The following is a 510,238-nucleotide window of genomic DNA, read 5'->3' as shown; positions in this document are numbered from 1 at the left end:
ATTCATGTTCTACCTCATCAGGAAGAATATCAGGTATGTCGTATGTGTTGCTACTTTGCAATCCATCTTTCCCACTTCTGGCATCATTCCTCCGCTCCTTGTATAATTCTCTATATCAGTCTTCTGCTATTTGAATTATGCCTTCTCTGCTGTTTATAAATAAACCATCGCTGTTCTTCAGTTTCAGTATCATTTGTCTTTCTGTATTACTGCTCATGGCTGCTGATTTAAATCCTTTGTTTTCCTTTAATGCTTCTTCTACTTTTCTTGTATTAAATCTTCTTATGTCCTCTCTGAGTCTCTTTCTAATGGCTTTGCATAACTCAGTATACTCAATTTTCTCCCTGTCGGTGTTTTTCTTGCTTTTCATTTGTCGTCTTCGGTTCATCATGACGAGTGTTTCTTCACTAATTTTTTCTTCTTTGGATTTCTTTTTCCCTATAGGTTTCTTGGGCTTTATCACTTTCAGAAAGTTGTAATATTCCTCGTCGATATCTTGGTCCTGAGCAGTCTGCAGAAGCTCAAACTTGTTCTTCAGTTCCAGTACGTACTGCTTTTTCTCCTCTTCTGTTATCTCAAAGACCTTTGTATTATTTACTCGAGTCAGTTTTTTTCTTTCCTTTCCTACATCTATATCAAATGTACATCTTACCATTCTGTGATCACTTCCAACATTTACCTTATTCAGGATGGTAACATCATGCACAATATATCTTCTGTTAGTGAGGATGAAGTAATTTCATTAGTTGTTAATCCATTTGGACTCTTCCATGTCCACTTTCTGTTCACCCTTTTCTTGAAAAAAAAGTATTCATTACTTACAATCCTTGAGATTCTGCAAATTCCACAAGTCTTTCACCTCTTTCATTTCTTTCACCAATTCCAAAATTTCGTATAATTCCCTTTTCTGCACTGTTTTGTCTCTTTCCGACCTTAGCATTGAAGTCTCCTATAATACTAGTGTAGTGGGTTTTCTGCTCATCTAGAAGACTCTCAATTTCGATGTACATTTCTTCAACCTCTTCATCATCATGGCTTGATGTTGGTGCATAAATCATTATAACCTTTAGCTTGTACCTCTTAGAAACCTTGAGTATTAGTCCTGACACCCTTGGTGATGTACTTTTGAATTCCAAAATGTTGTTTTTTAAATCTTTATTGACCAGAAATCCAACTCCAACCTCACTCCTTTCACTGTTTCCATTGGTGTACAGCAGATTTCCACTTGATAAACTTATAAGTGATTCATTTCTTCTTCTTGTTTCAGCCAAACTGATGATATTCCAATTCACATTTTCTAATTCCTTTTCTAGCTCTAATATCCTGTCTTCACCGATGAGAGATCTTTACTTTGTAACAGGCCAAGTTCAGTTTCCGTGCATAGCAGCCTGGTCGTACCCAGAGATTCTTAGCACCCTCTTCTTCCACTCTGATCCTCTTGCTGCCGTAAGAGGTGGAGTGAAAGCTGCTGGGGACTGAGGATCATTTGTTTTGTCGTGTTGTCATATGCTGGAGGGTTTGGTCTTTTCCTCTTCACGCTGACCAGGCATCTTGAAAAGAACCACTCTACACGTTCGTTGCCACCTAAGTGACGTAACAGGGCTTACCATCGAGAAGGTGTGCATCGATGGATTTTAGGGAGGCAGGCCAACCGGACTTCTCCTAAATCTTCTGTAATAGAGATGTATTGGATCCATCGGTGTTTTAGGCAGTGTCTGATAACACATAGGATACCTGTTCACCTCTAAGCCATTTTCAATATTATGGTAACTCGTTGCGAAAGTATTCACAATATGAGACACACTGATGAGCCCAAACATTATGACCAGCGAGAGTCGTTATGCAAATCGAAGCAACTGCGGTCGAAATATGCGTGCGCGGGCCGGGACACTGTACAAAAAACACCTGATACTGGGCTTCATTAATCAGTTTTCCTCTTGTTCTTGAGATGAGAATGGCAGCGGACTTAAGAGTTTGACAAAGGCCAAATTGTAATGGCCAGACGACTGGGTCAGAGCATATCTGAAACGGCATGGCTGGTGGGGTGTTCACGGTCTTCCCTGATTAGTACCTATCTAAAGTGGTCCGGGGAGGGGGAACTCACGGAACGCCGACGAGGTGTTAGACGACCACTGCTCGTCGATGCTCAAGCTGAGCCAAGGCTCTCTCGGATGGAACATGGCAAAAGAAGAACGACTGTGGCGCAACTAACCAATAATTGGAATGCTGGTAACGGGAGTAATGTATCATAACACACAGTACATCGTGCTGAGAATGGGACTGCGTAGCCACAGGCCGCTCCGATGCTAACCACGGTTGACCGACGACAGCGCCTACAATGGGCATGCGAGCATCGAAACTGGACCTTGAGTGATTGAAAGAAGGTCGTCTGGTCTGATGAATAACGTTTCCTGTTGCATCATGCGGACGGCCGGGTATGTTTTCGTCGTTTACCTAGGGAAGTGATGGCACCTCAATGCAACCTGGGACCAAAACAAACCAGTGGTGGCAGTGTCATGCTTTGGGCAATGTTCTGCTGGGATACTCTGGGACCAGTCATCCATATGCTGTGCACTCTGACGTCTACCACTTACCTAAACATCATTACTGACCAGGTACCCCCCTTTCATGGTAATGGTCTTCCCCTCTGGCAGTGCTGTCTTTCAGCAAGATGATGCGGCATCGCACTGCCTGGATTGTTCGAGACTGGTTCACGGAACATGAGGAAGACTTCCAGTTATTGCCCTGGCCTCCAGATTCCCCAGACATCAATTCCATCGAGCACCTGTGGTTTTTGTTCCCCCCCCCAACACACACACTTTTTTACTTTTACTTACTTAGTTTGTGGGTTTGCGGATTTGAGCTCGCTTGCTTACTTTCTTAAGCTTCCCTATTTGTCCAGCTTTCTTTTACCGCCTACGCGAGCTCTAGGGTGTGGCCGTAACAGAAGTAGCCGGACTAGACATCACCATACTTTTATTGGCTTAGTGTAGTTGGATTATTTTTACCTTTTTCATTTGGTTGGTTATCTTATTATACTTAACATATTCGCTTTAATCATATTTAACTGCCTGGTATCTACTTCTGCTTTCGTCTAGTTGTTTTCAATAGAACAAGCCTCGTATACCCTCAAGATGCAGAGCGAGAAGGGTATTTTCCCCCTCTCCATCCCACAGTTTGGGCTTTAGCATTGTGATATCATCAAGTAATTAGATAATTAATTACTTGACACCTCAGTTAATGCCTAATCAACTTAAACTCTACTATCTTAGTGTCGGATGTCAGGTTTTGGCAGAGAATAAGAAACTTCTGTAATACAAAAACATAACAAAGTTTAATATAAAGGAAAATAAACCTTACATATTTTAGTCTTTCCACTAATGTGAACTCATTAGAACATTGCAATAATAATAAGAATATGACTTCTATTAGTTTTCATTCTTAAACAATGTTACAACATTACAATAATAATACGTGGCTGGAAAGAAACCACCTTTTCATTATCATTCTTACCACCGTTTCATACTATACCTTCTCAACCTACCAGTCTAATGTATTGCCTGAGCTCGAATAGTTATTGCTCCTCGATTCTCCGTTATTTTCGTAGAGACTCTGCACGATTTCCTCAACAGGGAGCGGCGACTTCTTCCTTCGCTCTCGATTCTCGTTCCCCTCAATCTCCGATCTTCCTTCGTCGTCTTGGTTTCAGCTCTCTTCCCTGCTCTTCTCCCCTCCTCGGCCCACAAGAACCCACTTTCATACCCCTAGGTCTCCGTCCTGTTTACTTTAAACCTTTCTCTAATTGGAGGACTCCAAGTCCTCGGATGTTCAGACTCTACGTCATGGAGCACTTAGTCAAAGGGGTAACTATCATCCCCTCATTACGCCATGCACCGAACATTCTGGCAACACGTGTAACTACTCTTCGCTTATTCCTTATTAGGGAATGGAAAGTCTGTAGTTTGTATCTACACCGAATTTACGAGGTTGAGTGGAGGAGAGGAATCTTAGATGTCTGTTCACACGAGTATCTCTCTCTCTCTCACCTCCCCCCCTTCGTTGCCTTAGTTTGCATCACAAGTTAATCTCATCTTTCCGGTGTTTATAGAATTCTAACTTGTAAGTGGCTACCCGATATAGCTGTTGCCGACCAACAACTATAGGCTTCTATAGACTCTTACATAGGCCTTCTCATTAACACACAGTTGCTGTGGCTAATTTCGCCATCTTCCTTAGAGAAGAAAAACATGCTCTAGGTCAAGGATATCTAATCTGCTTAAATACTCAGTTTTTGTAATTCTAAAATTATTGTTACACCGCAGTTTTAGATGATTACTAGGTAGGGAAAACATAAGAAATTCAAATTATTATTCTTACAGTAAGTTTAGAGGAAAGGGCGGAATTAGCACTGCAACATTTTGTTGGAACAGTAACTCCATCTGCGGTGTCTCAACCACGGACCATACAGGAGATAAAGGATCTGCTCGTTAAATGTTGATACCAGATACCAAAATACACATTTAGAAATCTTGTATCTTTCATGCCTCGCCAGGTACGAGCTGTTTTGGCTGCACGTGGAGAACCAACATCATATTAGGTAGATGGTCATAATGTTTTGGCTCATTGGTGTATACTTAAATGATATTTAATAGTTGGCTACGTACAGACATGATGCTCTAGCATTAGCTTATAAGCTATTTAATGTCTACGTAGCCTCAGGTTATTCCTCTAAATGTACAAAGTAAAGTGTAAAGTGTGTTTAGGATCAAGCTGCACCAGGGGTTCCCCCATCTCCCCGTAGTTTACATTGTGGGTGAACCAGTTGACTGGAAAAGCCAGAGTCAAAAGTGTATGGACTTTGTATATGTGTGATGCCTTGTACCGTTGTTCATCTGGTCATTTAGCCGCCAGACCCCTACTGAGGCCCGACGTTGTCCCACTTTCGCCCCGTGGAGGCAGACCAGGTACTCACTAGTATATAGTTCACTCTGGCAGGTCCTGCCACCTAATTTCCTGAGATTTCAGTGGCTAGGACCTAAAAAAAAAAAAAAAAAAAAAATATCGCGTACGCGTCGCGGGGAGCGCTAGAAGTCCAAAATGTTGGCCAAAATTAATTTAGATTGGTGATTTTAGATTGTCTGGGGCATGTTCACGTTGCTGTCAGATAGAATGGGGTGAAGGCTGAAGACTAGGGGGCAGATAGACAGAAATATAGAGCCAAAAGGAAGGCAACTCCAGTTTACAGTGGGACATGCCCATGCCCCACCAGAGGGAAGAAATAGGGTGGCAGGGCAGAAGGGGACAGCAAACTCTCCCCTCCCGGCTCTGTCAGGAACAGGTAAGCAGTGAGCCAAACAAGGGAACTGGCTCAGGTTGCCAATGTGGCCTGTGTGCATGAGTGGGAGCAAACCAGACCGTAGGGTCAGGTCCACACCATCCAGAAAAACTTGAGGCCCAGCAGAGGCGATCCAACGTTGGTTTGGCTGAATAGGTTGTGCAAAATGTCACAGTTGGGAGTCATTCATGGGACTGTTGTCCCGTTCAGTAGTCAATGTTCTGGGAAGTGGAGTTTTGTCACTTCTCATAAGAGTTCCAGTTTTGTCTTGCATGAAGGATCAAGCAGTGAAACCTGACATCTGGTTGGGGGTCTCTGAGAAGCTTTGTTTAACACATCTATTCGAAGTTTGCAGGCAGAGGAATGGTCAAGCGTCTAACATACAGGTTCTGGGCAAACTTGGTGAATGCTATATATGAGGCTTCATCTTCCAGTAAGTAGTGTTCCCTGTTTTTGAGATTAAGGCGCACTTGGATGATTAATTCAACACGAAGATCTTCATAAAATTCGCAGTCATACATCTGGTGTCCCCAGGTCTCCACAGAGCCACATGCACACATTGGGTTGTTTTCGAGTCCGAGAAGGTGTAATTTGTGGCGGATCGCTCCATGTCCTGTTAGGAGATACGTGCTGTAAAATCCTGGGCAAAGCCATACCGGATACTGTGGGTATATTTGTTGTAGATCGGGGAGGAACCTCCGCGTGACTTCCCCTTTTGTGGAGGTCGTCCAGCGCTGCTGCCATATTGATCCCAAATAGATCTGGAGTCTTTTCTTCTCCACTGTCCGATTTGCAGTTGGGTCTGTGGTGTGATCCTGGAAGGTAGTTGGATTTCCGCGTCTAAGCTGCTGTAACATGCCTAGGCGAATCACTTCAAGATCAAGAGGGAGGGTCCCAGTGAGTACTTGCAGCGCATGAGTAGATACAGTGTGGCATGCTCTGGTGAGGGTTAATAAAATCGGTCGGTGAATGATGTTGAGTAGCCGACGATTTACCGCCGTAGAGGCCTTATGGTGCCAGACACCAGAAGCATATGCAATCGCAGGGATAATGGCTGCTTTGTAAGGTATTTCTAGGGTTCTTCTTTTCAGCCCCCAGTCGTGGCGGGTAATCCTGGCAAGCATGGCAGCGTAATTTTTCATTTTCTTCTGGATGTATTTTAAGTGGGGTGTAAATGATAAATTTCGGTCCAGGATCATTCCTAGGTACTTGAGTTCTGTGGACAACTTGTTCGTTCTGTTGTAGATTTTTATCTGCGGTGGTCTGGTAGGAGTTAGATATCCCTTTAGTAGGATAGATTGGGTTTTGGTGGCAGAGATATTAAGGTGATGAGTTTCAGTCCACTCTCTTAGTGTAGAAAGTGCTGAGTTGGCAAGCATTTCCAGTTGTGCTCTTGAATCAGCAGAGAGGATTAGGGAGAGGTCATCTGCGTATGCGAGCGCTTGGACGCCCCCCCCCCCCCAGTTCCAGGGAGAGGAACTCATCCAGCACGTAGTTCCATAGGAGGGAATCCAGTACAGAGCCCTGAGGGCAGCCCCTGTGTACCTGGCGTTCAACCTTGCAGTAGGGAGCCTGCACTAGGATCTTCCTATTGTTCAGGTAGCTCTGAATGCATCCATACAGGTTTGTTGGCAGATTGGCAACTCTTAGTCTTGCAAGGATGCTCTGCCACCAGAGGGCATCGAACGCCCCCGCAAAGTCCACAGAGATGAGAAGAAGGTATTTTCGTTGGCAGTTTGACGCGGCATTCATGATATATTCTAGTGCATCCAGAGTGGATTTCCCCATTTTGAATCCGAATTGTTTGTCTGTTGTTAAATATGCTGCGGTGTTTTTTTGTTTTTTTTTTTTTGATTTGGTAGTTGTTGGCGCATCGGCTTCTGTGGCCATATTGCACCTCCCAAGGTTTTTGCAGTACTTTGATCCAAGCCCGAGGCGGGAATCGAACCCGCGACCTTTGGGTTGCCGGGCAGGTACTTTTACCCACTCGGCTAGCCCGGTCGGCATGCTGCGGTGTAATGTACTTCAAGCCTCTGTCTAAGAAGTTGTTCCAGGACCTTGCTGAGTACAGACAGAAGGGCTGTAGGTCGGTAGAACTCCGGTATATGTGGCTGCTTTGATAAGTTTTTTATGATTAATTTTAGGCTGGCTACAGGGGAACCAGCCCTGACGAAGACAGTGGTTATACAGGGTGTTTCAGTTAAACGTTTCAGAACTTCTAAGAGGGGTAGGGTACATCCTGACAACTCGAAATCATATAGCAATGTGGGGTTGGAAATGCTTTCCTGAAGCGGTGTTGTACACAGAAGCACCATAAAAAGAAAAGAGACCGTAAGTGAGAAATCGTTTTAATAATACATGAAAAGAAGCAAAAGGTACATGGATTAAAGTAAGTGTTCGAAGTTTCTTTAACCTCGTATTGCTTTCGCACAGTGGTACCTTGGAAAATGTGCTACAAATCCCCTTTTTCCTGTTGAAGTGTTGTTTTCCGATGAGGCATCCTTCACAAGGGAAGGAATTTTCAACACGCATAACGACCATATCTGGGCGGTCGAGAACCCGCATGCAATACGACGTCGTGCAGCACAGATTCGATTTTCGGTCAATGTATGGGCCGGTATTATGGGAGATCACCTCATCGGACCTTACCTGTTACCGTGTCGTCTAACCGGACCTATCTACTTGATCTTTCTGCAGCAAGTATTGCCACAACTTTTGAGAGATGAACAGATTTCTGCATCGACGAAAGAGACAATGTGGTTCCAACACGATGGAGCCCCTGCCCATTATAGCGGAGATGTTCGTAACTACCTGGATGTCACATTTGGTCAACAGTGGATCGGATGTGGTGGTCCCGTGCGTTGGCCTGCTCGGTCACCCGACCTATCGTGTCTTGATTTTTATTTCTGGGGTCATATGAAATCGCTAGTTTATGACACCCCTGTTGACAATGCTGAGGAGCTGGTTGCAAGAATCGCAGTAGCTGCCGAAGAAATTCGAAATTCGCCTGGAGTATTCCAGCATGTTCGGATGTCCATGCGTCAGAGATGTGAGGCGTGCATTGTAGCCCGTGGAAGAAACTTCGAACACTTACTTTAATCCATGTACCTTTTGCTTCTTTTCATGTATTATTAAAACGATTTCTCACTTACGGTCTCCTTTCTTTATGGTGCTTCTGTGTAGAACACCGCTTCAGGAAAGCATTTCCGACCCCACATTGCTATATGATTTCGAGTTGTCAGGATGTACCCTACCCCTCTTAGAAGTTCTGAAACGTTTAACTGAAACACCCTGTATAAGTCTAATAGCAAGTTCGGGGCATACTCGCCACCTTTTTTACCAGTTCTGGTTCAAGCATGTCCAGTCCTGGGGTTCTTTTGTTTTTTATTTTTTGTACGGCAGTTTGTAAATCTTGCAGAGTGAATGGTTGTTCCACTCGGCCCGATTGGTAGGTTTTGTTGGCGTGGCACAGCTGATGCTGTTGAGGTTTGTTGTCCTCTTCGATGGGTTTGAAGGTGGCATTGAGAATGTTGTTGACGGTGTCTTGCCAGTTGTTGGTCATGGTGACTTGTGGGGTGATGGTGGAGGGCGTAACCTCTCCCCTTGGTAACTTGTTTGTGGTTATTCTATATATGATGCTCCATGGGTCTGTATTGCCGACTGTGGAAACCAAATGCTCCCAGAACAGTTTCTTCCGCTGCCTAATCATTGCAGTGTAGTTATTCCTGGCCTCCCTGTATTGTTGTCTGAGGGGTTCAACTTCAGGAGGAGGCCAGGACCGCCTGGTTCTTTGGAAGGCACGTCTTTTCCTGTTCATATCTCTCCTAAGTAGGTCAAGTTCCTGCGACCACCACGGCACAGCGCCTGGCCGGGGGACCCTTCTCCGGATCGACTGGTCTGCTGCTTGTAGGATGGCATTAATGACAGCACGCTGGTGCTGATCGGGGGTTTGGTTGTTGAGGTTATTGAAAAACAGGCTCTCAGTGTTCCTAATTATGGCTTCTTTAAAGTTGTTCCAGTTGGCCTTGTCAACGGCATATCTTTTGAGTTTGTAGCTGTTTGTTGGAGCCCGGTGAAGCGATCTGTGCATCGTGAAGGTGATAGCCCTGTGGTCTGAGGAGGTCCAGTCTTCCTGCACCGTCCAATCATTCAGGTGCCCAGCAAGGGATCTGGTAGCCATTGTTGCATCTATAGTGACCTCCCAGAGAGTTGAACTAAATGTGGGGAGATTGTTTGGTCGATTTAGGACAACGAAGCTGCTGTTAGCCAGGAATTCCTCCACATATTGGCCATTCCTGGTTCCTCGACGTTCAGGAGTCTCACTATGCCACAGTGGCGAACGACAGTTTAGGTCCGCAGATACGAGGATCCTTGAACCCAAAAGTTCCGTTTGTACTTGATTTAGGTATTGGATGGCTGGTTGGATGTCTGCTTCTGGGCGGCAGTACAGAGAGATGATATATAGCTCTCCTAATGGAGTAACAATGTGAGCGCAGGCCGCCCACTCCTAGCACAGGTGTGTTATTCTTGTTACAGTTATGTCGGGATTCCTGACAGCCACCGCAGCCCAGGGGGTGGCTCCCTCTACCTGAACAATTTTGTAGCTGAGTGGGTAACCCCGGACAGCACCCGCACAGGTGTAGGGTTCCTGCAGCAGAAGGATGTCCAGGTTCTCTTCTTCAGCTTTTTGTCTAATTTGACCAGCTACGGCAATAGCCCGCTGCGCATTCAGTTCAAGAAATTTGATACAGTTGTTATTGTACCTTTTAGGGAGAGTTCCCATAATTTATTCTTATTTGTTGTGCACTTCTTGTTTTTACATCTACCGGGCATTTGTTGTCTCGAACAGAGTGTGTATGGGGAAGCTTCTGCCACTTGCAGTTTGCGCAGGCTGGTTCTTTTCCTTTGTTCGCGCAGTTAGCATAGTTGTACCCCTTCTCGGCACAGTGTCCACAGGTTGGTTCCTGTTGGGCACACGTGTGGGTGGTGTGGCCGAATCGGCAACATCGGAAGCATTTTGGCACTGAGATGTGTTCCCTAAATTGGTGGGAGCTCCAGCATATGTAGATCCTTTTTTGTTTTGTGATGACTCTCCACGCTTCAGGGGTCAATCCGACCACCCAGTTGGTCGAGCTGCCATCCCTGGTCCTGGTTTGATGTTTGGGCACTACTAAACTTTTGTAGTCTCCGTCGGGGAAGTCTTGTTGCAGATTTCGCATGAAGATTTCTTTACAGATTGTCTCCGGAGTCAGATTCGGGTCTACACCAAATATGATGACTGAGGGACCTTTTTCTTTAGGAGTTTCCGCCATGAGACCGAGTGTAGGGATCTTGGTGTTGTTGATAATCAATTTAGCGTCTTCTTTATTTTCCGTTTCGATTATCACACCAGTGTTTCTAGTTTTCCGTACGGAGCGGATTCTGGCTGTTTTAAATTCCTGCGTTAGCGAGTCAATAACCTTTTTTTGACTTCTTCACTTGTTTTCAGCGTATCTGAGTTGGTCGGTTTGAGTAGCACGAGATGTGGGGTGGGGAGCAGCGTCTTCCTAGTTGCTGATTTTGTGGTTCTAGTGGTCATGGTATCGGCAGCAGTGGCGTCTTTATGCCTCAGCGCTTCAGAATATGTCGGGGCGCGCTGTGGCATTTGACTTGTCCCGCATTCTAGGTAAGCATGAAGTCGAGTGGTGGTGCGCTCACTTTCAAGGTACTGGTCATGTAGCATTGTTTCCATCTTGTGTAAAATTGTCACAATTTGAGATCTAAGTCCGGCAGACACTCTGTTTGAATTCTCCTTAAATATATTTTCTAATGCTGTTTTAAGGAAGAGGGTGTTCTCGTAAACAGTTCCCTGTGGTAGGGCAGAGTCGAGGGGTGAGTCTTGCTGCTTGTCCTCATTGGTGTTCTTTTGCACCGAAGTAGCTTCTGGCGTTCCCTGTTCTCCGTCTTGGAGCGCATTTCTCGTTCAGGTATTGGGACATTTTCTTTGCGGTTTTTCCACTTCATTGGGGAGAGCCCGGATGGGATGTCCTCCCCCTCCTCCTGCAGGTAAACGATGACAGTATCATCCTTCTTCCTCTGCAACTGGTTATCGCCGTTTTTACCTTGTTTTCCTTCCATTTTTAGTGTAATCCGGTCAATCGAGAACAGTTCGGATTATCGAGGTTACACCTCTATGCCTGGATTGGGCTTTGGGAATGTTGACGAATGGTGTTTTCCACAAGTCTGTGGTGTAATTTGGGGGTTTCTAACGAACTTTTGAAATTTTGGGCTATCCCCCACTGACAGTTTGGGAGGGGGGGAACAGCCAAGTGCAAAAAATATCCCTACAAGGTCGGGAATTTTTTCTTTAGGGTGTTCCCCTTATCTGCAAAGACAATGGTGGCATCAGATTTGCTGTAATGTGTTTCAGAGCATTGATGGGGCCTCACTATGGAAAGTCACAACAAATATCAATAAGGATAAACATATTAATACAAACAATACCAACGATAATAATGATAAAAATACGAACGCAGTACATACAAATAATATCAAACATAAAAGATACACTAAAGATGTTGCTTTATGGCCAAACCCCATCACAAATGATTTTAATGAGTTTTGCCTTCGCGAAAAACGCAAAATTTTGGAAACATTAAAAATTAAAATCGAAATTTTAATTTGATGAAAAAATCATTACGAGAAAATTAAACGAATCACATTTCTATTTAAGTAGAGCTAATGGTACCACAGAAAAAAGAGAGTGGTTAATATTTTCTGAAACCACAAAATCTGTGTACTGTTTTATTTGCAAATTGTTTTCAGTTAAATCAAAAAAAAATTATTAGTTACTGCATGTAATGATCGGAAACATATTGTTGATATTTTAAAAAGGCACGATGAGTCTAGAGAACATAAGTAAAATAGATAAAGCGCTTGAAAAGTGTAGGAAGAATTGATTTAGACTTGATAAAAGCTTATGAAAACCAAACAAATTATTGGCGTGAGGTTCTAAAGAGAGTTGTTGCGACTGTGAAACTTTAGCTTCATTAGGGTTGGGATTTCGAGGGCATGATAATAATGTAGGAAATTTTATGAGTTGCTTAGAATACTTAGCTAATTTTGATATGTTTTTGAAAACTCACATAGAAACTTGTGGTAAATGTGGTAAAGGACAGGTGAATTATCTTTCTAATACTACGTGTGACGAATTCATACCCATGGCCGCTAACATAAGAAATACAATTATTAATGAAATCAAACGGGCTAAATACTTTTCACTTATTGTTGACTCTACTCCCAACATAAGTCACACAGATCAATTATCATTTATTATACGATCGATATTTAGATAAAGAAAATATATAAAATTCAGGAACGTTTCTTGTCTTTCCTACATATTGAAAAGCACGATGCTAGCTACTTAGAAAATATTATAACTTCAAAATTAACGGAATATGGTTTAGATATCCAAAACTGTCGAGGACAATCTTACGACAATGCAACCAACATGGCCGGGATATACAACAGATTACAAGCGAAGATTAAGAGCCATGGTAAACCTGCATTTTATGTCCCTTGTGCGGCTCATAGCCTGAATTTTGTGGGAAATTCTGCTGCAGAAGCTTGTCCAAAAGCACTCTTTGGTCCTTGAGGTTGTCACAGACATTCTCTCAGATATGCCAGACAAGCTGTTCTTGCTACCTGGGAGTCTAAAACGCTGATGGAACTGATATTCGGGTGACACTCAAGTCAAGTGGACCCAATTTCGGCGAAGTCCGGACGGTCTATGACAGCCATCTTCTTTGATCTTCTCTGCTTGCACCTTCACGATGGTGGGACTGTTAGTAATCCTGGGTATAACCTTCATGCACAAGTACAGGGTGGGTGACCACCCAGGTGTGAACCAACGTAAGCAGGGGTCGAGGTGTGGCGCCCACACCACATGGAGGAACGCCGCCCCTCTATGTTACCAGGCAGTACTAGGTGGTAGATGACTCTCATCAACCGGTGAAATACCACCACTTTGCTTATTGGAGGCTTGAAGTGGTGGAACCCATGTTTAGTCTCTAGAGCTAAGTTCCGGCCAACCCTTCCTTATCTCTTCCATCATGCAGTATGATTGATGATTTTTGAGGTTATGATGAATGTCGTGGCGAGATCCAATATTCCTTACATTTCGAGGGTACAGCTCTAAAACGGTGTTCGCAGGCCGGCCGATAGATAGTACACCGGACCAAACCTATTGGTAACTCTCTAGGAGGCTTCCGGATCAGCTAGGGTATAATCTTGCTACCTCTACTCTGCCAGATAGTGACTGGAGGGAGTCCGAGTAGTGTGTATGCGGGGAGCATTGTCAAGGCCACGTTATGTCAAGGATCTGGGTATATTCTTACCACATGTACGCCATATCCAAAAATTTCATTACTTCATACAGCATGTCCCACCCACTGTTTCTTACTATTGAATACACCATGAATTGTCAAAATAATAGAGCAAGCTTATCTGCGAAAAGATCTAAACCTCCCAAGGACTTCCTAATTCATTTCACAAAGATACGTGGTCTCAATTCCAATCTCAACGATGTCCATTTCCACGTGCAGTCTTGCAAACCCCATGTACATTGTACTTTTTCTGACTGAATCTCAGTTATCAGTTGATTCAACTACTGCTCATCTCAGATGTCCAAATTATTTGCTGTATGATTCCTTTCGCTTCAAAGGTGGTACTTCTGCATATGTCCGTTCTGATATTCCCTGTCAGAGACTTGACAATTTGGAATCTCCTCTCTATGATCTTCTCTGCCTTAAAACCTCTCTACCTCATTGTGTAAAATTCATCTGTTGTCTCTACCGTTCTCCCAACTCCACTAATCACTTGGAGCTCTTTGACTTCCTCTCTTTGCAACTTGACTTTCTCCAGGCCAGCTTTCCTAACAGTGAGGTAATTTTCCTTGGTGATTTTAACGTTCACATCTCCAGCTGGCTTCCGTTTTCTAGTCACACCGACCCAGCAGGTCGAGATGCTGAGGCTTTTGCAACTACTAAAGACCTAGCACAGATTGTTCATTTACCTACAAGAATACCGGACAATCCTAATCATACAGCCAATACGCTTGATCTTTTTCTCACAAACAACCCTTCTAAGTACACGGTCCTTTAGGCACTTCAGACCACAACTTGGTGATTGTCTCTTCTCCAATGGAACCTTTATCTCTTGGCTATTCCCAACCTCCTGTTGTTTGGCATTACAGGAATGCAAAATGGGATGACCTGCAAGACTTCTTTTCCTTGGTCGGATTACTGTTTCAAAACTTCTGATGTCAACGTTTGCTCAGATCGAGTCAGTGAAATTATTCGTCCTTTATCTAAACCTTGGTTTTCCAATAAATGTGCTAAGACTGTCCAAGAGAAGAATGTTGCATATCGTAATTGGCTTGTTTCTAATTCTTCAGTTTCATTTACTGCCTAAACCAAAGCTCGCAACAATTGTAAAGCAGTTATTAATCAGTCCAAACTAGAGTTTGAACAGGCTAAGAGTAGAAAACTTGCTCCTTGCCCTAATGGTAGCTGAGCATTCTGGTCTCTTGCCAAAGCTATTGGCCGCAACTTTTGCCCATCTCTGCTCCCACCTCTGTCCAAACCAGATGGTTCTGTTATCACTTCAGCCAAGGATAAGGCTGACCTGCTAGCATCCCATTTTTCTTCCAGCTCATGTATTAATGATCTTGGTAAAACACCTCCCACCATTCCTAACATGCTCCATTCAATGCTTCCTGTGGTCTTCCGTCAAAAGGATATCAGAAGGATTTTGATGAATCTTGATGCTAAGAAAGCTCCAGGTCCTGATGGTATTTCTCCACTTGTTCTCAAAACCTGTGCTCCTGAACTTACTCCTATTCTTTGCCGCCTTTTTTCACTTTCTTATTCCAAAGGTGTTTTTCCTTCTGCTTGGAAATTTGCTCATATCCAGCCAGTTCCTAAAAAGGGTGACAAATCCCTCCCATCCAATTATCGTCCCATTGCAATTACTTCTACTCTTTCTAAAGTAATGGAGAAATCAATTAACCGCCAACTCTTAAACTACCTAGAAACCTTCCGTCTGATCAACGATCGCCAGTATAGATTCCGTCAGTGTCGATCCACTGGTGATATTCTGGCTTATGTTACCCATTTATGGACTAATTCAATGGAAAGGTTCGGTGAAACACAAGTAGTTGCTCTTGACATCTCAAAGGCTTTTGATCTTGTTTGGCATAAAGGTCTTCTAAACAAGTTTCCATCTTATGGTTTGCCAACGTTTTTAGTAATTGGTTATCCAGTTTTCTCTCTGATCGCTCACTGAGGGTGATGGTAGATGGCTCTCTGTCTTCTAACTTCTCCACTAATGCCGGTGTCCCCCAAGGTTCAGTTCTTTCCCCCACTCTTTTCTTCTTGAATATCAATGACCTTCTTTCATTGACTGGAAATCCTATCCATAATTTTGCCGATGATAGCACATTGCATTCAACTTTCCATTTTGAGAAACCTTGTCCTGCTCAATCAGCTTCAACTTCTCGAAAATCTGCTGCCAATTCCTTAAATGCCGATCTTCAGGTAATTCTCCAGTGGGGGAAAGACAACTTAGTTGATTTCAACCCTTCTAAAACTCAGTCTTGTCTTATATCTCGCAAAAAGGATTCTTCTGCTCCTATGCTTATCTTTAGTGACACTCCGATTTCTAGGCAAAATGATATATCTCTTTTGGGGATTACCCTGACTTCTAATCTCTCTTGGCACAAACACATTACAAATATTGCTTCCTCTGCATCTAAAAAACTTGGTTTTCTCTTTCGCTCTCGGCGTTACTTTTCTTCCAAACAGCTGCTCACTCTGTATAAATCGCAAATCCGCCCTGCCATGGAATATTGTTCCCACATCTGGGGTGGTGCGCCCCAAAACCTCTCTCAGGCTTCTTGATTCCATTCAGAAGAGGGCAGTTAGGTTAATTAATAATTCATCTCTAACAGAGTCCCTCCACCCGCTATCTCATAGATGTACTGTTTCTGCTGCATGCCTCTTCTACAGGTACTTCCATAGTCACTGTTCTTCTGAATTGGCTTCTATAATTCCCGCTCTCTCTTTCAAAACAGTCCGAACACGTGTAGGCACCAGCCAACATCCATTTACTGTCCAACTTCAAACCCACAGAAGCAACTTTTCATCTTCCTCATTTATTCATTCAACTGCCGTTTTCTGGAACAACCTCCCTTCATACGTATTTCCTGAAAATTACAATCTACAGAAGTTCAAGTCCAATATCAACAAATATATTCTTTCGTCTTCTCAACCTCCAACCCAAGCACGGTACTAAGTACTATAGGTTCTAATACCTCTCGTGTTTGGGGTTCTCATAAAAAAAAAAAAAACACTCCATTTCTTCGATTTTATTCAAAATTTATTTGTATTTTTCTCTCTTTCTACAAAGAGATGGGATATTTTAATGAAAGCGACTACAAAAGGAAATGTAACAATAAAAGAAATTTGTTCTACAAGTTGGTCCTCAAGAGCAGATGCAATTTTAGCTGTTAAGATGAATTTTTTGGCCATAAAAGAATCTTTTATTTAAAATTTTTGAAGATTGTAATGAAAAACCTGTAACAAAATTAGAAGCAAAAAACTATGTGAAAACTTTGAAGATAGTGAAACACCACTTTTACTTTTCATATGGAATGCAATTCTACAAAGATTGAATGCAACTAGTCTTCAAAATAAAAATTCTGATTTGCATAATGCCGTAAATCTTTTAAAATCGTTATCTTTGTACATATCAGAAGACATTCGAAACAACGACGAATTTTTTGATACTATAGCACAGAATGTTTTGCATTAACAAACAATACAAATTATGAGTCAGACAAAGGGAGAAAACGGAAAAGAAAATTACATTTTGACGAGAAAAGGGATGGAGATGAGGATGTGCAATTGGCAGACAAACAACGATTTATAGTGAATTGTTTGAATGTTATTCGCGATCAGTTGGTATCAACATTCAAAGACGTGTTGAGGCTTATCAAAATATTTTTAATTATTTTGCAATATTAATCAACTTAAAAGAAATTTCGCCAAATGAGTACGATGAATGTATTTTAAATTTAATAAATACGTATTCAAACGACATCGACGTTAGTATTTTTAAGGAAGAACTTACCCACTTTGTACATTTTGCAAAAAATTAAAATTTAAATTCTCCTTTATTAATATATAAAGCGATTCAAGAAGGGCTAGTTTCTACGTTTTCGAATTTTAAGAATATATTTAACCACACCCATCGGCAGAGCGTTCTTTCAATGTACTTAAAAGAATTAAAAATTACATTAGAAATTTTTTGGCCAAGAAAAATTAAGCGATTTATCAATATTATGCATTGAATGGCTATAACATGGCTACAATGTATGACCTCACCACTGACATCACTAATGACCGCAACTATGAGAGGAGAAGAATTACCGACCACCTCGTCCAGATTTGGCAGAGGAGATGGAGCAACACAGAAAAATGCGCAGTGACCAGAAGATTCCTCCCCACTGTCACCAAGCTGTACCGCCAACGTGGTTTCACCCTGGTCGAAATACCACCTTCCTCCTTACAGGGCACGGCCCATTTAAAGCTAAACTTCACCAACTTGGCATCATAAATAACACGGACTGTCCCTGTGGCAACCCGGAGTCCTGGAGACACTTAATGTTTGAGTGCGATTTGTATGATGACCTACGACTATGTCTAATAACGGCAATCCAATATATCCCAGACAACCAAGAACCAAGACTCTTAGATACTCAAGAGGATTACAAGGCACTCAGTCAATATGCCCAGGATCTATTTTCTAGAAGGAAAACAATGATAGAAATATACCAAAGGCAACCCGACTAGAAAGAATGCAGGAGGTCAAACAAATAAAAAAAAAAAAAAAAAAAAAAAAAAAACACAGCATACCACAGAAAGACAAGACGTAAGGATGATTTGGATGGCCTACTGTCGACCCAAAACGGCACTCCCTTGTGCGGTTTTTTTTTTTTTTTTTTTCGGGGAGGGGGCTGGAGGGGGTATTTGCTCTTCTCCTCTCCTCCTCATATTTTTTTATTTATTTATTTTTATTTTATTTATTTATTTATTTATTATTTTATTTTTTTCCCCTCTCCTCCCCATGTCGTGGGGTATGGGCATGCCCCACTGAAAATGGGGGACCACCTTCCTATCCGACCCCCGCTTCTTCCTATTTCACCCCCCCCATCTACACTCTTCCTCCCATTACTTTCTCTTGTACAGCGATTGCCCCACATGTCCAAATTTAAATTACATCAAATTTTGCCCGACCTTTTAGGCTCTCTAGAAATAGTTCTTTCAGTGTAAAACCCCACGCAGCGCCTTCTAAATGCAATTTTACTTAAATCAACACCGATAACTCCAACCTTTATTTTAGGTCCTAGTCACCGAAATCCCAGGAAAGTAAGTGGCAGGACCTGCCAGAGTATAATTAGTCTCTTGGTAGACCCGGCCGGCGTCCCCGTCGCTAGGTATGGTAACGCCGGGTCCCACTGGGGCCCCGGCGGCCAACAGGCCGGATGAACAATGGGCACAACAAACTACATACCACATGACCCATACATTATTTTAAACCTCTGGCATAGACAGGGTACTGTCACTCGATACATAGGACATACGCGGAGATGGGCGATATCCCCGGAGCCGTCAGACCCTCAACATACCTATACATATAGAACTTCACTATCTCAAGGTGGACTTTTCATCATCCAAACAGGTTGGCTTCTGGTGCAGTTGCTCTACCGTTGATGTCCTAGAAACGCATAACACACGCAGCAAAAAGTTGTAACTGGAAGTACTTCCTGGTCATCTCTGTTGATTTTGTCAGGGTATGTGACTCACTATGGTGGCCAAGCATCCTTGGCAGGCTCCGGGAGGCTAGCATTCCAAATAATTTCTACTGCTGCATTCAAACCTACCTCTCTAATAGAAGAATCTCAGTAAGCGTTCCATACTGCCAATTCACTCGTCCTGTCTTCCAGCGGTGTCCTCAGGCTTCGGGGCTGGGACCATTTCTTTGGAACATAGTGGTGGATAGCTTCCTGAAGCTGGATCTTAACGGGGTGAAGGCACGGGCCTATGAGGATGACCTTGTCCTGATGCTTGAGGCAGATAGCAGGGTGCAGTTGGAGGCGACTGCAAGCAGGGCTGTTGATGTCCTGCAAATATGGGTGCAATCAAACAAACTAAAGACAGCATCCACCAAGACATCTTCAATACTCCTCAATGGGTTTGCGCGGTAGCACAGTGGTATCGTCACCGTCCTCCCCACACCGAGTGGAAAAGGCCTGAGTTCGAATCCCGTCGATGACTCGAGGAACTTTAATGGGCTTTTTTCACTCCGTGGCTGAGTTAGTTGGTCTCAGACGTAGACAGCAAGGTTTTTCTCCCCAGTAACTGGGGTTTTTTCGTCCAGCAAAACAGGCAAATCAACCATATAACATACGCAATTTACAGACACAAATACGGGTTAATGTATTTAATTACGGGCAACCCTAAAATAATAATAATAATAAAAAAAAAAGAACTCCTCAAGGGCTCTCTCAACATGCAAAGACCACTATAGATTAAAATTCAAAGGAAAACGATTAAATTAGTAACAGAAATGAAATATCTTGGATTAGTCCTGGATAAAAATCTGTCCTTCACTCCTCACCTCTGGTATCTCTAAAAGAAAATAAAGAATTACTCAGCTTTGATTGATAGGGTTATACGAAAGGAATGGGTTCTGAGGAAGAGGACCTTTTCCTTCTTCTACAAGGCAATCTTCATACCGGCTCTATCATACACTGCTAGTGTCTGGTTTGCTAAAACAGTCACTGTTCTTAATAAGAGGAAACTGGAAACAATTCAGAGAATCATCCTACTTACCATCTCTAGAGCGTGCCACACCATCAGCACACACGCATTTCAGGCCTTAGTGGGCTCCCTCCCCTTGGACCTGGAGCTTGTCCAGACCTGCTCTTCCAGCTCTCTAAAGGAAGATCAGCGATCTGCATCGGCTCCACCACTGACCCAACCAACAACACTACCATGGAGAAAAAACGTCTGATCACACACCTTCAGCAAACCTGGCAATCCCTCGACAGCCAACTTGGCTCTCGCCTGGTCTCTTCACCACCTTCCGACAGAACACGACTCTTTTAATGCCAAACTATTTGCTTTTGGTATCACTGAATCGCCACTATGCCACTATGGTCAAAATCATACCTGGACTCACCTAATATACGAGTGTCCATTCTATGACGAACTAAGATGTCTCCTCATTACTGCGATCCACTACAATCCAAAAGACCAGGAGCACTTCATGTTGCAGGAAGAAGAGCACTATAGGGCTTTGTCCTGGTTTGCACAGGAATTATTCACCAGATTAAGATCACTACCACAACCTCCTTAGAACTCATGCTCAAGTCTTAACAGACAAGATCCAAATGATGGCCTTGACTCACAGAAATGGTGCCTACTGATTCCCTACTAAGTTATGGAATGAAGCTGGTGCTTGCTCTTGGTGATTGGCCTCAGCAATCCCAACTGCAACCAAACACAGGGGTACTTCCACACACCTGCTAACAGACTTTTACTAACTCTCCCTACTTTGTCAAAACTATAGCCATATCTCCTAGTATCCTTGGCTCCAGACAGCCTGTTCAGACTAAAGACTGGATCACTGACTCCCAAAACCACCTAATGAAAATGAAATACTGCGTATAGACACTCCCAGGACCTGCATCTAGCACAGACAGACTCCCATTACCGACCGCGACGCAACCACACTGAACAGGAGCACCTAAAATTTGAAATGGAGACTACTCACAGGTCTGGCTGCTCTTCACCTTGACCGACCAATAACGCTGCTGGACTCTTCTAGTTCTGGCTGGTCCATTGATATCGACAACTGCAGTTCTGTTGCCTCCTCGCCTCTGGCGATCCGAACTGGGCACTCGTCTGGTTCACTTTTCTCCCTTTCCCCGGCAGGAGGAGGGACTCCTCCCCCCTTCTTTTCGCCTGGTGAGGCATGGGCCTGCCTCACTGACACATCTGCGGTCGTCTTCCCTATTGACCCGATATTTCTAACTCCCCCCACTCTTTCTATACACCACAGTGTACGCCTCACACAACAAAAATTTAAATTCCAAATTCAACTGGCCCATTTGTGTATCATTTCTGGCTTCTAACCTGGGATTTCATGCGCGAATTGTGCTACAGTAAAACCAGCCGCAGATAATTCAACTTACTTTTCCAGCTTGCTTTGTATAGACTACACATCAGCAAGTTTTCAAGGTGGAGTTGGGTTCATGCCTGGGAGCTACCCTCACTAAAGAACACACTTACACACACATATGAGTGTTTAATGATATGTACAGAGCATCTAATTATATTTAAAAATATCTTGTATATAAATCATGTATATACTTTGATGTACATAATCTTGAGACTGCATATTGTGTGTAATTAATAAATGAATGAAGAATGAAAAACCCCCTACATTCGCGTTATTCCTTTTTTTTAAAAAAAAAAGCAAAAAATATATATATATACACATATTTAAGGCACTAGCCACTGAAATCTCAGGAAAATAAGTGGCAGGACCTGCCAGAATAATACTTCAAAATACTGGGTACCTGATCTGTTTCCACGAGGACAAGTGTGGGAAACTTTGGGGGTCCAGCGGCTAAATGGCCAGATGAACAACGATACACAATACTACACATATACAAAATCCAAACACTCTTCAAATCTCTGGCCTTTCTAGTGAACTGGTTCACCAACAACGAAAGCAACGCGGAGATAGAGGGGAACCCCTGGTACTGATAGACATCAATATATTTTATACTTTACTGTTTGATTTTACGAATATTCATGTGAAGTTCCTTTGACACAAGTTTTCGAAGTTTATGACGCAGTTATCACTAGTAATATGTTCTTAATATTTCGTTAGATCAGATATACATTCATAAAACGTGCTGTACCGATATTGTTCCCTAAAAACAATTACAAAAAAACAAACTTTTCTTTGATCAAATGTGCATTGTAGTGTTAACAGTTGCGTGATTTTTATTATTATTTTTCCCCCTCCTATATTATCACGCTCGCAACAAAGATCTACCTTGCGGCTTAATGCTTACTTTCATTGCTTTCACTATACTTTTCAAAAAAAAAAAAAAAAAAAAAAAAAAAATTAAGAAAGAGAGAGAAATGTTATAAAATTATTTCAGAGGCTGAAAGACACCGAAGTTATTTTAGAAACGAAAAGTTGAAAATTCGTTTTGGAAGAATAAAAAAGAGACCGCACGTGATTCTTATTTGTTATTTGGGCTCTGGTCTGGCTTCTTGGCCGCAGAGCCCTACTGGGACTCCAAGTTGCCCGCCACCACTGCTGAGAGGTGAGCCAGGCTATCCACAGAACTCTGGCTGCTCTCCGTCTGAGATCGCCTGAGCTTCCTGATGGAGAACAAGAAAAAATAAATAAATAAAATAAAAACGTTCTCCAGATGTAGAGGTTAATAGAGGGATAGTAGAAAGGGAGCGAAGGATTCAGTACATCTAGTCTGGGAAGCTCATTCAGAGCCAGGGAAAGAGAAGAAAGCGTGCTGGGTTCTGGGCTGTCCCTACCCAAGCATTTGGAATGCCTTGGTGCAAAGCTTCCCAAACTTTCTTGGTTCACGGCGCCCTAGTGTGTTTCAATAATTATTTTACGGCGTCCATAGGCCAAATAAAAGTTCCGATTATGAAGTACGTAGTTAGGCCCAAACAACTTAACAAGCATTTATATCCTAACAACTTAATAAATACTGTATTTATGTCCTAACAAGTTAGTATCCGTTTGAAAAAATAACACACATACAATGGCAAACAAAAAAACTGCATCACTTGTGAATTTTGCAATATGGGTTTTGCGCTGCATTGTGGGTTGCAGAAATGTTCGAAATGCATTTGTTAGATGGGATATATATCTCTGAATGAAATCCAATAAAAAGACTCCACCTGATATACCTAATTGCCATAAATATATTCCCAAAGGATAAACTGCATAATTAATGGCAATATGAGATGCAAATGTAATCGTGACAACCAAACATACATTTTATTGCATTTACATGTACAAACTGAAATGACAACTTAATGTAATAATATTATGTACTGTAAATCAGCAAAATAAATTTCAACATTTTGTTGTTCCTCCTCGTGCTGCAATTACAGCCGTGCAAGGATCTGGCATAAAGTTAATCATCTTCTGTATACACACGGTTGCCCAATTTCGTGGTAACACACCCTTACAATGCTCTCCTGCAGCTGAATCTTACTTGTTGGCTTCTTCTGAGCAATTTTAGACGACATTATGTACCAGCAATTTTCAATACGGTTCAAATCTTGACTGTTGCCGGCCCAGTTCAACACTGTAATGCCAGCATTTCTGAGGATGACTGCCACCTGAAGGGAGAAAAATAAGGGAAAACATTGGTATATGTTTTAAGTCTTGTGAGACAAGAAGACAAACTCATGATTAAATCTAAATAGCATAAAACTTACCAATTTTGCTGTGTGGCAAGGTTCTGAGTCCTGTTGAAAATGCAGTTTTGGCTCTGTGTGGTGATCCCTAATAACGGGTTTCAGGCACTCCTCCAAGGTAGTAGTGTAGGTTTCTGTATTTACCGTTCCATAAATAAACTTAATTCGCTCCACCCCTTTGCTTTTTATGAATCCCCCATACCATCTGAACGGCGGGGAACTTTACAATCGTGGTAACACACCCTTACAATGCTCTCCTGCAGTTGAATCTTACTTGTTGGCTTCTTCTGAGCAATTTTAGACATTATGTTCCAGCAATTTTCAATAGGGTTCAAATCTTGACTGTTGCCGGCTCAGTTCAACACTGTAATGCCAGCATTTCTGAGGATGATACTCTTGACAGGATGGCATGCCTCCGATTTTTGTCTTCTGACATATCGCTTCCCATCCGAGCCATGCAGGTTGAATTTCCATTCGTCAGAAAATAGGACGGTGTGCCATTGTTCTTTTGACCATGAAACATGCGTTTTAGCACAAGCAATTCGCTTCTTCCTCATTTGTTGGGTCAACAAGGCTTCTTCTTGAGGCAATAGGCATGCCGATAGACCACATTCCAAACGCCGTCTTTGGATAGTTCGTGCACTTATTTCAACACGAGAGGCCATCTCAAAGATCAGTTTTAGATCAGGAGCACTAGCATGGCAATTACGAAGACATAGCCGTTTCAAATATCCATCTTGGTAAGGCGTACTCACTCTCTTACGGCCGATCAGGACGTAAGAGAGTGAGTGAGATCCAGGTCTTATCTTTGCATTACCGGTTTCGCGCTTTAATTTCAGCACCCGGGATACTCTTGACTGGTGGCAGCCTACTTTATCAGCGATAACACGAGTAGAAAGCCTTCCTGGGACAGAGCAACAGATACACTTTTTTTTCTTGGTGTCAACTGAACATATGGAGCCATGCTTACACCTCCACAAAACAGGATACTAATGAGCATGTATACTCTTCCAACACCGTATTTATAGAAACGGCTGATGCAATACCTTGCAATTACTGTCTGATGCATTAGAAGCATTATCTGATGCAATACCTTTGCTTTGCGACAAACAAAATGACTGTAATCAAACAATATCTTATACATTTCACTAAAAATGTTACTTTTTTTAAGGTGATGCCATTTTTCTGTCCACCACTGTAAATTGAAAGAAAAAATAATATTTTTATTTCATTCTTAAATAACCACAATTTTAAAATATCCCGCGGCGCACAATTTGGGAACCGCAGCCCTAGTGCAACAGCCAGGAAGTGAAGTGACATGTGAGGGAAATGTTAGTGGAGTTAGGTTGAATCCCACACCCTAAAGGAGAGTGTCTGCAGTGGTTAATTAATAGAGAGACAGTGAATCCCACACCCTAAAGGAGGGTGTCTGGGGAAGTTAATAGAGAGCGGCGGTTGCGGCCAATGTGGAGTCCCACTAGGGGCTCTGCAGCCAAGAAGCCAGATAAGAACCCAACACAAAACAACACGAAATACTTTTCTGGCTTTTACAGAGGTTCTGTATTCATCACAAGAGTACTGATGGCAGAGATATGATAGACCATAGCTGGCGCCTTACCCAAACACTATGCCACCATGCCATAACATACAGAACTGCCTATGCCGAATTTCCTCGGCATATCAGATGGATTGTGAAGGTTATCTTCAGTTCCGCGGAAACATACACACATCATGTCCCTTTGTACTTAAATTTAATGGGTATACAGGCCCATTATAATTATAAGTACTTTTTCCAGCAGAAAGACCTTATGAGAGAAAGGTAAGTGTCGCCCACAGACGGACAAGGATCTTAAGATTGAAAGGCAAGTGTCTTATACGTTAATTAGTAACATTGAAATGTGCGATATACACAAATAATCACAAAATATAGTCATATTATTATTATTTTTAGGTAATACAAAATGTCAGTGTTATAATTAATTAAAAATTAATAAAAATTAGCTATTTCCTTATTGTTTTTTATAATTACCTAATTTTATTATTTTTATAAACAAATTCTTATATAGTCAAGAAGTTGTTTTTTATTCTTTCTGAAAATTTGAAATAGCTATTTTCCAAGAATACAGATAAAAGGAAAAAAAATAGATAAATAAAAATACTGCGAGTACGTACTGTACTGTACTGTACTATTTGTCCTTGTATGTGGTTACAATCTTAAATACCGGTTGGTTATAAAATAAATTTCGCTATTCAGGAGACCCTAGTGTCAAAACAGTTAGAGATAGCGCTGTGAAAATCGGTGGGTATGTCATTTCGGTTATGAGAAAGCGATATGAAGAATAAAAACAATTAGTTTAAATTTCTGCCACAAGGGGAAAACGGCGCTGCACATATGTAAAAGTTGTCATTTACTTCAAGACACGCTGCTTACGTAAACGACATCCTGTCAGATAAAAGCAGAAAGGCCAGCGTCACCGTCAATAACCATTATGGCTCTTACAAAAAAAGGAACGTGCTCTTTTAGTAAAACTGTTCTAACATAATGATAGTAACACTAATGCAGCACTACGTGAATATCGGAAACTTAAAAGGTTTGGATAAAGGACCTTTGACGCCAGCGGGGCTTAAAAAACTAATAAAGTAATTTGAAGCGACCGAGGAGTTAGGTGTAATTCCAGGCAGGAGACCAGACGAACACATATCGGAACGGAGGCAGTGGATGAAGTGGCGGGTAAAATGGTCACAATGCGAAACACTACCAGTCAACAGTGCCACAGGTGCATTGCTAAAAAAAAATAGTACCGGAACGCTCGTTCTCCAGAAGACTATATGATAACGCCACATCGACTGTACAGTAACTGAATCAGATTCATGGTTCATGGTTCGTAGAACAACCAGTTCTAGCGTTCAGCTCATGGCAAATCAAAATGACTACCAGTCACTACCTGTGGCACTGTTGACACTACCAGTCAACAGTGCCACAGGTGCATTGCTAAAAAAAAATAGTACCGGAACGCTCGTTCTCCAGAAGACTATATGATAACGCCACATCGACTGTACAGTAACTGAATCAGATTCATGGTTCATGGTTCGTAGAACAACCAGTTCTAGCGTTCAGCTCATGGCAAATCAAAATGCCGCATTCGCACGCATCACAGCATATCTCATTCGTTGGATCTCTTTATCTAACACATTGTACTTTAGTAACAAACGTTCAAGTTTCGCTGCGAAATTTATATTTTTGTTTTTAAATAAATTTTTAAAGAAATCTATTAATTTTAAAGATTACTATTAATATATATTTTTTAGTAGCAATGGGTAAAATAAATATTTCTCCCTCCCCTTTGATTATGCCATTGTTTCATATTAGGTGCATAAATTTAATGATTTTTTATTATGACATTTAGAAAAAAGTACCGGAACGTCGTTCCAGTGCGTTCTGGCCCGAATACATCACTGGACTAGTGTCTGCCAGAGGTGTGTCAAGAGACTTGAACCTTCCTTGATCTATTGTACATAAATTGCTTCGTATAATTTTATGCTGGTTCTCGTACAAGATTCACGTAGTGCAATAACTAGTCTTGTGATCAGCAACAATGAATAGACTTTGCTCTACGATTTCTGGCTCGTATGGAACTTGATTATACATGGGCTCGAATGGAACTTGATTATACATGGGCTCGAATGATCTTGTGGTCTGATGAGGCATATTTCACTCTTCGTGGGGCTGTAAATGTACAATAGTGCCGAATATGGGGAACTTCTCCTTCATCTGCGCTGCATGAAAGACCACTACAAAGTCCATACGTTACAGCATGGTGTGGATTCATAGCAGAGTTTATACTCAGGCCATTTTTCTTTGAAAGGTCTATGCCTCATGGCCTCGCCCCGTAAGGTCTGCAGTAAAACAGTGCACGGTACTGCGCTCTTCTAAGAGATCAGATTATTCCCGCTCTGCAAGAAAGGCAATGCTTGGAGACTGTAGTAAGATAGTGCAAGATGGTGCTCCTCCCCAAGTTGGTGGACAAGTGAAGGAACTGCTCCATTCAACATTCAGAAATGAGTGCATCATTTCTAGAGACTTTCTGCAGTTCTGGCCAGCCCGATCACAGATCTCAATCCCTGATTTCTGCCTATGGGGATACCTGAAAGACAGAGTTTACCACAGTGGCATACAGACGCTTGTCGATTTGAAAGCAAGCATTAAACAGCATCTAGCCAACATCCCAATGAGATGCTATGCGAGACTGCGTCGCACACAGTCCTCCGTTTTCAGAATGTCATCTCAAGTGAAGGAAAGCATGTAGAACAATATCTATAGACTAAGTTCTGATATTAAAATCTAATCCTATCTCATGTTTACAGTGCCAATGGTGGAACTGTAAACCTCTTGGCACTGTTCTCCCCTGGTGGCAGAAATTTGAACTTTTTTTTTTTTTTTTTTTTGTTAAGAAGCAAAATAAGCAGAAAATGGAAAATAACAAAAGTTATCGTACGTCTAATACTCCAAAACGCGCAGTGCAGCAGTATCTTTATCTATTTTACAAAACCACACATTATTTATATATATACAGTATATTATTTTTGGATTGCATGTGAAAACAAAATTCACATTATAAAATAAATTAGACAAAATAAAGAAAAAAATATATCCTTTGCCATTTTGAGAATACCATACAAGCTAAACCTGCAGTTGCAGAAATTTCCAACACGTAGTATAATAGCATTTAATTTGATTAATCAGTAGTGATAATACCATGCACAGTTTGTGTTTATTTAAATATAAAGAAATATACCGATAAAATTCAGCATTGAATCTTGCATGATGTAAAATATTATATTCAACGTGCTACGTGAATTATAAATACTTGCACAGTTTAATAATAATAATAAACACATGCTTCTCACAGTCATAAACTGAAAAATAAAAAATCAAATTAAGGCTGAACCATATGTAAATTAGCTCATATAAGTCTCGATGTCACTCTACACAAAACCTCAATTTCTTGAAAACTCTGATATGTCAAGTCTTCTTTCTTGCTTCTTGCGGAAATCCTGATTCTTGACATCACGCTAATTAAAAAAGTAAAACATTGTATGATAAGCATATTATCCAAACTATTGGAAGGGGAGTATAAAAAAAGAAAGATTTAAAATTTAAATATTCATTTTATAAATTGTATCAAATAAAGTAAGATGCAGTCCACTACACGTGCAATACACGCTGACTGGCCGGTTCATGGCGCGCGCGCGCGCACACACACACACACACACACACACCTACCACCCGTAGAATTAATTGCTCCATCAGAAATAATGTGACGCATCAATACCACTGTCAGATACTGTGTATGTCTTTGAATTGCTAGCAATTCAAAGAGAAGGAAGAATGATATGAGAAGTGTTTTAGTGGCACAAGTTACGTTCCTAATACCAGGGAATCAGGGGACTTGAATGACACAGCCAACTCGTGCACAGAATGAGGAAATTAGAAAAGAAATCAGCTTATTGAAAAACCAAATGATAGACTCGAAGAGTAATATTATGCTATGGGACAGACCTGATACTAATCAATTCTGTGTGTGTACCTCAGACTGACTTTAAAGCCACTAAGCAGAGTTGTTGACACTGTACCTAATCGCAGAGTTGCTGACACTGTATCTTCAAAATTAATCGTCGAAAGGGGTGCAGACATAAGTACCCCTCTCGACGTTGAAGTTGAAGAAAGCAACAAACAACAAGACGCAATTTAAACATGGCTTCTGTTACTTTACTTATCAACGGAACAGAGAAAGGTCATCGAACGCCCTCCCCGCAAGGATGATAAATCAGATGCAAACGTCCAAAGCCACAAGCAAAAATGTCAGAGCAAATGACCTTTAACAAGACCAGACCACTACCAGGCCTACTACAGAGTCCCCCCCCCAAAAAATATGCTTCTTTTCGCATCTACTGTGAAAGAAGTAGATTTGAAAAGATTGGTACGTGTGCCAAATGACCCTGGGTATAATCATCAGGCCATTTTATGAAGCAAGCAACAGGAAAAGAGTAACGACCTCAGAGACCCCCAAGGTATGCTAAAAACAGTCCATACCCTAGCTAGACGGCAGGAGGCATAGGCAGATTCAGGGTAGGAGGGGCACGTTCCTACCTGCATTTTTCGGAGTATATACACCAATCGTTTAAATTCCCTTTAGCTACAAAAAAAAATTTTCTTTCGTTGTTAACATAGGATTTTATCCATTTTTGCATTATGGCTCATCTCTTTTCAACTGAGTACAGTTGGCAACACTGATGCTGATGTGACGCCATTCAAGTTCGAGGCGTCATGCAGTTTCGTCGTCCATATATGTTTACTTCAAGTAATTCAGACTTTAGCTGTGTGCTTGTGTCCCCAGTCACGTTATGTTTGAGTGTCAGATTTGTTTTGTTCTGTGCATTATTTTGTGCCTTGTTTGTGCACAAAATGGTGTCCCTCCTGTCATTTTTTTCGGGATAGGAGGTGATTGTTTCCTGGCATAGAAACCTTTTTTTTTCTTCAATGATCTCTATCCCCAACTCAGTATCAAGTCAGTGTGATGCCTTAGTTGCAGTTTAGTATCACACTAATAATTAAAAACGATAACAACCTTTTCGACATTGCTGCTGTGTATATCCCGTCAGTTCCACACTCACAAGTAGTAGATAACTCTGAATTGTTCATCTCCATACATCAATGAAACACCTAACGTATGGGGCCTTTAATCATTCAAATACTCTGGGGAAGCTTAAGAGAAGTCTGTTATGGCTTAAATATAATAGGGCTTAAACTGGTTAGTACACCACTCACGAACGGCAAAAGCATCTTGGGCCTGGTGTTCGCTTTGGCACAATGTATGGCCAAAACCCCATACACTGCTATATACAGTGAGATAAACAGCAGTAATAGAAGTAGATATAACGGAATTTGCGGAGCTGGCGCCCAGGAGGAGGCAGGTCCCAACAATATGAACCGAATTTGCTGTGATGGTACCCAGGAGGAGGCAGGTCCCAATTTGGAGGGAAGATGGTATTTGGAAATAAAAAGATTTGTTCTTCTTTGGTTAGATGGCGTTAGTTGTAATTTCAGAATATAATTATCAGATTATTTTTATTTTTACTTTTGGGTTGGAGTGCGATCTGGAATTGTTGTGTTCAGCAGGCGATGACGACTGTGCGGGTCCCCGTTAGCTTCGGGTTAGATGTAGCCTTTGGATGTATCGGTTGTGACATCATAGTGAACTTTTGTATTTTTAACATTATGTGGCAATGCATTGTAGGTGTTAATTGGGAAGGTTTATTTTGGAGTGGTTATGTTGTGGGGGGGGGGGGGTTTGCCGCCAGCCGCCACGTTGCAGAAGCGGCAGCTTGTTTGTTTGCGGGATGAAAAACTTTTTTGACGAAGTTCGGTCGTACATGAAAGATAAAAATTCCTTGCTGTTTCCATCTGTTGTTGAGACCTGAAAATAAAATTATCTGTATTCTTAAAGTTTTTCTTGACCAAAGTTCCACCCGTTCTTGAAAAGCTGAAAAATTAAACCTGTGTGTTTGTTTGGAGTCTTATCAAGTTTATCTATAATAAGTATGTTATTTTCTCAAACCTCTGTATATACTTGATGTGTAAAATCTTTTCCAAAGTAAAATTTAAGATTTAAAATTAAGCAGTTGTTAAACACTTAAAAGGATATTTTTTCTCTGTAATATAGTCCTAAAGAATCACACAGACACAGATATTTGCAAAAAAGAATATTTTTTATTGGTTGTAACCAATAGACAAATTCTAAGGAAGATACCAGTAAGCATATAAATTATTTTCTAAGTTAGCAACAGAATGAGAAATTCATGTCCACAAATGTAATAGTCGCTCAAATATTTTTTTTTACACAAAACACATTTTCTGTCCCTTTTCCAACTAGTTGAATGGGAATGCACTGTATTTGAGAGAATAACTGGTCTCTAGTTCTCTCATCGTAGTTACAACAGCCAGGTAGATGGCATAGGAGTTGAATATGGGGTGTCTATCTTCTCTCTTACATTTAGCTAAAAACTTTTGCACCGCAATAAAAGGACTTGATGTGTGGAGATAATGTTCATAAACAGGTAAAAAATGGTATTTGGAATGAACCAGGAAAATATTCAGATCTCAGTCGCTCACGTACCTGATCGAGCTCTTCCATAACTGTAAGCTCCATTAGATGGAATAATGGTTTTTCTGATTCCAATAGCTGTAAGAAATCATCAATAAATTAGTTTTAATGCATAATACCTCCAGCTCGGAAATGTCAAGAGTTAGTTGAACTTCTGCCTCTTTGTCAGTGAGCGGGGGTTATAGTTGCCTTTGAATTACTTGTTCCAACTGTTAATCTGTGGAGATGTAAAGTCTCTTTAACCCTTCCACATAGGAGTACAAAATTTCACCAAATTTTGACTTTAATTCTTGCCATTGGTTTTAGGACAGTCTTATGTAGCCATTAGCATTTTCCAAAAAGATACATGGCTGGAAATCAAAAAACAAAACTCGAATCTTGAGTGCGTACCCAAGTGTCTATAGAAAACAACACTTTTCTTCTCCAAGATGGATGCATCGTAGTTAGTAGTACTAGTCAATTTTATGAACCGTACAAACAGAGATCAAACTGATAACGACTTTCTTAACCCAGAGCAGGACTATTCGTCGGCTGTGACATGCTCAGTAATCTTGACCAACATCACCTCTTTTCTTATTAGGGGCTCCTATTTGTATATTCCTACGTTTAACTGAAAGGAGGGGCACCATTTGCAAGGACCTGTCCTTTTCAGATATGAGTCATATCCTGTTGAACTTTTTTGATGTCACAGACATTTCTGGAAGTTTCTTCTCAAGCTATCAAACTCTCTGTAGCCTTGAGCATCCATTTATTTCCAAAGACATAACGATTTCTGATTGGTTGAAAATATGACCTGATATTTATTTCCCTTCTTTGGAATGAAATATTTTTTCCTATTGTCTTTATTAACCTTTTTGAAAATCTAACTGTAACTAAACTCATCAAACACCGTTCGCTTTGCTCTTGTAATTTTCACGGGGAAAAACAGACACCAGTGTGCATTTATTTTGCATTTACGATGATATTTTTTTTTCTTTAATTTATTTTGACAGGTTAACTTTGAAACCACATAAAGCTATTCCCCTACCAAGGGTACGGGGTTTATCTTGCACACCTAGATATTAACGGTGAAAATCAACGTGATAATTTCTGGCCTTATAATCGTATAGCATTAACGCCCACATACATGTGAAAACGATAAAATATGCCTCTTCTTTTGGTATTTAATGGATATTTTTTTTTTTTTTGAAATTAAATAGATATCTTCCCACTGGAAAAACAATAGAGAATTTTTTTTCTTTCATATCTGTAGTTTTTTATTTTTTTATTTTGAAAATCTAAAAATCCACGTTGCTATCGGTATTTTCAAAAGTCAGAGTAAAAATAAGCATGTTTTTTCACGGAAAAACAGACGTTTGAGTGCGTTTATTTTCTCACTGAATTAAATGGTTAATTTCTTTTCTTCTGCTCAGAGTTGCCTCTTTTGAAAATCTAAAAATACATATCGCTGCCTGTATTTTCAAAGTCAGAATTAAAATCAGCAGATTCTCATGAGAAAAAGTACAACGCATGTTTATTTTCAAACGTACATTATTCATCGGGTCGCATTTTACATATAAACTTCAATAACAACATGATATAGAAAAAAATAAATTTTCTGTTTATACTCCGGGACTACCAAACGGTCAGAGGAATAAATTCAAGTTCGAATTTTAAATGAATAATCTGTTTTGAGATGCAAAAGACAGAAAGTAAACATTTACATCTTAACTCCACACAAATCTGCAGAAAATATAGAGAAATACGGTCTTTTAAAACCCATATACCCAGTGGCGGATCCAGAAAAAAAAAAAAAAAAAGACAGGAGGGCACCATTTTGTGCACTAAAATGGCTATAACATTAGCATCAGTGTTGCCAACTGGAGTCAGTTGAAACTAGTTGAGCCACAATGCAAAAATAGATAAAAATCCTATGTTAACAAAGAAAAAAACTTTTTTTTACAGCTAAAGGGAATTTAAACGATTGGGCGCATGTGCCACTACTGCCACTACTTATACCGCTCGGGCATTCCTGGAACTAGTTCCGGGAGCTGTGACTTTGGAACTGATTCTTGTCGAAACTACTATATCACGAATTATGCTGAAACTATCACTCTGGAAATTAGGAAAAATCTCTAATTTCAATGCGGTTCGTTTAGTCTGTGTAACAAATGGACAAAGTACGTAGGCCCTTTTAAACATTATTAACTTACTGGATGACCACAAACAACTCGATTTTTATGAACGAACTGTATTTTCCATCCCAAAAAACAACAGCTTATGTTTTTTTTTTGCTGACAGCTTAAAATGATGGTGAAATGAAGTTTTTTCTACTTTTTATGTGAAAGTTTACTTTTGAAAGAATACTTAAATTAAGCAAGTACACATTTTCGTCGCCCAAACCCTCCCCACCTAGAGGTCAGAGGTGACAGGTGGACTTATGACTCATAGGTCATTTCCTGTCCTGCACCAGATTTTGTGTTCTTAAAAAAAACTTATATGTTGAGGCTTCCCACTGACGGTCCCCAGAATCCTTTTGGTTCTAATCTCTGATTGGTCATTTCAATCCGAACTGGTGTTTAAAAAAAGCCATTTTGGCACTAATCTCACATGCTTTCCCTGCTCCTACTGTTGCAGTTTGCTGTTTATCTCACTGATCACTAGTAGACATGTAGAGCGTCTTATGTGGGACAGCACCTGAACGTGAGTTCAACTATGCCTTTGTATACTGTGATGGTTACAGATCACTGTAACAGGCCAGAAATGTGTGTAATGCTATGTTTGTGCAGTGTGTGTGTTGTTGTGTTGTGTTGTTTAGTTGTTTCTGGCCTCTTTGTCATCAGGCAGGCGATCACCTGGAAAGCCTGCCCAATGTCATTTTACACCACGGAGAGGTGGGCCACAACTATGAGAGAAAAAAATAAATGTAAAAAAAAAAAAAAAAAAACCATCCAAATTCGACTGGTTAAGTGCAAGACTAGTGGATGCTACGATCCTGTACCTAGGGAACCCAAACCCAGGCACCAGCAAATTCCCGCCTCGAAAGAAGGGCAAGAGGTCAGGAAAAAGAAATCCCACACCCATAGGAAGTGGGTGCCAGCAAAAAATAATAATAATAAAAAAATAAATAAAAAATAAAATAATAATAAATAAATAAAAAATAACAATAAATGAATAATTAAGATTAAAATAAAATTCCAAAGTCCACTTGTTAAGTGCAAGACTAGTGGATGCTACGATCCTGTACCTAGGGAGCCCAACCCCAGGCACCAGCAAAATCCCGCACCCACAAACAGTAATGAGTCCTTGGGTGCCAGCAAAAAAAAAAAAAAAAATTTAATCTCGCATCCATATGGAGAAAGCAGTGAGTGCCAGGAATCTCATACCACAGGAGATCCAAATCCTGGGCACCAGCAAAAGAGTTCGCCTTGTGAGGGCACAATTTCTGCCCCTTTAGGAGCTGTGGAGAAACAGAAAATAAAAACTCCGAACCATGGAAGGAGAAGGCAAGTTCGTATTGTCAGGTAAGTGCAGCCAGTAAAGTCCAATCAGGTAGTCCAGTTGGATGAGTCCTATCGAAAAGTCATTCAGGTTTGAAATTAGTTCTTCTGGGAAAAGAGAAATATCATAGCAAGTATTTTTCTATCTTAGGTACGTCCTGTCAGGTTAGTAGGCCCATTATATAATATAACCATGATAGGTGCGCTGAATACTAAGTATTTGTTTCAATAGAGTCCAAGAGTGTAATCAAGTATCAGCATAAGTTTTTTTTTTTCCCTCCTCTTCTCTATTGTTTGAAGTTTAGGATACATTTCTAGATAAATGCAAAAAGCCTATTGTACAGTTAACATTCACATAAGGTACTGGTCTGAAGTTTAAGAGTTTGTTGTAGATGGCATAGGTGTATTTGCAAGCGGTCTGACAGCTGAAGTAGAAGCAGGAGATGGAGCAGCCAACATCTCTTTTCTTTTTGTGAATACTTCTAATGCAAATCTTTGAAATGTCTGAAAGGATTCTTCATTTTCCACGAATATAGCTTCATTTCCCTCAGCGAAATTATTATGATAAGATTTTATTGTTGATCTTTGGTCATTGTAGTTGGAGCAATGATAAATCACATGAGCCCAAGTTTCCTCAGACCTGCAGGAGCAAAGCTGTGAGTTGACAAGGCTGAATTGAAATAATTTTGAATTTAGGGATCTGTGACCAGTGATTAAATATGAAGAGTAAAGACTATGGCTGAACCGTTTCTTAACATCTCTTCCTGTCGAAAAGGTAATGTCTGATTTAAAGTTTCGTGTCACATGCCCAGTTTGGCTGGTATCCCATGTGGTTTGCCAGATGTTTATCAAATTTTTCAATATTCTGAGTTTTTCTTGCTTCACATCTGCATCTATATTACAAGTTGTGCCAAGAATTTCAGTGGGAATTCTGTGTTTCATTCGGTAGCAGAGACCTTTGTACACGAGGTGAAGGTCCATTGGAAGCACACCTCCTAAGACCTGCAGTGCAGCAGAGGATACTGTCCTACAAGCGAGAAGCATCGAAAGGAGCACAGATCTTTGAAGTGTGATTAGTTTACCTTTAAATTTGATGTTTGTTGCCCTGTAAAACCATGCTCCAGAGGCGTACGTGGCCATTGGGACAAAAACAGCCTTGTAATATAGGAAAAGAATTTTCCTATTTAATCCCCACTCAGCCTTGGTAATTCTGATTAGAGTGTTAGTATACATTTTGATCTTTGAAGTAAGATAGTTGACGTGGGCCACAAAATTTAATCGGTTATCCACAATAACTCCGACATATTTGAGCTGTGGAACCATTGGGATGGAACGGCCATTAATTTTAATGAGTGGTCTACCCTAATCAAAATTTCCCCTGAAAGTCATCACCTTGGTCTTTGAAGGAGATATACTCAGTTTATTAGTGGCTGCCCAAGCAAGGAGATCAGAGAGGACCATGTTGGCGAGAGATTCGAGATCCGAGTGAGATTTGCCTGCAAAGATGAGAGTCAAATCGTCGGCATATGCTATTGCGTGTGTGTTATCAAAACTGAGAAGTAACAAACTGTCTAGGACTATGTTCCAGATGATGGGTCCCAAGACAGAACCTTGTGGACACCCTCTGGAAACTTTTCTTGTTAGAGACTGCTGTTTTGAAATGACTCATATATGTCTTGAAAGTAGCTTCTAATTAGGTTAACAGTTGTCGGGAGCAATTGGCCTTGACGAGTCTATCAAGGGTGCTTTCTCACCACAGGGAGTCGAAAGAGCCCTCGAAGTCAATAAAAATGGCTAATTCATATTTAGTCTGAGAGGTCCCAGTGTGATGGACGAGATCCAGAAGGGCATCTTCGCAAGATTTTCCCTTCTTAAACCCGAACTGTCGGGGAGAATTTAGCTTGCTGTTTTCAAAGAGGTTCATAATTCTTAGAGCAAGTAGTCTTTCAAATAATTTTCCTAGATTTGCTAGCAATGAATTTGGTCTGTAGGCTTTCAGGTCTGAAGCTGGCTTTCCTGGTTTTTGTATAATTTTGAGGAGTGCACTTTTCCAAACATCTAGAAAGGTTCCTTCCATAAGGCATTTGTTATATAAATTGATGAGTACTTCTGGCATTATTTCAAAAAGTTTTATTATGAATATGTTTTCAACTAAGTCGAGGCCCGGACATTTTTTGATTCTGATTTGGAGATGGCTGATTTCAGTTCACTCATGGTAAAGAGTTCAGTGTCTTCCAGGGGTTAGTATGCACAGATGTTATTTCTAATGGAACAGTGCTCAGGGGAATCAGTGGATTGCTCATCATGTGGCAGAAGCCTGTCCAGTATGCCACAGCTAAGCCTGTGCCTTAGCCGAATGTATCGAGGGAGAATATCGGCTCGCTAAACAGATCGAGGCCGAGGAGGTGTTTTGCTGTCTGGTTTATACTAGAGTAAGCATTTTTTTTTTCTTACTGATTAATCGAGTTAAAAGTATCTGCTTTTCTTTACTGTCTTTTTCTTGGTTATATTTTTCGAGTTTTTAAAACAGTGCCTGTTTTTTCAGAATGCTGACTTCTTTAGCCCGTCACAACTTGACGTTTTTGCCCCACATAATACCATTGAACCACTAGGCAAGGTGGGGTGCTCAAGCAATGGGCTTCAGATTCTCAGCACTGTGGAGAGCCCCAGTGCTGTGTTTGACGACTCTGATAACGAGCAGGTAAGTTGAGTCTAAATTTTTGTAATTTCGAAAAGCGATGCATTTTTTGTGTGGAAAAAACTTGCCTTATGTGATTTTTTTTTCAGATGGAGAGGTGAAGATGCCCCTGTTGCGGGATTTCAACATTTTTAGCGCATACAGGGTGGTGTGGAAAGAAATACTGTACACTATTCAAAACTTATTAAACACGGTTCATTAACATGAATATGCTTGGAGGTGAAGATATTTTTTACTGCCTTCCGAGAGATGTTACAGGAAATTATCAGACGTTTGAGTGCACAGGGGAACTATTCTCATGTGCGACTGTGCCTCAATACACCTAGCCTCAAAAATCCTATTAATCTGCCATTCATGGCACTGTCTGATCTTATGTTAGACAGGTCATGGCAGCATTCATAAAGGTTTACCAGTCAAATACAGACTTTCTGATCACAGATGATCTTAGTCTGGATAAAATCCTCATTAACATATCCAATATAGCCATTTCTGAATACTCTCGTTCTGAGAGTATTAAGAAATGGGTATGTTGCATCTGAATGACTTTTTGAAAAAAAAAGATGTGTTGTTCAGATCAATTATGTCGATTGGCTGTGCCTTTCAAGAACATTATGCATTAGCATTTCATCCATCAGGACGAAGTCAAAACATACCGACAAGTGCGGGACGATAAGTGTAGTAAACAAACCACACTTATCATCCAAAGAGTTGAACGAAATTGCATGGGTTGCTTCAAGTGTTTGTGGTTTGGCTGAAGTGGAAGAGTTTCAGCGCATTCTCACCCCGATTTTCAGATTGTGGTGATTTCCGCCAGATGTGGGTTTGAAGTGATTTATCGGGGGCCTGAGGCCGCTAAATCGATTTTCCTTCACCACCACAACGGACATTATGATTTGGTGTGCTCTTTTAAAGGCTCTGTTAGACAGTGGCTATTACTGTCCACTGTATTTGAAGATTTTTAAGAATCAGCAATGCCTTCAACAGGTATTTCAAGGGCAGCGAGTGTTTGGATTGTCTCCGGGCAAACAATACTTATGTGGAACTTCATAGCTACCACATTTGTTTGTGCACCTATCTCACTAAAATGCATATAAATGCCAAAATCCAGAATTCTGCTCTCACTGCAAGACTGCACACAGGCCTCATCACTGTTTTGTACAAAATCCGGAGGATCCAAAAAATTGAATTTCTGTAATTTATTTCGATACAGAAACAATGCTATTAAACGGTGAACACGTGGCTGTAGTTTTTGTTCTTCTTTTGGGGACGAAGAATGCGTATACTGGGGCCAATCATGCATGGTGGAGTTTTTGGACAAGCTGTTTGGGGTCTGGGAGACAATGAAACGTTCCTGAGATAGCCAAAAATTCGACACGCCGAACCAAAATATAAGATGTACGATTAGTGGCGCATAACCTTCATGGTTTCGACTGGTACTCGTACTTTCTTATATCTTCAGGAATCACAAGACACCTCATGTGTTTTATGACCGGTCGAAGATTTTGGGCATTTTTCTCGGCTCATTAAACATTGTCTTCCTGGTTTCATACTCTTTCCTTTCAGTGCTGCTCTGAAAACTGCCAGTAATTTTAAGCTGCCTGAGTTTCACAAGGGTTTCTTTCCTCATGATTTCCACAAACTAGACACGTTAGAATACATGGGTGCAATTCCAGACCAAAAATTTTTTCAACCAGAATTCATGACAAAAGAAACTCATACGGAATTCGAGTTATGGTACCATGGGAAGTCACACGAAACGTAGTCTCAAGTCGGAACTATTGGCATATGTCCTTGATGCCGTTAGGGTATTATTGGGAGATTCATGCAACAAATTTTGTTCCCTATTTATAGCCATCTCGCAAGTTGTGTCAGGGCATGACTATCACCGGGGCCAGTAGCAGAATCTTTGCCCGCAACTTTCTAGAACCAAGCACAATGGCAGTCCTGCACCCAGGCAGATACATGGGCAGAAACAAATAGTCGTAAAGCATTGGCCTGGCTTTCATGGTTGAAACAACAGAAAGGCATTAAAATTCAACACGCTCGTTCATGGGGAAGAGAAGTTAGAGTAGGACCTTTTTTAATAGATTGGGTTTGTGGTAACACCGCCTATGAGTTTTATGGCTGTTACTATCACAGATGCAAGAAATGTTTTAGGCCTAGCACTCTATAGGTATAGTGGGAGACCTGTACAAAGAAACTATGGACCATGAGACTTTCATCGGGTCTCAAGGGTATGAATAGTCTCTGGCTGGGAATGCCAATTTGACACCCAACAGAAAAATGACCCAGCCACAAAAGAGTTTATTGCAGCTTTCACAATGTATAAACTGATGTCGGCCCATAGTGCTCTCAGAGGTGGCAGAGTTGACTGCTTTAAACTCTATCACTAGGTGGCAGATAATGAGGAGATTCATTATGTAGATTTCTGCTCGTTGTATCTGTGGGTGTGTAAATACAGCGTCTTTCCATGTGGCCACCCTAAAGTCATCCTTAGCGACTTTGACTATTTTCCAGAGGCATACTTTGGAATTATCCATGCCAGAGTGGTTGCACCAGAGGAGCTTAGTTTGCTTGTCATTCCCATATCATCCAATGAGAAGCTTGTTTTCCCACTGTTCGATGCTTATGCTGATGAGATGTTGCCCAAGTGTAACCACAAGGACAGAAGCTCTTCTGGGGTATGGTGTATGCCTGAGTTTTCCCTTGCACTTGAGAGCGGCTACAAAATTATTGACATCTACGAAATTTGTCATTGCGAAATGAGGCATAAATCTTTATTTGGTGGCTACATGGACACCTTTTTAAAAATTAAGCAGGTAGTGTCAGGATGGCCCTGAGGGGGGGGTAGACCCTGACGCTTACATCCTTTACTTCAAGAATAAAGAAGGCATAACCATGGACAGGCACGAAATAAAGGCGAACCAGGCAAGGCGTGCACTTACAAAATTATGATGGAATTCACTGTGGGGATGCCTTGCCATGAGAACAAACAGAACTACCACTAAAGCATGCGAAACGTATGAAAAACAAATCAAATTATTATTTTAGGGTTGCCCGTAATTAAATACATTAACCCGTATTTGTGTCTGTAAATTGCGTATGTTCTATGGTTGTTTTGCTGGACGAAAAAACCCCAGTTACCGGGGAGAAAAACCTTGCTATCTACACCTGAGACCAACTAACTCAGCCATGGAGTGAAAAAAGCCCATTAAAGTTCCTTGCGTCATCGACGGGATTTGAACGCAGGCCTTTTCCACCCGGTGTGGGGAGGATGGTGACGATACCACTGTGCTACCCGCGCAGACGCGACACGTTTGAAAGCGCTGTAGATCTTTTCTTAGATGACACCTAGGTCATTCACAAGGCCATGTTAGTAATGAAGGATATAATGTTGGTTGGATTCTCGTCGATCGAGGGGATGGAGGAACCCTACCGTCATGGTAATGCAATCATTGGCTCCTTTGTTGCTTCCTATGGTTAGATAAAGCTCTACAAGGCTATGGCCTCTCTATGCCAATGAATGATTTATTGTGACACTGATAGTTTGGTATACACCTGTAAACCGGGCGACAAATTTCCACCTATCAGTCACTCACGGATGAACTAGACAGTGACCACATCATCGAGTTCGCTTCCATGGGTTCCAAGTCTTACTCCTTCAGAATACGAGGAGGAAGAACAGTGGCTAAATGCAAGGGTGTGACTCTGAATGCCAGAAACGCCAGTTGAGTCAACTTGGACATTATGACAGCTGCAGCAAAGAGCCTAAATGTAAATGTTTCAGTTGATGTGCCGTTTTTTGTCTGAAGAGACAAATAAACTTCTCATCTCCTGGAAAACTCCGAATCAAAGAAGTTTGGATTTACCTTTGCTTAACGTGTGATTGGAGAAAACACAACACATGGATTTGCAGACAGTTTGTCAATAAATCACTTCCATATGAGAAGTAACAACATGAGTGCGATTTTCTCTCTTATGATAAATTGCTACACCACCAGCTTGTTTTTTTCATTTGAATTGAACAACAAAATCGAAGTTGGGTATGTTTATTCTTCTTTGTTATTTAGCCACGTGTCAGAAGGTAGAAGTAAATTGGATTGTTGTGTAACTGCATCAGTGAGATCGTCACCAAAAGCATGTAAACTTTGACAATTTAACGTTAGAATGGAAAGATCTTGTCGTTTACTGATGAACTCGTATAAAGTATATTGCATGGTAAATAGAGGATTATTCAACAACTGGTCATTTCAGCTTGAAGTGCAAGAGTGGATGTAGCATTTCTCACGTTCATTATAAAATTTCTTTTCTCCATTTGCAGCAATAATGTAAAGATCACTGATATCGGTAACTCGAGATAATGCAACATAAACTAGTTGTTGTTCATGACATTTCTCGTATTCATAGACTACAGAATCCAAAGTACCTCCCTGAGATTTGTGGATGGTAATAGCACAAGAAAGTATTAGTGGAAAATGATTTCGTTTAGCTGAGATCGTTCTGTTGTTATTCAACGAAACACTCTTACTTCTTCTTGCAATTAGTACTGCTTCTAAATCGATTTCTCTAGCCATAGCACACCGATGAGCCTTCGTTCTAGCAAGTCAACCCACAGCAGATGATCCTGGAAATTTCAACCAAAGACGTTTAATACAATTAGTCTCTTCGTCATATTCAATACATGCCAAATTTCCTAAAGTTCCATTAGCCAGATCATCGGACACGTCAATATTAGTGGTTATCAAGTATGGTTTGCCAATAAGTAAAGCAAGTTCATACGGTAATCCAATGGTGTCTAATACTGCCATTTTATTAAGTTTTTGTCACACATGAGCCTCACATTCTGCATCTCTGTACCCGACAAATATGTCTTGAGCACCCAACATAATGGTATCTGAAGATGAGTTTAACACAGAATTGTTATAGCAATAATCGTTCACAGATGTATTTTTCAAATATAAACGAACACTATCAGAACACAAATTGTCTGCTTCTTCTTTGCTCACAAATCTTGACTCGATAAGTTTCTATTCATCGTCGGATCCGATTTTAGTCAACACTTGAGAATTCTGAATTCGACTGTCTCATCACTTCATTGAATTTGTAATATTTTAACCCACGCCAAAGATTGGGGCCTCTGATGCATTGCTCTTAATAAATAAATCTGTTAGTAAATAGGCGTTGCTCGTATAGGGGGCAGCTGTCGCAAATCGCCAATCAAAAAATGTTTAATCCATCGAAATTATGATATAAACGGCCTGTAATTTGTCGCAAGCGAACATCTATCTGAGATACAAGTTCAGCTCCAATCATACTAACTTCGTCGATAATTAAAACACGTACATATTTGAAAAGAGTACGTTATTGTTGAGTAACTTCATAATATGCACAGTAGTACCTTCCCATGTTTTAGTCTAATTTGCAGAAATGAGTCGCTCGGTTACTAAATCCAATCGAGGCAGATGAGGTGGAATAGCAGGATAAACGAAACCATTGCTCTTCGAAAATGTCGGAAAGGAATCATTTTTAAGAGATGCTCCACACCATAGCCAAGTGGTCAATTTTACACCATTTTCATACCATAATCGATTGCGGATATCACAAACAGCTCCAAATGTATTTTTCAGAAATTGTCATCCAAATTCGTTATAGGAGTTACGGTCACACACACACATATATATATATATATATATATATATATATATATATATATATATATATATATATATATATTTTTTTTTTTTTTTTTTTGTTAGTTGTTGGCGCATCGGCTTCTGTGGCCATAATGCACCCCCCAATGTTTTTGCACTACTCTGATCTAAGCCCGAGGTGGGATTCGAACCAACCTTCAGTTGGCTATTCTGGTTGAGTGAGATGATTTTCCTCTCTAGCCTGTCTTACTGCTGGCTGCTTCTCTTGCTGCTTGTGTTTTGATTTAATTTTGTTTTCCTGCGGGGCTGATTATTTATTGTATTTTTCTTTCCTGCCTGATTGCAGCTGCAATCAGTTGGGTTTTTGCTAGTACCATATAGTTCTTAGTCTAGCATTTTTAGTTGTAAATGGGTTTTGGTTCTGAGGGGTGGGATGGACCTCTCCCCGCCCTCTCAGATCCAATTGCTTTGTTGGCAATTGACATCCATTTTTTTTTTTTTTTTTTTTTTAATGCTTACCTATGCATTATTGTTAATTCTACGTGTCTTGTTATTTGAAACAAGTTTTGTTTTTCGCAGCTTGTGGTAGCAGCTTTGCACTTGCTGGTTATGTACATATGTTTATAGATTAGATTACTTGTGCAGAGACATTTTCTCTGCATATTAATTAATTATTGTTTAATACTTAACTTATTATTTTGATCTGTTATACTTAGATTTAAATTTAGAATTGCTTTTGATTCGGTTAACTAATTTATTTGTACAGTATTTATTGGTTTTGCCTTTGGCATATCTTTGCCTTGGGTGAGTTCTGTTTGTCTCTTTGTGTTTTGTATACATGTTTCTACATTTCTTCTGGTTGACTATTTCTGTTAATTTCTTGGTTGACTAATTTTTCAGCCAAGATTTTAATTACTTATTTTGTAAATATTGTATATTTTACTCTCTGCTTATGCAGTGTAATTTGTTAATATGTTTACTGCTATGTTTCATATCGGTGACATAAGTATTTATTATTTATCTTAATTTATTCTTTTAAGTGGCTAACTTGTACATTACCTATGTTCTTTCCTTGAGACTTTTCTTTTTCCCCTTGTCGGTGCAAGTTGGGCTTCCTTCCCGGCTAGGGGAATCTTTCTTTCAAATGTACAAGCCTTCAGGCTTCAAAATTTTACCTCTTCAAGCTCTCTCGCTTGTTAGATTTTCCAACTAGTGTTTTCCTCTTTCCTGTTTCTTCTTTTTCCTGAGAGAGTGTTTTGCTCTCATTTCTTCTTCTACTTTCTTTTCTCCTACTTTATCCTCCCTATTCATTATTTACTATAACCGGGATTCCACTTGTTGGAATCCCACTAAGTGTAATTTAGATAGTTCCTGGAGCGCCTCCACGTGGCTAGGGACGGGAGTCGGGACGCAGGTAGCTTGCTCCCTGCCTCCCGGCTGCTAAGACTCCAGGGCCGGCAAACAACAACCATCACAACACACATATATACTTACACACACACACACACACACACTTACACACACTTGCCGGCTATAAATAACCTACAGATGCTACAGCGGTATATAGGGGTAACCCTGGAGGCCGCAATCAATACAAGAATACCTTGTCCCTTGTCCCTTTGGGTTGCCATGCAGGCACTTTACCTACCCGGCTAGCCCGGTCATATTCGACGTTCTTCTAAATGATTTTATGTTCGACTACTGTTGAAACCTGTGGAATGTCTACAACAGGCGAGTGGGCTGAAATATGATTTTGTTTATTTTTGTATGATGCAATCGAAGATGGATGTTTCAGTATCTGTGTATAGGTGGTTCAGGAATCAATTGAAAATCCTCGGGTAATTCATTTGAACTCAAACCTTCTGGATCAATATCTTCAGGAATTCTTGAATATAATTTCGTGATGTCGATGGTCCAGCTTCTTGATGAGAAGTCGATGTAGAAGCTTGATGTTGATCAAAATCTTTAGAAGCAGATTTTATTAAACTGTGCATTTTTTTTCATTCTCTCTATGTTTTGAACTCGTTCTTTTGTCGGCATGGGAAGCTTCTTCGGTGGCTTTGAAGCTTTTATTCTTGCATACTCTCGATTTCCCTCAGCTGGAGAGTTTTAGCCATCTTCAAAATACTTTTATAGGTATTTTTACAATTCAATAGTTAGCGAAATCCATTTGTAGACTAGTATGATGTCATAACCAAAACTAATGCAAGAAGTTATTCTTTGTTGAAGTGATTGTTTTATTTTTCGTTCTTGAATCAAATTCGTTTAAATTTTAAGCAATGAAATGGTCTTGTGCGAAAGAATATTCTTGGAATATACTTTAATAAATCTGCGGGTATTTATAGGAATTTTTTTCGTTCTACATGTTTTTGAACTCACTCTTTTCGACACGGGAGGCTTCTGTGGCTTCGAAGCTTTTATTCTTGCATAATATTACTACCCGCTACTTACTCTACCGAATCAACGTTAGTTGATTCGGTAGAGCATCGGAATTAGCATCGTTAGCGCCATTTAGGAAGTGACGTCATTTAAAATCTAACAGGCACCTAATAGGATGTGACGTATGACGTAATTTGCATCTTTTAAAATCTAAACCGTCAGCTTCATTACCAATCAACTGCGTCATTTCCGTTACAAGAAAATTTGTTACCAATCAGTTTTACTCTAGTGCCACTGATAGATGTTTTTCACATAAAAAATGTGTGCACTTGTGTAATTGTAAGTATGAATGCGGTATAAATGGTCGGTGTGTGTTGTTCTGGCAGGTCTCCCCCCAAATCCGGACTGAAGTGAAAGAAACCTATATGAAAACTCCCCTGGCATGCTGACGTCTAATCCCTTGCATTGTGACATGGTGTGGGTCGCTGACATCGGCTACAGCTTGGCCTGGCCGATGTGGGATTAAATACAGATGACCAATGTCCGCAGTGCGATCTCCCTCCCCCATAGGGCACTCTGGCCCTATATTTTATAGTCGACCCACCCATTCACATCCTTTCCCCCACCTCCTATCCCTATTCTTCGCCTCCTGGAATTTGCCACCAAAAATCTTTTACTTTTCTTGACAGTCCCCCTTTCTTCGTGGAAGATAGGTTCCTTCCACAGGGGTGCCCCTCTATTCCTTTAACTTCCTACTTCTAGGTGGACAGCCTTCCTATCATCCACCAAAACTTCTTGCTCTGTTCCTTCCCCTTAACTGTCCCCCCTATTTCAGAGTTGGTTGTTTTTTTCCCTTTCTGGGTCCCCTCTCTGCCAAGCTCAGGCGTAGTCCCTGTCAAAGCTTTACTCCTACTATACCCGGCAGCCTTTCCGAGTCAGTGGAGGGAAACGCGGGGTCCCATTAAAGGGCAGCTAAATGCCGAATGAACAAAACAACACTGCACTACTCAAACTAACACAAATATTCCCACTATTTCTGGCATTCATAGAATTTGGACTGCGTCATAATGTTTACCTCGCGATTTTCAGGGAAAATTCCCGGTGCCGCTAGACAAGTAACGCTATACACTAAGTACGATCAGACATCACCCTGTGGTTGAGTAAGTTGGTCTCAGGCGAGGACAGCAAGGTTTTCACAGGAACTCGGTTTTTCGTCCAGCAAAAAGGTAAACAGACCAGAGTGCAATTTACAGGCAGTGCAATTTACAGGCATAAATCATGCGGATAGACGAAGTATTCTCGGATGGCACTGATATGGCAGGTTTTTTATACGATCGGACACATCGCGGATCGACTTTAACGCCAATATAGGGTTGACTCGGTTTTAAAGCCATCGTGTAGTTCTGTAGTTCACTATGCTCTAGAGCAGCGGTTCTCAAACTTTCTGAGCCCACGCCTCCCTTGACCTGTAAAATTTTCCCAGTGCCTCCCTTGAAGTAAAGCATCTATAATTGTGCAATTTCTTATTTTTAATATGTTAATACAATAATTATTAATACTACGTGAAATAATAAGCATCTGTAGTTCTAAATGACGTTAGTAATTTAGAACTACAGATGCTTATTATTTCACGTTGTAGTTCTAAATTACGTTAGTAATTTAGAACTACAACTTCTAAATTACTAACGATTATTACAGTAAGTAATCACGCCAAAAACAATAAAAAACACAATCGCACACCGCTGAAACCATATTTTCAACCATGCAGCTAATGCTATGCAATCTACCTATATATGTAACCCCAGGGGTTCACATCTGGTGAGTATGGGTCTCTCTCTCTCGGGGTAACTCGGGAATTTTTTTTTTTTTTTTTTTTGGCTGGTGCAGCATAAGTCTCAGGCTTCCTTGCACCATGTAGCTAATACTAATACTACTAATAATAATAATATGTCATACATAGTACGCACTAAATTATATATATTACATTACATCAACATCAATCCATTTCAGCAAAATGTAATATTTTTTTTCCAAATAAATGTTTATCTCATGTTTATATCAAAGTTAGAGTGAGATAGGTGGCGGTAAATGCTTTAAAAAATAGGTTATAAAATTTAATGTTATGTTATGAAAGTTTATTTATATGTATATATATTTTTATTTATATATGTTATGTTATGAAAATTACATTTCTGATAAACTTTTCGCGCCTCCTTTTGCAATATCCCGCGCCTCCCAGTTCGGAAATCGCTGCTCTAAAGCAGGGGTTCTTAAGCTGTGGGTCGCAGCAAACATTGATAAACGTGATTAAATTAAATATTTATTATTATTATTATTATTATTATCAGTCATTATTATTATTATTATTAGTCAAACATTGATAAACGTGATTAAATTAAATATTTATTATTATTATTATTATTATTATTATTATTATTAGTCATATGGTGCAAGGAAACCTGAGACTTATGCTGCACCAGCCAAAAAAATAAAAAATAAATAAATAAAAAATTTGAGTTACCCTGACAGAGAGAGCGAGAGAGAAGTAGAAGGGAATTACCAAGAAAGAGAAGAATTATGATATCCGGCTCAGGACCCTGGGTGTGCCAAGTCCATACACACCAGATATGAGCCCATTGAAATTATTATATACAAGTGGTTCTTAAACTGTGGGTCGCGACCCCTCAAGGGGGGGGGTCACAAAAAGAATCTGGGGTAGCTAATAATTTCGTCTTATGAAAAGTGTCGCGGATAAAAAAAAGTTTAAGAACCTGTGCTCTAGAGCAGGGTCGCCAAACGTTTTCTGTAAAGGGCCAGATAGTAACTATTTTAGGCTTTGCGGGCAAACAGGCAAAATCGAGGATATTAGGTACTTATATAATAAGAGAGAAAACAAATTTCCACAATTTTTTTATTGACGAAATTCACACTATAATTATAATAATTGAATAATTTTTTTTGGAATACAGGTCTACTAATGAGACGAATGTAATTTTGGGGCAGGGAGAAATATTACGCTTAATTGGGGTTCAAAGTGAGTGTTCCCTACCATCAAAATTGATTGCAAATGTTTATCTGTTAATGCTAATCTGTAATGAGATTTTACGTATTTCATCTTTGAAAATGTCTTTTCGCACAAATAGGTAGTGCCAAATACTGATTCAATCCACGAGCATATGATTTCGAATTAGCATATTCATCGCTTGGAAGGCATTTATAGAATTCTATTAGATTCTTCTCTTGATATTTGCCTTTTAGCCTGTCATTACATTGCAAATTAATCACTTCCAATTGAAGGTTAGGTGGAAGCTCCTCAATTGCACAGTTAAATGGATTTTGAAATATGCTATTTTCTTTTGCACTTGCATCGAGGTCCGAAAAACACTACTGGAACTGTAGTGTGAGCTCGGAAAATATGTCCTCTGAAAATTTGTATGGGAATGGAGATCTCGCTTCTTGTTTTAACTTTTGACAGCACGAAAAGTGTATAAAGCAGCTTAACATTACTTGTGATTCAAAAAACGTCAGTTGTCGTCGAAATGACTTTAAATAAATAAAAAATTTGAGTAACCCTGACAGAGAGAGAGCGAAAGAGAAGTAGAAGGGAATTACCAAGAAAGAGAAGAATATTTCTTCTCTTTCTTGGTAATTCCCTTCGCAGCATAAGTTTCGCATATAAGCGCTGTTTTGCCTTGTAATTTTAGGTTGAATTAATTAAGATACATTATCAAATTTGCAGAAAAAGCTAATTTCCAAAGCCATTAAGACTTTGATAATAGTGATCGAGGGTGGTTCTTCTCGTTAAGAAAAATTTTAATCTCGGCCCTAATCTCAAAAAAACTTTTAACACTGCTAAGCCATCGAACTGCTGTGTGGTAGGGCAAGTCAGGATATTCAGCTTCTATTTCTGACAAAAATTCACGGAACTGACGATGGTTAAGTCCACGAGAGCGAATGAATTTCATAGTTGATACTACTGGTTCAATGACATATGACTGAGTCAAATATTTTCCGCAAAGTACCTGCTGATGAATAATAACATGAATAACCATAGGCTTTAAACATCTTGCATTTTCGCAAGATTCGTAAATTTGTCGAACTAAGCCTTTTCCTACTCCACACGTTTTTACCACCATCAGTTGTAACACATCATAGCAGATTCCACTTCAGGTTGTACTGAATTAGTGTTTTCTCAACTTTGAAAATATTCTCGCCTATAATTGTTCTACGCAGACCAATTCTTCAGGCTAATATAGAGGCCAATTCTACAGGATATAACAACTGAGCAGTAACCAAAAAATCTGTCGACTCATCAAGATCCAAGGAAAACCACTGAAATCATTTGCCTTGTTTATTAAACATGCCAAAAATGCTAGTAAAACATGCTGGTAAAAGAGCGTTGTAGTGAGTTGTGATAGCGAGATATAATATAAGAACAGCGTTATAGCGATTCAGCGTAAAGCGGAACCCGTTATAACGAGGGCCTACTGTATATATATATAAAACGTTAAAAACTATATACAAGAGTGAAAGAACAAAATTACTCGTACTAGGGTTACTGTTAATCAGAGAACCCAACGACCATGATGAATATTAGTTTAGTGATAAGATCAATGGGAAGAAGAGAGAAATAGACGAGTGAAGAGAAATAGAAAGGTAATAACGAGCGAATATAATTAGTTTAGAGATAGCAAGAAAAAAATTACATAATACAAAATGAAATATACTAAGTAAAAAGATATTGACACAATGTGCAACCTTGGTATCACTTTTCAAGAACCAATCATCAAGATTACAAGTAAAGGCAAAAATATCAAACCTTTGTCTCTGTTTCGGATATAAAATAAATGTCGTTAAATTTTTGGTTAAAACTATGAGACGTCAGTAATCTGAAATTAGTTAAGCCATTTAAAAAAATTAAAGCGTAGCGCAAATTAACGTAAAAACAAAAGTAGTAGTAATAGTAGTGGCATGTGATGCAAGACAGCAAGTGTATGAGCTTATGCAGCATCAGCCAAAAAAAAAAAAAATCACACCATTCCCTCCAAATGCCTGTTCAGTTCCTCCTCAAATTTATTTAACCTATCAACTTCCACAACGACAGATGGAAGTTTGTTCCAGCCATTAACCACCCGCTGGCTAAAGGCAAATTTCCGCACATCTATTCTACATCTGTCTTTTCTTAATTTGAATTTATGCCCCCTTAGGTTCCTAATCTGAACAAGTGGAAGGATCCCATCAGAATTCAGCGTGCTCAATCCATTCAAGGCCTTATACACCTCAATCAGATCACCGCGCAGGTGCCTAGTTTCCAGCCACTGCAATATTGCAGAACTTAAGCCTCTCTTGATAAGAGGATCCCTTCATTCCCTTTACCAATCTTGTTGCCCTTCTCTGTACACGTTCCAGCAAATCTACATCCTTCCTAAAATGAGGCCTCAAGACCTGTACGCAGTACTCAAGGCGTGGCCTGACCATTATCGTATACAGAGGGACAATCACCTCCTTTTCCCTGCTAGCAAAATTCCTATATATCATTGACAAAACCCCATGACCTGCCCTGGCAGCCTGTCTGCATTGCTCAGAAAACTTCATATCTGACTGCACAATTACTCCCAGGTATTTTTCATTTTCTGCCACCTTAAGTGTAGTACCACACAGTTGGTACGTTTCTCTGGGGTTACTTCTACCCATATGCAGTACTTTGCAATTGTCAAGGTTAAACTTCAGTTGCCACTTCTTAGCCCATCTGCCCAAATTATGTAGATCCTGTTGCAGTAGCACACTGTCATTAACAACCCTGCCAACCTTTGTATCATCTGCAAACTTCGATACTAAGCCTGATATACCTTCATCAATATCATTGATAAATATACAAAACAACAGAGGACCCAACACCGAACCCTGTGGGACTCCACTAATAACATTAGTCCACGAAGAGCAGCACTCATTAATTGCCACCCTCTGTCTTCTCCCACTCAACCATCCTTTTATCCATTGTAGCAACTTACCCTTAATACCATTCTGCTCCAATTTGTACAATAGTCTTCCATTCGCAACAGTGTCAAAAGCTTTCCTGAAATCCAAATATATGATATCAAAATTATTTTTTGCATCCAGTTCCTTTTTAACCACATCATAATATCCGATCAAATTTGTCAGACAAGACTTTCCCTTAACAAACCCATGCTGTGTCTGAATTATTGCTGCAGTCTTGTCTAGATGACCCTGCAATGCATCTTTAACCAGTGACTCCATTATTTTACCCGGAACAGAAGTTAAACTAACTGGTATGTAATTACTCGTGTCACCCTTCGATCCCCCTTTGTGAATTGGGGATACATTTGCGCATCTCCAGTCCGTGGGAACCTCCCCTGAGTAAAAAAAAGAGAGAGAGGAACGTGTATTAGGCACGTAGTTTATAACTGGTTCTACTCTAATGGGGAAGCGTTACTTATTAGAAGTTGTTGTTATTTGGTTTTTAGGAGCATTAGCAACTAAGGCCATATTGCTCAAGGGATATGCGGTGGTCATTACCTGACCTTTCCGCATCCTTCGTATTTGGTGGTCACGGGCTCGAACCCCGGTTTAATCAAGAAGCGTGTGCTACGCACTGCTGCTCCTGCCCACCTGGCTACGGAGGTGCCTTATTAGAAGTAGTACAATGACAAACAACTCGTTGTGAGGGTATTCACATGAAAACGATGCCATTTCACAGACTTCGGTGATTTGTTACCTACAGAACTGATGCATTGCACTAATTACATGTCTAGTAAATGCGTGGTTTGATTCTTTAGCCATAAATTTTATATTAGGCCTCAATTTATATTATTGCAAAACACTCTAGAATCATCTCCAATCTTCTAGAATCATATGCAATGTTCTGCCACATTTTCAGGAACTTTCTACTATATTCAGGAGTCTTCTACATCTTTATGGCATATTCTCGAATATTCTATAAATTTCTTAAATATTATTTAAGTTTTTTGATTTTTATACACAACATAAAATATTTAAATAAAAATTGGTAAAGAAGTTGGTCTGGCTTTGCCAAAAACTGAAAATATAAGAAAATGAAACGTGATTCCAAACTTTTTTATGCGGGAGCGTATGTATATAGCCTAAATCTAATCGAAATCTAAACTCCTAATACATGGAGAAATTATGGAAGTGCACTTCCATAATTTCTTATGGAAGTGCACCGATAAGTCTTAAATCACAGTTGGCATAACATGTACAAGAATTGAAACGTTTGTTATATTTTTATTCAACAAGTTTATCGTTATCGCTTTATCTTCTAGTCTTTCAGCCAGTTATTTTTAAGAGAACGACTCAACCTTCCCTTCATTATTACCAAGTATGGAAAAAACCCAGAATCTGGCTTTTGCCGAGACATTTGCTATTTGCACAGCGAGAAATGGACCATTAGATAACATCATGGTACCTATGTAACTCCTCTCCTTCCTTTCTCTGGTGAAGGCATGAGAGGAGAGGAGAATAGTCGTCTTGACAATTTCACGGCCAATACTTTTCTTCTTCTTCTCTCCCCCACCTCAAGAGTAATCCTCTCTATCCCGAACCAGGACAGCCCAAGCTTGCGATGCCCGTATGACAGTCTGACACCGTGCCAGTAAAAGCTCATGAAATCAAGTACTTTAGTAATAAAAATTGAATTTTTGGTGTCAAAAAATTCCTGTTCGTAAATTGGAATTATTATACGTGAAATTCCTACTGTGAAGACTGCCTCTCAGTTGACAATGTAAGTGCTCTGTTCCGAGAAAAGGATAACTTTAATCAAAACTACTAGCCTATCAGAACAACGTCTCTATTCAAGCAATTCCTACAGGAATCCCAAATATGATTGACGGCAATTCTGACGTTAAAAACAAACTATCTATAGTGTACAAGTTACGTTAATACGGTAATGTTCTTGTATTCGTTGTCTTGTGAACTCTTCTGACCTTATGTGATCATCCCGGGATAGAAACAGAAAATGTATGTATTTTATATTACCTGCTAACTATACCGGATATTTCTTATTTTCATGCAGTTGGTGCTTACCGGAGTTAAACCCCTTAACGTTGCATATTCCATAATAATAGCAAAAATCTGGAAAAATCATAGAAACATTTCTTGTGGTCAGACATTTCCAAAAGATAAACATTTTAAAAATAAACGGCTGTTCAAACTTACATAATGTAGGAACGTATTGAGACTGAACGGTCTCCTCCGCAACAGAGGAGAAAGTTCTGAGGATGAGTGATATAAAAATAGCATCAGGGCGTCTGCCCAGTAGTGGTATACTAGTATATGTGTGGGTGGGTGGATAGATAGATCTTTCTACAAAAGTTCACTAAATCTAAATAGCAGACAATCCGATTTTATTAGATTTAACATATCGATGTCGTTACAGCGCCTGCTATTCTCGTGTTCCCAATAAATGAAATAAGACAAAATTCCAGGCGGCAATTAATTAATATTAAGTAGAGCAGAGACCAAAGAAACAAAAATGAGTTTTTTGAGGAAAGTTAATTACATGACATCTCTAGGAATGAGAGAGAGAGAGAGAGAGAGAGAGAGAGAGAGAGAGAGAGAGACTTTATGGCAAGAAAATGATGCAAGGGAGTATCAGCTCCCTTGCATCATTTTCCATTACTGATACTAATATATTGTGAACTAGTTGTAATACTAATGAGCGTCATGCCTTATCAAGAGAATACTATGGGTATAGAAATAAAATTATCTAAACATTTGGTTTTATAAAGCTGCTTGTCGTTATAAAATTATAATATGATATATTATGGTTATATATATGATATATTATGATAATATATGGGATAATATGATTAATTAGTGCAGATTACTCTAACGAATAGGCAATACAGAAGTTAGAGAAAGAATAAAGTATACAATGTGATATAAAATTTACAATTATTGAAATGAAAAAATTATAATTCCTCAGAGCGGTTTAATTTCAGAATACACATACAAGTACGGTTAATATATAAATATAAAGAGCTTTCGGCTGAGTGGACAGCCTTCTTCAGTTAGAAAATATATTAAAATGGCAGTTGGAATGGAGATGTGCACTGCCAAGATGGTGCGTGAGACGCGTGGCTAATATTAAGTAGAGCTAATATTAAATAGACTTATTGACTCTTGGCATGACATTTGCGTTCTTCCAAAGTACCCACCGATCACTGACATCGCCTTGGGCGTGGAAACATGTTTATCACGCCTCCCAGAAGATGTGGCCAACGCAATCCGCTTAAAGGCTGCAGCAGTTCTACACCATGCTCGCCCCGTCTCTTCAAACCTCAGCCGTATGCATATTTCTACCCTCAAGGCACTGAAACGGGATTCGTCTATCGCCATTCTACCGGCGGACAAAGGCCGTCGTACGGTTGTAATGAACCGCACTGATTACGTGGCGAAAGCCTTACTGCTTTTACGAGACACTTCCGTCTACAAACCCTTTGCTGGCTCTCAGGTGTGGGCAGCCTGGGAGCGGGACTTATATAGGTTTATATACAATTATATATACATTTCCATCATCCAGGTGTATGTATGTATTTATGTTGGTTACTGGCGGTTTCCAGGGTTCCCCCTATGTCCGCCGTCTATTAAGCAGTAGTTATTGCCAGCAGAATTGTAATGATTCATCTAAAGAGAACGACTTGAGTTTTGAATTTTGATACGACATCAGTGACTATTTTGAGTTTAAATTAGGTTTAGCCGCGTTTTGCTTTGGGATTACTATTTACACCCGCGCGTGCGAGGAGTTTAAGTTCAGCGTTAGTTTAGTATAGGGTGACATGAATGCACTAGGGAAGAATTAAGTTTATCGCTAGTTTAAGTTTTGGAAGTTTGGAAGGCGCGAGATAGAGTAGTATGGCGTATTAGACTAATTTAGTTTAGGATTCTTAATGCTGATAGCACTTAGATCTTTGATGTTCATTTTAGTGTGTGTGAAGTGTTGTATATGTTGTTGTGGCTGGCATCTGGCATTTAGCAGCAGGGGGCTGAAGGCAAGTAGAGTCTCAACCCCCGCTCCCGTCCCTAGCCGCGAGGAGGCAGCCAGGTTCTACTATCTTGTTTAGAATCAGTTATCAATAACACATTTTGTGTTAACTCAGCTTCAATCTATATAGTTGTGCACCCGGATCCGCAGGGCCCAATCCTGACCTAGATCACGGGACACACCCATAGTATTTTAAATTCAACATTGGCTCTACATGGTTTGGAGTGTGCCCAGTTCCCGCAGGGCCCAATCCTGTCCTGGAACGACCACACCCTTAAATTTTTGGGTTGGAATTGCTGAAGTAACATGGTTTGGAGTGCGCCCAATTCCCGCAGGGCCCAATCCTGACCTGGAGTTGAAGCGCACTCAATCAATACGTTGATTTCGTTGATTTACATTGATTCCAATACAGTCTGTAGCAGTGTTAATTCTTGTGTTCCTAGTTTCCTGTGGCTTGTATTCTCTTTCTACGGGAGAATACCTTTTCCGCGAAGGTGGCCAGCGCTGAGAAGGACTCGGGGCTGTCGAGTAGCATTGGCAGGTCATTGGGGTTGTAAACGTTTGTTACAATTTGGAGTTGTGTTCTAAGGTCCACATAGTAATTGCAGTCAAAGATGATATGGGACACCGTCTCAAGCTCCCCGCAAGCACAGTTGGGGGATTCAACCAGGTTGAAAGTGAAGAGCTTGGCATTTATGCTGCCATGTCCTGTTAGTAGAAACATTGTATAGAGTCCCGGGTTGATCCAGGGCTTGCTTGTTTTATTGATTTCTATAACTTCTGGCAAGTATGTAAATGTTATTCTGCCAAGGGGAGAATCGGTCCAGTCCCTTTGCCAGTCAGCTAAGTACAATTGTCTGAGCCGGTTGTTATCTTCTTTAGTTGGTAGGGCAGCATCTATGCTGTATTGTGCTATGCTCTTGGGAATGGGCTGTTTTCTTTGGTATTGCAGGAAGGTGTCAATCACATCGTATATTACTGGACGTTTCCCACAGATGACACTTAGGGCAGCGGTGGAGATGGTCCGGCAAGCCCTGGAGGTGGCCAGGAGGAAGAAGCGTTGGGCTCGCAGAAGTATTTTGCGGACTTGTCCTCTGCTCAGGCTCGGTGCCCAAGCTCCTGCAGCGTAGCAAACAGTGGGGAGGAAGAGGGTATTATAATATAGTCTTAGCGTTGATGGCTTTATCTTCCATGATTTCCTGGTTATTTTCATTAGGTTTCCTGTTAAGATTTTGGTTTTCCTTAGCAAGTACTTAGCATGAGGAATGAAACTGAGCTTGTTATCCAGCATTACCCCCAAGTATTTGTATGAGTCAACCAGTTTGATTGTTGTGTTCCTAAGTTTGATCTTTGGTGGCCTACGTGGGTCAAGGTGGCCCTTTAAGAGCATCTGGCAAGTTTTCTCTGTTGAGATTGTTAGCTTATGGGTTATGCACCACTGGTCCTGGGAGCGGGACTGCTGGCACCCACCGGTATAGCACTACTTCCGGTGGGTGCGGGATTTTTGTGCATGAGGCACTTAAAATAGAAGACCAGGCCCAGCACCAAGTGAATATGGGCGGCCATTAGGGTCTATTCGCCAACGGGGAGCGGCTGTGCAGGTGACAGCTTTTCCCTGATGGCGAAGAGACCTTCCATACAGGTCTATTTTGCAGAGGTTCTGCACAAAGTCAACTTAATCAGGTGGAGATAGACGGAAGTCTAGGTGCCACCTTAGACATAATAATAATAATAATAATAATAATAATAATAATAATAATAATAAACCCTTAACATCAGGTGGGTCAGAGTCTCGAATTGAGACAGTGCGAGCTCCATTGAGACTGGCCCACCTTCCCGTGGTGTGGACGAGTACCCAGAATCATCTGTCCAGGTGACTGATGATTCTGGGTAGCCAAGCGGTCAGACACAACAACAGAACACACACATAATACACACAAACATACACTACTTATTTCTGGCCCTTCTACAGTGGTACTGTTCTCCACAGAGATACGAGGCGGAGATGAACTGACGTTCTAGGTGCCGCCCATTACAAAAACACATTTAAAAAAAAAAAAAAAAAACCCTTAACCGTTAACCCCAGCAGAGCATTGGAACGATGGGAGTCAGAAGTGAATATCCTCATCAACAGTTGGCTCAAACAGGGGAAGATAACACAGTCAACCCGTAATCACCTCCGTGCCTCCGGGTGTCAGATCCCACGGTTTTACGGCCTGCCGAAGGTACACAAGGAAGACACACCACTAAAACCAATTGTATCCTGCTGTGGATCACCGACTTACGAGTTGTCCAAGTTTGTCTCGAGGCTTCTTTCTCCTCTAGTTGGCAAGACCACCTACACCGTCTCCAACAGTATTGAGTTCATAGAAAGGACCCACACTATATCCATCTCACAAGATCAAGTCATGGCATCGTTCGATGTAATATCACTCTTTACCTCCATCCCAGTGGAACTTGCCATCTATTGTGCAAAACAACTCTTGGACAATGATGAAACCCTTAGCGACAGAACCAGACTGACACCTGATGACATTTCCACCGCCCTAAGACTGTGCTTAACAGGGGGTGCAATCATGTTTAGCGACTCAATTTACCAGCAGGTACATGGCACAACCATGGGTTCCCCTGTCAGTTCGGACACGGCAAACATCGTGATGGAGGAGTTAAAGGGACGTGCGTTTACACACGCACCAGATCACATCGCCTTTTGGTGTCGCTATGTAGACGATGTGTTCATAGTTATCCCTTGAGTCTCTAGGGATAACTATGTGTTCATAGTTATCCCTAGAGACTCAGGTCAGCGAATCCTAACCCACCTCAACTCACTATCGCCCTTCATAAAATTCACGATCGAGCTGGAGTCGAACAACACCATACCATACCATACCTAGATACCCTCGTCCGGCGCGAAGACACATGCTTGAAGACGACAGTTTATCGTAAACCTATGTGTGCTGGCCAATTTACCAACTTCCGGTCAGCACACGCACGGGGTCACCTCCTCACCACTGCCCGAACCTTGCTAACTCGCGCCTGGACACACTCTAGCTCTGCAGGTGAAAGACGCACAGAGATCACCAGGGTCAAAGTGGACCTTGCGAGGTGTGGCTATCCCATCGACATCCTTGACAGGTGTGACCTACAGGCACGCGACAACGTGACGACCAACAGCAACGCCAACAGTGGCCAGTCATCCACGAGGGCATTTATCCCATACAACCCCAATCTGTCACAACAGATCGGCAGAATCCTAAAATCACATGGGATAAAGTGCATCCAACTCCCAGGCAAGAAACTGCGTTCTCTCATTTCCAACGTGAAAACACCTGTCCCCACCCTTCTGCAGAGCGGTTTGGTCTATCGCATCTCTTGCCGTGACTGCACTAGCTGCTATTTTGGAGAGACTGGACGTCGGCTCGAGAAACGTCTCTCAGAACATAAAAGGGCGATCCTTTTGGCAGATGTGGAACACTCAGCTATGGCCGAGCATGTCTGGACAACCCACCACGACATTGACCCACACCGCGATGTCGTGGTTGTGGACAGGTCCCACCATTACCTAAGGCGCACCTGGTTGGAATCGTTAAACATAAAATTCTCGGATACCTCTTTGAACAGGAACAGTGGTTGCCAAGTTAACCCCATCACAGAAGCAATAATTCTGTCCATAGACAAACGCTGGCCACGTCACCACCATACGTCACAGCCACAAACTTCAACGTCAAACAATTAGCCACGCGCCTCACGCACCATCTTGGCAGTGCACACATCTCCATTCCAACTGCCATTTTAATATATTTTCTAACTGAAGAAGGCTGTCCACTCAGCCGAAAGCTCTTTATATTTATATATTAACCGTACTTGTATGTGTATTCTGAAATTAAACCGCTCTGAGGAATTATAATTTTTTCATTTCAATAATATGAATCCGGAGCGCATAGGCCTCTTTCACCATAAAATTTACAAAGTGATAAGGCATGACGCTCATCAGTATTACAACTAGTTCACAATACATTAGTATCAGTAATGGAAAATGATGCAAGGGAGCAAGCTTATACAGCACCAGCTGTTGGTGCATCATGCGCCATAAAAACTAAAATCATTCACTCACAGCATCAGAAAAAAATAAAAATAAATAAATAAAATAAGATAAAAATGAATAAATAAATAACACTATATATCCATCCTCTCTGTCCGTGCGGTAGCACGTGGTATCGTCCTCGTCCATCCCACACCGGGTGGAAAAGTACCGGGTTCAAATCCCATCGATTACGCGAGGAGTTTTTTTAACTCCGTAGCTCAGTTAGTTGGTCTCAGGCACAGATAGCAAGGTTTTTTCCTCGGAGCCCGGGGTCTTTCGTCCAGGAAAGCAGGCAAATGGACCAGAGAACACAAGCAATTTACAGGCACAATGTACATGGGTAGATGAATTAACATTTCGTGACCCTAATAAATAGTTTTTTATCCATTCCCTCTAATAATTTGCCTAGCCTTGCCTTGAATTTATTCAAATTATCGCCTTCCAACAATACCAAATGGAAGTTTATTCAAACAATCGACAATTTTCAACTGAAAGCAAATTTTCACACCTCTTCTGCAACCACCGTTCTTCGATTTAAATTTATGTAATCTTATGTGCATCGTCCGGGAAAAAAGTAAAGATGCCACCAGAATTTAGCTTACTCAATCCATTTAAATCCTTAAAACTTTTCAATCAGGTCTCCTAGCAGGTGCCTAGTTTCATACGATGCAATTTACAGTCTTTCTTGGTAAGAATACCCATTTGTTGCTCTTTTCTGCATCCTTCCAGACTTGTATATTCGAGATGCACCTAACCACTGCCTTATACAACGGAATAATCACCGACTAGTCCGTGCTGGCAACCTGTATATCACCGACTAGTCCGTGCTGGCAACGAGTTGTTCTGGCAGCCTATCTGCACAGTTCACAGAACTTCATGGTGGGCTGTAAAATCATCCTCCACTACCTTGACCGGAGAAAAAAAGGAACCACCCAAATGGTAAGTTATTTAGGGATTACTGCTCCCTACATGCAATACTTAGCATTTATCGATGTTAAACCTTAAATTGCACTTCTCAGCCCATCTGCCTAATTTTTCAAGGTCTTATAATAGCACCTTACCTTGGTTCCACCTGCAAACTTTAGACATTAAGCTTGATATGCCTTCACTAATATCGTTAGTGAAGATCAATACATTAATCGAATTACTATAAAGAAGAATAATATACATTTATACATTTCAAGAATTTACACAGATCCTAAAAATGGATCTTCTTTATTTGCGTTCCACAGTAAACAGTTAGTCTGAAAGGGCTTTAATTTAACAAGTAAAACCCTTAGGAGCCAGACCGCGCATAACATGGCAACAATGTTATGCGCTGCCACATGTGTTCAGTGGCCACAGAGCTTATCCGACTGGTAGTTGTGAACAGGGATCAGTTTCTCTCTCCTCTCTGCAACTAATACTTCAAATTGATGTTGCCCAGGACCTTGGACTTGGTTCACTAGTGGCAGCATTTGGAATGAGAGGAATTTATTCTTAAGCTCAAGCGTGAATAAGCAATGGGACTATGGGGGGCTCACCAATAACACTCATCCCATGCTGATAGAGATTGTAGACGTGGTAACATGTATAGTATCTTATGCAGGGCGGTACCCGAACGTCAGTTCAATTCTGCCTTGGTACACTGTGATGACACTCTCTACAGAAACATAACATTACACACAACTTCTGTAAAAGGCCAGAAGAAAGTGTGTGTGTGTGTGTGTGTGTGTGTGTGTGTGTGTGTGTGTGTGTGTGTGTGTGTGTGTGTGTGTGTGTGTGTGTGTGTGTGTGTGTGTGTGGTTTAGTTGTTTTCTGGCCGCTTTGCCACCAGGAAAGCGATCATCTGGAAAGCTTTCCCAGTGCTCGTCTACACCACGAGGAGGTGGGCCACAAGTAAACGTGAACCGTGGTGGACCTTGACATCTCGTACTGATGATCCCAAATGAATTTGGGATCAATAAAAAAAAAATAAATAAATAATAATAATAATACTTTTAAAAAAATCCCGGCATCCACTGGCAGAGTGCAAAATCGGTGGATGTAGCAATCCCGTACCCAGGCAGCTCAAAGCCGAGCATCAGCTAAATCCCGGGTCTAGTTAAGCCAGCAAAAAAAAAAAAAATTAAAATAAATAAATAAAAAATTTTAAATAAAAAAAATGAATAAAAAATTAAAAATAATGACAAGAAAAATAAAAATAAAATCCCGCCGCTTGACGGCAGTGAAGGAGCCAGCAAATCCTATCCCCTCAAAGAAAATAATAAAATAAATAAGTAAATATATTTTTTAAAAAAATCCCATTCTTTATAATCATGAAGAGGCCAACAAATTCTGTTCCCAAGAGGAATCTCAAAATATGAAATACTAATAAAAGTAATAAGTAAATAAAAAATAACAAAAATAAATTAATGAAAGTAAAAGAAATAGAAAAAATAAGAGATATATTCTACCTCTTCACACTAATGAGGAGGCCAAAAAAATCCTGTGCCCTAAAATAAATGACAGCAAACAAAATAAATAAATACATAGAAGGATAGGAAGAGTGGGTAGTAACAGTCACAATGTCGCTACCAAACACAGGTCCCAGTCAGCCTGGTCCAGTTTGTATGCAAATACTATATCAATGAAATCTGTTACAGACAAGTTCAGGAAGTCGCATCAGGTACAGTTACATCCGAAGCCAAGTCTTGTGAGACGTCTTGATTAATTTACATGAAAATCATTCCATATTGCTGAATGATTTGTAGAATTAGTAGTAGTAGTTATTATTACTACTGCATTATCTGTATTTGTTGCTATCGACCTCGGAACAGACGCAATTTATAGACAATATACACAGAGCAAACTGGCCTTAGTCGCCGATGCTCCTAAAAAAAAAAATATTTTTTTTAGGAGCATCGGCGACTAAGATAAGAAAAAGATAAAAAAAAAATATGAAAAGGATATGATTACTGAAGACGTTCAAGAATTACTGATAGAAAAAGAGGCTGGTGAAACGGATTTGGTGGAAACGGCATAGGAGACAAATCAAATCAATCCAGAGGATGACAGCGCAGTTGAAAATTGTGCTGAACTAATTTTCACACAAATTTTATACTAAAAAGTATACGGAAAGGCACATGTTATGTTCAGCGGCCACAGAGGTTATCCAACTGGTAGTTGTGAACAGGGATCAGTTTCCGATGAAATCTGTTACAGACAAGTTCAGGAAGTCGCATCAGGTACAGTTACATCCGAAGCCATTTGAATTCAGATTCTTTGACTGAAAGGAATCCAAAGTTCAAAAGGGAACTTCAAAAATGCTTAGTTCCATAAGAGGAAATTTATGAAGATCTATCAAGCAAAAGCAAACTAACCCAGATTGATGATTTTTTAAAGAGAGAAGAAGATACACGAAATCTAGAATGGTGTATTTTTGTTAGCTCTTGGAACGTAACCCCACTTTTTGTACTGGTTCTTAGTCCCGTATAACACGGTTTCGCACTAAACGAGATTCTATAGAAATCTAACTACCGTGTTATACGAGGGTTGCCTGTACACTACGAGGGTTACCTGTATACTTATAAAGCGTGCAAGATTTTATCATCTATCCTTGCATTGTGTAAAAAATTTTTTTGTTGGTGAAAATCTTTTCACATAAATTTTCAATCATACTTTATTTATAAAAAAATGTATGAAAATTGCTATTCATAAAAAATAATAAAAATAAAAAAAATAAGAAAATAATATAAAAAACAAGTTTTTCAAAAATATACCTTAATTCCGATAAATATCAATAAAATATAAGGTGTGGTCCTTAACGTTTTTTAAAATGAGGCATTTTATGTTGCAGAGGTAAAGGCCTTATATTTTATCGGAAATAAGGTACATTTTTGAAAAACTTGTTTTTTTTTTTTTTTTTTTTTATATTTTTTTTTTTTTTTTTTTTTTTCTGTTTATAGTCCGGGAGGAAGAGTATAAACAGAATTATTAACAAAATATCAACAGGATTACGTAGATTACGTATGACCAACGGCAATGGCCAAAAACTTTTAACGTCACAAATTTTGATACCAACAGAAAAAAAAAAACATGCAGTGAAATGGAAAGATTTTAAAACTATAAGTTTGGTACTGCATGTGGCAAAGATAATGCTAACAATATTAAATTGATAATGTTATATAATAGTACATTTAGGGCAATAGCTTCAAGTTACGTAGAAGTTAGTGCTAGGGCATCTGGGCGCCTCCGTAGCCAGGTGGGAAGGAGCAGCAGTGCGTAGCACATGCTTCTTGATTAGACCGGGGTTCGAGCCCGTCACCACCAAATACGGAGTATGCGGAAAGGTCAAGGAATGACCACCGCATATCCCGGAGCAATATGGCCTTAGTTGCTAATGCTCCTAAAAACCAAATAACAAACAAACAAGCTAGGGCATCATGTCTACACGTAACCAACTACTAAGTAGTGAAAATTGACATCATTTATGTATATCTTAATTATTCGTTACTTATTCGATACATCATTTATGTATCGAATAAGTAACGCTTCACCAATGGAGAAGACGACTTACTTATTCTCGGCGGATACCATACCCAGACGGCACCGTTCGAAGCTTGTTGGCTCCTCATTGGTGGGTGGGCAGGTACCCTGGTGTTGGAATGATGACAACGCAGTTGCGAAGTATAACTTCACAATATGATAGATACCTGATGGTGTACAAGTAATTAAGATTACATAATACATTTAGGGCAATAGCCTCAAGTTACGTAGAAGTTAACTAGCATATAAGTTAGAACTAGAGTACTTATTCAAGGTAGTGCAATATCATGGTAATTCGCTGTGAAGGTATTCACAATATTAGATATACTTAAATGATGCCATTTCCAACTATTGTACTTAGTAATTGGCTACATATACAGGGGGATTCACTACCAGTGCGACAAACTTGCAGGAGGTGTAGGGGGCACAAAGTCGAATCGGAATCACATAGCATTGCAGGGTCCGAAATGCCTTCGTCATGCGGTAGAGGACGTTTAACGGGTGGTCGCGTGAACAGCGATCCCACGAAGTCAGCATTTGCGAACCGTTTCTATTGAAGAAACCAAGTAGCAAAAGTCCTCCGGAGTGGATAATCCGCAGGCTCCAAAGACTGGACGCGTTGCAGATGGTATGAACTCATTTGGCTTGTTGACAGTATCCTCCATACAGTGGACTGGGAAATACCCAATCGTTGGCCTATTGCTCGAGTATTCGTACTCGGATTGCCTTCTGCAAGATGTAGGACATTCTCCTCATTGTCTGTCGTCCTCGTCGTTCGCTCTCGATTCATGGTACCTCTCGTGAAACAACCAGTCTCAAGTAACCTTCTGTGCACAAGTGCGAAAATCGTATGATGAGGAGCACGCCTGTGCGGGAAACGTTCCTGGTACAAGCGCAGAGCGGCGCGCCCGTTACAGTCCGCAGCTCCATACGCGAGGTGCATGTCGGCCAGTTCAATGTTTAAACACTCGTCCGTCCTACTGCCTCGGGAACCGGTTCGCAAATACTGACTTCCAGCGGGATCGCTGTTCACGCGACCTCCCGTTCAACGTCCTCTACCGCACGACGAAGGCATTTCGGATCCTGCAATGCTATGTGATTCCGATTCGTCTTTGTGCCCCCTACACCTCTTGTTGTTGTTGTTATTTTAGTTTTTAGGAGCATTAGCAACTAAGGCCATATTGCTCCGAGATATGCGGTGGTCATTCCCTGACCTTTCCACATCCTCCGTATTTGGTGGTGACGGGCTCGAACCCCGGTCTAATCAAGAAGCGTGTGCTATGCACTGCTGCTCCTTCCCACCTGGCTACGGAGGCGTCCCCTACACCTCCTGCAAGTTTGTCGCACTGGTAGTGAATCACCCTGTAGACATGATGCACTAACTTGTCCGCTAAATTGATAATGCTATCAATATTAAATTGAAGAATGATAAGAAAGATGAAGAAAACCGCGGAGAAGGGCAGTTCGGTTACAGGAGGGAGAAGAGATGTAAGAATGTTACAGAAAGACATCTCGAAGTGAACAAAAATGAAAGTATACGTTTCATAGATTTGGAGAAGGCTTCTGACAGGTAGACTAGATTAAAATATTAAATATATTTAGGAAGAATAGGAGTGGACTAGGAGGGCAGAAGAATGATTAGCAGATTATATTGGAAACAAAAAGTAATAATTGGAGAACAAGTTGACAGTGAAAGTGCTACTTTGTCCTACCCTAACTATTACTTTTTATGTATCACTCCAAATAACTTTTTACTTTTACTTTCTGCAAATGATGTGGAACTTGTGACATATTCTGAGGAAGGTCTGCTGAAATTGGTTAACAGGCTAAAAGAAAGTTGTGACACGTTTGCGATAATAATAAATATTCGAAGGACAAAGGTTATGATAGTGGGAAGGAAAATAAATGAGTTAAATACTTAAATATGTACGAAGACAGAAGAAAACAGGTGAACGAGTATAGTATACGCAGCGATAAATAAGAACAAGAATTGCAACGGGTTAAAAAATAAAACAACAACAAAAAACCTATTGAGAAGCGAAGAAGATTACTATAAGAGACGAGGAATTGGTTTAAGGAAAATATTGGTATGTCATGTATATATAAGACGAAGAAGAAAGCTTATCAAATCGTACCCCTGTGCACTGGGTGTGGGAAAGCCTTAGATAACCCTGCTGATGTCGCTTATGAATTGATTAGGTACTGTGCATAATACTTGGAGGGTTTTTGGAGGCCTTGAATGGGTTGAGCACGCTGAATTCTGATGGGATCCTTCCACTTGTTCAGATTACGAACCTAAGGGGGCATAAATTCAAATTAAAAAAGACAGATGTAGAATAGATGTGCGGAAATTTGCCTTTAACCAGCGGGTGGTTAATTGCTAGTACAAACTTCCATCTGTGGTTGGTTGTGGAAGTTGACAGGTTGAATAAATTTAAGGAGGAACTGGACAGGCATTTGGAGGGAATGGTGTGATTTTTTTTTTTTTTTTTTGGCTGATGCTGCATAAGCTCATACACTTGCTTTCTTGCATCACATGCCACTACTACTACAACTTTACTGACGAAAGATCATCCATGCTGAGAAGAGGCTGTACGAGTGAGGCTGAGCCATAATGAAATTAGTGATATCGTAATTACAGATGATTGTTAATAGAAAAACTTTTGAACATAAAGGCAAGTAAGACTCCCGGTTTGGTTTTTTTTTTTTTTTTTTTTTTTTTTTAGGAGCATTAGCAACTAAGGCCATATTGCTCCGGGGATATGCGGTGGTCATTTCCTGACCTTTCCGCATCCTCCGTATTTGGTGGTGACGGGCTCGAACCCCGGTCTAATCAAGAAGCGTGTGCTACGCACTGCTGCTCCTTCCCACCTGGCTACGGAGGCGCCAAGACTCACGGGGTTGATGGCATACACCTGTAATTTTGAGGGAGAGCGCCAGGGAGTGTATCGAACCTCTGAGGTTAATTATGATGACATCTTTAGATTCAGGGAGATGTCTTTGGATTGGAGAAGTGCTGATGTATCACCAATACATAAAAGCGATTAGTCTGACTTCAGTGGTAGGAAAAATCTTAGCGGTAATGATTAAGAGTGCAATCCAGGAGCATTTAGATAGATACATTCTGAAGGGCACACAACATGGTTTTGTTAAGGGAAAATCATGTTTAACTAACTCACTAGCTATTTTGACATAGTTACTCATTATCTGGATTTAGGGAACAATTTATACAGTTTATTTGGATTTTAACAAAGCATTTGACTCGGTTCTTCATGAGAGGTTACTGTATAAGCTTGAACAGGTTTGGATTACTGGTAAGATTCTAAAGTGGACTGCTGGATGGATGCTGGGTAGAAGGCAAAAGGTTGTGATATTAATTGATATTCTTCGGATTGGTGTAACGTCAGGAGTGGGGGGGGGGTCCCTCAGGGATCGGTCCTTGGACCACTGTTGTTTTTCATTTTCATAAATGACTAGGCGAAGGGATAGAAGGCGTGATATCAATATTTGCACACGATGTAAAGATAATGTGCAAATATCGATATATATGTATATAGAGAAAGACTTTATTGCAAAAAATTGCAGGATGCCCTTCATCGCCATAAGGCCAGGGTTTCCAAGCCTCCCGATACTACCGGGATTCTAAAACAATTACTAACAAAAATGTAAACAAAAGAAGGTAACTATACAATTATTTACAAATGAAAACAAAAAGATGCCTGCATAAAGGAGACGTTGTTATTGGATTTTAGGAGCATCGGCGACTAAGGCCATGTTTCTCCGTGTGTATTGTCTGTAAATTGCGCGTGTTCTGAATTCGATTTCCTGTTTTCTGGACGAAAAACCAGAGTTAGTTTCCGGGAGAAAAAACCATGCTACCCTCGCCTGAGACCGATTAACTCAGCCACGATATGAAAAAATACCCATAAAAATTCCTCCTGTCATCGACCTCAGGTCTTTTCCACCCCCATGTGGGGAAGATGGCGATCCTACCAACAGTGCTAACCACGAGGGCATACAAAGGAGAGAACTCCTCACAAGAGTTAGATCGCATTGAGCTGGTTTAGCATCGAGATAGGAGCACAAGCTTAATCACACAAAAGCAGATGTAAATGTACATTTGAGTTATGACTGATTAGTCCTGCTGTTGAGAATTCTTTTCCTATATCTCCAATCAACAGCGAATTTGTTCAGGTCAACGTCAAGGTTCTGTGTCTGCTTGAGCATCTGCTGAGGGAGGAACCTATTAGATAGATGGAGTCATGTTGAACGCGGGTAGAGCTCGGAAATGGCTCTTAGGGCAGTAGGGGGAATCCTCCAGCCACAGTTATCCCAAAATGAAAGTGTTGCAATTATGCCTATCATCAATCTCTGCCAATTGATAGGTGTTGGTCATCAATTACGGTGAGCAGCCGCGGAATCCCCAGAGTCGGCAAACTGCGTGGTGCAAATCAGAGCTGGAAGGTTGTGTTTCCGGTTGGTTGTGTTCCCAAGCATTTCAGGAGCCAGAATTCTGCTGCCAAAGTGGTTTCTTTATTGACGATGCCGCTGAGGCCTAAATTTCAGTAGCACAGAGTAAAGGTGGAAAGATATCTGTTCTAATGTACCTCACGGTTGTGGTTTTATCAGTGTAGGAGATGTTGCTTTGCTATACACCAAAGTCTTGAAGCACGTGTGAGGAGCATGTCTAAATGGGCATGAAATCAAAGTTTGGAGTCGAACATAATCCCTAGATCACGATGGCAGGACATAATTGGGATGAGGTTGCGACCACATCACTTCATTCTCGTTTTTGGGCTGGCTCAGTGGGACAGCCACATCACCAGTACTTAGGATGGAGCAAGTCATCGTCGTTTAGATGATTCTTTAAGATGGAGGGTCGTTGGACGACGGGCAGTCGCAGGGGGCACGTTGGCTTAATGTGCTAGAATGTCGTCTCAGCACAGGAACCATTACAAGAAGAGCTGGACAATCTCGCCCTACAGCTATCTATGTCAACCAGGACAGACTGCTATCCGGCTCTAACAGCAAGGCTGAACCCTAAGTTGCCCTGTCATCAACTGTCTCTTCAGGTTACTGCAGTCACAGGTGAAAACATTTTCAAATGTACTGTGTTGTTGTCGGGTTTTAGGAGCATAATAAGTATTTATTAAATTACAGTGGCGGACAAAAAAACTGCATCACTTGTGAATTTTGCAAATACACGTAATGTGTTTTGCACTGCATTGTGGGTTGCAGAAATGTTCGAAATGGATTTGTTAGATGGGAAATATATCTCTGTGAATGAAATCCAATAAAATACTCCACCTGATATTCCTAATTGCCATAAATATCTTCCCAAAGGGTAAAATGATAATTAATGGAAATATGAGAAATCATGCAAATGGCAATCATGACAACCAAACATACACTGGTGTGCAAAACTTAAGGACCAACACTATTTCTAAAGGTTACAACCACAAAATCAAACGAAACAGCCTGTGGTGATTTGCATAACTGTGGCCATTCAGTAGAAAGCTGGTGCACATGCAAAAATTTGAATCGTGATGAGAAGGCTCACATAAACAGGTAAAAGCAGCAGTTAAGTGCAAATTACCGAATGGTGAGCACGATTGTTACAGACGTTCAATTGGTTTCATACAGTGCTGTTCGAAGGACCAGCGGTGGTCGTCCACGAAAAAAAAAATGCTCAATGATGACCACTATATTCTCCTACAGGCCAAGAGGGACCAACACCAGACAGTGGAATCCATTGCAAACCAGCTTGCACAGGACACAAGATATGGCGGTTTACTGTGGCCAGGCGACTCCACAAAGGTGGAGTGATTGTCCGACGGCCAGTACGCTGTGTCCCTTTAACACCTGCCCATCGAAGACACCGTTTACAGTGGAGCATCGAACACAAGGACTGGACAGCAGCGCAATGGGTTAAGGTACTCTTTACTGATGAGAGTAGATTTAGTCTCGGCAGCGATTCTGGAGATTAGATAATCTGCCGAGAGAGTGGCACATGGTATCACTCAGCAAACATCACTGAAAAGGATCGATATGGGGGTCGAGGTGTTCTCGTCTGGGGAGGCGTTATTTTGGATGGACGTACACAACTCCAGATACTGGAAAGCGGTACTGTAACCGGTGCACGCTACTGTAATCCTTCCCCATGTGCGTCTGTTCCGAGGTGCCATTGGCCCAGAGTTCGTGTTTATGGATGATAACGCCACACCCCATTGCACTGCAGCTGTTGATATGCTTTTGGAAAGTGAGGCATTGTTCGTATGGATTGGCCTGCCCGTTCCGCCGATCTACTGTAAATCTAATCGAACATATATGGGACGCTCCAGGGAGACGCCTAGCGTGCCGCCATTTTCTGGTGGGTGTGGACGTGCCGTCCACACTCACCAGAAAATGTTCACCAGCTGAATATGGCGCTGACAGATGAATGGACGATGTTACCGCAAGAACTTAACAATATTGTTCTAAGTATGGACAGGCGGTGCAAAGCCTGCATCGACATTAGGGGTGGCTATATCTCCTACTGAGGACCACCACTTCCATTTGTTTCATCTTTGACAGTGATGCATCTGTATCATGGCAGCCAGTGCTATGTTGCCATTTTTGAATAAAGTTCCTCTGTACCGTTTCGTTTCCGTTGTTATGTCAGTGTTGTTTTCTTCACATTTCTGTACCTCACAAGGTTCCTTTGTTTCCTTTTTAAACTGATCCCTAAGTTTTGCACACCAGTATACATTTTATTCCATTTACATGTACAAACTGAAATGACAAGTTAACCTAATAGTATTATGTACTGTAAATCAGAAAAATAAGTCCTCAATATTTTGTTGTTTCTCCTCAAGCTGCAATCACAGCCTTGCAACGATCTGGCATCGAGTTGCCTAATTTCGTGGTAGCACACCCTTACAATGCTCTCCTGCAGCTGAATCTTACTTTTTGGCTCCTTGTAAGTAATTTTAGACAACATTATGTACCAGCCATTTTCAATAGAGTTCAAATCTAGACTGTTGCCGGGCCAATTCAACACTGTAATGCCAGCATTTCTGAGGATGACTGCCTGCATCTGAAGGGAGAAAACGAGGGAAAACATTGATGTATGTATATTTTAAGCCTTGTGAGACAAGAAGATAAACTCATGATTAAATCTAAATAACATGAATCTTACCAATTTTGCTGTGTGGCAAGTGCTGAGTCCTGTTGAAAAATACAGTTTTGGACGTCTGTGTGGTGATCCTTAATAACGGATTTCATACACTCTTCCAAGATAGCAGTGTAGGTTTTTGCATTCACTGTTCTGTTAATAAACTTAATTCGCCCCATCCCTTTGCTCGTTATGCAACTCCAGACCATCTGGCCAGCGGGGAACTTTACAGTCGGTGTTATGCAAGCAGGATGGCATGCCTCCGATTTTCGTCTTCTCGCATACCGCTTCCCATCCGAGCCATGCAGGTTGAATTTTGTCTGGGCAGTGGTATCGTCACCCCCCCCCCCACACCGGGGTGAAAAAGCCCCACAGTAAGGTTTTTCGTCCAGCAAACAAGCAAATCGACCAGAGAACGCACGCAATTCACAGACACAATAAACATATGGGTAGATGTAATCATTTACGGGGTACCTTAATATCATAATTTATTTTATTTTTATTTTTTTTTTCCAGGTTTAATTTCGATTTGTCAGAAAAGATGACAGTGTCCCATTGCTCTTTTGTCCATGAAAGATGCGTTTTAGCCCAAGCAAGTCGCTTCTTCCTTTGTTGGGTCAATAAAGGCTTCTTCTTGGGCCGATAGGCATGCAGACATTCCGAAAGCTGTCTTTGGATAGTTGGTGCACTTGTTTCAACACCATCTCAAAGTCCAGTTTTAGATAAGGAGCACTAGCATGGAGATTACGAAGATTGAAATATTGATCTTGGGAAGGCGTAGTCACTCGCTTACGGCCGCCTAATCATGGTCTTCTCTTCACATCACCGATTTCATGCTTTTAATTCAGCATCCGGGATACTGTTGACTGGTGGCAGCCTATTTTATCAGTGATAACACGCACAGAAAGCCCTTCCTAGGACAGAGCAACAGCCACACTTTTTTTACTTAGTGTCAACTGAACTTATGGAGCCATGCTTACACCTCTGCAAAACAGGATACTAATGAGCGTGTATACCCTTCCAACGCCGCATTTATAGAAACGGCTGATGCAGTACCTTGCAATTACTGTCTGATGCAATAGAAGCGTTATCTGATGCAATACCTTTGCTTTGCGACAAACAAAATGATTGTAATCAAACAATATCTTATATATTTCACTACAAATGTTACTTTTTTTAAGGTGATGAAGTTTTTTTGTCTGCCACTGTATACGATTCTAATAAAGTGATTAAGACTACGTCAAACTTCATATTAGACAAATGGTTGGATATGGAGGCAGTGACAACTGCATTGTTAATAAAATAACGAGAAGCTGAAGGTAAAGATTGAGGAGTTACAAACAAGAGTTTCTTTTCTTGACGACTTGTTGAGAGGATATTCAGGAATGGGTAAGGCAGTTGAGCAGAGTCCGCATCAGTCATATGCTGGTATAGTTGGCAACTATGCTAGTCAGAGAAAAAAGTAATGATGATGGTATAGCTAACCAAATAGTAGAAGGGAGTGCTGGAGTTGGAGGTAAGAACAGGAACTTTGATACAATTAGAGTCTAGCTATGTTGCTAGTCATGAGGTTAAAGATGCAGTGGTTGCTGCACTGAATAAGGAATGTAAGTATAATACAGTAAAGAATTTGCGTATGATAAGAATTAAGGGGGTTGTTTTGGAGACAGAAAGTAGTGAGGATTTGAATAACGTAATAGGATCTGGGGAACTGTCAAGTAAGGGGATAGTCCCTGACAGGTTGAAGCTAATTGACCCGTCCATTTTGATATATGATATTAGTAAGGCACTAACCAAGAAGGAAATATTGCATGATTTATATGCTAAGAATTTTAGTGATTATGGTTTTTCTGAGGGGGATGTTACTGTTGGGGTGATATTTAGGTTTAGTACAGGGGCTAAGTCTAAAATGACAAATTGGATTGTGGGGTTAGGCCCGAAGTTGTACAAGCGGTTATTTGACAAGGACAGGGTATATTTACATCTCATAAATTTCGTGCTTTTGTCGTTGTAAGTGTTTTCGGTGCCTGGGATACGGACATTCAGCTATTCATTGTACCCATAAAGCTGTAATGTGTGGGCATTTTGCCCAGGGTGGCCATATTTTTGTTGATTGTGCTAGTAAAGATCAAGACCCAAAATGTGTGAATTGTAAGCAGAAAGGGAGGCAATGTGACCACTCGGTTAGAGACAGCAACTGCCCAGAGTACGTCAGAGCTTTGAATCTAGCTAGTAAGACATATCATGAATAATACAGCTAATATAAATACGTCTGGTGGAAATAGTAGTAGTAGGACTGTAGTAGGGCACAAGACAGTTCTTTAGGTAGTAACGTTAAAAACAGTATAAATCGGAAATATGTAAAGATTATGCAGATAAACTGCCAGAGAGCCAAAGCTGTAAATGAAGCGGTCAGATTAGCTGAGATACATGATAAATATGATATAGTGTGTATTCAAGGATCTTATGTGGCTACCTTCGGTAAAAATTATAAAATGGCAGGGTTTCCGGTGTCAGCCCAGATTATACAGGGGTTAGAGGCCAAACCTAAGGCAGTTATTGTGGTATTGAATAAGGATTTAAATGTAACAGTGATAACTAGTCTATGTAATAGTAGTATCGGGGTGGGGTTTGAACCGATTTCGTTCGGACGGGTCCCCAGGAGGATGCGGATCCCGACAATACGAACCGATTTTACTAGGACAGAGACGGCTCCAGATTTGGCGGGAAATAAAAATTTTGTTTTTCTCTCAATAGATGCCGTTAGTTGTAATTTCAGAATTTAATTTTCAGATTATTATTTTTTACCTTTGGATGGTAGGCGCAATCTCCGGTCATCATGCTTAGTGAGTGGGCACCTTAGCTCGTGACTGCTGGGTTCCCCTGTTAGATTTGGGTTAGATGTTGGTTTTGAATGTATCGGTTGTGATGTCAGTGAATTTTTGTGAATAATTTCAACGTTAATTATGTGGCAATGCATTGTGGGTGTTAATTGGGACTGTATATTTTGGGGATGTTTATGCTGTGGGGAAGGGCCGCAGCCCTCCCCGCCACACACACACACAGAGACTGAAGGCTGGAACCTGCTGTCCTCCCAAACCAACCAAAGCGCACCCAGCCAGGGCCCCCCACCTACCATCCGAGAGCAGCTAGCGGCCTTCTGCTGTGCAGAAGGCGGTAGCTGCTCTCGGGGCTCCACCAACCATCCAAGAGCAGCCACCGGCCTTCTGCTGTGCTGCTCTCGGGAGCCCCGGCCGGGTGTGCTTTGGTCAGTTTGGGTGGACAGTAGATTCCAGCCTTCGGTCTCTGTGTGTGTGTGTGTGTTTTGGATTGAGATGTAAGGGAAAAATCAGAAAAACCCTAAATGAACCCTTGCGTTTTGTCGATCGGAAGTGACTCATACTTGTAGTGTGTATTGCTATTTCAGTTTCAAGTTATTGTCCATTCCCCTGCACCCTAGAGACGTTGTACAGTTGGCTGTAGTGCATGTCGTGTTAGTGTCGATTTGGGCCACACAAGTACACCGTCTGTGCCCGCGACAACCCCCATCCACGTTTCCCCCGTTTTTGACATTCATGTCGATTTCGGTTTTTTCACATTGCATAAACAGTTAGCAGTTTTGGTAAAAGCAGCAAGAAACTTTGTCAAGAAGAAAAGACTAAGTTAAAGTTTTTCGCCAGCATAATGTCTAAGTTTTTCACCCCAAACAACAAAGCATTAACTTTAAATGCAGTCTGTGAATCAGACGGACGACTGATATCTTTGCATTAGTCTCAAAAGAGAGCCCACATTCCAAGGAGTCGTTATAACCCAACACACACATTCTAGGATAATTATTTCTGAAATGATCCTTTTCAATCGTTGGTTTAGTGTCTACAATGTTAACTTTTATATCTGTATATATATATTTTTTTTGAAATTGTATGATCATCCTTAAAGGGAAAGCGTGTTTCTAAGAGTCATCATCATCATCATCAGCCATTTTAAATCCACTGCAGGATGAAGGCCTCTCCAGCAACTTTCCAGTTCCTTCTGTTTTGAGCACTGGCCATCCATTTACTACCCACAAACTCATGAATTTCATCTATCCATCTCCGCCTTTTGTCTTCCAGGTTTTCTTCTAGCTCCTCTTGGGTACCATTCTGTTATTTTCTTAGTCCATCTGTCATCATGTCTTCGAGCTATGTGTCCTGCCCAGGACCATTTTAGTTCTTTAGTTTTGATAAGAATGTCCTTTACTTGAGTTTGCTGCCTAATCCATGTGTTTCTCTTCTTATCTAACAGTCTGATTCCCAATATAATTCGTTCAATTCTTCGCTGTGTAGTTCTCAGCTTCTCTTCCATTCTTTTGGAGTGCTCAAGTTTCACTTCCATAAGTCATGGTGGGGAGTATGCATTGGTTCATTATTTTACATTTCAGACAAACTGGGATATTGCTCTTCAATATGTGACTACATTTCCTGAATGCTATCTATCCAAAATTTATTCTTCTCTTGACTTCCAGACATTTATCATTATTACAGCTAATAACTTGTCCTAGATAAGTGTATGACTCCACCCTTTCAATTACTGCTCCTTCAATCATTATTTCCCTTTCTGTAGCATACTTGTTCATCATTACTTTTGTTTTAGCCATATTCATCTTTAGTCCAAAATCCCTACTAACTGTGCATAACTGATTAAGATTTTCCTCTAATTCTTTGGGATCGTGGCTTATGACCACAATGTCATCTGCAAATCGTAAATGGTTTAGGTACTCTCCGTTCACATTGACTCCTTTCTGCGACCAGTCTAATCTTCTGAAAGCTTCCTCAAGGGCAGCAGTAAACAGCTTCGGAGATATTGTCTCCTTGTCGAACTCCTTTCTCGATTTTAAATTTCCTACTGTCTTTGTCTAGTCTAATAAAGGAGGTAGCATTCTCATATATTTTCTTCAAAATCATAACATATGGTATCTATGCCTTGTCTTTCCAGTGCCCGAAACATTGCCTTATGCTGTATGGAGTCAAATGCCTTTTCATAATCCACAAATGCCAGGCATAATGGTGTTTTATATCCATTTGCTTTCTCCATTAGCTGTGATATTACGTGAAGGTGATCCATAGTTGAGAATCCTGTGTTAAAGCCATCTTGCTCTTTCGGTTGATTCTCATCAAGTATTCTTTCTAATCTGTTAGTAATGACCCTTGTGAACAACTTGTAGATGTTGGATAACAAGCTAATTGGTCTATAATTTCCAATTTCTGATTTATCTCCTTTCTTATGCAGCAAAACTATGATTGCATTATTCCACTGCTTAGGCGTCACACCTTTTCTAATGCACTTTGTGAAGAGTCTTGCCAGTTTTTGTGTTATGTCTCTTCCTCCCAATTTTAACAACTCTACAGTAACTTCATCTTCCCCCGGGCTTTCTGATTTTTCTAAGAGTAATTTACATTAACTTCACACAACTTCAATGGTCGCAGAAAGTCCGTTGTCTTAGTTATCTTTCAGTAAAAATACATAGGTTAGAAAACAAGAAAATAATACGGAGCGTGTAAGAAGTCAACCTTTGATATTCTGACAGATAGCCTGCGCTTTTGAACTACAGTATTGTTGTTTGCCACCGTTTGAATTTCTTCAAACTTCAGCAGTCTGCATTCCATACACTCTTGTGTTTCCGAAACATATCGGTTTTCAAAAGTAGAGAAAACCAAAGATCAAACTTTTACGTTTCAATTTTGCAAGTTTTTTTTTTTTTTTTTTTCATTTTAAACACAACAACAAGCATTAAACCAAATTCAAAAAGAGAAAAACGTTTGCAAAGTTATTGGCAAGCCCCACCTCCTTCCCGACTATAGAGATTAAGAATCCAATACACCTCCTCTAACCTGTGAATGTGCAATTCTAACTTTTATTCTTGTGTTGAGAACCAAAATGTCTAAGTTAATGTTAGTAATTTCCACTTTAACTTCACATCTTGTGTTAACAACTAAAACCACAAAATTAGAGAGAGAGAGAACACCTGATGGTTCTAACTGTCCACTTATGATTTTCATCGTAATGCGATTTCAATGTCACAAAGAATTTCTTTCATAGTAAGAAGAACCACATTTTGTTCTTTTTCTGATTTCAATTGTGTGGTTGAAATTATACGTGAGCAGGAAGCATACAAACTTTGCACACAAGAACAATCGACATAATGTAAGTTCACATTGTCACAGTGTTTTCTGAAATTTTAAAATTTCCAAACTTTGACAAATCACACTAAGTTTACTTTGTGAATCTCTTTAAACACTTAAGTTTATCTTCTTTAGCAGTTAATTTTTAAAGTTTTATTCCATCAACGCTTTTTATCCTTAAAAATAAAAAAACAACACAGATACATAAAATTTACAAATGCATAGTTTTACCGACTACCTATATACCCGTTAAATGGAATTAAATTCGTTGTATGAACACGACGCGCCGATTGGCCAGTTTCAATGTACTGTAGAATTAAGCTACAGACAAGAAGTGAATTAATTCTGACCTTTAAATGTGGACTGCGAAGTACGAAAGTCTAAGTAAAATTTCAATAGTGGTTAGTTCTTATGTCTTTGAAATTAGCAGCCAAAAACAGGAAGTTTAATTTTCGAAACAGACACGTCACCATCAGATGTGTAAAGCCCGCTGATATTCTGAAAAAAAAAGGAAAAAAAAGGCAACGTGACTGACCTGTTTGAATTTTTGTAAGTTTCTATCTGTCCGGCGTGATTCCTAAATATAAGTGCAGAAGGCCGGCGATGGTTGGCCGCCTGACATGTACAAATCATACCCAAGAATAAAATGTATATCACCATAAGTATGAAGCTTAAAAATTTCCAGTTTGAAAAAACAGACTGTTTTCTATTTTCTGAAACAGGAGACGTTATTCGAGTTTTAAATAAACTTGAAGTTTGGAAGTACAGTATACAAAAAAATTACTATATTAGGGTTACCCGTAAATGATTACATTAACCCGTATTCGTGTCTGTAAATTGCCTCAGTTTCTGAGAGAAAAAACCTTGCTATCTACGCCTGAGACCGACTAACTCAGCCACGGAGTGAAAAAAGCCCACTAAAGTTCCTCGCGTCATCGACGGGATTCGAATCCGAGCCTTTTCCACCCGGTGTGGGGAGGACGGTGACGATACCACTGTGCTACACACGCAGACTTTGGAAGTATACAGTGTGAGAAAAAAAGTGTACATGAAATATAAATTTTACAAATAAACGCACACGCTCATATGTCCCCCCCCCCCAGATCCGCTGTTTTATTATTATTTTTTTTCCCTTGACCCCCTCAGCCCAGGGGAAAAAAAGATGTAAACGAATCACAGTCTGATTTGTTTTTAAAAAACTGACCAATCAGTGTTCATGTTGAAAGTTCAGTTCGGGATCGAACTTTCCTAACAGCCATAGTTACAAACAATGAGATACTGTCTATTCGTTACACAGACTAAAAGGAAACCGTCAGCAATGAAACTTTATCCCTTAAAATGAGAGCTTTTTCACAATTTCCAGAGCGTTACAGCGTGATTCGTGATAGTATCAGTTCTAAATATCAGTGCCAAAGTCACAGCTCCGAGAACTAGGTCCGGGAATATGCGAGCGATATATGGGTTTAAAAAGCCATATTTCTCTATTTGTGTGTGGAGTTAAATGTACATGTGATTACTATATGTTTCTTGGTAGCTGCAAAGACGTGTGAATAGTTAAAATAGACCCTCGTGTTTGTTTACGATATAAACGAGGTGTTTTTCAATGAAAACTCAGGCGAAAAATAAGAATTTTTCCATTTGGTTTTAAACGAAAATTTGTCGATCGGAAGTGACTCATACTTGTAGTGTGTAACGTTATTTCAGTTTCAAGTTGTATTTTTCCTTATAGACTGCATTTTGGATCTATCGTAAAAACGTATTCACATGTCTTGAAGATAAAACGGGTAATTTCGTTTTCTGCAAATTGACCGGAAACGAGGCTCGAACGCGTCGGTGTCTTCAAAGCCATATTCTTCTTGAGCGGATACCAGTCAAACTGATAGAAACGATGTGTACAGGGGTGTTTTCGTTAGTGATATTCAAATGAACAAGGGGTAATTAAAAAGAAACTGAGTTCTTTCTGTCGGTTGAAGTTGTATATGTGTTGTGCTTTCATACAGCTAAGTGGAAAAAAAGGTGTTTTCTTGTTTGCTTCACAATGTGTAGCTTTGTGATACAGTTGACACGGAGATGACTATATTTCCAGTGAATAATACGAAAATCTTGAAATGTATGTGAATTATCGTTTTGTGTGTTTGTGCTTTGCGAAGCAACTGCACAATTCTGCTTCCACGCTGGAGCAGTCCTGATGAGTTTTTGATTCAGTTTGACTGCGCGATTCCATAACAAAAGCTTTAGTGACTATACCCTTATTAAGTCGTTAAATAGTTTTTTGGCTTTTGTGAATGCTATCAGCGCCTATGTTTACTAAGAGTAAGCTTAAGTAGATTTTAAATTCAATCTTAAAACTTTTAACTTTAGGAATTTTTGCCATTAAGTCGATCCGGAGATTGTGAAAACACACAGACATGCGCTCGCGCGTTGCAGATATAGTGGAATCATACATGAAAATGTTTTCAATCACACACACACACACACACACACTGTAATTTTCAATTGAACTCATTTAAACAAACATACTTGATGTCGCTGAATATACACTTTTATTGTAGTTGTGACAGCTAAAACGTCGAACTTAAAGTTGGTAATTTTCTCGTTAACGTCTTGTGCTAACAACTAAAACGGCAAAATACGATCTTAAGGAAAAACTAACTGCAGTCACTGAGAAATAGTTTGCGAAAAAGGAACACAAACGGACGTGGGAAAAAACAAAATAAATTTCATTCAGAAGAAGGGAAATAAATCAGGTTTTATTTTCAACCAATCAGAAATCGTTTGCGGATACAGTTGAATCAACAATTAAAACGTTTTTAGACACACACACACTTCTTGTACTTTTAAAACTTTTTTCCAATTTGGATCCATCAGAAATCGTATTCACGTCTTGAACATAAAACAAATGATTCTGTTCGCTTCAGACAGGAAATGTCCCCCCCCTCCCCCAAATGGATTGGTAACTCTCAAAAGCGATGTTCGGTACTTCTCTTTTCAAGCGGAAACGGTCAGCTGACCGTTTTCACACTGACACCTTCACAAATCACGTCTGCACATGCCACTAACTGGAGTTAGTGGCATGTGCAGACGTGATTTGTGAAGATGAAAGTTGATGATATTCAAAAATAACCAGTGAAAATAAACAAGAAAAAAGGATTTACATTATGCCGTTTCAATACGTAAACGCCTTGTGTTTCCCAAAAATTTTCTACTTTGCTAACTGCAATTATCTCTTGTGACAATGTAAATTAGAAGAAGAAGAAGAAATCTTTATTGCATACAAAAAATGCATATGCCGTACACAATACCCTTCACGGCTACAAGCCAGGGGTTTACAGTAAAGGTTAATACAAGGTAAAAGTCTAATATAAAGGTTACAAAGGCTAATACACTGCAATAGACAAGGATGAGATAGGAGAAAAAATAATCTTATTACTAATTATACAAGTGTAATGAAATGAAAGCAAATGGAAAATTTACATTTGACACAACAGCATGTTATCATGCTAATTTATCCTCCAGGGAGCAGTCCTCTTACAGTGTTGGAGTCATCTGAGCAGGCGCAGATTAGTATTAGTATTCTGTTTAAATGAAAAGAATCTTTTGTGTGGTTCTTTCTGGAAAAAGTGTAAACAAGCACTTTCATAACACATGAGAAGTGCATTTCCACTCAGCAATCAGAATAGGACAAAAATCTTGGAATGTTCTTTCCAACTCAGTTAGAATCAATAGGGGCTGATTCTTACAACTCGTCGGCTGTAATTTTCGAACGCAGGCAAAAGTGTATCTCCGATCAGATTGATTTATTTATGTTCTGCTGTTAATATGTAAGTAAACTCATTTACATTCAATCAACTGAAAAAGGACTAAAATCTTAGAGAGAATAATAACTCTTTAAGAGTTTAATTTTAAACCTTACCTTGGAATAGATTTCACACATCAAGTATATACAGAGGTTACAAAAAAATAAAAAAATTAAAAAAAATACAATCAGTGCAGAAAAACAAGACAAGACTTCAAGGAAGCAGAAAAATAACCTTTTAACAACTTAATCTTAAATTTTACACATCAACAACATATACAAAGGTTACAAAAAATTACAATCATTGCTTTCAGACAAGACTTCAAGCGCACACACACACAAGTTTAATTTTCAGCTTTTCAAGATAAGATAGGCGCCTCCGTAGCCAGGTGGGAAGGAACAGCAATGCGTAGCACACGCTTCTTGATTAGACCGGGATTCGAGCCCGTCACCACTAAATACGGAAAGGTCAGGGAATGACCACCGCATATCCCGGAGCAATATGGCCTTAGTTGCTAATGCTCCTAAAACCAAATAACAAACAAACAAACAAGATCAGATGGAACTTTGGAAGGAAAAAAACTTGAAGAATGCGGATTTTATTTTCAGGCCTTAGCAACAGTTGGAAACAACCAGGAATTTATCTTTCAAAAAAAAAAAAAGTTTTTCATCCCACACACAAGGTGCTGCGGCCCTCCCCACCGCGTCTGCGTACGATGTTTATGTTGTGGGGGAGGGCTGCGGCCCCCCACACAGCAAAACATCCCCAAAATATACAGTCCCAATTAACACCCACAATGCATTGCCACATAATTAACGTTGAAATTATTCACAAAAATTCACTATGATGTCACAACCGATACATTCAAAACCAACATCTAACCCAAATCTAACGGGGGGAACCCATCAGTCACGAGCTAAGATGCCCACTCACCAAGCATGATGACCGGAGATCCTACAATCCAAAGGTAAAAAAATATAATCTGAAAATTAAATTCTGAAATTACAACTAACGCCATCTATTGAAAGAAAATCAAAACTTTTTATTTCCCGCCAAATCTGGACCCGCCTCCGTCCCAGCAAAATCGGTTCATATTGTCGGGACGCGTCCCAACAAAATCGGTTCGAACCCCCACCCCAATACTACTTGTAATCAGTGGGGTGTATGTATTTCTGTGTCAACCCCGCAGATTTTTTTTTATGTAGTGTCATTATATTGTCCTCCCTCTTTGGAGATGGAGATATGTCCAATATATGGAAAATGTAATGAACTTTGTACAAGGTAAGAGCGTGGTTTTTACTATGGATGCAAATGACAAATCAGAGCTATGGTATAGTGGTACTTTGATAGAAGGGGTTTATTATTAGAAGAGTTTGTGAACAGTTATGGTTTACAGGTGTTGAATGAGGGGAAGAAGCCAAGTACATTTGATAATGTACATGGTTTCTCTAATATATATGTGACGATGACGTCAGTTAACTTAAGCAGGAAAATTGTTGATTGGGATGTTAAAATGTATCTGACAAACAGTGATAGAGTCATTGATTTTAAGTTATTGTACACCTGTGATGGAAATGCTTCCTTGGCTTTTAATGATTGTAAAAGGTATAATTATAAAAAAAATAGATTGGGAGAAGTTTAGAGGGTCATTGTCTGTTAGCTTTGATTATACCATGGGGGAATTAAATAGTACATCAGCAAAAGAGTTGGTATTTTATGTGCAGAGTTGTTTAGCTAATGCTCTTACTTTCTCTGCCAGGAAGAAAAGGGAGGGAGTAAAACTGTTCCATGGTGGTCAGCTGAATTGACCTTGATCAGAAGGGAGGGTTTTAATCTATGGAAAGTATATCAAAGATCTAGAGCTAGGGGTGAGGGAGGAGAAGAAGAGAGGAATAGGGATCTTTATAAGCTGAAAAGGAAATATTACCATCAGCAGATTTTAAAATGTAAGGTTAAAGCGTGGCAAGATCTGGTGCATGATGTGGGGAACAGCGATCCTTGGGGTCTCATTTTCAAGCTTACTAGGAAAAAGTTCAATATAAGTAACTTGGTGTATGCTGAGGTGGTGATTCCGCTCCGGAATCAGAGGATTCCGGAGCGGAATCCTCTGATTGGGTAACAACACTAAAGGCAATTGTACAGAAGCTTTTTAGGAGAGATTGTCCAGAGGATGATAATGAATGGCAAAAAGAGGTTAGAAGGCTGAATGAAGAGTATGTTGGGGGGGGGGGGAGGAAATTATGTTGTTTAATACTGATGAGCTTGTGCAAGTCTGCTCGAAATTAAATTTTAATAAGAGTCCAGGAATGGACTTGACTGAAAACAACTGTATTGTGGAAGCTGTAGAGAATTTTCCTGCCATATTTTTAAAAATGTTTAACAAATGTCTTTTGGAAGGTATGTTTCCGGGTCCTTGGAAGATAGCTTTATTGAAATTGTTGCTTAAGCTTGGGAAAAATAAGAATGACCCAAAAGCCTTTCACCCAATCTCGTTATTAGCGAATTTGGGGAAAGTATTTGAGCACCTGTTACTAATAGACTGCTATCTTTATTTGAAAACAACAATTTATTGTTTCCTCACCAATATGGTTTTAAGAAGTTTTCAACTAAGGATGCAATACATGATAAAAAATATGTTAGCTGTGTTTATTGACTTTTAGGGCGCTTTCGATGCTGTTTGGTACGAGAGCGTCCTCGAGGCTTTAAGGAGACTGGCATGTCCTGATAGGTTATATAGGACAATTTAAAATTAACTAAGCAGAAGGCAGGTAGTTGTCAGATCACAACATTTAAGATATGAAGACAGCTTGAGTAGGGGCTGTCCCCAGGGATCGGTATTAGGCCCAATATTTTCGAATTTGGTAATTAATTCTTGGTTGTCAATGAATCACAAGGATTGCTACAAAGTGGCTTTTGCGGACGATGTGGTCTTGGCAGTGCAGGGAAATTCCAGAAATGAGTTAGAACTAAAAATTAAGGATATAATTGATAGCCTGGTGTATTGGTCTACAAATAATAAATTGGTGGTTTCCTCGAGCAAGACTGTAATGATGTTGTTCTAATGGAAAGCAGGTACCACTGGTATCTCAAAATAGATATTTAGGAGTTCTGTTAGATGATAAATTATCTTTTTTCCCACACTTGGATTATTTAAGAAGTAAAGTTAAGAATTATACTGCAGTAAGGTTGACAAGAACTGGGTGGGGATTAAACAAGAGAGTTCTAGGGCTATATTATAAAGTTATTTTTATCCAATTGTAACCTATGCGGCTTCGATATTGTATGGGAAAACATCCAACGTCAAATTTAGAAGTAAGTTGATGTCAATTCAAATATCAATATTGTTGTTAATGGTAAGAGCTTGCAGGACAGTGTCAACAACAACAGTGTCAATTCAAATATCAATATTGTTGTTAATGGTAAGAGCTGGCAGGACAGTGTCAACGGTAATACTCCTGCAATGACTTGCAGAGCAAGTCATTGCAGGAGTATTACCGTTAGATTGTCAGTTGTTACATACAGCCTTTGGTTACTATTTAAGGAAAAGAATACAGATATCATGTCTTGGAATAACTAATGATGTGACAGTGGGAGTTAAAGAGGGAAAAAAGGAGACTGTTGGTAAACTCCTGGAAATATGGCAGGACAGTAAGTGTAACAAGGGGGTTACCAGATTATTTATTCCAAGAGTTCATTTTACATACCAGAATAAGCAGTGGTTTTTTTTTTTCCTAATATGTTGACGTCCTATATATTAACGGGACATGAATCCTTAAGGAGTAAGTTATATGATCTTGGTCTGGAAACCCAGCCAAATTGTAATTGTGGTCATAATAAGCAAAGTTGGGATCATGTATTGTACACCTGTTTATTGTATGAGGAATATCGCCAATTGTTCAGGAAATGAATTATTATATTTTGGAAGACGATTTGAGCCTCATTACATAGAGACAAAGTCTAATAATTTTTGTGAGTTAGTATTTCGGAAGAGAAGGTTACAAGTGTTGGTGGACATATTTTAGGCATTCTGTATACTGGTTGATGTTGTTGATTGTTGCCACTTCATGTGGTCTGACATTTTTAAGTTTTTGTTCTACTCTTAATAGTGTTAATATTGCTGTTGATATTATTATTATTGTTTTTTTTTTTTTTTTTTTTTTTTTTTAGGACCTCCTGGACTAGGCCCCTAGGAGGTGGGGAAGATGACGCCCATTAGAATTGCACTACATCCAATGAGCGTGGAGATGGTACTTAATACAGACAGAGATGATCCAAGTCTGGCTACAGGTGCCAAGGGACGAGCACCAGGGGCAGTCACGCTTGAGTGTATTCCTCCTGGTGGCGATGAGGCGTCCCCCCCCCTATTAGTAGTAGTTCTTTTTTGGATATGTGATATTGGGTGGAGATGGGCGCTTGCCCGGGTGCCACGATATGTACATTAACATATGATGATGATGATGATGCCACTGTATACAAGGTGTTTCAAAAGAGATGGTCAATGATTTAAAGATGAACTGTACAGACTACAATGTGCAAAAAACAAGCCTAGTAAACATGGGTCCTTAAGTGAATCGTTTACGAGATATTGCACATATCTAGTTGGGATCCACCACTGACAAGGTGAAGTGTAGAGTTGGGATCCACCACTGACTTGTTTGTTTAGGTTAGGTTATGCTCATTCTGTCCCATTCCCCCTCTCCCAATGCTCTGAGACGTAGCAGGAATACTAGTACTTGTCAAAGGACAGTCAATATGGAAAGAGGTTACAGCAACGAACAGTATGCGGACATGCACTTCATGTATGGTAAAGCCAACGGGAGTGCACTCGAGGCTGCATGTTTGTAACAAGAAGCATTTTCCCGCCGAAGGCAGCCCAACAGGCGCACATTCGTCAGTGTACATCAACGCCTTAGAGAACATGGGCGCTTCGCACATGGAGTATGAGCAAGTAGGCCCAGAAGATTAACAACTGATGTTGAGGAAAGTGTGTTAGAAATAAAAAAAAAAAAAAAAAAAAAAAACTATTATATTAGGTCACCCGAATATTTAAATTCATCTGCCGTGCATTGTGTATTATGTCTGTAAATTGCGTGTGTTCTATGGTCGATTTGCCTGTTTTGCTGGACGAAAAACTTACTTCCAGTTTCTGGGGAAGGGGGAACCTTGCTATCTACGCCTGAGACCGACTAATTCAGCCACGGAGTGAAAAAAATGCCATTAAAGTTCCACGCGTCATCGACGGGATTCGAACCAGGGCCTTTTCCACCCGGTTTGGGAAGGACGGTGACGATACCACTGTGCTACCCACATAGTCTGTTAGAAAGAATAGAACAAAATCCAGGAATTTTGACAAGGAGGGTTGCTCTTGCAGAGCAACCCTCCTTGTCAAAAGGGTAACCCTCTGTGTACTGAGTCATAGCAGGGTGTAGCGAATTTTATATCGCCAATTACTGTACCCCTACCATATCCAGCGTGTACAAAGTCTCAGCAATACAAACAATCCTCCCAGAGTGCTCCCATAGTCAGTGGCGAAAATGGGCATTATCCCGAAAACGGTTCATTTGCCCGACGTTCACTGGGACTTTTTTGCTTACTTTAGTTTGTACTTTCACCTTTAAATTATTGACCATCATTTTTGAAACACCCTGTATAATGACAATGATTTTAAACGATTTACAGCATGTTGTAAATTCGAATCTTTATTTTGAAGATTTTCAAATTCGTTTGCAAAAGTATTTTTCTCTTCCACTTTCAATTATTATCATAGCCTGTGAGAAGCTTTAGCTGCATTTCGCTGCTAGTTCCAGATAAGCGGTCACCTGCGTTCTACGTGGGAACACCTTTAAGCATAAGGCTGTCAGAGGAGCTGATTCCGTACAAGGCAGCGTTTAATTAACTGTCTAATTAACTATTTAAGGAAGAACTAAATATAAAATTTCATCAAAATCGATAAAACCATTTTTGAAGAAAACGTAATTTTCAAATTAATCTTCAGGTTCATGGACCTTCAGGTAAAAAAGTCAGTTTCCGATAAAAATCACTTAAAAATATTAATAAAAAAACAGCAATGAGTTTATAAAACAGTGATTTTGGGGCCATAGGCAGATGTCTTTTTTGCCTATTAGATAACGGCGCCCGTGACAGTGGTTCTTCGCTCCAAAGCACAGCTTTCTATTGGTCTATGGTCCAAGAATGGCGGCTTTACACCAAGCTAAATGGCGTCTGACATTAGTTGAGGTGATTAATGGCTTGTGGACATTGCATTATACGGATCACCACGATCGTGGTAACCCATATCATTCAGCGTCCTGACCGCTGGACTGATGCTAACATGTGTCCCGGTCGTCTCTCACTGAGGGCCTGTGAGTGTGGCAATAATGTGGACCTGTGTTCCAAGAGGACGATTCTTTACAGGGCTCTCCTGTAGCGCTGCGGCAGCTTCAGAGGTACTAGGCTGATTCCCTTTGCATATCATATCACTAATCGTTGACCAAGGAATGTTCAGTGCCGTCGAAAAATCGTGTACAGATCTTGCTTGCTTGGGTTTTATTGGCGCATTAGGGACTAAGGCTATAATGCGCCATGTACAGATCGATTGCTTCTATGGTTCCTATTATCATCCAGAGCTGGAAGTCTGTTAACTTCGTTGATTTCGGAATCTTGCATTCACAATCGTACTACTGTCTATTTGAAGGCCTAAGAGCATATTTACAATTGTTTGACAAGTGATGCTTGGCTAGGACATGACCAACTATCGACCGAGGAGTATCCGTATATTACTGGCAGTTCAGTGTACCACACTCAAGGTAGTGGAGGGCGAAAAAGATGTAAGGTGGGTAATTATACAGTCTGACACGGAAGTTTACCGAGCAGTGTAAACAAGATACTATAACCTACCGAGGGCTGCTCTAGCTCTGTGGGTTCTGTCTACAATGTACAGGAATTTTGACAGCAGGGACAAGGAGACGATTATCCCATTGTATATGCCGATGGTTAAGCCACATCTTGAGTGGAGGTGTGTCTTAATCAAAAAGGTATTCTTGCCAAGAAAGACCAGTTCCGTAAATTGCAGCGTCTGTAACTACACACCACTTGAATGAGATCTGCGAAGAGACCACCTGATTGAAATGTTGAAAGCTTTAAATGCGTTGAGTGTACAGCACTAATGGCATCCTTACTCTTTGTTGGACGATGTGCATAAGGGTACGTAAATTTAAATTGAAAAAGGGTGGTTGCGGGATAAATGCGTGAAAGTTTGCTTTCAGTCACAGAGTGACTGATTGTTGGAACAAACGTCCATCTATTGATGGCGTTTTCTGTCTGTTGTTGAGGAATCACTCCGTGGCTGAGTTAGTTGGTCTCAGGCGTAGATAGCAAGGTTCTTTCCCCCAGAAACTGGGGTTTTTACATCCAGCAAAACAGGCAAATCGACCAGAGAATACATGCAATTTACAGACACATTAAATAAATGGGTATATAGAAAAAATTCTAAAAGGCGACTCTAATAAAATAATTTGAATTTGTTGTTGAGGAAGGTGGGTAGTTTGCATAAATTCAAGCAAGAACTAGACAAACTATTGGAGAAATTTGCTTCATTACGTCATATGCCACTATTATTACTAAAGAAAGAAACAATTTAATTCAGAAATGAAATTCAGAATATTATCTGTACCAATTGCCCATAATAGGTGGGTTGTTAATAATTGTCTTGAAACGCCCAGCATTCATTTTGAAATTGATGAAACATCAGGATTTGGCTCGAAAGGTCATTCATGAACTTACTCAGGGCCTCCCATAAATATTAAAATTTGATGTGCCAATTCAGGACAACCACGAAACACACTCCCCGCTTTACCCACCCTTTCATCAACATAATGCGAGTGAACTCGTTATGTTGATGCAGGAATCAGCAGTCTGTTTTAGTAGCAGTTGTGAGGGAATGAATTCATTTGGTAAATGACTCATGGAAACTGGTCTCTAAATGTCTGAACTATTTAAATTCCTTTCCCTATCAGAAAAATCAGCTTACGTTTATTTTTAAAAGGGCAAATCAAGGTTCCATTATCTCGCATCAAAAACTATGATCAATCATGAATATGCAAAGTAAGAAATAAGCACTAAAAATAAATTTTAAAGTACTGTATTTTTTATTGATATAAGATTTGATCAACAATGCAATCTTTACAGACTTATCAGTAATCGGGGACTGGGCCAACATGCAAGATAGGCCTAATGTAGCCGAGTGGTCAAGAGCGCGAGTGCAGTAGCATATGCTCTTTGAGTGGACCGGGGTTCAAAGACCGTGACTATTAAATACGATTAACATTTGTATTGATTGATCTATTGTAAACTCCACTGACTTGGTGGTCGTGCCGGAGTATAAACAAGAACATGATCATCTCAATGGAACCACCTGCAAAAAAAGTGCCGTGTGCGTTTAATTATAAATAACGTATATAATCGGTGCCACATTTATATCTCATTTCACGCAGCAATACATCTAGTCTTAGCCATGGGAGCAATACGATGACACTCTACCTCCTCTTATTAATTTTACATTTAGAAAATGAAGACTCATCACTTTGTGTTTTATCCGTATCTTTCTTGGCATTTGTAAAGTTAATTTTAGAAACTAAAATTACTTCAGCGATAATTTATTGGAAATTTTAAATTATCTTCCTTGAAAAGTTGTTTACTGTTGCTATATGAAAAGCTCTCTGCAGCTAAGTAAGTAATTGCTTATGTTATGCAGATTGCGGACTTCAGACGTTTGTCTTGACAGTCATTTATCTCTACTTGATTTCTTGTTTGTCTCGGACGACCAGCAGTAAAGTAAGATGGCAAAACGGGAAGTTCCAAAGCCTCGCATTACTGAGTAGGCCAAAATACAATAGGCTCCTTTCGGAACATTTGTAGAATTTTAAGCTAAGCAAGTTATAAACTGAAGTGCGCTCAGGTGATAGCAACTAACAAAATGTTTAATTTGGTAAGTGAAAATATCAGATATAATAAGATTATTCACTGCCAGTAATCTCATAATATAATCACTCTTCGTTAATATTATACGATTAAGAAAGGAAAATGATGAAATACACAATTGGAAATTGCAAAAATAAATTAAATTTCCGAAGTAGTGATATAATTACATGATTTCTGGGAAGATGAAGTGAGTAGCAATGTCTTGCCAACATTAGTTTAATGAATATTAAAGTGTCAACTCTTAATCAGAATTAATTATTTCATTGAAAATAAACTTAAATGTAAATGATAATTTACTGATGTGCAAAAGATAATTTTCGAAATCAAGGGAAGCTGATGAAATTAGTTTTAGGAAAACATCGCATTTATATTCTTCGCCGTGAGTTTTACTAAAGTTAAACTCACGGGGAAGTTTTTCCTTTCCATTAGAAACTTTAGGAGCCAAAGATTTATGTATCTTGAATTTTCTCATTGAATTTTTTAATGTGGAATTTCTATTTTTAAAATCTAAATTATATTAGCATAGAGCTGAAATAAAATAAAAACAATATAAATTTTCTGTTTATACTCCAGGATAACTACTACGACATATGGTCAGAGTAGTTTACAAAGACGGCAAATACAAGAAATATGTAAAACGAGTATTGGTCTATTAGATATAAGACTTTAATCAAGATAAAATGATAGTTTTAATTTATCATTATGCTGGACGTTCAATTTTATTCACTAACGTTCAACGGCATTCGTTTATTCCTTAACGTAACCCCATAACGAATTCATTCATGGGTGTGGCTGTTCTGAAGTTTAAATAAACTGAAGGGCTTATAGATAAAATCTCAGGGATGTGCTACTAGTGGTTCGTCTATCCTATTTATAGACTACAAACAACAAAAAAGATAAACTAGTCCTTATATTATCGAGAATATTTATCAAACGCCTTAAAAAAACTTACATTTCATTATTTTTTCTCTCACATCCTGTTCTCTGCATCCGAAGAATTGCTCGCATTTGTTCTCTTATCTCTGTGGCGTACATGGTCAACGATGTACGCCGCTTTCCTCCATCTAGGAGATGTTGATCGCGTAGCTGCCGAGGGCTTGCTTACAGTCTCCGAGAGTGTGGCTGTAGTAAGCTGAGGTGAGATGTGGCCGAGAGGTGTTGGGAGGACAGCTGATGCCGTTCGATTTACGTGTGCTTGTGTACTGTTTGTTTGCATGTTGGGATCCCAAAGAAAAACGTAATAAAGAGAGAGCACGATGGCCGCAAGAGATACAGAAAACACGTACGCCATCACTGTCATAAGGCGTACGATTTTTTTGTTCTGCTTATTTTCATAGATCTTTGCCCTGCTTTGCTCCCCTGCAAATCGAATATCACTGTCTCCACTGGTGGCTGATGCCGATAGATCTATTCCTCCTGCACTGATCCCGCTACCGTTGCTTTCTCCCATTGATGCAATCGTCACAGATACCGCTGAAAATGGTTTCCTTGCGGTGTGCAGATGATCTTGTAGACAAAGAGAGCGGCAAAAGAAGCAAAACCAGGTCAAGACCTTTTACCGTCAACCCATACAACAGCAGTTGCAGCTACGATGCTCGATCGATTTCTTGCATACGTATGTGCTAGAGACTGTTAACTAATAAGTGACTTGAAATGCTTTCAGCACCGTCTGGTGGAATAATAAGGTAGCAAAACATTGTTTTAAAATCAAAATGTTTGCCGATGGATTTAGTACAGTTTCCAATTATTCAAATTTTGGTTATCCGATTTCTTATTTAAACGATGTAACATTTTTGGTCTTGTAAATATATTACGAGCGGATTGGGGTGGGGGGGGATAAAATATAAGTAAATATAACACAACAGAAGAAACGCCTCTTGAAAATGGCCTTCTTTATTTATTACAGAATTTTTTGTCGACTTTTTATGATCTATTTGAGTCTGCAGTTTTCAGCAAAAGCTGACACTAAAAACAGACCATCCCTTATTCTTCCAATGTAGCTTTTACCGTATTTATTATATGCGGGTAGTAGCCCTCTAATTAAGCGAATATAGTTATTCACGCCTAGGAAAATAATCTGTATTTTTTTTTTTAAATTCAATAAAAGATTAGGAAGAGCATAACAACACTCAACCATAATAAAAGCCAACAGCATACACCGAGTAGATATGCTATTCAAAATGAACTCTATTACAGACAGTAATAAGATCCGCTAGTACGGGTGGCACAGTTGATATAATCACAAACCTCCCTTAATAAGCTTCGCCCTTAGTTCGAATCCCGTATGAAGCGAAGAATTATTTTATTGGGTTTCTTTCACAACTTTTCTAAGCGAGTCGGTCTCAGGAGAAGGTAGCATTGTTTCTGTTCCCAGAAACGCGGGGATTTTATTTTTTTTTTTATCCAGCAAAGAGACAAATCGAGCAGAATACCCGCAATTTACAGAAGAATCAGTATATTTTGTCTGCAAATTGCCTAAGTTGCTTCGGCGCTTTACATATACATGTATAATAGAATTCAGTTTGATTAGAGAAAAGGTAAAAGTCCATTTTATTTATTATACTTTGCTCTTTTATTATTATTATTATATTTTTTTTTAATCACAGGTACATTCACACAGATCTCCTTTAGGTAGTGCCATTTCTATTTATACAAGGATGGTTCAAACAGTCTGATAAAAAAAAAAAAAAAAAAAAAAACTACTCTGCGTTCTTGGCTGCAAATCTTTTTAATGTGGAATTTGGGATTAATACATTTAGTTAAAACCGAATAACCTTCGGCTTGTTAAATGAAAAAAAAAAGAAAAGAAAGGAAAAAAAAAATGCAGGCAAATGAGCAAATTTAAAATATAACAGTCACCAACTCTTTAAAATATCAATTAACATTTAAATTTACAGTACACTGAAAAATACGGACCCTGGACTTTGGCAAAACTACAAATTCTTCCAGCGCCTTCCCAAGAGATCCTCGAACTATGTCAAACCAGCCAACGGACATTTTTTGACTCTTTGCCCCTATCTGTAGGGGCGGACCTGGAGTATGGTCGTTTCGCCACTGCCTGGACTGATACACTGAACTATTGAACTGCAACCTTCCTGAAAGCAGGCGAACGGGAAAATGGACACAGATGGCATCTAAAAGTCTATTTATTTATTATTCTTTTCTGTGGCTGGATGTGTCTCATAAGTATGTCTAGAAACATTTTCAAAGTAGTCTAGAAACATTTTTCAGGGTGGATCTGGAATTTGGGAGGAGTACGGTGGGGAATACTGACTGCATAAAAGAGTCCACTAATACGTTTCCTTCTTTGAGAAATGCATTGGAGACTATCCATAAAGCCTTGAGAATTGGTGTGTGTGTGTGTGTGAGAGAGAGAGAGAGAGAGAGAGAGAGAGAGAGAGAGAGAGAGAGAGAAAATTTTGAATAGGAAAAACGCTAGCTACCACATATCCCGGATGGTGAATACATAATCGAAAACTGGGGGATCACTTTGTTGGCATTAATGATACTCGATATAAAAGTAATTTCAGAGTTGTGATTGACGTATGTTTTTAATCTTCCCTTAACTGAGAAGGTTTATATCATTTTCTTGGTCTTTATTTATAGAGATTTGGTTCAGTCCTTAACGTTTTGAATATTTCTGTGTCTTCTATGATTGTCATTGTCTTTTGCTATTAATCACCATGATCACCGCTTCCTCATGTGGATGGAGTGGTCAAACTTTAAAAATATTTATAGCTTTCTTTTTGTCTGGGATGAATTTACTGGTTTTGAAGATCGCCATGATTTGCTTGGCTTTCTGTACTTCGTTGAGAAGGTGTACTACGAGCTTCTCTACGTTAAACAAATGACATTCAGAAAGGTTCTCAGATAGGCCAGAACGCTTAAGAGCAGAAGAATTTCGGGCACCGAGGTTTTAGTCCTTTAGTAAGGGAGCGAGGGAAGGACAGATTCACTTGTGATTGTGTACACTGTTAGTCAAAGGTTTTTGCAACAAACAGAAACTTTGGATCTAATAAAAGGTGTTTCATTTATGAAACGCTTTTTATTACATTGTGATAAAACGTTACTGAGAACGTTCGTTCTCAACATTTCTCAATATTCCCAAGGTTTTCTCCTTTCACCACTTGGTTCAATTCTCTGTTCATAGTAATGTTTAATTGACTTCTGAGTTTATTTTGTTCTATTTTTCTGTTTATTCTCCGAACGATACTGGCTATAGAAGTTTACACATGCATTGTGACTTCATATTTAATTGCAAGCAGCCACAGTTCAAATGAGTCATGCATTTCTCGTGACAGTATACAGACTCGAACCTATACTGTAACAGCGAAATACCAATGCAGTCTGTAGTTTGTAAATTTTGTCAAGCATTAAAGTGGAAGGAAGACGCCTGTGTTTGAATGGGAAAGTTAGATTAAGGAAAAATTACAGTCCCCCACAAGGACCAATTAGCAGTCTTTTATTAGCAATCTTCAATCAAAGCTTTTTTTTTTTTTTTTTTCCTTTTTTTACTTCAGCGAGCTCTTTCCATATGATATCTTTGGGGACAAATAACTTCAGGGAGTCCAATTTTTTGCCAGCATAATGCTGATTCAAAGTCATATCTATCCGTTTTGGAAGTGGGGGGGGGGAGAGAGAGAGTTAGTTTACTGGCACAAGTGCCATGGCCAAATTGTTACCTTGGAATAGTTCAAAACAGACTGAGAAGTGCACATACGAGGGTGGTTCCATAAAGAATCGTCCTGACCTAGCTGCAGCGGTGCTAGCCTGTTGATTCTTGGCACAGATTTTAGTCCTTCTCTACGTAGCCACCGAGTAGATTTACACATTTTACCCATCGATGGATGAGGCTACGGATACCGTTTTTGTAGAAGTGGTGAGGTTGGTCTTTGAACTATGACTCTGTTTTATAAATGAGTGTCTCGTCGTCAGGGAAATGGGTCCTCCAAAGAAATGATCTGAGGGAAGGAAACAAGAAGTCCGATGGTGCAATATTGGGTAAGTAGGCTGGATAGGACAATATTTCATATCCTCAAGTGGCCGCTTGTGTCGTTGCAATTTCAGAAGGGTGAACTGGGGCATTGTCTTGAATCATTCTCACACCTTTGGACAGCATGCCACGCCTACATGTTTTGATTTTCTCCTGTAATTTTGTGAGTAAGTTGGCATAATAGGCACCTGTAATTGTTCTACCTTTCGGTAATCAGTCATTATTACACCTTTCTCATCTCAAAACACTGTCAGCAAGACCTTTCCTGGTGACGCTTGGACCCTTGCTTTCTTGGGGGTGGGGAACCATGATGTCGCGATTCCATGGACTGCTTTTTACTTTCAGGGTCGAAATGGTGCATCCAGCTTCTATCCTGAGTGATTAGATGAGGGAAAAAAATCTTCCTCATTTTTTTGGCACAGGGCTAACAACTCTTGTGATTTCTGTTGTCGATCAGCCTTCTGGAAACCAGTCAATAATCGGGGAATCCATCTTGCACTCAATTTCCGTAAATGGAGTTGGTCATGAAAGACTTTTTCAACAGAGCCCACACTAATCTTCACCTCCTGGGACAATTCACGCACAGATATCCGGCGATCTTCCATGGTTAACGACTCCACTTTTCTGATGGTGCTGTTATCAATGGCTGAATGGGGACGACCTGGAATGGGCTCAGATTCTACCGATGTCCGACCACACCTAAACTGTCTATGCCAGTGTTTCACAATGCCATAGGATGGGGCTTCGTCCTTATATACAGCAGTCATCTCCTCGTGAATTTCTTTAGGAGATTTCCCCCTTCAAGAACAGATACCGGATTACAGCTCTGGCTTCAACTTTGTCCATGATACTGCTTTGTCACACGTTCAGCTCTGTAAGAGAAAAACAAATTAAGACACAAGGCTGAAATTTTACACCTTTAGCACAGAGATATGTATGATGCTACACACAAAATATCATAACTCTGCGATATGAGGGCGATTCTTTATTGAACCACCCTCGTATAGGTGGACCATTTTCAGATAAATGAAAAACTCAGTTAAATTGTCGTCATTTCCAATAATTCAATTTAATTATAATGGTACTTTCAGACTAGAGATTGTTCGGGTATTTGCGTCTACTGTACATTACATAACCATCATATTATTGGCAGTGCTGTAGTCATAAAATTAACAGAATGCATACTCTATGAATGTTACGAAAAGCAGAGAGCATACTGTGCATATCAGGCTTATTAACCGAACTCTAGAGGGTATACGGCGTATACCCGCATTTTCAATAAATATTTTAATATTTGTTTTTTCAAGTCTTTCAAAAATCAGAAAGCAAGAACGTATACGCTATTCGCCTAAAAAAATCCAGAGGGTATACGGCGTATAGCTTCCACTACACCCTGCTTTCAAATTTAACCCTAACTCGAGACATTTTTTCGATATTGACCTATACTTGTTAAGTAAATCCGCAGATCTCCTACTCTTAATGTCATTAGTGCAGACGTACAATAATATCATCCTTTGTGCCCTTAAAAGATGATATCTGCTCTACAACGCCATCAACTTTTGTCCCTGGCAGACATGCCCTGGTCCTATTCCACTATCCTTTTTGCATAATATATTTCCCGTTTCCCTGAAAATAGAGTCACCGACAAAAACTTGTTCCTGTGGAACCAGCCCATTCTGCTCTGAAGATTACTACATTCCTTGATGCACAAGAGTGAGCTCTGGCGTTGAGTTGGGCAGCTGAGAGCTTGATGGGTCCCCCATTTTAATTCCTCGAGGGCATCTATCCTACTCTTCAAACTCTCATAGACACCCATCAGAATGCTGAGTTTGTGCTTAATTTCTTAACACTCTCTGCACCTAGCACACACACACAAAGACACCCTTCTTGGCTAGATCATGTCCTGTTCCAGAGAATCGGCAAACATTTCACGTTGCACATTTTTTTAGGATGTCGGAGATCGTCCCCTTCGGTTTTCCCCCCGAGCCACAGCACTCCCGCTACTTTGTGCTTGTTGCTTTGCTGCTCTGTCTGGGACATGATTTCCATTTATATACTATTCAATTGATTAACAATGAAATTTAATAAGGTTAATAAATTTAATTGACAATACTATGCTAAGCTAATACAGTAATACACTATCTAGTTCTTACGTTATACCTTACGCTATAAAGTTAGAGATATATGCTATCAAGTTACGCTATCAAATTCGAGATATATGCTATCATGTTACGCTATACCTTACGCTATCAAGTTCGAGATAACGTGCTATCAAGTTACGCTATACTGTAACGATCACAATGTTAAATTAGCTATATTCTTAGCTAAATACAGAAGATATATGCCTAACAAGCGATTAAAACCTTCAAACTACTTATTTATCACGATTAAAACCATACTATTCCTCTGCACTACTGGTTACGTTCTACGATATTCGCGCCAAAAACACCGATACAATAGCGGTACAAGCAGTGAGTCGTAACTTACAAAAATCACTATTTGAATTTAAAAATAAGCTAATGAAAGCTACTAAGCTTATTTAATATCTTTGTAAAACACAATTTCATATGTCAATTAATGAAGAATATGGTACAAATATCAAAAATACTTATCCGTTTGCAGGAGCTCAATTTTCCTCAGACTGTTCACCTCCGCGACCGCACGTCACCAATATGTCATATCTATTCAATTTTTTCTCCAATTTTCTGCTTGTTCCTGTTTGGTAGAAACTATGGACGTTTCATGTAACTACAAAAATCTCTTTAATAATTTTGACATGCTTGGGTCAAATTCCATTTGAGACAGTCCGGCTACTTCCGTGAAGTTTCGTAATAATATGTTTGTTTTATGGGGTGGGGTGGGGTGGGTTGTTAGCCCCACGCCCAACCCCCCAATATAGAGGAACAGGGTATATCTCTCTCTTAGTCTGAATCATCACCTGTAACCTGTCCGGCATGGGAGGCCCTACTGGTAGTTAACGTTACCGCCATTTTAGTTCACAGGATAATTTTGCCACACAAGCCCCACCACTACGTCAAAGTGAAGATACCTTCAGGGGGCAAGTTACCCTAAATTTTCATTAAAATCGAACAAACAGAAATCCAGCATATAATTTTTTCTTTATTCCACACAATTATTATTGAAATAACAAATTCATAGACTAAATTTAGTTTTAATGCAGCATTGTTAACTTTGGACAGCCCGTATATGTTTCGTGTGTGTGTGACTCGTGAACATGGTGTCACTTGTGATACCTATACACAGAAAGAAAAGAGACTCGTACATTAAACAGTTGAGCTCCAACAACCATCACAAAGCAGGATGGATTTACGATGGATAATGACAGATGGGCAAAAGTAGTAAAGAACAGGAGCTCCATCGGCAAACGGAGTAGAGGAAGGCCAAGAAGAAAAGAAAGTTAAAAAAAATTAAAAAAGTGCAATACAGGCAATATAGTAATAAATGTTATTCAGTTGTAATTAAATTGAGCGGCTAAGTTTAGAGAGTATAAAAACATGAGGTGTTCTATAAAGTTATAATCTCAGTAATTAATTAATAAGGATATAACTATATTTAATTTTTACTTCTATTAATTAGAGAAAAAGAAAAAAACTTTACTTTATAAGAAAAATAAATAAACAAATAAGACTGAAATGTAACGCACTGCGTCCATTACCTAACTTGTAACGGAAGTACGTTATCGGATGTTCAGACATTACTTAATAAAAAATGTTCGGATGTTCAGACGTTACTTAAGAAAAAGTTCAATCATTATTACATTTGGTCCCTGGAAAGCTTTTAGGATCAATCATAGCCTCCCCTCTATTCACATACGAGGGGCTTGTTTGTTAGTTATTTGGTTTTTAGGAGCATTAGCAACTAAGGCCATATTGCTCCGGGATATGCGGTGGTCATTCCCTGACATTTCCGCATCCTCCGTATTTGGTGGTGACGGGCTTGAACCCCGGTCTAATCAAGAAGCGTGTAGTATGCACTGCTGCTCCTTCCCACCTGGCTACGGAGGCGCCCCACGTACGAGGGGAATTCAATAAATTATCTACCCAAGGTACTCCCATGGTTATATTTCAATGATTCATGATTTATCATGTTCCTACATATCTCAACTTGAAGCATACTAATTTTGATCCCACTGTGTTTTTAGGTTGTGCTGCTGTAACAGAAAGAAGAAAGACACCTGTATCAAATTATGGATTTGCTGAAATTGGAGCATCGTTCAGTCATAAAGTTTCTCACCAAAGAAGAAAATGGGCCAAATGCCATTCATGAAAGGATGGTGGCTGCGTATGGCAACAGTGCACCTTCAGAGTACCAAGCGAAATTCTGGTCAAAACAATTCAAGTGGGTTAGAGAGTCCATCGAAGATGATACACATCCAGGAAGGCCTGTGAACAGTGACCACTCCAGAAATGTGCCAAGCTGTGGAAACCCTTGTACTTAATGACAGACGTTTAAAGTTGTCCCAAATCTCTAGGGAATGTGATATAACTGAGGGAACAGTTATAACCATTCTCCATGAACATTTGGGGATGACTAAGCTCAGTGCAAAGTGGGTCCCAAGATTTCTGATCCCTGTGCAGAAGCAATTCAGAGTATGGTATTTTGAGAATTTAGAGCTTTATGGAAGGGGTTCTGAAACTTTCATCTTCAGAATTGTTACAGGTGATGAAACACGGGTTCGTCATTGGGATACTGAGACCAAGCAAGAATAAATGCAATGGAAGCACAGGGTTCTCCCCACCCAAAAAATTTCGGACACAACTTTCAGCTGGCAAGATTATGGCCACCATTTTCTGGGATGCTGAGAGAATTTTGTACATTCACTACTTGGAACACAAGCAGACAATCACTGGAGAGTCATACGCATCCCTATTGTACAACCTAAGGGATGTCATAAAGGAAAAACGCCGTGGTACACTTTCCAGAGGTGTGCTGCTTCTTCAGCACAGCACACCAGTGCATAGGCGTCATGCTATCGCTGCTGCTTTGAGAAACTGTGACTTTACGGAACTTACCGATCCACATTGCAGGCCGGAACTGGCTCCCAGTGACTATTTCCTGTTTCGGCACCTCAAGAAAAATGTACATGGACATCGCTTTGCTGATTATAATGAATACCAGACAAATAAAATTCTTTGTCCAGACAGGACAAAGAATTTTATTTGTCTGGTATGTCCTCATTTGGGCCTCGTTTATTTATGTTACAAAATTAACAAGTGTATTGAAGTTCAGGGGGAGTTACATAAAAAAAAAAAAAAAAAGATTTTTGCCTCTTTCTCATTTCTTTCATAGGCAGATAGATAACTTATTAAACGCCCCTCATAAATGAAAGTATATTTCGCGTATTACTCTAGAACAAAAAGTTGAATCGAGGCCATATTTTCAAAGTACGTTAGGTCCTTGAGAAAATTCCATGTCCATTTATGATTTCATAGCCCTCGTTCCCTACCGCACTTGCAAAAATCGACATAAATGACAGTATGTTTTCGCATTAATCGGCAATCAAAATTTGCTACCAAATTTTCAACATATATTCCGTTGGCCCCTGGGATGGTTCCAGGGCCCCCGATCAAGAGGGGGGAGGGGAATCTAGGGAGCCATCAAAGTCTCAACATAAATAAACGAGGCCCATTAACCCCTTTTGCATCTGGACCCTGGATGGTTCTGATTTCAGCGCATTCTCTTCCCAGTCCCCCCCTACAGAAATATTAATATAAATTTGGAACAGGAGCTCTGATACATTTCAAAATGCAATGCCTGCTTAGAATATTTTAAGAATCTTTATAATAAATTTAGATGTCAACTTATTTTTTTATAAATCATGTTTATTACTACTACTTACTAACGAGCTGCGTACATTACCTTGTTTTAATTAACTATACAAAGTTAGAGCTTTTCAAATTTATAAAATAGCAATTGTTATTTGGCCTTTTTGAAATTACATGAAGTTCGGAGGACTATCTTGCTCTCTGGTGTGTTTTTTCGGGCATTAGGCTAAAATGCAATAATTTATAGCGTAGCCAGTTTCCGAAATACACTGGACAGCCAACTAATACGAGTATATGGGCAACAGCATTACATTTATTCTGTAAGATGTAGTTCTTACATGGTCAAGTGTATTTCAGTCTCGGTGAGTGAAAGTGTAATTTATCATTAAAAAAAATGTTAGTATAAATTTAAGTGTTCTAAGTGACAATATCACTGTTGTTCTAGGATTCAATTATAAGGACAGCGTACAAAGCTGGTAAGAAGAAAGTTGCTAGATCGAAATCCTGTCCTTGGTGAACTTCAGAGTTAACAGTATTAAGACAAGCAGTAAACAGGGCTAGAAGACAGTATCAACGCCACAGACATTGGTCCTCCTCCGAGGTTGCAAGGCTGCACGATGAGTATTTGTCCTTAAAAAACAACTACAGTATGAAGATAGCTGATCAGAAACGGGCGACATGGACACTTTTTGTGAAAGAATCGGGAAATTCTAACCCGTGGGGTTTACTATATAAACTGTCACGTGACAAATTCAGGTATGGGGAGGTGTTTAATACTGCAACCACGGATATCAGTGAGCCTATTGGTTGGAAGGACTCCGTTGAGATAATTTTAAGTAAGCTATTTCCAACTGACGATCCTCAGGAAGATAATGAAAATCAAGCTGGTATACGTAAAGATAATCGGCTCTCTGTAGCTAGAGAACATACTGCGGAGTTTACGATGTAAGACCTTACAAGAGTTTTGAGGAAGCTTAATCTCACAAAATGTCCTGGAATTGATTTAGTCGAGAATATATTTATAACGAGGTTCTATAAAACGTTACCTAATATCCTTTTATTAATGTATAACAAATGTCTAACAGAAGGGCTGTTTCCAACGCAGTGGAAGATTGCATTATTGAAGTTAGTGCGAAAACCTGGGAAGCCACTATCTGATCCTAAATCATATCGCCCTATCGCTCTTTTGGCAAACCTTGGTAAAATCCTTGAAAGGTTAATGGCATTACGGGTAACCGACCTGCTTGTGCAGCAGGATATGATATCGCCTCAGCAATATGGTTTCACTCCTGGGAAATCCTGTGAAGATTGTCTAGTGGCATTTCGAACGCATATTGATAATTCTACATCCAAATATGAATTAGCAATCTACGTTGATTTCGAAGGGGCATTTGATACAGTTTGGTGGGAGGCAGCGATGGCTCAGTTAAGAAACGCTGATTGTTCCAAGGAATTATATATGCTTTTCAACAGTTACTTTTCAAATAGATATGTGCTAGTGAAGTCCAAGCACTTTGAGCTGCGAAAACAGGTTGTGAGAGGGTGTCCTCAAGGCTCCGTCTTGAGACCTCTTATTTGGAACCTAGTCTTACAGAATTGGTTGGTTCGCACATTTCCTAATTGTAAGGTGCTGGCATTTGCAGATGATCTGACAATTATAGTTCCAGGACGATCTCGCTCACTCTTAGAACAGAGCTAGTAGTGTGCTAACAGACTTAAGTTCTTGGGCTCAAAGCTATGAGCTTGCTATTAGTCTTTACAAAAATAAAATGATGTTATTTAAAACAGCTTTAGATATAAATCGATCTCCTCAGATCAAGTTGAATGGTGTACAGTTACCTATGGTCCTTGATACCAAATACCTGGGAATTATTGTGGACAGTAAGTTATCATTTCACCAGCACTTATATTTAAGCAATAAAATCAGGAAATTTTCTAGTGCTATCATTAGAATTTCAAAGTCTGACTGGGGCCTACCACATAAAACACTCTTTCTGTATTACAAGGCAGTATTCCTTCCTATAACTACGTACGCTGCAGAAGCCTGGTTCCATAGAGTTAAAATAGCTACGTTTCGGGCTAAACTAAATTCCATACAACATCACGCTTCTTGGTATTCTAAGAGTGTGCAGAACGGTGTCCACTGCCGCACTGCAGGTGTTGGCTGGAGCGCTACCCTTGGATCTACATTTGTTGTATCGTACTTTTTGCTACCGTATTAAGAGGGAAATTCCTACAGAACTTTTGGGTATAGAGATCAATATTCGCTCTGACTGTAGAGGCGAAAAGAAAAGATGTATGAATGAAATAATCAATTTATGGCAGACAAGATGGGATACCATATATACTGGAAGAGTGACCAACTTGTTTATCCCAAACGTGACTTTTCTGAATGATAAAAAAGTTCGGAATTGGTTTACACCTAGTTTACAGTCGTCATTTTTGTTAACAGGGCACGGATCAATGAATGAGAAATTATATGCATTAGGACTAAGTAACACGGACCTTTGTTTTTGCGGGGCCAGGGAAGGCTGGCGGCACATACTATATGATTGTCGAATATATGACAATGCCAGGACAGCGATACGTGAAATTCTTGGGAGTATAGCTCCAGGAGAAGAAGCTATATTTTTAAAAGACTGTAGTAAGTTTCAGATGCTCCAGGAATTTGTTAAAAAAGTGTTTGAACTAAGCCTGACGTAGGCCAGTGGTCAGGAACGGGAGTGCATAGCACGCGTTCCTTGAGTGGACCGGGGTTCACGCCCGTGACTACTAAATACGATAAATATTTGTATTGACGATTTATTGTAAACTTTACTGACTTGGTTGTCGTGCCGGAGTATAAACAGAAAATTTATTTTAAGGAAAAGTATGATTCCAGTGATACGAGGTTGATCAAATCCATCTGGCTGGAGGCATCGAAGTATTTTTATGCTGCCGTTCTTAATGGTTGCACAACTGGAAGATCTACTCTTCTTTTCTTTATCTCTCTCTCTCTCTCTCTCTCTCTCTTCCCCCTCTTCAGTTTTTTTCCCCTTTGGGTTTTTGGTATGTATATGTATGTATGGTTGTGTATATATGGTAAAAACCAATATATATATATATATATTAAGGATAATATAAAGAACCATTGGAATAAGTAAATCAATCCGATAATAATACCATCAGGGATCTAAGAAAACGCAAAAAAAAGAAAAAAAAAAAAAATATATATATATATATTATCGCTTTTTACCGACAATCTAGATGACTTCAACTGGGGCCAACCACCCAGAATGAAGGCAAAAAACGACAAGAAGTTCTCTGTTTCTGTGATGATCAATATATGCTAAGTAATTTAAATCTAACCAAATATAAACCAGTATAGGCCGGATGTAAATCGAATATAAATAAATCGAAAGAAGATAATAAAAGTTAAAAAAAATTTGAAATATTAGAATCAAAGGTAAGAAATATAAGTAAAATATAAATGTAAGCATATATTAATCATCGTTGACCCGACAGAGAAGGTAATTTAATGATTACAATAAGATTAAATATATAATACATACTACATATTGACCGTATCTAGGACATAATGTAATAGTCGTCAAAATAATATGTGGTGCCCCCTATGTGATGGATACGGTAAAAATAAATAATTAAATTAACGCTTAGAGAAAACATGCAGATAGTAAGAAGAAAAACTAAAGGAGTAGGAATAATAGAACCTGAACTCCATAAAGGTGAAAAATAGTGGTATAGATAAGAAATAGTTTCTCCTACGTCCTCGGATTGCCCTAATAATTTCGGAGAAATAAATGAATATATATACTATGTATATATATTTGTATATATATATATATACATAGTATATATATATTCATTTTTTTTGTCATTTTAGTTAATTATTTTTATTTATTTATTTATTTATTCTCCCCCCCCCCTGGAGTGGGCCCCAGAGAAGGAATTTTTTTATTTTTTATTTATTTATTTATTTTTTTTTTTGTTGTCTCATACTCTGAGACCATAGGTGTCCCATCTACTGGAACTGGCCCACCTTCCCGTGGTGTGGACGAGTACCCAGAATCATCTGTCCAGGTGACTGATGCTTCTGGGTAGCCAAGTGGCCAGAACAGAACAACAGAACACACACACATAATACCCAAAACCTACGTCACACACATATCTGGCCCATTTGTAGTGATACTGTTCTTCACAGAGATACGAGGCGGAGTTGAACTGACATTCTAGGAGCCGCCTCTTACATGTCCACATGTTGTTCTAAGTGATATTGAACAGAACAACTTCGTGTTGTTCTAAGTGACAATGTCACTTAGAACAACACGAAGTTTTTAAAGGGACGATTAAGAGCTCAGTCATAGATAATGGAATCGGAAAGGGTTACTTACACTAACAAAGGGACGCCAGAAACCAGGGCAAGTAAGGAGTCCGGCAAAAACCAAGCATCAGAAAAGGCTTAGTGGTGGTCACGCCGAATAAGTGAAGGCCCGTGACAAATTCTGGAAGAGGGTGGCTGTAAGCGATTCTCTGGGAGGGCTGTAGGGCAAGAAATTTTAAAAACAATAAGAAATAGCAATAAAGAATACGCTATTCTTAATAAGAAAATAGGCGGGAAATAAAAGTTAAGAAAAAGGAATTCGAGGTAATTGGTGGAAGAGATCAGGCGATGAATGACGAACGAACAGATGAGAGAGAAATTAACATGTGATTTTGGGGGAAAGAGAGAGATGGTGAGACAGAGAAGTCGGAGCGCAATCGAAGTAGTAGTCGTCTGAGTATGGGTCGGAACAAGGTCGGTCATGCGAGAGAAGTAAAAGAAAATAATGATAGTGAGTGTAAAGCTAAGATAGTTATGTGCCTTATAGTGAGAAAGAATCTCCAAGTAAAGTGATATCCCTACGGAGAGATGGAATCTATGGAAGAAGGGAGGAGCCAGTCCTTATTTGTCTACCACACACACACACACACACACACACACATATACTCAACTACGGTATATATATATATGTATATGTATATATATCTGATAATTAAAATAAATGTGATATTTAAAATAAAAACATCAGCCAGTAGTACGGCAATAATGCAGAGCGAAACGAAACTCAAAATAATATAAAATAAATAAACAGGGAAGGGAAAGTAGAGATAATAGGACAAAAAGGTAGTCGATAATCCCCTGTATAATTTAGTCAATTAAGTCATTAAACCCAATTAATAAAACATGATATAAATTTAAAATAATGCCAATTATAAATAATTTAGCGGAACCCCCTCGAAGGTACCAGTTCCAAAAGACGTGAAATATCACCAAAAAAGGGTTAAAGAAACTACCAAAAAACTAAAATATCAAAATAATAGACTGACCATCATGCCCCATATCGACAGAGGACCACGAGGCCAATAATGGTCATGGAATCGCTGCATTTCAATCGTCATACAAATCATCGCAAAGGCAGAAATATCGAAGAACCTTTTACCTCATATAATATATATATGTATATATATATATATATATATACAGGGTGTTTCAGTTAAACGTTTCAGAACTTCTAAGAGGGGTAGGGTACATCCTGACAACTCGAAATCATATAGCAATGTGGGGTCGGAAATGCTTTCCTGAAGCGGTATTGTACACAGAAGTCGTCGTGCGACGTCGTGCAGCACAGATTCGATTTTCGGTCAATGAATGGGCCGGTATTATGGGAGATCACCTCATCGGACCTTACCTGTTACCGTGTCGTCTAACCGGACCTATCTGCTTGATCTTTCTGCAGCAAGTATTGCCACAACTTTTGAGAGATGAACAGATTTCTGCATCGACGCAACAGACAATGTGGTTCCAACACGATGGAGCCCCTGCCCATTATAGCGGAGATGTTCGTAACTACCTGGATGTCACATTTGGTCAACAGTGGATCGGACGTGGTGGTCCCGTGCGTTGGCCTGCTCGGTCACCCGACCTATCATGTCTTGATTTTTATTTCTGGGGTCATATGAAATCGCTAGTTTATGACACCCCTGTTGACAATGCTGAGGAGCTGGTTGCAAGAATCGCAGTAGCTGCCGAAGAAATTCGAAATTCGCCTGGAGTATTCCAGAATGTTCGGATGTCCATGCGTCGGAGATGTGAGGCGTGCATTGTAGCCCGTGGAAGAAACTTCGAACACTTACTTTAATCCATGTACCTTTTGCTTCTTTTCATGTATTATTAAAACGATTTCTCACTTACGGTCTCTTTTCTTTATGGTGCTTCTGTGTACAACACCGCTTCAGGAAAGAATTTCCGACCCCACATTGCTATATGATTTCGAGTTGTCAGGATGTACCCTACCCCTCTTAGAAGTTCTGAAACGTTTAACTGAAACACCCTATATATATATATATATATATATATATATATATATATATATATATATATATATATATATATATCGTAGCCGAGTGGTCAGGAGGGGGAGTGCAGTAGCTCTTTGAGTAGACCGGGGTTCAAGCCCCTGACTGCTAAATACGGTCGATCTGTCAACCCGCACTGGACCAGCGTGGCAGAATATGATCCATTTCCCTCAGCATGAATTGTTGAGAAGGCTTCCATCCTGCAGTGGGTTGATAATGGCTGCAGCTTACCTTTTATATATATATATATATATGTGTGTGTGTGGGCCTGTAATTTGGCAGTATAGTGAAAAGGAGTGTGGCAGCAAAAATGGAAATTGTAAGACAGCATAAGTGAATGTACTAGAACCAAGTACCTTAGTTTTAGTACATTCACTTATGCTGTCTTATATGTTCATATATATGCATATATTAGAGCTCTTGTATCCCTGAGTAATAGATTGAGTGCTTTAGGTGAATGAGATGTTAAGAGAAAACGATAAAGCCAGGTTTACACAAAAGGGGATCATACCCTAAAATAAGGTGGAACAGCTAAGATATTTCCTATGAAAAGGGGAAGGTTATGTCAGGCATCTGAGCATAACCCGATGGATATGTGTTAATTAAAGGGACAAGGTAAAGTTGCGATAAACGTTAGGAAGGGAAGAGACAGTTAATGCTTTATAGAAGGGTTTTACTGTTATATGGCAAGAATAAATAGTGGAATTGTTAAAGTATGCCTATGTTGTTCACCAAGAGAAGGTAAACCCGATGTTATAACCAGATTAGAATCTGCTGGTATAGTGTTTGAACTGTTTTCAATTTGAGAAGAAATTATAGATATTATACTTATGAAATTTATAATTTGTATTATAGTGTACTTGTATATATTATGACATGTATTAAAGTTGTTTTAAAGGTACTGTATTATAATTGTTTGTAATTATTCATAGACTCAGACACTGGCTTGCCGACATAATTAGGTTCTATCAGGACCGGGGGAAATCACAACGCCCTCTGAACCGGGAAAACTCTGATTTAGATACTGCAGTCAGGTAACGTAAGTGGGTATCACAGGTTTGAGGGCACTTCTCCTTATTACTAATTATCTCATATAATTGAGTAAACAAATCAATAGTAATACAACAAAAAAGGCCTACCCCCACAATTCGATCGCCGTTTACAAATGTTTCCTGGGCTACAGGCTCAACCACGTCAGAGACTTGACTATAATCTAACATAACAAATATAGTCCACACGTTTAAAACTTCTTACCCTCATACTACAATAACTACATACAAAAAGGAAAAACATAACACAGACCTCCTAGACGCTAGATTACAGGAGCGCGCCGCCACTACTGGTCAAACCTTTATAACAATCATATCATTTCCTGGACTCCATTTTCTGTTTTATGATTACTTTAAAACCATGTATAAATAAAACTTTAAATCTCACTATAAAAACGTATATCTCAGTACTATTTACAATCAAAAAGCCATACTATACACAATATATACAGTTGGCAAATATAGGTAGCAAACTCAGGGTCCTGAGCTGGATATCATCATTTTTCTCTTTCTTGGTGTTTTCTCTCTCTCTTTCTCTCTCAGAGTAACTCGGGAATTTTTTTTCTGGTGCAGCATAAACCTCTGGCTTCCTTGCACCATATGGCTAATAATAATAATAATAATAATCGTCTGTCTTCTAAGGAATACTTTATGTACAAAATCTTTAAAGACAGTATAATTTTCTATCGATGAGTAAACTACACATAGCTCAAATTGCTGAAATCTTATTATCAAGCATTTCACTTCTGAATTCCTCGTACAGCACTCAGGGAGTATAAACAGAAAATTTCTTTATTTATTAAACAGACGACAACCAACAAACTACCACAAAACAACCAATATTTGTTGAACTTGAAGAAGTATAAAATCACTGTCCCTAATCTGGAAAATTCTGGGTTCGAATTGCCTCATATACTGCAGGAAACGGCTGTAGTTGGCCGATTGCAGTCGGAGCAGGTGGAGTTTTTGCGTCACATCAGCCTCAAGTTGCTGATGCCCCTAAAAACCAAAAGAATATTTACAAACTGTCCTGATATTGCACCACTTTGAAAAAAATACTAATTTGCCATTTATTGAAAAGGTGGGACACTGCTATGCTATGATAGCCTCTTTCAGGACTTGCTGGTCCCTCGTCAGACAGCAGGTGGTGTCTTTTTTTTCAGAATTTTTTTTTTTTTTTTGAAATAACAAAAAAAAAAAAAAAAAGACTAAAATCATTTGGTAACGGTCTTTTTTTTCAAGTAGTGCAATTACTGGGTAACTCGTTGCGACAGCAAATTTTCTTCTGCTGTGAGCAATGTATTATTAACTAGACTTTAAATCCAGCTAGCGTAGTGAAAATGAATTATGCCTACAGAAGAGAGAAAACAATGACGTACCTGTTTTCACTATTTTCTAACTCAGAAATTCGAAGAGCTCGTCGAAGCTACGTTTTACAGTACGGTAACACATAGATTTGATGAGCTCTTGAAACTAAATTTTCGGGATACTTTTTTGTCTATGGGGAAAAAACAGTACTTAGAATGTTTCTAGGCATTGGACAGATCACCAACGGTAATTTCTTTTTGGTAATTTTATTTTTAAATAGACGCGTGTTGGCATAACCGATCTGAATAAAATCTGACAAAAAATGACCACAACTGCACGCAGGTGGGTGGATGCTGTATCAAGACAATGCGAGACCTCACATTGCTTATATTGTCATCGAGTACTTAGCCAGCATTAATGTCAGATGTGTTCCTCATCCTCCCACCCTGCAATTTTTTTCTTTTTACCTTTTTTTTTTAAATTTTAATTTCCAAAGAGAAGGAGCTGTGAGGAACACGTTACCAGTCGTCAGAAGTTGTAAAGACATCTGAAGCGATTCTCAAACGCATGTCAAAATATGGCCTCCACCATGTTTTTGAAGATTGGCAAAAATGTTGGAGTAAGTGCTTTTCATCACATGGGGACTACTTTGAAAAAGAACCATCATACTATGGATGATTATTAAAGGTATGTTGTAGGAAAAAATTATAATCATTCTGTATTGAACAGCCCTTGTATATACAGGAAACCCTTGATTAGTGCGGTTAATGAATCCTTGAAATATACCGCACATATTAAAACCGCACTAATCAAACTTAAGAAACAATGGGAATAATTAAAATGAATCCTTGAAAATTATGAAATTGTAAAAATATATTTTTTCTTACTCAATACGTACCTATAATGCACTGCATAGTTCTTAAATTATTAAGGAATAAATTTAAAAAAAGATAGTATGATTTAAATTTTATTTTTTGCAAAAAAAACTTATCTAACTTCAATTGAAGAGTGGTGGCTTTCTTCCTTTCCTCCATGATTTTGCGATAACAATCAATTTGCTTATCTAACCCTCAACGAACGTTCATGCTTCTCTCTGCATCTGGATCAATCTCTAGTATGAGTTCTTTTGCTTTTTAAAGTGTATTAAATAGTTCAAGTTTTTTGAATGAAATTTCTTTGGGAGCAAATTGCTTTTCTTTTGCTTCATTTTCGTCTTCTTCCTCGTATGCATGTTGATGCTCAATTTCAAGATCGTCGTTACTTAAGTCTTTTGAATGCGATTCCAATAATTCTCTAACGTTTTCTGAATCTACTTCCTCAAAGCCGAGGTCTTTTCCAATTGTAGTAATTTCATCAATAACTTTGTTGACAGGATTAATGAAACCGCAAAAATCATTTGCGCATTCAGGCAAAAGATTCTGCCAGACAGCTCTCATGCAGCTGTTCGTCATTTCTTCCAACAAATTTGTGTGTGTTCTCAACTGCTTCTTTAATATCATAATATTAAAGAAGTTTAATATTAATAATAAAATAATAAAAGAATATGAGTTACCAGAGCAAATTTCAATTTCAGAGTGGTATGGGGTGCTGCTGTCGAGCATTTTGGAGTCGATTCCCATTCATTTAAGTTAGAAGACCCTGGTGAGTGCGTGTCACGTATTTGCCGCTTTAGGCGCCGTTGTGAGTTGCCAAGCACCGCAAGAAAAAAACAGCGCACTAATCAAATTTGATAACGCATATATTAAGGGGATAGTATCAAAAAAATTTTTCGCACTAATTAAAACCGCATTGTTCAAAACCGCATTAATCAAGGGTTTCCTGTATATATACATCACATGGGGACTACTTTGAAAAAGAACCATCATACTATGGATGATTATTAAAGGTATGTTGTAGGAAAAAATTATAATCATTCTGTATTGAACAGCCCTTGTATATATATATATACATTTAGCCCTCGATTTACGTCGGGGTTAGGTTCTTGGGGAGGGCAGGCGCAAATGGAACCCTTTATATAATGGAGTCAATCGGAAATCACAGGGTTAGGTTCCGGGCACCAAAAATATTTTACCTACCACTTTGCATTTTATTTTATTAGCATTCTTGATAGTTGTAGTGATAGTCAATGAAGTTCTAGTGATAGTCAATGAAGTTGTAGTGATAGTCAATGAAATTCATAGCCCTACACACATTAGGGCGGCTTTCATCAGATTCTATCCTCCGAATATTGCACTAGGATTCAATTAACTACTTTTACCAGACATGGCGTGTCTTTATTCTATTAAATTAAAAACGTTATAACACGATTGGAAAAAACTGCATACGGCAATCGCTATTATTATTTTTATTATTTAATTTATGAATAGCACAATTAATAAAAAAATGTTAGCGTAATAAATTTCCAACACGTGTAAATAGCGTAAACAACAACCAACTGAAGGTTTCACCGCATGGACCTTTACTTTACTTTATTCGTCACTGATACGAATGCGCTAATTGGCTCAGATTGTCCTAAATCACGTGAATAGTGCACGATACACTATTGGCACAGTATGATGCCAATAAATTTTGTCTGACGGTTTTAAACTTTCAATTCATAAAAATAAATAAATAAAAATAGCGTTGTGGTTAGTGGTCAGCGTTATTGCGACGCGAATCGGGGGAAATCGCACCAGCGCAAAACGAGGGCTATCTGTATATATAAAAAAAAAAAAAAAGTAAAGTGCAGCCATTATCAACCCACTGCAGGGTGGAAGCCTCCTCAACAATTCATGCTGAGGGAGATAGACCATAATCTGCCACGCTGGTCCAGTGCGGGTTGGCAGATCGACCGTATTCAGCAGACAGGGGCTCGAACCCCGGTCTACTACTCAAAGAGCGTGTGCTACTGCACTCCCGCTCCTGCCCACTCGGCTACGGAGGCCGTCTCTGTATATATATCAATAAATAAATACATGTAAATAAATTTTCTGTTTATACTCCGGGACGAATATTATATATAAATTGAAACCCCGCCCCAAAAAAATCAATATACGTATTTCAAACTCAAAAACAAGTGACTCTAATTCGAAAATACATCAATCTCCGATTATCACTGCTGAATATTAATTCCAATTAATATTTATAGGATATAGCTCATTCTAAGATAATGAGCTCTTAAATCAAGTTTTCGTTTAGTTTTGTGAAGGATATTATTGAAAATTTAAAAAAGTATTTAAAAAAAATACAATATACAGGGTGATTCACTACCAGTGCAACAAACTTGCAGGAGGTGTAGGAGGCACAAAGACGAATCGGAATCACATAGCATTGCAGGGTCCGAAATGCCTTCGTCATGCGGTAGAGGGCGTTGACCGGGAGGTCGCGTAAACAGCGATGCCGCTGGAAGTCAGCATTTGCGAACCGTTTCTATTGAAGAAACCAAGTAGCAAAAGTCCTCCAGAGTGGATAATCGCAGGCTCCAATGATTGGACGCGTTGCAGATGGTATGAACTCATTTAGTTTGTTGACAGTATCCTCCATACGGTAGATTTGGAAATACCCAATCGTTGGCCTATCGCTCGAGTACTCGTACTCGGATTGCCTTCTGCAAGACGTAGGACATTCTCCTCATTGTCTGGCATCCTCGTCTTTCGCTCTCGATTCATGGTACCTCTCGTGAAACAACCAGTCTCAAGTAATCTTCTGTGCACACGTGCGAAAATCGTATGATGAGGAGCACGCCTGTGCGGGAAACGTTCCTGGTACAAGCGCAGAGCGGCACGCCCGTTACAGTCCGCAGCTCCATACGCGAGGTGCATGTCGGCCAGTTCAATGTTTAAACACTCGTCCGTCCTACTGCCTCGGGAACCGGTTCGCAAATGCTGACTTCCAGCGGGATCGCTGTTCACGCGACCTCCCGTTCAACGTCTTCTACCGCATGACGAAGGCATTTCGGACCCTGCAATGCTATGTGATTCCGATTCGTCTTTGTGCCCCCTACACCTCCTTCAAGTTTATCGCACTGGTAGTGAATCACCCTGTTTAACGATCAGTAATTCTGTATTCAGGTAACGTGAATTCTTACCTTTTACAAGGTGTTTTCCAACTTATTATGATACTTGAGGAGGGGGGGGGGGAGAAGAACAAATTAAGTTTAAAGTTACCAAAAACAATCCCTGTAACTTAACTATTCGTTTCGTAACTCGTTAGTTTTTTTGGCGAAGGCCCTTCAAGCCAAAGGTTTTAAAATTCGGTGAACAGGAAACTTTGACTTTGTGATGTTTAAGGAATTTTAAGTAATTTCGCCATTTTCATTTATTCTTTCAATAAATTATTATTATTAGCCATATGGTGCAAGGAAGCCTGATGCTTATGCTGCACCAGCCAAAAAAAATTCCCGAGTTACCCTGGGAGCAGTGGTGTATTCGGTCGGAACGCACCAGAGCGTCGTACCGGTACTTTTTTCCTAATTTCATAATAGAAAATCATTAAATTTATACACCTAATATTATGAAACAATGACATAATAAAAGGGGAGGGAGAAATATCTATTTTACCCATTGCTACTAAAAATATATATTAATAGTAATCTTTAAAATTAATAGATTTCTTTAAAAATTTATTTAAAAAAAATATATAAATATCACAATGAAACTTGAACGTTTGTTACTAAAGTGCAATGTGTTAGATAAAGAGATTCAACGAATGAGATATACTTTTGATGCATGCAAATGCTGTATTTTGATTTGCCATGAGCTGAACGCTAAAACTGGTTGTTCTATGAACCATGAGTCTGATTCAGTTACTGTAATAGTCGATGTGGCGTTTTCATATAGTCTTCTGGAGAACGAGCGTTCCTGTACTATTTTTTTAAGCAATACTTCTCTGCCTGAGAGAGAAAGTTGTTGTTGTTGTTGTTTGGTTTCTAGGAGAATTAGCAACTAGGCCATATTGCTCCAGGGATATGCGGTGGTAATTCCTTGACCTTTCCGCATCTTCCGTATTTGGTGGTCATGGGCTTGAACTCCAGTCTAATCAAGAAGCGTGTGCTACGCACTGCTGCTCTTGCCGATCTGGCTACGGAGGCGCCGAGAGAGAAAGGGAGAGAGAGGAGTCACCAAGAAATAGAAGAATGATGATATCCAGCTCAGGACCCTGGGTGTGCCAAGCCCATACTCACCAGATTCTAATTATGGAAAAAAAAAAAAAAAAAAAAAAAAAACGGTGCCTATTTAATCAAAAATTTAGCTGGTCTTAACTTGCTCTATTTTTATCACTGAATACATAGTGTGCATAGTATTAGGGTCAGGCACCACCTGTTCCCACATCTGCGTCTATGTTCACTGTGAAGGAATACGGTACTACTGTAAATGCTAGAAAAGTGTGTTGTATATTACATATTGCGTTAGGTTCCGTTGTGTGTCCTGGCATTTGGCCACAGGGTCCCTGGTGGGACTCCACATTGCCTGCACACACCACTAGGAGGTAGCCAGTCTGCCCATTATTCTCTGGCTTGTCTCCGCCAGGGTCGCCAGAGCTTCCTGGACGGAGACAAAAAAAAAAAAAAAAAAAGGTAGAGTCAGGGAAGTACAGAGTGTATGCAAGAAAGGAGGGTATAGCTAGAAATATGGAGGAGGTAGGCGAAGGCATCCTCCAGGTTATCAATGGAGCAATAAGCACCATCAGTTGAAAGGGGAACCCGGGAAGGACGATAAATAAGACACAGCAAGACAGCTGCACGTAAGTTGCCACTGCGGAATCAGGTGGCCCGTACGCCAGTTGATCCTATCAAGGTTAAGTTTGGTTGGCCAGTTAGGTAAGGATCAGACGTTTGGGTTGTTCCTATTTTGTGTTGGCAATAAGGTGCTCCAACTTGTGAAGAGAGCTTGTGCAAACTTGGTAAACTCATAGTAGTAGCTTTCTTCTGTGATGAATAAGTGTTCATTTCCTTGAAGGTTATCTTGTATAAGAGTAAACAAGATCCTCATAGTGTTGACAAATATATACTAGATGGTTCCAGTCTTCTATTTCACCACATGCACAGTAAGGGTTGTCAATGATTCCCATGGATGTTAGTTTATGGTTTATTGATCTGTGTCTGGTAGGTAGGTAGGTGGTATAAAGACCAGGAGAAAACAAATTTGGAGATTTGGGAAAAACGGCATTCACATAGGGTATAAATTTCTTGGTGATTGGGCCCTTGTCGGTAGCAGTCCATCTGTCCTGCCAAGTCTGAAGTAGTAGGATGGCAATTTATTTCTTTTCCTGCCTGATTTCATTCAGGTTATTGATGGAGTGTCCAGGATAGTTGCTGGTATACCACTGGATAGACAGTAGTGGAGTCCCCTTCGAATAACCTCCAGATCAAGCGGAAGGACGCCCACAAGAACCTGAAGGGCTGGGTTGCTAACTGTGCAGCATGCCCTTGTAATAGTAAGAAGGATGGTGCGCTGGATGGTTCCAAGTTTACGTTTGTTGTTGTAAAGAGTTGCCCTGCGAAACCAGACCCCTGATCCATATGTTATGAAGGGAAGGAAGATTGATTTGTACAGAACCTTAAGGGTGCATCAGTTCAATCCCCAATCACGACGACTCACCTGTGCAATGAGAGCAGTGTTGTTTCTCACTTTCACGTGGAGATGTGCAAGATGCGGAGAGAAAGTGAGCTTAGGGTGAAATACTATTCCCAGTAGTTTTAATGTAGAAACTAGCTTGATGGTTTGGCTTTGAAGTTTGACAGTGGGGTTTCTAGTAGGCTGGTTTCCTCTGGCTTCCAGAGAAGCTCTGCTGTCAGCCTCAATCGAGATGGTTACATCATCAGCAAAGGCTTGTATAGCTACAGGACCTAGGTCCAGTCCAAGGAGCTCATCCAGGACAATGTTCCACTGAAAAGGACCAAGGACTGAACCCTGGGGCAACCTCTGTAGATAGACCTGGTGATTCTTTGGTACGTTGAGGAGATTGTAATTTTCCTATTTGATAAGTAGTTTTTGATGCATTTGTATAAATTTAATGGAATATTTGCTCTGGAGCCCAGCTTTGGTGTAATGGTCTTGGAGCCGTACTAAGAGTAGATGTTCAAACAGTTTACTGACCATGGATAAAAGGGCAATGGGTCGATATGACTCTGGTTGTTGGAGCGGTTTAGACGGATTTTTTATGATCAGTTTTAGATTGGCGTTTTTCCATTCTTCCGGGAAAGATCCATGGGACAAGCACTTATTGAAGAGGTCGAGTACAGACTGGATGTTGATTTGGGTGGTCTTTTTAAGGACTTCGGGTTCAATGAGGTCTGGTCCGGGACATTTCCTCTCCTTCGTTTTGGTAAGAGCCTGCTGCAGTTCATCGGTGGTAAATTGGTCTTCTACAGCATTGTTGAAGTAGGTGTTGTTTGCCTGGCATATTTCTTGATGTTGTACTTTCAGAGATTCAGTATCTGTGCCAAAAAATTTGTCCAGAACGTTGGCCATAGATTGCTCCCACGATGTAGTCATAGTGCCCTGTGGTGTGAGAGTGGATTGGATAAATTCGCCCCTGGGGAGCTTGTTGGTGGTGATGCGGTACACCCTCCCCCAGGGTTCAGTATTGCCAGTCATTTTCACGAGTCGTTCCCAAGATGATCTTTTACGCTGCCTTATAAGGGAGATGTAGTCGTTTCTGACTCTTCAATATTATTCACGGAGGGTGTTGACCTCATTTGGAGGCCAAGAGGTATGAGCTCTCTGAAAGGCTTTTCTTTTGGAGTGTACAATTCGGTGAAGATGCTCCAGCTCTGGGGACCACCATGAGACGGCATTAGGCATTGATCGTTTCTTTCTAATTGATTGATTGCAGGCCTGGATGATTTCTGTTGTGAGCTTTTGATGTTGGTGGGGGTCCAGGGCTGCAAGATCAGAAGAGTTGTGGTCCTGGATCATGGTCTGCAGCATGGAGCAAAAGATTTCCCAATTGGCCTTGTTAATGGCATAGCGACTAATATATTGTAGCGAGGTGGTAGAGTTGGATCAATGGATCTTGTGAGTTGAAATGTAATAGCTCTGTGATCTGAGGTGGTCCAGGCCTCATTGACCTGCCACCCCGAAATTTTGCTGGAAATGGATCGTGTGGCTATGGAGATATCTATTGTGGATTCCCACAGAGTGCTGGAATAGGTAGGCAGGTTACTGGGCTTGTTCAGAACCAGGAAGGGAGAAGTGGCCAGGAAATTTTCAAAAAGTTGCCCATTGTGGCACCCAGAGCGATCAGTGGTCAGGCTGTACCAGGTAGGAGAGCGGCAATTTACATCTGCCCCAAGAATAATCTTGCTGTTGGGAAGTGTAGCAAGGACTGTACATAGAGGGAGATGAGGTAGAAGGCTCCCAATGGGCAAATTACATGGGCACATGCTGCCCATGCAGTGCATAGGGAGGAAATCCTTATAACCATGATGTTAGGGTTACGGACAGCTATGGCAGCCCAGGGCGTGTCTTCATCTGTATGTATCTATTTTAAAAGTCAGGGGGTATCCCCTGACTAGCTTTGAATGGGTATATGGCTCCTGTGGAATTAATATGTCAGTATTCGTCTCTTTTTCCTCTTCGGTCCTGATTCTAATCTGGGCACTTACTGCACGGGTTCGCTGGGCGTTTAGTTGAATAAACTTTATGATATTGCTGTTGAAGGATTTAGGGTGTGCTGCCATAATCGGTCTTTATTTGTTAGTTCCTCTTAGCTTTTAGATAAACAGGGCACTTATTGTCCCTGAGAGAATGTGCTGCATCAAGCTTTGCTGCTTTGCAGTTTGCATAAACTGAATCTGTGGATCTGTTTGGCCAGGAATTATAGTCATTCCCTTTTTGGGCACAGTGCCTACAGGTAGACACGGTTTGCATGCATGTATGGGTGGTGTGCCCAAAACGGCAGCATCGGAAGCACTTTGGAACAGGCATGTGCTCCTTGAAGCGGTGACTGCTCCAACCCATAAAGACTCTAGTAAAAAAGGCCTACGTGGTCTGGATTCATTATGAAAAATTTTATTCTGTTTCTCAGAGCAAAACTGGAGTTACAATTAATAAGCTTTCGGCTGGGAGGCAGCCTTCTTCAGATTGAATACATGAATGGCAGTTGGAATAGAGATGTGCACTGCCAGGATGGTGCGTGAGGCGCGTGGTTAATTGTTTGTTGATGTTTGTGGCTGTGACATTGGTGGTGACGAGGCCAGCGTTTGTCTATGGATAGAATTACTGCCTCTGTGATGGGGTTAACTTGGCAGCCACTGTTCCTGTTCAAAGAGGCATCCGTGCATTTTATATTTAACGATTCCAACCAGGTGCGCTTTAGGTAATGGTGGGACCTGTCCGGGTTTAGGAGGCGATAATGGCAGAATTTGTTCTGTTATAGATCCATCTAGTGACTGTATGGTGTTAGCATCTGTATTCAGTGATGTAGAGTCTTTGGGGTCGTCATTCTGCTCTGGCAGCACGTTAGCTTCTGTGGCGGCCCTTGGGGCAGGTTTGCACTGGCATTGGGCACAAACGTAACGCTCTTTAGCTACCTTTGTCATTTTAGAAATTAGTGACCGTCTGAGCAATTTCCGCATAGTGATCGGCCGCAGTCGCCATTGCAGATTATTACGTGTTTTACCTTCTTCAGACAGGCCTGACATGTGTGTAAAAAATCTGACGACATATTGCTCATGAGTGGTCCGACCATAGTGTTAGGGTCGGGCGCCACCTGTGGTTTCCCCAACGAGAGGTGTTGCTGATGGTCACGTGACCGAAACAACGGAAACAATGCCTTTGATTTTAGTGGTTGGGGAAAAAGTTATGGCCGCCGCCGATGTACGTAATTATTTCAATGAAATCTTCATGAGTACCTATTTCATTAATGACAAATACAATCTTCTTAAAAATTAAATATAACTAAATCGTCATGAAGTAGCTTCAATCCTGCATAATGTCAAACATCTAAATAGACAATAAAGTTACAAACTCCTTAATAAAAAACAAAACAAAAAAACCAATGTTGAATAACGGCCGGACCAATATAGCGTCGCCTATATAGCCGGACCTATATAGCGTTGAAATAGTCATATCACTGAATACAACTAAACTTCGGTACAAAGTCTACTTAAAAAGGATTCGAAAACTGCGTCATACATTTCCAAGTATGGGCGGAAAATTTCGCTGGGCCACTGTATGCAACATGGCCGCTCAACCACTGCGGAGTGCACTCAGTTAACTTTTAAAATATTGTGAGCAGTTCGGAAAAGAGCAAAAAAAAAAAAAAGTCTCCTGGAAACCAATTGTTACCTAATAAAGTTCATAAATTAAAGCATCAATTAAATGGTTGGATCCCAAGGTTGGGTCCACTTTAATGAACAAATCAGCAAAATCTCCCCATTTAAAATGTGATACGCGGAGCACAAGAGGGTGAGGGGGAAGAACAAGAGAAGAAAAATAGAATCTATAAGGAGTCTGTGCATCGGGAAGGCTGCAGGTTTGAGCTCTCCAGGGGCAGATCCTTTGTGTCAGGTGAACGAACTCGAATTATTGCTATGATTGAAAGTTTAGCAGGTTTGAGCTCTCCAGTAGCAGATCTTTTGTGCCGGTGACCGACCGAAGTTGCCGTAAGCAAGTCAGAGAAGGACGACCGGAGGTGAAGCAAATTTTCGGTAAACTCACTGGAATTACTGCTATGAATGAAAGTTTAGCAGAGTGATAGGGCAAATGGGAAAGAAAGCGACCGATTAAATCAGAATGAATATACGTATACGGGGAGACTCAAAGTAATTTTTTTTTGAATCCTCAGCAACTAAGACCGTAGGTTTATTTAAAACTATTAAAACTGTTAATTTTGTATACTAAAGTTATTACATGATTCACACTGTGGGTGACTGATGCCAGAAGACGAATTCACCGACCACGCCCGTTAATCTTATATCGATGAATTTCTTTAAAGAAAACCAAATCTAGCTTTATTCTAATTACTTATAACTAATTAAGGCAATCTTTAGTGATTGAGAAAATACTAATATCATTAGTAAGCGTAATGTATCGCCAAAGTCATTTCTAGTCAGTCTAACGTAAGTTATATTACCCCCGTCCCTCTTTGAGTGTCCATGTCCCTTGCATCCGAGGTGATGACAAATAACATGACGGTGGCACCTACAGCTTCAGTTTGACCCTAACAAAATGTTTCAGAATTAAGATCATAATTCGTTAGGAATCATCAATCCCTGAAAGATAAAGTCAAACGTAATTGTGAATGGTTATGTAGTACATGAAGTTATGAATACAACTGTCCATGTGTAAGTGTCTAGACTAATCTGTGAATAAATATGTTTTGTTCGCTTAAATACCTGATCATGTCAAAGTTTCTCATCTGATCAGTAATTTATACACCTTTATAATAATCTGCACTTAGGTTTCATAGTTACATTTCGGTTGTTTTAGGTTAAGGGTTATTGCAAATCCAAAACTGAACCGAATTTTTTTTTTACAAAAATATTTACAAGCTGTTGGTACCCTTCCGGTTGAGGTTCAAAGAGGCGTGATGTCACGCCACATGCCTAGCTCGCTATGGTTAGTCTTAGGGTATTTACCCCAACCCCCCCAATCGCGGTTTTAAAAAATCCAGAACTCGTTTTCCGATTTTAAAATGGCAGCGGGGGGGGGGTTAAACACCCTAACTAAGACTAACCTTAGAGGGCTAAGCTACTCGCAACGATCAACCGGAAGGGTACTAACTTGTAAACATTACCCAAAAACTGAGTAGTTCACAAACCTGAAACTGTAACTTTCTGCAGCTCATTGGGTGCACAAAAGAAAGCTCCCTTATTATTATTATTATTATTATTATTACTATTATATATTCTTTCTCCCTGATAGGGGTTCCACCTCGTGACAGGTATTGCTACCAAGTACACAGGGTGTTGTTGTTATAATATCTGGTGTTACTGTTGGTCGAGGAACTTTCTGACTATCATACAAGTGTTCAGGATTGCGACTTTCTGGAGTTCCTTGTAGGTGTTCGCTGGGAGACCTATTGCTGCTAGGCTGTTATGTAGGGTCTTTGGCACCATACATGTGGTTGACACGATGATCGGGATGGTCGTTACTTGTTGCATATGCCACATCTCTTTGATCTCCTGTCTTAGGTTCGTGTACTTCCTGATTTTTTCCCCATGGGTTTTCTGCAGGTTGCCAGTGTTGGGTACCGCTATGTCAATCAGAGAGGTAGCTTGTTGTTTGTTATTTGGTTTTTACGAGCATTAGGAACTAAGGCCATATCGCTCCGGGATATGCGGTGGTCATTCCCTGACCTTTCCGCATCCTCTGTATTTGGTGGTGACGGGCTCGAACCCCGGTCTAATCAAGAAGCGTGTGCTACGCACTGCTGCTCCTTCCCACCTGGCTACGGAGGCGCCTCAGATATGTAGCCTTTTCCTTCTTGCCCACAAGGGTTATGGCCCGTCTGTTGTGCGGGATTGTCTTATCCGTTATTATGGCGCGGTCCCAGTACAGCTTGTGGGTTGGGGTATCTATTACTGCCTTGGGTTCGCATTTGTAGTACGGTACACTTTATTCGATCAACTGGTATTTCCTTGCTAGCTTCTGATGTATTATCCTGGCTACCTGTCGTGTCTATGAGTGTACTCAGTCTGGGTGATCACCTTGCATCCCACGATGATGTGTTGGATCGTTTCTGAGGCCAGGTGGCATCGTCCACATGTGTCATCGAACACTCCGGACTCCTTGGCGATGTATTTTCTATAGTTCCTGGTGTTGATTACCTGGTATTGGATGGCGAGCATGAATCCTTCAGTCTCGGGGAAGAGCGTCTCGCTCGTGAGCCATGCATTGGAAGCAATTTTATCTATGTGATCTTGATGGAGATCATTGTAGTGTCTTCTCTGTCCATCTTTCTAGCTTCGTTTGTACCTCCTGGTTGGGGGGGGGACTCCTCCCTTAGGTTGAGTGAGGTATACCGCTTGCCTGTCTTCCTTATGGCCTGGCGGAGTGCTGCTGTGCGCTTCTGGAAGTAATCCTTCAGGTTAACTATCGCTGTCTTCTATTGCTCAATGAGGTCTATCAGACCCCTTCCTCCTTCTTCCCGGGCAATTGTCAGTCTCTCCACGGCAGATTTCGGGTGGTGTTGGCAGCTCTTGGTCATCATTGTCCTTGCCTTTCTCATGATATCCTCCAGCTCGGTGTTAGTTCAATCTATGACCCCGAAGGAGTACGTTAGCAATGGGACTGCATAGGTGTTTATGACTTTAACTGTGTTCCCTGCGTTCAGCTTTGCTTTCAGCAGGCTTCTGAGTCCCTAATGGTATTTTTCGGTCAGGCAGGCTTTAATTTCCTTGTGCTGTAACTGCTGAGCCTGCATCAACCCCAAGTATTTGTAGGCCTCTCCCTCTGCCATGGCTTCGATCTCTTTACCATTCTGCAGCTGGGAATTTCGGTTGACTAATTTTCCCTCGTGAAATCCGTGGGTCTTGAATTTGTCTAGACCAAGTTCCATGCTAATATCATTGCTGAATTCTTCGAGTAGTTGCTGGAGGTGCTTCTCGGTACCCGCATAGAGCTTAATGTCGTCCACGTACATCACTTAGGTGAGGGTGTACAAGTTCTTCCTTCCTTGTTTGAGGTTATATCCGTACTTGTTACTGTTGAGCATGGTAGATAGCGGGTTAAGTGCTAGACAGAACCACAATGGGCTCAGGACATCTCTCTGAAAGATTCCTCTCCTGATGGGGATTGGCCTGTTGTGATGTTTTCGACCTTAATGGTGGTACTTCATTTCGCCATCGTTTCTTCTAGAAAGTTTGTCACTATTGGATTGACTTTGTAGATGTTCAGTGCCAGCTATGAGGCACGGAGTCGAAGGCCTTGCGGTAATCGATGTAGGCCGTGTACATGTTACGGCGCTTCTTTTAGGCTTGCTCCATAACCGCGGCATCTATGGTTATTATTATTATTATTATCTTTATTTTCTCCTAAGAGACACCCGCTTACAGCTATTAACCAGGGGGTGCACATTCATATATACAAATATAATTTATATACATAATTATCTATTTATAATTTATACAAATCAGTCTTTATAAATTATACAAATTATACAATGTCTAAATTATACATTTTCTAAATCATACATTGTCTGATTAATTATATTATACACATCATTGCCTTATTTTACATGACAGGCAGATAGAAAGAGAGCACAAGCATAATTTACAATTTTACAAGGAATTAGAGAATGTTCACATCTACAGCACTATTTACAGCGAGTTCACAGAAAGACAAGACGTCCAATATAAACATAACAGGAGCAAAAACAGTCCCGACCAGTTCATTTTCTTCATTTCCTGCATTCTCTTTTGTTTCCCCTCTGTCGGCATCACTCAACATTTATAGGTGGAGTAATGCCTTTTGAAACACTTCGGTCCTGTATCTCTTCTCTGCGCAAAGCCTTTCTGGGTCTGCTTGAAGATCGTTGAACATTTTAATAGTGTTCAACGATCTTCAAGGTTAATTGCTCCTTGCATCCTTTCTGCTGTTTGGCCATTATGTTCTGGCTCTCCAAGCGGTCTGATATCTTCCTGGTTATGCAGCTGGTCAGGATCTTGTACATTGTTGGGAGGCAGGTGATTGGCCTATATTTCATCGGGTTTCTTGTATCTTCGTCTTTAGGCTTCATTATTATTATTACAATTAGCCATATGGTGCAAGGAAGCCTGAGGCTTTTGCTGCACAAGCCAAAAAATTTCTGAGTTACTCTGAGAGAGAGAGAGAGAGAGAGAGAGAGAGAGAGAGAGAGAGAGAGAGAGAGAGAGAGAGAGAGAATATGATGAATACCAACCCAGGGAGCAGTTGGTTCGTCAGTGAATAATGAAGAAAAGAAAATGCGTGTTGATAAAAAATGGATGCAATTTTTCTCAAAATTTCCAGAAGCAATACTTAATATGGAGCTTACAATCTCAAATTGTAAGCTCCATATTAAGTATTGCAATTCAAATGCTTCATCAGAAAGAGTTTTCAGCTTAATGAAACTGCTTGGCGGAAAGAGAGAAACTGTCTTTTATTAGAAAATTTAGAAGTCGAACTTATGTGAAAATAACTATAACATGTCCTGTTCAGAATTTAAAAACTTTTTAAAATCTTCGGAAGGAGAAGAAATTTGAAAACTAGCGAAATCAACAGAAAAATATATAAAGTAAAAGCAGTCTTCCTCGGTATTTTAAAAATAAATATTATAAATAATATTATAGTTTATAAAGGACAAATACATATTCACAATCATAATAACAAATAAATACTATGATTTATAAAAAAATGTATTTTAATTATAATTTTTATATTTTTCTTTTACTTTTTGAAGTAAAAAATTATATACTACACAGTTCGTTTCAAGTTGTCCCGCTTACCAATTTTCAAAATATGGCCACCATGCGACATAGTCCTACCATACATGAGGTATGAGGAGGAGACCATAGGAGGAGACTAAATAGAGAAAAAAACCATGAGGCCATAGGAGGAGACTAAATAGGATCAACAACATTCCTGAGGACTTCGGCGCCCCCAGTTCCAGCATATACCCCAGGGGCTCACTTGGCACACACAGGGTCCTGAGCTGGATATCATCATTCTTCTCTTTCTTGGTGATTCCCTTCTATTTCTGACTGACTCGCTCTCTCAGGGTAATTCAGAAGTTTCATTTTGGCTGGAGAACATAAGCCTCAGGCTTCCTTGCACCATATGGCTAATAATAATAATATGGCTGATGACACATGTCGACGATGCCACCTGGCCTCGAAAACGATCCAACACATCACCGCGGGATGCAAGGTGATGTGTTGGATCGATCGGTACCCAGACTGAGTACAATCATAGACACGACCACGTTGTAAATTAGTCTACAGAAGTTCAAGTGTAATGTCAACAAATGTCTTCTCTCGTGTTCTCAACGTCCAACCCAAGCACAGTACTATAGGTTCTAATACCTCTCTCTCGTGTTTGGGGTTTTCATTAAAAAAAAAAAAAAAAAAAAAAAAAAAAAGGTTGCCAGAATGCATCAGAAGCTAGCAAGGAAATACCAGTGGATCGAAAAAAGTGTACCGTACTACAAGTACGAACCCCAGGTAGTACTAGAGACCCCTACCCACAAGCTGTACTGGGACCGCGCCATAATAACGGATAAGACAATCCCGAACAACAGACCGGACATAACCCTTGTGGGCAAGAAGGAAAAGGCTACCTATCTGATTGGCATAGCGGTACCCAACACTGGCAACCTGCAGAAAACCCATGGGGAAAAAATCAGGAAGTACACGAACCTAAGACAGGAGATCAAAGAGATGTGGCATATGCAACAAGTTACGACCATTCCGGTCATCGTGTCAACCACAGGTATGGTGCCAAAGACCCTACATAACAGCCTAGCAGCAATAGGTCTCCCAGCGAACACCTACAAGAAACTCCAGAAAGTCGCAATTCTGAACACCTGTAGGTTAGTCAGAGAGTTCCTCGACCTACCGTAACACCAGACATAACAACAACAACCACCCTGTGTACTTGGTAGCAATACCCGTCACGAGGTGGTACCCCCAATCAGGGAGAAATAATATAAGAGCATAATAATAATAATATTTTCATGTCTAGTTAAACGCTATATATTGTATAGGTACATAATATATAAAAGAGCAAGACAGTCCTTCCAAAATTTTTTAATTTCAAATAAGGCCAAATAGGCCCGACGTAGCCGTGCGTTCTTTAAGTGGACCAGGGTTCAAGCCCGTGACTGCTAAATACGATAAATATTTGTATTGACGATTTATTGTAAACTCTACTGACTTGGTTGTCGTGCCGGAGTATAAACAGAAAAAAAAAAAAAAAAAAGTATTAGGTATTTTATAATTCTGAAGCTAGAAACTTTCTGTAGTTAATTCAAAAAATAGTGACTCTATACACTATTTACTCTATATCTTACAGTTTTATGTATTTTCATTTTTCCCAAAAAATAATATTGAGATAAAATACTAAACAAATAACATAAAGAAAATCAAACATATCAGAAATTTAAAAAAAAAAATAAAATAATACCAAACACCAACTGGACTGACGTAGCCGAGTGGTCATTAGCGTAAGTGCAGTAGCACGCGCTCTTTGAGGACCAGGGTTCAAGCCCGTGAGTGATAAATACGATTAACATTTGTATTCATGACTTATTGTAAACTCCACTGACCTGGTGGTCGTGCCAGAACTACAGTATTTCATACAGCAGCACTACTACTTTGAAAAGCGTGCTGCCCGCTCTCCTAGTACAAATAATGTATCAAGGGGTGTGGGCAGAACATCACGTGCAGCATTCTACCCATGTCGCCGAAACGAACACCGTCCAAAGCAATGTTTCCAGCTGTCATTTAAACGTTCGTCCAGACTGACGCACAGAAATACAGTACACAGAGTCTCTCCACTCGCTTTCTAGTAGACGTACTGTTTCTGCTGCAAGCCTCTTCTACAAATATTTCCATGGGCACTGTTCTGAATTGGCTTCTATAATTCCCGCTCTCTCTTTCAAAACAGTCCGAACACGTGCCGCCACCAGCTAACATCCATTTACAGTCCACTTCAAACCCACAGAACCGAACCAACTTTTCATCTTCCTCATTTATTCATTCAACTGCCGTTTACGTATTTCCTGAATATTACAATCTACAGAAGTTCAAGTTCAATGTCAACAAATATCTTCTTTCGGCTTCTCATCCTCCGACCCAAGCACGGTACTAAGTACTATAGGTTCTAATACCTCTCGTGTTTGGGGTTCACATAAAAAAAAAAAAAAAAAAAGAACACCTGCTGATCCCATATATAACGTGGTTTTCTTGTACATACATACGTATAATAAAGTTTAATTGATAAATTAAACACACAGTAAGACATTACCAACATTAAATACGGTAATAATAAAGTAGAGCAGACTCTCGATTTACCAAGATTGGATTAACCGAAACATTTCAAGACTTCAAATTAAAAAAAAAAAAAAAAAAAAATCAAAGAGAAATCATAAAATGCAAGTAATAACTAGAATAGGTATAAACAGATATTTTTCCAGTCGTAAATAAGCGACAAGAACCGGCGTTACAAGTCGTCATTGGGAGATTGGTGTACCTATTATCTTGCAATCCCCGCTGTCTTCACATCTACCGCTCAAAACAAAAAAAAAAAAAAAAAAAAAAGAAGCAAAAAAAAAAAAAAAAAAAAAAGAAGCAAAAAAAAAAGACCCAAATGTTTAGTTTGATTTGGTGCGTCGCGTCGATTGTTGTGTTCCGTCGCATCGCAAAAGGACAAATTTTGTTTCGTTATTTGTCAGGGATGTCGGATTTTTTTTTTTTTTTTTTTTTTTTTGTTTGTTTAGAAATCGCGAAAATGATGGGCAAACGCAAGAGTTGTGCTTTCAAATTAAACAAAAACTTGAAATTATTCAAAAGTTTGAAACGGTGCATCCGTTAAATTTCTAAAGAACCATTATAATGTAGGTGACCAAACCATAAGCAACATTGTAAAAAATAAAGGGAAGCTATTCGATTTAAAATCGACATCGTAAAAAATAAAGGGAAGCATCGTATTGGACACGCGAGTAGCATGTATTAAGTTCTTTTCGTTTTTTTTTTTTTTTTTTTTTTGTTTTTTTTCCGTGATTAACCGCGGTTAACTGAATTGCGGATACCGAATCAGCGGATACGGGGGCAGAACTGTACACTGGTTACATTCCGCCGTGTTTAGTCGACGCGAGTGCGGCGTTTTGAATTCTCGTGTAGCATGGCCCGAACTATAAGGAAATTTATTGCAAAGCAGTATGAATTGAAATGAAATTAAATCTTCTGTTTATACTCCGAGACGACCAAACGGTCAGAGGAGTTCACAAGATAGACAGAATACATGAAACAGCACCGTATTCAGCAGTCACGGGCTTGAACCCCGGTCACTCAAGGCACGTGTACTTAAAGCTTGGATGAAAATATTTAAATAGAAACCATGCAACAGGGTAAATGTAAATATCTTATGAGCATGCCTCACACTTACGCAAGGTCTTTATAGCTCTATTTCCTGATAACGCCTTGTTTAACTATTTTTGGTTAAATTTATCAATGTTATATTTAGCTATAATTATTACGTATTATTATACTTAATAATAACAACATATATTAAAGAATAATAATTTTATTACATTTATTATTGCTATTAATACATTGGCCATTTACATTATGCGCCACATACATTAAGCTCCTCATCATTCCAATGCCATGTTTTGGCATTGGAATGATGAGGTAATAAGTCACAATTCTTGTGACTTATCACAAGGACTTCGGGAAAATCCTCGACTATGAAGTTCAGTTTCTCCAACGTACTGCCACGTCGAACATTACACTCTCACAAGGCTACAAGTAAAAAACAAAATGTGATCTTTTAAACTCCAGTCTTGAAGAATATGTATCCATAGCATCACTAGCGTAGCTACCCTTTTTCGGGCCCGGAGGCAAAGAACATGTTCGGGCCCCTATTTAAATTAATGAAAATTGCAAAAACAGGAGACAGCCAAAGAAGCCGGCCCCCAAATGGGCCCAGGCCCGGAGGCAATTGCCTTGCCTGCCTACATGGTAGCTACGCCACTGCATAGCATACATATTCTCCACACAGCAGCAATGTAGGCTTCAGCCGCTCTCACTTCACTTCGACCTATACCGTGCCAAAGGTCAAAGGATTATTTCAGAGCTATTCCACATCAACAACGCTTTTTTAAGACCACACGTTTTTAATGCGTTTTCAAGAGCGCATCTATTTAAGTTTTAATATGCTGTAGTGAGTCGAATATTTGCCAACTGAAATGGATGATATTCAGACAGTCATCATCCAAATGATGACCGGTAACCCCGCATATGATGAAACGCTTCCTCATGCATAACCCTCTAAACGAGAATTCGCCTGACAATCAAATTTAAACGAGTTGCTTGGCAGATTAATGTTCTGAGATAATGCATTTTGCCAATAGAGGATTCCACTAATCAAAATCAAACAAGCATCAACTCTTCATGACCAGAAAGAACTCAGTCGCAGATGATTGCCAGGTTCTTGCACTTTTAACGTTGATTTTCTCAAATTTTCCGCAAATGCTAAATGCAAGAAATCTGTCCTTGAACCGATGGAAAAGGAAGGTAGCAGTGTGCTCATATGTATATATATCAGGATTTCCCAAACTTTTCAAGCGTGGACTTGTGTTTGCAGATTTTTTTTTTTTTTTTTTCATGGCCCACCTATAGCTATAAATTAATGTATTTTCAATAATTATACTCGTAGGTTCAGGAAATAATTACACTACCATTAGGGTATTTAATATAGCAGTACTAATGCAATTATGTATTCATTAACATCAGTAAATATAAATAAAAGATATATATAATTCATTTCTTTGTTTATTATCAAAAGTTTACATAAAATTGACATATTTTTTAGTCTGTTTTTGGGCTGTTTGTTTGTTATTTGGTTTTTAGGAGCATTAGCAACTAAGGCCATATTGCTCCGGGATATGCGGTGGTCATTCCCTTGACCTTTCCACATCCTCCGTATTTGGTGGTGACGGGCTCGAACCCCGGTCTAATCAAGAAGCGTGTGCTACGCACTGCTGCTCCTTCCCACCTGGCTACGGAGGCGCCCCTGTTTTTGGACAAATAAACATTTAATGAGTAGGATGATGCTGCTTTCCGTATGGTAATTTTAAATCAGTAATTTTAAAATTTAACTTGATTCTCAAATCTGGCTCGACGTCCAATCTGTTCGGGCTTTTTTTTTTTTTTTAAACTAATGCTGAGAATCCGGTTTCACATTTGTAAGTTGTTACAAATGGCATAAGAAATTTCAGTGCTTTTTCTGATAAATGCTTATATTCTTCACTGCAACATAGCTAAAAATTTATCAATGAGACCTGATTGAAGCGGTCTTTTAATGCTGTGTCACATGACAGTTCAATAAACAAATTCATCCACATTAAAAGTAAATGGGTTTCGAATCCACATTTTACTGCTGTCAATTAGAGGAAAATATTTTTGAAAGTTTGATTTCAATTCCAAGAGGTGTTCTTTAATCGCCGTAGAAATCTCAGCCGAAATGTCACTTCGAACATATTCTTTTTGTAATTTTGTTAAACTAGGAAGAAAATTATAATTCTATTTTTTCCTGAACTTAAAAAATATTTATATCATTACCTTGTAAATTTAAATTTAAGGCTAAATGCCTTAAATGCAACAGGGTAAATGTAACACACCCTTAATTAACCAATTAAACTCATTAAACCTGTCGTTATATTCGAATATTGCATCCTTTGCTGATGGAGGATGTTGCTCCAAAAAAAAAAAAAAAAAAAATATATATATATATATATATATAATAATAATAATAATTACTCATTCTTCATTTCGATTCGAGCCCGTGACTACCAAATACGGAGGATGCGGAAAGGTCAGGGAATGACCACCGCATATCCCAGGAGCAATATGGCCTTAGTCGCTTAATGCTCCTAAAAACTAAATAACATATAATCTTCATTTCCATTAGTCGTTTCAATACATTCCCTCATGATAACCATTTCACTGTGTAATAGACGATGTTCATAATCGCTTCCTAATTCTTTGCATAAAGCAGTACAGATTCTGGAATTCAAGGAACGGGCTTTTATATAGTTAACAAATATAACACATTCTTGAATAGTTGTATTCAAAACCAAAGGCTTTTTTTTTTTTTTTTTTTTTTAACAGCTAACACTTCTCTGTGAATACTAACCACAAAGCACCCATTCACAATCTGGAGTCACTTCTCAGACCCTAGGATAAAGTTCCGTACGGGCACCTCCCATTGACCGGGCGCTATCGCAACTAAATCCGACACATCTGTTCCAATCGATTCCACTTTGAATTATTATTATTTTATTATTATTATTAGCCCTATGGTGCAAGGAAGCCTGAGGCTTATGCTGCACCAGCCAAAAAAAAAAAAAAAAAAAAAAAAATTTCTGAATTACCCCGAGACAGACAGAGAGAGAGAGAGAGAGAGAGAGAGAGAGAGAGAGAGAGAGAGAGAGAGAGAGAGAGAGAGAGAGAGAGAGAGAGAGAGAGAGAGAGAGAGAGAGAGAGAGAGAGAAAGTAGAAGGGAATCACCAAGAAAAAGAAGAATGATGATATCCAGCTCAGGACCCTGGGTGTGCCAAGCCCATACTCACCAGATGTGAGCCCCTGGGATAAAATGTGAGCCCCTGGGATAAATTATATAATTATTGATTAATTTAAAAAGTTCTTCAGCCGTTGTTCTCGTTGGTAGGGGTTTACAAAACAAAAAACTTCATTGACAGTGTCCTTAAAATCATACCTTACAAAGCACATTAAATTGGCATTATTTGTACTTTCATCCACTTATATAGAAAGAAAATTGACAGCTTTGAATGCGCTTTATGAGAGTTTCTTCAATATTATTCGCCATTTCCACAATTCTACGCTTCACCGTATTATTTGATAAGGAGGGTAAATGCAGCTGATTTTCTTTCTTTTTATAAAGGTGAGATGTAATTACTTTTAGTGCGGGAAGTACTGTATTAACTTTTCGCCAATAATATGAGGGTATCCTGTTTCGGCTATTAGTCTTGCAACTTCATATGACGCCATAACCAAGTCTTCATTGCAACATCTCACGAAAACCATGTTAACAAAACTTTTATTAGATGAAATATATTCATTTTTCTTATTAATGAAAAATTCCTTTGGCTTATTTGAGTATTCTGGATGGCAATCTAAGTGCCTTCAAGTTTCGACGGTTTCATGCATTCATTTGACAACGTTTCAAATCAAATAACGCACAATGGCATGTGGTTATCGCAGATAAAACTAAACTTTATATAACCTTCATAATACCGCCTTGTCCAAGAGGTTTTGGATTTATTTTCCACGTGTCAGTCTGCCCATTGCTAGAGGGTTTATTAATATTATTTCCATTATCTCTACGTGTACTAGGCTGCACATCACTTGACTTGTAAGGTGGACATTTCTTCAGCCACTTATCCATATTAAAAATGACAGGATGTTTATATAAATATTTATTTAAAAAATGTGTAATACAGTACTATGATATTTATCACTTCACAGGCGGCAGCGACGAAAAGAAATGAGACACAAGAATAGGCACATACACTTCGCTTGTCCGGTTCTCACTGACTACTGATGACTGCGGCGTGGTTCGTAAGTTAGAGATGGCACAGGCAAGCAGTCACCTCAGACGCAAGATGTACGCATGCGTGCTAATGTGCTAATTACATGGCATAATAAATTTAATGAGCGCATCAGCCACTTTTTTTTTTTTTTTTTTTTATGAGCAGAGTCGTCTGGAGGCATCATAGATATAAATTTAATAAATTATAAAAGCATTAAATTTTAGTATAACTGAGTATTTGGTATTTTATTACATTTTCATTTTTTCAGGAAATTATCTTATAGGTTTTTTTTTTTTTTTTTTTAATATAAGTATATTTCAAATAAGTTGTTCGCGGACCGGTACCGGGCCGCGGACCACACTTTGGGAAACCCTGGTGGGCTCATATCTGGTGAGTATGGGCTTAGCACACCCAGAAATTAAAAATTATCCATGGTCCTGACCTGGATATCATCATTCTTCTCTTTCTTGGTGATTCCCTTCTTTTCTTTTCTCTCTCTCTCTCTCTCTCTCTCTCTCTCTCTCTCTCTCTCTCTCTCTCTCAGGGTAATTCAGAAATTTTTTTTCGGCTGGTGCAGCATAAGCTTCAGGCTTCCTTGCACCATACGGCTAATAATAATAATATATCATTAAATTTCCTATTCTTTTCAAACCGTTATGTACATGTATAACTAAACCACGCCGTTAATCTTTACTGTCATTTTCGGTAATTGCTGTAGGCGCTATAGAACATATCTTACGGCAATAATCACGATGGTGCCGCACTATCCGGTTGGATCTCACGGCCACGTTAGATAAGCCACGTGCTGACGTTTGCACTACTGTAAGGTGATTTAGCTTAACTTTAGAAAACAGAGTAGGCAAATCACACAAGGATCGTGTATTAATCTGCACTTGTATAACCAGTGGCTTACCCAGGTTTTTCCTTTAGGGGAAGCAAAGGTGACAAAATAGGCGCCATACAAAGGTCAAGGGATTATTTCAGAGCCATGCCACATCAATAACGCTTTTTTAAGACCACGTGTTTTTAATGCGTTTCCAAGAGCGCATCTATTTAAGTCGTAATATACAGTGAAACTTCCCTTTAACGGACATGGATGGGGAACGAAAATGTGTCCGTTAGAGAGAAGTGTCCGCTAACAAGAAGTCTGAGGGAGAAAAAAAAAATGAAAGAAAAATCGTTAAACGTTTAATGTAAAATTAAATTAAAATATATACAGATTTTGAACAATATTTTTGTAAATAATATACAATTACATACACAAGAGATAAAGAAAAATCGTTAAACGTTTAATGTAAAATTAAATTAAATTATATACAGATTTTGCACAATATTTTTGTAAATAATATACATACAATTGTGTACAAATGTGCTATGCATATTATGAGTTTATCTTAAGAAAAATACATACAGTAATCACTTATTTTCTTCTGCACCTTCTTCGGGCTGATAATTTTGTTTTCAACATTTGTTTGGAGTGAAGAAACCATCGAAAGTCCTTCAGTATCTTCTTCAGCGGCGAAAAACATTTTTAAAGGATTGATTTGTATGAGCGCTTCTTCTTCTATTTTCATCGGTGGTTCGTCGTTAATATGTTCTTCGACAGAATGACCTCCTTCCATTTCTTCATCCTCATGAGGAACTTCTTGAAAAATATCGATGATAATGTCGTTGCTATCTAGAGCACCATCTTCTGTAGTGAGGTTTGATTCTATATCTTTGTAGCCAGGGTCACTTGCAGCGGAAGTATCGTACATTATCAATAGATGTTGAAGTTCTTGTTCTTCTTGGTGCTCCACATTGCTGTTCACCACTTCAATTTTCGCGTTTGAGAAGCCAGACTTTTCAAAACAGTTCACGACAGTTTGTTTTCTAATTGCGTTTACTGAAGAGGAAATCCATTGAATCGCATCTAGGATGCTGATTTTCTTAGCAAGGTCACTCGCACATGTTACATCGTTCATGTTTGCAATGAGATGTCTTAAAACACGTTTTCTGTAGTAAAGTTTAAAATTTTTTATTATCCCTTGATCCAAGGGCTGACACTCTGCAGATGTGTTTGGTGGCAGAAAAATGATTTGAATGTTGGACAATTCAATGTGCGGGTGAGATGCAGCATTATCCATGAAAAGAATAATTTCTCTGTTTTGACGAATCATGTTTTGGTTAAAGTGACTTATCCATTCGCTCATGATATCTCGTGTCATCCACGCTTTTTTTATTAGACTTCCAGTCAACATTCAAAAGATTCAACTTTATGAATTGAAACAACGAGGATTTTGTGGTTTTCCTATAACAAGAGGTTGTTCAAAGTCTCCCAGCATATTTGTACACAATAGTACAGTCAAGCGTTCCTTAGAAATTTTTCCGCCCTGGCACATTTCGTTTTTAAGACTCATTGTTTTTTCAGGAAGAGCTTTAAAAAAACAACCCTGTTTCGTCACAGCTGTAAATATCCTTAGCTTCAAAATCACAACATAAATCTTCCAATTTGACGGTCCACTCTGTTACAACCCCAGTATCAACAGATCCACCTTCACTACTTACGGTTTTCCAAGAAATTTTATGCCGAGTTTTGAACTTGTCTAGCCATCCCACAGAAGCTTTGAACTCATTTACTCCCATAGATTTCGCAACCCCCCAAAGCCTTTTCCCTAATAATAGGCCCATTAATGGGAATTTTTTTAGCATGTGCGCGACAAATTTGAAGTCCAACAATTTTCGGGAATGATTTTTGAACCTGATCATTTCCGTGTTGCCAAAATTGTTTGAGCAGTTCATTTTTTTTCCTTTAGGATGTCGCTTACCTGCGTCTTCCCGATTTTGAATTTTGCAGCGAGAGTGCGAACACTATTTTTTTGCCGATCATACGCATTAATGAGTTCGACTTTATCTTTTAAAGTTAAATGTTTACGAGAAGACATTGTGCACTTCACAACGACACTGAACAAAACTGAAAACTGAAACTGAAAAGACGAAAGGCCGACCATATCCCCCCCCCCTCTGCACACACCGAATTCATCAGAAGTTTTACACGTGCCTTAAAATTCTTGAAAAAGGGTTCAGAACCGCGACGTAAACCTTGATAAAATTCAGAGAATCGGAAATAGAAAATAAACACACGATTGAGGCAATACGTGGAAGAAACGTTCCTAGAAAAAGGGCCGTGAGCTCGCCCGCTGTCCGTTATGAGGAGATCAAATAAAGTGCTAATCTAAACGAAACAGTGCAGATTGCCTGTCCGCGTCCGTTACAGACAATGTCCGCTAGACAGAAGCTGCAAACACGTTAAAACCAATGGAGGTGAGTTGGGGAATTTGAAAATGTCCGTTTTAGAGAGATGTCCGTTAGGAGAAGTTTCACTGTATATAATATTGCTTTATTCAACACAAAAATACGCTTTAGTTAAGGCTAACAAAATACATACATATACTGTATATACAGGGTGATTCACTACCAGTGCGACAAATTTGCAGGAGGTGTAGGGGGCACAAAGACGAATCGGAATCACATAGCATTGCAGGGTCCGAAATGCCTTCGTCATGCGGTAGAGGACGTTGAACGGGAGGTCGCGTGAACAGCGATCCCGCTGGAAGTCAACATTTGCGAACCGTTTCTGTTGAAGAAACCAAGTAGCAAAACGGAGTGGATAATCCGCAGGCTCCAATGATTGGACGCCTTGCAGATGGTATGAACTCATTTGGTTTGTTGACAGTATCCTCCATATAGTGGATTGGGAAATACTCAATCGTTGGCCTCTCGCTCGAATACTCGTACTCGGATTGCCTTCTGCAAGACGTAGGACATTCTCCTCATTGTCTGGCGTCCTCGTCTTTCGCTCTCGATTCATGGTACCTCTCATGAAACAACCAGTCTCACGTAACCTTCTGTGCACAAGTGCGAAAATCGTATGATGAGGAGCACGCCTGTGCGGGAAACGTTCCTGGTACAAGCGCAGAGCGGCGCGCCCGTTACAGTCCGCAGCTCCATACGCGAGGTGCATGTCGGCCAGTTCAATGTTTGAACACTCGTCCATCCTACTGCCTCGGGAACCGGTTCGCAAATGCTGACTTCCAGCGGGATCGCTGTTCACGCGACCTTCCGTTCAACGTCCTCTACCGCATGACGAAGGCATTTCGGACCCTGCAATGCTATGTGATTCCGATTCGTCTTTGTGCCCCCTACAGCTCCTGCAAGTTTGTCGCACTGGTAGTGAATCACCCTGTATATAAGTTTATGTTTGTTTGAGAAATTTTCCTGTTGTTACATTCAACACACACACACACACACACACACACACACACACACACACACACACACACACACACACACACACACACACACACACACACACAAAACATAAATAAAATAAAATAAATAAATAGCCTTGGCACACAAAACGCATGTATGTTATACAGTCGAACAAATCGGCAGTTAAAAGTCAATCTTGAGTCTTGGTTTCATTGTCGCGAAATGATCTATCAGGTTACTGTAGTCAACCTTGCTAATTCCTTTTCAATGGAAAGGATCGCTAGTCCTCAGAGTCTGTCTTCTGTCATAGCAGAACGTAAGTAATTCTTAATCAGTTTTATACGGCTAAAAGAGCTTTCTGCAGAAGCGGTGCTTACAGGTATGGTGTAAAATATTTGATACAGTGTGGTTACATTTGGATAACTTGAGATCAAATCATTGGTAGTCATAAACTTTAACATTGTTGTGATGGCATGTTCTCCAAAATTTGTCATCACCTCTTTCATCAGAGGCTCTAATGGAAAAGTATTCCTGAATAATTTCACTTTGATCATCAAGGCCATCTGCATATTCCTTTGCTAGAAATTCTAACCTGCTGACATTACCCTTATCATCAAAATGCTTGGGATCCAGCACACTAACAAATGCGGAGGATGCGGAAAGGTCAGGGAATGACCACCGCATGACCCGGAGCAATATGGCCTTAGTTGCTAATGCTCTTTAAAAAAAAAAAAACCAAATCATATCATAGCACACTAAAGTTTGAAGTCATATCAAGGAAATTTCTGAATCTCTCCTGTGACTGCTGATTACGGTATCCAAAGACATCAAGCAAAATTCTACTACAAAACGTTTTCTACTATCATTTTGTCGTCTTCTGCAATATCATAATAGAATCTCTTTCTCTTTCGTCCTCTCTGGAATTTGTATGTGGAAGCTATCTCACACTTTTAAGTAAGTTCACATGCTTCCTGCTCAATTTCCTTAAAATGGTTTTCGTCATTATTTCGTATGGCTTTTAAATCATTGTCAAACACCTTAATTAGGTGAGAGGCTGTCAGGATGTCTTATGTTTGCTTTCTGCGAATAGTTGGATAAAGTAAGTGCCTTGTTTAAGAGTTCTTTTCATACTATAAGAAAAATCACAAATTCGTACGTTTTAACTGTTGTAAGAATGTCCTTTGCTTCAGCAAGCTGCTGTGGGATGCTGTTAATATCCCCATCTAATATTCGTTGCAGGGCAACAACAACAATAGCTGGTAAGCTTTGCACAACTGCCTCTACCGCAGATTTCCTGGATGCCGATTTAGTATCAGCTAGTTTCTTTAATAATAATAAATAATAAATAAATAAATTTTCAGTTTATACTCCGGGACGACCAAACAGTCAGAGGAGTTAACAACATAGACAGAATACAAGAAACAGCACCGTATTCAGCAGTCACGGGCTTGAACCCCGGTCACTCAAGGCACGTGTACTTATGCACCCGCGCGCCTGACCACTAGGCTACGGCGGCCCTAATGTTAATGCAAAAGACTCTAATTGGCTACGTTGCTGCTGACAAAGTACAGATAGACGAGGAAAACTTCCAGAAAAATAAAAGTGTACAAGCTTTTTAGAGTTGAAAAGTACAACCGACTGTGAACATTGCAATTTACTGAGTCACATAAGGCGAGATTTAAATTATGAGCGCAGCAATGCGTATAAAGTGCATGAGAGGCAATTTCTTTTACTCGTGTTTGAAGACCTGATACTTGACCAGCCATGGTGCTGGCTCCATCGTATGCCTGGCCATAACACACTGTGATTGATAGCCCTAGCTTGTTTAAAGCAACAAGAAGAACACTAGAGGCCAAAGGCAGTTGTAGAAATCGAACAAAGCGCTTCACAATATATCACCTGTTTTTGTCACATATCGAAGTGATAAGGAAAACTGATCAGTCCTGCCTACATCAATGGTTGAGTCAACTGTAACAGAAAAATGCGCGGATGTGGGAAACCACCGGTGGCGCCTGAACCTAAATACTATAACAGAAAAGCATTTCGCAACTTGGACTTCATTCACTATTAGTTTTGTGAGCTTAACTGTAAGAGCGAGTATCAAATCATTTTGTTTATTTCGGCTCAAACATGTTGCGTTTAGTTCACTTGGTAACATATACTGACTAAGTGATGGGTCCTGTTTAGCTAGTAGTTTGATGAGCTCTAAGAAATTTCCCTCGCTTGCACTTGGGTCACCTATGCCTCTATATTCGCAATGATCAGATAACCCTTGTTTTGCCAAAAACAGAACTTCATCAATGATACTTGTTAAAATCGGTCTATTCTTTTCTATTTCTTTCTTCTCTGCTGTGACGAGATTGGCAAAGACAGTTTTATCACAGAATAAGCGAAATTTTGTTAGAAGAAATACTTTTCTGCCTTTCTGTGATTACTTTTTCATGTTTTTCGATTTTGTGTACTCCCTTGGCAAAATTTTTACAACCAACTTTTGGGTTACCCCAAGGATCCAATCTGTTTGAGGAGTTTGTAAAAACCAGCAATAAAAGCAAAACATAGCATTGGCTCTTGATGACTAGATAAGCCACTGCCTGGCACTTTCACGGCCACTTTTCTCATGCTTATTTTGATACCACTATGGTACGAAATGGCAACCAGCTGCATCCTTTGGAAAAATTTGAAAATTGTCCTTGAGACCTGGCTGGCAAGGACCTGCATTTAAAAGTACTCGCACAAGAGACGGTGTGATTGGTTTATCACAAAACAAATGAGGGTCTGTCGGATAATTTACGTCAATATTAATAAGTTCAGAAAAGACTGAAGTTTCTGCTTGATGCTCTGCATGAAAAATATCAATATCGGCTATTGATAGTGGTACATCCGTTTCATTTTTTTCATCACTTCTTACCAGAGTATAATCCTGAATGTCGACACTGTTACTGTCATTTTATTCACTAGAATTTGTTGAAATACTTTAATCAATGTGATTGGCTTCAGCTGCAGTTTGTATATTTTATTGTCTGTTTGTAATATGGTCTATTTCCCCGTCAAGTAATTGTGCACCCTTCCATAAGCGCCATTTAAGGCAAAAATGTTGCAGGGGGAGCAATTGCTCCCACTGCACCCCCAGGTACGCTACTGTGTATAATCAATATACAATAACAACCCGACTTACGTAAAACACGACTTACAGAAATTCTACTTTCCGTAAGTTTTTTGCCGGCGGGTGCAAACTTAAAAAATCGTGGAAACGTATTTTGCATCCCGTAGGAATAAATGGAAGTATCGTTAAAATAATGTGAACCCAATAACATATTGTTTTTTTTTTTTTTGTTTTTTTTGTAATTCGTTCCAAGTCCTTGAAAGTTGAAAATTTCGCTATTACTAAAAGGTCATATTTATAATGGAAATCGCACTACACTTTCATCGCTAACATATGTTCCGTTATAAGAATCAATTTTGGACGCCTTAGTGATATTTTTCTAAAGCACGTTTCTGGAGGCGACGACCAATAAACAATAAAAACAATTTGCACTTTCCGGTTTTTTGGGCTTTTCTGTTAGTGCATCTAATTATAAACGGGTAGTAAACTCGATCTTATTGCATTTACGATAATACCGATAACTGCAGTTGTGTGGGTTTTTACGCTATTATGGTGAAATGTGTTCCCCTTCACTGAAATCTTCAATCATATAAAAAACAAATTTTTTGAAACTTCTCTTCATTCCTATTTACGTAATGATGAAGGGAAAGCGACCAACGAAAAGTGCAAGTGCTGGCAGTGCTAGGAAACAAAACAAAACAAACGATTTAGAAATGAAGTTGTAAATGATTAAGAAGTACGAAGCAGGACAAAGTTTGTCATCTATTGCAAGGAAATTAAGTCTCGCTGCATCAACAGTGAATACTATTTTAAAGGACAGTGCGCGTATAAAAGAACATGTCAAAGGATCAACGCATTTAAGATCAACACTGATCACAAAACAGCGTTCAGGTGCTATATCGAAGATGGAACAGCTGTTAATAATATGGATGGAAAATCAGATTCAGAAGAGAGTGTCCCCTGAGTCTAATGACCATTCAAGCAAAAGCAACAAGTATTTATAAAGATATTAAGGATAAGTACGGCGAACCCCAACCCAAGTTCGGGGTGATTTAACAGGGTCAAGCATCGCGCTGGTTTCCACAACGTTAAATTCTGCAGTGAAGTCACCAGTGCCGATTCTGCAGCTGCAGAGAAATTTTTTGATGTGTTGGAAAAAATTATCGATGAAGGCGGCTATTCGACGCAGCAAATTTTTAACTTTGACGAGACTGCTCTGTATTGGAAAAAAATGCAGATCGAACATACATTGCCAAAGAGGAAAATACAATACCAGGTTTTAAGGCGTCAAAAGATAGGGCCACGCTCTTGCTCGGGGCTAATGCAATGGGAGATTACAGATTAAAACCACTGCTTGTGTACCATTCTGGAAATCCTCGTGCATTTAAGGGCATCAATAAAGCCACCCTACCCGGGCATTTCCGATCGAACCAGAGAGTATGGATAACAATATCTCTCTTTGAGGATTCGTTTAAATGCTACTTCATTCCAGAGGTCGAAAAATATTGTAGAGACAATGACGTTCCTTTCAAGATTTCGCTTCTATTAGATAATGCTCTTGGACATCCTACGCATCTATATTTCAATTCAAACGTGAGAGTCGTATTTAACCCCGGGGGCTCACATCTGGTGAGTATGGCCTTGGAATTAGCACACCAAGGGTCCTGAGCTGGATATCATCATTCTTCTCTTTCTTGGTGATTCCCTTCTACTTCTGATTCTTGTTTTCTCTCTCTCCTGAGGTAATTAAGAATTTTTTTTTTTTTTTTTGGCTGGTGCAGCATAAGCCTCAGGCTTCCTTGAACCATATGGCTAATAATAATAATAATCATAATAATAAACACCTATGCAGCTCCAGTACTAACATACACCTTCGGGGTCATAGATTGGACTAACACCGAGCTAGAAGATATCATGCGAAAGACAAGGACAATGAAGACCAAGAGCCGCCCAACACCATCCAACGTCAGCAGTGAAAAGACTAACAATAGCTCGGAAAGAGGGAGGAAGGGACCTGATAGAGCAACCTGTGCCTGACCACTAGGCTACGGCAGCCTTTGTTATGGCCAGCCCACCTCTCTCTCCCTTTCCTTACTTCGCAGCATTGCCTATATTTATTATTTTTGACACGCAACAGTGTTACACTAATGAGCAAATACAGTATTACACCGAATCATACAGTAAAATGACAGGCTAGTTGTGGCAATAAAGTTCCCGGTTTAGTGCAATAAAAAGAACACAAAGTGAAAAAGCTAAAATAGTTTTGAGCTTTTTATTCAAAATAATCACTACCTAATTGAATGCTGAACAACAAATTTTTGGATCATATTGGGCATGAAAGTAAGTTTACCTTATAGATTTTGGGGTGATAAACATAGAAATAGTGCTTAAATTGGCAGATTGGCTCTTGTTTTCGAAAAAGTAGTTTTTCTTTTATATTTATACAAGATTTTTTTTTATTTATATGGCAGTAAGATGTAACTACGAACATATCTATATCAAACACAGGACCTTTTGACCTTTCGCTTGTATTCAGCTTCGGGAGCATCCCTTTTCACCATCCAACAATAATCGGCTAACATGGTGGCACTCTATTTGCTTTTGTATCTTTGTTCCATCCAGGGCTGCCACAAGCGGGTCGGTAAGGTAAGCATCGCTTACGGACGGCAGTTCTTGAGGACACTGAAATTTTGTTTGATATTGTTTTCTGATTGGTTAATGCTTATCAGTATTCAACATTTAAGGTGGCATATTTTATTTTGGTTACTGGCGGCGCATAGGAACGCAGCGCTACTGGTTCCATCGCTGCAATGTCTTGATGAAAGCACTCACCATGTTCGTCGCTGATGGCACTACAGGTTGCTGGGAAGAAATCCAGATGTGAGTGCAATAAATGATTCTTGAATGCCATGTTGTATCCATTTTTCGTAAGAAGTAATGAGATCTTCCACAAGCTGCCTGTAGTTGCCGACTTTAACATTTCCCAGAAAACCAGTCGAAACATTTCGAAAGACTTTCCACGCTGATATCCCGCCAACACTAAGGACACATTCAAACTGTTTGTCTTTGAAGAGTTGTCATATTGGTGGACTAATGAAAATGCCAGCCTTAATCTTCTCTGTACCAAGTCTTCAAATGAGTACCAGCAAAACAAAAATGATGCTTTTTTAAATCAAAGCTTGACCTACGCCGCCCACCACAAATCAAGATATCTGGGAAACAGCTTCCTATTGTGGCACAGGCTAAAGTCCTAGTGGTGGTCACTGACCATAAGCTGAGCTTCCTTCCACATCTACAATACCTAGGGGTCAGAACGAAACGATTTTCAGCTGTAATCATGAGGATCTCCAAGAGCACCTGGAAACACTCCAACAAAACACTCTCTTTGTATTATAAAGCCGTTTTCATCCCCAGTGTATGCAGCAGGAGTGTGGTTTCACTGGGTTCAACGAGTAAATATGAAAGTAAAGGTCAACTCCATTCAACGTGCTATGCTCCTGGCCATGCACAGATTATGCCGAATAGTGTCTACAGCTGCCATTCAGAGGGCTTAACTTCAGAATTAAAAAGAAAATACCAATGAAGATACAGGGCCTAGAATTAAATCTCAATGCTGACCCCAAAGCAGAAAGAGCTCGCTATTATAATGAACTTGTCAACATTTGGCAGTCTAGATGGAACACCTCAAACAAAGGCTCCATTACCAGACAACCTGGCTTCCCCTCACCTTGGAACCCTCCTACTTGGTTACCAGACACGGGTCCCTCAACGAAAAGTTACATCTGCTGGGTTTGCTACCAACAGATCACTGTTTCTGTGGCAGGTCAGAAAATTGGAAACATCTTCTTTTCGAATGCAGGTTGTACGATGACGACTTAAGAAAGACCCTGCTGCAGGCTGTGCCAGATATCTCGGAATAACAACCAGAGTCTCTACGCCAAACACCTGACAATCTAAAGGCATTCCAATCCTATGCATCCCAAGTTTTTGAGCGCAGGGAGCAGAGCTACATAGTTGTTACTGCAATAACAAAACCTCTTCAGTGACTGAAGGGTTCCATATTCGCCTGCCACCACCTTTCTTCTTCTTATTATTTTTTTTTTTTTCCCCACGTACTCTGCCTGGAATTTCCATTTAGTGCAGCTAGTTTATTTATTTTCATTTCATTTATTTATTTATTTTATTTAATTTTTACATTGACAAATGCAAAGTACTGCATATGGGTAGCAGTAGCCCAAGAAAAATGTACAAACTGTGTGGTACTACACTCAGGGAGGTAGAGAATGAAAAAAACCTGGGGGTACTTGTGCAGTCAGATATGAAGTTCTCTGATAGTGCAGATGGGCTGCGAAAGCAGATTATGGAATTTTGTGAATGATATATTGGAATTTTGCTAGCAGAGACAAGGAGGTGATTATCCCTTTGTATAAGGCAATGGTCACGCCACATCTTGAGTACTGCATATAGGTCTGGAAGCCTCATTTTAGGAAGGATGTAAAGTTGCTAGAATGAGTACAGAGAAGGGCAACTAGATTGGTGAGAGGAACAAAAGGGTGCACTTACAAAGAAAGGCTTAAGTTCTGCAAGTTGCAGCATCTGGAGACTAGGCACCTGCGAGGTGTATAAAGCTTTGAATGGTTTGAGCAGGCTCAATGCTAATGGGATTCTTCCTCATGGCCAGATTAAGAACCTGAGGGAGCATAGATTCAAATTGATGAAAGACAGTTGTAGAATAGATGTGTAAAAGTTTTCCTTTAGCCAGCGGGTAGTTGATTGCTAGAGCGGACCTCCATCTGTTGTTGTGGAAGTTGATAGCTTAAATAAATTTAAGGCTGAAGTAGACAAAGTGGAGTGATCGGATGGGTGAAATGGGAAGGTTTTTTTTTTTTTTTTTTTTTGGCTGATGCTGTATAAGCTTGCTTTCTTGCATCATATGCCTCAACTAATGCTAATGCTAAGTCTGAAAGCCTAGAGGGGGGGGGGTGCGCAAGTGAGGCACTTGCCGCAAGCACTGATAGATGCATTACTGAATATGTGTTAAGATATGATATGAATTATGTGGCATTACAAGGTTTTGCCTCAGGTGCCACAAATGCTAGCCAGCCCTGGGAAGCCTCATTTTAAGAAATGATGTGATGTGGATCTCTTGGAAAGGGTGCAGAGATCATCCAGATTGGTGAAGGAAACAAAGGGGTACCCTTACTGCAAAAGAATTCAGTTCTACAAATTACACTGCTTGGAAACTAGGCTCTTGCAAGGAGACTGATTAAACTGTTTATGGCTTTAAATGGATTAATAAATACACTTAACAATGATAGTATTCTAACTCTTTCTCAGATAATGCACACAAAGGGACATAAAGTTAAATTGAAAAAGGATGGATAGACATGCAAAAATTATCTTTCATCTAGAGAGTAATTGATTGTTCAAACAAACTACCCTATAGTGTTGTGGAAGGGTCCTGAGCTGGATATCATCATTCTTCTCTTTCTTGGTGATCCCTTTCCACTTTTCTCTCTCTCGGGGTAACTCGGGAATTTTTTTTTTATTGGCTGGTGCAGCATAAGCCTCAAGCTTCCTTGCACCATATAGCTAATAATAATAATAATAATACAATGCAATTTAATAATAATCAGTGCTTTTTTTGTGACGGTACGCAATGGTACGACATACCAGCACCTTTATTAACAGTGACGTGTGACATTTGGATGCAGTGCACTTTGAAATTTGTAATATTCTATAAATTTTTTTCACATGTTTATCTACTATTCAAATAAGCTTAAAATTATTTAACTAAATTTACACTTTTCACTGTCTATTGTTAAGATATTTTCTACATAAACTGTATTAACCATTTTCATAATTCTAAATTACTCGGTCGGATCTCTGTTTAATTATTTTGAATTCCCCTTGGAAGTTACATTTAAAACAGTTTCTATTGAGCAAGAAAATTTTCATATAGCGAACAGATTAGGAGAGAATTATCTCGGTACACCCTGTTCGCATTTCTGGCCTTCAGGCAATTAGTGCTGCTGCGCGAATTAAGAGAGCTGAAGGGATTACCATTCTACAACTTAGTGGAACCTGGTAAAAACTATCAAAAAAATTCAAAGTTAGATTTCTTTACTGTGTTACATTTTCCATATCTTGTTGCATGTAAAATTAAAATTGAAAATATTCGAAAATTTTATTAAATGCAATACACAATTACATTTACTGAACAAAACATTTAATGAGAAAAATTTTTTGTTAATTAACAAAATTTAAAATGCTGTTTTAGTTCACTTTCCAGGCGGGCCGTAGGTTGGACACCTTCATGAACCAACCGTGAGCGCCCCGTTCGAAAATTAGAAAAGCGATTTTCTTTTACCCCGACAAATAATCATCTGTTTCGCGGAAATGCGTTATCCACATTTTTCCGTAAATTTTCCCTATCTGTTTACAAGGTCACAGTACCTGAATATCCGAATGACACTGATATTTTCAAAAAAAAAAAAAAAAAAAAAAAGAAAAATTCAGATTTAAGAACTAGTGACAATACCAATGATGAGAGAAGGAAAACGAGGACAACGAAGGTATTAAACCATCTAAGCATGAATTGTTGGCATTCGGTGAAAATGAAGTTATAAAATTGCCAATTAGGTTACAGTTAAATGCAATTCGTGGATTTCGGGGGTACCTAGTTGAAAAGATGGTTTCGGAAGAATTGAAGCATTTGATGGACGCTCTGAGTATGATACCAATTTCATCGAGTGAATGTGAACGAGGATTTTCACAAATAAATCTGATTGTCAGCCCAACCAGAGCTTCGTTGATGACAAAAACAGTTTCTTCACTACTGGTTCTTAAAATTGTAGGCCCTGCGCTGACCTGCTTCGATCCAGCAAAATATGTCGATTTGTGGCTGCTTCGGAAACGCTATTCAGCAACTGACACACCAAAAAAGAAGAAAAGAAGTCGGCATAGGGTGTCGGATGAAAATTTAATAAAAATTTGGAATATTGAACAAAAACTTTATTATAAAATTATTTTTACTTATGTTATTTATTTTTATTTATTATTTTTAGGGGCCATAGTCTAACGAAGGACCCTTAAAATGTTGGTTGTCTTCCTGTCCATCCGTCTGTCACAGGATTGTATCTCTGGAACCACTTAACCTATTGACTAGAAATTTTGCGTGGGCTTGCACATCGGAGTCGCTTGGGCCAACATAACGCCAATATTGATCATTGTTGATAAGAATTTGTCTGAGAAATAGAGGGGGGGTTAAAATGTGGGAGGATAAAAATGTTGTCGACAACCTATAGCCACACCATTGGAAAGAGCTCGACGAGTATGTTTAAAATATAATTTTAAAATTAAAAATGGTGGTGCCAGACAGAAAAATGTAAGTAATTTTCATGTCTTCCCCTCTATTTCTGTCAATAATGGAGCTAAAAATTTAAAAATCACATTAGCTATGCATTATTCAATGCTTATAGAGGGAAAACTACTCCAATTGAAATGTATCATTTATAATTAAATGATAAATTATAAATTATATACGTGTTAAAATTAAAAAAAAACAATTTTTTATTGCACTTTGATAGTGCGCTTCTTTGTACTAAGTAACTCTCCTTTTGGTGACAAAAAGGTTGCTAAATAGTTAGTTAATAATTCTGTAAAGGTCATTTATAAATTTTGCAACGAGAAGTATATTTTAACAATTTTCAAAGCTGGAGTTGTCCCGGCAAGAAGATACTCAGAGAGCCAGTGTTGAGGATGTGGTGGTGGAGAGGCGCCTGCGCGGAGCCTTGCACGGCCCTCGCCTGCCAGTCGCTTCTCCTCCGAGACTTTAATCGTTTCTCCAGGAAGAAGTCGGAGTCACTTCTCCCACCCTTGGCATTCACAACAACAACAACTGGAAAGACTCAAATAGACAACGTTTTCGTTATTTCCTAAGTTTTAAGCCAAGCCGGGGTACTAGAAACTTTTTTCAGTTACCATAAAGCTCTCTATTTGAGATACTACACTAACGACCATTCGTGTCATCCTTAGCGCCTGGCACTCAGTAGTTGACCGATTTATTTATTTATTTTATTCACATTTTACTTATTTTTCTATATATACTTGAATAATTAATTTATACTTAATAAACTGTGTTAATATACTAAATCTGTTGTTCTTATTCCAAAAGCATTACTACGAAAGAAACAATATCAGGAAAAAAAATTTTTAGAGTACTTTTCATATCCTTTTAATTTTCAATTTTTCCTGATAGCAAAGAACGAGTACCGTCACCTATTTTTTACAAAAAAAAAAGCACTGATAATAATAATAAGTGGGTAGTTTGAATAAATTTAAGGAAAAATTAGACATATTATTAGAGGGATGGACAGATGAGGTGGGCTAATGTGGGTTTTTTTTTTTTTTTTGGCTATGATGCTGTATAAGCTTGCTTCCTTGCATTATTTTCCAGTAATAATAATAATAAATTAAAAATTAACTGTATTAATTTTGAATCTACTTTGTGCACAAAGTTTGATAAAAAGTTTGGTAAATGACCATATAAGGATAGATAGCATTAATTAAAAGATTGTAAGCTGGACTTACAAGGGTATCTTTTGAGCAAGTACACATCAAGTTTTAACTTTTATGCTCTAGACCTAAGTCTAGAGGGCTGCTTTGAATACTTGTTTTCTCAGTTGTCACATGTGCTAAAATTTACAAAAGTTCAAAAATATGCAAACTTAAATTTTCTTGCAAAGTTCAAAAAACTGCCACAGAAACATATGAAATGTTTTACAAAAGTAATGCCATCATGAAAAGAGTTTAAATGGTTGCAAATGCTGAAAAAAAAAAGCATGGCAGTCAAAATCACATGATGACTGCAATTTTGACAAGAAGGACATGGTATTTTCAGAATTTATTCTGTAATTTGTCACTATTAATGCAGCATACTACCACTATAAATGACCCAAAACACAAAAATTGAAATGGTTGTCCACTATTTTTCCATTGACAATGTACCGTGTCATATGCCACTCACTGGTGACTTTTGACTAACAAAAACAATCATGTCATGCTACACCCACCTTGTCCACCTTATTTGGCACTACGACTTTTCACTATTCCCAAATTTAAAACAGAACACAAAAGGAAAATAATTTGAGTCAATTCAAGAAGTTGCACCAAACACGACAGACCACCTAAACACAAACACAAAAAAACTTCCAAAAATCTACTTATCGGTGATAGGCACAATGGAACACTTGTGGTTGCAAAAGAACATTATACTGAAGAATATTAACAAAATTAATTTTTTTTCGAATTACACCAAATTTTCTGATCAAGCCTTGTACACTGAATTATCCAACACCGCATCAAAGAAGTTTTCTTGTATAGAGCATTTGCAACTGATTCCTATAAAACTCTCATAATTCATCCATATTTGTCTACGAATTCAATGTCTCAGGGTAGTGTGTGGTCCACATAATTCACAAAAGTGATCTGTGGAACTTGACAAAGACAGAGGGTTTTTAGCAGCAGGCAAAACAATTGCATTATTAACAGTGATGGGAAATACAGGTATACCTGTAACAACTTAATGTACTCTCATATGTTAAATATGAGAACATATCACTGTATTTAATAAATAGTTATTAAATTATCTGCATGCATAGTTTAATCTTATGGTCTGTGACTTCTACCTCAAAGGTAAAAGTCAGTGGTTGGTTTCTACTTCAAACGTAATGGTTACCCATATCTGAGAAAAGGTTGAATGACAAGGATAAAATTTAACAAAAATAACTGAAGTTTAAGGAGTGTGTGAAAATAGCTGAATTTTCACTTTACATCTACCTTTGAAGGCTAGGTCACCCCATACTTTTCTCCCTCTACTGTACTATAGGGAGTATGAAACCCAACACCGCACTTATCAGCATTCCTCTCCTTCTTTCCTCCTCCCACTTGAGCGCACGTCTCTCTGGTGCCACATTAAGTAAGGTCAGTAATTATGATCCAATCTCACTTTTATTAGTTGGGTCACTGCACAACAGTATTTGACCAGTTTCTTACTGTTACTTGTTCGTTTTTTTTTTGTACCAACTTGAGAGATGGAAAGTGCAGATAACAGAGAGGTTCTAGATTATCTTTATAGGATAAGAAGAAGTTATGACAATTAAAAACAGACTTTAAGGGGTAACCCGAATCCTATAACTGCAGAATCAATTGTGTCAGGCAGTTCCTTATGCTGGAATTGGATTTCCCAGTTCAGAGGTCAGGAACTCTCACCCTGAGCAAATACGAGTTTCATTTTCCCATTGATGTAACTCCTTTTTTTGTTGTACTTTGGTCCCCAAAAATCCCCAAATTGGGAATTTAATTTCCCCTCTAAGACAAGCTCCGGATCAATGGGAGCATGGAAAGTGTAAAAGGGGGGGGGGGGACCTATATATATATATACAGGTGAGAAGATTGTTTGTTTGTTATTTAGGAGCATTAGCAACTAAGGCCATATTGCTCCGGGATATGTGGTGGTCATTCCCTGACCTTTACGCATCCTCCGTATTTGGTGGTGACGGGCTCGAACCCCGGTCTAATCAAGAAGCGTGTGCTACACACTGCTGCTCCTTCCCACCTGGCTACGGAGGCACCTACAGGTGAGAACAAAGGACTGAAGTTAGTAGTTTTAGCTCTTGTTAGCTTTTTTGCTCATTTCTGCTAGCTGTCGCTTGCTCTTTTGCTACTTTTGGCTCCGGTTGTTGACTAACTGAAGACTAACCCAGAAACTTACCGGGAACCTTTTTCTCCCGACCGATCGCCATTTCTTTTACCAACTGCCACTCCTAGTCTTGTTTCTAGGATCTGAGAATCATGTCCATGACGAAACCCTACTCCTCTCAGATTAAAGAAGTCGATATCGTTGTTACCTTGAAGTTTCACTGCTCAAAGACCTCCCAGCTAAAGTTTCCAGTAAGACCTAGTAAGATGAAAGTGTTGCAGACATCGATCCAGATACAGTTGGACCAAAACATCTAGCATACTGGTAAGTTCTACTTATTTTTACCCTCTTTAATTAGTGCAAAGGCATCCCTCCTCATTAGAACATTTAATGTTGTAACACTTCATGATACATTACTTTACAAATTAGAGTCTAAATTATCTAGTCAATCCATTAGTGTTAATGTGATTACACAAACCCAGATTGTTATTCAATGTTGTGGTACAGCACCTGTATGTACATATACATATATACTCTCATATGAAGAGGATTGTAAACTGGAGTACCGGCAAGATTCCACAGGAGGATCACACAAAGATTGCAAACCTATCATCAAACCCTTACCACTAGCTCAAGACATATTTAGTATAATTTCTATCTATTAGTGTGAAAGGAAGACATTCTGTCCATATATATATATTATATGTATATCTTTGAGTAAGTAATAATGAATAAATTATGTTTCGTTTAAGTATCCTTGCCTCTTACCTATTCTCTTGCTACACATTATCCTTAGCACAAGATGTATAGTAAAGGAACCATTATTGCGGCATTCAGAGTCCTGACTATAATATATAAGAAGGTCTTGGGGTGATTAAATCACAACGCATGCTCCAAACTGCCTTATCACGATGTTGGGCAGAACTTTAGGGCATAGAGATCATTGTCATATTACAAAACCACTAGACAATTGCATAAGTTCATTGGCGTTTTCTGGGACATCTTTAATTAAGGTTTAGTAACATCCAAACCATTTCTGGAACTTAGGAAGTGTACAAAGCATTTTAGGTAATTCGGAGTCTCAAAGCCCAGTCCAGCATAACACTGATGCCCAGATAAAGGCCAATGTAACAAGTGACTGTTTATCCCTTAAAGAAATCCAGGAAGTCATTTTCAATAAAGATTTAATTGTTTTCACATAAATTAATATATCTTTAATTAGCATTAAACCTACCTATAGGAGATGAAATCCCACTTTTGACAGAGACATACAAGAGTTTGGCTTCTCCTCTCAAAACCTCCTTTAAAAACATAACAGATAAATTAATTAGGGAAATATAAATTGAAGTTTTTAAAAGATGAGCATTAAATTAGTCATTATGTTATGGATGAGCAAGGATGCTACCTTAATTAAAATAGGAGAAGAAGGGAATGATATTGGTACTGTTGATGTCATTCATTATAAGTTTCTTTATTGACTAAATTGTATACATACGTGATTCTGTAAACAGATACCCAGAGGAATCTAACAATGCATTGTCTTAACAAGTGATTAAATACAGAAATACAAAGTACAGCTGAATTACAAAATTAAGCTAAAAAAAAATAAAATAAATAATAAAAGTAATAAATGAATACCCAGTAAACACAAGTCAAAAATATCAGAAAAGAGGATTGATAGGGATTAGAACACACAAGATTACAAATTGAGCAGCACATAATGTGACGTCAGCATACTAGGCCCAGCACTTATACACCTGTCCTTTGCATACAGAAAGATAGGCCAAGATGTTATTTCAATATGACTTGTCAATCAACTACAGGTCAATGTCGTTGTTGAGTGAGTTGAGAGAGTCCAGAGAGAAAGATATATTCATGTAATCATGTTTTGATGAGCACAGTTGAAGGAATGCCTTTATTTTTAGTCCACATCTCTGTGGACTGTGGGCATGTATTGAAGGTTGAAACAGAGGGCAGATTTGAATGTCGTGTAGATCTAGGGAGACCAAAATTTGCTCACTTCAACACCCAGAATTCAAGACCCCCATAGTTTCTTGAGGCTGGTGGGAGGTGTGGCAGAGCATACTTCCACAGCATAGGAGAACACACTATTGAAATAGATTGCGAGGTATTTCTTGATTATTTGTTTATTGCGAGTTTTGCACAAATCTATTTTCATTCCCCAGAATGCTCTTAAGGCTTTGGAATACTGAGCTTGGATTTGTTGTTTATAGGTGAGTTTCGTATCCAGGATTACCCCTAGAATTTGACACTGTCTGTGGGAGTCAGAATGTTTCCTACTAATTTTGGAAGTAAGGATGATGCAGTATCAGCAGACGTCATCCACCTTGGAGTAAAGATGAGATAGCTTGACTTCTCTGGGTTGACTCACAGGCCAAAAAATTTAGCATTCTTGCAGAATATATTAAAGTAGCTGTTTGCATTTTCATTTACAATTTCTGAGGAGGTTTGTCTTGCTTGTGAGTCACCAACTGGCATTTGCATGGCAAGTGACACACAATACCATCAGCATATGATAAGAATGCTGGAACTTGATCCATGAGTGGAACAAATATTTCAGCAAATAGCAGGGCTGAGAGAGAGAACTACCTTGTGGGATAACTACAACCACGCTTCTACACACTATAATGTTATTACTTGTGAAGTAGATCACTCTCTTAGAGAGAAGATTTTCAAGGAGCTTGAGTATATTGCCGGATAGCCCATAGAAGCTTTTGAGTAAGGTAAGCAGAGGTGTGATTTGGACTGAGTCAAAAGCAGATTTCATGTCCAGAAAAATGGTGTTGAGATCTTCATTGTCATTCCAAGCATGAAGTATTTTCTGTGATAAGGACTGTAGACAGGTTATAGTAGATATATTTGGCATGGCATAATGGTTCTTCATCATAGATGCACTTCTCGAGGCATTTCAGGAAGGGAGAGGCCATTAATATTGGCCTGAAGTCTGCAGATGATTTCGCATGAGGTTTTTTTTGGAACTGCCACTACTCTGTAAGTCAACCAGCTTAAAGGCACCTGTGCCTTTTGAGTATTTTGTTGTAGAGATGAGTGAGCTATCTGCTGATGAAATAGGAAGCAATTTTGAGACTAAAAAGAGGTATTGCATCAATTCCTATGGTGGACTTGTCAACAAGTGAATTTATTATTTTTATTAGCTGTTCTTTGGAAATTTTAATACTACTGGTAGATGACGACACGTTGCATGCTTTATTCCAAGGATATACTTTTGACCAGCAGTGTTCCCTCTTAAAATGCAGCACATGCTTACATCATTCTTGGGCATCTAAAGTCAGGGGGGGGGTGCAAGTATAACTTGTGGACCACACACATTTGCCCCTGGCCAGCTAGCCGTTCATGAAATTGTCAATTTCTGATTTTACCTCTTCTGGAAATTCATTCTTGCTTTGGAAAATTTGGCATATAAGTCTCCTGAAGGTGACTTCTTATAGGATACATGGGCTGTCTGTTTCTCCTTTAAGGGCTTTGTCAGGAGGTCATTCCATCATGGCTTTGAGTAGGAATTAACACTACGATGACATTGCAGTCCATGCAATGAATTCCATCCATCTCGAAAGCCAATAGGCAGCCTCAATGATGTTCAGTTGTTGTTGTTGGGTTTAACGACACAGGCTACTTGTTGATGTTCAGCTCTACAAGTATGTTCCATGGGTAAAGTTGGAAAGGATAGTAACTTTTTCAATGTTGATGTATTTCAGATTGTACATTTTCCTGACAGTGTTTTTGTAGCTTGTACTGGCAAACAAGCTACTTTAGGTGCCTGAAATGATATCATAGTGGCAATCGGGATCAGATCATGATCGGATGGAAGAAAGTTATTGGTTATGGTCATGGTTTATTTTACTAAACAATTCGAGAAGATTTGCTGTAGGGTGGCATTGCCATGTGAAGGAGGAACAGCAACAAGATCAATGCCCATATCCAACATGTTCAAGGTCAGTGTGCAGAGGAGCTTCTTTGTGGCTAGCAATGGAAGGTTAAAGTCACAAGGAATTATTACATATCACTTTAGTGTAAAATGCCTCATTTTTATTTTTTAGTGTGTTTTGTTGGGGTTCGCCATAAATTTGATTTTTATTTAAAATATTTTACACCATCACTCTGTAGTAGACCAACAGCTCAACACAGGAAGCAATAAAAATAGCCACTAACAAGGTGTGATCAAAAAGTTCAGAGTGTACACTAACAGCATTAGTAGTTAAAAATGATCAAGAAAGCAAGCTTATACATCAGTCATAAAAAAAAAAACCTACATTATCTTTCTAACCTATCAAATAATTTGTTCAACATGTCTTTAAATTTATTCAAACCACCCACTTCCAAAAATGGAAGTTTGTTCCAACAATCAGCTATCCACTGACCAAAAGCAAATTTCCTATCCCTCCTGCAATGATCCGTCCTCAAATTGAATCTATGTCCTCCTCAAGTGTCTGAGCAAGAAAAAGGATTCCATCAGCAAGGAAGAATTCCATTGGCTTACTCAATCCATTCAAAGCCTTGACCACCTCAATAAGACTTCCTCGCAGGTGCCCAGCCTCCAGATGCTGGCAAGCAGATATCTTTTAAGGACACGAAAGGTGACAGTGTTGGCACTAATGATATTAAGAGTAGGTGATCTGAAAACCTACACTTAACAAGTACACATCAATGTTGGGAAAAAGTTGAGAGTTAGGATTACATTTGAAAGTGTCTGCAATCCAACCTGGACAAGACAGAAGATTTTTTTTTTTTTTTTTTTGATTTGGTAGTTGTTGGCGCATCGGCTTCTGTGGCCATATTGCACCTCCCAAGGTTTTTGCAGTACTTTGATCCAAGCCCGAGGCGGGAATCGAACCCGCGACCTTTGGGTTGCCGGGCAAGTACTTTACCCACTCGGCTAGCCCGGTCGGCGACAAGACAGAAGAGATTAGCCTTTCAATCAATTTGGCCCTGGAGAGACTGTGCAAGGCTTGTGGGGTAGAATTCTTCTCAGTGTGGTCTGCTTGTTAACAAGAGAGACTGTTTTTACAGGGATGGAGTACAGTTAAATAAAAGGGGTGCAAGAATATTTGCTAATACTATCAATGCAGTATTAGGTAGGTCAGAAAACTGGTAGCTTGGGAGGAATACACAAACAAGCTGATGAACTAGAGCTGCAGGCAGACTAGAAAAACATGGTGTCAGGGATTTCAAGCACTGCTGTGGGTCACTATGGACTGTGTCAGTGTACCAAATCATAAGAAAAGGTGCATGTATACTTGTAAGTACACAATTACTAAGTGCAAAATAAATAAATTTTATGAATTTGAAGTACCGATTGTCAACAATTGCCGACATTGTGGGGATATCAGAGACATAATGTCATTCTGACATAAGGGATGCAGAATTTGAATATGGGGAGTACAACGTGTACAGAAAGGTCAGACAGGAGGGGGGGTTATTCTCACAGTTAAGAAGCATATTAAATCTGCGGCAGTGCATCCAGTTGACATGGGTGCCAGTGCGATTCTGAGTCAGTTTAGTGTAACATAAGTGCTGGGAAAACAAAAATGAGAGTAGGAATGTGTTATGGGCGTAATGACTATAATGAGTATACACCAAATACGGAGCATGCAGAAAGGTCAGGGAATGACATAAGCATTGTGACATAAGCATAGGTAAATCAAAATTGAGAGTAGGAGTGTGCTATAGGCCTAATGACTCTGATGAGTATAATAAGATACTGTACAGGGAAATAGAATGGGCCAGTAAATCAGAGAGTCTTATAATGGGGGATTTTAATTTCCCAGATATTGACTGGAATTTGTGGGTTGGTCACTCACACACTAGCAAGGCTTTTGTGGATTTATTGGATGATTGTTTTCTCCACCAGCATGTTCGGGAGGCAACTAGAGGGAGTAATACTCTTGATCTGATTATCAGTAGTGATTCTTCATGCATTAGGAATCTGCAGATAAATGAACCACTGGGTGGCAGTGATCACAGTGTGCTGAAGTGGGATTTACTCAAGGAGGTAACTACCATCAGAGGTAAAGGGAAGGGTTTTTGCTTTTGTAAAGGCGACTATGATGGTCTGAGACAGTATTTAAATTCTATACAATGGGACCAACTGATGATGTTACCAACAGCAAATTCAAAATGGGAAGCATTCAAGGAACTAATCTTGGAAGCTACCAGGCTTTACATACCAACCAAGAAATATTGTTCCAGGTTCAGGCCTAAATGGTTGTCAGATGAACTAATGAGACATATGTCAGAGAAGAAAAATGCATGGGATACATACAAATTAATGGGTGACGTGGAAGCCTATGATAGATATAAGTTGGTCTGTAACCAAGTCACAAAGGAGATTAGGCAGGCAAAGGCAGATTATGAGAAATCCTTGGCAAAGGATGCAAAGAAAAACAGAAAAGAGTTCTTTACCTATTTAAACTCAAGAAGGAAAGGGATGAATCAGATTGGTCCACTGGATGTTGATGGTTCAACAGTTGAGGATCCAGCTCAGGTGGCTAACAATCTAAACGAGTATTTTGCATTCACACATGAGGAGTTATTCAGGAAGGGGAATGTCGTAGGTGAAGTAAACATTGGCAGTGAGCTAGATGATTTTCTAATAACTGAGAGGAAAGTGGAGGAGAAATTGTTGAGGATAAACATAAAAAAGGCACCCGGGGTGGACGGGATCTATCCAGTTATATTAAAGGAGGCAGCAAAGGAAGTAAGGAAACCCCTAGCCATAATTATGAGAGCTTCTTTGGACTCAGGGGAGGTACCCATGGACTGGAGATGTGCAAATGTAACCCCAATTCACAAAGGAGGATCAAAGGCTGACACAAGTAATTATAGACCTGTTAGTTTAACTTCGGTTCCAGGAAAATTAATGGGGGCACTGGTTAAAGAAGCACTGCAGGATCATCTGGACAAGAATTCAGTTATAGCTCAGACACAGCATGGGTTTGTTAAGGGCAGGTCTTGTCTGACCAATTTGATTGGATACTATGATGTAGTCACAAAAGAACTGGATGCAGGGAATAACTTTGATATTATATACTTGGATCTTAGAAAGGCTTTTGATACTGTTGCACATGGAAGACTGCTGCACAAATTGGAGAAGTGTGGCATTCGAGGCAAATTGCTGCTATGGATAAAGGGATGGCTGAGTGGCAGAAGACAGAGAGTGGTAATCAATGGACACTGCTCAACGTGGACTAATGTTATTAGTGGAGTTCCTCAGGGTTCAGTGTTGGGTCCATTGTTGTTTTCTGTATTTATAAATGATATTGATGATGGTGTATCAGGCTTAATGTCCAAGTTTGCAGACGATACAAAGGTTGGCAGGGTTGTTAAGGACACTACTGATACTATGCTGCTGCAACAGGATCTGGAAAGGTTGAGCAGATGGGCTGAGAGGTGGCAAATGAAGTTTAACATTGACAAATGTAAAGTACTACATATGGGAAACAGTAACCCCAGATCAACGTATCAACTCTGTGGTACTACGCTGACAGTGGTAGAGAATGAAAAGGACCTGGGGGTAATTGTGCAGGCAGATATGAAGTTCTCTGAGCAGTGCAGACGAGCTGCACGAGTAGCTCATGGTGTCTTGTCAATGATATACAGGAATTTTTCTAGCAGGGACAGGGATGTGATTATTCCCTTGTAGAAGGCATTGGTCAGGCCACACCTTGAGTACTGTATACAGGTCTGGAGGCCTCATTTCAAGAAGGATGTAGAGCTGCTGGAACGAGTACAGAGAAGGGCAACAAGATTAGTGAATGGAACAAAGGGTTGCTCTTACGAAGAAAGCTTAAGTTTTGCAAATTACAGAGCCTGGAGACTAGGCATCGCCGAGGTGATCTGATAGAGGTGTATAAGGCTTTGAATGGCTTGAGCATGCTCAATGCCAATGGGATTCTTCCTCTTGCTCAGAATAATCACCTGAGAGGGCATAAATTCAAATTGAGGAAGGACGGATGTCGGATAGATGTGCGGAAATTTGCCTTTAGCCAGCGGGCAGTTGGTTTGTGGAATAGACTTCCATCGCTTGTTGTTGAAGTTGATAGCCTAAACAAATTTAAGGCTCAGCTGGACAGGTATTTCGAACGAATTGAGGGGTGAAATGGGAGTAGTGGTTGTTTTTTTTTTTTTTTTTTTTTGACTGATGCTGAATAAGCTTGCTTTCTTGCATCATATGCCTCTACTAATGCTAATGCTAATGCTAATGACCACCACATATCCCTGGAGCAATATGGCCTTAGTTGCTAATGCTCCTAAAAACCAAAAATAACATAAAATAACATGAGTATAAGAAACAACTATGCAGTGGGTCAGCAAATCAGAATGCCCTATAGTGGGGGATTTTTACTTTTGAGATATTGACTCGAACTTGCAGTTTGGTCACTCACACAATAGCAAGATTAAAGAGACCAGATGTCACGGATTTTAAGGGACTGCAGATGATCATTCGCAGATAGCTGCCGAACTACATGAGTATTTTGCATCTAATTCTCACATGAGGAGTTATTCAAGGAGGAGAGGCCCAGATGTTTATCAAACTCTAACAGGAAGTTAAATGATTTTGTAATAACTGAGAGCAAAGTGGAGGAGAAATTGTTGAAGTTAAACATAAGAAAGCACCTGGGGTGAATAGGATCTATCCAGTTATAATGGCGGCAGCAAAGGAAGTAAGCAAACCCTTAGCCATAATTATGAGAGCATTCTTGGACTCGGGGGAAGTCCCCATGGACTGGAGATGTGCAAATGTATCTCCAATTCACAAAGGGGATCAAAGGGTGACACAAGTAATTACAGACCTGTTAGTTTGACTTCTGTTCCAGGGAAAATAGTAGAATCACTGGTTAAAGACACATTGCAGGATCATTTAGAAAAGACTGCAACAATAATTCAGACACAGCATGGGTTTGTCAAGGGGAAGTCTTGTCTGACAAATCTGATTGGATACTATGATGTGGTCACAAAGGAACTGGATGCAAAAAATAATTTTTATATTATTTTATATTTTTACATATTATTTTATATTTATATTTTTATATACTTGGATTTCAGGAAAGCTTTTGATACTGTTGCACATGGAAGACCTCTTTACAAATTGGAGCGGTGTGGCAAAAATACAATAAAATTTCTATGAAAACTTATCAGCTAGCAGCAGCTACAGACGTAGACTTCTGTAGCTTCTGTAGCAGCAGCTACAGAAGTTTACGTCATAACCAAGTGACACCTGGTGGTTTTGATCCCCCTTTGTGAATTGGAAACGTGTTTTCACATTTTCAGCCCACAGGAACCTCCCCTGAATCCAAGGATGCTGTCATAATTATGACTAAGAGTTTGCTTCAACAATTTCTCTTCCATTTTCCTTTCGGTTATCACAAAATCATTTAACTCCCAGTTAGAGTTTGATAACCTTCTGATGTCCCTTTCCCTAAAGAATTCCTCATGTGTGAATGTAGATGTAAACTATCTATTGTTTGTCAGCAAACTGAGCAGGGTTAACAACGGTTAAACCATTGACATTCAGGGGCCCACTGAGATCAACCAGTTCCTTCCACCATTAATATAGACAAAGTCTTTGCTGCTATTCTTTACATTCTTTGCCAGAAACTTCTAGTAGCCTGCCTTAACTTGTCTAACCTCCTTGGTGATTTGATTACAGACTAGTTTATATCTACCACAGACTTCTATATCATCTGATAAGTAATACGCATCTCATAAATTTTTCTTCTGTGACACAAGTTTTATCAGTTCACCTGACATTAATTTAGGTCAAAGCCTTGAACAGTATTTCTTAGTTGGTGTGAAAACCTTTTAGCTTCTACAATTACTTCCCTGAATGCTTTCTGCTGTTGCTTCTCTAACATGCTGCTGTAGAAAACAGTCACCCAATAAATCCACACAGTCTTGCCAGTATGTGTGCGCAACCAATGAACAAGTTCCAATCAATATCTGGAAAGTTAAAAAATCTACCATTATAAGACATTCTCATTTACTGGCCCAGTGCATTACTCTGTACAGTTGTTTGTTGCACTCATCACAGTCATTCTAGTAGTTGTTGGTGACTCTATTCTCAGGTAAATAGGAAACATGGTATGTAAAAAGGATAGGTGGAACAGGACCAAGGTATGTCTGCCAGGAGCAAAGGTGATGTTGTAGAGGGGATATCATCTTTTAAGGGCACAAAAGGTGATATAGTTGCACACATTGGCACTAATAATATTAAGAGTAGCAGACAGGTGGATTTATTTAACAAGTACAGGTCACTGTTGAAAAAAAAAAGCCATGAGTTAGGGCTGAATTTGAAAATATCTGCAATTCTGCACAGGCATGATAGGAGGGAGTATATGATGAGAGCCTTGTCGATCAATTCGGCCCTGGAAAGATTGTGCAAGGCTCAAGGGGTAGAATTTTTTTCAGTCTGGTCTGTACTTGTTAAGTGAAGAGACTGCTTCTACAGGGATGGGATACACTTAAATAGCAAGGGTGTAAGAATATTTGCTGATGCTATCGAGGCAGTGTTAGGTGGGTCGGAAAACTGATGGCTTGGGGAGGATACAAGGACTAAGAGATTAACAATAGCCACTGGCAGAGGTGAAATGATTCTTGCACTGCTTCTATTGTAATGAGCAGCAGCCTGGAAAACAAGATGCAGGGTATTTCAAAGACTGCTGGGAGTCACTGGGGTACAAGTAAACACATGAGTTGCGTTAGGGTAGCTAAAAAAAAGAACAGGTGCATGTATACTTGCGTGTACACCAATGCTGAGGTATTTGAGGTATTGCTCAAAACATCAAAGGCAGATATTGTTGGGATATCAGAGATGTGGTGTCACACAGATATAAGGAATACAGGACTGGAATTTGGGGAGTACAATGTCTACAGAAAGGATAGACAGGATAGGAAGAGAGGAGGGGTTATTCTATTCGTTAAGAAACACATAAAATCCAAGGAAGTGAAGCCAGTCGACATCGCTGGATGGTGCAGTGTCGAGTCAGTTTGGTGTGACATAAGCATTGGGAGATCAAAATTGATAGTAGGAGTGTGCTATAGGCCTAATGACTCTGATGAGTATAATAAGAAACTGTACAGGGAAATAGAGTGAGCCAGTAAATCAGAGAGTCTTATAATGGGGGATTTTAATTTCCCAGATATTGACTGGAATTTGTGGGTTGGTCACTCACACACTAGCAAGGCTTTTGCACATTTATTGGATGATTGTTTTCTTCATTAGCATGTTCGGAAGGCAACTAGAGGGAGTAATACTCTTGATCTGATTATCAGTAGTGATTCTTCATGCATTAAGAATCTGCTGATAAATGAACCACTAGGTGGCAGTGATCATAGTGTGCTGAAGTGGGATTTACTCAAAGAGGTAACTACCATCAGGGGTAAAGGGAAGGGTTTTTGCTTTCATAAAGGCAACTACGATGGTCTGAGACAGTATTTAAATTCTATACAGTTGGACCAACTGATGATGTTGGTCAGTAAATACCATCAGTAAATTCAAAATACTGGAAGCATTCAAAGAGCTTATCTTGGAAACTTATATCTACTAGGCTTTCCATACCAACTAAGAAATATTGTTCAAGGTTTAGGCCTAAATAGATGTCAGATGAATTAATGAGACATATGGCAGAGAAGAAAAATGCATGGGATACATATAAATTAATGGGTGACATGGAAGCCTATGACAGATATAAGCTGGTTTGTAACCAAGTCACAAAGGAGATTAGGCAGGCAAAGGCAGATTATGAAAAATTTTTTTTGCATCCTTTGCATCATGAAAGGGATGAATCAGATGAATCAGACTGGATATTGATCGTTCAACAGTTGATGATCCTGCTCAGGTGGCTAACAAACTAAACAAGTATTTTGCAACTACATTCACACATGAGGAGTTATTCAGGAAGGGGAATGCCAGAGGTGAAGTAAACTCTGGCAGTGAGCTATATGATTTTGTAATTACTGAGAGGAAAGTGGAGGAGAAATTGTTGAGGATACACATAAAAAAGGCACCTGGAGTGGATCGGATCTATCCAGTTATATTAAAGGAGGCAGCAAAGGAAGTAAGCAAACCCTTAGCCATAATTAAGAGAGCTTCTTTGTACTCAGGGGAAGTACCCATACACTGGAGATGTGCAAATGTGACCCCAATCTACAAAAGAGGATCAAAGGCTGACACAAGTAATTATAGACCTGTGAGTTTAACTTCTGTTCCAGGAAAATTAATGGAGGCACTGGTTAAAGAAGCACTGCAGGATCATCTAGACAAGACTTCAGTTATAGCTCGGACAAAGCATGGTTTTGTTAAGGGAAAGTCTTGCCTGACCAATTTGATTGGATACTATGATGCAGTCACAAAAGAACTGGATGCAGGGAATAACTTTGATATTATATATTTGGATCTTAGAAAGGCTTTTGATACTGTTGCACATGGAAGACAGCTGCACAAATTGGAGCAGTGGGGCATTGAGGCAAATTGCTCCTATGGATAAAGGGATGATTGAGGGGGGAGAAGACAGAGAGTGGTAATCAATGGACACTGCTCATCGTGGACTAATGTTATTAGAGGAGTCCCTCAGGGTTCAGTGTTGGGTCCATTGTTGTTTTCTGTATTTATAAATGATACTGATGATGGTATATCAAGCTTAATGTCCAAGTTTGCAGACGATACAAAGGTTGGCAGGGTTGTTAAGGACACTACTGATTAGGGCTTGAATAAAACCGAGAAATTTCAAAACCGAGTTTAACCGAAGTTTACTCTTAAAACCGATTTTCTTAGATGACTTAGGAAAAATAATTAAAAGCTTATAACACAGGTATTTATTTTATCTTGGGTAGATTGTACAAATCGTAATCAAATTTTTTAAACAAAATGTATCACCTCTTATAGTAAAAAAAATAAAAAAATTTAAATGCTCCAAAAAAGTAACCAGCTTGAGATTAAACAAAATTACAAATTGTATTCTTCTCGTATAGTAAACAAAAAAAATAATAAGCCCTATAATAATAATAATAATAAATAAATAAAAATAATGTAAAAAAAACAGCTTGGGGAAATTACTTTACTATTTATTGCGCGAAAAATATTAAGCATTTTTCCTGATAGACTTGACCTTATTTTTGTGTTAAAGAGACCAGTGAGCGAAAACACTCTCTCAGATTGGACACTTGTTGGTTTAATGGTCAGCAGTGCTCTATAAACTTTCTCCAGCTTTTCACTTCTACTGCTAGTTGCCTCCAAAATTTTAAATTCTTTGCTGATTTCCAATTCACTCGGATATTTTGAAGGCTCTTCAGTTAATTTCTTTATTACACTATCATACTCTCGCATGAGTGTATCTCCAACATCGGAACTAGACGAGTCTTTGTTTTCTTCTAAAAGAACAGTTCGTTTATTTTCAGTTTCTTCATTCAACACTGACTCCTTCGGAATGTTTTGCAAATAATCTCTGATAAATCTTTCAGCATGCTTTTTCAAAACTTGCTTACTTGGAAAATCAAAAATTCTTGAACCTGAATCTTCTTTCCTAAACTTTTTGGGGTTGTGCAGATAGCTCACAAAAGCCACAGTTTGGCAATTTCATCTTGCATTGTAACGCTGCAAAAGGCTTTGGTGAAACTTTAAAGCAAATGGGTTTTCTGCTGTATCAAGCTTAGCAAGCAGAAATTCTATTGTAGACTCTGCTTTAAGTAAGTCTGTATCTTCTGAGGTTATAGCCTTCAGAATCTTTTCAACTGGTCGCAAAGTTTCACATAGCAATTCAAGCGTTTTCCAGTCATCGTCAGACACAGCTTTAGTTGTCAGTACTACACATAGAGCATTTGGAATGCAATTTTTCAATTTAAAAAATCTCTCAATCATATAGAATGTGCTATTCCATCTAGTCTTGCAATCTAATATAAGTTTATATTCTTTCCCATTAAATTTTGCTTTAACGAAATTTCGTAATATGTCATTTTTGGTAGGCGATTTTCGAAAAAGCTTGCAAATTTTTCTGACTTTGTTGATAGTTTGTGCAATATTGGCCATTGGATTGAAGAAATAAATGAGGTCATCAGTAAAGTCGGTTTGATAAAACATGCCTTGCTGTCTTTCTTCAAATTCTTCATCATCACTACTTTCTTCATTATTTGCATTTTCTTCATTGTCTTTAGGAGACTCAGAGACTGTGGCACCATAATTGATTGCTTTATCATAAAGTACATCTATAACTGACAGATGTATGCAATGCGCTATACATTGTTGATGATTAGGTGTAATTTGCTTGCCAAACTTAATCATCATTGCTGCTCCATCAGTGGTGCAGGCAACAATATCCTCATCCAAGTTCAAACCAAATTCCTTCAAGTGTCCATTCACAATTCGCTCAGTTCTTTTTTTTTTTTTTCTTTTTTTTATGTAAACCCCAAACACGAGAGGTATTAGAACCTATAGTACTTAGTACCGTGCTTGGGTTGGAGAATGAGAAGACAAAAGAAGATATTTGTTAACATTGGACTTGAACTTCTGTAGACTGTAATTTTCAGTACGAAGGAAGGTTGTTCCAGAAAACGGCAGTTGAATGAATAAACAAGGAAGATGAAAAGTTGGCTCTGTGAGTTTCAAATTGGACAGTAAATGGATGTTGGCTGGTGGGTGCATGTGTTCAGACTGTTTTGAAAGAGAGAGTGGGAATTATAGAAGCTAATTCAGAAGAACAGTGCCCATGGAAGTATCTGTAGAAGAGGCAGGCAGCAGAAACAGTACATCTATGAGACAACGAGTGGAGAGACTCTGTTAGAGATGAATCATTAATTAACCTAACTGCCCTCTTCTGAACGGAATCAAGAAGCCTGAGAGAGGTTTTGGGGGCACCCACCAGATGTGGGAACAATATTCCATGGCAGGGTGGATTTGTGATTTATACAAAGTGAGCAGCTGTTTGGAAGAAAAGTAATGCTGAGAGCGAAAGAGAAAACCAAGTTTTTTAGATGCAGAGGAAACAATATTTGTAACGTGCTTGTGCCAAGAGACATTAGAAGGCAAGGTAATCAGCAAAAGAGATATATCATTTTGCCTAGAAATCGGAGTGTCACTAAAGATAAGCATAGGAGCAGAAGAATCCTTTTTGCGAGATATAAGACAAGACTGAGTTTTAGAAGGGTTGAAATCAACTAAGTTGTCTTTGTCCCACTGGAGAATTACCTGATTCTGCTAGCAAGTGAACCGTTAATCTCAATAAGACCTAACAACCAATGATTGTCTTTTGAATGGACATTTATATTCATATTCCTTTTATTTTGTATAGACGTATATTCATCTAGAGTTAATGAATACTGTGCACCCAAAACCAATCAATTTTTGAAATGCTGAATGAGTTCTTTCTTAGTTTTATAATAAATCAGAACCACATTTTTAATTCCATTCACTGAGGCTGGTGGTAATTTATCGTATTTATTTCTCTGAAGGTGAAGGCTTGATTGTATAAACTCACTTTGCAATTGAATTAAAAGAAAATCCATCTAAAGCAGCTAATTTTGAAATCTCTTCTTCCATAGATTTTTTAAAAATAAAGTTTTCTAATGTTCTTACAATTTTTAGGGGAGGTTCACTGTTATTTTGTTTAATGTCAATCTGATGCATTTTCTTTAAATGCAACATCAAAGATGATGTAGATCCTCCAGACGATTTCATTATCTTCTGGCATTTCGAACATTGCGCTTCATCTTTGCTTTTTCGAGCAAAATAATTCCATACATTTGATTTCATCTTAGACATATTAAGTGTAATAAATATTAATTAGTAGGAATTTATATTACCAACAATTTTAAATAAACATATTGAAGATAACAAAGGCACAATACTATGCATCACTCTCGCAAGCACTGAATGAAGAGTCTAAATGAGGCAAGTTTCAAAATTTTTACGAAAGAAATTTTTTATTTATTTACTTGCAATTTTTTTTTTCCCAATTAAATCTATTGTATTTTCAAAATTACATAAAAGCTATCTGTTTCTAGTGGGTAAGCAATAAGGCGCGTTCCATAACTTGCCTGGCGAACAAGATAGATGGAACAGAGAAATGTTGAGCATTTTCTTTTACGCTATCGCTCCGACTCACTCAGTCATAAATGAGTACACCTGCATTGTGCCATGATACAGGTGGAAAGATAAAAGGTACCCATCGTAGATTTAGGCCACTTGCCCATGAGATTCGTACCTAAACATAAAATAAAATAAAAAAACATGTTTAAAACATAAAGCAGTTGAACGATTCAGACAAACGAACACACAAAAGAAAATGTGCGTAACAAAAAACTATATTCGGGGGCTAACTAAGAAAATATTCAAATCCGGTTTTAGAAGCTCGGTTTCGGTTTTAACAACTCAATATGAAAACTGATTTAACCGGTTTTATAAAACAGGTTTGCAAGCCCTACTACTGATGCTATGCTGCTGCAACAGGATCTGGAAAGGTTGAGCAGATGGGCTGAGAGGTGGCAAATGAAGTTTAACATTGAGAAATGTAAAGTACTACATATGGGAAACAGTAACCCCAGAGCAACGTATCAACTCTGTGGTACAAAACTGACAGTGGTAGAGAATGAAAAGGACCTGGGGGTAATTGTGCAGGCAGATATGTTTTCTGACAGTGCAGACGGGCTGCAAGAGTAGCTCATGGTGTCTTGTCAATGATATATGGGAATTTTTCTAGCAGGGATAAGGAGGTGATTACTCCCTTGTATAAGGCAATGTTCAGGCCACACCTTGGGTACTGTATACAGGTCTGGAGGCCTCATTTCAAGAAGGATGTAGAGCTGCTGGAACGAGTACAGAGAAGGGCAACAAGATTAGTGAATAGAACAAAGGGTTGAGAAGAAAGCTTAAGAAGAAAGCTTAAGTTTTGAAAATTACAGTGTCTGGAGACTAGGCACTGGCGAGGTGTATAAAGTCTTGAATGGTTTGAGCATGCTCAATTCCGATGGGATTCTTCCTCTTGCTCAGAATAATCATCTGAGAGGGCATAAATTCAAATCAAGGAAAGACAGATGTGCGGAAATTTGCCTTTAGCCAGCGGGTAGTTGGTTGGTGGAACAGACTTCCATCTCCTGTTGTGGAATGTGATAGCCTAAATAAATTTAAGGCTCAGCTGGACAGGTATTTCGAACAAATGGAAGGGTGAAATGGGAGTGGTTTTTTTTTTTTTTTTTTTTTGGCTGATGCTGCATAAGCTTGCTTTCTTGCATCATATGCTTCTACTAATGCTAATGCTATTACACAGTCCTACTCTCATTTTTGTTTTCTCAGTGCTTATGCCACACCAAACTGACTCAACATTACATGACCACTCTGTAAACTGGATGCACTGTCTCAGATTTCATATGCTTCTTAACTAAGAGCATAACCCCACCCTCCTGTCCTATCTGTTCTTTCTGTGCATATTGTACTCTGCATATTCAAATTCAGCATTGCTTATGTCTGAGTGACACCTCATATCTGATATCTCTGTGATGTCTGCATTTGATGACTTAATCAGTACTTGAAATTCATCAAATTTGTTTACAATGCTTAGAGCATTAGTGTACATTCAAGTATACACCTGTTCATTCTCTGAGTTATTCTAATTTACTTGAAATCCTGAACATCTTGCTTTCTATGCTGCTGCATAGGCTAATAGAAGTAGTGCAAAAATAATTTTCACCTCTGCCTGTTATTATTTTTTATTTTTTTTATTTTTAGGAGCATTAGCAACTAAGGCCATATTGCTCCGGGGATATGCGGTGGTCATTCCCTGACCTTTCCACATCCTCCGTATTTGGTGGTCATGGGTTTGAACCCCGGTCTAATCAAGAAGCATGTGCTATGCACTGCTGCTCCTGCCCACCTGGCTACTGAGGCACCTACCTCTGCCTGCAGCTCTAGTTAATCTATTAGTCTGTAATCCCCCTAGCTAGCAGTTTTCTGACCTGCCTATCACTGCCTTGATAGTATCAGCAAATATTCTTGCACCCTTTCTCGGTTAACAAGCACGGACCACACTGAGAAAATTCTCTCCAAGGCTGAACTGTTGACAAGGCTTTCAACATGTATTCCCTCCTGCAGTGTAAGAGCAGAATTGCAGACACTTTCAAATTCAATTCTAACTTGCAATTTTTTCCAAACTGCCCTGTACTAGAAAAGTAAGTCCTTGGATTTCTTATCTTAATACCATTAGTGCCAACGTGTACAATAATATCACCTTTTGTACTCTTAAAAGATGATATCTGGTCTACAACATCATCTACTTTTGATCCCTGATACAACCCTATTCCACTTATCTTTCTTGCACAATAAATTTCCCTGACAAGAGTGTCACCGACAATAACTGCCTCCTGTGGGACCAGCACATTCAGCTTTGGGGATTGCCACTGTGCTGCTTGCACATGTGAGTGCTGCCATTTGGTTGGACAGCTGTAGGGCTTGATGGGTTCCCATTTTAATTCCTTCAAGGCATCCACCCTTCTCTTCAAGCTCTGATCCGTCAGAATGCTGATTTTTGAATACTAATTTTATTACATAAACATTATATACTTAATCTTTTGAAATTTTTACAGAAATCTGTGACAAGTTTATCTCACATCATACTAATATTTGAGGACCGTTGAATTGTTCTGCAGAGATTTTTCATCTTACTTGGCATTTCTAATGTTCTAAAACAGGGATTCTCGACGAGGGTGAAAATTGGTTTTTGGGGGTGCAAAAAAATCATGGGTATTACAATGGTTTGTGGCCCTCCAAATTCAACCCTACCTGACAACATCTTATTCCTTACTATTTAATTTCTCTCATTGGGTTTTCTTTTCCTCTGAGACAACTGATTTGTAACATATATGTATATTATAGTAGGAGTGAGTAAGAAGTTTTGATAAAAGGAAGGTAGCAGGCATGATTTAGTTCAACCACCTTTGCTTTTCATAGGCATTAAATGCCTAAGTGTGTTTAGAGGTAATGTCTCCACAATCCTTGTTGCCTGTGCCTTTTCAACAGCTGCATGGTTTATTTATTTATTCTTTTGTTTCATTGGTCAATATATGAGGCATGGATGGGATGAGGGAATATTTTAGTCTATTGTTTCTACTTTCTAAGTGACAATTAGTATTGATTTATTGTTTCCCTGGGGAAGTTGTTTATTTTTGATCCACAGTGCTTTTGTGAGTGACGTGGGCTATGAGAGTTAAATAAAAATAGTTTATATTTCATTATTTAATTCTTTGTAGTTATTCAACCCATCATCAATCATCTCAAGTGCTGAAAAGAAAGTGTTGACGGTATCTGGATGAATATCAAACTTATGGTTTTTATTGAAAGCCCATTCGACTCAAAACAGTCTGTGTCTTATGTCTAATAGTTATTTTTCAAATGAGGCTATGAAACCATCAAGGCTTTTAGATCACTTAAAAAGGAAACATCCAGATAAAGTTGGTAAACATATCGAATATTTTTAAAATTTAAAAGAGAATTTTGAGCAATATAACACTGTTACTTCCTTATTTAAGAAGAACACAGAAACAAATGATGATGGAATGATTGCATCTTATAAAACTGCAGAAATCATTGCAAAAACTGGTAGTGCTCATACAGTTGCTGAGACTATTATATGACCCGAATTTGAGACTGTAATTTCAACGGTGGTGAATCAAAATTCTTCCAGTACAGCCACTCCCCAACTTACGTAAGGGTTGCGTTCCTTGGAACTCTACGTAATTCGGAATTCCCTAAAAGATTATGCAGCATTCGCAACTATGCGTGCTGAATTTGATTTAAGCAAAAAAGAAATGTTCAACGAACATGTAAATAGAATTATTTATTCAATTTTTTTGTCTCATGCGCAGTAAAAATTACAAGAATGTACAAAATTACAAAAATTTCAAAATGATAAAATTACAAAAGAGAGAGGAGATAGGCATAATGTCAATAAGTTTTACCTTTCGAGCATCATTGCCAGAATTAACTCTCCAGCTGATAAGCACGTCGCTGCAGAAGTTGAAGGCTGTGGAGATCCAGAAGGGGTTTTTTCCAACACATCACAAAATTTCTCTGCAGCTGCAGAATCGGCACTGGCAACTTCACTGCATACTTTAATGTTTTGGAAACCAGCACGATGCTTGAACCTATTAAACCTCCTGTTGCTTGCCTATGAACTTGGCTTGGGGTTCGCTGTACTTATCCTTAATATCTTCATAAATACTTCTTGCTTTTGCTTGAATGGCCATTGGACTTGGTTCTGAAACTGATTTTCCATCCATAATTATTATTAATTAACTTTTCCATCTTCAATATAACACCTGAATGCTGTTTTGTGATCACTGTTAAGCTTAAATGTATTGATCCTTTAACATGTTCTTTTATACGTGCACTGTTCCTTAAAATAGTATTCACTGTTGAAGCAGCGGGACCAAATTCCATGCAATAGATGACAAACTCTGTCCTGCTTCGTACTTCTTAATTAATCATCTTAATTTCTAAATCAATCTTGTTTTATTTCCTAGCACTGTCTGCACTTACACTTTCCATTGGTCTCTTTCCCTTCACCATTGTAATAAGTAAATAGGAATGAAGAGAAGGTTCTTGAAAATTTATTTATGTTTTTTATGATTGAAAATTTCAGTGAAGAGGAACTCATTTCACCATAATACCGTAACGTGAAAACCAATACAATTCCAGTTATCGGTATTATAGCAAATGAAATAAGATCGAGTTTACTACCCATTTGTAATAGATTGTACTAACAGAAAAGCCAGATAAACAGGAAAGTGCAAATTGGTTTATTGTTTTATGGTAGTGACCTCCAGAAATGTGTTTTAGAAAATTATATCGCATAAACATTCAAAATTGATTCTTATAATGCAGTGGTTCTCAACCTTCTTTGCCCCATGTACCCTTTTCACCATATGTCAGAGCAGCTCATAGAGTATTGTCAATGATATACAGGAATTATGTTAGTAGGGAAAAGGCGATGATTATCCCTTTGTATAAGGCAATGGTTAGACCACACCATGAGTACTGCATGCAGGTCTGGAGGCCTCATTTCAGGAAGAATATAGAGTTGCTTGAGCATGTACAGAGAAGGGCAACAAGATTGGTGAGGGGAGCGAAGGGGTCTTCTTACCAAGAAAGGCTTAACTTCTGCAAATTGCAGTGGATGGAGACTAGGCACATGTGAAGTGTATAAGGCCTTGAATGGGTTGTGGGTTGAGCATGCTGAATTCTGATGGGATTCATCCACTTGCTCATATTACAAACCAGAGGGGGCATAAAATCAAATTGACAAAAGAGAATTGCAGAATAGATTTGCGGAAATTTGCTTTTAGCCAGCTGGTGTTAATTGCTGGAACAAACTTCCATCTGTCATTATTGTGGGAGTTGATAGCTTAAATAAATTCAAGGAGTAACTGGACAAATTTTTGGAAGGAATGGATGGGTGAAATTGTTTTTTTTTTTTTTTTTTTTAGCTGATGCTACATAAGCTCATATGCTTGCTTTCTTGCATCACATGCCATCATTACTATTAATCACATGCCATCATCTGACTGCAAAAAATATTACAGCCACTCCCCGGCTTATGTAATTCTCGACTTACGGAAATTTGACTTAACATAAGTTTATGCAGCCAGTGCAAACTTAAAAAAATCATGGAAACATATTTTGCATCAGGTAGGAATAAATGGAGGTATCGTGAAAATATCATAAAATGAACCCAACAACACAATGTTTTTTTTTGGCAATTTGTTCCAAGACCTCGTTAGTTGAAATTTTCGCTATATAACTAAGCTATTTATCTCTCTAAAACATAATTTTTATCATCGCTCCATATTTTTTTTTTTTTTTTTTTATGAAAACCCCAAACACGAGAGGTATTAGAACCTATAGTACTTAGTACCATGCTTGGGTTGGAGGTTGAGAAGACAAAAGAAGATATTTGTTGACATTGGACTTGAACTTCTGTAGACTGTAATTTTCAGTACGAAGGAAGGTTGTTCCAGAAAACGGCAGTTGAATGAATAAACAAGGAAGATGAAAAGTTGGCTCTGTGAGTTTCAAATTGGACAGTAAATGGATGTTGGCTGGTGGCGGCATGTGTTCGGACTCAGAAGAACTCAGAAGCAGATTCAGAAGAACAGTGCCCACGGAAGTATCTGTAGAAGAGGCATGCAGCAGAAACAGTACGTCTATGAGACAGCGAGTGGAGAGACTCTGTTAGAGATGAATAGTTAATTAACATAACTGCCCTCTTCTGAATGGAATCAAGAAGCCTGAGAGAGGTTTTGGGGGCACCACCCCAAATGTGGGAACAACATTCCATGGCAGGGCAGATTTGCGATTTATACAGAGTGAGCAGCTGTTTGGAAGAAAAGTAACGTCGAGAGCGAAGGAGAAAACCAAGTTTTTAAGATGCAGAGGAAGCAATATTTGTAATGTGCTTGTGCCAAGAGAGATTAGAAGTCAGGGTAATCCCCAAAAGAGATATATCATTTTGCCTAGAAATCGGAGTGTCACTAAAGATAAGCATAGGAGCAAAAGAATCCTTTTTGCGAGATATAAGACAAGACTGAGTTTTAGAAGGGTTGAAATCAACTAAGTTGTCTTTGCCCCACTGGAGAATTACCTGAAGATCGGCATTTAAGGAATTGCTAGCAGATTTTCGAGAAGTTGAAGCTGATTGAGCAGGACAAGGTTTCTCAAAATGGAAAGTGGAATGCAATGTGATATCATCGGAAAAACTATGGATAGGATTTCCAGTCAATGGAAGAAGGTCATTAAGGATTTTTGTAGCCATTGTTTTTGTATATAGGGAATTCAAAGTTTTTGTAGGGAATTCAAAGTTTTTAATTGAGGTAGCTAGGTAGCTCTAACGCATAATTATATAGTAATACGCTTCACTGTTTCTATTTCATAGTTTCTATTCAAATACTACTGACATTTAATTTATTGATTTTATTAATTTAAACTACCATGCCCCGAACTAGAGCAGCAAAGCAACGGGCACAAAGTGGCAGGAGTGTTGTGACTCGGGGGAGAACTGAGGGGGGCGATTCTCCAACGCGTCACAGCCTAAAAAAATGTACAACTTGTGAAATGTTTGCCGAACTCTCTGGAACGGAACATGATATTGCCATGGGGGATGTCTTTGTGTGTGCGCGATGTAAGGAGTGTAAGGAAATCAGGCGACAACTCAGCGTTGTTATGGGCCTATATGAGAGTTTGAAGGACAGGGTGGATGCCCTCGAAGGAAATAAATTGAGGGGCCCATCAAGCTCTCAGCTGCCCACATCAACGCCAGAGCGTGCACTTGGTCATCACGCAACACAGCGGCAACCCCCAAGGCAGAATGCGCTGGTCCCACAGGAACTATTAGTTGTTGGTGACTCTATTGTCAGGGAAACGGGGAACATGCTATGTAAAATGGATAGGTGGAACAGGACCAGGGTATGTCTGCCAGGGGCAAAGGTTGATGACGTTGTAGAGCGGATATCATCTTTCAAGGGCACAAAAGGTGATATAGTTGTACACGTTGGCACTAATGATATTAAGAGTAGGAGACCGGCAGAATTACTCAACAAGTACAGGTCACTGTTGAAAAAAAGCCGAGAATTAGGGTTGAATTTAAAAGTGTCTGCAATTCTGCCCAGACACGATAGGAGGGAGTATATGATGAGAACCTTGTTGATCAATTCGGCCCTGGAAAGATTGTGCAAGGCTCAAGGGGTAGAATTTTTTTCAGCCTGGACTGTACTTGTTAACAGGAGAGATTGCTTCTACAGGGATGGGATACACTTAAATAGAAAGGGTGCAAGAATATTTGCTGATGCTATCGAGGCAGTGTTAGGTGGGTCGGAAAACTGCTAGTTTGGGGGGATACAAAGACTAATAGTTTAACAGTAACCACAGGCAGAGGTGAAGGTGATTCTTGCACAACTTCTATTAGAATAAGAAGCGACCTGGAGCGAGGGGTGTTGGGGGTTTCAGGGACGGATGGCAGTCATCCTGGAATAGTTGGGTATATGGGATGTGTTAGGGTAACGAGGAATAGGCATAGGAGCATGTATGCTTGCATGTATACCAATGCTAGAAGTATAGTAAATAAATTTGATGAATTTGAAGTGTTGGTCAAGACATCAAAGGCGGATATTGTTGGGATAGCAGAGACGTGGTGTCACAAAGATATAAGGAATGCAGAACTGGAATTTGGGGAGTACAATGTGTACAGAAAGGATAGACAGGACAGAAAGGGAGGAGGTGTTATGCTGTTAATTAAGAAAAACATAAAATCAAGAGAAGTGCATCCAGTTGATATAGATGGACAGTGCACTGTTGAGTCAGTTTGGTGTGACATAAGCACTGCAAAAGCAAAAATAAGAGTAGGAGTGTGTTATAGGCCTAATGACTCGAATGAGTACAATGAACAATTGTACAGAGAAATAGAGTGGGCCAGTAAATCAGAATGTCTTATAATGGGGGATTTTAACTTCCCAGATATTGACTGGAACTTGTTGGTTGGTCACTCACACACTAGTCAGACTTTTGTGGATTTATTGGATGATTGTTTTCTGCAGCAGCATGTTCGAGAGGCAACCAGAGAAAGTAATACTCTTGATCTGGTTATCAGCAGTGATCATTCGTGTATTAAGAATTTGCAGATAAATCAACCACTAGGTGGCAGTGATCACAGTGTGCTGAAGTGGGATTTACTCAAAGAGGTAACTACCGTCAGGGGTAAAGGAAAGGGTTTTTGCTTCCGTAAAGGGGAGTACAGTGGTCTCAGACAGTTTTTAAATTCTGTACAGTGGGATCGACTGACGATGTTCCAAACAGTAAATTCTAAGTGGGAAGCATTCAAGGAATTAATCGTGGAAGCTACTAGACTTTTCATACCGATGAAGAAATATTGTTCAAGGTTTAGGCCTAAATGGTTATCAAATGAACTAATGAGACTCGTGACAGAGAAGAAAAATGCATGGGATGCATATAAATTATCAGGCGACGCAGAAGCCTGTAGCAGATATAAGCTAGTCTGTAATCAGGTCACAAAGGAGGTTCGGCAGGCAAAGGCGGATTACGAGAAATCTTTGGCAAAAGATGCTAAGAAAAACAGCAAGGATTTCTTTACTTATATAAACTCTAAAAGGAAGGGGCTGAATATGATTGGTCCACTTGACATCGATGGTTCGACTGTTGATGATCCTGCTCAGATAGCAAACAAACTGAATGAGTATTTTGCATCTACATTCACACGTGAGGAATCATTACAGTTTGAAAATGGAAGAAGGTTATCAAATTGTAGCAGTGTGCTTAATGATTTTGTAATAACTGAGAGCAAAGTGGAGGAGAAATTGTTGAAGTTAAACATAAGAAAGGCACCTGGGGCGGATGGGATCTATCCAGTTATATTAAAGGAGGCGGCAAAGCAACTAAGCAAACCCTTAGCCATAATTATGAGAGCATCCTTGGACTCAGGAGAGGTTCCCACGGACTGGAGATGTGCAAATGTATCCCCAATTCACAAAGGAGGTTCGAAGGGTGACACGAATAATTACAGACCAGTTAGTTTAACTTCTGTTCCGGGTAAAATAATGGAGTCACTGGTTAAAGATGCATTGCAGGATCATCTAGACAAGACTGCAGCAATAATTCAGACACAGCATGGGTTTGTTAAGGGAAAGTCTTGTCTGACAAATTTGATTGGTTATTATGATGTGGTCACAAAGGAACTGGATGCAAAAAATAATTTTGATATCATATACTTGGATTTCAGGAAAGCTTTTGACACTGTTGCGCATGGAAGACTACTGTACAAATTGGAGCAGAATGGTATTAAGGGTAAGTTGCTGCAATGGATAAAAGGATGGTTAAGTGGGAGAAGACAGAGGGTGGTAATCAATGGGTGCTGCTCTTCGTGGACTAATGTTATTAGTGGAGTCCCACAGGGTTCGGTGTTGGGGCCACTGTTGTTTTGTATATTTATCAATGATATTGATGAAGGTATATCAGGCTTAATGTCGAAGTTTGCAGATGACACGAAGGTTGGCAGGGTTGTTAATGACAGTAATGGCAGTGTGCTACTGCAACAGGATCTAGATAATTTGGGCAGATGGGCTAAGAAGTGGCAACTGAAGTTTAACCTTGACAAATGCAAAGTACTGCATATGGGTAGAAGTAACCCCAGAGAAACGTACCAACTGTGTGGTACTACACTTAAGGTGGTAGAAAATGAAAAAGACCTGGGAGTAATTGTGCAGTCAGATATGAAGTTTTCTGAGCAATGTAGACAGGCTGCTAGGGCAGGTCATGGGGTTTTGTCAATGATATATAGGAATTTTGCTAGCAGGGAAAAGGAGGTGATTGTCCCTCTGTATAAGGCAATGGTCAGGCCACGTCTTGAGTACTGCGTACAGGTCTGGAGGCCTCATTTTAGGAAGGATGTAGATTTGCTTGAGCGTGTACAGAGAAGAGCAACACGATTGGTGAGGGGAATGAAGGGATCCTCTTACCAAGAGAGGCTTAAGTTCTGCAAATTGCAGTGGCTGGAGACTAGGCACCTGCGCGGTGATCTGATTGAGGTCTATAAGGCCTTGAATGGGTTGAGCACGCTGAATTCTGATGGGATCCTCCCACTTGTTCAGAATACGAACCTACGGGGACATAAGTTCAAATTAAGAAAGGATAGATGTAGAATAGATGTGCGGAAATTTGCCTTTAGCCAGCGGGTTGTTAATTGCTGGAACAAACTTCCATCTGTCGTTGTGGAAGTTGATAGGTTAAATAAATTTAAGGAGGAACTGGACAGGCAATTGGAGGGTATGGTGTGATTTTTTTTTTTAAGCTCCTACACTGCTTTCTTGCATCAAGTGCCACTACTACTACTACTACTACTACTACTATTAATATACAAGAGGAAAAGAGTGGGGGAAAGAACTGAACCTTGGGGGACACCGGCATTAGTGGAGAAGTTAGAAGACAGAGAGCCATCTACCATCATCCTGAGTGAGCGATCAGAGAGAAAACTGGATAACCAATTACTAAAAACAGTTGGCAAACCATAAGATGGAAGCTTGTTTAGAAGTCCTTTATGCCAAACACGATCGAAAGCCTTTGAGATGTCAAGAGCAACTACTTGTGTTTCACCGAACCTTTCCATTGAATTAGTCCATAAATGGGTAACATAAGCCAGAATATCACCAGTGGATCGACACTGACGGAATCCATACTCGCGATAGTTGATCAGACGGAAGGTTTCTAGGTACTTTAAGAGTTGGCGGTTAATTGATTTCTCCATTACTTTAGAAAGAGTAGAAGTAATTGCAATGAGACGATAATTGGATGGGAGAGATTTGTAACCCTTTTTAGGAACTGGCTGGATATAAGCAAATTTCCAAGCAGAAGGAAAAACACCTTTGGAATCAGAAAGTAAAAAAAGGCGGCAAAGAATAGGAGTAAGTTCAGGAGCACAGGTTTTGAGAACTAGTGGAGAAATACCATCGGGACCTGGAGCTTTCTTAGCATCAAGATTCGTCAAAATCCTTCTGACATCCTTTTGACGGAAGACCACAGGAGGCATTGAATGGAGCGTGTTGGGAATCGTGGGAGGTGCTTTACCAAGATCATTAATACATGAGTTGGAAGAAAAATGGGATGCTAGCAGGTCAGCTTTATCCTTGGCGGATGTGACAACAGAACCATCTGGTTTGAACAGAGGTGGGAGCAGAGATGGGCAAAAGTTGCGGCCAATAGCTTTGGCAAGAGACCAGAATGCTCGGCTACCATTAGGGCATCTACTCTTAGTCTCTTCAAACTCTGGTTTGGACTGATTAATAACTGCTTTACAATTGTTGCGAGCTTTGGTGTAGGCAGAAAATGAAACTGGAGAATTAGAAACAAGCCAATTACGATATGCAACATTCTTCTCTTGAACAGCCTTAGCACATTTATTGGAAAACCAAGGTTTAGATAAAGATAGAGAAAGGATGAGTTAGATAAAGGACAAGATTTTAAAGTGGAGTGTGTAATAAAGGATTCCATTCCTGCAAGAATAATTTCACTGACACGATCTGAACAAACGTTGACATCAGAAGTTTTGAAACAGTAATCCGACCAAGGAAAAGAAGAAAGGAAGTCTCGCAGGTCATCCTATTTTGCATTCTTGTAATGTCAAACAACACGAGGTTGGGAACAGCCATGAGATAAAGGTTCCATTTGAGAAGAGACAATCACCAAGTTGTGATCTGAGGTGCCTAGAGGACCTCTCACTTCGACCATATACTTAGAAGGGTTGTTTGTGAGAAAAAGATCAAGCATATTGGCTGTATGATTAGGATTGTCGGGTATTCTTGTAGGTAAATGAACAATCTGTGCAAGGTTATTAGTAATTGCAAAAGCCTCAGCATCTCGACCATCTGGGTCAGTGCGATTAGAAAACGGAAGCCAGCTGGAATTGTGAACATTAAAATCACCAAGGAAAATTACCTCACTGTTAGGAAAGTTGGACTGGAGAAAGTCAAGTTGCAAAGAGAGGAAGTCAAAGAGCTCCAAGTGATTAGTGGAGTTGGGAGAATGGTAGAGACAACAGTTGAATTTGACACGATGAAGTAGAGAGATTTAAGCCAGAGAAGATCAAAGAGAGGAGATTCCAAATTTCCAAGTTTCTGACAGGGAATATCAGAAACGGATATATGCACAAGTACCACCTTTGAGGCGAAAGGAATCATACAGCGAATAATTTGGGCATCTGAGATGAGCAGTAGTTGAATCAACCGATAAATGAGATTCTGTCAGAAAAAGTACATAGGGTTTGGCAGACTGCAAGTGGAAATAGACATCACTGAGATTAGAATTGAGACCACATTTCAAATTAGGAAATCTCATGTCTGAATTAGGAAGTGCCTGGGAGGTTTAGATCTTTTCACAGATAAGCTTGCTCTATTAGTTTGATAATTCATGGTGTATTCAGTAGTAAGAAAAAGTGGGTGGGACATGCTGTATGAAGTAATGAAATTTTTGGATATGGGGTACACATGGTAAGAATATACCCAGATCCTTGATCTGTGGCCTCCACAATGCTCCCTGCATACGCACTACTCTGACTCCCTCCAGTCACTATCTGGCAGAGTAGAGGTAGCAAGATTATACACTAGCTGATCCGGAAGCCTCCTAGAGAGTTACCAATAGGTTTGATCCGGTGTACTAACTAGCGACCGGCCTGCGAACACCGTTTTAGAGCTGTACCCTCGAAATGTAAGGAATATTGGATCTCGCCATGATGTTCATCATAACATCAAAAGTCATCAATCATACTGCATGATGGAAGAGATAGGGCAGGGTTGACCAGAACTTAGCTTTGGAGACTAAACATGGGTTCCACCACTTCAAGCCTCCAATAAGCAAAGTGGTAGTATTGCACCAGTTGATGAGAGTCATCTACCACCTAGATATGTTCCGTTATAAGACTCAATTTTGAACGCCTTTGTGATATTTTTCTAAAACACATTTCTGGGGGTCACTACCATAAAACAATAAAAATTTGCACTTTCCAGTTTATTGGGCTTTCCTGTTTGTACAATCTATTATAAACGGGCAGCAAACTCGATTTTATTGCATTTGCGATATTACTGATGACTGGAATTGTGTGGGTTTTTACATTACGGTATTATGGTGAAATGAGTTACCCTTCACTGAAATCTTCAATCATATAAAATCATATAAAAACATAAGTAATTTTTTAAAATCTTCTCTTCATTCCTATTTACTTATTACAATGGTGAAGGGAAAGGGACCAACGGAAATGAAAGTGCTGGCAGTGCTAGGAAATGAAACAAAATTGATTTAGAATTGAAGATGACTAATTAAGAATTACGAAGGAGGAGAAAGTTTGTCATCTATTGCACGGAATTAGATCTTGCCACTTCAACAGTGAATATTATTTTAAGGGACAGTGCGCATATAAAAGAATATGTTAAACGATCAACGCATTTAAGATCATTGTTGCATTTAATATCACAAAACAGCGTTCAGGTGCTATATCGAAGATGGAAAAGCTATTAATAATATGGATGGAAAATCAGATTCAGAAGCAAGTGTCCCTGAGTCCAATGGCCTTTCAAGCAAAAGAAAGAAGTATTTATGAAGATATTAAGGATAAGTACGGCGAACCCCAAGCCAAGTTCGGGGTGGTTTAACAGGTTGGAGCATCTGGCCGGTTTCCAAAACATTAAAGTATGTAGTGAAGTCGTCAGTGCTGATTCTGCAGCTGCATAGAAATTTGCACATCACACATCACTGGTACTTTTGTAGTAGAGGCTACAAAAGTACCAGTGATGTGTTGGAAAAAACTCCTTCTAAATCTCTACAACCCTCAACTTCTGCAGCAGCATGCTTATCAGCTGGAGAGTTAATTCTGGCAACAATGCTTGAAAGGTAAAACTTGCTGACATTATGCATGTCTCCACTCTCTTTTTGTAATTTTATAATTTTGAAATTTTTGTAATTTTGTACACTTTTGTAATTTTTCCTGCACATGAGAAAAAAATATTGAATAAATAATTCTATTTACATGTTCGTCAAACATGTAAATAGAATTATTTACATGTTTGACGAACATGTAAATAATTATATGCATAGAATTATATGCACGATGTAAGGAGTGCAAGGAAATCAGGCGACAACTCAGCGTTGTTATGGGCCTTTATGAGAGCTTGAAGGACAGGGTGGATGCCCTCGAAGGAAATAAATTGAGGGGCCCATCAAGCTCTCAGCCGCCCACATCAACGCCAGAGCTTGCACTTGGTCATCAGGTAACACAGAGGCAGCCCCCTAGGCAGAATGGGCTGGTCTCACAGGAACAAGTAGTTGTTGGTGACTCTATTGTCAGGGAAGCGGGGAACATGCTTTGTAAAAAAGATAGGTGGAATAGGACCAGGGTATGTCTGCCAGGGGCAAAGGTTGATGACGTTGTAGAGCGGATATCATCTTTTAAGGGCACAAAAGGTGATATAGTTGTACACGTTGGCACTAATGATATTAAGAGTAGGAGACCGGCAGAATTACTTAGCAAGTACAGGTCACTATTGAAAAAAAAGCCGTGAATTAGGGTTGAATTTGAAAGTGTCTGCAATTCTGCCCAGACACGATAGGAGGGAGTATATGATGAGAGCCTTGTCGATCAATTCGGCCCTGGAGGGATTGTGCAAGGCTCAAGGGGTAGAATTTTTTTCAGTCTGGACTGTACTTGTTAACAGGAGAGATTGCTTCTACAGGGATGGGATACACTTAAATAGAAAGGGTGCAAGCATTTTTGCTGATGCTGTCGAGGCAGAGTTAGGTGGGTCGGAAAACTGCTAGTTGGGGGGGATACAAGGACTAATAGATTAACAGTAGCTACTGGCAGAGGTGGAAGTGATTCTTGCACTGCTTCTATTGAAATGAGCAGAAGCCTGAAAAACAAGATGCATGGTATTTCACAGACTGCTGGGAGTCATTGCGGTACAAGTAAACACATGGGTTGTGTTAGGGTAGCCAAGAATAGAAACAGGTGCGTGTATACCTGCGTGTACACCAATGCTAGGAGTTTAGTAAATAAATTTGATGAATTTGAGGTATTGCTCAAAACATCAAAGGCAGATATTGTTGGGATATCAGAGACATGGTGTCACACAGATATAAGGAATGCGGAACTGGAATTTGGGGAATACAATGTGTATAGAAAGGATAGACAGGACAGGAGGGAAGGGGAGGAGGGGTTATGCTATTAGTTAAGAAACACATAAAGTCCAAGGAAGTGAAGCCAGTCAACATCAATGGACAGGGCAGTGTCGAGTCAGTTTGGTGTGACATAAGCATAGGGAAATCAAAATTGAGAGTAGGAGTGTGCCATAGGCCTAATGACTCTGATGAGTATAATAAGATATTGTACAGGGAAATAGAGTGGGCCAGTAAATCAGAGAGTCTTATAATGGGGGACTTTAATTTCCCAGATATTGACTGGAATTTGTGGGTTGGTCACTCGTACACTAGCAAGGCTTTTGTGGATTTATTGGATGATTGTTTTCTACATCAGCATGTTCGTGAGGCAACAAGAGGGAGCAATACTCTTGATCTAATTATCAGTAGTGATTCTTCATGCATTAGGAATCTGCAGATAAATGAACCACTAGGTGGCAGTGATCACAGTGTGTTGAAGTGGGATTTACTCAAGGAGGTAACTACCATCAGAGGTAAAGGGAAGGGTTTTTGTTTTCGTAAAGGCGACTATGATGGTCTGAGACAGTATTTAAATTCTATACAGTGGTAACAACTGATGATGTTACCAACAGCAAACTCAAAATGGGAAGCATTCAAGGAACTAATCTTGGAGGCTACCAGGCTTTACATACCAACTAAGAAATATTGTTCAAGGTTTAGGCCTAAATGGTTGTCAGATGAACTAATGAGCCATGTGGCAGAGAAGAAAAATGCATGGGATACATACAAATTAATGGGTGACATGGAAGCCTATGATAGATATAAGTTGGTCTGTAACCAAGTCACAAAGGAGATTAGGCAGGCAAAGGCAGACTACGAAAAATCCTTGGCAAAGGATGCAAAGAAAAACAGAAAAGAGTTCTTTACCTATTTAAACTCAAGAAGGAAAGGGATGAATCAGATTGGTCCACTGGATATTGATGGTTCAACAGTTGAGGATCCTGCTCAGGTGGCTAACAATCTAAACGAGTATTTTGCATCTACATTCACGCATGAGGAGTTATTCAGGAAGGAGAATGATGTAGGTAAAGTAAACATTGGCAGTGAGCTGGATGATTTTGTAATAACTGAGAGGAAAGTGGGGGAGAGATTGTTGAGGATAAACATAAAAAAGGCACCTGGGGTGGATGGGATCTATCCAGTTATATTAAAGGAGGCAGCAAAGAAGTAAGCAAACCCCTAGCCATAATTATGAGAGCTTCTTTGGACTCAGGGGAGGTATCCATAGACTGGAGATGTGCAAATGTAACCCCAATTCACAAAGGAGGATCAAAGGCCGACACAAGTATTATAGACCTGTGAGTTTAACTTCTGTTCCAGGTAAATTAATGGAGGCACTGGTTAAAGAAGCACTGCAGGATCATCTAGACAAGAATTCAGTTATAGCTCAGATGCAGCATGGTTTTGTTAAGAGCAGGTCTTGCCTGACCAATTTTATTGGATACTATGATGTAGTCACAAAAGAACTGGATGCAGGGAATAACTTTGATATTATATATTTGGATCTTAGAAAGGCTTTTGATACTGTTGCACATGGAAGACTGCCGCACAAATTGGAGCATTGGAGGCAAATTGCTGCTATGGATAAGGGGATGGTTGAGTGACAGAAGACAGAGAGTGGTAATCAATGGACACTGCTCAACGTGGACTAATGTTATCAGTGGAGTTACTCAGGGTTCAGTGTTGGGTCCGTTGTTGTTTTTGGTGTTTATGAATGATATTGATGATGGGATATCAAGTTTAATGTCCAAGTTTGCAGATGATACAAAGGTTGGCAGGGTTGTTAAGGACACCACTGACACTATGCTGCTGCAACAGGATCTAGAAAGGTTGAACAGATGGGCTGAGAGGTGGCAAATGAAGTTTAACATTGACAAATGTAAAGTACTACATATGGGAAACAGTAACCCCAGAGCAACGTATCAACTCTGCGGTACTACACTGACAGTGGTGGAGAATGAAAAGGACCTGGGGGTAATTGTGCAGGCAGATATGAAGTTCTCTGAGCAGTGCAGACGAGCTGCAAGAGTAGCTCATGGTGTCTTGTCAATGATATACAGGAATTTTTCTAGCAGGGATAAGGAGGTGATTATTCCCTTGTATAAGGCAATGGTTAGGCCACATCTTGTGTACTGTATACAGGTCTGGAGGCCTCATTTCAAGAAGGATGTAGAGTTGCTGGAACGGGTACAGAGAAGGGCAACACGATTAGTGAATGGAACAAAGGGTTGCTCTTACGAAGAAAGGCTTAAGTTTTGCAAATTACAGAGTCTGGAGACTAGGCACTGGCGAGGTGATCTGATAGAGGTGTATAAGGCTTTGAATGGTTTGAGCATGCTCAAAATAATCAGCTCAGAGGGCATAAATTCAAATTGAGGAAGGACGGATGTCGGATAGATGTGTGGAAATTTGCCTTTGGCCAGCGGGTGGTTGGTTGGTGGACCCGACTTGCATCACTTGTTGTTGAAGTTGATAGCCTAAACAAATTTAAGGCTCAACTGGACAGGTATTTCGAGCGAACGGAGGGGTGAAATGGGAGTGGTGTGTTTTTTTTTTTTTTTTTGGCTGATGCTGAATAAGCTTGCTTTCTTGCATCATATGCCTCTACTAATGCTAATGCTAATGCTAACATTTATTTTTTGCTTCAATTAAATTCAGCACGCATAGTTGCGACTGCTGCATAAGCATTTAGGGAAATTACGACTTACGTAAAATTCCCACTTACATAGAGTTCTGCAGAACACAACCCTTACATAAGTCCGGGAATGGCTGTAATTCAGTTCTTTATCAATCTCTCAGTATAGTTATTAAAATTATCAATAAAATAAAGTCACATAGCAAATATGATTGCCTTTTCAGAAAATTTGTTGATAATTCAGAAGTCAGGCTTCCTAAAGGAAACTGTCTAACAAGATTGTAAACCTTTTTGTTACGATAATTAGTTTTTTAGAAAGCTTGTTTGTTAGTTGTTATTTGGTTTTTAGGAGCATTAGCAACTAAGGCCATATTGCTCCGCAAATATGCGGTGGTCATTTCCTGACCTTTCCGCATCCTCCGTATTTGGTGGTGATAGGCTCGAACCCTGGTCTAATCAAGAAGCGTGTGCTACGCACTACTGCTCCTTCCCACCTGTTTTAGAAAGCAAAGGAGACACAGATATACTATATGGCTTGGATTTTTCAAAAATGTAATGAAGTATCACTTCAAGTTCAAGGGAAATTAAATACGGTGATAGACTGCAAATGTATATTAAAACCCTTCACTGAAAAACTGGAAACATTTGAAAGCAATTTAATGAGAAAACAATTTCATGGTATGCAAGAGTTAGCTGAAATCTAAGAATCTCACTGAGAATGATCTAAAGGATAATTCTGATTATTTGTGTTCTTTAAAAGGTGAAATGAAAAATAGATTTTCAGATTTATTTTCTTTTGAAGTGTTAGATCCAATTGGATGCAATGCCAGGTCTGCTAGTGAAGAAATTCAAGAAGAACTCATTGAATTAAAATGTAACGAAGAATGCAAATATAAATTCTAAAAAGGTGGAATAGCTGGTTTGTGGGAATCAAAAACAACTAAATTTCTTTATCCAACAATGTGGTCTGAAATGGCCAAAGTACTTCTTTGTTTTCCAAAGTCTTATATGGTTGAAAGTGGTTTCAGTTCATTAAATAAAATATTAACAAAGGAAAGAAACAGAACTGATATATATTCAAGAGGAGACATTAGAATTAAACTTACTAACATCATAAGTATAAATTTATTTAATAATTTCATGGGGGATGATTAGGAAAAAAAATTGTCTAAAAATGCCATTTAGGGGGCAATAATTAACCCCGGGGGCTCACATCTGGTGAGTATGGGCTTGCACACCCAGGGTCCTGAGCCGGATATCATCATTCTCTTTCTTGGTGATTCCTCTCTCTCTCTCTCTCTCTCTCTCTCTCTCTCTTTCTTTCTCTTTCTCTCTCTCTCTCTCTCTCTCTCTCAGGGTAACTCGTGAATTTTTTTTTTTTTTTGGCTGGTGCAGCATAAGCCTCAGGCTTCCTTGCACCATATAGCTAATAATAATAAATAATAATAAATAATAAAAATTAAAAAAAGATTGAGAAACACTGTTCTAAAAAAATGTACTTATACTTCCAAAGGCTACAAAAGTACCAGTATTTTCAATTTTCAAAGACGTTTGCTGAATTGTTGATTTTGATGACAGAGAAGGATCAAAATGTCTCAGCCATTTTCAATATTTAAGTCACACTATCTAATTTTGATAGAAGCTTCACTATCAAAATTCTTCCTTTCTTTATCTAATTTCTGTATCTTTTTAACAAATTTTAAAAAGTTTCTAAAACAACAAAAAAAATTAGATCTGTATGAATTAAAAGCTTCAAAATAATTCCAAATAATTTTAACAATATTCCACACAAAAATAGGAACACCTTGCAAACTGGAAACCTAAACCTTTTTCCCATAGGCCTTGCTAATAGTAAATTCATTATTCATACATCTCCAGAGAATGCAATGAAAAGCCAAGTATGGTAGTTAAGTGAGAATTCTTTAATACAATGTCAACAACAATGATAAATTAGCCATAAATAAATTCAGTCAACATTATTCTGATACACTAATCAAGCTTAAAACTATTATGAAAAATTAAATACCTTGCCATTTTCTGCACGACAAGAATAGCGACAGTTGATCACAGACTTTCTGTGGAAGATTACTGTAACTTTTGCTGTTACTGTCTCACCTATGAACACTAAAAAAAAAAAATGTGCATATATGAGCACAATGTTTTTTAATAAATTATCATGAGTACAATATTTGCTCTCAGAATTTCTTCCTCACTACACAGCTTTTATCTTTCTGCTCTGGAGAAAGCAAAATAAAAACATATTTTTCAGACAAAATTTTTAATTTACATCTTAGTCAGAACTGTCTTGAAGTATTGCTGCCTCTGTCATGCAATGTCAATTTTTAAAGAATCCTGTTTAACATTATCCACTTCTCTGAGTAATAAAAAAATGATCAAAATCACAGTGATGAGTTAAATTCAACTTAAGCCATTATTATATGGGTAGAGAATAGACTCAGTTTTATGTGGCATTGGCCAAACAAGGTTTTCTGCTAAGTGCATCAATCGCATGTGCAGGTAGTAGCACAGCAAGGTTCATAGGGTCCTAGGTGCAAGCTGAAAGAAGGAGTACCAAAAGCAATTTCTAATTGCTAAGTAGCTTGTCATTTGTAGTGTGTGGACACATTTCTAAAGTGCAGGGAGAGCTTAGTGATTAGAGATGATTAGAGGATTAGATTAGGATTGAGAGGTTAGATAATTGCATTTAAATAATTTATTTAATATACTGTTTTAGATAATTGCATTTAAATAATTTATTTAATATACTGTTTTAGATAATTGCATTTAAATAATTTATTTAATATACTGTTAAGTTTATTTTGATATGTTTTTTTTCTTGAAATAGTTTGTAAATTTTATTTTTATAATATTATAAATATAATTTTTACCTTCTATGATATTTAGTAAATTTAACAATGGTTGTAACAAGGTCCACCTTGAAACACTTCATAAGAGGATATTGTGACTCATACAGAAATAGCTGATTGCAATTACCGGGTGAATCGTGATTTTATCATTTGCAGAACCTGTGACATGTATTCGGAAGTCGACCTAGTGGATAATCATAGCTCATCTGGCAATTCTTTTCTTTGTCACCGTTGCACAGAGCAAACCAATCTAAAGTTAAAATTTGGTGCATTGCTAGAAGTTGAGTCACTGAAAAAACTGGTGCTTGCTCTCGAGAATAATGTAACTGGGAGCTCGTCAGGGACTCAAAACTCTAGAAACCTACCAAGTGATGCATTCCCAATTCGGGCCACAGAGAAGAATAACCAAGCACAAACTGCTCTGGTTCAGAAGGACTTAGTTCTATTAGGAGACTCCATTGTTAGAGAAACGGGAAATATTTTTGTAATAAGGATGGCTAGTCTAGAACCAGGGTATGTCTGCCAGGAACAACAATTAATGATGCTCAGATTGTCGTATTTTAATGGGGGTAAAGAGAATATTATTATTCGTGTGAGGACTAATGATATTAAGCACACACGATCTGACAATTTGTTAGACAAATATAGGACCATGCTGAAGAAATGCTGTGAGTTAGATCAGAATGTCTGTGTCTGCAATTCTGCAGACACAGGGATTATACGCTGAAAGCCTTGTGGATTAACTCAAGACTTGAAGGACTTTGCAAGGCTTTTGGAGTGGGGATATTTTTATCAGCTTGGTCCACAGTCATAGATAGAAAGAATCTGTTTTGCAGAGATGGGATACATTTAAACAAAGGTAGTGAAAAGGTTTTTGTCAGTATTATTGAGAATACCTTAAAGGTTCAGGGAAACTGCTAGTTTGGGTGGGTAGAACAAGGGTAATATAAATACACATTTATCTGATAATATTGGTCAAAGTTGTTGTTATTGTTATTGTTGTTATTTGTTTTTTTTAGGGGCATTAGCAACTAAGGCCATATTGCTCCGGGATATGCGGTGGTCATTCCCTGACCTTTCCGCATCCTCCGTATTTGGTGGTCACGGGTTCGAACCCCGGTCTAATCAAGAAGCGTGTGCTAAGCACTGCTGCTCCTGCCCACCCGGCTACGGAGGCGCCTCATTGGTCAAAGTAATGCTTGCACATACCTCAAGAGTTCTCGTTTGCTATTGCAACAAATCATTGTAGCAAGATGTTCTGAGGACAGAAATGTTTCAAATGAGTGGGTAACCAATAAGAAGCTTAAATAACTTCAAGAGGTGTGTCAGGGTAATTAACTATACAAGAACACTACCTCTTAATTGTTTATACAGTAATGTCAGAAGTGTCATCAATAAAATGAGTGAATTCAAATTGCTGGTTAGGACAAGTAACACTGACATAATAGGGCTTACAGAAAGGTGGTACCACCCTGAAATAGGGGATGATGAATTTCAGTACAGTACGTACTGTACTGTACTGTACAGTACAGTACTTTTTTTTTTTTTTTTTGGTAGTTGTTGACCATCGGCTTCTGTGGCCATAGTGCACCTCCCAAGGTTTTTGCAGTACTTTGATCCAAGCCCGAGGCGGATTCGAACCCGCGACCTTTGGGTTGCCAGGCAGGCACTTTACCTACCTGGCTAGCCCGGTTGGCCAGTACAGTACGTACAATGTATTTAGGAGGAATAGGGCAAATAGGTGGTGGGGTCATGCTTCTTATCAAAAGCAGCCTGAGTGCAACTTTTCTGGATTTAGATGTTTTGCATGATACTATAGAATCTGTATGGTGTGAGATAGTTGGAAGAAAAGGTATAATGAGAGTGGGAGTATTCTATAGACCAGCTGATTAAAGATGACAACGAGAGTCTCTACATGCAGACTGAATGGGCAAGTAAGTGTGAATGTCTTATTATAGGTGATTTTAATTTGCCTCTAACTGATTGGAGCAAATGGGAAGGAAACTCAACACGGGGGACAAAATTTTTAATCAACTAGATGATTGTAATTTGTATCAACATGTCAGGGAAAGTACTAGGGAAAAGAATATTCTAGACCTCATCATCACCCAAGAACCAGATGACATAATAGAGCTGGCAGTACAGGAACCAGTAGCAGCAAGTGACCACAGAGTTCAAAGAGATGAACTCTGTTGTCACTTGGATGATAGAGAGAGAGAGAGAGAGAGAGAGAGAGAGAGAGAGAGAGAGAGAGAGAGAGAGAGAGTTTGTTGTTTGTTATTTGGTTTTTAGGAGCATTAGCAACTAAGGCCATATTGCTCCGGGATATGCGGTGGTCATTCCCTGACCTTTCCGCATTCTCCGTATTTGGTGGTGACGGGCTCGAACCCCGGTCTAATCAAGAAGCGTGTGCTATGCACTGCTGCTCCTGCTCCTTCCCACCTGGCTACGGAGGCGCCAGAGAGAGAGAGATAGCAGTAGTTAAAGGAATGGGCTATAATTTCAGGAAAGGAAATTACGATGGCTTAGGATGCTACCTAACCTCTATTAACTAGATAGATATCTCACAGAGAGCAAATACAACTGAATTATGGTATACCTTTAAAAGATTAATCATAGAAGCCTTGAATGCATATACACCATTAAAAAAATACTCCATGAGGACGATTCCAAGTTGGATTAATAATGAAGTTGCCAGGTTACTTGAGCAGTAAAAGGGGACATGGAAAAGTTACAGAGCAATAAAAAGTACTGAAGTCTATAACAGCTACAAATGGATCTGTAATAATGCCACAGAAAAGCTTAGGCTGGCAAAGGCAGATTATGAGAGATTGTTGGAAAATAGAGCAAAGAGTGGGGATAGTATTAAATACCCCAGCTGATGTTGCAGATGAACTCAACAGTTACTTTGCATCGATATTTACAGAAGAAAAACTCTATATGTCAGAGAAATTATGAGAGTGAAGTTGAAAAACATATAATTAATGATATTGAAATTTCACGATTATTTAATGAAAAATCTTGAGCCTACAGGCGAATAAGGCTCCTGGGGTTGATGGAATATACCCTTATAATTTTAAGAGAGGTGGCAAGTGAGTACATTGAACCATTAAGACTAATTATGAGAGCATCGGTGAACTCAGGAGAGATTCTATTGGATTAGAAAAAGTGCCAATGCATCTCCAATACATAAGGGCCATTCTAAGATCATAGTGGTAAATTACCAACTGGTCAGTCTAACTTCAGTAGTAGGGAAAATCATGGAGGCAATGATCAAGGGTGCAATTCAGGTTCATTTGGATAGAAATAGAATTCTGAAGGATACACAGCATGGTTTTGTAAAGGGAAAATCATGTTAAACAAATCTGGTTAGATATTTTGATATGCCAGGATGAAATGTTATATTTTGATATGCGGGAAATATGCTGAGATGAAATAAAAAGAGAAATTAAAGAAGCTTCATTCGTAGCTGTCACGGCTGATGACACAACAGATGTTTCAGAACATATACAAATGATAACTGTTCTGAGATATGAGGAGACATTTTTGAGCATTTTTTAGGGTTTTTTTCAGTCCAGAAATCCAAACGGCAGATGGAATATTGAAGTGCATTCTAGATCAGTTAGACATAATCTTCGAAGGAATTACTCAAAACTGGTTGCTCAGACATTTGATGGCACAAGTGTGATGAAAGGCAAGAAAGGGGGAGTTCAGGCTAAAATAAAAGAAGTGTACAAAAATGCACATTTTATTCACTGCTATGCACACCAACTGAATCTGATGATGAGAAATGCAGCATACTACCTGAGATTCAAGAATATTCTTTTTGACCCTCATGTCGATACCAACATTTTTCTCGAGATCACCACAGCATCTCTCTGTTCTCAGAAAGCATATGGACAGCTGTGTTGCCCGACCTTCCCCTACAAGATGGAACTTCAATATATGCACCATGAACAGCATTTATGAAAATTTTGAATCCTTAAAGAAGTGCATGGAGGAACTACAAGCGACAGCAAATGCAGATAAGATGATTTCAGAAGCGACTGGAATTTTGCACATCTTGAATAATGAAAAATTCGAGTTCTGGTTAGAACTTTTCCATCAGATAATGCCTTACGTGGAAGTTATTTATAATCCCTATCTCTTCCATCATGCAGTATGATTGATGATTTTTGAGGTTATGATGAATGTCGTGGCGAGATCCAATATTCCTTACATTTCGAGGGTACAGCTCTAAAACGGTGTTCGCAGGCAGGACGCTAGTTAGTACACCGGACTGAACCTATTGGTAACTCTCTAGGAAGCTTCCGGATCAGCTAGTGTATAATCTTGCTACCTCTACTCTGCCAGATAGTGACTGGAGGGAGTTCGAGTGGTGTGTATGCGGGGAGCATTGTCGAGGCCACGTTATGTCAAGGATCTGGGTATATTCTAACCACATGTACGCCATATCCAAAAATTTCATTACTTCATACAGCATGTCCCACCCACTTTTTCTTACTATTGAATACACCATGAATTGTCAAAATAATAGAGCAAGCTTATCTGCGAAAAGATCTAAACCTCCCAAGGACTTCCTAATTCATTTCACAAATATACGTGGTCTCAATTCTAATCTCAACGATGTCCATTTCCACTTGCAGTCTTCCAAACCCCATGTACTTTTTCTGACTGAATCTCAGTTATCAGTTGATTCAACTACTGCTCATCTCAGTTGTCCAAATTATTTGCTGTATGATTCCTTTCGCCTCAAAGGTGGTACTTGTGCATATGTCCGTTCTGATATTCCCTGTCAGAGACTTGGCAATTTGGAATCTCCTCTCTTTGATCTTCTCTGGCTTAAAATCTCTCTACCTCATTGTGTAAAATTCATCTGTTGTCTCTACCGTTCTCCCAACTCCACTAATCACTTGGAGCTCTTTGACTTCCTCTCTTTGCAACTTGACTTTCTCCAGTCCAACTTTCCTAACAGTGAGGTAATTTTCCTTGGTGATTTTAACGTTCACAACTCCAGCTGGCTTCCGTTTTCTAGTCACACCGACCCAGCAGGTCGAGATGCTGAGGCTTTTGCAATTACTAATAACCTTGCACAGATTGTTCATTTACCTACAAGAATACCCGACAATCCTAATGATACAGCCAATACGCTTGATCTTTTTCTCACAAGCAATCCTTCTAAGTACAAGGTTGAAGTGAGAGGTCCTTTAGGCACTTCAGATCACAACTTGGTGATTGCCTCTTCTCCAATGGAACCTTTATCTCATGGCTATTCCCAACCTCGTATTGTTTGGCATTACAAGAATGCAAAATGGGATGACCTGCGAGACTTCTTTTCTTCTTTTCCTTGGTCTGATTACTGTTTCAAAACTTCTGATGTCAACGTTTGCTCAGATCGTGTCAGTGAAATTATTCTTGCAGGAATGGAATCCTTTATCCCACACTCCACTTTAAAATCTCGTCCTTTATCTAAACCTTGGTTTTCCAATAAATGTGCTAAGGCTGTCCAAGAGAAGAACGTTGCATATCGTAATTGGCTTGTTTCTAATTCTTCAGTTTCATTTTCTGCCTACACCAAAGCTCTCAACAATTGTAAAGCAGTTATTAATCAGTCCAAACTAGAGTTTGAACAGGCTAAGAGTAGAAAACTTGCTTCTTGCCCTAATGGTAGCCGAGCATTCTGGTCTCTTGCCAAAGCTATTGGCCGCAACTTTTGCCCATCTCTGCTCCCACCTCTGTCCAAACCAGATGGTTCTGTTGTCACTTCAGCCAAGGATAAAGCTGACCTGCTAGCATCCCATTTTTCTTTGAGCTCATGTATTAATGATCTTGGTAAAACACCTCCCACCATTCCTAACACGCTCCATTCAATGCCTCCTGTGGTCTTCCGTCAAAAGGATATCAGAAGGATTTTGATGAATCTTGATGCTAAGAAAGCTCCAGGTCCTGATGGTATTTCTCCACTTGTTCTCAAAACCTGTGCTCCTGAACTTACTCCTATTCTTTGCCGCCTTTTTTCACTTTCTTATTCCAAAGGTGTTTTTCCTTCTGCTTGGAAATTTGCTCATATCCAGCCAGTTCCTAAAAAGGGTGACAAATCCCTCCCATCCAATTATCGTCCCATTGCAATTACTTCTACTCTTTCTAAAGTAATGGAGAAATCAATTAACCGTCAACTCTTAAACTACCTAGAAACCTTCCGTCTGATCAACGATCGCCAGTATGGATTCCGTCAGTGTCGATCCACTGGTGATATTCTGGCTTATGTTACCCATTTATGGACTAATTCAATGGAAAGGTTCGGTAAAACACAAGTAGTTGCTCTTGACATCTCAAAGGCTTTTGATCGTGTTTGGCATAAAGGTCTTCTAAACAAGCTTCCATCTTATGGTTTGCCAACTGTTTTTAGTAATTGGTTATCCAGTTTTCTCTCTGATCGCTCACTGAGGGTGATGGTAGATGGCTCTCTGTCTTCTAACTTCTCCACTAATGCCGGTGTCCCCCAAGGTTCAGTTCTTTCCCCCACTCTTTTCCTCTTGTATATCAATGACCTTCTTCCATTGACTGGAAATCCTATCCATAGTTTTGCCGATGATAGCACATTGCATTCAACTTTCCATTTTGAGAAACCTTGTCCAGCTCAATCAGCTTCAAGTTCTCGAAAATCTGCTGCCAATTCCTTAAATGCCGATCTTCAGGTAATTCTCCAGTGGGGCAAAGACAACTTAGTTGATTTCAACCCTTCTAAAACTCAATCTCGTCTTATATCTCGCAAAAAGGATTCTTCTGCTCCTATGCTTATCTTTAGTGACACTCCGATTTCTAGGCAAAATGATATATCTCTTTTGGGGATTACCCTGACTTCTAATCTCTCTTGGCACAAGCACATTACAAATATTGCTTCCTCTGCATCTAAAAAACTTGGTTTTCTCTTTCGCTCTCGGCGTTACTTTTCTCCCAAACAGCTGCTCACTCTGTATAAATCGCAAATCCGCCCTGCCATGGAATATTGTTCCCACATCTGGGGTGGTGCCCCCAAAACCTCTCTCAGGCTTCTTGATTCCATTCAGAAGAGGGCAGTTAGGTTAATTAATGATTCATCTCTAACAGAGTCTCTCCACTCGCTGTCTCATAGAAGCACTGTTTCTGCTGCATGCCTCTTCTACAGATACTTCCATGGGCACTGTTCTTCTGAATTGGCTTCTATAATTCCCGCTCTCTCTCTCTCTTTCAAAACAGTCCGAACACGTGCCGCCACCAGCCAACATCCATTTACTGTCCAACTTCAAACCCTCAGAACCAACTTTTCATCTTCCTCATTTATTCATTCAACTGCCGTTTTCTGGAACAACCTTCCTTCATACGTATTTCCTGAAAATTACAATCTACAGAAGTTCAAGTCCAATGTCAACAAATATCTTCTTTCGTCTTCTCAATCTCCAACCCAAGCACGGTACTAAGTACTATAGGTTATAATACTTCTCGTGTTTGGGGTTCTCATAAAAAAAAAAAAAAAAAAAATCAAATGCAATCTCAAGAAACTGAGACAGTTAAAATACATGAATATATAGGAAACTTTAAGAATGCCATTCTAAAAATCAAGAATTAAATGTACAGACAGTCCTCATATAACACGTGTTTACACTACACGAATCCGATCATACACGATTTATAAGTAAGGGAACGATATCGTATATAACATGAACCGAATTCGCTTATGCACGATTCGCCTTAGTGTTTACAAGAAATGGTAGTCGAATGCGTAATCACCCTAACTGAACGCAACATGATAGGAATGAAGAGAAGATTCTGAAAATGAAGGGGAAACACATTTCACCCTAATAACGTAAAAACCCACACAATTTCAGCTATTGGTATTATCGCAAATGCAATTAGATCGAGTTTACTACCAGTTTATAACAGATTCCACTAGCAGGAACGCAACTGGAAATTATTTTTATTGTTTTATGGTAGTAACCCCCCCCCAGAAATGTGCTTTAGTAAAATGTGAGCTAGTGAGGTGTTCATAGTGTGTCTCTGCCTTTACGGTGTTGTTTATTCAGTTGCTACATGCACGCAGCTTTTTTTATGTGTATCAAGCGTGCCTCCTCATTTTGTAATTGTACTTTATTCCCTAAAAATGAGTAAAATACTTAAAGGGTGTGAAAAGGAAGCGTCTTGGTGAAGACACTACAGATTCAGAGAGAAAAAGAAAAGCAATATCAATAAACAGAGGTGGACTGGATCAAAAATTCTTACCCGGGAAAATTTGTAGTGGCCTCATACTAGCATTTATGGCCAAAATCACACCCGCCTCCGGCCCACCACGGTTTCCCCAGTAAGGCTTGTGGCCAGTCCACCTCTGTCGATAGAGAAAAAATATAAAATTGTGAAACGCTTTAAGCAAAATGAAAGACCATTTGATATTGCACGTGCTACAGGCCTAAATGAGGCAACGCCAAGAATTACAAAGAATGCAGAGAAAATAAAAACAACTTTTATAGCAGGAACAACTCAAAGTGTAATTAAAATCCATTAGAATAAGACACAAAGAATTGGAAGAGATGGAACGGCTGTCATCTGTTTGGATAGAAAATAAAACAAAAAACAAATTTGCTTACGATAGAAGCAAAAGCATTAGTAATATTCTATTACGTAATAGTTGTAATAAAATACTTACATATTTTATTATGATAATTCATTGTGTTTGGTAATGTTTTGGTTACAAATGTGTGTTCAATCTTGGGTGGTCGGCACCTAACCCTATTTTTCCCATAGGGCTTGTTGTTCATATTGCACGATTTTGCATTGCACGAGAGTTTCTAGGAACACAACTATCGTGCTATATGAGGACTGACTGTACTGTGAAAATCCTTCAAAAACACTCATGATTGAAGCGAAGGAAGTATGCGACTATATAAGTGCTGACATAGGTGAGAGATATTCTTTTACAAAGCAATTAATTGCTGCTAAATTGTTTAACAAGGAGAACTTTGTTATTTTTTGTATGCAAATGCCCATGGAAGAGGTACAGGAGACTATTGAGGCATATCCCATGATTGAAAGAGAAAAACGTTTTACGGAATTACAAGTTTTCTATAGCAGACATGATCTACACAATTATTGCAAATTAACTAACTTGCTGAAATTTATCTCAGAAAATAATCTAGCTGAAGTTCTTGGTGAACTTACAAAACTCATAAAAGTTCTTTTGACCATTCTGATGACTACTTCTGAGCCTGAATGCTGCTATTTGACATTAAAAAGAATAAAAACATTTTTAAGGAGCACTATGAATCAGGAAAGGCTAAATGCTCAAGCAATACTTTCAATAGAGAAACGCTTGGTCAACAGTGCACCAAACTTGAATGAAAAAAGTTATTAATCTGTTTTCAACAAATAAAAACCAAAGAATGGATTTTGTTTTTAAATAAAAGTTCAAGTCTGTTAATGGTAAATGTCTAGTTAATGTTTTGTAGCATTTTTAACTTGCTTATTATTATTACTGTGTATGTCTACATGTCTTATAACCAAGGCAATTTAATGTAACTTTTAGACGCAGCACCCCCAAACATCAGAGTCACGAGCCGCCACTGAGTGGGACCATCTTACGATATTACCAACAGCAAATTCTAAATGAGAAGCATTCGGGGAAGTAACTGTAGAAGCTACAAGGCCTTTTATACCAACTAAGAAATAGTGTTCAACACTTAGACCTAAATAGATATCAAATGAACTGAGAAAATTATGGCATAAAAGAAAAATTTGTGAGATGCATATAACTTATCAAATCATAGAGAAGCCTATGATATATATAAACTAGTCTACAATCACGGCACAGGTTTGGCAAACTAATGCAAATTACGAGACATCTCTGGCAAAGAATGCCAAGAAAAGCAGTCTTTGCTGCTTTTCTTTGGCTGCTTTTCTGGCATTCTTTGCCAAAGATGTCTCGTAATCTGCATTAGTTTGCCAAACCTGTGACATGATTACAGACTAGTTTATATGTATAAACTAGTCTGTTTATACATATAAACCGACTGGCGAAGTGAATTAGCTTATTTAGTTAGCTCTTGGATTATTATTTCAATATTGTGGTTTTTAGCAACCCCTCTTTTAGTAAACTATACCCTGAAGACTATGAATGTTTGGTAAGTCAAATGGCATAGTTTTCATGACTAACATTTGGGGTTTTGGCCCATTCTGAGTCCTTCAAAAACTGCTCTTTTCAGCTGTTTACCAGTACATGTACTTACTCAATATGGCTACTAAAAGCTTAGATTCTAATTGTCAGTTTGATCTCTTCTAGTTAGTTCATTCCAAATTTTGGGCAGAACAATTAGATTCAAATTTTTTTTTTTTTTTTTTGGACTAAAGGGAGGTTGTTGGTGTTTGGGGGATACTTTTGGCTTTACCACCTTCACACTAGCCTGGCTTTTGCTATAAGGAACGTTGGCTTCTGCACTACAGGTATTTGATATTGTCTGCCATCTTGTCTTCCTCTAGTGTTTCCTTCAAAATGGCGATGTGGCGGGAAAAATTGGAGGGAAAGTGCAGTTTGGGCACCACCTTTTCCAAATTGTGAAATTGGAAATAAAATGTATTATATGTGTTTATATTGTTAAAGGCTTTTATAAATAATTATAAATAATTTTATAATTTATAAATAATTTATAAATAATTATTGATTATTTATAAATAATTATTGATTTTTAAGTGAAAAATGAAACTTTTGGTTGTCATATACTAGTCCCATTCAAGTGTCAATTGGCTTGTTTGGGCTGTCATTTAGTCACCATATTAAAGGCCATATCTCTGTTCCTATTGGACAGATTGAGACTATATTTGGTGTACAGGAACATCATGGATTTACTTCATTTTGAGAATTTTTGAGCGCCCCTGGTGATAAAGAACAAAGTTATGGAATTTTGAAAATTGGCTTGTTTTCAGTTGGTATCTTGGCTATTGGCAATATATAACATAGACTGGCAATATATAACATAATTAAACATTACAGAACTGTTTTGGAAAGCTGTTACTGCCCTGGTTGGAACTGATTTATCAGGGAGGAACTATTTGTCTGCCAAAGACTTTTGGCACTTACTTAGTCATCTTAAGAGTTTTCATCCAGTTTCTGAGTGAACTGTTAAATTGGAACTGTGAACACAGTTGAAATAGTAAATCTTTTTAGACCTGGATTTCTTTCCAGGGTTGATGTTTTATTCTATTATTGCTCAGTTTGATTTGCTTTGTTTTAAATTGTAATTAAATATACTGGTGTTGAAAATATATTTTGTTTGTTTGGACATTGGTAAATATGTCTAATGTGTATTCTTCTCCATCATCTATGCCAGATGATTTGACCATAGCCCCAGACTTCGTTTGGAATGTTTGACAGACTTTCAAGAACCTTTGCAAAAGATGTCAGAAAATTTAGAACAGCAGTTTCCGGCTTTGCATTCAACTCTAGTTGAGCTGAATGAATCTTCCAACATTGTAAATAATCAGGGTGTTCTGGACGGGTTTGGCAGCACATCTAAATTGGACTTTGTTTTCTCATTAAAGAATAATTTATTAGAAGTTTTAAAAGATGGGGATAGAGTGACTTCCAAAATGGTTTTAGAAGTCAATAAAATCTGGAACTCCATGGAGAGGTTTCTGCTTGACCGGTCTATGGAAATGAGAAATTAAAGACTAGGATTCAGGAAAGAAATTTGCCTGCTGTTCCTACTGTGCCAAGCTATGCGGGCATGGCTGCCTTAAATGTGGGCACAAAAAATGTTCAGAATTTGGATGTGAAAGGGCCTCAGCCCAAAACTTTATTATTGTTCGTGAAGACAAAGACAATGTGTACAAAACTAGTGAAGAAGTGAAATCTGAGGTATCTAAGAGGCTTAAAGATGAATTTAAAAAGGTAAAAATTAAATCTGTAAGAAAGGTAAGAGAAAAAGGAATTTTGATAGAGAAGGCTACGAACTCAGATTTAGAAAAACTTAAAAAAAGTGTGAAAAATTTAGAGCTGAAGCTCTCAGTTGATCTTCTTAAAAAGCTGTCTCCGACTTGGATTGTTTATGATGTTGGCAAGGACGTAACTGATGAGGATTTTATTGAGGACTTCTTTGGTAAAAACCTTCTTGAGTTTGGCTTCTCAGAGAAGGAATTTAAACAAAATACTAAAATTAGATGCAAAATTAAATCTAGGATTAGAAATAACAGTCACTGGGTCATTGAAACTTCGGGTGGGATTAAAAGGGCAATTATGGGTTCTGGTGGCAGGATCTATATTACTTAGTCTGTCCACGGTGCGAAGGACTTTTTAAAGCATCTAGATGTTTCCGTTATTTAAATTATGGCCATTCGGCCAGAAATTGTCACCAGGTTGATAGTACTTGTGGCCATTGTGGTTACACTGGTCACCATAAAACTGAATGTCCGAATAAGGAGGCTCCTGTTGTTTGCCCCAACTGTAAGGCTCGAAAGCGAAAGGCGGATCATTTGTACAGTAAACCCCCGCTATTCGGGGTATCTGTATTCGCGGTCGCTGGTTTAATATAAAATGAAACCTGAAAAATGTGAATTTTAAAGTGCGGCGAACATTTTCCACCATAAAAAAAAACATGGGAGTGACTAAAATTATCTTTCCCGGTCAAAACAGCGCTCAGTAGGTATGGGGAGAGGGGTGAAAAAATCGCAAGCGTGGATGTTTCTTGCTAATCTTTGTTCAGTATGTGTTATGCGCTTATCATGATGGTTTCGTCGTTTGCTTTTAATTTGTATGCTTATAAATCGAATAAATTTATAAATTGATATGCTTACAAAAGTGATAAATCTACCGTTTTGCAGTGTAAAACAGACTTTTTCGAGTGTGTTAACGGAAGAAAGTGACTTTATTGTGGACAAGTTCTTTCTAACACGTAACAAAATATGGCTACGAATAATAAGGGAAATATGAAAAGATCAAAGGTGATGACATTAGCGAATAAAATTGAGTTATTAGACAAAATTTCTAATGGTGAAAGTGTCTCCTCAGTGGCAAAACATTATAAAATCACTGAGTCAACGGTACGATCAATCAAAAAATCGGAAGAAAAAATCCGCCGTAGTGTCCGTGAAAACGCGCTAATTGCTTCAAAAATTTGCTCTGTAACTCGTGATGTTAAATTAGAAAAAATGGAAAAGGCTTTAAATCTGTGGATAGAAGACCGAACTCAAAATAAAATTCTGTTAAGTTTGCTCATCATTCGTGAAAAGGCAAAACTCCTTTATCAACACTTTAACGAAACTGGTGATAGCACTGGCGGGATAAGTTTTTTTGCTAGCAAAGGCGCTGGTTTGAAAGATTTGTTTGAAATTTCTAATGAATATGACATTTAATATTAAATTGTTTCTTATTTTCATTTCGATGCCATATGCTTGCATTTCAGTATGTACTGTCTATGTACATAGTCATATTATGAAGGTACATGTAATACATACATAGACAAAATTTTAGACTAGTTTTTCTTATATATTTCATACTTTGGAACGGAACCCCTTTATTACTATGGGAGCCATAACTCAGTATCCGCGTTTTCAGTATTCGCGGCATTTCTCAGTAACGTAACCCCCGCGAATAGCGGGGGTTTACTGTACAGAGAGAGTAAGTGTCCCGAATATATAAGGGCCCAAGAAGCTACCAAAATAAGAACAGATTATGCCTAGTACATCAAATACAAATATGGATTTTAGAGGAAACTTTAATGTGCTGCAACTGAACTGCCAGCGTAGCATCTCTGTTACGAACGATCTGTCCAAAATAATAACTGAACATAACATACATATTCTTAGACTTCAAGAAGTCTATTCTTATAAAGGTGCAGTCAAAGGTCTTCCTCTTCTAGCTGTAGGGTCATTCAGTCTAACACAGATATTTCCGGTCAAGGTAGCAATGCTGTTGCTAGAGTCTGGGCAGCTCTAGTTGTTGCTGCTCCTGAAATCACAGTGACCAAGATTGCTGGGTTTTGTTCTTCTCATGCTGCCTGTGCTTGCTTGGAGGGTAGTTTCGGCCAAATTTTTGTAATTTCCATTTATTTCCAGTGCAGTCAGCCTAAACAGGATATTAATTCTTTTCTAAATTATATTGAAAACGTTTTACACAGGCTAGCAGGTAGAAAGGTTATTTTCATGATGGACGCTAATGCACCCTCCACCCTTTGGAATAGTCCCATCTCGGACCCAAAGGGGGAGTTACTTGAAGAGTTTATTAGGACTAAGAATTTGACTGTCTGGAACACCCAATCATCCTCCTACCTTTGTGTCCTCTAGGGGTCAGTCGTATATAGATATTACTTTTGTCTGATTCTACCTTTGGTTCTCTTGTCGGGGATTGGAAAGTGCATACTTCGTGGTCCGGGAGTGACCACAATGCTATTTCTTTCACTTTGGATTTTGGTCCATTTTCTCGAGGGTTGCATGACTCTCATGACTTTCCAAGATATAGGACTCAAGAGGAAGACTGGCTGCTTTTTTGACAATAAACTTCAAGAAATTATTACTATCCTAAAGATAGAAGAACTTAAAATTCTGGATGCAGATTCTCAGGCTACTGAAGTCCAAAAGTTAATTGTGATAGTTTGTGATTCTCTTCGAAAAAGGAAACGCAAGAAAAACTTTGTTCCATGGTGGTCAGTGGGATTGAGTGATCTCAGGAGAAATGTAAAGAATTTGCAAAAGGATTTTCAAAGGGCAAAGAGAGGTAATAGGCCCAGAGAGGAAATAGAAAGTCTGGAGCACATCTATATGGCTGCCAGGCAAACGTATTTTAATACTATATATTATGAAAAGAAAAATGCCTGGGACTGCTTCGTAAATACTACTATCAGTAATGATCCTTGGGGTTTATCCTACAAGTTAGTTATGGACAAATTTTATCTGGGTGAAGTGTTCTCATCTATTACATCTGGAGGCATGGAGACTATTTCCTGGAGTGAGTCAATAAATGCTATATTAGATAGCTTAATACATCAGGATGTCACAGTACCTGACGGCACTGAGCAGACAGACCTCAGAATGAGACATCTAACATATGAAAGAGAGGTTTTTGAAGAACTGTTTTTGAATGAAGAAATTAATCAAGCTATCCTTTCTATGAAAGATGGGAAGTGTCCTGGCTTGGATTTGATTGAGGTTGCTGTCCTTAAACATGTCTTGAAAGTGTGTCCGCAGGTCATTTCTAACTTGATGAATTCTTGTCTTAAAGAAGGTAGATTTCTGGTGTTGTGGAAGATTGCAAATCTGAAGCTGTTGTTAAAAAACCATGGTAAACAGTCTAGCGTTCCTGGTTCTTACAGGTCGATTGCTTTGTTGCCCAAATTGGGCAAAGCTCTTGAAAAACTTGTTGTTTCTAGATTTCAAACATATTACTCTGCTAAAGGTCTGAATGTTCATACGCAGTTTGGCTTCACTAAAAGCAAGTCGACTGTTGATGCTATAAAGTTGGCCATTGATTCTGTGTCTTCCTCTGAGTCCAAGTATGTCCTCGGCCTCTTCGTGGACTTCAAAGGAGCCTTTGACACCGTCTGGTGGCAAAGCGTCCTGGCGAGGTTCAGGGAGGCCTGGGTCTCTCTTCCACTTTATCGTGTGGTTTCCGACTATTTTTTGATAGGAGTATTATCATCTCTTTGGGTTTTGCAGGGTTTCCCATCCTGTGACCAGAGGCTGCCCTCAGGGATCCATTCTTGGCCCTGTTTGCTGGAATGTGCTCCTTGATGGGTGGCTTTCAGTTCAACATGAGAATATTATGAAAATTGCATACGCAGACGATCTAGTTGTTCTTGTTTTCGGCCAGTCCCATCTTGAATTGGAAAATAGGGCAAACTTCATTTTGGAGGATTTGAACAATTGGTGCAAAATTCACAAACTTCAAATTTCCATTCCAAAAACAAAACAGATGTTATTGAAGGGTTATATGAACTTAAATAGGCCTCCCAATGTCAGATTGAATAATCAGGCAATCAAAATTACTAGATCATATAAATATTTAGGCATTATGATAGACAATAGATTTAATTTTGTTACTCCTGTAAAGTATATCTTACAAAAAATTGAGGCTGTTATTGGAAAGATTATTAGAATTACAAAAATGATTGGGGGTTCAAACTCTCAACCCTTAAGTTTTATTAAACTAGTAGAGTTATTCCTATTATATGTTATGCAGCTGGTGCTTGGGGCTTCAGGTTTAATAATTGTCTAATTAAAAAACATCTACTGCAGATTCAAAGATTCTTCCTGCTGGCTGTCTCTCGTGCCTGTAGGACAAACTAAATGAATATTTTGCATCGACATTCACACATGAGGAGTTATTCAGTGAGGGGAATGCCAGAGGTGTATTCAACTCTGGCAGTAAGCTAGAGAATCTTGTAATAATTTAGAGTAAAGTGGAGGAGAAATTGTTGAAGATAAACACAAGAAAGGCACCAGGAGTGGATGGGATCTATCCAGTAATATTAAAGGAGGTAGCAAAGGAAGTAAGTGGGCCCTTAGCCATAATTATGAGCGCTTCCTTCGACTCAGGGGAGGTACCCACAGGCTGGAGATATGCAGATGTGACCCCAATTCACAAAGGTGGATCAAAGGCCGACACAAGTAATTATAGACCTGTGAGTTTAACTTCTGTTCCAGGAAAATTAATGGAGGCACTGGTTAAAGAAGCACTGCAGGAACATCTAGACAAGACTTCAGTTATAGCTCAGACACAGCATGGTTTTGTTAAGGGGAAGTATTGCCTGACCGATTTGATTGGATACAATGATGTAGTCACAAAGGAACTGGATGCAGGGAATAACTTTGATATTATATACTCGGATCTTAGAAAGGCTTTTGATACTGTTGCACATGGAAGACTGCTGCACAAATTGGAGCAGTGTGCATTGGAGGCAAATTGCTGCTATGGATAAAGGGGTGGTTGAGGGAGAGAAGACAGAGAGTGGTAATCAATGGACACTGCTCATCGTGGACTAATGTTATTAGTGGAGTCCCTCAGGGTTCAGTGTTGTGTCCATTATTGTTTTCTGTATTTATAAATGATACCGATGATGGTATATTAAGCTTAATGTCCAAGTTTGCAGACTATACAAAGGTTTGCAGGGTTGTTAAGAACACTACTAACACTATGCTGCTGCTGCAACAGAATCTGGAAGGGTTGAGCAGATGGGCTGAGAGGTAGCAAATGAAGTTTAACATTGACAAATGTAAAGTACTACATATGGGAAACAGCAACCCCAGAGCAACGTATCAACTCTGTGGTACTACACTGACAGTGGTAGAGAATGAAAAGGACCTGGGGGTGGTTGTGCAGGCAGATATGAAGTTCTCTGAGTAGTGCAGATGGACTGCAAGAGTAGCTTATGGTGTCTTGTCAATGATATACAGAAATTTTTCTAGTAGGGATAAGGAGGTGATTATTCCCTTGTATAAGGCAATGGTCAGGCCACACTTTGAGTACTGTATACAGGTCTGGAGGTTTCATTTCAAGAAGGATGTAGAGCTGCTGGAACGAGTACAGAGAAGGGCAACAAGATTAGTGAATGGAACAAAGGGGTACTCTTACGAAGAAAGGCTTCAGTTTTGCAAATTACAGTGTCTGGAGACTAGGCACCGGCGAGATGATCTGATAGAGGTGTATAAAGCCTTGAATGGTTTAAGCATGCTCAATGCTGATGGGATTCTTCCTCTAGCTCAGAATAATCACCTGAGAGGGCATAAATTCAAATTGAGGAAGACAGATGTAGGATAGATGTGCGGAAATTTTCTTTTAGCCAGCAGGTAGTTGGTTGGTGGAACAGACTTCCATCCCTTGTCGTGGAAGTTGAGAGCTTAAATAAATTTAAGGCTCAGCTGGACAGGTACTTCGAACGAACGAAGGGGTGAAGTGGAAGTGGGTTTTTTTTTGGCTGATGCTGCATAAGCTTGCTTTCTTGCATCATATGCCTCTACTAAGCTAATGCTAATATGCCTTGATGGAAAGCAGCATCCTTTCCTTTTACTCTTGAGAGTATATTATGTTCATATTATGCCCACTGGCTATGGATACATAGAAAGTGGTTGACCAGCTCGACTTCCTGGGGTCTTGAACAGGTAGTTGGATTGGTTTTATGGTTGCCACTAAGTTTCAGCAATATTACCTAAATTGATTGAAGGCCAGCAGTGCGACAATGCTACCCAGTTAAGTCTCTTATATTCGTTATATGGAAAATTTTCTTCGTTCTACGGAGACTATTTTAAATGTAATAACCAAGGGGAATTGAAAAAAAATAAAAATAAAAATTCGCTAGTAAGAAGTTCATTAAACAGAGGTCCGACTGTACTTATTATTTATTATAATTTTACTAATTATCGAAAAAAAGTGCATAGCCATGAATTTGCCAAGGGCGCCAAAAACCTAGCTATGCCTCTGGTGATGACTATAATGAATGACTATACAGAGTCAGGGCTTTTCTCAGTATATTAAATGATTGCTTTCTACATCTACATGATAGAGAGGAAACAAAAGAAAGCAGTATTCTTCATCTGATTATCAGCAGTTATGTTTAATGCATTAAAAATCTTCAGGTATAAAAGAACCACTAGGCAGAAGTGATCATAATACAATGATGTGAGATTTACTTCTTTAAGTAATACTCTCATATGCTCTTATGAACATAATATACCCTCAAGAGTAAAAGGAAAGGATACTGCTTTCAGAAAGGTGATTACAATGGTCTTAGACAGTTTTTAAATTCTTTTCAGTGGGGCCAACTGACAATGGATTTTTGTGTTTAGGCATCACAAACTGAATAAATATTCTGCATCTAGATTCTTACATGAAGGTTTTAGGGATGGATATAATTACAGAATTATACTAAGTTATAAATGGAAACTAAATGGTTTTGTGATAAGTGAGAAGAAAGTGAAAGAGAAATTCATTTAAGATTTTAAAAAAATAATGATGCATCCAGGTCCAACAGAATCTACCTAATTATATTCAAATAAACAGGAAAAAGGCAAGCAAATCCATTGGTTACAAGAGTATCCTTGTAATCAGGGAAGCACCTACAGATTGCAGATATGTAAATGTCTCCCCTATTCAACAAAGGAAATCAAAAGGTGAAGTGAGTAATTACAGACCTATAAGGTTAACTCCAGTTAGAGGGAAAATAATGAAGCCACTGGTTCAAGAAGTAAAATAAGATCACCTTGACAAGAAGGCATTTAAATTATTATAATTATTATTATTATTAATAATAATAATAATAATAATAATAATAATAATTTGCTAAGGGGAGATCTCGTGTTACCAATCTGATTATTAAGGCTGACTCAAGTAACAAAGGAAAAAAAATATGCAAAAATTCTGACCTCATTAGATTTCAGTAAAGCTTTTGATAGTGTTCCACATGAAAGATTGTCTTCTGCGATACATATTGTAGCAGAAGATAGAGGGTGGGTACTGCTCTTTTTGGACTAATGTTATTAGTGGAGACCTTTAGGGTTCATTCATGGGACCCCTAATAGTTTTCAATATTTATTAACAATGCTGATGAAGGTATATCATGCATAATATCTAAGTTTACAGATAAAACAAAGGTTGTCAAAATAGTTAATGAGAGGAATATGGGCATATAATTGCAACATGATATAGAAAAATTAAGCAAATATGCTGAGAAGTGGAAACTGAGGTTTAATTGATAAATGCAAAGTACTGCATATGGACAGCAACAATTCCAGAATAACATTGATGGTTCAACTGTTGATGATCAAGCTCAGGTGGCTAACAAACTAAATGAGTATTTTGCCTCTACACAAGTTCTGTTTTGTTTGTTATTTGGAGCATTATCAACTAAGGCTATATTGTTCTGGGAATATGCGGTGGTCATTCCCTGACCTTTCCGCATCCTCCGTATTTGGTGGTGACGGGCTCAAACCCTGGTCTAATCAAGAAGCGTGTGCTACGCACTGCTGCTCCTTCCCACCTGGCTACGGAGGCACCATTTTGCATCTACATTCACACATGAGGAGTAATTCAGGGAGGGGAATGCCAGAGATGAATTAAACTCTGGCAGTGAGCTAGATGATTTTGTAATAACTGAGAGGAAAGTGAAGGATAAATTGTTGAAGGTAAACATAAAAAAGGCACCCAGGGTGGATGGGATCTATCCAGTTATATTAAAAGAGACAACAAAGGAAGTAAGCAAACCCTTAACCATAATTATGAGAGCTTCCTTGGACTCAGGGGAGGATCAAAGGGAGACACAAGTAATTATAGACCTGTTAGTTTAACTTCTGTTCCAGGGAAATTAATGGAGGCATTGGTCGAAGAAGCACTGTAGGATCATCTAGACAAGACTTCAGTTATAGCTCGAACACAGCATGGTTTTGTTAAGGGGAAGTCCTGTCTGACCAATTTGATTGGATACTATGATGTGGTCCCAAAGAAATTGGATGCAGGGAATAACTTTGATATCATATATTTGGATCTTAGAAAGGCTTTTGATACTGTTGCACATGGAAGACTTCTGTACAAATTGGAGCAGTGCAGCATTGGAGGCAAATTACTGCTATGGATAAAGGGATGGTTGAGTGGGAGAAGAGAGAGAGAGTGGTAATCAATGGACACTGCTCTTTGTGGACTAATGTTATTAGTAGAGTCCCTCACGGTTCAGTATTGGGTCCATTGTTGTTTTCTGTATTTATAAATGACATTGATGATGGTATATCGGGCTTAATGTCCAAGTTTGCAGACGATACGAAGGTTGGCAGGGTTGTTAAGGATGCTAATGACAGTGCGCTGCTGCAACAGGATCTAGAAAAGTTGAGCAGAATGGCTGAGAGGCGGCAAATGAAGTTTAACATAGACAAATGTAAAGTACTACATATGGGAAGCAGTAACCCCAGAGTAGCGTATCAACTCTGTGGTACAAAACTGACAGTGGTAGAGAATGAAAAGACCCGTGGGGTAATTGTGCAGGCAGATATGAAGTTTTCTGAACAGTGCAGATGGTCTGCAAGAGTAGCTCATGGTGTCTTGTCAATGATATACAGGAATATTTCTAGCAGAGATAAGGAGGTGATTATCCCCTTGTATAAGGCAATAGTCAGGCCACACCTTGAGTACTGTATACAAGTCTGGAGGCCTCATTTTAAGAAGAATGTAGAGCTGCTGGAAAGAGTACAGAGAAGGGCAACAAGATTAGTGAATGGAACAAAGGGTTGCTCTTACGAAGAAAAGTTTAAGTTTTGCAGATTACAGTGTTGGAGACTAAGTACCTGCGAGGTGATCTGATTGAGGTGTATAAAGCCTTGAATGGTTTGAGCATGCTCAATGCTGATGGGATTCTTCCTCTTGCTCAGAATAATCACCAGAGAGGGAATAAATTCAAATTGAGGAAAGACAGTTGTAGGATAGATGTGCGGAAATTTGCCTTTATCCAACAGGTAGTGATTGGTGAAACAGACTTCCATCTTTTGTTGATAGTTGATAGCCTAAATAAATTTAAGGCTGAGCTGGACAGGTATTTGGAACATATGGAGGGGTGAAATGGGAGCTTTTTTTTTTTTTTTTTTTTTTTTTTTTTTGGCTGATGCTGCATAAGCTTTCTTTCTTGCAACATATGCCTCTACTAATGCTAATGCTAATAATGAAATTCAACCACAGAGTTCTACTATGCCTGATTATTGTCAGGAATCTAAAACTACAGCAGAACGAATGAAGGAATATCGTGCACGGGAAAAACAAAATTACAAATGGCTAATAATGAGACCCCTGATTACATCCCTATAGGGTCTATACGAGCTGACAGTGAGTTTGAAAAAGTAGTATATAAAAACCCATTTGGATTTAGTTGTAATGTTTGTGATCGTTTATGGTTTCAATTAGATTTGAATTCGGTATCCACTGATTCAGTTACCCGTGGTTAATCACGGAAAAAAAACGAAAAAACTTAACACGTACTATTCAAATGTCCAATATGATGCATCCCTTTATTTTTTACAATGTCGATTTTAAATTGAATAGCTTCCCTTTATTTTTTATAATGCTGCGTATGGTTTGGTCGCCAACATTATAATGGTTCTTTAGAGATTTAACGGATGCACTGTTTTCAAACTTTTGAATAATTTCAAGTTTTTGTTTAATTTGAAAGCTCAACTCTTGTGTTTGCCCATCATTTTTGCGATTTCTAAACAAAAAAAAAATTACAGTAGTTACTATAAAAAAACAAAAAAATTCCAACATTCTTGACATAAATAACGAAAGAAAATTTGTCCTTTTGCTATGCGACGAAACACAACAATTGACGCAACGCACTAAATCAAACTAAACATTTGGTCTCCTTTTTTTTTTTTTTTTTTTGAGTGGCAGGTGTGAAGACAGCGGGGTTGCAAGATAATAGGTACACTAATCTCCCAATTATGACTTATAATGCCAGTTCTTGTCACTTATTTATGACTTGCAAAATATCTGTTTATACTTATTCTAGTTATTACTTGAATTTTATGATTTCTGTTTGATTTTTTTTTTTTTTTTAATTTGGAGTCTTGAAGTGTCCCAGTTAATCCGCTTCCCGGGTTAATCCAATCCCAGTAAATCGAGAGCCTGCTGCACTTTATTATTACAGTATTTAATGTTGGTAATGTTCTACTGCGTGTTTAATTTATAGTTAAACTTTATTATACATATGTATGTACAAGAAAATCACGTTATATATGTGGTCAGCAGGTGTTCGCTTATATCTGCAGTTTCAGCCATCAGTGGTAGGTCTTGGAACGTATCCCCTGCAGATACGGGGAGGGGGGGGTTCTTACTGTACATGCAGAAGAACTTTCTTTTCCAGCTATATATTTAGGACATGCTGAAAATTTAAAAATGGACTGAAAGTTACTGTCTTTATAATGGCATCGAGTGAAATTCGTAGATCTGATAGATCTGATTGTCGTGGAGTAACTCCCCAACATTTGCTATATATGGCAATGAAAATTATGTGAATACATACAGCAGAAAATTTGCAAATTGCATTTAAATCAGTAAGAATAATAGCTAACATTACTCATTCTATATTGGAATCAAAAGAATTTATAAACAAGTCATTAGAGTCTAACTTGGCATTTCTAAAACAAATTCCCAATTCAGCATATTATTGTAGTCAACATAAACGAGATGTGTTTGCCATGATTCGTCAATTAGAAAAACCTACAATGTTCTTGACATTGAGTGCATGTGAACCAACATGGCCCATATTACTATGTATGTTATACAAATTCAGATATAAACAAGAAATTACAACTAATCAAGTTATGGATCTACCTTACATGGAAAGGGCTACATTAATAAATGAAGACCCCGTAACATGTGCCATATACTTTAATAAAATTGTTGAGCCTATACTCAAAATTTTAAAATCGAAAACCTATAGTCCTTTTGGGAAATATTATGTTGTGAATTTCTTTACATGCAATGAATTTCAACATCGAGGAAGTCCACATGCACATATATATTATATCGAGCCATAGCCTAGTGGTCAGGTGCGCGGGTGCATAAGTACACGTGCTTTGAGTGACTGGGGTTCAAACCCGTGACTGCTGAGTATAGTGCTGTTTCTTGTAATCTATCTTCTGAACTCCTCTGACTGTTTGGTCGTCCCGGAGTATAAACAGAAAATTTATTTATATTATTATTATGGATGAACAATGCACCCTCTACACTATTTAAAGAAAAAGAAGGTGGGATGGGAGAAGCAATGGAAGAACATAATGATAGATGCATTATGTTCTATAGAGAAAACTTCAGATTATTTAAATTTACAGCAACATAAACATAATTTTACCTGTTATAAAAATAATAATAAATAAATAAATAAATATTCATTTATTGCAAATACAGCAAGCCCATCACAGCACATGACTAGGGGCAGATAAGAATACAAAAGAAATGACATAAAATGATCGAGTATATGTACATAGCAAATTTTATATAGATATTAACAATGGCTAGGAATTTTAGTTATGAATTTAAAAAATTGCAGAACAGGACATTTGGCTTTCAGTTGCAATTACTGGGTTGGATTATTTTTCTTCGTTTCATCGGAGATCTGACTCTTGTAGGCTTCAGAGTTGATTAACCTGTTGCAATCAATTTTGTGATGATTTATGAGGTGAAGGGATGCATTGGGGAACATTCTGTCCATTTGTTTGAGCACGGAGAGGTTGGATTTGAATTGCTGGTTTCTTGCATTTTCCCTGTTGGGGACAGCTATTATATTGGCTAAGTTTGGTGAATCGCATGGAGAAGTAATTAACTTTGCAAGAAGCATGACTCCAGACTTGTTGATCATCTGTTGCAGAGGCTTTGTTTTTAAGTTTTCATAAAGCTGTTACTTGGATATTGATGGGAAAACGAAGCTTACTATTGAGCCATCTAAGAACCCAATATTCTAGGGCAAGGAATTTCTTGACGGTTACTTGAGGAGCACCAGACCAGATTTCGGAAGTATAGGACAGAATGGGAAAGATGCATCTTTGAACATGCTTAATGACTGTTTTTCTGTCTTGAATCGCTGCTGTTTCTTGTTTGATTAACCATTTTGCTTTTTGAATTTTTTGAGCAACATATAAATAGTGGGCATTAAAGGAGAGATTTTTATCAAAAACAACTCCAAGGTCTTTGTGAGCGTAAATTTGGGATTGGGACATCTGCAATTTTTATTTCTATGTGGTTGGGTTGTTTCTGAAGGGAATAAGTAATTTGAGCAGATTTGCTTGCATTTATATTCAGATTGAGATCTTTATCTTTCAGGTACTTGATGATTTCACAAATCTGTGAATTCACATCATGGATAACTTTGCGAATATCATCACTGGCTTTGGAGATTATAAATAACTTTAAATCATCAGCATTTGCCAGTAGATTTGGATTTTCTTGTAGAAGTGGTTGAAGAGGTGCTGAAAATATAGTGCTGGAGAGAACGGCTCCTTGGGGAATGCCTGTTGAGGTTGTGACGAGAATATCGTCAGTACTAGTGGGGAAGAGGAGAAGTCTGCGATTTAGGCTGTATTGAAGATAGGAAATAATCATTGTGTCAACGAGAAAATGATTTTTTAGTATTTGAAAAGCTTTTTTGAGATCTATGTTGTCAAAAGCACCTTTGATGTCAAAATAAAATACATTGCATTGTGCCTTATCTTGAAACGCAGTTTGGATGCGTACAATGGTGTCAGCTAGGCTTGTAGTTGTGGAGCGCCCTCTAGGACCAAAATGCATATGAAAGGTGCATTAGCGAAGATTGCATGTTGAAGATATGGGAGCATGATTTTTTCAATTAATTTTAGTAATTATTGACGAAACAGCAATTGGTCGATGGCTGGGATGGTTATTTCTGCAAGCTTTTTTAGGAATCAGCGTAATCCTGAAAGTTTTCCACTGTCTTGGAAGGAATGGCTGGCAGATGCACCTGGAAATTATATGCACTAACGAATCAATAATGTATACGCCGGACAATCTAATAATAAAACCAGGGATGCCGTCAGGACCTTCACTACTATCATGGCCTATTTGGTTAACTGCACGCTGAACTGTATTCTTGTTCACAAGTTGGTTAATTAGCAGGGCTTGATCCGGAGACACATCATGTTGCACTTTGTCTGCTTGTTCATAGGAACTGAATGCTATAAGTCTATTTTGTATACCTTCAGTGAAAATGTCAGATCTGCTTGTTTCCATATTGCATCTTATCCATTCAGAAACTAGATCGTGCTGTAAGGTAGCTGTTGTTTTTGTAGAAAGTGTTCTTTTATTGTGCTTTAGCATGGACATAACATAATTTTTGTATGACTGAATTTTTTTGAGTTGAAACAAAGCTCTGCTCTTTTTATATTTTATGTGTGCTGATGAAGTGCCGTATTTCTTCCACTGTCTGTGGTATTTTTGCTTATTTTTAAAGTATGGTTTAAGGTGGGATTTGAACCAAGGTTTGGAGAGCGAAGATATTCTAACAAGTTTGGATGCCGACTCTGTTTTCAGTTGATTCAGCCATTTTATAAGAAGAAAGGTAGCGTCCTGTATAGGAATATTTTTGAGAGCATCCCATGGGTAGTATTTTAAGAGCTGCAAAAACTTTTCTTTCTGAAGGAATTTAATTGATGATATTCGTTTAGTGATTTCCAGAGGGGGGCGAGGATTCCCGCAGCAAATTGTTGCTTGCAGTTCTATACTTTTGTGGTCAGATTTAAATGTAATGTTCGTACTATGTTTTTCATGCAGTGGAAAGTTAGAGTATACAAGATCAAGCGCTTGATTACCTCTTGTAACAGGGACGTTGATTTTTTTTTGCTCCTAGAACTAAAAATGAGTCGGACAGCAGCTTCATTTGTAGATTATATTTGGGCAGGGGAAGGTTAAAGTCGCCCATTATAATGATGTTAGTTTGAGGCTTAAGAACAGTAGTGATCCAGGTTATTACTTCATTAATGATGTCATCAGTAGGTCCAGGCGGAATATTAATATTATAAATTTGAAGCAGAGAATCCTTAACTTGGATTAGTAGGGAAATTCCTTCAAAGTTGAAAGTATTAGAGTTGTATATGTTCAAAACTTTAAAATTGGATTTTAAAATTATTGCTGTCCACCTCTACGGTTAGTTCTTGATGTCATGAATGGCATGTAGCTGAGATTCTTCGGCAGTAGGAAAACATCTTGTAAAGATTCCTGCATCCACATTTCAACTAAACATATGATGTCATGTGATTCTTCAACCATTAATGAAATAAGCGTAGACAGTTTATTTTTTATGCTTCTTACATTTTGAAGAAAAATGCTGAGATGGACATTTGTGTTAGAAGGATTTTTGCAAACAGATGTATTAGATGGAAAGTTAAATGGTGGATTAGGATGAGAATTAGGAATATTATTCTCTAGCTATGCAGAGAATTCAGCAGATTGAGAATTAGTTGGTAACTTTTCAATAGAGTTGTTGACCGATCCTCCAACAGCTCCATAAAATGGCATGACGAGTAGACCATTTGGCCAGATATCAGGATTTAGATATTGTTGTAGGTCACAATCCTTTAGCTTAATTCTAAATGATGAATATGTGGGATGTTTCGTTCTTATTTTGAACGCTCTGCCTGGAATTTCTAGCTCTAATAGTAGCTGGTCCATCTGCTGGGAAGTAGTATTCGGGTCTAGCCTGCTAGCAAAAATGTTGTTTCTAAGCGTCGAACTATTTCTGTTTCTAATTTTAATACAAGACTGCATATTTCTTGTTCCTATTATGCTTGTATATCTGTTGTTTCTGCGAGGAAACTTAAGACTTGGGGAGTTGGTAGGCAAGCCATTATGGGAAGGCACTTCAGGATAATGCTCAGAGCGATTATTTTGACAATGCACATACAAATTGCTCGGTTTTTGTTGATTACTAATAGTGGTGGATATCGGTTGTCTGCCTGTGTCAACACGTTGCGAGGAAGCACGATTGTGTTCTCGGACAGAAAGAGAGCTAGAGCTTGATTTTTGATATCGCGCAGCTGTTTTTTCTGGAACGAATTCTACAGCATCTGGACTGAGGGCTGGAACTGCAGAAGCCTGATGAAAAGAAGGGTGAGGCACCGGATGGCTTTCGATCATAGCCTTTAGTTCGAGAAGCAAGTGGTAGAATTTACGTTGCTAATCTTCTATTCGAAAGAGATGCTGTTTAATATCTTCATTTTCTCTAAATTGTTTCCTCAGCATTTGTTCCAGAGAGGCAGATGAGTGATCATTGTTCGGGGCTGTTGAAGGCAGGGGGGACAGAGAGGAAGCGTCATCCGTTTGGGAGGAGGCATCTTTAGTTGACTTCCTTGTATGGTCTGAGGGCTTAGGAGATTGTACTATATTGACGGGGAGAGACGAGGGATGGTAAACGTTGCTAAGGAGATCAGCATCTGTTGAGGTATCCTGAGAATTCAGCTTATGCTGACTAGGAGACTGTAAGTTTGCACTTCCCTTGTTAGCACTTTTGCATGAAGGGCATCTGTTTTTTAAATTACTTGATTTAGAAAGTTTTTTAAATTACTTGATTTAGAAAGTTTTTTAAATTACTTGATTTAGAAAGTTTTTTAAATTACTTGATTTAGAAAAGTTCTTTATTAATGAATATGCATCACAAAAAACCATACTGCAAATTCCCTTGCAGATAACCCAATTCCGTACTGTTTTTTGACAAACATTGCATGAAACCGCTTCTTTAGGTAGCATGTTGAAGAGTTGAGAATGGCTTTAAATATCAGCAAACAGAATGTAACAAATAAGCAGGTGAGCCGTTATTGACACAGCAGGGAATCGAAGAGAAGAGTATTAAGCCTGAAGAAATAACAAGACAGTTCGGATGTGGGAGTGGCTGACTGCAAAATTGCTAGAGGGCTGCAGGACTTTAAGCAGGAACACTGCCAAGGTCACAAACAGCTTTGTGTCAAGGTAAGAGCTTCAGGTCAAAAGTCAATAACGTTGCTGTTTGTAGCTATGCTAAACAAAGGCTCAGATAGTAACATTGCACACTAAAAGTTTAAGCTTAAATAAATAGTACTTATCTTGATGAAGACTTCATAAAAACCATCTAAGTTGCTAGATAGTCATCTAAGGAACATGTCAGTACACAGATTTTATAAAGATGCCCTTTAAAAACTACTTAAATTCACTATAAATCAGGAGCTAAAACACACACACACGTCTATGATCGCTGATCTCGTTAATGCAATGCAAACTGACGTGAATGTCAATTTGAAACATCTTTATGGCTAATTTCGCAAACTCATATATTGATACTAATAGCCACAGATGACAATCAAAGATTAGCTTATTGCAAAAAATATCATAAAATGCACAACTCATTAGAATTGGATAATCATGTTAATTTCAAAGAATTCCTTAAATCAAAATACCTGTCCAGCTGAGCCTTAAACTTATTTAGGCTATCAACCTCCACGACAAGGGATGGAAGTCTGTTCCACCAACCAACCACCCGCTGGCTAAAGGCAAATTTCCGCACGTCTATCCTACATCTGTCTTTCCTCAATTTGAATTTATGCCCTCTAAGGTGATTATTCTGAGCTAGAGGAAGAATCCCATCAGCATTGAGCATGCTCAAACCATTCAAGGCTTTATACACCTCTATCAGATCACCTCGCTGGTGCCTAGTCTCCAGACACTGTAATTTGCAAAACTTAAGCCTTTCTTCATAAGAGCACCCCTTTGTTCCATTCACTAATCTTGTTGCCCTTCTCTGTACTCTTTCCAGCAGCTCTACATCCTTCTTGAAATGAGGCCTCCAGACCTGTATACACTACTCTAGGTGTGGCCTGACCATTGCCTTATACAAGGGAATAATCACCTCCTTATCCCTGCTGGAAAAATCCCTGTATATCACTGACAATACTCCATGAGCTACTCTTGCAGCCCGTCTGCACTGCTAAGAGAACTTCATATCTGCCTGCACAACCACCCCCAAGTCCCTTTCATTCTCTACCACTGTCAGTGTAGTATCACAGAGTTGATACGTTGCTCTGGGGTTGCTGTTTCCCATGTGTAGTATTTTACACTTGTCAATGTTAAACTTCATTTGCCACCTCTCAGCCCATCTGCTCAACCTTTCCAGATCCTGTTGTAGCAGCATAGTGTCAGTAGTGTCCTTGACAACTCTGCCAACTTTGTATCGTCTGCAAACTTCGACATTAAGCTTGATATACCATCATCAATAAAATTTATAAATACAGAAAACAATAATGGACCCAACACTGAACCCTGAGGGACTCCACTAATAACATTAGTCCACGATGAGCAGTGTCCATTGATTACCACTCTTTGTCTTCTCTCCCTCAACCACCCCTTTATCCATAGCAGCAATTTGCCTCCAATGTCACACTGCTCCAATTTGTGTAGCAGTCTTCCATGTGCAACAGTATCAAAAGCCTTTCTAAGATCCAAGTATATAATATCAAAGCTATTCCCTGCATCCAGTTCTTTTGTGACTACATCATAGTATCCAATCAAATTGGTCAGGCAAGACTTCCCCTTAACAAAACCATGCTGTGTCCGAGCTATAACTGAAGTCTTGTCTAAATGATCCTGCAGTGCTTCTTTAACCAGTGCCTCCATTAATTTTCCTGGAACAGAAGTTAAGCTCACAGGTCTATAATTACTTGTGTCAGCCTTTGATCCTCCTTTGTGAATTGGGGTCACATTTGCACATTTTCAGTCTATGGGTACCTCCCCTGAGTCCAAGGAAGCTCTCATAATTATGGCTAAGGGTTTGCTTACTTCCTTTGCTGCCTCCTTTAATATAACTGGATAGATCCCATCCACCCCGGGTGCCTTTCTTGTGTTTATCTTCAACAATTTCTCCTCCACTTTACTCCCAGTTATTTCAAGATTCTGTAGCTTACTGCTAGAGTTGAATACACCTCTGGCATTCCCCTCGCTGAATAACTCCTCATGTGTGAATGTCGATGCAAAATATTCATTTAGTTTGTTAGCTACCTGAGCAGGATCATCAACACTTGACCCATCAATATCAAGTGGACCAATCTGATTCATCCCCTTCCTTCTAGAGTTTACATAAGTAAAGAACTCTTTGCTGTTTTTCTTTGCATCCCTTGCCAAGGATTTCTCGTAATCTGCCTTCGCCTGCCTAACCTCCTTTGTAATTTGGTTGCATATCAACTTGTATCTATCATAGGCTTCTGTGACATGTGTTAATTTGTAAGTATCCAATGCATTTTTCTTCTCTGCCATATGCCTCATTAGTTCATCTGACATCCATTTTGGCCTAAACCTTGAACAATATTTCTTAGTTGGGATGTAAAGCCTAGTAGCTTCCAAGATAAGTTCTTTGAATGCTTCCCATTTTGAATTTGCTGTTGGTAACATCATCAGTTGGTCCCACTGTATAGAATTTAAATACTGTCTCAGTCCATCGTAGTCGCCTTTACGGAAGCAATAACCCTTCCCTTTACCCCCAATGGTAGTTACCTCTTTGAGTAAATCCCACTTCAGCACACTGTGATCACTGCCACCTAGTGGTTCATTTATCTGCAGATTCTTAATGCATGAAGAATCACTGCTGATAATCATATCAAGAGTATTACCCCCTCTAGTTGCCTCCCGAACATGCTGATGTAGAAAACAATCATCCAATAAATCCACAAAAGCCCTGCTAGTGTGTGAGTGACCAGCCCCCAAATTCCAGTCAATATCTGGGAAATTAAAATCTCCCATTATAAGACTCTCTGATTTACTGGCCCACTATTTCCCTGTACAGTTTCTTATTATATTCTCGCTGTCTCATAGACGTACTGTTTCTGCTGCATGCCTCTTCTACAGATACTTCCATGGGCACTGTTCTTCTGAATTAGCTTCTATAATTCCTTCTCTATCTTTCAAAACAGTCCGCACACGTGCCGCCACCAGCCAACATCCATTTACTGTACAACTTCAAACTCACAGAACCAACTTTTAACCTTCCTCGTTTATTCATTCAACTGCCGTTTTCTGGAACAAACTTCCTTCATACGTATTTCCTGAAAATTACAGTCTACGGAAGTTCAAGTCCAATATCAACAAATATCTTCTTTCGTCTTCTTAACCTCCAACCCAAGCACGGTACTAAATACTATAGGTTCTAACAACTCTTGTGTTTGGGGTTTACATAAATAAAAAAAAATTTTAAAAAAGCACATGGGGCGAGCCTCATCTTTGCTTTTCTTTTCCGTGTGATCAGCACTCTTCTTGTCCAAGTACTGGTCCCCTGCGGGTTTCAGTTTTCTGTCACATTTGGCGTCAGTTTTTGTCAATCTCTATGTACGTTGCTGTAGATAGCTATTAGTGTTTTTCTCCTGGTGATTAAGTTTTGCGCATACTGGGAGAGCGCCCTATATTCATCCTCAGTGTCCAGGAAGTGGTGCTCCAGTCCTTTTGGGAGGTATCTCAACCATGTTATAAGTAGCCCTTTGAAGTCTTCATAGTGTTGAAAATCATAGACTATGTGGCTCCAGCTTTCGCTTCCTCCACATATGCAGTTGGGGTCCTTAACGAGTCCGAAGCCAAACAGCTTCTTCTTGTAGGGTCCATGTCCGGTTAATACTGTTGTCATATTATTATTATTATCTTTATTTTCTCCTAAGAGACACCCGCTTACAGCTATTAATCAGGGGGTGCACATTCATATATACAAATATAAGTTATATACATAATTATCCATTTATAATTTATACAAATCATCGCCTTTATAAATCATACAAATTATACATTGCCTAAATTATACAAATTATACATTGTCTAATTAATTATATTATACATATCATTGCCTTATTTTTAGATGACAGGCAGATAGAAAGAGAGCACAAGCATAATTTGCAATTTTACCAGGAATTAGAGAATGGTCCCTTCTACAGCACTATTTACAGCGAGATAACAGAAAGACAAGACGTATAACAGAGCAAAGAGGGGGGGATAAAGAATTCTTCACATATATAAATGCCAAGAAGAGCAGGACAAACCAGATCGGACCTTTACGTAAGGGAAAGGGGATAGTATTAAATACACCAGCTGCCGTTGCAGATGAACTCAACAGTTATTTTGAATCGATATTTACAAATTAGAAACCTTTTATGGCAATGGGAAATTGTGGGAGCGAAATTGAAAATTATGTAAATAATGATATTGAAATTTCGCAAGATTATTTAATGAAAAAACTTTCGTGCCTACGGACCAGTAAGGCTCCTGGAGTTGATGGAATATACCCTATAATCTTAAGAGAGGCGGCAAGCGAGTGCATTGAACCATTGAGGCTAATTATGCGAGCATCACTAGATTCTGGGAGATTCCCTTGGATTGGAAAAGTGCAAATGTATTTCCCATACATAAGGGTGTCTCTAAAAGTTAATTTGGAAATTATCGACCTGTCAGTCTGACTTCAGTAGTAGGGAAAATCATGGAGGCAATGATCAAGGGTGGAATTCAGGATCATTTGGATCGAATTGAAATTCTCAAGGATACTCAGCATGGTTTTGTAAAGGGAAAATCATGTTTAACAAATCTGGTTCGCTATTTCGAAAGGGTCACTCACGAGCTGGATTTAGGGAATAATTTCGACATTGTTTATTTAGATTTCAGCAAGGCTTTTGACTCAGTCCCACATGAGCGGTTGCTTTATAAGCTGGAACAGGTTGGAATCACTGGGAAAATCCTTAGACGGATAGAAGGATGGCTTCAGGGCAGGAGGCAGAGGGTTGTGATAAATGGCTATTCCTCAGATTGGGTTGATGTAAGAAGTGGGGTTCCCCAAGGATCAGTATTAGGACCACTGTTGTTTTTAATTTTCATAAATGACATTGATGAAGGGATAGAGGGCGTGATGTCTAAATTTGCAGATGATGTTAAAATTGGTAGAGTAGTTAATGATCACTGTCAAGCTGAGCTTCTTCAGAGAGACCTAGATAGACTTCAGGAATGGTCAGAAAAATGGCAGCTCTGCTTTAATCCAACAAAGTGATTACTGTTTCCCAGGTATTACGCCTGGGAAATAGTAATCCCAATATAACTTATTATACCTGGGAAACAGTAATCACAAAATAACTTATTAACTTGGTGGAGTTCAACTAAATCCAGTACTGGAGGAAAGGGACTTGGGTGTTACGATACGGTCAGACATGAAATTCTCTGAGCATTGTAAACAGGTTGCAAGGAAGGCCCATGGTGTCCTATCGATGATCTATGGAACTTTTGCAAGTAGAGACAGGGACATGATAATCCCATTATATAAGGCTTATGTTAGACCACACTTGGAATACTGTGTTCAAGTATGGAGACCGCACCTAAAGAAAGACATCGAGCTTCTTGAAAGGGTGCAAAGAAGGGTAACTCGCCTGGTGAGATCGGCAAAAGGGCGTCCTTATGAAGAAAGACTTCGAATATGTGGGTTGGAGAGTTTGGAAACTAGACACCTTAGAGGAGATTTGATTGAGGTGTTTAAGGTTCTGAGAGGCATCAGTAAAATGAATGAGGACGAAATTTTCAAGATTATAAATGATGCTAGAACTAGGGGACATAAATTCAAGGTACGGGGGGAAATGTTTAGATTGGATTGCAGGAAGTTTTATTTTAGCCAGCGAGTTATAAATTACTGGAATAAGGTGCCTTCATGGGTGGTAGAGGCCGACAGTTTGGGGAAATTCAAAGGGCATCTGGATAGTACTTTCCGGTAAGGGAGTCTGCGTGGGTAGCACAGTGGTATCGTCACCGTCTTCCCCACACCGGGTGGAAAAGGCTTGGGTTCGAATCCCGTCGATGACGCAAGGAACTTTAATGGGCTTTTTTCACTCCGTGGCTGAGTTAGTTGGTCTCAGGCGTAGACAGCAAGGTTTTTCCCCCCAGTAACTAGGTTTTTTTCGTCCAGCAAAACAGGCAAATCAACCATAGAACATACACAATTTACAGACGCAAATACGGGTTAATGTATTTAATTACGGGTAACCCTAAAATAATAATAATTTGATTTTTTTTTTCCGGTAAGGGAAGCGCATAGGATGATAGGTTTAATTTCCTTTTTTTTTTTAATTATTATTATTTATTTATTTTTATTTTTTTGTTTTTATCATTGTTTTGTTCGGATTTTTTTTTTTTTTTTTTTTGGCTGGTGCAGCATAAGCCATAGGCTTTCTTGCACCATGCGGCCATTACTAATACTAATACTAATACTCATCAGAGTCATTAGGCCTATAGCACACTCCTACTCTCAATTTTGATCTCCCAATGCTTATGTCACACCAAACTGACTCAACACTGCACTGTCCAGCGATGTCGACTGGCTTCACTTCCTTGGTTTTTATGTTTCTTAACTAATAGCATAACCCCTCCCCCTTCCTATCTTGTCTATCCTTTCTGTAGACGTGGTACTCCCCAAATTCCAGTTCTGCATCCCTTATATCTGTGTGACACCACGTCTCTGATATCCCAACAATATCTGCCTTTGATGTTTTGAGCAATACCTCAAATTCATCAAATTTATTTACTAAACTCCTAGCATTGGTGTACACGCAAGTATACCTGCACCTGTTTCTATTCTTAGCTACCCTAACACAACCCATGTGTTTACTTGTACCGCAATGGCTCCCAGCAGTCTCTGAAATATCATGCATCTTGTTTTTCAGGCTTCTGCTCATTCTAATAGAAGCAGTGCAAGAATCTCTTTCACCTCTGCCAGTGGCTACTGTCAATCTATTGGTCTTTGTCTCCCCCCTCTTCGATTGTCTCCCCCCTCTTCGAGATGTCCTCTTCGATTAGGACGAGATGTTCCTGGTCTTGCAGTGATAGGTGGATGTGTGTAATAAGTTGGCAGCAAAGATCTTCGTACTGGCAACAGTGGTATATTAAGTGTCCCCACATTTCAAGCTGGCCACAGGAGCACAGAGGGGTGTCGGTGAGTCCAAAGCCTTGTAGTTTATCCCTTATTGCCCCATGTCCAGTAAGCAGATAGGAGGTAAGAAGACCCAAGGAGAACCAGGGACACAAACTAATTAGCTAACTAATTTCACTGTTGAGAACCTTAAATTATAGGTGAAAAACCTCATACCTTCAAGTAGGACTGTTAATCTCTCAACAATCAATCGCGAATGATTATAATATGAATGCATGAATTGTCATAAATGAATCAAGTTAAAATAATTATTAAATAAAACAAGCATGCCTTCAACTCTCATATCACATCAAGGGAATCGGAGAAAATCATGGAAAGACGGCGGCCACCAACCTCCAAAAACCAACCAACACCACAAGCCATCATGAGAATTGAAAAACAATTGTCACGAAATTCTAAAAATGATGACACAAATAAATTAATTCACACATAAGTTAAACTTTAAAATCGTTATTTAACTTCTTTTAAGAGACCACCTTATTCAGTTTGTTACCGTGTTCACAAGAAGTACAAAAGTAATTCGCGAATGATATCCCCCCCCCCGTTTTATATCAAATTAACAACACCTGACATGAGATTATTTATATAAACCAATGTATGAATTGCTATTCATGCATGCACGTAAGCGTCCACGAGTCCGAAATATTATAAGGTCTGCGTATATTAATAGAATTAACATTTAATCTCATTTCTAATGTTTTGGCAATTAATAATTTAAAATATTCACGCTGTTTATTAAGAACCTTGGATTCATTAAAAAGAAACACATGTCCAGTGATTGCATGAAACGTAAACTCAGATGCACCCGTCCTACCTGCTCCAACTGATGCCAAATGCTGCTGTATCCTTACCGAAAGTAAATTTTGGGTCAAGCTAATATAAGTAGAATTGCACCCACCACAAGAAATATTGTAAACAATATTGTGGGCTTCCATGGTAGGAACTACATATGCCCTATATTTCAAGATAGCATGGAGCTTACACGTGGGTTGTTGTTGTTATTGTTGTTATTTGGGTTTTTAGGAGCATTAGCAACTAAGGCCATATTGTTCCGGGGATATGCGGTGGTCATTCCCTGACCTTTCCGTATCATCCGTATTTGGTGGTCACGGGATCGAACCCCAGTCTAAACAAGAAGTGTGTGCTATGCACTGCTGCTCCTGCCCACCTGGCTACAGAGGCGCCTTTGGGTTGTGGAACAATCTTAAATTCAGTGTTCTTAAATATGTTAATAAATAGTCTATGCCAATGTTGTATATAAGGAACTTTAATAAAATGTTTGTGATCCACCCTGTCATTTGTTGTACCCATCTCCAATTTATATTTCACCTATTGACTAATCTGCATAATGGTACCTAATGAATAACCCCTATTTAAAAATCTTTTTGTCAGTTCCTTGAGCTCATCCAATAAGGATTCTTGAGTAGAGCTGTATCTATATGCATTATGAAACTGGTTAAAAATAATGCTCCTTTTATATGTAAAAGGGTGATAGCTTGAACGGTGCAAAAATTTTCCAGTATTCGTTGACTTCCTATAAATTTAAAAAAATATGTTTTCATTAACTCTGGTTAAAGTAAAGTTTAGAAAATTTATGGATTTGTGATGCGGGATTTCCATTTCTAGAGTAAACTTAAATCGAATATGAATGTTATTAAATGTATCCAGGATCTTCTGCACTATATATTTATGATATGACGTGATATGAGAGTTGAAGGCATGCTTATTTTAATTAACAATTATTTTAACTTGATTCATTTATGACAATACACGGGGGGGTAAGATCATATTATAATCATTCGAGATTGACTGTTGAGAGATTAACAGTCCTACTTAAAGGTATGAGGTTTTTCACCTATAATTTAAGATTATTATAATAATAATAGGACTTATTAGGCTTCATAGTCCCTTTTGATTTGAATTAATTGTTGAGAACGTAACTCCTATTTTTAACATTATGTCTATGGGAAATAAATTCCCACTTTATGAGTGCGTGCTAGGAACGAATTAACTCATAAAATCGGGAACTATCTGTATTTGTATTGTTACAATCAAACTATCATGTTGGACCATGTTACTCTGTCATGCTTTGTCACAACTTACACATGCAGCGCTATGAGATCTGCAAAAAACGACAGTATCCACGCATATACAGGGTGTCTCAAAAATACACGGCATAACCTCAAGAATGAGTTCCTCATACGTAGACAATAAAAATATTTTATATCAACATAGTTCCGGAAATGCTTGGTTTCCGAGTTTTGAAGGTCTGTCTATGACACTTAACTGTTCACATCACCTTATAGTAATTGTTCAAAATGTCCACCTTCTGGCCTGAATACCACTGGCAGAACATTACTTGTGCAGGGTAATCTGCTGGTGACAAGGCCTGTACCCGTTGCAGATGGTAAGGATACAGTTGGTGTTCTCGCAACACTCTCCAAATAGTTGAACGTTGAACAGTCAGTTGCACTGCTATTCTCCGTGTGCTGATTCCGGGAGTGGCATGCACAACCCAAAATCTTCAGGAGTCGTAGATCTTGGTCGTCCTCTGTCAGCAGCATGAAGTGTAAAGGTCCCATGTTCACAAAGGCGGCGATGGATACCTTCAAACGTTTTCCTGTCTGGACATCTTCATTCTGGAACCTTTCGTGGTACAAACGACGGGCCTCCAGAGCATTGCCATCTGCCAAACCATACATAAAGTGCATATCCACTTGCTCCTGAATTGAGTACATGGTCGGAATGGAAAACCGCCAGATTCTGTCAGTACCTTGTGATGAAGGAAATCACCTGCGGGAGATAAAACATTCCAGTAAATATAACTCGGGAACCAGGCATTTCCGGAACTATGTTGATATAAAATATTTTTATTGTCTACATATGAGGAACTCATTCCTGAAGTTATGCCATGTATTTCTGAGACACCCTGTATATAGTAACCCCAGCGGCTCATATCTGGTGAGTATGGGCTTGGCACACCCAGGGTCCTGAGCTGGATATCATCATTCTTCTTTTTCTTGGTGATTCCGTTCTACTTCTCTCTCTTTCTCTCTCTCTCTCTCTCTCTCTCTCAGGGTAATTCAGAAAATTTTTTTTTTTTGGCTGGTGCAACATTAGCCTCAGGCTTCCTTGCACCATATGGCTAATAATAGTAATAATAATAATACACTATCAAAACTATGACTTGGCTCAGAATCTCAACAAGTACAAGCACAAGATGATAACTGTGTACATTCCATTTCGCAATGAGGAAACAGACATACTATCAGAGATTAAATATGACAAGATTTACAACGACAATAAAGAGCTCATACTAGATTGTAAATTGTATGAATCGGACTTGGACATTGGCAAAACAATTAAATCATGTAAGACAATGTGTCAAGACAATGACGACAGTGACCATGACGAAGCATGAGGCAATGACCTGCATAGCCTTGTAATGCAACTGTGAGAAGAAGACCCCTTTTGAAACTTTTACAATCACCCAAATGGTGAGATGAATGAGGATCTAAAGCTCGCCACACTCAACTGACTCAGTGCAATTGCAAAGAAATGTGAAAACTTGACCAAATAGTTAGACCAAATGACCAATGAGGACTTCTGCAACTTAATGAGAATGGCCAATGACAAACAAAAGATTCTACTCATACATGTAATTTGGAGTCTGTTATCTCCCAATCGCAAACCGAAAAATTCTTGACTGGCCCAGCTGGTTGCAGAAAAATGTTTATGATTCGCCTCTTGATGGAAATATACAACTGCTTAAGTAATACAGATGGGTACTGTAACGCCTACATTAAATGCATTTCAACTGGTAAGGCTGAAGTGCATGTGATGTAATGATCTTTAATGTGCTCAGAGCTGGTTTATGCCAGCTCTGAGCACATCCAAGATCACTGCCCTCAAGATATCCATTTCACTGGTTACCAAAAGGTTTTTGCCACAGGTGGCAATGGTTAGTCCAAAGCCACCTAAGTTGTAAGCTCACATCCCACGATCCTTTGCACGATCTCCTCTTATGACTCCGTTTTTTTTTTTTTTTGCCTTTCCCACATTCTTTCCACAACCAGCTAGTTCATGCCAGCTCTGAGCATATCCAATATCACCTCCCATGATCCTTTGCATGATCTTCTCTCCCGGCCCCATTTTTCTTTTTTATGAATGATGTCGTTTCCACGTTGCAAAATCGCAACAAATTGATTTTACTACCATCTGAAATTTAATAGGTGTTGCCAAAGATGTTTACACATCAAAAATATTTTTTAAAAATACACGTAGGAAACAGCCCAAAAAAGTCTGAAATGTTTGGAAATAACAATTCATTACGATTATTTGTACCCAACCCAAACCTGAACATCCTTAGCCTTACCCAGTCCGACCTGGCCTGAGTCCGAACATCCTTCATGTTACCCGGCCCAACCTGAGGGCCAGGCCTGGGCCCATGCAAACCTCTACTACTTCTTGCCATGGTGTGTGTCTGCCATACAGTCTTGTCAGCTTCTCTTCAGGTTCTAGCAGGATCTATTTCACTAGATCTATATGTAGTTTACAGAGGGTTGTTACAAAAAAAAAAAAAAGAATTCCAACTGAACTCTTAGATATTAGAATCAACTTGAACAATAATAATATCAAAGTGAGCAGAAAAACATCTAGAACGAACTTGTTAACATACGGCAAACATGATGGGGCACAATGCTGGCTAGGCAGGTTACTAGAAAGTTTTTCCCAGAGGTTACTTACCTAATGGATAAAAGAAGATGAAAATGAGGCTAGAGGAGGAGGAGCAGTTCACTATTTGTTAACATATGGTAAACATGATGTACATACAAACATCCTATGTTATCACTGGGCAGTGATCACTAAATGATAAAATATATACATTCAGATTTCATCATACTAACCTTTGTTCTTGCGAACAATGTTTTCTTTGACTGTGACATCTATGACAACTAGCGAATTCCATTAAAGAATTGTGTTTAGAGACTTTTCATCCCAGATTGGAATATCCTTACAGAAAACAAAGAAATTTACTCTACCTTCCAGAACTCTGCTTCTCTTGTTTTTTGAAATATGCCAATTTATTGGACAACCACCAACTGCTTCCATGTTTTTTTTTTTTAACTTATGCATTGTATGTATTATATGCTGAGTTTTCTATGTATGTCTATAAGTATGTTTCTATGTATGTATACTGATGTAACCTTATTTAGTTCACAATAACTGTTATTGAATGGCTCAAGATTATTTGTCCACATTTCTTAGCTTTGTTTGGGTATTGGATAAAAAATGAATTCCCCCTTTGAGGGAATTTTATCTCTCTCTCTCTCTCCCTCCTCTGTGATAGCGCGTACTGATAGGTCAGCCACACACATAAAAACCACTGCTTTCCAGTGCTCAATTAGTTGACAAATGCTACATACAGTAGCCGATTGAATATCTCTGCCTTGTGTCAGTTTCCATTTTATGTTTTATTGTGTGTACTCTCTCGCTTAGTAATAAAGTCCTTTCACTTGGTCAGTGCAAGCAAGAAATTACTATGTATCCAACTCCTGACCTCACAGGGTTCTTCAGTCATCTTTGTTATAAACTTATTTCAACAAACAAACTGTATGGCATAAACCTGTGTGCATACACATGCACGCTAAACACAGTTGAACAGTGGTGTTGGTGCCTTCTGAAATCCCTTTCAAAATTCAGGAATATAAAGCTTTGTAAAATTTAACCAATAACACAAAGTTTTAACTTCAGGAAGAAGTACACTTTACCATGGCACTTCACATATAAAAGCCCTTCTCCTCCCCACCCTCAATAACCCCTGGAATTACATGATTAAAGCATTCTTGGAATCATCATGTAGGCAAAAACCAACATTTCAGAAACCATTTTCCATAGAAAATAATGTAATACAGCTGAGTAACATTATGGATCAGAATATGGGACTTTCTATCTCCCTTCAAGAATATAATTCTTTGGGCTATAAACAACACAAGTGAATTTTAGTGCTGCAATATAATTATGGTGAACATGAACTGAGATGAACAGTAGCAAACTATAAAAATGTACAAACTGTTTGGAAATTCATGCATATTTTGCATTATGTGTCTAGCAGTGTCTGCCATTCAGAACGTGAAAAATCTTGAAGAAACTGTGAGAAACCTTGAAAGAATGTCACATGCTGCTGCTGCTGTTTATAAAAATTTATAACTGAATATACTGCAAATGACAAACCTCTCTCTGAGTAAAATATTTAGTTTGTGAGTTTGCTGTGTTCAATTAACATTTTATTGTTTTGTTTGTTTTTCTTACTGCATCCCTGATTAGTCAAGATAGAGAAGAGAAACTAAACATGTATAGTAATTACTCTCATATACCTACTGTAGTTTATAAAAATTTAATAGTCTAATTGAAGAAATATACTTATGAAGAGAACTGCAGCTGATCGGTCCACAAGTTGGAACCCATTGGAGTGGCTGGTTCCTTTCTGTGAAGTACTGAGTTTGCTTCTGGAAGAATATTTTTGCTAACAGATGCATTTTTATAACCATCTTGGGGACACAATCATATTCGTGTTATATTTGGAAGTGTTCGATATATAATGAGGCATCATATAACGAGGTTCCACTGTATTATTATTTTAGAAATTTTGACCTCAAATTCTGGATGTAAAGTATAGATAGTTACATAAATAAGATAACCCTTTTTAATTTTAACATTTGTAAATTATATGTTTCATAAAATTTACCACCATATAATTTTATTTTGTGCCTCTATCATAATTTTCATAATCTTCCTTGTCTCTTCTCACTGATTTTGGTATTGCATTGAATTCTTGCTAAACAATTTATGGTATAAACTGGTTGTTTTTAACATATAATAAGAACAGATGCAAAATTCTAGTCTACTTACACGGAGCTGGAAATTCAAGTGTCTGCTTATAAACAATACATCCAGGACCAGGAAGCTGTGTTCCAAGAAGAGCTGATATAAAACTTAAAAAAAAAAATAAATAAATAAAATTACCATTAGCAATCTAATTTTATAAAATAAATACATTACACAACTGTATTTGTATATTCTGTTGCAAGCATTTAACATAATAAACCTAGCACAATTAAACCTAGCTCAATTCTACTTAATTGAGAAGTGAAATGCATGTTATAAATAGGTCGATACAATGACCTACCATTAAAAACCAGACACCCATCCACTGAGAGCTAGTCATGTCCTACTCAAGCACCACATATTAGACATAACTATGCTTGTAGCCCTTCGAGGAGACAGTAGTAGGATTGTGAATACAAGCTGCAGAAACTGACGAGTAAACAGACTTCCAGTGCAGAATAACAATAGGATGCCATACAACAAATTGGTCTGTACATGACATTTCTATGGCACTAAAGATCCCTAGATCAAGAACTGGTGATGTGAACTGCCAATGAAAACACTGATGCTGCAACCACCATGAAATGCCACAAAAAACCTTGGAAGATGATGGATCATGACAGGAGAACCCTGCAAGAAATCATCCACTCAAAATGAAGGTCACTGATGATTTGTGAATGATTGATATTGCTATTTTTGGTGGAAGGGCTACTTAGGTCACATTGCACCTAGCAACAAGATGAAAGTCACACAGGATGACTGTAAAAACAGTCAGAAAAGGTCATATAGATGTATCTGTTTTAGGAAGCAGAAGAATTCTGGAAGATTTGCATCATTACCTATGATTAGAGGTGCATGTATACTTGCATGTACACCAATGCTAGGAGTATAGTAAATAAATTCAAATTCATCAAAATAAATTTTATGAATTTGAAAGTGCTGGTCAAGGAATCAAAGGCAGATATTGTTTGGATATCAGAGACATAGAGCCAAACAATATCTGCCTTTGATGCCTTGACCAAAGGCAGATATTGTTTAGATATCAGAGACATAGAGCCACACGGATATAAGCAGTGCAGAATTGGAATTTGGGGAGTACAATGTGTAAAAAATGGATAAACAGGATAGGAAGGGATGAGGGGTTATATTTAGGGCTCACAATACCAGTCAAAATCTTAATACCGATATTTCAGTATTTTTAATTTATGAAACTGGGATACCGGTAAATTTTTTGCAATAAATTTTGATGACAATTAGATGCAATAAAGTAAGGAAAAAACAAATAATTTCCCGAATTCAGTTTTAAATCAAACTTTTATTACAATAATAAATATTCTAACAAAAATTATTAAACATACAGTTATTCTAAAAACAAAAAAATAAGCATCCACACTACCTGTCCGAATAAAGTAAGCTCTTAAGAAACTCAATAGTGTTATCGTTTAAACTGGATCTAATTTTGGTACATATTTAATTAGTGGCAGAAAACGTCCTTTAGGATTTTGTGCTGGTTGATGATTTGTACTGAGAGAGTCGTAGACGAGTTGCAGTTTAATACCCCACCATTCCCTCATCTTCAAAAAATCTTATTTCCTTTTTATCAAAAATAAAAAATATTTCCTTTTTTATATTTATTTATTAATTTTTATTTCCCTGTACCTTAGTATCGCCATCAGTGGCCATTGTTATGATTTTTGTACAGCAGCTCCCCTCAAGCATTAAGCCCCACAAGCTACCTGACTGCATTAAAAAATGAGAATTTCCAAGAGCTGAAAGATATTCCCCCCACACGAGTATATATATATTACATATCTTATTATATTATATGTGAGCTGTCAGTTTCTCAAGAGCAACGACACAAATATAAAACAAAAGTCATTTATTATACAAATCTACTTACAATGCATAACTGGTGTTTGTTTACATCTAATCTATTCATTTTTCTCATTTAATCTGTTAATACATGCAATCATTTCCATAAAATTTCTCTCAGTTAACAATCTCAACAGCTTCAAACACTAATTCAATCTTAATCACATCCTCATATTTCTCTTAATCACCAATATCAATTTTCTTCACAACAGCAATCCATAAGTCACTAACTTAATGCTAACAATTCCATGTAATCTCTCTTAATTTAGCAATATCAATTTTCTTTACAACTTCAACCAATAAACCAACCCGATACTAAACATTTCCTTATTTCTCGTGTTTCTTCAACTTCAACCTTACTCTAAAATAATCTCCCACTTTATCTAAGTACCATCCTTCCTTCTCTTTTACAGTGGGATTCCTTTGTGCAGGTTCCTTCCACAGAGTGCGATGATGTCTTTCTCTCTCTTCTTAGTTGAACTCTGAATCACTGCTGTATAGCTCTCCCAGTACTGTCTTATTTCAGAATTTCAAAAACAGTTCTCTGTTAATACTGAAGGAAATTAACACAGCAGTAGTAGAAGCTAGAGCACTATCTGACTGGATTGTTATTCAACTTCCGGATTAACTTCTAGCACAGGAACATGCCCGGCAGAATCCTTCACTATATAGCTGGACACTCCGCACCTGCCATACCATTGTTCACCATATTCTTTAATTGCACTACTAGGCCTACTGCCACTAATGGAAATATTTCCATAATGATGTTTTCGTTATTGCTTAAGTGCTTTACTTCCACACACACACACTATATTTACTAAGAGAAATATATTTATAAGATTTTGTCTTACAGTTTCATGACGTTTTCAGGTTTCCGTTGCATTTTTACTGTATATAACAAATTCAGTAGTATTAATGATTTATTGTTGCCAATTTTATAACCTTTATATGAATAAATCATGGATAATTAATATTTTTTATATTAGTACCCGAAAAAACAATATTTTTGTATCAATACTGGGATTTGAATAGCAAAAAAAAAATGACTGGAATCCTGGTATTCGGATTCCAGAATCTCAGTTTTGTAAGCCCTAGTTATACTGTTAGTTAAGAAACACAATGTATAAGACAGTGCATCCAGTTAACATGGGTGGACAGTGCAATGTTAATACACTTTGGTGCAACTTAAGCACTGGGAAAGCAAAAATGAGAGTACGAGTGTGTTACAGGCCTAATGACTCTGATGAGTACAATGAACAACTGTACAGAGAAAGAGAGTGGGCAAGTACACCAGAATGCCTTATAATGGGGGATTTTAATTTCCCTGATATTGACTGGAAACTTGTGGGTTTGTCACTCACCCACTAGCAAGACTTTTGACGATGTAGCATTAGTATAAGCATATGATAGAAGAAAGCAAGCTTATATAGAATCAGCCCAGAAAAGAAAAAAAAACCTTCCTGTTTCACCCATCCATTCACTCCAAATGTTTGTCTAGTTCTGCTATGAACTTATTTAAGTTGTTGACTCCACTACAACAGATGGAAGTTTGTTCCATCTATCAACCACTTGCTGGCTAAAGGCAATTTTCTGTACATCTATTCTACACTTGTCTTTTCTCAATTTGAATTTATGTCCCTCAGGTGAGTAATCTGAGGAAGGCTCAATGCTGATGAGGAAGAATCTCATCAGCATTGAGCTGGCTCAAACCATTCAAGGCCTTATACACCTCAATTAGATCACCTCGCAGATGCCTAGTCTCCAGGAGTTGCAATTTGCAGAAACTTAAGCCTTCTCTGTAACAGCAACCCTTTGTTCCATTCACCAATCTTGTTGCCCTTCTCTGTTCTTCTTCTAGCAGCTCTACATCCTTCCTAAAATGAGTCCCCCATACCTGTATACAGTGCTCAAAGTGTGGCCATTGCCTTATACAAGGGGATAACTTCATCCTTTTTCATGCTAGACAAATTCCTGTATATCTATGACAAGACACCATGAGCCACCCTTGCAAACTGTCTGCACTGTTCAAAAAAACTTAATATATTTTTATATATATATATATTTATATATAATTTATAACTACATATATATTTAGAACCTGGGGATAATTGTGCAGGCAGATATGAAGTTTTCTGACAGTGCACACGGGCTGCAAGAGTAGCTCATGGTGTCTTGTCAATGATATACAGGTATTTTTCTAGCAGGGATAAGGAGGTGATTATTCCCTTGAGGGGCTTAGAGGGGAACAGGTATCCTGTGTGTTATCAGACACTCAGCCTAAAACACTGATGGATCCAATATCTCTCTATTACAGAAGATTTAGAAGAAGTCCGGTTGGCCTGCCTCCCTAAAATCCACTCATGTACACCTTCTCGATGGTAAGCCCTGTTACGTCACTTAGGTGGCAACGAACATGTAGAGTGGTTCTCTTCAAGACGCCTGGTCAGCGTGAAGAGGAAAAGACCAAACCCTCCAGCAATGAGAGCACAACAATACAAATGGCCCTCAGTCCCCAGCAGCTTTCACTCTCCCTCTTACGGCAGCGAGAGGATCAGAGTGGAAGCAGAGGGTGCTAAGAATCTCTGGGTACGACCAGGCTGCCATGCACGGAAATTGAACTTGGCCTGTTAGAACGTACGATCACTCATCGGTGAAGACAGGATATTAGAGCTGGAAAAGGAATTAGAAAATGTGAATTGGAATATCATTGGTTTGGCTGAAACAAGAAGAAGAAATGAATCACTTATAAGTTTATCAAGTGGAAATCTGCTGTACACCAATGGAAACAGTGAAAGGAGTGAAGGTGGAGTTGGGTTTCTGGTCCATAAAGATTTTAAAAACAACATTTTGGAATTCAAAAGTACATCACCAAGGGTGTCAGGACTAATACTCAAGATTTCTAAGAGGTACAAGCTAAAGATTATAATGATTTATGCACCAACATCGAGCCATGATGATGAAGAGGTTGAAGAAATGTACACTGAAATTGAGAGTCTTCTAGATGAGCAGAAAACCCACTACACTATTATTATGGGGGACTTCAATGCTAAGGTTGGAAAAAGACAAAACAGCGCAGAAAGAAGAACTATAGGAAATTTTGGAATTGGTGAAAGAAATAAAAGAGGTGAAAGACTTGTGGAATTTGCAGAATCTCGAGGAATGTCAGTAATGAACACTTTTTTCAAGAAAAGGGTGAACAGAAAGTGGACATGGAAGAGTCCAAATGGATTAACAACTAATGAAATCGACTTCATCATCACTAACAGAAGATATATTGTGAATGATGTTACCGTCCTGAATAAGGTAAATGTTGGAAGTGATCACAGAATGGTAAGATGTACACTTGATACAGATGTAGGAAAGGAAAGGAAAAACTGACTAGAGTAAATAATACAAAGGTCTTTGAAATAACAGAGGAGGAGAAAAAGCAGTATGTACTGGAACTTAAGAACAAGTTTGAGCTTCTGCAGACTGCTCAGGACCAAGATATCGACAAGGAATATTACAACTTTCTGAAACTGATAAAGCCCAAGAAACCTATAGGGAAACAGAAATCCAAAGAAGAAAAAATTAGTCAAGAAACACTTGTCATGATGAACCAAAGACGACAAATGAAGAGCAAGAAAAACACTGACAGGGAGAAAATTGAGTATACTGAGTTATGCAAAGTCATTAGGAAGAGACTCAGAGAGGACATAAGAAGATTTAACACAAGAAAAGTAGAACAAGCATTAAGGGAAAACAAAGGATTTAAATCAGCAGCCATGAGCAGTAATACAGAAAGACAAATGATACTGAAACTGAAAAATAGCGATGGTGTACTTATAAACAGCAGAGAAGGCATAATTCAAATAGCAGAAGACTACTATAGAGAATTATACAAGGAGCGAGGGAATGATACCAGCAGTGGGGAAGATGGATTGCAAAGTAGCAACACATACGACATACCCGATATTCTTCCTGATGAGGTAGAACATGCATTGAAGAAAATGAAGAATCGGAAAGCCCCGGGGGAAGATGAATTAATGTAGAGTTGTTAAAATTGGGAGGAAGAGACATAACACAAAAACTGGCAAGGCTCTTCACAAAGTGCATTAGAAAAGGTGTGATGCCTAAGCAGTGGAATAATGCAATCATAGTTTTGCTGCATAAGAAAGGAGATAAATCAGAAATTATAGACCAATTAGCTTGTTATGCCATATCTACAAGTTGTTCACAAGGGTCATTACTAACAGATTAGAAAGAATACTTGATGAGAATCAACCGAAAGAGCAAGCTGGCTTTAGGACAGGATTCTCAACTATGGATCACCTTCACGTAATATCACAGCTAATGGAGAAAGCAAATGAATATAAAACACCATTATGCCTGGCATTTGTGGATTATGAAAAGGCATTTGACTCCATACAGCATAAGGCAATGTTTCGGGCACTGGAAAGACAAAGCATAGATACTCCATATATTATGATTTTGAAGAAAATATATGAGAGTGCTACATCCTTTATTAGACTAGACAAAGACAGTAGCAAATTTAAAATCGAGAAAAGAGTTCGACAAGGAGACACAATATCTCCGAAGCTGTTTACTGCTGCCCTTGAGGAAGCTTTCAGAAGATTAGACTGGTCGCAGAAAGGAGTCAATGTGAACGGAGAGTACCTGAACCATTTACGATTTGCAGATGACATTGTGGTCATAAGCCACGATCCCAAAGAATTAGAGGAAAATCTTAATCAGTTATGCACAGTTAGTAAGGATTTTGGACTAAAGATGAATATGGCTAAAACAAAAGTAATGATGAACAAGTATGCCACGGAAAGGGAAATAATGATTGAAGGAGCAGTAATTGAAAAGGTGGAGTCATATACTTATCTGGGACAAGTTATTAGCTGTAATAATGATAAATGGCTGGATGTCAAGAGAAGAATAAATTTTGGATGGATAGCATTCAGGAAATATAGTCACATACTGAAGAGCAATATCCCAGTTTGTCTGAAACGTAAAATAATGAATCAATGTATACTCCCCACCATGACTTATGGAAGTGAAACTTGGGCACTCACCAAAGAATGGAAGAGAAGCTAAGAACTACACAGCGAAGAATGGAACGAATTATATTGGGAATCAGACTGTTAGATAAGAAGAGAACATATGGATTAGGCAGCAAACTCAAGTAAAGGACATTCTTATCAAAACTAAAGAACTAAAATGGTCTTGGGCAGGACATATAGCTCGAAGACATGATGACAGATGGACTAAGAAAATAACAGAATGGTACCCAAGAGGAGCTAGAAGAAAACCTGGAAGACAAAGGCAGAGATGGATAGATGAAATTCATGAGTTTTTGAGTAGTAAATGGATGGCCAGTGCTCAAAACAGAAGGAATTGGAGAGTTGCTAGAGAGGCCTTCATCCTGCAGTGGATTGAAAATGGCTGATGATGATGATATTCTCTTGTATAAGGAAATGGTCAGGCCACACCTTGAGTACTGTATACATGTCTGGAGGCCTCATTTTAAGAAGGATGTAGAGCTGTTGGAATGAGTACAGAGAAGGGCAACATTAGTGAATGGAACGAAGGGTTGCTCTTACGAAGAAAGGCTTAAGTTTTGCAGATTACAGTGTCTAGAGACTAGGCACCTGCGTGGTGATCTAATTGAGGTGTATTAAGCCTTGAATGGTTTGAGCATGGTCAATGCTGATGGGATTCTTCCTCTTGCTCAGAATAATCACCTGAGAGGACATAAATTCAAATTGAAGAAAGACGGTTGTAGGATTGATGTGCGGAAGTTTGCCTTTAGCCAGCAGGCGGTTGATTGGTGGAACAAACTTCCATCTGTCGTTGTAGAAGTTGATAGCTTAAAATAGATTCAAGGCAGAACTTGACAAACATTTGGACTGAGTGGATGGGTGAAATAAGGGTTTTTTTTTTTTTTTTTGGCTAATGCTATATAAGCTTGCTTTCTTGGATCATGTGCCTTTGCTAATGCTAATAATAATAAAGAGAATTAATAATAATAATAATAATAAATCCAGAAATGACTTGCTAGTGTATAAGTGAGAAACCCACAAATTCCAGTCAACAGGTCAACATCTGGAAAGTTAAAATCCTCTGTTATGAGACATACTGATTTGCTGACCCATTCTATTTCTAGTTCTCTGTACATTCTAGTTCTCTGTACTAAAATACTCTGTACAGAGTATTTTCTCTGTACTATTTCTCTGTACAGCTGTTTGGGATACTGATCACAGTCATTAGGCCTATAACACACTTCTACCTTAGTTTGTTTTACTAGTGCTTATATCACACCAAACTGACTCAACATTGCGCTCATCACTCAAGTTAACTGGATGCACTGCCTTAGATTTAATATTCTTCTTAGCAAAGGACATAGCCTCTCTACCTCTCCTGTCTTGTCTGTCCGTGCTGTATTTTATTTTATTTTTTTATGAAAACCCCAAACACTAGAGGATTAGAACCTATAGTACTTAGTATGGCTCCGTAGCCAGTTGGTCAGGAGCAGCGGTGCGTAGCACACGCTTCTTGATTAGGTCGGGGTTTGAGCCCGTGATCCGCATCCTCCAAATACGGAGGATGCGGAAAGGTCAGGGAATGACCACCGCATATGCCCGGAGCAATATGCCCTTAGTTGCTAATGCTCCTAAAAACCAAAAAACATAACTTAGTACCATGCATGGGTTGGAGGTTGAGAAGACGAAAGAAGATATTTGTTGACATTACACTTGAACTTCTGTAGACTGTAATTTTCATGAAATACTTAGGAAGGAAGTTTGTTCCAGAAAAACAGCAGTTGAGTGAATAAACAAGGAAGATGAAAAGTTGGTTCTGTGAGTTTAAAGTTGAACAGTAAATGGGTGTTGGCTGGTGGCGGCACGTGTTTGGACTGTTTTGAAAGAGAGAGCGAGAATAACAGAAGCCAATTTAGAAGAACTGTGCACATGAAAGTATCTGTAGAAAAGGCATGCAGTAGAAACAGCACATCTATGAGACAGAGAGTGGAGAGACTCTGTTAGAAATGAGTCATTAATTAACCTAACTGCCCTTATCTAAATGAAATCTGAGAGAGGTTTTGGGGACACAACCCCAGATGTGGGAACAATATTCCATGGTGGGGTGGATTTGCAATTGTACAGAGTGAACAGTTGTTCGGAAGAAAAGTAACGCCGAGAGCGAAAGAGAAAACTAAGTTTTTTAGATGCAGAGGAAGCAATATTTATAATGTCCTTGTGCCAAGAGAGATTAGAAGTCAGGGTAATCCCCAAAAGAAATATATCATCTTGTCTAGAAATCAGAATGTCACCAAAGATAAGCATAGGAGCAGAAGAATCCCTTTTGCGAGATATAAGACAGGACTGAGTTTTAGAAAGACTGAAATCAACTGAGATGTCTTTGCCCAACTGGAGAATTACCTGGAGATCAGCATTTAAGGAATTGGTAGTGGATATTTGAGAAGTTGAAGCTGATTGAGCAGGGCAAGGTTTCTCAAAATGGACAATGGAATGCAATGTGCTATCATCGGCAAAACTATGGATAGGATTTCCAGTCAATGGAAGAAGGTCATTAATATACAAGAGGAAAAGAGTGGGGGAAAGAACTGAACCTTGGGGGCACCAGCATTAGTGGAGAAGTTAGAAGACAGAGAGCCATCTACCATCACCTGCAGTGAGCCGTCAGAGAGAAAACTGGATAATCAATTACAAAAAACAGTTAGCAAACCATAAGATGGATGCTTAAAAGGTAACAATATAGCATATCCAGTTACCAAAATTTTTAATTAAGTATGGAGCTTTCAGGATAAATGAACCCCTTCTTAAGCAGAAGACATATACAAAATACTTACAAAATATAGATGTTAGAAATAGAATCAAAATAAAATAAATACCAAGTGAGTTGCACATGCTCTAATGCGCACATGGCTCTGTGATTGAACATTATTCACTTGATTGGCGTTCATTGTTGGTTCATAGATGAGTGTGGGTTTGCTACCAGCACTTGTCGAGTTTCAAGACTATTAATTCCAAGATAGGGTGTAGCCTCGTATCCTTGCAGAGATTCAAGGCTTTTGGACAGCATGTTATGTTCAACGATTCTAGCTAAAGGTGGCGACTGAAGTGTCAGGATTGGTCGATCACTTCACAATTGCATCTGAGGTTAAGGTCATGATGTGTTGACCAGAAATGTTCCACGATTGCCAAGTGGTCAGTGTCACCTAGGCAAATCGATCTGTCGTGTTCTGCAAGGTGATTTGAAGGCATCTAGAGCTCTCCCCTGTATAGCAACTGCCACAGTCATTGCATGTTATGTGGTATACTCTCCACTACGTAAGAGAGGGATGATGGAAGTCTTAACGTTTGAAACCAGAGAATATAAGCTCCTAACAGGGAGCTGTACGCATTTTATGTTGTACTCGCGAAGGATTTTAGAAATCTGGTCCGACGTGCCTGGATATAGGCAGTAGGTATATTGTCATGTGGGGACGACATTCTTGGATGGGTCATAAGCTCTTGTGCTTGTAGCAAGCACTTGTCTAATACATGGGTTGGGTACCCACAATTGACTAGGTGAGTTCTTACTCTGGAAATCTCGGTGCGCCTAACTTCCTCTGAGCTGGAATGCCTCCAAGCTTGAGAGAATAGAGTGTGTGTAGTGCTGTTTAAATGGCAAAGGGCATGGGCTGATCTGTAGTTGATAAACTGCCTGCACCACATTGGCTTACGGTACACTAAGGTTTACAGGCGTTGACCCATTAGTTTCCCTAGAACATGCAGGAATGGATGGGACCCATTCACGTCTAACTCTACAACGAACTGGATGAACAGTGATAAGAACTTGAGGTATTCTAACAGTGCTGTCTCTGAACCACTTGGGTTGATGGTGAAGATATCATCAACATATCTGCACTACATTGTAATCAGTATGGGCGGGCTCAGGAATATTTGTTCCTCTAATCCCTCTATAGTGATGTCAGCAACAATGGAGCTGACAGGGATGCCCATGGCTGTACAGTGTATTTGCTTGTACAGGGAATTGCCAAAATTGGGTCCACTTGACTTGAGTGTCACCTGAATATCAGTTCCATCAGCGTTTTAGACTCCCAGGTAGCAAGCACAGCTTGTCTGGCATATCTGAGAGAATGTCTGCGACAGCCTCAAGGACCAAATTGTACACATTGTATTGTACTGTGTACTCCCTATATTCAAATTCAGCATCACTTATGCCTGAGTGACACCACATTTTCGCTATTCCTACACTGTCTGAATTTGAAGACTTAATCAGTACTTCAAATTCATCAAATTTATTTACAGTGCTCCTAGCATTAGTACACATGCAAGTGTTCTTAGTGTTAGTTACCCTAACACAGCCCATGTATTCATTTGTTCCATGATGACCCACAGCAGGGCCTGAAATTCCCGACACCTTGCTTTCCAGGTTGCTGCATGTACCAATAGTGGAAATGCAAAAATCACTTTCATATCTGCCTGTGGCTCAAGTTAAACTATTAGTCTGTGTATCCCCCCCAAGCTAGCAGTTTTCCAACAAACCTATCACTGCCTCGATAGCATTGTCAAATATTCTTACACCCCTTCTACTCAAGTGTATCCTATCTATGTAAAAACAGTTTCTCCTGTTAACAAGCACAGAACACACTGAGAAAAATTCTACCCCATGAGCCATGCACAATCTGTCCATGGCCAAATCGATTGACAGTCCTATAGTGTCTGGGCAGAAATGCAGAAACTTTCAAATTCAATCCTAATTCATGTTGTTAATTAAGTCCACAAATCTAATATCATTAGTACCAACGAAGAAGAGTGAAGATTGCTGCAATTGTTGTCTGATACACAAGAGTGAGCTCTGGCATTCGGTTGGGCAGCTGAGAGTTTGATGGGCTCCCCATTTTAATTCCTTCGTGGGTATGTACCCTACTCTTCAAACACTTATAAACGCCCATCGCAATGATGAGTTGGCACCTAATATATTCACACACACTCTGCACCTAGCACACACATAGACATCCTCCTTGGCTCTTTCATGTCCTGTTCCAGGAATGTCTGCAAACATTTCACAAATTGCACATTTTTTTTAAGCTGTGATGCGTTGGATAATCACCCTCTTCCTCGAGTAGGGTTACCAGATGTCCTCATTTCCAAGGACATGTCCTAGTTTTTAAGTTTTTCTTGGGGATTTTTCACTTGCGTCCTAGTTTTTTGTAATTTAAAAAATTCATTCCATCATAAAATGAATTTTCATTAAATATTCTGTGTGTTGCACCTTCGGTTAATACAACAAAATAAATAAAAACAATGTGCAGGGTTGCATTAAGTGGACTGTATTATCTTAAAATTACACAAATCAAATTATGGCTTCACTACCAAGCATCTGTCTCGAACTCACTGGCACTCCGACATCAGAAACCTCTGCCGTCTCTCTCAAACCTAACTGCACTCTGGCGAATTCAGAAACACACTAAAGTGTCTGAGAGATGAGCCTTATTGTCTTCGCCACACTTTCACACCCCCCACTTTGAACATAAAAAAAATGTACAATACGGAAGAGTCCTAAAGTCCGACACAACCTGACATGCATTCCAATGTGGTGGCACATGAGATTTCAACAACACTAGAATCCGCTCTACAGACAACCAAGACAACAGAAGGAAATTTAAAGAAGCCTTCCTCATAAAAATGTTTGGAGCCTCGGCAATCAACAGAAAACAGGGAGTGAAATTCAACCCGCAATATTTCCACCTTTTCGATAAGAAAATAAAGGAAATGAAAAATCAGGAAAAAAAAAAGAATCTAGAAGAGCAGCCCACATATAATATTTGCAAGGAAGAATCAAAATTCATTATTTATTGCAAAAAAATTAGTGAAAATGGAAAAGATTATGACATTGACAAATTTAAAAATGAAATGGAAAGTATGTATACTTAATCGTCAGAATATATAAAAATTTGAATAAAATTTTTAAAATCTTACAATTCATAGAATTAAAAAATGTTCCAAAATGGAATGATATACAGAGTTCTTTGGATTTTTTTTATGAAAATGGAGTAAAAATTGAAGATAGATTATTTGACAAATTTATGAATTTTAAGGAATTTGTTTCTGAGAAAACATACGATGATAACTGGAAAAACTTATTAGCCCATAGAAAGTGGGCTGAATATTTTAATCAATGCAAGAGTTCCCAGCTTTTAAAATTGCTCAATATACATTTTATATTTTTACCCACAATGGAAACAGAGCATGTAATTTCATTAATTAACAATCAATGAAACAACATTAGAAATAAAATGGAAACAAATACTATGAATAGTATTTTGTTAGTTACTTATAATTTGAAAATGGATTGTAAAACATTTTATGATTATTTACTTTGTAATCGAGTCTTACTGGAAATTACTGGCAGTAAAGATAAATATGTAATTTTTTTTACAATAAATATAATTTTTAATATGTCCTCATTTTTAAAACTAAAAATGTCCTAGTTTCCCCAATTTTTCACTATTTTGTGCAAGTTTTTGAATTCTAGATCTGGTAATCCTACCCTTGAGCCACAGCACTTCCACTACTTTCTGCCCATTGCCTTGCTGCTCTAGTCTGGGGCATGATTTCCAGATACAATTTAATTGATTAACAATAAAATTAATAAGATTAATAAATTTAATTGATTAATTGACAATAATACGTGTGATACGTGTTATGATAGTGATACATGTAATGCTATCCAATTTTACATTATACATACCTTACGCTTTCAAGTTTGAGATATACGTTATGCTAAACCGTAACTATTGCAATATTAATTTCGTTATATCCTTGCTAAAAAGTAAAAATTGCTTAGCTAAACACTAAAAAGATATATGCCCAACTAGTGATTAGAACTTCAAGCTACTTATTTATCACAATTAAAACCCTACTATTCCTCTGCATTACTTGTTACATGATATTCATGAATTTGATTAGTCATGTTCATTTTGTTTTAATATATTAGTCGCGTTCATTTGATATACTATGATATTCGTGCCAAAAACGCTGATCAATAGTGGTACACGTTGTATTATTACAAAATCACTAGCTAAATTTAAATAATCAAATGAATGTGACTAATATTATTTAAACTCTTTGTAAAACACAATTTGATACGTTAATTAATCAAAAAGATAGTAAAAATTTCCAAAAACTTATGTTTCACGAGCATAAAATTCTACGTCCTGGCACTTATTTGCTGCATAGTGACAGCAGATAAAGAGATGGTATTATTACCAAAAACTTTATCATAGTTTACTTGATAAAGATACTTAGACTCTGATCAGACTAGAAATTTCCTTTTTTGTTTTCAAAAGCTCTGAAAACTTTGTGGATTAGCTCAGATCTCCATTGCACTCTACAGTGTGTTAAGACAATTGGCTTTTGAAGGCTATACAAAGTTTACTGTTTTGTTCAGAATTCCACCAAGCATATTGGGTGACACATGGTTGCTATTTAAGAGTGCCATATTTCTGGCACTTAAAACATCTTACAATGGGTTTGGAATGTAGGTTCATACCTGACAATTTAATCTGCTTTAACAGATGGCAGTCATGGCAAGTTAAAAGTCAGAATTTGTGTACCATGAGTCCCACATTTCCATCACAAACAACAGAATGACATCTCCACAAACACATTCTGTTATTACTCTACATGATGTGTTAAGCATTTTATGAGAGTTGCCAGCAAAGGTAGTTTCCCTAAATTGTGGTATTCAACAGCTGTTCCAAATGCTTAGAAGTTTCCTTAAGGATATCCCAAACAACCATTTGACTGACTTGAGGGTATCTGCTATCCTTTTCTGGATTAAGAAGGGTGAAAATTTACCCAAAAGTTCACTAATAGAATTTATAATAAGAAAAAACAGTGTTCCAGTAAAATTACTATCCATTGGCTTTATTACTGAAGTGTTTTTCAGTCTTGTCTTCAATACAATTTAGTATCTTGTAGGGAACGAAGGAAGAGAAAAATTTAAAATACTTATATGAGTAAAAAGAAATCTTCAATAAGACTCTACAATGAGTAGAGAGCCTACAAGGGGAAGTCTACTTATGAACTAGCAATGAGTGTAACATCAGTTACATAGGTACTAAACACACATACATCTGACAGATCTTGACTCTGACTCAGGATCAAAGGAAAGGAGACCTGATGGAGTGCAACTGACTCTAGCAGGTAGACGTACCAGCCAAATTATCCTGATTGTGCCCACCCTGGCTGAAGCAGGGGTAAAAGCAATGTATTGAAGCTGATATTGAATATGAGTCACAGTGCACTGCAAACAAACCAGATTTTAGAGATAGGGGGGGTCTAGAAAGAGAGAATTCTTGACAGAAGCATCCACATTCCAACTTTCCTATATAGTATTTAACTGGAATGATTCATATTAACCCCAGGGGCTCACATCTGGTGAGTATGGGCTTGGCATACCCAGGGTCCTGAGCTGGATATCATCATTCTTCTCTTTCTTGGTGATTCCCTTCTCTCTCAGGGTAACTCAAAATTTTTTTTTTTTTTGGCTGGTGCAGCAAAAGCCTCAGACTTCCTTGCACCATATGGCTAATGATGATAATAATAATAATAATATCATACGTTAATTGTCCTGTCTTAACCTTCCTCCTCACACTATTGGCTATTTCATATATACAGTCAGTCCTCGTATAACACGTGTTTACACTAAACGAATTTGATCATACATGATTTATAAATAGGGGAACGATATCTTATATAACACGAACCAAATTCGCTTATCTTCTCTTCATTCCTATCGTGTTGCGGTCGGTTGGGGTGATTCCGCGTTCGACTGCCATTTCTTGTAAACACAAAGGCGAATCATGCAAATGTAAATGTAAATCTGAAAATGTATTTATGTTTTTTTTTATATCAGTGAAGGGGAAACACATTTCACCATAATAACGTAAAAACCAACACAATCCCAGCTATCGGTATAATCGCAAATGCAATTAGATCGAGTTTACTACCAATTTATAACAGATTCCACTGGCAGAAACGCAACTGGAAATTGTTTTTATTGTTTTATGGTAGTAACCCCTAGAAATGTGCTTTAGTAAAATGTGAGGTGTTAATAGTGTATCTCTGCCTTTATGGTGTTGTTTATTCAGTTGCTACACACCCGCAGCTTTGTTTATGTGTATCAAGCTTGCCTATTCATTTTGTAATTGTGCTTTATTCCCTAAAAATGAGTAAAATTCTTAAAAGGTGTGAACAGGAAGCGTCCTGGTGAAGACACTACAGATTCAGAGAGAAAAAGAAAAGCAATATCGATAAACAGAGGCAGACTGGATCAAAAATTCTTACCCGGAAAAATTTGTGGTGGCCTCATACTAGCGTTTATGGCCAAAATCACATCGGCCTCCGGCCCACTGGGGTTTCCCCAGTAAGGCTTATGGCCAGTCCGCCTCTGTCGATAGAGAAAAAATAGAAATTGTGAAACGCTTTGAGCAAAATGAAAGACTATATGATATTGCACGTACTACAGGCCTAAATGAGGCAATGCCGAGAATTACAAAGAATGCAGAGAAAAAAAAACTTTCATAGCAGGAACAACTCAAAGTGTTTTAAGACAAAGAATTGGAAGAGATGGAACAGCTGTCATCTGTTTGGATAGAAAATCAAACAAAAAACAAGTTTGCTTACAATAGAAGCAAAAGCATTAGCAATATTTTATTACGATTATTTATTGTGTTTGGTAATGTTTTGGTTACAAATGTGTGTTCAATCTTGGGTGGTCGGCACATAACCCTATTTTTCCCATAGGGCCTGTTGTTTATATTGGACGATTTTGCATTGCACGAGGGTTTCTAGGAACACAACTATCGTGCTATACGAGGACTCACTGTATTAGTGAAGGTGTTCTAGGGTTGGTGAGGACATTGGATCCCAGTAATGCTAATCTGAAGGCCCAGAAACATCACTAACAATCCCCTCACAACATACAGGAACTCACATTGAAGGTTTCATCAGAGTGGACAGAATTGTTTGCTGATCTGTTTAGGTATTCTTGTAGTTCAGAAACTGTAAAGGGCCAATTACAAGGGCTGTTCAATAAAGAAAGATGATAATTTTTCACAAACAACCGTACTACTTGCTATTTCTAGCTAAGCTGTGGAATTTAAAACCAAAAAAAGCTGCATCATCACATAGCAGCTTTGCACAGTTGACTTGTGCAAACGGTGTAACCTTGGCAGTCAGTCAAGTTTATTCCTGTTCAGTTTCGCTTACGTAACAATAAATATGACAAACGAGGAACAGTATGCCGCTCTCAACTTTTGGTTCCACCTCAAGAAAACATCAGCTGAAATGTATGAAATGTTAAGAGAGGTTTATGGTGAATTTACGTTTCCATACAGCACAGCTTGCAGCATGTTTAGCATATTTAAAGATGGATAAAACCAACCCACTGCTGTCACCAAACAGCAGTGGGTTGAAACTATAAACACTGCTTCCAGTGAGTTATCCAGATATCATCGTAAGGGGGCATGGTGACCAGGCTTTTGAGTTTTTTTTGGAAAAAAAAAAAAACCTGCATTTTTTTTCTTTAATTTAAAATTTTTGGTTAAGGGGGTCACATGTCCACTCTGCCATCCCTGAATACGCCCTTGACTGCTTCTGTAATCATGAGAGAAGATTGTCATATAACAGTAAAGCAACTAGCAGAGATGTTGAGAATATCAGTAAGAAGAATACACAGTATTCTCCACGACCATTTGCATATGACACGTTTTGGCAAACTGGGTTCCAAGGCCACTTACACCTAAGCAACGGTAAGTTTGCATGGAGGTTTGTCAGGAGCTGCAAGGATGATTACTGAAAACAATGAGATTCTACACAAGGTAATAACAGCACATGAGACATGGCTTCATCGATCCAACTTAGAGAGTAAGCAACAAAGCTCTGTTTGGATGTCTATGTCAATGCCAATACTGAAAAAAGTAAAAGTTGTGGCTTCTGCAGGAAAGGTTATGGTCATCTCTTTTTTTGACATTCAAGGAATGGTGTACAAGCATGTCATCCCATGTTATATGACTGTTACAGGACCTTACTACAGAAATGTACCGCACATTTTGCAGATCACATTCGCTGCAAACAACCACAACTGCATGCAGGTAGATGGATGCTACATCACAATAGCGCAAGGCCTCACACTGCTCATACTGTCAACAAGTACTTGGTCAGAATTAATGTCAAACGTGTTCCTCTGTTCTTCATCCATTCTAGAGACCAAACCTTGCACCCAGAAATTTTTTTATTTCCGAAATTGAAGAAAGAGTTGCAAAGAAAACATTTCCAGTCATCAGAAGATACTGTAAAGACATCAGAGGCAATTCTCAAATGCATGTCAAAAAATGGCTTCCACCATGTTTTTGAAGAATGGCAGAAACATTGCATTTCACCAAATGGGGACTACTTTAAAGAGGACCATAAAAATATGGATGATTAATAAAGTTATGTTGTGAAAAAAACAAAAATTATGATCATTCTTTATTGAACAGCCCTCATACATGGAGTTTGTTTGTTTGGTTTTTAGGAGCATTAGCAACTAAGGCCATATTGCTCCAGGATATGCGGTGGTCATTCCCTGACCTTTCCGCATCCTCCGTATTTGGTGGTGACGGGCTCAAACCCCGGTCTAATCAAGAAGCGTGTGCTATGCACTGCTGCTCCTTCCCACCTGGCTACGGAGGCACCCCATACATGGAGTATACAGGTTTAATGTGACATTTAATTTATATCTTTTGGCCAGTGGCAAGCAAAGACCTTTCAACTGGGGAGGATTAATTATTAACTAAATAGTTACAAAAATGGTGACGCTTTGTCTGGCAAATTCCAAATTTTTTAATTCTTGACGTTTTCAAGTTGTACCACACATATATTAGAGTATTAGCCTTTTACTAACACAGTATTTCCCAAGATGATTTTAATCACCTAAGATGAATTTAGGTGGTACACAAAAGAATATTTTTTATTTTAATAGTTATATATTTATTTTGATGTGTATTAGAAAAAATGCAACTAGTGGATGAAACTCCATATTACTGCTGCTATACACAGATGATATGGATCACTAGTGGGGATTCTCATAATTGGAATTTCCATGCATTCTTTTTGGCAATGATTAAAATGTCTTTTTTTTTTTTTTTTGGAAGATGAAAATCACTTATAATGCAAAGTATGTATATGTAATTATCAATTGGAAATGTGCCTGTGCTCTGCTTTTTTTTTTCTGTTGAACCCATTATGGATCAGTGATTAAAACAGGATTTTTAAAGTGTAATGGTGAAGATTCTGATGGAAATGCAAGTGCTAGTGGTGATTGTATGAAATCAGTTATATGTCTTGATGGGTATGTTGAATCCAGGGTGGTGACCGGGAGTGAGTTTCACCTCCGGTGAAATAAAATTACCCCTTGGCAAAAAATAGTAATTTTTATTTTAATATTCGTTCAAGGACCTCAGACACTGAAATTTTCACCACATTTTTTGTTTAATTTTAATTGAAATTTTCTTCTTACTGCACTCTTTAGGGGCCATATTATCAGTTTACAGAATGTTGTAATAATAAAACACAAATTCAATAAATTTATGTTAAATAAACACAACACAAAAATTCACACAACTAAGTGTGGTACTCATTAGGTGGTACAAAGTGAAAATAAATAACTCAAATTCAAAAGACACAAAATGCATATCTGAAAGGTTCCTTCCAACACAAATGTTAACGATACAATTGCTGAACGTTGATCTGTACCAGTTTGCCTGTGACAAGCAGTACAGGAGAAGGATCTTAACAAAAGCAAGTGATCTGCTCCCTTCCCAGTTGGGGGACAATTCTGAACTGGGAAAAAAAAAAAAAAAATCTATCTGTGAACTGTAGAAAAACTTGATCTGTGCCACTGTATTCTGTGAATCACGAATCCTGTAACCTAGATGTACAGAGAACTGGTTCACATGATATCTGTTCATGGATTTTATTTTTTTTATTAATTTTGCTATTTTTATTATCATTATCTTGTTATTTTATTATATTATACAATATTACTATCCATGTAAAATTCCTGGCAGCATGCCGTGATGGATGCATTGTATTGTGTCCTTATGTACAATAAAGATTAATTAATTAAATTTTCAAAATAATTAAATGGGCAATATTTCTGGCTGCACAAGTTGTAACTGAAAGCCACTATTTCAAGTGTCAGCATTTTTGTTTTATGGTTTTCAGGTTCCCTTTATTTTCACACAAGCCATCTCTTGATAGTGTTTCAAACAAACAGTCTACTTACAACTAATTCTTTGTTTGTATATTGCAAACAAGAGAACTGGATCTCAGGCCGTGAATAGGTTCCTCAGTGATGGATGCTGTTGTAATTAGAGAGTGTCCCGCACCTTTCAGGGGTGGAATTTGGGGAGTACAATGTCTACAGAAAAGATAGACAGGATAGGAAGGGAGGAGGGGTTATGCTATTAGTTAAAAAACACATAAAATCCAAGGAAGTGAAGCCAGTCGACATTGCTGGACAGTGCAGTGTCGAGTCAGTTTGGTGTGACATAAGCATTGGGAGATCAAAATTGAGAGTAGGAGTGTGCTATAGGCCTAATGACTCTGATGAGTATAATAAGAAACTGTTCGGAGAAATAGAGTGGGCCAGAAAATCAGAGTCTTATAATGGGGGATTTTAATTTCCCAGAAATTGACTGGAATTTGGGGGCTGGTCACTCATACAGTAGCAAGGCTTTTGTGGATTTATTGGATGATTGTTTTCTACATTAGCATGTTCGGGAGGCAACTAGAGGGAGTAATACTCTTGATTTGATTATCAGTAGTGATTCTTCATGCATTAAGAATCTGCAGATAAATGAACCACTAGGTGGCAGTGATCACAGTGTGCTGAAGTGGGAGTTACTCAAAGAGGTAACTACCATTAGGGGTAAAGGGAAGGGGTATTGCTTTCGTAAAGGCGACTACAATGGACTGAGACAGTATTTAAATTCTATACAGTGGGATCAACTGATGATATTGCCAACAGCAAATTCAAAATGGGAAGCATTCAAAGAACTTATCTTGGAAGCTACTAGGCTTTACATACCAACTAAGAAATATTGTTCAAGGTTTAGGCCTAAATGGATGTCAGATGAACTAATGAGGCATATGGCAGAGAAGAAAAATGCATGGGATACATACAAATTAACACGTGACACAGACGCCTATGATAGATACAAGTTGATCTATAACCAAGTTACAAAGGAGGTTAGGCAGGCGAAGGCAGATTACGAGAGATCCTTGGCAAGGGATGCGAAGAAAAACAGCAAAGAGTTCTTTACTTATGTAAACTCTAGAAGGAAGGGAATGAATCAGATTGGTCCACTTGAGATCGATGGGTCAACTGTTGATGACCCTGCTCAGGTAGCTAACAAACTAAATGAATATTTTGCATTGACATTCACACATGAGGAGTTATCCAGGGGTATATTCAACTCTAGCAGTAAGCTAGAGAATCTTGTAATAACTGAGAGCAAAGTGGAGGAGAAATTGTTGAAGATAAACACAAGAAAGGCACCTGGGGTGGATGGGATCTATCCAGTTCTATTAAAGGAGGCAGCAAAGGAAGTAAGCAAACCCTTAGCCATAATTATGAGAGCTTCCTTGGACTCAGGGGAGGTACCCATGGACTGGAGATGTGCAAATGTGACCCCAATTCACAAAGGGGGATCAAAGGCTGACACAAGTAATTATAGACCTGTGAGTTTAACTTCTGTTCCAGGTAAATTAATGGAGGCACTGGTTAAAGAAGCACTGCAGGATCATCTAGACAAGACTTCAGTTATAGCTAGGACACAGCATGGTTTTGTTAAGGGGAAGTCTTGCCTGACCAATTTGATTGGATACTATGATGCAGTCACAAAAGAACTGGATGCAGGGAATAACTTTGATATTATATACTTGGATCTTAGAAAGGCTTTTGATACTGTTGCACATGGAAGACTGCTGCACAAATTGGAGCGGTGTGGCATTGGAGGCAAATTGCTGCTATGGATAAAGGGGTGGTTGAGGGGGAGAAGACAGAGAGTGGTAATCAATGGACACTGCTCATCGTGGACTAATGTTATTAGTGGAGTCCCTCAGGGTTCAGTATTGGGTCCTTTATTGTTTTCTGTATTTATAAATGATATTGATGATGGTATATCAAGCTTAATGTCCAAGTTTGCAGGCGATACGAAGGTTGGCCGGGTTGTCAAGGACACTACTGACACTATGCTGCTGCAACAGGATTTGGAAAGGTTGAGCAGATGGGCTGAGAGGTGGCAAATGAAGTTTAACATTGACAAATGTAAAGTACTACATATGGGAAACAGCAACCCCAGAGCAACGTATCAACTCTGTGGTACTACACTGACAGTGGTAGAGAATGAAAGGGACCTGGGGGTGGTTGTGCAGGCAGATATGAAGTTCTCTGAGCAGTGCAGACGGGCTGGAAGAGTAGCTCATGGTGTATTGTCAATGATATATAGGAATTTTTCTAGCAGGGATAAGGAGGTGATTATTAACTTTTATAAGGCAATGGTCAGGCCACACCTAGAGTACTGTATACAGGCCTGGAGGCCTCATTTCAAGAAGGATGTAGAGCTGCTGGAACGAGTACAGAGAAGGGCAACAAGATTGGTGAATGGGACAAAGGGGTGCTCTTACGAAGAAAGGCTTAAGTTTTGCGAATTACAGTGTCTGGAAACTAGGCACCAGCGAGGTGATCTGATAGAGGTGTACAAAGCCTTGAATGGTTTGAGCATGCTCAATGCTGATGGGATTCTTCCTCTTGCTCAGAATAATCACCTGAGAGGGCATAAATTCAAATTGAGGAAAGACAGATGTAGGATAGATGTGCGGAAATTTGCCTTTAGCCAGCGGGTGGTTGGTAGGTGGAACAGACTTCCATCCCTTGTCGTGGAAGTTGATAGCCTAAATAAGTTTAAGGCTCAGCTGGACAGGTATTTCGAACGAACAGAGGGGTAAAGTGGAAGTGGTTATTTTTATTTATTTATGTTACTTTTTTTTTTTTTTTTTTTTTTTTGGCTGATGCTGCATAAGCTTGCTTTCTTGCATCAAATGCCTCTACTAATGCTAATGCTAATATTTGGGCAGGGAGGGGAGTGTATTGCAGCCACTGTTTCAATCTTCGGCAGTTTTGCTTTATGGTTTTCACATTCCCTTTGTTTTTTTCAGCAAGGGTCTACTTGTGGCTAATTTTTCACAGCCTATAAACAATACATTTTATAATCTTTTTATTGTATATGCATCTGTACTGTAATATTGCAAGATTGCATGAAGGCCCGAATGAGTTATTGGAAAAATTAATAAATTAAGTGATTGATACATATGCAAAGAAAAAGCAAAGAAGAATAAGATTATTATAATACTTGCATGTTTGATTATAATTTGTATGATCTTTTTTGCAAATTTTGATCAGTGATTTTCATATTATTAAACTGTGATTATTGTCAGTAAATGTGGTTTTTGTGAACTATTAATATTTAGATGTTAAATAACAAATATTTCCTTTTGTTTTCTCATATTCTCTTATTATAACATTCATAAATATACAGATTTGTTTGCAACATATACATATGTTGTAAATATTAAATAATAATAAAAAATATACACATATACTATATGTAGCCCTAAAATTTACATTCTCCCTCCCCAGTGTAAACACTCTGGATTCAACACTGGTATGAGGATCAATTAATTAATCACTGAGAGGTCTGTTAGTTCTGCGAAAGTACCAGCTGTAAAGAAAACAAAAATATTGTGCAGATACAATTAAAATTATTTGAAATTTGGATTCATGTACTGGGGTTGAGAGTGAACTATTCCATTATGAGTCTTACATTTGAAGATGTTCACAAATTCTGGTATGAAATCATCCAACTTCAAGCATCATTTTTAAACACACAAATAATACCATGCGAAACTATCAAATATTTAAAAGTGAAACTACATTCAAACATCTCAGAAACTAATGCCCAGTGTGATAGGGAATGAACATGCAAAAGCTACAGAAGCCTCATTTAGTGTTATATTTAATTGCAAAGACCAGAGCTGTTGAAGTAATTGGTGAGACACTTACTAATCCTGCTGCCAAAGAAATGGTACAAGCGATGATCACTAATAATGCAGGAAAAATGATTGATAAGCTGCCTCTGTCAAATAACGGTTCATTGTAGAATTATAGATATGGCTGAATATGTAAAACAGCAATTGTTGCTCCTCATGTATGATAAAGTCAATACTATTCACTGCAAACTGATGAATTCACCAATATTGTGAACTTAGTGATCTTTTAGCATTTGTCAGATGAGCTGAATAAAAAAGTCCACAAAATCATTTTGTTCTGCCAATCTTTGCCAATTTGTACAATTGGAGAAGAGATTTTTAAACTTATTGATGACTTTATGACAAACAACGATACCAATGGGAAGTGATGCATTGTAATAAGCATGGATGGTACTAAAGCTATGGTTAGTCCAATAAGACTTGTTCCACATATTCAAGCTATTGCCCCAGTAGCAAAATCTACTCACTTTGCATACACAGGAACCCTTTGCTACCTGAGATTTGCATAAAGAACTTAATGAAGCTGTTAAAATCGTCCATCCTGTTAAGGTAAAAAATTCATGCCACTGAATTTTTTACTTTTCTTTTCAGCTTTGTGAAGAGATGAGCAATAACTACAAACTAGTACTGTTTTTTTTGTACTGAAACTATTTGGCTTTTGCATGGAAAAAGTCCTCACTCACCTATTTGAATTGAAAGAAGAACTACAAATCTTTCTGGATGAAACCTTCAATCTGTGAGATCACATGCATGAATGGGACTGGCTTTGCAAATTAGCACATACAGATATATTTGTCCATTTGAACAACCTAAATTTATCCAAACAAATCAGGCTTACGTTGGTATTCCACATGGGAGACAAAGTGAATGTGATGACCACAAAATTAGAGCACAGTTCGGGAACCATAGTTTCCCAAACTGTGTGCTGTGGCACCACAGGGTGCCACAGTGAACTCACAGGGCGGCATGGTATATTTTAAATTTTTGAGGAAAACACAGCGATATTTGACATCTGTTCATCTGGACACTGTGCAAACTACTAGCTCTAGGTAGTTCACAGTTTCAACATTACTTATTAAGTTGTTTGGACCTAACTACCTAATAACAGAGCTGTTAGGTATTTCTTTTGGCCTAGGGGCACCATGAAAAAATTGCTGAGACACTAAAGGCACCATGAACCGAGAAAGTTTGGGAACCTCTGGGGTAAACACCTTGGCTGTGGTTAACTGGATTCTTTTTTGTTGCCTGAATGACCTGGTTATTAGCTCATCTGAAGGACTCTTCAGATGAGCCATGAATTTATAGACACTGATATGAATTTGACGTGTTCAGAAAAACAGATATTGGAGATTGCTTCAGACGCTTCTTGAAACCAAAGTTTGTTGAACAAAAGTCACTTAATCTTCGTAGGCAATTAATTCTCAGTGTCCAACCCTATCAGAGAAGGTGGTTAAATATATTTTGCACTTTCCAAAAAAATGCATATGCAAGTTGGGAATCCAGTTCTGGTTAACATAAAATCTAAACAAGTTAGCTGATGTATGCAATGCCTTAAATTTAAGGCACACCTGATTTTTTTTCTTAAATTAATTGATTTTTTTTCTTTTTCTGTGATTAACAGAAGTGAAAAGTAAAATATAGTTATCTTTATCAACTGATTACTAAGATTATAACTCTATATAAAACTAAAGTTTTACATGCTCCAAACTTAGCCATTCCAGTTAATTAAAACCGTACACCTTAATAAAGCTGTTAAAATTGTCAATCACATTAATGGCAAGCCATTGAATTTATTCCTCTTTTCCCATATGCTTTTAAGTCTGTTATCTCTATATATACATATCTCTTCACAAGCAACGCCATGTTCATGAGCATTACATAACATACACTTCAAGCATGCACAGACCTGTCTAAAGCTACTGCATTAAACCTACGTTTTTCCATAAAATTGTATGGAAAAAAGAAATAATAATTGCTAGATTTCTATTTGTCTGATTTTGATGAAAGTTAGAATGCCTTGACAATATTTTTAAAGATATTTTTAAACAAAAAATCTCATGAAAATCTGTCACTGTGAGTCCCTCTGTTATAAGGATGGACAGATGAAGACAATAGGTGCATATGCATACATAATATGAATATGCCTAAAAACAGAAATGTCTTATTGATACAGAATCCCATTTTCATCTTAAATTGAGCAACAAAGCAAAATATCTCCTTATTACTGACATAAACATGAATTTTACTACTGACTGTAAATAGTTTCATTCCTTTTATTGAGGAAATTGTTTTTAGATTTGCATTTTTGTAAATTGATTAGATTTTTATTACTTTTATTTCATTGTTTATGTTTTGATTTTAATTTTTTTTTTAATTTTATAACATTTTTGTTTTGTTTTCATTGTATTTATTCATGTTTCACTGTTTTATTTTCATGTATTAAAAATTAAAGTGAGTCATCAGTCAAAATTAAAAAAAATTTCAATCAAAAAATTAAAGTGAGTAATCAGTCAAAAGTATTAAGTGGTGAAGGCAAAGAAAGTCAACACTAGAATCACGGAAACTTCAGTAAACTTATACCGGGCAAACTCGTTTCCCGCAACCGCGGTTTCTCCCTGCATTCTCGGTAAACAGATGGTGCTGTTACTGTATTTGGTTTTTAGGAGTTTAGCAACTAAGGCCATATTGCTCCGAGAATATGCGGTGGTCATTCATTGACCTTTTCCGCATCCTCCGTATTTGGTGGTCATGAGCTCGAACCCCGGGTCTAATCAAGAAGCGTGCGCTACGCACTGCTGCTCCTGCCCACCTGGCTACAGAGGCGCCAAAAAGATGGTGCATGTTACCGGTAGTGGCAGTAGAAGTCGATAACGATGTATTGATTAGTTTTTTTCTCATTAGCAGATTATTGGAGTTGATGAGTGTAATGCCTTCGCGGCTGAATTTACTTACGGGTACACCCCACAGACTGCCTCAGTCTTAGGGTGTTTATCTCCTCTTCTCCCTGTTTTAAAATAGGAAAACGACTTCTACAGATGGTGTTAACAGTAGAATTCATTTTCCTAAAGGGTTAAAACAGCGAGAAGACGAGGATAAATACCCTAAGACTGAAGCAGTCTGGAGGGTGTACCCGTAAGTAAATTTCAGTCCACCCGTGAACTCCAATAATCTGCTTTTAATCATGAGAAAAAAACTAATCAATTCATCGACTTCTACTGCCATAACATGCACCATCTATTTACCGAGAATGAAGGAAGAAACTGCGGGAAAAGAGGTTGCCCAGTATAAGTTTCTTGTGTTGTCCTTTACCTTAGCCATTTTTTTTTTTTTTTTTTTTAATATAAAGTGTTATGTTTTTACACCTCTCAATTCTATGAAACAAAACTTTAATCAGATGGAGGAAAAAAAATGTTATAAACAAAAAATCATTTATTAAAAATACAGCAATAGATGTATTGTGAACAAGGTATGTCAATACCCCCAGGGGCTCACATGTAGTGAGTATGGGCGTGGCACACCCATATGATATCCTGAGCTGGATATCATCATTCTTCTCCTTCTTGGTGATTCCCTTCTACTTCTCTCTCTCTCACTCAGGGTAACTCCGGGAAATTTTTTTTTTTTTTTTTTTCTTTTTTTGGCTGATGCAGCATAAGCCTCAGGCTTCCTTGCACTATATGGCTAGTAGTAATAATAATAATCAGTTTTTGGTCATAAAAAAGCCAAAAAACAGTTGGGAAAGCATTGAGTTCTTCCAAATGTTGCAAGCTTATATACATTGCAAAAAGGAACTCATTTTGCAAGATATGACTCATACACATTCATGATGTCAAGGTGCTTTAGGAAAATTACATAAGTTATTATATCCATACTTAATCAAAACACTGAGTCTGTTCTAGAAAATGAGGTAAAAAGGGCAGCAGAACAATTTTTTCTTCTTCAAGCATCCATCATGGATGGTCACTTCATGATTTTGTATTCTATTGGAAACAGTAGTAGCAGTAATGGCAAATAATGCAAGCAAGTTTATATAGCATCAGCCAGGGGAAAAAAAAAAAAAAAAAATGTACTTCAACTCATCTTTCCACTACATCTAAAATTTGTCTAATAACTTCTTAAATTTATTCAAACTATCCACTTGGAATTAGTATTTAATACTAGAAGTAATAAATGATGCCAGAAAACAAGCTCATACATCTGCTGAAGACAAAAAAAAAACTTCCCACATTAGCTGTCCAACAGCATTAATAATCTGAATAATTATTCCTTAAATTTATTCAAACTGCTTCTTTTTTTCTTTCTTTCTTTCTTTGTTCGTTATTGGTGCATCAGCTTCTGTGGCCATAATGCACCTCCAAAGGTTTTTTTGCAGTACTCTGATCCAAGCCCTGGGTGGGATTCGAACCCACAACCTTTGGGTTGCCAGGCAGGCACTTTACCCACCCGGCTAGCCCGGTCAGCTATTCAAACTGCCCACTCCCACAACGATGTTTGTTCCTACAACCAACTACCTGCTGGCTACAAGCAAATTTTCACAGATCTTGCTTTAGTAATAGAAAACAGTTATTCTTAATTTAATTTAATGCTTCCTCATGTGTTCTGTCTGTGCAATAATATATCTATTGTATATATCATGTGTTCTGTCTATGCAAATATATATCTATTGAGAGAATAAGAGAAGTAAAAGAGGCAGATAGATTCTCTGTTGGGAATGCTTTGATCTGACTTTCAATTCAATAGTGAATGAAATTAATTGGGATTCACTTAGTGTTGAAGATTATGTAAATAATTTCCAGGCCGCTGTCTATAGGGCTTCAAATTCTAGTATGAGAAAGAAAAAGATGAGAACAAGACCTGTAATGTGGTGGAATGGAGACTTGCAGCGAATGAAAGTAGATTTAAGAACAGTAAGGAAGAGATTTCAGTGATATAGAAGGGTTGGAGATAATCAAATGATAGAATTGTATAAATCTATATATAAGAACTTGTGTCGAGATTATGTTAAGGCTATAAATGTTGCAAAGCAGACTTCTTGCAAGTCATTGTATCAAAAAAAGGCTCAAGAGATCCCTGGAATTCTATTTTTAAGTTAATAACTGAAAAATATGTTTTCAATTCTATAAATTTTACTGTGAGAAATAGGAATTTTGAAACTTTAAGTTGGAGCGAGTCCATAGGCATGATCCTGAATGAATTGTTCCCTGATATAGATAATCAGGAATTGAGTCAAGAACAAAATAATATGGTGCAGGGCAATGCTGCATATTGTTGCAATATGTGTGAGCAAAATTTTGCTATGGAAGAAATATATGATGTTGTTGAACAGGCGGTGGATGGCCAGTCGCCTGGTCCTGATCTAATCGAGGTGAAGATAATGAAGTGAGTGTTCCAGATAAGTTCTGATTTGATAATGAAAATGTTTAACAAATGTTTGGAGTCTGGTTCCTTCCCTGAAGTGTGCCCGTTTTGAAATTAATAATGAAAATCCTGACAGACTTCCTAGTGAACCAGGTTCATATCGTCCCATAGCCTTACTATCTGTGATAGCTAAGACTTATGAACAGCTATATATTAGTCGGTTTATGATTAAATATGATGAGAATCATATGTCCTCTTGTAACCAGTTTGGTTACAAAAAAGGAAAGTCAACAGAAGACGTTATCTATCAGACGGCAAATTATGTGCATGCTTATGAGGGGCATTATGTCCTTGGAATATTTGTTGATTTTCACGGTGCATTTGATATGCTTTGGTGGGAGGGAATCCTCCATAGGATAAGAACTACTGGCTGTTCAGATAATTTGTATTCAGTTTTTAGAGAGTATTTCTCTAAGCAAAAGATTATTGTGAGAACTGGATTTACGGAAATAAGGCAAAATGTAACTCGAGGTTTCCTCAAGGCTCGGTGATTGGCCCCCATGCCTGGGCGATTGTGATGGATGATTTTTTTGAATAGAAATCATGTTGGTGTGAATATAGTGGCATATGCCGATGACTTGTTAATACTGGTGTATGGTAATGCAAGATCCCAACTAGAAATGCGTGCATAACAAGTAATGGAAGAATTGATACAATGGTCCAATCTATATAAGTTACAGATCTCAAGAACAAAGACTGCACAACTGCTGCTTAAGGGACAATTAAGTATGAACTGTATGAATCCAGTTGTGAGGTCGTTTGATATGTCTATACGGTATGTTACTGTCATTAAGTACCTTGGGGGGGGGGAGAGAATGAGCCTTGTTGAGCATATGAAGTATTTGAAAAACAAAATACGTGTTCTTTATGCTAAGCTAAGAAGGATGATAAGAACTGATTGGGGGATAAAGGGAAGGGCTTTGAACCTTCTCTATGAATGTTTATTTGTTCCCATTACTTATTCCTCAGTGGCTTGGCTGCATAGAATAACGAATTCTGTAATAAAGAAATACCTGCTCCAAGTGCAGAGGTTCAGTCACCTGTGCACAACTCATGCTTGTAGAACAGTGTCGACAGATGCCTTACAAGTTCTGGCGGGTTGATTACCGGCTGATTTACAGACTGTTTTGTCAGCATTATTATACTGCACCAAGAATAATATTAGAAAATCAGTGTTGGACATAGTTTCTTGTCCAGACCCCGAAACGATATATACGAGGTCTAATGTGAAGAATGAAAAAATTAGGATAAAAGGTGAGTTAATGGCTGTATGGCAACAAAGATGGGATTCGAGTGAGAAAGGCCGAGTTACCCTTATGTATCTGCCAAGAGTAGACATACTGAATGTACAAAAATTCCTTGGCAGCAGTTTGGACTCTGTGCTACAATTTTAATCACAGGACACGGATTAGCAAGAAGGTTGCATGAGTTGGGGCTTGCAATGTGATTTATGTTCCTGTGGACAGCAAGAAACCAGTGTACATATCATGTTGCACTGTAATTGTTATCTTGATCGCAGGAATGAGTTGGAGATCTGCTTGGGCGGACTTGAGCCAAGAAATCCATGGATCATGTTCATGGATAGAAGCTTTTTTGGAAGTTTTAATAAATTTGTGAGTTTGGTTTTTAAATGGAGAGCAAGATTACGGCTAGATAGTAGTACCCACCTCCCCGTGGCTGGGGACGGTAACATAGTTCATTAGGATAAGTGGGACTGAGGTTAGTTAGTTATTTGGTTTTTAGGAGCATTAGCAACTAAAGCCATATTGCTCCAGGATATGCGGTGGTCATTCTCTAACCTTTCTGCATCCTCCATATTTGGTGGTGACGGGCTTGAACCCCGGTCTAATCAAGAAGCATGTACTACGCACTGCTGCTCCTTCCCACCTGGCTACGGAGGCGCCGGGACTGAGGTAGCCAATACTATATTCTTCTTAGCTATGGCTAAGAGATATACTGCTCTCTTTAAGTTGAATTCAGTTTTGTATTTTTAATAGTTGTTTATAAAATAATAATGTTTTAATTATGGCAATAGAATAATACTGAAGGAGCATTATTCACATATAAGCTACGGCTTAGGAAGTGGATGTGCTGAAGGTGTTTCTGAATGAATGTGCAATAATATCAAGAGTTTTAACCAAGTCAACTGAAAATTGTGTCTTGGTATCTAATTGTTGCAACTATTTTAATTTTCTTGGTACTGCCAGGTAGACAGTTATTGTTCTACAAGATTAATATAAAGGATTAATTTTCTTAGTTTAAAAATTTATTGTCTTTTCCACAAATAACTTTACTCTTTCATTCCTACTTTGCTTCTTTTCCGGGGATGCCCATTTCTCTTGTCCCCTTGCTTTCTATCCACTTTCCTTTCCCTCCATTTTCCATACTACTCTTATATCTCTTTTCCTTTCTTTCAATACCTTGGGACTCCCAGGCTTGCCTGATAGCCCCAGTAAGAGTCTCAGCTAGAAAGTGGAACCTGGTGTACCTCCATGTGGCCAAGGATAGGAGGCAGAGGACCAGGTGCTCCCTGGCTGCGAAGTCGCCAGGTGCTGGCACTCAACGTAACAAGACACATACACACTTGCATATATACACTTGCCGGCCTGGCCTTTGCCTTTTCAGATGCTACAGCGCCATATAGGGGAAACCCTGGAGACCTCAATTAAAACAAACAGACCTTGACTTTGTGCAAGGAGAAGGTAGGCTCAACTACAATAGACCTCCTAAAGGAAAAAAATAATAATGAAGTAGTTATCGATACCTCTTGTTCCTCAGGTGAAATATCTTGGGAGTTGTATTAGATGATAGTTTTACTTTTACTGACCACATAGAATATTTGCCAAATAAGGTTAGAAATTTTACAGCCTCCATAGTTAGAATTACAAGGAAAGACTGGGGATTGAATCAGAAAGTTCTTTGGGTGTATTATAAATCGATATTTTTGCCTATTGTGTCGTACACTTCATCTGTTTGGTTTAGGCAAATTAAAACTGTTAAGTTTAGAAATAAAATAAATTCTTTGCAGAGAACCATGTCATTAACTATATTGAGAGCATGTAAAACATGTTTCCACCAATGCCCTGGGGGTTATTGCAGGGGGTTTTCCTTTAGATCTTAATATCATTTATAGGGCATTTAGCTATTATACAAGGAAGGGTAGACAAGTAACTTTTTTGAACATTACTAATGATATTGGTAGTGATCAGAAGATATCTGATAAGAATACAATGCTTAAATTAATTAGTATGTGGCAAGGTAGGTGGAATATTAGTAAGACAGGAGTTGTGATTAGGATGGTTATATCTAATGTGACCTTTAATCCTGATCATAAGAAAAATAAGTGGTTTAACATGAATATGGAAACTTCCTATTTAATAACTAGTCATGGATCTTTCAGAAGCATATTATGTGAGCTAGGATTAGAGTCTGATCCACATTGTGTTTGTCAAGCGTTAGGGTCTTCGGATCATATGCTGTTCGATTGTCCAATTTATTGGTAGTTAAGAATAACTCTCAGTACCCATGTGCCTGATCTACAGAGAGGGAATGAACAGGTACTGTTATCTAATCCTGAGTATTTTCTGGTTATTAGAAGACTTTGAAAAAAAGAGTTTTTCTGAAAAGGAAACAATTAGCTATTTTGGTAAATTCTGATTAGTTTAACCTTGTATCAATTATTCCTGTACATTTTCAGCCTTCCCCCTCCCACAGACTTTTTTTTTTTTTGCATCAGAGAGTTGGCTGATGTGGGATTAGCCCCTCTTTGCAAGGAACGAGGGAATTTTTATTTAGTTATTTATTTTAGTTTTTTATTAATTAATTAATTTATTTATTATTTTAGTTTTTTATTAATTAATTAATTAATTTATTTATTTTATTTATATATATTTTTTTTATTTATTATTATTATTATTTTCCCTGATGTGGGCAGCCAAGGCGTGGTGTGATGGCTGCTCCCAATGGTATTGTGCTCCATCCATTGGGAGCAGAGTTGGTGCTTGATGCACAGTTAGTAAAGTAGTAATGTTTGCTGCCTGGGCTGTAATGAGCCTTGAGACAGGCAACCAGGTGGCAAATACCACTGTGGGTGTTTCCCACCCCCTGGTGGCAGAGTGGCCTGTTTTTTAGATTCCATTTAATACAGAATATATGGTGATGGACACTTGTCTAAGTGTCCCTCTCCACCATAGGCAATTATATACAATGTGCAGGAGGAAGGATGCCATTAGCATTTAAGACTTTGAATCAAATCATTCAAAGTCTTGAATACCTCAATCAGGTATCACACGTGCATAGCCTCCAAATGCTGCAATTTGCCGAACTGAAGCTTTTTTGGGTTGGTGGAACTGCCTTTTTGTTCCCCTCACTAATTTCACTGTTCTTCTGTACATCCATTCTAACAACCATCCTCCTTAAAATGAGGCTTCAAGGCCTGTAAGTAGAACTCAAGATGTGACTTTACCATTACTTCATACAACAGGATAATCCATCCTTATCCACTCCTGGAAAAATTCCTGTATATCACTGATAAAACCTCATGAGCTGTCATATCAGTATGTCTGCACTGTTTGAAGACTTTCATGTTTAACTGCACAATTATCCATAGGCCTTTTTCATTCTCTACTACCCTTACACCCTCAATCATGGTACCACACAGTTGGCCTGTTATTCTGAGATTGCTGCTACCTGCATGCAATACATTGCATTTGTCAATGTTAAACTTCACTTACCATGTCTCAACCTCTTTGACTAATTTTTCTAGATCTTGCTGTAGTAGTAGCAGATCCTTATTACTGTTGCAAATCATCCTGATAACCACTGTTTGTATCACCTGCAAACTTTAACATTCAGTTTAAATACTGAAAACAGTGGGACCAACAGTGAATTAGTGAACTGTTATTAGTGGGTTTCCCCAAGAAGGGAGGTGTCAATGTTAACCCTCAACACCAGAGCTCACCCTTGTGCATCAGGCAACACAGTGGCAATCTCCAAGGCAGAATGCACTGGCCCCATAGGGGTTACTTATTGTCGGCGACTCTGTTGTCAGGGAGACGGGTAACATATTGTGTAAAAAGTATAGGTGGAATAGGACCAGAGTATGTCTGCCAGGGCAAATGTTCATGATGTTGTAGAGCAGATATCATCTTTTAAGGGCACATCATAGTATCCAATTAAATTTGTCATACAAGACTTCCCCTTAACAAACCCATGCTGTGTCTGAACTATAACTGCAGTCTTGTCTAGATGATCCTGCAGTGCTTCCTTAACCAGTGACTCCATTATTTTCCCTGGAACAGAAGTTAGACTAACAGGTCTGTAATTACCCGTGTCACCCTTTAATCCCTCTTTGTGAATTGGGGACACATTTACACGTCTCCAGTCCCTGAGGACCTTCCCTGAGTCCAAGGAAGCTTTCATAATTATGGCTAAGGGTTTGTTTACTTCCTTTGCTGCCTCCTTTAATATAACTGTATAGATCCCATCCACTCCAGGTGTCTTCCTTATGTTTAACTTCAACAATTTCTCCACCACTTTGCTCTCAGTTATTACAAAATCACTTAGCTCCCTGTTAGTTTGATAAACTTCTGGCATTCCCCTCCTTGAATAACTCCTCATGTGTGAATGTAGATGCAAAACACTCATTCGGGTTTACAGCTACCTGAGCATGATCATCAACAGTCAAACCATCTAAGTTAAGTGGACCAATCTGATTCATCCCTTTCCTTCTAGAGTTTACCTAAGTAAAGAACTCTTTGCTGTTTTTCTTTGCATCCAATGCCAAAGATTTCTTTTAATCTGCCTTCACCTGCCTAACCTCCTTTGTGACTTGATTATACTTCCACAACAGATGGAAGGCTGTTTCCACAATCAACCACCCACTGGCTTCCCCACATCTAACCTGCAAACATCCTTCCTCAACTTGAATTAATGTCCACCTCATGTGCATGTAGTCTCAGCAAGTGGAAGAATGCCATTAACATTCAGCTTACTCAATCTATTCTTAAATACCTCAATCAGATCTTCCCACAGTTTCCGGTCTCAAGGGGCTGCAATTTTCAGAATTGAAGCCTTTCTAGGTAAGAGCACCATTTTCTTCCCTTCGCCAATGTTGTTGCCCTTCTCTACACCCATTCCACCAGATCTACATCCATCATAGAGGCCTCCAGATCTGCATACAGTACTTAACATGCAGCCTAACCATGGCCTTATACAAAGGGATAATCACCTCCTTTCCCTGCTGGAAAAGTTTCTGTATATCATTGGCAAAACCCCATTGGCTGTCCGGGCAGCACATCTGCACTGCACATAGAATTTCTTGTCTGACTGCACAATTACTCCCAGGTCTTTTTTATTCTCCACTAACCTGAGTGTAGTACCACACATTTGATAAGTTACTCTGGAGGTTACTGCTACCCATGTGCAGTATCTTGTATTTCTCTGTGCTAATCTTCAACTGCCATTTCTCAGCTCATCGACCCAATTTTCCTAGATCTTGTTGCAGTAGCTCACCGTGATGACTCTTATTAAAAGGGTCGTCAAAACTTAACCCATAAATACCAAGTGTGATTCAACCCCTTCCTTCTAATGTTAATATAAGCATGAAAGTCTTTGATATTTTTCTTTGCAAAAGAGACTTCTCGTAATCTGCCTTCACTTGCCTAACCTCCTTGGTGACTTGATTACAGAGTAATTTATATGCATTCCATGCACTTTTCTTCTCTGCCATGTGTTGCAATAGTTCATCTCAAGCCTTGAACAGTATTTCTGTGTTGGTATGAAAAGTCTAGTAGCTCCTTTGAATACTTCCCTGAATAATTACCATTTAGATTTGGCTGTTAGATATCATTATCAGTTGGTCTCACTGCACACAATTTAAAAACTGTCTGAGACCTCTGTACTCACCCTTACAAAAGCCTTTCCATTTACCCTTGACAGTAGTTGTCTTTTAATTAAATTCCACATTAGTACACTATGATTGTTGCCACCCAGTAGGTCTTTTACTTGCAGATTCTTAATGCATGAAGAATCCCTCCTGATAAGCAGATCATCCCTCCTGATAAGCAGATCAAGAGTATTACTTCCTCTTGTTGCCTCTTTAACATGCCTGTAGAAAACAGTCATCCAAGAAATTCATCTTGCTAATGTGTGAGTGACCAAACCACAAATTCCATTCAACGTCTAGAAAGTTAAAATCCACCATTATGAAACATTCTGATTTGCTACCTGCTCTATTTCCCTGTATAGCTGTTTGATATACTCATCACAGTTATCACACCAAACTGACTCAAAATTGCACTCGTCACCCAAGTCAACTGGATGCACTGCCATAAAATTAATATTCTTCTTACCTAAGAACATAACCTCTCTACCTTTCCTGTTCTGTCTGTCATTCCTGTATAACGAACTATTCAAATTCAGCATCACTTATGTCTCAGTGACGCCACGTCTCCACTATTCCTGTCTGTATTTGACAATTTAATCAGTATTTAAATTCGTAAAATTTATTTACAATGCTCCTAAGATTTGCATACATGCAAATGTTCTTACTCTTAGTTACCCTAACACAGTCCAGGTATTCATTTGTTCCATGACAGTTCACATCAGGGCCTAAAATCTGAGAAACCTTGTTTTCCAGGCTCCTGCATGTACCAATAGTAGCAATGCAAGACTTACTTTCATCTCTGCCTGTGGCTCTAGTTAAACGATTATTCTGTGTACCCCCTCACCAAGCTAACGGTTTTCCGACCGACCCACCTATCACTGCCTCAATAACACCGACAAATATTTTTGCATCCCTTCTATTCAAGTGTATCCCATCCCTCTAAAAAGTCTGAAGTTTAATTGAACTCTTAAAACCACCCAGTTTTTATTATTTTTAAGCTAGTACCGGAAAAATGTGGGGCAATTCATAATTTTCCTAAACCAAACTGTGTTTATTTATGTTGTAGTAATGATGGAGGGCAACTCATGAAGTATTTCACAATATCAGATATCAAAATAACAATGCCAATGTACAAACTGCAGTTTGTCTAAAAAACTTCAACTATGTAGTAATGTTGCAAATGCACTAATGTTACAACTTAAAGGAATGTTTTCTGACTGCATCAGTGGCACTACTGGTCATTCCTAGATAGTCTGACAGCAGTTTTTTTTTTTTTGTTTTGTTAAGCTTCCTCACTCATCAGTAGTGCTTTATTCACAACTGATACAGCAAGCCGTTTATCTGGAGTTAATTTAAAGGAGTAGTATACAGAGTTACTACCATGGGCAGCCCATCCAAAGAGGTGGCATTTGGTGGGCTGAGGTACCAAAAAACCTCAGTGTATATCTGCCATTGAGAATTTGGGGAGGCAGTGATTGTATGGCTCACCTAAGGCATCAGCTGCAGGTAGCACGTCAAGGGCCACTTCTGCTGGGCATTGACTGAGTAGTTCATTCAGTTTTCTAGCAGCCTAGTTTAGGACATTCCCTGATTACCACCTACAAATTCATGCCTGGAGATTGTTTCTTCCCCTTCTCAAGAATGGAATCCCCCTTATTCTGTCCACAGCATTTTTGTCACCTAGCAGTATTAATTCCTTTGTAATGATGGAAACACAGAGAAGTATTGTAATTTTATATAAAGTTAGCAGTAACAACCCACACACACTGGAAGGATTAAATGCCAATATCTAATCAGAATTTTCAAAGCTAACTCTTCAAACACAAAGTCAGTTCTCATTACATAGGATTAATTTATTTAGTTTTTAATGGCGCATTGGCAGCATTATTATTAGTAGTAGTCATATGGTGCAAGGAAGCCTGAGGCTTATGCTGCACCAACCCAAAAAAATTTCCGAGTCACACTGAGAGAGAGTAGAAAGGAATCACCAAGAAAGAGAAGAATGATAATATCCAGCTCAGGACCCTGGGTGTGCCAAGCCCATACTCACCAGATGTGAGCCCCTGGGGTTTCATAGGAAAAGAAATGGTTAACATTCAGTACACTTCCAACGTTTACTGTAACTTATCTTAATGTTTATGACAACTTAGGTAAAACTGAAAATATACTAATGGTTGTGTGTGTGTGTCTTTTAAATTGTCCTGAACTTATGATACTCCACGAGATTCAGCATTATTTTTCTAATGCATTCCATCTCAGAATATCGTAAAAACATACCCGTTGATCAGTGCTCCGTGAACCACTCGCTGTTTAACTTTCGTTTGTAATGCGAAGGTATCATTCAAATGTAATGGATTCTTATCTCCTGACAATTCTGCAAAGTTCCGAACGTCTTCATCAGTAAAAACTCTAATCGAAGTTATTGTCTGGCCTTCTAATGAAACTGTTTCACTGCCTGAAGTTGAATATACTGTGCTTTTTCCAAGAAAGAATGGCCAAATGAATCGTTTAACAAGTGGGTACACACCTTCCCATCGTAAACGAGACACCATTTTTTCGATGAACATTTTAATTTTGGTTGCAGGTCAGACCAAGGAATTTAACAAGTCAAGTTCGTACAAAATTAGTGACGTAAAATCTGAGAGAAGTCTTATTATTTATTAAACTTATGACAGTACTGAAACAAAATTCCATTTGACCATCGAAAACGTAGTAATTCTTTTACAGATGAAAATATGATAATAATAATGAAATCGTTTGATACTCCAATAATGCTAAGAGCACATGTTCACTTCTTTGTAACTGTTGTGCAACGACCAGTATAGCATCGTGTACTTCTAAGAATATTTTTTTGCTGCAGCATACTAATTCAATCACAATATTTATTCCATTGCACTTTAACGGCTCACTACACAGCGGTCAGATACGAGCTAGATCATGAAATCATAACCTGCCCTTTTATCACAAAGATATAGTGTCCACTTGCAGAATTACTCCCAGCGCCACCAGTTTCGGACCTATAAATTAACGCGTCCATCAAAATCCACAGAGTACTAACGCGCATGCTCATTGCTAATAAAGTTTTGTTCATAGAATAATGTGTGGTTTTGCTACTGTCTTTGAAAAGATTAGTGCTGTATTCGTTGAACCACTACTCTTTGCATTGAGCGTAGCGAGTTCATTTTTCGTTGCATTTTTGGTTAACGTAATGTTGTGCAACGACCAGTATAGCATCGTGCACTTCTAAGAATATTTTTTTGCTGCACTTTAATGTCGTAAGTCACGGTCAGCTCCAACCTGTCGTGAATCGTATTCTGACCGGCAGTTTCGACTTGCTGAGCATGCGCGACACTCTATCTGTCGGTTGCCGCTGTGTATTTGCCAGTCTGTGCTGGGAATTGTCACGGAGCATGCGCGACACTCTCCATGGCAGATACGGAGAGTATCATCATACCACAGAGAAGTAAGATATGTTACTACTCTGTGCATCATACTCTCCGTATCTGCCAGTTCACATATTCTGCCGAAGCAGTTCCGTCTTGATATAGCATGAGCGCCACTCACTATATCTGCCGATCTGTGTTGGGAATTGTCACGGAACTTGCGCGATACTCACTATTCTACTAGTATACAGACAACGCGTCTGTATACTGGTAGAATACTACACGTACTCGCAGTAATTTTTTTGTTTTCAGAAAGAATAAAAACAATTTCCTGACTACATAAGAATTTGATAATAAAAATAAAAGTAGCTAGTTAAAAGAACGATAATGCACAAATCTATATACTTTTTTTTTTCGTTTTCACAAAGAATAAAAAAATTTCCTGACTAAATAAGAATTTGATTATAAAAATAAAAGTAGGTAGTTATAAAAACGATAATCGAAATAGGTAATTATTAATTTTTAATTATTATTTTCTTATAATTTTTTTTGTATTGCCTGAAAATAATAATGAGTATATTTTGTGATTATTTGTATATATTTTAACAATTTGCGTAAAGGTGAATTTAATAAAAATACATATACATTGAGTGATCAAGGAATTATGACCACCCTTATGGAAACCGAATGCGACCCGTTTACCCCGTGAGGTGCGGAGTTAGTTCACCTATACATAGAATTAAGAATCATTCGTCTACAGCAGGCCTTCTTAAACTATGGGTCGCGACCCCATTTGGGGTCGCGTAGCAAAATTCTGGGGTCGCCAGAGATTTTAATGTCAAATATTTAAATACACGTTTTTATAACATCTAGATGTGTATTTCTGCAGAGTCACACTCACACACCTGCACACAAAGGGAGGAATGCGCGCGCACACGTGCAGCGAGACTATGATTCAATAACACTGACTGTAATGTGAACTAGTGTGGTATTGACGCTCTTCTAGTGTAGTCAATTGTCAGTTTTCCGCCGTAACGAGATTTTAGTTTTTTTTATTTATTCGGTAATTATTAAATCAATTATTATATGCAATATGTTATTTTTATATATTTATTGTATTTTAGGATCAAAATAATTTTTGGCCATGGATAAATGGCTGAACTTAAATAAGAATAGCAATGATGCAGATAATAATGCTACAAACTCTTCTCAGGCAGGACAAAACAGGCGCATTATAGCCAAAGTAGCTTATGCGCCATCAAACCTCCATATCAACAACAACAAGCAGGACAAAATATTGAAAAACAGGCATCTTATGTGCGAAAAAGAAAATATGATGAGTCTTTTCTTCAATTTGGCTTTACATTTCAAAATTGTAAGCATTAGCATTAGCATTAGCATTAGTAGAGGCATTTGATGCAAGAAAGCAAGCTTATGCAGCATCAGCCAAAAAAAAAAAAAAAAAAAAGTAACATAAATAAATAAAAATAACCACTTCCACTTCACCCCTCTGTTCGTTCGAAATACCTGTCCAGCTGAGCCTTAAACTTATTTAGGCTATCAACTTCCACGACAAGGGATGGAAGTCTGTTCCACCTACCAACCACCCGCTGGCTAAAGGCAAATTTCCGCACAACTATCCTACATCTGTCTTTCCTCAATTTGAATTTATGCCCTCTCAGGTGATTATTCTGAGCAAGAGGAAGAATCCCATCAGCATTGAGCATGCTCAAACCATTCAAGGCTTTGTACACCTCTATCAGATCACCTCGCTGGTGCCTGGTTTCCAGACACTGTAATTCGCAAAATTTAAGCCTTTCTTCGTAAGAGCACCCCTTTGTCCCATTCACCAATCTAGTTGCCCTTCTCTGTACTCGTTCCAGCAGCTCTACATCCTTCTTGAAATGAGGCCACCAGGCCTGTATACAGTACTCTAGGTGTGGCCTGACCATTGCCTTATACAAGGGAATAATCACCTCCTTATCCCTGCTAGAAAAATTCCTATATATCATTGACAATACACCATGAGCTACTCTTCCAGCCCGTCTGCACTGATCAGAGAACTTCATATCTGCCTGCACAACCACCCCCAGGTCCCTTTCATTCTCTACCACTGTCAGTGTAGTACCACAAAGTTGATACGTTGTTCTGGGGTTGCTGTTTCCCATATGTAGTACTTTACATTTGTCAATGTTAAACTTCATTTGCCACCTCGAAGCCCATCTGCTCAACCTTTCCAAATCCTGTTGCAGCAGCATAGTGTCAGTAGTGTCCTTGACAACCCTGCCAACCTTCGTATCGTCTGCAAACTTGGACATTAAGCCTGATATACCATCATCAATATCATTTATAAATACAGAAAACAATAAAGCACCCAATACTGAACCCTGAAGGACTCCACTAATAACATTAGTCCACGATGAGCAGTGTCCATTGATTACCACTCTCTGTCTTCTCCCCCTCAACCACCCCTTTATCCATAGCAGCAGTTTGCCTCCAATGCCACACTGCTCCAATTTGTGCAGCAGTCTTCCATGTGCAACAGTATCAAAAGCCTTTCTAAGATCCAAGTATATAATATCAAAGTTATTCCCTGCATCCAGTTCTTTTGTGACTGCATCATAGTATCCAATCAAATTGGTCAGGCAAGACTTACCCTTAACAAAACCATGCTGTGTCCTAGCTATAACTGAAGTCTTGTCTAGATGATCCTGCAGTGCTTCTTTAACCAGTGCCTCCATTAATTTTCCAGGAACAGAAGTTAAACTCACAGGTCTATAATTACTTGTGTCAGCCTTTGATCCCCCTTTGTGAATTGGGGACACATTTGCACATCTCCAGTCCATGGGTACCTCCCCTGAGTCCAAGGAAGCTCTCATAATCATGACTAAGGGTTTGCTTACTTCCTTTGCTGCCTCCTTTAATATAACTGGATAGATCCCATCCACCCCAGGTGCCTTTCTTGTGTTTATCTTCAACAATTTCTCCTCCACTTTGCTCTCAGTTATTACAAGATTCTCTAGCTTACTGCTAGAGTTGAATACACCTCTGGCATTCCCCTCGCTGAATAACTCCTCATGTGTGAATGTTGATGCAAAATATTCATTTAGTTTGTTAGCTACCTGAGCAGGGTCATCAACAATTGACCCATCGATCTCAAGTGGACCAATCTGATTCATCCCCTTCCTTCTAGAGTTTACATAAGTAAAGAACTCTTTGCTGTTTTTCTTCGGATCCCTTGCCAAGGATCTCTCGTAATCTGCCTTCGCCTGCCTAACCTCCTTTGTAACTTGGTTACAGATCAACTTTTATCTATCATAGGCGTCTGTGTCACGTGTTAATTTGTATGTATCCCATGCATTTTTCTTTTCTGCCATATACCTCATCAGTTCATCTGACATCCATTTAGGCCGAAACCTTGAACAATATTTCTTAGTTGGTATGTAAAGCCTAGTAGCTTCCAAGATAAGTTCTTTGAATGCTTCCCATTTTGAATTTGCTGTTGGCAATATCATCAATTGATCCCACTATAGAATTTAAATACTGTCTCAGTCCATTGTAGTCGCCTTTACGAAAGCAATACCCCTTCCCTTTACCCCTAATGGTAGTTACCTCTTTGAGTAACTCCCACTTCAGCACACTGTGGTCACTGCCACCAAGTGGTTCATTTATCTGCAGATTCTTAATGCATGAAGAATCACTACTGATAATCAAATCAAGAGTATTACTCCCTCTAGTTGCCTCCCGAACATGCTGATGTAGAAAACAATCATCCAATAAATGCACAAAAGCCTTGCTACTGTGTGAGTGACCAGCCCCCAAATTCCAGTCAATATCTGGGAAATTAAAATCCCCCATTAAGTAAGGGTAATGAACAACCTCTTTGTTTGATCTGCAATGAATTATTGGCTCCGGAGAGTATGAAACCATCAAAATTAAAAAGACATCTTGAATCAAAGCATGTTTCGTATGTCAATAAACCAAAAGAATATTTTGAAAGACTGTATAAATCTTTAAATAAAGAAAAAAAATCCTTTGAAAAATTTATAACCGTTAGTGAAAAATGTTTACTAGCGTCATATGAAGTTTCATACTGTATTGCTAAAAATAAAAAGCCGTTCACCATTGGAGAAGATCTTGTATTACCTGCTGCTATTAAAATGGTAGAAATACTGCATGGAAGTAAATATGTTGATGATATTCGAGAAATTCCTTTGTCGAACGACACTGTCTCGAATAGAATTTCTGATATTAACAAGGACCAATTAGTGCAATTTATTACAAGAATTAAAGAAAGCCCAAAATTTTCAATTCAGTTGGACGAAACAACTGATATTACTAAATTGGCTCAGTTGTTAGTATATGTCAGGTACGTTTATAAAGAAAGCGTGGAGGAAGAATTGTTATTTTGTCGTCCTATGGAAGACCATACTATAGGGAAAGACATATATTGTAAAGTTGACGAATTTTTAAAAACTGAAGGTTTAGAATGGAAAAATTGCTGTGGAATATGCACAGATGGTGCAAGAGCGATGACAGGCAAAAATTTTGGTTTTAAATCATTTTTTCAAGCTGCTCATTATGATCATATAACTTTTACTCACTACCTTATTCACCGAGAGGCCCTTGCAGCAAAAAAATTAGCACCAGAATTGAACGATGTGCTTCAGGATGCTGTTAAGATTATAAATTTTATTAAGAGCCATGCCCTTAACAGCCGCGTATTTTCAAATCTCTGTAAGGATACGGATTCCAACTACACAACTTTATTATTACATGGAGAAGTAAGATGGTTGTCAAGAGGTCAAAGTTTAAGAAGATTATTGCTATCAAAGGACGAGATCGAAATATTTTTAACCGAACGAAAATGTGAACTTGCTGCTTTTTTCAAAATGACTTATGGCTATCCAAGCTGTGTTATTTGTCAGATATTTTTGCGAAATTAAACGATCTCAACTTGTCTCTCCAAGGAAAAAATTGCGATATATTTACTTCGAATGATAAAATTGAAAGTTTAATCAAAAAGATCAACATTTGGAAAAGTAGGGTAGAAAAAAATTCGTTCGAAATGTTTTCCAGTGTCGACAATTTTATAATCGAGAAAATTCATTGTAAAACTTTTATTGAAAAAATTATTGAAGATCACTTAAAAGCGCTAGAAACACAGTTCCGTACATATTTTATATTAAATATTGATTTCCAAAAAATAGTTTGGATTCAAAAGCCGTTTTGGATTGGCTTAAGTGAGATTCATCACCTGCCGCTTAAAGCTCAAGAGGAATTTGCTGAACTTTCGAGTGACTCAAACTTAAAACTACAATTTCAAAAAAAGTCCTTGACTGAATTCTGGATCGGAACTAGAACTGAATTTCCCACAATCGCCGATATGGCGTTAAATGTACTTCTGCCATTCAACACCACATATTTATGTGAAGTTACTTTCTCAGCTTTAACACATATTAAATCCCAGTATCGTTCAGCGCTAAAAAATGTTGAAGAGGTCTTACGTCCAGCAGTGTCAAACATTCCACCAAGATTTAATTTGTTATGCAATAAAAAACAGGCACATCCAACTCATTAAATTTTTTACTTTAATTTTAATTTAATACTTACCACTCAACGACTGCGTTCGAATATATTCGAGCGAACTAAGACGGTCAGAATCCCCTTTTATTTATGTTATTGCAAAAAATGCAATTTTGATGAAAAATAGGGCATATAATTTTTGTAACTGTACAATTTTTTGTGCAATTTTTAATTTTAGATTTTTGTATGTTTCAAAACGAATTCTAAAACTATATATTTTCATATGTATATGTATATTGTTACCTAATAAATAAATCATCAAAAAATATTAATTTATCTTTCTTTTATATTTATATGGGGTCGCCAAGAAACTCGCAATCATAAATGGGGTCGTGAATGAAAAAAGTTTAAGAAGCCCTGGTCTACAGTATTCAGAATTAGCAGATAAAGGAACCACTAGGTGGCAGTGATCACAATGTACTGATGTGGGATTTACTTAAAGATATAACTGAGAATAAGTAACAATAGTCTTCTCTATTAGTGAAGCGTTGCTTATTCGAGGTAGTGCAATATCATGGCAACTCGTCGTCAAGGCAGAGCACAATATAAGAAAGAGCAAATGATGCCTACAACAACTACTTTATAGTTTCTATTGTGTATCTACACACCAATATTATATAGATATTAAACTCTTAATGTATTATACCTTGTGCATTTAGTTATTTTTTTTTTTAAATTAAAGATATAATTACCAGCAGGGGTAAAGGAAAGGGTTTTTGCCTAAGACATTTTTTAAATTCTGTACAGTGGGATCAACTGACGATGTTACCAACAGTAAATTCTAAGTGGGAAGCATTCAAGGAATTAATCGTGGATGCTACTAAAAGTTTCATGCCTAATTGTTCAAGGTTTAGGCCTAAATAGTTATCAAATAAACTAATGAGACTCGTCACAGAGAAGAAAAATGCATGGGATGCATATAAATTATCAAGCGAATCAAAAGCCAATGGCAGATATAAGCTAGTCTGTAATCAAGTCGCAAAGGAGGTTAGGCAGGCGAAGGCAGATTACGAGAAATCTTTGGCAAAGGATGATAAGAAAAACAGCAAGGATATCTTTACTTATATAAATTCTAAAAGGAAGGGTATGGATCTGATTGGTCCACTTGATATCGATGGTTGCACTGTTGATGATCCTGCTCAGATAGCAAACAAACTGAATGAGTATTTTGCATCTACATTCACACGTGAGGAATTATTACAGTTTGAAAATGGCAGAAGGTTATCAAATTGTAGCAGGGTGCTTAATGATTTTGTAATAACTGAGAGCAAAGTGGAGGAGAAATTGTTGAAGTTAAACATAAAAAAGGCACCTGTGGTGGATGGGATCTATCCAGTTATATTAAAGGAGGCGGCAAAGGAAGTAAGCAAAGCCTTAGTCATAATTATGAGAGCATCCTTGGACTCAGGGGAGGTCCCCACGGACTGGAGATGTGCAAATGTATCCCCAATTCACAAAGGGGATCCGAAGGGTGACACGAGTAATTGCAGACCAGTTAGCTTAACTTCTATTCCGGGTAAAATAATGGAGTCACTGGTTAAAGATGTATTGCAGGATCATCTAGACAAGACTGCAGCAATAATTCAGACACAGCATGGGTTTGTTAAGGGAAAATCTTGTCTGACAAATTTGATAGGATATTATGATGTGGTTACAAAGGAACTGGATGCAAAAAATAATTTTGATATCATATATTTGAATTTCAGCAAAGCTTTTGACACTTTTGCGCATGGAAGACTATTGTACAAAATTGTAGCAGAATCTTATTAAGGGTAAGTTGCTACAATGGATAAAAGGGTAGTAATCGATGGGTGCTGCTCTTCCTGGACTAATGTTAATAGTGGAGTCCCAGAGGTTTTGGTGTTGGGTCAACTGTTGTTTTATATATTTATTAATGATATTGATGAAGGTATATCAGGCTTAGTGTCGAAGTTTGCAGATGATATAAAGGTTGGCAGGGTTGTTAATGACAGTAATGGCAGTGTGCTACTGCAACAGGATCTAGATAATTTGGGCAGATGGGCTGAGAAGTGGCAACTGAAGTTTAACCTTGACAAATGCAAAGTACTGCATATGGGTAGAAGTAACTCCAGAGAAATTGTGTACAACTGTGTGGTACTACACTTAAGGTGGTAGAAAATGAAAACGACCTGGGGGTAATTGTGCAGTCAGATATGTGTTCTGAGCAATGCAGACAGGCTGCCATAACAGGACAAGGGGTTTTGTTAATGATATATAGGAATTTTGCTAGCAGGGAGAAGGAGGTGATTGTCCCTCTGTATAAGGCAATGGTCAGGCCACGCCTTGGGTACAGTGTACAGGTCTGGAGGCCTCATTTTAGGAGGCATGTAGATTTGCTTGAGCGTGTACAGAGAAGGGCAACAAGAGTGGTGAGGGGAATAAAGGGATCCTCTTACCAAGAGAGGCTTAAGATCTGCAAATTGCAGTGGCTGGAGACTAGGCACCTGCACGGTGATCTGATTGAGATGTATAAGGCCTTGAATGGGTTGAGCACGCTGAATCCTTCCACTTGTTCAGATTACGAACCTAAGGGGGCATAAATTCAAATAAAAAAAAGACAGATGTAGAATAGATGTGCGTAAATTTGCCTTTAGCCAGCGGGTGGTTAATTGCCGGAACAAACTTCCATCTGTCGTTGTGGAAGTTGATAGGTTAAATAAATTTACGGAGGAACTGGACAGGTATTTGGAGGGAATGGTGTGATTTTTTTTTTTTTTTTTTTGGCTGATGCTACAAAGGCTCATACGCTTGCTTTCTTGCATCACATAGTAGTAGTAGTAGTAGTGGCACATGATGCAAGAAAGCAAGTGTAGGAGCTTATGCAGCATCAGCCAAAAAAAAAAAAAATCATCACACCATTCCCTCCAAATGCCTGTCCAGTTCCTCCTTAAATTTATTTAACCTATCAACTTCCACAACGACAGATGGAAGTTTGTTCCAGCAATTAACCACCCGCTGGCTAAAGGCAAATTTCCGCACATCTATTCTACATCTGTCCTTTCTTAATTTGAACTTATGTCCCCGTAGGTTCGTAATCTGAACAAGTGGAAGGATCCCATCAGAATTCAGCGTGCTCAACCCATTCAAGGTATTATACACCTCAATCAGATCACCGCGCAGGTGCCTAGTCTCCAGCCACTGCAATTTGCAGAACTTAAGCCCCTCTTGGTAAGAGAATCCCTTCATTCCCTTCACCAATCGTGTTGCTCTTCTCTGTACACGCTCAAGCAAATCTACATCCTTCCTAAAATGAGGCCTCCAGACCTGTACGCAGTACTCAAGGCGTGTCCTAACCATTGCCTTATACAGAGGGACAATCACCTCCTTTTCCCTGCTAGCAAAATTCCTATATATCATTGACAAAACCCCATGACCTGCCCTAGCAGCCTGTCTGCATTGCTCAGAAAACTTCATATCTGACTGCACAATTACTCCCAGGTCTTTTTCATTTTCTACCACCTTAAGTGTAGTACCACACAGTTGGTACGTTTCTCTGGGGTTACTTCTACCCATATGCAGTACTTTGCATTTGTCAAGGTTGAACTTCAGTTGCCACTTCTTAGCCCATCTGCCCAAATTATCTAGATCCTGTTGCAGTAGCACACTGCCATTACTGTCATTAACAACCCTGCCAACCTTTGTGTCATCTGCAAACTTCGACATTAAGCCTGATATACCTTCATCAATATCATTGATAAATACACAAAACAACAGTGGACCCAACACCGAACCCTGTGGGACTCCACTAATAACATTAGTCCATGAAGAGCAGCACCCATTGATTACCACCCTCTGTCTTCTCCCACTTAACCATCCTTTTATCCATTGTAGCAACTTACCCTTAATACCATTCTGCTCCAATTTGTACAGTAGTCTTCCATGCGCAACAGTGTCAAAAGCTTTCCTGAAATCCAAGTATATGATATCAAAATTATTTTTCGCATCCAGTTCCTTTGTGACCACATCATAATAACCAATCAAATTTGTCAGACAAGACTTTCCCTTAACAAACCCATGCTGTGTTTGAATTATTGCTGCAGTCTTGTCTAGATGATCCTGCAATGCATCTTTAACCAGTGACTCCATTATTTTACCCGGAACAGAAGTTAAACTAACTGGTCTGTAATTACTCGTGTCACCCTTCGATCCACCTTTGTGAATTGGGGACACATTTGCACATCTCCAGTCCGTGGGAACCTCCCCTGAGTCCAAGGATGCTCTCATAATTATGGCTAAGGGTTTGCTTAGTTGCTTTGCCGCCTCCTTTAAAATAACTGGATAGATCCCATCCACCCCAGGTGCCTTTCTTATGTTTAACTTCAACAATTTCTCCTCCACTTTGCTCTCAGTTATTACAAAATCATTAAGCACACTGCTACAATTTGATAACCTTCTTCCATTTTCAAACTGTAATAATTCCTCACGTGTGAATGTAGATGCAAAATACTCATTCAGTTTGTTTGCTATCTGAGCAGGATCATCAACAGTCGAACCATCGATGTCAAGTGGACCAATCATATTCAGCCCCTTCCTTTTAGAGTTTATATAAGTAAAGAAATCCTTGCTGTTTTTCTTAGCATCATTTGCCAAAGATTTTTCGTAATCCGCCTTCGCCTGCCGAACCTCCTTTGTGACCTGATTACAGACTAGCTTGTATCTGCTACAGGCTTCTGCGTCACCTGATAATTTATATGCATCCCATGCATTTTTCTTCTCTGTCACGAGTCTCATTAGTTCATTTGATAACCATTTAGGCCTAAACCTTGAACGATATTTCTTAATCGGTATATAAAGTCTAGTAGCTTCCACGATTAATTCCTTGAATGCTTCCCACTTAGAATTTACTGTTGGTAACATCGTCAGTTGATCCCACTGTACAGAATTTAAAAACTGTCTGAGACCACTGTACTCCCCTTTACGGAAGCAAAAACCCTTTCCTTTACCCCTGACGGTAGTTACCTCTTTGAGTAAATCCCACTTCAGCACACTGTGATCACTGCCACCTAGTGGTTCCTTTATCTGCAAATTCTTAATACACGAATGATCACTGCTGATAACCAGATCAAGAGTATTACTTTCTCTGGTTGCCTCTCGAACATGTTGCTGCAGAAAACAATCATCCAATAAATCCACAAAAGTCTGACTGGTGTGTGAGTGACCAACCCACAAGTTCCAGTCAATATCTGGGAAGTTAAAATCCCCCATTATAAGACATTCAGATTTACTGGCCCACTCTATTTCTCTGTACAATTGTTCATTGTACTCATTCCAGTCATTAGGCCTATAACACACTCCTACCCTTATTTTTCCTTTCGCAGTGCTTATCTCGCACCAAACTGACTCAACAGAGCACTGTTCATCTATATTAACTGGGTGCACTTCCTTTGATTTTGTTTTTCTTAATTAACAGCATAACACCCCCTCCCTTTCTGTCCTGTCTATCCTTTCTGTACACATTGTACTCCCCAAATTCCAGTTCCGCATTCCTTATATCTTTGTGACACCACGTCTCTGCTATCCCAACAATATCCGCCTTTGATGTCTTGACCAACACTTCAAATTCATCAAATTTATTTACTATACTTCTAGCATTGGTATACATGCAAGCATACATGCTCCTATGCAGTGTTGCCATTTTAGCGGTTTTCCCGCTAGATTTAGCGGAATTGCTTCAGGTTTAGCGGAAAAAAATATGAAATAGCGGATAGCGGATTTTTTAGCGGGAAGAGTATAAATGTTTAGCATTTTATATAATTTGGCAATCCAAATTACAATTTTATGTAATTTGGCAATGTAACATTTAAATTAAGAAATATTCATTTAAGAAATATTAAATTAATTGTTCAATTGATTATTTAATTAATAATAAAAATAATTCATAATTGAAATAGTAGGGATATCATATTTCATAGTTTTTTTTTTTATAAAGCGAAGAATCGGTTTTATGTTATTCTGGATTTCCCTGAGGAGAACCCCAACAATTTTACGTAGTTACGCTCGCGGTCAAACGACCTGATCATTGGGTCATAGCTTTAAATTGTTGGATCAAATGTAAAAATGTGGAAAAAATTCTAATGACGCCTTTTTTTGAAACCGCGAAGGAATGGCATTGGATAATTTTTCTTCGTCGTATTTGTTTGGCTTCCAAGAAATGCGATCCGAATTACCGACATCTCTTTCAACGTTTCTAATAACCACAGAGCAATAAGTAATAAGAGTAATAAGTAATAATTATTTCTAATAACCACAGTGTAATAATATCTTAGTATAGTCAGTCCTCGTATAGCACGATAGTTGTATTCCTAGAAACCCTCGTGCAATATAAACAACAGCCCCTATGGGAAAAATTGGGTTAGGTGCCGACCACCCAAGATTGAACACACATTTGTAACCAAAACATTACCAAACACAATAAATAATCGTAATAAAATACTTACGTATTTTATTACGATTATTACGTATTTTTTTATTACGTAAAGGTCGTAATAAAATACTGCTAATGCTTTTGCTTCTATCGTAAGCAAACTTGTTTTTTGTTTGATTTTCTATCCAAACAGATGACAGCCGTTCCATCTCTTCCAATTCTTTGTGTCTTAATCTAATAGATTTTAATTACACTTTTAGTTGTTCCTGCTATCAAAGTTGTTTTTATTTTCTCCGCATTCTTTGTAATTCTCGGCGTTGCCTCATTTAGGTCTGTAGCACGTGCAATATCACATGGTCTTTCATTTCGCTCAAAGCGTTTCACGATTTCATATTTTTTTCTCTATCGATAGAGGCGGACTGGCCATAAACCTTACCTTACGGGATGGCGGACAAAAACAAAACGAAATATACCCAAAATTTTCGGAAGGAATGGTTAGCTTTTCCACAATTCAAAGACTGGTTAATAGAGATTCCAGGACATCCAACTAGAGCAAGATGTAAATATTGCAAGTCTGATTTTACTACTAAAATTTCAGACATTAAAAGTCATTTAAAAATTTTCAAACCTATTAAGTCAGCAGAACCATTTTAACCTAATAGATCAGGCAACCAATCTAAATTAAATTTTCCACCAAGAATTTACAAACAGCGGAAGCTGAAGCAAAGTTAAGTTTGTTTGTTTGTGCTCACTCGTCAATACTGGCAATAGACCACCTTGGTGAATTATGTAAGAATGCATTCCAAGATCAAACAGCCAAAACTTTAAAAATTCATCGAACAAAATGCAGCGGCATTATAAAATGTATCCTACACCCCCACTTTCAGAAAGATTTATTGAAGTCAGTGCTCAATGGCTTTTCAAACTATAGTTTGTTACTAGATGAATCAAACGATATTAGTGTAACAAAACTATTAGGTATTGCAATTGTGTATTATGATGAGCAATTCGATAAAAGAGTTTCTACATTCTTAGCTCTTGTAGAATTAGATAAGTGTAACGCTGAAAATATTTCAAATTCAATTAAAATAACGCTGGGAAATTTTAAACTTACTTTAAATAATCTTGTGGGCATTGGGACAGATAATGCTAGCGTTATGATTGGAGTTAATAACAGCGTTTATACACATTTGAAGTCCGATGTACCGAACTTGATATTAATTAAATGCGTATGTCATTCTTTGCAATTAGCAGTATCTCATGCAACCCGCGAAACATTCCCTAGAAGTCTAGAATTCATGATAGCTGAAACTTATAATTGGTTTAGTAAATCCACCAGCCGACAAAATCAATTCAAATATTTATACAGTGCCATAAACGATGGTGCAGATCCGAAAAAGATAGTTCATTCGTGTCAAACAAGGTGGTTATCCATTGAAGTTGCTATAACAAGAATTTTAGAACAGTATATTGAATTAAAAGCCCATTTTGAAATAACTCGTTTGACTGACAAATGTTATACTGCAGAACTTCTTTATTCAATGTTTAAAGATGAAAGTAATTTAGCGTATCTTTTATTTTTAAAACCTATCTTATCTGAAGTACAAAGAGTAAACAAATCTTTTGAATCAAATACTGCCGATCCTACATTATTACTACATGATTTAAACACGCTATTGTCGATGATTGCCATTTTTACCAAATACACATATTGAAAGGATAGAAGAGGACATTAATAATTATTTAGACCCTAAGCCATACCAATTTGAAAGAAAAATAAATGAATTAATAATGAATAAACTTATCACAACAACAGATGAAATGGCAATAAGAGAGAGATGCCGTAATTTCTTGATTGGTTTGTATCAACAATTAAAACAACGCCTTCTAGACAACATAAAAGAATTAGAAAAAATATCATTAATCTCAGTTAACAATATATTAAAGCAAAAGTTTCTGTTAAATTTATTACAAAAACTTAAAATTGTCTGAAGTAGAAATTGAGCAACAGTATATAAACATTACTCTCGTTAAATGGGAAAACTTCAACAATACAATGAAGTTTTGAAATATCGATATGCAAGCGGTGAAAATCCATTTAAAGAAATTAGCGAATTTGCATTGGGTATTTTAATTTTGCCATTATCCAATGCAGATGTGGAAAGAATATTCAGCAACTTAAATCTAGTAAAAAACAAAAACACGCAACAGAATGAGTGTTGGCATGGTTAATGCAATCTTATCAGTACGATACGGGCTCAAAAGAATTGAAAAGTGTTGTAAAAATTATGTTTTACCTGAAGAAGTGCTTCGCAAAATAGGTACACAAGAAGCATATGATGAGGCGGTATTGAATTTCGAAATTAATTTAGATTTTTAGATATTGATTTTATATTAAAAACAGAAAAATAAATAACTATTTATATGTACTATTTGTTTGTTTGTTTTTATTCACTACAAAGTACAAACAAATGAAAATTTAAAAAATTTGGCGGGTCAAGTGCTAAAAATAGCGGATTTTGAGTATGCGGCTAGCGGGAAATATTATTAAGAGTTGGCAACACTGCTCCTATGCCTATTACTATTAGAACATGCCACTATTACTATTAGAACGAGTTGCCATGATATTACTCATTTCCATTATTGTTTTTATAACTATCTACTTTCATTTTTATAATCAAATTCTTATGTAGTCAGGAAATTGGTTTTTATTCTTTCTGAACACGAAAAAAAAAAAAAATGACTGCGAGTACGTAGTAAATTGCCAGTACATAGACCAGCAGATACCGTGAGTGTTGCGCATGCTCAGTCACTGAGTAGTAAGATACTACGCTTGTGTGCTTAGTTAAGTAGGAACTGTTCCGTACGCATACAATTCAGGAAAGGCTGGCAGTGACTTCCTAGCTGACAGCGACATTGAAGTGCAGGCCAGTAAGTATTACGGAATGCGTGAAAATGATCTGTATAATTGTAAGTAATTAAAGTCAAATCGCTCCATGCTCGAGTTAAATTGCTTAGATTTACACTATTATCCATTTCACGTTTTCTGCATACCATGCTAAGGACAATTTAGTTCTTTCAAATCGGAAAAGAAGGGAAAACTGACATGGTTGGACTGAATTACGTAATCACTCTTAGCTGAAACACAGAACATTACATATTTAGGTAAGTACTACAGTTACATTAAAAAAAGAAAAAGTTAAAAAAAATCAGCCTGAAGAGGCCTGCACTTATGTGAAAGGCCGCGGTAGGCTAGTGGTCAGGCGCGCAGGTGCATAAGTACACGTGCCTTGAGTGACCGGGGTTCAAGCCCGTGACTGCTGAATACGGTGCTGTTTCTTATAATCTGTCTATCTTGTCCCGGGGTTCAAGCCCGTGACTACTAAATACGATAAATATTTGTATTGACGATTTATTGTAAACTCTACTGACTTGGTTGTTGTGCCGGAGTATAAGCAGAAAATTTATTTAAGTTGTTTGGTTGTTCTGTTATAAGGGCTCACATCTGGTGAGTATAAGCTTGGCACACCCATTGCCCTGAGCTGGATATCATCATTCTTCTCTTTCTTGGTGATTCGCTTCTACTTCTGACTCTCTCTCTCTCTCTCTCTCTCTCTCTCTCAGGGTAACTCGGAAATTTTTTTTTGGCTGGTGCTTCATAAGCCTCAGGCTTCCTTGCACTATATGTTTAGTAATAATAATAATAATAATAATATGTGTTGTGGTACTACACAACCTGTAACAGAAGGCTGCTTTTCAGCAGTTCAATATGCAAAGCCAACCTTTTGGGTGGTGACAGGTGTGGGTGCACCCTAAAGAAACCACACTGTGACCCAGAACTGCCATGTGCAGTTTGTGCACCACACGAAGGTACCTAATCAAGGGGAATGCCATCTGCAGTTTAATGTTTTGCTAATTGTAAAAATTACAATTAATAAAAATGGTAATAATTATTCTTGTTCTTCTTTGTACTTTACTATGAACATTATACAAAAAAGTTACCGGACCATTACAATACCATCTAAAATTTGTTTCCAGCCATACATTGTAGTAAATAGAATGATAGATATTCTGATAAAAGACATTTTTTGTTGTCAGGTATTAAGGTATAATTTTTTTTTTATTCCAAAACGAATTTTATGTGTTCGTTGCTCATTGCAAAATAAATTAAGTTAACTGTTTATAATTATTATTATTATTCATTTTTTGGGGAGGGGAGAGGAGTGCACCAGTAAGACTTTGCACAAAGGTACCTGGCCTGATGTAGCAGAGTGGTCAGGGGTGAAGGTGCATCAGCACGCACTCTTTGAGTGGACCCGGGTTCAAGCCTCTGACTGCTAAATATGATTAATGTTTGTATTGATGATTTATTGTAAACTGATCTGGTGGTCGTTCTGGAGTATAAACAAGAACATTTATTTACGTTATAGGCATGCAGTGTACCTGCCGTGGCCCTCCCTATTCTTTCAGTTCTTTTTAACTTCAGATAACGTTTTAGGTACCTACTTTTGCCACAGGAAGAGCTTGGGAGGTCTCTTCCCATAGTGAAAGTAGGCTTCGTTGTTTTATTAAATTAAAGTAGTTTGTTAAAAAAGTTTTTTCTCTAATATGGTAACTAATTATTTACCTCAATATGCATATATTGTAGTTTCAGCATTATTAATTTAACACTGTTTAAGAGTGATTGATTCAAATGAACTGTTTGTGTATTTGAACAACTTAGTTGTTATTTTTCAAAGGAAAAATTTCTTCAAAATATACCTTTCTTTCCTTATAAATAAATATAAATGTAAAAAATCTTTTCTTGTTCAACAGGAGTGAAATACAACATTCTGTCTGTGTTGAGCAGACAGAATGTTGAAATACAACATTGTCTGTGATGACTCATTTAATTATGACAGCACATTTTCTCCCAGAACCTAAAAACTGTATATCATTATTATTAGTAGTGGCAGATGATGCAAGGAAACAAGCTTATATGGCATTAGCAAAAAAAAAAAAAAATCACGTCATCTTCCTGCCCCTCTAATAATTTATCTAATTTTTCATTAAAGTTGTTAAAACTGCCTGCCATTTGTAAAGCAGTCTTTCATGTACAGCAGTTTTAAAAACTTTATTATTGAAGTATATGATGTCAAAATTATTTATTGCATCCAGTTCCCTCTTGTTACTGTCTTAGGAGCTAATCAGATTGGTCAGACAAGCTGCTCCCTTAAATCTATGCTGTGATTTCCATTTAACCATAGCATGGACTTAAGAGGAGAGTTTGTTTAACCAATCTGATTAGCTACTAAGAGAGTAACGAGGGAACTGGATGCAATAAATAATTTTGACATCATATACTTCAGTAAAGCTTTTAACACTATTGAACATGAAAGACTACTGTACAAATTCACTACACACCACATTCACTAGTCTAACATGACAATATGTGTGGAGCATACACAGACTGTCTAAAGCTAACAATACTATATTAAAATTACATTTATTATATGAATTTCTTTTTTAAATACAGTTTATATGGAAAAAAGAAATTTACCGTATTTCTATTTGTCTGATTTAAATGAAATGGCTTGACAAATATTTTTAAATTGCTAAATATAAAATTTCATGAAAATCTGTTTACTGGGAGCTACTGTGACCACCTACCTAATACTGTGCTTGTCCACCATTCACACAGATAACATCACTATTGCCTAGGCATTGATTCAGCTAGATGTCTGAAGAGGTCCATAGGGATCTGCAGCTATGCTGCCTACAAGGCTTTCTACAGTGTCGGAATAGATGATAGTTGCATGTCTATTCGTCTCACTTCCCGTTTTAAATGTCCCACAGGTGTTCATTGGATTGAGGTCAGGCAAATTTGGAGGCTAATCAAGATGGGTGATATGTTTACTGTGTTCCTAGAAGTGCTTGTGCACAGTGCAGGCCCAATGACCTGGTCCATTATTATCTTGGACGATTCCATTTCTGTCCCTGGGAAAAAATGAAACATGGCAGAGTACATGCAGTCTCCTAAGAGCTGCTGGGAGATGGAAACGTCACCAGTGAAATGTTGGGCCTTATGCACCCGTGGGGGGGGTATTTCTTTCCAGCAAAACATGCCCATATTAAGTAACCACTGCCACCTGCCTGAATGGTTGGCACCATGCATGATGGGTCCATGGACTTGTGCCCACACATGATAAGGTCATGAATGGCACCCACATTTGCATGTGCTGACACAGTACCAGGCCTCTGACTGCATGTTCAACACTGTCTCATACACACTGAAATTCTGCAATCCAGTTTCAACTGGATTGCAGAATCTGTTGGTGTTGCACCAGGTATTTGGACTCATCTGATCAACACTCATTTCCAGTGCTCTAATATCCAACTAGTGTGTTGTTGACACCACAGCATTTGCTGTTGATGAGGGTCAGTGAGGAGAGGGTGTCTCTTGGGAAATCTGCTGTGGAATCCCATACATGTGTGCAGTGCATCTTCATTCGAGATATTGTTCTTGCAATCCCCATATTGTAATGTCAGCTGTCGCTCAGTGACCTGCTGTTGAGCCCTACAATGTGCTGTACCTTTTGCTCATCGTGAACATCCACTTTGCATAATCCTTTATAGTTCTGTCAGCTGGAGGTGGTTTGACTCATTCAACATCATTCTTTGTATACCTTAACCACAATGGACCATAAGCAACCAAGATTTGTCGTATCTAATGTGGAAGCACCCAATGCCTGAGCTCCCACAATTGTGCCCTTTTGAAACTGTGATCCCATAACTGCTACTGTATCACACTTCTTTACTGTGTCCCATAACTGCTACTGTATCACATTGACTTGTGCGACCAGATGCAAATTACCACTGCTCTAGCATGTGAAGCATGCTGGTCATAATTCAGTGATTACTGAGAAGAATTTAGTTACAGGTTTGTAACCAAATTCTTCTCCTTTACAGAAGGCGTTGAAATGTGGAAGGTGAATGAAGATGGTGATTGTTGAGAGAATCAAACACCATGCAGTCACTGAGTAGAAATAAAGTCGTGAAGACATGTAGCAAACATCAGGGGAATCTTTTCTGTCGTATGCCATGGTCAAAAACTGAATTGCAGAATTTTAGTGTGTATGTGACAGTGTTGAATGTGCAGTGAGAGATCTGGTACTGTGTCAGCACATGCAAATGTGGGTGCCATTCATGATCTGATCTGATCATGAAAGACCGTAGAATAACATTGAAGCACTTAGAGACAACATTCAGTATCTCTCAAGAGCCAGCTCATGACATTGCAATGAATGTTTTAGGATTGAAGGATGTTTCTTCGAGGTGGGTCTCTAGAGCACTGAAGGCAGATCAGAAATGATAGAGGGTATTGTTATGAGATTGTGCAGCATTTTTTGAAGTAATGAATCTCAGTTTTGGGGGCAGTATGTTATTGTGGACAAAACAGTGGAAGCATCACCATCCTTCCCATGCTCCTACTATCTAAAATGTTTTGAGGGCAGAAGTTGGCTGGGAAAGTCATGGCATCTGTCTTCTGGGATGCAGGAGGAGGACCATGGTTCATTTCTTGGAATGAGGTGCCACTATCAATGCCAAGTATTATTCTAACCTATTGAGATGTTTCCACGAGGAATTGAAGCTAAAAAGATGACTCCTTTGGCCAAAACAGTCATCTTGCATCAAGAAAAATCACCTGCTTGCACAGTGTTTGTGACTCAGGCAGCACTGTGGGTTCAATTTATTACAGCATCCACCCTACTCATTGAATTTGGATCCTTGAGGCTATTTTCTGTTTCCAAATCCCAAAAAGGAAGAAATCTTAAACTTCTCTTAGTTTAGGCACTGTGTGTACTTTTCATTTTCACAGACACTATTTATTTTACAAACCACACATCATTTATATTCTTTTGCTGCTTATTTTGCTTAACAGTTTTATATTACTATTTTATATATATATATAAATAAAAATTCACCACCACTCGCAAACCAAAATCTATCGGGATCTTGACCTAATATATCAATCCGTGTATAATGTTTAATTGTTCATCCTACAATAGCATTAACGCTGCATAAACGCAATATTGTTCGAAACAAATATAGAACCTTGGCCTAAAAGTAGTGTTCAAAAATGTGTGTGTGTATATAAGTAAATGAAAGTAGTAGAGATAAAAAGAAGTATATGAAAGTTGTGGAGATCAGAGAAGTAATTAAAATATCTGAAAGACAGAAAAGAAAGGTAAGAGAGAAAAAAAAAATAATAAAAAACCAATAACACAAAGAAATAAGTCAATATTATTATAAAAGATATATACATGATTATATTGTCATATATTGCACAATCCTGGTGTCGTTTTGAAGTGTCAACCACCAGAATTGCTCAATATTACAACAATATAGTGTCCTCTGCTTCTGACATAAAGTACACTGAGCGGACAGAAATCATGGGATACCTACCTACCTAGTAATGGGTAGGTCCACCTTTCGCCGGATAAGGGCAGTCACATGGCAAGGCATTGAGTCCACTAATTCACGAAAGCGTTCCACAGGGGCCAGACGTGTTCAGAGCCGCTAAGTAGATTTTTCTTATTTATTCATTTGAAATTATTGTTTTTCTAAAACTTTTGATTTAAATTTAGTAGTATAGCATTATTTTGTGATTTTCTGATTAATTTGGTGCATTTATTCTTTACTCGGCCTTGCAATTGCATAAAAGTATCGGTAAGGGTATCCACGTGTTACAAGTCGCAACTCCGCTGAACGAGAAGTTTTTTAGCCATATTTAGCTGCTTATTGAATATTTTTTACATCAAATTATTTTTTGTAAGTAGCTTATAGACCTAGTAAGGATCGTTAGTTTATTCTGAATTGAGACAGCGCGATTTGAAAGTTAATTAATACTTAAGTGTCCGTAGATTTACCGTTCGTAACTTCCCGCCTTTGTCTTTGTCAAACGATCGTTATATATCGAACCTAGATAGCGTTAGTATAGTATAGGTTATAATATTTTCAGTGATCGGTAAAATCTATTAAACTTGTTGAACTTCGTTGGCATTTAAATTGTACTTTTAACTAAATACATATACCGACTTAGATTACAAACGTAACATAATTAATTAATATATAACTGATACGGAAGTTATATAAAGGGAACTCGGAGATAATTAATACTTGACATTAAAAAATATATATCCCGTTATAACTGTGTTGGGAGATAAGTTAGGGTTATAAACTGAAATTGAAATTTTATTTAAATTAAAAGAAATCATGACTCAGACCAGAGCAGCAAAACAAAAGGCTCAAGTTAATGGAAGTGCTGTGGCTCAGAGGAGAACTGAGGGGGGGCAGTTGCCTTCTGAATCACAGCCTTTTAAAATGCACAGTTTGCATGATGTTTGTGGAGCATTCAGGTACGGGACATGATATTGCCATGGGGGATGTCTTTGCGTGTGCACGATGCAAGGCGTGTATCGAAATCAGGCAACAACTCAGCGTTCTTATGGGCCTATATGAGAGCTTGAAGGACAGGGTGGATGCCCTCGAAGGAACTAAATTGAGGGGCCCATCAAGCTCTCAGCTGCCCACATCAACGCCAGAGCTTGCACTTGGTCATCGCGCAACACAGCGGCAACCCCCAAGGCAGAATGCGCTGGTCGAAAAGGAACTAGTATTTGTTGGTGACTCTATTGTCAGGGAAACGGGGAACATGCTTTGTAAAAAGGATAGGTGGAACAGGACCAGGGTATGTCTGCCAGGGGCAAAGATTGATGACGTTGTAGAGCAGATATCATCTTTTAAGGGCACAAAAGGTGATATAGTTGTACACGTTGGCACTAATGATATCAAGAGTAGGAGACCGGCAGAATTGCTTAACAAGTACAGGTCACTGTTGAAAAAAAGCCGTGAAATAGGGTTGAATTTGAAAGTGTCTGCAATTCTGCCCAGACACGATAGGAGGGAGTATATGATGAGAGCCTTGTCGATCAATTCGGCCCTGGAAAGATTGTGCAAGGCTCAAGGGGTAGAATTTTTTTCAGCCTGGACTATACTTGTTAACAGGAGAGATTGCTTCTACAGGGATGGGATACACTTAAATAGAAAGGGTGCAAGAATATTTGCTGATGCTATCGAGGCAGTGTTAGGTGGGTCGGAAAACTGCTAGCTTGGGGGGAGACAAAGACCAATAGATTAACAGTAGTCACTGGCAGAGGTGAAAGAGATTCTTGCACTGCTTCTATTGGAATGAGCAGAAGCCTGAAAAACAAGATTCAGGATATTTCGGAGACTGCTGGGAGTCATTGCGGTACAAGTAAACACATGGGTTGTGTTAGGGTAGCTAAGAATAGAAATAGGTGCATGTATACTTGCGGGTACACCAATGCTAGGAGTTTAGTAAATAAATTTGATGAATTTGAGGTATTGCTCAAAACATCAAAGGCAGATATTGTTGGGATATAAGAGACGTGGTGTCACACAGATATAAGGATGCAGAACTGGAATTTGGGGAGTACAACGTCTACAGAAAGGATAGACTGGATAGGAAGGCAGGAGGGGTTATGCTATTAGTTAAGAAATACATAAAATCCAAGGAAGTGAAGCCAGTGGACATCGCTGGACAGTGCAGTGTCGAGTCAGTTTGGTGTGACATAAGCATTGGGAGATCAAAATTGAGAGTAGGAGTGTGCTATAGGCCTAATGACTCTGATGAGTATAATAAGAAACTGTACAGGAAAATAGAGTGGGCCAGTAAATCAGAGAGTGTTATAATGGGAGATTTTAATTTCCCAGATATTGACTGGAATTTGGGGGCTGGTCACTCACACACTAGCAAGGCTTTTGTGGATTTATTGGATGATTGTTTTCTACATCAGCATGTTCGGGAGGCAACTAGAGGGAGGAATACTCTTGATTTGATTATCAGCAGTGATTCTTCATGCATTAAGAATTTGCAGATAAATGAACCACTAGGTGGCAGTGATCACAGTGTGCTGAAGTGGGATTTATTCAAAGAGGTAACTACCATTAGGGGTAAAGGGAAGGGTTATTGCTTTCGTAAAGGCGACTACGAAGGACTGGGACAGTATTTAAATTCTATACAGTGGGACCAACTGATGATGTTATCAACAGCAAATGCAAAATGGGAAGCATTCAAAGAACTTATCTTGGAAGCTACTAGGCTTTACATACCAACTAAGAAATATTGTTCAAGGTTTAGGCCTAAATGGATGTCAGATGAACTAATGAGGCATATGGCAGAGAAGAAACATGCATGGGATACATACAAATTAACACACGACAAAGAAGCCTATGATAGATACAAGTTGATCTGTAACCAAGTTACAAAGGAGGTTAGGCTGGCGAAGGCAGATTACGAGAAATCCTTGGCAAGGGATGCAAAGAAAAACAGCAAAGAGTTCTTTACTTATGTAAACTCTAGAAGGAAGGGGATGAATCAGATTGGTCCACTTGATATCGATGGGTCAACTGTTGATGATCCTGCTCAGGTAGCTACAAACTAAATGAATATTTTGCGTAGACATTCACACATGAGGAGTTATTTAGCGAGGGGAAAGCCAGAGGTATATTCAACTCTAGCAGTAAGCTAGAGAATCTTGTAATAACTGAGAGCAAAGTGGAGGAGAAATTGTTGAAGATAAACACAAGAAAGGCACCTGGGGTGGATGGGATCTATCCAGTTCTATTAAAGGAGGCAGCAAAGGAAGTAAGCAAACCCTTAGCCATAATTATGAGAGCTTCCTTGGACTCAGGGGAGGTACCCACAGACTGGAGATGTGGAAATGTGACCCCAATTCACAAAGGAGGATCAAAGGCTGATACAAATAATTATAGACCTGTGAGTTTAACTTCTGTTCCAGGAAAATTAATGGAGATACTAGTTAAAGAAGCACTGCAGGATCATTTAGACAAGACTTCAGTTATAGCTCAGACACAGCATGGTTTTGTTAAGGGGAAGGCTTGCCTGACCAATTTGATTGGATACTATGATGCAGTCACAAAGGAACTGGATGCAGGGAATAAATTTGATATTATATACTTGGATCTTAGAAAGGCTTTTGATAATGTTGCACATGGAAGACTGCTGCACAAATTGGAGCAGTGTGAGATTGGAGGCAAATTGCTGCTGTGGATAAAGAGGTGGCTGAGGGGGAGAAGACAGAGTGGTAATCAATGGACACTGCTTGTCGTGGACTAATGTTATTAGTGGAGTCCCTCAGGGCTCAGTGTTGGGTCCATTATTGTTTTCTGTATTCATAAATGATATTGATGATGGTATATCAAGCTTTATGTCGAAGTTTGCAGACGATACAAAGGTAGGCAGGGTTGTCAAAGACACTACTGACACTATGCTGCTGCAACAGGATCTGGAAAGGTTGAGCAGATGGGCTGAGAGGTGGCAAATGAAGTTTAACATTGACAAGTGTAAAGTACTACACATGGGAAACAGCAACCCCAAGCAACGTATCAACTCTGGTACTACACTGACAGTGGTGGAGAATGAAAGGGACCTGGGGGTGGTTGTGCAGGCAGATATGAAGTTCTCTGAGCAGTGCAGACCGGCTGCAAGAGTAGCTTATGGTGTATTGTCAATGATATATAGGAATTTTTCTAGCAGGGATAAGGAGGTGATTATTCCCTTGTATAAGGCAATGGTCAGGCCACACCTAGAGTACTGTATACAGGTTTGGAGGCCTCATTTCAAGAAGGATGTAGAGCTGCTGGAACGAGTACAGAGAAGGGCAACAAGATTAGTGAATGGAACAAAGGGGTGCTCTTACGAAGAAAGGCTTAAGTTTTGCAAATTACAGTGTCTGGAGACTAGGCACCAGCGAGGTGATCTGATAGAGGTGTATAAAGCCTTGAATGGTTTGAGCATGCTGAATGCTGATGGGATTCTTTCTCTCGCTCAGAATAATCACCTGAGGGGGCATAAATTCAAATTGAGGAAAGACAGATGTAGGATAGACGTGCGGAAATTTGCCTTTAGCCAGCGGGTGGTTGGTTGGTGGAACAGACTTCCATCCCTTGTCATGGAAGTTGATAGCCTAAATAAGTTTAAGGCCCAGCTGGACAGGTATTTTGAATGAACAGAGGGGTGAAGTGGAAGTGGTTTTTTTTTTTTTTTGGCTGATGCTGCATAAGCTTGCTTTCTTGCATCAAATACCTCTACTAATGCTATTTCCATCCATCTGCACCTCTGTCCATAATTCCATTGCATTCCTGGGTGGAGGATCCAAAGCTCAAACGGACCTTTCACACATCATCCCAGAGATGCTCTACAGGGTTCGTGTCTGGCGAATGGGGAGGCCATTCCATGGTGGTAAAATCTGCAGAATGCTCTTCGAGCCATGTTCCAGTTACCATGGCTTTGTGAAGAGGTGCATTGTCCTGATGGAGGAGTTCATTACCCTGTGAGTGCACAATGACCATGAACGGAGGCAGATAGTCTGCAAGAATCTATGGATATCTAACGTGGACCATTCAGAGATGTATCTAGACGTACCAGAGAGTTCCAATGTGTTCCTGTTGAACACGCCCCAGACCATTACCGACTGTCCACCTGTACATAGCTTCATGGAGTTTTCACCAGATAGCACCCTTCTGTTCACTTGAAATAACTGGAAATGAAATTCACAGGACCAGGAAAAACTAGCTCCAATCATCCAAGGTCCATTGCTGATCTTCTTTCGCCCAGTTGTGGCGTAATGTCCTGTGTCATGGTGTTAGCAATGGGACTCGGCTGGGTCAACCTATTGGGCTCCCATAACCTATTGCGGCTAATGATTGCCCGATGGTCTTGGTGGAGACATTTCCTTGTTGAAGTCTGTGGTTATTTGTGCCACTGTTGCTCTCCGATTGGCTGAAACAAAGAGAGATGTGGACGGCCACGTTCATCCATCACATTTCTTTGCCCATAGCGCTGTCCACAATGAGATGTTATTCCGGAAATGGCTTATTCTTGATATACTCTTGATACTGTCGAACATGGATAGTGCAATTTCTGTACCACTTCTGCAGTGGAGTGACCCACGCGTCGGGCACCCACTATCATCTTTCTTTCAAAGTCGGTTAACTCACATTTATCCATACTGATATTGAATTATCATCTACGAGAATGCAGTGATGCAATATATCTGTATACTTGCCAAGCAGTGGGTTCGTGCACTAGCGAGAGGGGACACAGCATTGCGTTGCTCAGGAACTAGTTATCCCATGAATTCTGTACTTTCACTGTACATGCCCTGGCAAAATAGAATTACATCAAAATATAGTATTGGGGAGAGAGAAAAAAATTATAAAATATGAAATAATATAATTAAAATTATAAGGGAGAATATATATAGAATGCTGGCATGTAATTGGTTGACACAACAGAGAACCTGAAAATAGTTATAAACAAACAATGGAACTAAAACAAAATGAACAAAGAAACTACAGTTGTGCCCCCATATCCACTGATTCATTACCCACGGGAAAAAACCAAAAACTAAACACTACACCACTCGCGTGTCCAATACGATGCTTCCCTTTGTAAAAAATAATGTCGCGCATGGTTTGGTCACCAACATTATAATGGTTCTTTAGAGATTTAACAGATGCACCATTTTCAAAGATTTGGATAATTTCAAGTTTTTGTTTAATTGAAAGCAGAATTCTTGCGTTTGCCCATCATTTTTGCGATTTTTAAACAAAAAAAAAATTACTAAAAAAAAAAAAATTCTGACATCCTTGACATAAATAACAAAACAAAATTTGTCCTTTTGTGGTGCGACAGAACACAACAATCGACATGATGCACTAAATCAAACTAAACATTTGGTCTTTTTTTTTTTTTTTTGTTTTGAGCGGTAGGTGTGAAGCGGTGGTTGCAAGATAATAGTTCTTTGTTCTTCATTTTTGTTTCAGGTTTAGTACCATTGTTGATTTATGTTTATAACTATTTTCGGGTCCTCTGTTGTGTCAACCTTAAATTACATACTGGCAGTTTAATTTTACATTATTTCATATAATTGTTTTTTCCCTCTCCCCAATACTAAATTTTGATGTAATTCTGTTTTGCTGTGGCATGTACTTTATGTTAGAAACATATCTGCTCTACAGCATCTTCAACTTTTGCCCTTAGCAGACATATCCTCATCCTATTCTACCTATCCTTTTTGCACAAGATATTTCCCATTTTCCTGTCGAGCAATTCTGATGGTTGACACTTGAAAACGACACTAGGATTGCGCGATATATGACAATCTAATCATGTATATAATAGAACTTCGATTGTCCATCACTATTTACCGTCAGGCTCTGTCCATCACTTAACCATACTAGGCCATAACGCATTGTGATATTGGTGCCAAGTGTCACTTAGTCTTTGTTTACAACTCATTGTATACAGTTGTACTTTAACTTTTTGTTTCATATTTTAATAATTTTTATTTAGTAAACCCAGTGAAATGACAGAAACGTAGGCAAGCAGTGTTGGGATTATCACAAAAAATTTAAATAATCAATCGTCTAAGAAAATGTGAAAGTGCTGCAAGTATAGCATTGGTTTATGGAATGGGAAGAACAACAGTAAATGATATAAAACGTTATGCAGACAAAATGGAAAACCATGTGTCGAAAATGGAAACCACTGACCATAATGTTAAAAGCTTGCTAAAATTGAACAGTTGGATACAAGCAATGTTTCAAAGGGTTGTTCAAAAATGTAGCCAAGGAATTCCATTGTCGGGACCCATTGAAATCAATAAAAAAAACTAGGCAGAAATGCTTCGTTCAAGGCTAGCATCGGATGGATCAACAAATTTAAGTTTTGCCATGGTATTCGACAGTTGTCGATCCAGGGTGAGAAGCTAACTGCAGATAGTGCAGCAATTTCTGTTTATCGTGAAAAACTACAGAAGGAAATAGCTTTTTTGAAGTTTGGTTAAAGACCAAATATACAACTGTGATGAGACTGGCCTCAATGACTGAGCATATGGCTCTGGGATATTAGCATTAGTAGAGGCATATGATGCAAGAAAGCAAGCTTATGCAGCATCAGCCAAAAAAAAAAAAAACTTCACCCCTCTGTTCGTTTGAAATACCTGTCCAGCTGAGCCTTAAATTTATTTTTGCTATGAACTTCCACAACAAGGGATGGAAGTCTGTTCCACCAACCAACTACCCACTGGCTAAAGGCAAATTTCCGCACATCTATCCTACATCTGTCTTTACTCAATTTGAATTTATGCCCTCTCAGTACTCAAGGTGTTTTCTGACCATCGCCTTATACAAGGAAATAATCACTTCCTTATAGCTGCCAGCAAAATTCCCAAATATTATTGACAAGACCCCATGGCCTACTCTGGCAGCCTGTCTGCACTGCTCAGAAAATTTCATATCTGACTGCACAATTACCCCCCAGGTATATTTTATTCTTCACTATCCTGAATGTAACACCACCTAGTTGTTACATTTCTCTGGGTTAGTGCTACCCATATGCAGTACTTTTGTCAATAATAAACTAGTTGCTACTTCTCAGCCCAATTGCATAACTTTTTCAGATTCTGTTGCAGCAGCATACTGTCATTACTGTTAATAACAGTCTTGCCAACCTTTGTATCATCTGCAAACTTTGACATTAAGCTTAATATACCTTCATCCATATCATTGATAAATATACAAAACAGCAATGGGTCAAACACCGAACCCTGGGGTAAACCACTAATAACATTAATCCACGAAGAGCAGTGTCTATTGATTACCACTCTCTGTCTTCTCCCCTCACTCATCCATCCTTTTATCCATTGTAGCAACTTGCCCTTATTGCCATACTGATCCAATTTGTACAGTCGTCTTCCATGTACAACAGTATCAAAAGCATTCCTGAAATCCAAGTATATGATATCAAAATTATTTTTTGCATCCAGTTCCTTTGTGACCATGTCATAATATCCAATCAAATTGGTCAGACAAGACTTCCCCTTAACCAAACCCATGCTGTGTCTGAATTATTAATGCAGTCTTGTCTAGATGATCTTGCAATGCTTCTTTAACCAGTGACTCCATTATTTTCCCTGCAACAGAAGTTAAACTAACAGGTGTGTAATTACTCACATCACCCTTTGATCCCCCAATTGCAAATGTGTCCCCAATTCAAATTGGGGACATATTTGCACATCTCTAGTCCATGGGGACCTTCCCTGAATCCATGGATGCTCTCATAATTATGGCTAAGGGTTTGCTAACTTCCTTTGCTGCCTCCTTTAATATAATTGGATATATCTCATCTGCCCATGTGTCTTTCTTATGTTTAACTTCAACAGTTTTTCCTCCACTTTGCTCTCAGTTGTTACAAAATCATTTAACTCCCTGTTAAGAGTTTGATAAACATCTGGCCTTCTCCTCCTTGAATAACTCCTCGTACAACCTCCTCATACTGATTTAGTTTGGCAGATATGAGAATGATCATCTACAGTGAAGCCATTGATATCAAGTCGACCAATCTGATTCATCCCCTTCCCTTTAGAGTTTATATTGGTAAAGAAGCTCTTTTTTTCGTTGCATCCTCTGCCAAATATTTCTGATAATCTGCTTTCGCTTGCCTAACCTCCTTTGTGACTTGATTACAGGCTAGCTTATATCTGCCATAGGCTTTTGTGTCACCTGATAATTTATATTCATCCCATGCATTTTTCTTCTCTGCCACGAGTCTCATTAGTTCATCTGACATCCATTTAGGCCTAAACCTAGAACAGTATTTCTTAGTTTGAGCAAAAAGCCTAGTAGCTTTCAAGATTACTCCCTAATGCTTCTCATTTAGAATTTGTTGTTGGTAAATCATCAGTTGTCCCACTATATAGAATTAAAAGTATCTGTCAGACCACTGTAGTCACCTTTACGAAAGCAAAAACCCTTCCCTTTATTCGTGATGGTAGTTACATATTTACGTAAATTCCTAATGCATGAATAATCACTGTTGATAATCAGGTCGAGTGTTTCTCCCTCTGGTAGCGTCTCATGCTGCTGTAGAAAGCAATCATCCAATAAATGCACAAAAGCCTTGCTAGTGTACAGGTGTCCAACCCTTAAGTTCTAGTAAATTATCTGGGAAGTTAAAATCTCCCATTATAAGATACTCTGATTTACAATTTACAAATGCTACACATGCTACAATTTTGTAGCATGTGTAGCATTTGCCTTTCTTGGTAAAATCATCCTTTTGTTTCCTTGACCAATCTTGTTGCCCTTCCCTACACATCCATTCCAGCAGATCTACATCCTTCCTAAAATGAGATCTCCGAACCTGTATACACTACTCAAGATCCGGTATAAAACAGTGGCCTTGTATAAAGGGATAATCACTTTCTTAACCCTGCTGCCAAAGTTCCTGTATATCATTGACAAAACCCCATGAGCTGTCATGGAAGCCTGTCTGCACTCTCAGAGAATTTCATATCTCACTGCACAATTACACCCAGGCCTTTTTCATTTTCTACTACTCTTATTGTAGTACCACACAGTTTGTATGTTAATCTGGAATTACTACTACCCATGTGCAGTACTTTGACTGCCTCTCAACCCATTAGTCTAATTTTTTTAGATCTTGTTGCAGTAGCTTACCTTGATTGCTGTTATTAGCCATTCTGCCAACCTTTCTATCATCTGCAAACTTAGACATTAGCATTGTTACCTTCACCAATGCTAACTTCTATGCATTGGTACCTTTTACCAGTATTGTTAGTAAATATTGAAAACAACAATGGGCCCAGCAATGAACCCTGGGGATTCCACTAATAAAATTAGTCCACAAAGAGAAGTACCCATTGATAACCACTATCTTCTCCCGCTCAACCATCCCTTTATTTTGTCATTTTCAGAGAAGAGAGAGTTCAATCCATGGTGAATTTAATGATATGGACCCAGTTTGTAAGAATTCAAGTTTATTTTGACCCATTGTACATGCAGACATGTCTACAGTATGAAACATTTAGTTCTTCTGTGATTAGTTCTCTGAATGCTTCCCATTTAGAATATTCAGTTGGTCTTGCTGAAAAGAATTTAAAAACTATTTATGGCTATTATAGTCACTTTATAAGAACAAAATCCCTTCCCTTTGCCCTTAGCTGTTGTTATATCTTTTAAGTAGATCCAACATCAATACACTGCAGTCACTGCCACCTAGTGGTCCCATTTTTCTGGAGATTGTCAATACATAAAGGGTCACCCATCGATAATCAGGTCAAGAGTATTACTTTTTCTTGCTTCCTCTCTAATGTGCTGTAACATAATCCAATGCTCATTTTTGTTTTCCCAGTATGTGTATCACACCAAACTGACTCAACATTGTACTGACCACCTGGATTTACTGTGGTTCCCAGCTAAGAGTATAACCCCCCATCCTGTCTTGTCCATCTTGTGCACATTGTACTCACCATATTGAAATTTAAAATTCTTTGTCTGAATGGCACTGTGTTCCCTATATATCTTTAATCAGATGACTCCACCACTACTTCAAATTCATCATTTGTTTACCATACTCCTAGCATTGCTATACACAAGCCAGTATCATCAGCCATTTTCAATCCACTGCAGGATGAAGGCCTCTCCAGCAACTTTCCAGTTCCTTCTGTTTTGAGCACATCCATTTACAAGCCAGTATACATAGACTTATTTTCACTCTTAATAACCCTAACACAACCCATGTAATTGCTTGCCCAATGAGGGCTCCTAGTAGGCCTTGTAACCCCAAGATCTTGCCCTCCAGGCTGCTGCACATCTGAATAGAGGCAGTGCAAGATTCAACTATTTCTGAATAGATTACCAAGAAACCTGTTATGCAATTACAAAGGGGGAGAGCAGTCGAGTAGAGCAAATATATATTTTTAAATTGGAGGATAATAGCCTTCCACGTGACTGATGGTATTATGAAATTTCCATGACTACTGAAGAGTTAAGAAGTATGTAGATTCTAAAAGAGTACAACTGGTAGATACATGTTGCCAGTGTGATTCTTCTTTGGTATGGTGTGACATAAATATTGGGAATATTCTTGACCTCATCATTGCTCATGAATCAGATGACATCACAGTGCTTAAAATACAGGAACCATTGGCAAGTAGTGATCATGCATTTGTTGGTTGGAAGATGAAGAAAGACATTGCAGTAGTTAAAGGAAAAGACATGGCTATGTCAGTTTAAGGCACTAAATGGCATATATTAATTGGGCAGATTACAGGAGTGCAAACACATTAGAATCATGGAATACCTTCAAAGCAATACTCATGGAATCCATGAGTGCGTATATACCATTAAGAAAATATAGCACGATTGCCGGGGTGGATGAATACAGATGGCCAGTTTAATAGGTCAGAAAAAGACAGCGTGGGAAACTTGCAGAACAGTGAAAAGTTCTTTGCATACCCTTTGCTATAATTATGAGAGCAACCATGGATTCAAGGAAGTTGCCTTTAAGATGGAGATGTGAAATATATCTCCCCAAATCACAAAGGAAGTTCAAAAGGCAGAGTATGCAATTACAGACCTATCAGCTTGATATCTGTTCCATGTAAAGTAATAGACTTGCTGGTTAAAAAAGTAATGTAGGACCATCTAGATAGAATGACTGTGAAAGTAATAAAGAAACTAGATGAAAAAAACATTTTGATGTTATATGATTAAATTTCCCTAAAGATTTTCATACTGGTTCACACAAAAGACTGAATTGGTGCAATGTTTGATTAAGGGCACAATAGGGATATTAATAAAGGGATAGTTGTGAGGAAGAAGACAAAGTGGTTATCAGCAGAACTGCTCTTCTTGGACTAAACTAATGTTAGCATTAGTAGAGGCATTTGATGCAAGAAAGCAAGCTTATGCAGCATCAGCCAAAAAAAAAAAAAAACCCTCCACTTCCACTTCACCCCTCTGTTCATTCAAAATACCTCTCCAGCTGAGCCTTAAACTTATTTAGGCTATCAACCTCCACTACAAGGGATGGAAGTCTGTTCCATCAACCAACCACCCTCTGGCTAAAGGCAAATTTCCGCACGTCTATCCTACATCTGTCTTTCCTCAATTTGAATTTATGCCCTCTCAGGTGATTATTCTGAGCTAGAGGAAAAATCCCATCAGCATTGAGCATGCTCAAACCATTGAAGGCTTTATACACCTCTATCAGATCACCTTGCTGGTGCCTAGTCTCCAGACACTGTAATTTGCAAAACTTAAGCCTTTCTTCGTAAGAGCACCCCTTTGTTCCATTCACTAATCTTGTTGCCCTTCTTTGTACTCGTTCCAGCAGCTCTACATCCTTCTTGAAATGTGGCCTCCAGACCTGTATACAGTACTCTAAGTGTGGCCTGACCATTGCCTTATACAAGGGAATAATCATCTCCTTATCCCTGCTGGAAAAAATCCTGTATATCATTGACAATACTCCATGAGCCACTCTTGCAGCCTGTCTGCACTACTCAGAGAACTTCATATCTGCCTGCACAACCACCCCCAAGTCCCTTTCATTCTCTACCACTGTCAGTGTAGTACCACAGAGTTGATACGTTGCTCTGGGGTTGCTGTTTCCCATGTGTAGTACTTTACATTTGTCAATGTTAAACTTCATTTGCCACCTCTCAGCCCATCTGCTCAACCTTTCCAGATCCTGTTGCAGCAGCATAGTGTCAGTAGTGTCCTTGACAACCCTGCCAACCTTTGTATAGTCTGCAAACTTGGACATTAAACTTGATATACCATCATCAATATCATTTATAAATACAGAAAATAATAATGGACCCAACACTGAGCCCTGAGGGACTCCACTAATAACATTAGTCCACGATGAGCAGTGTCCATTGATTACCACTCTCTGTCTTCTCCCCCTCAACCACCTCTTTATCCATAGCAGCAATTTGCCTCCAATGTCACACTGCTCCAATTTGTCTAGCAGTCTTCCATGTGCAACAGTATCAAAAGCCTTTCTAAGATCCAATTGTATCCAATTCTAAGATCCAAATGTTATTTGTGGAGTCCTCTACTCTCTGCTGGGGCCCATTGTTTTCTATATTTATTAATGATAAATATAGCAGGGTGGTTAATAAGAGTACGTAATCAGATAATGCTATTGTAACAAGGTCTAGAAAAATTAGGCAGATGGGCTGAGAAGTGGAAGTTTAAGCTTAACATTGACCAATGCAGGGTACTGCATATGTGTGCCAGTAATCCCAGAATTAACATATCAATTGTGTGGTACCACACTCAGAGTAGCAGAGAAGGAAAAAAGACTTGGTAACAATTGTGCAGTCAGATATAAACTTCAGTATATTGTAAACAGGCTGCAGGAAAGCTCATAGAGTTTTGTTGATGATATACAGGAATTTTGCTGGCAGAAATAAGGAGGTATTTATCCTATTGTATAAGTCAGTGGTTAGGCCACATCTTGAGCATTTCTTACAGGTCTAGAAGCCTCATTTTAGGAAGGATGTGGATCTGTTGAAATAGGTACAGAGAGGAGCAATGAGATTAATGAGGAGAACAAAAGGGGGCTCTTAGCAAGAAAAGACTTCATTTCTGCCAATTGCAGCGTCTGGAGACTAGGCACCTGTGTGATCTGATTGAGGTGTTTAAGGTTTTGAATGGATCGAGTAAGCTAAATGCTGATCATGTGATTCCTGTTGCTCAGAATGAGGCGGTATAAATTAAAATTGAGGAAGGATAGTTGCAGAATAGATGTGCAAACATTTGCCTTTAGCCAGTGAATAGTTGACTGTTAGAACAAAGTTTCATCTGCCATTGTAAAAGGTGGGTAATTTGAATTTTAAGGAAGAATTAGAGAAATTGTTAGAGAGGATGGACATGTGATATGGAAAGGTGTTTTTTTTTTATATGCTGTCTAAACTTGCTCTCTTGTGTTATTTGCTGTTATTGCTAAATTACCCCTTATCTGCACATTGTGGCAATTCATTGGAGACTATTTTTATAAATTTGATCAGTCTGTCATGAAGCGTCAGTGCAACAGTGATTTTTGAACAAAGTGGGCCATTTCCATCCCATATCTAAATCTAGTTGCAATTTGCAGAAATGAAGTCTTTCTTGCTAAGAGCCCCCCTTTTGTTCTCATTAATCTCATTGCTCCTCTCTGTACCTATTTCAACAGATCCACATCCTTCCTAAAATGAGGCTTCTAGACCTTAGCTTGCTTTCTTGCATCAAATGCCTCTACTAATGCTAATGCTAGTTTAACACCTTTGGGATGATTTATAACAATTGAGAACCACACAAGTTGGCCTAACTCAAGGAGGGAGAGAGAGCGCGAGAGAGAGAGAGAGCAAGCAAGAGAGCTGACCGTGGCCTTACAGGAGGAGCAAGAATCAACTCTATAAAAATTTGTAAAAAGTGTTCCCTCTAGAGCAGGGGGTGGGGAACCTTTTTAGTACGAGGGGCAAATTGTAAGTGGGGGCTCATCTTTGCTGAACCTTAAATTTTACAAATTCATAGGTGGGCACATGGTCACACTAAGCAATATTAATTAAAATATTATAATGCATTAACCACAGAGTTATAATGCTTTAAATACTGAAACACCAAAGACACCACAATTATAATGTTTTAATTTTAATGAAACTTTTTACCTTTCACCTTAATGAGAAGGTTGGCTCTGCTTTGCTTTGGAAAGCTCAGAAATGTTCGATGGCACTGATGATGCTGCAATTCTTAGTTGGTTTGTAAGATTATCATTCATAAGTCTAGCACACAAGTGGTTCTTGGCTAACGTTGAGAAAACCTTACTGATATGAACAGCGATGCAATTTTCAATGAATGATTCCTCAAAAGTGGATATTTTTCAGTATCTGCATAGGATTTATAAAATTCCAAAATAGATACACTGTTATATTTGGATTTCAAAGTATTATCTGATTGTAATGAATTAACTCTAGTTGCAAGGAATCGGGAGCTTCATCTGGCATCACATCAAAAGGAGTTTTGCACATTCTTAGTTTGAGTTCATGATTTTGTAAATCTTGAAATTGATTCAAAAGATTGGAACACTCTGCGGCATACTCCACTATAGATTCTGGTTTCAGTTCTTTCGGTGTTGGAAAATGTACCATGCAGTGTTTTATCAGTTGAGTTACAAACAATTGTAGCATTGAGTCAGAGCTCCTGATATTGACAAGAAGAGAAGTAATAAGCTGATTTGGCCTTTGTAGTTTCAAATTTAGATCATTTAAGTGGTTAGTGATATTGACCAAAAATGCCAAATCATAACTACTTTTGGTCCTCAATTCCATAATGGGGGGGAGCCTAAAATATACATCGAGTTTCACTTGTCTTTCAGCTCATAGAAGCACATGATTTTGCACCCTTGTGAACCTCACAATGGTACAATAAATCACCATATTCCACTTCAAGGTCCTTTTACATTTCTTTAAATTCTCTTTTGTTCAATCCCTTATTTTTTTATGAAGTTACCACTTTCATCACATTGGCCATTCTTAGAGAATGTGCACAAATTTTGTTTGTGAATAAGACAGTGGCATGCTGTCCACACATTAGATTCCAGTTGACAGCTCTCTAATTCTTTTTTAATTAAAGCAACAAGTCCTTTTTGAGATCCTACCATAGATGCCATACCATGTGCTACCACTCAGTTTTTCATAGGGTAAATCAAAATCACTTATTGCTGATTTCACTTCAGAAAAGAGATCTTCACCTGTGGTAGTTCCACACATCGATTTTAAAGCAAGTAAATCTTCTCATTTCGTAAAATTTGCCATCATGCCACATACAAATATAGCCAAATATGCCGTATTTGCTGTATTTGTTGTCTCATCTACAGCTATGGAATAAAATGCAAATTCTGATGCTGCGTGTTTCTAGGAGTTGTGGATATCATTAGCCATGTCTTTTATACGGTCAGAAACTGTCCTCCATGATAAACTAATATTCTCAAACAATCTGACTATTTCTCGAGTTATAATTCATGCAACAGCAACTATGCACTCTTTAACAAACTCTGTGTGGTTTCAGTTTCTTTGCAATTAACTCACACAGATCATAACTTGTTTGCATTACAGATGTATTTTCATGAATAATGTCTTTTGAAAATAGATTGCTGTTTGCATAAAGATTCCTTTAAAAATGTTAGCTTGTCTAAATGCAGTCTCTTTTATTTTTTTGTATTCCTATGCTTTCTCATATAGTGGCATTCAATATTGTACTGTTTATAAACTGCAACTGGTTCTTTACAAATGAGACACACACTTTCCATTTACTTCCATGAAAAAATAATTATTCATCGATATTTCATCAAACAAAGAACTTTTGCCTTATTTTATTATTACTTGTCATTGCAGAAAGGGGTTGCTTTTATGCACTTCACAATATTGACTTAAAAAGAACTAAGCAAATGAACCATAAATTGCCAGCATTCAAACTTATTGCACTTACCATATTTCCCCATGTATAAGCGCACCTTAATTTTGGGGCCCGAAATTTGAAAAAATATATATTACATAAAGTTATTGAACTCAAGTTTTATTCATCATAAAATTCATACAACTCCTCATCACTGTCAAAACTCCCATCCATTAGCTTGTCCTCATCTGTGTCTGATGACGAATCGCTGTCTTCATATATTGCCTCATCCTCAGTTCTATCTGTGGCATTTAAAATGCCACACTTCTTAAATGACTTGACAACGATCTGAATCTTAATATTATCCCAGGATCTTTTCACCCAGGTATAAACTTCTCCTATAGTTGGTTTCTTCACTCTTCCTGCTGGTGTCAGATTAGCATTAGTAGAGGCATTTGATGCAAGAAAGCAAACTTATGCAGCATCAGCCAAAAAAATAAATAAATAAAAAATAACCACTTCCACTTCACCCCTCTGTTCGTTCGAATTACCTGTCCAGCTGAGCCTTAAACTTATTTAGGCTATCAACTTCCACGACAAGGGATGGAAGTCTGTTCCACCAACCAACCACCCACTGGCTAAAGGCAAATTTCCTCACGTCTATCCTACATCTGTCTTTTCTCAATTTGAATTTATGCCCTCTCAGGTGATTATTCTGAGCAAGAGGAAGAATCCCATCAGCATTGAGCATGCTCAAACCATTCAAGGCTTTATACACCTCTATCAGACCTCGCTAGTGCCTAGTCCCCAGACACTGTAATTTGCAAAACTTAAGCCTTTTTTCGTAAGAGCACCCCTTTGTTCCATTCGCTAATCTTGTTGCCCTTCTCTGTACTCGTTCCAGCATCTCTACATCCTTCTTGAAATGAGGCCTCCAGACCTGTATACAGTACTCTAGGTGTGGCCTGACCATTGCCTTATAAAAGGGAATAATCACCTCCTTATCCCTGCTAGAAAAATTCCTATATATCATCGACAATACACCATGAGCTACTCTTGCAGCCCATCTGCACTGCTCAGAAAACTTCATATCTGCCTGCACCGTTTGTAACTTTCCCGCCTTTGTGATACGATAGTTATATACCGTACTAGATAGCGTTAGTTGAACTTCGTTAGCAGTTAAATTGTACTTTTAAATAAATACATATAACGACTTAGATTACAAACGTAATATAATTAATTATATTTAACATAATTAATAACATAACCAGAGCAGCAAACAAAAGGCTCAAGCTAATGGAAGTGCTGTGGCTCAGAGCAGAACGGAGGGGGGCAGTTGTCCTCTCACTCACAGCCTTATAAAATGCACTGTTTGCTTGATGTTTGCAGAGCAATCGGGTACGGGACATGATACTGCCATGGGGGATGTCTTGGTGTGTGCGCCATGCAAGGAGTGTATCGATATCAGGCAACAACTCAGTGTTCTTGTGGGCCTATATGAGAGCTTGAAGGACAGGGTGCATGCCCTCGAAGAAACTAAATTGAGGGGCCCATCAAGCTCTCAGCTGCCCACATCAACACCAGAGCTTGCACTTGGGCATCACGCGACACAGAGGCAACCCCCAAGGCAGAATGCGCTGGTCCAGAAGGAACTAGTAGTTGTTGGTGACTCTATTGTCAGGGAAACGGGGAACATGCTTTGTAAAAAGGATAGGTGGAACAGGACCAGGTTATGTCTGCCAGGGACAAAGGTTGATGACGTTGTAGAGCGAATATCATCTTTTAAGGGCACAAAAGGTGATATAGTTGTACACGTTGGAACTAACGATATCAAGAGTAGGAGACCGGCAGAATTACTTAACAAGTAGGTCACTGTTGAACAAAAGCCGAGAATTAGGGTTGAATTTGAAAGTGTCTGCAATTCTGCATAGACACGATAGGAGGGAGTATATGATGAGAGCCTTTTCGATCAATTCGGCCCTGGAAAGATTGTGCAAGGCTCAAGGGGTAGAATTTTTTTTCAGCCTGGACTGTACTTGTTAACAGGAGAGATTGCTTCTACAGGGATGGGATACACTTAAATAGAAAGGGTGCAAGAATATTTGCTGATGCTATCGAGGCAGTTTTAGGTGGGTCGGAAAACTGCTAGCTTGGGGGAGACAAAGACCAATAGATTGACAGTAGCCACTGGCAGAGGTGAAAGAGATTCTTGCACTGCTTCTATTAGAATGAGCAGAAGCCTGAAAAACAAGATGCATGATATTTCAGAGACTGCTAGGAGCCATTGCGGTACAAGTAAACACATGGGTTGTGTTAGGGTAGCTAAGAATAGAAACAGGTGCAGGTATACTTGCGTGTACACCAATGCTAGGAGTTTAGTAAATAAATTTGATGAATTTGAGGTATTGCTCAAAACATCAAAGGCAGATATTGTTGGGATATCAGAGACGTTGTGTTACACAGATATAAGGGATGCAGAACTGGAATTTGGGCAGTACAACGTCCACAGAAAGGATAGACAGGATAGGAAGGGGGGAGGGGTTATGCTATTAGTTAAGAAACACATAAACACCAAGGAAGTGAAGCCAGTGGACATCGCTGGATAGTGCAGTGTTGAGTCAGTTTGGTGTGACATAAGCATTGGGAGGTAGGAGTGTGCAAAATTGAGAGTCGGAGTGTGCTATAGGCCTAATGACTCTGAGTATAATAAGAAACTATACAGGGAAATAGAGTTGGCCAGTAAATCAGAGAGTCTTATGTGAGATTTTAATTTCCCAGATATTGACTGGAATTTGGGGGCTGGTCACTCAACACTAGCAGGGCTTTTGTGGGTTTATTGGATGATTGTTTTCTACATCAGCATGTTCGGGAGGCAACTAGAGGGAGTAATACTCTTGATTTGATTATCAGCAGTGATTCTTCATGCATTAAGAATCTGCAGATAAATGAACCACTAGGTGGCAGTGATCACAGTGTGCTGAAGTGGGATTTACTCAAAGAGGTAACTACCATTAGGGGTAAAGGGAAGGGTTATTGCTTCCGTAAAGGCGACTACGATGGACTGAGACAGTATTTAAATTCTATACAGTGGGACCAACTGATGATGTTACCAACAGCAAATTCAAAGTGGGAAGCATTCAAAGAACTTATCTTGGAAGATACTAGGCTTTACATACCAACTAAGAAATATTGTTCAAGGTATAGGCCAAAATGGATGTCAGATGAACTAATGAGGCATATGGCAGAGAAGAAAAATGCATGGGATACTTACAAATTAACACATGACACAGAAGCCTATGATAGATACAAGTTGATCTGTAACCAAGTTACAAAGGAGGTTAGGCAGGCAAAGGCAGATTACGAGAAATCCATGGCAAGGGATGCAAAGAAAAACAGCAAATAGTTCTTTACTTATGTAAACTCTAGAAGGAAGAGGATGAATCAGATTGGTCCACTTGATATTGATGGGTTAACTGTTGATGATCCTGCTCAGGTAGCTGCAAACTAAATGAATATTTTGCATAGACATTCACACATGAGGAGTTATTTAGCGAGGGGAAAGCCAGAGGTATATTCAACTCAAGCAGTAAGCTAGAGAATCTTGTAATAACTGAGAGCAAAGTGTAGGAGAAATTGTTGAAGATAAACACAAGAAAGGCACCTGGGGTGGATGGGATCTATCCAGTTCTATTAAAGGAGGCAGCAAAGGAAGTAAGCAAACCCTTAGCCATAATTATGAGAGCTTCCTTGGACTCAGGGGAGGTACCCATAGACTGGAAATGTGCAAATGTGACCCCAATTCACAAAGGAGGATCAAAGGCTGACACAAGTAATTATAGACCTGTGAGCTTAACTTCTGTTCCAGGAAAATTAATGGAGGCACTGGTTAAAGAAGCACTGCAGGATCATTTAGACAAGACTTCAGTTATAGCTCAGACACAGCATGGTTTTGTTAAGGGGAAGTCTTGCCTGACCAACTTGATTGGATACTATGATGCAGTCACAAAAGAACTGCATGCAGGGAATAACTTCGATATTATATACTTGGATCTTAGAAAGGCTTTTGATACTGTTGCACATGGAAGACTGCTACACAAATTGGAGCAGTGTGACATTGGAGGCAAATTGCTGCTGTGGATAAAGGGGTGGTTGAGGGGGAGAAGACAGAGTGGTAATCAATGGACACTGCTCATCGTGGACTAATGTTATTAGTGGAGTCCCTCAGAGCTCAGGGTTGGGTCCGTTATTGTTTTCTGTATTTATAAATGATATTGATGATGGTATATCAAGCTTAATGTCCAAGTTTGCAGATGATACAAAGGTTGGCAGGGTTGTCAAGGACACTACTGACACTATGCTGCTGCAACAGGATCTGGAAAGGTTGAGCAGATGGGCTGAGAGGTGGCAAATGAAGTTTAACATTGACAAATGTAAAGTACTACACATGGGAAACAGCAACCCCAGAGCAACGTATCAACTCTGTGATACTACACTGACAGTGGTAGAGAATGAAAGGGACTTGAGGGTGGTTGTGCAGGCAGATATGAAGTTCTCTGAGCAGTGCAGAGGGGCTGCAAGAGTAGCTCATGGAGTATTGTCAATGATATACAGGAATTTTTCCAGCAGGGATAAGGAGGTGATTATTCCCTTGTATAAGGCAATGGTCAGGCCACACCTAGAGTACTGTATACAGGTCTGGAGGCCTCATTTCAAGAAGGATGTAGAGCTGCTGGAATGAGTACAGAGAAGGGCAACAAGATTAGTGAATGGAACAAAGGGGTGCTCTTACGAAGAAAGGCTTAAGTTTTGCAAATTACAGTGTCTGGAGTCTAGTCACCAGCGAGGTGATCTGATAGAGGTGTATAAAGCCTTGAATGGTTTGAGCATGCTCAATGATGATGGCATTCTTCCTCTAGCTCAGAATAATCACCTGAGAGGGCATAAATTCAAATTGAGGAAAGACAGATGTAGGATAGAAGTGCGGAAATTTGCCTTTAGCTAGCGGGTGGTTGGTGGAACAGACTTCCATCCCTTGTAGTGGAGGTTGATAGCCTAAATAAGTTTAAGGCTCAGCTGGACAGGTATTTTGAACGAACAGAGGGGTGAAGTGGAAGTGGGTTTTTTTTTTTTTTTGGCTGATGCTGCATGAGCTTGCTTTCTTGCATCAAATGCCTCTACTAATGCTAATGCTAACAACCACCCCCAGGTCCCTTTCATTCTCTACCACTGTCAGTGTAGTACCACAGAGTTGATACGTTACTCTGGGGTTGCTGTTTCCCATATGTAATACTTTACATTTGTCAATGTTAAACTTCATTTGCAACCTCTCAGCCGATCTGCTCAATCCTACGGAAACCTGTTGCAGTAGCATAGTGTCAGTAGTGTCCTTGACAACCCTGCCAACCTTCGTATCGTCTGCAAAATTGGACATCATCAATATCATTTATAAATACAGAAAACAATGGACCCAATACTGAACCCCGAGGGACTCCACTAATAACATTAGTCGATGAAGTGCAGTGTCCATTGATTACCACTGTCTTCTCCCCCTCAGCCACCCCTTTATCCACAGCAGCAATTTGCCTCCGATGTCACACTGCTCCAATTTGTGCAGCAGTCTTCCATGTACAACAGTATCAAAAGCCTTTCTAAGATCCAAGTATATAATATCAAAGTTATTCCCTGCATCCAGTTCTTTTGTGACTGCATCATAGTATCCAATCAAATTGGTCAGGCAAGACTTCCCCTTAACAAAACCATGCTATGTCTGAGCTATAACTGATGTCTTGTCTAGATGATCCTGCAGTGCTTCTTTAACCAGTGCCTGCATTAATTTTCCAGGAACAGAAGTTAAACTAACAGGTCTATAATTACTTGTGTCGCCCTTTGATCCTCCTTTGTGAATTGGGGTCACATTTGCACATCTCCAGTCCATGAGTACTTCCCCTGAGTCCAAGGAAGCTCTCATAATTATGGCTAAGGGTTTGCTTACTTCCTTTGCTGCCTCCTTTAATATAACTGGATAGATCCCATCCACCCCAGGTGCCTTTCTTGCATTTATCTTCAACAATTTCTCCTCCACTTTACTCTCAGTTATTACAAGATTCTCTAGCTTACTGCCAGAGTTGAATACACCTCTGGCATTCCCCTTGTTAATAACTCCTCATGTGTGAATGTCGATGCAAAATATTCATTCAGTTTGTTAGCTACCTGAGCAGGATCATCAACAGTTGACCCATCAATATCAAGTGGACCAATCTGATTCATCCCCTTCCTTCTAGAGTTTACATAAGTAAAGAACTCTTTGCTGTTTTTCTTTGCATCCCTTGCCAAGGATTTCTCGTAATCTGCCTTCGCCTGCCTAACCTCCTTTGTAACTTGGTTACAGATCAACTTGTATCTATCATAGGCTTCTGTGTCACATGTTAATTTGTATGTATCCCATGTATTTTTCTTCTCTGCCATATGTCTCATTAGTTCATCTGACATCCACTTAGGCCTAAACCTTGAACAATATTTCTTAGTTGGTATGTAAAGCCTAGTAGCTTCCAAGATAAATTCTTTGAATGCTTCCCATTTTGAATTTGCTGTTGGTAACATCATCAGTTGGTCCCACTGTATAGAATTTAAATACTGTCTCAGTCCATTGTAGTCGCCTTTACGAAAGCAATAACCCTTCCCTTTACCCCTAATGGTAGTTACTTCTTTGAGTAAATCCCATTTCAGCACACTGTGATCACTGCCACCTAGTGGTTCATTTACCTGCAGATTCTTAATGCATGAAGAATCACTACTGATAATCAAATCAAGAGTATTACTCCCTCTAGTTGCCTCCCGAACATGCTGATGTAGAAAACAATCATCCAATAAATCCACAAAAGCCTTGCTAGTGTGTGAGTGACCAGCCCCCATTATAAGACTCTCTGATTTACTGGCCCACTCTATTTCCCCGTACAGCTTATTATACTCATCAGAGTCATTAGGCCTAAAGCACACTCCTACTCTCAATTTTGATCTCCCAATCTTTATGTCACACCAAACTAACTTGACACTGCACTGTCCAGCGATGTCCACTGGCTTCACTTCCTTGGATTTTATGTGTTTCTTAACTAATAGCATAACCCCTCCTCCCTTCCTATCCTGTCTATCCTTTCTGTAGACATTGTACTCCCCAAATTCCAGTTCTGCATTCCTTGTATCTGTGTGACACCACGTCTCTGAAATCCCCACAATATCTGCCTTTGATGTTTTGAGCAATACCTCAAATTCATCAAATTTATTTACTAAACTCCTAGCATTGGTGTACACGCAAGTGCATCTGTTCTTTTTCTTAGCTACCCTAACACAACCTATGTGTTTAATTGTACCCCAATGATTTCCAGCAGTCTCTGAAATATCCTGCATCTTATTTTCCAGGCTGCAGCTCCTTCCAATAGAAGTAGTGCAAGAATCACTTTGACCTCTGCCAGTGGCTACTGTTAATCTATTAGGCCTTGTATCCCCCCAATCTAGCAGTTTTCCGACCCACCTAACACTGACTCGATAGCCTCAGCAAACATTCTTGCACCCTTTCTGTTTAAGTGTATCCCATCCCTGTAGAAGCAGCCTCTCCTGTTATTAAGTACAGACCAGGCTGAAAAAAATTCTACCCTTTGAGCCTTGCACAGTCTTTCCAGAGACGAATTGATCGACAGGGCTCTCATCATATACTCCCTCCTATCGTGTCTGGTCAGAATTGCAGACACTTTCAAATTCAACCCTAATTCACAGCTTTTTTTCAACAGTGACCTGTACTTGTTAAGTAATTCTGCCTGTCTCCTACTCTTAATATCATTATATTGTCCCCAGAAGACTCCATCCATTGGTTCCATTCGTCTCTCATGGCAGCTTTGAAGGGTTTGTTAATGCTGACATCAAGTGATTGGCGCTGGGATGTCAATCCTCCAGGTATGACGGCAAGTTTTGTTTTTTGCTCTGCATCAATCTTCTTTGTTTTTTGTTATGTGTGCCTTGAACTGATCAAGCACCAATAGGGCAGGTTTGCATAAGAGCCCACCTGGTCTCCTGCTCCAAACTTTCTCAAACCAGATCTTCATCCCATCCTGATCCATCCAACCCTTGTCATGAACGTGGACAATCACTCCTCAAGGAATGTCTTCTTTTGGCATTGTTTTGTGTTTGAAAATCAGCATAGGAGGCAGCTTTTTTTCCGTCGGCACAAGCTAGAACAACTGTATAATGACTCTTTTCATGTCCACTTGTCTTCACAGTTACAGTTTTCACCCCCTTCTTATCAACAATTCTGTTACTTGGGACATCAAATTGAAGGGGGACTTCGTCCATATTTGCAATCTGTCCCAACTCAAACTGATGTGTCTTCCGACATTGAATGACAAAACGATGAAATTCAAGGACCTTCTGCTAATAGCTTTCAGGCATCTTTTGGGCAAGTCTGGTGTGTGTGTGTATGCATGCTTAGTCCATTCCGTTTCATGAACGTGAAGCACCAATTGTGTCCTCCTTTGAAATCAGTAACTTCTTTTTCATCAGTAATTCTTCTTGCCTCATGCTGAACCGTCTTTGTGGACACAGGAATTCCAATTGCCCTTTGCTTTTCAATCTATATCTTCAATTCCCTCTCTAAATCAGGCCATTTTGCTGACTTTCCTCCCATGGCCTTCTTCTACCATGGCGTTTTCAGTAGGATTTCTTCTTTCCGTAGCCAGTCTCGGATTGTTTTTCTCAGTTGGAGGAGGACCAAAACTTGCGTTTAGCAGCACGATTTCCATTCACTTTTGCAAACTGGATCACTTTTAACTTGAATTCAGCACTGTACGAAAATATTTTCTGAGCCATTTCTGGGCAGAACGTAACCTAATATACCGGTAACAAGTGCGAAACAATGAGCGCAAAAAAGCGGGAAATGCAAGTAAAAAAAATCTACAACCACTGTATAAGATGCACCCAGTTTTTAGACCCCCACACCCAACCAAGACAAAACTTAAATCAACACTGACTATCTATCACAATAACAAGACCTAATAAGACAGAGCCAATGGACACAAGCATGATTTTGTGGGAGAAACAAATGCTAAATGACTGTAATAATGGTGTGACTGTTACATCATCAATTCATACGTATTATGACTCATGATTAATGTCACAAGACAAGCATTACAGCTAACAGAAATTTGTTTATGAAGTGCCTAAAACAACTTATATTTAATGACTGTTTTGCCCTTAAAGCTTGTGCTGTTTTTTCATATGGCATTTTAGGGGACTTCGTCAGCGGGCAGTTTGAAATTTGACTGGGGGTGAAATTTTACCCCACCGACGAGAGGTTCCTCATCTTGATGTTATTAAAGCCCGTGAGAATCAAATTGATATAAGTTTTTTTTTTGTTTTTTTCAATGTAGTGTCTCAGTACATGTTTGAATATAGTGTATATTATAGTTTATATAGTCCAATCAGGAACTGGTTTGTAATATAAATGTTGGTTTTCTTTCTTCCACACCAGTATTTATATAATTGAAGAATTAAAACAGATTTGATATGAAGAGATTTGATATAGTTCTCGGTAACAAAGAAGAGACGACTGTAAATGAAAATTCTGTAAGTAGATTTTTTATAATGCCATCTTCTCGATGATTATGAAAATAGAATAATGATATCCTTATGTTATAGTCAGTTTAACTGCATACTCTCCCTAATCTTGACTCTGAAGGAAGTATTCTCTGTATGGGTTAATTCCATGTAGTTACAGGGTAATTACAACACATTCCACAATATATCCAATTTTATTAGAGCATTTCATTACAAAATTTCTGCAGGTTTCTTGATCATATACTGCAGTAATATCAAGCATAGCTCATTGAATGTAAGCTATACTTGGTGTTACAAGAAAAGCTTACAATATCATGAAAGTCCATAAAGGATGAAAAACTGTAGTCCTATATGGTGCTACTTCAGTGGACTATTTGCATCTTTCTTTAGTGCAATTATAGCTTATGATCAAGAAATCAGCAGAAGTTTCTGAACTTTTTATTTTTATGAAAACTTCAAGCATGAAAGGTATTAGAACCTATAGTATTTAGTACTGTGCATGGGTTGAAGGTTGAGAAGATGAAAGAAGATAATTGTTGACATTAGACTTGAATTTCTGTGCATTGAATTTTCAGGAAATACATGTGAAGAGAGGTTCCTCCAGAAAACGGAAGTTGAAGGAATAAATGAGGAAGAAAAGTTGGTTCTGTGAGTTTGAAGTTTGATGGTAAAAGGATGCTGAATGGTTGCAACAGCGACACGTATTTGGACTGGTTTTGGAAAGTGGGGGAATTATAGAAGCCAATTCAGAAGAACAGTGCCCATGGAAGTATCTATAGAAAAGGGGCATATGGAAGAAACAGAACATCTATGAGACAGAGTGGAGAGGCATTAGAAATGACTCATTAATTTACCTAACTGCCTTCTTCTGAATGGAGTCTAGAATCCTGAAAGAGGTTTTGGGGACACCATCCCAAATGTTGGAACAATATTCCATGATAGGGTGGATTTGTAATTTGTAGAGAGTAACTGTTTGGAAGAAAAGTAACACTGAGAGCAAAAGAAAAAAACCCAGTTTTTAGATGCAAAGGAAGCAATATTTGTGATGTGCTTATGCCAAAAGAAAAATTAACTTTGCCCCACTGGAGATCAGAATTTAAGGAATTGGTAGAGAAAATATTCAAAAAGTTAAAGCTGTTTGTGCAGGGCAAGATTTCTCAATGTGCTGTAATGATCAGAACTATGGATAGGATTTCTGGTTCGTGGAAGGTCATTAATATATACAAGAGGAAAAGAATGGAAGAAAGAAATGAACGTTGGGAAATTATTATTATTATTATTGGCCATATGGTGCAAGGAAGCCTGAGGCTTATGCTGCGCCAGGCAAAAAAAAAAAATTCTGAATTACCGAGAGAGAGAAGTAGAAAGGAATCACCAAGAAAGAGAAGAATGATGATATCCAGCTCAGGACCCTGGGTGTGCCAAGCACATACTCACCAGATGTGAACCCCTACTGGAGAAGTTAAAAGACAGAGCTCTGCCCTCATCTGCAGTGTAGAGAGAGACCTAATTGCAAAAAAAAAAAAAAAAACAGTTGGCAAACGATGAAGCTTATTTAGAAGGTTTGGTTGAAGGAGATTTAGTTTTATTGGAAGATTCTATTGTCAGGAAAACAGGTAACATTTTTTGTAATGAAGATAGGTGGACCAGAATCAAGGTGTGTTTGCCAGGAGCAACAGTCGTTGATGATGCCAACAAATTTTCAGATTTTAAGGGGATAAAGAGGGCATTATTATTTGTGTCATGACTAATGAAGTTAAATGAATGTCTTGATCTGACCGTGCTGAAAAAGTGCCACGAGCTAGGTCAGAATGTGTATGTGTTTGCATTTTTGCACAGACATAAGAGAGATTGTGCTGAAAGCCTTGAGGATTAACTCTACAATTGAGGAGTCTGCAAGGCTCTAGGGAGGAAATTTTTATCAGTGTGGCCTGCACTTGTAGAAACGAGGAATGTATTTTGTAGAGATGGAATTCATTTGAACAAAAGTAGTAGTAGCGGCATGTGATGCAAGAAAGCAAGTTTGAGCTTATGCAGCATCAACCAAAGGAAAAAAAAAATAAAAAAATCACACCATTCCCTCCAAATGCCTGTCCAGTTCCTCCTTAAATTTATTTAACCTATCAACTTCCACAACGACAGATGGAAGTTTGTTCCAGCAATTAACTACCCGCTGGCTAAAGGCAAATTTCCGCACATCTATTCTACATCTGTCTTTTCTTAATTTGAATTTATGTCCCCTTAGGTTCATAATCTGAACAAGTGGAAGAATCCCATCAGAATTCAGTGTGCTCAACCCATTCAAGACCTTATACATCTCAATCAGATCACCGTGCAGGTGCCTAGTCTCCAGCCACTGCAATTTGCAGAACTTAAGCCTCTCTCTTGGTAAGAGGATCCCTTCATTCCCCTCACCAATCTTGTTGCCCTTCTCTGTACACAGTACTCAAGGCATGGCCTGACCATTGCCTTATACAGAGGGACAATCACCTCCTTTTCCCTGCTAGCAAAATTCCTATATATCATTGACAAAACCCCATGACCTGCCCTGGCAGCCTGTCTGCAATGCTCAGAAAACTTCATATCTGACTGCACAATTACTTCCAGATCTTTTTCATTTTCTACCACCTTAAGTGTAGTACCACACAGTTGGTATGTTTCTCTGGCGTTACTTCTACCCATATGCAGTACTTTGCATTTGTCAAAGTTAAACTTCAGTTGTCACTTCTTAGCCCATCTGCCCAAATTATCTAGATCATGTTGCAGTAGCACACTGCCATTACTGTCATTAATAACCCTGCCAGCCTTTGTATGATCTGCAAACTTTGATATTAAGCCTGATATACCTTCATCAATATCATTGATAAATATACAAAACAACAGAGGACCCAACACCGAACCCTGTGGGACTCCACTAATAACATTAGTCCACGAAGAGCAGCACCTATTGATTACCATCCTCTGTCTTCTCCCACTCAACCATCATTTTATCCATTGTAGCAACTTACCCTTAATACCATTCTGCTGAAATTTGTACAATAGTCTTCCATGCGCAAAAGTGTCAAAAGCTTTCCTGAAATCCAAATATATGATATCAAAATTATTTTTTGCATCCAGTTCCTTTGTAACCACATCATAATATCTTATCAAATTTGTCAAACAAGACTTTCCCTTAACAAACCCATGCTGTGTCTGAATTATATCTGCAGTCTTGTCTAGATGATCCTGCAATGCATCTTTAACCAGAGACTCCATTATTTTACCCGGAACAGAAGTTAAACTAACTGGTCTGTAATTACTCGTGTCACCCTTCGATCCCCTTTGTGAATTGGGAATACATTTGTGCATCTCCAGTCTGTGGGGAACCTCCCCTGAGTCCAAGGATGCTCTCATAATTATGGCTAAGGGTTTGCTTAGTTGCTTTGCCGTCTCCTTTAATATAACTGGATTGATCCCATCCACCCCAGGTGCCTTTCTTATGTTTAACTTCAACAATTTCTCCTCCAGTTTGCTTTCAGTTATTACAAAATCATTAAGCACCCTGCTACAGTTTGATAACCTTCTGCCATTTTCAAACCTTAATAACTCCTCATGTGTGAATCTAGATGCAAAATACTCATTCAGTTTTCATTTAGGTGGTGCAGGGGTTATTGCCAGTTTCATTGAGGATAGACTAAGGGTTCAAAGAAACTGCTAACATGTAGAATTAATCATAAGTAAATCACGATCGAGCACAATAATTTGGCAAAGGCCCAAGAGGCCTTTGCCAAACTCCCAAATGCAACAACAGCTTGTGAAGAATGTGATGAAAGTCTCTACATGCAGATGGAATGGGCAAGAAAGTGTGAATGTCTTATTATTATGACTTCAGTCTGCCACTAATTAATTGGAATAAGTGGGAGAGAAACCATGTAGAACAAAATTTAAATAAACTAGGTGATTAATATTTGTACTAGCATGTTAAGGAAAATACTCTGGGTAAGAATATTCTTGACCTCATCAGTACTCATGAATCCGAGTGCCAAGCGAGTGATCATAGCTATATACGAAGCGATCTGAAAGCTTCTTTTTTTGAAGCGACTGATTAGAGAGTTTGTTGAAACCTTTTATTTTATAAAGTTATATATTTTTGCTCTTCCTAAATAAAGAAGTAAGCTTCCTGCCAAGAAAGGAAAGACACCTTTCTATTATATATATAATTAACTTCTCTAACACACTAACCACTAAACACTTTTCGCTTGGTCACTGGTGGCACCGCTCCTGCCTCCACGTGGTGGGGCCGGCTAAAAGGAGCAAACATGGAATTTGATAATTTTCCTCCAATTGAGCCTCGACGCTCATCAGGTCCAATAGTCAATGATACAGACCATGACACATCACAGTCGAAAAGACTGCGAACTGACAAAGAGCAAGAGGAATTTCCATCTTTCCTAATCTTCCACTCCTTGTCAAGCATATGCATGAATACGCTCTCCCCATTTCTGATACAGAAATGCTTGGAAAGCTCATCAGGTTCGCCTAAAATGGTGAAAAGGCTTAGATCCGGAGATTTGCTAATAGAAAGTGAGAGTCGTAAGCAATCAGAGACTCTGCTGAACCTCTCAACCTTTGGTGGTATTCCAGTGCAAATTACACCACATGCAACACTAAATACCTCCAGAGGGGTAATTTTGAGTGGGATTTGATGAATGTCACAGATGAAGAACTGGCCCAAGAATTAAAAGAACAGAAAGTCTCATAAGCTAAGTGGATTATGATCAGAAAAGTTGGTCAGCTTGTTCCCACATGAAAGATCATCCTAACGTTTGGCACACCAAATTTACCTTTGAATGTTAAAGCCGGCTATCTAAACTGCCGTGTAAGACCCTACATTCCTAATCCCATCAGGTGTTATAAGTGCCAAAAGTTTGGGCACTCTCAGACCATCTGTCGAGGGGATGCTGTGTGCCCAAACTGTGGTTCAAAATCTCACACACAAACAGAATGTGATGCTGAAACGCCACATTGTCCGAACTGTCAAGGCCAACATCCCGCTTATTCAAGGACCTGTGAACTATGGGAAACAGGGAAAAAGATACAAAAATACAGAGTAGAGCGGAAAGTGACTTTCCAGGAGGCAAAGAAACAAATTATGCCTACTACACCGAAACACAGCTATGCAGCAGCAACAAAGAAATATCAGTCAGCAGCCACTCAAACTGACGTGTCGGTTCCCCCATCCTTGTCTATTGCAGACTGGGCTAGAGAAATACTCTCAACCTCACAGCAATCTACTAAACAACAACATGCGACAGATCGTGCCAATAATACACCAGTTACGGTACCGTCAACTGCATCGCAGTCCTCCTCAGAAACCATAAAAACTAAGATAGTAGCTCCAATGCAGAAAACTCAGCCAAATTTAACAAATATGGATACAGATGAAAACATCAACCAGGATGAGACAATCTTAGATCTACACGCAGAAGATGACATGGACACCGGACGACCAATTTTCTCGAAAAAAGAAAATAAAATTGGAGAGACAGAAACATACTGGACCTAAAAGGCAGACTGAACCAAACCCAACTACTAAAAACAAATAATGGACTACATCATACAGTGGAACTGTAGAGGCCTACGTAGCAACATTGATATCTATGACCTAATCCAACAGTATAGTCCGGTAAGCATATGTTTACAAGAAACTAATCTACCACCAAACGTAATCCCAAAAATCAAGAATTATACTATATATCAGCATAACAGAAATAACAATAACACTGTGCGTGGAGGTGTGGCCATTCTTGTAAACTCAAGAATTCCTACTAAACATATTCCACTGCAGACCCCCTTAGAAGCAGTAGCAGTACGTGTCTCCTTAGGAATCATGCTAACAATAGTTTCAATCTACCTATCACCAAACAAAGTATATACTTATAATGATCTAGAAGAACTTCTGCTGCAGATCCCTCCCCCCTTTTGTTTATTGGGGGATTTTAATGCCCACCATCCACTCTGGGACTCCCCCGCATACAGACAGACGAGGAAAAATTCTGGAATCGCTACTTGACAAATGTAATCTAACACTGCTGAACACTGGTGCAGATACTTACATTCATTTCGCTACTAGAACAACTACAGCTATAGACTTAACAATCTGCTCTCCAACATTGTATCCCCTCATTCGCTGGTCAACAATGGATAATCCCCTAAACAGCGACCATTATCCGATAATTTGTGAAATCCAAACATCTAGAATACCTCAGGCAAATAATATGCACTTAAAATGGAAATTTTGCAAGGCAGATTGGAAGGTGTTTGCTTCTAATATCTCATTCGACAACAAAATTATCAGACATGAATCCATCGATGATGCTACACAACACATCACAACTGAGATCCTAAATGCCGCAACCAAGGCTATACCCAAAATCCGTACTGGTTCCTCTAAACATGTAAATATGTGGTGGAGTGATGCGTGCCAGCTTGCCAAAAAAGAGAAAAATCGGTCATGGAACCTGTTTCGAAAACACCCAACAACGGAGAACCTTATAAATTTCAAAAAACTTAAAGCAAAAGCACGATTTGTAAGGAAAAAGGCTAAAAAAGATTCTTGGATCCAGTTTGCCTCTACTATAACGAAAGATACCAATAGCAGAATAATCTGGAATAAAATAAAAAAAACTGAATGGAAGATTCTTACCAACGCCCCATACAATACTGAGATGGAACGGACAAGACTTATTTTCACCGATTGAAATAGCCAATGCTCTTGCAGAAAATTTTGCCAAAATATCAGATATTGCTGCGTATGAATCATCTTTTCAGCAACATAAAAGAATTAAACTTCAGCACAAAACTAACATATCCATATAATCAGTCGTTTACGCTTTTGGAACTACAGGACGCTCTAAAAAAATCAACAAATGGGGCATCAGGTCCTGATGGGATTTATTACCTAATGCTGCAACATCTAGACCAAAAGGCATTAAATTCCCTATTGCTGTTTCTGAATCAGCTCTTCTCCGAAAGCCATTATCCACGCTCATGGTGTCATTCAACAGTGCTAGCGTTTCCTAAAGCTGGAAAAGATCAGACGAATCCATGCAACTATAGACCAATATCCCTTACCAGCTGCTTGGGCAAGACATTAGAGAAGATGATACACAATAGACTTGTATGGTACATAGAATCCCACTGTCATTAACTGTAATCAATATGGCTTCCGCAAAAACCGATCCACATTAGACTTGATGGTGAAAGCCGAGTGTAACATACGAAATGCCTTTATCCGAAAAGAACATTTTGTCATGGTGTGCCTAGATATTGAAAAAGCATTTGACACCACCTGGCGCTATGGCATTCTACAAGACCTATATGCCATAGGACTCAGAGGTCGACTCCCAATGATCATAGAGAGTTATCTTAAAAATAGAACTTTTCAAGTGAGATACCGTAATGCTCTTTCACAATCTTTTGTCCAAAGAGAAGGTGTACCGCAGGGATCGGTACTCAATGCTACACTCTTTGCCCTCAGGATAAACAATTTAGTGCCCAACATTTTGGGTAATGTAGACATCTATCTGTATGCTGATGATCTTGCAATATCCTGCCATTCACAGAATATGCGTACTATTGAATGACAACTGCAACTTTCCATAAACAAAATAGGGTCATGGACTTCACATAATGGTTATCGTCTATCCGCAACCAAAACTGTTGCCATTCACTTTTGTAAAAAACGTCAGTTACATCCAGAACCCGAATTGTCATTGGGAAATAAACCGATACCAATCACTAGCAATATCCGATTCTTGGGCATGACATTTGACACCAAACTGACATTCCAGAAGCATATACTACAAACACGAACTATCTGTATGAAAAAGCTGAATATACTTAAAGTTATCTCATCCATGACATGGGGAGCTGATCGCTATACTCTGCTCCATCTATACCGAGCTTTAATAAGATCGCAATTAGATTATGGCGCTCCAGTTTATGATTCCGCTCGAAAGACTCTGTTGGCCTGTCTTGACACAGTACAACATAGTGCGCTCAGGATTGCTCTTGGGGTTCAGGACTTCGCCAATCCAAAGCTTATATATAGAAGCCAATGAACCTCCACTCCACCTTCGGAGAAAGATGCTGCTCCTCAACTACGCAGTTAAAATAAATAGTTTTCCATATCATCCTATCTGGTCACACCTCTATGATCCCCAATGGGTAAGCCTTTTTAGAAATAAACCTCATGAAAATAAACCTACAGGAATCCGCCTACAAGAACTAATTCAGCAGTGGAATATACATTTGACCAATATTCATCAAGAAAGAGAAATCGTGCAACCTCCATGGAAAGCATGCGTACCTTCTTGCGATTATTACTTTCAACGTTGGGGGAAACAATCCCTGAACAACGAAACTTTTCAGAAAATACATGCAGCCCACTCCTTAGCAAATGCACAAACTCTGCAAATTTATACTGACGGCTCCAAAAATGACACAGCTGTGGGAGCTGCTGTGGTTCTACCAACATCAACAGTCTCTGTCTCGTTGCCTCAGGAATGCGGTGTTTTCACTGCAGAACTCTATGCCATTAAGATGGGTTTGACTTTCATTGCTACTAACTCCACACCAAAGACTATAATATATACAGACTCTTTAAGTGCAGTGACAGTGCTCCATGGCAATTCTCGCTCTCCACATCCATTGATAAATCTAATAAAAACTCAAATATTGGATCTTCATAAAAATAAGCAGTGTTACTTTTTGTTGGATCCCAGGGCACACTGGAATACCAGGAAATGAGCATGCAGATAAAGCAGCAAGAAATCCCACTGACAATGACAATATCCAGATTCCTTTCACAGACTATAAATTTATCATTCACCGAATATGCAATGAAAAATGGAGAGAAATTTGGCATAATCAAGTAACATAATCAATTAAATAACAATAAACAGAATCCGCAGGTATGGAAATCTAGTTTCCGCTCAAACAGGCACGAAGAGGTTGTACTTGCTAGAGCACGTATTGGACATACCCACCTTACGCATCTCTATTTATTGCAAGGAAATAACCCCCCAGTATGCATGCATTGTGATTCACCACTAATTATAAAACATATTCTTATAGAGTGCGATCATTATCAGTCTATCAGATTCACAACATTTAGATCCCTCCGTAACTTGAACGAATCTCTTGAAATAAGACATATACTTGGAGATAACTCTAATCTATCTGAATTGTTTCACTTTCTGAAACAGATTAATATATATATGCTCTTATAAACTCGCTTTACTGATCTGTACAGTGTCTCTCCACAGAATTAGGCGCAATGTCATAGTAGCCCTTGCGCCAAAAAACAACAACGAATCCGATTACATCATATGCCTCAAAGTACAGGAACTATTGGCAGCTAGTGATCATGTAGTTGTTAGTTGAAAGATGTTGCAGTAGTTATAAATAAAGGCACCAGTTTTAATTTCAGAAAAGAGGACTGTGGCAGTTTAAATCACTAAATAGCATCTATTAATTGGGCAGATTGCAGAGGGAGGGCGAATACATTACAATCATGGAATAACTTCACAGAAGCCATGAATGCATATATACCATTAAGAAAATATATCATGAGCAGGATCCTGAGATGAATGAATATGGAGCTGGCCAGTCTAATAAAGCAGAAAAGGATAGCATGGGAAAGTTACAGAGCAGTGAAAAGTACTGAAGACTACAGCAGTAGTTACAAGTTGATCTATAATAGCACCACAGATAAGGTTATGTTTGTTTGTTTGTTATTTGGTTTTTAGGAGCATTAGCAACTAAGGCCATATTGTTCGGGGAATATGCGGTGGTCATTCCCTGACCTTTCCGCATCCTCCGTATTTGGTGGTGATGGGCTCGAACACCGGTCTAATCAAGAAGTATGTGCTATGCACTGCTGCTCCTTCCCACCTGGCTACGGAGATAAGGTTATGGAGGTTTCAAAGAATTGGAACAAAGAATTTTTCATGTATGTGAATACAAAGAAGAAAAAAATGACTCTGACTTTGGACACCTTGTGTATTGAGTTTGGGGATAGTCAGATAACCCAGCTGATGAATTGAATAGGTATTTTGCATCAGTCTTTGTTGACGAAAGATCTTTTATGCTGAGGAGAGGCTGTGCAAGTGAGGCTGAGCCATATGGAATTATTGATTTCAAAATTACAGATGACTGTTCATTAGAAAAGCTTTTGAACCTTAAGATAAGTAACACTTCTAGAGTTGATGGCATATACGCAGTAATTTTGAAGGAAGCAGCCAGAGTGTGTATTGAACCATTGAGGTTGATTACGAGGATATCTTTGGACTTGGACTTGTGATTCCTTTGGATTGGAGAATGTATTTCTAAAAGTGAAGTCAGTAACTACAGACTGGTTAATCTGACTTCGGTAGTGGAGGCAGTAATTAAGAGTGCAAGTCATGACATTTAGTTAGAAATGGAATTCTGAAGAACACACATTGTGATTTTGTTAAGGGAAAATCATGTGCATCTCTTCTGATAAACTATTTTGACAGAGTTACTCATGAGCTAGATGTAGAAAACATTTTTGACATGGTTTATTTGGATTTTAGAAAGGCATTTGACTCAGTCTCTCATGAGAGGTTACTGTATGAATTGGAACATCATAAGATTACTTAGAAATATTCTAAGATGGATTGCAGGATGGATGTAGGGCAGAAGGCAGAGGGTTGTCATTAATTAATGCTCTTCAGATTTGTGTAGCGTTAGAGTGGGGATACCCAATGGATTGGATCTTGGACCACTGTTGTCTGATTTTCAGACTACGTGGACAAAGGGATAAAGGGTGTGATGTCAAAATTTACAGACACCATAAAGATTGGGAAAGTTCTTAATGATCAGTGCCAAACAGCACTCCTTTAGGATGACTTAAATATGCTTCAAGAGCGATCAGAAAAGTGGTAGCTATGTTTTAATGTAGCCAACCATCTCAACCATCCCTTAATCCAGAGCAGTAACTTACCTTAATGCCATTTTGCTCCAGTTTGTACAGCAGTCTTTTATATGCAACTGTATCAAAAGCTTTTCTGCAATCCAAGTATCAAAATTATTTTTTGCATCCAGTTCATTTGTTACTGCATCATAGTATCCCATAACACTGGTTAGACAAGATTGCTCCTTAACAAATCCATGCTGTGACTGCAATATAATTGCATTCCTCTCTAGATGGTCCTGCATACTTCTTGAACCAGAGACTTCATTATATTCCTGGAACAGAAGTTAAGCTAACAAGTCTTAAGTTTCAAAAATTTCTCTTCCACTTTCCCCTCAGTTACAACAAAATCATTTGACCTCTTGTTAGATCTTGATGAAATCCTGACATTCCCTACCCTAAAAGACTCCTCATGCATGAATGTAAATGCAAAATATCTATTCAGTTTGTCAATAACCTGAACAGGGTCAGCAGCAGTTAAACCATTGACATCAAGTGGACCCAATGCAATTCAATCCCTTCCTTTTACTGTTAATACAGTAAACCCCCGCTATTCGCGGGGATTACGTTCCTGAGAAATTCCGCGAATACTGAGTTATGGCGCCCACGGTAATAAAAGGGTTCCGTTCCAAAGTATGAAATATATAACAAAAATTAGTCTAAAATTTTGTCTGTACGTATTATGTGTATTTACCTACATAATGACTATGTACATAGACAAACGTAGAGAGTACATAGAAAAATACAAGCATAAGGCATCGAAATGAAAATAAGAAACAATTTATTAAATGTAATACTGTACATATTTATTAGACATTTTAAAGAAACCTTTCAAAAACATCAAGAACATGGGTTGCTGGGCGAAAAATAACTCATAATCGAAGTTTGTTTCTTCATTTTTTTATTGAGCTCCTTTTGAATTTCCCTGTAAGGCAAGAGTAATTGTTCTAGGTCTCGTTTAAACTTGATGCTTCTTTCCAAATTAGGATCCGTTTCCACCACCTTTTCTGAAAGTTGTATAGAGAGGCTAAAGATTTCCTTTAATGACTTACTATTTAACTCTGGTCTAACAACGTCGAGATCTTCCTCCTCAGGATCATTTTGGTTTTCATTTGACCTTGTTGCTAATTCATCCAACTCTTCTATTGTAATTTCATCCGCATGAGTCAATAAGTTCCTGAATGTCTGTTGCATCGATGTTTTCAAAGCCCCCGCCTTCTATTCCCTGTGCGATTTCTACAATATCAGCAACCAGTTTATTGACATTAGGGATTGTTTATCAATAACCACTTCTGGCCACAATTTTCGCCAACACGCATTAATTATAGATGCACTTATCTCATCAACTGATGTCTTGATGTTGATCAGGCAATCTGCAATGTTATAATTTTTTCAACTTTGGCTTACAGTTAAGTCTGACTCCCTTTCAATTTTTTCAATTAAGCCAGTAAAAGTTCTCCTAACATAGTAGGACTTAAACGCAGAAATCACACCTTGGTCTAGCGGTTGTAAAAGTGATGTGGTGTTGGGTGGCAAAAACACAATTTCAACGTTTGGGTGGTCAAATTCTAGACTGCTTGAATGTCCTGGCGCGTTATCAATAAGAAGCAGAACTTTGAAAGGCAAAGATTTTGAAGCTAAGTAACTTTCCACCTCTTGCACAAAGCTATCATTAAACCACTCTAAAAAGTGTAGTTGTTACTCAGGCTTTTTTATTGGATTTCCAGTAAACTGGAAGATGACCTTTATTCTTTTCCTTCAAAGCACGTGGATTCTGCGATTTATACACGAGCATCGGTTTGATCATGTGTCCACTAGCGTTTGCACAAAACAAAAAGTAAGCCTATCTTTGGAAGCTTTGAATCCAGGAGCAGATTTTTCATTTTGTGTTAAGTATGTTCTGGCTGGCATTATCTTCCAAAACAACCCAGTTTCGTCTGCATTGAACACCTGTTCGGGAACATATCCTTTGTCCGTAATTAATTTTTTTAGTTCAGTCGGGAAACTTTCTGCAGCCACGAAATTCGCTGATGCAGACTCACCTACCAGTTTCACATTATGAAGGCCATATCGATTTTTAAATCTTTCAAACCAGCCTTTGCTGGCTAAAAAACTTATCCCGCCAGAGCTATCACCAGTTTCACTAAAGTGTTGATAAAGGTGTTTTGCCTTTTCACGAATGATAAGTGAACTTAACGGAATTTTATTTTGAGTTTGGTCTTCTGATTTAAAGCCTTTTCCATTTTTTCTAATTTCACATCACGAGTTACAGAGCAAATTTTTGATGCAATTAGCGCGTTTTCACGGACACTACAGCGGATTTTTTCTTCCGATTTCTTGATTGATCGTACTGTTGACTCATTGATTTTATAATGTTTTGCCACTGAGGAGACACTTTCACCATTAGAAAGTTTGTCTAACAAATCAGTTTTACTCGCTAATGTCATCACCTTCTTTGATCTTTTCACAATTCCCTTTTTATTCGTGGCCATATTTTTGTAGGATTAGAAAAGAACTTGTCCACAATAAAGTCACTTTCTTTTAACTTTAACACGCTCGAAAAAGTCTGTTTACACCAACACACTGCAAAATGGTAGATTTTTCACTTTTGTAAACGTATCAATTAAAAGCAAGAGATGAAACCTTCTATGACAAGCGCATTACACATACTGAACAAGGATTAGCTTGAAACATCTGCGCTCGCGATTTTGTCACCCCCCACCCACCCATTGAGCGCAGGACACTTCCTTTTTACACCTTTTAAGTTATTTTTACTCATTTTTAGAGAATAAAGCACAATTACAAAATGAGGAGGCACACTTGATACACAAAGCTGTGAGCGTGTAGCAACTGAATAAACAACACCATAAAGGCAGAGACAACTCTATTAACACCTCACTAGCTCACATTTTACATTTCTGGGGGTTACTACCATAAAACAATAAAAACAATTTCCAGTTGCGTTCCTGCTAGTGGAATCTGTTATAAACTGGTAGTGAACTCTATCTAATTGCATTTGCGATAATACCGATAGCTGGAATTGTGTTGGTTTTTAAGGTATTATGATGAAATGTGTTTCCCCTTCACTGCTATAAAAAAATAAATACATTTTCAGAATCTTCTCTTCATTCCTATCGTGTTGCGTTCAGTTGGGGTGATTCCGCGTTCAACTGCCATTTCTTGTAAACACAAAGGTGAATCGTGCATATGCGAATTCAGTTCGTGTTATATAAGATATCGTTCCCCTATTTATAAATCGTGTATGATCGAATTCGTGTAGTGTAAACACGTGTTATACGACGACTGACTGTACTACTCTGTGGACTGGGCAAAATGATTTTAGCCACACCCATGTTTTTTTTTTTTTCATGGCGGAAAATGTTCACGGCACTTTAAAATTCACATTTTTTTAGGTTTAAATCAGCGACGGCGAATACAGATACCGCAAATAGCGGGGGTTTACTGTATAAGTAAAGAAGTCCCTGCTGCTTTTCTTGGCATTCTTTGCCAGAGAATTTTCATTAACTGCCTCAACTTGCTTAACCTCCTTTGACTTGATTACACACTAGTTGATATCTACCATAGAGGCTTCTGTATCACTTGCTAATTTTTATGCATCATTCATTTTTCTTCTCTGCCACAAGTCTCATAAGTTCATCTGACATCCATTTAGGTCTAAGCCTGGAATAATATTTCTTAGTCGTCTGAAAAGCCTAGTAGCTTCTACAATTACTTCCACAAATGCTTCCCATTTAGAATTAACATTATTAGATGGTCACAGTGTATAAAATTTAAAAACTGTCTGAGACCACTGTAGTCACCCTTATGAAAGCAAAAGCCGTTCCTTTTACCCTTGATGTTAGTTATCTCTAAGTAAATCCTTCATCAACACACTCTGATCACTGCTGCCCAGAGGATTTTTTACCTGCAGGTTCTTAATGCATGAAGAATCACTGCTGATAATCTTAGTCAAGAGTATTACTTCCTCTTGTTGCTTTCTAGCATTCTATGCAGTTAGATATGACGTTCTCTGAGCAATTCAGGCAGGCTGCTAGGGCAGCTCATGGGGACACCAAGTAGACAGTGTTGATTCTAAGAAAGGTTCTAAGATGGATAGCAAAGGGAGGGAAAATTGTTTTGTCAATGATATACAGGATATACAGGAACATTGCTGGCAAGGAAAATGAGGCGATTATCCTGTTGTTTTAGGCAATGGTTACTCCTTATCTTGAGTCCTGAATACATGTCTGGAAGCCTCCTTTTAGGAAGGATTTATATCTGCTGGAATATGTGCATAGAAGGGCAACAAGATTGGTGAAGGGAACGAAAGGGTGGTCTTACCAAGAAAGGCTTGGTAAGACCACCCTTGGTAAATCATAGTTCTGCAAATCAGTGTTTGGAGACTAGGCACCTGTGAGGTGGTCTGATGTTTAATGCTTTGAGTGGATTGAGCAAGTTCAATGCTGATGGCATTCTTCTTGTTCAGACTACATCAAACAGCTAACTAGAAGGTTACCTTCTGCTGGATCCCCCGGTCATTTCAGTATCCTATGTAACAAACAAGTGGATGATGTTGCTAAACACCCCGGCACTGGATCTTTCTGTCAACTGAAAGTGCCCTACACTGTGACTACAAATCCATTATTAAAACAATATTTAGGGAACAATGGTCTCAACTCTGGCATACTTAAATCAATAATAAACTGCTGCAGATAAAGAGCCATAGCTGTGGGCATCTAGTTTTCAGGAGAAACAGATGAGAAGTGATTCTGACAACACTGCATAAGTCATTCCCATCCAACTCATCTGTATTTGCTTATGGGAAAGAACCCTCCTCTGTGTTTCTTTTTCCAGTCACAATAGATGTCCCCAAATATCCAGCTTTAGTTCACTATGCAACTTGCAGGACCCCTCATCTTTATCGCATATTTTTGGCAATGATGCAAATAACAAAACTGTTTGAAATGCATAAATTTGTATAATTGCCTCTGAACATAACATGTAGAATTAGTCATGAGTAAATGATAAACAGGCACACCATAGCCCAAGAGACCCTTGTGCCAAAACCCCCAAATAAAGAATAACAAGATCAGATTGCGCACAATGAGGGGACACAATTTCAATCTGAGGAAGTATGGTTTCAGGATAGATTGTGGAGGTTTGCCTTCAACTAATGGATTATTGATTGTTGGAACAAAGTTTCCATTAGTTTTTGTGAAAGTGAGTAGTTTGAATAGATTCTTGATAGAACTAGACAGATCATTGGAGGGGATGGACAGGTGGTGTTTGAATTTTTTTTTTTTTTGCTAATGGTATATAAGCTAGCTTTCTTGCATCATATACTAATATTAAATGCACAGGGGCAATGGAGAGCCAGTTTAGTGCCAACTTTTATTTATAGGAGGTTTGTCAATAGTATAGACAAGCATGACAGAGTGAGAATCACTACAATGCCCAACACATGAGTGGGTTTTGGTTGTAAAAACCTCAAAGTTAAAATTAGAAATACTTAGCATGTTGCTACCAAAACATAGATCATTGTTAGAGTGAAAATTGTTCCTCTGAAAAAGAAAGTTTGAGTTTCTTGTGATATTTTGACGAATGTAAATATGCCCTTCTTTCAGAAGGATTTTAAGAAATATTTTTTTAACATTTTTTTTTATGTGCATGTTAGAATTTAATTACATGTGTTGTGAAATGGCTTGTGATCATTTTTCCATACCATTTGGCCAATTTTAGACAATTCTTTAATTTTATTTTACTTTTCTTTCCAGACCACCTTTATAAGGAAAGGTAAGTAAAATGTTTCCGGTTTTTAAAATTTACAGAATGAAACATCACTATAAACAGCCCAGTAAATTATTCCCTATAATTTACTGGGCTGTTTAATTTTAATAATTTTAATTTCCCTATAATTTGGAAATTTGGAAATTTTTTTTGATCATTAAAGTTTTAAGTTTCATTACTTAAAAATAGAACCATTTTGCTGTTTTCATGGGTGAGCGACATCAGTTATCCTGTTAATTATAGTAATTTGATAAGATGTACATTGAAAGGACAGAAATCATGGATATCTGGTTCATGGGCAATGCAATGCTGTCACCGCTCTCGCTAGTGCACGAACCCACCACTTGGCAGGTGTATAGGTACACTGCATAACTGCATTCACATAGATGGTAATTTGATGTCAGTGTGGATAAACGTCATGAGTTAACAGACTTTGAAAGAGGGATAATAGTGGGTGCCCAACGCATGAGTCACTATCACGGAAGTGGTACAGAAATTGCACTATCCTCATTTGACAGTAGTCAAGAGTGTATCGGGAATATGCCATTTCTGGAATAACATCTCGTCATGGACAACGCTATGGTGAAGAAAGGTGGTGGATGAACGTGGCTGTCGACATCTGTCTTGCATTGTTTCAGCCAACCGGAGAGCCAGTGGCACAAATCACCACCAACTTCAACGAGGAAGGTGCCAGAAACGTCTCCATCAGGCGATCATTAGCTGCAATAGGTAGGTTATGGGAGCCACTGATCCACCAGTGTCCCATTGCTAACACCACAACACAGGACTTTACCCCTCAATTGGGCAAAACAGCATCAGCACTGGACCTTGGATGATTGGAGACAGGTCTCCCGGTCCGATGAGTCCCATTTACAGTTATTTTGAGTGGACGGGAGGGTGCATATTTGGACAAAGCTATGCACTCGTCATGTCAACAAGGAATTATTCAGGCAGGTGGACAGTCGGTAATGGTCTGGGGCATGTTCAACTGGCACATGTTGGGATCTCTGGTATGTCTAGACACATCTCTGAACGTCTTGCAGACCATCTGCATCCCTTCACGGTCATTGTGCACCCACAGGGCAGTGGACTCGTCCAGCAGGACAACCCCCCCACAGAGCTGTGGTGACTAGAACATGGTTTGAAGAGCATTCTGTGTATTTTACCACCGTGGAATGGTCTCTCCATTCACTGGACATGAACCCTGTGGAGTATCATCTCTGGGTTTCTGTGGGAAGGTCTGTTTGATCTTTGGATCCTCCACCCAGGAATGTGAGAGAATTATGGACAGCGGTACAGCAAACATGTATGGAAATACCTGTGGAATGCTTTTGTGAACTAGTGGACTCAATGCCTTGTCGTGTGACTGCCCTTATCTGGGCAAAAGGTGGGCCTACCTGTTACTAGGTAGGTATCCCATGATTTCTGTCCACTCCGTGTAATACTGATGTTATAAATACAAGGATTTTACACAAAACATACACAGTTAGCTCCCCCCCCCCCCAATTATAATGCTTATAGTGGTCCTACTTTTAATGCCCTTTTCTTTTGGCTCCATGGTCAATAATGTGAAACACCATATATTTTTAAGTCTCAATAAGGAATAGACTTGGAAATAATCCACCTTTCTCTTCATTTTTGGTTTTGATAAGAGATGGTAGAGGGACTAAATTGTAGAAATTTTTTTTCTCCTCAACTTTTTTTAAATTCTACATGTCTCCTTTTTTTATATTCAGAATTATTTCTCTGCATTTTTTCAGCTGCAGGTGTAGTAATCAGGTTCTTATAATGGGTAGTCGATGTGTGTGTGTAGATACCATTGATTCATAAACACTTAAAAAAATGAAAGGTAAAGGATGTACACCTACAGTGTTGCCACAACCGACTTCATTATCACTTCATTGCACTATGGCAAATATTAGTTCCCTTCTTGAGAGTCTTAAAATTGCTGTTTTCATATTTGCAACTACAAATCTTCCCATAAAGAATACAAAATTCAAAACTATCTTAAATAAAAATCAGCAATTTAAGTTTCTCAGTTTTATTCCAGAACATATTACATAGCAGATATCTTGCTTGTAAAACAGAAAAATGAGTATAGTTGCAATGGAGATAAACTTTGTTATACCCTATGCTAAAATACCTTTAGTTAGGCCAGTGTTTATTAATAAATTTTTTCATATCATTGTACTATGTGCAAAACTTAAGTACTAGGATTAAAGTAAAAAGTCATGGATACATAGTTTAGAACAGTTTCTCCAAGTCATCCATGGGAGATTTGTGTGCTTATTATCTTGCAACTCCTGCTGTCTTCACACCTGCCCCCTCCAAAAAAAAAAAAAAAAAAAAGAAACCAAATGTTTAATTTGTTTTAGTGTGTCAGCGTCGATTGTTGTGTTCTGTCACACTGCAAAAGGACAAATTTTGTTTCGTTTTTTTATGTCAGAAATGTGGGATTTTTTTATAGTAACCTTTTTTTTTTTTTTTTGTTTAGAAATCGTGAAAATGATGGACAAACGCAAGAGTTGTGCTTTCAATTAAACAAAAACTTGAAATTATTCAAAAGTTTGAAAACAGTGCATCTGCTAAAAATTTAAAGAACCATTATAATGTTGGTGACCAAATCATAAACGACATTGTAAAAAATAAAGGGAAGCTATTAGATTTAAAATCAACATCGTAAAAAATAGGAAAGAAAAGGAAAGCGATTGATTTGATCAGAAAATTAAAATAATAAGGATGTATGAAAATGGCCAAACATTAACAAGTATCGCGCAGAATTCAGATTTTCAGTGGCAACGGTGAACACAATAAAGGAGAAAGACAGAATACGAGAAGCAGTGAAGCGATCAGCACTAATGAAGTTAACTATAATAAGGGCTGCGAAATACATATCAGTTTTTACAGTACAATAACATGTGTTTTTTTTTCTTCCTTTTATGTTTTCTTTTCTTATGTGCCAATGTGCCACTCTGGCTACTTCACTGCTGTCCCCAGATAAATTTTGTAATTGAACTAATTAAAAATTTATAACTTTTTCTTCTGAGGATATTGTGTGGTTTTTAAAATTTGGCATATCAGTGATATAGTAGCAATATTTTATTTGTCATTCCTGAGTTACGTTAAACTCTACTACATAAGAATTCCTGGAACGTATCTCTTACACATATCTTGGATTAACCTGGAAATCGATTATCCGGGAATTTTTTTTTTTTTTTTTACCATCTATCCCAGAAAATCAAGAGTACTGTATGTATATTTTTATGTAAATGTATATTATAATTAAAGGTCATTGTCTGGCTTTTTAACTGATGGGAAGCGAAATTAGGAAGGTAATTAGGATAGAAATAAACACTCCTGCCATTGTATTACACTAATAGCCCAGAGTATGGAAGAATTTTAGTTGTAGGAAAGTAAACAATATATGATTGAAGAATATAAAGTTGGTGCTCAGGTTATCCAGTGGCACAATTTCCCATCTGTGTTAGTAATAGCCCTGGACCTAGTAGATATATACATTTGGAAGTGGTTGTCTGTATATCTATATGCACCAAAATCTTATAATTAAAATTATACTTCAAATTAAAATTCTATTTAACATTACTTTTTTTTTTTCCTGATATTGTTACTTTAGTAGTAATGTTTTTTAAAATAAGAACAACAAATTAAGTATATTAACACAGTTTATTAAGCATAACTTCATTATTCAAGTATATAAAAAATAAGTAAAACATAATAACATAATTAAAAACAATTTCATAATAAAGTTTTTGTATAATATTCCAAATTTTTATTAAGTTCTTATCCGACTCCCTATGCTGACTTCTTTTCTTCCTCTTTGTGTGTTGGTTGCTGAATGATGTTTCTGAAGCAGCCACGAATTGACACATTTTGCTGGATCAAAGCGGGTCAGCAGTGGGCCTACAGTTTTAAGAAACAGTAGTGAAGAAACTGTTTTTGTCGTCAATGAAGCGCTGTTTGGGCTGGTGATCAGATTCATTTGTGAAAATCCTCGTTCACATTCACTCGATGAAATTGGTATCGTACTCGGAGCTTTCATCAGATACTTCAATTATTCCGAAACCTTTTTATCAATTAGTTATCCACCAGAGGCATAGCTACCATGTAGGCAGGCAAGGCAGTTGCCTCCGGGCCCTGGCGTCTTTGGCTGTCTCCTGTTTTTGCAATTTTCATTAATTAAGTAGAGGCCTGAACATGTTCTTTGCCTCTGAGCCCAAAAAAGGGTAGCTACGCTAGTGGTATCCACGAATTTCATCTTTTTCATTTGACTGTAACCTAATTGACTATTTACTAACTTCATTTTCACCAAATGCCAACAATTCATGTATAGAAGGATTAATACCTTCGTTGTCCTTGTTTTGCTTCTCCCGTCATCGGTATTGTCACTAGTTCTTAAATTTGAATATTTTTTTTTCTTTTTTTTTTTTAAACTATCCAAAATGTCAGTGCCATTTGGATATTCTGGTTCTGTGACCATGTAAACAGAGATAAGGAAAATGTGGATAATGCACTCCCGCGAAACAACAGATGATTATTTGTCGGGGTAAAAGAAAATCACTTCTATTTCTCGAACGGGGTGCTTACAGTTGATTCACAGAGAGAGGTGTCCAACCTAAGGCCTGCGAGGAAAGCGAACTAAAACAGCATTTTAAAATTTGTTAATTATCAAACATTTTCTCCTTAAATGTTTTGTTCAGTAAATGTAATTGTGTATTGTACTTAATAAAATTTTTTGAATGTTTTCAATTTTACTTTTACATGCAACAAGATATGGAAAATGTAACACACTAAAGAACTTTGAATTTTTTGAATATGTCCCCTGTACGGGAAAAGGTTGGACAACACTGCAGTAAGTGGTGGGCCAGAGCCTGCCAGAACCTTGGCAGCTCGCTATTCTGCTCGCTATTAACTAGCGCGACTTCCCCATATGTGGGACAGGTGGTCGGATAGTTTTTATCAGGTACCACTAAGTTGTAGAATGGTAATCCCTTTAGTTCTCTTAATTCACTCGGCCAAACTATTTGCCTAAATTGCCTGAAGGCCAGAAATGCGAACAGTGCGTACCGAGTTAATTCTCTCCTAATCCGTTCGCTATATAAAAATTTTCTTCACTCAACGAAAACTATTTTAAATGTAACTTCCAAGGGGAATTCAAAATAATTCGCTATAAAAAGATTTCATTAAACAGAGGTCTGACTGAGTAATTTAGAATTATAAAAATGGTTATACAGTTTTATATAGAAAATATCTTAACAGTAGACAGTAAAAAATGCAAATTTAGTTAAATAATTAAGCTTATTTTAGTAGGTAAACGGGGAAAAAAATGTACGGAATATTACAGATTTTGAAGTGCACTGCATCCATATGTCACACGTCACTGTTAATAAAGGTGCTGGTACGCCGTACCGTTGTGTACCATCCCAAAAAAAGCACTGCTCTTATACTTATGTTGTTATAATTTTAAACTCAAATTAGTAGGCAACTGGCTGATATATGTGAAATGGTATCTCTTCAGGATGCCACATGATTTTACCATTTCAGCAAAATATGCTGAAATAGTCCACGTGTGTGTGTGTGTGTGTGTGTGTGTGTGTGTGTGTGTGTGTGTGTGTGTGTGTGTGTGTGTGTGTGTACATACAGCCTTTAACGTTTCAGTAGTTTCCTGTACCTTAGTGTTCATATACCTTAGTGTTGTAGCCGAAAAATTATTAAACCGTAATGAGTTTATTTAAATATGTACAGGTAACTGTGGCATCTGTGGTGTTACCTTTACTTTTACAAAAATTTATTACAATGTACTGGTTTCACTGCAGTAAAATGTTATTGCAGCGAAACCAGGTACAAAAGGTCCATGAATACAAACCATGGACCTGTTATTACAGGTGATCTAGAAATCATAGAAGATGAACTGAGAAACCTTATGAAATATGGTTTTAAAGTTAGGCCTAACTACAAGAATAATATTAAAATGTTAGAAAAGAGATATACTGGTGCAATTTAGTTTCAAATTATCCCTGAAATATGAAACACAAATTGAAAATTAATTGCTGGATAAGGAGCATGCTGGATGATAGAACAAACTTGATCAAAAGCATAGAACATGAACAAATTACAATATTTAATAATACAAACATAAAAAGGCAAATTAAAGAACTACAAAATAAATTTGTAATTATGAGTATAGATAAAGCCACCAATAACTCCATTTGTAAAAAATTTTATCCAGAAACACTTAAAGATGAAATTACAAAAAGTAACACATACAAGAGGGTTTGCAACAACATAAAAAGCACAGTTAACAAAGATATGTACACAGAAAATTAAAGACAAGAATAGATAATACTAATATACCGTTCTTATATACGATACTAAAATTTCATAAAACTCTATTTAGTTTCAGATATATTACCAGCAGCAGAAATTTCTACACCAGTGTAATTGCTAATAAGTTTGAAAAAATGCTAAACAAATGTATAAGGACATAGTTGAAATATAGATAATAATAGTAACATTAAAGTATTAAAATATATTGAAGATCATCCAAATATCACCAAAATATAAACACATGACTTTGCCAACCTATTCACAGCCATCCCATTAGATAAGCTCAAAATAGTATAGGACTCATAATTTAAAGATTACAAAGAAATATTAAAAATAGATGAAAGCCAATGGGCAGTATATACAGAGTTCTGCCTATTTAACAATTTTATATATATATATATATATATATATGAAGGCAGAGAAATATGTAATAGGGGTCCCTGTGGACTTCAAATTCTCAGTACTGGCAACAAACCTCTTCTTACACCACTATGAAAAAGAATAGAGTAAAAAGAACAGCAACCTAGAAGAGATCAAACATGATATCCACCCTGACGATCTAACATTAACAAAAACGAGTGTAGATTATACAAAAGTAACGTTTTTAGACCTCAAAATAAAAATTAAGGAGAATAACCAAGTAGAAATAGGAATATATGATAAGAGAGAAGATTATAACTCTGAAATAATACAACTAAGCAATTGGAGTTCCAATATATCAATCAAGATACAGAGAAATATAATTACTTCACAAGAATAATAAGGATATGTATATATGTAACAATAGTAAAAACAGATCCGAAGCACTTGAGACATTAAAAGATAAGCTCACTAAGAACAGAATTACTGACAGATTTATCAATAAGTACTTAAATAATGTAATACATAATGAAACAACGAAAGAAGAGGGCCATACAAAGTGATAACAAAACCGCAAACGTGAAGACAGACCATTATGTATAATTTTGTAAATATATTATTTCAGCCTTCGTGGACTAGTCTAGACCCTGTAACATGTAAAGAGGACAGCAGCTTTACGTTATTCTAATATTCTAGATTTATTTTAGTTCAATTTAATGTAGCTAGACATAGGATGGATCTTCTTATTTATTTTATTTTAGTTTATATTTTTTTTCTTTTTTTGTGTGTATTTATTCAATGCATATAATATTAGACTTTGATCTTCATTTATTTTTATTTTTTATTTTTTATATTTTATTTTATTTATTTTTATTTATTCATTTATTATTTTTACATTTCTGCGATTTGTTCATTTTTGCTTGCCTTACCTTATGTTCCCCGGATTGCATAGGGTTAATCCTGGTCCATAAGAGGTTACCACTTAAGCCAGGACAAAGGCAGCAATCTCGAAATTTAACACAGCAAAGTAACTAAATCATTTTTTGGTGCATTTGGCAACGTGTGGCACGGTAAGTCCTTTCTGCAGCTTGGAATTTTATTATTTTTTTTTCCACCATTTCACATTTTGTAATTAATTTTTTTAGTAAAGGTAACATAACATAGATGCCACAGTTACCTGTACATATTTAAATAAACTCATAAAAAAACTCATTTCAGTTTAATAATTTTTTGGCTACAACACTAAGATATATATACAGGAAGCTACTGTGAAACGTTAGTGTGTGTGTGTGTGTGTGTGTGTGTGTGTGTGTGTGTGTGTGTGTGTGTGTGTGTGTACACTATTTCAGCATATTTTGCTGAAATAGTGAAATGGTGTGCCAGTTACCTACTAATTTAAGTCTAAAACTTTGGTTTAAAATTATAACAACATAAGTATGAGAGTATACAGTAATGTTAAATAGAATTTTAATTATAAGATTTTGGTGCATATAGATATACAGACAACCACTTTCAAATGCATATATCTACCATGTCCAGGACTGTTACTAACACAGATGGGAAATTGCACTACCGGATAACCTGAGCACCAACTTTATATTCTTCAATCATATATTGTTTACTTTCCTACAACTAAAATTCTTCCACTCTCTGGGCTATTAGTGTAATTCAGGGCAGTAATGTCTATTTCTATCCTAATTACCTTCCTAATTTCGCCTCCTGTTAGCTAAACAGCCAGACAATGACTTTTAAATATAACACACAACATTTACACACACACACACACACATATATATGTATACTTGAAGATTAAATACATAAGGCATAATATGATATAAGTTTAAATAAATAATATCGGTATAGATACGCCAAAGTTTACCTATAAATTAAAATATATAAGGGTAGCCGCAATATAAGATACAATTAAAAACAATGCTTTCACACTACGTAAGTAGTTTAATTTATGGATATTTATGGAAGTGGTGGTTAAACAGGTGAAAGAATTTGAAAAACGTAGTACAAAAATGAATTGGGACTGAGGAAGCAAACAAAATACAAAGGGGGGAGAGAAGGGGGGATAAAATGGTCAAAAGAAGGTGAAAATAGCGATAGGATAGACGGAGCGTTCGTATCAACCTCGTATTACACTAATAGTTTTACGAACGGGGGGGGGGGGAAATAGAAAAAGACAGTACAAAAATAAAAAGTATAGAAAAAGTCATTAAAAATACTGAACTTACTGGGTGTGTAAGGCCCAACTATAAAGAAAGGGTTCTGGTATAAGCAAGTGTTGGTAAAAATATATGTTAATATATTACATAGACTTGTAGAGAAGGGAAACCAAAACTAAAAGTGGGAGTTATCTGGAGTCATTAAGTCAATCGGAGGAGAGACATACAGCCAAGATGCAAAAGGGGGAAACAATGACAAGTCACCGAGTTATATAGATTTAGAGTAACAGATAGGATGGCCTCTATTGTTGAGAGAAAAAAAAGATGGAAAGATGGCCTAAAAACATGAAACGCCAGACAAAAGGCTGCAGACATACCAATATGTGAAGGAACATGTGAAACAGAAAGTGAACAAGTATAATTCCGATCTACAGGAGATAAAATTCTGGTAAAATTTAGATGATCAGAGAACAGGGTTTATAGATCATGGCTCCAAACCTCCAAGATGAGAAACCACTGTAGAAAGAGAAATGCTCAGTTTGACACATCTTAGGTTGGTTGAAGGTTTAGTGAATCCTTTGAAGAGCGTGACAAAAAATCCAGAAGGCGAAAAACCTTTGATGGAAACAGAATTAAAAACCTTGAAGAAGAATTTTCGTATCCATTGATAAAATTTATTCCACCAAATAAAAGTCCTGGTTAAATGATGCAAGACTACCATACAGACAGGACAACAGTGTCAGAGAAGCAAAGTGCAAACCTAGCGGTTGTTATCAGGGAAGATACACACTTCACTCAAGGAATAAAAAGCCAAATGTACAGGATTCCAAAAAGTAGAAAGGACGAATTCAAACTAAACGTGAAAACTTAGAGTAAAGCAACAGTAATCTCATTCCAAAGAAGAAAAAATTAGTCAAGAAACACTTGTCATGATGAACCAAAGACGACAAATGAAGAGCAAGAAAAACACTGACAGGGAGAAAATTGAGTATACTGAGTTATGCAAAGCCATTAGAAAGAGACTTAGAGAGGACATAAGAAGATTTAACACAAGAAAAGTAGAACAAGCATTAAGGGAAAACAAAGGATTTAAATCAGCAGCCATGAGCAGTAATACAGAAAGACAAATGATACTGAAACTGAAGAATAGCAATGGTGTACTTATAAACAGCAGAGAAGGCATAATTCAAATAGCTGAAGACTACTATAGAGAATTATATAAGGAGCGAGGGAATGATACCAGCAGTGGGGAAGATGGATTGCAAAGTAGCAACACATACGACATACCCGATATTCTTCCTGATGAGGTAGAACATGCATTGAAGAAAATGAAGAATCGGAAAGCCCGGGGGAAGATGAAGTTACTGTAGAGTTGTTAAAATTGGGAGCAAGAGACACAACACAAAAACTGGCAAGGCTCTTCACAAAGTGCATTAGAAAAGGTGTGACGCCTAAGCAGTGGAATAATGCAATCATAGTTTTGCTGCATAAGAAAGGAGATAAATCATAAATTAGAAACTATAGACCAATTAGCTTGTTATCCCATATCTACAAGTTGTTCACAAGGGTCATTACTAACAGATTAGAAAGAATACTTGATGAGAATCAACCGAAAGAGCAAGCTGGCTTTAGGACAGGATTCTCAACTATGGATCACCTTCACGTAATATCACACGTAATTCCTGCTGGAGAAAGCAAATGAATATAAAACACCATTATACCTGGCATTTGTGGATTATGAAAAGGCATTTGACTCCATACAGCATAAGGCAATGTTTCGGGCACTGGAAAGACAAGGCATAGATACTCCATATATTATGATTTTGAAGAAAATATATGAGAGTGCTACATCCTTTATTAGACTAGACAAAGACAGTAGCAAATTTAAAATCGAGAAAGGAGTTCGACAAGGAGACACAATATCTCCGAAGCTGTTTACTGCTGCCCTTGAGGAAGCTTTCAGAAGATTAGACTGGTCGCAGAAAGGAGTCAATGTGAACGGAGAGTACCTAAACCATTTACGATTTGCAGATGACATTGTGGTCATAAGCCACGATCCCAAAGAATTAGAGGAAAATCTTAATCAGTTATGCACAGTTAGTAAGGATTTTGGACTAAAGATGAATATGGCTAAAACAAAAGTAATGATGAACAAGTATGCCACGGAAAGGGAAATTAGCATTAGCATTAGTAGAGGCATTTGATGCAAGAAAGCAAGCTTATGCAGCATCAGCCAAAAAAAAAAAAAAAAAAACCCAACTTCCACTTCACCCCTCTGTTCGTTCAAAATACCTGTCCAGCTGAGCCTTAAACTTATTTAGGCTATCAACCTCCACCACAAGGGGTGGAAGTCTGTTCCACCAACCAACCACCCGCTGGCTAAAGGCAAATTTCCGCACGTCTATCCTACATCTGTCTTTCCTCAATTTGAATTTATGCCCTCTCGGGTGATTTTTCTGAGCTAGAGGAAGAATCCCATCAGCATTGAGCATGCTTAAACCATTCAAGGCTTTATACACCTCTATCAGATCACCTCGCTGGTGCCTAGTCTCCAGACACTGTAATTTGCAAAACTTAAGCCTTTCTTCGTAAGAGCACCCCCATTGTTCCATTCACTAATCTTGTTGCCTTCTCTGTACTCGTTCCAGCAGCTCTACATCCTTCTTGAAATGAGGCCTCCAGACCTGTATACAGTACTCTAGGTGTGGCCTGACCATCGCCTTATACAATGGAATAATCACCTCCTTATCCCTGCTGGAAAAATTCCTGTATATCATTGACAATACTCCATGAGCTACTCTTGCCGCCCGTCTGCACTGCTCAGAGAACTTCATATCTGCCTGCACAACCACCCCCAAGTCCCTTTCATTCTCTACCACTGTCAGTGTAGTACCACAGAGTTGATACGTTGCTCTGGGGTTGCTGTTTCCCATGTGTAGTACTTTACATTTATCAATGTTAAACTTCATTTGCCACCTCTCAGCCCATCTGCTCAACCTTTCCAGATCCTGTTGCAGCAGCATAGTGTCAGTAGTGTCCTTGACAACCCTGCTAACCTTTGTATCGTCTGCAAACTTGGACATTAAGCCCGATATACCATCATCAATATCATTTATAAATACAGAAAACAATAATGGACCCAACACTGAGCCCTGAGGGACTCCACTAATAACATCAGTCTACGATGAGCAGTGTCCATTGATTACCACTCTCTGTCTTCTCCCCCTCAACCACCCCTTTATCCATAGCAGCAATTTGCCTCCAATGTCACACTGCTCCAATTTGTGTAGCAGTCTTCCATGTGCAACAGTATCACAAGCCTTTCTAAGATCCAAGTATATAATATCAAAGTTATTCCCTGCATCCAGTTCTTTTGTGACTGCATCATAGTATCCAATCAAGTTGGTCAGGCAAGACTTCCCCTTAACAAAACCATGCTGTGTCTGAGCTATAACTGAAGTCTTGTCTAAATGATCCTGCAGTGCTTCTTTAACCAGTGCCTCCATTAATTTTCCTGGAACAGAAGTTAAGCTCACAGGTCTATAATTACTTGTGTCAGCCTTTGATCCTCCTTTATGAATTGGGGTCACATTTGCACATTTCCAGTCTATGGGTACCTCCCCTGAGTCCAAGGAAGCTCTCATAATTATGGCTAAGGGTTTGCTAACTTCCTTTGCTGCCTCCTTTAATATAACTGGATAGATCCCATCCACCCCGGGTGCCTTTCTTGTGTTTATCTTCAACAGTTTCTCCTCCACTTTACTCCCAGTTATTTCAAGATTCTGTAGCTTACTGCTAGAGTTGAATACACCTCTGGCATTCCCCTCGCTGAATAACTCCTCATGTGTGAATGTCGATGCAAAATATTCATTTAGTTTGTTAACTACCTGAGCAGGATCATCAACACTTGACCCATCAATATCAAGTGGACCAATCTGATTCATCCCCTTCCTTCTAGAGTTTACATAAGTAAAGAACTCTTTGCTGTTTTTCTTTGCATCCCTTGCCAAGGATTTCTCGTAATCTGCCTTCGCCTGCCTAACCTCCTTTGTAACTTGGTTGCATATCAACTTGTATCTATCATAGGCTTCTGTGTCATGTGTTAATTTGTATGTATCCCATGCATTTTTCTTCTCTGCCATATGCCTCATTAGTTCATCTGACATCCATTTTGGCCTAAACCTTGAACAATATTTCTTAGTTGGTATGTAAAGCCTAGTAGCTTCCAAGATAAGTTCTTTGAATGCTTCCCATTTTGAATTTGCTGTTGGTAACATCATCAGTTGGTCCCACTGTATAGAATTTAAATACTGTCTCAGTCCATCGTAGTCGCCTTTACGGAAGCAATAACCCTTCCCTTTACCCCTAATGGTAGTTACCTCTTGGAGTAAATCCCACTTCAGCACACTGTGATCACTGCCACCTAGTGGTTCATTTATCTGCAGATTCTTAATGCATGAAGAATCACTGCTGATAATCAAATCAAGAGTATTACTCCCTCTAGTTGCCTCCCGAACATGCTGATGTAGAAAACAATCATCCAATAAATCCACAAAAGCCCTGCTGGTGTGTGAGTAACCAGCCCCCAAATTCCAGTCAATATCTGGGAAATTAAAATCTCCCATTATAAGACACTCTGATTTACTGGCCCACTCTATTTCCCTGTACAGTTCCTTATTATACTCATCAGAGTCATTAGGCCTGTAGCACACTCCTACTCTCAATTTTGATCTCCCAATGTTTATGTCACACCAAACTGACTCCACACTGCACTGTCCAGCGATGTCGACTTACTTCACTTCCTTGGTTTTTATGTGTTTCTTAACTAATAGCATAACCCCTCCCCCCTTTCTATCCTTTCTGTAGACGTACTCCCCGAATTGCAGTTCTGCATCCCTTATATCTGTGTGACACCACGTCTCTGATATCCCAACAATATCTGCCTTCGATGTTTTGAGCAATACCTCAAATTCATCAAATTTATTTACTAATGATTGAAGGAGCATTGAAATAATGATTGAAGGAGCAGTAATTGAAAAGGTGGAGTCATATACTTATCTGGGACAAGTTATTAGCTGTAATAATGATAAATGGCTGGAAGTCAAGAGAAGAATAAATTTTGGATGGATGGCATTCAGGAAATATAGTCACATACTGAAGAGCAATATCCCAGTTTGTCTGAAACGTAAAATAATGAATCAATGTATACTCCCCACCATGACTTATGGAAGTGAAACTTGGGCACTGACCAAAAGAATGGAAGAGAAGCTAAGAACTACACAGCGAAGAATGGAACGAATTATATTGGGAATCAGACTGTTAGATAAGAAGAGAAACACATGGATTAGGCAGCAAACTCAAGTAAAGGACATTCTTATCAAAACTAAAGAACTAAAATGGTCTTGGGCAGGACACATAGCTCAAAGACATGATGACAGATGGACTAAGAAAATAACAGAATGGTACCCAAGAGGAGCTAGAAGAAAACCTGGAAGACAAAGGCGGAGATGGATAGATGAAATTCATGAGTTTTTGAGTAGTAAATGGATGGCCAGTGCTCAAAACAGAAGGAAATGGTAAGTTGCTGGAGAGGCCTTCATCCTGCAGTGGATTGAAAATGGCTGATGATGATGATGAATCTCATTCCGAGAAAGAACCTTAAACGGAAGTCATGAAAAAGCTTGTTATAAAAAACTTTTATTGCTTTGCTGAAAAGGTTATGGTTGCTGCATATGTTGGCTAATCTGATAATTTGAATACAAATAGTAGTTTTGTGAATTTTATTGGAAATATTAAGATTGCCAATTTTTGAGGTTAAATGACCTCAAAGTTAAAATAGTTTCTTTTGTCATAAATGTCAATAAGATGAGGAACTGCATCATTGCAGAGTGTAATTTTCAGATCAAGGAAGTTGGCTGTGCAATTATCAACATTTTCTTTATTGAGTTTAAGTTCAGAGTGGTAAATATCTGCAGCTAAGCGTTCAGAGTTGGAATTTAAAACTAAGATGTCATCAACATACTGGAGAGCTAAAAATTTATTATTGGGATTGCTAGTAAAAAATAATTCCTCATAGTAGTTTAAAAACAGGTTAGAGACAAGGCTGTAAATTTGTGAACCCATGGGAACTCCAATTTTTTGTTTGTATGTAAACTTGCCATCGAAAATAAAGTTATTGAGTATGCAATGCAAAGATTGATGAGGTTGTCCCAAGTGCTCTCGTGGATATTAAGTTTCTCATGGTATTTGTTGAACAATTGTTTTAGCACAAACACCAGTAGGTTAAGTGGAATGGAAGTGAACAGGTTGGTGAAATCAAAAGTTTCAATACTAGTTATAGAGAGATTGGATCTAAAAATGTTTAAAACAGATTGGTTATTGTTAATAATCCAGGTAGTAGTAAGATTGCTGAAGATGGTTTTGAGCTGTCTGAAGAATTGCTTGCAGGGTAGGTAGCAGCCACTATTTCTGGAACTGGTTATGAATCTGAAACCTACTGGTTGTTGTGGAATTTGGCTATCATATAAAGCAGCGGTTCCCAACCTTTTTTTGACTCGCGAACCCCTTTCAATGTAATACATTGGTGTGCAAAACTTAAGGACTAACACTATTTCTAAAGGTTACAACCACAAAATCAAACAAAATAGCCTGTGTGGCGATTTGCATAACTGTGGCCGTTCAGTAGAAAGCTGGTGCACATGCAAATATTTGAATCGTGATGAGAGGCCTCACATGAACAGATAAAAGCAGCAGTTCAGCAGTTAAGTGCAAATTACCAAATGGTGAGCACAATTGTTACACTCATTCCATTGGTTTCATACAGTGCTACAGACAACGAAATGGCCAGTAGACAACATCTGGATGACTTTACCCGGTTTCGAATAATTGGGAAGGTCGAAGTGCGAGGAGTGTGGCTGTAGAGTTCAGTATCACACTTAGCATTGTCTCACGTGTGTGGTCAGCCTTTAGAACGATAGGTACAGCTGTTCGAAGGACCAGTGGTGGTCGTCCACGAAAACAATGCCCAATGATGATCACTATATACTCCTACTAGGGCTCACAATACCGGTCAAAATTTGAATACTGGTATTTTTAATTTATGATACCGGTATTCCAAAAAAACATTTTTTTCACAATAAATTTTGATGACAATTAGGTGTAATAAAATAAGGAAAAAACAAGTAATTACTTGAATTCACATTTTAAATCAAACTTTTATTACAATAATAAATATTCTGGCAAAAATTATTAAACATACAGTTATTCTAAAAACAAATAAATGAGCATCCACGCTACCTGTCCGAATAAAGAGATCTTTAGGTAATTTTGGTACATATTTAATTAGTGGCAGAAAACATCCTTTAGAATTCTGTGCTGGTTGGTGCTTTGTACTGAGATAGTCATATATGAGCTGCAGTTTAACTCCCCCCCTTCCCTCATCTTCAAAAAATCTTATTTCCTTTTTATCAAAAATAAAAAATATTTCCTTTTTGACTTTTTATGGCACTATATCCATATTAATGAAAAAAAAAGGATCTGGCGGTTAAGCTTGGTGAGGAAACCAAATCTAAGTTTTGGGATGGGGGCTATTTATTTATTATTAAACCTTAGTTTATTTATTATTTATTATTGCAGTTAGTGGCCATTCTTATGATTTTCGTACAGCAGCTCCCCTCAAGCACTAAGCTCCACAAGCTACCTGACTGCGTTAAAAAAGATGAGAATTTCTAGGAGCTGAGAGATACCCCCCCACGAGTGTGTGTGTATATATATATATATATATATATATATGTGTGAACTGTCAGTTTCTCAAGAGCAATGACACAAACATAAAACAAAGTCATTTATCATACAAATTTACTTGCAATATATAACTGGTGTTCGTTTACATCTAATCTATTCATTTTTCTCATTTAATCTTTAATACATGTTATCATTTCCATAATTTCTCTCAATTAACAATCTCAACTCTCTCTACAGCTTCAAACACTAAACTAATTCAATCTTAATCACTTCCTCATATTTCTCTTAATCACCAATATCAATTCTCTTCACAACAGTAATCCATAAGATGCTAACTTAATGCTAACAATTCCATGTAATCTCTTTTAATTTAGCAATATCAATTTCTTTATAACTTCATTCAATAAACCAACTCAATGCTAAATATTTCCTTATTTCTCATGTTTCTTCAACTTCAACCTTACTCTAAAATAATCTTCCACTTTAAGTATTGTTTCCAAATAATACAGTTCAGAAGATTTACCTTCCTTCTCTTTAATGGTGGGATTTTCTCTCTCTCTCTCACTCACACACACACACACACACACACACACACACACACACACACACACACACACACACACAGTTGAACTCTGCATCTCTGCTGTATAGCTTTTCCTGTACTGTCTTATTTCGGGATTTCGAGAACAGTTCTCTGTTAATACTGAAGGAAATTAAAAATTATCACAGCAGTTGTAAAAGCCAGGGCACTATCTGACTGGCTTGTTATTCAGCTTGCGGATTAACTTCTAGCACAGGAAAATGCCCGGCGGAACCCTTCACTATACAGCTGGACACTCCCAGAACTACCACTGGAAATCTGCAACCCCTCCGAACAACAACCACAAACCCCTCTTTTGGTGCGAGCACCTTATTTATTTCCTTCTCATTTATTTATATATTGAATTGATTGAAAGTTACAATCGCCCCTTATACTAATTTTTTATACGCAAGCCTATGTGCAAAACCCAGTGGGATTTGCACATAAGCTTCCATATAAAAAAGTAATTTAAACCTGACCCAATCATGGTCTTATTCTTTAAACTCGCTCTTCTTCCTTTGGTGGGAAAAACAGAATATTTTTCCCACACAACAAAGCGCTTTCATCTTTTACCTCAAAATCACTTGTTCACAATACCTTTGAACTGCTCCATACCAACACCCTTTCCCAAAATGCACTGTGTCACATCCTCAAGTAGTGGTGTAATAGAAGAATTAAACTATTGTTCAGAAGCTTTTAATTTTAACCCTTCCACACCTGTCATACCATTGTTCACCATATTCCTTAATTGCACTACCTGACCTACTGCCACTAATGGAAATATTTCCATAATGGTGTTTTTGTTATTCCTTAAGTGCTTTACTTCCACACACATTCACTCTATGCACTAAGAGAAATATATTTGTAAGATTTTGTCTTAGTTTCATGACATTTTCAGGTTTCCGTTGCATTTGTACTGTGTATAACAATCCCTCATTTGCAAATTCAGCAGTATTAATGATTTATTGTTGTCGATTTTATAACCTTTATGTGAATAAATCATGATAATTATTTTTAAATTAGTACCGAAAAAGCCGGTATTTTTGTATCAATACCAGGATTTGAATATCGGGGGAAAAAATTATCGGGATCCCAGAATCTTGGTATTGTAAGCCCTAAACTCCTACAGGCCAAGAGGGACCGACACCAGAGAGCGGGATCCATTGCAAACCAACTGCACAGGATGCAGGATATCGCAGCTTACTGTGGCCAGGCAACTCCACAAAGGTGGACTGTTTGCCCAACGGCAGTATGCGGTGTCCCTTTAACACCTGCCCATTGGAGACACCGTTTACAGTGGTGCATCAAACACAAGGACTGGACAGCAGTGCAGTGGGGCAAGGTACTCTTTACTGATGAGAGTAGATTGTTTCAGCAGTGATTCTGGATGTCAGCTAATCTGGCGAGAGGTTGACACATAGTATCACCCTGCAAACATCACTGAAAGGGATCGATATGGCACTCGAGGTGTTCTCGTCTGGGGAGGCGTTATCTTGGATGGACGTACACAACTCCAGATACTGGAAGGCAGTACTGTAACCAGTGCACGCTACTGTCCTGAGGTAATCCTTCCCCATGTGCATCTGTTCCGAGGTGCCATTGGCCCCGAGTTCGTGTTTATGGATGATAACGCCACACCCCATTGCAGTGCAGCTGTTGATATGCTTTTGGAAAGTGGGGACATTGTTCGTATGAATTGGCCTGTTCCACCAATCTAGATCCCATTGAACATGGGACGCTCTGGGAAGATGCCTAGCGGCACTTCCACACCCAACAGAAAATGTTCACCAGCTGAAGGTGATGCTGACAGAGGAATGGATGATGTTACCGCAAGAACTTATCAACAACATTGTTCTAAGTATGGACAACTGGTGCAAAGCCTGCATTGACATTAGGGGGTGGCCATATCTCCCACTGAGGACCATCTCTTCCCTTGGTTTTCTTTGGCAGTGATGCATCTGTATCATGGCAGCCAGTGCTATGTTGCCATTTTTGAATGGTATGCTTTTCCCATATCCAAGCCACTCCTATGAGAAGCTACAGGTGAAAACCTGACTGGTCCTTAAGTTTTGCACACCAGTGTATTTTTAATTGCAAACCACTAAGCCTATATTCTCTGAAATCATATAATATTTCTGAATTTTTATTATAAAATATTTCCAGTACTACTTTTTTATAAGCGACATTGCATAATAATAAAAATAAAGTATTATTTATACGTTGTAAGGCAGTTATTAATCAGTCCAAACTAGATTTCGAACAGGCTAAGAGTAGAAAATTTGCTTTTAGTTCAAATGGTATCTGAGCATTCTGGTCTTTTGCCAAAGCTATTGGCCGCAATTTTTGCCTATCTCTGTTCCCGCCTCTGACGAAACCAGATAGTTCTGTTGCCACATCAACAAAGATAAATCTGACCTGCTAGCATCCTATTTTTCTTCCAACTCATATATTGATGATCTTTGTAAATCACCTCAGCATCCTCCATTCAATGCCTCCTGTGGGCTTCCGTCAAAAGGATGTTAGAAGGATTTTGACGAATCTGATGCTAAGAAAACTCCAGGTTCTGATAGTATTTCTCCACTTGTTCTCTAAACCTGCGCTCGTGAGCTTACTCCTGTTTTGTGTCGTTTTTTTTTTTTTTTCCACTTTCTTATTCCAAAGGTGTTTTTTCTTCTGCTTGGAAATTTGCTCATATCCAGCCAGTTCCTAAAAAGGGTGACAGATCCCTCCCATCCAATTATTATCGTCCCATTGCAATTATTTCTACTCTTTCCAAAGTAATGGAGAAATCAATTAACCGCTAACTCTTAAAACTATCTGGAAATCTTTCATCTGATCAACGATTGCCAGTATGGATTCTGTCACTGTCATTCCACTGGTGATATTCTGGCTTATGTTACCCATTTATGGACAAATTCAATGGAAAGGTTTGGCGAAACTCAAGCCATTTCTCTTGACATTTCAAAGGCTTTTGGTTGTGTTTGGCATAAAGGTCCTCTAAATAAGCTTCCATCCTATGATTTGCCAGCTGTTCTTTGTAATGTGGTATCCAGTTTTCTCTCTAACCGCTCACTGCAGGTGATGGTAGATGGCTCTTTGTATTCTAACTTGTCCGTTAATTCTGGTGTTTCCCCAAGGACCTTCTGGTGACCTTCCATTGACCGGAAATCCTATCCATAGTTTTGCTGATGATAGCACATTGCATTCCACCTTCCAGTTTGAGAAACCTTGCCCTGCTCAAACAGCTTAAACTTCTTGAGTATCCACTGCCAAATCCTTAAATGCTAATCTCCAGATAATTCTACAGTGAGGCAAAGATAACTTAATTTCAATCCTTCTTAAACTCAGTCCTGTCTTATATTTTGCAAAAAGGATTCTTCTGCTCCTATGCTTATCTTCGACGACGCTCCAATTTCTAGGCAAGATCTTGGGGATTACCCTGACTTCTAATCTCTCTTGGCATAAATTTTTTTTTCATTCTCAAGGATCGTTATGTATAGATACTTTTTTTTTTTTTTTTTTACAAATATTGCTTCCTCTACATCTAATAAACAAGGTTTTCTGTTTCACTCTCAGCATTACTTTTCTTCCAAACAGTTGTTGACTCTGTAGAAATTGCAAATCCACCCTACATGGAATATTATTCCCACATCTGGGGCGGTGCCCCCAAAACCTCTGTCTTCTAGATTCCATTCAAAAGAGGGCAGTTAGGCTAATTGATGTCATCTCTAACAGAATCTCTCCACTCTGTCTCATAGACGTTCTCTTTCTGCTGCATGCCTTTTCTACAGATACTTCCATGAGCACTGTTCTTCTGAATTGGCTTCTATAATTCCCGCTCTCTCTTTCAAAGCAGTCCGAACACGTGCTGCAACCAGTCAGCATCACTTTGCTGTTCAAGTTCAAACTCACAGAACCAACTTTTCTTCCTCATTTATTCATTAAACTTCTGTTTTCTGGAACCACCTTCCATCATATTTATTTCCTGAAAATTACAATCTACTGAAGTTCAAGTGTAATGTCAACAAGTATTTTCTTTCAAAAAAAAAAAGTACCTATACATAACAATGATCCTTGAATGAAAAAAATTAGTATGGAAAACATTTATTTAACATGACATACTGTAAGATAGTAAACTAATTATAAGGAATTATGGGAGATGTGGTTTCTTTCTTTGGCAATTTATAGTTTTTATTTAATTTTATTTTAAATATTGTTTATTGTTAGTTATATTTTGTAGTTTACGATAATAAAGCTATGTAAATCTAAGCAAATGCCATTACAGAATTTTTATTGCGAACCCCCAGGGGTTCATGAACCACCAGTTGGGAACTGCTGATATAAAGGAAGGGAAGGATATAGTTTTGTATTTTGGTGTGCAGTTTTTTATGTAAAGCTATAAGCTTTTTTATTATTGAAGTAGGATTGAGATTGCGTGGTATATATATGTGGAGCTATTCTCTATTTCAGATTTTAATTGCTTGAAGTAGAATTGTTTGCAAAAGATAGCAAAGTTGTTGGATGCTTTGTCAACTGGGGTGACAATAAAATTGTCCTGTAATTCTAAAATGTTTTTTCAGATTGCAGAATGGAGTGTAGTGGTTATTGTCAAGTATGTAGGACTTGGCAATAGCTTTTTTGATGTCTTGATAGATAATAGTTATCCAGTTTTGAAATGCTTCATGTGGAATAGTATGTTTATAAGCAAGCTTGTTGACAAAATGTGTAAGGTCTAGATATAGTTTTTTGCTTCTGATGTAATTAAGATTAACTTGGTTAATGGGTCTGAATTTGAACCCTTTACTCATAGCTGTTTTTAGATTATTGTCATTTATGATGTTTCGATTTCCAGTTATATGTCCATAATGTTGATCCACAAAAGGAGCATAAACTGGATTATTGCAATGGCATGGGAGATCAGTAAGTGGTATATTACCTAAATTAGTGGCAAGTTGTTTGTAGTTGCAGATTTTTAAACCTAATGGAAGGTCATAATTGAAACAGTGAAGTATATCAGATTTATAGTGGTTGTTGAAAGACAGTAGGTTATTGTGTTTGTTAAGTTTGTTTGTTTGTTTGTTTTTTTGGAGCATTAGCAACTAAGGCCATATTGCTCCGGGATATGTGGTGATCATTCTTTGACCTTTTCCACATCCTCCGTATTTGGTGGTGACGGGCTCGAACCCCGGTCGAATCAAGAAGCGTGTGCTACGCACTGCTGCTCCTTCCCACCTGGCTACGGAGGCGCCGTGTTTGTTAAGAATAGAGGACTAAGGTATATTGTCAAACTATTCATGGAGAAATATAATGTTACAATATCAATGCAGTAAGAAGTAATAGTTCCATTTCTAAAGAGACTGATGTCTTTTATTATGTGTTTAAGCTGTATATTAGTAAACTTGAATTTATGGCTGGATGAGACAAGTGCTTTAAGAACAGACTTTTTAATGCTAAAAAGGAATTGGTAAATATTATGCAAATCAAGTGTAGTATGGTCCCGTGAACTTAGGATATTAGACAAGTTGAATTTGATATTTTTATATGGTTTTTGTTTCTTGCTACCAAGAGCATATCTGTGAATTTTGTTTTTTAATGTATGACTAAGGTTAAATAATGTGTAGATACAGTGCTTGGTGTTCAAGGATCTATTGCTGCAGACAATTTTATTGAAGAATTTATTGTTTAAACCATGTGGGTACAGTGATTTGTGAATACACATAAAGATGCTTTCGTAGTATTCACATTTGTGGTTATCTTCTATGATGGCTAAGATTTTAATCATAGCATTGCTAAAATTATGGTGATGGAAGTGGAGCAGTTCAAAGTCTGTATCATTGTTATTGCCTAAAGAAAGATTTTTACTTTTTGATCTATGTCCATTTATTCTGATGTTTAAAGAATTAGATGTTTGTCCTACATATTTGATGTTGCAAATTTTACATGTTAGGAGGTAGATAACGTTTTTTTGTTTTACAAAAAGGGGTGGAGTTAAGGCAGGACAGGTAAGGCAACTTTTATCCTTGCACTTAGAGAAAGAAGGAATGTGATTTAGTATATGCAGATTACTTTCATGTTTAAGAAAGATGGAATTGAACGAGTTTGTGCCAAAAGTATGATTCTCCTGTGTGAAATTTGACAGACCATCCTCAGGAGTAGGACAGAACGCAACACGTTTTCTAGTGAAACTAGAGATATATATATATATATATATATATATATATATATATATATATATATATATATATATATCATTGACTTTATTTTTACGCTGCGTAGGGACTACCTTGTCTACTAGTATTATGATAAAGGCTGCATATTTGCTTCCCCCTCTTTTTCTAATACAGACGTTTGGAAACAGTGCCTGATACATGGTCAGGAGTTAGTCCCTTGATGAATTTCCTGACTATGTATCATATTTTCATCTACTCTATTCAGATTTTGCATATTTGCCATCCCCTGATTTGAACTCTTGCTAAAATTGCCCTCCAATATCTGAATACAGTGTTATTTACTTATTTATTTCTTTGTTATTTATTATTTTTCATTTTTATTTCTGTACAATTTTTTTTTATTAGTTTTTATTTTGTTTGCTTCCTCAGTCCCAGTTCATTTTTGTACTAGGTTTTTCAAATTCTTTCACCTGTTTAACCACTACTTCACTTCCACTTTCAACTATCCCTTAAACTTCTCTTAGTTCATGCACAGTGTGTACTTTTCATTTCCATTTTCATAGACACTATTTATTTTACAAACCACACATTATTTATTTATTTATTTATTTATTTATATATATATATATATATATATATATATATATATATGTGTGTGTGTGATGTAAAAGTTAGGCAAAAGTAATAAAAATAAATAAATATGGATATGAAGCTATCATTTTATTTATATATATATATATATATATATATATATATATATATATAAGAACTAAGTTTATTATTTTTAAACTATATAGCCTAAGATATGTGTAACCATAGCCTACAAGGCCCCCTATTAGTAACTATAATTAGCGAAGTCATACTAAATCAAATATTAACAAAATAACAAATCAAAAGTATCATAATGTCGTTACTGCATAAGGCTTACATTGAAAGGCATGTCATCTTGGGGCTAGCACCTCTCAATATACGCCATCAATAACAACATGAGCCATCTGTTTCTGCGAGTTATATGCCAGTCTCACCTTAATAATATATACTAAATATAGTATACATAATAACTTTAAGATTAAAGTTAAGAATAGCATAATATGCTAAACATGCAAAAAATGAAACTCTCAATAAAAATATATACAAATGGTTTACTGGCAAAATATAACTGCTAGCCCTGCAGGCTAGCAGTTACACATCTTAGGCTATATAGTTTAAAAATAATAAACTTAGTTCTTATATTTTAGCATGCGTATGTAATGTTTAATCTGTCCTGACAATTTTACTTTTCGATAGTTTATATCACTTAGGCCGACCAGGCTAGTCGGGTGGATAAAGTGCCTGCCTGGCAACCCAAAGGTTGCGGGTTCGATTCCCGCCTCGGGCTTGGATCAAAGTACTGCAAAAACCTTGGGAGGTGCATTATGGCCACAGAAGCCTATGTGCCAAAAAAAAAATTTATCACTTAGATATTAGAAATTTTATTTCTTTTTATATATATATCTAGAGAGAGAGAGAGAGAGAGATAAAAAAAAAAAAAAAAAAAATCCTTTTTATTCCACGGACTAGATGATGGAAAAAAACAAGCTAGCCTAACCTATGGAGATTGAATTTTACACCAAAGAGGGTTATCACAAAAAACAAAAAAAATGTTTCCCACGTTCTCTTTGCATACAGGGTACAAATCTGAGATACCTGCCTGAGGCTTATGGATGGAAACTTATAGACATATAGGTATTTGCAAAAATCGGATGCACTCCTGAATAGCTCCTTTTGGTGTGCAAATTACTGAGGCATTAGTATTAGTTGATGGCATATGATGCAAGAAAGCCACTTTATATGGTATCAGAAAAAAAACTTCCCATCTGGTCACTCCAAATGTTTGTCTAGTTCAGCCTTAAATTTATTTAAGCTATCAACTTCCATAACAACAGATGGAAGCCTGTTCCACATATCTATTCTACAACTGTCTTTTCTCAATTTGAATCTGTGTCCCCTCAAGTTCTTAATCTGAGCAAGCGGATGTATCACATCAGTATTGAGCGTGCTCAAACCATTCAAGGCCCTATACTCCTCATTCAGATTACCTCACAGGTGCCTAGTCTCCAGATGTTGCAATTTGCAGAACTTAAGCCTCTCTTGGTAAGAAAAGCCCTTTGTTCCTCTCACCAATCTTTTTGCTCTTCTCTGTACTCATTCTAGCAACTCTACATCCTTCCTAAAATGAGGCCTCAAGACCTGTACGCAGTATTCACGGTGTGGCCTGACCATTACCTTATACAAAGGGATAATCACCCTTGTCTCTGCTAGCAAAATTCCTATATATCATTGACAAAACTCCATGACCTGCTCTGGCAGCCTGCCTGTACTGCTCAGAGAACTTCATATCTGATTGCACAATTACCCCCAGGTCTTTTCATTCTCCACCTCCCTGAGTGTAGTACCATACAGTTGGTATGTTTCTCTTGGGTTACTGCTACCCATATGCAGTACTTTGCATTTGTCAATGTTAAACTTCAGTTTCCACTCCTCAGCCCATTGGGCTAACTTTTCTAGATCCTGTTGCAGTAGCATACTGTCTTTACTGTCATTAACAACCCTGCCAACCTTTGTAACATCTGCAAACTTGGACATTAAACTTGATATACCTTCATCGATATCATTCATAAATACACAAAACAACAATGGGCCCAGAACCGAATGCTGGGGGACTACACTAATAACATTAGTCCACGTCTTTCCTCAATTTGAATCTATGCCCCTTCTGAACCATCCCTTTATCCATTACAGCAACTTGCCCTTAATAGCACACCACTCCAGTTAGTACAGCAGTCTTCCATGTGCAATGGTATCAAAAGCTTTCCTGAAATCCAAGTATATATGATATCAAAATTATTTTTTGCATCCAAACATTCCTCAAACAGTTTAGGATGTGCATAGTCTGCATCTTCTAAATCTTGTACTATCACCACCTGTTCATCTGCGAAAAGTAAATTGTGAATATAGATGTTCTTATTGATTGGCAATTCCATTTTATTGCATTTTTTTGACCAGGATCTTAGGCAGATGTTGATATAAATTTTGAAAAGTATTGGTGATATGCAACAGCTTTGTAATAAGCCTTTTGAAGTGTGGAATTCAGGTGACAGAGCTGATCCCACTTTAATTCTACATTTATTATTCCTGTATATTGTCTTAATAATGATAATCAATTGTCCACCAATATTTGCCTCTTTCAGTGCTTCCCATAACAATTTTCTTGGAATACTGTCATGCCTTTTCAAGGATCTCTCGTACTGTTGAGATATGGTCTATATATGACCTCCCGGCTGAAGAATCACTTTGTTCTTCTGAGACCTCGATTCGGGCTTCTAAATGTTTACTGATCCATTTTCCAAGAATCTTTAACAGCTGGTTCAGGATGCATATTCCTCTGTATGAACAGCTTTCCCAATTGCCCTTCTTATAAATTGAATTAATATATCCTGTTGTCATTTCTTTCAGTATTTCTTCTCCTCTCAGTATACCATTTAACAGTTTTTGTATCAAAACTGCCACTCCTCTTCCTCCATATTTCAGAAGTTCCATATAAACTCCTCCAGAACCAGGTGATTTGCCATTCCTTCCCTCCTTTAGTAAGAGTTCTACTTCCGTAACAGAAACTTTTAAGTCCAAGTCTTCCACACTAAAATCCTTCACCACCTTGAACTCTTCCCGGTCTTCTTTTAAAAGTCCTTCATAGTACTTCATCCAATCTTTCAAAGGTATTAATTGCAAACCAGCGTTGTTTATTCTGTTTTCTCAAGCCTTTAAAGACCTTGCACGATTCCGCTGATCGCTTGAAACCCAATTTGCCATTAATAGTCACACACTTCCTTTCCCATTCATTTTTTGCTTCTACTCCCAACTGATTGGCTATTTTCTTCTTTTCAACATAAATATTCCTTTGCGCATCATTCCCTTTCACTCAGCCATTTCTGATATTCAAGTTTCTTTTCCTCTACAGCAGCTCTTACTTTCTCTGTAATCCAGGCCTTTTCTAGTCCTTGGCTCTTCTTTTTACCTAGGATTTCATGAGCTATTTTTTTTTTACAGTATTTTTTAAATATTCATAAATTTCTTCAGCATTACCTTCTATCTCTTGTTAATTGCAGCATCCAATCTCCAGGCGAGTTGTTTTTAAATCTGTCTCCCTGAAGTAGTTCAACATTAAACTGATCCATTTGTAGCATTTCTCCTTCCCTGTGTAGTTGGTTGTCCACTCGTTATTTTCTTAATCCAGTTCCACCTCAGTGTTGTTTTAACAAGAAAATGGTCAGATCCACATTTGCCTCCTCTGTAAACTCTGACATCTTTCAATACATATGTCCCCAAATGTTTTGAAATAATGTAATCTATAACTGATCTAATTTGTCTTGTCTCCTGCAACCAAGTATATTTATGGATATCCTTGTTTTGGAAAAATGTGTTGTTTATTCTCAAATCAAACTGTTCACAAAGATTGAATAGTCTATTTCCATTGTCGCTCCTCTCTTTCTCTCTGAATCTTCCAATAACTTTGCTATTTTGCTCAATTTCTACTCTTGCATTGAAATCCCCCATTAAAAATATCTTTGTTCTTAGGGATTTTTCTATTAGTTCTTTCAGATCCTCCCAAAATTCATCCTTCAAGGTATCAGCAGTGTCATTAGTCGGGGCATATATTCCCAAAATACATATTTCTCTCCCATACATTGTCAAATCCAATGAGATCATTCTTTCATTAATAAATTGCCAGTTTTTGATGTTATGTCTCAATTTCTTTTTAACTGCAATAGAAGCTCTTGCTCTTTCACTCTTATCGACTCCACTCCAAAAATGATAGTATTCTCTCATTATTTCCTCTCCACGTCTCGTTTTCTTTGTCTCTACCACAATGATGTCTAAATTAAATTTTTGCAGTTCATCTGGAAGAAAGTTTGTTTTAGTTTGAAAGACCTTGAATATTCTAGCATCCCTAAATAATTGTCATTTTCTGTTTGTCAAATCATTTCCGAAAGTGCAGTCAATTTTCATCCACTTGTGGGTTGTTGTTTAGCATTGTGTATTTTTTACACTGAATGAGGAACTAGCCTGTCCAGTTTGAGAGGCCCTACAAGTAGCTAAGCTACTTGCAAGTGACCAACCCAAAAGTTCCAGTCAATATGTGGAAAGTTAAAATCCCTAATTATAGGACATTCTGATTTACTGGCCTGCTCTATTTCTGTGTACAGTTGTTGTTATACTCATCAGAGTCATTAGACCTATAACACACTCCTCTTATTTTTGTTTTCCCAGTGCTTATGTCACACTAAACTGATTCCACATTGCACTGGCCACCCATGTTAACTGGATGTGCTGCCTTAGATTTTATGCACTTTAACTAAGAATATAATCCCTCCTCCTCACCTTTCCTCTCTATCCTTTCTGTGCACATTGTATTCCCATATTCAAATTCTGCATCCCTTATAGTTTGATTTCTTTGATTATATCTGAGTGACACCAAGTTTCTGATATCCATGTCTGCATTTGATGTCTTGACCAGCACTTCAAATACATAAAATATATTAACTATGTTCCTAACATTGGCATACGTACGTGTGTGTGTGTGTGTGTGTGTGTGTGTGTGTGTGTGTGTGTGTGTGTGTGTGTGTGTGTGTGTGTGTGTGTGTGTGTGTGTGTGTGTGTGTGTGTGTGTGTGTGCACCTGCTCTTTCTATTAGTTACCGTATTTACTTGTTCCTTGATGACTCGCAGCAGTCATTGAAATCCCTGGTACTTTGCTTTCCAGGCTGCTGCTTGCTTCCTATAGAAGCAGTGCAAGACTCACTTTCACCTCTGCCTGCAGCTATTGTTAATCTATTAGTTTGTATATTCCCCATAGCAGTTTTTCATCCCACCTAACACTGCCTCAATAGCATTGGCAAATATTCTTGTGCCCTTTCTATTTAATTGTATCCCATCCCTGTAGAGGCAGTCTCTCCTATTAACAAGCACAGATCGTGCTGAGAAAACTTCTAGTCCCGAGCCTTGAATAATCTCTCTAGGGCCGAATTGATTGACAAGATTCCCAATCATATACTCTCCCCTATCATGTCTGGGCAGAATTGCAGACACTTTCAATTTTAACCATAACACACAACTTTTTTTTTTAACATTGCTCTGTACTTGTTAAGTAAGTCCGCAGTTTGCCTACTTATGACATTGAGAATAAGAGATCTGTGGACTTAGTTAACAAGTACAGGCCAATATCACCTTTAGTGCCCTTAAAAGATTATCTGCTCTACAACATCATCAGCTTTTGCCCTGTGAGATATACCCTGGTCCTATTCCACCTATCTGTTTTGCACAGTATATTTCCCATTTCTCCGACAACAACTAGCTCCTCTGGTATCAGTGCATTCTGGGAGCTGCTGCTACATTGCCTGATGCTGAAGTGCAGGCTCCAGCATTAAGGTGGGGGAAGGCCATCAAGCATTTCAGCTTGATGCCCCCCAATTTAAATCCTTTGAGAGCATCCACCCTGTTCAAACTCTCATAAAGACCCATAAGAGTGCTGAGTTGATGCCTAATATCCTCTTTAGAATACTCTTTACATCGAACACACAAAAGACATTCCCCTTGGCAATATCTTGTCCCATTCCACAGCACTCCCACTACTTTGAATCCTTTGCGTTGCTGCACTGGTCTGATCCACGATTTCCATTGAGATTTAGTTTAATTAAGAGTGCTACACTTACCTAATATACTTAAATGCAATAATAACACTATGCATCAGTTATGTAGCAGAAATACTCTAAAGCATTTAGGGCATAAGCCTCAAGCTATGGGAGAGTCTAGACTGGTGTTTCCCAACATGGGTCCCATGCCCCACATGGGGGAAATTTGATTGTTCAGAGGGGCAATTCAAAAATTGCTCGTCTAGAGTTTAAAACAACCGCCTACTATGATTTAACTTGTACAAAAGAAGAATTGTTGGTATCTCAATTTGAAATAAGCATTCGTTAAACGTTGCTCTTTCTATAGAGCCGCACTTGAAAGTTTGGAGTAATATCAACTACAGTTTGCTTGGAGAGTATTGCTTACTATGCCTAGTGAAGGAATAGTACGTACTGTATTGGACGATTTCTTATGGCATGTGCAAGCAAAGTGGTTGTCTACTGTAGCCTACCACAAACTCCGCATGTTATATGAAATAGGTAATTCCTTTCATACAAATGCTCGTTTGGGCGTCATGACTGTACATTTGGATAGGTTTGGCGATCTCAGATTAAAATAAAAAATTACTTTGTCTGTGCACAGAATTATTATTAGTGAAGAACCGTGATACACGATGATATGTATTTGTCGTATATGTATATTTCTGTGGTCTCAGTAAATAAGTCAAAAAACTCGAATTTGCAGGAGAGGAAAAATAAACTTCACACTCTCATATAAACATGCATATATTCAAATATACAAATATTTATTACTCACGCTAAAACTACAATAACGAAGATATCTGCATGTCACATAATAGTAAATAATAAATACTTTATTATAGTGCACTTATCTCATTTTTGACAAATTAGACTTATCTGCTTGTTCAGAGACCACAGATTTTTTAGCCCGAATTCAGTAATTTGTGTGATTTATTCATTCAAAAAGCATATTAATAATTAATTTTGATATATTAAAATAAAATTAAATTAACTTCAATGCATAGTTAATTTTAATTTTTGATTTATCTTATATTTATTTCTTTCAGTTGCACAATAAAATGAGTAGTGCAAGTAAAAAAAAAAGTTCGTCAGTATTCAGAGAATACTTAAAATTTGGTTTCATACCCGCTGTCCACGATCAAAGTCACCTTTTTGTCTTTTATGCCAACAATGCTTGACCAACGAATCAATGAAGCGAGGTCGTCTTGAGGCGCATTTGAAGGCAAGACATAATGCTCATGTAAATTCAGATTTAAATTACTTTCAAACTTTAAAGAAGAATTTTGAAAAAAGAGCAACATTAAAGTCTCTGTTTATTGCTCATACTGCAACTGTCAATCGTACTCTTGAGGCTAGTTATGAAATTTCTTTACTTATTGCTAAATCTGGGAAAAATCATACTATAGGAGAGAATTTAATCAAACCATCAATATCAGCATTTCTTAAAACAGTTCTGGAAAAAGATGACAAAGATGTGAAAGCTATGCCACTCAATAACAATACTGTTAGCAGAAGAATAGATGAAATGAGTGAAGATATTTAAATACAACTTGTTGGAAAGATGAAAACAAGAAAATTCTCAGTGCAAATAGATGAATCAACTTTGAGAGACAGTGAAGCTGTACTGATAACTTATGTATGATATATTGATAAAGGTAATTTTGCTGTAGAAATGTTATTCTGTAAATCATTAGAGAGCACCACTACCTCCAAAGATATATATATATATATATATAATAAGCTAAAAAATTACTTAGATGACAATAATATACCAATGAAAAATATAACATCTTGTGCTGCAGATGGTGCTCCTAATATGATGGGCAAGAAAAATGGCTGCTTAAAATTGATGAAAGATGAGAATCCAGAAATGCTTCTTGTGCATTGTTATTCATAGGGAAAACTTGGTAGCTAAAAATATTTCGCCTGTTCTTAATGAAGTACTAAAATCAGTTATAAAGTGTGTCAGTGCTATTAAAGCTAATGCCAAATGTGAGCGTCTCTTCAAGCTTTTTTGTAAAGAACAAATTGCAGACCATGAGACCATTTTACTTTACACTGAAGTAAGGTGGCTCTCGAAAGGGAACTGCTTGAAAAGATTTATGGAACTATTTGATACTATTAGTGACTTTTTAAATGACAAACCTGAAATGAAGCATCCGTTAATGGTCAATGGTAAAGCAGTTGTGAGTTATTTAGCCGATATCTTTGAAAAACTAAATACAGTAAACCCCCGCTATTCGCGGGGGTTACGTTCCTGAGAAATGCCGCAAATACCGAAACCACGAATACTGAGTTATGGCTCCCATAGTAATAAAGGGGGGTCCGTTCCAAAGTATGAAATATATAAGAAAAACTAGTCTAAAATTTTGTCTACGTATATATTATATGTACCTTCATAATATGAATATGTACATAGTGAAATGCAAGCATATGGCATCGAAATGAAAATAAGAAACAATTTAATATTAAATGTAATATTTATTAGAAATTTCAAACAAATCTTTCAAACCAGCGACTTTGCTTGCTATCAAAAAAAAAAAAACATCCCGCCAGTGCTATCACTAGTTTCGCTAAAGTGTTGATAAAGGAGTTTTGCCTTTTCACGAATGATGAGTGAACTTAATGGAATTTTATTTTGAGTTCAGTCTTCTATCCACAGATTTAAAGCCTTTTCCATTTTTTCTAATTTAACATCACGAGTTACAGAGCAAATTTTTGAAACAATTAGCGCGTTTTCGCGGACACTACAGCGGATTTTTTCTTCCGATTTTTGTACCGTTGACCCATTGATTTTATAATGTTTTGCCACTGAAGAGACACTTTCACCATTAGAAATTTTGTCTAATAACTCAATTTTATTCGCTAATGTCATCACCTTCTTTGATATTTTCACATTTCTCTTTTTATTCGTAGCCATATTTTTGTACGGGTTAGAAAGAACTTGTCCACAATAAAGGCACTTTCTTCCGTTAACACACTCGAAAAAGTCTGTTTTACACTGCAAAATGGTAGATTTATCATTTTTGTAAGCATATCAATTTATAAATTGATAAATTTATTCAATTTATAAGCACATAAATTAAAAGCAAACGACGAAACCGAGAAGACCAATATTAGTGGATTCTATGGTCCCTCACTCACCCATAGCCACCCTTGAATATGTGTTTGCCATTACAGGAATGCAAAAAGGGATGATCTGTGTGATTTCTTGACATAAATACATTTCAAATATTGCATCCTTTCCATCAAAAAGTCGGATTTTCAGGTAGTAGTACTCTTATTTTATGTTTGAATTATGTACATCTAATATACATACATCTAGATATATAAGAAGAAATGTGCATGAAATTTAAGATGTTAACACAATTTTATGAATCTGAAAATTGAAGTAACAAATAATCTCATATTTTGTTAATGGTTTTTTTTACTCTCCTGCTTGAATTGATAAGTTTAGTTTTGTCAAAAATAAAAGGTATAAAAAAACATATTTAATACTAAGTATTGTGATCCATTAGTAAAGGACCAAACATGTACTACAGTCAGAATTTAAAAAAAAATAAAAATAGTTTGGCCACATGCCAAACTATTTTTAATTTGTTTTGCAAACAATTTTCCAACTGCTTTCATCGTGATTTGTGGTGTGATCACTGCTGCATTAATCTTGAATGGAAAACTATGAAACTTAGACTGCTTTACTAGTAATGTTGATGAGTTGTAGGATGCATTACTTATTATTTTGACTAAATCTCTGTATCTACCTTGAAAAGTGACCTTCCATTTATTTATTACTATAAGTTTTACAAAAATACATAACATTAAAAAAATTTAATTTTTAAAAAACTGATCTCTAATGTGAAATAAGGGATAACATCTGAAATTTTAAAATACGAAACTTCAGAATAATCCTATTAAATATGGACACAGAAATTAACATTTAATTTAGCATTATTTTTATTAATTCACAGAAAATTATTTAATACTGAATTATGATAATATTTCCTTTTAACATTAAATATTTGACCGACAGTGTTTAAAACATAATGGCATTCAGAAATAATAGTATAAAATGCAGATACAGGTGACCCCCACTTATGCTGATAATTCATTCTGGAAAAACAGGGCCAAGCTAGCGCCATATTCCCATAATGTAACATATGTATTTGTGAGTCGTAGTCTATACCACTGCGACCCACAAATAATAAATGGTAGTGAAAAGACTCCAAATGTCAGTCAAAATATTTAATATTAAAAATCTGTACGTATAAAATATTCTCCGTTACATATGTATATAATTATATGGTAACTACATGGACGGCCTCCATAGCCGAGTGGGCAGGAGCGGAAGTGCAGTAGCACACGCTCTTTGAGTAGACAGGGATTCAAGCCCCTGACTGCTGAATACGGTCAATCTGCCAACCCGCACTGGACCAGCGTGGTAGATTATGGTCCATTTCCCTCAACATGAATTGTTGAGGCTTCCATCCTGCAGTGGGTTGATAATGGCTGCACTTTACTTTTTTTTACATTATGTATCAAAATTAAACTTAAAATGGCAATTAAAATCATAAATCTATTAATCTGATAGCCCTGGGCTGTCGAGTTTTCGTATCTTTGGTCAATTTTGGATTGTACTTTGGCCCTCTTCCTAGTAAACTAAAAGGGGTTTTACTTTAAAATCCCCTGCAGCGTTACCACTCAACAATCAAGTCAACCGACCCTTTGCCACTTTGAAGTCTGGCATGTTTTTTTCCTTCTTTTGATATGAAACTTCTTTTAGGTAACATAGATGAAACAGGACATTTCCAAAAACGTCCTGTTTCATCTATGTTAAAACTTCTTAGGAAGAATAACACCTCTCTTCAATAATTTTAAGTTCTTTTTTGAAAGTTTTGGCTCCTTCTTGATCTCCACTTACGGCTTCTCCCTGAAATTTAAATCTATTGAACCAGCCCTTACTAGTTTTAAATGGTTCCACTTTTTTTTTTCCTTTTAAGGTGAGCTTTCTTCAGATCATCATATAGGCTAATTGCTTTTTATTTAATAATATTTAACTTAATGAAATTGTGCGTTGGATAAAATTATTTAGAAGTCTCTCCATTTCAATTATTAATAGCCATCCTAGCCATAACCAATTTAGTTGCTTGCAGTGGAACAGCTGTCTTCCCCGCTGCTAAAATTAATTCTTTATTTTTTATAATTGTTCTTGCAGTTGAATCTGCCAATCCTAAATATCAATTCACTTCAAAACGTATAATTTAATTTTCAAATTTAGTCTTTTTCTTACCTTAGTAGGCTTTGTTCCGCCTCCAGACATTGTTGCTTTTTAATTCTTATCTGCCATTATTTATTTCCGAAAATGTGACTGTGTTGCATTAATTATTATACAATTTTCGAGTAAACTGTCCATTACCTAACACTGTACTGAGTGATAACTAGACTTCGGATAAATGCATATAATGCAAATATTACAAGCAATATACTTGATCATTTTTTAAAATGTTGATCTCGAAACTATGTAACAAGCCACCGTACTGCAATTAAATTAGCATGGAAGACAATTTTGCAAGTCGGCATGGGAAACTTTTTAATATTGTTTTGCTATTCATTTTCAAGTTATCGACTACATCAGGTGAAACGTTTTTGTTAAACATGCCAAAAATTTAATCTATATGCTGGTAAAATAGCATTATAGTGAGTTGTGACAGAGTGAGATGTGGGTTATAATATAAGAACAGCATTATAGCGAAACAGTGTAGAGTGAACCACGTTATAACGAGGGCCTGCTGTACCTTCATAAATATATAGGTGTCTGCATATTACATTATTATCAGGTCAAAGGCATTTTATGTTCAGAGTAGGTATTACTTTATAATAATTATTATAATAATTTCATTTAAATAAATGTCATAAAATATATTATTACACTCAGAAATTGAATAGTAAGAAATATTTTGTATACTTTTAAATTATAAATTGTAGATCTATCCTGTGTATCATTTGAGGAGTTGCAGGAACTGCAAGAAAGGATTGGAACAAAAAAGTAAGTTTTGGTATATTTAAAGATGTTACTTAAATGCAAAATACAGTAGTCATATTTCTTCTTCCTATAATTATTTGGTTATTTCCACCAAAAGGTATTAAAAAATATTGATTTGTAATTTTAGTAGTTTAAAATTGCAATATACAATATTTCTTAATCCTACTAATAGGATCAGGTATTGATTCATGTAAACCCCCCCCCCGACATCTCCACTACTTTCCAGGTGTATAAGATGCATATCTTATACACCTGGAAAGTAGTGGAGATGTGGGGGGGGGGTTACAAGGTTTTCTTGTATTCAGTAATGCAACTGAACTGCATGTTCCATGAGTCAATGACTGCATTTGCCACTCTTGGGACATTCGTTTGGGTTGTGTTCAAAACCTAGAGCAAAAAAGGCAAACATTTGATTATATACTAAGGATAGAAGCATAGTAAATAAATTTGAATTAATTGGTTAGACATCAAGTGCTGACAGAGTGAGAATAAAAATCACAGTATCACTCTTATGTGAATTTGGATACAGTGAGTACAGCATGTACAGAAAGGACAGACATGACTCTTGCAGGGAGGTTGTGTTTATAACAAGCTTCTAGGATTACACCCAGCTTACACAAGTTGTCAATATGATATTGAGTCAGTCTGGTGTGACATGAGCATTGGAAAAACATTGTGATGGGTATAGAAAACAATGCTGGAAGATAGAGCAGACCACCAAATCAATGTCTTATGGGAGGGGTTTAATTTTTTAGATACCACTTAGAGCTCAGCAGTTGATCACTCAAACAGCAGCAGCAGCAGTGGAACATTTCAGTATTTGCTGGATTACAGCTTTTTATATGTACAGGTTAGAGTTGCTACAAGAAAAAGCAACATTCTTAATCCGATTACCAGCTGAATTTCATCATATACTAAGAATCTTCAAGTGAAGGAACCACTGGGTGGCACTGATCTTGGTGTTTACTGATGTCAGATTTATTCAAAGTGAAAAGGGAAGAATTTTAAAAATGTTTAAAACCATTGTAATATCCTTTTTTGAAAAGGATATTGCAATGGTTTCAAGCATTTTTTTTTAAATTCTTTTCAGTGTGATCAACTGATGTTTCAACATAAAAATATCAAATGAGAAGTAAACCTAGAACCTAATCTTTTTATACTAACAATTAGAGATATATTGTTCAACGTTTAGACCAAATTGATTGTTAGCTGAGATGATAAGTTTAGGAGCAGAGAAGGAAAATGCATCGGATGATTATAAATTGTCAGGGATACAGAATCATACAGTTGGGTATAAATTAGCCTGTGATCAGGTTACTCTGGGGTGTGGGGGTTCGGATGCTAAGTCAGATTGCAGTTTTTGGCTGAGGGTGCAAAGAAGAATAGCAAGGAATTCTTTATTTGTGTTAATTCTAGAAAGAAAGTAATGAACTGATATAATTTTCTGGTAACCCTGAATAAATAGTTTGAATCTGCATTCACAAGTGAAGAAGGTTTAGATTTGGAGATACCAGAAGTCTGTCTAATACTGACTGGCAGTTAAATTACTTTATAACTGAAAGAGAGCTCGAAGAGATTGTTGCAGCTAAACAGTTTAATTGTTTCAAATTAAGTTATATTAAATGTAACAGCAAAATAGGTAATCAAACTCTTAGCTATAATAATGAAAGCATCCTTGAATTCAGGGGAGGTCCCTATAGATTGGTAATGTGCAAGTGTCTACCTCATTTACAAAAGTAGTTCAAAGGGCAAAGAGAGTAATCTATGTCATTTTGACTTTTGTGTCGGGTAAATTATAGAGGCCATATTTAAAGGATACAAGATTACCTAGATGGGGATGAGGCTAAGTCAGTCTTGTGGATTTGTTCGGAGGATGTTACAGTTACATTATCAATCATTTTATTTTTGCAGCATGTGGGTTACAGGTTACTTGCCTCTGTTTTTGAAGTTTACAAATATTCTGTTGCCTATACTGTAATGTTATATTGTCAAGGTATATATGTTATTTTTTCTTAACTTATGGAAGAGTAATTCTGATTTTTTTTTCTTTTTTTTTTTTTTTTTTTTTTTTCTGAGTAATTTATTATAGCCTTACATTAGATAATTTTAGCATAATGATTTTGACCTGTTTGCTTGCAAATGGTCTTCAACATTTTATTCACACAGTGTGCATGCAGTGCAAATTTATAGAAATTTTCTTCATTTAACTAGGCCGACCGGGCTAGCCGGGTGGGTAAAGTGCCTGCCTGGCAACCCAAAGGTCGCAGGTTCGAATCTCGCCTCGGGCTTGGATCAAAGTACTGCAAAAACCTTGGGAGGTGCATTATGGCTACAGAAGCCGATGCGCCAACAACTACCAAAAAAAAAAAAAAAAAAAAATCATTTAGCTAGTGTTGCAACTGTTTTTGTTCTTACAGTGTGCAAAAAGCAGTTTTCAGATTTACTGACTTCCTGACTACTGGCTCTGTTTACAACAGTGTACAATATGAAACCTACTTTAAGTGACCCTCTCTTAAGCACTACCTTCTTTTAACCCTCTTTACCAGACACATTGGCAGTAAAAGTCCACCAAGGTGACTTTAAATTTGTAAAAATATCTGTTGAAGTGACATCAAGTGTATATTTTAATATACATTCATTATTGATTTGACTTTGATCTGTATGATTAATTCTTTTGTTATAGAAGTTTGGCCATAAAAATTAATAAAAGAAAAAATTTTATTAGTCTTCATGAGATGGCAATTCTTGCATAATTATCAAGCACCCTGTAGCAAGAATTTTAGAATTAATGGCATCTATAGCAACCAGTGAAAGATGAGTGCTAGGATAAACTTTTATCTGAAGCAAACAAATGTAAATACTCACTAGCATCAGTGGTTGCTGTGTCTGCAGTAAGTGACCTGTCACCTTAGCACTTGGTTTTTTGATTTTTGTTTCTTTCAAGTTTTGCTTATGTGTAAATCATGTCAGGGGAATTTTATTTTAAAAAGGTAATTTAAAATATACATTTTCAATACAAAAAATGGATTTTTCAGAGTTGTTTATAATATATTGACAATTTTTAACTGTTTCAGTGCTTTATTCCAAGCATAATAATGTTGGAAAATGTCCGCCATTGCACTTGCTAATGCTACCTTTAACACATTCAGTAATGGGTTAACAGTTTTATCGGTCCCTTGATGAATCCCTCTTATGAACACCCACAATTAAACATTAACCTGTCTAATGTGAACAGCAAGCAGTGCATACGGTCCTCCCAAAGTTGCTAATTTCACCTGTGTTAAGCAAGTTTGTGTTTCCAGAAATCCATAAGTTTTTTTTTTTTTTTTTTTAATCTTTGTATTTTTAAATATCTGTTTAGTTGACTAGCTATTTTCACATTTCCATACTGGTTGACTAAATATAGTAAATTAGGGTTTCTTTTTTCATTAACAGATAATGATGTGATAATACAAAAAAAAAAAAAATTAATATAAAATAGCAATACTGTATGCACTGAGAATAAGTTTTGAAACTGAGTTTCTTATAGCAAAAACATGCTGCTTCCAATTGAGGTATATTTTTTACATAAAACCCAATTTATAGCACAGTGCTATTACAGTAACTGGCAATCCCTTGTTGCCAGTTACTGTAACCTTAGCACAGACATTGCTGTAAAAGAGTGATGGCATATGATTTTCCCGTTAAGTTTTGGTTTTGATCTGTTTCATAAAGAATCTGACTGTAATTACAATTCATTTACCACTTGCCTTATTTTACTGTGCAGTGTTACTTTTAACTTTAAAAGAAAGAATAGATGTAATTGAATTAAAAAGTAAAGGTGTGACTGTGTGGTAAAAATATTGTGCTAATATTTGGCGACAGCTACAATCAAATTAAAAAAAAAAAAATGAAATATGAAGCCTTCAAAGGACACTGCCTAAAGATTATATAAAAGTTTACTGAGAATAGAAAAGAAAATACAGATCAACGGATAATGAAGAAGATTACATAATTTGTTTAGGGCAGTAGTCTCAGGTTACGAAGAAGTTAACTAACATATAACCATCAGGCATTTCTCATGGTTATACTTCATAACTGGGTTGTCATCATTGCAACACCAGGGTACCTGCTCACCCACTGATGAAGAGCCAATAAGCTCTGAAATGGTGCTGTTTGGGTGGAGAGATTTGCCGAGAATAAGTAACAGTAGTCTTCTCTATTAGAGAAATGTTACTTATTCAAGGTAGTGCAATACCATGGCAACTCATTTTGAAGGCATTCACATTACGAGATATACTTAAATGATGCCAATTTTGTAACTACTTAGTAGTTAGCTATGTATAAACATGATGATATAGCACAAACCTGTACGTTAGTGATGAAGAAGTTAATTGTGCTACAAATTTAATGTTCATTGTTGTTTAAGAATCATACCTGTAACTGAATCATGCCACTGATTCAGTTACAGGTATGAATCATGCCATTAATCCAAGAAAATTTGATGAAGACTTAATTAGAAGCTTCAAATGCATGCCATTTTAAAAATGGTTTCAGCCATTTTTTTTTTTAAATTGACGTTTTTGGTTGTGAAAGTGGCCAAGTTATGAAGATTTGAAGAATCAGATATGAAGTTTTCTGAGCAGTGCAGACAGGCTGCAAGAGTAGCTCATGGTGTCTTGTCAATGATATACAGGAATTTTGCTAGCACGAATAAGGGGATGATTCTCCCCTTGTATGACGCAATTGTCAGGTCACACCATGAGTACTGTATATAGTTGCTTGAGTGTGTACAGAGAAGGGCAACAAGATTGGTGAGGGAAACTGAGGAGTTCTCTATTACCAAGAGAGGCTTAAGTTCTACAAATTGCAGCTTCTGGAGACTAGGCACCTGCAGGTGATCTAATTGAACAAGCTCGGTGCTAATGGGATTCTACCTCTTGCTCAGATTACTCACCTGAGGGGACATAAATTCAAATTGAGAAAAGACAATTGTAGAATAGATATGTAGAAATTCACCTTTAGCCGTTGATAGTTGGAACTAACTTCCATCTGTTATAGTGGAGGTCAACAACTTAAATAAGTTCAAGGCAGAACTAGACAAAAATTTGGAGTGAATGGATGGGTGAAATCGGATGGGTTTTTTTTTTTCCTTTTTTGACTGATGCTGTATTAGGGCATATGAGGCAAGAAAGCAAGCTTATGCAGCATCAGCCAAAAAAAAAAAAAACCTGCCCATTTCACCACTCCATTCATACCAAATGCCTGTCCAGCTCAGCCTTAAATTTATTTAGACTATTAGCTTCCACAACAAAACATGGAAGCCTGTTCCACCAATCAACTACCTGCTGGCCAAACGCACATCTATTCTACAACTGTTTTTCCTCGACTTGAAACTGTGCCCCCTCAGGTTCGTAGTCTGAGCAAGAGGAAGAATCCCATCAGCATTCAGCTTGCTCAACCCATTCAAGGCCTTATACACCTCAATCAGATTACCTCGCAGGTGCCTGCTTTCCAGGAACTGCAATTTGCAGAACTTAAGCCTTTGTTCCCCTCACTTTGTACTCGTTCTAGCAACTCTACATCCTTCCTACATCCTCCAGACCTGTACACAGTACTCTAGGTGTGGCCTGACCATTGCCTTGTATAATGGGATAATCACCTCTCTGTCCCTGCTAGCAAAATTCCTATATATCATTGACAAGACTCCATGACCCGCCCTGGCAGCCTGTCTGCACTGCTCGTTGAACTTCATGTTTCACCGCACAATTACCCTCAGATCTCTTTCAGTTATTGCTACCCATATGCGGTAATTCGCATTTGTCAATGTTAAACTTCAGTTGCCACTTCTCAGCCCATTTGCCCAACTTATCTAGATCCAGTTGGAGTAGCATACTGTCTTTAACAACCCTGCCAACCTTTGTATCATCTGCAAACTTGGACATTAAATCTGATATACCTTCGTCAATATCATTGATAAATATGCAAAACTACAATGGACCCAACATCGAACCCATGGGAACTCCACTAATAACATTTGTCCACGAAAGCAGTGTCCATTGATTACCACTCTCAGTCGTCTCTCACTCGACCATCCCTTTATCCATTGTAGCAACTTACCCTTAATGCCATATCTCTCCAATTTGTACAGCCATCTTCCATGTGCAACAGTATCAAAAGCTTTCCTGAAATCCAAGTATATGATATCAAAATTATTTTTGGCATTCAGTTCCTTTGTGACCACATTATAGTATCCAACAAAATTGGTCAGACAAGACCTCCCTTTAACAAACCCATACTGTCTTAACTATTATTGCAGTCTTGTCTAGATGATCCTGAAATGCTTCTTTTACCAGTGATTCTATTATTTTCTCCAAAACACAAGTTAAACTAACAGGTTTATAGTTACTTGTGTCACCTTTTGAATCCCCTTTGTGAATTGATGATACATTTGCACACCTTCAGTTCACAGGGACCTCCCCTGAGTCCAAGGAAGCTGTCATAATCATGGCTAAGGGTTTGCTTACTTCCTTTGCTGCCTCCTTTAATATAACTGGATAGATCACATCCACCTCAGGTGCCTTTTTTTTATGTTTAACTTCAAAAATTTCTCCTCCACTTTGCTCTCAGTTATTACAAAATCACTTAGCTCTCTGCTAGTTTGATAAACTTCTGACACTCCTTTCATTGAATAACTCCTCGTGTGTGAATGTTGATGCAAAATTTCAATAAGTTTATTAGCAACTTGAGTATGATAATTAAGTCAACCCATCTATGCTAAGTGGTCCAATCTGATTCATTTGTCCCTTTCCTTCTAGAGTTTACATAAGTAAAGAACTCTTTGTTGTTTTTCTTTGCATCCTTTGCCAAGGATTTCTCATCTGCCTTCGCCTGCCTAACCTCCTCTGTGACTTGATTACAGACTAGTTTATATCTGCCATAGGCTTCTGTGTCACCTGATACTTTATATGCATCCCATAAATTTTCTTCTCTGCCACGAGCCTCATTAGTTCGTCTGACATCCATTTAAGCCTAAAACTTGAACAGTATTTCTTAGTTGGAATGAAAAGCGTAGTAGCCTCCAAAATTAAGTCCCTGAAGGCTTCCCATTTAGAATTCATCGTTAGTAACATCATCAGTTGATCCCAGTGTACAGAATTTAAAAACTGTTTTAGACCTCTGTAGTCAACTTTACGAAAGCAAAAGCCCTTCCCTTTAGCCTTGATGGAAGTTACATCTTTAAGTAATTCACACATCAGTACATTGTGATCACTGTCATCCAGTGGTTCCTTTATCTGCAAATTTTTTATGCATAAATAATCACTGCTGATAATCAGATCAAGAGTATTACTCCCTCTGGTTGCCTCTCGAACATGTTGCTGTAGAAAACAGTCATCCGATAAATCCACAAAAGTCTTGCTAGTGTGCGTGTGAGTGACCAACCCATAAGTTCCCGTCGATATCCGGAAAGTTAAAAATCCTCCATTATAAGACATTGATTTACTGGCCCACTCTATTTCTCTGCACAATTGCTCATTATACTCATCAGATTCATTTGACCTATAACACTAGTCTGCGCAGGAATCGTAAGGAGGAAGTTGTTCTTGCCCGGACCCGCATAGGACACAGTCATTTAACTCATTCGTTTCTGCTGAGGGCTGATGACCCTCCTATGTGTGAGTCCTGTGGAACAATTTTAACAATAAGACACATTTTAGTTGAATGTCCAGATTTTAGCAATATCCGTTTTACCGCTTTTAACCATCTGACTGAGCCGTATACACTCAGTCAGATTTTATCTGACAATGACCATGTGTCTGCTATTTTTAGCTTTTTGAAATCAGTAAACCATTTTAACCATATTTAAAAAATTAACCTTTTTAATGTTTCTTGTTTACTGATATTTGCCTTTTACCGTTTATACTTGTTTTTATACATTGACTTGGTGACCTAATTCGTTAGGCCACAAAAAAAAAAAAAAAAAAAAAAATTTTTTTTACTTTTTTTTAATGACTAGGTTTTGGCGCATTATAGCCTTAGTCGCTAATGCGCCAATAAAACCCAACAACAACGACCTATAACACACATCTATTCTCATTTTTCCTTTCCCAGTGCTTATGTCACACCAAAAACTCAACATTGCATTATCCATCAATATCAATTGGATGCACTTCCTTTGATTTTATGTGTTTCTTAACTAACAGCATAACCCCCCTCCTCCCTTCCTGTCTTGTCTATCCATTCTGTACGCATTGTACTCCCCAAATTCCAATTCCGCACTGCTTATGTCTGTGTGACACCACGCTTCTGATATCCCAACAGTATCTGTCTTTGATATCTTGACTAGGCTTCAAGCTCATCAAATTTATTAACTATACTCCTAGCATTGGTGTACATGCAAGTATACATGCACCTGTTTCTACTCTTAGTTATCCTAACACAGTCCATGTATTTATTTGTTCCCCTATGACTCCCAGCAGTCCTGGAAATCCTCATTCCCTTACTTTCCAGGCTGCTGCTCAAATGCATTTCAATAGAAGCAGTGCAAGAATCACTTCGACCTCTTCCAGCAGCTACTGTTAATCTATTAGTCCATGTATCCCCTCCCAAGCTAGCAGTTTTCCTGCTCGATAGCATCAGCAGATATTCTTGCACCCTTTCTATTTAAGCATATCCCATCCCTGTAGAAGCAGTCTCTCCTGCAAAGTTACTGGACATATTGTTCAATGCATGGGTAGCACTATGACTGTACAGGCTGTATTACAGGCAAAAGGCATCCCCACAAGGTATTAGGATGTCATGTCTGGTATATTTACCAGATATTTTATAAATTTCATACTTAATACTTTTCTTATTAAAAGTTGTTCCTGGGTGCAGTACTTTAAAATAGTTTTGTTTGCACCTTTAACTCAAGGGAATTCTTTTTTCCAGGTTTAGAAAAATATTAAGTCCCAGGAATATATAGGAAAGTCAATAGGAATGGAATTATTTCTTTAATATGCTTGATACCCTGCTTATGGTTTTTGCACTTTTGTGGAAAGTTAGTGATTAGATACTGATGTTGTTATATATGCTGTTGCATTTATATCGACAAAGGGAGTTGAAAGTATTGACATCTGTTTAATTTAATTTCTTATATTAGAATGTCTTATTTTAGTTCTGGGCCACAGGCCTCTATAGTCTTTAACTGGAACTATGTGTACAAATTTGTAATGTAATAGTTTCCAGTATAATATTACTAGAGATAAGTCATTAATATCAGATCGTAAATCTAATCAGATGTGATTTTTGTTTAACCTTTAGTTATTTTTTTAATAGATACAATGAAGCCCTTTTTGGTAATAAGAAGGATTTTACAAAACAGAATTTTAAAAGACTTAATAAAAACAGGTAATGATATTTGTTATTTCTGTCTAATAAAGTATAGTAATACTCAGTAAGTTAAGATGCATTACAAACTTACTTTAATAAATTTAGAAACCATTTCACTTAAATACATTTCATTGAGGGTGCAGGGGAAGAAAATTAAAGATAATTAATGACTACATAAATTACTTTTTAGCAGAGCACACAGCATTCCTGTTTTGAAATTTTTGAAAGGAGGGCTCATGAACCTCCTATAAACACTGTGATATTTTACCATAAAACGTGGTTTAGTGAATGCCCAAATTTTATCATTATACAGTAAACCCTTGCCAATCTGGATTAATGGGGGGGGGGGAGGTCATCTGGATTAAGCAATAATCCAGATTACTGAAGCAAAAGATAGCCCTAAAAGGGGGGGAAAAAAAAAACCTAGAACCCAAATAAATGGAAAATTTAATGATATAGGTAGTGCTAATTAAAAAAAAAATATATCACTATAGCGCATTTATTTAAAAATTTTAAAAAGACAATACATTTATTCATTGATAGATGGATAAATATACAGTATTGTCTTTTTATACATTTATCAGGTGGCATCTCATGCCAACACCACCTGATAAATGTTGGTTGCTGTGAATACCACTTAAATACAGCTTCTTCCAGCAACACTTCTTTTGGCCTTTTTTAGTGTCTGTCTATTTGATACACTGCTTTTATCACTCTCCGCATCAAAGTTTAAAGCAAATGCCTTTATGGATCCTTTTGGTTTTTAATATCTGACAGTCTGTTGGCCAATATCAAATTTTTTTTTCCCGTTAACACCATTTTCAAGTTGATTATAGTTAAAGTAACATGATTTCTTTTTATTCCACTTTTAAATTCTTTGTAACTTGTCCCTCACCAGTCTAACTCTCCCAGCAGTGAGGTTATTTTAATGGTCATAATTCCAGTTGGCTTAAGTTTACTAGTTATGATATGTACTCATTTGATCAAGATGCAAGGCTTTTTCAATTACCAATGACCTTGCACAGCTTGTTCATTCTGTGGTGCAGTGTCCTCGCCAAATGGAAAGTCTTTCAACATGCTCACCATACGTGGCCCCTCCAGGAGGTTGAAGCTCTGCACCAAAACTACAGATGAGCCAGAAATAATTATACTGCTCTTGTCAGGCAATGGAAATGGTTATCCTGGGAAAAATATACAACAATTGGCAACACTGACCCCTGGATTGTAGCGTATACCACATTACTACCAATAAACTCCCTAGGGGAGAAGTTACCAGCTCAACAATAACCCCCACAAGGACAGATGACTACATCCTGGCAACAACGATAAATGTTTTAGACACTATCTTCCATCCTGCTGAGGACCTGAAAATGCAGCAACAGCAGATGTTCCAATATAATAGCACCTATCACTTGGATCAATCCAAAAACCCCTTTACACTGGAAGAAATACAACTTAACCTCAGCAGACCCGGGGATAAAAAATGCCCTGACTGGATCTTTTTGAACCCGAGATTATCAAAAAGGTTGTGGAAATTGATCCTTAACTTATATAATCACTGTCTTTGGACTGGAAAACTGCCAACATATAACTTATTCTAAAGAATCTAATAAAACCACCTGAATTTCCTGACTCATATAGGCCTATTGCTCTTCTCCCCCATCCTAAGCATGACATTTGAACGTCTCCTGCATTACAGATTGGACTGACACCACACTACTGCCTACATGCATTTTGATTTCCAATACAGGTTCTGTCCAGGACATTTCACTAAGGCTACTCTCCAACATCTCATCACCGCTGCTAGCATTGCCACCACAAAATACTTCCTTGTCATAGTCATTGATTTTACCAGCGCATTTGACAGGCTCTGATGGCCACAATCCTCAACCAGCTTTGACGAACTCAGCTTCCACTAAATCTCTACCAGTGCATTCAAAGCTACCTTTCTGACAGAAGAATCGCAGTATCATTTCTCTACTTGAAGATTACCCACTCCATATACAGAGGCTGCCTGTATATGGATTTGAATGGAGTCAAAAAGTTTGAGAACTTTTTGACTCCATTCAAATCAGTAGTTTGAAAGCATAATACTACTAGTAGATGTTTCTGTGACTGTATTTTAATATGAAATGTGTATGTTGTCATTGAAACTCAATTTATAGTGTAATGTGGATGTTATATTTTTGTTTGTTTTAGACAAAAAATATACTATCATTTCCCTTCTGCTTACAGGTTATCGAATGTCCAGCTTATCGAAAGCTATGTGCTCCTAAAATCCTACAACACATCAAAAGCTATGCATTAACAAAAAATAAATAAATAAAATAAAACTAACTACCTAAAATGCATATTCAAGGACATATCACATCAAATATTTGCAGTGGCCAATTCACATGCTGCCATAGAAAAATGGATGGTTATCATGTCCCTGTAGCACTTAATGGGTAGTCCTACACACCTGAAACTCAGGTGTATAGGACTCCCTTTTCCACTTTTTTTTTTTTTTTTTTGAAAGAATTATTTTTTTAAATAACTTAATCCCCTCCTTTTCCTTCACAGGTCCCTTAACCTTGCTCTTCCTGGATATCTTCAAGCTTGTAACCTTTCTAGGTTGGGAGGTGTTACTGAGTTTTCATTGTTGAAAGATTCTTTCCAGCTATTTATATTTCTTTTTATAGGAAAGAAATATTCACCTATTTGCTAATTATTTATTTTATTTAATTAGCAGTTTCAATTTGTGGAATATAGCCTTGACTAGAACTAATGATGAAAAGTTATCTCAAAAATTTATCACAAACTAACTAATACAGTTACCCCTTACCTCAAAAACATAAGCTAGCATTTTTTTGGCTCGTTACCTTGTAATAAGTGGGTGAGCTGAAATTAATGCCCTCTTACTGCATATCTTTTGAAGGAACAGAGATAAAGCAGTTGTCTTTAATTTGTATCAATATTCTACATATCACATCCCCATCAAACTCATGAAATTTCATTCAACACTTCAAAGTTTTTGTGTGTAAAATTCTTTTGTTGAGAGACCAACCATCTGTTCACAGCTACTTTAAACTTTGTCATTACCATTGTTTCCTTGAAGATATTCTTTAAGCTTTGGGGTGGGGAAATTAAGAGCCTGTCTAATGTATTAGAATAAATATTAATTATAGGCTCTTTTCCAAAATTTCAGAACAGATAACCCTGATAATGTCCTAGAAAAAAATCAATATCATTTTGCTGGCTTGCTTAGACTTCACATTTTTTTGGGCATGTTTTATGGCCAGATAGAATATAAGACACCTTGGGGTGTCTTATATTCTAGCTTGTGAATAAAAAAATATAAAGCTGAGACAAATACATCCTAGAACTGAAACAGATGCTACTACTTATAAATAAAGAAGAACAAGCCAATGTGGGAAAACAACTAGCAGCAGAATATCAAATCCTGGTAATATCTGCCAATGAAGAAATGGCTATTGATAAGCATATTTCAAAAAAAAAAAAAAAAAAACACCAGATAAATCAAAGTCAGATAAACATAGCAGCACGCTGAACACTGTGCTCACTTTACCTCCTACCAGAAACATCTTACGTGCAGATTTAGATAACTTAGTAGTTAAACTTCCAACACACTTCTGCATAATGAGATACATAGACACAGCTCCTTATGGGTAAATATATACAGGGTGTCTCAAAATATTGGTACAAACGTTTAGGGGAGGTATGTAACATCTAAAGGAATGTGAATCGCATAGGAACCCATAACCGGAAACATTACCGTAAGTCGGTAGATGGCACTGTTCATCAGTTCGCGAGAGGGAAAATTTCTGGTTTACTCATTCAAGCAGTAGTCTCCGCACAAAGAGCATGCATCGATATACAAACTGTGAGCTGGCAGACATGCACATAGTGTATGGATTAGCAGAGGGAAATGGACGAGCTGCTCAACGAATTTATGGAGAACACTTCTCAGATAGACATGTACCGGACCACCGTTTGTTTGCGCGTGTGTATCAAAATTTCTGTGATTATGGGTCATTTAAAGGTAACGGGAGTAGTGTGGGCAGGCCACGTTCGACGCGAACTCCCGCCATGAAAGAAAGTGTGTTGAATGCCGTCCAGAATAATCCTACTACCAGCATAGGTGCCGTTGCCTCTGCCTTAGGAATGCCTCATTGCATTGTACAGCATGTCTGGCACCACGATTCCTTACACCCCTTTACACCCCAAAGGGTTCAGTTACTGCTCCCCCAAGATCATCCTGCACGTGTGACTTTTGGTTTCTCCAAGTAAGTGTTCAGGACTTGAATTTTCCAGCCTATGTTTTGGTCACGGATGAGGCTTATTTCAATTGGGAAGGCTTATTCAATCAGCACAATGCTCATGTGTGGGCTCACGACAACCCACACGGTGTGCACCCCCATATGCTTATCAACATCGCTTTGCAATAAATGTGTGGGCAGGTATGGTCGGTGACTGCTTAGTCGGCTCATACCTGTTACCATCCCGCATGAACTCCGCTAAATATCGGATCTTTCTTGAACAAGTTCTACCAGGGTTACTTGACTATGTTCCATCAAATGTGAGAACCAACATTTGGTTTCAACATGACGGGGTGCCTGCCCATTAGGGAAGGTGGGTTCGTGACCATTTGAACAGGCATTTTGGGCGTTGATGGATTGGCCGTGGTGGACCCGTTGCCTGGCCCCCATGTTCACCTGATTTATCGAGCCTTGATTTCTTTCTGTGGGGGACCCTCAAATCTATCATGTATGAATTGCCTGTGGAGACGGAAATGGATCTCATGGTGTGGTCGACCGTGTCCGCCAATCCATGCTGAGTCAGTGTCATGCATGCATCGCGTCTCATGGTGGAACCTTCAAGCATCTGTTGTAACATCATGAAATGCATCCATCTCTTACTCCATTGTTAATATTATGTCAAATAAATGTTTGCCACTAATTACTATCTTGTCTCATTTCTGCTTCTTGTGCTTCTGCTACTACTTTCCCGTGACGTTTCCAGTTATGGGTTCCTATGCGATTCGCATTCCTTTAGATGTTATCTATCTCCCCTAAACGTTTGTACCACTATTTTTGAGACACCCTGTATATAAATATAAAAAATATTAGATTTTATATATTACTGTGGTATTGATTTCTTTCTATAAGATGATATCTTGTAATTATTATAACGAAATATTGCATCTGCTGATTTCAAACTGTTTATTAAAATAAACAGAAATACAAAATTACAAATTAAGAATATAATTATAAATAAATATATACAAGAATTTAAAATCACCGACTGTGTACAATATAATAAAACAAGATTATATACAATTAAAATATAAAATAAGACAACCAAATAAAAGTGCTAAAACATACATCCGCTGTATATAAAATAATTATTTATAATTATATTTTTAATTTCTAATTTTGTATCATTTATTTTCATAAACCATTTGAAGTCAGTAGAGGCAATATTTCGTTATCTTTAATTCTGACACCCAAAATGTCTTGTAATTATTTTTATATTGTTAAATATGTTTATACCGATTATATAAATGTCGAGTATTCTCTATTACTCAGCATATATATTTAATTATTAAGAAGACGACTTGTGTTGTAGTATATGGTAAGTAAATAAGTGTTATATGTATAGCGATTTAGCATATACTAATTTTATAAAATTATTTTCCTCCCCATGATTTCCATGTGCATCATATAGTCTGTGTGATTTGCATATTGGCAGCAGCAGCAGGCTTTAAAGGCCTACAGGAAAAGAAGGCAATTGACTGAGCATTTTGCTCGTGATGTGCAAGTTAGTCTCAGATTTTTTTTTTTTCTTTTTTGTAAAAGATTAAGTATAAAGTTAATGTTCTTATGTAAATGGTTCTAATGTTGTTAATGATTAAGTTAAGGTTCTAATGTAATTTAGTATCTCTTATTGTTTACAGACCAAGAGAGATGTCATCCAAGAATGCTATTTCCCATTTCCAAGAAGTGTTTCAAGTAAAGCAAAAGGTAAGATAAAAAAACATCAGATTTTAAATTTGAAGAGTAGTTTCATTTTAATTCTTGTTATTTCAGAATTTATATTGTGTTGGTGCTTTCAAAGATGGTGGGAGAAGGGGGATCTTGTTTTGATCTGATCATCCCTACTCTCACAATGACTGCATTATATTTCAGGCTTATTAGTTTGTGTTCCTCAACTTCTGAGAGTGACAAAGTAAGAATCCCTCTTCATAAGCAACTTAAAGTTGCAGTGTGATTGCTATAGTATCATATAGTCTCCGCAACAATATTTTTTCCGAAGACTATAAATAAATTTAATTCTAATGCATTAAATGTTAATTCTATTAATATACGCAGGCCTTATAACATTTCTAACTCGTGGACACTTACGCACATGCATGAATAGCAGTTCATACATTGGTTTATATAAATAATCTTGTGTCAGGTGTCGTTAATTTGGTATAAAACAGGGATTCTCGAATCACTTTTGTACGTCTTGTGAACACAGTAACAAACCGAATAAGGTGGTCTCTTAAAAGAAGTTTAATAACAATTTTAAAGTTTTACTTATGTGTGAATTAATTTATTTGTCGTCGTTTTTTAGAATTTCACGACAATTGTTTTTCAATTCTCATTGTCGTGTTGTTTGGTTTTTGGAGGTTGGTGGCCACCATCTTTCCACGATTCTTTCCGATTCCCTTGACGTGATATGAGAGTTGAAGACATGCTTATTTTAATTAATAATTATTTTAACTTGATTCATTTATGACAATACATGGGGGGTAAGTTCATATTATAATCATTCGCGATTGAGTGTTGAGAGATTAACAGTCCTACTCAAAGGTATGAGGTTTTCACCTATAATTTAAGATTATTATAATAATAATAGGACTTATTGTGTTTCATAGTCCCTTTTGATTTGAATTAGTATAGATTAATGTACTTCACTATCTTTGCTTGATCATGCACATAGAGCAGATCCACTTTTGTGTTAGTGGCTTTGGGGGAAGCTAACAAAAGTTTAGTATCTAGGACAGTGGTTCTTAAACAGTATGCCTTTAACTTCAAGAGTGACTAGAGTGACAAAAGATTGAAAATCACTGATCTAGGATAACACCTAGAAAGTTAAGTCTGTGACTAGAGTCAACATACAATTTTGAATAGATAAAGATAGTCTGCAAATTTACTAGGGAGAATTATATAATTCGGTTTTATTTGAATCTCAACATAAACCAAAAATAATCAAAATACATTTGATAAAACCTATAATTTCCTGTTCTCTCTCTCTCTCTCTCTCTCTGTAGATAGTTTTGCAAAACTATCTACAGAGAGAGAATTTTGATATTTGAAATAATTTTCAAAAAAAAATCACATGTTCTACAAAATGAGAATAGGAGAAATGAGACAAAAAGAATAGGACAAATAATGCTGAAAAACAATAGCCTGGAAAGGAAACCTCAAGGGGGTTCCATTTCTTTTGAACATGGGGAAACGTTACAAAATTTTTTGCTTCTCATTAGAAAAAATAAGCTGAAATTTTCAAGGCAAGGAGTGTTGCTAGTGATCAGAAAAATAAATTTTCAATAGTTCCTATATGGAGTTGACACACAGAATCTAATGTGGTAGTCAGATCCATTAAAATGGCATATAGTATAGAGCAGTGGTCCGTGGAGTAATTTGAATATATTTGCAATTTTTGGTATTTATTAAAATGTTTCATTATATTCTAATTCTACTTTTTTGAAATTTTTGCCTTATTACGATGCATGTTTATAAAAGGCCCAGTGCAATATCCGGTATTAGCGATACTTTTATTGTAAAAAAATATAGAAAGCTATTTCTATTGTTGGGCTTATTCAAGAAGCGAATTTTTGTAAACGCTATACTGGTGTTTATTCAATACGATACTCTTCTTAGGTAAGTGACCAGTGATATTTTTATTTTAACTGTGCAGAGTATGGTATTTAATGGCATCAAAGAGCTTGAGTTTGATAACTATCTTATTTCTTGTTTGGTTTTATATTCAAATAAAATAACCACATTGAGTGAGAAAAAGCAAACAAGCGTTTTGTGCTTCTTAGGTAATACATCGCGTTGTCATGAGTTGGTTAATGAATCAGAGCCACCGCAAGGCATCATCAGGAAGGACATTAGAACTGGAGGCGGAGAGAAGAAAAAGTTCAAAGTTTCAAGAAAATATGATGCATACTACTTGAAGTTTGGATTTATTCAAGAACCTGGAAGTGAACTGGATCCATGGCCACTTTGTATTATATGTTCTGAGAGTTTATCCAATGATGCCATGAAACCTTCGAAACTCGGCAGGCACTTGCAGTCAAAACACCCAGATTTAGCTAAAAAGCTAGTTGAATACTTCCAAAGGATGCGTGAAAATTTGCAAAAGCAAAAAAGTTCATTAGCAACGATGATTGTTGAAAATAAGTCCTTAGTAAAATCTTATTTGATAGCACTTCAAATCGCGAGATGTAAAAAGCCGTATACGATTGGAGAAGAATTAATTAAGCCTTGCTTGTTACACACCTGTGAAGAGGTTTTGGGGAAACAGGCTGTCCAGAACTGAAAGGGATTCCTATGTCCGCTAACACTGAAGTGCAGAATTGAAGACATGGCCGAAGATATTGAAAATCAAGTGATTGCACTTGTGAAAAATTCTACGTTTTATTCAATTCAACTTGACAAATCAACAGACATAACTAACAAGGCAGGTCTTTGTTTTGTGAGGTTTGATTGCCAACGAGAATTAAAGGAAGAACTCCTCTGTTCGTTAATCTTGTCGGGTAGAACAACCAGCTCTGAAATTTTCAATGCACTTAATGGTTACTTCCTGAAACACAGTATTGAATGGAAGAAATGTGTTTGGATATGCACGGTGCTGCAAACATGACTGGACATCGTTCAGGAGTTGTTGCAAAAGTGAAAGACGTTGGACACCCAGACATCTTGTTTACTCATTGCATTATACATCGTGAGCAACTTGTGGCGAAAAGATTTATCTCCAGAACTGCACGAAGTACTCTCTGATGTAATTAAAATTGTAAAAGAAATTTGCCACAAAGCGCTCAATTCTTGAATATTTGAGGCACTTTGTGAAGAAATGGGCTCTCAGCATACTCATGTTCTTCTTCACGCTGAGGTTATTATTTGGTTTTTTAGGAGCATTAGCAACTAAGGCCATATTGCTCCAGGGATATGCTGTGGTCATTCCCTGACCTTTCTGTATTTTGGTGGTCACGGGCTCGAACCCCGGTCTAATCAAGAAGCCGTGTGCTATGCACTACTGCTCCTGCCCACCTGGCTACGGAGGCGCCTACGCTGAGGTGAGATGGCTGTCGAGGGACAAGGTGCTAACCCGATTGTTCGACTTGCGCCAAGAAATGTTATTCTTTCAGCACCAAAATAATTTGAGGCTCCATGATCTCTTGTCCGACAATGATTGGCTAGCCAAGCTTGCATACCTGGCAGATATTTTTTCTCTGTTAAACGAGCTGAACACATCCTTGCAAGGACAGCTTACGGACGTGTTCACACTGCGAGGCAAAATGGATGCATTTCAAAGGAAGATATTGCTGTGGCAAATGCGGTTGGCTGAAGAAGATATGGAAATGTTCCCAAATTTTGATGGTTATATGAGACAGGAGGATGTCAACCGACAGGTAATAACTCTTGTTCGATTGCACTTACAGTCGCTCACTGACTCTTTTGGTCGTTATTACCCAAAAGGAAGAGGACTCCCAGACACGGAAATACGAGGATAATAGATCCATTTTCGGCAAAATTTGAGGATAGTAATTTGAACATAAAAGAAAGCCTAATCGATCTATCATCTGACGACAGTCTCAAAGGTAAATTCCACTCGTCCCTAACAAGATCTCATTTTTGGCTTTCCGTAAAAAGTGAGTACTGAGTGTTGAGTGAAAAGGCCATCAAAATTTTAATTCCATTCGCAACTACATATACATGTATGTGTGAAAAGACATTTTCATCAGTTACGGCAATTAAAAACAAGTACCACTGTCGGCTATAAATACAAACTACTCTATGAAATACAAACTACGATGTGAAACCGCATGATGCAGGCAACAATTAGTTGTTGGAAGTAGTCTTGCAGTTGTAGCTGTAACGTTTGGCTAGGCTGCAGATGCCAACGTTTGTCATTTAGAGGGATGATTGCTTTAGTGATGGGATGGATATGACCTCCTCTGTTTCGGTTAAAGGAATCACTACAACAGGAGCTATTCTAATCAGACACTGACCGGTAGTGGTGAGATCGGTCAATAATCTTGACGCCGCAGTGTGGGTCGATGTTGTGATCACTGAATGTTCGACGTCCACAGAGCGAACTGCTTTCTCATGCTCAGAGACTTAATTTCTGAGTCTTCTGCCAGTTTTACTTATGTAGCAGCCAGTGCAGTCACGGCAGGAAATGCGGTACACCAAGCTGTTCCGTAGGAGTGGGGAAATCGGTGTCTTAACACTCAAAACAAGGGACTGCAATCTTCTGCCCGGAAGCTGCAAGCACTTTGTCCTGTGAGCTTGTAAGACTTTAAAAAGTTGTTGTGACAGGTTTGGGTAGTATGGGATAAAGGCAGTCGAAGTGAGGGTCATCGCTGTGTGTGGCCCTAGGGTTGGCGACACATCATGAGCCACTTCAGGTCACACCTGTCTAAGGCACTGGCAGGGTAGCCGTATTTTGCCAGATCTACTTTTTCCTTAACAATCTCAGTGCACCTTTCATTTGCAGAACTGGAGTGGGCCTAGGCATGGGTTAGTAGGGCCTGCACAATGCCAAGAAGTTGGCTGCGAGCATGTGCTGACCGGTAGTTGGTGAATTAAAGGAATTTTACTTCAACCTTTTTTTTTTTTTTTTTTTTTTTGTCTCTCAGCAATACTGCTTTGTTATATTTAGTATGAATCCTGAGATCATAGGCCTGTTATATTTAGGAACTTGCATGTTGATAAGCTAAATTCAGTGTACTCATTTTCTGCTAACATAAAAAATAAAGGTAACACAAACCTGAATACATATAAAGGCTAGTTTGATGAAATTTAAAGAACAGAAGGTATGGTAAATTTGTTTTATTTCTTTCATAAGTGAAGCATAAATGATAATAGTAAAAGATGCTGAAGGAAAGTAGTAATCGCTCTAATGAATTTAGCTCCGGAACAGTTGGAAATCAGTTTGTGCAAAGTGGCTCTCGAAATTCAAAATGACTGAACTCGTATAATTGTCTTATATCAGAAATGTTTCTCTGTACCTGTTTAATTATGTTTTTTAATTTAGTTAGATATTAATAAGTCAACCTTGAACCTGGTGTTCTTTGGAAATCAGGGCAATGTGTCTTTAACATTTAAACAAATGAAATAAATATTTAAGAAGAGCATGGTTTAACCTATTGTAAAATTACATTAATATATTTGAGGAATAATTAAGTAGTATTGATAAAATAAATCAGAAGCTCGCCACAGGCTTTATGTAGTCCTTTTATTGAACTTCTTTCTGCCCTAATCATAATTAGTTTAATCAATAAGTCTTTAAATTTACATAACATAATGGCATTAATAGTTTATATATCAGATGGGCTATCCGACAATGAAAGTTGACAGGTGAGGTAGCATTCTAAATGAATACTTTAATGTGATGTGTTAAATAACTATATCACAGGAAAATAAATTTTCCAAAAAAATAGTTTTATTGTGATTGAGAATAGATATATTTTACGAAATCTTAAAATGTTGTAGGTATTTTCTCAAAAATAATTTGAAAGCTCAATACTAGGGCAGAGCTGAGGTATGACCAAATGAATACAGGATTTACAAGCATTAATAAAGTGGGGGAGGAAGTCAGTTACTCATTCGAACATAAAGAAAAAATTAAGTCTCATTAAAAAATAAGCCAATGCCCATTAAATGTCTGTTACAAGTGGATATAACATGGCAAGGACATAATTTTCAGCAGTATACTCTTGGCCAATATTCTCTTCTTCAGGAATACCCTTTGGATAGGTTTCATACACCACATATAGGATCTGTATTCCATTTAATATTAAGGGCTGAGTTGAAATAAAAACCAGTTTTCACCCTTCTTGCTTCTCATGAGTTCTTAGCAGAGTAAGTACAGGCCCACTGTACAAAGGTCAGACAGGTATCTTCCAATGGATTAATGCCATCATCTATTCAAGACATCAAATTCAATAATCTTTCTGTCTGGAAATCCCAAATAGCTTCAGTAGAGGAGAGAAAGAAATATTAATAGAGACATCCTAGAAGGGACAACAAAAAGCTTGAGTTTACCAGCCAGCCATTTCAACATCCAGAACTGAAGCCCAAGGAGTGATTGAAGAGTAGATTGTACTGTTATGGACTAGATCAGTGGTGCCCAAACTGTGGGGTGTGACCCCTCTGGGGGTCACAGCAATTTTGAAATAAAATTATTTTTTCTGTAGAGCCTTTACTACTCGAACGAAGTCTGAGATACGAATGAACCCTATTGCCACTCTTTATTTTGTTAGGGTGATTACACTTGTGATGCAGGTGACATTCTTACTTATTGTCCACATTGAGAATACGCCTTAATTTGCTCGCTTGCTGTGGACACACAGAAAGCAGCTGACTAGTGAGACTTCTCAGTACTACTCAATTGCTGAGTAGCACAAATTGCCTATATTGCTTAAAGGCCAGAGGTGCAAATATGTGGCGGCAGTAAATATATGTTATATATGGCAAGTCTGCATGGTTGCTTTATTCTGCTTCATAATTTGGTGCTTTCATATCAGCTTGGATGTGTTTTTCATTCTTCTGCTACTTTTTATATTGCACGTTTCATTATTATTATCATTGTGTTTAAGAAGAAAAATATATTTTTATCAAAACTGCCGAGGAGTGATGACAATGTTGCTACAGATGCTTCAGAAGCTAATAAGGTAAGAAATATATCATGTGAAAATTTGGACACTAATGTTATTTCAAGTGTAGCGCAACCACCAATTTCTGGTAGAAAGACATAATATTCCAAATCAAGAGGAATGAAAAAGAATAGAAAATATCAAGAGGAATTTATGAAGTACGACTTAACTTACAGTGTTGTTGATGATGAACAACGTACTGTGTGCATAATATGTTACGAAAAACTGGCTAACGAAATCATGAAACCTATTAAATTAAAAAGGCACTGCATACGAAACATCCAGAGCTAATGAATAAAACTGAACCCTTTTTCAAAAGACACGCCCATGCCATACAAGGTCTGAAATCCTTCATGAAGAAACCTATGCAGTTCCTTTTAAAGCTTTAAAAGCATCACTGGACATTTCATATTTAATAGGAAAAAATTTGAAATCTCATACTATTGCCGAATCTCTTGTTCTCCCTGCTGCAATAAAAACGGTTTCAATTATGCATGGAAAAAAGTACAGCAACAATTTAAAAACCATTCCTCTATCCAGAAACAATCTCGTGGCATATTACACTTATCGTGGACAACATAAAATTCAATTTATTAAATCAATTGAGAGAAAGTCCAATTTTTGCAATACAGTTAGATGAATCCACAGATATTTCAAACCTTGCTGAACTTATTGTATATGTCAGATATTGCTATGAGGGAGATGTTTTGGAGGAATTTCTATTTTACAAAGCTTTGGAAGGAGGAACGACAGGTGAGAAGATTTTTGATATTATCAATATTTTCTTTCAAACAAATAATCTAACATGGAACAACTGTATTGCAATTTGTACTAATGGTGTGGCTGCATTAACAGAGGAAATTAATGTTTAAAAGGCAAAGTAAAGTAAATTGCTCCAGATATAGTTTTTAATCATTGCATTATACACAGGGAGGCATTAGTGATGAAGGAAGTGCAAACTGATTTGCACGAAATTTTGAAAGATGCAGTGTGTGATGAACTTTATTAAAAGTAGAAACTTAAATAGCAGACTTTTCACTACTTTATAATGAAATGGGATCCGCTTATGAAACGCTTCTTTTATATACGAAAGTGGGGTGATTGTCCAGTGGTAAAAGTGTTGCAACATCTTTTTGACCTCAAACATTGAAGTTTTATTGTTTTTAATCAGATGAAAATTAGAACCTTGCTCAATTGTTTACAAATCAAAAATGACTTGGAAAACTTAGTTACCTTGTTGATATATTTGAAAAACTTAATGATTTAAATTTGTCTTCAAGGACAGGGAACAAATATATTAATACTCAGTTATAAAATAGAAGCTTTCAAAAAGAAGCTTAATCTTTGGCAAGCTGAATTTGAGCGTAATGATACTGAAATGTTTCCATCTTTATCTGATTTTGTTAATAGCAATAATACTGACATTTTACAATTTAGGAATATCATTTACACCCACCTAACAATGCTAATTAAGAATTTTTCCAAATAATTTAATGTATCTCCATAAAAAAAGTTCTATTGGATTTGTGATCCCTATGCTTTTGAAATTTCTTCACCCCCTCCCCCCCATGTCATTCTTTGTGTCAATAAGATCTTCCTTTTGCTGTACTACCATACAGCAAAAGGAAGATCTTATTGACATAAAGCATTACATGTCCGTTTCAAGACTACAACTTGTGAAAAATTTTGCCTTTCTCTTCAAGATGAGTATCCGGAATTATCGAAAATGGCAATACAAACATTGCTACCTTTCGGGTCTACTTATTTATGTGAGGTTGGTTTCTCAAAATTAACAGCTGTAAAAGCAAAACAGCATTCCAGACTTGATCCAGAAGATGACATGAAATTAGCAATTTCAAATATTTACCAAATATTATCAGTCAATTTTCTTTTGTAATTGTTCATTTTTTATTGTTTTGTAATCTTAATTGAAGAATAAGAATTTGATTTGCCGTATTTAATTAAAATATTATACAATTATTTTAATGTGTAAATTAAAAAGTTAAGTTTTTATTTCTTTATTCTCGAATAAAATTTTCTGTTACATAATTTTTAAAATGCCATTTTTCTTCTCTAAAAATCTAGTCATCCTACCTTGGTGTTTACATTAAGGGGTCACGTCAGTTTTATAAAGGGGGATTGCAAGTGAAATAAGTTTGTGTGCCACTGGACTAGATGGTCAGTCCATACCTCATAAGAGACCAGAATATACAAATAAAATATTTTAGCACCCCTTTTCAATCCAACACCTTACACAAATCCACTTTGAAGCCCAGCTAGCTTTCAATAGCTTGGCCCACAATCTGGCAAAATGGTCCTTGAAAATCCATCTAGAATGTGGAGTAATCCCAAGGAACTTCTTCACTTTAGGCAACACAGGAAGAGGCAGATTGAGGATATCATTATAAATGAATATCAACATATTTGGGATATAAATGAGACTCCAGATCATGCTCCATATTTTGATTTTTCTGGACTTGATCTGTATATCAAAGCAATGTAAATAAGTTAATAGATCAAAAATAGGATTTTGGATTGCTGTTTTATGCACGGAATTTAGGTGATGATTAGCTGAAACATGAATTTCCAGAACTAAATAGTCAGCAGATGAAATCAATTTTTTTTTTTTTTTTTTAGCAAAAATGAGACAGAGAGTTGAAAAAAGGTGTGGATAAGGTACTCCCCTTCGGAATATTAACAGATGAAGCAAACACTTACCCATTCAAATCATTATAAAAGACCAAAAATCTCTCAGATAAAAAAACTCTCCAGAACTTGAAGTACCGTTCTGTTAATGCATATACATAACACTGTGATTAAAAAAGTATGCATACAGAATCAAATGCAGACATTGAAGAAAACAGCATGTAGAGCCTCCCTGGCCTTCCAAGCAAAATGGATTTCTCTGTTAAATTTAATACTTAGCATTAGTAGAGGCATATGATGCAAGAAAGCATGAGTGTATAGCATCAGACAAAAAAAAACACCTTCCCATTTCACCCCTCCTTTCACTCCAAATGCTTTAATTCTGCCTTAAACTTATTTAAGTTGTTGACCTCCACTACAACAGATGAAGTTTGTTCCAGCTATCAACCAACTGCTGGCTAAAGGCAAATTTCTGCATGTCTTTTCTATAATTGTCTTTCTTCAATTTGAATTTATGTCCTCTCAGATGATTAATATGAGTAAAAGGAAGAATCCCATCAACATTGAGCTTGCTCAAACCATTCAAGGCCTTATACACCTCAATCAGATCACCTAGTCTCTAGATGCTGCAATTTGCAGAACTTAAGCCTTTCTTGTTAACACAACCCGAGAGTGGTGCGTGGACTTTAATCCACTCACCAATCTCGTTGCCCTTCTCTGTACTCGTTCCAGCAGCTCTACATCCTTTCTAAAATGTGGCCTCTAGATCTGTATGCAGTAGTCTTTCCTCTCAGCCGATAGCAGCGTTTGTAAGCATTGTTGGCCCTGTGTTTTGTTTTTGCATCCTTTTGTTGAAGTGATTTTTTTTTTGTGTTGTGCTTTAATCAATATATTAGTTTTGATCAATATGTACAATTTACATTATAAAAATCGCATTTTAGAGAAATAAATAGCTTAGTAATATAGCAAAAATTTCAACTTCCGGGGTCTTAGAACAAATTACCAAAAAACAATGTATTATCAGATTTGCATTACAATATTTTCATGATACGATGTGTCTCTGGAATGGATTAATATTGTAAAACAGGGGTCCACTTTACACTGAACTGTTAATTTTTTCTGGAAAAGTATTTTTAACTAAGCTTAAAGAAATTTATTCATGACAATATCCATCTAAACCAGTTTTAAAATACATAAGCCATATTTTTAAAAACAAATATGGAAACAGATAATACTATTATCTGTTTGAATGCGACAGGTTGTCACAGGCAATCTTTGCATTACTGGTACCTTAAAAAATATATATATAAAAAAAGATTCATTTTCTATTCTCAGTATGCTAGTAATTGGCCTTTTTTATTTTTTCTCCTAGTTTACTAGAGATCCACGGTTTGATAACTTATCTGGAAGGTTTAGTGATCCTATTTTCAGAGAGAATTTTTCATTTTTAAACAAAATAAAACTGAGAGAAAAAGAGGTAAGTGTGGCATGCACTGTATACTTGTACCATTTTTGAGTTTAATTTTTAATATTGATATAAAGTCCTGCTTAAAAAAAAAGAAGAGTAGATCAAGTGTGATCTTAATATGGCATTATTATATGCAAGTGGACATTTAAAATTAAGGCACATTTTACTACATGTAATGAATATATTTAATAGAAATTTATCTTTGCATGTTAAAAAAACTGTGCATAATGACTCATGTCTTTGATACTCCTTCAGTAGAGTTAAAATTAGTTATTTACAAAATTTATATGTACAAATGGTTGTATTTTAACATAGTTGCGGAATATAAGACAAAGGGATTAAAAATTCACATTGATAAGGAAGTGTGTATCAGTGCAATCAAGGGAAACAATTATTTTAAGTGACCACTGAAAATTCTGGGGTCATAACATAGTTTTTAATCTGTAAAATTGCTAAATATGTATTAAATGTATTCAGCTATCTCATAAATACATTTAGAAAAGTATGTCTTAATTATAAAAAATATATTTTTTTCATAATCTTTATTTAATATTGTGTGTATTTCTTGTTTTGTAATTAAAAAAAATGCACAACACACACACACAATAATAATAAACATGACCAGGTAGCCAGGATAATACATCAGAAGATAGTGAGGAAATACCAGTTGATCAAAGAATGTACCATATTACAAGCACGAACCCAGAGCAATACTAGAAACCCCCAGCCCACAGGCTGTACTGGGACCACGCCATAACATGGAAAAGAAGAAATAGGGGCATTCTTTAACACATTGGAATGACAAAGAAAGAAAAGTAATGGACTGAGATTTAAATGGCATGGTAAGAAATGACAATTATGTCTACAGAGATATTTTGGTAAAATTTGGAGAGAAAGATGACCTAATGAAAAAAATGAATAAATGAAAAGGATTCATTTATTGCCACTAGAATCCGATGCAAATCATGCACTCATATCTGGAAGAAGCATAATAAAACAAAAAACATAATTGAACAAACATGCTGAAGATATTTTCATGAATTAAGTTAAACTGGGAAAGGAATTGTTAATAGAATTGTATGGAGCACATTTTGAACCAGCATTTATAGTCAAAGGAAAGAAGGAAAGTTCTTTGCTGAACCCAAATATGTAGAAAATATTTAAAGATGATTTTTCAGGAATGTGTATTCTACTCTCTAAATAAACAATTTCTATAAATTGTTAGATATTCTGAGTATATGTCCCAAAGAGTAGAATAAATATAAAACATTAATTAATCTGCTTGCATTCCTGTAAGGTAAACAAGCTTAAGTAGTTCAGATGGTTTTGTGAAAACCCCAAACACAAACGGTACTAACTTATAACTTATTACTGTGCAAAGGAAGGATATTCAAAAAATAGAAGATGAAAGTATAAATGAGGAAGAAGAAAAGTTGTCTGTCGGTTTGAGGCTTGAAGTTGGCTGGTAAATGGATACTGACTAGCTGCAACATGTGTTTGGACCGGTTTGGAAGAGGTGGGAGAATTACTGATGCCAATTCAGAACAGTGCCATCTGGAAGAGATGGACCATTAATTAACTGGACTTCCCTCTTTTGAATGGTGTCTAGAAGCCTGAGAGAGGTTTAGGGTGGGGTGGGGAACCTTAGAAATGTCAAGAGCAATTGCTTGAGTTTTGCCAAACTTTTCCATTGAATTTATCTATAGATGGATAACACAAACCAATATATCACCAGTAATCAACAAAAATCTATATTGATCTGATGGAAAGTTTTGAGTTAGCAATTAACAGATTCATCCATTACTTGGAATAAGTAGGCATAAATGCAATGGGGCAATAACTGGATGGAAATGATTTTTCACCTTTTTTTAGGAACAACTGGCTGGATATGAGAATTTAAGGAATTTAACAATGGAATTTAAGAAAATGTAAAAGTGACAAGAGCAGAAGCAAGCTGAGGGGCACAAGTTTTGAGAAGTGCAGAAATGCCATCAGGACCTAGAGCTTTCTTGGCATCATGATTGTTCAAAATTCTTCTGACATTCTTTTGATGTAAGGCCACAGGAAGCATTGAGTGGAGGCACTGGGAATGGTAGGAACTGGTTTACCAGAATTGTCAATGCAAGACTTAGAAGAGAAGGTTGTTATTTACTTGGTTTTATCTTTAGCTGAGGGGGCTTTAGAGAGGTAGGAGTATATCTGTACAAAGGTTTTAGCCAAGAGACCAGAATACTTGACTACCATATCAACAAGAAACAAGTTTTCTACTCTTAGCCTTTCAAAATCTAAATTGGATTGATTAATAACTACTTTTCAAATGTTGTGGCAGAAAATGAACCTGGAGATTTAGATGCCAACCAATTCTGATATGCAATGTTCTTGTCTTGAACAGCCTTATCACATTTATTGAAAAACCAAGGTTTAGATAAAGGATGAGGTTTTAAGATGGAGTTTGGGATAGAGCATTGGTTCCGAAACTTTGAAAGCTCGAGGGCCCCTTCTATAAAGGAAATATTTTGACGGACCCTCTTATTTTTAGTTGTTAGTTTGTAGACAGTAATTAATAAACTACAATAATAATAAACAACTTTTTTTTTCTTTAAAAATCATTTTTATTATAAAACAATTACATTTATTTATAATCTTAATAAATTGTATGGGTATGTATACAATAATTATGCATTTTGGTTGCTGTGCGATGGATGATGTTGTTTCTTTGCCACAAGATTTACAATGTTAAGTTCAATATTTGACATGTTGATTGATTCTCAAGTCATGTTCCACATTCAGTCGGTTTTGTTGTTTATTTTTTATATATAGCAACATGGAGAAAGCCCGCTCACAAAGGTAAGTTGTACAAAAGGGAAGTAATTTCTGAAGGGCTTTATCTGATAATTCTGGATAAATATTTCTCACTGATAACCAAAAATTAGGGAGACTGTTTTGTTTGAAAACAAGTCTTAAGGAACCATCACACGATAGCTGTGCAAGTTTATCCTGTTCAGAAATTGTCAAATTGTTGATTTCGTGAATATTTTTGCAACTAAATGAGTCCCTAATCCAGCTTTTATTCGATTCTGGTTGAGGAAAGTGTCTGAAAGTTTCTTTTAAAATTTTCAAGTGTACGGTAAAAAATTTCAATTATATTTTCATGCACTTTTTCTGTGAATTTTACAAAATTAAATAGGGTTGGAAAGGAATCAAAAACATTCTTTTTAAGTCGATTCTCCCACAATTCTATTTTAAAAACGTCTACAGTCGTTCCTTGCAAACCTAGATTTAGTTCATTTAAGTAACAAAAAATATCAGCTAAATATGCAACCTTCACTAGCCAAGAGAAGTCATTAAAACGCTCTTTCAAAGGGTAATTTTTTTGATCAATTAAAAATACTCTTATTTCGTCACGAAATTCGAAAATGCGATTCAAAACCTTCCCACGAGACAATCAATGAACTTCAGTATGTAGTAGTAGTAGTAGTTGTTTATGATGGCTTCCCATTTCATTACATAAAACTTGAAAAAATTCTACTATTTAGTGGGTGAGCCTTAATAAAATTTGCCACACAGATATAACTTCATCCAATGTTTTTAAATCTGTCGATATTTTATTGACAGCAAGTGATTTACGATAGATGCGCTGACTGGGCTATCCAGGTGGGTAAAGTGCCTGCCTGGCAACCCAAAGGTCGCGGGTCCAAATCTTGCCTCTGGCTTGAATCAGAGTAAAATGCAAAAACTTTGGGAGGTGCATTATGGCCACAGAAGCCGATCTGCCAACAACTAACAAAAAAAAAAAAAAAAAAAAACAGTGGATGCAACAGTGTGTGTCCAGATTGCATTTGGTGCTTCATTTTGAATTAAACTAAACATCCCACTTACTTTTCCAGTCATAGCTTGAGCGGAATCTGTACTAATGCCAACACATTTTGACAAATTTAGTTCATTCATTTTTAGAAATGATTTAAACAAGTGAAAAGTGCTTGCCCCGTAGTGCTAGTTTGAAGAGCTTTACAAAATAAGAAATCTTCATGAAATTTACCGTCATATTTGTATCGAATGAAGGCAAGTAAATTAGCATTGTTGGAAATTTCCGTACTTTCATCAAGTTGCAGTGAAAAATACTGACTCTTTTGCGGCTCTATCTCCCACCATTCGTGTAACCATTATCTTTGGGGCAGGTAGAATTAACTTCTTGACAACTGAGGTTTTCCTGATTTTGCTATTAAGAGAGAGACCTCATATGATACAGTAATGGCCTGTTGATTGTTACTACTAGTCACGGTTTTTCCTATGAGTTTCTGAGTTGCTTGCAATTCTTTTAATTTCATTTGAAAAAAATCAATCGATTTATCAGCGTATTGTTTATGTTTGGTGTCCAGGTGGCACCTAAACATTTGATAATATGTCCAAAGCATGTGACACATAAAGGAATGTCAACACAAGTACTTGTAAATCCAAATGTTAAATATTCTGCAGAGTACTTGTGTGTTTTGTGCGTTGGTGTTTTCTTTAAAGTTTCTGAAGTTGAACAAGGCGTGCCGCCGTCATCAGATGACTCTGAATTATTCCCGCTTTTACGTTTTACTGTTGTACTACTTTTTAACCAACGATCAATTTCCAGGAATAATAAATATAATTTAAATACTAATAAAATATCAATAAAAATCGTATATAAGTATAAAACAACACTGTTCAACTTACCTCAATTTTTCAACAACTTTTGCGATGTAAGGAACAGACTCAAACTGTATTCGTGGCCACAAAATCAGGCAACTGACAATGAATGCTGTCACCACAGATGGGGCATGCGGAACTGGAAAAGGGCAAGAATTGCTTGTTCCCAAGCACGCGCAGCATGGTGATTGGTAAAATGCAAAGTTTCCCAGAACAACTCTTATTGTCGAGATCAGTTCGTGGTTATCTTAATCTGATAGCAGAACTGCTTCGTATGAACAACTGCTAGAAAGAAAGAATCACAACTGAGACAACTAACGAATTCAGGGAAGTAATTTAATTTTTCACCTGTAGACCCCCCCCCCCCTCCCCCATCATGCTCTCACGGACCCCTAGGATCCGTGAGACCATAGTTTTGGAATCACTGGAATAGAAGATTCTTGTAGTGATAAAAATCCCTACAAGAATAATTCTAATGACATGATCTGAGCCAATGTTCACGTCTGATTTAAAACAGTAATTCAACCAAGTAAAAGGAGAAAAATCTTGCATGTCATGCCATTTTGCTTTTTTATAATGTCAAGCAACACACGGCTAAGAATGGCCAAGAGAGAAAGGAGAAGAGACCATCACCAATTTGTGATCTGGGATGTCTAGAGGGACCACTCACCTTGATTGTGTACTTTGAAGGATATTTGTGAGAAAAGATCGAGTGCTAGGTGCTTCTTTAGGATTGTCTAGCATTAGCATTCGTAAAGGCACATGATGCAAGAAAGCAAGCTTATATAGCATCAGCCAAAAAAAAAACCCTTCTCATTTCACCTATCCACCCACACATTTATCCTATAACTGCCTTTCCTCAATTTGAATTTATGCCCTCTCAGGCGATTATTCTGAGCAAGAGGAAGAATCCCATCAGCATTGAGCATGCTCAAACCATTCAAAGCTTTATACACCAAGATTTGCAAAATTTAAGCCTTTCTTCATAACAGCAATCCTTTGTTCCATTCATTAATATTGTTGCACTTCTCTGCACTCTCTCTAGCAGCTCTACATCCTTCCTAAAATGAGGCCTCCAGACCTGTATGCAGTACTCAAGGTGTTGCCTGACCATAGCCTTATACAAGGGAATAATCATCTCCTTATCTCTGCTAGAAAAATTCCTGTATATCGTTGACAAGACACCATGAGCTACTCTTGCAGACCATCTGCACTGCTCAGAAAACTTCACATCTGCCTGCACAATTACCCCATGGTCCTTTTCATTCTCTACCACTATCAGTGTAGTACCACACAGTTGATATGTTACTCTGGGGTTACTGCTTCCCATATGCAGTACTTTACATTTGTCAATGTTAAACTTCAGTTGCCACCTCTCAGCGCATCTGCTCAACTTTTCTAGATCCTGTTGCAGCACCGTACTGTCATTAACGACCCTGCTGACCTTCGTATCTTCTGAAAACTCTGATATTAAGCCTGATATACCATCGTCAATATCATTAATATTTACAGAAAACAACAATGGACCCAACACTGAACCCTAGAGATTCCACTAATAACATTAGTCGATGAAGTGCAGTGTCCATTGATTACCACTGTCTTCTCCCACTCAACCATCCCTTTATCCATAGTAGCAATTTGCCTCCAGTGCCACATTGCTCCAATTTGTGCAGCAGTCTTTCATGTGCAACAGTATCAAAAGCCTTTCTCCGATCTAAATATATGATGTCAAAATTATTCTTTGCATCCAGTTCCTTTGTGACTACATCATAGTAGCCAATCAAATTGGTCTTCCCCCTTAAAAAACCAATGATGTGTCTGAGCTGTAACTGAAGTTTTGTCTAAATGATCCTGCAGTGCTTCTTTAACCAGTGCCTCCATTAATTTCCCTCGGACAGAAGTCAAACTAACAGGTCTGTAATTACGTGCGTCACCCTTTGATCAGTCTTTGTGAATTGGTGTCACATTTGCACATTTCCAGTCCAAGGAAGCTCTCATAATTATGGTTAAGGGTTTGCTTACTTCCTTTGCTCCTCCTTTAATATAACTGAACAGATCCCATCCACCCCAGGTGCCTTTCTTATGTTTATCTTTAACAGTTCTCCTTCACTTTGCTCTCAATTATTACAAAATCATCTGGTTCACTGCCAGAGTTTAATTCACCTCTGGCATTCCCCTCCCTGAATAACTCCTCATGTGAGAATGTAAATGCAAAATATTCATTTAGTTTGTTAGCTACCTGAGCAGGATCATCAACAGTTGAACCATCGATATCAAGTGGACCAATCTGATTCATCCCCTTCCTTCTAGAGTTTACATAAGTAAAAAACTGTTTTTGATGTTAGTTTAACTTCTGTTCCAGGGAAATTAGTGGAGGCACTGGTTAAAGAAGCAATGCAGGATCATCTAGACAAGACTTCAGTTATTGTTCGGACACAGCATGGGTTTGTTAAGGGAAAGTCTTGTTGCAAAGAATAATTTTGATAGCATATATTTGGATCTTAGGAAGACTGCTGCACAAATTGGAGCAGTGTGGCATTGGAGGCAAATTGCTACTATGGATAAAGGGATGGTTGAGTGGGAGAGTGATAATCAATGGACACTGATCTTCTTGGACTAATGTTATTAGCGGAGTCCTGCAGGGTTCATTGTTGTTTTCTGTATTTATTAATGATATTGATGATGGTATATCAGGCTTAATGTCCAAGTTTGCAGACGATACGAGGGTTTCCAGGGTTGTTAATGACAGTGCGCTGCTGAAACAGAATCTAGAAATGTTGAGCTGATGAGCTGAGAGGTGGCAACTGAAGTATAACATCAACGAATGTAAAGTACTGCATGTGGGAAGCAGTAATCCCAGAGTAACGTACAGTCAGTTCTGCTATAATTACATTTTCGCAATGCGATTTTCGCATTCCCTCATGTGCGATTTCATCTGCGAGTTACACGATGTGAACGCAAAACCTAGCACCAAGCTGAAAGTAGTGTCTTGCACGCACAGCAATACATACAAGTTTACAAAGCTTAAAAAATGTCAAATGTGTGAGAGGTATATTTCCCATTTACTGTAGTTGTATAGTCAGACTCACTGTTGTCTTTTACTGTATTCACAAAGATAACGTGTGATATTATAGGCCGACTCGTTTTCAGAAGCTTACATTTTTTTGCTCAAACAGAAATTTCATGAGCTGTGCTAGTGTGAGCAGAGGAGCATATTTCTGGAGGTCACTACCATAAAACTATAAAAACAATTTATAGTTCCATGTTTATTGGGCACTTAATGCTTTCTAATTATAAACCATCAGTAAACTCTATCTTACTGCATTTTCCATAATACCGATAGTTGGAATTCTGTGGATTTTCATGTTATTTTGTGAAATGTGTTTCTCCTTCCATGAAATCTTCAATCATATAAAAAACATAAATGAATTTTCAGAACCTTCTCTTCATTCCTATTTTTTAAGCTTCACAAACTTGTTACTCCATATCTTACTTGTGCAATTTGTGCATCCTGTGTTCGTCATTATTGATTGCTTATCTTTTTTACTGTTTTTAATTTTACAATCTAAAGAAAAGAAAAAAAGAATGTCAGTAAACAAAAATATCAATCAAACAAACAAACTTCATATCTTGTCAAGGTGAAGTGCTGTATTTACTGTAATATTTATTTATTAGAAATTTAAGATGTTTAAACCTGTGTTAGCATTTTTATTGGGTTTCTAACTTTTTTTTTTAGTGTTTTACTTACCAGACCGAACTTTTTTTTTTTTTTTTTTTTTTGAGTGCTTTGCTTTGCCCCTATCCCTATTTTCCCCATAAGCCCTGTTGTTTTTAATGCATGAAATACCATAACGCGGAGATTTTTAGGAACACATGTACCACGTTATAGCAGAACTGAGAATGAAAAGGACCTGAGGGTAATTGTGTAGGCAGATATGAAGTTTTCTGAGCAGGGCAGATGGTCTGCAAGAGTAGCTCATGGTGTCTTGTCAATGATATACAGGAATTTTTCTAGCAGAGATAAGGTGGTGATTATCCCCTTGTACAGGTAGGACCCGTTTTATGGCAGAGTTAGGTTCCAGCAAAACAGGGTCTTAAAATGAAAAGTTGAAAAACAAGACCAAATTATAATGTAATTGAATGAGATAGGTTCCAAATTTCTCAATTTTCCCAAGTATGTAAAAAGATTGGGAAATTTGCAACCTATCTCATTCAATGACATTATAATTTGGTCTTGTTTTTCAACTTTTAATTTTAAGACCCTGTTTTGCTGGAACCTAACCCTGCCATAAAACAGGTCCTACCTGTACAAGGGGTTAATCACCACCTTATCCCTGCCAGAAAAATTCCTGTATATCATTGACAAGACACCATGAGCTATTCTGTTCTTTATAAATAATTAAATATTTTAAACACTTAATATACGTTTTCTTTCTACTTACTTTGGTCCTGTGGAGTCATCGCTTGAGTACGTATTTACTTCACTGATATTTTATGTGACAGTGGCATAATGGGGCAACATTAATGGGAGATACCTGGTTGAGGGTTCCTTTCCTTTTTTTGTCAAGAACTGTAGTATTGACATCTGGCATGACTTCCTACTTCTTTCTTCCAAGATGTTATAGTAGGGCTTCAATATCATGTTGACACCTGTTTGTATGCCATGGCTACGTTCCCAATCAGGATCATTATCACAAAGTTCCTCAAATCCACTTCGAATTTTGGTAAGAGCACTCTGAATGTTTTGTTTTTAATGTTCTGATTGGCGTCAACTCTTCCACTCCATCTGGTGTGTCAGCCTCATGTTGTTGAAGTTGCACAGTCAGTTCCTCCAATTCCTCCCTCAAAAGTTGCTCACCATGACTCTCCAGCAACCTGTCAACATCATCTGGATCAATGTTGTCAATGTCAACATCCTTAGCCATGCGAGAAACATCTTTAGCCACTTTCGAAACTGGCTCAGTCCTTACAAAATCAGTCACTGCTGTGGGCCACAATTTACGCCAGATGGCATTCATGCAGGACTGTGACACTTCTTCCCAGGCAGAATCATTTCATTTGGAACAAGTGGATGGGTGAAATGAGGTTTGTTGTTTGTTTGTTATTTGGTTTTTAGGAGCATTAGCAACTAAGGCCATATTGCTCAGGGGATATGCAGTGGTCATTCCCTGACCTTTCTGCATCCTCCGTATTTGGTGGTCACGGGCTTGAACCCCGGTCTAATCGAAGTGTGTGCTACGAAGTTTTGAAAAAAAAAAAAAAAACAAAAAACTTGAAGTTTTTTTTTTTTTTTTTTTTGCTGATGCTATATAAGCTTGCTTTCTTGCATCATATGCCTTTACTAATGCTCGCATCAACATATGATCACTGCCACATAGTTGTTCCTTTATCTGGATATTCCTAATGCATGAAGAGTTACTGCTGATAATAAGATTGAGCATTGCCTTCTTGTTGCCTCTAACTAAAACCTCATGGTTTTTTTTTTTTTTTTTTAATTTCTGGCTTTATATCGAGGGTTTAATGTCAAACAACATTAACTACAAAATCGTTTTGTAGTAAACATTTTTGTAATTAACCAAGAAAAAGTCATTTGACATTTTCTTTGTTTACCAGAAATGTGCTTATAGCCCAAGCTAACTTGTAAAGTACTAGAGAGATATAGCTATGTGACATAATATGCATTGTTTATATAAAGTAAAACTAAAGTTATCTTAAAACAAAAATGCAGTTTTCTAGTTAATGTTGTTTGATACTAAACCCTCTATTTTATAAAATGTTTTAGTCATGAAAAAAAAAGTGTCCATAAAAGTAATAAAGCTAAATTGTACTCTTTCAGATGTATAAAGATTATGATCTTGATAGAAAATGCAATTAACATTACTTTTGAAAATTTCAGGAGCTGCAGAAAGAATTGAAGAAAACAGAAAATCCAAAAAGAAGAGGACACATTAAATATCTCCTCCAGAGAATTGTAAATATATGCTTCTCCCCTCCGTTTTTTTTTTTTTTTTTTTGGAAAACTGAAATGATTTCACATTTTAAATAATTTATGAACTGAACAACAAAATATTTATTATTTCTTTTTTTTTTTTGATAGCAGGTGCTTTCAGTAGCTCTGTTTAGGTAAAATCTTATAACACAGAAATTGAGACCACCTTTAATTTCAAACCATTTTTAAACCAGTGAAAGTTAAGTTGCAACTTTTTATTTTGTCCTTGATATATTCATAACCAGCCTAAACAGTAAATTGCTTTTAACCCTCCAACTCCCCTTCCCCTTTCCAATTCGTTATCCATTAACCTCAATCAAAAATATTTTTGGTTTGGCCTCTGTGAAAAGCTTAGCCTTCTAAAAAAGGTTAAGCTTTCGTATACATGGATATAATTACTGTGCCCCAAGCAGTGTACTACCACTGTAGTTCCAGATGTGTTGTGAATTTCTTTAGTGAAGCGGAGAAATAGCTTGAAATGATAAAAAAGAAAAGCTTATTTTTTGTGAATGAAAATTCACAAAAAATATGCCCATAGTTCCCAAAAAGTATGCCCATAGTTCCTGCCAAAAAATGCATACTTTTTGTCTAGCAAGAGTATACATTCTTTAGACATACACAATACTCCCACCCCAAGTAATCCTTCAGCTTGTAAGCTTTTAATAACATTTAATCCCATGAGCCCAGACAATCCTCATCTCTGCACTGATTCACTAGATTTCCTCTTTAGCGATTTAATTCACTACTATATGTCAGTGATACTTTTATTTGTGTCCTTTGATAATAGCTACCAACTCGTGGACTTATGAGACTGTCTTTTTTGCAAAAGATCAACTTTCTCTTTTCTTTTCACAAAAAATAATAAAAATGTCCTAATTTGATTTTTTTTTTTTTTTTTTTTTTTTGTGAATTTCTGCTCATTATTGTTGAGGAATTGGCCATCAGGTTCTGTCATAGTTTATGTTGCAGAATATAAACAAGCATTGATGGTGTTCTATGCAATAATTTCTAATTAACAATGTCTTTAATGAAAATTTCAGAAGACATATACACAAGATTTTCCATGTGTTGTTGTGAAATCTGAAAAAAGCTTGTCTTGTTTACCATATGCAGATGTAATATTTTGATTTCAAACAATGGGAAACAACAAATATATTCAGACAATTTCAAAGAAATAAGCATAACAACAGGTATCGTGCAATTCATAGAAAGGAGTGCAAAAATAATGTTGATTTTCATGTTGACAATGATGTCATATGTGACAGGTTTGCATCTAATTTGCATCATAGAACACAATTCTTTCTCTTGGTTGTGTGATCATGCAGGCACCTTATTCAGAAATGTTTCCTGAATAGGGTTGGCATTAGCATTAGTAGAGACATATACAAGAAAGCAAGCTTAATACATTATCAGCCACAAAAAAAAAAAAAAAAAAAAAACCTTTCCGTTTCACCCAGCCATTCACTCCAAATGTTTGTCTAGTTCTGCCTTGAATTTATTTAAGCTGTCAACTTCTGCAATAACAGATGGAAGTTTGTTCCAGCAATCAACCACCTGCTGGCTAAAGGCAAATCTCCACACATCTATTCTACAACTCTTTCCTCGAATTTGAATCTCTGCCTCCCCCGAGTGTGCAATCTCAGCAAGAGGAAGAATCTCATTAGCATTGAGCCTGCTCAAACCATTCAAAGACTTGTATGCCTCAATCAGATCACCTCACAGGTGCCTAGTCTCCAGATGCTGCAATTTGCAGAACTTAAGCATTTCTTGGAAAGAGCAGCCCATTGTTGCACTCACAATCTCGTTGCCCTTCTCTGTACTCATTGAATGATGCTTCCAGCCCTGCATGCAGTACCAAGGTGTGGCCTGTCCATTGCTTTATACAAGAGGATAATCACCTACTTATCCCTGCTAGCAAAATTCCAATATATCATTGACAAGACCCCATGAGCTATTCTTGCAGCCTGTCTGCAAAGCTCAGAAAACTTCATATCTGACTGCACAATTACCCCAAGCCTTTTTCATTCTGCACTACCCTGAGCGTAGCAGTGTACAGTTGGTACATTACTCTCAGATTACTGCTACCTATATGCAGTACTTTGCATTTGTCACCTCTCAGCCCATCTGCTCAACTTTTCTAGATCCTGTTACAGCAACATACTGTTATCAGCAACCCTACCAACCTTTATATTGTCTGCAAACTTGGACATTAAGACTGATATACCTTCATCAATATCATTGATAAATACAGAAAACAACATTGGACCCAACACAGAGCCTTTGGGGACTTCACTAAGAGCAGTGTCCACTGATATCCATTCAACCATCCCCTTTATTAGATGGACTGGGTCAAAAATTCTTACCAGGTAAAACAATGGAATATTGGAGGTAAGAATGTAATATTGAATATCACATCGGCCTCCAGTCCACCGGGGTTTCACCAGTATGTCTTATGGCCAGTCCGCCTCTGCCAGTGCCTCCGTAGCCAGGTGGGTAGGAGCAGAAGTGTGTAGTGCACTCTTCTTGATTAGACCTGGGTTCGAGCCTGTGACTACCAAATACGGAGGTGCGGAAAGGTCGGGGAATAACCACCGCATATCCCCGGAGTAATATAGCCTTAGTTGCTAATGCACCTAAAAATCAAACAACAACCGCCTCTGCCTTTATCCATAGCAGCAATTTATTAAAACATCTCTTTATTCATTGCTCTTAATGCCATACTGCTCCAATTTGTACAGTAGTTTTCCATGTACAACAGTATCAAAAGCTTTTCTAAAATCCAAGTTTATGATATCACAATTATTTTTTTGCATCCAGTTCCTTTGTAACCACATCATAGTATCCAATCAAATTGGTCAGACAAGACTTTCCCTTAACAAATGCCAGGTGGGCAGGAGCAGTAGTGCATAGCACACGCTTCTTGATTAGACCAGGGTTCGAGCCCATGCCCACCAAATACGGAGGATGCGGAAAGGTCAGGGAATGACCACCGCATATCCCAGGAGCAATATGGCCTTAGCAGCTAATGCTCCTAAAAACCAAAAAAACAACAAACAAACAAGCAAACAAACAAACCCTTAACAAACCCATGCTGTGTCTGAATTATTACTGCAGTCTTGTCGACATGATCCTGCAATGCTTCTAACCAGTGATTCCATTATTTTCTCCGGAACAGAAGGTAAACTAACATGTCTGTAATTACTCGTGTCACTCTTTGAGAATTGGGGATACATTTGCACATCTCCAGTCCTTGTGGACCTCCGCTGAGTCCAAGGATGCTCTCATAATTATGGCTAAGGGTTTGCTTACTTCCTTTGCCACCTCCTTTAACATGACTGGATAGACCCCTTCCACCACAGGTGTTTTTCTTATGTTTAACTTCAATTTCTCCTCCACTTTGCTCTCAGTTATTACAAATCATTAAGCTCCCTGTTAGTTTATTAAACTTCTGTCCTCCACAACCATCAATATCAAGTGGATCAACATGATTCATTCCCATCCTTCTAGAGTTTGCATAAGTAAAGAAGTCCTTGCTATTTTTCTTAGCATTCGTTGCCAAAGATTTCTCATAATCTGCCTTTGCTTGCCTAATCTCCTTTGTGACTTGAATACAGACTAGCTTACATCTACCATAGGCTTCTGTGTCACCTGCTAATTTATATGTACTCCGTGCATTTTATTTCTCAACCACGAATCTCATTAGTTCATCTGACATACATTTAGGCATAAACCTTGAACAGTATTTTTTTTAAAAAAAGTGGGAACAAAAAGTCTAGTAACTTCCAAGATTACTTCCTTCAATGCTTCCCATTTAGAATTTGCTGTTGGTAACATCATCAGCTGGTCCCACTGTATAGAAATTAAAAAAACGGTCTGAAACCACTGTAGTCACCTACGAAAGCAAAAACCCTTCCCTTTACCCCTGATGGTAGTTACATCTTTTGCACAAGTTCCAGTATTTTTTTGTCTAAGGAAGTGCACCCAATTGACAACCCATGTCAATTGGGTGCACTTCCTTAGATTTTTTGTCTCTTAACTAACAGCATAGCCTCTCCTCCCTTTTTATCCTGTCTGTCCTTTCTGTATACATTATACTCCCCAAATTCTAATGGTGCACTCCTTATCCGTGTGTGACGCCATGTCTTTGATATCTCAGCAATATCCACCTTTGATGTCTTGACCAGCACTTCAAATTCATCAAATTTATTTACTATACTCCTAGTATTGGTGTATATTCGAGTTTACATGCACCTGTTCTTACTCTTAGTTACCCTAACACAGCCCATGTATTTACTTGTTTCATGATAACTCCAGTAGTCCTTGAAATTCTCAGCATCTCGTTCTCAAGGCTGTTGCTCATTTCGATAAAAGCAGGGCAAAATTCACTTTCACCGCTTCTTGTGGCTGTTATTAATCTATTAGTCTGTGTATCCCCACCAAGCTAGCAGTGATCCAATCCACCTAACACTGCCTCGATAGCATCAGCAAATATTCTTGCACCCTCTCTATTTAAGTGTATCCCATCTCTGTAGAAGCAGTCTCTCCCGTTAACAAGCACAGACCATGCTGAGAAACATTCTACCCTATGAGCCTTGCACAATCTCTCCGGGGCCGAATTGATTGACAAGGCTATCATCAAATGTTTCCTCCTATCAAGTCTGGGCAGAATTGCAAACATTTTCAAATTTAACCCTAACGCGACTTTTTTTCAACATTTGCCTGTACTTTTTAAGTAAGTTCGCAGCTCTCCTATTCTTAATGTCATTAGTGCCAGAGTGTAAAATATTGCCCTTTGTGCCCTTAAAAGATATCTGCTCTACATCATCAACTTTTGCCCCTAGCAGACATACCCTGGTCCTATTCCACCTATCCTTTTTGCACAATATATTTCTCATCTCCCTGACAGCTAGTCATCAACAATAACTAGCTCAGACCAGCACATTCTGCCTTGAAGATTGCCGCTGTGTTGCGTGATGTTCAAGTGCAAGCTCTAGCATTGAGTTGGGTAGCTGAGAGCTTGAGAGGGCCCCCCATTTTATTTCCTTCGAGGGCATCTATCCTACTCTTCAAACTCTGATAGATGCCCATCAGAATGCTTAGTTGGCACCTAATTTCTTGACACTCTCTGCACCTGGCACACACAAAGACATCCTCCTTGGCTAGATCTTTTTCTGTTCCAGAAATTCTGCAACATTTCACAAGTTGCACATTTTTTTTAGGCTGCGATGCATTGGTGAATCACTCCCTTCAATTCTCCCCCAAGCCACAGCCCTCTCGCTACTTTGTGCACATTGCTTTGCTGCTCTAGTCTGGGACATGATTTCCATATAAATACAACTTAATTATCAATGTAAATTAATATGGTTAATAAATTTAATTGATTAATTGACAACTGGGTTGTAGAAGAACAAAAATAGCAGGCAGTGTTCATGAAATTGCACAGATAGGGAAAGAAGTGGTAATGATACCTCTTGAAAATGGATCATTTTTGATTGCTTCAGGTGGGTAATCAAAGTAATTCCAAGCTATATCCCATTGTGGTGACCTTTCGTACTAATAATATTTTTTAAAAAATGTCAAATCAAAAGCAGTGTGGTGTCATTGCTAGCATTGGAAGGTGACATAGCAACATTTGACATCTTCTGAACAACCTAAAAGTATACGGGATTCCTTCAAAAATTTTGTGGCACTTAGTGTTAATAATGTGCCTGTTATATTAGGTCTAAAAGCTAGAGTAGCATGGGTATGAAAAGAGGAGAGTGAGCACTTGATCTTAATAGGCTGTCCTTGTCATCTTATTAATTTGTGTGCTGAAAAGAGATCTGCTTGCCTACCTGTGAAAGTGGTTGAATACTTTGTAGAAATTTACCGCTGTCTAGAAATAATTATTAAAAAAGAAAGATAGATATAAACAATTTTACCTGATACACTGCACTGAAAGTAAACAAGACTTGGAAGCATGTGTATGTGTTGGCCAACATGTTCGCATGCTTCTTGTGTGGTTAAATTTGTAACTAAAAACTTGTAGAATAGAAGCAGCATTTGACAAGTCCATTTAAAGAAGTGGTGAGAAAAGCAATATGAGCACTGTACAATTACCAAATTAAGAAGTACAACAAGAAGTCAGTGTGTGGCACTAATGACTGCTCTGACTTGTATTCAAATCCAGCTCATTATCCAGAAGTTTTGGTTGTTTTTGTGCTTCCTTAGCACTAATTGGTCATAGTGCACCAGTTCACATGGCACTAGTTGTGATTTTTATCAATGAGAAACATAGGTTTCTTGGCAGTGTACTTATTTAAAGAATAAACACAGTGAGTACAGTATTTTGATAATATGCATATGTTCAGAATTATGAAACATGCAGTGGTGCTAAGTCAGCACCCAGTCACAAACAGTACCACATTTTTTATTTTTTATACCTCATGATACTGAAAAGTTGCAGAGCTTTTCTTACCATGGAATAGTAGTAGTAATAGCAAATGATGCAAGAAAGCAAGTTTATATAGCATTGGCCAAAAAAAAAAAAAAACACAGTTCACCCATCCAATACCTTCCAGGAATTTGTCTAGTTCTCCTTTGAATTTATTCAACTCATCAACTTCCACAACAGATGGAAGCCTGTTCCAACAATCAACCACCTGCTGGCTGAAGGCAAACTTCTGCACATCTATCCTGCAGCCATCTTTTCCTCGTGTGTAGTCTCAGAAAGTGGAAGAATGCAATTACATTCAGCTTACTCAATCCATTCAAGGCTGTAAACACCTCTATCAAATCTCCCCACGGGTGCCTAGTCTCGCGACACTGCAATATTCAGAACTGAAGCCTCTTTAGATAAAAGCACCATCTCCACCCGTTCCAGCAGATCTACATCCTTTCTAAAGTAAGGCCTCCAAACCTGTATACACTACTCCAGATGTAGCCTAACTATGGCCTTATTCAAAGGGGTAATCACCTCCATATCCCTGTTAGCAAAGTTCTGTATATCATTGACAAAACCCTGTGAGCTCTCCTGGCAGTATGGCTGCACTGCTCAGAGAATTCCATGCCCCAGGTCTTTTTCATTCTCCACTAGCCTGAGTGTAGTACCACACAGTTGATAAGTTACTCTGAGGTTACTGCTACCCATGTGCAGTACCTTGCATTTCCCTATGTTAAACCTTGACTGCCATTTCTCAGCCTATTGACCCAATTTTCCTTAGATCTTGTTGCAGTAGCTCATCCTGATGACTGTTGTTAACCACCCTGCCAACCTTTGTATCATCTGCAAACTTAGACATTAAGCCTGAAAAACCTTCATCAATTTCATTGATAAATATTGACAACAAAGGACCCCAGACAACCTTCATGAACTCCACTAATAAAATTAGTCCACGAAGAGCAGTGCCCATTGATAATCACTGTCTTCTTCCACTTAACCATCCCTTTATCAAAGCAGTAACTTGCCCTTATTGCCACAGTTTGTACAGCTGTCTATTATGTGCAATAGTATCAAAAGCCTTCCTGAAATCCAAGTATATGATGTCAAAATTATTTTTTGCATCCAGTTCCTTGGTTACTGCATCATAGTAACCAATCAGATTAGCATTAGCATTAGTAGAGGCATTTGATGCAAGAAAGCAAGCTTATGCAGCATCAGCCAAAAAAAAAAAAAAAAAAAACCCACTTCCACTTCACCCCTCTGTTCGTTCAAAATACCTGTCCAGCTGAGCCTTAAACTTATTTAGGCTATCAACCTCCACCACAAGGGATGGAAGTCTGTTCCACCAACCAACCACCCGCTGGCTAAAGGCAAATTTCCGCACGTCTATCCTACATCTGTCTTTCCTCAATTTGAATTTATGCCCTCTCAGGTGATTTTTCTGAGCTGGAGGAAGAATCCCATCAGCATTGAGCATGCTCAAACCATTCAATGCTTTATACACCTCTATCAGATCACCTCGCTGGTGCCTAGTCTCCAGACACTGTAATTTGCAAAACTTAAGCCTTTCTTCGTAAGAGCACCCCTTTGTTCCATTCACTAATCTTGTTGCCCTTCTCTGTACTCGTTCCAGCAGCTCTACATCCTTCTTGAAATGAGGCCTCCAGACCTGTATACAGTACTCTAGGTGTGGCCTGACCATCGCCTTATACAATGGAATAATCACCTCCTTATCCCTGCTGGAAAAATTCCTGTATATCATTGACAATACTCCATGAGCTACTCTTGCAGCCCGTCTGCACTGCTCAGAGAACTTCATATCTGCCTGCACAACCACCCCCAAGTCCCTTTCATTCTCTACCACTGTCAGTGTGGTACCACAGAGTTGATACGTTGCTCTGGGGTTGCTGTTTCCCATGTGTAGTACTTTACATTTGTCAATGTTAAACTTCATTTGCCACCTCTCAGCCCATCTGCTCAACCTTTCCAGATCCTGTTGCAGCAGCATAGTGTCAGTAGTGTCCTTGACAACCCTGCCAACCTTTGTATCGTCTGCAAACTTGGACATTAAGCCCGATATACCATCATCAATATCATTTATAAATACAGAAAACAATAATGGACCCAACACTGAGCCCTGAGGGACTCCACTAATAACATCAGTCCACGATGAGCAGTGTCCATTGATTACCACTCTCTGTCTTCTCCCCCTCAACCACCCCTTTATCCATAGCAGCAATTTGCCTCCAATGTCACACTGCTCCAATTTGTGTAGCAGTCTTCCATGTGCAACAGTATCAAAAGCCTTTCTAAGATCCAAGTATATAATATCAAAGTTATTCCCTGCATCCAGTTCTTTTGTGACTGCATCATAGTATCCAATCAAGTTGGTCAGGCAAGACCTCCCCTTAACAAAACCATGCTGTGTCTGAGCTATAACTGAAGTCTTGTCTAAATGATCCTGCAGTGCTTCTTTAACCAGTGCCTTCATTAATTTTCCTGGAACAGAAGTTAAGCTCACAGGTCTATAATTATTTGTGTCAGCCTTTGATCCTCCTTTGTGAATTGGGGTCAAATTTGCACATTTCCAGTCTATGGGTACCTCCCCTGAGTCCAAGGAAGCTCTCATAATTATGGCTAAGGGTTTGCTTACTTCCTTTGCTACCTCCTTTAATATAACTGGATAGATCCCATCCACCCCGGGTGCCTTTCTTGTGTTTATCTTCAACAGTTTCTCCTCCACTTTACTCCCAGTTATTTCAAGATTCTGTAGCTTACTGCTAGAGTTGAATACACCTCTGGCATTTCCCTCGCTGAATAACTCCTCATGTGTGAATGTCGATGCAAAATATTCATTTAGTTTGTTAGCTACCTGAGCAGGATCATCAACACTTGACCCATCAATATCAAGTGGACCAATCTGATTCATCCCCTTCCTTCTAGAGTTTACATAAGTAAAGAACTCTTTGCTGTTTTTCTTTGCATCCCTTGCCAAGGATTTCTCGTAATCTGCCTTCGCCTGCCTAACCTCCTTTGTAACTTGGTTGCATATCAACTTGTATCTATCATAGGCTTCTGTGTCATGTGTTAATTTGTATGTATCCCATGCATTTTTCTTCTCTGCCATATGCCTCATTAGTTCATCTGAAATCCATTTTGGCCTAAACCTTGAACAATATTTCTTAGTTGGTATGTAAAGCCTAGTAGCTTCCAAGATAAGTTCTTTGAATGCTTCCCATTTTGAATTTGCTGTTGGTAACATCATCAGTTGGTCCCACTGTATAGAATTTAAATACTGTCTCAGTCCATCGTAGTCGCCTTTATGGAAGCAATAACCCTTCCCTTTACCCCTAATGGTAGTTACCTCTTTGAGTAAATCCCACTTCAGCACACTGTGATCACTGCCACCTAGTGGTTCATTTATCTGCAGATTCTTAATGCATGAAGAATCACTGCTGATAATCAAATCAAGAGTATTACTCCCTCTAGTTGCCTCCCGAACATGCTGATGTAGAAAACAATCATCCAATAAATCCACAAAAGTCCTGCTAGTGTGTGAGTAACCAGCCCCCAAATTCCAGTCAATATCTGGGAAATTAAAATCTCCCATTATAAGACACTCTGATTTACTGGCCCACTCTATTTCCCTGTACAGTTCCTTATTATACTCATCAGAGTCATTAGGCCTATAGCACACTCCTACTCTCAATTTTGATCTCCCAATGTTTATGTCACACCAAACTGACTCCACACTGCACTGTCCAGCGATGTCGACTGGCTTCACTTCCTTGGTTTTTATGTGTTTCTTAACTAATAGCATAACCCCTCCTCCCTTCCTATCCTGTCTATCCTTTCTGTAGACGTTGTACTCCCCAAATTGCAGTTCTGCATCCCTTATATCTGTGTGACACCAAGTCTCTGATATCCCAATAATATCTGCCTTCGATGTTTTGAGCAATACCTCAAATTCATCAAATTTATTTACTAAACTCCTAGCATTGGTGTACACGCAAGTATACCTGCACCTGTTTCTATTCTTAGCTACCCTAACACAACCCATGTGTTTACTTGTACCGCAATGGCTCCCAGCAGTCTCTGAAATACCATGCATCTTGTTTTTCAGGCTTCTGCTCATTCTAATAGAAGCAGTGCAAGAATCTCTTTCACCTCTGCCAGTGGCTACTGTCAATCTATTGGTCTTTGTCTCCCCCCAAGCTAGCAGTTTTCCGACCCACCTAACACTGCCTTGATAGCATCAGCAAATATTCTTGCACCCTTTCTATTTAAGTGTATCCCATCCCTGTAGAAGCAATCTCTCCTGTTAACAAGTACAGTCCAGGCTGAAAAAAATTCTACCCCTTGAGCCTTGCACAATCTTTCCAGGGCCGAATTGATTGACAAGGCTCTCATCATATACTCCCTCCTATTGTGTCTGGGCAGAATTGCAGACACTTTCAAATTCAACCCTAATTCTCGGCTTTTGTTCAACAGTGACCTGTACTTGTTAAGTAATTCTGCCGGTCTCCTACTCTTAATATTATTAGTGCCAACATGTACAACTATATCACCTTTTGTGCCCTTAAAAGATGATGATATTCGCTCTACGTCATCAACCTTTGCCCCTGGCAGACATACCCTGGTCCTGTTCCACCTATCTTTTTTACAAAGCATGTTCCCCGTTTCCCTGACAATAGAGTCACCAACAACTACTAGTTCCTTCGGGACCAGCGCATTCTGCCTTTGGGGTTGTCTCTGTGTCACGCGATGCCCAAGTGCAAGCTCTGGCATTGATGTGGGCAGCTGAGAGCTTGATGGGCCCCTCAATTTAGTTTCTTCGAGGGCATCCACCCTGTCCTTCAAGCTCTCATATAGGCCCACAAGAACGCTGAGTTGTTGCCTGATATCGATACACTCCTTGCATCGCGCACACACAAAAGACATCCCCCTTGGCAGTATCATGTCCCGTACCCGATTGCTCTGCAAACATCAAGCAAACAGTGCATTTTATAAGGCTGTGAGTCAGAGGACAACTGCCCCCCTCAGTTCTGCTCTGAGCCACAGCGCTTCCATTAGCTTGAGCCTTTTGCTTTGCTGCTCTGGTCTGAGTCACGATTCTATTAATTTATTAATTAATTATGTTATGTTATTAATTATATTACGTTTGTAATCTAAGTCGTTATATGTATTTATTTAAACGTACAATTTAACTGCTAACGAAGTTCAACTAACGCTATCTAGTACGGTATCACAATGGCGGGAAAGTTACTAACGGTAACGGTAGTTACGAGCACGTGGAAACCCTTACCGATACTTTTACAAGGCCGAGTAAAGAATAAATACACCAAATTAATCAAGAAATCACAAAATAATGTTATACTACTAAATTTAAATCAAAAGTTTTAGAAAAACAATAATTTCAAATCAATAAATAAGAAAAATCCACTTAGCGGCTTTGAACACGACCGTCACTAGTAGCCTCGTCAGCAGCCCAGATTGGTTAGACAAAACCACCTCATGACAAATCCATGCTGTGATTGCAACATAATTGCATCCCTGTCCAAATGATCCTGCATTACTTCTTTAACCAGTGATTCCATTATTTTTCCCTGGAACAGACATTAAGCTAAAAGATCTAATTACTCATGTCACCTGTTGATCCCCCTTAATGAATTGGGGATATATTCGCACATCTCCAGTCCATAGGGACCTCCCCTGAATCTAAGCATACTCTCATAATTATGGCTAAGGGTTTGCTTACCTCCTTTGCTGCCTCCCTTAATCCCATCCCTGTAATATAAGTGAATAGATTCCATCCACCCTGGCTGCCTTTTTTATGTCCATCCTCAACAATTTCTCCTGCACTTCACTTTCAGTTATCACAAAATCATTTAGTTGCTCATTAGCATTTGCCAAATTTCTGGCATACCCTTCCATAAAGAATTCCCCATGTATGAATGTAGAGGCAAAACACCTATTCAATTTGCCTGCAACCTGAGCAGGCTCGTCAACAGTTAACCCATAGACAGCGTCTCCCAATGTGATTCAACCCCTTCCTGCTACTCTTAATATAAGCATAAAAGTCTTTGCTGTTTTTCTTCGCATTCTTTGCCAGAGACTTGTCATAATCTGCCTTAGCTTGCCTAACCTCCTTTGTGACTTGATTACAGTCTAATTTATATCCACCAACCTTCTGTATCACTTGATAATTTATACACACCCCATGCACTTTTCTTCACTGCTACGTGTCTCAATTTCATGTGACATCCATTTAGGTCTAAGCCTTTAACAGTATTTCTTTGTTGGTATTAAAAGCCTTGCAGCTTCTTTGATTACTTCTCTGAATACTTCCCATTTGAAATTTAATGAGACGTCTGTAGTCACCCTCATGTTATGTAGTTATGTCTTTAATGAAATTCCACATTAGTACATTGTGATCACTACCACCCAGTGAATCTTTTACTTGCAGATTCTTAATGCATGAAGCATGACTGCTGATAACCGGATGAAGAGTATTGATTCCTTTTGTTGCCTCTCTAATATGCTTGGATGGTTGTTGTAGAAAACAACTATCCAAGAAATCCATGAAAGTCTTGCTAGTGTATGGGTGACCAATCCACAAATTCCAGGTAACATCTGGAAAATTAAAATCCCTCATTATGAGACATTCTGATTTGCTGGCCCACTCTATTTCTCTGTATAGCTGTTTGGTATACTCATCACAATCGTTAGGATTATAACACACTCCTACTCTCAATTGTTTTCCCAGTGCTTATATCACACTAAACTGCACTATTCCTACAATGCCTGCATTCGACAGCTTAATCAATACTTCAAATTCATCAAATTTATTTACAGAGCTCCTAGCATTAGTGTATGTGCAACTTTACATGCATGTGTTCTTACTCTTAGTTACCCTAACACAGCAAATGTATTCACTTGTTTCATGATGACCCACAGCAGGGTCTGAAATCCCAAATACCTTGCTTTACAGGCTGCTGTGTGTACCAATAGTAGCAATGCAAGAATCACTTTCCCCTCTGCCTGAGGTCCTAGTTAAACTATTATTCTGTGTAACCCTCCCAAGCTAGTGGCTTTCCAACCCACCAATCACTGCCTCTATAGCATCAGCAAATATTCTTACAACCCTTCTTCAAGTGATTCAAGTGTATCCCATCCCTGTAAAAACAGTCTTTCCTGTTAACAAGGACAGATCATGTTGAGAAAAATTCTGCCCCATGAGCCTTGCACATTTGCTCCAGGGCCAAGTTGATTGACAAGTCTCCCAACATATACTCCCTCCTATCGTGTCTGGGCAGAATTGCAGACACTTTCAAATTCAATCTTAACTCAACTGTTTTCCAGCGTATTAGACATTGCCCTGTACTTGTTAAGTAAGTACTCAGCTCTCCTACTCTTAATATTGTTAGTGCCAGTGTGTACAACATCACCTTATTTTGTCCTTTAAAGATATCTGTCCATGTCATCTAGTTTTGCCCTTGTCTGACATATAGAATTATCTATTGTTATTGATAATTTTACTGCATTTTATCATCAAAGTAGTTCTCTCCTGCTCTCACACATTTTTGCACATTCAGTTTAGGACTTCAGAATCCATTCCTTCTGAGATAGGAGAAATAATTGGAGATGAAGCTTGTGACAGATCACTCCATGTCCTGTAAGGAGATAGGTGACATGCAGTCTGGGGCAAAACCATGTTGGAAATATAGGGTACACTTGCTCCAGATTTGGAAGGAACTTTTGCATGACTTACCCCTTGTCAGGTTTGTCCAGCTTTGTTGCCAGATTGATTGCAGGTAGATTTGAAGCTTGTTCTTCTCGGCTTTTCAATTGCTTGTTGGATCTGTTGTGTGGTCCAGATATGTTGTAACCTTTCCCCATCAAAACTGCTGCAGCATGCCTGTTCGGGTAACCTCAAGGTCGAGGGGGAGAACCCCTGCAATCACTTGCAGTGAGTGGGTCGACACTGTTTTGCATGCTTGGGTGAGAGTCAATAAGATGGGTCTGTGTATAATTTCGAGCCGTCGGCAATTTACCACGGTTGAGGCCTTATGGAACCATGCGCCAGATGCATATGTGATTGCCAGGATGATTGCTGCTTTATAAGAGGATCACCAGGGTGTACCTTTTCAGCCCCCAATCTCGGCGTGTAACTCTGGCAAGCATGGCATAATTTTTAATCTTATTCTGCACGTACTTTAGGTGTGGAGTGAACAACTGGTTCCGATCCAATATAACTCCCAAGTATTTCAATTCAGTAACTAGCTTGTTAGTCCTGTCTTGGATTCTGATCTGTAGTGGTCTGGTTAGGGTTAGGTAACCCCTTCAGTAGGACGGATTGAGTTTTGGTGGGTGAAATTGTGAGACGGTACCTTTCCGTCCATTCTCGGAGTTTGGTTAGCAATGTGTTTGCACAAATTTCCATTTGAGCTCTTGAGTCTGCGGTTAGGACCAGGGAAAGGTCATCGGCGTACACCAGTTCTTGTACGTCCCCTAGGTCGAGGTGGAGAAATTCGTCCAACACATAGTTCCACAGGAGGGGACCCAATACAGAGTCCTGCGGGCATCCCCGGTGTACTCGGTGCCCGACCTTGCAGTAGGGGGCCTGACCAAGACCCTTCTTCTGCTCAGGTAGCTTTTTATGCAGCTGTAGAGATTTATCGGCAGACGTTTTATCCTCGGCAGAGATTTATCCTCACAAGACTCAGGGTCTTGCGAGGATACTCGGCCACCAAAGGGCATCAAACGCCCTCTCAAAGTCGATAGAGATGAGAAGTAGATATTTCTATGGACAGTTTTCTGCCATGTTCAGGATGCGCTCCAGTGGGTCCAGAGTGGATTTTCCTGACTTGAAGCAATATTGTCTGTTTGCAGGAAGATTTGCTGTAGAGTAGTGTATTTCGATTCTCTGTTTGAGCAGTTGTTCCAGTACTTTACTCAGCACAGAGAGGAGTGCAATTGGTCAGTAGGATTCTGGTATGTGTGGCTGTTTAGTTGGATTTTTGAGGATTAATTTTAGGCTAGCAACTTTTCAATCCGAGGGGAACGTGCCAAAGTGGAGAGAGTGATTGTACAGTTCGAAGAGCAGGTCCGGTGTAAATTCGACCACTTTCTTGACCAGTTCTGGCTCAAGCATGTCGAGTCCAGGGGTTCTTTTGTTTCTGATTTTGTTTATGGCAGTTTGGAGTTTTAGGTGAGTAAAGGGATCCTCTACTTGGGGGGGGGACTGGTAGGCCTTATTGGCCTGGCATATCCGTTGTTTTTCGTAGGTGTTGTCTCCTTCTACAGGTTTGAAATTGGCATTTAAAATATTATTGATGGTGTCCTGTCAGTTGTTGGTCATGGTGCCTTGGGGGTGATAGTGGAGGGTACCACCTCTCCCCTGGGCAGCTTATTTGTAGTTATTCGGTAAATGATGCTCCATGGGCCAGAGTTGCCCACAGTGGAAACTAGATGCTCCCAAGACAGCATTTTTTGCTGCCTGATCATTGCAGTGTATGTGTTTCTAGCAGAACTGGATAAAGGGTAAAGTGTGTCAAGCGGCACCAAAAATGCATAGATGGGGGAACCCCCGATCTCTGCATTGTGATGGGTGTGCCAGTTTACTGGAAATGCCAGATATTCAAAAGTGTATGGATATTGTACATGTGTAGTGTCATGTACCATTATTCATCTGGTCGTTTAGTAGCTGGACCCCTACTGTGAGGCCCAACGTTGCCCCATGGAGGCAGACCAGAAAACACCAGTAGACTAAGATTTACTCTGGCAAGTCCTGTCACCTAATTTCCTGAGATTGAATATAAGCCCTGATAATTGCAGGAATCAGACATTGTAAACCATACAAATTTTATTTGATTTCAGCCTACATTGAAATCATCATCAGCAGCCATTTTCAATCCACTGCTGGATGAAGGCCTCTCCTGCAACTTTCCAATTCCTTTTGTTTTGTGCAATGGCTATCCATTTATTACCCATGAACTCTTGAATTTCATCTGTCCATCTCCATTGTTGTCTTCCAGGTTTTCTTTTAGCTCCTCTTGGGTACCATTCTATTATTTCCTTAGTCCATCTGCCATTATGTCTTCAAGCTATGTGTCCTGCCCAAGTCCATTTTAGTTCTTTAGTTTTGATAACGATGTCCTTTACCTGTGTTTGCTGCCTAATCCATTGTTTCTCTTCTTATCCAACAGTCTGAAACATTGAAATATTTCATATCAGTCCGTTACTATTGTACTCCAGTGGACATGTTGAAACTTGCTTTTGGAGAGAAAAACAATGTTAAAAACTGAAATAGTTTGTTTGGTAAAATCTTAGATCGACAGAAGTTATTCTGTTATCAGTCAGTGGTGGGGAGGGGATTGTCTCTTGGGTCTTCTGCTGTGGATCCTATACATCTTAGTGTGCAGTGCTTCATTTGGGATATTATTCTTGCACTCCCATATTGCATTGTCAACTGTTGTACAGTTACCTGCTGTTGGGCCTGTACAACTCACTACACTGTTTGCTCACCATGAACATTTATCCTGTGTAATCCTTTACAGTTCTGTTGGCAGGAGGTTTTACACATTTCACACCATTCTGTGTACACCTTAATCAGTGGGCCATGAGCAGCCAACAAGGTGCACTGTTTCCAAAATGGAAGCACCTGACACACACATGAGCACCCACAATCATGCCTTTTTGGAACTGTGATATATTTACAATGTCCCATAACTGCTACTTTATCACTGACTTGCATTACCAGATGCAAGTTACCACTGCTCTAGAATACAAGGTTGTTTGGCTTTTTATGCTGCAATGTATGTGGCATAGTCCATTATTGATGGGGTAATCACTGAATATAGATAGAATCTTGCAACAAAGCAATGGTCTTTGAAATGGAAGGGCCCAAATTCACTACATCAGAGAATAGTAGGTGAGTTCATTTCATTGTGAGCGTGGTCTTTTTCAATTCACAATTCATTGATAGAATTGTACATCAGAAATTCTTCACAAAAAAAGAAAAAATATGGATAAACACTTCTATAAAGATGTTTTGTAGTGTCTATGGGGGAAAATATGCGTCATTAACACCATGGAGCAGATCTAGCAGTGTATTACTTCTCCCCCCACCCAATTTTTTTTCCTAAGTAAAGTGAAAAAAGAAAAAAAATGTGGGAGGATATCAAAGAATGATGGAATTCAGTATCTAGAACTTTCACTGATACTTTTGCTAATAGAAGAATTGCCTGTTTCTGGACCAAAGGACCTTCTTTGAAGATGACAGAATGGAATAGCCATGAAATGCAGTATGTACAAAGAAACGATTGTAGTTGGAAACACTTCACTGCCTTTTGAAGGTTTTTTTTTTTTTTTTTGGATAAATTATAGTTAACTGAGAACTTCAAAATTTTAAATTAGCCATTCATTTTGGGCAATTTTTCTTGCCCTTTAGTGATCTTATTAATAAATTTACACAATTTTGATACTTATAATAAATCAAACTGAATGACACATAACTAGGCATTTGGTTTGATTCCTTGCTAGCAGAAGAATGATGTTAAAACCTAAAGGCCTATTTTGTGATTAAGTTCCTGATTGGATTGAAGAAGATTAAGAAAAATTAACAGCACTGTATATATATATATATTTATATATATATATATACAGGGTGTCTCAAAAATATTGGTACAAACGTTTAGGGGAGGTAGGTAACATCTAAAGGAATGTGAATTGCATAAGAACTCATAACTGGAAACGTCACGGGAAAGTAGTAGCAAGGCACAAGAAGCAGAAATGACGCAAGACAGTAATTAGTGGCAAACATTTATTTGACATAATATTAACAATGGAGTAAGAGATGAATGCATTTCATGATGTTACAACAGATGCTCGAAGGTTCCACCATGAGACTCGATGCATGCGTGACACCGACGCAGCATGGATTGGCGGACACGGTCGAACAGACCTGGAGTTTCTTTGACAGTAGCAGCAGTGCAGAAGAGTCTCGCCACGAGATCCATTTCCGTCTCCACAGGTGATTCATACATGATAGATTTGAGGGCCCCCCACAGAAAGAAATCAAGGCTCGATAAATCAGGTGAGTGTGGGGACCAGGAACGGGTCCACCACGGCCAAAATGCCTGTTCAAATGGTCACGAACACATCTTCCATAATGGGCAGGCACCCCATCATGTTGAAACCAAATGTTGCGTCTCACATTTGCTGGAACGTCAAGTAACCCTGGTAGAACTTGTTCAAGAAAGATCCGATATTTAGCGGAGTTAATGCGGGATGGTAACAGGTATGGGCCGACTACGCAGTCACCGAACATACCTGCCCACACATTTATTGCGAAGCGATGTTGTGCTGCATGGGGGCGCACACCGTGTGGGCCCTCTGCTAATCCATACATCAGGTGCATGTCTGCCAGCTCACAGTTCATATATTGATGCATGCTCTTCATGCGGCGACTACTGCTTGAATGAGTAAACCAGAAAGCTTCCCTCTTGCGAACTGATGAACAGCGCTGTCTACCGACTTATGTTGACATTTCTGGTTATGGGTTCCTATGCGATTCACATTCCTTTAGATGTTACTTACCTCCCCTAAACGTTTGTACCAATATTTGGGACACCCTGTATATATTTTTTAATTTTAATATAATTAACAAAAATAAATCAGAACTTGTAATGTTTCTATCTGAAATTGTTTAAAAACTTGCTTTTATCAGCACCTTCTTCAAAGATCATATCAGAAAGAAAAACAAAATCTTGAAATTTTTTTGATTACTTTGTACCCGAGATAACCACAAATGCAGATATGAAGCTGCACACCACCACTGCATCCTTTCTTGGCTATTTCAAAAGTTTTGAAATAGCCAAGTAAGGATGCAATGATGTAAAGAGTGGACGACGATATTGCTCGATCTTCGATTTAGGCAAGTATTACAACATGGATTTTTCAGGTTTGAAGAGTAGCACAGATGAATGTAAGCAAATTAAGTTGGGCAAGAATAGTTTTTGTGATTGTATTTGCCTATTTTTTTCTCTTTCTCGCTATTTTTTTCTATTTTTTTCTCGCTACAGCTTCAGCGGTAGTGATCCCACTGGCATAGCCACTGATTTGAGTACATCTCAAAAGTCCAAAAATTTGAATATATATTATACTTCAAACTGCTTGTGATAAGGTTATTTTGTATGGAAAATATAATACTACTGACAGAATTAACTTATACTTAGTGTATAAGATAGTTTTCTTTATCTACAGGCATTTCCCTCCAAAACTTCAAAATTGCGATTTCTGATTTCTAATGTGCCTACACTGGAAATAAGTACCTCAAACCACTACTTAAAACGTCAGAAATTGACTTATTGCTACAAAAGTGAATTTAATGCAGAAATTATGGCTGAAAAATCAAATAATGACAAAATTCTGGACAATGACTTAAAAGACTCCTCTGAAAATGAAGCTAGAGTGCTCTGGGAGAAAGCCTCTGTTAATGAGGAAAATGGTAATGAACTAGATGCTGGCCTCCTCAGTATTAAGAAGAGCAGGAAAGGAAAAAATCAAGAAACTATAGAAATTCCAGAGATGCAACAAAAGACAGAACTAAAACTAGACTACTTGACAAATTTGACTGACCCTATCAAACAGGCAAAGGAAACCAGAGTGTATCTAGAAGAATATATGCACGAGCAAACCAGCAGGATTATTTCTGCAATTAGGCTGCAGATAATGAACTGTTGGTCATTGCTTGAGCAGTGCCTGATTGAATTAAACACAGAGAACCAAGTGTTAAAATCAAAATTAGAGGTTACAACTGAGGAGAACAACAACTATAAAACAATGAACACATTAACCTATGCCCAATGTGCAAAGGTTAATGGCAAACAGGACATAACTAAAGCAAAACAAATAGCTACTAAGCAACCTAATATAAACAAGAAAAACAACATTATTATTCTAAAAGCAAAAAGCGACTCTACTCATAAAACCAGTGAGGCAGTTAAGGACACAGTGGTAACAAAGCTGAGGCCTCATCTGAGAGAAATAAAGATAAACAACGTGCAGAAAATCAGGAATAATGGAGTCCTGATCGAGGTAGCAAGCAAAGAAGATCTAAGAAAAATAGAAAACCATCCTAAAATGGAAAAACTGAGCTTGCTCCCCGAAAAACCAAAAGGGGAAAAACCCTAATACAATCGATTCCGGTTATTTGGGACACATCGGGACTAGTGCATTTTGGCCCGATTAAGTGGCTGCCCCAATTATCCGAAGTTTCACGTAAACAGTTAAAAATACAATTTACCCCCCCTTTACAATTAGTTCACTGTACAATCAAATCACGTTACGACGAACTCACCACAGTAAAGTACCGTTCACTATACGATGTGTAGTAAGCGCCAGTCACTGTAATCGCGTTTGTGAATTGAATTTTAATTCTATTAAACAGCGATTATAATTAGCGAAAATAGGAGGAATATTATCCACAGGCTATAAAAGTAAAGATATATTAAGCACAAATTTACTCTTTATTACCTTACCAATTAAAAAAAAAAAAAAAAAAAAATTAAATGATACGTGAAAATCGGAAGAATTAATACATACTGTAATAATGTGTACATACTAACTAAACTAGTTGACATTTCTGTTCACTGACATTTGTGGGTGGGGGTTAAAATTTAAAACAGTAAAAACATAAGCAATCAATAACAAAGAACACGGCACACACAAATTGCAAGTAACACAACATGCGCAAGTGAGAACGGAGTAATAAATTACGAAGCTTTAAAAATAGGAATGAAGAGAAGATCTGAAAATTAATTTTTTTATATGATTGAAGATTTCATGGAAGTGTAAACACATTTTACCATAATAACCCACAGAATTCCAGCTGTCGGTATTACAGCAAATTCAATAAGATAGAGTTTACTGTCCGTTTATGATAGATTGCACTAACAGAAAAGCCCAATAAACAGGTGACAGCTAATTGTTTTTGTTTAATGGTTGTGACCTCCAGAAATCCGACCGAACTACGTGGTACGGTCGGAGACAATCGTAGGGTAATCTCCAGTGCTGTGGTCTCCTGCCCCGATTAAACGGCATTTTGTCCCAATTAAGTGAAGTAAACTATGGCTAATTTCTCGATTGGTTTTTGTTTTTTAAGATTTGCCCCAAATAAACGGCTGCCCCGATTAACCGGTGGCCCAAATAACCGGAATCCACTGTATTATAATCTTTGATGTACCTGTGTCAGTAATAGAAAAAGAATTCATGATGGATATCTACTTCAAAAACTTTAACAATGAAATGACAATAGATGAATTTGCTGCTGAATTCCTGCTGAAAAGTGCAACAAAAAACAAGAGGAATGGACAACTCAACATAATTGCAGAAATTGCACCAAAAATTTGGAAGGTATTGCCGGGACAAATGAGAATCTATGCTGGCTGGACCAGTCATAGATTTAGAGAACACTTCCCTATCCAAAGTTGCTTTAACTGCCATAAATATGGTCACATTGCCAGAGACTGCAGTCAGAAAGAACCTGTTTGTGGTCACTGTGCAGTAACTGGCCATGATTGCAAAAATAAGTCTCAGCAGCCAAAATGTGCTACCTGCAAGGCAGCACGGCTGACTGACTATACACATAGTATCAGAGATGATAAATGCCCCAGTTATAAAAAAAGATGGCAAAACTTATTCAGTCTAGAACCAACTATGGGCCAGATTGAAAACGTAAATGTGACTAGGGCTCTAAATCTTGTCCAATTGAATGCTCAAAGAGCAAGAGCCATTGTAGATCAGATCAAACTCAAAATGGAAGAAAATAATATAGATATCTTGGTACTCCAGGAACCCTACACACATATGGGTAGGGTTCAGGGATACCTAAGAGGCTATAAAATAATAGAATACACCTCAGGTGTCCCTTCTACAGCAACAGTAGTTAAAAATACTGACCTCACATCACAAAGGTGGGTCACCTCTGCTCCCCAGTGGGAGTGTGTGCCCATATCACCAGTGCTATAGGACAGTTTTACATTATTCCACTATATTCCAGACCAGGTGAAGATATAAATCCAACTATTGAATACCTACAAGTAGTCACAAACTTGCTACCTACTGCAAATATCATAGTGTGTGCTGACGTCAACTGCCGGTCAGCCTTATGGCATAGCCGTATGGAAGACAGAGCAGGCACACACAACAGCCAGATACTTTCAGACTATATAGCCACCTCACCCTTTCATGTACTAAACCAACCAAATAACCTCCCAACTTTTAGCAGTACTGTGTGGGAGAGTGACATTGATGTTACTTTTGCCACCAATTCAATAGCTTATAAAATCACAGACTGGTGTGTCCAGCCAGCCTGGACCACATCAGATCACAGAGCCATTTCCTTCAAACTAAACAGACAATTACAAACAACCCAACACTCCCTGTTGGATATCAAAAGGTATAACCTTAAAAAGGCAAACTGGCAGATTTTTGCAGAACATAAGCAGCTTAGATGCAAAAACAGGAAAATGAGTGGTCTAGATCAGACAACTGTAGCCCGGACGAGCAAGCACTGACTATGACAAACATTTTAACAAAAACAGCAACCCTGTCCATCCCATGGAAAAAACTGGGGAAGCAGACAGTTCCCTGGTGGTGCCCCGAACTGACTATACTCAGAAGTGGGTACACCAGGCGAGGAGACATTTTCAACGAGCCAGAACATCTTGGCCACAAAATGAAGTGGATGAACTGAGAGATTCTTATAGAACTCTCAGGAATCAATGTACAGACCTCATAAGAGGCAAGAAAAAGGAATTCTGGAGGCACTTGGTGGGAACTACTGGAAATAATAACCCTTGGGGAGTTGTCTACAGAATAGTGACTAACAAGCTGCCAAGAGGAGATGTCTTAGAAACTACTGTCAAACCAGATGGAACCCCAACCCTGTGTTGGGTGGATTCTGTAAATAACATCCTAGACAGTATTGTTCAGACTGAAACTGGAAATCATTCTCCCACCCAGCTAAACATTATAAAAGAGAACACTGAATATGACAATGCCAATATTGAACCTCTGTTCACTATACAAGACTTAGAAATAGCACTATCTAAAACCAAAAACAATAAATGCCCAGGTTTTGACCTCTTAGAGGTTGAGATTATCAAAAAATCAGCGGAAATAGCACCGGATAAATTAATAGCACTATATAATAACTGTATGACAGAAGGTATATTCCCAAAAATATGGAAACAAGCCGTGTTAAGATTAATCCTCAAAAACCCTGAAAAACTCCCTACTGATCCCAAATCATATAGACCAGTAGCCCTACTCCCTGTACTAGGGAAAATATATGAAAGACTAATATATAGCAGATTAGCTCAATATTACAGAAGCAGGTTTGCATTCCAACAATCAGTATGGTTTTAAGCAGGGCAATTCTATGGAGGATGCCATGCACCACCTACTGACAACAGTTAAAAACACAGGAGAAATATATGCTGGCAATCTCCCTTGACTTTGCTGGGGCATTTCACTCACTCTGGTGGCCTAGTGTCCTTAGGAGAATTCGCCAGGCAAATGCCCCACAAAACCTCTATAAGGTAATAAACAGCTACCTTACAGACAGTGTCTCTGTATGCACGAGGTTCCGGGAATTGACAGCCCTGTGAAAAAAGGCTGCCCGCAGGGTTCAATCCTTGGCCCTTTCTTTTGGAATATTGTTCTGGATGAATTTCTGGCCTTGGATTCTGGGCCCCGTGGAAAGCCTGGCCTTTGCAGATGACATGATTTTCCTTGTAAAAGGTAACTCACGAGTGGTTGTAGAGCAAAAATCAAATGCTGCCCTCTTGCAACTGCAGGAATGGGCACAAATGCACATGCTCAAAATATCGCCTGAAAAAACCAAACAAATACTTCTAAAAGGCAATTTGGACATAAGATGTCCACAAATCAAAATTAACACAACCATTATAAAAATGGTAACAGAACTAAAATATCTTTGAGTGGTCTTTGATTCAAAATTAACTTTTTACCCCCATTTGATCTACTTGGCGAAGAAAGTGAGAAATTATGCAGGTATGATTGCCAGGATCAGCCGAGCAGACTGGGGACTCAAAAGAAAGACCCTGGCAATCATATACCGTGCAATGTTCCTACCTGTTATCACCTATGGAGCTGGTGCGTGGTTCATCCGCTCGGCCATAGTAAGAAATAGGAATAAATTAGAATCGATACAAAGGACAATACTACTCACTATTACCAGAGCATGTCGCACAGTAAGTATACCTGCACTACAGTTGCTGGCCGGAACTCTCCCACTTTACCTGGAAGTAGCCAAAAGAGGCTTATAGGCTTATATTATAGATTTAAAAAGGGCATACCCACAGAATTTCTGGGTTTAGCCCTTGATACAACCAACACCTTCAATGATGAAAGAAAAAGAATAGCCACAAAGTTCCACAAGCTATGGCAAACAAAGTGGGAGCAGGAAACCAGAGGTCTGGTTACCAAACGGTTTCTGCCACGGGTGTCAGTGGTTAGCCCAAAGCCACCTAAGTAGTATGCCCCTGGACTTTTTACAGCATTTATATTGACAGATCACGGCTCCCTAAAGGCAAAAGTAACCTCCTTAAGCCTGACCGATGATCCAAACTGCACCTGTGGCGAAAGTGAAGACTGGGCACACATTCTATATGAATGTATAATATATGACATCCACAGAACAGAGCTAATAGCACAGATTGGTCCCCTTCCCAGGGGAGAAGAACTGTTCATCATAGAAGAGCAAAATTATAAAGCTTTTACATCTTTCACACAGAAAGTATTCGAAATGCGCAGAGCAATGCAAAGAATGGCAATTCAGCCCCCCCAGCAATTAAACAATAATCAATAGTAAACTTGCCCAAGTTTCCCACCACGCCCAGACGATGACTTAAAAACTGTTAGGATAGAAGTATTCTGCACCCTGACATAACAAAACTCCCCTGGACTACCCTGCCATGTAGGGGAGGGAGATGTACAGGCAGCCAGGGAAGCAGATTAACTGAAAAATATCAGTAAGCTAGTAGCAAGGGGATGCAATGTAGAATGAAAGAAGAATGAATGAATGAGAATGAAAGATAGAATAAATAGGCTGGGCACTGAGTGAACTAGGAATTATGGTAAAAGGAAATAAATGGCAGTTTTGGTGAAAGAAAGAGTGACCTAGCATGAGGGAAAGAGAGAGTGAATGGGAAAGAGAAACTAGAATGGCAAATGTAATTGGCCGAAAGAATACAAAGTTAAAAATAACTTACATTATTTTATATATACTGTACCAACAAACATTTACTAACCACATAAACACTATCACTGCATTCTCCCCTGGCCTGCAAAAAAAAAAAAAAAAAAAACCTTGCAGGCTAGGCCTGCACCACAACTGAAGAATAACAGTAAGTTGCAATGCCCAGAGAGTGCAGTGCAGAAAGTAAGAGTCGAAAAAATGAGATGAGAGCTAGAAGAATGAATAAAAGTGTAAGCGTGTGAGGAAAAAAGAGGACAAACCGTGAATACCACAAACCAGTGTGCACTTAACAAACAGTTAAGTGCACACTGGCCCTGGTTTTAGTTGGTGTTTGAATTTGCACTACACATCATTGCATCCCCTCCTGGTGTGTGAGAAAGGGATGAATGAGTTGAGTGGAAAAAAAATCATAAAATAAAAAAGTATTTAAAAAAAAAAAAGAAAAAAAGAAAACAGTGCAAGTGGAGTGGGGGGTGCAGATTGTGGGTGGGGTGGATGTGTGTCTCTCCTGCCTCCTTGCCTGTTGGGTTCCCTGCTGCCAGCTGGCATGTCCCGCCCCTGGAGCGGGAATTCGACACTACTTGGACATGACACCGACGAAGAAATTCTGCAGCTTGGCTGCCGACACGCTGTTGGTGATCTGAACTGGGTGCTCTGGCCTGGTTCCCTTTAGGACCCCGTCCCCGAGTGGGGGAGGGAGGAGATGGATCTCTGTCTCCTCTCCTCCCCTCCCTGCCTACCCCACATACTTCGCCTGGTGGGGCTTGTCTCCGCTGACCTCTTTGGGGATGCCTGCTCTGTCATCCCTGTTCTTCTGTCTGTTTTCCCCCCCTCCCTGAATCGACTGAGTGCACCCTTAGCAATGCTGCTAAATTGTGGTCAGCATCTGAATTCTGCCGGTTTTGTGTAAATCTCTAAGACAGCTAACACTATTAGCTTTTATCTAGCGTATAGCCTCACATGTCTAAATTTAATAACATCAAAATTTTGCTCGACCTGTTTGGCCTTTAACACATCTCTTTAGCATTCAACCCCAACCAGCGATTTCCTAAGAGCAATCCCATTAACCATTAATGTCAAACGCAATTTTTTTTTTTTTTTTTTTTAAATAGGTCCTAGCCACTGAAATCCCAGGAAACTAGATGGCAGGATCTGCCGGAGCAATTTGTTGTGATACTGGATACACCCGGCTAGCCTCCACGTGGCAGGGTATGGGCAACGTCGGGCCCCACTAGGAGCCTGGCGGCCAATAAGCCGGATAAACAATGGGCACAACATATCACACTGCACAGACACGGCCCACACACTTTAAAGTCCTCTGGCTTGACAGTGTACTGTCCTCGATACAGCAAAACACATGCGGAGATGGAAGAAATCCCAGCTGCCGTCTGACACGAACATGCCATATACCTTACCATATTTCATATAAAATACCTATAGAAATGCTATTACTCGCATGCAGTTCCTGCCTGTAATTTCCAGTTATTAGGGATTTTTTTTGGCGTGCACACACACACACACACACACACACACACACAGTGCAATATGGCTTTAGTTGATAATAAATTGTTTAAAAAACAACGATTACTACAAAATGGGCATCCTTTCTGTGACTATACAGGAAGTTTTTCCATTTATCACTTATTTGGCTTACTTATTACAAATGGAGGAATTCTTAAAGGCCTCTTCAGCTGAGGCTGTAGTTCTCAGGCTGAAATAGTATGGTTGTCCTGTGAGTTATTCAAAGTATGTCAGCATACACAAAATGCAAATAAGATGATGGATACACTTGTGCAGACCTAATACAAGGTATAAAAAATCAGGTATAACATTATGGAAACCAGTGCAGTTTGTTAGAAATTTTTTTTTTCAAAACAAATGGGCCTACTAAATGAAACCAACTACTCCCATGCATAAAATCAGGGTGTGTGCATGTGTGTTGTTCACATACATAATATTGACTGTTGAATATTCTTGCATTCTTTTTATTTGGAGGGGGGACTACAAAATTATATAACATTGGCAATGTAAAGGCCAAAATGGTTAATTTTGCTATTTACAAAAAAAAAATATTTTATTAAACTGATCAAACAAACAACATTTACATATACCTGAGATTGTGTTCTGCCAGAATTGAAATAGTCAGTTGGCTACAAATTAACAATTTTTTATGGGAATGAAAATGTGGTTATATCATTTTAAAATGAAATTTAAGAAACACTTCCCTCAACAATGCTCAACACTGTATAATATATACAGATGGTTCGAAAATAGACTTCTGGTGCTGCAGCTGTCTTTTCCTCTTTTACACTTTCTATATCACTACCAGTTGAGTGTAGCAGTTACACTGCAGAATTATACTCAATAAAATTAGCCCTAGAAAATATAAACACTTTCCAAAATACTAGCAGTATAATATACACAGATTCCATGAGTGCAGTGTCTGCATTAGACAATAAACTTTCAATATCGCATCCCATCATAAAACAATTTTTTTTCATGCTTAAACCACCTACGAAGTAAGAATCATGCAGTGTTATTTTGCTGGATCCCGGGGCACTCTGGTATCACAGGTAATGAGAGAGCGGATCAGGCAGCCAAACAACCAATCAGTACAATACCATCACATTACCAAGTACCATACATAGATTATTTGAAGCGCGTTAAAAAAATCTATACAATTCAGTGGTCTGAAGTCTGGAGGTCACAAACAAACAACAAATTGCTCGAAATCAAAGAGGAACCAGCACTATGGAAATCTAGTTTCAGGCAAAACAGACAAGAGGTTGTGCTAGCAAGATTACGCATAGGGCATACACATCCAACCCATATATATCTACTCAAGCAGGATGTCCCGCCTCAATGCACACATTGTACTTTACCACTTACTGTCAAGCATATACTCTTAGATTGTAAGCAGTATTCCTATTTCTGAAAAAATAAGTTTCCTTTCACTGTCAAGACTGAAAGAGCCTCTATCACTCGCCCATATTATTGGAAACAATGTGAATTTAAATGAACTATTTACCTTTCTTAAGCAGATTCAAATATATGATTTTCTATGATGACAAACTGGAATGAAATTTTATATAAAAATGTCATAGGAACAGGCACATTTTGGCCCTAGTTGCCCTTGTGCCCAAAAAACACCAATACCAAGAAACACTTGAACCAAGAAATAAACACAACAAAATAATTAATACTGTTAATTGGTAAGGCAAGGTGCTATTCTGCTCCTGTGCCAAAACAAAACCACTCCTATATCAAAACAAAAAATAAATAAACATAAAAATATAATAAACTAAAGAATAGAAAAGAAAAGAACCAAAGCTACACTCAACCTCAGGGAAGTGAATGCACGGCTACTTGTCCAAACAGACAAACCCACACCCTAAAGAATGAGTGCTACCAAAATAAAAATACCTCAAAAATAAATGGAGCCCCCAAGCACCATCTTTTCAAGGGATGTCAGCACTTGTGAACTCTAAAGAGTTTTTAAGGGATGTATTTCAACTGTGGATTGCTACCCTAGCCAGATATTAGAGTATGTTCCAGTTCACCCCGTATGTTAAGGGAAATAACAAACCACATAAAATACGCTCTGTAGAATAAATAAGGAAACATATATAAGGAATATACATAATAAATAAGAAAAGTAGATAAATAAGGAAACAAAAAGACCAACTCCTACATTTTTTTTTATCCCCCACACTGCACTAACAAAATACATATTTTATATTAAAATACAGCCATAGGATTGTCTACTAGTAAAAGTATACATTTAAACATTAATTAGCTTACCTAACATTTTCTGTTTGATGCCACTTGATTATGATTGCTTTAAGTAAGATACTATAGCAGACCTTGCACATCTTCAGAAATTTCCAAAACTGCACCAGGAAAAGATCTGAATTTAGTCCTCCACCCCCAAGCAAGACTTGAAGATCTGAAATACTTTAAGATTCTGAAAAATTCCAAAAGCCTTGAAGATTTTGAAACACTTGATCTGAATTTAGTCCTCCCCTCAGGGAGGACTAAATTTGGATCTTCAGGTGTTTCAGAATATTCTCTGATAATTCAGCATTGCTATGGGATTAAAATGCCAAGAATGACATGGGATAATTTGTTATATTTCATGCTTCCTTGTGGATTAAAATGCCAAGAATGATGTGGGATAATTTGTTTGTTTGTCAGTTCCCCAAAAAGACCACTCTATATCAATTCATAATAGCCTCTGCTAGGAACTCACACTGAAAGTAACAGAACTGATCCTCAAACTTTCACTTTCTTTACCTTGAATAATATTGGGAACTGGAATTTTTTTTTTTTTTGTGAAATTGATATGTTTCAGTTTAGCCCAAATAGCATTATTGGATGAAAAATTGGTTTTCCAATTAAGATTATATTTAAAATTAAAGTTAAGTAATATTTAACTTACTGCTTTCAATAACCCAGTTGGGCAACTTGCCATCTATGAATTGTGTTTTGAGTTAGCAAACTTTTGGCTGCTGTAAGGAAACATGTTTTGGTCTTAAGAATTTATAATAAAAAGTCAGCAGTCTTCCAAACTTAAGTCTGCAATTTACAAGATTTAGCAGACTTTTTTCTGGCAAAATTTTGAGTTAGCAAACTTTTGGCTGCTGTAAGGAAACATGTTTTGGTCTTAAGAATTTATAATAAAAAGTCAGCAGTCTTCCAAACTTAAGTCTGCAATTTACAAGATTTATTCACAAAGCCATACAGCTTCTGCTGTGAGTGTATTAAATATTCAAAGTTGCAACACTTCATTGGAACATATCAGCATACAAATCACCTTGATGGTAAAACATGTAAACTGTCACTAACACTTTATTTTTTTTCATTGTACATACTTTCACTGACACTTGACTTATTTTTGATGTGAAAACATCTTTGGCAGCACCTGCTAAATTTCGCACTGTAGTAAAAGCAATTTGTCTCAAGATTTTGTGACCCAGAAATGGCATCATTTGACGTTCTTCCACATCATCATTTATGGAAATGACGTCTTTCCTGACATGACATACCAAATCAAAGTTAGCGTGTTAGCATCATTAGCCAATATACGTACAGCAGAAATTACGTCCTTTGACGGTATTTTTGGAAATGACATACCAAATCAAAGTTAGTGAGTTAGCATGATTGCAACAATACAAATACTTGTATTGTTGCAATCATGATTGAGACATCATACTATTCAACAAATGGGGAATTAGACTATTGACGTGTTGCTAACCTCTTCCAAACATTGATTTGGTAGAGTGAGTAGTGGCCATGAGCATGAAATGTTACATTGTTCATACTAAATATTTTGGATTGAAGCATGATGCTAATGTTACTAATGGTGATTCAGTAGAATAAGTAGCAGGCATGAGCGTAAAATGCTACATCACTCATAACCAGTTCTAGCTGTTCAATTTTAAAATGGTTCTGATTTTCGTCAAAGATGTTTTCACATAAAACATCTTTCACGATTTATTTTTTCCATTGTACATATAAGACAACTTATGTTAAACATTTCGCTGTATTAAATTGATTTGATATTCATAACGTACTGTTTCTGTACTTCTCTCATTGATCTTTTATGATTCACAAGGAAGGCATCTTTGCTAATCTATTGATAAAGGAGGACAATATATTAGTTTGTGTTTCTAGATCAGAAAGTCTATTGGTTGAAAACATGTAACTTATTTTCTTTGAAAATAAATCTTTAATTATGTTACTTTTTAATAAACTTTAAGATGTTTAATTATTATTAATCTTTATTCCTTTCTAAATTGAGTGGGTATCATCTCTGATGTAACATAGGCATCACTTTGGAAATGAAAACCTGCAGAATATATATACAGGGGTTTCAGTTAAACGTTTCAGAACTTCTAAGAGGGGTAGGGTACATCCTGACAACTCGAAATCATATAGCAATGTGGGGTCGGAAATGCTTTCCTGAAGCGGTGTTGTACACAGAAGCACCATAAAAAGAAAAGAGACCGTAAGTGAGAAATCGTTTTAATAGTACATGAAAAGAAGCAAAAGGTACATGGATTAAAGTAAGTGTTCGAAGTTTCTTCCACGGGCTACAATGCACGCCTCACAGCTCCGACGCATGGACATCCGAACATTCTGGAATACTCCAGGCGAATTTCGAATTTCTTAGGCAGCTACTGCGATTCTTGCAAACAGCTCCTCAGCATTGTCAACAGGGGTGTCATAAACTAGCGATTTCATATGACTGCAGAAATAAAAATCAAGACATGATAGGTCGGGTGACCGAGCAGGCCAACACACGGGACCACCACGTCCGATCCACTGTTGACCAAATGTGACATCCAGGTAGTTACGAACATCTCCGCTATAATGGGCAGGGGCTCCATCGTGTTGGAACCACATTGTCTGTTGCGTCGATGCAGAAATCTGTTCATCTCTCAAAAGTTGTGGCAATACTTGCTGCAGAAAGATCAAGTAGATAGGTCCGGTTAGACGACACGGTAACAGGTAAGGTCCGATGAGGTGATCTCCCATAATACCGGCCCATACATTGACCGAAAATCGAATCTGTGCTGCACGACATCGTATTGCATGCGGGTTCTCGACCGCCCAGATATGGTCGTTATGAGTGTTGAAAATTTCCTTCCCTTGTGAAGGATGCCTCATCGGAAAACAACACTTCAGCAGGAAAAAGGGGATTTGTAGCACATTTTCCAAGGTACCACTGTGCGAAAGCAATACGAGGTTGAAGAAACTTCGAACACTTACTTTAATCCATGTACCTTTTGCTTCTTTTCATGTATTATTAAAACGATTTCTCACTTACGGTCTCTTTTCTTTTTATGGTGCTTCTGTGTACAACACCGCTTCAGGAAAGCATTTCCGACCCTACATTGCTATATGATTTCGAGTTGTCAGGATGTACCCTACCCCTCTTAGAAGTTTTGAAACGTTTAACTGAAACACCCTGTATATATAAAGTTTTAGCCACTGTTCATTGCTATTTCGTAAGTTATTATAATTCTTAACTATCCTGGGCAGTATGTTCTTCATGTATTTAATTGCATTCATCATCAAATACACATCATATCCATATGTCCTCTCAGCAAAGAGCAACAAGACTCAGTATGTCCTACTTTACTGATCAGTTTTCAAAATATTGAGAGGAATTACCTCAATATATGCATATAGGATGTTTCTTCACTAACACTTTCCTTGAATTTAAACGAATAATGAATTCTATCATCGGAGACATACCATTAATGATCCAATGTACCCAGCATTTGTTGTCCGAGATCTCTAAACCTGTCACCAAAATACATCACAACTCCAACAAATGACGAGTGGGAGAAGCCATTGTGTCTTTAAATTAAAAATGAATACAAATAACTTCCTAAAATTCTAAAAACTTATTTTCTTTCCTTAAGTGGACAGGACTTTTTCAATCGTGATTACAGGACAGTAAACTTAAAATGAATTGTTGAATTTATACAGGAGAGATTATTTGCTGTTATGGAACACTGGCGTAAAAGACCAGGTATCTGAAATAAGGCAGGGCATCGTATGTTAATCGAATTAGAAGTTAATTTAATTGCCAGCATTTCAGCTATTAGTAGTTTTGCATAGCTATGTTGGACGTTAATAATTTTAGCGTCATTAAATAAAAATGTATGGTCCTCACAAATAGCATGGAAAGTAAATTCTGAAGCCATGGAGCATGAAACATGTACTGAAGCTGTGTGTTATTTTACTCTTGTATGCAGAGTACAGGGTGCAGATCCCTGATAGGATGAGGTCAATCTTTCCATGAAATAATGATAAAAAGTTCTGTGAAATTTTTTTTTAATTTCTGTAAAAATATTTTGCTTATTACTGTTGTTATTCAGAGCAATTTGGTTCAGTCTGTTTCCACTTGTTCTTTGATGTCTAATTAATCCCTTTGACAAAAGGCTCTCTTTTATAAAAGGTTTTAAATTACAATTTACTTCCAAGTACATTCCCCAAGGAACAGTTAATTATAAATGTCAAATTTGGTCTCTGAAACATGGCACAAAAAGACAGTCATCCAGCAGATAAATCAGGTGGTAAACAACCCTAAAATTCCACACTCCTAAACTTAATAAGATCCAGCTTTCAGCATTACATGACCTCAGAAGAAATAAAGACATCATTATACAATGTGCTGACAAAGGGGACACTGTCATACTAGTTGATAAAATAGATTACATAAACATAATAAATACCATACTTTCTGACACTTCTACATATCAGGAAATTAGTGCAGACTTGTTTTCGAATCTGGTAAACCAATATAACAAATTGTTGACTTTATACCAAAAGGAGGATTACATTTCTATGGCCCAACTCAGATTTAAAAGCTAGAACATATAATATTTAATACACTTTTCAAATTAAGCTACATAAAGTGAACTACCCCAATCCGTCCAGTCATCTTGCACTCAGCTTTCGCATTGTTAGCCACTCTATATAATATAGTAAAACAATTTCTACAAGCTATAAATTTCGGTTTAAAAATTGATGTTCATATTAATAGTTTAAAAGATATACAGCACTCCCCCCCCCATTATAATGCGGTTCGCTTTATGCTGATTTGCTATAGCGCTGTTCTTATATTATAACCCGTATCTGACTATAACGCTCTTTTACAGATTGCATCTTTGGCATATTTAATGAAATCATTTGATGGAGTCGATAGCTTGAAAATGAATACCAAAACAGCATTAAAACGTTTCCCATTCCGACTTGAGAAATTTTCCCATGCTCAGTGAAATTTTCTCGCACGCTAAATTAATTGCAGTACAGCGACTTGTTACGTAGTTCCGAGATCAACATTTTAAAAAATTATCAAGTATATTGCTTGTAATATTTGCATTATATGCATTTATCCTAAGTCTAGTCATCACTCAGTATAGTATTAGACATTGTGCGTAACGGACAGTTTACTTGAACATTGTATCGTAATTAATGCAACCAACGCAGTTACATTTTCGAAGAGTTAATAATGGCCGATAAGAATGAAAAAGCAACATCTGGGCGCAGTACGTAGACTATAAATGTAAGAAAAAGACTGAATTTGAAAATTAAATTAGATATTTTGAAGCAAATCGATTCCGGTCAACGACAAGCAGATGTTGTGCCATAATTTAGGATTTGCAAGTTTAACTGTAAGAACAATTATAAAAAAATAAAGCATTAATTTTAGCAGTGGGAAAGATAGCTGTTCCACTGCAAGCAACTAAGGCTAGGCTGACTATTAGGATTGAAATGGAAAAACTTTAACTAACTTTATTGAAGATCATATCCAATGCAGAATATAGTTAAGTTAAATATTATAAAAGCCTACTTTATTTTCAAAATTATTTCATACCACGTGTATCTGAGCATAAGGACCATGTCAGAAACAGGGTCCTACATATTGTGGTTATGCACATAATTTTGATGGATGACCTCTGATGTGACCTCTCATTGAAATTATAAGTTATATGATGATATAGCCGAGTGGGTAAAGTACCTGCCCGGCAACCCAAAGGTCGCGGGTTCGATTCCCGCCTCGGGCTTGGATCAAAGTACTGCAAAAACCTTGGGAGGTGCAATATGGCCACAGAAGCCGATGCGCCAACAACTACCAAAAAAAAAAAAAAAAAAAAAATATGATGATATGTTATCCACCTTATTCTATTTTATTTTTATTTGACCTCATTTTTTGTTATTTCACCCCACTTCATATTCATTCCTTTTTTTTTGTTCTTTATCTCATTAATTTCTCGTATATACTGCAGATTCAATTGTAACAGCCTTCTCCTATACACTTTCACCATATTACTATATATATATATATATATATATATATATATAAAACTGAACAATTATGGTAAACTATTTGTTTATGCTATTTATATTTTAATTCTTGTAAACCAGTTTAAATTTGGTAATATGATTAAAGTTTCACTGTACTAATATATTATAGTTTTTTGATTATTTGCATTCTCCTCATAACTGTGATTTTAATTATTTTCAAAATTTAAATATTTCATCTTTTGCAATAAAATTTGAAATCATTCAATCTAGGGAAATGTTTGTTCATTTTAGAAAAACCAAGAATATGAAGAAAAACAAAGGATTAAAGTAGCTGAAAGAAAGAAGATTATAAGAAGTGAAATTATTCAGACACTTAAAGATGGGAAAAAACCATACTTTGTGAAGAAATGTAAGTAAATGTTTTTGACAAATTTGATTAGATTTAAATGTAATTAGCTCTCTCTCTCTCTCATCACGATACAGTGAGCCTTTCTATCACAATAAAAATAATAAAATTGAAATATACAGAATATCTGATATCTGAAATATACCAAATATCTCATCCATCCCACAGTTGATGGATGTTTGTCACCCCACTGGGAAAAGGTAAGGCTAGTGTTTCACCTTCAAACTTAACGAATGTAGAGTTTTATCTACATTCAAGTTTTCTGCTCAGCCTGTTAAAATATAGTTTGAACTGATTAATAACTGCTTTACAATCGTTGTCTTTGGTGTAGGCAGAAAATGAAACTGGAGATTTGGAAACAAGCCAATTACGATATGCAACATTCTTCTCTTGATGAACACCCTTAGCACATTTATTGCAAAACCAAGGTTTAGGTAAAGGACGAGATTTAAGATGCAGTGTGTAATAAAGAATTCCGTCCCTAAAAGAATAATTTCACTGACATGATCTGAATAAACATTGACATCAGAAGATTTTGGAGAAGAAAAAAATTTTTCTCCAAACAAAAATTTTCTCAAAAGAAATCTCAAGTCATCTCTCTTTTTTTTTTTTTTTTTTTTTTTTTTGCTCTTGTAATGTCAAACAACACGATCCTGAGAATGACCACTACAGAAAGGCACCATTGGAATCTACTGTGGTGCCCACAGCACAACTCACCTCGACCATGTACTTAGAAGAGTTGTTTATGAGAAACAGATCAGTGGTATTGGCTGTGTGGTTAGGAGTGTCTGGTATTCTGGTAGATAAATAAACAATCTGTACAGGGTAATTGCAAAAGCTTCTGCATCTTGACCAGTTGGAGTTGTGGACATTAAAATCACCAAGGAAAGTTACCTCACTGTTAGGAAAGTTGGATTGGAGAAAGTCAAATTTCAAAGAGAGGAAGTCAGAGTTCCAAGTGATTAGTAGAGTTGGGAGAACAGTAGAGGCAACAGATAAATTTGACAGAATGGTAGCGTGAAAGGAATCATACAGTGAATAATTCAGACAACTGAGATTAGTAGTGGTTGTATCAACCGATAATTGGAATTCTATCAGAAAAAGTAATCTCGCAATCATCTTACATGAGCCAGACAGTAAGTGGAAATGGTTATCATAGTTTGACAATTCATGGTATATTCAGAAGTTAGAAAAGGTGGCGAGGACATGCTGTATGAAGTAATGATAATTTTGGATACAGTGTACACATAGAAATTTATGTACCCAGCTCTTTGACATAACGTGGCCTCGACAATACCTCCTGCACATACACTAGCTAATCTGGAAGTCTCCTAGAGAGTTACCAGTAGGTTTAGTCTGGTGGACTATTTAGCAGCCGGCCTGTGAAAACTGTTTTAGAGCCATACCCTCGAAATGCAAAGGAAGATTGGACCTCAAAGGACATAATTGATACCACATGATGAAGAGATGGGGTAAGGGTTGCTGGAGGAAATGCACTGGTTGCTGAGAGTCATCTACTAATCTACCACCTAATATTGCCTGGTAACACTGAGGGAGCTTTCTGCCATGAGGTGTGGGTGGTCACCTCCAGTGTGACATTTGTGCACTTGCACATGTTGGTTATACCCAGGGTTACTAACAGTCCTGCCATTGTGAAGGTGCAAGCAGAGGATTTGACTGTCACAGACTGACCAGACCTTGTTGAAATTAGGTCCACTTGACTTGAGTGTTACCCAAATATCAGTCTCATCAGCATTTTAGACTCTTAGATAGCAAGCACAGCTTGGCATACCTGAGAGAATGTCTGCAACAGCCTCAAGAACTAAAGAAACTAAGAGGCAAGAATAAAAATCAAATGCAAGTGGTTTGGCGTGAAAAAAAAAAAAAAAAAAAAAAGCATGGATTACTGCATCATTATTCTTAAAGTGGTTCCATGACTGCGTTTTCCCCAAATTTGATGGTATATAAAAACTTTGATTTTAAACTCATCATTGATAATGCTCCAGGGCACCGAACTGACATTAAATTTACGAATTCAAATGTAAAAGTGATTTTTCTACCACCAAATACAACATTGCTTCTCCAACTCTTGGATGGGGGGGGGGGGGGGGGGTTAATAGTGTCATTTAAAGCATACAATATAGAAGATGCAGTTTTAAGTGTATTTTGAATGCAATAGAAGATGTAATTCCGGATGTTACAACATATTGGAAAAAATTCCATATTGCTCATATTCATGAGTCACTGAACGAGATACAGCAATCCACTATCAGTGATTTCTGGAAGAAGCTTTGGACAGCTGTTGTCAACAAAGTACAGTAAACCCCTGCTATTCGCGGGGGTTACGTTCCTGAGAAATGCTGCGAATACTGAGTTAGGGCTCCCATAGTAATAAAGGGGTTCCGTTCCAAAGTATGAAATATATAAGAAAACTAGAGACTGGGGTTCGAGCCCGTCACCACCAAATACGGTGGATGCAGAAAGGTCAGGGAATGACCACCGCATATCCTGGAGCAATATGGCCTTAGTTGCTAATGCTCCTAAAAACCAAATAACAACAAACAAGAAAATCTAGTTTAAAATTTTGTCTATGTATGTATTATATGTACCTTCATAATATGACTATGTACATAGACAGTACATAGTGAAATGCAAGCATATGGCATCGAAATGAAAAGAAACAATTTAATATTAAATGTAATATTTATTAGAAATTTCAAACAAATCTTTCAAACCAGCGTCTTTGCTAGCAAAAAAACTTATCCCGCCAGTGCTATCACCAGTTTTGCTAAAGTGTTGATAAAGGAGTTTTGCCTTTTCACTAATGATGAGTGAACTTAACGGAATTTTATTTTGAGTTCGGTCTTCTATCCACAGATTTAAAGCCTTTTCCATTTTTTCTAATTTAACATCACGAGTTACAGAGCAAATTTTTGAAGCAATTAGCACGTTTTCATGGACACTATGGCGGATTTTTTCTTCTGATTTCTTGATTGATCATACCACTGTTGACTAATTGATTTTATAATATTTTGCCACTGAGGAGACACTTTCACCATTAGAAATTTTATCTAATAACTCAATTTTATTCGCTAATGTCATCACCTCCTTTGATCTTTTCACATTTCCCTTGTTATTTGTAGCCATTTTTGTACAGGTTAGAAAGAACTTGTCCACAATAAAGTCACTTTCTTCCATTAACACACTTGAAAAAGTCTGTTTTACACTGCAAAACGGTAGATTTATCACTTTTGTAAGCATATCAATTTATAAATTGATAAATTTATTCAATTTATAAGCATATGAATTAAAAGCAAATGACGAAACCTTCCATGACAAGTGCATAACACATACTGAACAAGGATTAGTGAGAAACATCCACGCTCACGATTTTGTCACCCCTCTCCCCCCACCCACTGAGCACTGTTTTGACCGGGTAAGATAATTTTAGCCACGCTCATGTTTCTTTATGGCAGAAAATGTTCACGGCGCTTTAAAATTCACATTATTTTAGGTTTCATTTTATATTAAATCAGTGACCATGAATACAGATACTGCGAATAGTGGGGGTTTACTGTATCTGCAGTTGAAGTGGCGGACAAATCTATCAAAAGAAAGAAACCATCTCCGGGGGCGGTACCCTGGTGGAACCCTGAGCTTCAGCAACTAAGGCAGGTAGCAAACACCTGTCGGAAAAAATTCCAGCGGGCTAGACGTGATTGGCCTACTGCAGAAGTAGAGGCGCTCCGGGAACGATACCGTACTGCAAGGAATCAATACACAGCAAAAATCAGAGAAAGAAAACAGCGTACGTGGGAGCACCTAGTTTCCACGACAGGGAATGACAACCCCTGGAGAGTGGTCTATCGGGTGACTACAAATAGGCTTCCCAGAGGCGAGGTACTCCCAGCAATGAGGAAACCGCAAGGGGGGTTCACAAAGACGTGGCACGAAACTGTCAACAATATTTTGGATGCTATGTTTCTGGAGCACACTGATCCCGCTACGCCAGAACAAGTACTGCTCTGCCAACAGAACAGGATATACACAACCCAGCAAATTGAGGAACCTTTCACCAAGATTGAGTTGGAGATCGCGGCGGCCAAGCTGAGAAACAAAACGTCCCCAGGGGAAGATCTCCTAGAGCCAGAGATCATCAAGAAAGCAGTGGACACTATCCCGGAGGAAATACTGAAACTATACAATAAATGCCTCAAAGAAGGCTACTTCCCCGTGCAGTTGGAGGGTGGCGACGCTCCGGCTAATCTTGAAGAATCCCACGAAGAGGCAGGACCTCCCAGGGTCCTATCGCCCGATAGCGCTCCTGACAGTTCTCAGCAAGCTTCTTGAACATCTCCTGCGAAACAGGATAGAGAAGCACTATAGAAACGCAGGCCTAGAGTCACCCAAACAATTTGGATTTCGAAAAGGATACTCCACCACCGATGCCCTACGCAGCATCATCAACGCTGCAACAGAAACAGACCGCAAATACTTTCTTGCCATCGCGGTTGACTTTGCCGGGGCGTTTGACACCCTCTGGTGGCCAAGCGTCCTCAGCAGGCTCCGTGAGACCAAACTCCCAAGTAATCTATACAATTGCATTAGCAGTTACCTATGCGACAGGTCAGTAAAAGTCACTGCTCCTTACTGTACAATAACCAGACGCATCTACAGAGGATGCCCACAGGGCTCCGTCCTGGGGCCCACTGCTCTGGAACGTGGTCCTGGACAGTTTCCTCAACCTCAACCTCGGAAATGCAACCTCCAATGCGTATGCGGATGACCTTGTCCTGACACTGGCAGAAAACTCCAGGGCACAGCTGGAAAACACAGCAAACCGGGCGCTCGCCACTCTACAACAATGGGCTGACGAAAATAACCTGAAGATATCATCCACTAAGACAAGCTCCATCCTACTTCGGGGAACCCTGGACACCAGGAGACCCCCCCAAATAAAAGTACAAGGAACCACCGTCAAACTGACCACAGAAATGAAATTTCTGGGGGTCGTCCTTGATAGAAACCTATCCTTCACTCCCCATCTTAACTATCTCAGAAATAAAATCAGAAATTACTCGTCACTATTTGCAAGAATCACCCGCAAGGACTGGGGCATAAAGAAGAAAACCCTTGCTCTTTTTCACAAAACTGTGTTCCTGCCAGTCATCCTCTATGCCTCCGGTGTCTGGTACAAGAAAGCAACCACTGCAACTAATAAAAGAAAACTAGAAACCATACAGAGGTACATCTTACTGACTATCTCACGCGCTTCAGGTGCTCACGGGTGCCCTCCCCTTGGACCTGGAAGTGATACGCAGTGGACTCCTCTACAGCCTTTCCAGAGGCATACCGGATACCTGCCTAAATTTCACATTAAATGTAGCCAGCGAACCGAAAATAGAGAAAAGAAGACTAACTGTACATCTCCAGCAAACCTGGCAAACACGGTGGCAAAACTCAACAAAAGGGCAAATAACGCGAAAATTCCTCCCAACTGTCTCGGCCGTATACCCAAAATACCCAAGCTGGCTCTCCCCAGGATTGCTGGCCACGTACCTCCTAACTGGCCACGGCGCCATCAGATTCAAACTGATGACCTTTGGACTGAGCAACACCGCCCTCTGTCATTGTGGCTTAGTGGAAACGTGGGAGCATTTAATGTACCACTGCAATCTTTATGAAGACCTCCGATGCCGACTAATTACAGAATTACATTATGTACCAGAGAATCAAGAGGAACGCTTACTGGAGGAGGAGCACAGCTACAAAGCACTGGCAAACTTTGCACAAGATCTTTTTGACAGAAGGCGTACTCTTCCGCCCCCACAGCCACAATAGCGACTCAGGCCCACAATATATGACTTTGCAAACAACAACCATATAAGGTGCACGGACAGTCACCATCAAGACAATCCACAAAGGGATTGCATCCCAGGAAGAAACAGCATAAAAAAAAAAAAAAAAAAAACACCCGGACTCGACAAACTCGGATCCAACAAATGGACCCAGGATCCAATAACTAATGACCATAACTCCAGATAGAGACATAAGTACAGACTGGACTAAATACCCACAACTACGGACCTGACTAAGGCACCTGTCCTGCTGCCAAGGCGCCTCCGTAGCCAGGTGGGAAGGAGCAGCAGTGCGTAGCACACGCTTCTTGATTAGACCGGGGTTCGAGCCCGTCACCACCAAATACGGAGGATGCGGAAAGGTTAAGGAATGACCACCGCATATCCTGGAGCAATATGGCCTTAGTTGCTAATGCTCCTAAAAACCAAAAACAACAACAACCTGCTGCCAAGTGACAACCACAGACAGGAACCTACACACGGATGGGACAACAAGGACCTGACTCAAGCAGACATGCAGCTGCCAGGCCATATGGCGACCTGTGCCGGCTCCCTTGCCGGGCACACTTTCCTCCCTTCCCTGGCAGAGGGGGAGGCGACAGCCTTCTTGTTGCCTCCCCCCTGCCATCCCACATCTTTCTCTCTGGTGGGGCACATGCTGGGGTCGTCTACTCTATTGACCTCAGTCTTTCCTAGCTATTCCCCCCCCTAGCCTTCAGTCTCCTCCCCTCTCTATCTCTATGCCAGCGCAAGACCCACACCAAAATTCTAGCTTCTCTAAATTATTTCGCCCTCTCCTCGGCCATTAAATTTTCAAATGCAACCCCTTCAAACCGGGGAAACATGTATGTGATCAACATACAACGTGCGAATTTTTTTTTTTTTTTTTTTTTTTTTTTTTTTAAGGTCCTAGCCACTGAAATCTCAGGAAATTAGGTGGCAGGACCTGCCAGAGTAAATTAATTATAATACTGGTGTACCTGGTCTGCCTCCACGGGGCGAAAGTGTGGCAACGTTGGGCCTCAGTAGAGGTCCAGCGGCTAAATGACCAGATGAACAATGGTACACGACACTACATATGAACAATATCCATACACTTTTAAATCTCTGGCATTTCCAGCAAACTGGCACACCCATCACAATGTAAACAACGTGGAGATGGGGGAAGCCCCTGGTGCCGTATGACCCTAAATACACTTTACACTGTATCTGCAGTTCTTAAAAAAAAGAAAAAAAGAAAACCATTGATGACAAAATTCAAGATATCAAGTTGGAAGAGGTTTTTGTATACATGCAGCCACAAGGAGTTGCTTGCATCTCAGTCAGGAATTGACTGAAGACAATCTCATTGAACTCATTGATGAGGAAAACAATCAGAAAAAAATTGAGGACGAAGTCAGTTTAAAATCTACTCTCAAATTGAAAGCTGTGGGAGAAATAATGAAATTGCAGAGAACATAGACAAAGTGGTAGAATATAATCCCGTAATGGAGAGGAGCCACAAATTCCAAAGAGATTGAATCTGCATGTAACAGATTCCCAATAACATTTTTAAGCATTGTAGTGTTTTATCTTTTGTTTAATCTTGTGTTTTTATGTCAGAATGTTTTGGTTGTCCTTTTTATTTATAAAAAATTTGATTGCTTTTTGGTTTTAGACTAATTTTTTAAAATTAGTATCCGTTTTTTTTTTTATTTATTTATTCAGAACTGTGTTCCTAACACTACTTTTTTCATTGAATTATGGGTCCTACATTTGTGAGTTTTGCAAGAATGTAGCCCTTTTGAATGTAGGCGAATTACTATATATCCATCCCATGTATTTTCTTCTCTACCATGAGTTTCATCAGTTCATCTGACATCCATTTAGGTCTAAGCTTTGAACAATATTAGTATCTCTTAACTGGTATAAGCTGACCAGGCTAGCCAGGTGGGTAAAGTGCCTGCCTGGCAACCCAAAGGTCATGGGTTCGAATCCCGCCTCGGGCTTGGATCACAGTAAAATGCAAAAACTTTGGGAGGTGCATTATGGCCACAGAAGCCGATGCGCCAATAACTAACGAAAAAAAAAAAAAAACTGGTATAAAAAATAAAAAAAACTTAATAGCTTCTACAATCACTTCCCTGAATTTTTCTCATTAAAAATTTACTCTTGATATCATCAGTTGGTCCCACTGCCTATAATTTAAAATCTGACATAAGCTCCTTGTAGTCACCTTTATGAAAGCAAAAGCCCTTTCTATGCCCTTGACAGTAGTTATCTTTAAGTAAATTCCACATCACTAGCAGCTAGTAGTTCTTTTATCTGCAGATTCCTAATACACAAAGAGTGCTGGTGCTAATCAGATCCAGAGTCTTTATTTCTCTCATTGCCTCCCTATAAAACAACAACCCATAAATCCATCAAAGTCATGATATGAGTGACCAACCCACAAATTCCAGTCAATGTTTGGATGGTTAAAATCCCTCATTGTAAGACAGTCTAATTTACTGGTCTGCATGTTTGTTATGTTCATTGTAATCATTAACACACTCCTAATCTCAATTTTGCTTTCCCACTGCGTATGTAACACCAAAATGGCTGAACTGCATTACATTTTATGGCATTCCTAACAAAGAGAATAACTCCTCTGTCCAGTCTGTACACATTGTACTCTGCATATTCAAATTCTGAATCCTGTATATCTGAGTGACACCATAGCTCTAATATTCCTACGATGTCTGCATTTAACAACATGACTAGTACTTCAGATTCATCAAATTTATTTATTATGCCCCTAGCATTAGTATACTTACATCTGTTTTTACTCTTAGTAACCAAAACACACATGTATTTGCTTGTGCAGTGCCTCCGTAGCCAGGCGGGCAGGAGTAGCAGTGCATAGCACACACTTCTTGATTAGACCGGAGTTCCAGCCCGTGACCACCAAATACGGAGGATGCAGAAAGGTCAGGGAATGACCACCGTATATCCCCAGAGCAATATGGCCTTAGTTGCTAATGCTCCTAAAAAAAACCAAATAACAATAAGTATTTGCTTGCTCCATGAAGATCCCCCACCAGCATACCTTGAAACCCCTGACACCTTGCTTTCCAGGCTGCTGTGTGTTTCAGTAACAGCAGTGCGAGGATCACTTTCTCCTCTACCTGTGGCTGCTGTGTGTTTCAGTAACAGCAGTGCGAGGATCACTTTCTCCTCTACCTGTGGCTGCTGTTAGTTCATATTCTATCCTCCAAACTAGTAATTTTCTGATCTGCATAACACTGCTCCAATAGCATTAGCAAATATTGTTCCATTCCTTTAAAAACAGTCTCTCCTGCTTACAAGCAGAGACCACACTGAGATAAACTACTCCATCAGCCTTGCATAGTCTCTCTGTGACCAAATTGAATGGCAAAACTCATCTTGTATTCACTTTGTGTTTAGGCAGAATTGCTGGTACAATTTTAATCTTAACTCATGACTTTTTCTCACCATTGTCCTCTACTTGTTAAGTAACTCCTCAGATCTCCCACTCTGCTATGTCGACTAAATACAAATAATAACTGATCTACTAATTTTAAACAAGTTGATAACAAAATGCAATAATTTTTAGGATATATAAAGTCACAGGCTGGCATATGATGTATTGTGTACAAAATAAAGCAGCTTTCAAATTTTGCTCCCAATCCATACTCACCTTAACAGTTGCACAAATTTCTATATCTTTCAGCCCTTACTCTTAATTTTTAAAGTTTAAATTTGGAATTCAATGGACTTTGCCATACTTACTGCAAAGTCATGCCAGTCATCCATTATTTTAACAATATAAAGGATAAGAGTGTATGCCTAGACCTGCCCTTGGAAGATCTATGCATACACCAATAATAATATAGAAGCACCAACAATAAGAACACTTCTTGAGCTAATCCAGATGGCTAAGTGAACACTGTATTTTGTACAGTGCTCACTTATGCATCTGAAACTTTCTGTTTATACACTGTGATGGCCACATGGTCATCCCAATGTATAAAAAAAATTATTTAACACACAAAAGATGTAGATCAAAAATCCAACTTACAAAAATGGTGATAAAATTTATGGATAATGAATTTAAATTTATGGGCTAACAAATAACTTGGCTTGTTTGGTTGGTTTTTTTTTTTTTGTTTTTGTTTTTTTGGGTTAGCATTAGTAGAGGCATACGGTGCAAGAAAGCGAGCTTATGCAGCATCAGCCAAAAAAAAAAAAAAAAAACTACCATTTCACCCCTCCATTTGTTCCAACTGCCTGTCCAGCTCAGCCTTAAATTTATTTACACTATCAACTTCCACAACAAAAGATGGAAGTCTGCTCCACCAATCAATTACCCACTGGCTAAAGGCAAATTTCCACACATATGTTCTACAACTATTTTTCCTGTATTTGAAACTCTGGCCCCTCAGGTTCTTAGTCTGAGCAAGAGGAAGAATCCCATCAGCATTCAGCTTGCTCAACCCATTCAAATCCTTATACACCTCAGTCAGATCACCTTGCAGGTGCCTACTCTCCAGGCACTGCAATTTGAAGAACTTAAGCCTTTTTTGGTTAGAGCACCCTTTGTTCTCGTTCTAGCAACTCTACATCCTTCGTAAAATTAGGCTTCCAGACCTGTCCACAATACTCTAGGTGTGGCCTGACCATTGCCTTGTATAACGGGATAATCACCTCCCTGTCCCTGCTAGCAAAATTCCTATAATATCATTGACAAGACTCTGAACTGCCCTGGCCGCCCGTCTGCACTGCTCAGCGAACTTCATATTTGACTGCACAATTACCCCCCAGGTTTTTTTCACCTTCCACTTCCCTGAGCGTAGTACCACACGGTTGGTATATTTCTCTTCGGTTTTGCTACCCATGTGCAGTACTTTGCATTTGTTAATGTTAAACTTCAGTTGCCCCTTCTCAGCCCATCTTCCCAACTTATCTAGATCCAGTTGGAGCAGTATACTGTCTTTACTGTTGTTAACAACCCTGCCAACCTTTGTATCATCTGCAAACTTGGACATTAAACCTGATATATCTTCATCAATATCATTGATAAATATACAAAACAAGAATGGGGCCCAACACCAAACCCTGGGGAACTCCACTAATAACATTTGTCCACGAAGAGTAGTGCCCATTGATTACCACTCTCTGTCGTCTCCCACTCAACCATCCCTTTATCCATTGTAGTAACTTACCCTTAATGCCATACCTCTCCAATTTGTACAGCAGTTTTCCATGTGCAACAGTATCAAAAGCTTTCCTGAAATCCAAGTATATGATATCAAAATTATTTTTAGCATTCAGTTCCTTTGTGACCACATCATAGTATCCAATCAGATTGGCCAGACAAGACCTCCCTTTAACAAACCCATGCTGTTGGTTAACTATTAGTGCAGTCTTGTGTACATAATTCTGCAATGCTTCTTTAACCAATGATTTCATTATTTTCCCCAGAACACAAGTTAAACTAACATGTCTGTAGTTACTTTTGCAACCTTTTGAACCCCATTTGTGAATTGGTGATACATTTGCATGACTCCAGTCCATGGGGACCTCCCCTGAGTCCAAGGAAGCTCTCATAATTATGGTTAAGGGTTTGCTTACTTCCTTTGCTGCCTTTTTTAATATAACTGGATAGATCCCATCCACCTCAGGTGCCTTCCTTATGCTTAACTTCACTTTGCTATCAGTTATTACAAAATCGTTTCCGTAGCCGAGTGGGCAGGAGCGGGAGTGCAGCCACCTCTTTGAGTAGACCTGGGTTCAAGCCCCTGACTGCTGAATACGGTCGATCTGCCAACCCGCACTGGACCAGGGTGGCAGATTATGGTCCATTTCCCACAACATGAATTGTTCAGGAGGCTTCGATCCTGCAGTGGGTTGATAATGGCTGCACTTTTTTTTTTTTTTTATTACAAAATAACTTGGCTCCCTGTTAGCGTTTGATAAACTTCTGGCTCTGCCCCTCATTGAATAACTCCTCGTGTGAATATAGATGCAAAATACTCATTCAGTTTATCAGCTACCTGAGCATGATCATCAATAGTCAACCCATCTATGTTAAGTGGTCCAATCTGATTCACCCCTTTCCTTCTAGAGTTTACATAAGTAAAGAACTCTTTGCTGTTTTTTTTTTTTGCATTCTTTGCCAAAGATTTTTCATAATCTGCCTTCACCTGCCTAACCTCCTTTGTAACTTCATTACAGACTAGTTTATACCTGCCATAGGGTTGTGTGTCACCTGACACTTTATATGCATCCCATACATTCTCTGCCACTACCCTCATTAATTCATCTGACATCCATTTAGGCCTAAACCTTGAACAGTATATCTTAGTTAGAATGAAAAGCCTAGTAGCCTCCAAAATTAAGTCCCTGAAGGCTTCCTATTTAGAATTCAACATTAATAACATCAGTTGATCCCACTATACGGAATTTAAAAACTGTCGTAAGACCTCTGTAGCCACCTTTACAAAAGTAAAAGCCCTTCCCTTGAGCTTTATTTTAGCATTAAATCAGCTCACACACCAACCATAGGAATAAGTATTTACTGTAACTAAAATATTTACATATTAAAATAAAATAAAATAAATATTTACAAAAACTGCTATTATATTAAATTAAATTATATACATGTAAAAACATTAAAACTGTGATAAAATCCTTGAGATAAAATACACTAAAATAAACCGGATTAAAAACGATAAAAACAATAAGTCTCTGGAGCTTTCGGAAGCATCGGCTTCCTTCCACAGCAGTAACAAAACTTCCTGCAGCACGTCCATATATAGATTTCTTTTATTGTTTTTATTGCTTTTAATCCGGTTTATTTTAGTGTATTTTATCTCAAGGATTTTATCACAGTTTTAATGTTTTTACATGTATTTAATATAATAGCAGTTTTTGTAAATATTTATTTTATTTTATTTTAATATGTAAATATTTTAGTTACAGTAAATACTTATTCTTATGGTTGGTGTTGTGAGCTTAATGCTAAAATATGAATTTTCCCAACCTCAGAGGCCTTTTTCAGGATACCCTTGAGCTTTGTTGGTAGTTAAATCTTTAAGTAATTCCCACATCAACATTGTGATCACTGTCACCCAGTGGTTCCTTTATCTGCAAATTCGTAATGCATGAATAATCACAGCTGATAATCAGATCAATAGTAGTGCTTCCTGTTGTTGATTATCTAACATTTTGCTGTAGAAAACAGTCATCCAATAAATCCACAAAAGTCTTGCTAGTGTGTGAGTGACCAACCACAAGTTCCAGTCAATATCTGGAAAGTTAAATCCCCCCTTATAAGACATTCTGATTTACTGGCCCACTCTATTTCTCTGCACAATTGCTCATTATTCTCATCAGATTCATTATTCACTATAACACACACCTACTCATTTTTCCTTTATCTGTGCTTATTTCACACCAAACAGACTGAACATGTCTGCCAACATCAATTGGATGCACTTCCTTAGATTTTGTGTTTCTTAACTAACAATATAACCCCTCCTCCTTTCCTGTCCTGTCTATCCTTCCTGTACATATTGTACTCTCCAAATTCCAATTCTGCACTGCTTATATTTGTGTGACACCATGGCTCTGATATCCCAACAATATCTGCCTTTGATGTCTTGACTAGCACTTCAAGTTCATCAAATTTATTAACTATATTCCTAGCATTGGTGTACATTAAAATATACATGCACCTGTTCCTAATCTTAGCTACCCTAACACAGCCCATGTATTTACTTGTTCCACTATGACTCCCAGCAGTCCTGGAAATCCCCATTACTTTGCTCTTCAGTTTGCTGCCTGTGGCCACTGTTAACCTTTTTAGTCTTTTTTTTTTTGGTCAAAAAAATACTGGAAACATGATTGAATCAAGGATTCTCATAACTCATTGCAAGTTATGTGAATTTTTGAATCAACTGTTAGTTTCTTGGTTCTCCTTATACAGCAATTGACTTCTACTCTGTACTGCTTTAATGGAAAAGGCCTGGTGAGTGACCTTGAGCTGCCTGTTGCTTTGTCTCTTTTTTTTGTAGATGTAATTTTTTTACTTTTATGTTCTATCTATAAAATGGTTTCTATTTCTTTGATTTTGAATACACTATAATAATTCCTTAATTTTTTATCATTTTAAAAATAACATTTTTTGGTTATTGCATAATTATAAATAAATTTAAAGATTACTGGGGGTTTTTTTTTTTTTTTTTGTTTTTTTTTTTTACCTAGCTGAGAAGAAAAGAATGGATTTGGCAGAACGCTTTGTTCAGTTGAAGAAATCAGGCAAGCTAGAAAAATATTTAAAAAAGAAACTGAAAAAGGAAGCAAAACACAACTATAAACATATACCTGAATAAATAAAATAATCTTTAGTTAGGAGATTTTTAATGAATTCAGTTGTATTTTTGATGCTTCACATTTTTTTAAATTTAAATTATTTCTTTTTAGCATGAAGATGAACTTACATTACTCAGCTGTATTTTAAAATAAATACTGAAGTAAACTATGCAATACCACTTGTCTAACTTCTAGTTATACCTTTTGTAATAAAGGGATTTGGTTAGAGTTAGGCTTGTTTACATAAAATATAAATACTTAACCTGTTAATTATCAAAAGCAGTCAGTCATAACGTGCAACTGTAGTTATTGATCATTCAAGTAAAAGCATAATTTTCCTTCTGGTGCTGCCTCCATAGCCAGATGGACAGAAGCAGCAGTGGATAGCACATGCTTCTTGATTAGACCGGGGTTCAAGCCCGTAACCACCAAATACGGAGGATGCGGAAAGGCCAGGAAATGACCACCGCATATCCCCAAAGCAATATGGCCTTAGTTGCTAATGCTCCTAAAAACCAAATAACAAACAACAACAGACAAATAATTTTCCTTAGTACAAAAGTAAGTGGGTTCTAATATTACTTCTGCTGAAGTGAGTAATATTTAATGATCAGAATTATTAGTGCTTGTATGGGCATAATTTATGATTTAGGACAAACCCAGGCATTTGCACAGTTAATATCTGACTGCTTAAAACCAATCATGTTCTCTTACACACTTATAGAAAAATTTCAAGATGGTGTAGTTGGTTCATCACTTTTGCAGCAGCAGGATTCAGGTCCTGTTAGGGACTGAAAGAATTCTTTAAAGGCTTTTTCTGTTGGAGCTATGATAAGCCAATCTCAGGTGGAGAAAACAGGGTTCTCATCTCAAGTTATTCTTGGTTTTTCATCCCCCACAATATCAATTAACCCTTGAATAAATACACCACTAATAAAGTGCCCATAACCATTGCATCAAGAAGCCTTTCCAACAGTATTATTCCTCTTACAATTCAGAGTCCACCTTAAGTTTTAAACAACTGACCTTGTCTAAGAACATATAATCTACAGGGCTTGATCCTTTTACTACAATACATGACCTCAGTTTAAACTTTTAGCATTTGACTTTACTGAAATATGGAAAATAGAAACTGAACAAGAACTTAGGAAAAACAAAGTGGGATCAATCAATGTAGAGACCTGTTACAGGACTATGAAGAGTACAGTGAACAGCTATACAGATAAATAGAACAGCCTAGCAAATCAGAATATCTTCTCAGGGAGGAATTTAACTTTGCAGATATGACTGGAACTTATGGGGTTGGCAGCATTTGTTCAGTAGCAGAATACTTGATTTTCTGGATGATTTCTTCCAACAAAATGCTTGAGAGGCAAGAAGAGAAAGCAATATTCTTGATCTGGTTATCAGCAGTGATTCATTGTGCATTGAGAATCTTGTGGTAAAGGAACATTTAGATGGCAGTGATAAAAGTGTATTGGTGTGAGATGAAATGGGATTCATTCAAAGAAATAGCTACTCTCATGGTTAAAATGAAGGAATTTTGTTTTTTTAAAGGTCTATACAGATATTTTTTAAAAAACTCTTGTGGGATTAATTAATGTTATTGGAATGTGTTCAGAGAGATAATCATAGAGGTCACTAAGCATTTCATACTAATTAAGAGAGGTTTTCAAGATTTAGACCAAAACTGATGTCAGGTGAACTGATAAGACTAGTGGCAGAGAAGAAAATATGCATGGGATGTATAAAAATGATCAGGTGATACTCTTACAGTAAGTATGTTACTCAGGGGATTAGGCAAGCTAAGGCAAATCATGAAACGTCTTTTACTAAGAATATAAAGAAAGTATAAAGTAATTCTTTGCATACATTAACACTATAAGGAAAAAATTCTATCAATGCTATCGCTAATTTGAAAAATTCTGAAGGAAATTATAAAGCTGAAATTGAGAGCACATTGAAGTTTAAAGAATTTGAAGGAATCGAGGTGCCTCCATAGCCAGGTGGGCAGGAGCAGTAGTGCGTAGCACATGCTTCTTGATTAGACCAGGGTTCGAGCCCGTTACCACCAAATATGGGGGATGCGGAAAGGTCAGGGAGTGACCGCCGCATATGCCCAGAGCAATATGGCCTTAATTGCTAATGCTCCTAAAAAAAAAAGAATCGAAAGTAAGAACACATTTAAAAAATTACCTTGTGACACATTAAGGATAAGTTTTAATGCAACAGAGTAATTTTAAATTAAAGAAAATAATGATATTATTGACGATGAGGAATTCAAAGAAATTTTAAACATATGCTACCCAGAATTGTGGAATAAGAAAGAACCTTCATCTCCACAGCAGATGGTGAAAACGAATAAGAAATTTAAGTTTTCTGATAAAATATGAAATAAAAATGAATGATTTTAGAGATTTTGTCAAAGACAGTTTATCTTTAAAATCGAGTGAAATTCCCTCTTCAGTTAAAAAAAAGCCAGAAATATCTTTGAAACCATTACAATTAGCAGTGCTGAAGCTGAGCAAGCTTTCAGCGTAATGAAATTTTTAACAATTGAACACGTTGCAGATTATGATGACCATACATCTAAATGGAAAACCATTGATCCTGATCATTCAAATCAAATGTTACGTCAAATAATTTCTCTGTAATCATCACTCAGCTATTGAGCAAAGCAGATCGACAACAAATATTAATAAAGAAGTAAATTTTAATATGGCAATTTTTAGAATAAATTTTTCTTGAATATTTGTAATTTGTTTTTATATTGTAGAATGTTTTGTGATAGTTTTTATTTGTGGAATGGGAAATATTTCATATTTTTTATTTGCAATATTAAAATTTTTTCATGAAAAAAATTGTATCCATTATATTTTCCTAGTTCTTAAAAAAAAAAGAGATGAATAAAAAAAAAGTGGTCCGTGTGCATTTGATGTGAACCTTCGCGTTTCTTTTAGGTATTTTGATTTGTATATTGATTACGAAATAAAAGAGGTTTTGTATTGTAAATATTTTATTGAACATTCGCAAATTTTCATAATTTCTGGAAGACAAGATACAATGGATTTATGATAACTAAAGTAAAAGATGTACTGTATACTTCCAATTGCAACATATCTAAATGTCTCTAGAAAAGAGCATTGATTGAACTACTGATCTTGTAGTTGAAACGACATACACAGCTGTTCGGGGCACCTAACAATTGAATGTAACAAAAATATGAGAGGAAAAAAATGATAAATACTTGTGTTGTTGCAATCATACTTACTTCAGGAAGTATGATTGTGACGTCATACTATTCATAAATTCTAAAAGGTTAGAACTCGAGATACTGTTGTATCCAGGTATCATTGTGGGGGGGTCATGATGACCAGGCTGACCCAAGATATCATACCGGTCAGGAAAAATGCATCATGCGCTCTAATCACACTACTAGTGATATCATCTGCAGCAGGAATCCAAGGAAGTTTCACATCAAAAAGTCGGCAAAACTGCGACACCATTGTAAAAATATTCACAGCTCACCACTGGGTAACCATCGTATAACACGGTAGTTAGGTTCCTATAAAATCTCGTGTAGTGCGAAACCGTGTTATATGCGGCTATGAATCAGCACAAAAACTGGGGTCACGTTCCAAAAGCTAACAAAAATACTTTTTTTTTTTTTATAACTATCAGAAACTTAATTTTTATTAAAAATAGTAATAACTGAACAAACATCTTACAAACTGTGATACATATAGGTCAGATAATGTACATTCATCAAATTTTATTCCTCTTCATTGCTAAGCACAATCAAATAAGAACATTTTCTCTATTGCAGAATATCTTCACCTTCAGAACTTTCTTCTGCAGTATCTAGATTTCATGCATCTGCTCTCCTTAAAATATCAGTATTCTGAAATTGTTTGCTTTCACTTGATAGATCTTTGTAAATTGCATGGTATGGAGCTAAGCATTTTTGAAGCTCCCTTTTGAACTTTTTGTTCCTTCCAGTCGAAAGATCTGTATTCAAAAAAATAAGATTCTAATTGCTCGGCTAAGTTTATGCCTTCCCATATGCTCTTTAGTATAAATTTTGTTACTTCAGAATTTTCATCTTCGCTTTAATCCTCTGAATTGATTTGGTTTACCTCCAATGCCATTTCCACCAAATCCACTTTGCCGGCCTATTTCTTTTTACCAGTAATTCGTGAATGTCTCCAGTAGTCACATCAACAAACCTTTCCCTCCTACCAACTTAAGTTCTACCACTGATGCAAGTTCTACTACCGGTTGGACCATATTTCCTGAATGAACTGACTCTGGCCATACATTTTTCCAACATGCACATGTTGACAGGTTTACTTCTTTGAGCAATAAAGCTATGATTCTGATTCAGTCCACAATTGAAAAATGTTTCCACGCCTCCATCACTTCAATAGATTCGGAATAAATTTTTTCCAAATCTATTGTAACGATTTTCTGATGTAGTGAGTTTTAAAGGTAGATATAATGACTTGATCTAATGGTTGAATTACTGAATTAAAGAAGTTGTATTAGTTTGTAGGAACATTACTTCAACATTTTGGATGGCCTGGTGCATTATCCAATAGTAATAAAACTTTGAAATCTAGATTTTTCCACTTTAAATAGTTTTCCACAGCTGGCACAAAACAATTTAGAAACCATTCTTTAAATAAATCGGCAGTTACCCAAATTAATTTCCTTAGGCATAATTTATGGCTGGATTTGAATTCACAACAAAAATTATTCCAATACGCTTAAGAAAAAATTTAGTAATACATACCACTTTTTGGGCATATATCTTTTGTATTTAGCCAAGGATATAACTAATTTAACATTCATTGTTACAGCATGTATATCTCAAACTTAATGGCTAGGGTATAACATAAAACTATACAGCAGAATACATAACACTGCATTAGCTTAGTATAGTATAGTCAGTTAATCAATTAATTTTCATTGTTAATTAATTACATCGTATTTAAATGGAAATCATGCCCCAGACTAGAGCAGCAAAGCAACATGCATGAAAGTGGGAGTGCTGTTGCTTGGAGGAGAACTGAAGGGGGAGATTCTCCAATGCATCACAGATAAAAAAAAAAAAAAAAAAAAGTGTGCAACTTCTGAAATGTTTGTGGACTTTCTGGAACAGGACATGATCTAGCCAAGGAGGATGTCTTTGTGTATGCTAGGTGCAGAGAGTGTCAAGATACTAGGCGCCAACTCAACGTTCTGATGGGCATCTATGAGAATTTGAAGAGTAGAGTAGAATAGATGGGCCCCCATTTTAATTCCTGTGAGGAATTAAAATGGGGCCCATGAAACTCTCAGCTGCCCAACTCAAGGGCAGAGCTCACTCTTGTGCATCAGGAAACACAGTGGCAACCTTCGAGGCAGAATGTGCTGGTCAGTTCCACAGGGGCTAGTTATTGTCGGTGACTATTTGTCAAGGAGATGGGAAATATGATGTTGTACAGCAGATATCATCTTTTAAGGGCACAAAGGGTGATATTTACTATGCTTTTTAATATATATATATTATACTCACTATGCCGTTCAATCAACATTTGGGTTTTACACAAGGACTTTATCAGAAGCTGATTTCTGAGGCAATTTTCCAGTTAAAAAGTGCAGATAAACATGGATCCGATTCAGAACCCTTACAGGTAAGGTGACCATATACTTTTCGAGGGGGGGAAAAAAATCAACATTTGGGTTTTACACAAGGACTTTATTTTATTTTCACAAAGATATGGCATAACATCAGAAGCTGATTTCTGAGGCAATTTTCCAGTTAAAAAGTGCAGTTAAACATGGATCCGATTCAGAACCATTACAGGTAGAGTGACCATATACTTTTGGAGAAAAACCGGGTCAATGCATTAGCATTAGTAAAGGCACATGATGCAAGAAAGCAAGCTATATAGCATCAGCAAAAAAAAAAAAAAAAAAACACCAACAAATCTAATTTCACCAATCCACTTGCTCCAAATGTTTGTCTAGCTCTGCCTTGAATCTGTTTAAGCTAATAATTTCTACAACAACAGATGGAAGTTTGTTCCAGCAATCAACCACACTCTGGCCAAAAGCAGACTTCTGCTCATCTGTCCTACAACTGTCTTTCCTCAATTTGAATTTATGCTCTCTCAGCAATTATTCTGAACAAGAGGAAGAATCCCATCAGCATTGAGCATGCTCAAACCATTACTACTCAATCAGATCACCTCGCAAGTACCTAGTCTCCAGACACTAATTTACAGAACGTGAGCCTTTGTAAGAGCAACCCTTTGTTCCATTCACTAATCTTGTTGTCCTTCTCTACACTCACACCAGCAGCTCTACATCCTTCCTAAAATGAGGGCTCCAGACCTGTGTACAGTACTGAAGGCCTGACCATTGCCTTATACAAGGAGCTAATCACCTCCTTATCCCTGCTAGAAACATTCCTGTATATCATTAACAAGACACCATGAGCTACTCTTGCAGACCATCTGCACCACTCAGAATACATAACTACCACACAATTACCCCCAGGCCGTTTCATTCTCTCTCTACTCGGGGAGGGGGGGGGTTACTGCTTCCCATATGTAGTACTTTACATTTGTTAATGTTAAACTTCATTTTCCACCTCTCAGCCCATCTGCTCAACTGATTACAACTTTGTCTTCTCCCACTCAACCATCCCTTTATCCATACCAGCAGTCTTCCATGTGAAACAGTATCAAAAGCCTTTCTAACATCCAAATATATAATAAAGTTATTTCCTGCATCCAATTTCTTTATGACCACATCATAGTCTCCGATCAAATTGGTCAGATAAGACTTTCCCTTAACAAAACCATGCTGTGTCATAGCTATAACTGAAGTCTTGTTTAGATGATCCTGCAGTGCTTCTTTAACCAGTGCCTCCATTAATTTGCCTGGAACAGAAGTTTAACTAACAGGTCTGTAATTACTTGTCACCCTTTGATCCTCCTTTGCGAATTGGGATCACATTTGCACATCTCCAGTCCATGGGTACCTCCCCTGAGTCCAAGGAAGCTCTCATAATTATGGCTAAGGGTTTGCTTACTTCCTTTGCTGAATATAACTGGATAAATCCTATCCATCCCAGGTGCCTTTCTTATGTTTATCTTCATCAATTTCTCCTCCACTTTGCTCTCAGTTATTACAGAGTAATAGCTCACTGCCAGAGTTAAATTCGCCTCCATGAATAACTCCTCGTGTGTGAATGTAGATGCAAAATACTCATTTAGTTTGTTATCTACCTGAGCAGGATCATCAACTGTTGAACCATCGATATCCAGTGGACCAATCTGATTCATCCCCTTCCTTCTAGAATTTGCATAAGTAAAGAAGTCCTTGTTATTTTTCTTAGCATCTATTGCCAAAGATTTCTCATCTGCCTTTGCTTGCCTAATCTCCTTTGTGACTTGATTACAGACTAGCTTATATCTACCATAGGCTTCTGTGTTGCCTGATAATTTATGTATCCTGTGCATTTTATTTCTCAGCCATGAATCTTATTAGTTCATATGACATCCATTTAGGCCTAAACCTTGAACAATATTTTTTAGTTGGTATGAAAAGCCTAGTAGCTTCCAAGATTAATTCTTTGAATGCTTCCCGTTTTGAATTTGCTGTTGGTAACATCAGTTGGTCCCACTATAGAATTTAAATACTGTCTCAGACCTCCATAGTCACCTATACGAAAGCAAAAACCCTTCCCTTTACCCCTGATGGTAGTTACCTCTTTGATTAAATCCCACTATGATCACTGCCACCTAGTGGTTCCTTTATCTGCAGATTCTTAATGCATGAAGAATCACTACCGATAATCATATCAAGAGTATTACTCCCGCTAGTTGCCTCCCGAACGTGATGCTTTAGAAAACAATCATCCAGTAAATCCACAAAAGCTTTGCTAGTGTGTGAGTGACCGACCCACAAATTCCAGTCAATATCTGGGAAATTAAAATCCCCCATTATAAAACTCTGATTTACTGCCCCACTATTTCCCTGTACAGTTGTCTATTATACTCATCAGAGTCATTAGGCATATAACACACTCCTACTCTCAATTTTGCTTTCCCAGTGCTTGTCACACCTGACTCGACACTGCATTGTCCAGCCATGTCGACTGGCTGTTACTTCCTTGGATTTTGTTTCTTAACTAATAGCATAACCCCTCCTCCGTTCCTATCCTGTACACATTGTACTCCCCAAATTCCATTTCTGCATTCCTTATATCTGTGTGACACCATGTCTCTGATATCCCAACCTTTGATGTTTTGACCAACACCTCAAATTTCTTTACAAAACTCCTAGCATTGGTGAATGCAAGTATATATGCACCTGTTCCTATTCTTAGCTACCCTAACAGCCCATGTGTTGACTTGATTACAGACTAGCTTATATCTACCATAGGCTTCTGTGTTGCCTGATAATTTATGTATCCTGTGCATTTTATTTCTCAGCCATGAATCTTATTAGTTCATATGACATCCATTTAGGCCTAAACCTTGAACAATATTTTTTAGTTGGTATGAAAAGCCTAGTAGCTTCCAAGATTAATTCTTTGAATGCTTCCCGTTTTGAATTTGCTGTTGGTAACATCAGTTGGTCCCACTATAGAATTTAAATACTGTCTCAGACCTCCATAGTCACCTATACGAAAGCAAAAACCCTTCCCTTTACCCCTGATGGTAGTTACCTCTTTGAGTAAATCCCACTATGATCACTGCCACCTAGTGGTTCCTTTATCTGCAGATTCTTAATGCATGAAGAATCACTACCGATAATCATATCAAGAGTATTACTCCCGCTAGTTGCCTCCCGAACGTGATGCTTTAGAAAACAATCATCCAGTAAATCCACAAAAGCTTTGCTAGTGTGTGAGTGACCAACCCACAAATTCCAGTCAATATCTGGGAAATTAAAATCCCCCATCATAAAACTCTGATTTACTGCCCCACTATTTCCCTGTACAGTTGTCTATTATACTCATCAGAGTCATTAGGCATATAACACACTCCTACTCTCAATTTTGCTTTCCCAGTGCTTGTCACACCTGACTCGACACTGCATTGTCCAGCCATGTCGACTGGCTGTTACTTCCTTGGATTTTGTTTCTTAACTAATAGCATAACCCCTCCTCCGTTCCTATCCTGTACACATTGTACTCCCCAAATTCCATTTCTGCATTCCTTATATCTGTGTGACACCATGTCTCTGATATCCCAACCTTTGATGTTTTGACCAACACCTCAAATTTCTTTACAAAACTCCTAGCATTGGTGAATGCAAGTATATATGCACCTGTTCCTATTCTTAGCTACCCTAACAGCCCATGTGTTTACTTGTACCGCAATGACTCCCAGCAGTTGGCGTACAATAGCCCTAGATGCTGATGCGCCAAAGAACTCATAAAAACCAACCAACTCCCAGCATTCTGAAATCCCCTGCATCTTGTTTTCCAGACTGCTGCTCACTCCAATAGAAGCAGTGCACAAATCACTTTCACCTCTGCTGACTGTTTAAAAGAAAGAAATACGGGACATTAGTGTTCACATCTTTTTAATTAAGCACACTTAGCGGTTCATTAAAAGTGTTTTTTCCATTGGCATGACTAAAAATGAAAAAATTAATTATAATAATTAATTTAAGCCTTCTCCAGTGGATTATTAAATAACATACTTTTTAATGAAAAATATTTGCTATGAGGGTAGCTAGAGAAAATTTCGCAGACTGCCAGGTGCTCACAGGCTGCCATATAGTTTAGCAGGTTTCACTGTCTGGTTGTGTAATAGATAGCACTGCTGTGTTTCAAATTTAGTATAGCATGATAATTTATTTATTCCATATTTATTGTTTGTGTAAGATTCTACATTTGTGTATAATTCTATAAATAACTCTGAAGCCATAAATTCCTTGGGAAGTTTGTATTAATTAATCACTATGGAATAGAAAAATAGACCAATAAAAAAATTTACACTCGAAATAAAAAAATATTTTTAACTGGGACATACTAAGTTTTCCAGGACTGTCCTGGCTAAACCGGGACGTATGGTCACCCTAATTACAGGACCATGGCTGTTTGAATCACAGAAAAATTAAGCAATTATGAGCATAAAAAATAACAATAGACTCAAAGTTGACTGATAAATTGTTGTTTTTGTTTTTTTATTTAGCAAAGTTAAGTGTCTACAAATACGTATGCGCACATGATTAGATTCTCAAAATCGTCACCATTGACTTCAATCCATTTCATCATGTGTGTGTGAATCGCGCCCTCATTCTATGTGCAATCAAGTAATGCAACTTGTTTTCACTAATTTGTGTGGCGGAAAAATAGTAAAGAAATTTTCATAAATGCTGGCATGTTATTGAGTTTCCTTTCGAGTCTTTTCTACCAGGTGGACTACTCGTGTAACCAGGGGAGGTCACAAGCATTTAAACCGGTTCTGCCAAACGGGCCCCACACTCAAATGGTTTAAATAATATCATCTGCATCTTTTCCGCATTTCTGTCAACAAGCCTACCCGCTGTCTTAAAAAACATTCTGTTTGATACCGAACGAAATGTACACATTAAGAATGTGTCAAGTCGACTTGCGCAAGCACTCTTGGTGTGACGATAATGTGGGTTATGACATTAAAAATGTAATTTTTATATTATACTCTCTTATAATAATATCTGTATTGTTTTTAACTTCTGAAGGTAAGGAAATAACAAACAGGGCCCACAAGTAATTCTTGAAGAGGATCCTGCAAATTTTGGGGCTGGCCCTGAATGTAACAATCATAGATGTGAATACAAAAGGTTTAAAGCCTCTTCTGTATATATGGTACATTATTTTCAAATCATCCTGAAAATAACTGGCGTCCGTGCACATTATTCGTTAGGACCACAGCCAGATTAAAGTTAGTGAACAGAATTATAGTTAAAAAGGCATCAGCCAGTTGGCTAAGTGTGCCTACACATTGGCGAGTGAGCAATAAGCAAGGCTGTAGTGGAGAGCACAGAGAAGTAAGATACAGAATGGACTCTTGCTCAATTCATCCCAGCACCCTCACTTTCAGGACATGAAACTATCGTGGTGATCTGTGGCCATCAAAACTTACTGAGTAATAACGCGCGTGTCCAATGCTAATAAAGTTGCTACCACATGGTTACTTCTGTGTCTCGATTTCTAGTGTTTGTTCAACGTAGAAATTTTGTTTTAAGTAGCCTTTTTTTCTATTGTTATAATTATGTGTATTTATTTTTCTATTATAATAATCATCTGCTGTCATGCACAGAAATAAATATTTTGTGTGCAATAAGTGTGGCTGCGATTGTACTCATTTTCGAAAGAACGTTTAAGGTAATTTATCAAAATTCATAGAACCAGGAAATGTTTAATGAAATGTAAAAAAAAACTGAATAGCTAATTAATAACGTGGTTGCTACTTTATTTTGAGTTCTAGTGTTCGTTGAACATGGCAATTTTGTTTTACATAGCTTTTTTTTACTATTATAATTATTTGTGCTTTTTGTTTTTTTTTTTTTTAACTATTATTATAATTATCTTCTGATATCATGCACAGATATGAGTTTTTTTTGTGTGCGATAAATCTGGAGTTCGATGGTACCGATTTCCGAAAGAACATTTAAGAAAATTTTTCAGAATTGGTAGAAACTGGAAATGTTTAAAAAAAAAAATACTGAATAGCTGATTCATAACTTATTGCATTAATTTATATGAATAGTGTATTGATATTAATCGAAGTAATAGTTTATGAAATAATTAAATTATTCCATAAAAAAACTTCATGAAATATGTCATAATATCTTTACTGTTTCTGAAATCAAGTCAAGTCAACCAGAGTCTCACTGACAAAGTGAAAGAGTTATAATCGCCCAGGTACTGTGAGGATATGGATATTTATGATCAAAATGTATTGGCATATGTCTCAGGTTACCCTGCTAGAAATATTTTAAAGAGCAACAATTGTGAAACATGTAAAGATTTACTATTAGGCCCAAAAGATCATGATATGGACAAATTGTTGTATTAATGTGAGCGAGAGAGAGAGTATGGATTAAAATGGCCATCAAAGGAATTATTGAATACAATGAGAAATGTATCAAATATTTTGCTTTTCTGAAGTCTATTTGGTATTTCACAAGGAAAAAGTTCTACAGAAACTATGCTAAAACAAGTTTTGACTTAGAGTGATTTGGGAACCAGGAGTACCAAGCACAAGAGTAGCTCATGGTGTATTGTCGATGATATATAGGAATTTTTCTAGCAGGGATAAGGAGGTGATTATTCCATTGTATAAGGCAATGGTCAAACCACACCTAGAGTACTGTATACAGGTCTGGAGGCCTCATTTCAAGAAGGATGTAGAGATGCTGGAACGAGTACAGAGAAGGGCAACAAGATTAGTGAATGGAACAAAGGGGTGCTCTTATGAAGAAAGGCTTAAGTTTTGCAGATTACAGTGTCTGAAGACTAGGCACCGGCGAGGTGATCTGATAGAGGTGTATAAGGCCTTGAATGGTTTGAGCATGCTCAATGCTGATGGGATTCTTCCTCTTGCTCAGAATAATCACCTGAGAGGGCATAAATTCAAATTGAGAAAAGACAGATGTAGGATAGACGTGAGGAAATTTGCCTTTAGCCAGCGGGTGGTTGGTTGGTCGAATAGACTTCCATCCCTTGTCGTGGAAGTTGATAGCCTAAATAAGTTTAAAGCTCAGCTGGACAGGTATTTCGAACGAACAGAGGGGTGAAGTGGAAGTGGTTATTTTTTATTATTTTTTTTTTTCTATTTTTTTTTTTTTGGCTGATGCTGCATAAGCTTGCTTTCTTGCATCAAATGCCTCTGCTAATGTGCAAAAAGTGCTTATTCAGTCTATCTTGTAAATTATGGAAGAACAAAAGGTGAAAAATATGAATTTGGCTTGTCTGTCCAGTCAACCGTGAAACTCCCTTTAAAAACTATTGAAATGAGTTAAACATGTAACTGGGAAATGTTAAGCATGTGCTGTGAAAAGATAGATTGGAAAATTGTCATGATTTAATTTTTCTGGGAAAAACTCATGATTTCTCTTTTTTAGAGATCACTTGTATCAAAACAATATTAATTGATCAATAGTGGATTAACTGCCCATTCTGAACTACATATACCTTAATGATAAATAACAGCTCCATAATTCAGTTTGAATTTTATTGCCTGATGAATTCCTCATTGCTGAAGTATTTGTCAAGCATTGAGACTATTGATATGGAGCCTTTGGCTTCATTTCCTGGTTGAGATTTGTTGATCAATGAGGATGACCAAAACTCAGCATTGAAAGAATATGAAAAATGACAATACAAAAGACCGAGATGACTCACCAACTGTATTTTGGAAAAAGTCTGTCATTACTCTTAATCCTATCATGCTTCATATTTGTAACTTATATCTGAGACTGGACATTTACCCAAAGCATTTCAATCAGGTTAACATACTTCTGATATTCAAAAAAGGTGACAAGTGGTCTGTATAAGATTTCAGACCACTCCCCAGCAAAAAAAAAAAAAAACTTTCTAAACTATTTGACACAGTGCATAAACAACTTTTCAATTTTTTCAAGCCTTACATTTATCAAAATGAACATGGATTTGGTTGTGGAAAGTCAGCATGTGTATGTAAGTTTTCTCTGTGAGTCCTATTGCTGTTATCTAGGGTTACATTGCTGTTGTGGCTAAGGAGCTGTATAATACAATGTTCCAACAGTGTCGTCATCCACCAAGTGAAGCCTGAATCATTTCCAACTCTGTATATATGTATTTCATGTTCTCTGTGAACATGTTGCTGCTAGGCTGTTATGTAGGGTCACATTGCTCTTGTGTCTGAGGAGCTATATAATGCAATGTTCCCAGTGTCATTCAACAATCAAGTGAAGTCAACTTTTTATCCAATTCAGTGTATGTTTGTGTGTGTTCTCTAGGAGCCCTATTGCTGTTAGGTTGGGTCACATTATTCTCTGGAGTCTGAGGAGTTATATAATGCAATGTTTCCACATTGTCATTAACAATCAAGTGAAGTATGAACCATTTATCTAACTCAGTGTATTTGTATATATCTGTTCTCTGTGTACTTATTGCTGCTAGGCTGTTATGTAGAGTCACATTGCTCTTGAGGCTGTATAATGCAATATTCCCATAGTGTCATCACCTACCAAATGATTTCTAAGCCTTTTATCCCACTCAGTGCAATACTTCACAAAATATGTGATGTCATCTCTACAGATTATGAAATCAATGATTGGATTATGGACTGGGACACAGTACTTTATTATTAGTAGTATTGTTCTTACGTTATTACTGATTGGGTGGATCCATGCCTCGACGAGTATTACTACCAAGTGCACAGGGTGGCTGTTATGTGTCATGTTACTGTAGATTTATGAACTTGACTATCCTACAGGTATTCAGGATTGCAACTTTCTGGAGTCCCTTATATATGTTCTCTGGGAGACCTAGTGCTGCTAGGGTCTTTGACACCATACAATTAACACTATACACTACGTTCGGCTATTATGATCTGGCTCTTCAAGTGGCATGATATCTTTTGGTTATGCAGCTGGTCATAATGTTGTATATTGTTGGGATACAACTGATAGGCCTGTCTGGATTCTATTGGGTCTCTATGGAGTTATTATTTTTATTATTAATTTTTGTTTCTTATACTAGGCATATTATAAGTCTTTAGTCTTGCTTTTAACTTTATGAATTAAATCAGCATGCTCTTTTTATATATATTACAGGACATTTCATGTGAAGATATTACTAATTCAATTTGCATTGGACTACACGTAACTCAAATATCTTTCATATAAAATGAGAAAATTCATAAATAAAAAGAATTTCAATTATATAGTGGTTTTTTGTTTTTTTTTTTATTGTAATGCTAACTCAAATAATGGTCTAAATGAAAGAATGCTAAATTCCTTTTGTTAAAGAAAATAACTAACTCAGCAAAAAACAGTCAAAATTTAGTCACAGAGAATTGAAATTGTCTTCCAAATTTTTCATTCATTTCAGATTCCTTGTATTTCTGTGAAGTGTATATAAAAAATTTTTATTAGTGGCTCTGGTTAGCAGGGAAATGATGCATTGTTCATAGGATGCCAGACATAAAACAATAAATAAATAAAGGAAAAGAATTAAATAAAAATTAGAACCGAAGTTAATAGCAGTTCAATTCATTCATTACATCGAAACTTAAAACAACAGTTGAGATCAGTCAAAATGACAGATGTAAATTTATGGAGTTAAGGTCAAAAAAGTAATATTTAAAAATATAATGGCCAGACATTGCCTAAAATGCAGCCTACAAGGATATTAAGATGAGAGTGATGTGTGCCATTTGCAATAAATATTAATAAATAAAGAATTTTATGTAAACACTACTGGATTAAGGTGGGCGAAAATAAAAGGTTTCAATATAGTGAGACAGGTGTACTGGCCTCATTGTACTCAGAATTGTACAGAAACCTGCTGTAATTAGTCACATGAACCCAGTAGTGTAGATAAAAAATCTGTATTTATTAATGTCTTATTGCAAATGGCATCTTAACCACCTCCTAAGCTACATTGTGACTTATAAAAATATTAAAATTTATCACTAATTAAATCATTTTATTTAGGTGAAAACAGTAAATTTCCATATTTTACCAGAGAAATGAATTGAAAGTATAAGTGGGGAGAAAAGGAGGGGAAAAAGAAAACACCAGGGGGTGAAAACGTGGAATAAGAACCGCGGAAAGAGAAAAAAACGGCATTTCACATTACCACACACCTACTATAATAGTCTAAATAAATTTGCCGAAACCTTTACTTATGTTATGGTGGTAGTAGTAGTAGTAGTGGCACATGATGCAAGAAAGCAAGTGTAGGAGCTTATGCAGCATCAGCCAAAAAAAAAAAAAAAAAATCACACCATTCCCTCCAAATGGTGTGTTTTTTTTTTTTGTTTTTTTTTGGCTGATGCTGCATAAGCTCCTACACTTGTTTTCTTGCATCATGTGCCACTACCATAACATAAGTAAAGGTTTTTGGTTTACTATTCATCTGCAGTTCTTAGTGTTCCTTTTTTTGGATTGGGATAATAAATTTCGAAAATTATATACTAATCTGCAAATTCATGTATTGTCCAACAATAAAACTTTAGAAAATTCTCCAGGAATAATGTTCCGGCCTGTTTCTATGCCTGAAAGTGGGGCCTCCACTGTCTGCGTTTTAACATGTAGCCGGAATTGCCATTGTTGTCTATGGGAGTGTCCACTCTGTGGTGGAGAGTATATGCTATATACCCTGTGGATTTCTTTAGGTGAATAGCGTATGCCTTCTGGTTTTCGAAAGACGAAAATATATATATATTAAATAATATTAATTTAAAATATTTACTGAGAATTAAAAAATAAATTTATTAGAATTCAATTCTTAGGCAATACTTATAGTTTTCTTATTTTTAATACATACGCCGCGTGTATATATATATATATATACACACAGTATACTCTCAGCTTTTCGTAACATTTATAGAGTATACCTTCTGCTAATTTTACGACTACAGCACTGGCTATAAGTATTTCAGGTAGCCTTCATATAGGAACCTGAGCTCTCTGGAAAATTTTGAGGATAGCATTTTAGAACAATAAATAGTATTCACCTATTAAAGGATATGGTTTTTAAAGTGTAATTCGCAATAAACGAAAATTTATTATGTATTTATTTTGCTCTGCTTTTCGTAGGCAACAACCGATTTCTAATTTTTAAATGTGACTTAAAACATAACTCTAGCCTATCCAGTACTGTAGCTAGAGCTTTTGCCGCCACTCTCAATACGCACCAAAAATACTACAAAAAGTCAAAACGACATAGGGAAAAAAATAAAAACACTTTATTTTTGAAGTAAAACTTTAATTCCAACATTCTAAAATGTTATTTTTCTGTTATCAAAATCGTCGATGACATTGTCGAAGTCTATTTCATCACTATAGCTGTGCTATAGACAGTTTGGCAAAATTTCTTAAACGCAAGGTACTCATTGTAGGTCTTAGGTAATTCTTAATCAATTTTAACTTAGAAAAACTCCTCTCACAACTAAGTAATAATTTTTTTAAAAAAATTAAAAAACAAAGTTAAGTAATAAAATTTACTAAGTTAACATAAATAAAAGAATCGTCGAAAAATAAAATTGTCTCACGTGAAGAGTGCCGCCCGGGGGAGGTTCCCCTCTCCCTAGCTACGCCACCAAATTTCAATAAAATTGGAGAAATAGAATATGCAAACTTGTTCTAAGCAAGGAATTTATGAATCCTGACTGGCAGTCTGCAGGACCAGAGTAGTAAGATACGGAGTGGACACTCCCATAGACGATAATGTTAATTCCTTTTACATGTTAAAGCTCAGAAAGTGGAGCCATCATTGTATGAACATGGGAACAGGCCGGAACGTTGCGAAGAGTTCCTGGAGAATTTTCTAGTTTTGTAGTTGCGATGGATACTATATCGATTCACTGATTATTAGTATGAGATATTCATAATTAATGATTATTTCTATACAAAAAAAGGCGCAATGAAAAATGGCTGAATAGTGAGATATAAACAAGTAAATATTTCGAGAAAAAAGAAACAATGGTTATGCTAGCCGTGTGGAAACGCCGCAGACAGTTTCAACTTCATTTATTTTCACTCCTACGTTTTTCTTTTTCACCCTTTTTTCTCCTTATACTTTATATTTATATCTTCAGTGTAATATGGTAATTTACTTATATTTTCACACATATATAATAAATAATTTAATAAACAATTTTTTAAAATATTTTTAATAGTTTTTTTATCTTACTACTCTGTGTACAGGACCAAGGTATTTCCGCGACCCGGGCAGAAAGATTTTTCGGCAACCCTTTACTAAGGAGGAAAAAAATAATTATACATGTGTATATATATATATATATATTTTTTTTTTTTTTTTTTTTTTTTTTAGTCGAGATGCAGAAACGGGTACTCCTTCCAGACTGCTAGCTCGTGCTTTAATCCGGCACTGCTGGCAAAAACAACATTCAGAAAAGGATTCTAAACCTATACGGATTGTCTCCGCTCCAAGGGCAAATTAAAGTCATGATACGATTCCGGACTTTTTTTTTTTACTAGTTCTCTGTTATCAATATTGAGTTTTCTTTCCAATCACTTAAAAAAATTATTCAAAATTACAGCCATTTGTGTACAGCATAATTTAAATTCTTTAAAATACCATGACAAAATTACAAAAATGAATATATATACACTGGTGTTCAAAGAAAGTGCATCACGCCTTAAAATTGTAATTGTCCGAATAACGTAAGTATATGGCAATATTTCTTACAGATAGCATCAGATAAGATCGGGGGCATTCCTAGGGTTGTTTCTCTCGGGTGCCAACTGAAATTTGGCACCCCCTTTAAAATTTTCTTCATATGTGTATGTAAGTCAATAATGAGAACAATCAGTAAGGCAATCAATGAGAGAAAAAAAACTTATAAACTGTTCCTACAAACTAAAGGCCTACATCTACACATAAAATATAAAAAGCTTAGAGCAGGAGTCAGAAAACTAACCAGAAGAATCCGACAAGATGACGGATGAATTTGTTAAATCCTTAGAACGTGATATCACGGACCCACAGAGAAAAGGTTTTAAAATTTTTAAGAAATTACTAGACATAAATGATCAAATAAAAACCAACTCCATCTCTCAAGCAGAATGGAGGCAACACTATTCCAAACTATGGTATAAACCCTGGCACTAGGAAATTGGAAGATGAATCTGTGGTAATCTGAAGGTGAAAACAACAATGGAAGAAGAATTAATATTACAAAAATCAAAAAACCGAAAAGCCCAGGCATAGACAATTTGAATGTAGAACTATTTAAATATGGTGCCACCTTATTAAAAAAACTCACTACTAAAATTAGTTAATATCATGTGGCATAAGCAACAGATACCCGAAGATTGGAGAACAGGAATAGTAATCAATTTATACAAAAAAGGCTCCAGAAATAACACTAACAACTATCAACTGCTTCAAAGCTGTACACTAATACTGTATACTGAAGAATAAACTTAATGAATAATTCTTAGAAGAACAATGTGGGTTCAGAAAAGAGAGAAGCACAATAGATCCCGTTTTCCCATTACAACAAATTTAGGAGAAAATAAGAGAATTCAATCTACCAACATATCTGCTGTATATTAATTATGAAAAAGCATTTGACAATTTTAAACGGGAAAAACTGGCAGATTCTAAGAGAATTAGAGGAAAATCTTAATCAGTTATGCAAAGCTAGTAAGGATTTTGGACTAAAGATGAATACGGCTAACACAAAAGTAATGATCAACAAGTATGCCACAGAAAAGGATATATTGATTGAAGGAGCAGTAATGAAAAGGCGGAGTCATACTTATCTGGGACAAGTCATCAGCTGTAATAATGATAAATGGACGTCAAGAGAAGAATACATTTTGTATGGATAGCATTCAGGTAATATAGTCACACTGAGGAGCAATATCCCAATTTGTCTGAAACGTAAAATATTGAATCAATGTGTACTACCCACCATGACTTATGGAATTGAAACTTGGGCACCCACCAAAAGAATGAAAGAGAAGCTGAGAACTACACAGTGAAGAATGGGACGAATTATATTGGGAATCAGACTGTGAGATAAGAAGAGAAACATGGATTAGGCAGCAAACTCAAGTAAAGGAGATTCTTATCAAAGCTAAAGAACTAAAATGGTCTTGGGCAGGATACATAGCTCGAAGATATGATGACAGATGGACTAAGAAAATAACAGAATGGTAGTCAAGAGGAGCTAGAAGAATACCTTGGACGACAACAACAACGGAGTTGGACAGATAAAATTCATAAGATTATGGATAGTAAATGGGTGGTCATTGCACAAAACGGAACTTTTTTTTCCCATTTATTATTACCCACACAGTTTACATACATTCATATATACTTATATACATTCATATACACAGGGTGAACAGTACGACAAACTTGCAGGAGGTGTAGGGGGTACAAAGACGAATCGGAATCACATAGCATTGCAGGGTCCGAAATGCCTTCGTCATGCGGTAGAGGACGTTGAACGGGAGGTCGCGTGAACAGCGATCCCGCTGGAAGTCAGTATTTGCGAACCGGTTCCCGAGGCAGTAGGACGGACGAGTGTTTAAACATTGAACTGGCCGACATGCACCTCGCGTATGAAGCTGCGGACTGTAACGGGCGTGCCGCTCTGCGCTTGTACCAGGAACGTTTCCCGCACAGGCGTGCTCCTCATCATACGATTTTCGCAAGTGTGCACAGAAGGTTACGTGAGACTGGTTGTTTCACGAGAGGTACCATGAATGGAGAGCGAACGACGGGGACGCCAGACAATGAGGAGAATGTCCTACGTCTTGCAGCGGGCAATCCGAGTACGAGTACTCGAGCGGTACGCTAACGATTGGGTATTTCCCAATCCACTATATAGAGGATACTGTCAACAAACCAAATAAGTTCATACCATCTGCAACGCGTCCAATCATTGGATCCTGCGGATTATCCACTCCGGAGGACTTTTGCTACTTGGTTTCTTCAACAGAAACGGTTCGCAGTGCTATGTGATTCCGATTAGTCTTTGGGCCCACTACACCTCCTGAAACTTTGTCGCACTGGTAGTGAATCACCCTGTATATAAAACTTACGTAGATTTATATACAATTGTATATACATTTCCCTCATCCAGGTCTTGTGTGCTTGTATGTGTGTGTGTGTACATGCATCATGGTGGCTCCAAGGCAGTAGCCCATCTCCACCTTTGTTCTCTGTGTTGGTGTAGAAACACTAGGCCACTTTGCCACCAGGGAGCAGCAAATACCTGGGCAACTGCCGCCTTGTGCCCGTCCCCAGGCAAGATTAAACCGACCTGGGTCTACTAACCTATATGTGCACAAATTCCCCGCACCCACCGGAGGTAGTGCAATACTGGTAGGTGCCAGCAATCTCGCGCCCAGGGTGCCAAGACCTGGAAGTCAGCAAAAAAAATAAATAAATAAAATAATAATAATAAAAAAGATAAAAATAAAGTAGCATAGTTACTTTATTTTTATCTGTGATAACAGCGCAGTCCAAACAAGGCCTGGAGTAGCACCAAAACGATTATGGCTTTTAGCATTACATCATCAACGCTATTTACAACATAAACATTTAGTTGTTGACCAGGCCCAACTCGAGAAATCACAACGGCAACCAACACAGCATCTTACGTTTTAAGTCTTCTCCTAAACTTAATGATTCTTTACAAGTCCTCACCTCAGAGCCATGTACTTACACAAAATCATAGCTGTAGTTTAATTGTAATTAGTACGTGCTTGCTTCAGTCTCCAAAGCAGATCAGATGTGTCCAATAGATAATATCCAACACAGAAAAAGCAGAAAGTTCTTTTGTCTCCAGTTTTGTCCAAAACAGCAGTGTTAGCATTAGCATTAGCATTAGTAGAGGCATATGATGCAAGAGAGCAAGCTTATTCAGCATTAGCCAAAAAAAAAAAAAAAAAAACACAACCACTACTCCCATTTCACCCCAACGCGTTTCTCCTGAAGTCCACATCCAAGAAGTTACTGAGAATGGAGTTCTAGTCACACTAGATGCAGAAATTGCACCCGTTGTTTTATATTGTAGTTCTAGATTAGGTAACTTGTCACAATATGGCAACTGTGCCCCAAAGCCGATTTCCATCTATTACTTTAGATTTTCAAGATCTATTAAGTGAATTGCCTAGCAGTTTGAACTCTCAGCTCAATTCTCTTCTTGAAAACCAAGGTGAAGAAAATCTGTAATGCCTTGAAATTATGTTTACATTTGAAATTATGTTTACTAATGTAAACACAATATGTTTACATTAGCATCCGTGAGATCTGGAACTGCAGTTTGTAGGTCCAATCTGACCTGTGAGTATAATAGGAACGATAAATGACTTATTGTTTTTATTTATTGTATAAAAAAATTTGAATGATACAAAACACAAATAATTTGGATACTGCTGCCCTCATAAAAAATTTATGAGGGCAGCAATATCCAAATTGCAAGCGAGAAATTCCTCTCTTGTATACTGTGCTTCTTTGTATTCCGGGCTTTTCATCCAACCCCGCAAACAACAATCTAACGGAGTGAGGTCTGTAGACCTTGGTGGCCAATGAACGGGATCACCGCGGCCGATCCATCGTTCAGGAAAAGTTCGATTTAGTTATTGTATCACCAGACGAGTATAATGTGCAGGAGCGACGTCAATCTGAAAGTACATACCAATCCTTGTAGCCAGGGGAACATCCTCCAATAGTAGTGGAAATTCGTTTTGCAGAAATTCTAGGTAATTGGGCCCTGTAAGACGATTTTGCAACAGGCCCAATACCGCACCATACGTTTACAGAGAAGCGATGTTGAAAATTTGTTTCTACAGTGGCATGTGGATTTTCGTTTGACCACCTATGAGAGTTACGGGTGTTGTTGATACCGTCACTGGTGAAAGTAGCTTGATCGCTGGACAGTTGGACAGTACTTTTTTTTTTTTTTTTTTTTTTTTATGTTCTTCAGTCAGGGTGGCACTTAGGCAAATGCTCATCTCCACCTTGAACACCTGCGACAGCACAAAACCTCTGTGAAACGGCCTGAAAGAAGTGTGTTAGGCCTCTTTGAACAAGCGAGCTGCCAATACCTGGGCAGCTGCCACCTAATGCCCGTCCCAAGCTCAAGGAGCCAGGTCAAGGTCCATTATTCACTTTCAGTCCTCAGCGCACTAAAATCCCACACCCGCCGGATGTAGTACAATACTGGCGGGTGCCAAAGTACTCAAAACTCAAACTATTATATTAGAGCCACCCATTATTTCTAATATATGCCCATATATGTATTTTGTTTGTAAATTGCGTGCGTTCCACTGGTCGATTTGCCTGATTTGCTGGAAGAAAAACCCCAGATACTGGGGAAAAAACCTTGCTATCTACGCCTGAGACCGATTAACTCAGCCCACGGAGTGAAAAAAGCCCATTAAAGTTCTTCGCGTCATCGACGGGATTCGAACCCGGGCCTTTTCCACCCGGTGTAGGGAGGATGGTGACAATACCACTGTGCTACGTGTGTAGACAAAGGTGCCAAAGTATTATTTTTATTTTTTATTTTTATTAAAACTAAAGGCGGCACCCGGAACGTAAGTTCAAATCCACCTAACAACCCTCAACCTTACATCTTTCATAAAATAAGTAAATAAATATAACATTGTAAAAACATAAAATATATAAATTAATTTAAAAAAAAAAACGCATAAAATTTACACTAGCAACTCATCCATATCTTAAACAATTGTGACTAACATCAAAAACAGACTTAAACTCTAAGTATTGTCCAGGTCTTCTTGGTGAAACGAATCTTATTGTCCAATTTATCTTCAGACTTGATTGATTTGGGGCAGAACTCGGTTCGCCCCAGAATAAGCCTCTTCCTTTGAGCAAAAACTTCTTTTGCAAAGGCCTGGAGTGCTGCAAGATTACTTGCTGTTTGAATTAGCTGTTCCACTGCGGTTGAGGAAAATCCCTGGACTTTTTACCTCAGCTTTTCTCTGAATTCATTATATATAGCAAAGTCGAAGAGTATGTGGGACCAGTTCTCCTTTGCTCCACAGAAACAAAGCTCTGACTCTGAAAGTCTAAATTGAAACAATTTCTCATTGAGGGCCCCATGTCATGTGACTAGATAGGAGGTTTCCATCGTGAGAGTAAACCATTTCGTAACAGATTTTGCTATTGCAAAAGTAACATCCGGTATGAAGTTTTTCGTGACTAGTCCCTTGTTGGTTGTGTCCCATCGCGTCTGCCATATATCAACTAACTCATTATAGCAGCGCAGCTTCTCTCTTTTCACGTCCGTGTCTAAGTTAAGTCGGATGCCTAGAATTGCTGCAGGAATCCTCCTCCGTATTCTATAGCATAGTCCCCTATAAACTACAAAGAGGTCCAGTGGAAGAATCCCTGGAATGACTTGTGTTGCTGCTGTGGAGACTGTTCTGCAGATCCGATGGGTGGCCAAGAGAAAACCCGATGGACAGAGTTCAGCTTCTATTTAACTTTACACTTAACCCGGTGAAACCACGCCCCTGCAGCGAACGTGACTATGGTGAGAAAAACCGCCTTGTAGTAAAGGAGTATTGTGCGCTTGGAGAGCCCCCAGTCACTCCTGGAAATCCTGACTATTGAGGCTGAGAAATTTCTTACTTTTATGTTGAGATTCTGAAGGTCAGGGAGGAAAGTAAGTCTATGGTCAATGATGACCCCTAGGACTCGGGTTTCGGTCACAAGAGGTAACTGCGTGCCTTGGATTTTAATCTCCTTGGGGAGACCTTCGAAGGTCGAGTTTGGCTCCAAAGACCATCATATTGGTTTTTGTTGGATTGATTCGGAGCTTACTGGTTTGAGTCCAGTCGGCAAGGTCGTCAAGAACGTGGTTTACAGTGGTCTCAAGGGCTCGCCGAGAGCGGTCCGAGAAGATGATGGTGAGATCGTCTGCGAATGCAATGATCTTGGTACTGGCGAAGCCAGTCGCGAAGAACCAGGTTCCAGATTAGGGGGCCCAATACGGAGTCCTGTGGGCATCCGCTGTAAATTGGTCGTGTTAGTTGCCTATGTCTTGTCTGTACTGTAACGGTTCTGTCGGTGAAGGTAACCAGTAGAGTTGTGGTGGGCAATCAGCAGAGCGCAGCCTTTCAAGAGCGCTCTCCCACCATACTCACTCAAAGCCTCCCCCCCCCCAAAGTCTATAAAGACGGCCAGTTCGTACTTGGCCTTGGAGGTTTCCAGATGGAGTATTATTTCTGAGAGTGCATCCTCACAGGAGCGACCTTGTGTGAATCCATATTGCAAAGGAGAGATAAGTCCTTTGTCTTGAAATATGCTTACAATTTTTATTGCTACGAGTCATTCCAGAATTTTACCAAGGTTGGGTAAGAGAGCAATGGGGCAGAGTGCCCGAGGTTCTGTTGGTGGTTTGTTAGGCTTTGGAATGAGTCCGAGAAGAGTAACTTTCCAGGGCTCAGGGAAGATCGATTCTCTAAGGCAGAGGTTAAAAAGGGGAGTAGGTGCTCTGATTTCAGTTTGAACACCCTTTTGTATGAATGCATACTCAATAAGATCAATGCCAGGGCATTTATTCAGATTGATTCTGTTCATTGCTGTCTCTAGTTCTTGGAATGTAAAAGGTTCATCAGGTGAGGTTGATGTGTAGAGTGAATTTCTTCTGCTGACATCTGCATGTTCAGGTTGGTCTTCCATTGGCTCGTCTGTGTGGAAAACTTCATCAATTATGGCATTGATCGAATCGTGCCAGGTTATGGTTTCCTGTTCGCAAAGTTGTACCGAGCCAAAGACATCTGGGATGTATGTCTTTCCCCTGGAGATTTTATAAAGGAGTCCCCATGGGTTAGAATTTCCCGAGTCCTTGATGAAGTCCATCCAGGTTTGTCTTTTTCTGTTGGCAACCGCTTTGGTAAAGGTGTTCTTTTTAGCGAGGTAGATGGCATACAGTTGTTCAACGTCTTGGGGCGACCAATTTCTGTGATGCTGGTACTCCTTACGTTCTCTGTGCCTCTTTCCTTAGTACAGTTAGCTTGGTGCTCCATCAGGCACAAGTTTGAGGTTTTATGTCCTTTTTTCTTCGCTGAGCGATATGCATCCAATTGTAGTGAGCTCTGGTACAGGTCCATCAGGTCAGTTGCACTCTTATCGGATAGAAAGGGTAGGTCTGTGAAATCTCTCTGTATGGAAGAATCAAAGACTGCTGAGTCTTTGATTCTTCTCAGAATCGTATGGCTCCTCAGGTGAGGAGCTCGATTCATCACAAGAACTCATATTAGCATGTATGTCTAGTTATGGTGAAAACTAGCTAAATCGTCTACCGAATTTCTAGACTGTTTCCTGAAATTGTCTAATCAGAAAAACAATCTCCTGAAAATCAAGTTTCACTGAACTGTCAGCAGGGGGCGCTGTGGGCAGGACAGTAAATAAATACCAGTGGGTCACGTGACTTTAGCATTAGCATTAGCATTAGTAGAGGCATTTGATGCAAGAAAGCAAGCTTATGCAGCATCAGCCAAAAAAAAAAAAAAACCACTTCCACTTCACCCTCTGTTCGTTCAAAATACCTGTCCAGCTGAGCCTTAAACTTATTTAGGCTATCAACCTCCACCACAAGGGATGGAAGTCTGTTCCACCAACCAACCACCTGCTGGCTAAAGGCAAATTTCCGCACGTCTATCCTACATCTGTCTTTCCTCAATTTGAATTTATGCCCTCTCAGGTGATTTTTCTGAGCTAGAGGAAGAATCCCATCAGCATTGAGCATGCTTAAACCATTCAAGGCTTTATACACCTCTATCAGATCACCTCGCTGGTGCCTAGTCTTAAGTTTTGCAAATTACAGACACTGTAATTTGCAAAACATAAGCCTTTCTTCGTAAGAGCACCCCTTTGTTCCATTCACTAATCTTGTTGCCCTTCTCTGTACTCGTTCCAGCTGCTCTACATCCTTCTTGAAATGAGGCCTCCAGACCTGTATACAGTACTCTAGGTGTGGCCTGACCATCGCCTTATACAATGGAATAATCACCTCCTTATCCCTGCTGGAAAAATTCCTGTATATCATTGACAATACTCCATGAGCTACTCTTGCAGCCCGTCTGCACTGCTCAGAGAACTTCATATCTGCCTGCACAACCACCCCCAAGTCCCTTTCATTCTCTACCACTGTCAGTGTAGTACCACAGAGTTGATACGTTGCTCTGGGGTTGCTGTTTCCCATGTGTAATACTTTACATTTGTCAATGTTAAACTTCATTTGCCACCTCTCAGCCCATCTGCTCAACCTTTCCAGATCCTGTTGCAGCAGCATAGTGTCAGTAGTGTCCTTGACAACCCTGCCAACCTTTGTATCGTCTGCAAACTTGGACAATAAGCCCGATATACCATCATCAATATCATTTATAAATACAGAAAACAATAATGGACCCAACACTGAGCCCTGAGGGACTCCACTAATAACATCAGTCCACGATGAGCAGTGTCCATTGATTACCACTCTCTGTCTTCTCCCCCTCAACCACCGCTTTATCCATAGCAGCAATTTGCCTCCAATGTCACACTGCTCCAATTTGTGTAGCAGTCTTCCATGTGCAACAGTATCAAAAGCCTTTCTAAGATCCAAGTATGTAATATCAAAGTTATTCCCTGCATCCAGATCCTTTGTGACTGCATCATAGTATCCAATCAAGTTGGTCAGGCAAGACTTCCCCTTAACCAAACCATGCTGTATCTGAGCTATAACTGAAGTCTTGTCTAAATGATCCTGCAGTGCTTCTTTAACCAGTGCCTCCATTACTTTTCCTGGAACAGAAGTTAAGCTCACAGGTCTATAATTACTTGTGTCAGCCTTTGATCCTCCTTTGTGAATTGGGGTCACATTTGCACATTTCCAGTCTATGGGTACCTCCCCTGAGTCCAAGGAAGCTCTCATAATTATGGCTAAGGGTTTGCTTACTTCCTTTGCTGCCTCCTTTAATATAACTGGATAGATCCCATCCACCAGTTTCTCCTCCACTTTACTCCCAGTTATTTCAAGATTCTGTAGCTTACTGCTAGAGTTGAATACACCTCTGGCATTCCCCTCGCTGAATAACTCCTCATGTGTGAATGTCGATGCAAAATATTCATTTAGTTTGTTAGCTACCTGAGCAGGATCATCAACACTTGACTCATCAATATCAAATGGACCAATCTGATTCATCCCCTTCCTTCTAGAGTTTACATAAGTAAAGAACCCTTTGCTGTTTTTCTTTGCATCCCTTGCCAAGGATTTCTCGTAATCTGCCTTCGCCTGCCTAACCTCCTTTGTAACTTGGTTGCATATCAACTTGTATCTATCATAGGCTTCTGTGTCATGTGTTAATTTGTATGTATCCCATGCATTTTTCTTCTCTGCCATATGCCTCATTAGTTCATCTGAAATCCATTTTGGCCTAAACCTTGAACAATATTTCTTAGTTGGTATGTAAAGCCTAGTAGCTTCCAAGATAAGTTCTTTGAATGCTTCCCATTTTGAATTTGCTGTTGGTAACATCATCAGTTGGTCCCACTGTATAGAATTTAAATACTGTCTCAGTCCATCGTAGTCGCCTTTACGGAAGCAATAACCCTTCCCTTTACCCCTAATGGTAGTTACCTCTTTGAGTAAATCCCACTTCAGCACACTGTGATCACTGCCACCTAGTGGTTCATTTATCTGCAGATTCTTAATGCATGAAGAATCACTGCTGATAATCAAATCAAGAGTATTACTCCCTCTAGTTGCCTCCCGAACATGCTGATGTAGAAAACAATCATCCAATAAATCCACAAAAGTCCTGCTAGTGTGTGAGTAACCAGCCCCCAAATTCCAGTCAATATCTGGGAAATTAAAATCTCCCATTATAAGACACTCTGATTTACTGGCCCACTCTATTTCCCTGTACAGTTCCTTATTATACTCATCAGAGTCATTAGGCCTATAGCACACTCCTACTCTCAATTTTGATCTCCCAATGTTTATGTCACACCAAACTGACTCCACACTGCACTGTCTAGCGATGTCGACTGGCTTCACTTCCTTGGTTTTTATGTGTTTCTTAACTAATAGCATAACCCCTCCCCCCTTCCTATTCTGTCTATCCTTTCTGTAGACGTTGTACTCCCCAAATTGCAGTTCTGCATCCCTTATATCTGTGTGACACCACGTCTCTGATATCCCAACAATATCTGCCTTCGATGTTTTGAGCAATACCTCAAATTCATCAAATTTATTTACTAAACTCCTAGCATTGGTGTACACGCAAGTATACCTGCACCTGTTTCTATTCTTAGCTACCCTAACACAACCCATGTGTTTACTTGTACCGCAATGGCTTCCAGAAGTCTCTGAAATACCATGCATCTTGTTTTTCAGGCTTCTGCTCATTCTAATAGAAGCAGTGCAAGAATCTCTTTCACCTCTGCCATTGGCTACTGTCAATCTATTGGTCTTTGTCTCCCCCCAAGCTAGCAGTTTTCCGACACACCTAACACTGCCTCGATAGCATCAGCAAATATTCTTGCACCCTTTCTATTTAAGTGTATCCCATCCCTGTAGAAGCAATCTCTCCTGTTAACAAGTACAGTCCAGACTGAAAAAAATTCTACCCCTTGAGCCTTGCACAATCTTTCCAGGGCCAAATTGATCGACAAGGCTCTCATCATATACTCCCTCCTATCGTGTCTGGGCAGAATTGCAGACACTTTCAAATTCAACCCTAATTCTCGGCTTTTGTTCAACAGTGACCTGTACTTGTTAAGTAATTCTGCCGGTCTCCTACTCTTAATATTATTAGTGCCAACGTGTACAACTATATCACCTTTTGTGCCCTTAAAAGATGATATTCGCTCTACAATGTCATCAACCTTTGCCCCTGACAGACATACCCTGGTCCTGTTCCACCTATCTTTTTTACAGAGCATGTTCCCCGTTTCCCTGACAATGAGTCACCAACAACTACTAGTTCCTTTGGGACCAGCGCATTCTGCCTTAGGGGTTGTCTCTGTGTCACGCGATGCCCAAGTGCAAGCTCTGGCGTTGATGTGGGCAGCTGAGAGCTTGATGGGCCCCTCAATTTAGTATCTTCGAGGGCATCCACCCTGTCCTTCAAGCTCTCATATAGGCCCACAAGAACGCCGAGTTGTTGCCTGATATCGATACACTCCTTGCATCGCGCACACACAAAGACATCCCCCTTGGCAGTATCATGTCCCGTACCCGATTGCTCTGCAAACATCAAGCAAACAGTGCATTTTATAAGGCTGTCAGTCAGAGGACAACTGCCCCCCTCAGTTCTGCTCTGAGCCACAGCACTTCCATTAGCTTGAGCCTTTTGCTTTGCTGCTCTGGTCTGAGTCATGATTCTATTAATTTATTAATTAATTATGTTATGTTATTAATTATATTACGTTTGTAATCTAAGTCGTTATATGTATTTATTTAAACGTACAATTTAACTGCTAACGAAGCTCAACGCTATCTAGTACGGTATATAAACTACGGTATATCTAGTACGGTATCACAATAGCGGGAAAGTTACTAACGGTAGCGGTAGTTACGAACGTAGTTACGAACACGTGGAAACCCTTACCGATACTTTTACAAGGCTGAGTAAAGAATAAATACACCAAATTAATCAAAAAATCACAAAATAATGTTATACTACTAAATTTAAATCAAAAGTTTTAGAAAAACAATAATTTCCAATCAATAAATAAGAAAAATCCACTTAGCGGCTTTGAACACGACCGTCTTGTAGATGCAAGGTACGATTATGTACACATATGAGTGTATCACACATTAATAAAATTCACTCTAGTTCAATTTAAATCAATCAAGTAATATTAAGAAATCACTGTGCAAAATTCCGAGCGGCACGCGAGGTAAAGTGTGGGTAGTTTTGTAAAAGATTTAGCCGATTTAGCACGCACCCTTAAAAAGGTTAATCGCCCCTACCCTAATACATTTCTTACACTTATTTACCCAAGTTGTTTTCTGAAACTACAACTTCTTATCAAAGTTCGCTTGCGATAGTGAAATGAGCTATATTAATATAGTTTAAAAAAAGATGGTCCTTCACTCAATGTAAGTGTAAAAAAAGATTTTTGTATTCTGGGGTCAAAATCTTAACTAATACGTTTTAATATGAAACTTCTGCACATACTACACTGAGTGGACAGAAATCATGGGATACCTACCTAGTAATGGGTAAGCCCACCTTTCGCCCAGATAAGGGCAGAGTGTGTGTTTAGTGTCAAACGGAACCAGGGGATTCCCCCATCTTCGCATAGTATACTGTATATTGTAGGTGTGAAACAGAACACTGTTAATGCCAGAGGTTTAAAAGTGTATGGATCTTGTTCATGTGTAGTGTCGTGTACCGTTGTTCCTCTGGTGATTTGGCCGCTGGGCCCCTGATGGGACCCAACATTGCCCACACTTCGCCCCGTGGAGGCAGACCAGGTACACGAGTATTATAGTTATTTACTCTGCCAGGTCCTGCCACCTAATTTCCTGAGATTTCAGTGGCTAGGACTTAAAAAAAACCGCTATAGAACTATAGATAGGAGTAAGCCAAAAGGAGTACTAGTTATGCGATTTGATGTTATTAAGTTTTTGGGTGTAGGGCTCAAGCAATTTAACAATGATTCGCACCCTAGTGGTTGTAAGTTAGAGGGGAATGGGAGACTGAAGGCTGGGGGAAAGACAGAGATATGGGATCCATAGAGAAGATGACCCCCAAATCAGTGGGCAGGCCCATGCCCCACCAGAGTGGAAAGAGGGGCGGTGAGTCTCCCGCCCTGGGGAGTGGAAGCAAATGACCAAGCAAGGGAGCGTGACTAGGAACACCTAATGGCAGCAGCTGAGCAGTGTTGGTGGTTGTGTCCCACCTGGGACAGCATTCCAAAGCATGCCGGCTAGGCACAGCCAACAACATGGATGACCTTGTGGTCCATAAAATTCTCATGGCCATCTGCCCATCTAGTGGAATAGAACGTGCAGTTCATATCATTTGCTCACACACAATTTTTATTTTATTTTTTTTTATATTTTATAGGGTTTTTTTTTCTCTCTTTTCTTTGCATTTTATAGTTTTTTTTTTCTATCTCTACATTTCAAGGCAACATTTTATAGTTTTTACATTTTACAACTTTTTTATACTTTTTTTTTTTTTTTTTTTTCATTCATCCATCATTCACACCAGGGAGGGGTGACTTATTAAACAAGCAAAACTGACACCAAGGCTGTCAATCCCAGCCCGGATGAAGGCAATCACACGACGAATCCATTAGTTCACGAAAGCATTCCCCAGGTATTTCCACACGTCTCCAATCGTCCAAGGTCGAGCGCCGATGTGCTTTCGTCCAGTTGAGACGTAGAGTCTTGTGTCGTGGTGTTAGCAATGGGACTCTGGTGGGTCAGCGGCTCCCATAACCTATTGTGGCTAACGATTGCCTGATGGTCTTGGCGGAGACGTTTCTGGCATCTCCCTCATTGAATTCGGAGGTGATTTATGCCACTGTCGCCCTCCGGTTGGCTGAAACAATGCGTGGCAGACGGCCATATTCATCCACCACCTTTCTCCACCCACTGCGCTGTCCACAATAAGATGTTGAGCCGGAAATGGCGTATTCCCCGTTCGAAAGTATCACTCTTGATACTTTCGAACGGGGATAGTGCAATTTCTTGCCACCTCCACGAAAGAGTGACCTATGCGTTGGGCAACCACTGTTGTCCCTCTTTCGAAGTCGGTTAACTCACGACGTATATCCATACTGACATCGAATTACAGTCTACGTGAATGCAGTGTATAGTACCTATATACTGCCCAGCGGTTTGTTCGTCCTCTAGCGAGAGGGGTAACAGCGTTGCGTTGCCCAGGAATCCCATGAATTCTGTCCTTTCAGTGTATAATATAGATATCACCTAGTGTAACTAGGCTTTCAAGGGGTCTGCGTGGGTAGCACAGTAGTATCGTCACCGTCCTCCCCACACCGGGTGGAAAAGGCCCGGGTTCGAATCCCGTCGATGACGCGAGGAACTTTAGTGGGCTTTTTTTCACTCCGTGGCTGAGTTAGTTGGTCTCAGGCATAGATAGCAAGGTTTTTTCCCTCAGAAACTGAGGTTTTTTCGTCCAGCAAAACAGGCAAATCGACCAGAGAACACACGCAATTTACAGACACGAACACGGGTTAATGTAATCATTTACGGGTAACCCTAATATAGTAATTTGATTTTTTTTAGGCTTTCAAGGGTGAAAACGGGACAAAAATTCCGAAAGATGAAAACATTGGAATATTGCCAGAAAATTTGATGCAATTTTTATCTCCCTGGCTTTTTTAGGGCAACCTATTATTATCAACGCTAATATTATTTCATAAAATAGTACACAAAAGATTTTTTCGGTTCAGTTAAAATTATCAATCAGTTAACTGAAGGAACACAAAAATCCAAATCGAAGTACAATTATATTTTTATAAGGAAGCAAATTACACTAAAATCAAAGTACGTTTTATATATTAAAAAAATAAAAAATGTTATTCCAGTTAACACTGTTTATAATTATTAGGTTCTTATCTAGATCATGTTTTGACTCTCCAACCAGGTAAATATGTAATCGGTTGGTAACTGCAGAATCGCTTCCAATTGACTTCCATTCGGTTTCACGCTTATGACCAGTGTAGATTAAGTGACAACTTTGATAAGTATACCTACTTAACAGCGTGTATGTTCCCCCTCCCTTACCTTCAAAATGGCGTGAATTATTCATGGCATGGACTCAGCAAGGTATCAGCGTGTCACAGAAATGCTGTCCATGTTGACTCAATTGCGTTCCACAGTTGTTGCAAATTGGATGATTACAGATTTTTATTCCGAAGAGCTCATCCCACAGGTGCTTAACTTGATTGAGATCTTCTAACTGGGGAGGCCATCACAATATGCTGAATTCACTCTAACGTTCTTGGAACCAGTTCTATACAATTCTGATTTTGTGACATGGTACATTATCCTGATCAAAGAACCCATTCCCAAGTGGATACACTGTATCTATGAAGGAATGTTTGGTCTGAAACAAAATCGATATAACTCATGACATCAAAATGTTGCTCCACTAGTATCTAGGACTCCAAGTGCACAACGAAAATACTCCCTACGCCTTTACACCTCCACCAGCCGCATATTGCACCTGGAAGGATAAAGTCCATGGACCCATGCCGTTATTGCCACAATTAACGGCATGAGTCCATGCCGTTATTCCGTTCTCCCATTGATGTGAAACAGCAGAAACCTAGCTTCGTCAGCTCCAGCAGCATTTTTTCCGTCCTCAAGTGTCGATGTTTCTGAGCCCACTATAACCATACTTCCTCTCCCTTTCTGAAAGAAATTGCACTTTGGTCATACACAAATTTGCAAATATTATTCATTATATGCACTACAGTGGAAATCGGTTCGGTCGTAGGATGCGATTCCCCATCCATGACAAATGTCTTTATACGACGAGTTGCGCGTTTTAAAAATTCTCCAGTTATCAATGTAGCGAGTTGTTATTTCATTTCGCTTCAGAATTGACTGTATTCTGTTACCCTGCGCGAGTCTTCTCAGTCTCCGTTGGCCTCTCACTGCAACGAGCTGTTTCTTATCACAATATATTGTCTGGATGTTTAGTCACTGGACCAATTTCGGTACACCAGAGACAGTCGTACCTGAAAATCACAGTAGAGTTGCAGTATCTCAAGATACTCATACTAGAGCGTCGGGCGCTGACACTGCCATGTTCAAAGTCACTTTAATCTCTCTTCTTGCCCATTCTCACAATTCCGTGCAAGAATAGCAGGTACAGGTTACTTACTAAAGTGACCACTCAATGTATGTCCAAAGAAACTATTTCTACACTGGCATAATGGGACGGAATTAGGGGCCAGACGTGTTCAAAGCCGCTAAGTGGATTTTTCTTATTTATTAATTTGAAATTATTGTTTTTCTAAAACTTTTGATTTAAATTTAGTAGTATAGCATTATTTTGTGATATTTCTGATTAATCTGGTGTATTTATTCTTTACTAGGCCTTGTAATTGCATAAAAGTATCGGTAAGAGTATCAAATCCACGTGTCACAAGTTACAACTCCGCTGAACGAGAAGTTTTGTTTAGCCATATTTAGCCGCTTATTGAATATTTTTTACATCAAATTATTTTTTGTAAGTAGCTTATAGACCTAGTAAGGATCGTTAGTTTATTCTGAATGGAGACAGCGAGATTTGAAAGTTAATTAATCCTTAAGTGTCCATAGATTACCGTTCGTAACTTCCCGCCTTTGTCTTTGTCATACGATCGTTACATATAGAACCTAGTTAGCGTTAATATAGTATAGGTTATAATATTTTCAGTGATCGGTAAAATCTATTAAACTTGTTGAACTTCGTTGGCATTTAAATTGTACTTTTAACTAAATACATATACCGACTTAGGTTACAAACGTAACATAATTAATTAATACATAACTAATACGGAAGTAATATAAAGGGAACTCGGAGGTAGTTAATACTTGACACTAAAAATATATATATACCATTATAACTGTGTTGGGAGATAAGTTAGGGTTATAAACTGAAATTGAAATTTTATTTAAATTAAAAGTAATCATGACTCAGACCAGAGCAACAAAACAAAAGGCTCAAACTAATGGAAGTGCTATGGCTCAGAGGAGAACGGAGGGGGGCAGTTGCCTTCTGAATCGCAGCCTTCTAAAATGCACAGCTTGCATGATGTTTGTGGAGCATTCAGGTACGGGACATGATATTGCCATGGGGGATGTCTTTGTGTGTGCGCGATGCAAGGAGTGTATCGAAATCAGGCAACAACTCAGCGTTCTTATGGGCCTATATGAGAGCTTGAAGGACAGGGTGGATGCCCTCGAAGGAACTAAATTGAGAGGCCTATCAAGCTCTCAGCTGCCCACATCAACGCCAGAGCTTGCACTTGGTCATCGTGGAACACAGCGGAAATCCCCAAGGCAGAATGCGCTGGTCCCAAAGGAACTAGTAGTTGTTGGTGACTTTATTGTCAGGGAAACGGGGAACATGCCTTGTAAAAAGGATAGGTGGAGCAGGACCGGGGTATGTCTACCAGGGGCAAAGGTTGATGACGTTGTAGAGCAGATATCATCTTTTAAGGGCACAAAAGGTGATATAGTTGTACACGTTGGCACTAATGATATCAAGAGTACGAGACCGGCAGAATTGCTTAACAAGTACAGGTCACTGTTGAAAAAAACCGTGAAATAGGGTTGAATTTGAAAGTGTCGGCAATTCTGCCCAGACACGATAGGAGGGAGTATGATGAGAGCCTTGTCGATCAATTCGGCCCTGGAAAGATTGTGCAAGGCTCAAGGGGTAGAATTTTTTTCAGCCTGGACTGTACTTGTTAACAGGAGAGATTGCTTCTACAGGACGGGATACACTTAAATAGAAAGGGTGCAAGAATATTTGCTGATGCTATCGAGGCAGTTTATGTGGGTCAGAAAACTGCTAGCTTGGGGGGGGGAGACAAAGACGAATAGATTAACAGTAGCCACTGGCAGAGGTGAAAGAGATTCTTGCACTGCTTCTATTGGAATGAGCAGAAGCCTGAAAAACAAGCTTCAGGATATTTCAGAGACTGCTGGGAGTCATTGCGGTACAAGTAAACAAATGGGTTGTGTTAGGGTAGCTAAGAATAGAAATAGGTGCATGTATACTTGCGTGTACATCAATGCTAGGAGTTTAGTATATAAATTTAATGAATTTGAGGTATTGCTCAAAACATCAAAGGCAGATATTGTTGGGATATCAGAGACTTGGTGTCACACAGATATAAGGAATCCAGAACTGGAATTTGGGGAGTACAACGTCTACAGAAAGGATGGACTGGATAGGAAGGGAGAAGGGGTTATGCTATTAGTTAAGAAATACATAAAATCCAAGGAAGTGAAGCCAGTGGACATCGCTGGACAGTGCAGTGTTGAGTCAGTTTGGTGTGACATAAGCATTGGGAGATCAAAATTGAGAGTAGGAGTGTGCTATAGGCCTAATGACTCTGATGAGTATAATAAGAAACTGTACAGAGAAATAGAGTAGGCCAGTAAATCAGAGAGTCTTATAATGGGAGATTTTAATTTCTCAGATATTGACTGGAGTTTGGGGGCTGGTCATTCACACACTAGCAAGGGTTTTGTGGATTTCTTGGATGATTGTTTTCTACATCAGCATGTTCGGGAGGCAACTAGAGGGAGGAATAATCTTGATTTGATTATCAGCAGTGATTTTTCATGCATTAAGAATCTGCAGATAAATGAACCACTAGGTGGCAGTGATCACAGTGTGCTGAAGTAGGATTTACTCAAAGAGGTAACTACCATTATGGGTAAAGGGAAGGGTTATTGCTTTCGTAAAGGCGACTACGATGGACTGAGACAGTATTTAAATTCTATACAGTGGGACCAACTGATGATGTTACCAACAGCAAATGCAAAATGGGAAGCATTCAAAGAACTTATCTTGGAAGCTACTAGGCTTTACATACCAACTAAGAAATATTGTTCAAGGTTTAGGCCAAAATGGATGTCAGATGAACTGATGAGGCATATGGCAGAGAAGAAACATGCATGGGATACATACAAATTAACACATGACACAGAAGCCTATGACAGATACAAGTTGATCTGTAACCAAGTTACAATAGAGGTCAGGCAGGCGAAGGAAGAGTACGAGAAATCTTTGGCAAGGGATGCAAAGAAAAACAGCAAAGAGTTCTTTACTTATGTAAACTCTAGAAGGAAGGGGATGAATCAGATTGGTCCACTTGATATCGATGGGTCAACTGTTGATGATCCTGCTCACGTAGCTAACAAACTAAATGAATATTTTGCATCGACATTCAAACATGAGGAGTTCTTTAGCGAGGGGAAAGCCAGAGGTGTATTCAACTCTAGCAGTAAGCTAGAGAATCTTGTAATAACTGAGAGTAAAGTGGAGGAGAAACTGTTGAAGATAAACACAAGAAAGGCACCCGGGGTGGATGGGATCTATCCAGTTATATTAAAGGAGGCAGCAGAGGAAGTAAGCAAACACTTAGCCATAATTATGAGGGCTTCCTTGGATTCAGGGGAGGTACCCGCAGACTGGAGATGTTCAAATGTGACCCCAATTCACAAAGGAGGATCAAAGGCTGACAAAAGCAATTATAGACCTGTGAGTTTAACTTCTGTTCCAGGAAAATTAATGGAGGCACTAGTTAAAGAAGCACTGCAGGATCATTTAGACAAGACTTCAGTTATAGCTCGGACGCAGCATGGTTTTGTTAAGGGGATGTCTTGCCTGACCAATTTGATTGGATACTATGATGCAGTCACAAAAGAACTGGATGCAGGGAATAATTTGATATTATATACTTGGATCTTAGAAAGGCTTTTGATACTGTTGCACATGAAAGACTGCTGCACAAATTGGAGCAATGTGGCACTGGAGGCAAATTGCTACTATGGATAAAGGGATGGTTGAGTGGGAGAAGACAGTAGTAATCAATGGACACTGCACTTCATCGACTAATGTTATTAGTGGAGTCCCTCAGGGCTCAGTGTTGGGTCCATTATTGTTTTCTGTATTCATAAATTATATTGATGATGGTATATCAAGCTTAATGTCGAAGTTTGCAGACGATACAAAAGTAGGCAGGGTTGTCAAGGACACTACTGACACTATGCTGCTGCAACAGGATCTGGAAAGGTTGAGCAGAGGGCTGAGAGGTGGCAAATGAAGTTTAACATTGACAAATGTAAAGTACTACACATGGGAAACAGCAACCCCAGAGCAATGTATCAACTCTGTGGTACTACACTGACAGTGGTAGAGAATGAAAGGGACCTGGGGGTGGTTGTGCAAGCAGATATGAAGTTCTCTAAGCAGTGCAGACGGGCTGCAAGAGTAGCTCATGGTATATTGTCAATGATATATAGGAATTTTTCTAGCAGGGATAAGGAGGTGATTATTCCCTTGTATAAGGCAATGGTCAGGCCACACCTAGAGTACTGTATACTGGTCTGGAGGCCTCATTTCAAGAAGTATGTAGAGCTGCTGGAACGACTACAGAGAAGGGCAACAAGATTAGTGAATGGAACAAAGGGGTGCTCTTACGAAGAAAGGCTTAAGTTTTACAAATTACAGTGTCTGGAGACTAGGCACCAGCGAGGTGATCTGATAGAGGTGTATAAAGCATTGAATGGTTTCAGCATGCTCAATGCTGATGGGATTCTTCCTCTCGCTCAGAATAATCACCTGAGAGGGCATAAATTCAAATTGAGGAAAGACAGATGTAGGATAGACGTGCGGAAATTTGCCTTTAGCCAGCGGGCGGTGTGGAACAGACTTCCATCCCTTGTCGTGGAAGTTGATAGCCTAAATAAGTTCAGCTGGACAGGTATTTTGAATGAACAGAGGGGTGAAGTGGTTTTTTTTTTGGTTTTTTTTTTGGCTGATGCTGCATAAGCTTGCTTTCTTGCATCAAATGCCTCTACTAATGCTAATGCTAATGCTAATAATAAAGATATTAGTACAGATTGAAGATTTCTGAATATGTAGAAAAGGCCTGGAGTCCGCATCCTCTCTCGACAAAAAAAAAAGAAGTACTTTTATCGTTTTTTTTTTTTTTTTTTGGAGATGTGGCCGAATTCATCTGTTTCTGATAAGGTTTTCTCTTTTGACTCCGGTCAGTTTGCAAGCTTGCGATTACAGATAATATAATGCCTCCTCATAACATCAAGAAAAATGGGAAATTCATGTCCATTCCTTTGAATATTATTTATAATAAAGGAATTTACATATAAGTCATTATTCCTGCTCATGAGCAAGAAAACGTATAGTTTGTGGTGAATGTAAAATGTATAAGTTTACTATTTATTGCGGTAATATTAAATCCACGCAAAATTATATATTGTTATTTTAACTTCTTATCTGTACTTCAGAAAAAGACGAAATGAAACAGGGTCTAAACAAAACCTTTGGGGGGAAGAACAGGGATATTACACCCAAAATCAGTACAATCCCGAAAGAAAAGCATAGATAAGATAAGGAGAGAGAGAGAGAGAGAGAAAGAGAGAGTAGTTTTGGTGATTTAATGTGGCTTCAAGACACTTCGTTGGAAAACGTACTGTTTGTTTCAATGAGCTTATTATTATTGAACGAAACATTTCACTTCTCCAAATTACGCAGTGAAGTGTTTCTTTGAATAGTGCTATTATATAAGTACCATGTCATTCAATCTACACATTAAAAAAAAGCCTTTACAGTGAAGTTTAAATCTGTCATCACTGAATACACAGTATTAACGAAATCTTATTTACTGGAAGCGTCCATTAGTCCACAATTACTAATTCGGTACTCACTTCTGTACAGTATACGTCACTTTATAAATAGCACAACGGTGGGGGGAGGGGGGGGGAAGAGATCCTTATGTTAAATATCACATTCTATGGAATTATATACGCAAGCTTTGCTAAGATTTTCTTAAATTCCCTGTGCGATGTTAATTCAATCGATGAAACATGAATGTGATACAAAAGTGAAAGCAGAATTCGAGAATTAACGTGCATGTATTTTCCGAAGACAGACCAATCACTAAGAGGAGAGAGGCGCCGAAAGAGTGATGCCTGATTGGATGCCTCACCGTGGACTGTGACGTACACAATGTCATAAAATAGCCCACCGAATACGTTTCACTTTTCTTGGTGAACGAGAATCGTGAAGTTAAAAGAGTAAACGGAAATTATTAGTTTGATTCGACATGTTCGCATCAAAATCGTTTTATGATTTCGCAGCCAAGACACTACAAGGTGAAACTATAGCCTTTTCTCGTTACAAGGATCGTGTAGTACTTATTCAGAATGTCGCCTCGCTCTGAGGTACGACGGAACGAGATTACACTCAGATGAATGAGCTAATCAATAGATTTCAAGATCAGATAGCTATTTTGGGATTCCCATGTAACCAGTTTGGACATCAGGTGATTATATTATTTTATTATCTTATTTGATACAGTAGAGCTTCGAACATCAATAATTCGTAACGTCAATATTCCGAAATCAGCATTTATTATTATTATTTTTTTAATGCTAGTGCCATAAAATAATTACAATAAGCGACGGTTATTGTGATTACGTTTGCGAATTGAATTTTGTTTCTATTAAATGGCAAATAAGCGAAAATCGGGGAAATATTATCCACATGCTATGAAAATGAAGATAAAAGCACCAAATTATACTTTTATTACCTTACCAGGTCGAGATTCAGTATCGGGTACAGCCAATGAGAACGACTCAGAAGGGCCGTGAATGAAGGCAGCCGGCTCCACCCAGCGGAGTCAACTTACGTCTAGACCAGGCCTTCTTAAACTATGGGTCGCGACCCCATTTGGGGTCGCCAGAGATTTTAATGTCAAATATTTAAATACACGATTTTATAACATCTAGATGTGTATTTGTGCAGAGTCACACACACACCTGCACACAAACAAATGCGCGCGCACACGTGCAGCGAGACTATGATTCAATAACACTGACTGTAATGTGAACTAGTGTAGTATTGACGCTCTTCTAGTGTAGTCAATTGTCAGTGTTCCGCCGTAACGAGATTTTAGTTTTTTTTTATTTATTCGGTAATTGATAAATCAATTATTATATGCAATGTGTTATTTTATATATTTATTGTATTTTAGGATCAAAATAATTTTTGGCCATGGATAAATGGCTGAACTTAAATAAGAATAGCAATGACGCAGATAATAATGCTACAAACTCTTCTCAGGCAGGACAAAATATTGAAAAACAGGCATCTTATGTGCGAAAAAGAAAATATGAAGAGTCTTTTCTTCAATTTGGCTTTACATTTCAAAATTGTAAGGGTAATGAACAACCTCTTTGTTTGATCTGCAATGAATTATTGGCTTCGGAGAGTATGAAACCATCAAAATTAAAAAGACATCTTGAATCAAAGCATGTTTCGTATGTCAATAAACCAAAAGAATATTTTGAAAGACTGTATAAATCTTTAAATAAAGAAAAAAAATCCTTTGAAAAATTTATAACCGTTAGTGAAAAATGTTTACTAGCGTCATATGAAGTTTCATACTGTATTGCTAAAAATAAAAAGCCGTTCACCATTGGAGAAGATCTTGTATTACCTGCTGCTATTAAAATGGTAGAAATACTACATGGAAGTAAATATGGCGATGATATTCGAGAAATTCCTTTGTCGAACGACACTGTCTCGAATAGAATTTCTGATATTAACAAGGACCAATTAGTGCAACTTATTACAAGAATTAAAGAAAGCCCAAAAGTTTCAATTCAGTTGGACGAAACAACTGATATTACTAAATTGGCTCAGTTGTTAGTATATGTCAGGTACGTTTATAAAGAAAGCGTGGAGGAAGAATTGTTATTTTGTCGTCCTATGGAAGACCATACTACAGGGAAAGACATGTATTGTAAAGTTGACGAATTTTTAAAAACTGAAGGTTTAGAATGGAAAAATTGCTGTGGAATATGCACAGATGGTGCAAGAGCGATGACCGGCAAAAATTTTGGTTTTAAATCATTTTTTCAAGCTGCTCATTATGATCATATAACTTTTACTCACTGCCTTATTCACCGAGAGGCCCTTGCAGCAAAAAAATTAGCACCAGAATTGAACGATGTGCTTCAGGATGCTGTTAAGATTATAAATTTTATTAAGAGCCATGCCCTTAACAGCCGCTTATTTTCAAATCTCTGTAAGGATACGGATTCCAACTACACAACTTTATTATTACATGCAGAAGTAAGATGGTTGTCAAGAGGTCAAAGTTTAAGAAGATTATTGCTATTAAAGGACGAGATCGAAATATTTTTAACCGAACGAAAATGTGAACTTGCTGCTTTTTTTCAAAATGACTTATGGCTATCCAAGCTGTGTTATTTGTCAGATATTTTTGCGAAATTAAACGATCTCAACTTGTCTCTCCAAGGAAAAAATTGCGATATATTTACTTCGAATGATAAAATTGAAAGTTTTATCAAAAAGATCAACATTTGGAAAAGTAGGGTAGAAAAAAATTCGTTCGAAATGTTTTCCAGTGTCGACAATTTTATAATCGAGAAAATTCATTGTAAAACTTTTATTGCAAAAATTATTGTAGATCACTTAAAAGCGCTAGAAACACAGTTCCGTACATATTTTATATTAAATATTGATTTCCAAAAAATAGTTTGGATTCAAAAGCCGTTTTGGATTGGCTTAAGTGAGATTGATCACCTGCCACTTAAAGCTCAAGAGGAATTTGCTGAGCTTTCGAGTGACTCAAACTTAAAACTACAATTTCAAAAAAAGTCCTTGACTGAATTCTGGATCGGAACTAGAACTGAATTTCCCACAATCGCTGATATGGCGTTAAATGTACTTCTGCCATTCAACACCACATATTTATGTGAAGTTACTTTCTCAGCTTTAACACATATTAAATCCCAGTATCGTTCAGCGCTAAAAAATGTTGAAGAGGTCTTACGTCCAGCAGTGTCAAACATTCCACCAAGATTTAATTTGTTATGCAATAAAAAACAGGCACATCCAACTCATTAAATTTTTTACTTTAATTTTAATTTAATACTTACCACTCAACGACTGCGTTCGAATATATTCGAGCGAACTAAGACGGTCAGAATCCCCTTTTATTTATGTTATTGCAAAAAATGCAATTTTGATGAAAAATAGGGCATATAATTTTTGTAACTATAATAAATACAATTTTACAATTTTTTGTGCAATTTTTAATTTTAGATTTTTGTATGTTTCAAAACGAATTCTAAAACTATATATTTTCATATGTATATGTATATTGTTACCTAATAAATAAATCATCAGAAATATTAATTTATCTTTCTTCTATATTTATATGGGGTCGCCAAGAAACTCGCAATCATAAATGGGGTCGTGAATGAAAAAAGTTTAAGAAGCCCTGGTCTAGACGATCACAACTGACACGGGTGCCACGCAGTGCGTGTCAGCCGTGCCATGTACCTACCGGCACTGGCAACGCGAGGCACGCTGAGGTTTTCTGGGTTACGAAACCCAATACGAAACCGAAAAATTAAAAAAAATTAACAATTGTTTATTGGTATTGTTCTCGGCTGAATAATTCCGGGGGTGTGGGGGCGGTAGCCCCAGAAAAAAAAGTAAAAAAATAATAAAAATTAAAATGTAAAAAAAAAATAAAGTAACTTAACTCTGTGGTTGGCTGATTACGATTGCGTAATCACATTTTGGTCAGTTCTTGATTTGTGCGGGTGCCTGTTGCTTGCTGCCGTGAAATCTCCTTTGTCACAGGTATTTTTCACAGGAAACGGGCAAACACTAACAAAATCGAGGAAACATGGAGTGCTATTACCAATTACCAAAATAGGTACCATGAATACCAGGAACTAAGAGAGGAATTGATTGATGGAGCACCCAGCGTGCAAACACTGACCTGAATGTGAGGCCCCTCTACCGAAGACAAGGACAGACTTTGGTGCTTTCCAAAACTTTGCAGTGCAAGTTTTCAATAGACGACGAGTCCTGCTGCGAATAGAGCAAGAACAATGCTGATAAAACTATCTGTGTACTTCCTGACACATTCCAAATTTTCGTGAGTGAAACGGGTGCATGTAGAATGTCTCTTCGGCTGCGGAAAATATAATGGAAGAAGACAGGTGAATTGATTCAATAGGGTTAGTGTGAGGACTTTCTCATTAGCTATTTTTCTTGGCAGAGGTTCCAACTCATATGACATGAATTATAGGCTTTCGTTACTCTATACTGGTGCGGGCACATGAAGTGCGAAATTTCAATGTTATAATGGAACAATTGAAGTTATTTGTACAGTATGTAAATAGTGGTAGGGGTACCAGGAAAGCTGGCTGGGACCGCCTAGTACAATGAATAAATTTTAAAAATTGTCGCTTTCCCCACTCTTAAAGTGTCTTACCCAATGTCTAACTATATTCACATCTACAGTATTTTCACCATAAACATTTTTGAGATGCGTATGGATTTCGATAGGCGTCACTTCTTCCTTGATAAGAAATTCAATCACCATTCTTTGCTTGATAAGTATATATCTGTAACATCCACCATTTCGCTGTTACGTATATCTGTAACATCTCAGACAGTTTTTAAATTCTGTACAGTGGGACCAACTGATGATGTTACCAACAGCAAATTCTAAGTGGGAAGCATTCAAGGAATTAATCGTGGAAGCTACTGAACGTTTCATACCAACTAAGAAATATTGTTCAAGGTTTAGGCCTAAATGGTTATCAAATGAACTAATGAGACTCGTAGCAGAAAAGAAAAATGCATGGGATGCATATAAATTATCAGGAGACACAGAAGCCTATGGCAGATATAAGCTAGTCTGTAATCAAATCACAAAGGAGGTTAGGCGGGTGAAGGCAGATTATGAGAAATCTTTGGCAAAGGATGCTACGAAAAACAGCAAAGATTTCTTTACTTATATAAACTCTAAAAGGAAGGGGATGAATCAGATTGGTCCACTTGATATCGATGGTTCGACTATTGATGATCCTGCTCAGATAGCAAACAAACTGAATGAGTATTTTGCATCTACATTCACACATGAGAAGTTATTAAGGATTGAAAATGCCAGAAGGTTATCAAATTGTAGCAGGGCGTTTAATGATTTTGTAATAACAGAGCAAAGTGGAGGAGAAATTGTTGAAGTTAAACATAAAGGATCTGGTGTGGATGGGATCTATCCAGTTATATTAAAGCAGGCAGCAAAGGAAGTAAGCAAAGCCTTAGCCATAATTATGAGAGCATCCTTGGACTCAGGGGAGGTCCCCACGGACTGGAGAAGTGCAAATGTATCTCCAATTCACAAAGAGGGATCGAATGGTGACACGAGTAATTATAGACCAGTTAGTTTAACTTCTGTTCCGGGAAAAATAATGGAGTCACTGGTTAAAGATGCATTGCAGGATCATCTAGACAAGACTGCAACAGTAATTCAGACACAACATGGGTTTGTTAATGGAAAGTCTTGTCTGACAAATTTGATTGGATATTATGATGTGGAACTGGATGCAAAAAATTATTTTGATATCATATACTTGGATTTCAGGAAAGTTTTTGACACTGTTGTGCATGGAAGACTATTGGACAAATTGGAACAGAATGGTATTAAGGGTAAGTTGCTACAATGGATAAAAGGATGGTTGAGTGGGAGAAGACAGAGGGTGGTAATCAATGGGCACTGCACTTCGTGGACTAATGTTATTAGTGGAGTCCCACAGGGTTCGGTGTTGGGTCCACTGTTGTTTTGTATATTTATCAATGATATTGATGAAGGTACATCGGGCTTAGGGTCGAAGTTTGCAGTGATACAAAGGTTGGTAGGGGTGTTAATGGCAGTGTGCTACTGCAACAAGATCTAGAAAATTTGGGAAGATAGGCTGAGAAGTGGCAACTGAAGTTTAACATTGACAACTGCAAAGTACTGCATATGGGTAGAAGTAACCCCAGAGGAACGTACCAACTGTGTGGTACTACACTTAGGGTGGTAGAAAATGAAAAAGACCTCGGAGAAATTGCGCAGTCAGATATGAAGTTTTCTGAACAATGCAGACAGGCTGCGGGATCAGGTCATGGGGTTTTGTCAATGATATATAAAGGAATATTGCTAGTAGGGAAAAGGAGGTGATTATCCCTTTGTATAAGGCAATGGCTAGGCCACGTGCTGAGTACTGTTCACAGGTCTGGAGGCCTCATTTTAGAAAGGACGTAGAGTTGCTTGAGCCTGTACAGAGAAGGGCAACAAGATTGGCGAGGAGAATGAAGAGATCCTCTTACCAAGAGAGGCTTAAGTTCTGCAAATTGCAACGGCTGGAGACTAGGCACCTGCAAGGTGATCTGATTGAGGTGTATAAGGCTTTGAATGGGTTGAGCACGCTGAATTCTGATGGGATTCTTCCACTTGTTCAGATTACAAACCTAAGGGGACATAAATTCAAATTCAGGAAAGACAGCTGTAGAATAGATGTGCGGAAATTTGCCTTTAGCCAGCGGGTGGTTAATTGTGGAACAAACTTCCATCTGTAGTTGTGGAAGTTGATAGGTTAAATAAATTTGAGGAACTGGCCAAACCTTTAGAGGGAATGGTTGTGTGAATTTTTTTTTTTTTTTTTTTTTTTGCTGATGCTACATAAGCTCATAATCTTGCTTTCTTGCATCACATGTCATTATTACTATTATTATTTCGCTGTTACGTATATCTGTAACATCCACCAAATAGCGCTGTGAGACCGATCATAGCGCCACTCAGTATGGTGAAACTAGAGACTTCTAGTAACCACTCAATGATCTATGGCACCACATTTGAAAGCAAAAAATTAGGAGGCATTAATTTTCGCATTGGCCCTCGTAATTTGAAGTTATGCAAGACAAAAAAAAATATGTGTAGTAGTAGAATATAGTACACAAATGCGTATTTAATTAGTGTGTAGTTGTTATCAACTGTAGCAAATGTCTATATCTGTAGCAGGTGTATTTAATACACCTGCTACAGATTTAGAGCTGAACAATTATTTTAAGATATTACAGACAATATTAAGGTGGAAACATTCGTTATTTTTCATTATCTGCTATTTGTTATTTTTTGTGGCCCGTAAAACGGTTTTATTATACATTTTTTATACTTAAAAAGAACTAAATGCACAAGGCATAATACGTTAAGAGTAAGAGTGTAATATCTATATAATATCGGTGTAGATACACCATAGATAATTTAAGAAACTATGATGGTAGGTAATGTGGGAGGCATCATTTGCTCTGTATGTCATATTATGCTCTTCTTTCACAAGAGTTGCCATGGTATTGCACTACCTCGAATAAGTAACGCTTCACTAATAGAGAAGACTATTGTTACTTATTCTCAGTGAGTACCACCACCACCCAGACGGCACCATTTGAAATATGGTATGGGATAAGGATCTCTGTTATCCTCATACTATCCCTATTAGACTTAGGAAAGCAAAAAATATGTAGGAAGGTGATAGTAGAAGTAGAGGAAGGAAGGAAGAAAGGGACAGTTACTCCTTCAACTCACACTACTCAAAAGCTCATATTTCTCGAATAGGCAACGCTTCCCCATTAGAGAAGATTGTTGTTACCTATTCTCGGAAACTCCATGAATATCAGGCTCCTCGTAACGGCACCCGTTCAAAGCTATTTTATATATGTGTGGGATAATAACTCGACTATCCACTTGTCCCTATTAGACTTAGAAAAGCAAAAAGGTAGAGGAAAAGTAATAGTAGTAGTGGAAGAGGAAAAGAAACGGTGTAGAAGAATGAAAGGGACAGTAACTCCTTCAACTCACACCACTCAAAAACTCCTTGAATAGGCAACGCTTCCTCAGTGGGGAAGACTGTTGTTACCTATTCTTGGAAACTCCGGGCATCATCAGGCTCCCCCTGGTACCGTTTCAGGGCTATTTGGCCTTTCTTCGGTGGTTGGTAGGTACCTGAGTGATGCTATTGGCCTATCATCAGTGGGTGGGCAGGTAACCTAGTATTGCAGACAGGATAACCCAGTTGTGAAGATAATCACACAATATGAAAGATGCCAAAAGGTTTGTACGATAATATTTAAAAATGACTAAATGCACAAGGCATAATACGTTAAGAGTAAGAGTTTAATATCTATATAATATCGGTCTAGATACACAATAGATAATTCTTAAGGAACTACGATGGTAGTGTGGGAGGCATCATTTGCTCTGTATCTCATATTGTGCTCTTCCTTCACAACGAGTTGCCATGGTATTACACTACCTCGAATAAGTAACGCTTCACTAATAGAGAAGACTATTGTTACTTTGGCATCTCTCATATTGTGTGATTATCTTCACAACTGGGTTGTCATGTCTGCAATACCAGGGTACCTGCCCACCGACCGATGATAGGCCAAAAGCTTTGAAATGGTGCCGTCTGGGTGGTGGTACTCACTAAGAATAAGTAACAATAGTTTTCTCTATTAGTGAAGCGGTACTTATTCGAGGTAGTGCAATACCATGGCAACTCGTTGTGAAGGAAGAGCACAATGTGAGATACAAGCAAATGATGCTTCCCACACTACAATCGTAGTTTCTTAAGAATTATCTATGGTGTATCTACACCGATATTATATAGATTTTTTATAGTATAAATTTTTATAGGCAGAGGACTCTTTTTAGCTTTCAACATAATACAAGACTTGTATTTTTATATTTAGTAATAGAAGACCTTTTTTAACCCATTCAACTGTATCCTCCATTACAATTTCTGAAAGTTGGCAACCCTAGGTGGGGCCCGAAATGAGAATCTTGCTAGGGCTCGATTTTTTCTTAGTCCGCCACTGCCATCATAGCTGGTTATGCTCACAAGCCAGAATGCCAATAACAGTAATCAGTACGCCCAGTGGCGTAGGAACGCCTTGGCGTTGGTACAGATACCAAGGGCACTGGTATCAGAGGGGCACCACTGACAGACCATATCAGTTCCGTGTCAAGCTATTTCCACACCCGAGGCTAGCTGACGAAATGGCGCCCCTAGATGGCGCATCAGGATGAGAGCAGAGGGCGGGGTGAAAATTAATTTTTGCCAAATGGCGTGTTTTCAGAGGGCGATTCAAGCCTGCCTGCATGCATCCTTAAATCTGAGTACATACTGCATAGCAGCATACATCTATTTGCCGTCCAGAAACTTTTAAGGGACCAATCAGGCTACCGCTTCATCGGTACATGCTCGAATGTACAGCACTTCGCCGTGTGTACGTTCTGAGATACTGAAGAAGTTTGAAGTTATAATAATGTGTATATACTGTTTTTGTGCTATATAAAGATGATCGTGAATATTGTGATTTTTAATTTAGGTGATACAGAAGCCTTCCCCATTAGAGAAGATTGTTGTTACCTATTCTCGGAAACTCCATGAATATCAGGCTCCTCGTAACAGACCAGCATAGATATATGCTGGTCTGTAATCAAGTCAAAAGGGAGGTTAGGCAGGCAAAGGCATATTAAGAGAAATCTTTGGCAAAACATGCGAAGAGTAACTTATGTAAACTTTAGAAGGAAGGGGATGAATCAGATTGGTCCATTTCATATCGAGGGTTCAACTGTTGATAATCCTGCTTAGGTAGCTAATAAACTGAATCAGTATTTTGCATCTACATTTACAAATGAGGAGTTATTCTGGGAGGAGAATGCCAGAGGTGTATTAAACCCTGAAAATGAGCTAAATTATTTCTTAATAAATGAAAATTTTATTATGAGAGTCAAATGGAGCAGAAATTGTTGAAGATAAACATAAGAAAGGCACTTGGGGTGGATCGGATCTATCCAGTTATATTGAAGGAGGCAGCAAAGGAAGTAAGCAAACTTAGCCATAATTATAACAGGTTCCTTGGACTCAGGGGAGGTACCCATGGACTGGGGATGTGCAAATGTGATCCAAATTCACAAAGGAGGATCAAAGGGTGACACAAGTAATTACAGACCTGTTAGTTTAACGTCTGTTCCAGGGAAATTAATGGAGACACTGGTTAAAGAAGCACTGCAGGATCATTTAGACAAGACTTCAGTTATAATTCAGACACAGCATGGGTTTGTTAAGGGGAAGTCTTGTCTGACCAATTTGATTAGATGCAAAAAAATATTTTGATATCATATACTTGGATCTTAGGAAAGCTTTTGATACTGTTGTAAATGGAAGACTACTGTACAAATTGGAGCAGTGTGGCATTAAGGGCAAGTTGCTAGAATGGATAAAGGGATGGTTGAGTGGGAGAAGATAGAGTGGTAATCAATGGACAATGCTCTTCGTGGACTAATGTTATTAGTGGAGTCCCCCGGTGTTCAGTGTTGGTTCTATTGTTGTTTTCTGTATTTATTAATGATATTGATGAAGGCATATCAGGCTTAATGTCTAAGTTTGCAGACGATTCAGATATTGTCCAAATGTGGAATACACTTTGTTTGCCCACTGGCTATGGATACACACACAGAAAATAGTTGACCAGCTCGACTTCTCGGTATGTAGTAGTAGTAGAGTTATATGATACAAGAAAGCAAGCTTATGTAGCATCAGGCAAAAAAAAAAAAAAAAACCATTTCACACATCCATTCTCTCTAAAAGTTTGTCAAGTTCCTCCTTGAATTTATTTAAGCTATCAATTTCTATAACAACAGATGGAAGTCTGTTCCAACTACCCGCTGGCTAAGGCAAATTTCCGCACATTTATACTATAACTGTCTTTCTCAATTTGAATTTATGCTCCCTCAGGCTTGTAATCTGAACAAATGGGAAGATCTTAATTCCATCATAATTAAGCCTGCTCAACCCATTTAAGGCCTTATACGCCTCAATCAGATCATCCCCCTCGCAAGTGTCTACTCTCCAGAAGCTGCAATTTGCAGAACTTGAGCCTTTCTTGGTAAGAGAGAGAACCCCCTTCGTTCCCCTCACCAATCTTGTTGCCCTTCTCTCTGCTTGCCCAGACAGCTGTACATCTTTCCTAAATTGAGTTCTCCAGACCTGTACACAGTACTCAAAGTGTGGCCTGACCATTGCCTTATAAAAGGGGATAATCACCTCCTTATCTCTGCTAGCAAAATTCTTGTATATCATTGACAAGATCCCATGACCTGCTCTGGCAGCCTGTCTGCATTCTTCAGATAAACTTCATAATTAACTGCACATTTCCTCCTAGGTCTTTTTTCATTTTCTACCAGCCTAAGTATCATACTACACAGTCGGTACGTTTCTCTGGGGTTCCTTTTCTACCCATATGCAGTACTTTGCATTTGTCAATGTTAAACTTCAGTTGCCACATCTCAACCCATTTGCCCAAATTTTCTAGATCCTGTTGCAGTAACACACTGCCATTACTGTCATAAACAACTCTGCTATCCGTTGTATTATCTGCATACTTGGACATTAAGCTTGATATACCTTCAATGATATCATTGATAAATATACAAAACAACTTTGGGCCCAATACCGCACCCTGGGGGACTCCACTAATAATATTATTCCACAAAGAGCAGCGTCCACTGGTTTCACTCTCTGTCGTCTCCCACTCAACCACCCTTTTATCCATTGTAGCGACTTTCCTTAATACCATACTGCTCCAATTTTTCCATGTGCAACAGTATCAAAAGCTTTCTTGAAATCCAAGTGTATCACATCAAAATTATTTTTTGCTTCCAGCTCCTTTGTGACCACATCATAGTATCCAATCAAATGTGGGACA

The 510,238-nt window shown here is 38.3% G+C and overlaps 3 protein-coding genes across 3 annotated transcripts in view; 2 read left to right on the top strand and 1 right to left on the bottom strand.

Moving 5' to 3' along the window:
- Nucleotides 1-28,854: 28,854 nt before the first annotated feature.
- Nucleotides 28,855-270,454, bottom strand: LOC150084569 (uncharacterized). Its single transcript, XM_090375330.1, has 5 exons — nucleotides 270,043-270,454; nucleotides 231,436-231,518; nucleotides 188,230-188,327; nucleotides 153,020-153,086; nucleotides 28,855-28,980 (listed from the first exon to the last, which is right to left on the bottom strand). The coding sequence occupies exons 1-5, from the start codon at nucleotides 270,330-270,332 to the stop codon at nucleotides 28,976-28,978; spliced, it is 543 nt and encodes a 180-aa protein (XP_090231456.1). The 5' UTR covers nucleotides 270,333-270,454; the 3' UTR covers nucleotides 28,855-28,975.
- A 47,515-nt stretch (nucleotides 270,455-317,969) lies between these two features.
- Nucleotides 317,970-459,710, top strand: LOC150084568 (ribosomal RNA processing protein 36 homolog). The gene is made up of 9 exons (XM_090376490.1): nucleotides 317,970-318,069; nucleotides 334,813-334,831; nucleotides 370,886-370,946; nucleotides 380,241-380,312; nucleotides 386,251-386,317; nucleotides 397,250-397,354; nucleotides 407,916-407,990; nucleotides 443,831-443,948; nucleotides 458,051-459,710. The coding sequence occupies exons 1-9, from the start codon at nucleotides 318,010-318,012 to the stop codon at nucleotides 458,176-458,178; spliced, it is 705 nt and encodes a 234-aa protein (XP_090232616.1). The 5' UTR covers nucleotides 317,970-318,009; the 3' UTR covers nucleotides 458,179-459,710.
- Nucleotides 459,711-498,615: 38,905 nt separating this feature from the next.
- LOC150084567 (glutathione peroxidase 2-like) overlaps nucleotides 498,616-510,238 on the top strand; it is a 12,936-nt gene continuing 1,313 nt past the window's right edge. Inside the window, exon 1 of the mRNA XM_090376488.1 lies at nucleotides 498,616-498,917. Coding sequence (XP_090232614.1) covers nucleotides 498,699-498,917 — 219 coding nt within the window. The 5' untranslated portion in view covers nucleotides 498,616-498,698. The remainder of the gene's footprint in view (nucleotides 498,918-510,238) is intronic.

Source organism: Mastigoproctus giganteus, chromosome 6 (assembly GCF_048544385.1).
Source record: "Mastigoproctus giganteus isolate SK-2022 chromosome 6, ASM4854438v1, whole genome shotgun sequence".
Lineage (NCBI taxonomy): Eukaryota > Metazoa > Arthropoda > Arachnida > Uropygi > Thelyphonidae > Mastigoproctus > Mastigoproctus giganteus.
The sequence above is the reverse complement of the archived record's forward strand: the minus strand, read 5'-3'. Positions and strand labels throughout refer to the sequence as shown.

Excerpts from the sequence above, each read along its gene's own strand:
- LOC150084569 (XM_090375330.1), bottom strand. The coding sequence starts at position 270,332 with ATGTTCATCGAAAAAATGGTGTCTCGTTTACGATGGGAAGGTGTGTAC. Across the intron at positions 231,519-270,042 it reads CACGGAGCACTGATCAACGG|TTTTATATCAGCTCTTCTTG; the intron begins GTATGTTTTTAC and ends TTTTTTTTTAAG. Across the intron at positions 153,087-188,229 it reads GTCGTGCAGAAAATGGCAAG|GAGGTTTTGAGAGGAGAAGC; the intron begins GTATTTAATTTT and ends ATGTTTTTAAAG.
- LOC150084568 (XM_090376490.1), top strand. The coding sequence starts at position 318,010 with ATGAAGAGATTTGATATAGTTCTCGGTAACAAAGAAGAGACGACTGTA. Across the intron at positions 380,313-386,250 it reads AAAAGACTTAATAAAAACAG|ACCAAGAGAGATGTCATCCA; the intron begins GTAATGATATTT and ends TATTGTTTACAG. Across the intron at positions 443,949-458,050 it reads ACCATACTTTGTGAAGAAAT|CTGAGAAGAAAAGAATGGAT; the intron begins GTAAGTAAATGT and ends TTTTTTACCTAG.